Source organism: Cervus elaphus, chromosome 31 (assembly GCF_910594005.1).
Source record: "Cervus elaphus chromosome 31, mCerEla1.1, whole genome shotgun sequence".
NCBI classification, from domain to species: Eukaryota; Metazoa; Chordata; class Mammalia; order Artiodactyla; family Cervidae; genus Cervus; species Cervus elaphus.
Window position 1 is genome coordinate 36,716,241 of NC_057845.1, and position 576,716 is coordinate 37,292,956.

General features: G+C 36.2%; 1 protein-coding gene across 4 annotated transcripts; it reads left to right on the plus strand.

The window, feature by feature from the left end:
• The first annotated feature begins 27,011 nt into the window (after nucleotides 1-27,011).
• EPHA3 (EPH receptor A3) lies at nucleotides 27,012-416,465 on the plus strand. Of its 4 annotated transcripts, none has more exons than XM_043892612.1 (17): nucleotides 27,016-27,236; nucleotides 51,761-51,825; nucleotides 145,619-146,279; nucleotides 282,458-282,613; nucleotides 283,309-283,644; nucleotides 337,858-337,982; nucleotides 340,765-340,924; nucleotides 349,935-350,037; nucleotides 350,743-350,810; nucleotides 356,330-356,455; nucleotides 363,029-363,214; nucleotides 372,902-372,963; nucleotides 374,603-374,812; nucleotides 391,103-391,252; nucleotides 392,789-392,982; nucleotides 406,892-407,047; nucleotides 413,737-416,465. In XM_043892612.1, exons 1-17 carry the CDS (start codon nucleotides 27,149-27,151, stop codon nucleotides 413,843-413,845), a joined length of 2,955 nt encoding a protein of 984 aa, XP_043748547.1. In that variant the 5' UTR covers nucleotides 27,016-27,148; the 3' UTR covers nucleotides 413,846-416,465. The 4 variants fall into 4 exon arrangements, with proteins under 4 accessions (XP_043748549.1, XP_043748547.1, XP_043748546.1 ...); XM_043892611.1 differs by having other exon boundaries at nucleotides 27,017-27,236; nucleotides 340,762-340,924; XM_043892613.1 differs by lacking the exon at nucleotides 51,761-51,825 and having other exon boundaries at nucleotides 27,043-27,236; nucleotides 340,762-340,924.
• The last annotated feature ends 160,251 nt before the right edge of the window (nucleotides 416,466-576,716 follow it).

Genomic DNA, 576,716 nt, shown 5'->3' on the forward strand with positions numbered 1-576,716 from the left:
CACTCCTGGCTCTCCAGCCTGCTGCCTAATCTGAAGAATTTGTATGGACCAATCTTCACAATCACATGAGTCAATTCCTTGTAATAAGTCTTGTTTTTTTTTTTTTTTTTTTTTTTTATACACATATACCCAACCTGTTGGTTCTGTCTCTCTCTCGCCTGACTAATACAGTGATACACTAAATGCTTCTCCTGAAAGTTCTGGAATAGCACGATGAATGCTGTCATGACTTTTTTCAACATTATACTGAAGTTTCCAATCATAAGAAGAAAAGAAAAATAAAGAAAAGGCAGAAAGGCTCAAAAATAAGTGAACTATTTTTGTTCAGAGATGACAAGATTGTTTTCATAGAAAATCCTAAGGCATATGCAACACTACTACAACAAATGAGTGAATTTATCAAGATTGCAAAATAAAAGTTGATACAATTGAGTAAATATATATTTACAACTAGGAGCAAAAATTGGAAAATAAATCTGCAATAGCATTAGAATACATAAAACACAGGAATCAATTTAACAAAAGGAGTCAAGGCACTTACCCTGAAAATTATAAAATGGTACTGAGAAATTACAGAAGATATCAATAAATGAAAATATACATTGGAAAGCTCACATATTGAAAAGCTCAATATTATTAAAATAGTGATTCTGCTTTACTTACAATTTCAACCATACTCTCAGAACATTTTTTTTTTTCACTGAAATTGTCAATTTGATGCAAAATTGTATACGGAAATGCAAATGATCTAGAATAGTCAAAGCAATGTTTAGAAAGAAGAATTAAGTAGTAAAATAAACTAATGTCAACATTGCTTCTATATAGAGATATTTAGTATCAAGTCACTGTGTTATTGGCAAAATGACAGACAGGTGGATATATACCCCAGAATAAAGAATCCTTAAATATATCTATGTTTATATGCTGTGTTGTTTATTAACAGAAATGTCAAAAGTATTCAATGAGTAGAGAACAAATAGTGCTAGAAAAGTTGGAAGTTCATTTAAGGGGAAAAGTGAACATTTAAACCAATTCACATCATATAAAAAATTAGCTCTAAGTCAAATAGTTAAATAGAAAAGGTCGAATAACAAAACATCTAGAAAATAAAAACATAGAAGTAAAAGTTTACCAATTTGAAGTAGACAAATGTGGCTTAGAGAGGATACAAAAGCTTAAGTATAAAATAAAAAATTATAAATTGGACTTTATCAAAATTTAAAACTTGTATATTTCAAAATAAAATATTAAGACAACAAAAAGGTAAACCAACGAATGAGAGAAAATATTCATGATATTTATTTTACAAAGGATTTTTATACAGAATATTTATTTTTGTAACTTAATAATATACAGACAACCAATTAAGATAGTGAAAGATTTGAAAAGATATTACACAAGATGACAGCCTTCAGAATGGGAGAAAATAATAGCAAATGAAGCAACTGACAAAGAATTAATCTCAAAAATATACAAGCAACTGCTGCAGCTCAACTCCAGAAAAATAAGTGACCCAATCAAAAAACGGGCCAAAGAACTAAACAGACATTTCTCCAAAGAAGACGTACAGATGGCTAACAAACACATTAGATGCTCAACATCACTCATTATCAGAGAAATGCAAATGAAAACCACAATGAAGTACCATCTCACGCCCGTCAGAATGACTGCTATCCAAAAGTCTACAAGCAACAAATGCTGGAAAATGAAGGAAAAGGGAACCCTTTCACACTGTTGGTGGGAATGCAAACTAGTACAGCCACTATGGAAAACAGTGTGGAGATTGCTTAAAAAACTGGAAATAGAACTGCCATATGACCCAGTAATCCCACTGCTGGGCATACACACTGAGGAAACCAGAATTGAAGGAGACACGTGTACCCCAGTGTTCATCGCAGCACTGTTTACAATAGCCAGGACATGGAAGCAACCTGGGTGTCCATCAGCAGACAGATGGATAAGGAAGCTGTGGTACATATCACCATGGAATATTACTCAGCTATTAAAAAGAATACATTTGAATCAGTTCTAATGAGGTGGATGAAACTAGAGCCTATTATACAGAGTGAAGTAAGTCAGAAAGAAAAACACCAACACAGTATATTAATGCACATATATGGAATTTAGAAAGATGGTAACGATGACCCTATATACGAGACAGCACAAGAGACACGGATGTAAAGAACAGACTTGGGCTCTGTGGGAGAAGGCGAGGGTGGGATAACTTGAGAGAATAACACTGAAACATGTATAGTACCATATGCGAAATAGATCACCAGTCCAGGTGTGATACATGAGGCAGGGTGCTCAGGGCCGGTGCACTGGGATGACCCTGAGGGATGGGATGGGGAGGGATGTGGGAGGGGGGCTCAGGATGGGGAACACAGGTACACCCACGGCTGATTCATGTCAATGTATGGCAAAAACCACTACATTATTGTAAAGTAATGAGCCTCCAATTAAAATTTTTTTAAAAATAATAAATAAACCACTTGAAGGCAAAAAAAAAAAAAAAAAAGGTCAACAAGTCCATGAAAAGCTTTAGCCCATGCTAAACATAAAAAAAAGATGCATTAATCATCAGGAAAAAATGTAAATTAAAAATACACTGAGTAGTGATTACTCATGATCAGATTGGTTATAATTAAAAGGTCAGTTATGGACAGGGGTTTTTTGCAACTGGATCTCATGTACATTGCTTTTGAGATATCAGAAAGGTACTTTAAGGGCTTCCCTGGTGACTTGGTAGTAAGGAACATGCCTGCCAATGCAGGAAACATGGGTTTGCTCCCTCATCCCGGATCTCACATGCAACAGTGCAACTAATCCCCTGCAACAGAACTACTGACCCTGCTCCAGAGCCCTGAATGACAACTCCTGAGCCCACGTGCTGCAGCTAATGAATCCCATGTGCCCTAGAGCTGGAGCTAGCGCCAAGAGAAGCCACTGCAACAAGAAGCCCGTTCACTGCAAGGAAGAGCAGCCCCACTCTCCAAAACAAGAGAAAAGCCCCAGCACAACCAAACCTTTCAAAAATAAACCTACTTAAATGTTTTAAATATATCTACTTTATGATCTAGCCATTTCATTTCTAGATATTTACCCACCAGAAAGGAAAATAAGTATTCATGAAAACTGCATGTATTGCACATGAATTTCTATAGCAACTTTATTCGCAATAGTTAAAAGCCAAATGTCTATACAGATGTGAATGGGGTAAAAAATATGTTTTACATTCCTGTAATGAAATAGTTCTCAGCAATAAAAAGAAACAAACTACTGATGCATACAACATGTATGATCTGAAACTCATTTACCTGAGTGAAAAAAGCCAGACACAAAATAATACACACTGTAAGAATCCATTCAATTAAAATTCTAGAAAATGGAAACTAATGGATTGTTACTAAACATGTATCAATGATTGCCTGGGGCTGAGCAACAGAGAAGAGATGGACTACAAACAGTGTGAGCACTCTTTGCAGGGTGATTGAAATGTTCTATATCTTGTTTGCAGGGAGACTTTCACAGAGGTATATATCCATCACAATTCAAATACACGTACACTTTAAATAGACACAGTTGTATGAAAGTTATGAATAAAGAAAAGTCATTTTGTAAATGGAAACAAATAAATCATCAAATAAAGTATGTTATGTCTTCAGGACTAAATATTGATGTAACTATAAAAATGGTTTTTAACTGTTGGTAAATGACATCTTTTTAAATTCTATAAAATGAATAGCCTGATGAATTGATTTATTTAGGAAGATGGAAACTATGTTAATATATACATCAAAAGAACAAATGAAACTGGAAAATATGTATACACACTGCTACATTTATAATAGATAACCAACAAGGCCCTACTCTAGGGCATGTGGAACTCTGCTCAATATTAGGGGGCAGCCTGGATACAAGGCGAGTTTAGGGTAGAATGGGTACATGTATATGTATGCCTGAGCCCCTTCACTGTTCAGCTGAATCTATTACAACACTGTTAAAATGAAAAAAATATATCTCTCAGGGAGTATTTTCCCCTACCTTTTGTAAATTCCAAGCATTCTATAAATGAGAGAGATTCTTTTTGGCCTAAAACTACTTTTAAGTGATGTTGATATGATAGGGGTGGTAACACGAGAGACCAGCCGGGGGATTTCCATGTCCCTTTTCAGTATTACTTAGCTTTTTCATGCTTCTTCTGAAGAGACAAGCTGCCTGCATTGCTTCTTGGGAGTCAGATGAGTAGAAGACAGCTAATAGTTAGGCATCATCTACGAATCTGATGGGGCTTCCCTGCTGACTCAGTGGTAACGAACCTGCCTGCCAATGTAGGTGATGCAGGCAGGGAAGATCCCCGGAAGAAGGAAACGACAGCCCACTCCAGTGTTCTTGCCTGGAGAATCCTATGGACAGAGGAGCCTGGGGGGTTACAAACCATGGGGTCGCAAAAGAGTCTGACACAGCTTACTGATTAAAACAACAAAGTAATCTGACAGTAATTGAAGCTGTAGTTTCAAGGGGAAAATAATGGCAACGTACACAATAATAGCAAGACACATTAACAAAGCAGGCAAGTATATTGCTATTGAGATTGCTTGCTTCTGCATACCAATTGCTATAACCAATACTATAATGTCCAGTTGAAATAGATAACAGAAACTGGTGTAGTACATTAAACGGTAATGGTATTCGAATTCGCTTTTAAATAAAAGTGTTAGAACTGTAGAAGACCTTATAAATCACAGGCAAAAAAAAATAAAGCCCCAAGTTGCCAATTAAGACAGTAAAACAACAGACTTCTTTAGGTTCACACCTAAACCTTGGGTAGAAATGAAACAAATGTTTCTCAGCACTAAGCTGTTTTTATTAAAACATAGGTTTCATTCATCTCTGAAACCTTAGTGCACTAATTTTAAGTAAACTTTTGTGGTTTTTTTCACTCAAAAAGTCTCGGAGAGAGTACATTTTTTGATCCATTACTCATGTATCATTAATTCCTGGATTACAGATAACAAATCAAATTATTATATTTTCATGTGATTTATGTTTACATTAGCAATTAAATCTGCTTTTTAAACTTCCCATTCAAATCAAGCAATTGTATCATAAAATCATATTAAAATATATAACCTGATTCCACAGCCACAATAATATACTCAAGTAAACTGGGTTTGTAAAATGTAATAGAAAATTTCTTTCTATTTCTTTCTTTCTTTCCAACACAGTATATTAACGCACATATATGGAATTTAGAAAGATGGTAACGATGACCCTATATACGAGACAGCACAAGAGACACGGATGTAAAGAACAGACTTGGGCTCTGTGGGAGAAGGCGAGGGTGGGATAACTTGAGAGAATAGCACTGAAACATGTATAGTACCATATGCGAAATAGATCACCAGTCCAGGTGTGATACATGAGGCAGGGTGCTCAGGGCCGGTGCACTGGGATGACCTATATTTCTCAATCTTTTCATTCTAGTGCATTAGTCATAATATGACAAAAATAATTATTTCTCTTTGATTGCCACTATTGGAAATGTAGTCTTGGGAGCATTTATGTATGTTCACAGGAAGCCTAACTAAAACAATCTTGGTGTCAACATTCTAATAACCACAGTCAAGTGACTGTCATCGTCCCCGTAACCAAATACGTTGATCTTAAATTCCCTTGGAGTTCATGTCACCATACAGAGTTAACCTATTTACCACAATTAGAGTGAACTTGTAGGTTCTGATCAATGTCAAGAATTTTGTTTTTTACCTATAAAGAAAATGTCAGTGTTTTCACAATATTTTAGATACTTTCCACAAACAGTGGGACTCTGCAGATGAGTTATAGCTGATGATATCCCAACCAATTTTTTATTATGGCTGAGTCTCAAATATAATATTGCTATTTTTAAAAGACAGATAATTTTAGTTAGAGCTTATGAAAAGCAGTGAAAGTGATCGTTGCTCAGTCATGTCTGACTCTTTGTGACCCATGGACCATAGCTTGCCAGGCTTCTCTGTTCATGGAATTCTCCAGGCAAGAATACTGGAATGGGTAGCCACTCCCTTCTAAGGGGATCTTCTTGACCCATGGATCAAACCTGGGTATCCTGCATTGCAGGCGGATTCTTTACTGTCTGAGACAACAGGTAAGCCACTAGAGGTTATAGTATACCTATCTGTATCTATATCTTTATAGTACATGGTCCTGGATATTTAATTCTATGATATGTGTTTAATGTCTTGCTATCAACTTTTTTTCCTTCTGGTTGAAGTAGGACTTCAGCTCAAATACTGAAATAACCATTTGTGGTCTTTCCAAGGACCTGATTAAGAGGAATATTCAAAATTACAGTCTTCCTGCAGACTTTTTTGCTTAAGAAAATCTTGGCATTCAGTTTTGTAACAGAAATATCTTTGAAGGGATGAATGTGTAATACTCTCTTTCCCAAAGCATAGATACACCCTCTTTCAAACTTAAAATTAATATATTTCATATAATATATTTTGATTCAATTTAGCTGTTTTAGAAATTTCAATGAGAAATATTAACTAATAGCATAATTTCAAATTACAAATAAACATTTAACTAATTAGCATATTCTTTTAATATCTAACTTCAGTTGGTCCTTTTTAATTTAAAATTTAAAAATACTGAATTTCTGGAATTTTAAAACCCTTGAAGGAATATCTAGTTCTGGAAAACAATTGTAGTTCTTCATAATCAAAGTACTGTCTTCAGGAAAGTAAGTTAAAGTTACAAAGACAGGTATTATCAAAGGTGGGATTATCAAAGGTGGGATGTTTGTACACATTAAACTTTATGCCATTGCTTTTCCCTTTCAATATACTTTCAGTTGCCATCTTTGGAATAGAGGATCACTAGGCATTAGAAAAAATTACTCCATGTAAATCAGAAATAAAATGTATGTATTGATCTTTAATTGTGTCCTGTTATTGAATTTGCTTTAAAGAGTTCATGCCTTCTGCATGTCTTAAGCTTGAACATTTCCTCTCATTCTCATTTTTGTCCTAGTTGCTGCCTATCACTGTTTAATTATCCAGTCCACCTTCCTCCGGAAGTCATTCATTAAGAAGCAATAAGACAGACTTATGCAGCATTATTAGCCTTCTTCCTCAGATATGTTAACTGATTCGCCAGCTAAGTCAGGAAGTACAGATGGAAATTTTATTCCTAGGAAGATCTCTTGAAAAGGTGGTAATAATGAGTTCAAGTATTAATTTCTGAGTATTTATTAAATGTTCATACACAAAGACGATGAAAAGAGATGTGATCAAATAGATTGGATAACCGTTTCTGTCACTCAGAACTGTACTCACTCCGTTTCTTTAGGGACTTACTGCTTTCTAGAGAGTGTGTTATTGAGGAAAAGTAATAGTTGCTAGAACTTAGTTTGGATGTTAGAATGATTTAGGCAATATAATGACTGACTTTTCTATAACTAGAATTTATGTCTGCCTTTCTCTTTTTCGTTTTAAATTGTTCTGTTTATTCTATTGTAATATAATCAGGTGAAGTATGTTTCAAGATTTCTATGGCCTAAGATTTCTTTGAAGAATTCCTTCCTCTAGTAGGTTTTTACTGAAACATCATTCTCTGTTTTAATTCTAGGACCGCGATGCTCCATGAAGCAAAGAAGCATCAAGGTAACAAAAACTCGTTTTTCCCAGTTGGATAACTTCTCTGTAATATTCAGAAACTGTGTTAAACAGGCTGACTTCTGGTTTAGACCTTTAGTTGTTCAGTTGCTCAGCATGTCTGGCACTCTGACCCACTGGACTGCAGCCCTCCAGGCTTCCCTGTCCATCACCATCTCCTGGAGTTTACTCAGACTCGTGTCCATTGAGTTGGTGATGCCATCCAACAATCTCATCCTCTGCTGTCCCCTTCTTCTCCCGCCTTCAGTCTTTCTCAGCATCAGGCTCTTTTCCAGGACTTTTCAGTCCTACCTGAAAGTTTTCTTTACCCAGAGTTAATCCCGATTATTCTTGAATAACTAAATATATAAATAAAGATAAACGGGACTAGGTTTTTCTCTTAAACCTCACAAATAATGATCATTTTTTCTCTAGGTTCTTTCCTTCTACTCTTAAGATTAATAAAAAATGTAAATGACTACAAAAGGATATTCTGGTAATTGTACATTGATTAGGAAAATTAACAAATAAAGACCAGCTACTAGACATGAGCTGACACACAAGAGGCAGTGCAATACAGAGGGACCTGGGTGTCACTGTCTTTTCCTGTAACATCCTTGTCTGAGGACAAATCAAGACCTTAAATCTTACAGCTGCCAACCAGGCTTCCTCTATAAGTAAGATGCTAGGGTCACTCTATTCCATAAGTTACTTCGCAAATAAAAGTTTTGTTAGTTTGATGAATACTGATGCTTCTAAAATGAAGATGACTTACATGTGGTACAATTAATTAAAGATGCAAAGTAAACTTTGTGGGCATTAAATAGCTTTTTTCCAGGCAGCCTAAAAATTGAAATTTGACTAAATATAATATTTGATTTCTTCTGCAGTCATTTAAAATTTCACACATAAGAGTTATATACTTATTATTTATGAAACCATAAGACAGAGCTCTCTGTCATTCAGTTTGTTGGGAATTTAAAGGTATAAGAATGCTCTTTTTCCTATTTGGGAGAAAAAAAACCCACCAAATAAAATATTGCATTTCAGGGACTTTAAGTTTCAAAAACGAAAAGTAAAGAGAACAATTTTACATATTGAAAATATTTGCACCACTTTATTAAATTGAGTTTTATTTTGCTTCTATCACTCTTTAAAGTCTCTGTATAAAATAAATTTGTTATGAATGATAATAAAGATGTTAACATAAAGACTGCTAAATAAATTCAATGGATATAAAGGAAAAATTGCTGTTTATTTATTACTTGACTTAAGAATAATTTCTGGTTATTCCTCTAGGGTCAATAATCCATTTAAACAGTTCTTAAAGGGTCAGGTATATAAGATTACTATCAAAAATAAAATAAATGTATCAATTTATTCAGACACAGTGATATGTCTTACTAATTCACTGCTATATATGTTACTCCTTCTGTTTACATTTGGGTTGTGTTAAACTGTTTGAAAAGGAAATTTTAAAAAGCAAGCTAATAGGTAGAGTATTGAAGTTTGACATAAAGTGAATCCCAAAAAAGGGACAAAACAGACAATTAAAAAAATCAAAAGTTTACATTTTCACTCATTCAACAAATATTGGTTATAGACCTACTATGTGCTGGACACTGTTATAAATGCTATGAAGATACAGTGAACAAAGCAGACCAAAACCTCAGCTTTCCTGTAAATTACACTGTATTTGCTTAATTATAAAGTGTTTTGGATGAAGTCATCTTCTGAACGTCTCAGGAATTGGTCACAAATGGTCTGTAGGCTACTTAGAATCTATAGGTTTCCCTGCATTTCTAACAATACAGTATCTGGACATCATCAAGCCTATCATAATATAGTATGTATTTCTTAAGTTTGACACATTACTCCATCAGTGAAGAGTCTCCAGCGACCCATCAATATAGTTCAGAATTAGAAAATTGTTAAGGATATTGTTAAATTATTATAGAAGTTTTGCAAACTTCCATTCTGAAGGATATTAAAAATGTATAATTCGGGGGAGGAGCCAAGATGGCGGAGGAGTAGGACGGGGAGATCACTTTCTCTCCTACAAATTCATCAAAAGAATAACCGAACACAGAGCAAACTTCGCGAAACAACTTCTGATCGCTAGCTGAGGTCATCAGGCACCCAGAAAAGCAGCCCATTGTCTTCGAAAGGAGGTAGGACAAAATATAAAAGATTAAAAGTGAGACAAAAGAGCTAAGGACGGAGATCCGTCCCGGGAACTCTTAGGCGGCATTGCTTGGGGTAGGGTCCGGGCCTGAGAGCCCTGAGGACAATCGGAGGGAGCTTCTGTGAGTTGCCAACTTGAACTGTGGGAGACCAAAAGAGAGAGAGTAAATTAACCGGCCCAAACACACTGCCGGCCGCTCGCAGAACAAAGAGACCGAGAGGGTCCAGAGAGGAGCTCAAAGGCTGCGGACCGGCCCAGCCCCGCCGGAGGCAGGAGGCAGGGGGTAGGGGAAGCGCGGCGAGACACAGGGCGCAGGCACCCGACCGGCGCGGGCGGGGACTGGGGCTGGGGACGCGGAGGGCAGAAGGCGCGCGCACCCGACTGGCTCCAGCAGAAACTGAGACTCTGTCCGCGGAAGGGAGTGGGCGCGCCACACCTGGGGAGAGTGCGCCCACCAAGCCCCTGGCTGCCTGGACCGCTCTGACGGGAAAGGCACAGAGAGCAGGCGCAGCTTTTCGCTCCGCGCTTTTGTGGAACACCCGAGGGCTGGAGCCTCGCGCAGCGCGGAGCCTGAGCAGCGCAGACGGAGAAAGCGGCGTCAGCCCCTCCCGGCAGCGCCAGTCCGACCCCGCAGCCCAAGCCCGTCCCCATAGCGCCAGCCACTTCCGGCAGCGCCAGCCCCTCCCGGCAGCGCGACGGAACTAGCTACCTGAGTAAGAGTCCACCTCCTCCCGCCTGTGTCAGGGCGGAAATGAGGCTCTGAAGAGACCGGCAAACAGAAGCCAAATAAACAAAGGGAACCGCTTCAGAAGGGACTGGTGCAACAGATTAAAATCCCTCTAGGAAACGTTGACTACACCGGAACAGGCCTGTAGATATCGAGAAGCGTAAGCTGGAACGAGGAGCTATCTGAAACTGAGCCGAACCCACAGTGACCGCAACAGCTCCAGAGAAACTCCTAGATACAATTTTACATTTTTCTCTTTTTTTTTTTCTTTTTTTTCCTTTTTTCCTTTTTTATTTTTTCTCTTTTATTTTCCTTTAAAATCCCCTATTACTCCCCCATTACTCCTTAACTTTCATTTCCATAGACTTCTACGATTTTTTAATTAGGGGGAAAAAAAAAATTTTTTTTTTTCTTTCTTTTTCTTTCTTTTTTTTTTCTTTTTTCTTCTTTTTTTTCTTTCCTTCTTCTCTTCTATTTTCTATTTTTCTTTTTCTCTTATTTCTTTTAAAGTCCTCTAGTACTCCTCTACTACTCCTTAATTTTCATTTTCAATACACTATAACCTTACAAAAAAAAAAAAAGAAGAGAAGCCCTATTTTTAAACCGAAGATTATTCTCTCCCAATCTTGACTCTCTGTTTTCTACCTCAGAACACCTCTATTTCCTCCTTTCCCCTTCTCTTCCCAATCCAATTCTATGAATCTTTGTAGGTGACTGGGCTACAGAGAACACTCAGGGAACAGACAGCTGCGTAGATCTGTCTCTCCCCTCTTGAGTCCCCCTTTTTCTCCTCCTGCTCATCTCTATCTCCCTCCTCCCTCTCCTCTTCTTCATGTAACTCTGTGAACCTCTCTGGGTGTCCCTAACGGGGGAGAATCTTTTAGCCATTAACCTAGAAGTTTTCTTATCAGGGCTGTATAGTTGGAGAAGTCTTGAGACTACAGGAAGAATAAAACTGAAATCCAGAGGCAGGAGACTTAAGCCCAAAACCTGAGAACACCAGAAAACTCCTGACTACATGGAACTTTAAGTAATAAGTGACTGTCCAAAAGCCTTCATACCTACACTGAAACCAACCACCACCCAAGAGCCAATAAGTTTTAGAGCAAGACATACCACGCAAATTCTCCAGCAACCCAGGAACATAGCCCTGAACATCAACATACAGGCTGCCCAAGGTCACACCTAACACATAGACCCATCTCAAAACTCATTACTGGGCACTCCATTGCTCTCCAAAGAGAAGAAATCAAGTTCCACGCACCAGAACACTGACACACGCTTCCCTAACCAGGAAATCTTGACAAGCCAATCGTCTAACCCCACCCACTGGGTTAACCCTCCACAATAAAAAGGAACCACAGACCTCCAGAATACAGAAAGCCCACTCCAGATACAGCAATCTAAACAAGATGAAAAGGCAAAGAAATACCCAACAGGTAAAGGAACATGAAAAATGCCCACCAAGTCAAACAAAAGAGGAGGAGATAGGGAATCTACCTGAAAAAGAATTTAGAATAATGATAATAAAAATGATCCAAAATCTTGAAAACAAAATGGAGTTACAGATAAATAGCCTGGAAACAAAGATTGAAAAGATTCAAGAACTGTTTAATAAAGACCTAGAAGAAATAAAAAAGAGTCAATTAAAAATGAATAATGCAATGAATGAGATCAAAAACACTTTGGAGGAAACCAAGAGTAGAATAACGGAGGCAGAAGATAGGATAAGTGAGGTAGAAGATGAAATAGTGGAAATAAATGAAGCAGAGAGGAAAAAAGAAAAAAGGATCAAAAGAAATGAGGACAACCTCAGGGACCTCTGGGACAATGTGAAACGCCCCAACATTCGAATCAGAGGAGTTCCAGAAGAAGAAGACAAAAAGAAAGGCCATGAGAAAATACTCGAGGAGATAATAGCTGAAAACTTCCCTAAAATGGGGAAGGAAATAGCCACCCAAGTCCAAGAAACCCAGAGAGTCCCAAACAGGATAAACCCAAGGCGAAACACCCCAAGACACATATTAATCAAATTAACAAAGATCAAACACAAAGAACAAATATTAAAAGCAGCAAGGGAAAAACAACAAATAACACACAAAGGGATTCCCATAAGGATAACAGCTGATCTATCAATAGAAACCCTCCAGGCCAGAAGGGAATGGCAGGACGTACTGAAAGTAATGAAAGAGAATAACCTACAACCTAGATTACTGTATCCAGCAAGGATCTCATTCAGATATGAAGGAGAATTCAAAAGCTTTACAGACAAGCAAAAGCTGAGAGAATTCAGCACCACCAAACCAGCTCTTCAACAAATGCTAAAGGATCTTCTCTAGACAGGAAATGCAGAAAGGTTGTATAAACCTGAACCCAAAACAACAAAGTAAATGGCAACGGGACCACACCTATCAATAATTACCTTAAATGTAAATGGGTTGAATGCCCCAACCAAAAGACAAAGATTGGCTGAATGGATACAAAAACAAGACCCCTATATATGCTGTCTACAGGAGACCCACCTCAAAACAAGAGACACATACAGACTAAAAGTGAAGGGCTGGAAAAAAATATTTCATGCAAACGGAGACCAAAAGAAAGCAGGAGTCGCAATACTCATATCAGATAAAATAGACTTTCAAATAAAGGATGTGAAAAGAGACAAAGAAGGACACTACATAATGATCAAAGGATCAATCAAAGAAGAAGATATAACAATTATAAATATATATGCACCCAACATAGGAGCACCGCAATATGTACGGCAAACACTAACGAGTATGAAAGAGGAAATTAATAGTAACACAATAATAGTGGGAGACTTTAATACCCCACTCACAACAATGGATAGATCAACTAAACAGAAAATTAACAAGGAAACACAAACCTTAAATGACACAATGGACCAGCTAGACCTAATTGATATCTATAGGACATTTCACCCCAAAACAATCAACTTCACCTTTTTCTCAAGTGCACACGGAACATTCTCCAGAATAGATCACATCCTGGGCCATAAATCTGGTCTTGGAAAATTCAAAAAAATTGAAATCATTCCAGTCATCTTTTCTGACCACAGTGCAGTAAGATTAGATCTCAATTACAGGAAAAAAATTGTTAAAACTTCAAACATATGGAGGCTAAATAACACGCTTCTGAATAACCAACAAATCATAGAAGAAATCAAAAAAGAAATCAAAATATGTATAGAAATGAATGAAAATGAAAACACAACAACCCAAAACCTATGGGACACTGTAAAAGCAGTGCTAAGGGGAAGGTTCATAGCATTACAGGCTTACATCAAGAAACAAGAAAAAAACCAAATAAATAACCTAACTCTACACCTAAAGCAATTAGAGAAGGAAGAAATGAAGAACCCCAGAGTTAGCAGAAGGAAAGAAATCTTAAAAATCAGGGCAGAAATAAATGCAAAAGAAACTAAAGAGACCATAGCAAAAATCAACAAAGCTAAAAGCTGGTTTTTTGAAAAAATAAACAAAATTGACAAACCATTAGCAAGACTCATTAAGAAACAAAGGGAGAAGAACCAAATCAACAAAATTAGAAATGAAAATGGAGAGATCACAACAGACAACACTGAAATACAAAGGATCATAAGAGACTACTACCAGCAGCTCTATGCCAATAAAATGGACAACTTGGATGAAATGGACAAATTCTTAGAAAAGTATAACTTTCCAAAACTGAACCAGGAAGAAATAGAAGATCTTAACAGACCCATCACAAGCAAGGAAATCGAAACTGTAATCAAAAATCTGCCAGCAAACAAAAGCCCAGGACCAGATGGCTTCACAGCTGAATTCTACCAAAAATTTAGAGAAGAGCTAACACCTATCTTACTCAAACTCTTCCAGAAAATTGCAGATGAAGGTAAGCTTCCAAACTCATTCTATGAGGCCACCATCACCCTAATTCCAAAACCAGACAAAGATACCACAAAAAAAGAAAACTACAGGCCAATATCACTGATGAATATAGATGAAAAAATCCTTAACAAAATTCTAGCAAACAGAATCCAACAACATATTAAAAAAATCATACACCATGACCAAGTGGGCTTTATCCCAGGAATGCAAGGATTCTTTAATATCTGCAAATCAATCAATGTAATACACCACATTAACAAATTGAAAGGTAAAAACCATATGATTATCTCAATAGATGCAGAGAAAGCCTTTGACAAAATTCAACACTCATTTATGATTAAAACTCTCTAAAAAGCAGGAATAGAAGAAACATACCTCCACATAATAAAAGCTATATATGACAAACCCACAGCAAGCATCACCCTTAATGGTGAAAAATTGAAGGCATTTCCCCTGAAATCAGGAACAAGACAAGGGTGCCCACTCTCACCACTACTATTCAACATAGTGTTGGAAGTTCTGGCCACAGCAATCAGAGCAGAAAAAGAAGTAAAAGGAATCCAGATAGGAAAAGAAGAAGTGAAACTCTCACTGTTTGCAGATGACATGATCCTCTATATAGAAAACCCTAAAGACTCTACCAGAAAATTACTAGAGCTAATCAATGAATATAGTAAAGTTGCAGGATATAAAATTAACACACAGAAATCCCTTGCATTCCTATATACTAACAATGAAAAAACAGAAAGAGAAATTAAGGAAACAATACCATTCACCATTGCAACAAAAAGAATAAAATACTTAGGAGTATATCTACCTAAAGAAACAAAAGACCTATACATAGAAAACTATAAAACACTGATGAAAGAAATCAAAGAGGACACAAACAGATGGAGAAACATACCGTGTTCATGGATTAGAAGAATCAATATTGTCAAAATGGCTATTCTACCCAAAGCAGTCTATAGATTCAATGCAATCCCTATCAAGCTACCAACGGTATTTTTCACAGAACTAGACCAAAGAATTTCACAATTTGTATGGAAATACAAAAAACCTCGAATAGCCAAAGAAATCTTGAGAAAGAAGAATGGAACTGGAGGAATCAACCTGCCTGACTTCAGACTCTACTACAAAGCCACAGTCATCAAGACAGTATGGTACTGACACAAAGACAGAAATATAGATCAATGGAACAAAATAGAAAGCCCAGAGATAAATCCACGAACCTATGGACACCTTATCTTTGACAAAGGAGGCAAGGATATACAATGGAAAAAAGACAACCTCTTTAACAAGTGGTGCTGGGAAAACTGGTCAACCACCTGTAAAAGAATGAAACTAGAACACTTTCTAACACCATACACAAAAATAAACTCAAAATGGATTAAAGATCTAAATGTAAGACCAGAAACTATAAAACTCCTAGAGGAGAACATAGGCAAAACACTCTCCGACATAAATCACAGCAAGATCCTCTATGACCCACCTCCCAGAATATTGGAAATAAAAGCAAAACTAAACAAATGGGACCTAATGAAACTTAAAAGCTTTTGCACTACAAAGGAAACTATAAGTAAGGTGAAAAGACAGCCCTCAGATTGGGAGAAAATAATAGCAAATGAAGAAACAGACAAAGGATTAATCTCAAAAATATACAAGCAACTCCTGAAGCTCAATTCCAGAAAAATAAACGACCCAATCAAAAAATGGGCCAAAGAACTAAACAGACATTTCTCCAAAGAAGACATACAGATGGCTAACAAACACATGAAAAGATGCTCAACATCACTCATTATTAGAGAAATGCAAATCAAAACCACAATGAGGTACCATTACACGCCAGTCAGGATGGCTGCTATCCAAAAGTCTACAAGCAATAAATGCTGGAGAGGCTGTGGAGAAAAGGGAACCCTCTTACACTGTTGGTGGGAATGCAAACTAGTACAGCCGCTATGGAGAACAGTGTGGAGATTTCTTAAAAAACTGGAAATAGAACTGCCATATGACCCAGCAATCCCACTTCTGGGCATACACACTGAGGAAACCAGATCTGAAAGAGACACGTGCACCCCAATGTTCATCGCAGCACTGTTTATAATAGCCAGGACATGGAAGCAACCTAGATGCCCATCAGCAGATGAATGGATAAGGAAGCTGTGGTACATATACACCATGGAATATTACTCAGCCATTAAAAAGAATTCATTTGAACCAGTCCTAATGAGATGGATGAAGCTGGAGCCCATTATACAGAGTGAAGTAAGCCAGAAAGATAAAGAACATTACAGCATACTAACACATATATATGGAATTTAAAAAGGTGATAACGATAACCCTATATGCAAAACAGAAAAAGAGACACAGAAATACAGAACAGACTTTTGAACTCTGTGGGAGAAGGTGAGGGTGGGATATTTCAAAAGAACAGCATGTATACTATCTATGGTGAAACAGATCACTAGCCCAGGTGGGATGCATGAGACAAGTGCTCTGGCCTGGTGCACTGGGAAGACCCAGAGGAATCGGGTGGAGAGGGAGGTGGGAGGGGGGATCGGGATTGGGAATACATGTAAATCCATGGCTGATTCAAAGAATAAAAAAAAAAAAAAAAAGGAAAAAAAAAAGAAAAAAAAGAAAAAAAAAATGTATAATTCAAAGTTGGACAGGAAAGATAGAAGAAGAGGTTAGCTTTTCTAAGGTAGGCATGGTCTCCTCCACAGCTCATCCATATGATAAATGATCTGCTTATTCAAAGAGTGTCTCGTCTCTCTTGAAAATCATGGTGGGTTGAATCACTTTACTAGTGAAAGCAAGACATATTCTCAGGAACATCAGACACATTGCTACCCAGAACAGATCAGGGCATTTGGTCTATTCATTTGTTATTTTAATCCCTTCTTAAACTTATACACCTTTAAATTTAAAATGCTAAGTTCAAATTATTTAGTTTTTGCTGTGGTTGCTCTCTACAATACCTTTGCCATAAATGATACAGGCAAGCCCCTGTCTTTTTTCTGCCACATGCTTAAGGAGACTTCTTAGGCAATGACTATCCATTTTGGAGATTTTGTTTATTTCATTGATAGTTTTACCATATTTCCTTATCTTTCCTAGTAAATTTTACTAAATCATGTATTTTGCAGAAAGTATCTACATATACTATAAATCTTACATTCATGTCATTCTCATTATGCATTGTAATGGGGAAATTTAATAAGGAAACGTTGCATAAAGAGGAGAATGATTTTAAAAAATTGTATCACTCATCTCAGTGCTTTTTCCTGTGGAAATGGGGTAGATTTCTCTGAACCAAGCATCAAATGCGACACTTTCTTTTCTTGATTCCTCAGGGCTATGATGAACTCAGCACAGGGTCCGGATAAGGTAAGTAAAAGAATGTTATGTGATCATATAAAACTCACACGTTGGCATTCATAACCCATCTTAATTAGTACCAATCAGGAAACTAATTAAACTAAATCTAAAAATAAAGTTGCGCTAGTTCTTGCGAAGACTTTTGGGCTTTGTAACAAGGAGCTGATCTAAACACCTGGATCTTCAGCTGCAGCGGCTACTGCTTCTGCAGAGCCCTCTAGTGGACGGCAGGACTATAGCAGTTTCCTGAAACCTGGCCTTATGTGTGTCCCCAAGTTGCTCAGCTGTATCGGTTTCCTTGCGACCCCATGGACTGTAGCCCGCCAGGTTCCTCTGCCCAAGGGAATATCCATGCAAGAATACTGGAGTGGGTTGCCCTTTCCTGCTCCAGGGGATCGAACCCTCCTAACCCAGGGACTTGACAATAAAAATCTTTTGTGAAATCGAGTGGAGTAGTGGCACTTGCCATTACTCCACGCGCTTAGATGTGATGGTACCTCCAATAGCCAGGGTTCCAATATGTGAACTTGACTTGTAAATTTATTCCAGCTTTTGTCCTGCAAAGAGAATTTGATTTTTCAAAGTTTTCACTTGGGGCTTGCCTTGTGCAAGCGTTTTAAAAAAAAATTATTGAACATTTAAGCCTAAACTAACTTAGAGAAACTGCAAAGTGAACAGATTTGAAATAATAATATAACTTGCACATTTTGAATCTTTCATTGTTGTAATTAACAACTGGTGGAGAGCTTAATTTTTTTCTAGAAAAAACATCAGTATATTTGTAATTATTTAAGTGTTTAAAATACACTATGCTTTACTTTGATTTTTTTTCAATTTAATTCGCTTTTGAGCTTCACTCACCTCTCTAAAATGTATATTTTTTTTAATTTATGATTTGGATATATAAAGCCTAAAGTTTGAGATGAAAGTAACTTCCATTTTAACTAGGGAAATACTGCACGGTGAAGATGATTGACATTAAGATGTGGATTACCTGCCACATTTTAAATTATTTATCATTATTTAACCACTGTATTGACATGACATAATAGGGATCACTGACCCATAGCACAATCTAGGAGACAAATTAGAAAAGCAGGTGAGGTTATTTGGGCACTCATGGAAACCAGAGCATCCGTGAAAAATCACAAATGTTTGACACTGTTGAATATAAGATCCCTATGACTTAATATGGATTATTTTTCCGGATCCCAGCTGAACTGATGACTATGGTTAGACAAGCACATAATCAGTTAATTTTTCTGTATTGAGTAATGCTATTTTATGTTCAGGCTTACAAGATACTTGAGAAACAAAATTGAAGCCATGTGTTCTCAAAATATACTTCTATAGAACATTTAATAATCCTTTACCACCTTTTGTTTTATATTAAAAACTACTCCAGATGCACCTACATTTTTACCTAAGCCATAAATATAGCTTCAGTTATGATGCCATTAAAATAAATTTCCTTCAATCAATTAACCATATTGCTCTTGTTTTGCCAAACCAAAAATCAATATACTAAAAAAACTCCAAAAAGGTTAATTTATATTTAAAATTAATTCACCAGAAATGAAGAACATTACTTTTTCATCTTTAGATAAACTTCTAAACACAAATTCATTTTGTATTAAGTCTTAGGTTTGCTTTTACAATGGTTTTTTTATGCTTGTTAAGGTTGCAAATCTCCTTGGATAGTTAAAAAGTGGCTGCTTCACACATATCTTGAGAAATTACCAGCCAACTGTAGTGATCACTTATTTAACATATCTAAAATAAAATGAAAGAGATGTTAGGTTATACACACCAGTGTTGAACAGTTTCTTCTCTCTTCTAAATAATGTTAGGTATTTACTTTGCCAGGAAAGAACATAAAATATTGGGCAGACAATTCATATCCTTGAAATAGTTAACAAAGCAGATTAATCAATTATAAAATGCTTAAAAACTTGATTTAGCTATAAGTGCAATGAGCTCACACAATGACGAATTTGTCTTACAAATTCATATACCATCAAGAATAGGCAGATTTAGGGTAATAAAATATTGTCTAACTAGTTTGTAGGAGCCTTAGGTTTATCTTGAAGTTTACTGGAGATAAGGTTGAATTGATTCAGCTATGATTCCTATATTTTTTTACCATCTGATGTTTTAATATATTAATGCTTGTATTTAAATATATATCAACATATCTATATTAATTTTTCAAACAAAATATATGTATTCTGGAACTCTGCCATACAAAATATTGTCAAGTCTGCAAAGACATTGCCTAGGAACTTGTCGGAATTGCAGAACCTCAAGTCCTGTGCTAGTTTTACTAAATCATTTGAACTAAGATTTACTAAGTCTGGATTTGAACAAGCTCCCCAATGTCTTGCATGTTAAATATTGAAGCCGCCTGTTCAAGAAAACACAATTGGATAGTGTACTGACGCGATATCTCTTATGTTTGTGTGTGTGTGCATGTGAGTGTACTTAAGTACATAAATGTGTACTTGTGTAGATAACGTGAATATTTTTCAAAAACCGACTTAAAAGGACTGTGATACTGGTTCTGTTTCAGCCAAAACACTCCCTTCACTCCCCCACCCCCTCCGGCCCCATATGCTGTTGCTCAGAGTTTGCTCAGAGCTTTGGGATGTTTTCCTTAGATTTTAAGATGAACTCTTGGCTTGTTTTGACTGTCTTTTGGCAAGAGAAATGGAAGACTAGAAGTAATGGTAGTAGTAAAGTTTGTATTTAAAAATGGAGAAATGTTCCAGAGGTAATAGTGAGAATGAGTATGTGAGTATGTTTTAAACAGCATTGGATAATCCTAACACTCAAGGCGTAATTAGGATCTATCTTTTGCATTTTCTTTTGATAACTGTGTAACAGCTGAATGAAATCTTTCTAATTTATGATAAGCATTTTTCAAAACTCAGGCATGCTAACTTTTATATTGATTACATAAGCTTACACTTTCAAATTTGATATATATTAATTCCGTTGATATAAGTTAAAATGTAGCAAATTAATTTGTGCAACCTACTGTGATTATTTTCAAATCCAAAATCCAGTAATTGTCCTGAAAACAACTCACGGTGCTTTAAGATATCTTCTTGGATTATTCTGTTCTTCTAATCAACCTCAAACACTTCAGTAACAGATTTCCTGCAACCTTTCTCCCATGTATTATTTCTAATATTTTCTTTGTATAAGGTAAGATCGTTCGGATAATTTTCCTGTTGTTGCCTTGGACTGTGTGAACATAATGAAGTCACTAATGCTTTTGACTTTCTCTAACTGTAAAATGATAGGCTCCAAAGAATTTTGCAGCTCTAAATAGGACTTTTCTGAGAGGAGAGTCCCAGTCCTGTGGTCTTTCCATTAACTGGAAAAGCCATTTTCATTTTTAATTTTCACCAAACTCTACCTTTTTTTTTTTTTTTCTTTTGGCTTATTGTCCTCTCCCTGAAATTTTCAGCTCCCTTGTCATCTCCAACTCTCTCTCTTCACCTTTCACCTTTCTTTTATATTAATAATATACTCAATGAATTCTGATAATTAAACATCCTCTGCCTGCCTTATGAACGTTTTATTTAGCGAGATTGAAGTTTCCCTCACCGTTTATGATCCGTCTGGACAGTTTCATATACTGCAATGACTTAAGCTGCTACCAAATCTACTAATGCTTTTCAATTTGCAGTCTCAAACCTTTCTTCCCTTCTGGGCGTTTACATCTAACTTTTGGCTTGAATATATCTATATTTGAATCTCTCCATGTCCTAAACAGAAGTTGTTATTTCCCCACCTTTTTTTCATATCCCAAATTTGATCCCCTAAACTCCTTTGAAAATCAGTTGTATCACTAGTCAGCTAAACACAGGAGAGAAAAATCTTATGAACCTCTTCCATTTTGTAATACTCATTACACCTCACTTTCCACTTTTCTAGGCTTGCCTTCTTTTAGCCCACCTTCTTGAAACGAGTAGTACATTTACTGGTTTTACTTCCTCACTTTCTATGTACTCTTTTATCTTAATCCTACTTGCAGACCAGTTATTCACCAAAATTGCCACCACCAAAGTTATTAAAATCTTCAGTTGGCCAACCCAATTGTCATTTTTTTCAGTCAATATCTTATTGGGTATTTTTATTGAAGGCATTTTTGACTATAAGCTGTTTGTGAAACTCAGAAGTTTGGCTTCCAGTCTGCTAATCCTTTAAGTCTTTGACTTCTGTTTCTGCCTGTCTTTTAAATACAGATGTGTCTCACTCCATTGCACTTTGCTTTATTGTGCTTTGAAGGCACTGTGTTTTTTACAGATTGAAGGTTGATGGCAACCCCGAGTCTAGCAAGTCTCTTGGTGCCATTTTTCCAACAGGATTTGCTCACTTCTGGTTACTGTGTCACATTTTGGTCATTCTCACAATATTTCAAACTTTTTCATTGCTGTTATATTTGTTGTGATGATCTGTGGTCAGTGATGTTCATTGTTACTATTATAATTGTTTCAGCCTTTTTAACCCAGAGTATTTTTTAATTAAGGCACAAAAAAGTGCCTTTTTTTGTAATTGTTAATTAATTTTTATATTAATTATGACTTTTTGAAACAATGCTTTCACACACGTAATAGAATAGAGCATAGTGGAAACATAACTTTCACAGGCCCGGGGAAACCAAAAAGTCTGCATGTGGTTGCTTTACTGTGGTGGTCTGGAACCAACCTGCACTATCTTTGAGGTCTGCCTGTACTGGTGTACACTAGGGCTTCATCCTTGGCCAACTGATCTTTCTGCCAACACTTCGCTTACATGAATGAATGTACTTATTTTTTTATACTAATTACAGTCATCCCTCCTTCAGCATCCTTCAGGGATTTTTCCAGAGCTGCTTGAACACCAAAATATGTGAATGCTCAAGTCCCTGACATAAATTAGAAGCATAGTGAATACAGTCAACCTTTCATATCACTGGGTTCAACCTCTGTGAATGCAGGGGGTGACCTGTATTTGCAGAGGAAATTATTTCCAAAAGGACAACACCAGTCAAGATCTTTGTCTCCTAATAGTTCGTCTGCCTTTGGCTTTCCACAGCTCACTTCATCTATGCAAACCTCAAATAAAAATTTTGTATCATATGCCCATTCTTTCTTCTCAAATCTCTTTTGCAGTCCTGACTGCCTCCTCACTCAAGCCACAGATTGAAAGGCCTCCTAGACACATGCATCTATCTCATTTCTCATGACCAATCTATGAAGCCGTTTGCCAGTCCCACCCACTCACGTTTTTGTGATTTGTAGTTCTACCATTACTGCTCACTATGAGACCCTCTGGATCTCTCATATAGATCAAGATAAAACAATGTATTGAATGACTTTAATGTGTCAAGCACTAGACTTAGACTTTTATCTGTACCATCCCAAATCTCATATAATCCTTACAACATCCCTACGAGATAGGATCTGTTATTATTAGAATTTTACCAAGAGTAATAGAGCCAGGGTAGTCTGGTTCAAGAGCCCCACTTGTATCTCTGCATGATAATCCTCTTGCAAGGGGATTCTAAGTGGTCTCTTGACTCCTAATTGGTGTTTTTGCTTTCATTTTACCCTACCCACTTAACTATGTCAAAATGATCTTTTTAAAATGCTAATTGAATATGTCTCTCTTCTGCCTCACATTACCCTTAAGTCCAAGCTCCTTGGAACAGCTTACAGAATTCACTATAACCTCACTCCTCCCTAGCCCTCCTGTTCTCTCTTTGCCACATGCCTTGACACTGCCTCCAAATCCATGTGCTAGTAATCGAGGTATATGTTACTTCCTCCAAAAAGCATGCTTTTTGTGTTTAATCTCTCTTCTCTGAACTCTGTTCTTGAAGACACATCTTTCCAGGTGCCACTCAGTTGCCATCTGCTCCAAGGAAGTTCCCTTTAATTCCTAACTTGAGATACTCCCACCGCTCTGTCTTGTACTATGAAAATAGTCTATGTGTTATTGTTGTTGTTCAGTCGCGTCTGACTCTTTGAAACCCCATGGACTGTAGCACGCCAGGCTTCCCTGTCCTTCCCTGTCTCCTGGAGTTTGCTGACGCTCATGTTCATTGAGTCGGCGATGCCATCTGACCATCTCATCCTCTGTTGTCCCCTTCTCCTCTATTTAATAATTGCATAATTTCTTGATGTGGCTCTAAATTATTTTAAAGGGTGCCCCATTCATGTTTTTTGCATCCAGTGTCTAGCACATGATCAGGAACATGTTAGGCACTCACCTTACGTCCAGCTGAACTGAGGGGAATTCAGTCTTGCAAATGTCTTAGTCATCTCCCTCTTCTCCAGCACCCAAATCCATTTTCCCCTTAGGGAATACCATTTGTTTCACCTCAAACATGTATTTTAATTGCATCGTGTATTTTCCTTCTTTCTGTCAGATGGATTCTAGTTCAGTTCTTATTATCTTAGTTTTTCCACAAACGCCTTCACGTCATGCCTTCTGCCTCAGATTTTCCTTCCTTCACACTCAGCAGTAGTTCTCCAATGTCAGGGATCAAAAGGATCACCTGAGGAGCTTGTCACATTGTAAGTTCGTGGGTTCCCACTTCAGATATTCAGATTCCGTGAGTCTATGGTGGGCAGAAGTGATGCGCCACTTTTAATAAGTATCCCAGGTACTTTAGGAGCAGGTAAGCCCTAAACCACAGGTAGAAACACTGCTCAATGCTATCTGTCATTTCCTAATCTCATGATCCAGCTCTTACTTGCTGAAATATTTTTCGCGTCTCTCTTTCATCTAGAATATATTGTAAAATCATTGTCATAGAAATGTCTGTAGTTTCCAATCTGCCTTTGGAAGAACATCTCTTAGCACTCTGTTCCCCCCACGCCTGCCTCGCCCAGCCCTGGCCCCTTCTCTTTCCGTCTCCTGGATCTTATTGCATCACACGTGCTCTTTGCTCTATACATGCCAAATGCTTTCCCTGGCCCTGACTTGGAAACTATTCTGATTTTGTTTATGTTCCATCTTCTTGCATGCAGTGCCTTCCGAACCATTCTCCAATCATCCCATTCCTACTCATCCTTCAAACTACACCTCAGTTATTATTACCATTACTTATTTATTTCGATGAGGCTTTTCCTGAATGGGCTGCCCACACCTCTACCCCTCCTCTTACTACTTTGGCTAAATTCTTTGCATCCTCCCGTTTGCTGGCATCATTCCACATCTATTCAGGATGACGTTCAGATTATTGAAGCTTCTTATTGTCTGACAGCTCATGATCTTGAGTGTCTATAATTGAAAGATCCTATATTATTTCCATTCTATTCCCAGGCTAGGAATTGCTTTTTACTTATTTTCACATCACCGTAGCTTCTTTCAAATGTGAATGCCTCTTTCCACGGTGATAAGCAGTTTAAGTGTGAAAAGAGAAGTGGTGTGAGGGGAAGCCAGTGGACTTGGATATCAGCACATTGGCATGTTTTTCCAAAATGTTTTTAAATTGTCACTTCCAAATAAGACTTTATTTTCTTTCACGTTTTAGAAAAATTTTATCTAAACGTAGAACAATGGAAAGACTAAAGTTGTGTTGGAACTTTAAAAAATGCCAGAGTCACCACTATCTGAATCCTCTGTTCAGTATCTTTCATTATTTTCAGTTCTGACAGACTTGGCACTTGAAGAGGGTTCTACAGTCTCTGGTGACATAATGTGGGAAGAAGTTAGAGATACAAAGTAACAAGGCACACACAAAGAAGTGAACAGAGTCACCCTTTTATCCTGGCTGCCTGTACCCACCCAACCCCACCCCCCGATTCCAGACAGCAAACTGTTATCAGAAGCCACTTATTTAAATTCATGTGAAAATCATGTTCTTTCATTAAAATCATAGTGCTTATGAAAAGGATATCTTATTAGCAAGACCTTTGTAACACTTATTTAGATTCCACAACTTGAAGCTCTAAAATTGATCGCTGACCTTACAGCTGTCAACCTACCTTTACTTTCTAGAGTTGCGCAAGGAATATAAGAGTCTTGTTTTCTGCTTAGAAAAGGAAAAGATAGATGAGCAGGAGACTATTTGAGTGATCATTTTCTGGGCAATATTTTAAAGATAAGCAAGAATAGTTCCCAAAATATAAACTGCAAACTTATTTGGCTGAAATAGATTGCAATTATGTTGTCCAGCAAGGAAACTGGAAAGAAGAGAAACCATTTATAACCATGGTGTTAAGTAAGTGAGAAAGTGCAAAGACTATTATTCAGCTTTTAGATTTGGAATGCTAAAGAAGAATTGCATCCGACTATTATCAGAGTGGATGTGGCTGAAAAGCTAAATGCGGAGTTGTGAATTATGCATTGTTTATCTCATAGAACCCAGAGATCCTAATGCTAGATGGTGAAGGAGGGAGGGTAGTGATGCGCTGTCAATAACTTTAGGCTTGATTTTTCTCTTATTCTTATTTATTCCCACTTATAGAATGAGGGATGCCTGCTGATGCCTGCTGACCTGCAGCTAGCCCTGGGACTGGATTTGCTCACTTCCTTGGGTTGTTAAAGCACACTTCCTAGTTCGGAAACCCAAAGTGCACTTTATACTCGCTGAGATCCTGTGCCAATTCTCTTTAAAAGTCCTGATGCCACTTGGTGTAGAACTGAAGAGACTTTCTGATCTGAGGTGTGTATTAGTTCTTTCTGCACCAGAAAGGATTTGTAAAGAGTTATGGTCACATGGTGAAGAAATAATCCTAATTTTTTCTTTGACTACAATCAACAATGTATTTTTTTCATTTTAATGCAGGGTTCCTGTTCTTTTAATAACCATTTCAGTTTCTTTTCCACTCACTGTGCCCTATGACACTCTATCAGGCTCTCTGGTTTCTTCAGGGAATTAACCTACAAGAGCGTGTATTGCAAACAATAAAATAGCGGCTTTCCGTTGAACATAAAGGTGGGGGAGGTGTTCTTCTGTGCCCATCACTACTCTCCACCCGCGCAGCATCATAACTTCTGGGCTTCCCGCGCCTTCGGTGATGCGGCCGACCCGCACCCGCGTCCTGCCCAGCTTCAGGGCGGTCTGCCGGGCCCCGCGCGCGGTCCCGTCCTTCTTCAGCGCTCGCTTCCGAAGGCGCTAGGACCCAGGGAAGTCTCCGAGCGAGGTTCGCGGAAAGGCAGCCAGACTCCTCCTTATCTCCAGTGTCAAACTTGACATCAGCCTGCGAGCGGAGCATGGTAACTTCTCCAGCAATCAGAGCGCTCCCCCTCACATCAGTGGCACGCTTCATGGAGATATGCTCCTCTCACTGCCCTCTGCACCAGCGACATGGATTGTCACCTCTCCATCCTCCTTCTTCTCAGCTGCTCCGCTCTCAAGTGCTGCGGGGAACTGACTCTCCAGCCTTCCAATGAAGGTAAGCCAGGTGCCGCGACGCGCGCAGCCCTGCCCCGCGGGCTAACGCTTTTCCGGGCACGTTCTCGCCCGAGCGTTTTCAGGTCGCCGAGGTGCCTCTGAGTAAAGCACTTGGCTCTCAGAGTAAACTAAAGAGGTGCTTTTCTTTTCGGCTGTCTTCTAAAGCACTTTTAGAGATAATTTTGGATTGCCTAGATCTAAAATGTGTTTTGAATCTGATACCAATTCAAGCAATTACCTTGTTTGCCCGTTTTAAGCAGAAAGGGAAAAATCCTCCAGTTTTACAACCCAGTACGTTAATTGCCAAATAGCTATGGCAGTAGTTTATTTCCTAATTGTGACCATGTAGTAGTACTCTGAGAAGTTTAAAAGAATATTCTGCCCTCCCCTCTAGATTCTTTAGTATGTTTAAAGGTAATGACAGGTTGTTCTTACTTAGGATCATGGCATTTATGAATGGGCTAAAGGGAAATCGGAGTTTGCTGAAGCGCGGCTGTGTGTGCGTGTGCGTGTGCGTGTGTGTGTGTATTTATGTTGTAACTGCCGTATTGAAGTGATGTGTATCCCGCCAGGCGGTGGTTGGCTCTATGATACAGGTTCTAATGAGCAGCATATGCCACATTAACATAAGTAATATTTGCAGAAATTACAATAAGGTTAGACTGGATTTTCTTTGTTTAAGGGCTTATCCGCGAATAGGAGATTATATTTAATGAATAGTGAAAATCTCCTGGGTAGGTGTAGTAAATAACTGAACAGCAAATTGAGGAAGAATGTTCATATGCAGCAAATGGTATTTCCTTAATGTTGGGTTATTTATTTTCCTCCTAATGGGCATTCATTCCTTATCAATGAATTAACGTGCAAACCTAATATTAAGGACAATAATGTTTACTATAAGATTGCATGCTTAATAGACACATTGCCTTTTCCCTGTATACCTTTTGTGATCTATTCCTAATGATTTGTGAATATGATTGCTAACCCTTAAGACAAACTTTTCTGAATAACTGATTGCTTTCAAGCAACACTTACAATTTTGATTTCCTCTTAATCGTTTTGAATTTATAACAATAACATTTAGTAATTTATTTTGCAATTCAGCAAAACTGAGCAATTGATGTGCAAATGCTACATTATATATTGTGTCACTCACTAAAAATATATTGGCAAGACAGTACCATTGTATATTGTATATATCATTTTTAAAAAAACAAGTAAAAACTCAAGAATATTTAGCAACTTTTAAATTAAATATGAAAACTGCCTCTCATATTTGGTGACCTACTTTCAGTGCTAATAGAGCAGTTTAATTTCATTCTTTCCTTAGTGACTGCTTTTATCAACTTGGCAGATTTCATTAAATGTTTTGTCTTTTTTATAAGGAAATTAAAAATTCTAACACAGAAGGATCAAGAAATTATCTTACCTTTGAGTGATTTTTTTTTTTACAAATCAAATTAAAATGTTTATTTGAAAGTAATGGGCAATTATTTTTTTATGAATGAAAGGCAAGGGCAGTTATTTGTATAATGAGTAATGTATCAGTAACTTAAATTAGTGTTTATTCTTTTTGTTCCTTTGAAAATATTAAAGTATTGATAATAGCTAGACAAACAGTAATATTATTCCCATATTGCTATGATAAATTGTATTTCTCCAGATGGAATATTTATAAACTATTTAGATAATGGATTTCAGTGAATTAATAATGCACAGGGATATAGCTGAGAGTCGTTATTTTTTTGCGCAAAACATAACCTTTCAGTAAATTGCAAAAGGAAAAAAGGGCCCTTTAACTCATTGACATTTATATAAAATTCATGAGTATTAATTTAATGAAGCAAGAATCATCAAGTACAAGTTGCTTTTAAGACACACTTTGTGTATATTTGGGTATATAGTGCATATTATTATACAGGCAGATACACATTAACAGTGTGAACATAAAAAGGTAAATATATTCAGAAAACTGACATGATTACATTTAATTTGCTTGGGCAAAAGTTTGTCTATCCATTGTTTATGGGATTGTTCTTTCCAGGTCATGTTCTACGTATATAGTAGTATCTCTCTTCTGAGGTCATGAAGGAAAGGTTTGAAATAAAATTTAAAATGAACAATTTAACTTGGATAATATTTGAGTAAGATTTTAAATATTAATATTGAATACAATAGCTTGGGACTTAGTTGTAGATTTGAACAACATGAAAAGTGAAAAACCCAAGTATGCTCTAAGATTTTCACGTAATTCTTCAAACAATGTCATTTGAATAAAAAGCAATGCTTCTGAAAATTCATATGTTGGGTAGAAGGAATAATGATAGAATGAATCTCATTAATACAGCTTTCTGATATTAATTTTGAAAACTGAAATACAAAATACTAGATTGCATTTAAAATACTATGCTCAAATTATATTTCTATACTACAGAAAATTTACTAGTAAAATTTACTAGAATTTATTCTGCAATCTATTATGAAGTTAGTCATGACAGAACTCTAAAAGAACAAGATCCAAGTCATTGAGTTAATTGCTAGGAAATATGCCATTGTTTGACATTATTTTAAGACTTGAGATTTGATAACCAAATATCAGTTTTGAAATGTCATTAGTCCATGATAAGAGGAAAAAAGCTTGGAAAAAAGTTTAATATGAGCTTTCCTTTTTAAAATCCAGTTACAGATAACTTTCTAATATGCTATCAAGAAGATGATTTCAGATGGTACTTTCTATGACTGGTCTCCTCCTTGATAATTATTTATAATTTTGATGATCACAAGAATTGACCTATATGCTTACACAGAAACTTTACAAAAGCATGGAACTTTATTAAAATCTTATCAGATGTGTTTACATAACACACCAAGAAAAGACTTCCAATGGGAAATCTACTACTTTTCATGACAAAACAGGATTGTTATACTATGTGTTGTTAGAGAAGTTTATATATTTGCTCCTTGTTCCTATCAGATGGATGGTGATAATGATAAATAAAAATAACTTTATGAAAAGGTTAAAGCTTGATATAAAGAATTGACTATTACTAGTTCAATATCTTTTAACAATGGATAAAGTAATTTCTTTACACACTTTTCTACATTTGAAGGCTTCTGAGGCATAATTCACTGCTTATTCTTTAGTACATAATACACTTTGCAGTATATAATACATTTTCCTATCTAACAGTGTTTATAAGTTAGATTACCATGCACCTATAGAGCTCTGTACATTGAAAATCAGTTTTCAAAATAAAAGTCAATAAAATTAAATCTGCATATTTATATACTACTCATTTTGGGAGACTTTTATTGGAGTGTTGGGATACTGTTTGTGTGAAATGTTTTTCACTGGACATAAGTCACCTAACTACTGAAGGATACTATGTGATTGTTTAAAGCTTAAAAGTAAAACTTAGAGATGAACACTGTATGTTTCCCTTTGAATATTAGGCAAATAATGGAGACAATATACATTTAAATAATAGAGTTTTCCCTTTTTAAAAATTAGTATGAACTGGCATCATTTTCATGCATAAACACTTATCCTCAATAATACACTGTGACTGAAATATTTATAGAAAACTAAGCTATCATATCATCTTTATAGTTTTAAGAAGAGGGCTTACATTTGCTTTTAATGGCATTTTATCATTCTAGACTAAATAATTGAATGCATCATACATTTTTTTGTAATTTAATAGCTCACCTAATAGCTTGCCCCTACTTCCCCCTAACAGTTATAACTGTGCTATTTGCCTGGAGGTAGGAGAAACCTTAATTTCACTATTTTATAACCCACAACAGTTAACACTTGACCTAGGTCATTAACAGGATTATCAGCAAATTTGTTTAAGCTTTTACTGACAACCTGAATTGCTACGATAATATTTTGATTGTGCCAGAAAGAAACTTCTTGTAACCTCTCAAAATCTATCATGAAATTAATTCATTCTGAACCTATATCTTCCTAAAGACTAATATTGATGATAACAATTCAAGTGGGGAAATGTCCACCCTGATGGTTCATTCTCCTCACCCTTATAGATCACACCATTCTTGCCCTTGTCATAAACGAGCAATTAAAAACTCTTAAATAGTAAATATTCTGACAATAACAATAGATTTACAAATACAAACCAGCTTCATTGTAACGATCAACAGTTTCAATTTTATACTTTTTTATTGATGTTGTAGTTAATATCATTTTTCTGCCCTTTTTCAAGATATAAAGTCAATTGAATACATTTATAACTCAGAAGCAACGAGAACCATAAAACGGAAACTACAAATAATAAAACACCATTACCCCCATGTAAGATTATGGTGGCATTTTATATAAAGTTGCCTTTCCCATGCAATGCTAGTAACTGGAAGCTACAATGAAAAGAACTTAAAATTTACATAAACATTTTAAACAAAATGTTGTGCACATTTTGTGTGCACAAAGAACGTAAATGTATTTTTTACCCTGTGTAGTCAATTCACAGAGTTTCATGTGAAGACAAGTTTAATTCTGGTTTAGTTTTTGCTTGTATAAACAATTCAGTAGTTTCACCCTGACTTGTAAAAAACTTATTGTCCTTAAAGATTTAATAAGATTCTTTATTATGTCCATATATTATCCATATTTTAATATTCAAATTTTGGTATGTTCTTTAAGAGTCCTTCACTTTTGATAGTTTCTCAAAATAACTCTCTTCATGAAGATCCCTAAATGTTAAAATTGTTTCTGAAACTCTGGAATTTTTCTGAAATAAAATATATGTAATTTTTAAATATCAAATAATCAGTTACATATGCAAAGGATTTTAAAAGGCAAAACATATTTCCACAGTATATTTGATTTACTAACTTCAACACAAACGGAAACAGCAAGGACTGTTCTTGAGAGTTATATTTTCCAAGTCATAAAATCTTCAAGAAAATATTAATAAAACTTTCCACAAATCATCAAAACTCGATAAGTTCTTACAGACATTTACTTACTGAGAAATCTGTGATGTGGGTTACCTTTGATTTTAGTCATTTTCCAATGATTTTGTTTGGCATTAATACTAGATGGAAGGCGAATATGTATTTCTTGGAAGAACACTACGTTTTGCAAATCATTTTCTGTCAAGATTCTCAATTTTACTTTTTGATGCACATTTGTCTTTAAAACTTTTAATAAACCTATTCTTTTAATTCCTGTTTGATAAAAGATTTAGAAAAACAGATGCAGGTGTCTCCTTTTCTATTCTGTTTTCAGGGATCTGGATTTTATCACCAGGGAGGGTCAGAGCAGGGCTTCTACCAAGTGCACAAGTAGCTTTCCACAGATTTTTCAAATAAAGGGATGACTGGTGATGTAAAACGTTCATTTTATTATTCATCCAAGTATACCGAAAACCAGAGGACAGAATTTATTTCTAAGAAATTTGAAGACCTTAATTTTTCTGCAATGACTTTAGAAATAAAAGCATTGTTGGACATTTATAAAATACAAAGTATTCCAAGCCACAAATCAATCTAGGCAGACACTTCTGCGAATCAGGGTGTGGGTACGTGTACACACCGAGATTTCACTCTCTGGGTCTGTTACCAGCTCCCTAGAATCAGGTAGTTCTTGGAATCTGGCAGAAGCTTTTCTCCCGGAAAACTCAAGTCTGAAAGTCAACAAGTTTTAGTTTGCCCGCTACCAGTTTTCTGTGAAATTTAAAAAAAAAGGGGGGGGGGGGGAGTGGAGGGATGGATTACAAAGAGAAAAAAAAAAAAAAAAACCTTTGCAAGAGGAAAAGAAAATATAAAGTCAATTAAAAAGATGGAGAGGTAGAGAAACGCAAAGGTTCTAAAACCAATGATAATACATCTTTTGCTTAAAAGAAAAATATCGCCTCAAGCATCTGGCTAATCGGTTTTTTATTAAATATCTAAAAATCTGCACATACACAAAAAAGGGTGTGTGTTTGGGGCAGGGTGGGGGTAAGAAGAGTTGCGTGCTTTTGTTTCTCCTCTCAAGTTTACAGACTTTTGATTTTTCCCCTGAAGAAAATACTTTATCTAGGAAAGTTTTGAAAGTGTAAGCCAAACCCCCTTTGGAAGCCTGGGCAAATGCATGTGGAGGATGGATGGAATCAAAACCAGTTCAGCAAATAAAGCCTCCAGCTTGGAGTGATGTTATTAAACTGGAAGCCCTGAGTGGGGAACCCCCTCCCTCCCTTCATTTTCTAAACCATGTCCTGCTGTTCCAGTCAAAGCAGAGGGTGAAAATCCACATAATCCAAACCAACATGATGGAGTCAGAATAATAGGCAAGGAAAGAGGGGGAAAACAAGTGGGAGCACTGTACCAACAAACTGGTGAAGAATAACCTTAGCCATGAACTGGGGTGGCCACAGGAGGCCTGGAGGAGCGTCTTTTCTTCGCATCACACCTCCCGCATTTGAAAATGCAGTACTGATTAAATTTCCAGGTATGCCCTGAGAAATTTTAGCACGAAACAGAGCTTTACTGGGAGGGACAGGGGTGTGGCGACAGAGAGATGAACAGAGGCCCTCGAGGCCACCACACCCACCACCATGGCATCTTAACCTCCAACTCCGCTCCGCCGCCGGGACCAGGCTCTCCAGTGCGGCGGGAAAACGGAGTCTCCCAACAATCCACTACTTTTCACTCCGCAGCGGATTCAAGATCGGATCAGAAAATCCCAACTCCGGGGCCACGTCCCCCCCAGTTCAGCTCTCGGGGTTCTGTGGGCTCTTTGTGCCCGAGCCATCTCCGCGCCAGGCGGCCAAAGCGCGCGGCCGGAGCGCGGCGAGCAGGCGCGCCCCCCGGGGGGCGGCGGGCAGCGGGCACGCGCGGAGCCCCCGCGGGGCCGGCTTCTCCCCGGCGGCGGGCGCCGGGCGCTCGCGGCCGGGGCGGAGACTGGAGCCGGGCGAGCGCCAGGGCGCCAAGCTCCGCGGACACGAGCGCCGGGCGGAGGCGGGGCGCGCGGGAGGCGAACGTGCGCCCTCTGCCTGCGGCCGCGGGGCGGCCGGCGCTCCGAGAGGCGGCGCCCTCCTCGCCACCTAGACTCCCCTCACCTGGGGAGCGCGGGCGCTCCGGGGCCAGGCAAGTCCTGAGTGTAACCACAGACTTTGACCCGGAGTCTCTGTCGCCCCCGCTACCCTCAGCCCTCCTCCCCCCAGCGTTGCCAACCTTGTCAACGTGGCGCGGTCCCCTTCCTCTTAAGTCCCCGGCCTGACAGGTGACAGGTGCCGGAGGACTCTGTTCTCCGGGTTCTCAGCGCGCCCTGCAGAGCTGGGAGACCAGGCCCGTTCTCTTGGGACGAGCCTGAGATGCCCGCTGTCCTGCTTGCTGCTCTCTTTCCCGACCGCTTCGCTATTTGTTGAATTTTTGAATTTTTCAAAAGACCTGGCCTTTAGTATCTAGACGAAAGTGAATTCCCCCCCCCCCCCCCCCCCCCCAGTTTTCTTAAAACCACCTATTAATGCCACCTGTTACGGGCCCTCAGCGCTAAGGGGTATGTTCACAGACCCTATCCGCACCCTCCTGCACAATCGAAAGTTGTCTGTTTTCCCCTTCTGCCCCCACCCCGCACCCTGTTTGATTGACACTATTTAAAAATTAAAACAGGATTTCCCGCTCTTCTGCTTTTGGGAGTAAGCCCGGAACGGGCCAGAAAGGGTTTCTGGGAGCAGGGTTACCGAGGTAGGTTAGTCGTGGGGATGATGCTAAAGTTTGTGTGGCCTTCAGAACTTTAGTGTTTTTCATAAAAGGTAGAATTGTTGAAAATCCAGGGCATACCAAAACTACATAATGGCTTCAGTGTAATGCCCCCTAATCAGAAAACACACAAGAGTTCCGCTGGTTGGAAAGATTTTTCCCTTACATTATCCTTCAGTACTTACTGAACCTCATTTAATCTTAAAGCACCTCTAAAAAAGGTGTTGTGACGTCTCCCACTTTAGAACTGAGGAAACTAAATAAACTCATAATAGAGTAAGAACTGAGTCAGGCCCTCTCCTGTCTTCTGGTTTTAACCTTATATTTTTCTCCTGTACACAAATGCCTGTAAATTAAGGAGGTATCCTTCTACTTAGGAAAAGTTCTAGTTCCTCAGTCTTAATCCTACTGAGGATACTAATTTGTCTTGGGACTTGCAGGGAAAACTTAGAAATACTCAGAGTATTGGAGTGAAAATTTAGACTTCAAAGTACTTTTTAATAAGTACTTTCAGGAAAGTACTTCAAAGAGTACTTTGAATCTGCTGTGTTTACCCTCATAAATTATGATCATCTGGAAGAGTTAGGAACTCACTAAGAAAATAAAGAAAATTTGATGTGGACCCAGGAATAGGAGATTTGGTGTGATCTGTGATGTTTTTTCTTCACATATTCCTCCTCTGTCTTCCTTTCCTGACACTCAAACTCTGCTGACTCTGGAAAGATTCTTGTCAAGAATTCCATACACAGAGAGTGTGAGGCAATTGTCACTGTAACTTGGATGTGATTTTTTTTTTTTTTTAATTTTATAAAAATGAAGCATGGACTGACTACTGGAATTGTCATAAAGGTCAGTAATGGGTGGAAGTGGAATTTGGCCTAAAAGGTAGACTTCAATTTCTGTGGAAACTTTCCCATATATAAAAGATAATTTATAAATTACTTAAGATGAGAAAGTAAATTATAAAGATTTGTCTCCTCATTTATAAAAATACTTGTACTGCGCTTAAGTGGAGACATTGAGAAAAGGTAGCTAAACAAGAGTTTTGAAAGATAGCAAATTAAGTTGGGGGCAATTATATTTTTCGTGTGGGTATTTCAGCACATATGTTTTGCATTAATTGCTGCAATAAATTCTGTTAACCTGGCAAAGAGCAAAAATAGCATATTGATGACATCAGGCTTTCACATCAGAAAGCTGCTTTCAGTATCTTGCTTTCTTCACTGTAATGTGAAATAAAAGTTTTCAAACCTGTTACCCTTTAGGTTCCCAATGAGTTTTCTAACCACTCAAGTTATTGGCACATTTTCCGGAGCAAAGGCTTAACAGCAAACTTTTATTTTCTCACTTCTGAAGGATTAGAATCAACAACTACTTTCACTGCTATTTAATGTTATAGTTCACATATGATTTTGGAGAGCTCTCTCAAATCAAGAAAATGTAAATGTGACTTCAAAGTCTCCAAACTGAGTTGCCTCTCATTTTAAGGCAAAAATTCTTGACAGATTATGTGATCTGGACTGAAGCAAAGGGAGAAGCCTGGATTAATTTTATTGCTGATAAGTCTAATCAATATCAAAATGGTTACATCTTGAATTTTCTATATAGTCATTAAGGGGAGGTTAATTTATTGTCTTTTAAATAATAGTTAAAGATAGATCAATAAACTTTTTTGTAAAAAAAGAGGTAATACCCATTCCCCAACCCCTACCCCTTCCTTGATGAAAAATGAGACTTTAAAGTTTACTTTTTGCCAGTGATAAAGTGACTTGGTTTCTAATCAATATGAAATTTAGACATTTTCCACTTCAGGATGAGTAACAGAAGCAGAGAACAGCTTGTTAGTAGTTAACATATACTCCATTCCCCTATTTTCAAACGTAATTCAGCAATTAATAAAATTCTATAGGTTTTAGACAGACACATTTTTAAATTTTTTATGGTAGTGGTCTTCACACTGAGAAGAAGTTAGGCTGGGAAGCTGGTTTGCAATCATTTCCTTGTAGATTGTTTGAATAATCCTCTGGTTAACAGAACAACACTCTGGGGAAGTCTATGAGCAGCCCTGTGTGTGTGCATATGTGTGACCGGCAGTATTGTCTTCTTACAAAACCAAACCATCCCCACACTGTACACAAAATTTTAGGGATGAATATTTACCTTTTGAAATGAAAATGAAGTAAAATTCTGTTTTCCTGAATTACAGATTGGTGATGAGAAAAAAATAAAAGCAATCATTTGTTTATTTGTCACCGTCTAATCTTCTTAGTTTTCCCCAACTGGACCCTTGATCATTGATAATATTCAAAAATGGCATAAAGCTACGGTTATATCCAAATTTTTGTTTTCCCCTTCAATATGCCAAAGCGAGTTATGGTATGTTTCATGTTTTGACAGAATGAAAAGAACTGGCATCATCACAGAAACTATAAATAGGAGTTAAATTGGGTTGTTATTCTTTTATTAAATATATAAACTCCATCAAATATTATAGCTAGTGCCAAATCTTGAAAATACTTTTAAAGAGGCAGAATAAAAGAGAATAATATTTTTCTCTTGGTTTAGTTTTACTATCTAGTTTACCACAAATAAGTTAATACTCATTTACATTAAATCAAGAAAGATAAAAGCAGAGATTTTATTAAGATGTTCTTGACATTTCTGATGTGAAATTATCATTTGATACTCTTTTTAATTAAAAAAAAATTCCCAAGTTAATTATATATATTTCATCCAACTGTACAAATTAGATTAATCTATGCTTACAATGATGATTTATCTGTTTAATTTAGACACAACTGCTTTTTTTCCTTAAACATTTATACATTGAAGAAAGACAGTTTTTCTTACTTCTGCTTATAGGTGATGTCCAAAATAATTCTAAATGTTTTAATATCTTTTAACTATATATATATGATTAAAGAAGAAAAAAATCTAAAAGTACGTTAAATTAGTATCCCTTTATATTTTCCTTTCCAAAAGTGATCCTTTGGAAACTAAGGTTTACAACCCTAGTGAAAACATTAGAACTCTAGATTTATATTCAAAGGCATACAATTAAAAACCATTAAAATTAAGAAAAAATTAAGGAAAAATTAACTCTTCTTTCATACCAAATTAGTTTGTTTTTTGCATTCATTTATTTTCCAAGTAATGAATACCTGATATTTAGTTAATGGATTTTGGAAAAGAAGGTTATCAGTAGTGGCGTATTGAATGGCCTTGAAGATAACGACTTAGTTGGGACAAATGACTACAAAATGAATACTTACATAAAAACTTCTAACATAGGTATAAAAGTTGTAAAAATGCAATATGAATCTTTAAGGTAAACTAGCTGCCTAAAACAGTCCTGGAAGTAAAAGGGAAGACTTTTTTTTTTTTTAAGTTTTTTAAATAAAGTTAAACATAACAACAATCAGATAATAAAAACAAAGGGAGTAGATTAAATGACTTACCTGATTTCATGTGATAGGGATGACTATAACCCAATTTTATTTTTTTTACCACATAGAGGTAGAAAACTTTAAAAATAATTTGCATGAATGTGTAATAAAAACATATAGAAGTAAAAAGCACTTTTGAAAGAACTGAACATTCAGAAATTGCTATTTCATTAAGCACATATCTAAGCTCAATGTAAATTCTGTGTGAACACATCCATATACATACGTGTGTGTATTGGAAAGGCACATGATTGAATATGAAAAAGCCCATCCCCAAATAGATTTCTATTGGCTCTATTCATATTATGACTACACTACCAAGGTTTGTCTGAATGCTACTTTCTCCTACAGTAATGAATGAAGTTTCCTGACCATCTCTAGCACAATGACCTAATCATGCTAGTTTCCTGACCTAATTGTTTGATGCTTCCCATTGACACTATGCTCCTAATATGGAAAATAAAGGCCTAGAGTTTTGAATTAAAGTGATATGCATGTGGCACTTCACTGGACCCTTTGTGGGCTTTTATAGAGACACACATTTATACCTTGAAGAGTTTTGTGTGTGTGTGTGTGTGTGTGTGTGTGTGTGTGTATGTATGTCTATTCAACAGTCATGATGTAAGATAACAAGTTGAGATTTAGTATATGATGTCAAAGTTATATCCTGATTTTTTTTTCCAGAAATTTAAACAATTTATTCTGGATTGGGCTTCTTTTAAAATTAAAACAAGTTTTGTGATATAAAAAGATCCAAAGAATGTTTTTAAATTAAAATTTCATTTCATCACAATACTTTATGTTCCTTATGTTAAAATTTGAACCCTTATATCCAAGGGACTTCCAGGCACATTTTTATGTTGAAAATAACTACTAATAGTTTTGCAGGCCATTTGCTTATTTTATTATATTTTCATAGCCTTTATTCAAACCCTGACTAAACAGAGCTTACATTTACTAATCAAAGTTTAGTAATCAAGTGATATAATAAGAAAATATATACCAAGACAGCCTGACTTTGTGGTGTGATGGCAAATATATGTGCTAAAGTTTGAGCACAGATTTGGTCTAATGATTTTATATAATTTCAAATTGAGTGATGTATTTTAACTTTTTAATTTGTTTAAAAAATCCTTTCGATTAGAAATAAAGAAGTTTTTCTGTTAGTTCTGGAACATTTTAAAAAACTAAAATGTGTTGCAAAAGTACAATGTCTACATAATCATTAATGTTCTACTTTTAGTGTCTTACATTTTAGGAAACACATTTCACTTGTCTAAATGATTCATAATATAGGTTGACAATGCACAGAAATAGAGACCTGTGATTCTAAGGACTGCTATCAAAGCTGAGGCTGTTAATGTAGTAACACTTCCCTGATGGTAGAACATCCCCACTCATTTATGTGAGAGAATTATTTTGTTATAAGAACACATTCCCAAGGGATATTTTAATAGCTGTTTTCTCCATAATAGTATTGACATCGAGTGACCTTCAGACTTTTAAGATTAATAAGGAAAAAAAAAAAGAAATTCTAACACTTTAAAAACAGCATAGAGTTAACATTTACTAATGTATCTGAGTTTCAAGTGGAATATTGGTCTGTGTTTGTTATTTCCTTGAGCTGCTCTAGTTATGAGAACACGGACGTCTTACTGTGAGACTGTGTTTTTATTCCAACAAACTCTTCCTGCTGCCGGCAAAGATTGAGATGTGGCAGCTATTTACAGTTTCTTCTTTAATCAGGGCCTGCCTGTATAGAAGTTAATCCAAAATTATTGTTTAAGAAGAAAAACTAATTAGAAAAGTTGATAGTATAACACCTTGTCCAGAAATCTGTTAATATCCCATAAATAAGTCATTAAGTACTATGTGACAAATAGGTTTTTCACAGAAATGTCTAGCACTACAGAATTTTTAAAAAAAATTATACATTATTATTTTAGTTGGTTATTTAATAGAGAAGCCTATCCATTCTCTGGCGGATCTTCCAGACCCAGGAAATCGAACCAGCATCTTCTGCATTCCAGGCGGATTCTTTACCAACTGAGCTATCAGGGAAGCCCTAATAGAGAAATTACCATAAATTAATACTTCTGTGACACAAAATGCCTGTAAAATTTAAGATTATAGAAAGTCTTATCTGCACACAATAGATTATAGTTGACTTCATTTACAGTTTAAAACATTTTTATAATTTTTGGTCTGTGAGATAGAATCAGTTCAGTTCAGTTGCTCAGTTGTGTCCGACTCTTTGCAACCCCATGAATCGCAGCACGCCAGGCCTCCCTGTCCATCACCAACTCCCGGAGTTTACTCAAACTCACGTCCATCGAGTCGATGATGCCATCCAGCCATCTCATCCTCTGTCGTCTCCTTCTCCTCCTGCCCCCAATCCCTCCCAGCATCAGGGTCTTTTCCAATGAGTCAACTCTTCGCATGAGGTGGCCAAAGTATTGGAATTTCAGCTTCAGTGAGATAGAATACTAATGGTCTATTACAAAGATATTTTCATTATGTTTGAAAGTGAAAGTGAAAGTCGCTCAGTTGTATCCAACTCTCTTGTGACCCCATGGCCTATACAGTTCATGGAATTCTCCAGGCCAGAATACTGGAATTGGTAGCCTTTCCCTTCTCCAGCTAATCTTCCCAACCCAGGAATTGAACCAGGGTCTCCTGTATTGCAGGTGGATTCTTTACCAACTGAGCTGTCAGGGAAGCCCTTTCATTGTGTTTAGGTGGAAATAAATATAAATGGGAGGTCCACCAGAACTGTTAACTAAGAATAGTTAATCCTAGTAGATAAAAGTTATGTTGGAATATCGATAGATAAGTTTATTAATAAAACTGACCTCTAAATTTCTTCTCAATGGTATACCCAAATGTGAACAGTAAAAATGAAAAGCTGAGTTTTGGTAGGCTTCTGTCAGAAAATACATCTTGATTTCTTGATTCCGTTTTATGATTGACCAGAGTAATATATAGAGAATTACAACACTGAGATCAAAATTTATTACTCCTTTTATCATTTACTTCTATTTGTGACATTTGCGTATAACCTAGGAGCAGATTAAAGTATTATTCTGCTATCTATAACCTAGAGAAAAGCTATACTTTTAATCATAACAGAAAGTTATGAAAATAATAGAGATAAATAGTGAACAAGAAATGTAGCTGAGACAATTACAGTGATGCTGTAAACAGGAAAGGAAAAGTCACTTTTTAATAAAAAGACATAATCAAAGATGGGTTTGTTTTCTACCGTAGTGATCTCCTAGTTATTTGCAACTGGTTATAAAAGTACCTTATAACTGGAGGTTTTTACAAGAAAACATGTCTATTATTACAAGTCTGAAATTCTTTGGCCCTTAAACCCCACTGTTCACATTGAAATTTCTAAGTGTTTTTATAAAATCAACTATAGTATTACCACAAAGCATGTGTGTGTGTGTGTGTCTGTGTATATATATATATGTGTGTGTGTGTGTGTGTATATATGTATATATATAAATAAATAATTAAATAATTGAAAGGATCTACTTCAGTAAGAAGTTGTGATATCTAATTTTACAAATTATTTTGCACTGTCTGTATATTTGCAGCACTTAATTTGTAAGAGGAGAATATTTAACTCAGTCTTTCTAAGTGAGCAGATAGACACTATGAATCAAATTTTTGAAATACTCTTGAAAAAATCTTAGTGTATTAATGATTCTTTAAAAATAGAACTCCAGAAATGTATACTATAGTTTTTCATCTGTCCTTACTGAAAACATTTGTTTGAAAAAACATACTTTAATGGCTGAGTCCTTTTAAAAGTGTTAATGCATTCTTGGTAGTAAGAAGGGAAGGTGGTGTAAATTCTCAACACAGAAAATTCTTCATGACATTGACAATGCCAGCGAGCAAAGGAGTAGACATTTGATTCTGTCTCTTCATTATAATAGAGGGTGGGGAGAGAAGAGAAAGCAAGCCTCCTGGGCATCTTAAATCCATAATTTAGCCAGGAATAGTGATAGTAAAGGTCAGTGGTGGGAATGAAACCAATCTAAGCCAGTTTTGCTGTTGTTCAGTCGCTGAGTCCTGTCTGACTCTGCGACCCCATGCCCTGCATCACAACAGGCTCACTGTCTCCTGGAGTTTACTCAGTATTATGTCCATTGAGTTGGTGATGCTATCTAACCATCTTATCCTCTGCCCCCTCTTCTCCTTTTGCCTTCAATCTTTCCCAGCATTAGGCTCTCTTCCAATGAGTCAGTTCTTCACATCAGGAGGCCAAAATATAGGAACTTCAGCTTCAACAGCAGTCCTTCTAAAGAATATTCAAAGTTGATCTCCTTTAGGATTGACTGGTTTGATCTCTTTGTTGTCCAGGGACTCTCAAGAGTCTTCTCCAGCACCACAGTTCAAAAGCATCAATTCTTTGGTGCTCAGCCTTCTTTATGGTCCCACTCTCACATCCATACACAACTACTGGAAAAATCACAGCCTTGACTATACAGACCTTTGCCAGCAAAGTGATGTCTCTGCTGTTTAATATGCCCTCCAGGTTTGTCAAAGCTTTCCTTCCAAGGAGCAATATTGTCCTTTAATTTTATGGCTATAGTCACCATCCACAGTGATTTTGGAGACCAAAAAAAAAAAAAAGGAAACTGTCACTGTTTCCACTTTTTCCCCTTCTGTTTGCCATGAAGTGATAAGACTAGATGCCATGATCTTAGTTTTTGAATACTGAGTTCTAAGCCAGCATTTTGACTCCTCTTTCACCCTCGTCAAGAGGCTCTTTAGTTCCTCTTTACTTTCTGCTATTACAGTATCATCAGCATATCTGAAATTGTTGATAATTCCCCCAGAAATCTTGATTTCAGCTGTGATTCATACAGTATGGCATTTCCCATGATGTGCTCTGCATATAAGTTAAATAAACAGGGTGACAATATACTGTCTTGTCCTACTCTTTTACTAGTTTTGAACTGGTCTGTTGTTCCATGTCCAGTTCTAACTGTTGCTTTTTGACCCACATATAAATTTGTCAGGAAACAGGTAGGGTGGTCTGCTATTCCCATCTCTTTAAGAATTTTCCACAGTTTGTTGTGATCCACACAGTTAGTGGCTTTAGCATAGTCAATGAAGCAGAAGTAGATATTTTCCAGGAATTCTCTTGCTTTTTCTGTGATCCAATGATTGCTGGCAATTTAATCTCTGGTTTTTCTGCCTTTTCTAAACCCACCTTGTATATCTGGAAGTTCTCAGTTCATGTACTGCCAAAGCCTTGCTTGAAGGATTTTTAACATAACCTTGATAGCTTATGAAATGAGTGCAATTGTACAGTAGTTTGAATATTCTTTGGCATTGCACTTCTTTGGGATTGGAATGAAAACTGACATTTATTGTCCTGTGGCCACTGCTGACTTTTCCAAATTTGCTGACATATTGGGTGCAGCACTTTCACAGCATCATCTTTTACCATTTGAAATTGCTCATCTGGCATTCTATCACCTCCATTAGCTGTGTTCATACTAATAAATTTAAGGCCCGCTTGACTTCACACTCCAGGATGCCTGGCTCTAGGTGAGCCAGTTTACACTATACCTTGTAACCTACACTTCGTTCTTAGTCGTTTACTTCATTCTTGTCATTCTTGCTCAGTTGCTGAGTCCTGTCCAACTCTGTGACCTCGTGGACTCTAGCACTCCATGCCAGACTCCTCTGTCCTCCAGTATCTCCCAGTGCAGTTCAGTCTCTCAGTCGTGTCCGACTCTTTGTGACCCCATGAATCACAGCACGCCAGGCCTCCCTGTCCATCACCACCTCCAGGAGTCCACCCAAACCCATGTCCATTGAGTCGGTGATGCCATCCAACCATCTCATCCTCTGTCTTCCGCTTCTCCTCCTGCCCTCAATCTTTCCCAGCATCAGGGTCTTTTCTTTTTTTTTTTTTCTTGTTTGGATATACTTTTATAGATACTTTTTATTTAGTAGTAATTACCTATGTTTAAAGTATAAAGAAATGAGTCAGCTCTTCGCATCAGGTGGCCGAAGTATTGGAGCTTCAGCTTCAACATCAGTCCTTCCAATGAACACCCAGGACTGATGTCCTTTAGGATGGACTGGTTGGATCTCCTTGCAGTCCAAGGGACTCTCAAGAGTCTTCTCCAACACCACAGTTCAAAAGCATCAGTTCTTCAGGTCTCAGTTTTCTTTATAGTCCAACTCTCACATCCATATATGACTACTGGAAAAACCATAGCCTTGACTAGATGGACCTTTGTTGACAAAGTAATGTCTGCTTTTCAATATGCTGTCTAGGTTGGTCATAACTTTCCTTCCAAGGAGTACGCATCTTTCAATTTCATGGCTGCATTCACCATCTGCAGTGATTTTGGAGCCCCCCAAAATAAAGCCAGCCACTGTTTCCACTGTTTCCCCGTCTATCTCCCATGAAGTGATGGGACCGGATGCCATGATCTTAGTTTTCTGAATGTTGAGCTTTAAGCCAACTTTTTCACTCTCCTCTTTCACTTTCATCAAGAGGCTCTTTAGTTCTTCACTTTCTGCCATAAGGGTGGTGTCATCTGCATATCTGAGGTTATGGATATTTCTCCCAGCAATCTTGATTCCAGCTTATGCTTCCTCCAGCCCAGCATTTCTCATGATGTACTCTGCATATAAGTTTAGTAAGCAGGGTGACAATATACAGTCTTGACGTACTCCTTTTCCTATTTGGAACCAGTCTGTTGTTCCATGTCCAGTTCTAACTGTTGCTTCCTGACCTGCATACAGGTTTCTCAAGAGCAGGTCAGGTGGTCTGGTATTCCCATCTCTTTCAGAATTATCCACAGTTTACTGTGATCCTCATAGTCAAAGACTTTGGCATAGTCAATAAAGTAGAAATAGATATTTCTCTGGCTCTCTTGCTTTTTCAATGATCCATCAGATGTTGGCAATTTGATCTCTGGTTCCTCTGCCTTTTCTAAAACCAGCTTGAACATCTGGAAGTCCATGGTTCACATATTGCTGAAGCCTGGCTTGGAGAATTTTGAGCATTACTTTATTGGCATGTGAGATGAGTGCAATTCTGTGGTAGTTTGAGCATTCTTTGGCATTGCCTTTCTTTGAAATTGGAATGAAAACTGACCTTTTCCAGTCCTGTGTCCACTGCTGAGTTTTCCAAATTTGCTGGCATATTGAGTGCAGCACTTTCACAGCATCATCTTTTAGGATTTGAAATAGCTCAACTGGAATTCCATCACCTCCACAAGCTTTGTTCATAGTGGTGCTTCCTAAGACCAACTTGACTTCACATTCCAGGGTGTCTGGCTCTAGGTGAGTGATCACACCATCATGATTTTCTGGGTGGTGAAGATCTTTTTTGTACAGTATTTCTGTGTATTCTTGCCACCTCTTCTTAATAGCTTCTGTTAGGTCCATACCATTTCTGTCCTTTTTTGAGCCCATGTTTGCACGAAATGTTCCCTTGATATCTCTAAATTTTTTGAAGAAATCTCTAGTCTTTCCCATTCTATTGTTTTCCTCTATTTCTTTACACTGATCATTGAGGAAGGCTATCTTATCTCTCCTTGCTATTCTTTGGAACTCTGCATTCAAATCCTTTTCTCCTTTGCTTTTGCTCCCTTCTTTTCACAGCTATTTGTAAGGCCTCTTCAGACAGCTATTTTGCTTTTTTGCGTTTCTTTTTCTTGGGGATGGTCTTGATTCTTGTTTCTTGTACAATGTCACGAAACTCTGTCCATAGTTCATCAGGCACTCTGTCTATCAGATCTAGTCCCTTAAATGTATTTCTCACTTCCACTGTATAGTCACAAGGGATTTGATTTAGGTCATACCTGAATGGTCTAGTGGTTTTCTACACTTTCTTCAATTTCACTCTGAACTTGTCAATAAGGAGTTCATGATCTGAGCCACAATCAGCTCCCAGCCTTGTTTTTGCTGACTGTATAGCGCTTCTCCATCTTTGGCTGCAAAGAATATAATCAATCTGATTTCAGTGTTGACCATCTGGTGATGTCCATATGTAGAGTCTAGTCTTCTCTTGTGTTGTTGAAAGAGGCTGTTTCCTATGAACAGTGCATTCTCTTGGCAGAAATCTATTAGCTTTTGCCCTGCTTCATTCTGTACTCCAAGGCTAAATTTCCCTTTACTCCAGGTGGTTCTTGACTTCCTACTTTTGCATTCCAGTCCCCTATAATGAAAAGGACATCTTTTTTGTGTGTTATTTCTAGAAGGTCTTGTAGGTCTTCATAGAAATGTTCAACTTCAGCTTCTTCAGCATTACTAGTTGGGGCATAGAATTGGATTACCGTGATATTGAATGGTTTGCCTTGGAAACAAACAGCGATCATTCTGTCATTTTTGAGACTGCATCCAAGTACTGCATTTTGGACTCTTTTGTTGACCATGATGGCTACTCCATTTCTTCTAAGGGATTCCTTCCCACAGTAGTAGACATTATGGTCATCTGAGTTAAAATCACCCATTCCAGTGCATCTTAGTTCGCTGATTCCTAGCATGTCGATGTTCACTCTTGTCATCTCCTGTTTGACCTTTTCCAATTTGCCTTGATTCATGGACCTAACATTCCAGGTTCCTATGCAATATTGCTCTTTACAGCATTGAACCTGTCCCAGAGTTTGTTCAAATTCATGTCCATTGAGTGGTGATGCTATCGAACGATCTCATCTTCTGCTGCATATTCCCTTCTTTCACCTCAGTCTTTCCCAGCATCAGGTTCTTTTCCAATTGTAGACTCTTCACATCAGGTGGCCAAAGTATTGGAGCTTCACCTTCAGCAGCAGTCCTTCCAATGAATATTCAGGGTTGATTTCCTTAAGGATTGACTGGTTTGATTTCCTTGCTGTCCTCAAGACTCTCAAGAGTCTTCTCCAGCACTGCAATTTGAAACCATCCATTCTTCAGTACTCAGCCTTCTTTTTATCCAACTCTCACATCTGTACATGACTGCTGGAAAAACCATAGCTTTGACCATAAGGACCTGTGTCAGGGAAGTGATGTCTGTTTTTTTTAATACCCTGTCTAGGTTTGTCATAGCTTTCCTTCCAAGGAGCAACTGTCTTTTAATTTCATGGCTACAGTCACTGTCCAGAGTGATTTTGGAGCCCAAGAAAATCAAATCTGTCTTGTTTCATTCTATACCTTCTATTTCCTAGCAGATAGCACACATTGTTTTGACCAGCCAATCTCTCTTTAATGCCCACCTCAAAGCCAGTTCAAGGGGACTGAGTAAGGATTCCCTTATTGTTTTCATGACTGTAAACCCCTTCACCTTTATACACTTTTTTCCCCCTACTTAAAAGCAGTGAGACTAGACAGTAAATAAAGCATGTGAAAGACATTGAGAACAATATCCAACCAGACTTCTCACAGTGTTTTTTTGCCAAAAGGTTTCTATTTATATCTCAACCTAATTGGGTTGGAACACTGCAAAACGTGTTCGATTTCAAACACTTTTAGAAGCTCATCTGTGCTACATAGCTCTTTGACTAGAAAGTATTTTGAAATTAAGGAACTGAGATATTTTCTATTACAAATCAAAACTATTTGGAAATCAAACTATTAGAATATGAAATCTGGTAAAAGATCATTTGTATCTTTGGCATATAAGCTGGCATGAGGCAGTCATTAAAGAATTAGTCTATCTATATATTCCCACCTACCCTTAAACATAATTACCGGACTCTTTTTTGTTAAAATTGATCATTGTAAATGCAAAATTTTCAGCAATTAAAATAAACTTTTCATATTATGCATTGTTACTAAAACTCAGACTACAATATATTTGTACATCACAATTCTATCTGCTCTGACGTTTAAACAGTACCCCTTAGACTCTGATTAGGTCTCCAACATTTTTGCAAGAGGAAAGCATTAGCAACTAATGTTCTTGCCTGTATGATTGTGATAATTAAGACATTGTATTGCAAGGTTAGAGTGATGTCTCTGGATCAGTGTATCCAGAGACATTACTCGCAGCAGGTTGACTTTCAAATTCCATTAACTTTCTCTTATCTCAATTGCGCTACACTGAGATTGCTATACAACTGATCACAGCAGACTGAAGGTTTATATCATGGCTAGTTTCAGTCTAACAGTCATTACTTTAACGTGGCTAGAATTCCTAGGTTGTGTTGTTCTTATTTATTTATAAACAAAAGACACTTTTTAAGCCCCAAATAAGTGCTTTTGAAAAGAATCTTAATGCCAGTTTTCTTCTCTATTAGGCTATATATTGACGGTTGATTTTCAATACAATTCAGAAGACAAAATGGAACTGTTGTTAGTTAATATTTTAAGTTTACAAGAACATTGAATCTGTATAGCATGTTAAGATTTCAGGTGGCTTTAAATAAATTTATATTATTTGACCATCATAGCAATATTGTGAGATAACCAGTGCAGACATTATTATGTTTAATAGATCAGAGGATCAGAATCATGAGTAATGCTGCTAATTTTGTGTTGCCTCATTCAAGTTAAATAGAGTGCACTAAAAATTCAATTTCTGAGTGAATGCAATAGATTTAATTAATCTCTCACACTTAATTTTAATTGACAATGCAATGCAATTCTTTTTGGTTTAGCTTTTCTCCTTTGAGTAGAAACCAAATGCTAATGTGATTAATCTAGTCTTTTTCCCCCTCATCATTATCATCAGAGAAAACTTAAGGGTATAGCTCTTTAGTGAACAACCTACCTTCCAATGAGTAATTTACTAAATTTACTAAATCACATTTTCCTTGCCTCAAACACTTTTTTCCTCTGGTTATTAATATTGAAATTTAATCATCCATTCATCTTAGCATGTGGAGTGACATATATTCATCATTTAGTACATATTCAATTATTACATACACACAAAACATTGAATCATTTAAATCCCTAAAGACATTACAAATCTGACCTAATAACTTATGAATACTGGCCCTGCAGATTCTACTATGCAAATCCCTGAGTGTAAATCACCTGATGGGAAGTCACCTGATGACTGACAGAACCAACAACTGCAGTAGGTGTGTCTTTATCAGAGTGAATGTTGGTAACATACTTTAAAGGTGAGGATGTATTCTCATCTTTTCAAAAATTCTTTAACATGATTTAATCTGAAATTCTGGATTTCCCAGGTGTCACTCGTGGTAAAGAATCTGCCTGACAATGCAGGGGACACAAGAGACATGGGTTTGAGCCCTGGGTAGGGAAGATCGCTTGGAGAAGGAAATGGCAAACCACTCCAGTATCCTTGCCTGGGAAATCCCATGCACAGAGGAGCCTGGCGGGCTACAGTCAATGGAGTTGAAGAGTTGGACGCAACTGAGTGACTGAGCTCAATCTGAAATATTATCTGTAACATTAACTGGCAAAAGTTTTTAAAGAATCATTTTTCAGAGATAACTTCAATACAATTAAGCATACTGTTAATTTCCAAACTGATATCTGAGGAAATAATTTCATTATGGAAATTATACTATGCAATTTATGCAACAACTTTCTCCTCCTTTTACCTAAATATAATTACTTCTCACTGGGATTAACTTATTGTGAAGGGAAAAAAGTTTAATCATTAAGGAATTCCAGTGTAATAAATTAAGTTTATAGGGTTTTTTTTGTGTGTTTCTTTCTTTCTTTCTTTCTTTTTTTGCTTGTTTGTTTTTACTCACAAAACTTAGAGAATCTGACTTTGAGAATTTTATCTTTTTTAACTTAATGATTAGAAACTTTTCTTATACTCATCTTGTATATTTTTCATCTAACCAAATATCTTTTAAAATCAGTGCTTGAAAATTCAGAATTCTAACATCAATCACATATAATTCTTTTTCTTAACATTTTATAAGTTTAGTGTTTCCTTTGTAAGACAATAAATGGGATGATTAAAGAAAGGGTGGTGCTTTTCATGCATCATGAAACACTTTATTGACAGCATGTGGACATGTACTTTGCCTATATTAACGTTATGTTTTGACTTGTGAATATATGGAACCCTTCAAAATAAGTCTCTCTTATTATATTTATTGATTCACCTTCTCTAGTTCATGTTAATAATACCTTCATATTTTATGTAAATTTCTTCTGCATCTTCCATTAATCAATCATGGGGTTATTTTCTAATTTAGAAAAAGTGAAAGTGAAGTCGCTTAGTCGTGTCCGACTCTTTGTGACCCCATAGACTGTGGAGCCTACCAGGCTCCACAGTCCATGGGATTTTCAAGGCAAGAATACTGGAGTGGGTTGCCATTCCCTTCTCCAAGGGAATTTAGAAAAAGGATGTGGTAAAACCATAGTTTCCACTATTTAACAGATTGACAATCAACACAATCCCTTTGTTATTAAAGTACCTTTTTATATTTTAATCCACTTCAAATTAATACTTTCTGGGCTTAAAATAAATCATTTGCCTTTCTCTTTTAAAATATTCAAAATGCAGCCACATTCTTGTTATATTTTATCATTTACCAGACTTAATAATTAGCAGAAAATTCTGAGCAAAGTTATTGGAGCCTTTGGGTAACAATACTTTCTTTAAATAAGTACAGATTTACACAGGTGTGATTATAATACACATTTTTACTTTGGTTTTTCCTCAAACTGGTAGCTAAGCATTTTATTCATTATGTATAAGTACACAATTTATACAGTGTTTAAAAAATACAGATTACAGAGTAATATATTTGGCCAGGGACAGTATGAAGATGCCATATCAAATATGTAAAAAATATGTTTTGCTATGGAATCATATTTAACTAATTTATAGTGAAATCATATGTCAATTTGTCAAATTTAATGGTCTTTGCAATTATTTTGATTTCTTGCTTGCATTAGTGTTTCCTACTTTGCATTTTTATAGTGTTCTCTTTAAACCTGAAATTATTCTGTCAGTATATTGAATATAATATATTTATAAACAAACATAAACAGTTTTAAAAAAAGTCAGAAACTTTTGGTCCCTTACCTTTCCCTATTATTTCTTTTCTTTGTAATACCCTTCTTATATTAATCATACACATATAATGATAGTGAGCAGAGTCATGTTTTTTAACATGTTGTTATTTCAGCAACACACACAACATCAATTTGACAGTTAAATAGAATTCATTCCTTTTTGGAGAAGGAAATGGCAACCCACTCCAGTACTCTTGCCTGGAAAATCACACGGACAGAGAAGCCTGGTGGGCTATAGTTGATGGGGTCGCAAAGCGTTGGACACAGCGACTTCACTTCATAAACTGATATGTATCACTGACCTAATAAATATATTTTGGGAATCAAAAAAAAAAAATAGAATTCATTCCTTTTAACCGTGTTTGTGTACCTGTGTTTTTTTGTTTTTTTTTTTCAGTCAATTTACTGGATTCAAAAACCATTCAAGGGGAGCTGGGCTGGATCTCCTATCCATCACATGGGGTGAGTTTGGTTAACTTTTGAAAGGAACACAATTCTGTGCCTTGCCTTTCTTAGAGATTAGGATTATTGGGGACAGGAACTCCTATAGTTCTGATGAGAAATTTTGTTTACCACTGTAGTCAATACATGGACTAACACAGCTTAATGTTTGTGTCCAATGGAACTATCGAGCATTTGGAAGTCTTTTTTTTTTCCCTCTTCTGAATTTATCCATAGCTTGAATGAACTAAAATAAGTGGTTTGACTATTACTGTCATGATGCAGATGATCTAAGCATGATACCTAACATCTTTTTGTGATGCAGTCAGAATCAGTGAGTTGAGAAGAGACTTCACAAATTTTAAGCGATGTGGAAAATGTGTATTTGGAGATGGTCGCCTCTAGAGTTGTAGCCTTAAAATCAACTGTGGAGACAATTCTGAGTAGAGTAGGATGTATTTGTCAAGACTATAAACCTTCATTCCTTTGCTTAAAATGTCTTCAATTTGTCTAGGTCAGTTTAAAATTAGGCATTTTATTTACAAAAATATATATATGCTTGCTAAGTCGTTCAGTCATGTCCAACTCCTTGCAACCCTTTGAACTATATAGCCCACCAGGCTCTTTTGTCCATGGGATTCTCCAGGAAAGAATACTGGAGTGGGTTGCCATGCCCTCCTCCAGAGGATCTTCCCAACCCAGGGATCGAACCATCTCTCATATCTCTTGCATAGACAGGTGGATTCTTTACCCTTGGGAAGCCAGGAAAAATATGGCTGCCTTTAAATTCTAAGTTTTGTATATACCTTTAACATTATGAAACCAGACACAGGTTACTAAAGTGTATGCCATTTCGGGACCCGAATGTTTATGATAATTCTTTGTGTGAGAAAGTTTTCCTTTTCTTTTTTTAATTGAAGGATAATTGCTTTACAGTACTTTGTGGTTTTCTGTCATACATTCTTTCTTTCAGAAGAAAAAGAGGCTCATACATTTGGAAAATTCTTCTTCCTAAAAAACTACAAAAAAAAGCCTAAACACATCTGTGTTGTTTCCAAGGATAGCTTGTAGAAAATGCAAAGTGCTATTTAGAAATAGTTGTTGTAGGAAAAAAGGTATATATTCCTATTTATTTTATTCCTATACCGTCCTCTTTTCAAAGAGGTTATAATTACTTTGACTTGGTGTTCAGTCTTTAGATTTCTGTGCCTAAACATACTAATTTTTACTAGCAGCTTCTTCCTCACCAACGGATGTTTTGCATCAGGAATACTTCATCTATCTGTCATCCTGTATCTGCTTCTTTTTCTGGTGCACCTTGACATTGACATAATGCCAAAACCTATCACATAATCAGGTCTTGGTTTGTGGCTCAGAAAGGGAGAGTATGAAGTAAGCCAGCATTTGGTTTTCCCATAGGTGCAAAAGGAATCAAATGGTTAAGATAAAGCACATCCTGGGTAGTCATAACAAATGAGTAGAAACTCAGGATTGAGCTGGAAAACTGATTTAAAACTCATTGTCCAACTCATACTCCACTATAATGTTGATTTTAGAAATTTGAGTTTTTCATTACTCCATAAGATAACATATCATAGAAGATATGATTGCTGTCTAAGAAGATATGAAAAGCAAAACCATACTAATTCTTTACATCTATAAATATAAATAGAATATATCTTTAAAAAATAAAAAATTAACAAACTAACTTAAATATCAAAGCAGCAGTTTACTTCTCTCTCTTTTTATTTCTGCTTTAAAGAAGGTATAAGGAAAACTTGTTTCTCCATATAGAATATTTGGGGAAATGAATTCATATACCTTGTTTATCTTAGATTTTATGATGAACAAAGTTAACACTTTTATTTCCAGATATATGGGGGGTGGGGAAGGGTGTTCTAGAACCCTGCCATGTAAAGTGTGCATGCACCAATCAGCAGTGTCAGCATGTGGGGGATTCTCAGAAATGCAGCCCCACCCCAGACCTTCTGAGTCAGAATCTGCCTCTCAACATGGCCTCAGGTGATTCACATTAAAGCACATTAAATTTAAGAAACACTCCTCAGGGTAAGGGTAACTTGCCTCTTGACTTTTCCCATCTCTTGCCCAATTTCCCACTTCCTTTCTCCTAGGAATCCCTTATGGTTTTCTCATGAACAGCTTTCAGTCTCTCCTTCAGCCTCAGAAAGCTGACCTCAGGCACTCCGGCCTCCTCTTCATGGCTTTTCTGGTTTATATAGCAGCTGTGACTTCCCTATTTCAGATGCATTAAATGGCCTTAAAATAGCTGGCCAACCTCTCCAAGCTTATCATTAAAACTAGCAGGGAGATAAAAAAACATCTCCCTGACAGATAGTGATGTTTATAATACCTTAAGTCCCCAAAGATTCAGTAAACGAGAAAAGGAAAAATCAAATATGTCAATTATTGTCCTGGGTTGATTTGTAACACATTTTTTCTTTTAATCTTCTCCCCTCCACATGTTATGTTAACCATAATGTACATGAGGAAATAAGTAGCACTAATTTAGAAAATGTGATGTTAATATTAATTTCTTTTTGAGATACTGATGATATTCTTGACTGGAAACTCTATGGTCAGTTGAAGTTTGGGATTTAACATCTTTGCTTGTATGATTGTTTGTGCCTGTAGATTCAATTTATTATTTTTATTGCCTACTCATTGCCATTTTCAATTTGACTAGGATATAAGAATTTTGTGTTTGTTTTAGTTTTAAAAGGAATAGATAGTTAAATCAGTAGTGCTATATATGCCTCAGGGTTTTCCATAAAAAATGAAGTGATAGCTGGAAATAAGTTTGAACTAGTTATTGTTTTAATTAATTAACCCTAATAAGTAGAAGGGCATCTGTTTTCAGGTTAACTAAAATATAAATATAAACTTTGGAGGAAAAAATTATAATGATGTCACAGCATACTTAATCACTTAAATATCCTACTCGCTTCTGTTTGTTTTTTTTTTCCTGAGAACATGCATGTTCTACTCTCTTAGAAAATTTCAGTACTGTGATACTGTGATATCAGTTATAGTCACCAGGTATTACATTAGATCCTCAGTCCTACCTCCACAGCTGACAGTGTGTATCATCTTACCAACCCCTTCCCATTTCCCCCACCCTCACCTCTTGGCAACCACTTTTCTATTCCTTTTTTCTGTGAGTATGACTTGACAAGTGGCTTAGAAAAGCTGATACTTTTGATTTAGGGAAATGGTTCTCAATTGATGAAGGGGTAGGTAAGCGGGGAGGCGATTTTGATTTTGCCCCGTGGGGATATTTGTCTGGAGATATGCTGGCTGTCACAACTGGGTAGGCAGGGAGCAATGGGCATCTAGTATGGAAACTAGGGGTCCTACTTAACATCTTACAAAGAACATGACAGCTTCCTACAACTCAGAATGACCTGGTGCAAAATGACAGCTTCCAGGTTGAGAAGCCCTTACTCAGGGAGTGGATAATGGTGATCCATCGGGAGGTGTGGTCACTGAAAAGACCTTAAGGGTAGTCAGCAACTTCTTTAAGTCCCAGGCATACTTCCATCAGAAGCTCTAAATGCCAAATCTTTTTAAATACAAGTTTTAAGAAATAGACCAATAGTTCTTTCCAAATTTGAAATGTCTTTCATGTAATGATTACATCACCCCAGCTATCTAAAATTATTATTTGGGGGAAAATTGTCAAGAGCGGCTCATTCCTTCATATATAGTGTTTTCTACTCCTATTCATTCTCTTCCCCAGAGATATATTCACACATAAAACCTGAGAATTGACCTATGTTATTTTCTTGGGAGGATTATTTCTCTCTCTATTTTTAAATAGTGCTTCATATCTTAAAGGAAACCTGGTAGAAAAGTATGGTATTGTGTTAATTGCTCAGTCATGTCTGACTCTTTGCGACCTCATGGATTGTTGCCTGTCCATGGAATTCTCCAGGCAAAAATACTGGAGTGGGTTGCTGTTCCCTTCTCCAGGAGATCTTCCTGACCCAGGGATCAAAACCAGGTCTCTTGCATTGCAAGTAGATTCTTTATCATCTGAGCTCTCAGTTTGGTACTATGTTATTAGGTATGGGAAAAAAGATCTATGAAGAAGTTTAGTGAAACTTTGGTGTTCTCTAATGAATTTCATGGAAATATTACTCAAACTTGTCCACTGAAATTATCTAGAAGGTCATGATAATTCATTATAATTCATTTTCAATAAAAAGTTTTCTTTGACATAGATATTTTCTGGTACTGTTTGTTCACTTTAGTAAAGCAAACAAGCAATTAACCTTCTCTGGCCCTATAAACTATGAATTACATCAATAACATTTGAATTTGGGGCTTAATTATTGAGAAGTGTTAGTAAAATTATTGAGAAGTGTTAGTAAATAAATCAGTAGTTTAAATGTTTTTTTGATTTAGAGAATAATCAACATATATCGAAGCCCATACATATTGTTGGATTGTAATATAGAAAAAATCCATAGTTTACACATGACTAGTACTTAAATTGATTGGTTGATTGAAATGTCTTAGTCTGTGTATGATTACAGAGAAGAGATTAGTAGGAAGTAGGCTACATAGTTTTCACTTAGGATATTATTGGTAAGATGGTTAAGCAGTACAAAGAAATCAAGAACTTTGACTCAATTAAATAAACTCAACTAAGGAAAAGAAAATGAAGAGAGATTTGAGGGAGGGGTGGGGTAAAATTAAAAGTCTCAAAATCAGCAATTGTAAATTAAAAAAAAAAAATTAAACCACCTCCATCTTTCAATTCTTTTAGGCATTTTTTTTTTTACTTTATTTTTTTTATTTTTTATTTTTTTTCTGTTTTTAAAACCTTTTCACTTTTTTTTTTATTATTATTTTTTTTTTCCAGTGGGTTTTGTCATACATTGATATGAATCAGCCATGGATTTACATGTATTCCCAATCCCGATCCCCCCTCCCACCTAGGCATTTTTTGATAAAGATTTTCCTATCGATTTATTGCTGACTTACCAGTGATAATGCACTTAAATAGAAAACAGTCTTCTGGCAAATAGAGACCCCATTGGTTGCTCACCCAGTATTTGTTCCCTGGTTTTTCTTTGCTGATGGAACACTGAAACGGTTCATGTTTTCACCCTCCTATGTGTTCCTTTAGAAAATGACCCCTCTGTTACTTTGCAGGGTGAGTATTGATTCATCTGAGAGCAAATCATGATAATTAAGTCATTTTTCCATTGTTGGTTTAGGCAAGAGTAATGTAAAGCCAGTGAGACTGGACCAGGACTGCAGTGACTTTTGGGAAAGTTTCCTTCCAATAAAAAGTTAGGAGGAGGTCTCTGTGGCAGTCTAGAGGGGTGGGATGAGTTGGGAGGTTGGAAGGAGGTTCAAGAAGGAGGGAACATATGTATACTTATGGCTAATTCTCCTATGGCCAAAACCAACACAATATTATAATTGTGGTCCTCCAATTAAAAATAAAAAAAAAACGTGGGGGGAGGCCAGGTGTTTTGGGCCTCTGAGTTTGCTCTGTGATGGCCCAGAGTCCAGTCTGGAGGACCTGCACTCCCTTAATGGCCAGAAAGGTAGAGCCAGAGAGCATTAGAGAGACCATCCAGGAACCCTGACACCTCAGAACCACTAAGTTATGTGGAGGCATATGTTTTCCTTATTGAATCCACTCTTTTTGTATTTCTCATACTTTCCAGGTAGATATCCTGATAGGATGTAATGCTTTATCTCCTGGTCAGACACCCTGATTTCTCAATCAAGGCTATGGCAATGCATAATTCTATCCTACAATGTTATCTGTATTTTCCCAGGTTGTCTTTTTTTGTGCTTTAAGATAATGTCAAAGATAACAGGAAGGATAGTAAAGTAGAATAAGCACATCATGTAGAATCAGCACATCTGCATTTGGATTCTGGCTGTATCTTTTATTGCTGTATGACCTAATGCAGGCCTATTAACCTTAATTAGTATTTAGCCTCACATTTAATTGAGGCATAACAGTAATTTCTAAGTCACAGCACTTTAGAGTAAATGATAGTTGGGCAAGTGAGATGTTCCTATATATCTAACTATATCTATCTATCTATCTATCTATATATATATACACACACACACAAATGTATGTAAAAGAGGTATACAGATATCATTTCTTAATCTTAGATAACTTTTATAATTTTTCCATTCTAATCCAAACCCGCTAAATTCATTAATTGTCACTGTTCAGTTTCTCAGTCATGTCCAACTCTTTGCAACCCCATGGACTGCAGCATGCCAGGCTTCCCTGTCCTTCACCATCTCCCGGAGTTCGCTCAGACTCATGTCCATTGAGTTGGTGATGCCATCCAACCATCTCATCCTCTGTCGTCCCCTTCTCCTCCTGCCTTCAATCTTTCCCAACATTAGGGTCTTTTCCATGAGCCGGCTGTTTACATCAGGTGGCCAAAGTATTGGAGCTTCAGCTTCAGCATCAGTCCTTCTAATGAATAGTCAATTCACTGATACTTCTGCTTAAATCTCAGCCTACACCATGTCTTAGATTTGAATTTTGGAAAAGGAAAGTTGATAGTATTACCTGGGGTGCCAGTTAATACCTCTTCTCAATTAAGAGCTCAAAATATTTCCATTAACAGCACGTGATTGTTATATCATTGAATCTGCACAGGTCAAAGTTTGCATATAATCTTGAAATACATTTTGAATTGAAAGAATCAAAATAAGAGTTAGAATTTCCTCAAAATATTAATATTTCTTCTTCAGGGATACCTTCTAACTCTCATATGCCACCCTCCTGCCACCCCCAAGACTAGGATATAACACCTATTAGCTCATCTGCCTTGTTCTTTGTTGTACAACCTCAGCTTATAGTTCTATGTGATTGCAGTTATTTCATTGATATTTATCTCAGCCTGGAAATGGAAAGTTCTTTGACACTAATTCCCATTTCATGAAATTCCCCCTGTTTTTCTCCCATTTAAGGTTCTTAGATTAATTGCCCATAAATTTAAATTACCTGGGTAAGTAAATAGTAAAAGCTTTCCAATACAAGGGAGGATAATGAAACTAACACTGACTTTTCATTTGTTGAGAAAAATTTGATGTTCCAATCTGTTGTTTTAGATGGGGTCTGTTAATGATTTCACTCTCTTTTCAATGGCATAACTTAAGTAAAATTACACATACTATAGTGTATATATTATATATGTATGAGTATATATTACAGATGTATTTATATAATATATAAATGTGCATATATAATACTATAGATATACATCTATGTCTATATTACATATATTAATTTTTGTACTAGCAGATCTACTTAGTAGAAAATAATAAGTATTTAGTATTTAGAAATACTACAAGCCTATGCATTGGAAGTTAACTGAAAAAGAAAAGTAGCTTAAGATAGCTCAGTATTGAAAATTATATAGGCTGTTGTCTAGGGGTAAAAATCTGGTATCCTGCAAATAAATTCCAATTACCTAAAACTAGAAGTATTTAGAATTGAGTGAATCATCAAGAAAAATGGAAATAATAAAAATATTCTCTAAAACAAGTCTCTAATATAGTATAATTTGCCTTCAATATTGGAATTATTGCTATTTGTGAAGTCTGGGTTCTAGAAGTCTTACCTACTGGATTTCTACCTTTCATTTTGTGAATGGTGTCTGAAATGCAGGAAGAATATGTTGACAACTGGGTGTCAATGATAACCACCTGGGACTCTGCCTTTGTGAATCACAATCCAAATTCTGCTTCATATGCTGAATAGTCCATCCAGGAAAATAAAATTTTTGACATGTGATTCTTGGTCATTTAAAATTTTTCTGCCTAGCATGAACAATGCTATATATTTTATATATGTCACTTTCACCCACTGTGCTGACCTTTCAAGGAAAGTTGTCCAATGAATTAGAAAAACATGACAAAGTTTTATAGGCCTTTTTTAACCTTTCCTTGAAGTAAAATACACTATAAAATAAGGGGGAAGGTGAATAAGTGGTAGAAATCAACAAAAATAGAATTTATTCTAGCAATATTAAATTTATAAAATTTAAAATGTTATCTTGTATCTGTTTTATCAGAAATGATGTTAGTGTTTAAAGAAAAAGAAATAGTTTTCATTGATAATGTTGTATATTTCTGTATAAATCCCCCTCTCTGTATCAAAACAATGCTTGTTTGTATTTGGGGGATTGAATTAGAATTTTTAAAATATGACATGTGATATACTTTTTTTCCTTTTTCTTTGATGTATAGCTTTGTTGGGTTTAGAGGAAAGGAGACTTGAAACATATTTGAATGGATTTTCTTTATTTCAGCTTTACCCACAAATTTGTGCTTTGTGATATTTAACATTTAAATGATATTAGTCATTTAACATAAGTAACTACAAAGTTAATAAGAAGCTAAGATACACAAATAATTTTCATGTTTAATTTGAATGTTTAAATATTTAATAATTTTATTATGTTGATTTCATATTTGTTTTTTAAAAAATTTCAATTTGGAAGTAAAATTTTGCTTCTAGTGATTTGTCATATTGATAGCATTTTATAAAAATAACAACTTTTTTAGCACCAAAATATTTTACTTTGTGCAACTTCAAGTGAAAGTACTTTCTTATAAAAAAGGAATTATTAAAATAAGAATAACCAAAATATAGATATTAAACTTAAAAAAAGAATGGCTTTCATACTTATTTTACATTAAATTTGTTGACACATGTACAAAAGGGTATATAGCAGATTGGATATCAATTTTTGTATTGCTAAGAAATGTCCAGCTCCCTTAATATTTTAAAGAGCATACTTAGAACAAATGCTATATTTTCAAGTTTCCAAGTTTTCATTTGAATATAGGATATAAATGTAGCATATGTGTTCCAAAGGAGACGAATTTCCATTCTGTCATTTCATTAAGTGTAAGTCAAGAATTTTGATGGGAATTTATAAAAATCATTATTTTCCCAAAAGTTTTACTTATTTACTTTACTCCTTAAATATTTTCTTTTTAATTTCATGAATTAATGGTCTTGACCTTTAGGTTTATTATTCACTGGTGTTTCATTTCTTTTGAAAGATTTTTTTTAAAGAAATTAAATTTGGCCTGTAAAAAAATACAGTGTAAAACACTTTTTAAATAAGTCCCATGTCCCAAATGATAGCCATTGGACCTGAGAACATTTAAAGGTTATAACATTTACAATACAAGCCACTTCAAGTATTTCTGCAAACTTCGTAGCTCACTGATTACCATCAGTTTTGTTTATTTTTTGCTAGTGATGTTCACTTTATTCAGGAAATGTTATATGAAGACGAATTATCAATGTAATAGCCCAAATTTCTTGGGACTTGCTAAAATCATTTATCCCTTTTACATGGGACATAAGATGGAAAACATCAAGGGGGATAGTATATTCAATTTTCTGAATAGCCTGTTTGAAAGTTTGTTTTATTCATTCTAGGAATAAGGCAGCTTAACATACACATACACGTTATGTATATACAGTTATATAAAACTATATACATATGTAAAACTACAGACTCATATATAGCTGTATCTATATAAACTAATATATTGAAATTGTTTTTAATTTTGGGGTTTTTTTTGTTTTTGTTTTAAATTTTTAAACAATAATTGTTAGAAATGCAAAATTCTGGGCTTCTAACTAAGACCTACTACTGTGTTACAAATCCTGGGATCAGGGTTCAGCAATCTGTTTCTTCACAGGCTTTCCATGTGATTCTCATGCTGTTCAACTTTGGGAATCGCTCTGCTAGAAAATCATTATCTGCTATAATGAAACAGGTATTACTTATGAAAGGAATCGACTGCTGCTTGATATGGTGCTATGCTGTAGTTTGTTCCAAACTCTCGATGCAGCACTATGCATAATTCATGATAAATATAGTTCTGGATATTTTAAAATTTACTATTACTATAAACACATAGCAGGAAAAATAGGCATTTTACCAGCCACTCAAGGAATCTATTCTTAGCACTTCTGTAACAGGAATTCATTTTAGAATTCTCAAGTTTCTCTCATGTAATATTGGAGCTCAGTTTAAGTTGATTGTAGTAGCTTCAGTATTTGTAAATGCTGAAGATGTTTATACATTTGCATCCATTGCTCACGATAAGAGAGATAACACTAAAACCAAAAGACTAGAAAAGCCATAAATTAAGTGATAGTGAAATTGGAATAGAAACATGAAAATTCCCCATCAAGGAGTTACTTGAATTTAAGATTGTTTGGTAAACGACTATGAAACATTCCTAGAAAGTTACTGAGATCAGCTTATAATAGATTTTATGTGCCCCACTAAAGATATTGGAGATTATTCAAGGGTCATATTTTAAAGAGGTGATTATGGAGGATACTGTAATCAAAGAACAGACAGGAGTCAGAAAAAGCATTTGAAAATCACTGTAAAAGTTCTCATAACAGATTATAGAAACCAAGGGTCAGCCCTGTGTTCTTCTAATTATGTATCTTAGTGATTTGGCATAGGCTAAATGACACTCCAAGAAGGGATATTAAAAAAAAAAAGAATTTTTATTAATAGATTATTTTTATAATAAAGGCATAAAATAAAGAGAAACCAAATTTGGTGAATTGTGTAAGTTGTAAGACCTTTGGGGAACTCCACAGAAGAAAATAATGAACTAAGGAAGACAAAGCAAAAGGAAAAAAAGAGGGCATAAGATGCTTGGTAAATGTAATCAAATTTCCCTTCCAAGTGACAATACCAGTTAATGTTCTTTTGGGTGTAGGGCTAAGAATAAGCTAAGGTTTTTGTGGCCCATGCGTGCTCAGTCAATCAATTATGTCCGACTTTTCGGGACCTTATGGACTGTAGCCCATCAGGCTCCTTTGTCTGGAATTTTTCAAACTTTAGACAAATGTAAAGAGTGATCTTTTTTCTCAGCATAAAGTGACAAGACCATGAATCCAGAAACCAAGGAGATTCAGCTCTTGCAGGAAGAGAGGACAGACACAGCAGGGTGGTTTCAAAGAACCTTAACTCTTAGTCTACACCTGGATACTTACTCCGTGCCGTGAATATCAAGGCATCTGGTAGTCATAAACATTGATCTCAAAAGTCTTCAGTGGAGTTTAAAGCTCATGGATGGTATGAATCAATTTTGTAAACTGTGCTATAAAACCGTTTGTCATGTCTATCCTGAATGGATGGATGTGCTGGGTAATCAGTTTTTAAAGTAGAATCAGTGATAATTTCAATTTTAATTTACTCATTCTCTTGAGTGTTGAAAAAGCAGGTAACAATGTAGTCCTAAACCAAAGATAACTGTATAGAATTTTGTGAAAATGTTTGTTGATAGAGCTGCTTCACTTTCTTATAAGGGGGGCATATTTTTATCTTATTTGGAGCAGTAGCATATATTTGAATGAGTAATCAATTTTGGAGCCAGCAGAGACTTTAGAAATCATCTACTGTAATTCCTTAATTACACAGACAAGCAGCTGAAGCTCAGGGATCCTCAAGGTCATCCTCAAAATCATTGCTTTCTGGGTCTGTTTAGTGGTCTTTCATTAATCTCTCTGTCTTGGCTGAGGACGGTACCAAAGAAAGATTCAAGATTATGTGATTTAATGTTGAAGAGACTACATTTCACAGAATTTCAGGACTATTTTGTCTGAACGTCTTGCCTTACAGTATCCTAAAGAATAACCAAATCTTGGGATACATCAGTCAGTATTGCGCTCTTTTCTCAGCAGTTGAAAAATGCTGATCTTTCGTAAGGCTAAGAGGAAAATTGGGTTGTATAGGATTATTATTAGCTCTCCATTCTCTCGTGTATCCCTATCCTCTCATCACAACTTGATTTATGATCCAGGGACTGAGATGTCACTTTCTGCCTAAAAATTCTTAACTCATTCTCTGACAACTAAAAATTGATTTTAGCTTAGATTCAATTATTACTGTACTTGCATTGAAATAGTAGTTTTATATGTTAGCTCATAATCAAAACAAATCTCGTTTACTCTCAGTTTTCATAAGAACCAATGAATGTTTTGAGATCTTTTTAAAAAATTAGTACATCATTTTAATGTGACTAGTCTTCAGATAGAAGGCTTAGATGTGTTATCTTTTAACCAATAAATCCTCAAGATTTTAAACATCTCAAAATTATTAACAATACTTTTGCCTTCTGAACAGTAATTTTTATGGAATATTTTTATAGAAATATAAGGCATTCTTATGTAGCTTTCTGTAATGTGATAATTATTAGTTAGGATAGCAAGTTAGTTCTTCAGCAGATTTTGTAAACTAGAATGTAAAAATCAGGGCAGGAGTTTTATAACCCAAGAAATATTTTGTGGTATAATTTGCCATGGTAATAATCTCCTCTAAAATAAATACTTTTTCATTTCTGAAATATATGATCCTAATTCAAAGAAAATATCCAGTGGTAAACACTATGGGAAGAACTAAAGATGCTAACATTATTTTAGAAAGGAAAGTCTGTGGAGTCACATTATTTTTTGGAATCGAATTCTGAATAGTTTATGCAATATAAACGGCGCTTGCACAAGCTTCCGTGTATTGGAATTCATTCATCCTATTTAGTAACGGCTTGAGCTCCTGCTGTGTGCTGCTACTACCATAGGCAGTAAAAGATACAAAAAACAGTACCTACTGCTAATATTTCTACAATGCGCTGTGGTCTATTTGCAGTGCTTTCCATGTCAACTTGTTTAATTCTCACGACCGCCTGATAACGTTTTACTCTCATTTTACAGAAAAAATAAGCCCCACCTCCAAATTTAAATAACTAAACAAGATCATGCACTTAGTAAGTGACAGAGCCAGGAATAAAACCAGGGAGTCTGACTTTTTACTTTATGTACATTACCATTATTCTATACTGCCTATTGTAAGAGAGTTAATGAAGCCATTTCCTTGAGAAGCAATCTGGGAGAAGAGAATGTGTGGAGCAGTAACTACAATATAGTGATAGTCATCAATTAAGATACACGGTGATTCAATAATACCGAAATGTGTGTCATCAGCTCTGCTTAACGTGAGTCAGAGTAAACTATGTCAAGAGTAAATACGTGAAGCTTTAAACACAAATAGTAATTTATGCGGTGTATGTGATTAGGCATCACATACACAAAACACAGACTATAAAATAGCACTGTATGTTGAGAAAAAAATATAGCGCGTGTATTCTGAAAGTAATGTAGAGAAGAGCAGAACATGGAATTTGTGAAAGGAAAAACAGAATTATCCTGGATTGTGAAAAGCCTCATACACCATGTCAGAGAGTTGGGATTCTTTTAATGGAAAATTGTTCAACAGTCTAGACATTAGGAAGTTCATTCTGTGGACTTAAAATAGAGGTGCAAAGAACAGTTCGTTTATTCAGGTCATCCAAGAAAGATATCTGGCATGGCATAGAATGGAAGTTATGGATACTGGTCATTTACGATGTCCGGTAAGAAATTGTGTCAACTGGATATAGGATATGAAGAATCTAGAAAGATGGTAATGAATTTTAGGGTAATTTCTATGATATTGCATTTTACTGATCATGACTGATATGTATCTTAGTTTCTCCTAAAGTTTCTTGACTTTTAGAGTTCTTCAGAATCAACTGTTGAACAGTACTCCTATAGATATGAATTGTATTGCTAATGGATGACATATTTATTTACATTTATGTATGTATGTGCACACTCACAGATATACATCTGTAACACATAATATACCTAGTAGTATCTTATGTGCTATTACATTTGAAATTCTATATCATTGCCACAATGTTATAATTTCTTTTTTTTTTGAGATTTTTAAAATATAAATTTATTTATTTTAATTGGAGGCTAATTACTTTACAATATTGTATTGGTTTTGTCATATATTGACATGAATCTGCCATGGGCGTACATGTGTTTGAGAAATATAGATTCTATGAAGGCTAAATTTTCAAATAGAAGGTCACAGATGCAGAAAGTCACATAATATACTTTTAGAGTTTGGGCAGATCTAGCTAGGGGTATTTTGGCAGTAAAGGATACAAAAAAAAACTAAAATAAACTTTTAATTTCATTATTAATTTTATAATAAATGGTACCTACAGTATAAAACAGGTAATTTCTAGATAAGCATTATAGAATGCACTCATGATATGTGACAGACAAAGAAGAAATAGAAAATAAAAGACAAATTTTGAATAGTGACAAATTTTAACCAGTGACAAACTTAGAAAATGTTCACCAGATAGTTTCTCTCTCAACAATCAATTTTCCTTTCAATAAACACTCTGATATTATTAGATGTGAGCTATAGAAATTATGATTTTCAACAGAGATATAAGTAGTTATTTTCAACAATGCTTAAACAGGAGAGGGACAATTGTTTAACCTGTTATAGAAACAGATGTTCCATAAGAAGTGAGTATAAAGAAATACAGCATGAAACATCTCAAGGCACTTACAAGCAAAAAATTGAAATGAGATATGTTACTTAAATTTATATGTTCCTTAGGAAACAAACATAAGTTTGAATTGTCACCTTGGAAGATTACAACATATATCTCTCATGGAATACCATAGTCAAGGTGTAGAAAAGAAGGGTATCTTTTTTTATGTAAAGAACAGCTATTTCTTTAAATTTTATATAACTAATTTTTATTCTTATAATTAATTGGGATTTAGTGTACTGATTTAGATCTCTGATCCACCAAGTCTTTCAATAACCTCATCCATCAGGGGCTCATTTTTTGGTTTTTCAAAAAAGATCATGAACCTAGCATAGTACTAACAATTATTTAAAAACTTAAGTTGACTGAACAGTTAATGAAATGTAATGTGTTTAACAATAGGATGGGGAAATCGCTTACGACCTCTTAGCTAATTAGTAGATATCAAAATACAGAAGAATCACTGTTACATACAGGGAATTTTGTAAAATATAATGAAGCTGAAAAATGAAAAACTTGCCTTACAAAAGGATCTGCATAGTTTGGGAGAAAAAAATATTTTTAATGAGGCCAGATTTCTCTTTGCTATTCTATCATAATTTATTAGCTTTCTTTTGGAATACATAATGTGACCTGTGAGCAATAGTAAAGAAAAAACTCTTATTTTAATTAATACAACATAAGGTGTTTTAAAAAGTGACTTCAGAAGATATTTGTATCATTTGACTCTAGATAATTGAGAATCAGTCATTGAACATGTATAAGCACTTCCTTTGCTAGACACTTTAGAGTCAAAAGAGCGTGAGAAAAAAAGCACTGCCCGCAAGGAGTTTCTAGTCTTGTTGTTATTGCTCAGTTGCTAAGTCGTGTCTGACTCTTTGTGATCCCACGGACTGCAGCACGCCAGGCCTCCCTGTCCTTCAGTGTCTCATGGTGTTTCTAGCACACTAGTAGATTTTGTGTTGTTTCTGTATAATACATTCAGCTTTCAGAGCCAAGGAGGAATACGGTCAGTTAGTGTTTGGACATTTCATCCTAGCTGTTGGTTATTTCATAATCATATGTGATTTTGGTCTTTAAATTTTGCCTCTTTTGGAATAATTTTTGTTGTTGTTTAGTTGCTAAGTCATGTCTGACTCATTTTGTGACCTCATGGACATAACTTGCCAGGTTCCTCTGTCCATAGTATTTCCCAGGCAAGAATACTGGAGTGGCTTGCCATTTCCTTCCCCATGGGATCTTCCCATTCCAGGGATTGAACGCATATAGGACTACTGGGAAAATCATAGCCTTGTCTGCAAAGTGTATGTCTCTGCTTTTTAATACACTGTCTAGGTTTGCCATAGCTATTCTTCCAAGGAGCAAGTGTCTTTTAACTTCATGACTGCAGTCACTGGCCGCAGCGATTTTGGAGCACAAGGAAATGATATCTGACACTGTTTCCACACTTTCCCATCTATTTGCCATGAAGTGATAAGACTGGATGCCATGATCTTCAATTTTTGAATGTTGATTTTTAAGTCAGGTTTTTCACTCTCCTCTTTCACTTTCATCAAGAGGCTCTTTAATTCCTCTTCACTTTCTGCCATTTACGTGATATCATCTGCATATCTGAGGTTGTTGATATTTCTCTCAGCAATCTTGATTCCAGCTTTAGATTCATCCATCCTGGCATTTCGCATGATGTACTCTGCATATAAGTTAAATAAGCAGGGTGACAATATATAGCCTTGATATACTCCTTTCCCAATTTTGAACCAGTCTGTTGTTCCATGTCTAGTTCTAGCTGTTGCTTCTTGTCCTGCTTATAGGTTTCCCAGGAGACATGTAATGTGGTCTGCTATTCCCATCTCTTTAAGAATCTACCACAGTTTGTTGTGATCCACACAGTCAAAGGCCTTGGCCTAGGCAATGAAGCATAAGTAGATCTTTTTTTGGAATCCCCTTGCTTTTGCTTTTTCTATGATCCAGTTGGCAATTTGATCTCTGGTTCCTCTGCCTTTTCTAAATCCAGTTTGTATATCTGGAAGTTCTCGGTTCATGTACTGCTGAAGTCTAGCTGGCAAGATTTTTAGCATAATCTTGCTGGCATGTGAAATGAGTGCAGTTATATGGTAATTTAAACATTCTTTGGCATTGCCTTTCTTTGGGATTGGAATGAAAACTGACCTTTTCCAGTCCTATGGCCAATGCTGAGTTTTCCAAATCTGCTGATATAATGAATGCAGCACTGTAACAGCTTCATCTTTTAGGATTTGAATGGGCTCAGCTGTAATTCCATCACCTCCAGTAGCTTTGTTCACAGTAATGCTCCCTAAAGCCCACTTGACTTCACACTCCAGAACGTCTGGCTCTAGGTGAGTGACCACACCGTCTTGGTTATCTGAGTCAGAAGAAAACATCATGGTTTTCTGGGAAAGAAGAATAGATACATGTATATGTATTACTGAATCATTTTGTTGTACACTTTCTCATGATATTGTTAATCAACCACGTGTGCTATGTCTTATGCTTAGCGGCTCAGTCCTGTCTGACCCTGCAACCCCGTGGGCTACAGCTTGCCAGGCTCCTCTGTCCATGGGGATTCTCCTGGGAAGTATACTGAAGTGGGTTGCCACGCCCTCTTCCAGGGGATCGTCCCAATCCAGCAATCGAGCCCAAGTCTCCCACATTGCGGGTGGAATACTTTACCTTCTGAGCTACCAGGGAAGCCCATTAATCAACTCTACTCCAATATAAAATAAAAAGTTTTAAAATGTCTTATACACATATGGTGATGTTTCTAAAAACTAAGAGATTCACACTGATACATTGCTATTAACTATTAACTAAACTACATTTTTTTTTTTTTTAGTTCATCAGTTTTTCAACTAACATCTTTCTTTTCCTGTATCCAATCCAGGGTACCCCATTGCATTTAGTATGAAAATTTTTTTCTGTCAGTTTCTATTCATTAATATATATTACCATGTATAAGTTTAACTCTCATCAGTTTGTTTTTCAAAATAATAGTTTATTTCTTAGAGAAATTTTAGATTTATAGAAAAGTTGAACAGAGGGTACACTATACTCTGTACAGAGAATTCCAATATATTTCCCCCTTCCCTGGGTGCCGCAATAATTGACATCTTGCAATGCTGTAATACATATGTTAAATTTGATGAACCAATGTGATGCATTATTTTAGCTAAGTCCACAGTTTACATTAGAGTGCACTCTTCACGTTGTACAGTTTTCTAGGTTTTGCCAACTGCACGATGTGTGTACACACTGTTTCATCATCACACAGAATGTTTTCACTACACTGCAGATCCGCCGTGCTGTGCCTATTCATCCTTTCCCCCTTCTGTGGCAACACTGATCTTCTCATTCTCTTTATATTTTTCCTTTTCTAAAATGTCCCATGGGTGGGACTATACTGTGTGTAACCTTTCCAGAATGGCTTCATTCACTTAGCAATGTGCAATTAAGGTTCCTCTATGTATGATGCTGCTTCATATTGCTTTGACTTTCAATTTATATTTCTAGTTTTACACATGTTTTGAATTCTGAGTTTACCAAAGACGTTTTTGTCTTTATTCTCATTTCATCTTCTACTCAACGAGGACTGCTTCTTTTTTGAACCCATTTTGTTTTGTTCACATAATTCTGGGTCTGAAATTATTACAAAACGTTCGGTGCAGTTTACTTAGGTAATATCTAAACATAGCAAGACCTCCCTTTATTTGCATAACATCACTTGTAAAAGGACACAGTGCAGTTCTTTTACATTTTTGTTAGCTTTTCAATACCATTCAATTATTTATTTTTGGTAAAATAGAGTCTCAGATATTAGGTTTACTTCTCATTTTCTGAACAGTTTGAATCTCTTCAGAAAATGAGTTGAATTGGTCATGGTGAATTGCAATTGTTTATTCGTCTTAATTCCAAAGACGAATTATTAGGTTATGAGAGTTTAATGAGAGCTGTGAAAACAGTCAGAATAGGCACAATTTATTGTGGCTCATCTGGTAAAGAATCCACCTGCAATGTGGGAGACCTGGGTTCGATCCCTGGTTTGGGAAGATCCCCTGGAGAAGGGAAAGACTACCCACTCCTATATTCTGGCCTGGAGAATCCCACAGTCCATGGGGTTGCAGAGTCGGACACGACTGAGTGACTTTCACTTTCACTGATTTAAATATAACAGTTGGTCGATCGATGTTAGATGTATAATTTAAAACAAGTTAGGGAATAATAATCATATCTTTCCTATAGTATTACTAGCATGAAAATTGATAATGCCACAGTATTTCATAGAACATTCAACAAGATAAAAATAAAATTAAATATACCTTCACAAAGTAGACACATTTCTTTTTCTTCACAGAAAGAAAAAATGATTTCTAAAAAGTATGCAGCTACACACACATGCTCAGTCGTGTCCGACTCTTTGCGACCCCATGGACTGTAGCTGGCCGTGCTCCTCTAAGGGATTTTCCAGGCAAGAATACTGGAGTGGGTTACCATTTCCTCCTCAAGGGGATCTTCTCAACCCAATGATCAGACCCAAGTCTCCTGCATCTCCTTCATTGGCAGGTGGATTCTTTACCACTGCGCCACCTGGGAAACCCTCTAAAATGTGTAAATAACATTTTTTTTTTTTCCTGGTGGTCTGTTTGAGAAAGAGAGAAAGAAAGAGGGAGAGGTTTGGAAAACTGATATTATTTTGTTTAAAATCACTGTTCACAAAATTTTGTTCCTAATAAACTTGCTTTATTTTTTTCTAAATAAAATGTGTTAGAAATTTAAGTTGTATATGTGCATATCCACACATATAGAAATACAAACACATTGACACACACATGCATAATGTTTTTTTCTTTTATATAGAGATTCTTCAAGTAAACATATAGAAAATTTTTGTAAATAATATCCATTACAAACATCCTTAAAACCATTCTCTTATGTGGACTCGGTCGCTTTTCAGGTGGGTAAGTCCTGGGTGTTCACTGGAAGGGCTGATGCTGAAGCTGAAACTCCAGTACTTTGGCCACCTCATGCAAAGAGCTGACTCATTGGAAAAGACCCTGATGCTGGGAGGGATTGGGGGCAGGAGGAGAAGGGGACGACAGAGGATGAGATGGCTGGATGGCATCACCGACTCGATGGGCACGAGTTTGAGTAAACTCTGGGAGTTGGTGATGGACAGGAAGGCCTGGCGTGCTGTGATTCATGGGGTCGCAAAGAGTCGGACACGACTGAGCGACTGAACTGAACTGAACTGCACTGAAGCTCTTTGAGCTAAACCAGTTTTTAAAAATTGAAGTATAGTTGACATATATCATTATATTGATTTCAGATATATAACATTGGGATTCAATATTTTTATATATTATGAAATTATCACCACAATAAATCTAGTTATCATTTGTCCGCATACAAAGTTATTGCAATATTATTGACTATATTCACCATGCTGTACATTACATCACTGAGTTTTTTATTTTATAACTAGAAGTGTATGTCTCTTAATCCCCTTTACCTAATTTGTCCAACTTTTACCCTCCTCCCCTCTAGCAAATAATAGCTTGTTCTCTGTATCATGAGTCTGTTTCTATCTTGTCTCTTTGGTTTTTTTGGATTCCATATATAGGTGGACTTTTATAGTATTTGTCTTTCTCTATCTGACTTATTTCACTTAGCCTAATACTGTGTAGGTCCATCCATGTTATCATAAATGGAAAAATTTTGCTTTAATTTTTATGACTGAGTAATATTCCTTTGTATATATATACCACATCTTCCTTATCCATCCATCTACCAATGGACACCTAGGTTGCTTCCATATCTTGGCTATTGTGAAGGATGCTTCATCAAGCTTTAAAGCTTTTGCACAGCAAAGGAAACCATCAACAACAAAAAGACAGCCTACTGAATGAGCTAAGATATTTACAAATCTGATAAGGGATTCCTATCCAAAATGAAGAGAGAGAACTAATACAACTCTATATCACAAAAACAAAAGAAACCTGATTAAAAAATGGGCAGAGAACCTGAATAGATATTTCTCCAGAGAAGACAACCTCACATCTGTTAGAATGACTGTCATCAAAAAGATAATAAAAACATAAGTATCGGCTAGGATGTGGGGAAAAGGGAAACTATGCATTGTTTGTGGGAATGCAAATTGGTGCAGCCACTGTGGAAAACAGCATAGAAGGTCCTAAAAAATTAAAAAATAGAATTACCATACAATTTAGCAATTAAACTTCTGCATGTTTATCTGAATAAAATGAAAAAATCAATTTGAAAATATGCATATAGTCTAATGTTCATCACAGCATTATTTCAATAAATTGATTCTTATCAAAGTTATTTAAAATAATGTTGAATGATCTCCAGATGTAGACATTTGGAAGATCTTATGGCTTTCTCTTCATAAATTTATCTGAATTTATAATAGTTAACAATTTGCATCTTTCTCACTGAATGAAATGATTGAAATACCTCAAATATTTTTTTTAAAAATCTACTCTTTCTTCTGTATTCTTTCCCTGAGCTAATGCATTAAATATCTACTTGGTCACCTATTGTCGAGACCTTTGAATCAATCCTGATTTATTGTTTCTTTTTATTCATATAAAACTACTCACTACTTGCTTAATTTTTTTTTTCAAATATTTTGCTTTTTTTTTCAATGTTCATATTCACTGTTGCTGTATTTCAACCTAGCAACAGTGAAGATATACTTATTGGAAAACTACTTACATTAAATGCATAGAAAGAGTAAGAAATCCCACAGAAAATATACAAGTTTTCAATCTTTAAAAAATTTAAGAAATTGTAGGAAGCAAGTTAAAACAGTTTAAGTACAAAAAAAAAAGAAAAGAAAGTTACTGGCATTCCAACATGTGATAGACAAAGGGGAGATTGATATTAATAGAAAGTTTTAGATTAGACTTTTTTATTCAGAAAAGAATAACATTTGTAGTAGGATTCACAAGTAAATGCACCAAAATGTATTCCTATGTACAAATACCAGTTTGTTCTCAAGTTAAGACTGTTGTTGTTTAATCTCTAAGTCATATCCAACTCCTTTGCGACCTCATGGACTATAGCCTGCCAGGCTACTTGGTCCATGGGATTTGCCAGGCAAGGATACTGGAGTGGGTTGCCATTTCCTCCCCCATGGGAATCTCCCTGACCCAGGAATTGAACCCATGTCTCCTTCTTGCCAGGCAGATTCTTTATCACAAGCCACCAGTGAAGCACTCAAGCATTACTACAACCTACCATCAGCAACAGGTCCTGCTGCTGCATATCCATTCCTCATATTTCTGGCTCTCTGTTCAGTGACACAGTTGGGATAGAAAAGGAGGATATGTTTCGGTGGCATGTGAATGACCTCATGATTAATTAAATACTTATAAAGTTAAGTTGTGTCTAATCACACAATAGATGTTGCACATACTAAAATCAAATTAATAACAACTAGACATCCATGTTCGATCACTGAAACAAATGCCTTGAATTCTGAACTTGATATAAAATTAGCAGTCTTCAGGAAATCTGGACAATAAAATTTGACATGTATTCCTTTTATATATGCAATCTTGTTTACATTATATATAGATGGATAATAATGTACATCACATATTGAAAAAAGAAGAAATCTAAAAGGCTAAAACAAATATCAATCAGTTCAGTTCAGTAGCTCAGTTGTGTCCGACTCTTTGCGACCCCATGAACCGCAGCATGCCAGGCCTCCCTGTCCATCACCAACTCCCGGAGTCCACCCAAACCCATGTCCATCGAGTCAATGATGCCATCCAACCATATCATCCTCTGCCATCCCCTTCTCCTCCTGCCCTCAATCTTTCCCAGCATCAGGGTCTTTTCAAATGAGTCAGCTCTTCGCATGAGGTGGCCAAAGTTTTGGAGTTTCAGCTTCAACATCTGTCCCTCCAATGAACACTCAGAACTGATTTCCTTTAGGATGGACTGGTTGGATCTCCTTGCAGTCTAAGGGACTCTCAAGAGTCTTCTCCAACACCACAGTTCAAAAGCATCAATTTTTCGGTGCTCAGCTTTCTTTATACTCCAACTCTCACATCCATACATGACCACTGGAAAAACCATAGCCTTGACTAGACGGACATTTGTTGGCAAAGTAATGTCTCTGCTTTTTAATATGCTGTCCAGGTTGGTCATAACTTTCCTTCCAAGAAGTAAGCGCCTTTTAAGTTCATGGCTACAGTCACCATCTGCAGTGATTTTGGAGCCCAGAAAAGTAAAGTCTGTCACTGTTTCCACTGTTTCCCCATCTATTTGCCATGAAGTGATGGGACCGGATGCCATGATCTTAGTTTTCTGAATGTTGAGCTTTAAGCCAACTTTTTCACTCTCCTCTTTCACTTTCATCAAGAAGCTCTTTAGTTCTTCTTCACTTTCTGCCATAAGGGAGGTGTCATCTACATATCTGAGGTTATTGATATTTCTCTCAGCAATCTTGATTCCAGCTTGTGCTTCCTCCAGCCCAGCGTTTCAATAGGTGGGGTGAATTTATCTCATTTTGGAGATTTGCTAATGTAGATAATAGATGACATTCTTCATTTTATTATCAATGGCCATTTCCAGAATTTGAAAATTAATGTAGCTTCTCCAAACACATGCATACAGCTTTGAGAAAACGTCAAAATACTGATAATAAACATTCTATGCTACTGAAATGTTATTAGTTATCAATATGAATTTGACGTATATTGTTTCCTCCATACCATTAATTGCTTACCTCGTATAAAGCAGTCAAAATGACATGTTGATACAGGGAGAACATAGCATCATATGTATCTGTCCAACATTCATAAATTTAATGTCTTTAGTAAAATATTTGCTGCTTATAAGTTTGGACAAGTGCCAACACCTTTTCTTGGTTATGCTCAAGATTAAATCCTATGGGAGAAGGCATGCTCAATGCTTTAATTTTGGAAGTGAGAGAAATATTATGAACAAATTAAGTATTATTATAAGGGGAATGGGGCAATTGATGATTCATAAAAGCAGCAGAAAGGTAGATCCAGTTATCATGGCTAGATTGTGTGCCTCTGAAAATCTTTTGTGTCTAATTGCCTATTCCAAAATCCATTCAATCCTTTCTCCTAATAAGAACTCCTACTTTATTCTGACTGACATTGTGTCATGCTAGAGGAGTACATTCCCTAGATTCTATCAAGAGAAATTGTGTACAAATGACTCATTTGATACAAGCAGGGGCATGGGACTTCTAAGAAGATGCTGTAAGGAAATCTGGCATTTTGGTATTGTCTGGCACTAAGTGATGGTCTTGTAATACCAGAATGTGAGCTGTGTAGTAAAGACCTGAAAGAAGCCTGGCCCCCTAATGATTTTGAGGAGCTGCCAGAGCAGGCACAACGGTCTGCTTCTAGGCTCTTAAAATGAGAAAATTAAACTTTGTATATTAGTGAAGATTTTCTAGGTCCCATCTCTAGTAGAAAATTATTACTAATACACCAACTGTATAATATTTTAGAAAAACCTAAGTCTACTATGGATATGTGCATAAAATACATTTTATGCATTCTGTATAGAAGCATAGCATTTGTACTCATAGAAAATAGATAAAATATAGACATTAAATATCAATACATGAAATTTGCCAATTCATTTCATAGTATGGTATACCCTGAAACTCAAGAAAGGAAAATATTCTTCCAAATTCTGCTTGTAGCGACCTATTTACTTTACCCTTAGAAAGAGTGAGAGACATTTACTGGAGACTGAAATTTTTTATTCTTGAAATCATAGATGTCCTATGTTGAAAAAGTATCCAAAAATGCAATATTGTTTGAAAAGAGGTTTTCATTTGATAAAGACTGCTGTCCCACGTTGAGATTGTGAATTGGATTATTTATATTATTTCACATACATTCCTGGATATTTTAACTCATTTTTACTGGGATCACAAAAGCAATCATCAACATTATGGTGTCCATATTAATTTATACCTATGTATTCTCTGCCTTATCTGATGGCAATTACAAATCCTGTCTCAAGATCAATTAATGATATGAGGCAACACACTATGTATAAATCATATACATTAGAATTAACAAAATATTCTCAGTTGCCTACTTCTGCTCAACATAAAACAACCCCCTCATGCTGCTTCTTATTATGATTAAAGGCTCTCAAACTACACAGGCCCTCTTTCTCCACCCCCAACCTCCTTTCACATATGGAAGTTTTAACTTAGGGTCAGGACCATTCAAGATGTCTAGGTGATTTTACTCATCTGTATTTATGAATAATTCTCAGGACCTAAAAGCTTCATACTGTTAAACATTTTAGGGAAGACTAATGGAATACAAACTCTTATTATGGAAAAAAACTGGAATTCACATCATTATTCTTTCATTTATTGTTTCAGCCTTCAGAAGCTTATAATTTTCTAGAAGATTGTACTTGTCTAGTCAAATACATTTGCAGAATCAAGACAGTATAGTACAAAGTGAAAATTACTTCTATGATTACAGGAATATACTTAATACAAAGATAGATGTGAAAATTACAAGGCAATTGTTAGTATGTTTCTATATGAAAGAGGGGATGTGAGTATATATATGTTAATAACAATTTGAAAAAATTCATTATGAACTAGAGACTAAATTCTAGCATTTTTGAAACCAATTTGCTAGATAAGTTTAGAAAGAGTCTCTCAATGTACAGTTTTTATTACTTATATATAAGATTACTGAATTATTTTATTGTCTTTTTTTGGTAAACACTAAGCTTATAAGCTGAGTGGAGAGAAATATCTAAATATGTGTAGATATTTCTAAGTCGTGTCTGACTCTGCAACCTCATGAACTGTAGCCCACCAGGCTTCGCTGCCCATAGAATTTTTCAGGCAAGAATGCTAGAGTGGGTTGCCATTTCCTACTCCAGGGGATCTTCCCAACCCAAGAATCGAACCTGTGTCTCCTGCATTGATATCCTGAGTTGGTAGGTGGATTCCCTACCACTGTGCCACCTAGGCAGTCAAATAAGCACCTCACTATATGTTAATAACTAACTGTTATGTACACAATGGGGTATGGGGGAACGTCCCTTGTTCCCAGCAGTAAAGAATCAGCTTGCCGGTGCAGGATATTAGGGTTCTATCCCTGGATCAGGAAGATCCCCTGAAGAAGAAAATAGCAACCCACTCCAGTATTCTTGCCTGTAAAATCCCATGGGCATAGGAACCTGGCAGGTTACACTCCAGGGGTTGAAAAAGCATTTTCAACTGCTTAGTGACTAAAAACAGCAACAATGTATACAATAAATCTATAGGTTTTCAGTAACTGAAGATATCCACGATGAACTGGAGTGGTTGGGGAACGGGACCTTCAAAGCTGCAAGTTCAGCTTTATCTGGAAGGGTGTGTATGAGTCAGGAGAAGCAGGGAATGTTCTCTATCCACTCCACTGGGTTTAGAAGATAACCTTGCTCTCCTGCTTATTTCTTTCTCACTAGTGGCACCTTCCTTATTGACTTTGCTGTTGCCTCTTCATTTTCAGAATTCTCTAAAATGCAGATTCATTACTTTCAACTTCCTTCTTAACATATCCATTTCAAGTTACACTGATTAAAAAATCATTTCCTCTTTATCTCTCTCCCTCACCCCACAAACATACTTCTTCTGTAGCCTTCCTCATCTCAGTTCGTGGCAACTTCCTCCTAGGTGATCACACCGAAAACTTTGGAGTCAACTTTGACTCTTTTTTTTTTTTTTCCTTTTACATTTCACTTGCAATGGTGGTAAATTGTGTTGACTCTCCTTTCAAAACATATCAAGAATATAACTATTTCTTATCAGCTCCCTTGCTATCACCCTGGCCAGGTCACCACCATCTTTTCCCTGGATTACTGTGAAACTTGAGCTTATTTCTGCCTTTATCCCATTATAGCTACAGTCCATTCTGAAATTAAAATGTTAAGTTGGCTATATTTTCTTAGCTCCAAAATCACTGCAGATGGAGACTGCAGCCATGAAATTAAAAGACGCTTGCTCCTTGGAAGAAAAGCTATGACCAACCTAGACAGCATATTAAAAAGCAGAGATATTACTTTGCCTACAAAGGTCTGTCCAATTAAAACTATGGTTTTTCCAATAGTCTTGTATGACAGTTGGACCATAAAGAAAGCTGAGCGCTGAAGAATGGATGCTCTTGAACTGTGGTGTTGGAGAAGACTCTTGAGACTCCCTTGAACAGCAAGGAGATCAAACCAGTCAATCCTAAAGGAAATCTGTTCTGAATATTCTTTGGAAGGACTGATGCTGAAGCTCCAATACTTTGGCCACCTTTTTCAAAGAGCTGACTTCTTGTAAAAGACCCTAATTCTGGGAAAGATTGAAGGCAGGAGGAGAAAGGGATAACAGAGGATGAGATTGTTGGATGGCATCACCGGCTCAATGGACATGAGTTTGAGCAAGCTCTGCAAGTTACTGATGGACAGGGAAGCCTGGTGTGCTGCAGTCCATGGGGTCACAAAGAGTCAGACATGACTGAGTGACTGAACTGAACTGATGTTATTATGCTCCCACCCTCCAATGGTTTCCCATCTCATTCAGAGTAAAACTCCTCAGAATTGCCTAGAAGGCCCAGAAGATCTCTGTCCAGTTATGTCAGTGACCTAATCCTGTCCCCTCCTCATGTGGTCCACTTGCACTGGCCTCCACAGTGACCTTGAATAAGCCAGGTCTGCTTTTATCCCTAAATGTCAGCACTTCCTCCTCCCCCTTTCTCCAAATGTAGCCCATCCCTGAGGCACCTCCTGTCATATTGTCTTTTCCTTCACAAACTATCTTATCTGCTTTTAATCTGTTTTCATCTATAATTTAGATGTTTATATTAGTTTCTATTAATCAATAGAAAAATGATTGTATTAAAAGATTTATAAGATCTTTGTTTTTTTAAAGATTAAATTTGTTTAAAGAATTTTTGAAGTTTTTTCAATGTGACACTATTAAGCACTTCCTGTGTGTGTGTCTGATAGCATGATACATTAAACAGGAAAAAAGAAATCTATGACATGATTCTTGGGTTAGAGGAATTTTGGAGCTGGTAGGGTCAGATACACACACACACACACACACACACACACACACTTGATAAGTAATGATCAGTATTCATGAATACTGAAAGTGAACGTAACTCAGTCGTGTCCAACTCTTTGTGATCCCACGGACTATAGAGTCTGTGGAATTCTCCAGGCAAGTTACTGGAGTAGGTAGCCATTCCCTTCTCCAGAGGATCTTACAAACCCAGGGGTCAAACCCAGGTCTCCTGCATTATGAATAATGATCATGTATATTCTTCAATAACTTGGTAAGTATTTCTTGTGTAACTGTGGTTTCATTCAATTTATGTCACTTAATAAATTTCTCAAAATACAGAAGCATGAAATAGTTTTTTTCTAAGTATGTTAAAAAGATTATTAAGTTGCGTTTAATGAGTGCTTACCTTATATCAGGCACTGACAATATGTATTACGTAAAGGATTTCATTTAGTCTTTCCAACAATGCATTAATTTCAAGTATGATATTAACCAGAAGGATGCTAGATGAGAGACTAAACAAAAATTTTAAATAAAATTTCAGATTAGACCACCTATGATAACAATCCATTTTTATTTTCAGGGTTCCTTTTACACTGTTAATGGAAATCCTGAAAAGGAAAGCAATTAATACTTTTTTTTTTTTTTTAATAATGTCAGGCTTCACAGGGGGCTTCCCTCCTGGCTCAGATGGTAAAGAATCTGCCTGCCAGTGCAGGAGACTTGGGTTTGATCCCTGGGTCGGGAAGATCCCCTGGAGAAGGGATTGGCAACCCACTCCAATATCCTTGCCTGGAGAATTCCATGGACAGAGGAGTCTAGAAGGCTACAGTCCACGGGTTAGCCGAGTCTGATATGACTGAGCAACTGACAGTTTCAAACTTTCACCCTCAGGCTTCACAGACATCATTGGTGAAAGAAAAACAAAACAGCAAAATAATCATAACTTTACAGTTATATTTTAACAAGTTTAAATTTTTAAAAACTCTTTTATATACCTGTTGTTGCAGGTTGAGTTTCTAGGGGGTGAAAATAGGACCTTATGCTTTCTTTTCTGAGATCACCCTTTCTCATCTTTGCAAACGTTGAGCAGATTCATGGTTTATACAGTATGTAGTTGAACATCGGGAACCCTGTCCTGTTGCAATGGGAGGAGTAATTACAGCTGTCATTTCTTTCAACATGAGAAAGCAACTCTTTCAGCTTTACAAGAAACAGATTGTAAGTATCCAAAGAAAAAGAAATAACAATCTTTCTGTGATGAACAGTGTAGTGATTGTTAAACTAGTCAACTAGTGCACTTGAAAGGATACATTTATTGGGGGCTGTTGGGTAGAAGTTACCTTTTATATACAAGTCAGAGAGAATTTATGAATGTAGAAACAAAAACAGGAATACTAAGCATCTTATCAGGACAAGACCAAGACTCATGCATAATGACTAGGAGACTTTTCAGGATAGAGAAATGATGTCTGAGGGAACTTGTCTTAAATGCTTTCATGTGAGCTTTGATTTTTGTGAAAGCACTTCCTTTGTCTCTGGGTGTTCTTCACATCTTTATTTGGATGTTAGAGATCCATGACTTCCTCATTCATACTAAAGAAGAAGAAAGTAGGTAAACTGGAAAAAGTTGAAAACATATTATAAACTGAGGAACAAATGTTCTTAATTTTAACTTCTCTCCAATAAAAAAACAATCTTTATTTTTTAAAGCAATTGGTTTAGTTTATAGTGCTTCCTCTCTTATGCCTCTACATGGAGGCGTGATTTGGTGTGCTTTTAGCAAAGTTAGGCCAAAGTGTCAGGCTCACATGTTTTGGAAATTGATGGAAAAGATAACATATTATTTTTGTTTTTTATTCTACTGTGAGGTAAAATTTAAGGTCTGATTTTCTAGTGTTTGCTATTTGCTTTCCCATTTCTTAATGACAATTTTTGTTTCTTATCCTATGTAAAAAGAAGAATGAAATTAGTTGGCAAATGATCTAAACTAGTTAGCATGCAAAAGCTAAAACAGGATATTATAATGCTAGACCAGCAATATTTTATTTTAAAACAGGTAGACTATGAAAGTGCTAAGTATACTGACAATTTTTTCTTACTACTTTTTATAGCAGCACTTTCCATTTTTACTTTATATTCACTCATGTCCACTGCACATTTTTTTTTTCTGAACAAATTGTACGTAAGGGCAGCCAGATGGCCTCGGACAGAAAACAGGCCACCTCTCAATGTGTGAAGAGTTTTCAGAGTTGACACAGTGTCAGTGCACTGATGAATCCAGATAATGTGGCAGGAACAAGGTGTCTGTGTAAAGTGCAAAAGCTGAAAGAATAGAATAAACTTCCATGGACACTTTTGGTTTGTAGATATCTAAGACTGAAATTGTGATGAAGTGAAAGTTTCTACCTGGATAAAAGCCAGGACACTAAAGTAGCGTTGTGCGGTGTCCTAGTCCTGGCCAACTGAATTCTACCCTTTTTCTGACTCAATTTCCCAAGTTTAACTTCAGAAAAATTATGATTAAAGATAACTCCATTTTTAAAAAAAGCACACAATAGTCAGCTATTCCTTAATACACCTTTCATACAATTTTCTAAGCTTGTTAAAACAAATTCTACTTAACCTTTATTAACAGACACCTCATACTTCAGCTGTTATCCATAACACCTGTAGCAAATTCTTATGGTGTTCTTTCATAAAACCAGATCTCTTACAAAGTTGATGGAAAGGGGAGAGAAGTGAGTTGCACAGAATATCACATTTCTCTTAGGTGTTTTTCCTGATTTCCTTTGGGTTCTGAAATATGTGCTTAAGTTCATGGTTATCTGAATAGCTGTGCTGCTTGAAGCAGATGGCTGTTTTAAAAAGGTAACATTGAAAGAATAAAGCCCAGACCAGGGGGACCCAGAAGTAGAGATGAAACCATCTGGGGCTGAAGATGTGCATATATTGATTTTGCAATTATCCTACAGGTGACTAGTTCCAGGAAGTTATCTCTACATGTCTCCAGTGAGAGAGTGGTAAACAGAAAAAATTTGTGCTTGGAAATGGAGGAGATAGACAGTAAACACCATTAATAATATATATGATGTTTTGATGGTGACCTATGCGGTGGAAAAAAATAAAATTAAAGCAGGTGAGGGAGATAGGGAGAATCTATTGATAGAGCTGAAATTTTAGATAGGGTCGACAGAGAGAAGGCAGATAAGGTATCATAAAGGTCTAACAGTGGCGCAGCATCTTTACCTATCCCAGGTGGAAGACTCTGCATTTATTTATAGCAAACTTACATAATTTGATATATACCAAGGCTTTAAAAATATGGATTTACACATAGTAACCCTGTGAGACACATTGTATTATCATTTTATAGAAAACCAAAATACAATGAAAGGAGAAAAAACTGGCCCCAGTCATACAACCAATGTGTGGTGGAGACAGAATTTAAACCTAGACATCTTGACTCCAGAATGTCCTAAATCATTTTAGATACTTTTCCAAAAATCTGAAATTTCATTATAGAGTCTACCACTCCATTGAAGATTACCTTTGACACTAATAATAAAAGGTATGTCATTTCTCATTATAAAACCTTCTCTCTCACTTTTCTGTTGTGGCATAGTTATATTAATAAGTTGGTGGAGTTTTACTTTTTTTTTTTCACTATCAATTAGAAGGAAATGAAGAACATAAAATTTTTAGTTGGCTATTTGATTTGGTCAAGAATTCCTAATCCATCGGGAAATGATGTATTATACCCCAAATGTTAGGATTAACATTTTAAAAATATAAAATGAGTTTATAGGATGATACTTACCATGTTGCCTTCTTTCAAATTCATAACAAACCAACACAATACTTTCTTAAAGATTCTGAGAAGTCCTGTTTTAAAGGCACATGATTCTTTTTTGTTAGAAGCCATTGTTTTTCAAACATATTTTAAAATGGGTCTTTCAGTAATAATCTGAACTCCCCGAGTGGCTCAAATGGTAAAGAATCCCCCTGTAATGCAGGAGACCTGGATTTGATGCCTGGGTCTGGAAAATGCCCTGGAAAACGGAATAGCAACCCACTTCAGTATTCTTGCTTGGAAAATCCAATGGACAGAGGAGCCTGGTGGGCTGCCATCGAGGGGGTCGCAAAGCACTGGACATGACTGAACAACTTTACTTTCTATTTTCAGTAATAATGTGGTAACTCTTAACATTGCAAAGGACTCCGATGCCCCAAGGAGCACTGTTGAATAAACAGTCTGAAAGAAGGATTAGGTCAACTGCTTTTCACATCTGAAATTAGTTCTATCTGAAAAAAAAAAAAAAATTGGTAGGCTATCGCATACCAAAGCTATAAATATACTTCCCCTTAATTTTCCTTAAATAAATAAAAATATCTTTTACACATATATTGTGGCAAGAAGGAAGGACATATCTTTTTTGTTATTTTCCTAAGTAATACATTGTTTTATAGGCAAAGACAATGTGTTTGAAGTAACTTTACCCATATCTTCAAAGGAGATTGTTTATTTAATGATGTATCAGTTTGATTTGCACTATTGTGGCTGCATATTGACCAAATGTTTCTAGTGAGATTTCACTGATTCATGAAGCCAATATTTATGAAACATCTACTATATATTTTGATATAGTGGTAGTAGTAGTGCTCAGTCTTGTCCAACTCTTTGCGACCCCGTGGACTGCAGCCCACCGGGCTTCTCTGTCCATGGGATTTCCCGGGAAAGAATACTGGAGTTGCCATTTCCCTCCCCAGGGGGTCTTCCTGACTAAAGGATCGAACCTGTGTCTCTTGCATCTCCTGCATTGGCAGGCATATCGTTTACCACCGTGCTACCTGGGAAGCATTCGTATTTTGATATACTGAGATGTAATTTTAATGTCATTTCTATAGCCCTGACCCTTTCATACCAAACTGCAATTCTTTTTTATTTTAACTTTTTAAAAATTGTTATACAATTTTTAAGTGTTACTTAAAGGTTGCTTTTCACTTACAGTTATTAAAAAAATGTTGGCTATATTCCCTGTGTTATACTCTATATCCTGAGCCTCTCACAGTCAATGGTTTGTATCTCCCACTCCCCAGCCCTATATTGCCTTGCCACCCACCCCACTAGTAACCTCTAGTTTGTTCTCTCTATTTGTTATATTCAATAGTTGGTATTATTTTTTAGATTCTATATATAAATGATAGCGTATGATATTTGTCTTTCTCTGTCTGACTTATTTCACTTAGCAAATGCCCTTCAAATCCATCCATGCTGTTGCAAATGCCACAATTTCACTTTTTCTTATGGCTGAGTAGTATTTCTTTTTATATATATACCACATCTTCTTTGTCCATTCATTTGTTGAGAGGCACTTCGGTTGCTTTCGTATCTTCACTACTGTATGGAATGATGCTATGAGTATTGGGGTGCAGGTATCTTTTCAAATTGCTGTTTTTGTGGGTTTTTTAGATATATACTTAGTGGAATTGCTGGGTCATGTGGTAGTCTGTTTTCCATATTTTTGAGAAATCTCTACACAGCATTTCACAGTAGCTGCACCTATTTACATTCCCACCAACAGTGTACGTGTTCCCTTTTCTCCACATCCTCACCAATATTTGTTATTTGTGTTCTTTTTGATGTCAGCTATTCTGACAGGTGTGAGGTGATAGCTCATTGTGATTTTGATTTGCATTTCTCTTATGATTAGCGATGTTGAACATCTTGTCATGTGCCTGTTGGCTGTCTGCATTTCCTCTTTTGAAAATTGTCTATTCAGTTCTTCTGCATATTTGAAAAATTGGATTGTTTTTCATTGATGAAGAGTTGTATGAGCTATTTATATGTGAATATTAATGCTCCTTACAGAGCATATCATTTTCAAATATTTTCTCCCATTCAGTATGTTGACTTCTTGTTTTGTCAATAGTTTCCTTTGGTGTACAAAATCTTTTTAAAGTTTAAGTAGGTCCCATTTGTTTATTTTTGCTTTTATTTCTGTTATTTAGGGGATAGATCCAAAAACATTGCTGTGATTTATGTCAGAGAGTGTTTTGCCTATGTTTTCCTCTAGGAATATTATAGTATCTGGTCTTACATTTAAGTCTTTAATCCATTTGAGTTTATTTTTGTATATGGTGTTAGATTTCACCTAATTTCATTCTTTTACATGGAGCAGTCCAGCTTCCCAGCAACGCTTATTGAATGGAGTGTCTGCTCTGTTGTATAGTCTTGCCTCCTTTGTCATAGATTAATTGACCTTAAGTGAGTGGATTTGTTACTGGTCTCGATTCTGTTCCATTGATATATGTGTCTGTTTTTGTGCCAGTACCATACTTTTTCGATTACTGCAGTGTTATACTATAGTATGATATTATGAAGATTGATTCCCCCAGCTCTGTTTCTCTTTCTCAAGACTGTTTTGGCTATTTATGGTCTTTTGTGTTTCCATATAATATTAAAATTATTTCTTCTAGTTTTGTGGAAATGCCATTTATGATTTGATAGGGATTGCACTGAATCTGTAGATTGCCTTGGGCAGTACAGTCATGTTAAAATATTGCTTCTTTCATTCCAAGAACATGGTATACCTTCCCAATTCTTTTGGTTTCAGAGTGATGTTGGCCTCATAGAACCTTTCCCCTAAAGGAACTAGAAGAAGAAGAAGAAATAAAACCCAGAGTTAGTAGAGGGAAAGAAATAAAGATCAGAGGAGAAATTAATGAAATAGAGACTAATAAATAATAGAAAAGATCAATAAAACTTAAAAGCTGGTTCTTTGAAAAGTTATGCAAAATTGATAAATCTTTAGCCAGATTCATCAATAAAAAAGAGAGATGGTCCAAATAAATAAAATTAGAAATGAAGAAGGAGAAATTACAACACCACAGGAATACCAAGAATGATAAGAAACCACTATTAACGACTATATGTCAATAAAATGGACAACCGAGAAGAAATAGATAAATTCAATACAATCTCCCAAGACTGAAGCAGGAAGAAATAGAAAATGTTAAGAGACTAATTGCCAGTAATGATATTTAATCAGTAATTTAAAACTCCTAACAAATTCTAGAACCAGGTGAATTCATATGTAAATTCTACCAAACATTTAGAGAAGAGATAACACCTATCCTTCTGAAGGTATTAAGAAAAATTTCAGAGGAAAGAACAAACTGGAATTCTTTTACTAAATCAGATACTGTTTTATGTCTCAGCATCCTTGTTAGCACCTAGTTGTTACCATCAGAAACTCACTCAGGCTGATTTAGTCAGAAAAGGAATTTACTGAAAGGAATATCAACAGGAACTGACAGCCCAGCTCGAAAGGCAACAGGATCCAATCGAGGAGGGTACAGTGAGGACCACAGCAAACATTACCAAAATCTTCCAGTGAAGTCCCTGCAGTCATCTCTGCCTTTACTTAGACTCTGACTGTGGCTATTGCCAGCTTCCCTGGTGGCTCAGTGGTAAAAAATTTGCCTTTGCGATGCAGGAGACCCAGGTTCAATCTCTGGGTTGGGAAGATCCCCTGGAGAAAGGAATGGCTACCCACCCTAGTATTCTTGCCTAGAAAATTCCATGAACAGAGGAGCCTGGCACGCTAAAGTCCACGGGGTTGCAAAGAGTCAGACATGACTGAGCACACACACATTCACACTCATGCATGGCTACTGCCACTAGTGAAAAGGCCTTCTATGGAGTTAGATGTTGCTGCTGAAGCCAGTGCCACAAGAATAAATTCTGCATTGTCTGTCACATTCACGTCACACTCTTGGCCGGGAATAGTCAAAGAACCAAGCACTAGCTGCTAATTGGAGCCACAGAAAATAAGCAGAGAGCATTTGATGGTTGTGTATTCAAATATATTCTTTGCAGAGTTCCAAAGAATAGCAAGGAGAGATAAGAGGGCCTTCCTCAGCAATCGATGCAAAGAAATAGTAGAATGGGAAAGACTAGAGATTTCTCCCAAAAAATTAGAAATACCAAGGGAACATTTCATGCAAAGAGGGATCAATAAAGGACAGAAATAGTATGGACCTAACAGAAGCAAAAGATATTAAGAAAAGGTGGCAAAAATTATGTACAAAAAGATCTTCACAACTCAGATAATCATGATGGTGTGATCACACACCTAGAGCCAGACATCCTGGAATGTGAAGTCAAGTGGGCCTTAGGAAACATCACTACAAACAAAGCTAGTGGAGGTGATGGAATTCCAGTTGAGCTGTTTCAAATCCTGAAAGATGATGCCGTGAAAGTGCTGCACTCAATATGCCTGCAAATATGGAAAACTCAACAGTGGCCACAGGACTGGAAAAGCTCAGTTTTCATTCCATTCCCAAAGAAAGGCAATGGCAAAGAATGCTCAAACTAACGCACAATTGCACTCATCTCACATGTTAGCAAAGTAATGCTCAAAATTCTCCAAGCCAGGCTTCAGCAATACATGAACCGTGAATTGTGAACTTCCAGATGTTCAAGCTGGTTTTAGAAAAGGCAGAGGAATCAGAGATCAAATTGCCGACATCCTCTGGATCATCAAAAAAGCAAGAGAGTTCCAAAAAACATCTATTTCTGCTTTATTGACTATGCCAAAGCCTTTGACTGTGTGGATTACAGTAAACTGTAGAGAATTCTGAAAGAGATGGGCATACCAGACCACCTGACCTGCCTCTTGAGAAACCTGTATGCAGGTCAGGAAGCAACAGCTAGAACTGGACATGGAACAACAGACTGGTTCCAAATAGAAAAAGGAGTATGTCAAGGCTGTATATTGGCACCCTGCTTATTTAACTTATATGCAGAGTAAATCATGAGAAATGCTGGGCTGGAGGAAGCACAAGCTAGAATCAACATTGCCGGGAGAAATATCCATAACCTCAGATATGCAGATGACACCACCTTTATGGCAGAAAGTGAAGAAGAACTAAAGAGCCTCTTGATGAAAGTGAAAGAGGAGAGTGAAAAAGTTGGCTTAAAGCTCAACATTCAGAAAATTAAGATCATGGCATTTGGTCCCATCACTTCATGGGAAATAGATGGGGAAACAGTGGAAACAGTGGCAGACTTTATTTTTTGGGGCTCCAAAATCACTGCAAATGGTGACTGCAGCCATGAACTTAAAAGGCTCTTACTCCTTGGAGTGAAAGTTATGACCAATGTAGACAGCTTATTAAAAAGCAGAAACTTTATCAACAAAGTCCCATCTAGTCAAGGCTATGGTTTTTCCAGTGGTCATGTATGGATGTGAGTGTTGGACTATAAAGAAGGCCAAGCACTGAAGAATTGATGCTTTTGAACTGTGGTGTTGGAGAAGACTCCTGAGAGTCCTTTGGACTTCAAAGAGATCTAACCAGTCCATTCTAAAGATCAGTCCTGGGTGTTCATTGGAAGGACTGATGTTGAAGCTGAAACTCCAGTACTTTGGCCACCTGATGTGAAGAGCTGACTCATTGGAAAAGACTCTGATGCTGTGAAAGATTGAGGGCAGGAGGAGAAGGGGACCTCAGTGGATGAGATGGCTTGAAGGCATCACTGACTCAATGGCCATGAGTTTGGGTAAGCTCCAGGAGTTGGTGATGGACAGGGAGGCCTGGCGTGCTGCAGTTCATGGAGTTGCAAAGAGTCGGACACGACTGAGCGACTGAACTGAACTGATTCAAATATAGGAAGGTGGCTCAGTTCCTGGAAATCCAAGGTAGATAAATATCTTTATAGACTTAATAATATTATTATTGTTATTACCTCAATCATTTTAATTGTTATGTTGGAGTATGCTCATTGTAATTAATAAAATATTAGTTCTACATAGTGAGTTGTGAAGTTTGGTGTTGGTACATAAGCATGGTTCTTAAGAGACTAAGCACCAAGTAGGTTTTATGTGGGCCTTGGGTGCCTTTTCCTCTCCCTTGTGTTCTCTTTTCTTCTTTTTTTTCTTCCTTCCTTATTTTTTCTTTCCTTATCTTTTTCTTTTTTGGTAACTTCTCCAAAAATAGAAACATCATACTAGATTTCAGTATATATAAATATGTATATGGCAGTAACCCTGACATCTTAGACCTCTGTCCTAACACTGTATACACTCTAGCAGTTGGAATAAAAAATGTTGAGCATCAGATTTATTGTATTCTTTCAGGAGAGGCAGTTTGCAAACACAGCAAAAGAGTATAATGTACAATATATTGGAAGTTGATAATATTATGGAACAACTCAAATGGATCTTACATTCATCCAGAGATAGACAGACAGCAGATATACTAAATAAGTAAATTGTGTAATCTGTTAATGTTTAATGATATAGAAACAACAGTGGAGAGTATCTTGTAAGTATCAAATTCTTACATGAAATGATGGTTGGTTCCCTTTCAACTGTTAGAAGGATAAAATGAGACTTCCATGTGAAGGCCCTATGAAAAGTTTTTAGGATTATAAAATTATCAGTATTTTGAGACTTCCATGTGAAGGCCCTATGAAAAGTTTTTAGGATTATAAAATTATCAGTATTTTGAGACTTCCATGTGAAGGCCCTATGAAAAGTTTTTAGGATTATAAAATTATCAGTATTTATAAATAACTAATTGTAAATAAATGTCATAAGTAAATAACTCCTTTGTATAGAGCACTCAGAAAACCAGCATTTGAATTGGCCATATTTTTTTCCCTATCCACTTCTTTTAACTGAGAATCATGTTTCATAAGCAAACCTGTATCCTGTTTATTCCCACCCCTAATTAATTTTGTAGCTTAAGCTTTCTTTAGTATTGTTATAAACTTGACATATCTCTTTGCCAAATATTTTTCAGGCTTTTTATTCCAGATCCATCAGTGAAATTGCTTTAGTTTTTGTTCTCCTCGGCTCACTAATTGCTTCCATCTCGCAACCTCAAATGTCTCTACACTACAGGGTTTTTTTTATTTTTTAATTTCCTGTATCAGAGTGGTTCTTCTACATTTTTGGTCTCAGGACCCCTTGATACCCTTAAAAATTACTGAGGTTTTGTTTTTATGGGTTATGTTCATCAATAATTACCCTAATGGGAATTAAACTGAGAAATTCAAAGAAATTACTAATCCATCTAAAAATAATAGTAAGCTAGCTCACTAGATGTTAACTTAAGAGATATAATGATAGACACTCATGGAGCTTCTGGTAAACTCCTCTGAACTCTAGAGATTCAATTACAGTGAAAAGGCAAATGCCACCTTATTATTATGAAAATCATTTTGACCTTCTTGAACCAAAGTTTGAGTTCCATAACATATCAGAAATCTAGATTCAAAAGGAAAGTTTCAAATAAGCAATACATTGATATGGTTCACTCATCTCTGCTAGCAGTTCATCTAACCTTTCCAGAGGTCATTCATATTATTAGTGTATTTATATATAGATAAGAATTGTGTCATAGTATATAATTTAAATCGAATGAAAGTTTTCAATTATTTTTTTTAATAGCCTAGTTTTTTTGAAACCTAACAGTGTGTTTTGGGGATCTTTCATATAGAAAGCTTCCTTTTTTAAAACTTTTATGTTTTCATGGTACCACATAGTATGGATGTGCCATAGTCTACTTGGTTTCCTACTGCCAATGAATCTTTCATTTTTCTTTCTCGTTTCCCCCAACACAAATGTTGCTGCAATGAATAACCTGGTATGAATATAATTTCACAACTGAAGAAGTAGATCTCTGTTAAACATTTAGAATAAGAGTTGCTGGGCAAATTTGTATGCATATTAAGTTTTTATAAATATTTTCAAATAGCCCTCAGTAGAGCTTGTACCAGTTTACTTTTGCTATCAATCCTTGGAGGCACTGGTTTCTGCACCCTCTTGCCCATACATACTGGTGTTATGTTTATAGATCTTTGGCAGATCCTTAATTTATTATAATTTTTATTATTTTGAACCTGCTGTGTGAACCCTTTTTATCCAAGTGACACAAATCACTTAAAATCACAAGTAGAAGATATACACAAGTTCTGGGAATTCGTTGGATGAACATATAAGGATCATCCCTGTAAGCAGGCTTGAGACTGAAGAGAGGCACTACTGATAATTAAAATGAGACAACAGGTATGAATGAGATTGTTCTAGGTGTTCTGGGATATCTGATATCTTAGGAGATATGCATTCTGGAGACAGGATAAATAGGAGTAAATATATGAACATGCCATCTACAGGAGAAGTTAGATCATAAAGAATAAACCAATGAATTAAATCATTTTAGCTACAAAGAATGACCATGTTAATTTTATGGAGAACAAAACACAGTGAAGTGCGTTGTTGTTTTATGATCTCACTTCTGCTCATCCTGTGCAGTGGTGCTGTCTTCACTGTCCCTGTTCTTACTTCTGTCTTGCCTAAAACCACATGCCCAGCCTCTCCCTCTTTCTCCATTATTGTGAGTTGGGTTTCCCCAGAGGCAGCCTCTGACCATTTATGAAGAAGCACCTTGGGGATCTGTCCCTGGGGAAGGAAGAAGAGGAATCAGGAAGGCAGAAGGAGAAGAGGAGCTGGGAGACAGGCCCACCCCAGCTCGCGTGACCCAAAACGATCTTTTAGAATTATCTTGAATTGGGCTAAGATGACCAGGCCTTTTCATTCCTGCATGTTCAGTCTTTGGATGCATCACGTTGGGAAGGGCTTGAATTCTGGAGCAAAGCTCTCTGGAACACAGGCAGCCTCTGAAGGGGCTGAGAGCTGCTGCTGCCTGCGGGCAACACGCCCAGCAGCCAAGGTGCCAAGTCCTTCAGTGAAGAAGGGCCTGGATGGCAAGCTGCAATGTCAGCTCTAGGTATCAGGAGTCACTCAGCAATAGTTATTTACACTGTTATAAATAATTAAGGCTTAGCTTTACCAGGGATATTTTATCTTATCAAGAGGACCATAAGTGAACAAAACTAGAGTGTTTATAGCCTCGGAATCAGGCTGACCCAAACTAGACTTCTGCCATTGCTTCTTATTCACTATAAGTTTTATTTTCTCCATCCCCAAGGTGATGGTGTTGCTACTTATTTCATGGAGCTACTGCACAAATTAAATGTTAGAGTTTTTATATATACAGAGTTTAACTCACTACCAGGTGCATAGTGAGCATCCAGCAACCATGACTCTTATTTTTAAAGGATAAAAATAACTTGGTTAAATTTTAGTTTCAAATATAATACTTTGATTTGGGGGAGCAAAAAGGTGAAGGGGAAGGGATAGGATAGAAAACTTTCTCAGAATGCCTCATTTTTATGGCTCTTGATTCATTAGGCTATCTCTTTCACTGTTATGTTTTATGAGCATTATAATGCCAAATCTGATACATTTGTGATTTTAAAATTAAATGTAGAATTTGTGTGAGTTTCTTAACTATATAATGTGTGCTTCTAGGGAAAGATGAGAATGAAACACTCTAAATACCCTAAATGGATACTAACTGAGGGTATTTGAAATCTATTCCTGAAAATTGGGAGACCCCAATTTTTCTTGGTTTCTATCCTGGGCACTGAATCTCTAATACTGTTGGAGGAAAAATGGGGTGTGAAAGAGGGGTCATGTTCCAAGTATTGTGTGAGTCCCTGGAATGGGCCACCAAGTGAAGGTCCTTGGCTTCTCACAGGACAGAATTCAAGAATGAGTCTAGTAAAGTGAAAGCAGGTTCATTCACAGAGACACACACTCCAGAGACAGTGTGGACAATCTCAGAAGACAAGAGCGCCCTGAGGTGTGGGTGGTTATTTTTTATGGGCTGGGTAATTTCACAGGCTCACTGGTGGGAGGGAAGAGTCTATCTTGAAGAAGGGGTGAGGACTTTCAGGAGCTGGTCCACCACTCACATTTTGGCCTTTTATGGCCAGCCTCCTAAATGCCATGGTCCCTGTGGGTGAGTAATTTAGCATGCTAATGCATTATAATGAGCAACTAATGAGACTCAAGGTCCACTGGAAGTCAAATCTTCTGCCATCTTGGGCTGAATAGGTCCTAACCAGTTTTTGTGGTATCCTGTTCTTAATGGTTGTGTCCTTCGATTAGTTATGCCCTGCCACCTGTCTTCTTGTCTCACTGCAGCCATGTGGCATAGAAAAACACATCATTCCTGGACAAATCAGAATCAACTGAGAGGATGAAACTTACAAAGTTTAATCCCCAGAGTGATGGACTGGGGAAGGGAAAGAAGAAAATTCCTTTTGAAAAATGTTGAAAGGCCCCTATATATGGTCAATACAAGAAGTCTGGTTGGTTTATGCAGAACTAGGGTCAGATTAGAGAATGGGGTCTTTCAGCACCTGACTGTCTAGTCTGGGGAGAGAAGTCAGCAGCTAAGAGCACCAAAGCAGGGTAGAAAATGATATCAAGTTGTATTAAGGGAATAGAAATGGCTGAAATTATTCCAGTATCAGTTTTGAATTGTTCAGAGAGAAGTAAAATTTCAGACAGAAAGGAGCAGAGTAAAGTAATCGATCTAGAGAAGTATGAACCTGCCAAGCAGCCTAGACAAAATCCAGCCTAAAATTAACACCTCAAGACTTTTGTATAATGGATGTCTTTGCTTGAATCAACTGGGAAATCTTTGTTGGGGGACATTTCCCAAAACTTATTCCACACTTCATCTATCCTGATTCTTGCCATTTACAGCTACCCATTGGGTCTGTTTCCACCCATACTCTCTTTGGGGTTAAATCTATTAGTATATCCTGACTTCCTCTGACCTACCAGAAATTTTTCAACACAGAATTGTAGATGCCTTAAAGATTCTTTTCTTTCATGGAAAACAAATAAGTAGGTGATGGAAATGATCTCCAGGTTATACAATGAAAACATGTGCTTTTCTTCCCATTTACTCTTCTGTGAGCATCAGATTTATGCTAACAGATATGCTGGTATGCTAATGCCTCATAATACCAAATAGAATAGCCATGAACCATATCTTAGGAACTAGATGAACTTATTTAATAGAATAAATGGAATAAACTAACGGTAATTTAATAGACTAGAATGGAATAAACTGAAGATAATCAAGATACTTTAAGTGAAATTTTATTTACACAACTACACAGAGATCTCTGATAGTATTACTCAAAAAGTTTTTTGAGTACAACATTGCTGATTTGGAATTCTCATACATTTAATACTGTAGAAACGTATATTTTAGAAGTTTGTTTTTTAAAGATTACAGGAGCTCTGTATTGTTTTTCTGTCACTTCTAATCAGTGAGGGATTAGGAACATAAGACAGACTCATAAAGGAGACATACTGTACTTGATTCTGATTCAACATTCTATACAATCCCACAGGAGCCCATGGGAGAAACCAGCCTAGTATTCTTTCTAGCAACAGTGAGAAAGTTGGAAGAGAAAACAAAGAAACTTCATTGAAGAATAAGACAATTTGCCAATGCTGATCCTCAGAAATTGATCTTGAAAGTTAAAACATCATTAGTGTACAACCCACCCAATAAGTATTACCTGCATATAAAACTTCTCCAAGGAAATAACATATTTTGTAGAAGTGATTTTTTAAAATAAATGCAGTATAATGTAAACACATTTCAAACTGGTGAAATTCTTTCCATCCCAGTGCTGCCACCATGAACCAGACCACCATCTCCTAACTGTTCTCCTGCATTAATACAAATGTCGCTGCTGTTCCAGCTAACTTTCCCTGTAACATCTGCATACTGCAGTCAAAGACATCTATTTGAAAACATCCACTATATGTTAATTGTTTAATTTGTAATGTTATTTCAGAAAAAGATGGTCTTTTTCACATTGTTCCTTTCTACCCTCCATTATCTTCAACGCTGACATATACATCTTCTGAAGGAAGAGCAAACATCAGCTTTTGTACAACAAAGTCCAGCCTTCCTTCCAAGGCTGAGTAGGCTTTAGGTGGTAGAGCTCCTGCTGGGCTTCTCTTAAACTTCACCCCTGACGGATCAGGCTGTGGTCACACTGGGCAATTTTCCATTTCTCAGAAGCACCAAATGCTTTTACTCATTAGGGTTCTTATTCTTGTGTTTTCATTTGCCAGGAACACTATTCCCAGGCTCTTCAGATGTGGTTCAGCCTATGGTTTAGAGGCTATCGTCATCTTTGCTTTACAGATAATGAAACTGAAGCCAGAGAGATTAAGTCCCTTGCCCAAAGGCTAATTAGCAGCAAATAAGTTGCACAGTTAAGATCCCGATGATCTAACTCCAGATCTTGGGTTCTTCATCACCTTAAGACATCTATCGTATCACCCTACTGGTCTACTTCTCAGCTTAAATGCCAGGCTTTCCCTGATCCATACTCTAAACTAAGCCTAGCAACCATCCTTGTTGTCTTTTATTTTTTCCCTTATCTTCTCCGTTATGTAATTTATCGCAATTTCTAATTATTTGTTATGGTAGTTTGTTCATTTTTTAAAAAAATGTTCACTAAATTAAAAGATTTCAGGGAACAAGAGCAAAATATACCCAATACATGGACTCTCCTTTTGACATAAGCACTGGTGACAGTTTTGCTTGAAGCTGAGGCCCACTGGGAGGCCAGGTGGGTGCTGGATATGCCTGTTAACTCTTGAAATAACACAAAGTCATTTGTGGTATAGTAACTGCTGTTTTTGATTTTCATTCTGGCACCGTCATAACGGCCATACTACAAAGTCCTCTTTCATGCAAAAAGACTGACGGCAGCAAAAACAAGCAACAGAATTCTTCAGAATGTTGAAGATGAATCAGTTATCTGCTGTCTTTAGCTTTTATCCTCTTCTTTCTCAAATTCATCTGCTTCCTCCAATTTGCTTTCTTTTTTTGTTTGTGCTTCTTGGCACCGTCCACCACGTTTCTGAAGCAGTGTTTCAGCAGAATCTTCAGGCTCAAAATATTCTGGAATGATGCTTAGGGAGGATCTGAATACCACTCACTCTAAGTAAATTGACCTGGCACTGTTGAAGGGATTCCTCGAGCCGATGACTCTCCAAAACCATCAATTAACAAAAGGCATAAAAGCATAAGCACAGAAACATAGCGAGTCTGAGGTGTTATTAAAAGGAATGGAGTGGGAACATTTATCTGACTGGTCACAGCCAGGAAAAACATTCCTGAAGACTGGCCCATTTCTCCTCCGAATGTCTGAGATTAAATGGAGCATCCTTTGTTTTATACAAAGAAAATAATTCAGAAGGATGACAGTTTAGTGATACATGTCTTCATGGCCTAGAATTCAAAGGCCTTAAAAAGAGGTTAAAATTCAAGTAAAATGAAGGATAGATAACTTAAGATATCACATTTATATTTTCTCTTTAATTAATCTTTTCTCTTCTTTCCACAAGAAGATATAGTATAACTACAAGATAGACCTTGGGTAGGGCAAAGGGGAGAAATGATGGGGGATAATCAAGTTTGTCTATAACCTTTTCTTTATATGGGAAGAAATTGCATTGAAGAGGGTAAAAAGAAATCAAAATGCATTGCTTTCAGTTTCGTGTCATACTTTACCGCGTATTTGGAAATATTTGTAGTCATTAGAAATCCTGATGTCTGTGGTAAAAGAAATGGGCATCTCAGTTTTTGCCCTAAATGAAGGTCCAAGTCAGATTGCTCTGATTGACTTTCTGGTAAATAGCAGAATGTCAAGGGTCCGTTCTTTAAGAAAGTATAGTGATTGTCTAAGAACTGACTCTTAGGAGAAATATTGGCACATTTCTAAAACTCTTTCTTCTTTCTCAGCAGAATAGAATTCCCATAAGTAGGCCATTACCTTATTTTGACTTCTAACCTCTCATCATTATACTTTGGTGAACATATTTGAGCATTACAAAAAGTGAGAGCCATATTTTCTCCACTAATTTCCATCTTTCATTTAATGTATGCATTCTTTACAAAATTCTGATGACACTTTATTTGAAGTGTTCAAACTACCAGAAAGTCCCTAGGAAGAGGGTTTGAGGTTGGCACTGGATGAAAAGACAACCTTGAACTAATTTTAAAGTTTGCAATTAGCAGAGATCACAGTGTGGCAAGTAAAAGTTCTAATGATAGACTGGCCTAGGCCTTGAGGTAAATTATGCATAATTATTCATAACTGCTATTTTTGGCTTGCCTGATTTCTCCTAGACCTCTGGCTGAGGAAACAATTTGAAATAATTAGATACTAGTGCATTGACAATGATGAATGAATTGAATACTTCTTTTGCCAAACATGGGTCTTGATAGGAAGCAGATAACTTTGGCAACTGTGGTATTTTGTTATTGGATTTCTGAAAGTAGAAAGTTTGTGTTTTTTTGGTATGTGTGTGTGTGTGCGAGAGATTTTTATAGGTTGTTTTTAAGTCATTCTCTAAAAACTTCAGTCATCAAGGAGCCTATGATTAAAAACAAACTAAAAACAAAGGTTTAAAATTATTTCTATAAAATTTCTGAAGTATTTATTTATATCTAATTTTTGCATGCTTATTGTTGGGAGTTGGAGCAATGGTAAATATAGCTTATTGCTGAGAGCTGGAAATATGGTAAATATAAAGTAAATATAATGTCACATTAATTAATAAATTCCTTTAAATTTTAATCTTATGGAAATTTTTTAGTGTTTAGTATATTATACCATAATGTTAGTTAAGAAAAAGATATACTGATAATGAGTTAAATAGAGTGCTTTTTGAAATAGAAAAATTTTAAATAATTAATACATAAAAATGCTATGTATGTTTTGCATATTCTTTTATGAAGTAAAAACAAAATGGATACTTGCTGTCTGCTGAATTCTTATCATTAAGTAAAGACAGCTTATCTTTATATATAATGATATTCAAATGTGTATAATAATAATTTTCAGTAATTGTAATAGATAAATGTCTTGAAATAGGAAATGCTAAGTAGTTCTGGTGCACCATCAGATGCACTAGAGAAAAATTAAAGCAAAGGAGTCTTAGAGACCTATCATTTTTATTCATTGTCCATAAATTGTGTAAAGCTCCTTTCTTAATTAAGCAAATTCAGAAACACAACATATTCACATTTTTCAGTAGAATAAACACCGACAATTGTCTCTGTCAGGAGACAATTGCCTCTTCATTGGCGATTTGGACAAACAGCCAGACAATCTTTGTTTAAATGAAAAAGCCTCAGCCCATTTAGGTCACATGAATGTAAAATTAAACTTCATTTTTTAAAAACCATAAAGTAATTTAAAAGTATAAAAAGATTGAATATCTAAACAAACTTTGAAATCTATACTAGTTGAATTTTATCACTCTACTAATTGCACATTTTTTATTCTCTATTTTAAAATAGTTTCTTAAGATACTCAAGTTTGCAGTAAAAACAGTATAATTTTTACAGGTTGAAAATATGCATTTTTATATTGTACACAGTATTTGCACCTTAGCTTTGCTTACTAAATGCTAAGTCTAATCCAGTTTTATTACTTTATTACTTTTAACCATGGTGACATTATTTAAATGATTTTGACTTTTACATATAGTATAAACTACAATCTTAAATAATCTGCATGTAAAATATATCTTTTTGTTGTTCAGTCTCTAAGTCATGTCTGACTCTTTGCAACCCCATGGACTGCAGCACACCAGGCTCCTCTGGCTTCCACTGTCTCCTGAGCTTGCTCAAATTCATGTCCATTGAGGCAGTGATATTATCTAACAACAACAAATTATGTCTACTTATTTGCTTATTGTTGTAAATAATAAAACCATTCTATGTAACTCTCATCCCAAATGAAGAGGAAAGGTGCATATGTGTCACCATACAGTTTTTTTCTGTGCATTATCAGATATCATGTGTTTCGGAATGCTGTGTCCCTGAACTTGGAAAAGCAATTTTTTTGCAGAGTCATCGAGCTTCCCTGGTGGCCCAGAGGGTAAAGAATCTGCCTGCAATAAGGGAGACTGGGTTCAGTCCCTGGGTCAGGAAGATCCTCTGGTGAAGGGAATGGCAATCCACTCCAGCAATCTTGCTTGGAGAATTCCAAGGACAGAGGAGCCTGGCAGGCTACAGTCCATGGAGCTGGAAAGAGTTGCGATGACTGAGTTGAGCGACCAACAATACTGGCCCTTAAAGAAAGAGTGTTTTATTAGTCCTTTTGCCATTTTGTTCTTTAGGTTACAACCCAAATGTAATACAGCTTGTTTGACTGAGATATAAATGGCCACTTCACAGTCTTAACTTTGGTTTTTGAACCACATTTTCTGATAGTAATTGTAGTACTGAGTCTGCTTTCACTGAAGAACTTTGTTTATTAGAGTATCCTATAAAGTTACTTACTGATGCATAGAAAAATAGTCAAGTGAGTGATTTTGGAAATCAGTAAACTTTAATGTTGAGATTTATATGATCTGAAGAGACACCAGAGTATATATATCAGTATACTGATGCTGAAGCTAAAGTTCAATACTTTGGCCACCTGATGCAAAGAACTGACTCATTGGAAAAGACCCTGATACTGGGAAAGATTGGAGGCGGGAGGAGAAGGGGACGACAGATGGTTGGATGGCATCATGGACTTGATGGGCGTGAGTTTGAGCAAGCTCTGGGAGTTGGTGATGGACAGGGAAGCCTGGCATACTGCAGTCCATGGGGTTGCAAAGAGTTGGACACAGCTGAGCAGCTGACTGTTGAGACGAGCCTCAAAAAAGGAAGATTTCATTACAGAAGTAGAAATACTGAAGTTTAGGTGCAGGGATCCTTGACTTAGCCTATCTTATTTTCTTCATAAGTAGCTTATTATATTTGACTGTAATAAGGAAACTTTAAGGACACCTCACTCTGGCTCTCCATTCTGATGGAAATGAGGCTGCGGTACACTACAGTGGAGGTGTCCCACGGTCCTTTGGATACAACTTATGGAGGTAAAATGTGGCCCAGGAGCTGATGGCATACCAACTACTGTTTTCTGCTGTTTCCTTCTCTGTCCCCCAGGACACCTCGCTCTACTAAAGATAGAGCAAGAGGATAGACAATGAGACTCTGAGGCCAAATAGAAACAGGAAATGAATCCTAAATCTGAAACAAAATAAAAGACTTAAAAAATAATACACAAATCCACATTGCTATTGTTATTTTTGTTAATGTTACCTAGAATTAAGTTCAGTAGTTCACTTGCCTAATGGGTCATTAAAAATAAAAGATGCTTACAGCATGAAAAGCAAATGTTTACTCTTCATAACCTTGTTTTCAAGAATTAAATTCTGATACTTTTGCTCAGCTGCTTAGGGAAGCAAACCCTTTAACAGATTTGACTCTACAAAAACGGGTCCTGTTTAGCATCACTGCATGGGCACCTATTTGCAGACTGGTACAAACTGGACTTTTCATTGCATGAAGATTTTGATGCTCCAAATTTATGAGTTGTTTCAAAACCTGTATAAGGAGGAAGCATTTTACCCTCTAAATTAAAGTGAAATGTTATACCATTTACCTATTCCTGTTAAGTTCCTTGTGAAAGGATTTTAAAAAGCACATCTTATTTACCATACCCCTACTCTCATTGGAAGCCAGGCAGATTCAATTTCATGGCAGCAGCCCAAAATTAAATTCTATGAGAACAGTAATTTTTCAAATTGATTGACTATCACTAATCATCACTAAAGAAAGAGTTGCTGTGTTTTTTTAAGGCAGAAGCAATGAATTTTGACATACAATTTGGCCGGTGGTAAATATGATAGTTTTTTCCTTATGGTAACATAAAATGATTTTTAACTCTGAGACGTACACTGAATGAATAGGGTGGGATTTGAAACTTCATCTCACATTTGTTTTATTCTAAGAAAATGGCAAATGATAACACAAAGGGCAAGAAAATGTGTTTTATAATCTATTTCCTTCACTCATTTCTTAATTGCTTCATTGTACAACGTCAGGCAGGGCCTGTTTCTAAAATGGCAAACTTTTTTCTTGAGATATGATTTTTCAGTCTCCTCAAACATTGTTAATTGAGCAGATGGTAAAGGCTCTACCTAGAGTACTGTAGAAATTCTCCCAAAAGAGAGAGATGAGGGAAGGGTTACACACAACCTCAAAACCGAAGGTCCATGGCTGCACTTAAAAATAGCTTGCCACCTCCTGATCACAACAGTCACGTTTAAATGCAAGTCTCATGGAGATGTGCGTGTCATTGATAATGTCTCCCTCGGGGCGCAGTGTGAGCCTGTAATCTTTCCACAGACAGAAGCCCTCTGTTTGGGTGGAAGGCATTATAAGTAGTTTTCTGTGAGATAGATTGCAATCTCCCCCATTTGCTTTTTGTGTCTTCCCCCTCCTTAACCAACTGCCCCTTCATTTCTCCTCCCCCATCATCCCCTTTAAGTTTTGAAGGCATCAATTCATGTATTTAAATGTCCTTGGAAACTGAAAGTAATCTAGAAGGTTATTAGCATATTGTTATACATGTTAATGGCCTGACACCAAGGATGGGCTTTTTTCTTTTATGTGTGTTGTTGTGAACATTACCAGTTTAAATGGGGAAAATCTTCCCCATTCAGAGTGTCACCACGGCCCTTCATTCACTTGTCAGGAGCCCATTGTGTGTCCAAACCTTGTCAGGGGCTTCTAGAGGGTTAGTGGCAGCAGCTTGCCATTGAGATCTGGGAAGAGGGCTGTTGGGGATGGGGGACAGACTGGTCCAGGCAGCCAGGTGGTGGCCAACTGGTCAGTAACTGACAGACAATTTACCCTAACTAGGCTGTGCAGTCAGGCCTGTGTTACAAAAGGCCCACATGTGTCCTCAGCAAGCTTCATTAACCCTTTTGGCTAGGACTAGACTCCTCTGACATATTAATTAGTTGCAATGCTTTCTCTTATTCCAACTTAACCTTTCCATTGGACACTCAAGTGGATCCCTGGGAAGCTATTAGAATAATATGTATGCAAAATTACTGGGAAAAAATAACTGTAAGAGCAAGAAAACATTCGCTACCACTAGGCTGATTTTATACAGGAAAAAAAAAGTGTAAAAGGAAAATGTGTGTTCTTCAATATTTTACTCAGAAAGGTGATCTATTCCATATTGTTAATAAAAATAGGACATCAATTACTATGTAATTACGTGCTGATAGGTATCAAATTGTCATGCTTTTTTCTGTCTTTGTAGTGAAAAGAGAGGAAAATATTATAAAATAATATTTTGAGGAATTTTAGACTGTCTTAGTGACTGGAGTAATCTGACCTTGTGATTATAATTGATTCAAGGTTTTGAATAATTTTTACAAGTTACAAAAGTCTTAATAAAGGAAAGTTATAGAAACTTTTTTAAATTATAAAAAGTTTAGAGAGTTCAGGATTTGTAAAAATGTTTCTCATATATATAGGTAGATATAGACATATGTATAAATACATTTGTTGACAAAAAAGTGATGAGTTTTTTTGTGTGTGTATTTAGCCTTGGCTATTTTATATTATATAAACAAGTACCATATTATGTGAACTATGATAATATAGATGCATCAAGTATTGAATTTAATGATAGATGAGCCTAATTAGTATTTTTTCTTTGTTTTGCTTATAGAACATTTCTTGGCAGAGATAGTCTATAGATATAAATTAATTTAGAAAAGTCCACAGGCCAAAGATGCATTTTATATTTCTGCTCTTGGTAAGCAATAAATCTTCAGTGATATAATACTTTTAACTTCTCACAGCAAATTAGTCACTTGTCAAGTCCATTGAGAGAGTAAATTCAGTCTTGTTTCATCATTTTATACCTTGTGATTTTTTTACAACTTAAGCAAAGTTTCATATTGTAGTTAATATTCTGCAGAAAATAAAAAATTTACAAAGGAACAAGTTCAATGTGTTATTTGTGTACTTATTGTTAAATACATGAGTTTTCATATATTGCTAAGCATGTTAAACATATGAGTTTCCTGCCAAGCTCCTCTATCCATGGAATTCTCCAGGCCACAATACTGGAGCAGGTAGCCATTCCCTTCTCCAGGAGATCTTCCCAACCGAGGGATTGAACCCAGGTCTCCTGCATTGCAAGCAGATGTTTTACCCTCTGAGCCACCAGGGAAGTAAATTTTCATTAGCTGTGTGAAAAGTGAAAGTATGTTAGTCACTCAGTCATGTCTGACTCTTTGTTACCTCATGAACAGTACAGCCTGCCAGGCTCCTCTGTCCACGGAATTCTCCATCAAAAATCCTAGAATGGGTTGCCATTTCCTTCTCCAGGGCATCTTCCCAACCCAGGGATTGAACCCACATCTCTTTTACCTCCTGCATTGGCAGGCAGTTTCTTTCCCATCCAAGCCACCAGGAATGCCCACTAGCTGTGTAAAACTAGTAATTCTAAAAGTAACTTTTGCCATCCTTTTAAGCTGCATTGCTAGGGAGGGAGGAGCTGTGTTCAAAACCTGGTTATGAGAACTGCCCCTGTTCCTTTTCAGCCAGCGTAGTCATGTTACTCCCGGCAGTGGTTAGTTACTATGACTATTATTCAGGCGGATTCTAAAATAATCATAGTCTAGGCTACTCTTGAGGTCTAAACCTAGATTAGTTTGTTTTAAACTATAAGATAATTAAGTGTTGTTACAATTTAAGGAAAAACAAGGTTTCCTCACAAATATTGACTGATATTTCCTAGACAGTGTTCAGTAAAAACACCAAGTGACTTCAGAAAATGGTGGTTGGTACTGGCAGTCTGGGGCGTCCGGTTCTCAGATGACATCACAGGTGTGTTTTGAGACATACGTTTTGGAGGAAAAGGGTTGATACAGCAGGTAGAAGCAAGAAAACATTCTCCAGTTATCACAGAGAACAAACTCAAGAAGAATATTTGTAGGGAAAAATGAGTAACAGAGCTGAAGTATTGTAATAGTTTACATTTCAATTTATGTTTATATTTGATCAGTGGTCAAAAATTATATATAGACTCTGTGAAAACTTCAAATGAAATAGTAAGGAAGCTGGGGCTTTCATGGGAGTAGTAGTCATCTTCTCCTGAGCCCTAGATGTCCTCATAAATGGAAATAGCGATAAAGATGATAAAATCTGTCTTTAGATGTATGCGAGTCTTCTTCATAACTAGGAAGAATTCTGAATAGAATTGATTAAGGCAAAGATGTGGGTGTGGCTATTATGAGTAGTTCATTATTGTTTTTATTAGGGAAATGAGATTATTTGCAGCTAAATACAATGAATTATTATCAGTGTGTAGATCAGATCTGTTTGTGTGTATATGCAGTTTCTCCGTTTTGTCTGACTCTTTGTGACCCCATGGACTGTAAGCCCTTCAGGCTCCTCTGTCCATGGGCTGTCTCAGACAAGAATAGTGGAGTGGGTCACCGTTTCCTCCTCCAGAGGATCTATCCGACCCAGGCTTTTAATCCATTTCCAAGCAGTATGTTCACATATAATTTGTTCATCACTTCAGGAAATAAAATTATGGAAAAATTGGCGAGAGTATCTTTGCACAATGTTCTCACAAGTCTGTGATTTTTCTAAGAATGCCTATCTTGAATGTAAATTAGAATTTATCAATCCCCTTAATTTTCAAGTTATAAGCTGGCACAAATAGTCTTGGAAATATTTATTTTGATGAAGTTCTTTTTTCTTAAGCATCATCAGATGAAACTATAAAACAAATATCAGAATATGATATCAATAGAGATGATAATAATTTATGAAAGCACACAATTTGGAGAGAACTTACACTAGACAATTCAATCAAATGCTAATAATTGTAAGATTTTCTGGCCCTGCATGTTTAAAAAATCAAATCAAACTTTGTAAATCTCACAACAATAGCATTTGCAAAGGAAAAAAAATGACAGCAGTTTGTGATACTGGTTTTGTTGTCTCAGTTTAATTAGAGGCATATAATAATAACATTCTCTAGTGCTGCCTAATTCTTTTTCAGTTAAACCAACCTTTGAAAATCTGATGACAATAGGTTTTGTGACGGGAAAAATAGTGATAGTATTTTTAAAATTTGACCCTGAACCTTTCACCTGAAGAAATAAACATGAGCTGGTTGTATTTGGCAGTAGAATGTTGTCTTTGAAAATATGCCCTTTTTATTTGATGTGATCCAAAATAATGCTTAAACAAATTGGGTCACAAGTGCCAGCACTTGATAATTTAAAGTGTTGTAAAAATGATTGGTGTTTACAAGTACAGTTTGCTCCAGGAAACTTGGCTCTCCTTTAAGTTGGAAACGTGTCAATATTTTATGATATATTTTGTACCAGTCATACTCAGGTTGCAAGATCTGTTCCAAGTACAAGCTCTAGACAGTTTGAAACTATTCATTTAAAGTTGTGATTTACAGGTGCAGTATGGTTACTGGCCATTTATTAAAGCACAATGTTTTAAAATACTAAAACTAATGGGCAAATATATATATGTATGTATATATATAAATATATATATGTATGTATATATATACATATATAGAGAGAGGCACTTATTTTGAACTATGCTGAAATATTAATTTTTTAAGATCTTTTAGTAAAATAGTAAAGTTTTGTTTTATTCTAACGGGCTTTTAAAATCACTGTTCCTAAATAGTAGTTTGCAAAATTATTCCATTTTAATATTTTATTCCTACAAATTTGTTCAAATATTTTCCTTAAAGGAAAGGCTGCTTTCTAAAAATTTCCTATGGTTTCTGAATCATGCATATGATTTTATTCTGCTTCTCTTATACACTGACATTAAAAAAGAAGACAGAGTAGGAAAGAAGGCGAGGGGAAAGAGGTAGAGAAGGAAGGAGGAAGAGGAGGCTGAGGAGGGCAAGATTTCCTATTCACCAGGACTTAATCTCTCCTTCCAACTAGATTTAATTCTTTTTTAACTTGTTTTTATTTTGGTCAGTACCACCTCCAGTTTATGCTATCATGAGGGCAATTTTTTGTTTTCTTATTTTATATGTAAGTTCCATATTAATTTTGAGAGATATTTTAAATATTCTAACACAGGAACTAACTCTTTTAGTATTATTGCATTTCTGTGCCTGTGACTCAAATCTCAATATAATCCAGTTTGGGATCAGTAGCATGGCACAGTAGAAAGATTATGAGTTTCCAAGTTAATGAACTTGACCTGGAGATATCTTTTATCCACTAGCTCTTTATTCTTGTCCTAGTCATTCAATCTTCCTAACTCTTAGTAAATTCACTTGTAGAATGAGAGCAATAACACGTCTCACAGAGTTGTATGTGACAGTAGTTTGTAAAACACTTTATGTGTATTAGCTGCCTTAAATATTGCTTAGACCAAGAAGTGTTATAAAGGTACTTAACTACAAGTATATATATATATATATATATATAAATGCATAATAAAATATTTTCACTGTCAGAATTTGTTGTGTAAGTTATCTGGAATTTGTTTGGAATGTACTGTAGGAAAATTAATTGAGGGGACTACAAATCCAAAAATGACTTTCAGAATGTGTAATTTTGGATTTGTGTGATAATTAAAATAGAGACATACAAATTTTGTTTTTAATTGTTTAGACACTCATGCAAGCAACACATAGACACAAAACACAGAGGCAGGTATCTACACACATAGACACACACGAGTTTTCAAGACATCGATGAATAGTTAATTTGCAAAATCTAAACACTTGCCTACATGTAGCATAGCATAAAGAGTTCCTGTGTGTGCATGTATATGCATTTGTGTGCCTCAAGTCTACCAATTCTCATGATCATTTGGACTTTTTCTAATACAGTGAGGGCTTTTATCTTCTTACATCTGATTCTGTACCTTCTAACAGACATTTTTACCTCTAAGCACGTGCAGAACTCTAGCCAGCTAGCTGCCAGAAGTTCTCTGTAGCAGGTCGGAGCAGACACTTGTCTGGGTGTTGTGCCTGCCTTGGTGTGCCCTGACTGAGTGCTGAAATCTCGGGGGAGCTTTCAGGACCGACGGCAAGTCTGATGCCTTGGATTGCCTGTCCGCATTTGGAAGTCCAACCATAAAAAAATGATTTATCTCTCATGCATCTGCCTTCTCTCTTCTGACTTGATGCTCTCTCTCCCATTGGTAAGATTTCAGACAGCAACTTCAAAGGCTGACGCAGGCTGACAGCAGACTGCAGATGGGTAGGGTTACCTTTCTCCCCTTCTACTTTGGATTTCATTTTTCTCATCATTTGTGGAAATTGTCAGTTAGGTCTAAGACTTACTTTGTTACAAAAGGGCTTTGAAAAGCCACTCAAAGTGCCAGAAAATGTAGGGGAAAAAAAGCAAATATCCAAGTGTTAATTCAAATGAGTAATTGCAAATTAAATGCACTTTTTTATCACAGTGCCCTGTACATCCCCCTGTGAGTAATTTAAAGTGTGGTGTTGTTCACAACAGTCCACATGTTCTGTATTTGCATTCTGTTTTCCACTGCTTACTTTGCTTCCTGTTTCTCCACTTTTCTTGCTTATTAATTTTATTTTTCTCCTATTTACATTTTGTGCTATTCAAGGTAATGTTACTAATTGATTAATTTGCTCTACTCAGGATTTTCCAAATAAACTTGAGGCATAAAGCAGAAAAAAAAATACAATTTTTAAAGATAATGAAAACAATACTCCCCCAAAGGAGCAAAAGTGTTGAAGGAAAAGCCCAGAAGTGGAACTAGATTAATATCTAAATATTTAATCAAGTATATTATATTTCTGTTTTGAATTTTACCACAGTGTTGAAACCAATATTTTACCAATATTGAAACTTCATCTTGAATAGGGATGGTCTTGAAATATTGAGAACAATCATTTTATTAAACCACCTCAAGGTGTAGTTCCTTTAGCATAATGCTAAATCAATCATAATGATTGATAAATTACTTTTAATAAGATGTGAACAATAATTTGAAGGCTAATAATCAAAAGGCATGTGTAGCCTTTTTTAATTTCAATTCATTTTAAATTATTTATTACAATTGTAAATATGTTTTATTTCTATATGGATGTTCCATTTTTTCATTTATAGAAAAACAAGACTAATATATATGAAAGAATGCTATTAAGTAACTCATAATTTTCACATATATTATTGTTGATTTAGGAATTAGAAATTAAAACCTGTCTGTGGAGTCACATGTCTTTGCAAAGACACACCAATTGTTTTGAAAGGAATTCTTATTCTGAACTTTTAGGCCTTGGAAAATAATGGCTCCTGTGACTCTATTATTTATGACTTTAGATGTTACATTATCTATGAAGTTCATGTATTAGGTCTTGCTTTAGTTATTTTAGATGTATTAAAAAATATATTTTAAAGATTTTTGTGTTGTAGGTATTATTATTTTTAAAAATATAATTTAATATTTGACATAATAATTTTAAAACTATTACATCTTAAAGGATCCACATTTTTAAAAGCATTTGAATACCTAAACTTCTATTTGCTGAGATGAATAATAATTTCATATTTAGGGATAAGAAGAATAAAGGATATGTTTTATATCAGTTGCTGCTTATCAGTATCATCTGAATCTTGAGACTAAAACTTCCTCTGTATGCCTAAGGTGATAATTTTGTTGCTTTCAGTCATGGTGCATCATACCATAATAAGATAGCCAATAAATATTTGTGATATAGAAACTATAAATGTAATGTATTATTAACATGTGATGCTGTTCAAAAATCTAGGGCTACAAAATATATTGTTTATATTTTATTATAAAATTAATTTGCATTCTCCCTTTTTTTAACCTGAAGAAAAAATGTCTTTATCCTCTATAATCTACCATTTTAGAAATGTTATTTTGATTTCTTCCAGTGTTAAGTTATTTCATATGCATTTTCATGTTTTACCAAAGATCCAAACAAAAATTGTGAAATGATATTGGAAAGAGAAGTGACTTGAGATTCTGATTAATATGTCTCTAGTATTTTTCCTAGTGTAATACTAATCTCTCATCTCCATACCTCGGATCCTTCTCTCAATTATCACATTGGAGTGAGGTGCAGACAAGGTGATCAAAGAAGTGAATTTAAATAGGTCTAATTAAAGAAAAAGGAGGAGAGCTTTAAGAATGAGTTACTGTCTGACTTTATTTCTGAAATAATGAAACACATACTCCATTATCTAAGAAGAAAGAATTCATGTGATCCATACTGAGGCTCTTTATGATCTTCAGTCCAGGCTGGTCCAAGGGGAATGTAAAAGTAAAAACTTTGAATATTCTCTCATCTCTTTAGTTGTTGTTTGGATTGAGGTCACTGATGGGGTAGGGCAGAGAACTGTGTGGTTAACCATAGTGAAGAGAGCCTTTGAGCCAATGCTAAGTGTTATGTTCAAATTTTGCCAATATTTTAAAACTCTAACTCCAAAAGAAAAAAAAAAAAAGCCTCCAAAAAATGTGGACAATGAAATCCTTGTCTAGCTCCTTTCTTTTGCTTTTTCCTATTAACACGTAGAGTCACAAACCCGTGTTACCAAGTCAAACACACTCACACTTGTAGATACATGTTCCCAGCAGGGTTTCATTTATGCTTAGGGCTGCGGTTTGGTGAAAAATCCTCTTATGTGTGTAGTTGTTTTCATTTTTGAGCTTGTCACAGCATGAAATCAGTGTCTCACTGAGACCGTTTTTTCTTTTCTTTTTTTTAAATACCCTGAGACTTAGAGGCTAAGTGATTTGAATGTCTGAATAAGGGGAAGTGTGAATAAGCTCGTGTGGTTGATTTCTATCAATTCCTATTATCAAAACTAGAAGAGTTACAGTGAAACAATGTGATGTGTAGTTCAGGATGTTTGGGAAACCCTGTTCTTTTTGTTTCCTTGTTTTTCTAGATCAGAGTGAATAATTTCTTCCTTAAAAAAATCTACAAATGCATGGTAAACCAATTATAAGATGTCAAAACAGCTATACCTTGAAAAAATAGTCTTGAAATTATAGCCCCCCTGCTTCCTCCATAGATCTAAAATATCTTAGCTAGGTCAGGTTGAATGTGAAAATGTTTTTAGGCATTGTCATTTATACAATTCCAATCCTGATATTTTCTTTCTTCTGTAAGTTTTCCATTCTACCAGAAACTGAGTCAGGATTTAATTTCTCTTGATTTTTGAAGCTGTACACTCAATTCCCCAAAGAGAAAGATGAGACTATACCCTTTCATTTATAATGTGTATATTAATATTTGCTGACTGGCATGCGACAGGAGCTTTGGTTAGAAAGCCAGAGCTCTATGTTGCTTTGGGTCAAATGTTGTTTTGACATTATGCTTACTTTACAGTAATCAGGATATTAAACTGAGGAGAGTTTGCTCATATATGCAAAATGCAGAGTATGAAAAGCATCAGTTTAGTAGCATTATAGGGCCAATCAAGGTTAAGGTTTGCTTGCTTTGTGGAGCAGCTGATAAAACAATTGGACTGTTTCCAAGATTCCTTGACTCCAGCTTTGTCATTTGTTTTTCTCTGTCATGATTTTTTTAAGGGAGAAAAAAAAAAAAAAGACTTATTTCCATGAAACTCTGAGGTGGTAAACCTGTACTTTACATGAAAGAAAAGCACTTTTTTTTGCAAGTGAAATTCATATGGAAATTCTTCAACAAGTTCAATTTGTATAATTTGTTAAGACGTATTTATATAGGAGGAGCTAAAATAATTTCTATAGTTGTTTTTTTTTTAAATAAGGGAGAAAAGAGATATTTGGTCACAGTCTTATGACCAAGATGTGGACAAATCAAGTGAAAGTTTAACCACTTTAAACAGAATATTTTTCATACTCTGTGTGTGTTCTCAGTCGCTCAACCATGTCTGACTCTTTGCGACCCCGTGGACTGTAACCCTCCAGGCTCCTCTGTCCCTGGAATTTTCCAGGCAAGAATACTGGAGAAGGTTGCCATTTCCTATTCCACAGGATCTTCCTGACATAGGGATTGAACTCATGTCTGTCTCTTCTGTCTCCTGTGTTGCCAGGCAGATTCTTTACCACTGCACCACCTCAGATGCCCCTTCCAAACTCTCTTGGTTTCATAGTTTTGAAAATACTTCTTTGTATTAAACACGAATGCTCTTATATTATAATCATGCAATTTGTGCTTGAAAGACTTGAAACAATACCCTAGTTTTGTTATCTGAACTGTTCCCTTAATCTGTCTCTTTTTGTTTATACTGCAGTTTATTCTTTTTTGACTTTTAATGGATTTACTTGTATTTGTTGGTGTCCACCTTGTCCTCAAAATTGCAGGAAGTATTTTGAAGAACACAGATAAATTCCTGAGCAGTTTACATCCAGCTTATATAACAAAGATATATTAAATAAATAAATAATGCTATGCTGTCAGGATCTTTTGGTTTTTACCAAAGAATTTTTTTTCTTACAGCAAAAGGTAGCAATTAGAGACTACGACATATAGTTCAGCTTTATACACTGATTGAAATTTTTGAGGAGACAGACAAATGGATCTACTTGATAGGTTATCAATACTCATCTCAGAAGAGGATACAATCAGATAAACTAGAAAGAAATAATTAAAATACAAGGTGATAGAGACAGTGGAGAGGGACCTTGAAACATTTAATACTGTGTGTTGTTGTAAACCTGTTTGAGTTTCTAAATTTTTAGTGCCTCAGTCAATAAATATGCCTTAAATGTTGTTCCCCAGTATCATGAGGTATCAGTGCTAGTGATGTACAAGGCATAAAGAAAGTTCCATGTTCAAAAATTATGAACTATGTTAAGTTGATGACAGCAGGGCATTAAACTGAATGCAGATCCCTCTAAGCCCAGAGGTCAGTGTAGCTGCACTGGTCACGTGTCCCGAAAGCCCGCACTGAAAGCTCCGGAGAGTGACAGGCTCCAGAGTAAGACCTGGTTTTCAATTCTTCAAATTATTATTCCTTGGCAAAATACTAGTACCTTTTTTAAGGGTTGCTGGGAAGATTGGTCAAACATTGCATTTACACTATTTAAGCAGACATGGGCATTTAGAGCCCATTTGAAAAAATGGTAATTCTTGTTTTTTTTCTTATGTTAGCTTTATTGCACTATATTTTTCTCTTATCTACTGACCATAGGACCCTAAATTTCTCTTCTCTTCTACTCCTTTTCCTCCACTTTTGTTTTCCATGATTTAAATCAGCTTCCCCCAACTCATCCCTGCTTTGACTGAAAAACAAAACTGGTCTTGTGCCAGCCTTTTTTTCCCATAGCAAGGGCATTGCTCCATGCTGGCACTTGACTGTCCCAATCACATCTCCATCCTGAGAACATTTTTTCATCAAATTCTCTTGACATCTGTGAAAGATCAGTTCAGGAATGTATAATTGCTAGCAATGCAGTCTGTGCAGAACAGAAAATATGGCTTTTCATAGTGGAAATTAGCCCACTCACTGAAGTTTGAATATATCAGGGTGTCCTTTAAAATTAAGAGGTATGGATGCATTGATAGTTTAGTATAGGAAATTTTATAGTGTGAATAGATGATGAATTGACTCTCCATATAGTCCACATAAAATTTTACTTCAGTAGTTTCAAAAGATACAGTATATATCATGCTAGGAAGAAGAAAATGTTGAAGTCTGTTAAATAACAAAAATCAATGTATATAGAGTACAAAATTTGAACAAGAAAAGTATGGCTTACTTTTCAAAAAATTGCGGAGCTATTAAATTTACATGTGTACATGTGTGTAATTCTTTTGCTTCACCTGGAAATAGTATATATGTGAAAACTGAGATACAATACAAAATTAGCCTGTCTTTCTACTTATGTAACAATATAAGGGAGATGAGATGTTCCCTACTCACTTCTTCCTAGGAAAACTTAGAAAGATCAAAACCATCTCTGTATAATGAAAAAACCACACATTACTGTTTTCCAGAATCACATGGTATATATTACTTTGCTTAAAGTGTTTTGAATAAAGTTTATCTATAATAAATAGCTTCATCTTTGGATTAAAATACACAAAACCAGCACTGAAACTTGTTAAAATGTCCAACATTTCTGAACCTGAAAGGAAAACTGATTACAACTGTGATTTTATTTGTAGGATTCAGAAAGATAAATCTTGAAGTCAGAGTCCCAGTATAATTAAAAGCCATCTGAACTGTTTGGTGATGTACCCGATAATTAAATCAATTTATTAAATTAATAAACATAAATTGAATGTCTCATATACTCCCCTGCCATACATGTTCTGAGCCCTTGAGACGGTTCATCTCATTTTGGATAGTCCTTCTTGCTGGATAGTCTGAATCTTCATGTCCCCTGAAAAAGTTGTGTGTTAAATCTGAATCCCCTATGAGATATGATTTGAAGGTGGGCCTTTGGAAAGTAATCAAGTCATGAGGATGGAGCCTTCTTGAAATGCGTCAGTGCCCTTTTAAGTAGAGACATGAGAGGGATGACCTGTCTCCGCTGTCTGCAGTGTGAGGATATAAAACCAAGAGGGCTGTCTGTGAATCAGGAATAGGGCCCTCAGTAGACTGTGGATCTGCTTGTGCCTTGATCACCGATATCAGAGTTTCTAGAACTGTGAGAAATGGCACCAAATCTGTGGTAATTTCTTGTACAACTCAAGCTAAGATATTGGATCACACTTTGGGTGGGATCTGCAAGATTTGGTCTTTCCTCAGTATGGCAACTAGGTCTTCTATTGCTGCCCCATCCTAAAGATATGTTAACATTATCCTGATAACAGTGTGTATTAAACCCACAGAGCTTAATATTTTACTATGTTCAATATTGCACCTTTCCTTCTCTATCACTTAAGTCCTTAATTATTGTCTAAATTTCTGAAATACCATACGTGCACGCACACACACACACACACATATACACATTCCACACACCAATTTTTCTCTGTGGTAATTTAATCCACTTTACAAAAAGAAAAAAAAAATGTGTTATAAAAAAAAAAATTCTAGTCCTCTTCTGTTATTATGATGATTTCTTTTAGAAGAATTTGTGTTCTTTTTACTTTATGAGAAGAAATCTGAATTTTCAACTCTAAACATTTTTTAGTGCTCAAGAAGTATTCATCATTTTTTAGGAACTGGAAAATAGCTACAGATTTTTAAACCAGTATCTTATCTGAAATTCCTTTGAAAAACTCTAGGCTTGTATGTAATTATGACTGAAAATGTCTATGAGATTCTGTGTATGAGATAAAATTATTGAAATTTAAATGATTAAGTAAATCTCCTATGAACATAAACATGTTTTGTAAGTAATTTTTATAGACTTTTTCATGTGTCAGTTTTTCTTGCTATTCTTTAAAGATTTGATCTTTTACTTTTAAAATGTTCACTTGATTCAGAGCAACATTTGAAATTTTAAGGATGTTGCTGTTCTGTGCTTAGTCGGTCAGTCATGTCTGACACTTTGGGACCCCCTGGACTGTAGCCCGCCAGGTTCCTCTGTATATGGGGGTTCTCCAGGCAAGAATACTGGAGTGGGTTGCCATGCCCTCCTCCAGGGGATCTTCCCAACCCAGGGATGGAACCCAGGTTTCCCACAATATAGACGGATTCTTTACCATCTGAGCAACCAGGGAAATTTTCATCAAATGTTTCAAGGACCAAGTAATTATAGAGATCTCTGGCAAAAGATGATAGTCTTTCTTGCTCAACTTAATCTCAGATAGTTGGAAATTGACAGAACCACTTTCCCTAAAGGAGAATGTTATTTTCCTTTGCATTCAGGAAGCAAACATGAGGATAAGCATCCAAAAGTAATTGAGTGGCTAGGTGATTTGTTTGAGTGACTTCATCAAAATGGAGCCCCCTACACAACAATGGTATCTTAGTACACTCCAAACCACAGGGATTTTGTGGCATCAAAACCATTGCACTCAATTTGTACTTAAAAGACCTCCATTCATTGGGTTGATGATTTACGTTGGCATTAATCTAATTGCATTTAGGTTGTTTTGAATTTAGTTTAGATATGCCATAAGCGATCCTTCTTTCAATAATCATATGCAGGAATTACAATGTAGCAGTCAGTAGACTACTAAAATAGACAAGCAGTGGAACAGGCAAAGTCTTATGTTTTTCAGGACTATAATTCAAAATATAAACACATATTAAAAAACTCTTTAAAAAGTCTTTTTAAAGCTCTTTAAAAGTATTTTTCATGACACTCAAATTTTTTCATGCCAGAATTCCTGGTACCCATTTTGGTTGCTGTACCAACATGAAACGCTCCTTTTGAAAATGATTGTTTGGTTTTCTTTTTGGTACCATTTTTCTCCTTCTTTTCTAACAAAAGATGTTTTGTAGCAAAACCATGATGGGGAATCAGGTGGGAAGATATGGGCCTTAAGATATTAGTATTTCCAAGAATGGAACTACTGCTTCCAGGATTAAATCATCCAAGTGCACCCCAACACTTGGTCATGTATTCATCACCAACAGGGCAAAGGTATCTCCAATTTGGAAAGCATGTTCTAGACCTCTATGTGTTTAAAAATAGAAGAGCCAGTTTTATTATTTGCTTTATTCCCATTTCTAGATTATTCTTCTGATATGAGCTCTGTCTTTATCTGCACATATGTGTTTTGAAGACAGTATATGACTTTATGTGTGCACCTATTAACAGTAGATGGCCAAGAACTTAAACCTAGAAATACTAAGCTATCCTTTGATACATAATTCAAAGCAAAAACAGTATCAGTAATATAATTATAAGATAGGTTAGTGAAGTTGTAGCTTTTTCTCTGAAAATAGCATATTTATATTTTTTTAATATATCAAACATCTTTTTTAGATTTTGTGAGTTAGGAAAAAAGCACAAACTAAAAGTTTGTGAACATGCAGTTTTCTAGATGACTGTTGGCCTGTCTGATGGCTAGTCTAGCACTAGTAGATGAAATATGCATTTAACTCACTATGTATGAGGAGGGGGACTTTTGTTTGATATATAACTAGTAGATGGGAAAATAAGGCCTTCAGGGTCACCAATTAATTACCAAATGTCACACAGATATTGCTAGAAATAGACTTAAAATTCAGGTCTCTCAGTTCAGTTTCTTATCACACTCACTTCTTGCCTCCCCAGTATTTCACTGTTGGCTAAAAGGACTAGATTTTTTTACATCTTTTCTAGGGCTAAAACCTGGGAGAAATTTAGAGTAGGTGGGATTTGAAGAATGTGTTTCTCCAGTTGGAGTCTCTCATTTTTCACCTCATGTGAGTCCTCACACTTTTCACACAGTCCTGCCCTTCTTTCCCTATGCTATCAGAGCTCTCTTGGTTCAGATCATCATACTATCATGCAAGTGGCAGTTTGGGTGTTATATACTATCACACTCAGGGATCCAGCCATTTGCAGAGACAGGCAGTTTGATCTAGGTGAAATAATGACTTGAGTGGAATTTCTGTTGTCTTAACAACAGTAGTTTTTTGAAACGAAGATCACTTTCTTGTCAATTAGTCAAATATAAAGCATATAAACACCTGCTTATTTTGTTTGTAAGAAAGTTCTTTTTCTTTCTCCCACCCTGCCTCCTTCCCTCCCTCCCGTCCTGCCTTCCTTCCTTCCTTCTTAGGAGCATGTTTCTGGAAATGAAAACCTGAATCACAACATTGCATTTTTGATTAGCACTGTTAGTAGCTCCATCTTACTTTCACATAAACCTCTCTTGGTAGGATTTCGACTCTGTTATCATGAGGTACTAATCTATCTTGACACTAGATTGTGACTTCCTCAAGGGTTTAATAACCTTTACCTTGTCTGAGAGGCCCAGGGACCTGTCTAAATAACCCTATTCATTTGTATAATGGTGCAAGCTTTACCTATCAATAAATGAGCCTCCTTTAATAAAATGTAGACCAGATGGTAAGCTTACAACTCACCTACAGCTCCGTTTACATTTTCTTAAAAAAGTTTTAAAAAATTATTTCAAAAGAAAAACTGCTTAAACTTATTTTCCGCTGTCACAAATTCAATTATATGAAATGAGAACAAGCCCAACTTCACTTTGAGAAGTATTTTTTGATATTTTGTTAGTTGTGCTTATATAGTACTGCCAATTACATTTATTAGTCCTAAATATTAAACAGCTGGCAGAATTCCATTGTATATAAATAAGACATTTGAAACCTGGACAAGTGCCATTTTGAATACAGCCAGCTGGTGCTTTTTACAGTTTCATTCAGCCTGGCAGTACAGACTCCACAGCAGGCTCAGTGTTCAGGTGAATGACAATAGAAAAACAGGTTGTGAATAGGGAATTCTCTAGGAAATTCCACTGTGTAGAAATATAACATTTCAAAGACTCATTAAACCAAGAAAATTATACTTTATGCACCTGTTTGTTGAATTTTTGCTTTTTTTTTTTTTGGTACCTGAGCTATGTTTTAAATCTTTAATTTTCTATGTACCCATTTTGTAGAACTCTGAGTAATACCATGCAAAATGATTACTGCTTTACTTTTCTCTTCCAATAATACTAGACTTTTCCAGATTTATATTAATCATGAAAGTGTATTGAACTTAACAATAGTGTACAGTTTAGATTCTCACTTTATCTGTTGAATTTACTCTTGCGGTAATACAGACTTTAATTTTTATTTTCACTAATATTTTCTTTTTTTTTTTTCTTTTTATTTTTTTTATTTATTTTTTTATTATTTTTTTTTTCCAGTGGGTTTTGTCATACATTGATATGAATCAGCCATGGATTTACATGTATTCCCAATCCCGATCCCCCCTCCCACCTCCCTCTCCACCCGATTCCTCTGGGTCTTCCCAGTGCACCAGGCCCGAGCACTTGTCTCATGCATCCCACCTGGGCTGGTGATCTGTTTCACCATAGATAGTATACATGCTGTTCTTTTGAAATATCCCACCCTCACATTCTCCCACAGAGTTCAAAAGTCTGTTCTGTATTTCTGTGTCTCTTTTTCTGTTTTGCATATAAGGTTATCGTTATCACCTTTCTAAATTCCATATATATGTGTTAGTATGCTGTAATGTTCTTTATCTTTCTGGCTTACTTCACTCTGTATAATGGGCTCCAGCTTCATCCATCTCATTAGGACTGGTTCAAATGAATTCTTTTTAATGGCTGAGTAATATTCCATGGTGTATATGTACCACAGCTTCCTTATCCATTCATCTGCTGATGGGCATCTAGGTTGCTTCCATGTCCTGGCTATTATAAACAGTGCTGCGATGAACATTGGGGTGCACGTGTCTCTTTCAGATCTGGTTTCCTCAGTGTGTATGCCCAGAAGTGGAATTGCTGGGTCATATGGCAGTTCTATTTCCAGTTTTTTAAGAAATCTCCACACTGTTTTCCATAGCGGCTGTACTAGTTTGCATTCCCACTAACAGTGTAAGAGGGTTCCCTTTTCTCCACACCCTCTCCAGCATTTATTGCTTGTAGACTTTTGGATAGCAGCCATCCTGACTGGCGTGTAATGGTACCTCACTGTGGTTTTGATTTGCATTTCTCTAATAATGGGTGATGTTGAGCATCTTTTTATGTGTTTGTTAGCCATCTGTATGTCTTCTTTGGAGAAATGTCTGTTTAGTTCTTTGGCCCATTTTTTGATTGGGTCATTTATTTTTCTGGAATTGAGCTGCAGGAGTTGCTTGTATATTTTTGAGATTAATCCTTTGTCTGTTTCTTCATTTGCTATTATTTTCTCCCAATCTGAGGGCTGTCTTTTCACCTTACTTATAGTTTCCTTTGTAGTGCAAAAGCTTTTAAGTTTCATTAGGTCCCATTTGTTTAGTTTTGCTTTTATTTCCAATATTCTGGGAGGTGGGTCATAGAGGATCTTGCTGTGATTTATGTCGGAGAGTGTTTTGCCTATGTTCTCCTCTAGGAGTTTTATAGTTTCTGGTCTTACATTTAGATCTTTAATCCATTTTGAGTTTATTTTTGTGTATGGTGTTAGAAAGTGTTCTAGTTTCATTCTTTTACAAGTGGTTGACCAGTTTTCCCAGCACCACTTGTTAAAGAGGTTGTCTTTTTTCCATTGTATATCCTTGCCTCCTTTGTCAAAGATAAGGTGTCCATAGGTTCGTGGATTTATCTCTGGGCTTTCTATTCTGTTCCATTGATCTATATTTCTGTCTTTGTGCCAGTACCATACTGTCTTGATGACTGTGGCTTTGTAGTAGAGTCTGAAGTCAGGCAGGTTGATTCCTCCAGTTCCATTCTTCTTTCTCAAGATTATTTTGGCTATTCGAGGTTTTTTGTATTTCCATACAAATTGTGAAATTCTTTGGTCTAGTTCTGTGAAAAATACCGTTGGTAGCTTGATAGGGATTGCATTGAATCTATAGATTGCTTTGGGTAGAATAGCCATTTTGACAATATTGATTCTTCCAATCCATGAACACAGTATGTTTCTCCATCTGTTTGTGTCCTCTTTGATTTCTTTCATCAGTGTTTTATAGTTTTCTATGTATAGGTCTTTTGTTTCTTTAGGTAGATATACTCCTAAGTATTTTATTCTTTTTGTTGCAATGGTGAATGGTATTGTTTCCTTAATTTCTCTTTCTGTTTTTTCATTGTTAGTATATAGGAATGCAAGGGATTTCTGTGTGTTAATTTTATATCCTGCAACTTTACTATATTCATTGATTAGCTCTAGTAATTTTCTGGTAGAGTCTTTAGGGTTTTCTATATAGAGGATCATGTCATCTGCAAACAGTGAGAGTTTTACTTCTTCTTTTTCCTATCTGGATTCCTTTTACTTCTTTTTCTGCTCTGATTGCTGTGGCCAGAACTTCCAACACTATGTTGAATAGTAGTGGTGAAAAACAACAAATAACACACAAAGGGATCCCCATAAGGATAACAGCTGATCTATCAATAGAAACCCTCCAGGCCAGAAGGGAATGGCAGGACGTACTGAAAGTGATGAAAGAGAATAACCTATAACCTAGATTACTGTATCCAGCAAGGATCTCATTCAGATATGAAGGAGAATTCAAGAGCTTTACAGATAAGCAAAAGCTGAGAGAATTCAGCACCACCAAACCAGCTCTTCAACAAATGCTAAAGGATCTTCTCTAGACAGGAAATGCAGAAAGGTTGTATAAACGTGAACCCAAAACAACAAAGTAAATGGCAACGGGACCACACCTATCAATAATTACCCTAAATGTAAATGGGTTGAATGCCCCAACCAAAAGACAAAGATTGGCTGAATGGATACAAAAACAAGACCCCTATATATGCTGTCTACAAGAGACCCACCTCAAAACAAGAGACACATACAGACTAAAAGTGAAGGGCTGGAAAAAAATATTTCATGCAAACGGAGACCAAAAGAAAGCAGGAGTCGCAATACTCATATCAGATAAAATAGACTTTCAAATAAAGGATGTGAAAAGAGACAAAGAAGGACACTACATAATGATCAAAGGATCAATCAAAGAAGAAGATATAACAATTATAAATATATATGCACCCAACATAGGAGCACCGCAATATGTGCGGCAAACACTAACGAGTATGAAAGAGGAAATTAATAGTAACACAATAATAGTGGGAGACTTTAATACCCCACTCACAACTATGGATAGATCAACCAAACAGAAAATTAACAAGGAAACACAAACCTTAAATGACACAATGGACCAGCTAGACCTAATTGATATCTATAGGACATTTCACCCCAAAACAATCAACTTCACCTTTTTCTCAAGTGCGCACGGAACATTCTCCAGAATAGATCACATCCTGGGCCATAAATCTGGTCTTGGAAAATTCAAAAAAATTGAAATCATTCCAGTCATCTTTTCTGACCACAGTGCAGTAAGATTAGATCTCAATTACAGGAAAAAAATTGTTAAAACTTCAAACATATGGAGGCTAAATAACACGCTTCTGAATAACCAACAAATCATAGAAGAAATCAAAAAAGAAATCAAAATATGTATAGAAATGAATGAAAATGAAAACACAACAACCCAAAACCTATTTTCACTAATATTTTCATGTGAATATCCTATCTTTGTTGAGTTACTAAGTAGTCTTTTATCTTGTTATTACATCAAATTAATGGTTTAAAATATGACTATGTAGTAGTATTACACTGAATAAGAGAAACAGATAAACATTGGCAAAATTACTTGAACATGTTAAATTAAAGTAATATTAATTAAATAAAATTATAAATTTGGACATATAATATTAGTACAATTCTAAAAATATTTCCTTGTTTTGATGGATGGTGTATATCCTCAGAATTAATTGGTAAATATTGTTGAAAGTATTGATTGGTATATATTGTGTGTGTGCATTTGTATGTGTAAGAAAAGTCTAAATTAAGCAGCAGCCTTGTCACTGTAGGCACTTATCTGAAATAATTGACCATGACATAGCTCTGTGGCATCACTTAAAGGCTTGGGTTGAGGAATCTTTTGTCTTGTTAGAAAATAAGTCTACTACATATTAATAAACATGAAAGTCCTTAGTACCTCAGTCTGTTTTCTTTGACAAGCTTAAATATATTTTAAATTATGTAAGAAGTATATCCTAAGTAAAAATAAACAATCTGAAGAAATACAAAATTTTAATAGGCAAGATAAACAACTTACTGTATTCTAATAATATAAATGAAAATGATCTGATATGTGACATTTTGTTTTCAGTTGTTCTGTGATTTAATGAACTGTATTATAAAAAGAAAGGGATTCATTCCTTTTCTTAGTTACCCCTTTAGTACTCACATATAATATTTCCTCTATAAAATGTTGTTGGATAAACAAATAGATGAAGCACATCCAGACTGGGATAAGTCAGCTAACATCACATTTTATAATGGGCTCACCGATGACGTGAAAGTGAAAGTCACTCAATTGTGTGGACTCTTTGCGACCCCATGGACTATACAGGCCAGAATACTGGACTGGGTAGCCTTTCCCTTCTCCAGGGGATCTTCCCAACCCAGGGATCGAACCCAGGTATCCCACATTGCAGGCAGATTATTTACCAGCTGAGCCACAAGGGAAGCCCAAGAATACTAGAGTGGGTAGCCTGTCCCTTCTCCAGGGGATCTTCCCGCCCCAAGAATTGAACCGGGGTCTCTTGTGTTGCAGGTAGATTCTTTACCAACTGAGCTATGAGGGAAGCCCCTCACCAATGACATTCATGCTACTAAATGTAGTGGTTCAGTCCTCAAATCTCAACTTTCTTGTCTGGCAGGAACATTTGACAAAACTTTTCATTAATTGTCTTCTTCTAGAAACTTTTTATTCATTTGGTATCAGAGCATAATTTTTGTAGATTTTTTGCTTTATTAGTCACTTTTCTTTTGACTCTTTTGCTTGATTCTCCCACTATTCCTGCTGTCTAGTAAATTAAGAACTCCAGAATTCACTCTTCAAATCTGATCTCTCCACAGTTATTTCCTTATCAATCTCACCATCTGTATATCACTATATCACATCTCTATCTCCATTGTGTTTCCAAATTCCAGACTCACAAGGACACAGGCTTATTGCTTTCTTGGCTTGGATGTCTAACATGCATTTATAACTAATAAATCAAAGTACCTTCATATTCCTCCCTCAGACCTGCTCATCCTATAGTTAGTTAGTTATTCTTGTCTTGACAAACAGTTTCCTTCCTCATATCACTCAGACTTCTGCCGATACAGTTGTCAGCATAGCGATTCTTGACCACTGTATCCCTTTACCATCTTTGATTTTTCATTATCTGCTCTCTTTCTTCCCCTAGAAAATAAGCTCCATAGAACATGGTCTTTGCTGTTCATTTTTTCCCCTACTGGCTCTATACCCAGTATTGAATGGTGTCTGGGCCCTCAATAATAGGCCCTCAGTAAATACTTTTGAATTGATTGAATGTAAGACTGTAATAAGTGTTTCTTTCATGTTCCACTTAAACCAGATGCTTGTGCCTGGAGTGTAGTAGTTAAGTGGATTCCTGTCTGCTTAGAAAATGTTTATAAAAATATTTGAAAGGAATAAACTTGAGCCTTTCTCAAGAGTATAAAGAGAACTAAACAAAAACAATTGATTCTACATTATGAAATAAGAAGTATACCATAGACAGTAATGGATATAATGTAGGATTGCTATTAATGTCTGAACTTTTATTGCATTAGTATTAATACTCAATCTTTCATTCCAAGTATAGTATTAAAAACTGTGTATGCGTGTGTGCTGAGTTATGTCTGATTCTTTGTGATGCCATGGACTCTTGCCTGCCAGGCTCTCCTGTCCATGGATTTCCCAGTAAGAATACTGGAGTGGGATGACATTTCCTACTCCAGGAGATCTTCCCAACCCAGGTATCAAGCCTGTGTCTCTTGCATTGGCAGGTACCATGGTACCAGTGAAAACTATACTAAGAAACATCTCTATTCTGAATAGCACATCTTTTCTTGAAAAGTGTTAATTTTCAGAGATATTTCTTTTAGTGTTCATTGTCCCAAATCAAGCTGCCAGATACAATTGCTTTTATTCCAGAAAAAGAACCTTTGCTTTAAGTTGTAATATTTTTTCCACATCAGCTGCTCTGTTTAAAAAAATCACTGTAATTACTCTATTTTTAACAATGGAATTAGAAAGAAGACATTAATTTTGTTCAATATGTTCTGCAATTTATTATTAATATATGTCTTCTTTGTGCAATAGCCCAGTTATTTTCTACTCAGATATAATAATGGAAAACAAATTTTAAACTCAGCTCCTTTTATTTGGAAGCATAATTTCAACATTAAGTCTTAGCTGAAAACAGGTCTCTCATTGTGCAGAAACTTGGACTCTAAGATACTTCCTGTGCAACACCATTAAACATCCTCCATCTGTAGCTATTCAAGGTTTTGCTGCTTAACTGTTTCATGACTATTTAACCTAAAGGCTATATATGCTTCTTTGATATAGTTTATTTATCTTATTGAAATCAGGTCGCGATTATCTTTTTAATCCTTGCTAGAAAATGGTGACAAAGGATACTTAATTTTTCTAGGACAGTTCAATTATAATAAAAGGTCTTATATTGTTTTCATTATTATCTTTGAAATTCTGTTTGCCAAGCAAATCTATGAAAACATTTGAACCAGGAATTTTAGAGAACAATATAATAAACCAATCCATTAACTAAGCAGCAAAAATATAACCTTTATTTGAGTATTAAACTCTAAAACTTTGCACAAATGTTATTACATGGTATATCCTTTGCTTTCAACAACTGTTGTTGTTCAGTTGCTAAGTTGTGCCCAACTCTTTTGCAACCCCATGGGCTATAGAAAAGCATGCTCCTCTGTCCTCTGCTGTCTCCTGGAGTTTGCTCAGATTTGTGTCTATTGAATTGGTGATGCTATCTAACCAGCTTATCCTCTGCTGCCCCATTCTCCTTTTGCCTTCAGTCTTTCCCAGAAGTAGGGTCTTTTCCAATGAGTTGGCTCTTCGCATCAGGTGGTCAAAGTATTGGAGCTTCAGCTTCAGCAACAGTCCTTCCAATGAATATTCAGGGTTGATTTCCTTTAGGATTAACTGGTTTGGATTTCTTGCTTTCCAAGGGACTTTCAAGAGTTTTCTCCAGCACTACATTTCAAGTATCAGTTCTTTGGCACTCAGCCTTCTCTATGGTCCAGGTCCTCACATCCATGCATGACTACTGGAAAAGCCATAGCTTTGACTACACAGACCTTTGTCAGCAAAGTAATGATTCTGATTTTTAATACACTGTCTAGGTTTATCATAGCTTTCCTTCCTTGCTGGGGCTGCCAGGTTGGTGCAAAATTTATTGCGGTTTTGCTTTGTTGAACTTTGCTGTTTGATATTCAAATACATTCTTAAATAAAAGTGGTTATCTTACGCATCATTGTAATGCACATTTCTTGTTTCATGTTCTTTTTGCTAATGACTTATTGCTTGCTGTTTTTTTTAATTTATTTTACACTATTGAAATGATGTTAGACAAAAAGCAAATTCTAGTGATTTTCTTATTTGAGCTCAGAATAGGTCATAAAGTAGTGGAGACAACTCGCAGCATCAACAACACATTTGGCCCAGAAACTGCTAACACATACACAGTTCAGTGGTGCCTCGAGGAGTTTTGCAAAGGAGATGAGAGCACTGAAGATCAGCATCACAGGGGCCAGCCATTGGAAGTTGATCCACTGAGAGGATCATTGAAGTTGATCCCCTTACAACTACATGAGAAGTTGCTGAGGAACTCAACATCAACCATTCTATAGTCGTTTGGCAATGGTAAACTGGAAAGGTTAAAAAGCTCAATAAGTGGGTGTCTCATACAGTGACCACAAATGAAAAAATTCATTTTGAAGTGTCATCTTCTCTTATTCTATGCAACAACAACAAACCATTTCTTGATCAGATTGTGACATGTGATGAAAAGTGGGTTTTATATGACCACCAGCAATGGCCAGCTCAGTGGTTACAGCAAGAAGAAGCTCCAAATCACTTCCGGAAGCCAAAGTTACACCAAAAAATGTCACGGTCACTGTTTGGTGGTCTGATCCACTGCAGCTTTCTGAATCCTGGCAAAACCATTACATCCGGGAAGCATGCTCTGCAAATTGAGATGCACCAAAAACTGCAACGCCCTGCAGCTGTCATTGGTCAACAGAAAAGGTCCAATTCTTCTCCATGACAATGCCTGAGCACACATTGCATGACCATGCTTCAAAAATTGAACAAATTGTGCTATGGGGTTTAGCCTCATCCGCCATATTCACTGACCTCTCACCAACTGATCATCACTTCTTCAAGCATCTTGACAACTTATTGTGGGGAAGATGCTTCCACAGTCAGGAGGAGACAGAAAATGCTTTCCAAGAGTTCACTGAATCCTGAGTCATGGACTTCTTTGCTACAGGAATAAGCAAACATTTCTCGTTTGGCAAAAATGTGTTGATTGCTATTGTTCCTATTTGATTAATAAAGATGTTTTTGAGCCTAGACATAATGATTTCAAGTTCACAGCCTGAAAGCATAATTACTTTTTCACTAACCTAATACCACAGACTGTCTGACTTAAGCAACACAAATGTATTTTCTTATAGGCTATAAGTTGAAGATCAAGGTGTCAGAAGGGTTGGTTCTTTCCAGGACCACGAGGGAAGAATCTGTTCCAGGCCTGTCTCCCTAGCTTAAACATGGCTCTCTTTTTGCTGTGTCTTCACATAGCTTGTTATCTATACCTATCTGTGTCCAAATATCCTATTTTTATAAGGCCTCCCCAGTCACATTGGATTAGCATTTTACAACCTCATTTTAATTGAATTATCTCTTTAAAGACTTTGTCTCTGAATATGGTTACATACTGAAGTTACTGGAGGTTAGGACTTCAACATATAAATTTGGGAAGTGCACAGTTCAGCCCATAACACGTGGTTACATGCTGACCTGTTTCATTTTGGTTATTTTATTAGAAAAAATAAAATATAATGTTTCTCCTTTATTGGTTGAGCAAATATGACCCTAGCTAGATATGGTGACAGATTAGGAGACAATAGTATTTAAGAAAAATTAAAATGGAATTTCTTCAGACCATTAATATATGCTCTAGCTTACCACGATTCTCTTGAGACCTCACTGTGCCCAACCAGCTTTATGCTTTATATGATCTTCCCCAGCAAGTATATAAATTTGCAAGCACTCTGCTGGATTCTTTAGCTACACAAAGAATTTGTCCTCTTGCTGCTGCTGCTGCTGCTAAGTCGCTCTGTACTCTTAGAGATCACATAAATTTACCTTCAGGGAAAATGTAGCCTCTTTGGAGAAAAATGCTTTTGCAAATCAGTGCAGTAAGAAGTAATATATGCAAAGGTGGAATTATTTAGGAAGTGATAGAAATGTACAGCTGAGGAGGCCGTGACTCAGGTTAGCTGGGAGGGAAGAAATCTCAACAGACCAGGTGCAGTATGAATTGGGACTTAACAATCAAAGAATAGCTCACTGTGCAGGCAATGGGAAGCAGCAGAGAAGGGAAAAGAGGAATTTTAATTTTTATGTGATTAGAAGAATGACATGTAAGTGCCTTTTGGAATTAACTCCTCTAAATAAAAATAATAATACTAAACACTAGAAAGAAAAGTAAAACGAGCAGAGCCAAATCAGTGCAGAAGCATGATTAAGCGTACTGCCTGCTAGAGTGCCTAAATTCAAATCTTCTCTACGTCACTTCCTAGAGTGTTGACAGGGTCATACTTAATATTGAGGTAGCGTAGTGTCCTTATCTACTGTAAAACAGACAAATAATCATTTGCCTTATAGGTTAGTGATGAGGATTAAATTAGGTTGTACATATCAAAACTTGGAAAATTATCTGCTCAATTGAAAACTGTCAGTGCATGATTATGTTGGGGACTAGGCAAGCCTAGTGAGAAAACACCAAAATCCAAGGGGAGAATCCTAGTCACATTGGTCTAGAAATCACATTATGCTACACAGTTTTCATTAACTTAGGTTGAGCCATCTATAATACTATTGGTAGATTGCTGATACTGAAAATAATATACTCTAGACTTTTCTTGGATCCAGATTTATATGGATAAAGGGTTATTTGTCTTCAAAATAACAAGGCTGAAATTTAAAGCAGTAAATTATGATAATAAATACAAATGAAGGTAAAATATACTATATATAAAATCAAAACCAGATATATGTTTTATATATATATACACATATCATATATAGTATAAAGTAGTATACATTACATATAATACATATTATTTATGTATAATAAAATAGAAATAAATGCTAAATGGCATTTATAACAACCTAAATAGTTGTAGATTTAGGAATTATTTCTCAGTTAATCAGAATATAAATTTGACTAGGATATCCTATCAGAATATTTTCTTTCCAGTGTACTTGTAGTGATTTGTAGGTAATTAATATTATAGTTAATTTTCTTCAATATAGTACTGTAATCCTCCTTAATCCCCCAGAAACCACATGGGTTCCATATTTTAAATAGGATCATAATATAGTAAACAAACTAGTACATGTTATCAGTTTGGGTGCCATATAGTTCTAGATACTGAAGAATTCTGGAGGCATGTAATATTAGGAATATAATTCTAGGAGCCATCCAGCTGCTAAACCAGCACAAACTGCTTTGAAATATACCAGCATTAGCCACATTTGATCAGAAAAGCAGAAACTGATCGTCAGTTTCTGTAAAATTAGAAGCAGAATTTAGAAAATTATTTTCTACTAATTGTGTGTTGGCACATATGTTATTTATACCTAAATGTTGAATTTATCATTGAATATTCTCTAAAATATTTTGTAGACAGTTGAACTAAAATTTATTTGGATACTAAATAGAGATATAATAACAAAGTTGTAGTTTATATTATTATAATATTTGAAACCACAAAATAATATATGTTGTTCAATGCCTTCTCTTTATTTGGAGCATTTATAAGACAATTTGAGATACCATAAATAAACAAATGGTCAAACTATGAGCAAAGAAAACAAGAACTCTGTAACTTATGTAGTTGGCTATTATTTTGGGATATAATTCTGTTAACATTCAAATTGCTTTCAAGATAATAACTGTTTTTTCAGTTGATAGTGGCCTTGGCATTACTGTGGTAACAATTGTGTAACTTGATAATTTATTGTGCACAATTTAATTTGTCATTAGAAAAATGTCCTCGATCATTTTATATTAGGTCAGTTGCTTTTCTTTGTAATATTTTTTATACAAAATACTGTTCTGAATACATACTACTTAGCTTGATAAGTTTATTCCAGTGTGTTAATTTGCTATCTAAATATTAGCTAAATAATATTAAACTATTTTTCCAAGCTCAAAATGTTTAAATTTTAATTCACCCCTAAAGTTTTATGGTTAAAACTTCATGTGTTAACACTTATTTCTAATTCTGGACATGTGAATATTTAAGATCCCTACTTATTTCATTGTTTTTTATTATAATCACATTCACTTTGGGCTATGAAACTGAATACACTATGTTATAGAACAGTTATAATCATGATAATTTTCACAGTGGAATGTTTCCCACTTTTGATTTCTTTACAGTTTCCTGTAAGTCAGGACTGACATAAGGTTAAGTCCATTCTCAAATATTCTCTCAGATATGTAGATTTTCTTTAAACAATTATCAATATTTTGGATCACATTAAAACATGGTATAAAAAAGATAAATTGATATGCTTAGAAAATGAAAATCTAATGAAGCAGTGAGTTCATCTAAAAATGTAACAACACAAATTATAGCAATGCAGGAACCTCCCTGAAACTCCAGTACTTTGGCCACCTCATGCAAAGAGCTGACTCATTGGAAAAGACCCTGATGCTGGGAGGGATTGAGGGCAGGAGGAGAAGGGAATGACAGAGGATGAGATGGTTGGATGTCGTCACTGACTCGATGCGTAAGTCTCCATGCTTCCACTGTAGGGAACGTGGGTTCCAGCCCTGCTTGAGACCTAAGATCCCACATACTGTTTCAAACTCATCAATCTTTGCCCATAACTGAGGGAAAATTTTAGTTAAAATTTCATATACGTAACTAGTGGACCAGAGTTATATCAAAACTGACATTAAGACTAGTCTTTTCTCTCTTGCAAAAAGATAGTGTGGTATATGAGCACTAATGCAGGACTGAGAATAAGACCTGAATCTTGTGTGGTCTAGGTTGGTCCCTAATTAGCATTGTAACATTCAGTTCAGTTCTGTTCAGTTCAGTCGCTCAGTCGTGTCTGACTTTGCGACCCCATGAATAGCAGCATGCTAGGCCTCCCTGTCCATCACCAATGCCTGGAGTTTACTCAAACTCATGTCCATCGAGTCAGTGATGACATCCAACCATCTCATCCTCTGTCATCCCCTTCTCCTCCTGCCCCCAATCCCTCCCAGCAGCAGGGTCTTTTCCAGTGAGTCAACTCTTTGCATGAGGTGGCCAAAGTTTTGGAGTTTCAGCTTCAGCATCAGTCCTTCCAATGATCACCCAGGACTGATCTCCTCCAGGATGGACTGGTTGGATCTCCTTGCAATCCAAGGGACTCTCAAGAGTCTTCTCCAACACCACAGTTCAAAAGCATCAATTATTCAGCTCTCAGCTTTCTTCACAGTCCAACTCTCCATCCATACATGACCACTGGAAAAACCATAGCCTTGACTATATGGACCTTTGTTGGCAAAGTAATGTCTCTGCTTTTTAATATGCTATCTAGGTTGGTCATAACTTTCCTTCTAAGGTGTAAGCGTCTTTTAATTTCATGGCTGCAATCACCATCTGCAGTGATTTTGGAGCCCCCAAAAATAAAGTCTGACACTGTTTCCACTGCTTCTCCCTTTTTTTTTGCGTGATTGGACCAGATGCCATGACCTTTGTTTTCTGAATGTTGAGCTTTAAGCCAACTTTTTCCCTCTCCTCTTTCACTTTCATCAAGAGGCTTTTTAGTTCCTCTTCACTTTCTGCCATAAGGGTGGTGTCATCTGCATATCTGAGGTTATTGATATTTCTCCCAGCAATCTTGATTCCAGCTTGTGCTTCATCTAGCCCAGTGTTTCTCATGATGTACTCTGCATACAAGTTAAATAAGCAGGGTGACAATAACAGCTTTGACGTACTCCTTTTCGTATTTGGAACCAGTCTGTTGTTCCATGTCCAGTTCTAACTGTTGCTTCCTGACCTGCATACAGGTTTCTCAAGAGGCAGGTCAGGTGGTCTGGTATTCCCATCTCTTTCAGAATTTTCCACAGTTTATTGTGATCCACACAGTCAAAGGCTTTGGCATAGTCAATAAAGCAGAAATAGATGTTTTTCTGGAACTCTCTTGCTTTTTCAATGATCCATCAGATGTTGGCAATTTGATCTCTGGTTCCTCTGCCTTTTCTAAAACCAGCTTGAACATCTGGAAGTTCATGGTTCACATATTGCTGAAGCCTGGCTTGGAAAACTTTGAGCACTACTTTACTAGCATAAAGGTCGGTAGGTGCCCAATATGCTACTGGAGACCAGTGGAGAAATAACTCCAGAAAGAATGAAGGGATGGAACCAAAGCAAAAACAATACCCAGTTGTGGATGTGACTGGTGATAGAAGCAAGGTCCGATGCTGTAAAGAGCACTGTTGCATAGGAACCTGGAATGTTAGGTCCATGAATCAAGGCAAATTGGAAGTGGTCAAACAGGAGATGGCATGAGTGAACATCAACATTCTAGGAATCAGCAAACTAAAATGGACAGGAATGGGTGAATTTAACTCAGATGACCATTATATATACTACTGTGGGCAGGAATCCCTTAGAAGAAATGGAGTGGCTATCATGGTCAACAAAAGAGTCCGAAATGCAGACTTGGATGCAATCTCAAAAACGACAGAATGATCTCTGTTCATTTCCAAGGCAAACCATTCAATGTCACGGTAATCCAAGCCTGTGCCCCAACCAGTAACTCTGAAGAAGCTGAAGTTGAATGGTTCTATGAAGACCTACAAGACCTTTTAGAACTAACACCCAAAAAAGATATCCTTTTCATTATAGGGGACTGGAATGCAAAAGTAGGAAGTCAAGAAACACCTGGAGTAACAGGCAAATTTGGCTTTGGAGTATGGAATGAAGCAGGGCAAAGGCTAACGGAGTTTTGCCAAGAGAACACACTGGTCATAGCACACACCCTCTTCCAACAACACAAGAGAAGACTTTACACATGGACATCACCAGGTGGTCAACACCAAAATCAGATTGATTATATTCTTTGCAGCCATAGATGGAGAAGCTCTGTACAGTCAGCAAAAACAATACTGGGAGCTGACTATGGCTCAGATCATGAGCTCCTTATTGCCAAATTCAGACTTAAATTGAAGAAAGTAGGGAAAACCACTAGACCATTCAGGTATGACCTAAATCAAATCCCTTATGATTATACAGTGGAAGTGAGAAATAGATTTATGGGACCAGATCTGATAGACAGAGTGCCTGATGAACTATGGACAGACGTTCGTGACATTGTACAGGAGAAAGGATCAAGACCATTCTCATGGAAAAGAAATGCAAAAAAGCAAAATGACTGTCTGAGGAGGCCTTACAAATAGCTGTGAAAAGAAGAGAAGTGAAAAGCATAGGAGAAAAGGAAAGATATTCCCATCTGAATGCAGAGCTTCAAAGAATAGCAAGGAGAGATAAGAAAGCCTTCCTCGGGGATCAAAGTAAAGAAATAGAGGAAAACAATAGAATGGGAAAGACTAGAGATCTCTTCAAGAAAATTAGAGATACCAAGGGAATATTTCATGGAAAGATGGGCTCGATAAAGGATAGAAATGGTATGGACCTAACAGAAGCAGAAGATATTAAGAAGACATGGCAAGAATACACAGAAGAACTGTACAAAAAAGATCTTCATGACCCAGATAATCATGATGGTGTGATCACTCACCTAGAGCCAGACATCCTGGAATGTGAAGTCAAGTGGGCCTTAGGAAGCGTCACTATGAACAAAGCTAGTGTAGGTAATGGAATTCCAGTTGAGCTATTTCAAATCCTGAAAGATGATGCTGTGAAAGTGCTGCACTCAATATGCCAGCAAATTTGGAAACCTCAGCAGTGCCCACAGGACTGGAGAATGTCAGTTTTCATTCCAATCCCAAAGAAAGGCAAGGCCAAAGAATGCTCATACTTCCACACAATTGCACTCATCTCACACTCTAGTAAAGTAATGCTCAAAATTGTCCAAGCCAGGCTTCAGCAATTGTGACACTGGACACTTTTATTTCTCCAGATGTCAGTTTCTTCATCTGTAAAGAATTCTCTAGGTTCCTATATGTGGTAAAATGCATTATGGCAGTCTTATTCTTTGGAGAATCACTGAATCTTTTCTGTTCAATAATATTGTTTATAAAAGACTACAGTTGCTACTTCAGTGTATTCTCTGCCGTCCCCTCCTTAATTCCAAAAAGTTTTATAAAAACCACTGCTACTTAAAAAAAAAAATCTTTGTAAGTCACCTGTATCCTTCTGCTAACAAGTTCATTCTTTTCAGACCATATGCTGTTTATGTTAAGGTATTCTTCATATTAAACACAAAGTTCTTGGAATTCTCTGATCTGTTATCCCTGACTTGTTTTCTTCTTGTTCTAGTTCTACCTCTGTAAATGCTCCTTTTCTAGCAGTATTTCCTATACTTAACTTGAAAAACTTTTTTGATGTAGGGAACATTTCAATATGAATGCTTTGAAAAAGCAAGTTGTATAATATTTCCATTTCTTTCATCTGCTCATCATTTTATTTCTAAGCTCTCAATATAAGCATTTCAAAATAGTTTATAAAGTTCCTCTTGTCTTATATATTTTTAAAATCATCTCAATCATTTCCAAAGCTTTGATTATGCAACTCCGAAATCTGAATGTCTACTGACTTCTGGATGACCTGCCAAGTTTTATGCAAACTTCTTTATGTTTCTCACTGACACATCAGGCTCAGCTTATGTTAGGGAAACGGTTCCTCTTCCTCACTTAACCTGTCCCATCTATGTTGCTGCCCCTCTCTGCTGATGACTTTCATTTCCAAGTCATCAAAACAGATTATTGGAAAATAGGAAGGGCTTTGGAATGGAAGAGTTCTGGGTTTGAACAGAGGCTCCACCACTTACAGCTGTGTGATTTGGGATGAGAAGTTGAGTCTCTTCCTTGGCTTCCTTTGTCTCCTCTGTAGAATTAATTGATGATAGTACCTGCCGCACAGGGGTTTTGCAAGGATAAAATGACGCATTGCTGGGAAAGCCCATTACTGTAATGGCCTCATAAAGTGGTCAATATGATTATCAAATGTTAACTTGACTCAGAGTCATTATCAGGTTTTCATTTTTTTTTTTTTTCAAAGCAAATACCCATCAATTGCCAAGTCTGAGTTTTACCACCAAAATACAACTTGCCCTCAAAAATTAACCCATTCATTTACTCATTCAGTAAAAGGATTATGTGGGACTATGTTGGTGCTGGGAATCAGTAATGGGTTAACTACAATTTCTTCAATTCATCTCCCTCCACTCCTCCTCCAACCCATCCTTAGTATTCTTGTCAAAGTAATGTCCCTAAATCTTATATTTGTTTGAATCTCTTGGGTGATGAGAAAATCCTCTGTTCATTCCATACTATCCACACAATCATTGTCCCCTCCTCCTCTAATTCTCTGCTGTTATCTTCATAGAAACCGGAGTGATCCCGTGGAGAGGCTGAGTCTTCTCAGTCCTCTGCTCAGATCCCAGGATTGGACTTAACTCCACCAATTCTTCCCCATGGGCTTCCCAGCTGGCTCAGTGTTAAAGAACCCGCCTGCCAATGCAGGAGACACAGGAGAGGCAGGTTCAATCCCTGGGTGGGGAAGATCCCCTGGAGAAGGAAATAGCAACCCACTCCAGTCCCTTGTGGCTCAGCTGGTAAAGAATCTGCCTGCAATGTGCGAGACCTGGGTTCTATCCCTGAGTTGGGAAGATCCCCTGGAGAAGGGAAACGCTATCCACTCCAGTATTCTGGCCTGGAGAATTCCATGGACTATACAGTCCATGGGGTTGCAAAGAGTCAGACACGACTGAGCGACTTTCCCTTTCCCTTTCTAGTATTCTTGCCTGGGGAATTTCATGGACAGAGAAGCCTGGTGGGCTACTGTCCTTGGGGTTGCAGGGTTGCAAAGAGTCGGATGGGACTGAAGCAACTTCACAGGCACTAGAATGTAAGCTTCCTGAGGAGACAGATTTCTATTTATTCACTGCACTTTATTGCAGTGAATAAAGAGTCTAAATATTTAGAGTCCTTAAACAGAGTCTCTAATAGAGGAAATAGAGTCTAGTACATAGCAAGTGTCTAATATGAGTCAAATTAATCAAGGAAAGACTAGCTCCATCTTTCACTTTAGCAGCTTCATGACACCCAAACTCAGTCGATGTTTTTGTGTTTTTATGTCTTTTTACACTTTGCTTCCCCTGCCCAGCATGTGTTATTTTTCCTCTTTCTAACCATCACCACCCATTCTCACTAGTCAAAATTCCACTTACATTTAAGTTTCTCACCTATATGCCACCTCCTGGTATCACATCAGCGGTCGCCATTCTTTGAGTGTGTGTATGTAATGCAGTCTCCACCCTGCTCCAATGTCCTGCACTCCGTCTATCATCAGGCCCTTTGGATCTACCACCAATAGAGTTCCAGAATCTGTTCTCCCCTCCTTTACCAATAATGCCCTATCCTCTGTCACTGAAATAACCTCCTAATGATCTCACATCATCGGTCCTTGATCTTTACAATGTATTTTTCACACAGTAGCCCTATAAGTGTCAAATCATGTCACTCCTCTGTCCAAACCATATACTGAGTTCCTTCTCGTCTGACAATAAAATCCAAAGTTTCTCACATGGCCAACATGGACCTACTTGATTTTGCAGTCAACTTCCTCTGAGGTCTAAGGTTTCACCACTTCACTCCTGGATCACTCTGTTTCAGCCACAGTGGCCTCCTTGCCACACTTTAATTATAACACCACCCTCAATCTCACAGTTCATATTCTTTCTGTCCTCTCAGTCTGTGATCCTGTTTCCACGTGTATTCTCTATGCCTGGTTATTCACTTCAAACACGTGGCTACAAAAGTGAGAACTTATCTCTGGTTACCCTATTGAAATGGCATTTCATCAAGTCGCCTATAGTCTTCCCTTCTGTCTTTGTTTTTCTTTATGATTATTGTCAGCTTACTTTTCATGTGTCTGTGAGATTGTTTACTTACTCTTTGTTTTCTTTCAAGGAGAGCATAAGCTCCATTAAAACACTGATGACTTTACTGTTATTCTTCCCAAGGAGAAGGTGGTCCCCAGGAAATAGAAGAGTGCCTGGCTCTCGGTGGATTTCTGTTGAGTAAATGAATGACTGTCGAACATTAGGCTTACACAAACATATTTCCATTCTCATGATTAAGATTTATCAAGGTCAGGAAACCATGACTTCTGCACCATTATCATAATGGTAGTACTAGAAAACAATTTTATAACATGTAAGTGCTTAATAAATATTTGTTTTACTTAGCAAGTGACAGCTATGTAAGCACTAATTAACTGCCAATGTAATCTGTTAAGAAACTAAGCAATACCGTAAGAAAGGTATTATTATCATCTCCATTTAGACATGACATAACTGAGACTTAACACAGTGACCAGTATGAAGTAAAAGCATAATATAATAATAATACATATTTTTATTTTATTAAACCATGTCTCTTAATATACAGATAGATCATATACTTTTCATTTAAAAAAAATAGTGAAAGGAATTGAAGTCAATTGTCTAAAAATGTTACAGAACTATATAGTACCTAGGAAAGTGTGGAATAATATTGGCAGAACTTTACTCCACATAGGATAGCATATTTATCATAGATAATAGACAGCAGGCTCATTTACAATATAGTCAGTTGACTTTTATCATTAATTATATTTATTGAATTTCAAAAGAATAAAACAAATTACACTTGTCAGAAACTGTGGTGACCTTAAATAAATTTGAAAAATCTCTAGACTAGTGAAATAAGAATAGAAAATAGATAAATCTTGAATTTAAAACACACTGCTATTATTTTATAAGAAAAAATCCATATATCCCAATGACATATTTTTGTTAACTTTAGCAGAATAATATTTGTTTACTGCTTCCCAAGTGCCACGCACTGTTACAATTTTTTTTTAAATGGATAGTTTACTTTTGTTCACATATCTAGAAAGAGTTTACTATGATTTTTCGCATTTTAGAGTTGTGTGAATTTAATCATAGGCTATTAAACCTCCTATTAACTAGCAAAGGTAGGCTTCAAACCTAGGGTCTGCCTGTATCTAGAGCTTAGACCCTAAGATAGCTGGCCTTCCTAAGATACTAAATGGATAAATGATTAAAAATGTTCCTATAAAACAGGGTTGCGAGCCAACAGCCAAAGATGTCTCTGCAGCTTTAAAATTGTTGCTCTAAAGCAGCTTACATTTTCAGAAAACTGCTTTCAGGAATTACACATACTGTGTTAAAAAATAAACTGAGTTATCTGAAAATGTGTAAAACTTAGCATATGTTCCACAGTGACACGAGTTAATTTCATTTCCGTCACTGTGAGTGCTCCACAGGTATATCATAAATTGCTATGAATTACTGTGTCTGTGACCCATTATCATAGCAGGAAATTACATGAATCTCACAACTGGTATGAAATGTACTACTGTCACTGCTATGCATTAATTTCTAAGTAGTTGGCCGTTTGTAATAATTCTGTAAATGTCCATTTTAACGCAGTTTTTAGTCTAGACAAGTTAAGCTGATGTGCGTGGAATTTTACCCCACATTTTCAAGCAGTTATACTGAGTTCTAAAATTACCTTTTTATTGGGCAATTTCATATTAAATATGTTTCCAAGAATTGGAAACATGAGAGTCTCATTGTTTTACTCCCTGACATTAAAGGGGAATTTAACCTATGAAAAGTATGGTTAGTTGACTATATAGCAACAGAAAGAGTGAAAAATTTCTGATAAATATAAACAATTTCCCCCAACTTTATGGAATAGATAAATGGTTTATTGATGATTTTTAAACTATTTTGGCTTTCTCTTTATGAAAGCAATTTTCAGATTAATGGTAAATTTTTTCATGGTTATACTTCTAAAAATAACATTTTGCAATTGTGTTTCTTTTACATTATAAATAGAAATATTTCATCATTAAAATCAAACCTTTACAGTGAAAATTTTACTTTTTCTGTCTTTCATTACGTTGATATTTTTCCCCGCACAGGAAAAGTAAATTCAAATAGCAGGTTTAATTGAAAACTTTTGACAATGAAGAATGTAGACATGATCTTCCCATGGCATATTTTATATTTTAATGTATTATATCTTTTGCAAGCTCATTATTCTGGCTAGAAATTCACTTTTTGATAGATCTTTAAGCATTTTGCATTATTTTGGAAAGCTTTTTTCACTGCCACACACTATCTCTCAAACTTTGTTTTTCATCTTTCAAAAAATTTTCATCATACATTCCAAAATCTTTATCATAAATTTACTAACACACATTTTGTAGAAATTCATTTCCTGATTCTTTTTTTTTTAATTTTTATTTTTACAAAATGCTTGTAGACATGGTATGTGTCTTATATTTAATTGGTTAAGGTCGCTCTTTGACACATAGTTAACCAGAATATTTATTTTTAAAAATCAATGCCTTCTGCACCCCAAAGCATACTTCTATGCTTTGTTATTTATGTGAATTTAACATTTAGCACATTACATTATATCTAATTTTAGTAAACCTGTATGAGGTGTTTAGTCTTAGGCACAGAGCGAAATGCTTGGGGGGCTTCCCTTGTGGCTCAGCTAGTAAAGAAACCACCTGCAATGCGGGAGACCTGGGTTCGATCCCTGGGTTGGGAAGATTCCCTGGAGAAGAGAAAGGCTCCCCACTCCAGTATTCTGGCCAGGAGAATTCCATGGACTGTATAGTCCATGGGGTCACAAAGAGTCGGACACAACTCAGCGACTTTCACTTTCACTTAAATGTTTGGGAGGGAAAAATAAGTCAAACCAGAGACCATGAAGGCGAGAAAGAATAATGAGCAAAGAAATAAATGAAAATGCATATAACATACAAATGGATACAAAGTAAAAATGGATATAACAATGGATTTAACATAAGTACGGTATGTTCCTTAAGGACAGGTACCTTTCCTATCTTCTTCATTACCATATTATCAATATAGAGCTTGGTACATAGTAGTTAGTCAATAAATATTAATTAGATGTTCTTGAAATCAGATATGTGGGATCTAATGAGAACACTATTTCACAAAAGAAAAGTGAAAGAAACATTGATTTACATACATGTACCTTTCATTTTTTTTTCTGTTGTTGTTTACAGTGTTTCAGTACAAACGGGAATCTTTCTGAAATGTTTTAGTGGTCACAAAATTATCGTATAAAGAGCTGTGCTCCTTTCTGCACGTGTAACTGTATCCTCTATAAATTCATAGGAAAAAAAATATATCTCTTTATAATCTTTTGGGAAATGTTCAATGTCCATCCATTCAGCAGAAGTCATCTTCTTCAGAATTCTCTTCTGGAACTTGCAGAGGTCTTTCTGAAGCCCCTCTTTCTCCGCCTCTTTGGAGAACCAACTCCCAGTCTGGAGCAAACCACGTGTGTCTTTTCAATAGTCCTTCATGGTAGCAAATGAAGTAGTGATACATCAGCTGAAATTCCCAAATATGCCCAGTCCTTTCTTTTAAAGTAACTGCCAACACCCCGGCTGCTCAGTGCCCTGAACTCCATTGGGATTTATACTGGAACCCCACTCCTTACACAGGGACTGTCCTCACAGGCCTTCCTATTTGCTCACACGCTTTCTTTCAATGAACCCTCCTATTTCCATCTGTAGAGATTCTAGTCATCTTACCTTTCCCTTTCTTCTTCTTTGGTGATTTTCCAGAACCCCCTTCCACCAGTAATCCTCTTTCCCCACAGCTCCTTGCAACAACTCAAATGGACCACGTATCATCATCTGCCTTGTGTGATACTCATGCCCTTCCTTCCAGCATCAATTTCTGGATTTTCAAAAGTCACATTTTACTTATCATTTTACTATCTACTGCTTCTAACCTGGGCTTTGCATACAGAAACATTCAATAAATGCATGTGGAAACAAATTAAACCACTATTATAGAGGCATCTTAAAAAAATCACAAATCATTTCAGAAATCACAGTAGGAGACGACCAAATTATAGTGAACTCTAAAAACTGTAGCATATCTAAAACCAGTTGACTTGCATTCACACCAGGAGAAATATGTGACCGAAGGTAGCCCTCCCACACACACTGTTTACATCTTTTTGTAAATGCACACGTTTTGCATTTACCACCAGATGTGAAACAGAAGAGCAATATGATTAGACTTGTGTTGTTTATTATAATAATATCCTACAAATCTTTGTGGGAGGTAGAAGATGAGGTTATTCAGGTGAACTTCTACATAAGGCACATCTGGGCCTCGGCAAATCGGGCATCAACAACATATGGGATGAGGGCTGAGCAATAGGGCCTTCGATAGAAACAGAGGCAGGATTATCTGGAAATATTAGACATAGCAATAGTTTCTAAGGAGATTCAGAAGTCTTGGGAAGGAGAGGGTAGAGCAAATTGAGAAACTAGTATTGAAACGTATACGCTACCACGTGTGAAATAGATAACTAGTGGAAGACTACAGTATAACGCAGGGATCCCAGACCTGTCTCGTGACAACCTAGAGGTGTGGGGTAGGAGAGAGAAGGAAGGTTCAAGAGGAAGGGGATATATCATTACGACTGTTTCACGTTGATGTACTGAGGTCCGTCTAGTCAAAGCTATGGTTTTTCCAGTAGTTATGGATGGATGTGAGAGTTGGACTATAAAGAAAGCTGAGCGCCGAAGAACTGATCCTTTTGAACTGTGGTGTTGGAGAAGACTCTTGAGAGTCCCTTGGACTGCAAGGAGATCCAACCAGTCCATCCTAAAAGAGATCAGTCCTGGGTGTTCATTGGAGGACTGATGTTGAAGCTGAAACTCCAGTATTTTGGCCACCTGATGCGAAGAGCTGACTCATTTGAAAAGTCCCTGATGCTGGGAAATATTGAGGGCAGGAGGAGAAGGGGACGACAGAGGATGAGATGGTTGGATGACATCACCAACTCAGTGGTATATATATACTTTTGAGGCCTATTGGCTAAGAAAATTCTATTTAATCATAGATGGAAAGATAGTGAGTTTGTTACCTACATCTGGGTCTGACACCTGCCAGGGACATCTTCCTGCAAGTGATTATGCATTGCCAAGCTTAAACTGCTGATGTGTGATAAATGCTCAAATATTTCTAGGATGAACACTGCATTTTGAAGCAGCTATGATATGTGCAAAGGGAAAAACAGGCAAGAGTAGACACGGGAGAGGAGAAAGAATGACACAAATCAACTTAATATCACTTACAGTTATTAAGGGCAGCATTGGTCACATTAGCATTTTCTAAAGTGCAAAACCATGTGCTTCTTATTCACCATTGAAATATAAATGTAGTATTACAAACATAAGAATATTGGCATCATTTTCTTTTTTAATATCATCTGCAGATTTCTAAGAAATGATTTAAACCTTATAAAGTAAATCATGAAGTTATGTTTCTCACTTTCTAAATATTTAAGTTAGCCTATGCACTAACTATATTGCAGGTCCTCCCTCTTTTAAAGGAAATGTAAACACTTTCCTCCTACTCTCTATTAGCAAGTAGCAAAAAATGTATCCAAGAGAGTAATTAATGCCATAATGAGTATAAATCCTTTATTACTATAATTGAGGTTCATTAGAATGAGAGTTATTAGGTTGAATGCTGATTAATTGTTAAAAATATGTTTTCCCTCAAAATATACATTTGACTCAGTGACAAGAAACCGTGCTATCTAAAAATATATAAATTGAATCTCCTTCACATCTTACACTGTATTTTGTTGATAAGGAGACTCATTGTGCTAATGTTACAGGGAATAGAATTCTGAATCATCCTTCTAGGGAAAAGAAGTCTGGGCATGTGTTTTTCTTACAGCTGTAATAATCTAGAAAAAGAAAAGAAAAAAAAAAAACAAGAAATTCAACTCTGGTCTCTGTGGTCTAATGATAAAAGCTTATATAGTAAGAATCTGGGAGTCAGTCTATTCCTGGAATTATTGATTCTGAAGAATTTGAGCTTTAGAAAGAATTATGTTCTTATTAGTCACTAGTTCTGTGTCTGTATTATTAGTTCTGTTCTTCCTAGTTCTGCGTCCCTTTCTGCTGGACAGTGTTACTGCTGGACACCCCTTGAAGAGATTCTTCCTTAAGGATTAGAAAAATGAAGAGATAAATGCTTTGTACCTCCCAATTTTTTATGTCACTAATTCTAAATCACCCATTTTCTTTGTTCACATTGGCCTTGGCACAATGACAGTATATTATCTCTAATAATTTATGAATGTACACATTAGTTTTTGGAGTATGAAGATTGGGTAAATACGAATATTCTTTTAATTTATAAAATGTAAGAATTACAACAGCACTTTAATGATTTCTGTTGCTGCTGTTTCAAAACTGCCCTTTTAGGAATTTTATTTCCACTCTCTAGTCCTCAGCAGTTTCCTAGGTGGCTCAGTGACAAAGAATCTGCCTGCCAAGCAGCAGACGTGGGTTTGATCCCTGGATCCGGAAGATTCCCTGGAGGAGGAAATGGCCACTCTCTCCATTGAGAAATCCCATGGGGAGAGGAGCCTGGGTGGCTACATACAGTCTATAGGGTCCCAAAAAGACAGGACTGAGCAACTAAACAAGTCCTCAGCAGACGCTAGAGTTAGAGACCTGCTGTTTTTTTGCAAGTGGTCTGAGATGGCAAGTCACCATTACTTACAGGCAATTTGGTTTTCATTACAAATTAATGAAGTGATAATTGCTCTCTGCAACCTTTTTATGCACAGAGCATGCTGGTGCTGTTTGCATTATCTTCTTGCAATTCGTATGTCTGCATTCAAGGGCTTGTGATAGCTTGCCAAATTAGCATTCAAAGGAAAATGTTAGACTACATTGATATCTCCATAATTAAAATCATATTTTACATCAAATTGTGAAAATCTTTACATGGTGTCATTTCTGTGTCATTTCTATTTGGTGTCTAACAAAATGCTGTCCAGAGCAGGAGAAAATTGCAACTGATTCATCAAAGTACAAACTTATCTATTCTGATAAGGAAATTCTGACCTAAAATTTTTGAAGTCAGTTGGCTAATTTTTAAATATGCCTATCATCTAATGTTCTGTAAAATGCCTACAGAAAGCATTTATTCTCTGGAGTTTTTGTTAGCTCTGTACTTTACAATGCCATCACAGAATGAATGTAATACTGATAGAGAAGATGCAACATAATAATACTATTGAACATTACAATTTTTTTTGAGCTTCAACTCAGTTCACAGGTTTTAAATTTTCTGATATTAAAGTTATACATTAATTTTGGTTTTGAATATGACTTTACTTTTATAGGCACCTCAGTGTAAAATCCTCAGAAATGAGACTCTCATATATACTTTTGTTCTTAAAAGCTCTCCATATAATATATGTATAGAGTGGTTGTTTGAAAATGATAAATTGGTGATTATTAAAAATACATTATATTTTCTTGCATATTATTCTAGGGTTTTCTAAAATAACAAAATGCGTTCCTTTGTTGGATGTTAGTCATGACAATAGGGACAAGCCAATTTTGCCTCCAGAAGATGAGTGCCTCTCATATATTCCAGACCCTGAATGATCCAAGTTACTGAAATAAGTGGTGCTGTTTAATTATTTGCTTTTGTTTTGTTCTTAGGTTGGTAGGAAAGCTAAGGAGAATAAAGAGTTTTAATACTGTGCTTCTCACATTGGTAATGGGGCAGGGTGCAGCTTGGATTTGATAATTCAAACACTCTAATGTAAATAATTATTTTTTTGGCTAATGAGGTTCAAAGGCTAGATAAATGCCATATTTCTTTACTTTTGGTTATTGTCAATTTGAAAAAATAGCATTTTATCTCACTTTGGAACTAGAGTTGTGGGTTGGAATTCCTATGTATATTTAATAAATTTGAGTAGAAAATATGTTAATATATTTTAAATGTCATTGATTTAGTTAAAAATTATTTAAAACTTATTCCTTATGAAAACAAGTAACTCTTTTAATGGAGATTTTAGGAACCCATTTATAATGGGCATCACAAGGATTTCATTTATTTATTTACAAAGTTAAAATATATTCTCTAATATGAACTTTATTATTTCCCTGAATTATTACTAAATATATTATAAGAAAACATAATTTTTATGCATTTTATTCATCTTTTATTCCCAAAATGTTAAGTTGTGTGCTGCATATTATAAAGGATATAAAGAGCTCTAAAATCTAACAAATGTATATGAAACAATGTTAAACTAACCTAATGATGTATCATGAATTAAATCTAAAAATGAAAAATATATTTAATAAGTGTTATACAAAACAGGAAGTGTCTTAAGCACGTTAAGGTTATGGGAGGCATCACGGGGAAATGAGCAAAGACACATGCTCTTTTTTTATACCATAGCAAAAGAAGATCCAACATTTCTTTTGAAAACCTGAAAAAGAGTTCACAGAGACAAGAACAGTATCTGCATAAGGGAAACTTAGAATTCCCTAATCTCAATTCAAACTTTTAGAAAAAAATAAATGTAAGTTGGGAATCGTTTTTGGAAAAGCTCAAATGCCAAACTGAAGAGTTTGAAGTTCTTACATGAGTAATGGAGAGCCATAGAAGATTAGAACTCTAATCTGACGTGGAAAACGATGTATTTTCCTAGCACCAATAAGATAATTGGGCATGGTATAAACAGAGTGTAGACACAGGCGTAATAGTTAGAAACAGATACAATAATAGTTTTAGAATCATAAATAACACAATGTGATGCTAACTTGAAAGCTTCTCAAAACCTGTATAAGGATCAAAGAAGCAGTGCTTAACTTTTCTAAAAAGTCTTGGAACTTTTTGAGTGTATTTACAATGAAAAAAAGTTTTATTACCATCATAACCCTAACTGCTATAACAACAACTTAAGTAGCTGTGTGTTTCTTGCATGTGGAAAATTTAACATGGGTAAAAGATATTAAGAATTGAAATGTTCACTATACTTAAATCTTCTGTTCTACACGTATAACCATTTGTTGGATTTTGAGGAGATGGGAAGGAGACATGTTCATGTTTTTACTTCAGAAACCAAAGTTCTCCATCATGTATTTCTTGAAATGACCAAGTATGTTAATAAATGTCATGCATAAAGATACCTGGTAATGAAATAACTTAGATTCACTTTGTTTGTGATATACTGATTTTACCAAGTCTGGCCCAAATTGGGGAAAGTTTAATAAAGAGAAATGCTAGGCAGTGGTATTTTTCTTTTGCTTTTTAAAGAGCAAACCAAAAAAAAAAAAAAAATCCCCTAAAATATACAACAAAATAATTTTTATCATGTTATTAGAGATGACTGACTTGACATTTTTATCCTAGGATGTTTGTCTAGGTCCAATCAATTGCTAAGCAACTTCTTCCCGACTATCACACAAATTCCAATAAAATTCAAATGTGTTCATCAAATGTGTCAATGAATTCACAGAACCTTGTAAATGTTACAGAGTTGCTGCACGTCTTGATCTTTAGTGAGCAACAGTGAAGTTTCTGTTAATTTGTTTTGTATTTCCTGTGATGCCATTAACACCTTCATATTGTATCCACAAATATTCATCAAGCGTAACTCATTAATTCTGCCTTTCTTTTTTTCTCCTTCTTTCATTCTTCAAGTGGGAAGAGATCAGTGGTGTTGATGAACATTACACACCCATCCGGACTTACCAGGTGTGCAATGTCATGGATCATAGTCAAAATAATTGGCTGAGGACAAACTGGGTCCCCAGGAACTCAGCTCAGAAGATCTATGTGGAGCTAAAGTTCACTCTTCGGGACTGCAATAGCATTCCATTGGTTTTGGGAACTTGCAAGGAGACTTTCAATCTGTACTACATGGAGTCTGATGATGATCATGGAGTCAAATTCCGAGAACATCAGTTTACAAAGATTGACACCATTGCAGCTGATGAAAGTTTCACGCAAATGGATCTCGGGGACCGTATTCTTAAACTCAACACTGAGGTTAGAGAAGTAGGTCCTGTCAACAAAAAGGGATTTTATTTGGCTTTTCAAGATGTTGGTGCTTGTGTTGCCTTAGTGTCTGTGAGAGTGTACTTCAAAAAGTGCCCGTTTACAGTGAAGAATCTGGCTATGTTTCCAGACACAGTACCCATGGATTCCCAATCTCTGGTGGAAGTTAGAGGTTCTTGTGTTAACAATTCTAAGGAGGAAGATCCTCCTAGGATGTACTGCAGTACAGAAGGTGAATGGCTTGTACCCATTGGCAAGTGCTCCTGCAATGCTGGATATGAAGAAAGAGGTTTCATGTGTCAAGGTAAGAGTCTTCTTTATTTTCCCTAGAGTGGTACTTCTTACTTGTGAGTTAATGGTAGAGTAATTGAAATAAATGAAACCAGCCTGAATTCACTTAGCAGCAAAATGTGACTCAAACTAAATAAACCCTATTTATAGACTAAATTTATCCCACTTGATGTGTTGATTCATAATTTTTGTACAAATATTAGCATATTTGATTATGTGGTGCTAGCCTACGTACTACTAGACCAATTGAAAGGGGGAAAAAATGTGTGTCTCTTTTATGTAGAGGGAAGAAATATATTGGAACTAAGCTAATCCGATTCTAACAGAATTATATTCTGCACTGACTATTTATGGTTGTGCTCATCAATCTCATAGCAATACATAATTCATTGCAATAAAATATATTAATAGTGTCTCTTCAGTGATATCTGTGCATAAAATATGAATTTACTTATAAAACAGTAGTGTTTTAATAAAAAATATTTTATTTAAAAATCCAGGGTTGATGCTTCAGTTTTTGGTATATAGAGGGATAATTTAAATTATTTAAAATTTTGATCTCGGTAAGTAAAATCAAATAAAAGATCATCTTTTCCACAGAAGATTATATCAGATGATAAATTCCACTTAATCCCAAAGTTTGTTATTTAGCATTAGGCAAGGTTTAGTGTTTAAGAACACACAAAAATTATCATTAAAATTTTAAATGTGTCAACACATGGGAGAACTTAAATATATAGCCTTTGGAATCTAGTCTGTTTTAATACCTTTTCTTGCTGTTAACTTAATCAAAAGAATTGAGTTTGGTATTCTACTTGTGGCCATTTAGTAAGTCTCAAGTCCATGTGAAAGAGATGAATCTACTTTATATATAAACTGACCTTTCTCAGAATCTGAACAGGACATAGCATTTTGCTTTTAACTGTAGATAGTTTATAGAATATTTTTTTTAATGACTGCAAATGATACACCCGGTCTGATACTTCTCCATGTTATTTAGATCCTTGGCAAGAGCCATCGGAATACTGTTACTAAATATGGTTTTGAAAATTCTAAACTGGAAACAGCATACTAGCTACTATTTGCTTGGAGAGAAGTCTCAATAGCCTTTATATTCCACTTGGAATTACATTTTATCACTGTGGTATTGTTTGTGTTATCTTTGTGGGATTTATTTTAAATAAAATAATAAAAGCTTAGACCAGGATGCCTTGGAGGAAGAAATGGCAACCCTCTACAGTATTCTTGCTGAGAAAATCCCATGGACAGAGGAGCGTTATGGGCTATGTTCCAAAGGGTCACAAACAGTTGGATGCAACTGAGAGACTGAGTACAGAACAGGAAAAATTTTAAAACTGACTATTTCCTCCAGTTTGTTTTCTACTGACAGTCTCTGATATCCAAGAAAGGAGTAGGTGTGCCTCTGTCTCTATCATTATCAGCATGTGCCGAACTATCTCACACAATTTTTTCTGTTGAGCAAGAACCTAATCATTGTTTAGATTTTAAATAATTTTTATATGATGCTTTGTGTCTTATTTAAAGATATAATAGAAAACTGTGTCAGCCAGATAAATAGGATCACATAAAATGTTAATATAAATAAATAAAACATGCACATACTTAACCTAAATCACATGCTGTCTTGAAACAAACTTTAGTAAGAAGAATTTTAAAAAAGAAAGTGACATTAAATTGTATTCAAAAAGTTCACAGTAGATTCAGAATTGCTTCTGTATTTTAAACGTATTTTAATTTACCAAACCACTTCTTTAAAGTAACTATTATGTTACTCATTGATACTCTATGGCAAAATTACTCTTAGAGATAATATTTGTATCAAAGTTTTATTTACTTGATTCTTGTAATTTATTATACTGAAGACATTCATAGCACCTCCTCGACATAGTGATGTCGATTATCAGACTTTTTCAACATTTAAAAATGCTAGTTGCAGCATTAGATGCATATGCATAATAGCAAATTATTTGAAAAAAAATATACTGAATAAGAACTAATTCTGGTAGAATTAGAGATAGAAGATAAAATGGGATATGATTGGAATCTACAAGTGTAATGACTTTTCAGTAACGTAACTTAAAGGTGCAGCTTGTTCTTAGGGTTATATCTTCCCATTTGCTTATGTTGCCAGGTGAAGTTTAGTTCAGTTCAGTTCAGTTCAGTCATTCAGTTGTGTCTGACTCTTTGTGCCTTCATGGAATGCAGCACGCCAGGTCTCCCTGTCCTTCACCTACTCCTGGAATGTACTCAAACTCATGTCCATTGAGTCGGTGATGCCGTCAACCATCCCATCCTCTGTCGTCCCCTTCCCCTCCTGCCTTCAGTCTTTCCCAGCATCAGGGTATTTTCCAATGAGTCAGTTTTTCACATCAGATGGCTAAAGAAATGGAGTTTCAGCTTTAGCATCAGTCCTTCCAATGAACACCCAGGACTGATCTCCTTTAGGATGGACTGGTTGGATCTCCTTGCAGTCCAAGGGACTCTCAAGAATCTTCTCCAGCACCACAGTTCAAAAGTATCAGTTCTTCAGCGCTCAGCTTTCTTTATAGTCCAACTCTCACATCCATACATGACTACTGGAAAACCATAGCCTTGACTAGATGGAACTTTGTTGGCAAAGCAATGTCTCTGCTTTTTAATATGCTCTCTAGGTTGGTCATAACTTTTCTTCCAAGGAGCAAGCATCTTTTAATTTCATGGCTGCAGTCACCATCTGCAGTGATTTTGGAGCCCCCATAAAATAAAGTCTGTCACTGTTTCTACTGTTTCCCCAACTATTTGCCATGCAGTGATGGGACCAGATGCCATGATCTTAGTTTTCTGAATATTGAGTTTCATGCCAACTTTTTCACTCTCCTCTTTCACTTTCATCAAGAGGCTCTTTAGTTTTCCTTTGCTTTCTGCCGTAAGGGTGGTGTCATCTGCATACCTGAGGTTACTGTTATTTCTCCCAGCAATCTTGATTCCAGCTTGTACTTCATTCAGCCCAGTGTTTCTCATGATGTACTCTGCATATCAATTAAATAAGCAGAGTGACAATGTACAGCCTTGATGTACTCCTTTCCCTATTTGGCTTCCTCTTATTTCATAGTACAAGTAATTTTGTATATTCCAATTATTAAGAGGATATGTCAAGGTATTCTACTTCATGCTGATTTACATGTAGTGTTGAATCTAAATCAGCTGTATATTAACAATTTTTTAATATGTCAGTTTAAGTGCATAGTCTACCATGTCTTAAAAATCTAATACACAACCAATTAATTTACAGCCTGTAATATAATAGGCCAGCGTGGCTTGAGGCTTGTAATTTTGCGTTTGTTGTCAGTGGTGGTGCTGGTGTTTGTTAAGGTTTCCTTTTTTAATTTAAAAAATCTGATTGGTTTTTAAGCTTGTGAACTGGTCAGGGTCGTTTGCTATGACTCACAAATCATTGTTTTATCAGCAGTGCTTCAATTCAGGCACCCAAAGAAATGGTATTACTTAGAATAGATATAGATGAAAAGATAGCTAAATATATTTCATGAGCTTATTTTTGTTTTGTTTCATTTTACAGAAGGATGGAACAATACCTTAACATACATATGTGGCTAGATTTTAAACAACTCAGGGTAATTTTATAACACAATGATCAGCAAACAGAGGTTTACAGTTTTCTAAAACAGAGGAAAACTTTGTCAGTCACTTTATTTCAACAAATGTTTAGAGAGAATCTACTTAATTGTAAGAAGCATAGTAAGAATGCAACAATTTTTTAAAAATATGCCTTAAGCCCTTATTGGATGCCATAAACTGTGCTCATTTGCTAAGTTATGTCCATGAGTTATCTTATTTATCTCTCAAAATAGCCTGTGAGTACATCCTATTATTAGTTCCATTTTTTAAATGAGGAAGTTAAAAAAAAAGTTTTGAAAGATTAAATATCTTGCCTTAGGTCCTTTAAGAGTGTTGAACTTGAGATCTGAAGCCAGGCAGTCTGATTCCGACTGTTGCAGTTGAAACCTCAACCCATACTACTTCCCCATTTTTTAGTCCAATGGTGGCAGAGACCAGGAAACCTCACAAGGACCCTTATTCTACTGAAGTTAGAGCATTGTATAGTAAAGGATGAGTAGGGCCATACGAAACTGGCACAAAGTAACCAAGAATCTGTGAATATAAGGTCCGTCTATTTCAGCTTATTTATCACAGCTTTCTGTTTCTAGATTTTTAAGAAAGAAGAATTACTAGACAAAATGCCATGCGAAGACTAAGATTAGCTCAGGTGATATCTCTCAAAATCTGGATAAACAAGTCGTCAAGCAACTTAGATATGCCAAAAAAGTATAGCAAATTTAGTTCAATATCTCTAAACATCTCTAAGTTCTAAATAATAATTTACCAGGCAGTGGGGAGACAGAGATAAATAAGTTAGTGTACCTCCCTTCCAGGAGCTTGCAATCTAATATGAAAGACAGATAAATAAATGAGTAATTTTAATATAATACACACCAATAAATCTTCTACTAGGTACAAACTTTCTTGGCAAGGAAGCAGAAGGAGAGATTAATTAAGAGTATTTCAAAATTAATAACAGAAATTGTTCATTAATAGTGAGAAGCCTCTGCATTGAGAGTTTTGGACCCATCATTATTGTGCTTATAAACTTTTGGGTAGGGAGAAAGGAATAACTATCTTACCCAGCTTATGCATTCCAGAAGGAATGGTTTATAATTTGTTTATCAAGATATTATCTCAAAAATCCCAAATGTCTAGAAGTTCCATTAAGTTTTGTGTTCTGAGCTTCTTCTTATAAATTCTTATAAATCTAAATTTCATTAGTAGGTCATTTTCTGATGTTAGTAATGATATACTCTAAATTATCTCTTCCCCTCTAGCTGGATATTTGGGATAAAGTTCTAAATGATGAAAATGAGACAATATCTGATGGAAAAATATTTTGTAGACAAAAAGCTCATCGATTTCAGAAATATAAATAAAACCAAAGGTATCTTTATGCAAGACCACAATTTCAGCCATATCATTATACTTGTCTTGTATTTGATACAAACTTTTACATCAATTCATGTTTTCTGGAATGAGGAAAAGTAGTAAAGATATACTTTGACCGTGGATTCAATTATTAAATGTATATCAAGACCCTACTATATGCCAAATCCTCCCACGGACGCTAGAAAGAGAAAGATGGATATTATCTTGCCAAACTAGTTTGGTTTATAGTGCAAAAATGTGTGTATATGTTTTAAAATATTTTGGTTTCTGCTTCTAAGAAAACATATTTTAAGTGAATTATTAAACAGAGCTAAGTTAATAGTTTACACTTAAAAATAAGTAGTGTGTTGAGGGAAGTGTATTTGTATGGGAGCAGATGAGTGAGAGGAAAACAGAATTTTCTGTAATAAGATGCTTTGTGTTGCTGGATTTTTTTTTTTTGCTAGTGAAGATTGAACACAGGAAATGTAAGAGTGGAAAATGACGAACCTTTCTATTTCACATACTGGTTAGAGGGAGGAAATAAGGGAAGATTGTAAGAAATGTTAATAGCTAAAGAATTAATCAGAAACTGCATACCAAATAAACCGAAAATACAAAAAAGAGCACTTTCAGGAAGGTAGAGAGTACTTATAATGATGAATTTGGTAAAACAGAAATGCACATATAAATAACTACAAAAACTTAAACTGATGGTAACATAATTATTTAGTAAGGGAAGTAAGAAATAATGCATCCAATTTGGTTTTCCAGAAGTTTCTCTGATATATATTTAAAATATGGTCTTTCTTTAAATGTTATCTCTCATAGTATCTCTTTTATTTTACCATGTGTTTGTGTGATTTACACCTTATTTGAGCCATGTTCCTCAGATGTTGACAAATTTGCTTCATGTTGAGACTATGGTCAAATTACAGGTTGAGATGTTACTATAGGATGTTAGTAAACCTCTTTTTAATAAGATAACATTGAAAATTTTCAATTATAAACCTAAATCATGTGCTGTTTGCCTTCAGTTATTAACAATCAAGGTTTACTTGGTTCATTTCATTTTGGAAATTCTTCATAGTTCTTACATCCCAGGATAACACTTTTGTGTTTTGAAGATTGGAGGTGTGAGGAAATTTCACATTAATACCAAGGGAGCCTTGTGATCTTTACATATGTATTTTTACTCCTGGCAAATGAATTGTTTTATCTATTTTGATTTAGTTGGAGAGAAGAAATGAGAATGCTAATGTCTTTTTATTTAGTCAGTTAATTACATTTGAGCCAGAGACCCAGCAGTTACTATAAATATTCCTCCTACAAACTTTGTTTAGACTTAATGTACCAAATACCTTATTAATGTCACTGAAGAATCTGTTGCTCTGTGTTTTATCTGTGTCCGTTCATTGTGGAATGCTAACTTCATTCCTTGCTCTTGTACATTAGCAGCTGGGTAGAAAAGTGTGTTTGATGTGAGGTATGAAGATATCTAGAATTCTCGATGATTTTCCATAATTATGTTTATTTAACCTACCAACTCTTGCTCTTTACTCATTTCTCTGTTCAGAAAGTCTCTTAAAGAAGCAGTGATGCTTTCAGTGACAGAATGCTCGCTTTAACAGAGGCTCTAGAGAAAATCAAAAACCTCAGAGGTTTCCCAGCACCTCCTTAGTCTGTGTGCATCTTCCAGAAGTACAAGATGTTAATATGTTTTAATGAATTCAGAAGTATTTCTTTACAGTTGTTTTTAGACTGGAAGTGTCTTGAGGGGAGGGACTACATCATATCTGTTTAAAGGACATTGCGCCTTCAAACCTAGATTATAATTGAAGATGTTTTCAATTAGATAGGTACTAGATGAATAATTCGGAGAAGGCAATGGCTCCCCACTCCAGTACTCTTGCCTGGAAAATCCCATGGATGGAAGAGCCTGGTAGGCTGTGGTCCAGGGGGTCGCTAAGAGTCGGACACGACTGAGCGACTTCACTTTCACTTTTCACTTTCACACATTGGAGAAGGAAATGGCAACCCAATCCAGTGTTCTTGCTAGGAGAATCCCAGGGATGGGGGAGCCTGGTGGGCTGCCGTCTATGGGATCACACAGAGTCGGACATGACTGAAGTGACTTAGCAGCAGCAGCAACAGCAAATGAATAATTATTGGGAGATTTCTATGACAACTGTGCATTCTTAGAATGTAAGTTCTGGAAATGACATACCTCTCATTATATATCTTTGAATCCACTAGGTTTTCCAGAATGTCTTGCACATAAAGATGTGTATCTTATCTAATTTTAAATGAATGCATTTGATTACTAGGTCACATACGGTTGCAACACACTAAGACTAGAATCATCTGAACTATGATTATAGTAATAAATAGATTAAGTAAAATAATAGTGATATTTTATACAGTACCTGAAAGAATATGTTTTCTCTTTTGTGAATTGCTGAAAAATATTATCTTTTCTAGCTTGAAAAAATCAATCTCCACTAGTTTCATACCTATTATAAAGCAAGAATCAAACTACTTATGCAGTTGCTAAACCAACTTTATCCCTTAATTTTACACACTTAGTGCTTAAACCATTTATTCATCCTTTAATGATTGCACTGAGTTTGTCAGGCTTCTTACCTTGATTTGTGAAACTTTTATTCATTTTCCCTGGATTTAAAATAGCAGCTCTCTATTCCCACTTTCCCGTTTCACTGCACAGCAAAACATTTTCAAACCAGTGAGTATATTTGAATAAAAATTTTGCCAGTAAGTAAAAATATAAATAACTTTCAAATAAAATAGATATCTTATGACAGCTTTATAATAGCTATAAAACTTTCAATTTACTCAAGTTTTTATATCATCCCACCAATTTATATAATAAATTATAGCAGTACTAACATGATTCAGAAAACATCCTCAAGTTTGTCCTTAACCTTCTGTTTGCATTTAATTTTTCTGTTTAGCAAAAGGCTCTTGTCACTGACAATTGCTTGGCTCAAGAGTCCCAGAAATGCTCTATGGATAAACAATTTGAACCTCAGTCTCTTTATCCGAAGAAAAAGGGGGGAGTACTATCTACCCTTTAGATTTGCCATTGAATGTATGATTAACCCATCAAGAGTATCTAGCAAGAGATAAAAATTATCATCATTATTGTCAGTCATTGGTGTCATAGGATTGTATAATCTTCCTTGTCCTCTTGTTTTATTCTGTGTTACAACACTTAGAAATGACCGACTCACCCATTCAATAGTCTCTATCTAACCTTAAACATTAGAACTTAGAGATACCTTGAGGGAGAGAAACTGTCTAATGAATTTATATTTGTTGTTCAGTCACTCAGTCGTGTCCAAATCTTTGCGACCCCATGGACTGCATAATGCCAGAGTTCCCTATCCTTCACCATCTCCCAGAGCTTGCTCAAACTCATGTCCATTGAATAGATGATGTAATCCAACCACCGCATCCTCTATTGTCCCCTTCTCTTCCTGCCTTCTATCTTCCCCAGAATCAGGGTCTTTTCCAATGAGTTGGCTCTTTGCATCAGGTGGCCAAAGTATTGGAGCTTCAGCTTCAGCATCACTCCTTCCGATGAATATTCAGGATTGATTTCTTTTAGGATTGACTGGCTTGATCGCCTTGCAGTCCAAGGGACTCTCAAGAGTCTTCAACATCACAGTTCGAAAGCATTAATTCTTCGGCGCTTAGTATTCATTATTCTCTAATTGGTTGCCCAGCTTCTTTTAATTAGAAGTTTTTTGAGGTGACTTCATTTTTAGTTCCATGAAACCTCTAGGCTGTTCAATCATAGGTGATAGTCCCTGTATTCTTTTATAATATCATTAGCTTTCATTTTTCTTCTTCTAAACATTCATGACCTTTGATTTTTCCCATCCAGTATTTGACTCAGTCTCCAATTTTCTTTAGCACAGGTTTTTTCCACTGATTTTTCAAAAGTGTCTTTGAATTTACACGTGGACATTTTTATATTGTATAACCAGAGGGACTTACAGATTTTGACTGATTTAAGAAAATACAGTTTAGGAAACAAGCAATTACAATAGTAAAATAAAATTGTTAAATTTCAAAAATATTAAACCTAAAATTTTTGCAAACTGTTTTATACCCTAACGTTTATTGTATACAAGACTGTCTTAGATAGTCGGTGAGGATATAATAATAAATAATGTTCTTGCCTTGAAGAAAAATAAGTAATCAAGTGAGTCAAAATATTTGTCAAACCAATTTACTTTATATAGAAAATAACTATATCTATTTGATTTATTTTAGGTATTTATGTTCGCTTGAGAATCACACAAAGAGAAAAGAAAGCAGTAGAGGAAACAGCATAAATTTTATGAAGTAAATGCCAAATATGTTTACATGAATTATCATGTGATATTACTAGAAACTTTCAATCCAAGCATGTCAGCACACTATCTGAACAGTAATTAAGTAAAAAATCTTTTCAAATCTGAAAACGAGAGGAAAAATAAGGGAGTGTATTTGATTTGTGACTTAAGTATTATAGTTCATTTTTAGTCTATATAAAAACAAACAGTATAAAGTTAAACCATGAATTTGCATGTTTAAGATACTAGAAAGGAATGTGAAATCTTTGTTCTGTATACACTACAAATCAGATTATTTTGAGTAGTCAGAGACAATTTAATTGCAAACATATTAGGAGTGATACGACCATCATTAAATTTAGAGAGTAGAACAAAATCATATCTAATCATTTAAATACCTCATAATAAATAAGAACAAGTCAAGTGATCAGCAACAAACCAGCATAAAAGACCTTAAAAGATCCAGACAGTTTTATAGATGTTAAAACTCTCATACAAGATTATAAATAAATAAGAATTACAGTGTTTTAGTAAAATATAGATTCTTTTACCTTATATGGATTATCTTCAGTTATAGCAATTGCATTGTTCAAAGAGGGATAAATAGTAAGAATTTCTGCTTTTAATAAATATTTTGATATTCTTTATCCTAACACAAAAGATCATTTTATATGTCAGTATTAAGGTATTTTTCTGAGGTTCTAACCTAGTTTGCAGTTGTCTTACATGAAATAGCTCTAGGGTATTTGCTTTTAGAATATAAAGTTCTTTTCTATCTTTCTTTTATTTTTAGCTATGGTAAGGTCTGTGAACTTTCAGATGCTTTGTCTGGTCCAGTGTTTGAAGTGGGAAATAATAATTTAGGTCACACCTATATGCCAAATGTATAATCTTTAGGAGACACAAATAATTTGTTCATTGTGTAGTATGTTTGAGAGTATGTCTGTGACAAATACAGATGAAGCTTCTCAGGACAGTATTCACTATGCGAAACTAAGACATGGAAAAAAATAATTTCAGTTGCAGGAAGTAAAATAGCTCTGATTTTCCTTGAAATGGGTTATTTCTGTCTTTGCATTTTCAGTCTCATTTCAAAGGAAGATCAGAATATTGCTCTGATACCACACACAAAATATCTATTAAATGTAAACTTGTCTGAAAAGTGATTCAAATTTTCCAAGAAAAAGTCATGTCTGTGAAAGGTGAAATATTGGTTATTTTGAATATATAAAATTTATAGTTATTTTGACTTCTTAATGAATATCACCTTGTCAAATAGATTTTGGATCTGTCACAGTAATTTACCATCAAGTCTAGTTGGACCCTGTAGGAAGTCTTAAATTTCATTTCTTTAACTTAGATTACTTTGGGGTTTATATAGACAGCCTTCCTTCGTTCTGGTTTGCTGCATTCCAGTATGTTAAAAAGTTTTTAAAGCATAGATATTATATAATCTATGGCTTTTTAAAAGAATAATCATTTTAAGTTTTTCAAACTTATACTTTTTCTTTCTAGCTGTTCAGATATTATCAGATCTTCCATATTTTAAAATTGGAGGAATGCAGTGTAACATTTTTACAGAATACATGGAAAGATTTTTAAAAGAGATTATTGATATTTCATTAACTTCTCCAATTTCTTTTATTGCTTTTAGTCAGTCTCTCCCCAAAGAAAGAAAATCAAACCCTATGCAAAATAAACTGAAAACTAGATCCTTTTCTCCACCTTGAGATGCACAGATTTTGCGAAATGCATTGGTAATCATTTCACAAAGATTGTTTTGCTAGTACAGATTCATTGAACACTTTCCATCTTCTTTTCTGTGATTTATCCCCCCATTTCTCTCTGTGTTTGGATAGTTTTGACAATCCCTTATTAGTTCCAGAGTAGAACTTACAAGAGCTAATAAGGGTTTACATTACGGCTCTGACAGCTGGTACTAAACTTTGATAGAGAGCAATTGTACAGAGAAGTATGAGTTTTGATAATATTTGATAAAAGTGCTCCCAAAGTCAGAGCCATTTGGAAAGAATCATATGACTAGAAAGACTGAATGTATACTCTGCTATTGTAGCTTCTCATCTTCTAGGATGCGGGCAAAACATCCGGTTGGCAAATAACTCTCAGATCACTTATGGCCCCCTCTCTGAGAGAATAGAATCTATGATAGTAATAGAACTATCCTAGAATAAAACTTTGATCATATTCTCACCTACTGCTGTCCCCGCAGTCCTCGGAAATGTGTAGCTGTCGATTGTCTTTCACAAACATGGTCACAATGTGGACATTTAATCACAGATTTGTTGTGTGAGAGGACACCCAAGAGTCTCCAGGGAGCATTGAGATTATGAAACTCAAAATCATCATATGATCAGTTACAGATTTTTTTGTGTTATTTTTAAAACATAATAAGAATGGCTTCTAATAGCTAAAGATCTTGAATGTGAAATATTCCTGAACTCTCTGTTCAGTGGTCAGTTACAAAGCCACAAGAGGTTAAAAGTGGATACTCTAATTGAGAACAGCTGCTACTTTTTGACATGAAGACTTTCAACAAGAAAAGAGAAAGCATATGCTGTGGAATGGGAGAATACTGACCTTGAATTAATGCATAAAGAACATGTGAAGGTTTGTGAAGCTCAGAAACAAACCTGTGTATATGAATGGTTGGGAATAAATAATTTTGCTTATTTGGTAGTCATTAGGGAAGAAAATCTGTGTTTCAGAAATTAGGATCCATTTGCTGTCTATATCATACTACTGTATTGAAGATACATGAAATATTTCAATCTAATTTAGCACATGTAAAGCTTCTCTGGCATACATTTATCAATGTGCTAAATGGGAAAGAAAGAGAATACAGTTCTTCCTTCCAAGTATCTTGGATTCTAAAGGGTATATGAACTGAATTTATGTTAAAAGGATGAAAGAGAATATTTTTAAGGAAATAAAAGTGGGATAAGCATGAAAGACAAATAGTGTTTAAGGACCCATCAAAATGTGCTGCAAAAATGTAATAAATGGAGAGATTTCAACCTTTATGGAGTTAGATATTGTTCCATCATTCATTCATTTTTGTCAACAAAAATTTAATGAGTACCTACTGTACGAAGTATTCACTGGAAATGTGGCTCTGAACCAACCAGAAAAATGTCCCTGCCTTCAAGGAACTTAGATTTTAGTGGAAACATGAAGAAATAAAATGCTGGTACAGACTTTTTCAGCTTAACACTCATATAATTTTAAAGCCTAGTCTAATATTCTCAACTCAGGCCATTTTGCATCTAGGGGACATTTGTCAATGTCTGAAGACATTCTTGGTCATCACAACTGGGGGAGGAGATTGCTGTTGGTATCTGGTACTTAGAGGCCAGAGGTGTTGCTAAATATGCCGTAACGCACAGAGCATCCTCTACAACAAAGAATTATCTAGGCAAATCTCTTCAAGATTGAGAAAACCTGATCTAGAATAACCTCTCCTTTTACAGAGCTATGCATTCAGGTTAAAATCTCAAATCATACATTAGCAGAGCCTAAATTGGAACCCAAGCTGAAGCATCTCACTCACGTCACAAAGGATGCATCCTTTCTGGGATTTACTTAGAAATTTATGTAACTTTTGAAGGCATATGAAGTCTTACTTAGCTAATTCGCAAGTGACACTTATGCAAAGAAAAATAAAATGAAATTTCTTTATCTGGGAGAAAGAATAAACATTTCAAGAAGAGTCCCATGAAGGTGAATATTTAAAAACAGGAAATGAACATGACTTGCACAGAGCTAGAAAAAGTGACTAGGATGTGGTAGTGCAAGAACTAAGAATGTGAACAAAATAATAAAAGAGATATCAAGGAGAAAGCCTTTGGAATTAGGGAATTTTCTCAGGCAAAGAGTTCAGACAGCTGCTACGGAGGCAGTTCTCTTTTAGGATACTCTGACATGCTGACACAAAGTCAAATCTGACATTCGGTTCCCTGTATCCTGTCATGTGATACCAATGCAAAGATGACAGGTAAATGTGGTTATATTACAGGATGTTTTAATAATAGCCTTGATAGAAAAAGTTCCTATAGATCGACTTCAGTGACTGTGCCTTTTTTGAAAATTAGAGGAACCACCCCCCCAACATCAGCTTTATTTTTTTTCCCTAAATAGCCACTTCTGTCCTCTGGCATGTAACTGAGCTCAACACTTCATTGAATTCCCCCAAAGGCCCATGGCCCTGGAGAAGGGAATGGCAACCCACTCCAGTATTCTTGCCTGGAGAATTCCATGGACCGAGAAGCCTGGCAGGCTACAGTCTGTGGGGTCGCAAAGAGTCAGACACGACTGAGCGGCTAACACACACACACACAGGCTCATGGAGAAGCACTATCGTGTCCCCATTTCCCATGAGATGAAACTAGAGGCTTAGAGAAATTGCCCAGCTGTCCAAGGTCACGTACAATTAGTAAGTGTGAAACTGGACCTTGAGTGTGGAGCAATGTACGTGACCAGTGTTCCTTCTGCCTCTCTTGTGTAGAGAACCTGGGGAAATAAGGAACCTGAAGCCCACCAACCTGTATTTTCAGAAATAGCCTGTGAAGCTCAGGGCTGCAGATATTGCAAGAATGCTTTTAAGAATGCTCTTCAATACTTTTCACTATGTCTTCTCTCTGAGACCCCTTACATTTACTTCTAGCCCTAGTACCAGACCCTGGAGGGGGAACTGGCCACCCAGTCCAGTATTCTTGCCTGGGAAGTCCTATGGAGAGAGGAGCTATAGTTCATGGGGTCACAAAGAGTCAGAACGACTGAACATGCATGTCAGTACCAGAAGAGCTTGTGCAGTTCCTTGGACTTGTTTTCCTGTTTGTAAATTGATTCATGTCATGGCCATGATATCTTGCTTGCATTCTCTATACAGGAACCCAGAATTATGTGACTTGTTACATCCTTCAAAGAGCTATACCTTTTCAATGTGTCTTTTGGATACCAAACTCACAATTTTATTTTTTCTCCCTATATTCCTTTCGTGTGCTCTTCTTCACTTTTTAACGAGTATTTTGTAGTAATTGATTCCATCTTGAATTGTGCATATCCCGTCTTAAGTGTTAGTCATAAATACCTTTGAATTGGCATTTATTGATTGCTTAGTGTGTGCTCAGTGGTTAACATACCATTTGATCTTCAGCGTAAGCCTTACAAGGTAAATATTGTTAGCCACACTTTACCTAGACAGGGCTAAGAGAACTTACTGATTTGCCCTGTGTCACAATGCCAGGATATAAATTCAGGTCTGTCTAATTAAGAAACCCAATCCTTTTTCTAATCTAGTAAGCTAATACTTTTCTTTGGAGGATATTTTACACAACATCATAATGTGAAAATTTGGAAGTTCTTGCTGCTCAGTTAGTGACTGGAGAATTTGGTTATTGGAACTGAGAAAAAACGATTGACAATAGTTATTTAAAGAGGCAAGAACTTAATATATTCATTAATGTAATACTGTCCTATTTTTTTCAGCATAGAAGTGGGTAAGATTATAACACAAAATGTTTTAACAGGGTATCTGGGGCCTTTATTTTTCAGGCATGTGGAACTGAGTCATGCCTCCAATGACCTCTGCTTTAGTTCCGTTGCCCCTGCTGTTGCTGAGGACATGATTGATAGGAGATGATGGCGAGTGTAGAACCAGGGCTCACAAAACACTCGCTTCGCTATGTGCCCAGTGTGTATGCTCGCACAATATGCTTCATTATTAGCTTGACAGATCTCCAAGTGGCAGATTGGGAGTGAATTTTAGATCTGGCTGATGTATCTGCTAACATACTGGTTTTTTTCAAAGATCATAAACATTGGTATATGTAAAAATATACATGCATATGTAACTATATATGCATGTATACGTTTATATGTATATGGATGTATACAACATGTACATGTCTATTATAGACATATATGTATGCAGGTTACATGCTCATATATATATATATAAGCACTATATACTAATATATAAAACTAATTTTTCTTTGAAAAGTTATTGGTGTTATGCCTTATAAAATCTTGTTTTGCTATTAGAAATTTCTTAACCTTTTCAGTTTTCCAGAATATGAAGGCTTCTACAAATCAACTATTTCATTAATATACTGAAACTCTTTTTAAATGTTGACGTTCAAGAGCAGAAGTAATTCCCTAAGGCTTTTACTGCTTGTAGCTGCTGCATTTTAGTGACAAGATATACATTGCTTTATATCCAAATCTATGTCATGATGATAGGTGGGATACTGGTGTTCTATTAGAGTTTCAGTGCAGAGCTACTGGAAAAAGAAAACTGAAAGTGAAAGCAGACTCTCTTTCATAAGGTTGATGGTTGCTCTTATTAGTGTTGAAAAGAAGATGAGAAAATGCATTGGCTTGCTTTTTATTAAGCACAGTAGGTAAAGCAGATGAGCGTCTGAAAGCTCATTGAGCTGCCATAAAGAAATTTAAACATTGTTCACATTGGCCAGTAGCCAAGCTCATGCTGTAAACGCCAGACAAGAGTCAGCATTGCAAAGGAATTGTCAGCTCCATTTGGAGAAGATGGTTTCTGTATATTCTTAGCCCAGTAATAAACCTGAGATTTACCTGACAAGTTTAGTAAGATTGCATTTGTTTCACCTGACTTAATATACATCTAAATTCATCACAAAAAAATCAAGGAAGATTCCTTAGCCATTTAATTTTTTTATTTAGACCTTGTTTGATCACTTTATTATAATATCTGAAATCTATGAATATCAAGCTTGGTTTCTGCATGTCTTGACCTAGAATAGTTTTTAAAAGTCAGAGTTAGAAGAGAATTGTAAAATAGTACTACAATATTGATAGTAAATATGGTACTAAAATATGGTACTAAATTTTTAAGTGAATATACAACAAACATTCACTGTTACAGATTGTAATATTTCTATGATTATCAGTGTGCTTTCTCACTCCTCCAGAAATCCTTTCAGAGATTAGTTCAAAAATCTGTATACAATGGATGCATCTTTTGTGTGAATATTGATGGCTTTTTTACTTACTAAGATTTGTGCTTTTTTATTAATATATGCACTATATCAATATAAAGCAATAAGAGAATGTGGGTAACTTCCTTGAATGAAGGCACACTTGGTGAACAAAGGAATTCATATACCTACACTTTTCTTATACCCTTATTTTTTGTTATTTTAGAGATAGCATCTCTCCTTCCTATATAAATCATTTTCTGTACAAACTCTTCAAAATTGTTGTTGTTGCTCAGTCACTTAATCAAGTCCTACTCTGCAACCCCATAGATTACAGTATGCCAGCTTTCCCTAGCCTTCACCGTCTCCCAGAGCTTCCTCAAACACATGTCCTTTAGTCAGTGATGCCATCCAACCATCTCATCCTCTGTCAATCCCTTCTCCTCCTGTCTTCAATCTTTCCCCAAATCAGGGTCTTTGCAAATGAGTCAGCTCTTCATATCAGGTGGCCAATGTATTGGAGCTTCAGTATCAGCATCAGTCCTTCCAATGAATATTCAGGACTGATTTGCTTTAGGATTGACTGATGTGATCTCCTTGCAGTCCAAGGGGCTGTCAAGAGTCTTCTTCAACACCACAGTACAAAAACATCAATTCTTTGGCACTCAGCCTTCTTTATGGCCCAACTCTTACATTAGAACATGACTACTGGAAAAACCATTAGCTTTGACTATACTGGCTTTTGTTGGAAAAGTAATGTCTCTGCTTTCTAATGTGCTGTCTAGGTTTGTCATGGTTTTTCTTCCAAAGAGCAAGTGTCTCTTAATTTCATGGCTGCAGTCACCATCTGCAGAGATTTAGGAGCCTTAGATAATAAAGTTTGTCACCGTTTCCACTGCTTCCCCATGTATTTGCCATGAACTGATGGAACTGGAGGAGAACTGACTCATTGGAAAAGACCCTGATGCTGGGAAACATTAAAGGCAGTAGGAGAAGAGGGCAACAGAAGATGAGACGGTTGGATGGCATCACCAACTCAATGGACTTGAGTTTGAGCAAGCCCCAGGAGTTGGTGATGGACAGGGAAGCCTGGCATGCTCAATGCATAGGGTTGCAAAGAGTCAGACACGACAGTGACTGAACTGACTGATGGGACCGGATGCCGTGATCTTTGTTTTCTGAATGTTGAATTTTAAGCCAGCTTTTGCACTCTCCTCTTTCACTTTCATAAAGAGGCTCTTTAGTTCCTCTTCACTTTCTGCCATAAGGGTGGTGTCATCTGCTTATGCAAGGTTATTGATAGTTCTCCATCAATCTTGATTCCAGTTTGTGCTTCATCCAGCCCAGCATTTCACATGACCTACTCTGCATATAAGTTAAATAAGCAGGAAGACAATATGCAGCTTGGACATACCCCTTTCCCGATTTGGAACCAGTCCTTTTTTCTATGTCTGGTTCTACCTGTTGGTTCTTGACCTCTACAGGGGTTTATCAGGAGGCAGGTAAGGTGGTCTGGTATTCCCATCTCATGAGAATTCTCCAAGCAAGGCTTGAGCAGTACAAACCAAGAATGTCCAGATGTTCAAGCTGGATTCAGAAAAGGCAGAGGAATGAGAGATCAAATTGCCAACACCCATTAGATTATAGAAAAAGCAAGAGAATTTCCAGAAGAACATCTACTTCTTCTTCATTGACTATGCTGAAGCCTTTGCCTGTGTGGATCACAATAAACTGTGGAAAATGATTAAAGATATGTCCTGGGTGTTCATTGGAAAGACTGATGTTGAAGCTGAAACTCCAATACTTTGGCCACTTCATGAGAAGAGTTGACTCATTGGAAAAGATCCTAATGCTGGGAAGGATTGGGGGCAGGAGGAGAAGGGGACAACAGAGGATGAGATGGCTGGATGGCATCACCGACTCGATGGGCATGGGTTTGGGTAGACTCCGGGAGTTGGTGATGGACAAGGAGGCCTAGCTTGCTGTGATTCATGGGGTCACAAAGAGTTGGACACGACTGAGTGACTGAACTGAACTGAATACCATACCATCTTACCTGCCTCCTGAGAAACCCCTATGCAGGTCAAGAAGCAACAGTTAGAATTGACATGGAACAAAGGACTGGTCCCAAATTGGGACAGGAGTAGGTCAAAGCTGCGTGTTTTCACCCTGCTTATTTAATTTATATGCCCAATACATCATGTGAAATGCTGGGCTGGCTAAAGCAGAAACTGGAATAAAGATTGCCAGGAGAAACATTAATAACCTCAGATATGCAGATGATACCACCCTTATAGCAGAAAGTGAAGAGGAACTAAAGAACCTCTTGAAGGTGAAAGAGGACAGTGAAAAAACTGGCTTAAAACTCAACAGGCAAAAAATGATATTATGGCATCCGGTCACATCACTTCATGGCAAATAGATGGGGAAACAATGGAAACAGTGACAGACTTTATTTTCTTGGGCTCCAAAATCACTGCAGATGGTGACTGCAGCCATGAAACTAAAAGACACTTGCTCCTTGGAAGAAAAGCTATGACAAACCTAGACAGCATATTAAAAACAGAGTCCTTACTTTTCCAACAAAGGCCAGTCTAGTCATAGCTATGGTTTTTCAGTAGTCATGTATGGATGTGAGAGTTGGACCATAAAGAAGGCTGAACGTCAAAGAATTGATGCTTTTGAAATGTGGTGTTGGAGAAGACTCCTGAGAGTCCCTTGGACTGCAAGGAGATCAAACCAGTCCATCCTGAAGAAAATCAATCCTGAATATTCACTGGAAGGACTGATGCTGAAGATGAAACTCCACCTGATGCAAAGAGCCAACTCATTAGAAAAGACCCTGATTTGGGGAAAGAGTAAAGGCAGGAGAAGAAGGGATTGACAGAGGATGAGATGGTTGGATGGCATCACTGACTCAATGGGCATGAGTTTGAGCAAGCTCTGGGAGATGGTGAAGGACAGTGAAGGCTGGCGGGCTGCAGTCCATGGGGTCACAAAGAGTCCAAAATGACTGAGCGACTGAACAACAATAAGACCTGATTGTTATCCATTTGGATATTATCTCAAAATGTAAAGATTTGAAGACCTGTAACTTAGTAATTACATTTTACTTGCTAATACTCATCTGTTGGGCTTGCCAGGTGGCATAGTGGTACAGAATTTACCTTCCAATCAGGAGACATGGGTTTGACCCCTGAATCAGGAAAATCCCCTGGAGAAGGAAATGGTAACCCACTCTGGTATTCTTGCCTGGGAAATCCAATGGACAGAGGAACCTGGCAGGCTACTGTCCATGGGATTTCAAAGAGTCAGACATGTCTTAGCAACTAAACAACAGAAACTCATCTGTTAGTCAGTTAAAGGAGCATGAATATGTGAGGCTGCTTAGATCACTGTCATAAGAAAAAATCCCTTTATAATCTGTGTGTGTGCAGGCTTAGTCATATCCAAGTCTTTGTGACCCCATGGACTGTAGCCTGCCAAATTTGCCTGTTCAGGGAATTTTCCAGCCAAGAATACTGGGAGTGGGTTGCCATTTCCTTCTCCAGGGAATCTTCCTGATCCAGGGATCGAAGCCCTGTCTCCTGAGTCTGTTGCACTGGCAGGCAGTTTCTTTACCAACTGCAGCACCTAAGAAGCAATACAGTAGATTCCATGTCTGAGAATGTCAGTGAAGGTATTCTATGAATCCTCTGAGGACACTATATACTTTCTCAGAAGGCTTTTCTTGTGTTTGAAACATTTTTCTCATACTACACTAGGTTGAAAGTAGACTAGGAGTAACCTTTACATTTTCTGCAAGAAAATGTATATATGCTAATAATATAATTTACATATGCTAATATAATGATTAGCACAATAAATTTATTATTAAAATAAAAATTAGCATGATTTTATATATGCTAATCCTGACATATTTCTATATTTTTTCTTAGCTTAAGGGGTCTTCCCTGATGGCTCAGATGGTAAAGAATTCACCCAAGGTGCAGAAGACCTGGATTCAATATCATGTTTATAACATTACACCAAACGAGCCTAAAATATATTCTAGGAAAAATATGTTTTTTCCAAATCATTTTCTAAGAACCACCTTTGCTGTTAGTCTTGGAATCCAAGGTGGCACATATCTCTTCTAGATGTGCCGTGAGTTCCTGTAGTGAAGTTCTTGATTCTCACAGGAGCACTGAGACTCCATTTAGAGCCTACCTTATTTTATACACATATTTACAACACACAGAGTAACTTTAGTTTCAAAGCTACTAGCAGAGTAAATTGTAAAAGCTAAATAAAGGGGAAAGGTATTACATAGAATGAGTATGATGGCAGCGAGGAAACAGGGAAAAATCCAGAAGGTGTGTGATAACATGTGTTCAAGCTCTGCTGGTGCTGGTGCCTCTGCAGGGCCCCTTCCTCCTGTTCCTGTGTAAGTTCTGGGTGCATCCTAATACTTGATACAAAGTGTATAAAGCAAGCAGACATATCCAGAGTTATGGTTTTGAGGTATTGGTAAATGTTTAAATCATATTATCTCCAATCTGGTAAAGAATTCAGCACTTATATACTTTATAAGGTTTCCTTTGCAGAAAACAATAATTTGAAGCATTGTTGCTTTAGTCACTATCAATGGCATAAATCAGAGGATCTAGATTTTATCTTTGTTCCACCTTTTATTTACTGTGTGATCATGCGTAAATACTTAACCACTTTGGGTACTCATATATAAATTAGAGATAACTAGAAATAACAGTAGCATCTCTTTTGTGGTATTGTTGGGAGGATAAAGTAAGAAAACAAAATAGCTCCTAGAATGTAATAAGTACTTAATAAGTATTAGCTATTATCATAATCAGAATAAAGCCTTAGCTAGGAGGAAAAGTCAGCTGTCTAGAAAGGTGTGTTTTCTCTGCCCCTACCCACCGCTTGGAAGTAACAGAATTCAGAAAATCAAAGTTTACAAATACAAAAAAAAAGGGCCAGAAGAAAATAAATTATAACTAAACAACATACAACTTGTCTTATAACCTACAATATTTCTGTTCTTAAATTGAGAGCTCTTCAATTATTTCTTTAGAACTTAGATTAATCCATGTTGAATAGTTTTTCCGAATCAAATAACTTACTTGGTTCAGTAATTGGCTTTGATGGTCTGTCTAACATGGTTCAGGGTTGTTTCTTTTAAAACAAGGCATGTCTTACCATTCTGACTTCTTTATGAATTCTGAATTACTTTACTATGACAGTAGTTTTTCTTTATCATGTAGAAAATCAGTTCTTATTCAAGGCCAAATAGTTAGATATTTTGCAATGTCATGAAGTATGTAGCTCAGGCACGATTACTGAGACCTAATCACATTTAAATTCTACAGATGCAATCTGCTTTATAAGATTGTAAGCATAAATAAGAGATGCAAGAATAAGCATGGCAATGTATATATACATAGGCGGGAAACCAGAGAACAGATTATAAGGCAGAAAGCGAGTAAGAGACAGTACTACGTACATATTTCACTATATCTTGGTTGAAAGTAGTCAAAAGAGAGAAATCATTGAAAACCTGATACTCTGGAATCCTTCAATTTTATATGTAAATATTCAGTCAAATATGTAATTACCTATCATGAGTAGTATATGCTTTTTTAATATAGTGCTTTAAAAATATTATTTCTAAATATTTTCATTTCTACCATTTTCTTTGCAAATAAAGAAACAAAAATTCTCACATTGGGATTCTAATTGTAGCTCAGTTCAGTTCAGTTCAGTTACTCAGTAGTGTCCGTCTCTTTGCGACCCCATGAATCACAGCATGCCAGGCCTCCCTGTCCATCACCAACTCCTGGAGTTTACTCAAACACATGTCCATAGAGTTGGTGATGCCATTCAGCCATCTCATCCTCTGTCGTCCCCTTCTCTTCCTGCCCCCAATCCCTCCAAGCATCAGGGTCTTTTCCAATGAGTCAACTCTTCGCATGAGGTGGCCAAAGTATTGGAGTTTCAGCTTCAGCATCAGTCCTTCCAATGAACACCCAGAACTGATCTCCTTTAGGATGGACTGGTTGGATCTCCTTGTAGTCCAGGGGACTCTCAAGCATCTTCTCCAACACCATAGTTCAAAAGCATCAATTCTTCGGCTCTCAGCTTTCTTCACAGTCCAACTCTCACATCCATACATGACCACTGGAAAAACCATAGCCTTGACTAGACGGACCTTTGTTGGCAAAGTAATGTCTCTGCCTTTTAATATGCTATCTAGGTTGGTCATAACTTTCCTTCCAAGGAGTAAGCATCTTTTAATTTCATGGCTGCAATCACCATCTGCAGTGATTTTGGAGCCCGAAAAAATAAAGTCTGACACTGTTTCCACTATTTCCCCATCTATTTCCCATGAAATGATGGGACCAGATGCCATGATCTTAGTTTTCTGAATGGCTGATCATCAAAAAAGCAAGAGAGTTCCTGAAAAACATCTATTTCTGCTTTATTGACTATGCCAAAGCCTTTGGCTGTGTGGATCACAATAAACTGTGGAAAATTCTGAAAGAGATGGGAATACCAGACCATCTGACCTGCCTCTTGAGAAACCTGTATGCAGGTCAGGAAGCAACAGCTAGAACTGGACATGAAACAACAGACCGGTTCCAAATAGGAATAGGAGTACGTCAAGGATGTATATTGTCACTCTGCTTATTTAACTTATATGCAGAGTAGATCATGAGAAACACTGGGCTAGATGAAGCACAAGCTGGAATCAAGATTGCTGGGAGAAATATCAATAATCTCAGATATGCAGATGATGCCACCCTTATGGCAGAAAGTGAAGAGGAACTAAAAAGTCTCTTGATGAAAGTGAAAGAGGAGAGTGAAAAAATTGGCTACTAGATGCTAAATCATTTTTAAAGGAATTGTTTCAAATTGCCTTTGAGAATAAGTAACAACTTCTCTCCAAGATAGTCTGGAAATTGACCTCAGGCTTTGGAGGGAATTTTATTTAGATATTGAGGAGAGAAACTCAGGGGATCACTTCCAGGTCTCTGATTACTCATTTATCAATCATAATTTATTTCCTGTGTGTTTCTTGAGTAAATGTTAAATTGAGGTAAGGAACTTGCACATTGCTAAAGATTGAATATTTAAGTCAGTATTCAGTAAATTAGGGGAAAATTTTATAAGTCATAACATAAATTTAAACCCTGAAACTTGGAGCAAAATTGCTCAAGTGCCCTGTACCCTTCTAGGAACAGGTTAGTCCTGTTTGTCTGTACACAAATACAAAGAGGGGCGATTGATTCTTGGCCTTATGTATTATTTCAGAAGGCTGAGTATCATTATTTTATTCATTGAAACACTTCAGGATTTTACTATAATATTTCAGAGTATGAATATCCCAGAACATGATGACTATTATTTTGGGCAGTTTATTTGTAATGTCCCAAGTCCAAGAATGACTAATTCTTATATTAGGTTGTTTAAACTGGAAAGGTCAAATGACTTAGGCTTTCAAAAATTAATTTAGCAAATTTCACATTTGCTTTCAACGCTGTGGTTCTTTTCACTGAACTACATACATTTGGGGGCTACAAGTGCAGTGATTGTATAAGTCTGATTATAATGTATTGTGCATAACACAGACATTTTGTTGGTCTTTCAATATTATGTTTGGCATGTATGATAACACTGCAGAATAGATTTGGTATAATTTTGACTTCACTATCGTTAGTTGGAAATGACTGCTCTGTCAGACTCATGTTCCCCAGATAAAATGCCTACTTTGATTCTCTTTTAAATTAAAATTTTCTGCTGAAAAAATGTTGCCTATTGGCTAATATTCATGGACAGGGTATGTGTAATGTGTAATTATGCAGTGTACCAAAGTGTAGAAATAAAAGGAGACTCCTGAAGATGAGAACTTGACTGGGGTGTAATATTACTTGGGAAAAAAAAAATTGTAGAAAATGCAAATGGAAGAGCCTGATAATACAGCTATAGTGAGCTAATTTCCTGGTGTTCCCATAGAGGTCTAATAAACACAATATATTCACAAGCTCATTATACTGTTTAGTGCCCTTGTCATTCAACATATTTGGGAATGAATATTGAAAAGCATAATGACAGTGCTATGTTCATTTAAATAAAAAATGTTACATATAGTATGATTAGGTACATTATGGCATGAATTTGGCCTTAACAGTTATGAATTTTATATATAAATAGCGCTTGACTATTAAATTCAAGGCTTTATATGAAGCATTTTATGCAACACCTGAATAATCCATAAATATGCATGAAGTAGTATGAAAGTATCTCTGGCAGTTTTCAAACTGAGGTACCTGTAAATTGGAGAGTCATAGAACATGTCCAAGAGGTACATTGTCACTTACACTTTAAGAAAATCAGTTTTCGTATCTTCAGCTATCATAAGTGCTGTGGAAAATCACATTGTATGTAAGCTCAAACTCTCAAGCTAAACCTCTTTCCCAATTCTCTTTTCACAATTGTTCTTTTGCTTTATTTATATATACAATCATTCCTTTCATTCTTCTGAAAATCTTATTAAGGTGTATTGTTCCTTGTATGTGTGTTAAACAAAAGAGAATTAAAATTTGGTGTTGAGAATGTGAATGGCTATTTATCAAATACTAAGTCTTTCAAATCAAGCGGTTTTAGTCCTTTGTTTTCATTCAGATTGAAGAATAAGTCATGCTGCTGTAAAAACAATTTCCATTTCTATCCACTTATTTACGTAAATAATAATCTCTCATCACCGACTCGATGGACATGAGTTGGGTAAACTCCGGGAGTTAGTGATGGACAGGGATGCCTGGCGTGCTGCAATTCATGGGGTCGCAGAGAGTCGGACACGACTGAGCGACTGAACTGAACTGAACTGATGTGAGTTTTTTAATATGGAAATCTGTGTAGTTTTGATCAGTTCTTCACGAACACGTGTGCTGTCTCCTTAGTTGTGTCCCTGTCTTTGTGACCCCACGGATTATAGACCTCTAGGTTCCTTTGTTCATGGGATTCTCCAGGCAAGAATACTGGAGTGGGTTGCCATGCCATCCATCCAGGGATCTTCCCTACCAGGGATTGAACCCACATCTCATGTCTCCTGCATTGGCAGGAGTGTTCTTTACCACTATCACCAACTGGGAAGCCCTGTTCATTGCTTATAATTGTAATAATAAAATTCAGAAAAACAACTTGTAGCCTTAGGCCACTATAATTAGCATAATATTGCAACAATATGTGATAGATTAATATAAGATTTTCAAGCAAAAAAAAGCCACTTTATCATGTTTATGTAGAAGTTGATTGAAAATATGAACTCAAAAAGAAGAGGAAGTAACATAAAAATTTTGATGATTAGAGAAGAATGTGAATATTTATTTTTACTTGATAGTGGATATCAGATTACTATGATATTTAGATTCCACTGGATACATGTAAAAGAGTGGTGTAACAGCTTTATTTCAAAACATCAATATTTACTATATGCTATGCATTACATCATTTCCAGTTACCTAAGTTCATGAGGAAACATTTTACGCCAACTTAAAATATGAGTCCAGTATACAGGTTTTAAAAGATTATTTTAGGGAGCATGTGAATAATAAAAGTTAGAAATTCATAGCTTTGGGCCAACCACTTTTATTACCAATGAAAAGATGAAGATTCAAAACAATTAACTATATCGCTAAGGTCACCCCAGCTATTTAGTAGCAGTAACCAGCTAGAAGGGCCTATGGAGAAAAGAAAGGTTTCATGAAGGATGTAACATTGAAACCAAAATTTTACTGGATGAAAATGGCCTCTGAAGGCAGTGGAGGGTTTTAAAGATAGGAAGTTTTCACCTGTAAGTAACAATTTTATCCCTGAACCATAGAATATTTTAGTCTGCCCGAAATGCACAATTTCATTGGAATATATTAGTACTGTCGCTTGTTTAGTTGCTCAGTCAGTCAGTTCAGTCAATTCAGTTGTTCAGTCGTATCCGACTCTTTGCGACCCCATGAATCGCAGCACGCCAGGCCTCCCTGTCCATCACCAACTCCCGGAGTTTACTCAAACTCATGTCCATTGAGTCAGTGATGCCATCCAGCCATCTCATCCTCTGTCGTCCCCTTCTCCTCCTGCCCCCAGTTCCTTCCAGCATCAGGGTCTTTTCCAATGAGTCAACTCTTCGCATGAGGTGGCCAAAATATTGGAGTTTCAGCTTCAGCATCAGTCCTTCCAATGAACACCCAGCACTGATCTCCTTTAGGATGGACTGGTTGGATCTCCTTGCAGTCCAAGGGACTCTCAAGAGTCTTCTCCAACACCACAGTTCAAAAGCATCAATCCTTCGGCACTCAGCTTTCTTTGTAGTCCAACTCTCACATCCATACATGACTACTGGAAAAACCATAGCCTTGACTAAATGGACCTTTGTTGATAAGTAATGTCTCTGCCTTTTAATATGCTGTCATTTTAGTCTCTTTGATCAGGGGAGGTTATTTAATGAAGGCACCATTTTAAATAAATTGATACAACATCATTTTATTATGTTCTACCTTCTTTCAGTTGTTACAATATGACTAGAAACCACTAGGATAGCTCCACTTTTCCAGCACAGACACACACACCACATATACACCACACACACACACACACACACACACACACACACACACACAACTGCATCTCCAAATCTGCTGCCACAAGGCCCAAGGATAGTGACCCTTGTCACTTACTTTTTCCATGGCTAAATATCTATGATTCCATAATATTGTTTCTACCATGTTATATTTATTCTAAATAAAAATGATTTATTAAATGCAAAGTATCTTATTTTTTGTACATTTCCCCCCATATTTCTAATAATTGAATTTACCTAAGAGAAGTAACATATAATATTCTCCTATTAATAATAACTTGCACTAAGGTGAATAGTATAAGTTAACTGATACAATTTTTTCCTAAAGATATTATATAACATTTTAGTACCAGTTTACTGGGCACAAAAATTCATCTGCCATTTCTTTTCAAATGTGACATTAGTAAATTATTTATCATTCAGAATACTTAACAGCTTCTATCAACCCAAACAATTCACACTTGGAGCATGCTATTATATATTCAAATAGTTCCTATATTGTGGCAGTACTGAACTAAATATATATGTACTTAAGTGAACATAATCTATACATTATATTTAATAGAAATTAAAATTAATAGAAAATCAATGTATTAACTCAGAATGAACGCAGTTTGTTTGGCATTCACTTTTTCTCTTCATCTCCCTTCCTCCCTTGCTTCTAGCTACTAATTGTGATGTTGTTGTTGTCATTTGTCTTCTTTGTAATATATAAAGTGCTTCTCAAATATTAATATGCATATGCATATGGATTACCTAGAGGTCTTGTTTAAAATGCATATTTTGAGTCTGTAGGTCTTGGGTTGGGCCTGAGATTCAGTAGTGCTAATAAGCTTCAGAATATATGAATGATGCCTGTCTATGGACTATATTATTCTGAACTTTTAGAGACTAAAATGACACAGATCTACTATTACTTTGGAGAAGGGAATGGCAACCCATTCTGGTATTCTTGCCTGGAGAATTCCATGGACAGAGGAGCCTGGCAGGCTACAGTCTATGGGATCGCAGAGTCAGATATAAGTGAGTGATTATCACTCACTTGTACTTATAAAATAATTTTCTTAAAGAAGCTTAACTCAAATGCACATATTTAGAAATAGAAAGCCAAAATCTGTTGGCTGGGTGAGGAATAACCGTTTCTGGCCAGGTTGATAGATCTGCTGGGAGAACCAGGAGGCCAACTGTGAAACATGGGGTAGTGTGGCAACTGTGTCTGGGAGATGGGACGGATTGGTTGGGGCAGGCTAGATTGGTGAAAAGCTTGACACGCAAATTTGTGTTGAAAAGGGAAAAGGGTCTGAGGCTTCAAGTCACTTTAAAGGGAAGAATGGTGTGTTTAATAGGGATAGCCTAAATGTAAAAAAGTACACATGCACCCTTCTCTGGAGATACATTTAAATTTTAGGTTAATGGGAAATTGTAAGTACTGGTGGGGAAAGATGACATTTTAAACAGTGTAATATAGGCACAGAAGCAATTTCCCAACTTTATGCCAGATTAAATAATGGAAGACAATATAACTGTACATGACACAAGATTATCTCTCAAAACTTGAGAAGACTGAATAGTCAAGAAGAAATTAAAGTGTTCTGTAATGAATTCTAAATACTGACTCAAAATGAATGACTTATCTTTTTAATCTTATGCTCCAAGCTAGAAGAGACTGGACTACTTGCCTATCATTCATTCATTCAGGTCACTTTTTGTATCAAATGTAGAGAAATAGCAGACAGAATGAACTTCCAGTTTTACTGATTCATAGTTGTCAATTTTATCTCTATAACTGAGTTCAGTATATATGAGGAAAGTTGTCTTTTCTGGGTGTGGGAAAATGAACCCTATTTTATATGCAAGGATGGTCAATTTTGATTTTCATAAAATATAGTAATTTATCCCAATATGAAAGATCACAAGTACTCCATGTCTATGTATTTACCTTACATGAATACAGTGACACCTAAGTTAACAAAATGATTGAAATTTAAGAACAGAATAACTTTTTGTCTTAGAAATTTGTCAACTCATTATTGATTTTAAAAAATAAGTGCACTATGTGAGAGCTGTGAGTTTGGATTTTATTTGGGGACTTATGGAGGACAGGAGACAGCCTCTCAGATAGCTCTGAGGAATGGTTCCAAAGAGGTCGGGGAGAGGCCAGTGATTTTGGTAAAACTGTACTTTTGATCAAGTATACATTTCATCTCTTTAGAAGATTACTGCTATTCACAAGGAACAGAATCTCAATTAATAATTTTACTGCTTTTCTAAGTATGGGAAGATGCAAGAATCCAGGTTCATAAAAGATTTCTCCTGAAATATTTCTAAGTCAGACAGAGAAAGACAAATATTGTATAATGTTGATATATGTGGATTCTTGGAAAAAATGACTCAAGTGAACTTATTTACAAAACAGAAATAGAGTCACCAATGTAGAAAACACATTTAGAGTTACGAAGTAGGAAGGGAGGAGGGATAAATTGAGAGACTGAGAGTGAATGTACATACTACTATGTATAAAATAGGTCACAAATAAAGACCTACTATATAGATCAGGGAACTCTACCCAATACTCTGTAATGACCTTTATGGGAAAAGAATCTAAAAAAGTTGTACATGTGTGTATAAACACACACATATCTGATTCACTTTGCTGTAAAACAGAAACTAAAACCACATTGTAAATCAACTCTATGCCAATAAATTATTTAAAAATAAAAAAGAATGAAAAAAATAGCTATGTTGCCCATTTTCTCAGCACACAGAGTCCCTCATTCTTGATCTTCTCCATGAATTCCTTTCAGGGTACTGTGTCTCAAGGACTGCCATGGCTGCTGACTTAGTCCTTTTAGAACCAGGTGGTGGGCAACATGCTTGGTTGTACGTAGTTCACTTACTCTCTCATAGCTGAAGATAGCTGAAGATGAAACCTTTCAAGAACAGAAGATATTAAAAAGAGAAAATGGAAGTTCTCATTTACTGGTAGCATTTATTTTAGTGTAACAGATGCAGTAACAATGCTATCAACCTAACTGCAGTGCTCCCTCTAAGACCTACATTGTCTTCCCTGCTTTTCTTTCTTTGGTATTGAACTAGCATGTGAAAATGAGGATGTCTGCTCTTTTTGCTCTGTTGTTAAGGCATTAACAGCAGGCCTTGCCTTTGGTACTGAGGCTATTCATAAGATCAAAGCTTTTAAAAATGTTTTCATTGTTATTGTTGTTGACATGACTTTTTGCTTCTACTTCCCCTGCTGGGCCAGACCCTAAGAACTTTGCACCAGCTGTTATTTTTTCTCGTGTGCTGAATTGCAGTTGGCTTGGAGACTGCAAGGGGAAAGTGAAAATTATACTGGTTCCTCATTTAGAGTTGGCTACAGGTCTTGTGCTAACTGGAGACTAGAGGGTCATGCTACTTCTCTCTGAGGGAAACGGTGGAAGGCGTAACTAAGATAAATGAAGGCATTTTGGAGTTTGTCAGCTAGAAAAGGCAAAAAATTAACTAACAGGAATTTTTCTCTTGTAAACTTTCAATTACATTTTCCATCATGCGAAGATGTTAAGATTGCTTGAAGCTGCTTAAGGTGGGAATAATGAGAATGATTTATTTATTTTTAGGTCTTTAAGTTCATTTTGTCACCATATTTAAAGGAATTGCATATATAGTTGAAGGAACGTGTTAGATGTCTTCTTTTCAATTTGGACTTTTATGTAATCACATAGATACTCCATAAAGCAGAAAAATAAATAATGGTGACTAGGCTGCTTCTGAATCCATGTTTATTTAAAATCATAGCTGGGATGTGAGCCACCCATTCTCTGTTCCAGAGAGATTCTCTGGTGGAGAGAACCATCAAAGAAATGGTTCTCTGTCCAGGTTTTCTTTAGGAGGTGCCTACAGAATCAGTGGGTCATGGAGTTAGCTATATCTATTGCCTAGTGTGGTTCTCAATATGATCAATGATTTATGGATTAAAACAGACAAGTGAAGAAATGTTTGATAATTTATGCCAAGATTTTAATGTCCTATTGATTTTTAAAATCTTATAAGTGAGATCATTTATGTTTTTATACATATATTGTTAAGGAGAAACTCTGCGGTATATGACATTTTGAAGTCCTCTGTAATGATAATTTACAATTTTTAAAACATAATCAATTAGAGGAACTTAAGATTCACTTTATTTTCTTTTGAGTGTATTTCTTTCCTAGCTCATGTAGGTTTTCTTGGGAGACCAGGGCTATATGAGATACATATAGACTGAATATGTGACTGTGGCCATAATTGAAGTGACAGGGGTTTTTCTATTACTTTATCTTTTGTACAGGCTGAAAAAGTATGCCATTTGGGTATCTGAAATTGAGGTGGGATAAAGTTGCAAGGTAGAATAATAGTAAGAGGCTTCTGATAAGATGGAACAATTTTAAGTAACAAAGTGTTATAGTTTTAAGAGTTTTACTTCTCAAATACATCAAATGCAAGTAATATGGTATAAGAATTTAACAAATTATGCAATTAGAGTAAAAAAATGCCACTTTGAATTGATATAAAATGAAAGATCAATTTAAATATAATTTCATAGAGTAATAATGGTGCTATATAAATAAGAATAAAACTTTAAAAATAATATTAGTGAAATAACACTATAAAATCTTAATATCAACAAAAAAGAATTTGATTTATACTGGAGCTAACATTAAATTTTAGTGTTATTAATTTTCCATGGCACAGCTGTTTTTATGTATTTTAATCAACAAACTCTTATGAAACTCTATAGAATCATGTAGAAAAAAGTAATAATTTAATGACACAGTAATATACCACAATTCAGTCTTTGTGACAGATTTCATTTATATTTCATTGTTTATTTTCTGTCAACTTTGTTACTAAGTAAGGTAATTTTGGTTAGTTATGATTTGACACATATGGACCAATAAAACTTGTGACTTTCTTCCTTGGTAATGTGGCTATTAATTACTTCTAGAGATGAATTTCAGAAGTATACTTGAGTTAGAAAATAATGAAGCTTTTTGCCATTTTTTAATGGTTGCATGGGATTTAGCTGGGTTGTTTTCAAGATAAATGCTCTCCTGACACTCACTGATAGCTTTGTAGAATAGAAAAATGTTCATGACAAGTGTACTCTTTTTTTGCACAAAATTTTTACACTCCAAGAGACAGAACAAAGTGACTTTCAGTGGCAAAATGACGATTTAAGCCTAAACTCAAGTTTATTTTGCTTAAACATTTTATGTCTGTGTGAATACCTCAGGTTCTTAATTACTGTAGTTTAATAGTAAGTTCTGGTACTTGAGAGGACAAGTCTCTCCTTCTTGCCCTTAATTATTATTGTCATTACTTTCCCTTTATTCTTTCATAAATGTTTAAGAGTAATGGGATTAAATGCTATGAAAATTCCTGGGAGATTTCTATTGAAATTTCTAAAACTGTAGATAAATTTAGGAAAAAAATGATATATTTTCAATATATCATTCTTATCTATGAACATAGTATATCTATACATTCATTAACTTATTGAATATATTTTCATAAAGTTTATCATTTTTCTTTTTTGAAGCCTTCATAAATTCTTAACACTAAATTTTCATTTATATTAAAATAAAGAAATTCAGGTTATTGAAATACATTTTAAGAAAGTGAAAGTGAAAGATGTTCAGTCGTGCCCAACTCTTTGTGAATCCCATGGACTATACAGTCCATAACCAGTCCAGAATACTGGAGTGGGTAGCCTTTCTCTTCTCCAGGGGATCTTCCCAACCTAGGGATCAAACCCAGGTCTCCCACATTTGTGGGCAGATTCTTTACCAGCTGAGCCACAATGGAAGCCCAGGAAAGTGAAGCAAGTTTCAAGTGAAGAATTTCTCAATACTTATAGCAGAAAAATATATGTATTAGTAAAATTATGTGTACAATTTTGCTTATTAATAAATAAAGTATGAATATAAAAGGGAATGAAAGTCATAAACTGACATTTTCTTAAAAGCAAACATATATGTTCAATAAACACAGGAGAATGTTCACTATCATTAATGATCAGAGAGATACTAGTCAAGAAGTTAATGTTGCCATTTTTAACTGTTTAGTTAGAAATATGTGTATTTTTAAAACATCTATTTCTTGTGTTGGAGAAAATGGGATTTCACGCTTTCTAGTCTTAATTTAATATTACTTGTGAAAATTGAGGCATTTTAACTACTTTGAAAAATAGCTTAGTATTATTACAAGAAATAAGCTAAGCCATTCTCCTTGATACATACCCAAGAAAAACTCTTGTTTACATTCAGCAAGTTGTATTTTCGTCAAGCACTGTTTAAATTACATAAGACCTGGATATAATCTAAGTTTAATTAAGAACAGAATGGATGGCTAAGCTATAGTACATTTTCACAATGGAATACTATACATCAATCAGAATTAATGAATCATTGGAAGGACTGATGTTGAAGCTGAAACTCCAATATTTTGGCCACCTGATGCAAAGAGCTGACTCATCTGAAAAGACCCTGATGTTGGGAAAGACTGAGGGCAGGAGGAGATGGGGACAACAGAGGATGAGATGGTTGGATGGCATCACTGACTCGATGGACATGAGTTTGGGTAAACTCCAGGAGTTGGTGATGGACAGGGAGGCCTGGCGTGCTGCAGTTCATGGGATTGCAAAGAGTCAGACATGAGTGAGTGACTGAACTGAACTGACTGAATGATATAAAGCTCTGTATGACAATCTTCAGTTTAGTTCAGTTCAGTCGCTCAGTCGTGTCTGACTCTTTGATACCCCATGAATCGCACCACGCCAGGCCTCCCTGTCCATCACAAACTCCCGGAGCTTACTCAAACTCATGTCCATCGAGTTGGTGATGCCATCCAACCATCTCATCATCTGTCGTCCCCTTCTCCTCCTGCCCCCAATCCCTCCCAGCCGCAGGGTCTTTTCCAGTGAATCAACTCTTCACATGAGGTGGGAATCTTAGTAATATGATATCGAGTGACAGATAAGTTCTTAAAATTGCATCTATCAGAATAAACCTGTTACAAAGTTAAAGATAATTTTTAAGTGTTAAAATATGAAATTAAGTCATATAAGTAAATAAATATAAGAAAATTTATACTCTTGATGATTGATTTATAGATACTTATTATAGTGTTATAGTCAAGTAAATAAGTGAATGAATGAAAATGTGGTTGCATGGTCAAATAAGTGAACAAATAAGCTAATATATAAATACTTAAATGATGACCATACATGAGCCAATTTTAAAAGGTTTCATAAGCCATGGATTATATTAATTTAATTCTGTCAACTCAGTTCCAATAAAAAGAAATTTTGAAAGTGAAACCGTAATTGCCACAGAATCTTATTTTGGTTGACTTTATTTTTTTTCTAAGCTCTCTGCCTATAACTTTTATGGACTTACATAAAATTTGGTTGGTGATAGATGATTATTATTTGTATACAAGAGTAAGTTCAACCTGTTAAGTCATAACCCAGTTTTGTAGTTTGTAAGATTATATTAGAAAAAAATTTAATTTTTATGATTAAAACTCTTCATTAGGAGAAAAGATCAATTGGCCCTCTACATGTTAAAATCAAACAGTTAAAGCAAGATTTTTTTCTTTCTGAGATACCTGAAAAAACAGCAATGACAACATGGCAACATTCATATAGTTTTAAATAACTGGCATCTACTGTTCATTAGCATGAAGAAAAGTATATTTTGGGGAGATGATACACAACATGGGATAGCCAGATGGAAATGTGAGGCCAATTTCTATTTAATTTGGCAATTGGTTCAACCTTAACTGCCAAAGTACCAACACAAAGAATTTGCATAGCAATCTCAATGAAAACAATAGAGTACTGGGAAATGTAAGAACATTTTTCACTATGCAAGTAGCTTGAAATCTTTCTGAGATATGTGAACTCAATTTTGAATTTGATAATTGCATTTTTCTAAAGTTCTGTTTTACTTTTGACATCTTCTGCCTTCAGTCAGAACCACAATCAAACCAGTCCCAAAGTCACAGAACAATTCTTCTTTTATTACAATTCTAACATAAGAAATCCATTCTTGAGTTTAACAATTTTTGGTTTAGGAAGTATTTCATTTTACTGTTTATTTAAATGTTGATAGTTGTCATTTATGGCAATTTATCTGTAACCAGTATAGAATTAGGGAAGCAGTGCTGCCCAGGAAAATCTGTGAAATAGTGGTCAAAAATATGGACTTAATCTTTTTTCTTTTACTGCTTTGTTAACCTCAACAAATTACTTACTTCATTTCCACAACTTTAAATGCCAAGTGCTTGTAAAATAATTGAAAATATTTAAAATTAAACTACTTTATAATATTTGTAATAAACTACACCATGGATTTGATTATATGTGAGAGGGAAAGAAAATTTTCTAGGAGTTATTTGGTAGCCATGAATCTACCCTTTATTATTCTCAGAAACAGAAACCAATTGTATTTTGTCTAAAACAGCTAAGTTTATATTAGGTTAAAAAAAAATCCTTTCCACCATGGTACAAATACATCTTAAATTTGGCCACATTTCCTTGCTAGAGTATATGACATAAGAAGTTACACAGTATGCTAGAGTGATTGAACACCTTTAATCTTTGGTCTTTTTTATACTTTGTAGCTCAATGTCAAAAAAGAAAGCCCCGTGTGCTGTATCTATAACTGTGTACATTGTATTATGGAATATCAAAAGCAATCAGTCCTCACTCAAAGAGGATTGTACTGTTCAAAGTAAATGCTTCCTTACTGAGTTTTATTCCTGAGATCAATTCAAGTAAAGTAAAAGAAACACAGAGGGATATTTTTTCCAATGATTTCATTGCTTTCCACATTTCAAAATATCAGTTTTATAATTTAGATGATTCTTCAATCCAGTCACTCACTCTTGTAGAGAATTTTGCTCTAAGGAAATTAAAGCTAAGCCAACAAAATAATAGAAATAATAACTTACATGATAATAAAAACATTTTATTATATTTTAGGAATATTATGAAGTTACAGGTGCTGTCAAAAACTCAAAGTCATTATTTGTACAGTATATATTTTAACACTTCCAAAAACTATTCTAGGTTCACATAAAGTAAATGTAAACCCATAGGAGCATTTTTTAAAGTCAACCAGCCTTTCTAGACTCAAACCTTGGGTGTAAGTATCTACACACATCATAGACATTTATCACCATGCCTCCTCTCTTTCGTGACCTTCTGAAAGGATCATCATTCATCAGAAAATATTTTTCAATAATCTCTGCATAAGATAATTTACCTTTTTTTCTGATCTTCAAAGTGACAGATTGCATAGGTTGAGCCTCTGCGACTTAAACCCCAGTTTCCTGTTTCACTGTGCTTTTCTGTCTCACTGGCTGACTTGATTTATAATAGTGGAGGTAGTACAAAATTAAAAATTAATTAATTTGAGTGAATTGGTAATAAAGGGGACTGAGCAGCTATATTGAGATGCTAATAGGTCTATTCCAGACCCATTCTGGCCATCTGATCCACTGGGACACCCAACAGCTGCAGGAGGCAAAACGGACAACTGAGCCCACTCGGGAGGGGGCGGCAAGAGTGCGGCTCTAACCCGGTGGGGCCGGAGCAGGGGCTGCTCTTCTGAGACTGCTTTTGTAATGAGGCCGGTCAGATGGTGGAAATAATATATTGTCTATGAAATTACTAGAGAAGCCCTGCCTAGAAGCAGAGACATGATCTCCGGATGTGCTCTTCTGTGTTTTGTTTTGTGGAAAATTACTTCGTAAGCATTTTTCTGTAAGGCTTCCAATAACTATAGTGCTTGCTTCATTGACTGCTTTAATGGGGGGAAAAATGCATAGTTGATGCAATTAAGATTTCTAGAAAAAAACAGCTACTAGCATTTTGAAGTACAGGTACTGTTATACAACATGCATCTAGGAAGTTATAATACATCCCTATCATTTGAAAGAGTGAAAATGCCCTATGGAATATGAAAGTTGTATTTTATGACACATATAATAAAGGGTGTTTTCCCTTTTAGGTAACTATCTGATTTTTAATGTACCTAGTATAGGATGTTTTTTATCTACCACATGTTTTTTTTTCTAATTATGAAAAACAACATGTTCATTTATGAGATATGGATTACATGAGAGATATGGGAGTAGAGTAAGGAAATAAAAATCATTCATAGTCCCTCCATTTAAGATTAAAATTTTGTGTTTGGCTAACTAGTTAATAGAAGTACTGCTGGTAATAGTCAGTAATAAAAATAATACAAAGCAGCACTAATTTGAGTTATGAAGAGTGACAAGTTGATTTGAGGCAGTTTCAGTAATCATTAAATGGAAAGATTTGAGAGCAAGTTTATGAAACACTAAATCAGAAATGACTAAAGCAACACAGTGCTTCTTAAAAACTAAAGACATGGATAACAGACAAAAATCAAATAAAAAAATTGTTTTTACAGAGGCACACTTCAGTTTTCCTTTTTAAAAAACTGTATATACCCAAAGACACATTATATACCTTACAGATTTATTGCTATAGGAGAGCCATTCTGTTAATTTGCAGCAGTCTGATCTAGTTTACATATTAAAAACAAAAACAAACCAAAAGCACTCACTGGATAACAATGTAATTTTTAATGTTTCTTCCACTTGACTTCTTATTTTTCCTCAGGGAGAATAAGAAAAGGTGATTAGCTATTTTGCTCAGAACCCAATTACCGCTGTGTTTCTGGTGGGAATTTTCATACCATATATTAATCAGTGAATCAGCCAATCATTCGTAACATGCTGTAGCTGAATGTTAGGTAATTGAAAATTGACTGGCATTTGCCCCTGACCCAATGCATTCAGCTAAAATTTACCATGGTGCTGGTGATTTTTATACATTTTAACAACCCCATTGTAACTGTTTCCATTACAGCCACCACCAAGAACTATAACACCTCTACTATTTCTACCTCTACTACAATTTCTGCTACCATCTAACTCATACTACCAACACTACTAATGCTTCTATTTATTGGGTTCTTTCTTTATGTCAGACACTGTTCTACCACTTTCACATGCATTGATATATCTGCCAAGTACTATTATTTTCTTCATTTAAAAAGTGAAGAAACCTCTATAGCACATGGAACTCTGCTTAATGTTATATGGCAGCCTGGATGGAAGGAAAGTTTGGAGGAGAATGGATACATGTACATGTACAAGGCTGACTACCTTCGCTGTTCTCCTGAAACTATTACAACATTGCTTGTTAATCCTCTACACCCAAATACAAAATAAAAAGTAAAAAAAAAAAAAAAAAATGAAAAAGCCTATATGGTTTATCAGTCGATTTCTTGTTAGCTACATGATTTTAAAAGAATGTAATGCACATTCTTTGTTTCTCATTTAAATAGCTCAGTATTTCTTGCCACAATAAAAAAGAAATAATATATTTTGAGTGTTTTTTTTTCCTAAACAAGAGTATAAGAAAACTATCTCAAGAAACAAACTATTTCCTCTAATAATTGAATAATTTATTTTTCCTCCCTAGAGATAAACTAAGGGGACCATCAGGCAGAATTATAAATCTCAAGTCTCAAACTTGTATTGATGGGATGGTAAATAAAATTAAATTCCCCTGTTTCAGAAAACAAGATTAAGTTATCCTTTAGTGCTGTAAAATGTTGGTTTCAAACCTGGGTTGATTCTTTTAAGGTGCTTTCCAATCAATGCAGGTACGAAAAGAAATGCACAGTTGGCAGAGTTAGAAATCCAACTCAAAGTCTAAAGAGTAATGAATTTATCTAATTGGTTCAAATGCTGCAATATGAGCTGATGATCTTTAAACCAGTTTCAAGTCAAGAACTGTAATTCTACTGAGACAGCCATTCCCGATACAGGAGGTAAAAATCCATAGACTATTCCTGTTAAAAAAATAATCATAATTATTAGTTAGGAGACACATATTGATACTAATGTTCAAATAAAATAAGTTAAAAATTAATGCAAATTTCACTATGAAAACCATGTCTGATTGGCACTGCAGGATGTTTTATTATTCCCTTTATCATTCTTATTTTCTATGGTTTTTTAACTAAATAATCTTTCATTCACTTTATTTATTAAAGTATGAAATTATTTTCACTCAGGAAAAAATAAGGCTCCCTCTTTAGTAGTTTCTTGTTTACTACTTCTAAAGTGTTTTTCTCTATAATGCACCAACACAGTACTGTGATATGGAATTAAGAATTTGATTATTTTGCATTTGAAAACAAGAAAACATAGCCAGTAAATTTCATTATTCTTTAGTGATACTCACTTTATGTTACTGATACACAAAGTTTAAATGTGAAACATAATGGGGTAAATTGGCCTATAAGGAAAGATTTTAACAGAATTAGAATAGCTTTTAAGTCAGTAACAGAACTATGTTTCCAAGAATATCTATTTTAGAAAATCTGAAAAAAAGTAACTTATTGTATTTTCTGTTTGTTTTGCTTTTGTTTAAAACATAAGACAAACTTCTATTGCTAATATTATACAGTTTAAGTAGTGTGATTTTAAACATGATATGAACAAATTTTATCGCATGAATTGCATATTTTTATACACCCAACATATTTGGATTAATTTTTCTAGTAAAATGAAGATAAGAACTTTTGAAAATAACCTCATAAAATCTATTAATTCTTGAAACAAGTATTTTATTATTTTTTCTATTTACAAAGTTGCTAATTTAGCAGTTGTAAAGAATGTAATAGTATCTCTACAAATATTAATATGAGAAAAGAACTGGAATAAAAAATATCGAGAAGTAGTTCAAATTACCTTCGCTTTTTATATTTAAATAGTATTTTAGCCACTGTAGTGATCATACCTGTAACAGTGCTGTTGCTACATAACTTATTAGTAGCAATCATATTTGCAAGCCTTCCATCAGTTATACCCTGCACAGGTGAATGCTCCAGTAAGATGTATTTGACTTTTAATTCTTTTTTTTTTAGTTCTATGCTAAGCATTTGTTTCCGGAAGTGAAGTGACAGGTTTTCTTATGAAAATGAAGTTGAGCAGATTGTTTTGGGCAAAGTTCAATTGCAGTTAATCCTCCAGATGAGCAGTTGTGTTCCCATAACTTGGTGTCATTCAGGCCAATCTGAATTATTAAAGAGGATTGCAGAAAGGATAAGTATGGTTGGATAATCCTAGAGAAAATTTTTTTAAAAAAGAAACACCATACCAGAATACCAGTATCTGTAATGATTTTGATTCACTTTTATTTCATTTTTTAAAGATATGTCAATCCTAGCAATAATGAGTACATTTTTGGTCTTTTTTAAAACTTTGAATCAAGTTAAAACTCATGCATCCTTTATTTCTTTACTTTAGGAAATATATTTTAAGCTATTATAAATTCCAGAAAAAAATATATATAAACTTTATAATTATATAAATTCAGACATGTAATTATCAGAACAATAGTTAAAGGAAAGAAAGTAGAATAGAAAAAATGTCAGTGCTTTGTTTTCTCTTAAAGCATATGAGATTTAATCTTAAAAATAGCATTAGGCTATTTTCAAACTTTATGCAATCAAACCTTATAAAATGACTTTCTACATCTTGGAAATGGTTAATGTTATAAATATTAAAAGTATTATTCATACATTGCCAATGAAGTTATTTTCACATTGAAAATAATGAAATGAAAAGGAAAAGAAAAATTATAAGGTCCTTTATGTTGATTGTTTTGGTGAGATAGAACAAATATAAAAATCTAGTTGACTCATAATTGTGAAAAATCCTACTGCAGTGGACAAGATTAGTCTATAACACCTTCTCAGAAGTGTGAATTAAATCTGATGATTTAGGATTATCTGGAATCAATGTGGATGCCTGTGTCCTGGATGGACCTGGCCATCCCACGGGCAGCAACTATTATCAGAGTGCTAGCCTTGGCTGGTTAAATGGATTTTGCTTCGTTGAGTTAAGAAGTCTTTGGGGAAGTGGGTCATATTGTACAAAGACAGCTTTTCTAATTCCCTGCCTATGATGTAAAAGCAAGAGCATAATAAGGTTACTTAAAACCCTGCAATGTACAAGATCATTTAGAAATACTAGAATGGGAAATCTCAGGAGAATAAGTTAGACCCACATACTAGCAAAAGTCACTTACTGAAAGGTTAGGCTAGAATCACAATCTGTCTTTACTTCTTCCTCAGGCCATGTGGCCGGTGTGCTAAGTTAAAACCATATGAATACTGACTCTGCAAAGGGAACCCCTCTGAGAAAGTGACAGAGCTTTCACATAGGATGGGGGATTGTTACAACTAGTCCATCTTCTGCATTGTCGATCACACTGATTAAAGATTTTAATGTGGCCAAGAAACATCGCACTAGGCTAAAAGCCCCAGTGAAAACTTCCAATTCAGTTATGAAAGTAGGAGTTTATTTTATAATTGGGGAAACACAGTTTTAAGTTCTCAAAAACTTAAAGAAATCTCAGCAAGGTATAAAATAAACTTTTGTAACTCATTAAATCCTATTATCAACTACTTATTTTATATGCTAAAAAATAAGATATGAAGTTACAATTTTCCATTTTCTAATGAAACTCTGAAGTTTAAAGCTATTTGTGACAAAGATAAAGTAACATTTGAATGGCCCCTATATCTGTTTAATGTGACATAGGATATAGCTGTCTATACTGTCACCCTCTAATGAATAAATCTGGGCCCCTGCTGATCTAATTCTTTGACTCTCCCACTAGGTTGTATCAAAGAACTTGCAAAGGATACAATAAAGTTGCCATAATTTCCATGAACTATGACAGTTCAGTTATTATATGTACAAATATACTGCATGTCAATTACCACCCTGTACTTTCTATGATGCCGTGGACATACTTTCAATTACTTTACTTTGACAGAAATTTGAAGCATTTAAGAAAGTTAAATAAGATTGTTATAGCCACACTTTCCGGGAGACAGATTCACTCAGAAGGACAATACAGATAGTGGAGTGCAGTTTATTACGCCGGCGGGCCCAAGGCAGAGTCTCCTCTTAGCCAAGGACCCCGTCCAGCATTTGTGAAAATCTTTTATACCCCATGCGTACGTGTCTAAACCCACCTCCTATCCCATGTGTACGTGTCTTAACCCACCTCCTATCCCATGTGTACGTGTCTTAAACAGTCAATAGTCAATAAGCCCGCAGTTACATTCCAACCAGTTAATAATCGATAAGCCTGTGATTACATCTTGACAGATACGAAAAAAGTTTATGACCTGTCCGGAGACAGGTGTGATTACGGTATGCTTCCTCTTAGGCAATGAGTAGCCTGGATGTGATGTTCAGGATTCCCCTGTCCGGAGGGGGTCTTATCCTTCCATTGTCGTCCTCACAGGCAGTAAGCAGAGAGTTCAGAGTCCACTGGAGAGGCAGTCGAGCACAGCCAGCACGGACAGGCCTGAGATGGAGTTCAGGCCCTATGAATTCCTTCTTCAAGATCTATAGTAAAGAACATTCTGGGCTCCTTCATAAATTCATTGCTAACATTTTAATTATGTATTTATGTTGACCCTTATTATGTTTGAAATCATCAGAAAATAGTATCAGTTTAATGTTCTTTGAAACAGTGAATTTTCTTTCTTGATGATGTCAAACTAAGGTTCCTCTGATATCAGTTCTGATGTCTAGAAGTTCTTACTGATGCTCTCTGTATAAAATATGCTGCATAAATAAGAGAAAATGCTAGCATATAGTATGTAGGGCGGATAGTGTTTGCTGACTTCAACTCAATAAGAATAATTCAGCACCACTCAACAAGTTTTTGTGGAAAATCTATTCTGTGCCAGTACTTTTCTAAATAATGGAGATAGTTGCAAAGGTAAATAAGTCCCAGCCGTTATTGCCAAACAGCTCCCAGTTTAGGAGATAAAGAAGAAAAATTCAAGAACAGGAAATCATGATAAGGCAATAGAGGTTGACAGACACCTGCCTCTGACACTGGAAAAAGTTCAGCTTGAGAGGATAGGGAATAATTCTAAAGAGCACATAAACTTAAGGTGGAACTAGGAGAATTATTGGGCTTCCCTGGTGGCTCAGTGGTAAACAACCTGCCTGCCAATGCAGGAGACTGAGGTTTGATCCTTGGATGGGAAGATCCCCTGGAGAAGAAAATGGCAACTCTCTCCAGTATTCTTGCCTGGGAAATTCCATGGACAGAGGAGCCTGGTGGGCTATATAGTCCATGGGGTCGCAAAGAATCAGACCCGACCTAACGACTAAGCATGCACGTATGCAGAATTATTAGGAGGTAATTAGGCACATAAAAGATGAGATGAATGATGAATCTGAAATAAGGCAATATCCTAATAAAGTTCTAAAAGTAAGAAACACATGTAAGCTAGGATGGCAAGTATTTTGGTATGGCTGAAATATGAACTGGGACAGGCACAGGAAGAAGTGGAAAATGTTATCTGAGAAATAGGCCTGGGACAGGCTTCCCGAGTGGCTCACCAGGAAAGAATCTCCCCGCATTTCAAGAGAGGCAGGAAACCTGGGTTTGATCCCTGGGTTGGGAAGATCCCCTGGAGGAGGGCATGGCAACCTACTGCAGAATTCTTGCTGGGAAAATCCCATCAACAAAGGAGCTTGGTGGGCTGCAGTCCATGGGGTTGCAAAGAATTGATCACAGCACAGCCTGGGGCCGGGTACTGTAGAATCATATCATATTCCATCCTAGGAACTTAAACTCGATTTACGTGTATCTGGGAGGTGTGTTTTTGTGGAGCAAGGTGTTGGCTTTGAATGTCTTAAAACGAACAGTTGAAAGATCTTTGGGATGAGAGGAAAGTTAGAGATTTAAAAATGGGAACTATTAGTTTTCAATTCAAGAAGTGATAATGGCTTTATTGAGACCAGTTGTTTTTTGTTTTGTTTTGTTTTGTTTTCGCCACAAGCATGGCCTGTGGGTTCTTAGTTTCCTGACCAGGGATTGAATCTGGGCCCTCGACCGTGAGGACACAGGGCCCCAGCTACTGGACTACCAGGGAATTCCCCGTGACCAGTTTCATAAAACCGAGGAGAAAAGCGTAAACTCCCCAAACACATAGGATATGAAATCTATGGAAACAGGTCACCTGAGGAGAGAGAAGCCTGGGTAACCCAGTTTTCTAATAAGAGAGGGGAAATGTGGGAAAATACAAGACTGTGAAAAAAAGTGATGTGTTCAGCTTTGAGCATTTTGTAATCAAAGTCATTCTGGGATATCCAAGTAAAACTATTAAGCAAACTGTCAATTTGAGTCTAAATTTCATTGCTAAAATCATGGTGGACGTGTAGATTCATGAAAATCATTGATAACAGATTCAACTACAACTCTAGGGTGAACGAGATTGCCACAAAACCTTGAAAGTGAAGACAATTCCCATCTAAGGTGCACTGGTGAACACAGATGCTTAAAGGGATTTTTGATTATTTTGTCAATTGCCTATTTTTATGGTACATATCTTTGAATTATCATTTCACTTGTTCCTTTTGTTAACACACATACCTACATCTTCCCAACTAAAACACAAACAGAAGTGCTTTCCTAATAAATCTTCTCAAGTTACCCTATCATTTACCTCCTTTCCTTAATCTAAACTAATAAAGAAATCTAATCATTTCCTTAATGAACGGCAACATCTACCAAGTGTGCTTTTTCACCATAAAATCCTTGCCCATTTTTCCCCTTGTGGTACTGGTATGGAAATAATATTCTTAGAGTTCACATTGTGGAACTTCCAGGTTCCAAACTAATGATCTTTTTTTCTCAATTATCACCTTCCCTGATCTCTCTGAAACAAGTGCTTTATTAATCATGATTCATTCTAGAAAGTCTACCTTTCTATAGCTCAGTGATTTATCACCCCTGCCCTTTTCTAATCCCTATTTTTCCCAATTTAAGACATGACCTTTCAATAGCCAGTATTATCTCCATTTTTGAACCTGTGGCATCTCAAATCTTTTTAAATGTCTTTAGCAATTGGAAGACATCTGTGTATAAGAATAGGTACCCCTAATTGAAACAGTGCAAACAGTAGGAAAATGTATCCAATTCTACATGGTAGGAAGTCCAGAGATAGGATGTGTTTCGGATATATTTTTATCAGAAATCAACAATCTCAGAATGAGCCCAGATTCTTTCTCTATTCTGCCATAATCCCTGCAGCTTCAACCTTGGGAGCTGGAAGTAATTTGTGGCAATCCCAGGTATTATATCTGGAAGAAAAATTGCCTTCCTATGTTTTCTGTTAGATGAGAGGATATTTTTTCCCTAGGCTTTTCATTGCCGACTTTACATCATATCTTATTGATTAGAATCAAGTCACATGCTCATTGCTCCACTATTCACTGTCTTGAAATAATCACGCCTCCGTTCCTGAAACTGTGGAAGAGTCAGATTTCTGAGTGTTATGACTACAAGGTGGGGGAAGGTTATGGATAGTTCAAGGATTTTGTGCCAGAAAGTAATAAGATGAGGATGGATGCTGGGTTAGCCACCAACATTGTCCATTTTAGTAAAATCTCATCTATCCAGTTTCATTGAACATTTCCAGTTTCTAAGGTCTTTTAACTGAAGTTTCATATTTCTAGTCACACATTCCTAAATAAGGACATTTAATTTTGTGTTAAAACTAAAAACTTGATTGATTTTTATCCAAAACCAAACTCAGCATCTTCCCTATTGAATCAGTTCTTCCAAGTCACTTTTCCCCAATAGTGAAAGTCCCTTTATTCTTTGCTTAGAACCGTAAGAAGCTTTATTGACCTAACTATTCTCACACATTCAGTCAGTTGATTCCTTCTTTCATATTTATTGGCCAATCTGTGTACTTTCCACTCTGATTTAGGACTCAGTAATGCTCACATATATTACCAAAATATTACTAATTGTTGGTGGTGGTGGTCTCTTTTGTGTCCTTGCTTTTATCTACTCTGTGAAGGACCATGAGATTAAAATTCATTAACTATATCAGAATTTCCTTAAAAGACCCCAAAACTCTCATGACTGCCCATTACTTAGGCTTTTTTTTTTCCTATGCTGTCTTTCCTGGGATGGTTTCTGGATATAAAAATTCTATTCTATGTTGTTTCCATATGTTGTCTCTAATACCACTTCTGTGTGAAGCCTCAGCTGATCCCCAGGATAAAATTTCTCCCAATGAATGCTTGGTGATATCCTTCTATAAGATTGCAAACTTGACAAGAAGGATTAGTCATGTTCATCCAAGTAAGCTTTATAGCCCTTCTTATGAGATTGCATAGATAGCAAACATTAAGAACAATCTTTCATAGAATTGTTAGAAACATTAGATGTAGAATTAGTTGTCTGGGATTATAAAACAAAAAGTTCAGCCTTAGATCTAAGCAGTTAGACATACAGAATCATTTCTAACCATTTTGCTCTTGAAAATGTGAAAGTCTTTAGAAGTTCAATAATCAAAGTTCTGGAAGTACTCTTGTCAAACCATTGGGTTGTTGTTTGTTTTTTCTAGTTTTACCTCAGAATCTTCTATATTAAAAAACAAACAGAGGAAATTTAAAAAAAAAAACAAGGCAAAATGAAAATCAGCTCTCCTGAATTAGAACCTGTGGAGAAAAATACTTCTTTACAGGATTTATTTAACTTCTCAAATAGATCACAGTCATTCCTTTAAAGAAGGAGACTAATACAATAACTTTTAATAAGTGATAGATGTTTTAATCATGATGACAATTCTAGGCCAAATTAATTTATCATATATTAACACTGAACATGAAAGATGAGAATGGTGACTAAAATCTATGACAGTATATCATGTGTTGTTATGAAGACAGCATATCATATGTTTTGCATGTCTTCACCCTGAATGTAGGTGATATAAATCTAATTAAACCGTAAATCAGAGACATTAAGTAATTTCTCCAAGGTAACATTGTCAGTAAAGGGTACAATTCTACTTAAACACACATCGATCTGTTGACTGAGCCCATGCTCTTTCAACTCTCCCGTAACTATGGAGATAAATGTATTAAGCAATCAGGTACAATCCATAATGGTACACAAATACCATTTTTATTTTAATAAAAATTTGAATTTTTGTTCATTTGTCTTATGTAGAAGAAGTTAATCCATTGACATGCGTTATTTTTACTACATGATACTGTTCTATGTGGATGAAAATTTAAATTGATTAATATTATAGCCATATATTCAGTGTAATAGAAAAATATGTGAGGCATTTTACTGTTTCAAGTATCTTAGGATGTTTATATTTAAAGATATTATGTATATTTATTATTAATCACATTATTTTGCTTTTTTTTAAAATGAAGCATATATGAATAAAAATAACTGATACATATAACCTAAGAGAAAGAAAGCAATGAATTTACTTTGAGTTTTGGCTTCTATAGATTGTCTATTCAGAAATGTAAAGTATAGAGCAAAAACATGTCATAGTTTTAGGATCATTTCTTTTAAAAAATATGAAATATTTGCAGAGTAAATATGATTCTGTGTATTTCTCATACTGCAAGTCATTTCCAAATTTCCATGTATGCCTGCCAAGAACAATGATAATTAATGTTTCATTGAATTCTTTGAGAAATGTTGAATTCCAACACTGGTTTAGACCATATTTAAACATATATTATTCTAGACTAAATTCCAAAAGGAGAGAGAATATTTTATATTTTTGGCTATTTGTGGTTATAAAAAAGAAAATTCTCAAGTAGAGTGCAGATGCAAAATACATTTGGTTAAAGAGTTCAGATCCCATTTGCCAGTTGCTCCTTCAGCATTTTTTTCTAATTCTTGGATATTTTTCAAGGTCTGCAATCATTAGAAAACATTGAACTTTTTATCTATTTATGTTTAAAAAATATTGCTCAAGTTTTTCATGCTCTTACCTTAATAGATATTAACAATAGGTACAATATGGTTTGCAGGGAATTCATTGCTCATCTTTTAAGACTTTATGTAAATATATGTTTGCATGTGTGCATGCTAAGTTACTTTAGTCTTATCCAACTCTTTGTGACCCTATGGACTGTAGCCTGCCAGACTCCTCTGTTCATGGAATTTTCCAGGCAAGAATACATAAATGTTTAAAGTAATATATATATCATATATATTTCATGTAAGATATTAGTATAAAGATGAAAATACTTTAGGGGAAATATTGATAGAATGCAATTCTTCTAACTGGTTTGTTTTAAACTGATTTTACTTCTCTCTGCCCCCAGTTCAGTCGATCGCCATGGCCAGATGCCATTTAGCTATTCAAAGCAATAGAAAAAGATTTATGTATTGGCAAGTGGAGAGGTGAAACACTGGTTAAAAGAGTTCTGCAAATGATACTTCTGATCCCAGCAGAAGTTATAGACTTACATTTTTTTTAAGAAAAAGGCAAAGTTTTCCCAGTTAATAGCTGTAAATTATATGCTATATTATCCCTTTTTTCTTTTTCCCAGTACTCACTATACCTCATTTTAGGTATAAAATCTCTCAAGTTCATTAGTGAGACAAATTCAATACACTTATATATATACATATATATATATACACATACACATATATATATACTTTGAAAAGAATGGATCTATGAAATTGAAAGATACAATTCACATCCACATTATGTCCTCCCCCCATATCAAAGTTGCACTTGTAAAATAAAAGATGAACATTCTCAAAAAAGACATGCCTGGCTTAGGACAGCCTTTAATCATTAGTGCATTCCTCTGTTCCCTTAGCCTCTGTGATGACATGCATTATAGTTCGAGCTTTAAAGTGTATATACACATTTATTAGAAAGCTATACTTACAAAGGAAGTCAAGATCAATTGTCAATTTCTTGTGAAAATGTAAATTTTAAGGTATTATTTTGAGTAAGTAAGAGCAGTTTAGTGAGATGCCTATTCTGTAAATTTTCTTAAATACCAGTTTCATTTCATGTTGTCACAGGCACTGAATTTAGTTAATTAATAGAAAAGTTTATGGCTAAAAAGAAACTAAAAATTGGGAAAATGTATTTAAAATTATAGGTGGTGGAGTTTATTTGAAATTAAAAAATTATGATGTTATTCTTTGAACAGTAGCAAAAAGCACGTAATACAGTGGGCTCGTGGTCTTGCACTGAGTTGGAATAGCTGCTTTATTTCCATATTTTAAATATACTATAAATTTTAGGGTTAGGAATCACAAGGAAGGAATGTGATTTAAAAACTTTCTTAATTGGAGCTTTCATAAACAATACCAAGTATACCCATTTGTTCTGACCACTGATTTGTGTGTATGTGCTCAGTTGCTAGTTGTGTCTGACTCTTTGAGACCCATGGACTGTAGCCCACTAGGCTCCTCTGTTCATGAGATTCTCTAGGCAAGAGCACTAGAGTGGGTTGCCATTTCATTTTCCACCACTGATCCATACAGTTTGATAAAAATAATACTAGAAAATGATGAACAATATTTTCACTTTTTCCTTTGCCTTTTAAATTTATGTTTCTCCACACTAAGGAAGGTGGGAGGGACATTCAAGAGGGAGAAGACATATGTATACCTCTGGCTGATTCATGTTCATGTTTGGCAGAAACCAACACAAATCTATAAAGCAATTATCCTTTAATTTAAAAAATAGATTAATAAGAAAACAAAAAAATTATCTCTTTAATTTTAATTTAATTTTAATTTTAATAAAAAACTATTACATTATTAAATAAAATTTAATTTATTAAATGAATTTTTAAATAGTAAATTATTAAATAAAATTATTTAATTACCTCTTTAATTTTAATCATTCAGATCCTGTACTTAATAACAAGATAAATTTCTATAAACTTTTGTTAAAATGTTTTGGAAACACACTATGCAATTTCCTTTGCTTAGTTAAAAAAAATGAGAGTCAGCAGATAGTAATAAATACCTGAAACCACATTTCTCTGCACTGATCAAATAGAAAATAATCTTTATATATTTAGTTTTCTGATTAGTATTATTTCCTTCTGTGATATTACATTTACTCTAAAAAATAGGATAGGCTATATAATGGATAAATCTATTTATAATTGTATGTCTACTGAATCCTGAAATTATTGCTGATATGATTTAAAAGTTCCTATCTGTATAGCACCACCTCTATGTAAGTTCAGCAAAGCTTTTTGAAGGACCAACATATTGAGAAACTTGTGGCATATTGCCTCTTTTCTTTCTGTTAGATTCCACATGCAATATTCTGAAGAGCTCTACCTTCAGAAAATAATAAAAATCTAGACTCTTCTCCATACAGATGGTCCTCCCAACTTAAAATGGTTCGACTTAAGTGTTTTTTCTACTTTACCATGTGTGAAAGTAATACACATTCAGTAGAAGCTGTCCTGTGAATTTTGAATTTTAATCTTTCCCCAGATGAATGGTATGTGATAAGATACTTTCTCATGATGGGGGGCAGCAAGAGTGAGCCGCAGCTCCCAGTCAGCCACGTGATCATGAGGGTAAACTACTGATACACTTACAACTATTCTGTACTCATACAATCATATTTTTCATATTTCTCATATTTTTCTCTTTCAGTATTCAATAAGTTGCAAGAAATATTCAACAGTCTGGTATAAAATAGGCTTTCTGTTAGCTGATTTGACCCAAGTATAGGCTAATGTAAGGGTTCTGAGCACATTTAAGGTAAGCTAGGCTAAACTATGATGTTTGGGAGGGTAGGTGTGCTAAATGCATTTTTGACTTAACAATGTTTCAGCTAACAATGGGTTTACCTGGGTATAGCCCCATGGTAAGTCAAGGGAGATCTGCCTATAGAACTTTTGTACCCTGGTCCCTGTCACCTTCATGTCTTGCTAAGGTTTCAGTAGCTTTACCTCTCTTCTGTCTATTTCCACCTTTGATGTGTCTCCTCTCCTCTCTTCCCAAAACATCTTGGAAAGATCATTACCCTTACCCACCAAAAAGAATTACATATGTTCTTTTTCTTATTCTTTCAAAATTCTATTAGGTTTGAACTTTTTTGAATGATAACTGCATAAGAAATATCTATACCTATATTTATATTATCATCATCATCATGTTGTAGCAGATCATGTCACGCATTTGCTCAAAACTGTTCGTAGGAGCCAATCTCACTCAAAACTAAAGTCAACACCTTTCAGGTCAAGGTCAGATAGTTATAAGAGTCTTTGGGTGGGGTAAGCATGTAATAATAATTAGAGAGAGTTATAGGGAATGATGGAGGAACTCTGTCCCCTGGCCGCGGTGGCGTTTATACAAAACTATATGCACAATAAAATTCAAACAACTTTACACCAAATGACAATGATCACAAGTGAATGCATGGGAAGTCTCCTGGAAATTTGTAGTTTAGTTTATTGTACCAATCTCAATTCCCTAGCCTTGGTACTATACTTACATATTGAATAGTATCATTAAGGGAAGCTGAGTGAAGGGTATGAGGAAATGTGCTATTTTTTGCATGTGAATGAATTCTGTGTCTAAATTCCTTTCAAAATTAAAGTTTCTTTTTTCTTGAAGACTCCTATAAGGCCTTGTATGACTGCTCTAGTTACCTCAGCATTCCTTTTTACTGCTCTCAAGGTCGTGGCCTCTGCTTCCACTGTCAGCCACCTTGCTATGGCTTTGTAGGCATGTTCCACTCTGTTCTTTGCTCCAGAGAAAATCCAGTTTCCTTAGATTTTCTGTGGACTAACCTCCAAGTTTTTGAATAACTATTACATACAATGGCCTTTAATACCTCAACATGCTGCCACTCCACAAACTCTAATCCTCTTATATTGATCCACTTTATTTTTTTTTTTCACAGCACTTATGATCGTCTAACATCGTCATTATTTTCCTAGCTATTATGTTTATTTTCTGTCTTTCTGACTAAAATAAAAGCCACATTGGGACAAAGATCTTTATTTTGTTTATAGATGATAATCAAATAGCTAGAAAAATGCTTCGAGCATAGTAGGCACTCTTAATAAGTGTTGAATTAACTAGCAGATCTTGGATTGTAAGTACTGGAAGTTTCTATGTGAGCAGTGGGGCATACGCTATTTTAAGAAAAATAAAAAAGTATTTGCAGCCACTTTCTATGTGTAAGACTTCCCCTGGTAGCTCAGCTGGTAAAGAATCCACCTGCAATGCAGGAAATCCCAGTTCAATTCCTGGGTCGGGAAGATCCTCTGGAAAAGGGTAGGCTACCTACTCTGCTATTCTTGGGCTTCCCTTGTGGCTCAGCTGGTAAAGAATCTGCCTGCAATGTGGGAGACCTGGGCTCAATCCCTGGGATGGGAATATCCCCTGGAGAATGAAATGGCTACCCACTCCAATATTCTGGCCTGGAGAACTCCATGGACTGTGTACTACATGGGGTCATAAAAACTGGGACACAACTTAGCGACTTTCACTTCACTCTATGTGTAAGATTAACTTAAAACTCCAACAGAAAACAAATAATATCCTTCAGCTTGCTGCTGCAGGCACTATTGACAAAACATAACATTACTTTGTTCTTTGCCTTTTTGTTTTGCACAAAGTCAGAACCTCCCTCTGTGCTGACTTCCACACTAGGCTGATTCATGAATGGCTGCTATTTCCCATTGTTTCCTGTTAGTATGCTGTGGGCCCCACAGCGGTTTCCCTGAAGCCTTTGAGGCTGACCTGCTATTGCTCAATACATAGCAGCTGCTTAGGTGTCCTGCTCTCAGGCATTCTCTCCACATTTGCTCCCGTGGAGTTAACATTCCAACAAAGGCTGAGCTTGCTCTTCTTCTTACTATACCAATTAATTTCCAGTAAGGCTTGCTGAAGGAAATGGCAACCCACTCCAGTATTTTTGCCTAGAGAATCCCGTGGACAGAGGAGCCTGGTGAGCTGCTGTCCATGGGGTCTCACAGAGTTGGACACAACTGAAGTGACTTAGCATGCATGCATGCATGCATTGGAGAAGGAAATGGCAACCTACCCCAGTATTCTTGCCTGGAGAATCCCAGGGACGGAGGAGCCTGGTGGGCTGCCGTCTATGGGGTCGCACAGGGTTGGACACGACTGAAGCGACTTAGCAGCAGCAGCAAGGTTTGCTGGCCTATGAGGAGATGGCATATGAAATCAGTCATAGCCTTTGTTTTCAGACACAGTCCTTAAAAGACAATAAGGACGCTCTTGAAAATACCTTAGCCCAGTCAAGTTGACACATAAAAGAAATCATCATGTGCAAGTTTGTGTATCAACACTTATTACAATTAAATAATTTCTGAAATAAATTTGCTAATGTCTGTGTCCTTAAGTAGGATAAAAACAGAACAGAAGCAGTATATTTACTGATCCATCTCCAAAGCATACATCCATGCAAGTACTAGGATCTCAAGAAATACTTACTGAATTAATAGATAAAAATGGTTTTGGAATTCTGTTGTAAAATAAAACATGACTTTCCACCTTGGGAGTTAAAATAATGTCATGGATAAAGTGCCCGATTCAATATTGAAGTCCCAGAAAGTCATTAAGAATACTGATAAAGTGAAAACTAACTCTTATGCTTTTAATGATCTCACTATTTCAGTTGAACTGGTAACTTTTAAAATTATTAACATATGTTGGTGAAATTGATTAAAATCTACAAAGTTATAATTGTAATAAGTGAAAAAAGGAGCAGAATCTTCTTTGCTTTTAAGAAAACTTTCATCTAGGGCTAAATTTTGCAAAATTAGTATCACACAGAACAGTATTCCTGTAAGGCTCCCTTAGGAAAAATGGGGGATAGATTGGCCAAATAATTTTGGGAAATAAAATATCCAATATCCTTCTTCTCATACTGACACTTTCATAAAGTACATTAATTAGTTAACAGCTCTGAGTAGTTCTACAGAAAAGAAATTTTATTTTTTGAAAAAATAAATTTGACATCCAAACACTTTTATCTTAATAATCTTTGTAAATATTCTGATGCACATTTATTTCATGAAACACTTTTTGAGAAATGTGCAAAGTAAAATATGATGTAATCTTTGCTATTTAATTAAGTATTATGGCACAATACATAAATCAGTGATCTTTGATTACTTCTATAGATTTTGATTAAAAACTTTCAATATTTATATGTAAGTATTTATAAAAGATCTCTTAATTTCCTTCCAATCCTAAAGATATAACTTTTAAGCAACTGGCATATTCAATCATCTTGGTGATTTAAATATTTTCTTTCTTTCATGCTTTAGATTTCTTTATTTTTTTTTTCACATTCTCCCTTGATCTTTATAATTGTTTTTATATTACTATTCTGATTGGTTACAAACAATTGATTTTATTTAAAGGTATATGATTAAAAGTACAACAAATGAACTCAAAAGCAAGACTAGACTAGAAGAAAATTTAGCAATGAAAAAATCACAATCATTTGCCAAATATGAAATGAGATTCTCAAAACCAAGTTTAATGTAATCTAGTACATTTTTCGTCAGAAACAGAGCTTCACTCATCCAATCTTGAAAGGGCTAAGACCTTTGGAAAGCAATGGCCTTTATAAAAATTTTAATATAGCATTTCATGTAAAACAATGAAAATATCTAATGTTTCCTACCATTCCTTCTCATCTTCTGCCTGGGTCCTTTTCTTCTCAGAGTGCATAAGAAAGTTTGCAAAGTAGAAACAAACTGGATGAACAGAAATCAGATTTTCTAAGGCAGAATTAGAAATGAAATGAAACATGTAACAAAAGGTGAGTAGTAACCAAACAGAAAAATGAGTATGAGTAAAGTAAGCTATCTTGCCAAAATATATTATAAAAGTTATAACAGATGATAAGATCTTCAAGAAATTTAAGATGATGAGCTTCACTGTAATTTTCTTTGTAGCTACATTTTTAAAAGATGTAGGTATGCTTGAATTAGAAGTGAATAAGGGTTGACTCAAAGTATATCATTAATTATCCTTGACTGTTTTATACTGTGGCTAATTCAGATGTTACTCAGGCAAAGGAAGGTTGATTTATTTAGTCTGGTATCCTATTCTCATTTAAAAAGGCTTGGGCACCACTGACTAACACAAGTCAGCTCTGCTTTTCTCCTTGAAAGCAGGCAACAGAATTAGCCAAGAAAGGATGTTTCTAAATGGGCATTAAAAGTCATCCATGTTGGAGGATGATATATTAAAAAGAAAGGCTTGGAAAGGAGATATTGTTGCTTAGCCAATTAAGTTTTTAAAAATAGCTTTACAAAGGATATCCTGGTAAATCCAAATAACACAAACTTTACCATTGGTTTATTTTATTTGCACTTTGGCTTATTTTATTTTATTTTTTTAAGTGCAAAAAAAATTTAAAAGCTTGGAATTATAGGGAACAAGCAAAGACTCAAAAATTTTATACTAGAATGCTAACAGATTCTGAGATTATCCTTAGTTTGAGAAAAGAACAATAAACCTATAGGGTAACATGCTGTTTTAAAACAGTGTGATTCCATTAGGCTACAAATATGTTTTGTTAGTAATTCTAAGCTCTCTTTGTTGTTAGTCTCATTTCACATTGGCCTTCAAAATAGTTCCTCTCAAATGTTTACAATGATGGGAAATATATACAAAGTTCATAATAGCTAGGATGTGCTTTCTGATACAGGTTAAGAAAAATTATGAACTTAATTATTTGTGGTAAGTTTATGTTATTTCATCCATTTTTCCAAAAGATGCATTTAAATGCCAAAGGAAACAATTCCCTCACTTGCCTCAGGCCACACAAGTCAGTAGCATGGAGCAGTACTTGAGGGGGATTAAAATTCACAACTTCTGACACCTAGTCCACCAGGCCACACCACTTTCAAACAGACCCCAGTAGATCAACTTTCTTCTTTACGAAAACACGTGTTTCCTAATGCTATTGCTGCTGAAAGATATGTCTGTTCATGTGGCTAATCTTCCTTACTTACAAAGGAATAATAGGCAAGGATCATTCACCTAAAATTCATTGCACTCTCAAAAATTTAAAGGGATACTTCAAGTTTTTCAAAACTTCAAATTTGATTTTCCCTTTTGAAAGAATTTCTTAATGTGTGGTTTATCTGGATTTTCATGTTTCTGTTTTTATTATTCTGAGCCAACAAAATTTTATCACATAATCATTGTGCTTGAAAGTAAGGAAATTGAATATATTTTCAGAGTTGTAGATAATTAGACATTATAAATTATATTGATGATACATCAAAAGAGAGAGCCTAACTGTACTGATTTTTCAAGAAAAAAATTCTGGTCTATAACTTTAGCACTTTAGGTCTAGCAGTAAATCAGCTTAGATTGAAAATTTACAGTGTTCTCTGAGGAAGGTGAAATTTATTATTAGCTTTTATATACTCCATTATTTTCCCAAAGTGCTATAAAATAATTTTACAAGTTATTCTTTGCAGCCTTCCTGTGTTGTGGTGAATGATATAATTTTTCTTATATACAAGTCAGAGAAAAAAAAGAACAACCTGAGGTCAAAGCAAGATTTTCTGCCTTACAAGGTCATAGGATAGACCTTTAGCATTAGTTATAATTGAAAAAAAATACAGTTTTATGACATGATTGTTTCCACTTTTCTACTCTTTTAAACATCCAATCTAATTCAAATATTACTTTCGTAACTCTGTTGCCCAATAACATCTTTCAAGTAATTAGTGTTGATTGTGTGCCAGACAGTGTCACGTGATCATTTATTTAATCTTCAAAGTGATCCTACAAGGAAGATTTATTTTATACATTTTATAGAGAATTTAAATGACATTCCTGCACCCAAGAAGGAGCATAGCGTTGTGGTTTGCAAAGTGTGAAGCCCCAAGCAGCAGCAGCGTCACTGGGGAGTAGTTAGAAATGCAGACCCTTGGGTCCTACTCCAGACCCGCTGACTTAGTAGCTCAAACTATAGGGCCCAACAGTATGTGTTTAACAGGTTGATTTTGAAGCAAGTTGTAGTCTGAGAGCCACTTGTTTGGAACATAGAATCTAGAGGTAGACTGCCTGATTTTGAATGACAAGATTTTCTGCTATAAGCTATGTGACTTAAAGTCACTGGTCTCTCAGGGCCGAGCAGGATTATCTTTAGAATGTAAGTTATAAAAATAGTACCTCTTTGAGGAGACTGTCAAGAGCACTTAAATAGTATTTATCACAGACCTCAGGCAACTAGTGTTTCTTCTGTGGATACCAAATTTAAAACTTAATTTTAGCATCCATGGGGTCAGAATTAATTATCACAAGAGGATCTATTAATATTATATATTAAAGTATTCTGCACATTGTCTGACAGCAAATGGTTAGTGACTGAGATTTGTTAGTAGTATTATTATGTATCATTATCATTGCTAGCCGTAATTTGACTTCTAGAAGGCTGGGTTATTAGTTTACCTTTGACCTTAAGCTCAGGAATCCTTCTCCACCCTCCTTTTGACTGGATTTCTGTCCACTACCTTCTTATTTGTTCTTATCTGTCTTTGGCCAGCTGTTGGTCCACCTGTTCTTTATGACTAAGACAGTAAGCCACGCGGACAGCTTCTCCTGATCTACAGTCAGTCTGACCCTCAATTCTGTCTTACGTCCGTAAGAAGACAGGCAATAGTGTGCTGAATTTTGTAGCTTGAGTAAGAATTCACACCACCATGACCATTTTAAACCTGTGTCCCCTCTTAGTAACTTTCTTTTAGTTGAAGTTGAATAAAGTTATACTAAAGCACATAAATGCTATCAAATTTTATCTATGCCTCAGTCAGTTCAGTTCAGTCACTCAGTCGTGTCCGACTCTTTGCACCCCATGAATTGCAGCACACCAGGCTTCCTGCCCATCACCAACTCCTGGAGCTTGCTTAAACTCATGTCCGTTGAGTCAGTGATGCCATCCAACCATCGCATCCTCTGTCATCCCCTTCTCCTCCCACCTTCAATCTTTCCCAGAATCAGGGTCTTTTCCAAAGAGTCGGCTCTTCGCATCAAATGGCCAAAGTATTGGAGTCTCAGCTTCAGCATCAGTCCTTCCAATGAATATGCAGGGCTGATTTCCTTTAGGATGGACTGGTTGGATCTCCTTGCAGTCCACAGGACTCTCAAGAGTTTTCTCCAACACCACAGTTCAAAAGCATCAGTTCTTCGGTGCTCAGCTTTATTTATAGTCCAATTCACACATCCATACACGACTACTGGAAAAACCATAGCTTTGACTAGAATCGGACCTTTGTTGGCATAGTAATGTCTCTGCTTTTTAATATACTGTCTAGATTTTTAATATACTGTCTATGCCTCATGGTTGTGATTTTCTGAATGAGTTCAATGTCAATTTTCAAATATTATTTGAAACAAAATCTCTCTTGTACATTTTTCTCTTTTCCTCTTTATTTCTGATAAATACATGTGCTTTGATTAAAAATAAACAGGCATGAAAAAAAATCATCTTTTTTCCCCAGAATATTTCCCAAGTTGTAACAATAATGCTTTTTAAAAACCAAGTAGGAAAACATATTGCCTTCCCTTTTATATATTTGTAATTTTTGTGTACACAACATATAGATAGTCTCATCACTTATTAATTTCTGTTAATATTGTTATATTCCCCACTTCAGTACTCAGACACAAACACTATCTATTCTTATTCTTCAGTTCAGTTCAGTTCAGTCACTCAGCTGTATCCAATTCTTTGTGACCCCATGGACTGCAGCATGCCAGGCCTCCCTGTCCATCACCAACTCCCAGAGCTTGCTCAAACTCATGTCCATCAAGTCGGTGATGCCATCCAACCATTTCATCCTCTGTCATCCCCTTCTCCTCCTGCCATCAATCTTTCCCAGCATCAGGGTCTTTTCTAACAAGTCAGTTCTTTGCATCAGGTGGCCAAAGTATTGTAGTTTCAGCTTCAACATCAGTCCTTCCAATGAATATTCAGGACTGATCAAGGAACATTAAGCTCAACAATATTGAGGAAAGGACATCTTTAAATATAAAGTTTCTCTATCACCTTCTGCAAGGCACAAGTTAAGAAAAACAAGCCAAGTTAGAAATAGTAATCTGCTGCTGCTACTGCTGCTAAGTCGATTCAGTCCTCCGACTCTGTGTGACCCCATGGACTGTAGCCCACCAGGCTTCTCTGTCCATGGAATTCTCCAGGCAAGAATACTGGAGTGGGTTGCCATTACCTGCTCCAAGAAATAGCAATCTAGCATAGTGTTTTTAAATACTCCCAAGTAAAGGTCATTTTTCTACTACATAAATTAAAGTTGGATATGTTTCTGATTAGTGTTCATGATAAACTGAAAATATTTTTTTATGACTGAAATTCCATAAAGTTAGATCCACGTGGGGAAACCAAGAGTCATTTATGAGCATGACCTTCTCTGTTCTTCAGTGTTTGGGGGCATAATTATTTGTAAGAGCTGACATCTCTGAAATTATGTCCACGGAAGAGAAGGAGGAGAAGTAAGACTATGAAATAAAGAATGGCCAGAAATATAAGAAAAAAAAAATGCTGTCAAATGAGTCAGTTTAAATTAACTACTATATCAGCTACATTACCAATTCTTGGCTACTATCTTTAAAAATAAAAATTTTTATTTATAGTTTAATTTATGGTTTCCACTTAAAATTTAAGTTAAAAAATCCTTAAGTCATATAATTTAGCTATATGCCACACACAGGTAGTTGTATGGACAGATTGCATAAGAATTACCAGCATTTTCACTATAATCCTATCTTTTACTAATAATGGAGAAGGAAATGGCAACCCACTCCAGTGTTCTTGCCTGGAGAATCCCAGGGACGGGGGAGCCTGGTGGGCTGCCGTCTGTGGGGTCGCACAGAGTCAGACACGACTGAAGTGATTTAGCAGCAGCAGCAGCAGTGTCTTTAAACTTTGCCTTGCTGCAAGTGTTAAGGAATATTAATCCATTAATACTTGTTAGAAAATGGAAATAAGTCATATGCTATGCTAGAAATGAAAATATCTGTGTGCGTTTGCAGTGAGGCAAAGAGCGTTCACAGTTCTTTTTTTCTAGTTGTGTGAGAGAATTGCTTGTTAAGTACTTTAAATCATTCCTGTTTAGTACAGCTTTGAATTTTTTACTTGACCCATATTTATATTTACTCTTTTCCTCGTTGTATTCATATTCAAAATCTATCATGCTTAAAAGTAACCATGGAACCCATAAAACGTTGGAATATTATTAGGAGAATGAGGATATTATTTTTCACAACTTGGTAATAATCAGAGTAAACACGTAAATCTGGAAGATATTTAATTGAATTAATGTTCTCTGACAGTTAATATGAAAGACTTAAGAAACCACATGTGTCTGGCCTGAAATAAATTCTGCCTTTATCATTCAGTACAAATTATAATCTTCATCAATGGTTTCGTGTGTGCTCTGTCTTGTTCAACTCTTTGCGACCCTATGGACTATACCTGCCAGGTTTCTCTGTGCATGGAATTTTCCAGGTGAGGATACTGGAGTGGGTTACCATTCCCTTCACCAGAGGATCTTCCCTAGCCAGGGATCATATAGAGTCTCCTGCATTGGCAGGCAGATTTCTTTACCGTTGAGCCAAAAGGGAAGTCCTGGTCTTGTGTTCACTAATGGACATGGATATTTTTCTTATCTTAGTAAGTAGTTTATGAATCCAAAATTATATTTATTATCATTGGAAGATAAATTTTCATCTTGTTCAAGTCATTTCTGTAAGTGCGTTGAGCCAAAAAGATTTGATTTCTTATTAAAACTCCTTTATCACCACCCATGCCTGAGAAGGCACTGGCAACCTGCTCCAGTGTTCCTGCCTGGAGAATCCCAGGGACAGGGGAGCCTGGTGGCTGCCGTCTATGGGGTCTCACAGAGTCAGACACGACTGAAGTGACTTAGCAGCAGCAGCAGCACCAATCATGTTCTCTTAAAGATGTTACCTGATCTAAGCATCACTTTGTTTATTTGTTGATTGAAAATAGAAGTGCTTATAAATACCTAACATGGAGATACAGATGAGATGAAATAATAGCCTTAAAAGGATATAAGAATGTAATTTTTTCTGTATCCATTTCTGCAGTCCTCCTTTTTATATGCTTGATTGCTGATACCTTAGAAAAAATTTTACATTGATTGAATGGTAGCCCATCTCTTTTGTTTGTCCATTTGCTTCAGTCGTGTTTGCAAAATCTAACTGAGAAGGGAGTTTTCAATCAATACAATTCTATGTGGATGAATGCTTTCCAAGTGGAAACTGGAGTGGCAAAAAATACGTGAATGAAAGGACTCAGTTGTAGTACCCATACTTGATTCTCATTACTCTTGGTAATTATATTCTATAAATCTGAATACAAGGGTAGGTTCTTGAGTGCATCTGCTCAAAACATTTTCATCAGTTGATCAATCCATAAATCTTGTTTTGTGATACCTTATTTAATGTATATTGTTGATTCATAAGCATTAGACCCAAGGTCAACAACACTATAACTCATGTCTGGAGGAAGATTTTCTGAGTCACATGTTTTCTCTGTAAGGCACATCACAAAGTTTTTGAGTTTCAAACACTAGGCAGCACATGAGCATGATGCTTTGAGGCCATTTAAAATAGTGAACTCACCAACACAAAGCATAAAAATGTGGGAACATGGCAGTAAATAGGCCACAAAAAGGATATTTGTTTACAAGACCTGAAACAGGAAGATAGAATTCACAGTTTGACCTCTGCTGGGAATATGTGTGGGGCATCAATTCTTTTGCCCCTCTATGCATGCCCTCACATGACCAGGGGCTGGTCACGTTGGAGTTACAAATAAATTTTAGTGTGTAGGCGAATTTACAAACACAGAATCCACAAGGAATAAGGATCAATTCATTTGCTATTTCCTATTTACACGCCACTCTCATTTTGTCCAAGCCTCAAAACAGTTCTTTTTTCCCCTTTTATGGCTGTTTTAAGTTTATTTGCCTTTTAAAACTTTAAGAAAATAAATCATTCCATCTCTGACAGGTTACTACTCTACTGTTTTATTTTAGCATTCCTTAGTGCTTTATTAATATTATAGACACTCAGATGCTAGCTAATTGAGATAAATGATTTCCAGGCAACTTGTAAGAATATTTAGAGAGGAGCAGAATTAGGGCAAGTCATTTAAATAAAATCATCAGACTCTTTGTTTAATGATCTGCATTAAATCCTAACATTTTCTAATGTAAGGAGTAATATCCTAATCTGAAGGCCATAGATTTCTGTGAATTAGTAGAGAACAGAAAAACATGACTGTAGGAGATATCACTTGTGCCATAATTAAATTGACTTATCCACAGGTAAAAATCAATATCTTTGATAGAGCCATCATTTTGATGTAGTGGATTAAATGTGCCTTGTACCCCTTCCTGTCAGTTTTCTGCACTTATGAAGACTGAAGTGATTTTAAGGGAGGGGGAATAAGTTAACTTAACCCAAAAAATTGAAGATCTGAAGCCAGTAATCACATAGAATCCTTACCAAGCCCCTCCTCCCAATCCTCCTAAATGAGAGGATTGCTCTCTTTCCTGTCCATATGTGTTAATCAGATTTCATGCTTCCACTTCACTGGGTTGATATGTATGGCAGGTACTGAACATTTATAATTTTTTTTTTAATTCTGCCAGCCTTCTGTTCAGTAGACATTAATACTTCCAGAATTTCATGAATAATAAAACTAAAGTTTAGTGGTTTTGACTTGTTCAATAGTAAGTAGTCTAATTAAAATTGAAATTCAAGTGGAGAGACTCGTCCATAATTTTTCCACTACATCTGGCATCACGCATATCAAACCTAAATTCCTGCCTTTGGGTATGCTATAAGTTAGTCCTCAGGGGGATCAGTGTCAGTTATACACTGCTTTCCTACCTTGGGAGATTTATATTCTTTAAAAATCACTGACAGCTCCTAAAGTCAAGAAGACATGACAGAAGAAAGAAGAATCCACCAGAACTCTGATAGTTCTAAGATAAGACCTCCTCATGAGAGAGGAAAATGGATTTCCCTCTGCAACTATACATTCCCTAAACCTTCACAGTGGGTAACTGGGAAAATGTGCATTTGTAGTCATACTAACAGAGTTCTAAACTGATGAGAGTGCCATGCCTTCATCTATAAAAAGTGAGAATTAAAATACTCATGTCTCTTGGATGCTAACAGGTTCAAATGAGATATAACTGAAAGTGCCTTTCCAAACGAACCTAGCTCACTTACAAATGTGCTCACTCCCATCAAATTCCTTCTTCAACCTTGAATTTTCTCAGTAATATGTTAAAATGCTTCAAACTTTTCCACATTTAATAGCTGACAAGATATATAGTTTGTGTGATTTTATGTTGAGCTCATCATATTTGGTGTAAGCCTTCTGAATCTGTATCATGGGGAAAAACTTGGTTTCATTTATTCATTAAATAAATATGTATGAGGGCATATGAAAAACAATGACTTTGCTGAGGACTAGTACTGTAATAACAAGTAAAGGAAAGTATCTTCCTTTAGTAGGAGGGAATACAATGCAATGAGAAACAATAAATATTCTGCCTAATCCAGGAGATAAATATACTTGATCAAGTTCTGGAGGGTTGCAGAATGTTATGTGTGAACTGGACCCCATGAGATGAGGAGCAGTCAGTGAGCACAAGACTAGGGAGAAAAAGCAGAGGGAAAATTTTTGAAAGAGGCTGCAAGGCAAGAAAAATGGCAGCACCTGCATTTTTAAAATAGATGCTGTCAAGGATACGCATCTCCTATAAATGTCAACGTTCTTAAATTGTATATAGGTAATTTCTACTTCAGAACATATTCTGATTGATTTATCAGCATTGCAGGATGCCATCCATAAAAATATGTCAACCTCTTACAGAATAAGTGATTGTATGAAAAGGCTCATAATACCTTCTCTTAATCCCTTCCCTCTCAGATAGGATGTCTATAGAGCGTTGCACTGAACAGACTGAAGATGTCTCTGCCCCGGTGCTTAAATTATTGATTGAACCTGTCACTAGCAAATTCTTTAAACTGGATACATTTTGATTGAGGAGGAAGGAATGTTTAAATGGATGCCTGACTGAGAAGAGAATGGTTTTGCAAATTTCTCCACAGTGCTCCTAATTAAAGTTCTGATAATACAGTATTGTGAGATAACTAGTTCTCTTCTATTTTTAATACAGCAATTTTAAAATGTGCATATAAATTAAAAACACAGGAGTCAGAAGCACTAGAGATTGATAACAGTTCTTCCCTTGCCTCTTAGAGGTTGCTTGGGAAAGAAAATATGAAATAGGTTGACTAAGAGAGAAAGTTTTACCAGGCTTTCTATATTCAGGAGAAAGATTTATGATTCTAATCTGAATAGCCCTCTCAGGAAGTCTAGGTTCCCACACAACATAGGAAATGATGTATCTTTCTATAGTACTAAAAGACACATTATGTATTAAAGAGGATATCTGAAAGTCAGTCTGTTTTGAAACTATCCAGTTGCAGTCTTAAAAAGATCATAGCAATTTTTATACTTTTCGAAGCTATACTAAGGATCAATATAACAGTTTTTAACAAGTAGATCCATTTTAAGATGTAATGTAATAAAGCTCATGATTACATAGATACTCGTATGAAATAGTATCGCCTATTCCATGCCCCCAACAAAACAGCTAGATGCGTGCAAAGTAAGGAAAATATTGGAGGCCATGCTATCTCTCTGTTGACTACTGTGCTATCAATTTTTATGTCTTGAGACTATTCTAATATCAAAGCATACATTTCCTATGAAAACAGCTATTTTTATCCTAATACATGGTTCTCTTATCTTAATGCAAGCAATGATGATGATAATGATATTAAAGTACACTAATTCTGAATTTTATGTGGAATGATTACATGCACCTATAATGAAATGATGATATCTCAAATCCAACTATCATGTATCATGTAACTGTATAAAATATCCTTCAAGCTCTTGAATATGTTTCTAATCAACAATATAGCAGCTATTCCACGCACTGACAATTCTTTGCTATATATATGAAAATTAGAAATCTGAATTGGCATGACCATCTAAAGAAACCGAAGACAAATCTACACCACAAAACTTGAACAGACAACTAGATGACAATGGCAGAGCTGTTCTAGGCCACTGAAAGCACGATGCTTTTAAATGAAGTGTTTTTACTTACGCTTTTAAGGACATGTTACTATAAGAATAGTACACCACGGAGAGCTTTAATTTCATGAGTTTATAGTTCAAACTCTAAACCACCCATTTTAATAGGAAAAATGATCCCAATATATTCTATTTGTTGTCATAATATGATGCCCTGGTGTTCTGTTGCTCTCTCTTCAAAGATTTCCTGAAACTTTATTTGTCAGTGACTTTTGTGTCCCCATTTATGTAAATTCCCTATGTATTAGTTAATACAATTTAAACCATTTATTCTTTGTTCTCCTTTTAAAAAATGTTTTACACAAGGCTTCCCTGTAAGACTCTCCTTGGATGGTGAACATGGCTTCAATGGGGTGTTTAACTGTCTTCTCACACAACAGTCAGGAGGTTGACTGTGGCTGTCTTTCCAAGGAAGGTTCATGAGGTTTGTCTAAAATATATTTTATTTAAAAAAAAATCTTTGCTTTTGCAAGTTTTACGATGGGTTTATACTTTTTACAAGATGCCCTTCTCAAACATGTATCATTCCCCAGCAGTCTTTTAAAATGGAGTCAAAACACTTTCCTTTTGGAGGAGTTTTACCCCAAAGGCTAGTATGTTATACATATTTCCTGCTTGACTTTTCATTTTAAAAGATTTATTCTTAATCCCAGGCATATTGGGACATTATTCAGACAGAGTATCAAGTTTGCTCAGCCTCAGTGGCTTACAGGCAAGCCTGCATCTCGCCACAAGAGTAGCTGAGAGCCAGTCTCTGCCCTGTGGGTGGTTAGAGTTGGAGAAGCTTGCCTTTACCAGGTAGGAAATCAACCTGTCGGGAAGAGTCCTGGAAGCATGATTAGTGTACTAACTTCATTTAATGAAAACGTTTGCAACACTGTTCACCGTGCTCTCGGGGTCTGCCATCGCTGAACAATGCCGCGTTTCACGGGCTGAGTGGACGCCCTGAGCGCCCAGCAGGAGGACATTCCAGGCTGCCCCGCTTCCTCTGCCTTGGGATCTTGTGTACTTCTTGTGCAAATTTCTATTTTTGTGACTCCTTCTCTGCCCTCTCTCCCCCTAACCCGCAGCCACGAATACACAAATTAGAATTAAAGTGAAAGAGAGGTTGCTCTCCTATTTTCCGATCTTGATAAATCTTATTAAAAATTTGTGTTTATAAATTATCAGCTTCTCAGGTAGAGAATTTCTAATGACAAAGCTCCGGGCCTCAGAGGTTTGCCTTAATTTCCCAGAAGAAATACTCTAAAATGAGTGCAAATTAACTTTTAGAAAGAAGATAGATTTCATTCCTCTTAAGTGCCTTGTGCTGGGGGAGGGGTGAGGCCAGGCTTACATTTAAGTGTGTTTAGAACTGCATCCTTAACTTGAGGATTCTTAATTATGCATCTGACTTGCTTGGTGGTAGTTTAAACTGTGGAAAATTTGAACCAAATGTGTATATAGTGGAGTTTTTTCCCCTAGGTTTTTTAAATAGCAGACTAAGTATCATTTAAATTCTGGGAGTAGCCTTTTATTTCAAATTTAAAATTGTTTTTGCAAGTAAATAGCTACAGCAAAGGAACTACACTGTTTTCTTAAAAATTACTTTTTTCCTAATGTGCACACACACTCACAAAATCCTATTCGGGTAAGAAGAAATATGTTCTCTTTTCCTAAGAAAAAGAATTCTTTCTTATTAATGAAATTTACTCATTCTATTTACCCTTCTAGAAAGACTTAGAGAAAAGATCAGTAACAAGAAGTTGTTCTATACTTTAGTATTTATAGTTATTGAATAAGTTATATTCATATACTTCAAGCTGTCTATGGCTAATTGATTTTTATATTTTCTTTGAATTACTGGCTTAGACATGCTTTTACTAAATGTTCAAAATAAATGGTGGCACAATTTCAAAGATGTTATTCAGTTTGTTTAAAATTCAGTGAAGGGTATGCTAGTGTGTAAGCTGAGTTTTTAATGTAAGACTTTGACTAATTGACTTTTTTTTTTTAACAACTAAGTGGTCTTAATAAGGGCATCTGTCACAATAGATCCTGCAATATTTGTTTGATATGATCCTAAAGTAAGGGTAGGACAACTATGTTATATATCCGACTATTAATTTGTCTCCTTGTTAGGTGTTGATTACAGTCCTCTTTGCTAAATAGCCAATGGTTATGAAAAATAGTATCTGAGACCTCAGTACTGTTATATAGTTCATTGGGAAAAGCCATTTTAGGCCAACTGTGGTATGAAAAGAGATATTTACTTCAGTAAAAAAGCAATCTTAATTGAACTTGTTAAACCATAGTATTTGACAGCATTCTATTATCATCCTAAGATGTGAAGTGTCTTTTTATTCGTCCCACTTTTAAACTCAGTAAAACATATAAAATTACTAACTACAGTGTTTCAACATTCCTTGTTTTGTGTGAACGTGTGTGGCTATGTGTAGGTTTGTGTGCACATGATGGGTAGCACAGAGTAAAATAAACATCATTTGCCAAATATAAAATTGGTACAATGGCATTTACTTCCTGAAAATATCAATGGGTTTGTCTAGTAATGTTCATGTTTCATAATGACTTTTAAATACTATTTCTTAGACAATACTGATATTCCAGGTAGATAGCTAGATGGAATTTTAAACAGGACTTAAGGAATAAGTGGCTATAGACAGTCTGACTACAATTCAGTGGTTCTGCTATAGAAAGCATCTCAGAGTTAATAGTAATCAATACAAAGGCTCCTGAGGATTGAAAAGAAAAATGGGGCTGGAGTTGGAGAAGGGGTGGAGCTGTCAACATACCTCTCTCTTGTACAGTTTATACAAACCAAAGCACCTGAGTAGTGACAAGTGATGTTTCCATTCTCATCGATTAGTACTGAGTGAACTGTTCTGGAGGGGATGATTGCTTTTCAGAGAGTCAAGCATGGTATAATCAGTTTCAGGTGAACTGAGCAATGCATCGATACAGTTATAAGATACATACATACATATAAGAAGATACATACATAAGATATAAGGCATCTGCAGTGTATTTATGCATATTTCATCTCTGTACACAGCCATAAAATATACAGAGGACATACCAATAAGTATGGCACAACTATATGTGTTATATAAAACATGTTAACAATATTGTCTCCACCATTGCTGACTGTGAATATGGTGGATTTTGAATTATTTTCCCAAATGTGGGAGTAACTATATCCTGCCACATAATTATGACCTTTGTGATTGAAAGAGAGTTGATTTACAATGTTGTATTAATTTCTGCTATACAATAAAGTGATTCAGTTAAACATATATATACAGTGTTTTTCTATTCGTTTCTAGGATGGTTTATCACAGGATATTGAATATAGTTCCCTGTGCTATACAGTAGGACCGTGTTGTTTATTCATTTTCTACATAATAGCTTCCATCTGCTGACCCCGACCTCCCACTCCATCCCTCCTCCACCTCACCTCCCCCTTGGTAACTCCATGTCTGTTCTCTGTGCCTGTCAGCCTGTTTCTGTTTCATATATAGTTCATTTGTATCATATTTTAGATTAAGCATGTAAGTGCTCTTTTACATTTGTCTTTGTCTCTCTGACTTAACTTCACTCAGTATGACAATCGCTAGTTTCATCAACGTTGCTGCAAATGGCATGATTCCATTCTTTTTTATGACTGAGTAGAATTCCATTGTGTATATGTACCACATTTTTTTAATCCGTTCCTCTGTTGATGGACATTTAGGTTGCTTCCATGTTTTGGCTATTTTGAATAGTATTGCTATGTTCATAGGGGAGCATGTATCTTTTTCAATTACAGTTCTGTCTGGATATACCCAGAGTCAGTCCCTGGGTCAGGAAGATCCCCTGTAGAAGGGAATGGCTACTCAGTACTCTTGCCTGGAGAATTCCATGGGCAAAGAACCCTAGCAGGATACAGTTCATGGGTTCGCAAAGAGTCAGACATGACTGAGCTACTAACACTGCATATATATACACAGTAGTGGGTTTTCTTGATGTCATGGTGATTCTATTTTTAGTTTTTTAGAAGATTTTGTTTATTTGTTTTTGGCTGTGTTGGATCTTCATTGCCCTGTGTACTTTTCTCTAGTTGTGGAGAGCAAGGGCTACTCTCTAGCTGTGGTGTGTGCTAAGTTGCTTCAGGCATCTCCAACTCTTTGCGACCCCATGGACTATAGCCTGCCAGGCTCCTCTGTCCATGGGATTTTCCAGGCAGGAGTACTGGAGTGGGTTGCCATTTCCTTCTCCACTAGCTGTGGGGCATAGTCATCTAATTGCAGGGGCATTTTTGCTGCAGAGCTCTAGAGTGCACGGGCTTCAGGGGTTGAGGCACATGAGCGCAGTAGTTGTGGGGTCTTCCTGTATCTGGGATCAAACCCATGTCACCTGCATTGGCCACTGGACTCTCCACCATTGAGCCACCAGGGAAGCCCTATTTTTATTTATTTATTTTTTTTTTTTTTTAAGAACCTCTATACTGTCTTCCACAGTGGCTGCAACAACTTACATTTTGACAGTGTAGGAGGATTTTCTTTTCTCCACATCCTCTCCAGCATTTGTTATTTGTAGACGTTTTTAATGCTGGACCTTCTCACTGAGGTGAGGTGGTACTTCATTGTAGTTTTAATTGCATTTTTCTAATAATTAGAGCTCTTGAGTATCTTTTCAAGTGCCTAGTGGCCATCTGTATGCCTTTTTTGGAGAAATGTCTATTTAGGACTTCTGCCCTTTTTTTGATTGGGTTATTTGCTTGTTTGTTGTTGAGTTGTATAAGCTGTTTATATATTTTGGAAATTTAAGCCCTTATTGGTTGCATCATTTGCAAATATTTTCCCCATTCTTTAGGTTGCCTTTTCCTTTGGTTTATTATTTCCTTTGCTGTGTAAAAACTTGTGAGTTTATTAGATCCTATCTGTTTGTTTTTGTTTTTATTTATATTGCCTTGGGAAACCTATAAAAACATTGGTACATTTTATCTCAGAGGGTGTCTTACCTATGATCTCTTCTAGGAGTTTTATGGTGCCATGTCTTATTTTTAAGTCTTTGAACTGTTTTGAGTTTATTTTCATGTATGATGTGAGAAAGCATTCTAACTTAATTGATTTACATGTAGCTGACCTACTTTCCCAACACCTGTTGCTGAAGAGACTGTTCCCTGTTGTATATTCTAGCCTCCTCTGTTGAGATTCATTGTAGGTGTATGGGTTTATTTCTGGGCTCCCGATTCTGCTCCATTGATCCACATGTCTGTTCTTGTGCCAATACCATGTCGTTTTGGTTACTGTATATTTGTAGTATTGTCTGAGGTCTGGGAGGATTAGACTTCCTGCTTTGTTCTTTTTCCTCAGGATTGCTTTTGCAATTCCGGGTATTTTATGATTCTATATAAGTTTTAAGATTCTTTGTTCTAGTCATTTGAAAAGTGGTATGGGTAATTGGACAGGGATAGCATTATATCTGCAGATTATTTTGGGTAATATGGCCACTTTAACAATATTAATTCTTTGAATCCCAGAATATAAGATATCTTTCCATTTCTCTGACCAGTTTATTTGTAATCAAGGATTACTTTTAATAGCAAATATCAGAACATACTTGATGCATGCCATGCTTTCTCTCATGTTTTATTAACGATAATAGTATTTTTTAAAGATCCATTATCAATTATAAGTGCCAATACTGGGATTAAAGCATAGCAAGTGAATAAATATGGAAAATACAAAAAGTTATTGCAACACCCACTATGGGCAGCCAAATAGATCATTTTTATCTGTGGAAATCAAACAATCCTCTACACCAAAGGTGAAATGTGTCATGGCTTTTTAACTATAACAACATAAATTACTGTGAGCCATGCTGATTTTTGGGTCAGGTTAATTGATACATAAATAATAGGAGCCATTGAAAGCTTTTGCCTTTATTTTTTGGAATTTAAGTTGTGTTAACCTTTTTATAATTTAACAGTTGGCCATTTCTGTCAGTCAGCTCAGTTGATCAGTCGTGTCCGACTCTTTGAAACCCCATGGACTGCAGCACACCAGGCCTCCCTGTCCATCACCAACTCCCAGAGCTTGATCAAACTCATTTCCATCAAGTCAGTAATGCCATCCAACCATCTCATCCTCTGTGATCCCCTTCTCCTGCCTACAACTTTTCCCAGCATCAAGGTCTTTTCAAATGAATCAGTTCTTTGCATCAAGTGGCCAAAGTATTGGAGCTTCAGCTTCAGCACCAGTCCTTCCAATGAATATACAGGACTGGTTTCCTTTAGGGTGGACTGGTTTGATTTCCTTGCAGTCCAAGAGACTCTCAAGAGTCTTCTCCAACACCACAGTTCAAAAGCATCAACTTTCTTTATAGTCCAACTCTGACATCCATACATGACACTAGATAAACCATAGCTTTGACTAGATAGATGTATGTTGGCAAAGTAATGTCTCTGATTTTTAATATGCTGTCTAGGCTGGTCATAGCTTTTCTTCCATGGAGCAAGTATATTTAATTTCATGGCTGCAGTCACCATCTGCAGTAATTTTGGAACCCAAGAAAATAAAGTCTGCCACTGTTTCCATTGTTTCTCCATCAATTTGCCATGAAGTGATGGAACTGGATAACATGATCTTAGTTTTTTGAATGTTGATTTAAGCCAGCTTTTCCACTCTCCTTTTTCACTTTCTTCACGAGGCTCTTTAGTTCCTCTTCACTTTCTGCCATAAGGGTGGTGTCATGTGCATACCTGAGGTTATTGATATTTCTCCCAGTAATCTTGATTCCAGCCTGTGCTTTACCCAGCCCTGCGTTTCGCATGATATACTCTGCATGTAATTCACATAAGCAGGGTGACAATTTACAGCCTTGAAGTACTCGTTTCCAAATATGGAAACCATCTGCTGTTCCATGTCCAGTTCTAACTGTTGCTTCTTGACCTGTATACAGATTTCTCAGGAGGCAGGTCAGGTGGTCTGGTATTCCCATCTCTTTAAGAATTTTTACAGTTTGTTGGGATCCAAACAGTCAAAGCCTTTGATGTCATCAATAGTGCAGAGGTAGATAGTTTTCTGGAACTCTCTTGCTCTATCTGTGATCCAATGGATGTTGGCTATTTGATCTCTGGTTCCTCTGCCTTTTCTCAATCCAGCTTGAACATCTGGAAGTTCTCAGGTCATGTACTATTGAAGCCTGGCTTGGAGAATTTTGAGCATTAACTTTGCTAGCATGTGAGATGAGTGAAATTGTGTGGTAATTTGAACTTTCTTTGGCATTGCCTTTCTTTCGGATTGGAATAAAAACTGACCTTTTCCAGTCCTGTGGCCACTGCTAAGTTTTTCAATTTTGCTGGAATATTGAGTGCAGCTCTTTCACAGCATCATCTTTTAGAATTTGTAATAGATCAACTGGAATTCCTTCACCTCCACTAGCTCTGTTGATAGTGATGCTTCTGTACTTTATTTGATATGGTAGTAGTCTGGCAAAATAATTATTGTAGATCAAACCAATACAAATAACTATGTTTAGAATACAGGTATAAGAAATTTGCTTTAAGATGAAGTAAAAAGCAGGCTTCTCAGGTGGCTCAGTGGTAAAGAATCTGCTTTTCAATGCAGGAGACGTGAATTTGATCCTTGGGTTGGGAAGAGCCCCTGGAGGAGAAAATGACAACCCACTCCAGTATTCTTGCCTGGAAAATCCCGTAAACAGAGGAGCCTGACAGGGGTCCATGAGGTCACAAAGAATCAGACACATCTGAGCACTCACACATTCTGAGCAAAAGTGCATGAACATGGTTTAACTAGTTATTATGGATAATAGAGAGAACTTGTTGTAGTAAAGTAGAATCAACACCAAAACAAAAAAGAACTTTAAACTGATGAGTAGTGTCAGGTTTTCTGAAGCTTCAAGCTCTTGTTTTTCTGAATCTTCCTGAAATTCTATGTAGATAGCTTCCTAAAGCAGAGGAAAGATATGTAATATTTCATTGCTACTGACATTTACTCATGGAGGCTGAATATGAGAAAATAACAAAATAAAATGGTCCACATATGCTGCCACTGAGCTTCCCCATGTATACTACCAATAATAATACTGGGGGGGAGGGTGGGGGCGGACAAAAACCCAGTTATATTTTTACTTTGCCTGAAAAATCTCTGGTAATTTTCAGATAGACAAATAAACCACCAGTTTCAAAATGTCAGGGCCCTTTTCATGTAAATATGCATTTCACAACACGCTAAAGATAAGGAAGGATTTTTTTTGCAATATAATTTAGAATCATATTGAATTAATTCTGAAACATAAGTAAAAATTAGAGTCTGACATAAAACGTGCTGGGATTGTTAAGAGAATATGTGATTTATATTTTTAACTTCACCAGTAACTTTTAAGACTGTTGACTATGTCATGGGCCTCATTGCAGCACTTCTTTATGCTGACCTGACTGCTGCTTGGCTGATGAAGTCATTTCACATATGCGTTAAAATAAAGTAGACATAAGAGCTTAAAAGAGAGCAGAGCAGAAGCACAATAATTTGATGAAAAAGTAAATAAAAAACAGTACTCATTTCTATCCCATATTCTGACTCTGTGAACATAAATCTCATTGTACATCACAGTGAAACACAAAATGAAAGAGAATTTGTATTCTATACGCATAGGTTTGACACATTTGAAAATTCTGTTTCTTCCTGTTATATAAATATACCCTAGAGTTGTAGAAAGAAAGTAATCTTCATGAAACAAATGGAATATGTTTAATTTCCTCTTCTTCACTTTTTTAAAAGGTAAAATTGCAGTTCCTCAGTTATAGGGGTTGCGTTACAAAAAAATCTAGACATTTCCATGGACTTTTCTATCTGTATTTCCTTTGTCAGATTTAGTGTTTAGTTATGTATCCTAGTGGTGTGCTACATAGATTCAGGATAATTGTTGTAGGCATGAAAGTCTACACTGATATCAATGCCCTATGTTATTTTATTAATACTAGAATTGTATTAAAATGTTAGTAACAATTATATTTATTTGATCAATTTAATATTCATATTAAACTTATTATAAATTGCATTACTCATATTCATTGTATTAATTTATTGCATTTATTAACATAAATTTAATTAGCATGAGTATTGAATTTCATATATATACATACATAACAATGGACAGAAACTGTACATAAAAATAATTCTAAAAGATTAAGCAAAACTTGTATGCAAAGCACATATTTGCTGTTGTCACAGGGATATATTCTGGATAATATAATACTATTTTCATTTTTAAATTCATACACATTATTTAAAAACTGTATATTTTGGGAAGTTCTATAGAAATGTAACTTGCTACATCGTTGATAGTTTTTTTTTTAAAGACTCACAGAAAGCATATGGAACTGTTAATTACTGTGAAGTCTTCAGAAAAATAAACCATTCCAGCAATAGTAATGAGACCACTGATAAATTCAGTCTAGAATATTCAGAATGTTTAGATTATGTTGAAAAAAATGCGAACTCAGTGAAAATTATGCCTACTATCAACTTAGATATGAAACCTTAGTGACTTAGTTCTACAGACAATTTTTTTGTTACTGATTTAAAATTCTTGATAATGTGGTTTCCCCTGATTACTTTTCCCAAGTAAAAATAACATTCTATCTTTTGGTAACCGATGGATTTTTTAAAATACAACCAGATTATATAACCTCCCTCCACCCATTCCTTAAATAGCCCCTTTCAGCTGTGCTACCTTTTGCATCTAAAATGAATTCCACTTCTTACCATGGCCTGGAAGCCCTGTCCATTTCCTTCTTCATGGAATATAGCCCCTGCCTCTCTCATCTTCACTTATTTTGCTTCATCATTGTTCTTAACACAGAAATTAGGACAGTATAAGTAATTTCATGTCTCTCCTTTCTTTGTTCAAAGGCTAATGGTTACTAAGGACATTTCTTTCATTTAGAATATTCTCTGCCACCAACTGTCTAATGGCTGTCTCTCTCTCAATATCAAGGGCTCAAAACAATGTTATTCCTCAGAGAAGACTTCCTGGACTTCATTCATTCATTCTTTCAATGAATGTTGAAAGAACACACAATGGGCTGTTGCCTCTGCAGTTGGTATGCAACATTGAATGATGGACAGTCATCTCTGCCTTTATGATGTTTGGGCTTCCCTTGTGGCTCAGCAGGTAAAGAATTCACCTGTAATGCAGGGGACCTGGGTTCAATCCCTGGGTTGGGACAATCCCCTGGAGAAGGGAAAGGCTACCCACTCCAGTATTCTGGCCTGGAGAATTCCATGGACTGTATAGTCCATGGGGTTGCAAAGAGTCAAACACAACTGAGCAACTTTCACTTTATGATGTTTATAGCCTAGTAAAGAAGAAATCATACAACAAAATAAATACATTAGAAGGTAATGCTTTCTGGGGAGCAAAAATGAATCATAAATGGAGAATAAGAAGTTCTAGGGGTTGGGGATATAGTTTTTAAAAGGAGGACCTCACTGAGAAGGTCAAATTTGGATGAAGCCCTGAAGGAACTGGGGAAGCAATCCATACTGATAGAGGGAGTACATGACTGACATTTGCAGATGAGCAAAAAGGCCCAGAGCCAGAACTACTGATGTGTTTCATGAATATTAAGGAGGTCAGTTTACCAGGTGACAAATGAAGTAAGAAGAGGAGGTGGCATGCAAGAGAAGTAACATAAAGGACATGGGACAGGTCAAGCAGGGCCTTATCGTGCATGCTGAGACTGATTTTATTCTGAGTAAAATCAGAACCACTGGAGCCTTTGAACAGAGGGGGCACAGCCTCCTCCTCCAATTCATGCTCACTCTAGCTGCTGTGTTGGAATGAAGTTCTACATGGGCAATATGAACCCAGAGAGACCAGTTAGGAAGGTGTCCAGTAATTTGATCAAAAGATCCAGGAAATCTTGGGAAATGGTGGCGGAAGTGAAAGTGGTGAGAACCAGCAAAATATTAGATATATTTTGAAGGTAGAGTTGACAAAATTTGCTTTGAATATTAGACAGAAAAAGGAGTTTGATAATTCCAGGGTTTTTCATCTTAGCGAAGGGAAAAGACATTTACTGTGATAGGTAACTGCCAGGGTGGTGGGTCTGAGAGAGCTATCCAGATTATGCGGTACCTTTGAAGGTTATAGTTAAGCCCTGGGCCTTAATTTTATTAAGGTAACAAAAGCATAATATACAAACAAAGCAGAGATAATGTGCAATAACTGAGCCTTGATTCACTCAAAAATTACATTATGCATGTAAGCCAGTGAAAGCATTATTTTCCCCTCTCCACTCTCCTAGCCCTTTTAATTTCTGTTAAATGTCTTTGTCTTTATTTTTAGCATTCCACTGATATCTGAAAGTTTCTTATTCATTATTCATATTTATTTGACATCATTTTTTGCATCCAATGGGATATCTACTCTGTAAGAATAGGCAAATGATTCAACTTATTCACAAAACGTAATGGAGGTCTTTATAGCGAGCTCTTTAAAAACAGTTATGAAATAATTAATTTTTGAATCTATCCTTGGTTTTTAACAAGAAAAACATTTATAGCTACAGAATGATTAAGAACAGAAAAATAATAGCTAACATTTACTGAGTACCTAGCACATTTCCCTGCCTTTACATGTAATAAATTTTTTTAAACTGCACAACAACCCTGGATGGTAAACACTATTGTTGTCATTTTACAGATGGGGGAACTGAGAAACAGCAGTACTAAATACTTTGCCAAAAGTCATGTAGACCGCAGTGAGAAAATTGAGCTTCTAAACTCAGGAATCCGGCTCCTAATGGTAAAAATGCTTTTTTTACCATTATACCAATGTTTCTCAGGTGAAGGCTGGAATATAGTGAGGTTAATAAAAGGGTGAGACAAAGTTTGGAGGTGCTTGTGAACTGTCATGTTAAGGGAGAGAATGATGTCAGCTAAACAAGAGAAAAAAACATCACCATTTTGTGTAATTATGATATTCTGGAAATGGACATTGTACAGGATGCAAGTTTATCAGACTTCCCCCCAAAAAACGAAGGATAAAAGAAAGAAAGAAAGAGAGCAAAAATATTACGTTTGGTTTGGCATCAATTTTTTTAGAAGTAGAACACTTTCATAGAGCTCATTGAGGTCAATGCCCTTATTTACAGAGAAGCTAAGGAGATTCCCCTGTTACATTGTTTGATATTTACCTAAATTGTAGTAGACATCTAGAATACTACTTCAGCCATTTCTTCTCCCCACTCAAGATTGTCCCTAGATATAACACTGACCTTGAGTTTTCAATAAAAATGGAAAAAAATACACCAAGTTGGTAATTTTCCATTTTTTCTGACAAAACTGTCTGAATATGATAATATAACAGATTACTATTCTAGTTCCATAGAGATATGCTCACCTTATAAGAAAACATACCAGAATTTATTTGGGGGGAAAAAATTTTTAAAAAAGCCTAAAATGTGCATGCTTTCGAACAATAATTGATATACAAGAAGTTACAAAGTAGCACAATTTAAAAATCACACATACACATTTGTTCAGCGTTTATATATAATATTTATCACGATGAAAAACAATTTCTCACTTGCGTAGTCAATGTTGTGTATTCAGGCTCAGGTATATATGCATTTGTCGTTTTAATATAATGCTTTCTGGGAGCAGAACATCTTTCTAAATGGATGTGTCATACCATTACTCGGTAGAGTATGAATGATTACAGCCTTAAACTGGTAATACGCCTTCCTGACACAAATATAGGGCTATGATGCTGTATAATGTTGACATTTATAGCTATTTTCATATACTTTATCTCAAATCCTTGAGTGGATACAGAGTGTAGTGTATATCTACCTTCAAGTGCCTGGGCATGGACAAGCACAGAAACTATTATGTGATGAAAAGTATTACAGACTTCAGTGTTCCATTGCTGCGAGTTGTTTTAGAACCAATCGAGATATAAGCTTGGCAATCTTCTGCCAGTGGCAAATGGTCAGATGACAAACCCAACCAAAGGTCCCTATAATTAGCCTGATAATAAATACTGTTTATGTAAATCTTGAACATGACTCGGCATATTAAAACTCAAAAGCATAAAATGGTTGCATAAATGATGTCGCCTTGCTTCAGTGTTACAGAATAATGAGATATTCTGGTTTAGAAAATTTGTCAGGATAATTAGTTTAACCTCAAAATGGAAAACATATTTATTTAAACTAAGCTTGATAGAACTTCTTCTAAATGATTTTAAATGCTTTTTTATCTTAAAAAAGAATTCTGAAAATACTTTCACCCTATGTTGATGGCAAAGTATCAGATGTGGTAATTATTATACAACAACTGCAGGGACAGCTGATCTTAATATAGCACCTACTGTGTGATAAACAGAGTTCCAAGTTTTTACATGTATTAATTTATGTAGTCATCAGAACAACTTTATGGGGTAGCTGCTATTATTACTCCTGTTTTATAAGCTAAGGAACTGAAATAGAAAGGTGAGTTGTCATGCCCCTGGTCAGAGAGCTAGTATGTGGAATTCTGCTATCATCAGGGATCACTGAAGTGTACAGAGCTTAATTGTTCTATATCTGAATTATTTTATGTGGAGAATGTGGGCTGATGGAGAGAGACTGCGGCTTGGTTCTGCCTTTTATTCTTCATTCCCACTGACAGCCCATAATGCTGGTTATGTTGCCTTGAAGTAGAAAGAAAAGTAAAAAATGTTAGTCACTCAGTTATGTCCAACCCTTTGTGATCCATGGACTGTAGCCCATCAGGCTCCCCTGTCCATGCGGATTCTCCAGGGAAGAATACCGGAGTGGGTTGCCATTTCCTCCTCCAAGGGATCGTCCCAACCCAGGTATCGAACCCCTGTCTTCTGTGTCTCCTGAATTTCAGGAGGATTCTTTGCCCACAAGCCCTGGGAAAGCCACATAAGTTGCCTTATGATTGGTTAAAGTTGGTATTAAAAATGAATGGTTTCAGAATTTACTTCTGAGGATATTCTATGAAAAAGAAAGAAATTATATGTAGTATATTAATGTATTCCATCCTTTATAATGGGATCCTGGAGCAGACAGGCTGTGCCAGGCAAGTTTATTTGAGAGTTTTACTCCAATTTTAATTTGTTAAATTATATATATATATATATATATATATATATATACACATACATATATACATATATACACATACATATGTATATATATTGTGTTTAATTTTATTTATTGAGTCTCATGTTAGAAATTAAAATTTTATTTAATTTTCTGCATTCTCTTTAGTGCTAGAAGGTTGAATACACATGAGTATGTGTGTGCATGCACTCATGAAAGGGGATCATAAAGAATTATTGAGAATTACAGTGACAAAGATAGAGAAAAATAAATATATAAAGGGAACAAAAGTGTTATAATTCCTACCCATTGCCACTCTGCTATTCTTGTCATTCCACTCAAGTTTGATTAATAGAAGTGAATTGCGTTACATTGTTTTCTAATGAGTAGCCTTTCTGGGGAGTGAAGCAGTGGTGGGCAAAGTTTTAGCTTTCTGGGTTATAAACATCAAAGAAAGCTCAGCCTGAGAGGTACCTGATGTAACAGATGATGCTGCCTTGCCTTCAGTTTAAAATTTGTCCTCTGAAATCTCTCCTGTGTTTTAACAAACGTAATGTCAGATTATACAAACTGTGAGGCTGCCACCAGCTGCTAGTTGGACAATTCTTCTAAATGTCCTAAATGTTCATTTCTGTAGATTATATCACCAGTTTTTAAATTATTTTAAATTATTTTAATGAGGTCCTTCTCTCTGAAGTTCTATTACTCAAGTGTCAATAAAAAAATTTTATCACCCCTCATAAGCTTATAGAGTAGTAAATATTTTTTTAACCGATTCTATCATTATTTGCCACAACCTTTTGGTAATTTCTGCCACATTTGTTCTGATATATTCTTCACCCCTTCTCTCTGATGGGTCAGCAGACAAAGAAAGTGTTGCGAGTGTGGTCTCATCAGAGTTGCGTGTAGATGAAAATACGTTTTGAAAATGCAGCATGCATTGTTTAGAAAGAATGGATACCACCCCTCAAAAATGTGCTTGAAAATAATATACTTGTAAGCTATTAAAAAGGAACTGTGGTGTTAACTAAAATTTCTTACTAAACTTTTTTTCTTTTTTGGTATACTCAAGGTGTAACCACGTGTTTGATTAACAGTAAAACTGCCCATTATTGCAAAGGAGGTTGAAGACATACCTGTAGACTTAAAAAAAAATAAGAAAAAATCATATCTATTTGTCAGTTTTAAACTTTTAGCCCTGTGTGATAAATTGATCTTCGCTGTTACTATTACTATGTGATATATAGGTCAAATAAAAACTAGATATTAGTCACTCTTTGATAAAAAGACTTGTAGGCAGTTTCTTTCTTGGGAGTTATTGAGTTATTTTGTAATTGAAGTAAGAGACAGAGAGAAAAATAGAGATAATTTGCATCTGTTGTATAAATTAACACTTGATTTAGACCAGCCTTCCATAATAATAATAAGATGGAAAAAGGGGAAGGTTATTTACAGAATTCTTGAGCAATAAAATCAGTAGGAAAGGGCAGGTATAAGATAACTTATGGTCAATTGTAGGCACTTAAGACTGAAGAGTTATTACTAAGTCACTAACTAAGGACCTTGAAGTGTGATGTTGCATGATATTACGTGTAAGGATCATTTGTTCCATTTTATGACTTTGTCACTTAAAAGATCAGAACTTTCCACCCTTTGAGGATAAAAGTTTGGCCTGGTTTATGGGACATGTACCAGATTGCCAAGATACATGAAAATACCTGCTTTTTGTGATAATATATGATCCTAACTTTACTTTTTAAAGCAGAGTTAATCTGGATGATCGGTACCACCAATGACTGAGGAACAGAGATGAATGTACACTATCTGGCAATCAAGTTAATACTGAGTTGACAAACTCATATTCTGGTACCTAATAAGATTTTGAGGTCTCTACACTACTAAGCCTAATTATTTTTATACTTTGAAGAAAGTTGGTAGAAAGATACAATAATTCTTTCCAGAAATCACTTTAGTAATGAATAAAGGTTTATTTATTGGGAAAGTAAGGGAACATAAGAAAGCACTTATAAAAATTAATTGATTTAATCTTTTATGCCAAACTGCATTGCATAAAATGCCTTGCTTACACAGGCTATTTATTAACATAATATTGTATTTTTCAAATTTATTAAGATATACAGGATAGACTTCTTAACTATACTATTAAATCTAGAGAAAGCATAACCTAGCAGTTAAGGAATCTACAGCTTGAACTAAGTCTCTAAAGCCTCTAATAATTAATGCTCTTTAATATTGCTTTCTCCCTCTCTCACACACACACACACACACAAATGCGAACACACACACACATGCCTACACACACAAGATGACTACTGAAAATTATTTCAAATTTTCAAAATCTTTGAACTGAGTGCACATTTTCCCAACCACTACAACAGGCAAATATTTCTTAGATGATAGTGAAAACACAATCAATAAACAAAAATAAATTGACATATTTAAAATTTTGATGAAATCCAATATGTCAATTTATTTTTGTTTATTGATTGTGTTTTCACTGTCATCTAAGAAATCTTTGCCTGTTGTAAGGGTTGGGAAAATTTTTTCATAAAGGGTCAGATAGTAAATGACTTAGGCTTTGTGATCTATACAATCTCCGCTTCAGCTAATCTGTTCCCTAGTTACAGTATGAAAGCAGTGACAAAAGAAAAAGAAAGTATAAATAAATGAACGTGTCTATGTTCCAGTAATTGTTTACTGCAATGTGAATTTCATTATTTTCATGTATTATGAAATAATATTCTTCTTTTAAAATGTCTTGTTGAGTCAATTTAAGACCCTTAGAAGAAATGGAATAGCCACCACAGTCAACAAAAGAGTCCAAAATGCAGTATTTGGATGCAGTCTCAAAAATGACAGAATGATTTTTGTTCTTTTCCAAGGAAAACTATTCAATATTGCAGTAATACAAGTCTATGCCTCGACCAATAATACTGTACTTCAAGGCCAATTTTTCCTGTTACTCCAGGTATTTCTTGACTTCCTACTTTTGCATTCCAGTCCCCTGTAATGAAAAGGACATCTTTTTTGGAGTGTTAGTTCTAGAAGTTTCTGTATGTCTTCATAGAACCATTCAACTTCAGCTTCTTCAGTATTAAATACACACCTATTATAATGGCTAAAATTGAAAAGACTGACCATTCTAAGTGTCGGTGAAGAAGTAAACAAGCCAAAATTTTCATATACTGATGGAAGAAATATAAAATGTTTCAAATATGTCAAAAAATGAAATGCTCTTAAAAAGGCCTTTAGAAAATGTGTACTCAGTCTTCATAGAACCGTTCAGCTTCAGCTTCTTCAGTATTACTGGTCAGGGCGTAGACTTGGATTACTGTGATATTGAATGGTTTTCCTTGGAAATGAACAAAGATCATTCTGTCATTTTTGAGACTGTGTCCAAGTACTGCATTTTGGACTCTTTTGTTGACTATGATGGCTACTCCATTTCTTCTAGGGGTCTTAAATTGACTCAAGACATTTGTCCAAAGGCCTTTTTAAGAGCATTTCATCTTTTGGAATAAATATTAGAGAGTGGGCTGGCTACATCATGTGATATTTTACCTTTTAATAAAATGCCACAATGTTTTTCAAAGTATTTGAAACATTTTATATTTCTGCCAGCAGTATATGAAAATTTTGGCTTGTTTACTTCCTAACCAATGCTTAGAATGGTCAGTCTTTTCAATTTTAGCCATTATAATAGGTGTGTATTTAATATCTCATTGTAGTTTTCAATTGCATTTTCATAAAACTAATGGGGCATCTTTTCATTTGCTTATTCTCCATCTTCTTTTGCAAAATTTATGTATATTTAATTATTTTGTTCTCTTTTGGGGAATGGGGATTTTTTTAAGCTGTAGAGTTCTGAGAGTTCTTTATATATACTCAACACAAGTTTTTCATCAGATATTTGATTTGCAAATATTAGTTGAGTATATAGAATGAAGTGGGGCAAAGGCAGTGATGAAGCTCACTCAAATAAGAACTAATCCAAATAGCTCCACTTTTATTAAATGCATTAAATTTGAAAGAGAAGAACAAAGTTGGAGAACTAACACTAATGGTTTCCAGACTACTCAAGTCGATGTGGTAATTGTATGAAAATAAATAAATAGGTCAAAGGAACAGAATAGAATGCAGCAATAGACTCACACATGTATTCACAAATAATTCTCCACAAAGCTGCCAAGAAATTTAGTGGAGAAAGTGCAGTCATTTTAACAAACCGTGCTGAAACAATTAGCCATTTGTAAAAGATCAATGTTGATCCATACTTTGTATTGAACACAAAAAACAATTCAAATAGACCATAGATTTAGGCAAAAACCTAAAACTATAAACTAGTAGAAGAAAACATAAAGGAAAAATCACTGCGGGCTTGTGTAAGGAAAACAGTTGGCAAGCCACATCTATAGGCCAAACTGACCTTTCAGCCTCGTTTCTATGATGTGTGAGTTAAGAACAATTTTTCTACACATTTAAATTGACTCAGTTCAGTTCAGTTCAGTTGCTCAGTCCTGTCCGACTCTTTGCGATCCCATGGACTGCAGCACGCCAGGCCTCCCTGTCCATTACCAACTCCCGGAGTTTATTCAAACTCATGTCCATTGAGTCGGTGATGCCATCCAACCATCTCATCCTCTGTCCTCCCTTTCTCCTCCCACCTTCAAACTTTCCTGGCATCAGGGTCTTTTCAAATGAATCAGTTTCTCATGATGTACTCCGCATATAAGTCAAATAAGCAGGGTGACGATATACAGCCTTGATGTACTGCTTTCCTGATTTGGAACCAGTCTGCTTCATCACTAGTATCTTTCAAGGAATTTTTTGGGCTCATCTAAGTTGTTAAATTTGTTATAATAAAAAATTTGACATTATTTTCTTATCTTTCTTTTTATGGATTTATAATTTATTTATGGCTGTGCTGAGAATTCGTTGCTGTGCGGGCTTCCTCTAGTTGTGGAGAGTCAGGGCTATTCCCTAGCTGTGGTGCACAGGTTTCTTATTCTGGTGGCTCCTCATTGCAGAGCAGACTCTGGGTGCACGGCTTCAGCAGTTGCAGCACATGGATTCAGTAGTTGCGACTTGCTGGCTGCAGCATGTGCGGGCTTCAGTAGTTGTGGCACATGGACTGAGCTGTGGCCGAGGGCCCTGAAGTGTACAGGTTTCAGTAGTGGTGGTGCACTGGCTCAGTATCGGGCAACACGGACTTCGTTGCACCACAGAATGCGGAATCTTCCCAGACGAGGGATTGAACCTGCGTCCCTGGCATTGGCAGGCAGGTTCTTAGCCCCTGTGCCACCAGGGAGTCTCTTATCTTTCTGATAGCATATAATCTGTAGTAAGGTCATTTCTCTTGTTTCTAAAATAAATAATTTATGACCTCTTTTTCTCTCACATCATTATAGTTAGAAGTTTTCAATTTTATTGAACTCAAAGACATACCTTTTGATTTCCACTTTTTTTTTGTTTTCAATTTTGTTAATTTCATTTGTGATCTTAAATATTTCCTTTCCTCAGCTTATTTTTAATTTTATCTGATCTTCTTTTTTAGTTTCCATGGTACAAACTGATGTCATTTAATGGAGAGTTTTGTTTTTAATATTGCTGCTTATGGCTATAAATTGTCTAAGTGCTGCTATACTGACACTATCCAAATTCTAATGTGTTGTGTTTTCATTTTCATATAAATTCAAATATGTTATTTCAATATATTACTTGTTTTCAAATACTTGGAGTTGTTTTTTTTTTCTGAAATCTGTTATAGTTAATTTAATTACACTTTGGTCTTAAAACAGAATTTCTCTTGAATCTTTTAATGCTTATCTGGACTTGTTGTATGGCTGAAAACATGATCCGTCTTTAAAAAAGTTTGGTCTGAACTTTAAAAAGATTTATTCTGCCCTTGTTGAGTGGAGTGTTCTATTAATGCAAGTTGGTTGGTTATGTTGGCCAATTGTGTTGTTGATTTTCACCACACCTGTTCTTTTAGTTATTGAGAGGTATGTACTGAAATGTTCATCTGCTAATTTGTATTTGCATTTTCCCCATTGTACTTCTCTTAATTTTTCTTCACTGAGCTCTGTCATCATATTTATAAACAAGTATGATTGTAATGTCCTCTTGGTCTATTGACCCTTTTATAACTTTGTTATGAACTTTATCCTGTTAATATTTTCTTAATTCTGAAATCTCATTTGTCAGATTTAGTATAGTCATTTCATCTTTCTTTTTTCTAATTTTAGCATATCTTTTCTCATTCTTTTAATGTGTGCCCATATTTAAAGTATATTTCTTGTAAACAGCATACAGTTTGCTCTTGCTTTTCAATTTAATGTGACAGTTTCAGCCCTCTGAATGGGTTTTTTAGGCTATTCTTTCTTAAGATGGTCATGGATAGGTTAGGTTCATTACCTTGCTATTTGTTATATCTTTACCCCCTGTTCCCTCTTTACTTTGTCTTCTTGCTCTTTCTTGCATTAGATTAATTATTTCTTATGTTTTCTCTGTTGCCTAATCAATTATAAATCTTCATTTTGTTATTTTTTGTTTTGTTTTTTAGGATTCACTACATGGATTTTTAACTTATCATGGTCTACCTTTAAATGATAATATGCCATTTCCTGTATAGTATGAAAAACTTATACTAGTATACTCTTATTTCTTCCCCCTCTAGACATTAAGCTATTGGTTTCAAACATTTTACTTGTTTTACAGATACTGTAAATCTAATAATACACTGTTATTGTTTTAATTAACAAATTCAATTATATTTTACGAGACATAAATATTTTTAAAAGTTTATATAATTGCCAGTGTAGTTACCAATGAGAATGTCTTCAACTCTTTATGGAAATTTATGTCTGTGTAAAGTCATTTTCTTTTTGCTTTAGGACTTCCATCAGCATTTCTTATAGTTTAAGTCTGCTAGTGATGAATCTCTCAACTTTGGTTGTCTGAACTGTTTAGTCCACTTTTGTTTTTGAAAGGTATTTCACTGGTAAAGAATTCTGGGTGGATATTTTTCCCTTTCAGTTGCTTGAAGATATTTTACTCTTTCCTTTTTCTCTAGTTAGAAATTTGTTGTGTTCTTTATTTCTATGTGAGATGTCATTTTTGTGTTATTGCCTTTAAGACTGGCTCTATTACTAGTTTTGAACAATTGATTTATGATGTGCCTTGAAGAAGTTTGCTTTATTTTTCTTATAAGGGGAATATATTGATCTCAGATCTGTATGTTTGAGGTTTTCACCAAATTTGGAACATTTCTAGTCATTATATCTTTAACTATTTCATCCTTCCAATTTCTATCTCTTATTATACATATGTAATAGAGTTTTGATAACTGTACTAACTTACATATATACTACTTCTTATATCTATAACAGTTCTCAGTTGATTTTGAATGATTAATTTTTCTCTTTATTATGGATTGTATTTTTTTACATGCCTTGTAATTTTTATTTTTTATTTTTTTTAATTTTTTTTTTTTTTTGCCTTGTAATTTTTAATTGGATGCCAATCATTGTGAATTTCTCCTTCTTGGTGCTGAATAATTTTGTATTCCTATAAATATTCCTGAGCTTTCTTATGGAATGCAGTTATGTTATTAGGAAACAGTTTGATCCTTGTGAATTTTGCTTTTAAGATTTGTTATGTGGAATCAGAGCAGTGTTACATCAAGGGTCTTTTAATCTTTACAGTTGAGGCAGCCTTCTCCTAGGTACTCTACCTCATGCCCCATGAACCTTAAGGTTTTCCATATTGGTTGGTGGCAGCAAGCATTTTTCCCAGCCCTGTGTAAGCACCAAACGCAGTGTCTCCAATACTTCTGGTTACTTCTTTCCTTGGCCTCGGGAAGTTTCCTCAAACATGGGCTGATCAATACTCTGCTGAATACTAAAGGAACATCTTTCACAGCTGTCCTTCAGCTACTTCTGTAGAGCTCACTCCTCTCTGGTATTCTTTCTGAGAACTTCCATCATCCAGGGCTTCCTGGATCTTCAACTCCACCTCCTCAACTCAGGAAGTTTTTTGAGCTCTGGTTTGGACCCCCCTCCTTGTTTTCCAGCCTGGAGAATCTCAAGGCAGGAAGATGTTGAACTGTAGTGCTCATCTTATCCATTTCCTGTTTCTTGAGGACCCCTGTTTTTGTTGCCTGATATCCAATAACTTGAAAAATGTTGTTTCATATAATTTTAGTTTTATTTATTGCTTTTCAGTTTTATTTTTTTTTTTGTCATGGGATTGTAAGTCTAGTCCCTGTTGCTCCATCTCAGCCAGGAGCCAAAGTTTTTGTTATACATTAATTCTCTTAAACATATTTGTTGTGTTTTAAAATTATATATTAGAGATGCTGAGAAGGACACAAAGCCTATAAAATAATGTGCTCTATAGATTATCTTAACATTAATAAAAGATATAGGATATAAGTCAGCAGGGGTTCCCAGGTGGTGGTAGTGGTAAAAAAAAAGCCACTTGCCAATACAGGAGACATAAAGATACAGGTTTGGTCCCTGGGTTGGAAAGAACCCCTGGAGAAGTGTATGGCAACCCACTCTAGGATTCTTGCCTGGAGAATTCCATGGACAGAGGAACCTGGCGGGGGGCTACAGTCCATAGGATCACAAAGAGTTGGACACAACTGAAATGACTTATCATCATATGTCAATTAAATATTATAGAGCAGATTAAAACAATATGTGATAAAGCACAAAATGGACTGTAAAGGCAATAATTCAACATAATAAGGATTTGCTGGCAAGTATATTTTTAGCGACACCTACATAGGGAAGGTGTAGTGGTGGTAAGTTTTCTGAGACTGGCGTGGAATATTTGGAGAAAGTATTTCCATCCTTGTAAAAGCTAATAAGGTGTGTTATATAGAATGATCAAAGGAGAGATAATTTTATGGCAGAGGGCAGTACAAGATGATAATGTGTTTGAAGAACCATGTTAATGTCAAATTTCAGAAACTTTAGGTGTCTCTTTTTACATACAAACAGCAGTAAACTATGAAAATTTTTAGAATAAGTTTGCAGTAAGATAATGAAAGTGATTTTGAACAAGAATAATCAGGATGAAGTGACAGGGAAACAAATATTAGGGAGAAGAGTAGAAAAAGCTATTACACTTAGTTAAATTAATACTTTGGTAATCATAATAAAAAAGAAGACAGGAGAAATATTACAGGTATAAATGGCAATAATTGTATTCAGGAAAAAGAAAATAGATTGTTTCTAAGACGCCTGAAACTTAGATGTAAGAGCATGATGGTGGAGCTTCAGGACAGCTTAGTCTGGAACAGTAAAACTAAAGTGAACCAAGAAAAAATAATTACAGAATAATAAAATAATAATAAATAGAAATGTTTATTAAATGTGGAATATGTGTAAGCACTATGCAAAAGTCTTTACATGGCCTACCTCATTTAATCGTCACAATACTGTAGTGAACCTCTGTGGTGGTTTGCAATTGTCAAACAAGGATATGAATGTCAGTCTTCTGCTCAAGTGACAGAGAGGTAGTGAATGGGACAGAATTTGAATCTCAATATATACAGCTTCAGAATCCAGTTTCATGTCATAGATAATTACTATTAAAACGGTACAGGCATCATTTTAAAGAAAACATGTCAGGCAGGAGCCTGTCAAACATTGTGTAGCAAAGGGGAAAATAGAACTGATTTGTGCAATATACAGCCTCAAGGAACAATTCTGATAGCTCTAAATACCAACCACTCACAGATTTGCTTACCTACAAGCTGAGATTGTATTACTGTGTAACTGAAAATTTCCGTTTTCAAATATCAACTTTTCTTCTGGACACAAGAACACTTTTATTTTTGCTGTCATATCATGTTTCGTCCCTAAGCTAAACAAAGAAAGAATTTAAAACATTAATGCCAGTACTTATGAGAAGTTGAACCACAATAGATTTATGTTTTGGGTAATTGTGATTACTTCATTTTGTTTATTATCTGACTTAGCAACTCAGTAAATCTTCTAATTGACACAAAGCCGTTAAATTCTCAAGACATATAATGTCTTTTATTTCCTCAATGGATTATTTTTTTTTCTATCAAGAACTTAGTATTCACTCCCAAATAGCTTATCTTTCTGTGATAAGAGAGGTGTAGTTAATAACAGTATAAACTATTCTTTCAGCCCACTGAGTGGAGATGGAAATATTGCCAGTGCTATATACACACGCATGCAAAGGCTAAAACACAGAGATGAAAGGGGAAGACTGAAAAATAGTACCTACTATATTCCATGCTAAATAGTTTTATTAGATGATCTCATTAAATACTCTCAACAATTATCTCCATTGTCTGAAATTTTTGCAATGTTACTCAGGTAATAAGCTTTAGAGCCAGAATGCAACCTTCACTGTCTGACTTCAGAGTTCAAGTTTTTAACCATAGAGTCATAATGCTCAGTAGTAAGATATACTGAGTCAATATAGTGTCTGTCATTTACTTTAATAAAGGAAATCCTGTGTGGTGAAGCCAATTTTTAAAGAGTGAAACCTCTTAAGTAAAATGCACAGCCTCTATCTCCTTACCACACTGCCATATTTACTTTCCTGAGACCCCTGAGAATCTCATTCCTTTCTTTCACTTTTAAGCTAGCTCATCTGTGAGACCTGGTTATAAAGTAGTGTGTCTGCTGTTTCCACACGGCACCAAAACATACCTCCATAACATATGACTCACTCTTTAAACAAACGCAACAATAACAAATTTTTATTTTTTTCAAAAGATGAATTTTATTATTCATTGTCCTTCAGAATTATCTAGAGTCAAACGCTGTGGCTAAGATGAGTTATCAAATAAGAAAGACCGTTCAAAGCCATGAATTTAAAGCACTAAGGGAAATTTTCTCATGTGGCTCATGAAATATTTCTTGTGGCAGTGTCAAAAAGGAGTTCTCAAATATATTCTGAGTTTCAGCCACATTGTAAAATATAGTTACAGCTTTCTCAATTTTCCACCCTTAAGCTACCACAAAAATATAGAATGAGGTATTATTGATAGAAAAAGTTGATAATGTCACTTATAGTAACAAAATCTATATCCAGTCCTAAATGAGAGAGGCAAAGAAGAACTAAAGAGCCTCTTGATGAAAGTGAAAGAGGAGAGTAAAAGATTTGGCTTAAAGCTCAACACTCAGAAAACTAAGATCATGGCATCAGGTCCCATCACTTCATGGCAAGTAGATGGGGAAACAGTGGAAACAGTGACAGACTTTATTTTGGGGGGCTTCAAAATCACTGGAGATGGTGACTGAAGCAATGAAGTTAAAAGACGCTTGCTCCTTGGAAGAAAAGTTATGATCAACGTAGACAGCATATTAAAAAGCAGAGACATTACTTTGCCAACAAAGGTCAGTCTAGTGAAAGCTATGTTTTCCAGTAGTCATATATGGATGTGAGCATTGGGCTGTAAAGAAAGCTGAGTGCCAAAGAACTGATGCTTTTCAACTGTGGTGTTGGAGAAGACTCTTGAGAGTCCCTTGGACTGCAAGGAGATCCAACCAGTCCACCCTAAAGGAAATCAGTCCTGAATATTATTGGAAGGACTGATGCTAAAGTTGAAACTCCAATACTTCAGCCACTTGATGTGAAGAACTGACTCATTTGAAAAGACCCTGATGCTAGGAAGGATTGAAGACAGGTGGAGAAGGGGACAACAGAAGATGAGATGGTTGGATGGCATCATCGACTCAATGGACATGAGTTTGAGTAAGCTCTGGGAGTTTGTGTGCTGGGAGTTGGGAAGCCGGACATGCTGCAGTCCATGGGGTCGCAAAGAGTCAGACAAGACTGGGTGACTGAACTGAACTGAACTGAAGTTGGTAAAATTCAATAGTTTCCATATTCAAAATGCTTACATAAAGATGCTGCTGCTGCTGCTGCTAAGTCATTTCAGTCGTGTCCAACTCTGTGAGACCCCAGAGATGGCAGCCCACCAGGCTCCACCTTCCCTGGGATTATTCAGGCAAGAACACTAGAGTGGGTTGCCATTTCCTTCTCCAATGCATGAAAGTGAAAAGTGAAAGTGAAGTTGCTCAGTCATGTCCGACTCTTAGCGACCCAATGGACTGCAGCCCACCAGGCTCCTCCATCCATGGATTTTCTAGGTACGGGTACTGGAGTGGGGTGCCATTGCCTTCTCCATACATAAAGATGAATATGTTTTAAAATCTTAAGTGATATTAACCACAAGGAAGGAAAACTGGATCCTTAAAAACCAGAATGATTTACATTATTACTCCAAGAAAAACTATTATCCAGAAGCATTCTTTAGGACTTTATATGCTCCGGGAGCTGGTGAAGCACAGGGAAGGCTGGCGTGCTGCAGTCCATGGTGTTGCAAGGAGTTGGACACAACTGAGCGACTGAACTGAACTGAACTTACCAAGCTTAATTTGAATAGAGACTAGCACGTTACTATACAGAGGGAAGTAATGTGTCCCTTTCAATATTAAAATTGGATTTCATGTTAATAAAACCCAATTAAATTAATTTAAAAATGAGTCACATGATACCTTGATTTACATATTTAAGCACTTGGATCTTTCCCTGTTGGTTATGGATTCAGTAACTATATTCACAGAGTAAGTTTAGTTGTCTGAATTTTAAGGTATTGCAGTAAATATAAATTGTCATGCAAATGGCTGCTGCTGCTGCTAAGTCGCTTCAGTCGTGTCCGACTCTGTGCGACCCCACAGACGGCAGCCCACCAGGCTCCCCCGTCCCTGGGATTCTCCAGGCAAGAACACTGCAGTGGGCTGCCATTTCCTTCTCCATGTGCGAATGGAGAGTGGTGTAAATTGAGAGCTAAGTATAAAATGCCAAAGGGTATATATTTAGAGTTGAAATCATAATCTCTTCCACAGATTTCCATGACTGGGAATGTACTCTACTTTTTACCCTAAGAAGCTCAGCACAACAGAACATACTTTTGTAAGGTAGTCTAGGATGTTGTGACATGTGTTGATAAGCTCTGTAAAGGCATTTGAAGTTTAGGAAAAATTACCAGAGATACAGGAAACCGAAACAAAACATGATATGGCTATTTTGTGGAATATTGACCTTCTTAGCTTAGAGTGTATTCAAGTAAGTAAAGAAAAATAAAAGGTAACTACCCAACAACCTTAGAAAAATTCTAATGCCTCGGACCAGAGAGAGAATCTAGTCTGCTCATCCTACTTGAAAATTTTATTAAATAAACAACTATTTTAATATGAAATAAATTTCTTCTTAGGGGATGGCATAGCATCAGGTTTTTGTTTTTGTTTTTTTTTTCATTTTCTTTTTAAATCTGTAAGATTCCCCAAAGGTTGTGTCATTTGTAATTGGAATAACAATCTACCTAGTCCATATAATAAAGTATTATAACAAATTTAAAATATTAGTAAGTACTAAAATCCTCCTATATGATGACATTTTTTCCTACAGTTCAATTGCCTGTTATGGATAATCTTTTTATCTGTTTTATAGCAGCCTCTCCTTGTACTTTTATTCTAGTTGATATAAAGGAAAAAAGGGATTCTAACATTCAGCTTGCTTTGTGGGAGGTAAAAAGCCTTTTATTTCATATCCATTTGAGGAGTTTGACTCTATCTTAACTCAGTACAAGTTGAGAATAAGGGGCTGAGTAGGTGGAAATGATTAGAGAATTGCAGTCAGGAGCAAAGTGGTGAAAGATATTGCATATGAATGAAAACTACCATATGGTATTCATTTCATGTGTGTATCATGGCTGGTTATTTTTCTAATACACTTCTCCACATGTTGTAAGATATCTAAAAAACCTTCAAAATGGCTTTATATTTTTTGAATTTAAAATTAAGGTGGTTCCTAATTTGCTAATACTCTCCGAAAGTTTAACTTTTTCTTTTTTACCTCTTTTATCCTGAAGGACATTAGATTTTCAAAAACAGTCATATATGGTCCAGTAATAATATCTGGTGCAGGATTATGCAAAGTAGCCTTTGAATTTACTGTTTTCTTCTTGCTTTATTTAAACTATATTTCTTGATTTTTAAAATGCTTGATATATTTCCCTCCACACACTATACCTCTTTTCTATTTGTAATTGCTATATTCTTTTCTTTTGTTCACTGTCGTCTTCAAAGCTTCTTTACACTAGCAGTTTCTTTAAATATTTTCACTTTACGAGGTGACCTTAACATGAAAGCCCTAATATTTAGGAAAAGGAAATGAAGAAAATAAGGGAAGGAAGAAAGCAAGAAAAGAAAGGGAAAAAGGAGAAGAAAATGAGAGAGGAAGAAAGGGAAGGAAGGGATTGTTTATTAAATTGGCATAGGTTGTCCTACATTTTTATTAGTCCTATAAATGTTGGTTCTTTATACAAAAATGTGAAGCAGGCAATTTAGTGTACATATAAAGGGATATTTGAGATATATTTTGATTACCAGGGAACATTTCAGGCAAATAACCATCTCATGTTGTTTTTAATAGTTTTAATAATATATCGGGATCCCCAAAATAAAGCAGCTATTTCCGTAATAATATGAAAAAATGGACTTCACACATAAGGCAGAAATGGACTAAGTTTAGTACAGAGAACGTCCTCCCTCACAAATAGTTCGGATGGTTCTTTGTGCATCTCTGTGTATTTCTGTCCAAGTCACCAAGGGGAGTTACTCACTGCCCCTTCATGTATTTTCTCCAAATAAGAGTAAGAGCTGATTCTTTGAAGATTTAGAATCAGACCTACTTTCTTTTTTTTTTTTTTTTCCCTTGCTGATTTTGGAACTACTAACCATTTTTTTTTTTTTTTTTTTAACATGGGCAATCTGTTGAAACTCACAACTTAGAGAACTTTATTCCCTGTAGTATCCCTGGCCCCTGCTTTGCTGCTCAGTTGGGTGCAAATTTCAAGGTACTTGAGTCTTTGGAACCAGCTGTGAACTTGGATAAAACTTTCATCACCAGCCTTTTCAGTGGACTTAGGCTTTTAGCAGCAAACTCTTCACTTCTATCTAGTCCAGCACGAACTATATTTTGGCCTCAATTTTAGCCACTCTTTCTCTCTGTCATCTACTCTCAAAAGAGACATGGTGATATTTTTAAGATTAGCCAATGCGGGTTTCTCCTCTCTTCCATACCCTGCGATAGTTCTATGTATTCAGGATAGAAACATCACTCAGACTTCGAACACCATCCATAATTTAACTCACGAGACTCATTTCCTAGTTCTCTTCCTATCAGTTCTACCTCTCTGGGTATGCTGGCTTTCCTGATGTTCCTGAAATGTATCTTCATCCTTATTTGTCCTGGCTAATTACTAGGCCAGGAATAGTGTTGCCTAGTTATGTGCATGATATTTATTCTTACTTCTGTTTGTTTAAATCCCTGACAGATTGACTACTCTTTTCAAAATATTTCCCTCACATACTCCCATATGTTTTTAGCTTCTTAGTTTACTTTTAATTTTTCCATATGAATTATAGTTGTATATAATATAAAATATGCACATTTATTATATTTGTGATCGTCTATTTTCTTTTCCTCTCCCTCTTTTCCTTCCTGTCTGCTTACTGCACACTACAGTGTAATTCCCAGAGGACAGGGTTCTTTGTTAGGTTTACTGATGAATCTCAAGCACCTTGAAAAGTTCATGGAACAGAAGTATGTGATAAATTTACAAATGAAAGTATCTCCAGCAGTGTCATTAGGTTAATGAATATCTTAACCTAGTTACATGATTAGGTTGATGTTGATCTTCTCTAGTCACAGGGAGAGAAATAGAACATTATTTAAGGATTATTTTTCAATTGTATTTCTGATTATTTAAAACTACATTGCTTATTGATTTCCACATGATGCATAACTCTTGCTTGCATTAGGAATCAGTCTGTTGTTAAAGAATTATCCCATGTATACTAACAGTACTTTCCATTTACTCACACTATTTTCTTATTTTATTATCTTTTTTTCTGACTGTGATAATTATCTTACCATTCAGAATATCTGCTTCAGACCGTTCTATGATTTATACTTTTCATTGTGATGAACTGTTTACCATAGCCATAAAAATTGCCATAGTTTAAGAAAAAATATAAAGGCCAAGAAGAGTATTATTTTGCATCGCAAATCATGCCATCTGTTAACAGAAGACAGAGTTGTCATGCTGTATCTTTAGTTTTAGTCTGAATATTTATGAGGAAGTTTGAAGTTCATATGTACAGGCAGGGTTTTTTTGGTGTTTTTTTTTTTTTCTGACCTGCCATTCCTCTACTGTTAAGTAGAGGAAAGAATAGCAGATTGATACTTAGGAAATCATAGAGTAAAAAGTCTTCAGTGCTACCACTTTCTTACTGTCTACCATAAATAGGTCACTTCACACCTCTGAGACTTATTCTTTAACATCTCATTTACCTCCAAAATTCAGTCATCCTACTATTTCTTTGGGGTTCTGGATTATTAGAAGAAAATCTTTTCTGACCCTAGTGCTGGTCACCATTTATCCTGTTGACCATATCAGCTCCTTGGCTGCTCCCAATTTCACATTTGTTCTCCAGGATTTGTGCTCTTTCTCCTCTCTATGTATGTTCAACCAGATTGTTTCACCCTAGTTTATAATGCAGACAATAACAATTTATATAAAAAGCTTATGTGCATTTCCCCTTATTTTTCTATCAAATTAGCAAGAAAATATCAGGTCAAATATGATGTAGAAGAAAATAATTTTCATGGAAAACTATATCCCTAGAGGGGGAGAGGTGAATAAAGAATAAGAGACTACTATTGTGTACAGTAGTAGATGTGATGGAATTCCAGTTGAGCTATTTCAAATCCTGAAAGGTGATGCTGTGAAAGTGCTGCACTCAATATGCCAGCAAATTTGGAAAACTCAGCAGTGGACACAGGACTGGAAAAAGTCAGTTTTCATTCCAATTCCAAAGAAAGGCAATCCCAAAGAATGCTCAAACTACCGCACAATTGCACTCATCTCACACGCTAGTGAAGTAATGCTCAAAATTCTCCAAGTCAGGTTTCAGCAATACGTGAACTGTGAACTTCCAGATGTTCAAGCTGGTTTTAGAAAAGGCAGAGGAACCAGAGATCAAATTGCCAACATCCACTGGATCATCGAAAAAGCAAGATAGTTCCAGAAGAACATCTATTTCTGCTTTATTGACTACACCAAAGCCTTCAACTGTGTGGATCACAATAAACTGTGGAAAATTCTGAAACAGATGGGAATACCAGACCACCTGACCTGCCTCTTGAGAAACCTGTATGCAGGTCAGGAAGCAACAGTTAGAACTGGACATGGGACAACAGACTGGTTCCAAATAGGAAAAGGAGTACGTCAAGGCTGTATATTGTCACCCTGCTATTTAACTTATATGCCGAGTACATCATGAGAAACGCTGGGCTGGAAGAAGCACAAGCTGGAATCAAGATTGCTGGGAGAAATATCCATAACCTCAGATATGCAGATGACACCACCCTCTGGCAGAAATTGAAGAAGAACTAAAGAGCCTCTTGATGAAAGTGAAAAAGGAGAGTGAAAAAGTTGGCTTAAAGCTCAACATTCAGAAAACTAAGATCATGGCATCTGGTCCCATCACTTCATGTCAAATAGATGTGGAAACAGTGGCTGACTTTATTTTTGGGGGCTCCAAAATCACTGCAGATTGTGATTGCAGCCATGAAATTAAAAGATGCTTGCTCCTTGGAAGGAAAGTTATCACCAACCTAGACAGCATAATAAAAAGCAGGGACATTGCTTTGTCAACAAAGGTCCGTCTAGTCAAGGCTGTGATTTTTCCAGTAGTCATGTATGCATGTGAGAGTTGGACTGTAAAGAAAGCTGAGAACCAAAGAACTGATGCTTTTGAACTGTGGTGTTGGAGAAGACTCTTGAGAGTCTCTTGGGCTACAAGGAGATCCAACCAGTCCATCCTAAAGGAGATCAGTCCTGGGTGTTCATTGGAAGGACTGATGTTGAAGCTGAAACTCCAATATTTGGCCACCTGATGCGAAGAGCTGACTCATTGGAAAAGACCCTGATGCTGGGAAAGGTTGAAGGCAGGAGGAGAAGGGGATGGCACAAGATGAGATGGTTGGATGGTATCACTGACTCAAAGGACATGTTTTGGTAAACTCTGGGAGTTGGTGATGGACAGGGAGGCCTGGCGTGCTGCGATTCATGGGGTCGCAAAGAGTCAGACACGACTGAGCGACTGAGCTGAACTGAACTGATTGTGTACTGTTACCATTGATGGAATAAATTGGTACACCTTACCAGATGTAGTTGAAGAACAGCTGTGCCGATCGACATCCACAGCTACAGCATTACCAGTGTCTTTTTTCATGCCTACCCTTTTCCAGTCAATGTTCTAGGTACTCTATATTTAATGATGATTAATCTTAATAACCATTTTTTAGTCACTATGTCTGGTTCTTTGCAACCCCTGTGGATGGTAGTCCACCAGGCTCCTATGTCCATGAGATTTCCCAGGCAAGAATACTGGGGTAGGTTGCCATTTCCTTCTCCAACGGATCTTCCTGACCCAGGGATCAAACCTGGGTCTCCTGCATTGCAGGTGGATTTTTTTTTCCCACTGAGCCACTGAGGAAGTTGATGTTTTGATTCCCACTATGTAGAGGGAAATCTGAGGCAGAAAGGTTAAGTAATCTGTTTATGGTTACAGAGCTTGTAAATGGTGAAGCCAAAATTCTATGCAAAGTTCCTGGCTTCTATGCAAAGAAGCCCACTTTCTTAATTACTATACTGTTTTGATTTTACCCTACAAATGGGGCTTCCCTTGTAGGTCAGCTGGTAAAGAATCTACCTGCAATGCAGGAGAACCTAGTTCGATTCCTGGGTTGGAAAGAGCTGCCAGAGAAGGGATAAGTTACCCACTTCATTCTTCTTGGGCTTCCCTGGTGGCTTAGCTGGTAAAGAATCTGCCTGTAATGTGGGTGACCTGGGTTTGATCAGTTGGTTGGGAAGATCCCTTGGGAAAGGAACTGGATGCCCACTCCAGTATTCTGTCCTAGAGAATTCCATAAGCTGTATATCCGTGGGGTTGCAAAGTGTCAGACACAACTGACTGACTTTCACTTTCATTAAACTATGGGCAGGGAATTTAGTCCACCTTAAGACAATCAACTCTATTGAAGTCTTCTTGAAAGCAAAAGTAGAGGGTGTTAGGTGACACCATGAATATTTGTGGTTAGAACAGAATTCACGTTAGCAGTGGCTTCCAGAACATTTAATTTTCTTATTTCAACCATGTTAACAAAATATCCCAGACGGTACTCACAGAACACATTGAAGTCCTGAATGACAAATTATAGTTGAATTTTGGGTCAGGCTTTGGGGAAACAATGGTATGGGCTGTATAATGGCAGTAAAATTAATGATATAAAACTCTGGTCTGATAGATTATAAGACGCCCTGGCTTTTTCAGGTCAGATCACCTAAGCTCAGTCTAGCCGTCCATTCACAGCAAATTGTGAGTAATCCTCAGAAAAGCCCCGTGGGTTTGGGTCTGTTTGGTCCTAACCTTGCTGTGGTTTGGCTAGACTGAAAGCAGAGAGTAAAAAGCCTTGTCTTCCACTGCTTGTCAGGTGATACTTGCCAACTGTGAAGTTGGTCGTTTTGAGTTTGATGTAATCCTTTCTGGATGAAGCATTGTTCAGGGCTTCTTCAGTTAGAAATGAATAAGTCTCAGAAATTAAAAATTCTCACACTAAATTTGTTGTCTGTTTTTCTCACATTTCAAAACATTAGACCTAAACTTGTAATTTCCAATTTCCAGGGAACAATAATTTGGCATTATGTTTTACAATAATATATGTATGCTGATATAAGGGACTGCTCCTTCCTAGGTTTCAGGAAGTTTGATGAATTTGTTCCCCCAATGTATTGTCTATAGCATAAGTTTTTAGATTATTTTTCTATGTTTATATTGTACCTGAGACCATTTAAACCTAGATACACCAAAATAATAATAATAATGATAACAACAAATAATAAGCTTAATAACATAGAAATAAAAAATCATAAAGTCTATCGAACAAGTTTAAGAAGCAAACAGAATTTTTGGTAACCAGCATCCCTGAGCGGTTTTGGGATAGCCTTTGAAAAGTGCAGAGTCCTGGCTCAAAGAACTGTGAATTGCTAAATCTAGTGAGTAGCAAAGAAAACAAAAGCCACAGCATAAATTGCTAGGAAAATAGAAAGAAATCTAAAGGGATAAAAAAAGTGAAGGTTTTAATTATTCAGTTGGTAGTTCTTTTAGTTTTATTTTTTTTAATTTTTATTTGTTTTTAATTGATTGCTTTCAGAATTGTGTTGGTTTCTGCCAAACATCAACATGAACCAGCCATAAGAATACGTGTGTCCCCTCCCTCTTGAGCTTCCCTTCCGTCTCCCTCCCCATCCCACCCCTCAAGGACAGGAACCAAAAGGAGGAAAGAATTCAACCTCAAAGCCTGGGGAAAGGTGACCTCAGACACAATAAGCTAATTTAATTTTTAACTTTTTATTTTATGTTGAAGTACAGTTTTTGAGTATGGTTGGTTTAGAGTGTTGTGCTAGTTTCTGCTGTGAATCAGTTACATGTATACATACATCCCCTCTTTTTTAGATTTCCTTCCCATTTACGTCACCACAGGGCACTGAGTAGAGTTCCCTGTGCTATAGGCGCTCATTAGTTATCTGTTTTATACATAGTGGTGTATATGTGACACTCCCAATCTCCTATTTCATCCCACTCCTCAGCTGGTAGTATGAATAGACTACTTAAAAGCATGGAAAAACTTTGACGATTCATCATATAAAAATTATTATTGTAACTAGGACACATATACAGTTACTACAATTACTAAAATAGTAACTGTACTTATGTGTGTCAGATTAGAGATCTTCTTGTTTTGTTTGCTTGTTATAACTTTCTTGCATTTAGTTCCCCCCAATCCTTAATATGGTAAGTTTGATCACATAAAGTAAATGGAATGTAACTGAAAGATGTGATGTACAACCACATCTAGCATTTTCGAATTTAAAATTGACTCCATGGAATGTAATAATTAAAAGCATATTGACTGTTTGTATCATCTAATGAAGCCTTGGTAATTTTTAGTGTTTTCTTCCTCAGTGAAACCATCACTAAGTATTTACTGAGTGCACATGATGTGTCTGGCCCTGTTATTACATTGTGTAAATCGAAATGAAGAAGGATCATGTAGTGGAAGTTCTTTTTATCAAAGATCTGACTGCAGAAGAGTAAAGAAACAAGCATTAAATGAAATTGTGTGTGAAAGTTGCTCAGTCATGTCCAACTCTTTGTGACACCATAGACTGTAGCCCACCAGGCTCCTCTGGCCATGGAATTCTCCAGGCAAGAATACTGGAGTGGGTAGTCATTCTCTTCTCCAGGGGATCTTCCCAACCCAGGGACTAAAACTGGATCTCCTACATTGCAAGCAGATTCTTCACCATCTAAGGCACCAGGGAAGCCCCTAGTAAAGCTAAACTGCATGGTACAATTTGTAAATATGTAGAAAAAATGAGAAAAAGAAGTTTGAAAAGGGGATCAGCGTCAACTGTGATCTTCAAAGATGAGATCTAAGCAGGAGCTTAAAAGACGAAGCTGTCTATAACTTTGAATAGGGGAGGAGGCATGCAAGAAAAAAATAAGAAATAAAGCATAGGGAGCAACTGAGTGTGTTGAAGTGATGATTATACTAAGAATCCTTACTGGAGTAGTGGAAGGTAAGTAGGAATAAGTCAAAAGGAAGAAATTATTTATGGAGTATATTTAAGGGAGGGCTTCCCTTGTGGTTCAGCTGGTAAAGAATCATCTGCCTGCAGTGTGGGAGACCTGGGTTCAATCCCTAGGTTGGGAAGATCCCTTGGAGAAGAGAAAGGCAACCCACTCCAGTATTCTGGCCTAGAGAATTCCATGGGCTGTGTAGTCCATGGGGTCACAAAGAGTCGGACATGACTGAGCAACTTTCACTTCACTTCATAGATAAGGGAAGATATATGAATTTTTTCTAATAATTTGTGCTATATATTGTAGCAGAGAAGTTACATTCATCTCAGCAAATATTGTCACTTACATTATAGTTGGTTATAGTTGATAAGAGTGAGGTGTTGAGATTTGTAACGTGGTGCAGTTTATGTAAAAGGGGCTGGGAATCACAATTTGAATGAAGTCAGTGATCCGTTGTGTGTGCTAAGTAGCTTCAGTCCTGTCTGACTCTGTGCAGCCACGTGGACTGTAGCCCACCAGGCTCCTCTGTCCATGGGGTTCCCCAGGCAAGAATACTGGAGTGGGTGGCCATGTCCTCCTCCAGGGGATCTTCCCGACCCAGGGGCCGAACCTGCGTCTCTTATGTTGCCTGCATTGGCGAGTGAGTTCTTTACTACTAGCACCACCTGGGAAACTCAGTAACCCTTGATGATGGTATTAAATCAATTACCTTAGGGCTTCCCGGGTAGCACAATGCAGGAGATGCAAGAGATGTAGGTTCGATCTTTGGGTCAAGAAGATCCCCTGAAGTAGGAAATGGCAACCCACTTCAGTGTTCTTTTCTGGAAAATTCCATAGACAAAGGAGCCTGTCAGACTACAGTCCATGAAGTGACAAAGAGTCAGACACGACTGAGCTTGAGTTAATTACTTTAGAAGATTAATATTGAATGCAGATGTAAAATAGATTAAAGAGCAAAGGCAATGGATTCAGGAAGACATTTGGTCGTTTTTCAGGCTACCTTTTCAATATGAATGGTCACTCCTTCCTACCCACATTATTTATTTTTCAGGAGAAGTATAAAGTGTTTTCTTTTTTTTTTTTTTTAATTTATTTATTTATTTTTTCAGTGGGTTTTGTCATACATTGACATGAATCAGCAATAGATTTACATGTATTCCTACCCACATTATTTAGAAGGCAAACAGAAGGAAGATCCTTAGAAATATTCAAGAAAAAGTGAGGTCACTCAGTCGTGTCCATCTCTTCACGACTCCATGGACCGTAAGCCTGCCACACTCCTCTGTCCATGGGATTTTCCAGGCAAGAATACTGGAGTGAGTTGCTATTTCCTTCTCCAATATTCAAGAAGGTGGATAGTAAAAAGGGAGAGTAGTGTCTCAGAAACCAGCATTTTGAAAGATCTGGAGATGGAGAGGGTAGTGAAAGTATCAAATGTTGCTTAATAAATCAAGCACGCATAGAAAGTAAAGAAAATTCATCTTCAGATTTAGCCATTGGAAGTAGATAGGAGTCATTGAATTGATAGGAGGTGGAAAATGAATGGATGTAAGAAAGGCAAAGAAGAGAGGATAGAATATGGTTTTTCATGGTGGTTTTGGAGATTAAAAAAAAAAATTAAAGTTGCATTGGCATTTTGGCATAGAGAATGCAACTAGGTGAGGTTATTGTTTTATTTGCTTTGTTTATAAAAGTACTGTTGAGCTTTTCTACAAGTCATTGGAGGAGAGACCAGTAAATATGAGACATCATAATTGGTAGTGTCAAAAATAGGAGAAGTGAAGGCAATCGGAGTACAGTAAGAGGGAATTAATAAAATTTTAGTTTTGAACTCTCGAAGTCATGATATTTTCTGTGATTATTGGCAGGCATTTCAACTTCCTGACATAGATGTGTGCACAATCATACACAGACACACACACACACACACACACACACACACACACACAGCCCCAAATAGATCTGAACATTTATTAGCCTATTCTGTGTATTCATACACCAGAGCACTAAACATAGGAAGCTTACTCTTTACTGTTGGTTTTATTATTATTTTAGTTTATATAGTTGATAGTCTTCAAATAAGAGTATTTTTGGTTTCACTGCCAAATATGTGTGTCCTGGGTCAATAGTGATTTAAATCAAATTCCTAAATGTTCAAGAAAAATATTTTTAGTAGATAACTTAGTACAGATTTAAAGACCTTGAGAGATATTTGAGTCTATCCTTACTTTTTTCTTTCAACACAATAAAGTGTCTATACACACACACACAAATACTGTTTCATACTGTCACTCTGATTTCCTGTGGTTTTTGTTGCTGTAAGTTACAAATCTTATGAATTGAAGCTTAGGAGAAAACTGGATTCATTACTTCAGAATCAGGATTCTTATACTAAGTCAGCTCTCTGATGGAAAAACCCACAGGGTGATCCTTCCATGCCTTTAAACTCTCTAAGTGGAAAGTGGCACTATTTCTAAAATGTTCACTGAATGTTTCTCAGTAGAGTTTTTAATGAGCTGATACCTGTCCAAGCCTTTGAGCAGTTCAAACCAGGGTTCTTTATATTAAAAAGCAGATGTATAAAAGTAAAAGGCAAGTGAATAAAAAGCATAGTAGACCATGTGAGTACTAATCTTAAGAGATAGGAATAGGATACAATACAATAGCTTTAAGGAAAAAATAGAAATTGAAGACATTATTACCACTATACATGCACCGAATAATGACAGACTGTTCTAGAAAAGTCATGAAATGCTTTCCTAAAAATGTTAATAGTCACGCAGTGTTTCTAAGGTGTATGTTCTTAATGATAAATAGGTCAACTGAAAAGTGCTTTAATTGTGGAGATGAAGTTTAAATTATTAGCTCCTCTCTTTCTTGATATAGATTACTTTTTCACATTGTTTTTTCATACTCTGGACTTTAGTACACTCTCCAATACCTTATTTATTCAGCTCTTCAAAAGACAAGAATACATTCTGCAAAGTAAATACTGATTAATTGGTAATGAATTCCCAGAAGTCAATACACAAAGTAAATCTTCCAATAATGCACCAATAATGTTTTGTCAGATGTTTGAATATAAGACCTAGATAATTTAGTGGGGATTCTGGTGTTTTATAATCAATATATAAAGTATGAACAATAGTGAACAATAAATTCTACTTTCTGGAGATACCTTAGTCAGCCTGTAATTTTGTTGGTTTGTTTGTCTTTTAAGCAATACTTTGCAGTAATCTCTGGACCGGAAATGCCTGGGTTCTTAGCCAGACTCTACGATTTTGTATCTAGTTACCTCACTTCTCTGGCACTGCGTTTCCTCACCTATGTAATGGAGCTCATAATAGTACTGATATAAGTGACTGTAGTGAATATTAAATAAAGTATCAGGGAGAAACTTGGCAAATAGTAAGCATTCTATAAATGATTGCTGCTATTATTTACTAGTTTCTTTTTTGAGATGAAAAAAAAATACATAATGATCCTCCCTGTGTTACAAAAGGGAAATAAAATATGCTTCAGGTTCTGGATTATACAAAGAAAAATTATAAAATGAAAGAATCTAGCTGTAACATATTTCCCTTTGTTCTCCTAGCTACTAACCTTGACAAAAGAGGGCTGATGTTTTGGAGAAATAGATTTTTTGGTGAATTTTACCATTTCTTTGTTCTTGTTTTTGACGTTTACTGTTTCAGCCAACAATCTAAGTGAAACCATACAAATGATGGTGTCCAAAATGGGACAAAAGGTGATAATGTGATTTGAGTGATAGAAACGGATTTGAAAATTCAGCATTTTGTTTCCATGTATATCACGGACTGAGACTAAAAAGAAACAAATTATAATCATAATTGAGTCAAGACATTTTCAGATGTGCTCAAGTTTAACATTCTCTTCAGTGCTAGCCAAAGGACCCAATGGGTTTAAGAGAGTCGTGGTCCAAGCCAACAACTGTCTTTTTAAATTCATGTTTATTATTCTAGTTTCATGAATATGGATTGTCTTTCTTCAGCCAATGCCAACTCTGGAATTGTTTATTAAGTGTCTGTATCATTAATACTTCCAAGAGGCTCTTTGACCTCAGAGTATCCTTATTGGCACAGGCACGTGCACTTTCAACACTTCACGGCTGGCAGTGTGACGTCAAGTATTTTCCATGTAATGTCTGAAAAATATTCTGAGGTTTGTTGTCTGGCGTGAAGTCGCCAAGAATATTGAAGAGTGCTTTGAGGATGGTGCAACTTAGGCACAATTTTGTTGGAAAAGAGGGACACTAAAAGTGAAAACAAGATTAAATAGCAATTAAAATAAAGTAAAATAGCAATTAAAGTCATAGATGTGGTGGCATGGAACGCATACGGCACCTCAGTTTTCCCTGGTCAGCACATTTCTCTGCGACGTTTTCTGGTTTTACTTCTTTCAGGCCTTTTGGTCACTCATATTTGTGACCTGTGGTAATAACAAAAATCAGAACATCATGTTACTCTCTGCTGAAGGACTTAAAACACATAAAGATTACAATAACACTTTTATTTTATTTACAAATGTCACAAACTCAAAGAAAACTTCTATGAAGTTGGGGAGCCTCTTTCTCAGGAGATAACCTAAAATGTGAGAGTTCATCAGTTATGCAATTAGTGGGTTTTTTCCCATAGTTTCCTTAAGATTTTCTTCATAGACTATCATGCAATGTGTGAATAAAGACAGTTTTAAGTATTCCTTGCTAATCTTACTTTTCTCTGCCAAATTTTGTCAATTTTCCCCTCATGTTTCTCTTCTGTAGTTTTGGGTTCAGATGCATCTGTTGGTGTATTTCTTCCCACTATGTTTCTGTTTTCACTCTGTTCCTTTTTACGTCTAATGGCTTTCATCTCCTTAAAGTCTCTTTCGTCTGACATGAGTAGAGCTACTCCAATTCTTTCATGCTACTATTTCCTTATTATATTTTCTTCCGCCTTTCACTTCCAACTGATTTTTAGTTTTGAATTTAAAGTGGATTTCTTATAAAGAGCATATATAATTGAAGCTTCTTTTTTTAATCTAATCTGCCAGACTGATGTAGGTTTGAAGTATTCATTTGTTATGTTCATCCACATTTAATGTAAAAGTCAATACGTTTGGATTTAGGTGTGCTATTTGATATTTGTTGTGTATTTGTCTGAATGGTCCTTTTGTCCTTCCTTTTCTCCTTTAATCTTTTCTGGTTTCATTACACAATTAGTTTAACACAATAGTTTGTATGTATACTAACTAGTTAGTCATTTTGATTCCTCTATTGACATTTTAAGTCCTCTATTGATTTTTTAACTTCTTCCTGTTACTTTTTGGTTTCTCTAGTGATGTCAGGATACATCTATAACTTACTAAAATCTACTTCAGATTGATCCTGAATTTCTTCTGGTAAAACATTTAAAAAATTTCATAAGCATAGTTTTCCCCATCCCCTAGGTTATTATTGTCATATATATTATATCATATATGGCTTAAAAACACATATAGAGTCTTATATTTACTTTATCTCATGTGACTTTTAAATAATTTTATAAAAAGTATATTTGTGAATAGTAACAGAATGGGAAAAAAGCTAAAATTGTGAGGCTCACTGTTATATTTGCTCTTTCAGCTTTTAAATACCATATATTTTTCAAAGCTGTCATCAGAAAATTAAAATGACATATTCTCTTATTATCATGAGAGGTATATAATTTTTGTAAAGTAAATCATGCTTGTAGGAATTCCAAATTCAATGTTATTGCAGTATCAACTCCAGCTTGAGCGATTTATTAGTTTGATATTGTATGTGCACACACACAGACAAACATACACTAAGAATTAACATTGCATATTGCTCTTTATTTTACTAAGCATTTCAACATGCCTTTCCCCATTTGGTTATATTGGAGGATGATTCAGCAGTAAAAGAATCTGCCTGCAATGCAGGAGTTCCGAATTCGATTCCTGGGTCGTCAAGAAGATCCCCTGGAGAAGGGAATGGCAACCCACTCCAGTATTCTTGCCCGGGGAATCCCATGGATGGAGGAGCCTGGTTGGCTACAGTCCACAGGGTCACAAAGACTCAGACACGACTTAGCAACTAAATAACAGCTGTTACAGAATATTGTATGTGAGATAACTATGTTCTGAGAGGCTATTTTCTCAGCCACAAATTATACAGTCAGGTTGCAAGTTCTGTCAAATGTAGTCATCTCCATCAACATAAAAGGATTAGTACATGGTCAATTTTTCAGCCTATATAAAATGTTACATTTCTGATTTTTAAAGTAGTTTCTTATCAATATTTTTGTTTTATTTTATAGTGACACTCAAAGTTTGTGACTAATTTTTTTATGTTAACTATGGGCCATGAGTATCACATGGGAACATTAAGATATTTTCCTCAAGCAATGGGAGATCTTGAATAGAGTGAGAATCAATGCTGATGTAATGCAAAGCAATTTACAATGTGTTTATCAGAGATCCAAAGCATACTGATGGCAGAATGAAAGCTCCTGGAAAGAAATTATAAAAGAACACAAATGAAGATACACATTTTCATGACGTGCCTCATTTCCGGAGCCTGGTGATATTCCTGCTGTTCTCAGCTTGCTGCACTGTGATGACCTCATTGGTAACATAAGATGCATTCAGCTATCTGGCACCTAGATGGCAGCCTACAAAATATAAACACAAGGTCTTCAAATGGACCAGAAAGCCTGACTAAAATCTACAAATTAGTAACAGGAATACCTGTTACATCATTTAAATACAAATGATGTAATGATATAAATTACTCCCTGATGTATATATTTAGAAAAATATTTTATATGTCTGTGTAAATTTTTTTTTTCTTATTTCACTTTATGTTTGTTAAAATGTAATATCTTATGACAAGAGAGTATGCCAACAAAGGTAGACCTAAAATGGACAGCACTGAGGACCATTCTTGATTGTTTCAGCCATATTGCATAAATAGACGTTTGGAATAAGAGGTACAGTTCAGAACCCAGTGGACAGAACACTTCAGTGCATCTTTAGGAATTCATAAAAGCTTTTCTGTCCTGTGCATGATAGTAACTCACATAAATGTGTTACCACTGGTCTGTTTTATCTATGACTTTTAACTTTGTTTTAGGAGAATCTTACCTAAGGTTGAATGAATATCACTATATCTTTTGATTCAAGTTACTTGCAACCTGTGAAGAGACTTTTCTGACTTTTCTTAAAAAAGAAATGCAGTGCTGTCATCTTACACCATCTAAGCTTTAGCAGTGCAGGTAGAATTCCTTTTCTTCAGGACGTTCTCTGGATCCACCTTGCAAATAGTTTCATGGAGAGAAGTCACTGATGCTAAAATGGTAATAGGTGCCAGCAAGTCTAATTGGGATAGATGAAGCATGGTTTCAGATAAAGATTTATTCTCATTTCAGAACTTCATATTCTAGTTGACATTATTCCTTGAGCATACAAACCTGGGTCACAGGTCTCCTAAACTATCTCTAAAACATTATTGTCATAAGAAAAATGTACCCACCAAGGTGTTGTCAGTTAAGGGACGGCTTGAGTGGAGTGTCTGTCAAATTAAATATGAGGCACAAAGAATGAATGAGTGCCCACTTGAAATGCCTTTCTTGAGAGTTAAAGTACATGTAAGAGGTAGTCCTTGAAAGGAATCACTCTGAAACCAAAGTCCTCTTATAGCCTAATTCTTGCCTGGGGAGATACAAGGAGGAAATCATTCATCAGTATTAACTGTTTCTAACACCAGAGCTGGCACAAAAGTAAGCACAGGAGGAGAAAATCATCCTGAATTACGGATATTATGTGCTAGTTTCATGGCACCAGGTGGGAATGTTAACACTTAATCAGTCTCTCTGGCATTATTTCTCGTCCGTACTGCCAACTTTATCACCATGAAAGATGCTTTGATCCTCGTCTGTGATGTCAAGAACAACAGGCCACAGCATCAGTGACATTCCAATCGGTGGGGTATCATTTCACATTAGTTGTTATCAGATATGATATTTCACTAATGCATTTTGACAACATATGGCACAATACCAGGTTCCTCTCTAATATATACATATATGTCTATATATATGTATGTGTATGTCTATATATATATATAGACATAGATATAGATCTCCTAACATGGAGATTAACCACAAAGCACATTTTTCTCACTGTTCTAGATTTTGAAAACAGAAGACCGTATTCTCTTAAATTTGCTGCAGCTCTCTCCTTGATAGGGCTTAATGCTCTTTTATGGAAAATGAAATTGCTCAATTTTACACACAATAGGTAACTCCATGCTAAAACAATGCCAACATTGAAATCCTAAGAATTAGAAAATGTTAATATTTCACATAAGTACTGTTGTGAACACCTTATATAACAATAAAAGTTCTTTTTCTAGTTAAGTGCCTGTTCTGTGTTCATACTTCATGGTCGTTTTAGTGTTCACAACCACTCTGAGGCAAACGTTTTTGTACTCAGCATGCAAGTGAGTTCAAAAAATTTGAATAACTTCTCCAAGATCGCTTAGAAAGAGGCAAAGCCCTGGTTCTCCCTGAGATGCCACTTCACCATAGCCAGGTACTCTCTACTGCCAATCAAGGCCCTTTTAATATCTATTTATCCAAATTATTCTAAAATTAGAAAAATAGAAAATTTTAACAGTAATTAAAGTTTTGCATGTGATATAAAATGATGGTCAAAGAAAGTCAGGTTGAAATGGTATAAAATATCTCCACAATTACATTTTCTTTTTGGAATTCTCGTTTTTTTCTGTTAGATAATCAGTTAAGAGATGAGATGGTTAGACAGCATCACCCACTCAAAGGACATGACTTTGAGCAAACTCTGGGAGATGGTGGAAGACAGAAGAGCCTGCTGAGTTTCAGTCCATGGGGTCAGAAAGAATCAGACACAACTTAGAGACTGCACAACAATGAACCAGTTAAGTAAACTAGGGGGATATCATACTAGTGTTTTCCGGTAACAGGAAGAGAAAGAAAGAACTAATAAATAAGAATGTTGTAGGTCCAAGGCAGATTTGATGCATAGGAAAATTTCAGAGCTAGATGTGTTCAAATCAAGGCCCATATTGCAAATATGAAGATCAGGCCATTATTGGCAACAGGGTTAGAGAAGTTTAGGTGTAAAGACAGTTGAAGAGAAATAACAAAATACCATAAAAAAACAACCCACCCACTGATTCCAGGAAGACAAGACCAGTTGTAATTGCTATGTATATAGCCATAATATCTGTCTATGTATGTATGTATATAAATATATATATCTCTAAAGTCAGAATTATGAGATATCTTAGAAAGCAATCATTTTTGCATTGTAACATCAATAAAATGTTAAGGCTTCCAAATTTCCCCTCCAAAATGCACACAACTTTTATTTTTAATAATGCAAGCTCTTAATATGAATGGTTCTACCTGCTTCATGTGTAAAAGACAGAGTAGACACTTTACTAAGATTATTTTTACAATTAAAAAAGTTAGAGAAAGAACATTTTGTATCAGACCAAAAATAATTCAAGCAGATGAGGTAATGCATTCTTTCGCGTCACTTCTACATGAGCAATATTCTTTGAGGTTTCTAAGTAGCTTAAAAGGCGATTTTATAGGTTGAAATATTGTCCTTCCTAGCTTTATGGTTAGAGCAAAACAGTACTTGTCTAGAATGCATATAATATTGCACACGGGGTTAATTAGGTTAAGGATGAATTAATTTGTAACAATTTCCGTTATTTGACAGACATCAATGATATAGTATATTACTTGCATTCCAGACATCAGCATACTGCCATGACCCAGTCAGATTCAATTTGGGAAAATCTTGGATCATATGAATGTTTTATTATTGATTTTTTAACATCATATTTTACAGTGAGGCCTGGTTATGAAACATCATAATAACTTGAGGAGATATTTTAGAAACCCATGTTGTTGATGAATGGAAACCATTCTTTCTGTCGCAAAATGAAAGCTTACTGTTCTCTTCCTGGAATGAGATGTTAGGGTGTAATTTTGTACATTATTAACAGCTATTAAGGAAGTTCCTTTTTAAAGGCTTTCTCCATTTGTTGATTGGATGTTTGTGTTGGGGTTAGAGAGGAGTATGATGATAGTTTATATAACTTGGTTATCCTGGCTTCTTTTCAAGTCTTTTCCATTTCAGCCTATTTTTGATTAAGTGATTCAACATCTTCTAAAAATCCTTCTATATTCCAGGTCCCCATTCCTTTGCACACAATAATCAGACAAAATATCTGACTTTGCACATGTGATCGGATGGCAGGCTGCTTTGATACAAATGGGTTGTGTTGATGGTGCCTGCGTGAGTGCTATGTTGTGTCCGACTCTTTGCGACTCCATGGACTGTTGCCTTCCAGGCTTCTCTGTCCGTGGAATTCTCCAGGCAAGAATACTGGAGTGAGTTGCCATGCCCTTCTCCAGGGGATCTTCCTGACTCAAGGATTCAACCCACACCTCTTACATCTCCTGCATTGGCAGGTGGGTTCTTTAACACAAGCGTCATTTGGGAAGCCCTATGTTGATGGTACCTCTGGTTAAATACATTCTATATCCAAAGAAGAGCTTACATTCATCAAAAACATAATTGTAGACAATTTCGGTTATGGAAATGCTAAAGCAAATCTGCTCACAATATGTAAATGCACAAAAATGACACCACTAAAGACTGATAAAAAGCACAAGAATTGCTATTCAGTGATAAGTTCTCTCGTGTATATATTAGAAAAGGTATAAAAGCTTACACAAATGTTTCTACTGTGTTCATTATATACAAGTAGCTTTGGGGAATTAGAATTAAACACACACACATACATATATACACACAAATACTGGCATACGTATCTCCCAAAAAGAATGACAAATATTGATGCTCTTTAGCCTCAAAGTTGCTCAATCCACACTTCTTTTCAAAAGCTTTTCATATTTTATTCAGAATATTTTACTCTTGCACATTCCTTTGCTGAAATTATCAAACCCTATTATCCATATTGGTCTTCCCTAGTGGATCAGATGGCAGTGAATCTACCTGCAATACAGGAGACCTGGGTTTGATCTCTGGGTAAGGAAGTTTCCCTGGAGAAGGGAATGGCTATGGACTCCGGTATTCTTGACTAGAGAATTCCATGGACAGAGGAGCCTAGTGGGCTACAGTCCACGGGGTCACAAAGAACTGGACACAACTAAGCGACTAACACTTTCACTTTTTCATTATCCATATATCCCATTCATTACTCGCTATACCGCCTTCCCAGGATCATTTACTCTTTCTCTACGCTCTAAAATGTAGACAATTTTTTCTAAATTTCTGTCCATAAATGTCATTTATGTTTTGTCTTTATTCTCTTTTCTTATAGAATCTGAGAATTTTTGTGGGGAGAGGTTGAGTGGCGTGGAGGAAAGAGCTTGACAGCAGAGCTAATCCTGGGGCACAGCATGAATACTGTCTAGAATCAATGCGCACACACACACACACTGTGTGTGCATGTGCATGCCTGTATGTATGTATGTATTAGAGTTAGTTTGTTTCAATAACATTAGCTATCAGTTTTGCATGGAGGAGAGTTAGGACACCTAATATACAAAAATATATGGGATATAGCTCCCCTTCTCATTGAATTTTCCCTGTAATAAGGCTGAGAGTCCCACAAAGAGATAATGAGAGTATAGTATATTAAGACTGAAGCATAAGCAGGTGTTAAAATTACAAACAGGAGAACTACATAGTCAGTGCACCAGTCAGGATGATGAGAAAACCAAAATTTGCAGAAACTAGGCACAATGGCGCTATTCATCAAAACCCCATCCAGAGGCCAGGACTTGCCCCTGACTTGTTCTGTAGGGACACAGGCTTATCCTTGTGTGAAAATGGGGGCCTCAAATTGTGTAAACTCATGCCATAAAATGTTGAAATAGCTTCTCTGTCTTTTAATGTTAAGCTGCCATGTGAATTCCCTATTTAAAAAGATTGACACCTTTTCAGTTGAGGCTCATGGTGTAACACCTTGCTTTGGATGTGCTACCTCTAAGTATCCATAGAAATGAATTTAAGAAATTCTTAGTTTGTCTCTACAAATAATGGTATACACATAGATATATGTAAAACATTTATAAACACCAGTTTGTCCTACTATCATAAAAATAAGTATGGGTTTAAGCAATGGCTGTGTTCAAAATGTTCAGAATTCTGAACACTAGAAATTTCTGATATTGAAAGAAATGCATACTTCTTAGAAGGGTGACTGATTGTTTTATGTGTATTACTCTCCTACTCATTTTGTTTGGTAATATTTAGGAGAACGGTAGGCATACATGTCTGTACAGAGAATTCAAATAGAAAATAAAAGGGAAATCAGATGCAAGTGCCAACTCCCTCCCACGGTGCCCAAGCCTTTCACTTCATCTGGAGCAGCAGCGTTTCAGTGGTCTCCAGCTGTGGTCAGAATAGTGTTCATCTCCAGTCATTCCCTAGTGTCCCTAAGGTGTTTAATTTTCAAGTTAGTGTTAACATGGAGGAACAGAAATTCAGCAAATGAAAGAATAACTTGTGATAAGAAATGAGAGGTGACTACTGGGATGTTATCTTTGCTTTAGGGAAACATATTCTCCAGTGTAATCGTTAAACCATCTTGTGTAATCTTCTAATCCTGGGAGACCAATGCTAAACAGGCGAGGAAGTTGATTTATTCAAGGATATGGGATTTTAAATAAAACAATCCTGTCAACTTTTCTAAAGCCATGGAGCTTCATAGCATGAGTTTTTAATGCTTGTTTCAAACTAATTATATGCTTATTTCAGATCATGATTAGCAAAAATTAGTTATTAGGTTACCAATAATGAACAGAGAGATACAACATTAGGATGTATTAGGAAGTCTTTTACAACTTCTAAAAAACCATTAATAGAATAGTCAAATATGGTAATATTGACTAAAATTACTTTACTCATGTGGTAAGTAACAATTTATCTCAATGAAGAGTTACTATAAATTTCTCTATAAAGTAAAATATGAAGAGAAATTCCTAAAGAGGAATCAAAAGTTGGCTTAAAACTCAACATTCAGAAAACTAAGATCATGGCATCTGGTTCCATCAGTTCACAGCAAATAGATGGGGAAACAATGGAAACAGTGACAGACTTTATTTTGGGGGGTTCCAAAATCACTGCAGATGGTGACTGCAGCCAAGAAATTAAAAGACGCTTGCTCCTTGGAAGAACAGTTATGACCAACTTAGATAGCATGTTAAAAAGCAGAGGTATTACTTTGCCCACAAAGATCTGTCTAGTCAAAGCTATGGTTTTTCCAATAGTCATGTATGGATGTGAGAGTTGGACTATAAAGAAAACTGAACACTGAAGAATTGATGCTTTTGAATTGTGGTGTTGAAGACTCTTGAGAGTCCCTTAGACTGCAAGGAGATCCAACCAGTCCACCCTAAAGGAAATCATCCCTTAATATTCGTTAAAAGGACTGATGCTAAAGCTGAAATTCCAATACTTTGGCCACCTGATGCGAAGGACTGACTCATTTGAAAAGACCCTGATGCTGGGAAAGATTGAGGGCAGGAGGAGAAGGGGATGACAGAGGATGAGATGGTTGGATGGCATCACTGACTCAATGGACATGAGTTTTAGTAAGCTCCAGGAGTTGGTGATGAACAGGGAGGGCTGGCCTGCTGCAGTCCATGGGGTTGCAAATAGTCCAACATGACTGAGCAACTGAACTGAGTTAAACTGAACTGAGCTATTGAAAAGTCAATTTTGTACCAATAATAATTGTTGGAGGAAAGAATAATAGATAATATAAATTTAGGAAGGAGTCTTTGTTTTATTTCTGTTTCTCCATGAGGAAGTTCCCACCACTGACTTGGTGTATCACATTGCTCCCAGCATCTAATATAGGAACATGTAAAATATATTATCTTGTAAATATGTAAAATATATTGACTGCTGAATAAAATACATTATCAAAAATTCATGCATTCCAGGTTAAATTGACCCAAGATAAATGTGTTACTAGGGTTTCCCTGGTCACTCAGACAGTAAAGAATCTGCCTCCAAAGCAAGAGACCCAGGTTCGCCCCATGGGTTGGGAAGATCCCTTGGAGTAGGAAATAGCAACTCACTCCAGTATTCTTGCCTAGAGAATTCCATGGACAGAGGAACCTGGCAGGCTACAGTCCATGATATCTATCACAAAGAGTTGGATATGACTGAGCAATTAAAACTTTCACTTTCACTTTTCAAATGTGTTATTTGCTCTATGTTATTTGTTCTATGCTATGATGCTGAAGCTGAAACTCCAATACTTTGGCCACCTCGTGCGAAGAGTTGACTCATTGGAAAAGACCCTGATGCTGGGAGGGATTGGGGGCAGGAGGAGAAAGGGATGACAGAGGATGAGATGGCTGGGTGGCATCACCGACTCGATGGGCATGAGTTTGAGTAAACTCCGGAAGTTGGTGATGGACAGGGAGGCCTGGCGTGCTGCGAATCACGGGGTCGCAAAGAGTCAGACAGGACTCAGCGACTGAACTGAACTGAACTGAACTGATGAACCCAGTGGAAGTAGCCCATGATTTGGAAGAAGACTTGGTAGTATGAGGTCCACCAACACCAACCACTGAGGTCTGGGACCAACCGTGTGATCTGGGACAAATTCCTTCAACATAAGACAGCACCCAGCTAGACAGGGCTGGTCAAGACTAGAACACAGGTTGATTACCTTCCAAACCAAGTCTGTTCTTCTTCATGAGTTGAGTAAGGAAGTTGTACTCATAGCTGTACTTATAGTTCAAACTAAAATACTAAGCTAAAATAGGTAAGTATTAATATAAAATTAGTTAGATTGTTTGACACTGTAAGAAATGTTCTGAAACCACTTCATTAAATGAGCAATTCCTTTTAATTTCTGTCATCCCATCAGAAGACCCATTGTATTTTATTCATTTATTAATTGCTTGCTTGATTGATTCTGAGGAGTAAACAGAAAGAGGTTAGAGAGAAACAGAAAGTAGTAACATAGAGCCTTATAAATCAGCTTGGGCAAGGGAGCAGACTTAGAAGTTTATATACCATTAAATTCCTAAATATTCAATTAATTTACTGCCTTAACAGAAATATACTCCATATTGTGCTACTTTTGGAAAAAATCAAGAGAATTATAGAAAGTTAAAAAATCATTCTGCAAATGTATTAAACTTCGTGAAGGGATATAATTTATGAGGCTGATCTGCTGATCCTAGTGCTATGTTATTTGGACATGTAAAAGATGGCTTCTGTTCATTTAAATCTATAATATTTTATGCAGTGTGGAATTGAAGTATCTTATTTCTGAGGTTTCCCTTGCCATGGAGTAAGTCAAGAAATTTGGTAGAATTATATAAATTCTGGCATAAACTATTCAAGTGAATCTGCTTCATTGGAAAAGTACATGAGGGGGGAGGAAAACACAGTAACTTTACACACACACACACACAAGGGGAAAAAAAAAACAGTATTTACTTATTCAAGAGAGTTTCCTATTTGGCACCAGGGAATTATTCAAGTGTCCGTTGGATCTTTGGAAATAATTCTGTGATCACCTAGAAGCGCCTGCCAATTATTGCCATATGTGAATGTGGTTTTTGCAATCTGGACACTTATCCCCTAGGATTTGGACTAATAGCTCTAGCCTTTTACTTCTCATTAACTGTCAGAAAAACTATCAGGCAAAGGAGACATTGGTCAATGCCAACATGGTACAGATTTGGACAAGCGGCTGAAAGTTGAAAAGATCATATCACCTTAGTCTGTACTTACCAAGAAATGTCTCAGGAAAGCTAGAGTTTCAAAGTCAGATATGTTTGAAAACTCAGTGAAAGAAGGCTCCTTCAAGAAGTGAGGACAAGACATGGAGGGAAGTCAGCCAAGTTTGTAAGTGTTTGCTAGTACATATGGCAGCCAAAAAATAAAAAATTACTAAGTACTCCAGAGTAGAAAGAAAGAATCTATATAAAGAAGCAGAGAGACTTTGAGTATAAAGTCAGAGGTAATTTTTTCAATTACCCATGAAGAGACCTATTCAGCACCTTCCACCAGTACATACAAGGATTACAAAGAAGAGTAAAGGCAGTGGTCATGTGTGATGGGATGGACTGGCATATTAACCAGGAACCAAGGACAAAATGACTCTCTGGTTTGTCTATATTAAATAAAAAAAAAATGTTATATAGACATACTATATCTATGCAAATCTCCAGGGTCACAAAGAAATAGTTGGAAGTATTGGGAACAGGGAAGGACTGGCCAAACATCTATCGATACTTTACTTCAGCTAAAGGGCACTGTGCTGTGATATATTTTTGTGTATCCTCTGAAAAATTATAATTTTAACAGAGAAGGGTATTGCAGCAATATTCCAAAGAGAAACAAATACCTAATACATTTCCAAAAGTAGAAAATTAAGAAAAGACAGATGAGGTTTAATATATTTCAAGTATACTGACAAATCTATTGATTTTTATAATAGATTTTAGGATTGTTTGTATACATTATGTAAATGTTTAAATACTTATATGTGTATATAGTAATATTAATTTCTAATATGTATTTGAAACATTATACTCTTATTTAATTATTAGGAAATCTTGGTAGGTTTCTTTTACTGTCCCTATTATGGACACAGAGAAACAAAGAAATGAAGAGGATTTATATTAAAATTTGTTTACCTGCAATAGATCATTAGATTACACATCTATGTTATGTCATATGATATTTGTCTTTCCCTGTCTGATTTAGACATCTTTTCTGAAGTGTATTAAATCTACTGCCAAAGTTTAGGGGAAGGTGCTATTTTGTTTAACTCTTGTCGATATCCTAAGCATTTACTCTTCAGTAGATATTTTGAAGAACTCCAAATGCAATGTAATTTTTTCTACTGAAAATCACCTATATGATATTTAAAGTTGAATATTTTATTTTCCTAGGCTACCTGAGAATTCTTAATGTCTAATGGACTACTAAATCCCATAGAAAAGTAAAATTGCTTAGCCTTTTTCATTTTTGATTGGAAGCTATTAGGTTGTTACAAAAGTAAACACAGTTTCTGACCATGAATTTTGAATCATTATAACTGGGATCAGACACATCTTTATTAATCAAAATAGGAACCATTACAATCCACACATTTCTTGCCAATGAGAAATAAGTGTGTTTGTTCCTGTGGTGTAAAAATCCATGCTTCAGGATTCCATGAAATCTTGGACAGCATTTTCTGCCTCCTGCTGGTTGTGAAAGCATTTTGCGTGTAAAAAGTTGTCAAGATGCTTGAAGAAGTGGTAGTCAGCTGGGGAAAGGTCAGGTGAATAATGGTGGATGAGGTAAAACTTCACAGCCCAATTCGTTCAACCTTTGAAGCACTGGTGGTCCAACATGTGGTTGGGTGTTGTCAGGGAGAAGAATTGGGCACTTTCTATTGACCAGTGCCGACGCTCGGGAGTTGCCGTTTTCAGTGCATCTCATCAATTTGTTGAGCATACTTCTCTGATGTAATGGTTTTGCCAGGATTCAGAAAGCTGTAGTGAATCAGACTGGCAACAGGCCACCAGTGACCATGACCTTTTTTTGGTGGGAGTTTGGTGATTGGAAGTGCTTTGGAGCTTCTTGGTCTAACCACTGAGTTGATCGTTGCCACTTGTATAAAATCCACTTTTCATCACACGTCACAATCCAGTCAAGAAATGGGTTGTTGTTGTTGCATAGAGTAAGAGAAGATGACACTTCAAAACAATGATATTTTTTGATTTGTGGTCAGCTCATCAGGCACCAATTTATTGAACTTTTTCACCTTTCCAATATACTTCAAATGCTGAACAACTACAGAACGATCAACTTGAATTCTTTGGCAACTTCTCATGTAGTTGTAAGAGGATCAGCTTCAATGATTGCTGTAAACTGGTTGTTGTCAACTTCCAATGGCCAGCCACTGCACTCCTCATCTTCAAGGATCTTGTCTCCTTTGCAAAATTTCTTGAACCACCATTGCATCGCACATTTGTTAGCAGTTCCAGGGCCAAATGTGTTGTTGATGTTGCAAGTTGTCTCCACTGTTTTACGATCCATTTTGAACTCAAATAAAAAATCACTCAAATTTGCGTTTTGTCTAACATCATTTCCATAGTCTGAAATAAATATAAAATAAACTGCAAGTAATAAGTCATTGGCAAAAAAAAGTGCATTAAAATGATTTATAACATAACCACATTTATTTAAGAATATATATTCCAGTATCAAATAACAAAATCCAATAATACAAAACTGCAATTACTTTTACACCTACCCAAATATTTATAGTATGGTTTTCTGCCACTTCAAAATAAAGTTCCTCATTTTAGCTGGTAACAAAGTAGAAAACCCATTCTATTCTAAGCAGGAAGATTCATCTGCACAGAAATCTAGCTCACGAATACCTTTCCAGAAGACCTACAACAGTTAAGCATTCTTTGTTCATTATGAATAGAATTTCCCTCCACTAGAGTCATTCATCTTGCTAGACATAGGCTTGAGATATTGTTGAAAAAAATTACTATTGGCAAACGGTTACTGCAAGAAAATGAGGTAATCAATTTTCCTTGTGCCCAGTAAGATCCGTCTCATATTTTTACAGTCATAATATAAATTTGCTATATTAATTTTAGGGTGATGGATCCAACATCAGTTTTTTATTTGTATTCACTTTTAAGCTTTACAGGGTGAGAAGACCATGCATACAAACACACATATATCCGTGCCTAGCAGTCCCTCAGATTGGGGTATAATTTCTGGTTACAACATTTGAAATAGTGGGATAAGCAAGCCTCAGTCATCACCTCAGGGAAAATAGATAATACCTGACTCACATGATTTTTGTGAGTGCAGAGGTAAAACACAAGTGCCACGCTAGACATGGAGGAGATTTTCAGTAAATGGTATTTATGATATCCCCTGGGGTGAGGTGTCCTCTTCAGGTAATTAGATCTGGGGAAGGCAATGCAAACAGGTAATGCAATCTGCCTGGCTTTTCAAAGGTTACTAGGATAAGATATGCCTCAATGTCCCTTTCCTGCCCAGCCTCTCATGTCTCTAACCTCATGTACAAGATCTAACCCCTAACTTTGCAGAGTATAAAACAAACAATCATCCTGAATGAATTTCCCAAGTCAATTAACAAAATGGTAAACAGTTATTCCTGTCCGACTCAATGGATGTGGGTTTGAGCAAATTCTGGGAGTTGGTGATGGATAGGGAGGCCTGGCGTGCTGCAGTCCATGGGGTCGCAAAGAGTCGGACACGACTGAGCGACTGAACTGAACTGAAAGTTATTCCAGAGAGTAGATGGAATTTGTAATGATCTCTGCCCTGAAGAAATACTTGCAGAATGCATCCAGTGGTCTAAATTAGAGAGACACACAGCTGCAGATGTACACACTAGATGTGGCTATTCTAAGACAAAGACACACTCATTCCTTTTTCCTCCCTCTCCCTCCTCGCTCTGTCCTTCAAGGGTAGCAACACTGAGTACAGATTACCAAATCTGAAGCTCTGTGAAATGACCACAGTGATAAAAACACCAAATATTCTTCTACTGTCATTTTTCCTCCATGTATTCCAAATTCTGTGTCCTAGTTATTTGCATTAAAAGAGTGATATATGTTTGCCAGTTACAAGCAATATATTTTAAAAGTTCCTCTATGTTGTCTCCCATTCTTTCTGCCCTATAATTCCTCCTCCTAGATAGATTTAACCTTTTCAGTCTTTTTGTTGCAATGCATCTGTCTCCCAAGTTGAATGCAACATTGTAGGTAATTGTCATAACTATGAAAAAAAATGTCCATCTCTGTATTTAGAAATTAATCATTTTAAGGCAGTCAAGCCTGTTGCATTTTATTTTCCTAACACCACTCAGTACTACTATCTATTTTTGCCCATGCAATTCCTCTATTTACTTTGTGAAGTTTTTTTCCACCTAAATTGGTGGGGATGAAGAGATATTTTGTATTTTTGATATACAAATGTAAATAGCTAGATATTTGAAACTTTATAGAGACAAGTTTTTCTCTGAAAAACTTCATATTCTTATGCAAATAGGAAAAACTTTTTTCCCGAATAGGATGGAATTAATTTTATAATAAGCTTATAAATTAATTCAATTTATAAACAAACTATTCTATACAATTATGAACGTTTGTGTCTTCCTTATAGTTTTAACTTCCCTGGTGGCTCAGACGGTAAAGCGTCTGCCTACAGTGCTAGAGACCCGGCTTCGATCCCTGAGTCTGGAAGATCTCCTGGAGAAGGGAATGGCAACCCACTCCAGTATTCTTGCCCAGAAAATACCATAGACGGAGGAGAGTGGTACTTCCCTGGTGGCTCAGATGGTAAAGCGTCTGCCAGCAATGCGGGAGACCTGGGTTCAATCCCTGGGTTGGGAAGGTCCCCTGGAGAAGGAAACGGCAACCCACTCCAGTACTCTTGCCTGGAAAATTGCATGGACTGAGAAGCCTGGTAGGCTACCATCCGTGGGATCACAAACAGTCAGGCACAGCTGAGTGACTTCACTTTCACTTTCACTTTTTATAGTTATAAAATAAGTGATTGTTTGCAGGTTTTTTGGAACACTCATTCAGCTAATGATTTTGCTGATCGCATGGGCATCTAATTTAATAGTTTCTATATTTTCCTTTGAAATCCATCCTTACACATTTGAAGAAGTGAATTTCAGAACGGTTTGACTATAAAGCCCCTTTCTATTTTGGAGCAAATATTTACCAAAAGCATAAAGATAAATTTTAAAAGGCCCTAGAATTATATTAGCTTATTTTATTTTTTCTATATCACCTTAGGCATTGCTGTTAGTCATGAGCTAACTCAAAGCAAAGATTGAATGCTTCAAAATTGCAGGCTTCTCCTAGTTGATAATATGTTGTGACCATAAAGTGAATGTTCAATGTATAAATGACACATTATAGGCTTATTTTAAATCTATTTTCTTTCTAACAAGAATATTATCAAGTAGTCATTTTCATAAATTTCAAACAATAAAACTGAAATAGGAAAATATTATAAGAATTGTTAAGGAATACATTTGAAAGTTGCAGAAGTATTTCCTCAGAATAGAAAATTACATTATTTCAAAATAAACTTGCCTGAAAAATAAAACCTATTTAAAGATCTTTTGATTAAATACGATAATGTCATCATTCCTCAAATTTCTAGGTGGCTGTCTTCTTTGAGAGAGTCGTTAGCAATATAACTAAGAGAGTAAATATTTTTTGCAATGTGTCTTGCAGTGTTCCCATCATTTATAGGTTTTCATTTAAATCCTGGATTTTTAAAACTGTGCTATTTTCTATGTAAATTTTCCCAAGTGGAGTTATATTACTTGAGATCAAAAGTGTGAAATTAACATTAGTGGGGTTATCAACATTTGCAGGTAACCATAATTTTCCCCTAGGATGCTTTTTTAAGAGAGTGAAAGAAAAAAAATGAAAATGAAAGTCCTTGATCAGTGTAATAGAAGCAAGAGCTAATCAAAACTGTGAGATGTGTATGGATGTGTGTGTATGTGTGCAGGCAATGGCAGAGAGAGTGACGGAGAGTAATACAGATATGTAGATTTAGGTCTCACTTTTAGTTTTGCACTTTACATGATATGCACCTATAGGTCAAAAATTATACACACACAATATGTTCATTAACTAAAAAGTTTTGATTTTTGTGTGTATGCATGTAATGCTTATAATCCTAAGACTTTAATATTTTTAAGTTTTTCACTAGATAAGTGATAATGTTAATAAAATATAAACATTAGAAGCAGGATTGCATATATATTATATAATTCTGCTTTTTTTTACCACTAAATATTATGAGCCTCTTTCTGAGTGAGGCATAATGTGTCATAAACACATGAGAATAGCATAATTTAGATATGAAATTGTATAAACATAACCTGATTTAACCACCTTTCTAATTTGAAGTCTTTTGTTCTTTCTAATTTGCCATTATATTCTTCCTAATTTTTTTTGTTTATCTTTAGGTAGATAAACATACACAAGCCTTAGTTGTGCTATGTACGTTCTTGTACAATAGATCTTTGGAAATAGCGTCTAAAAGTTTTCATGACTTGTACCTCAAACTCCTAATCTGGGTGACTACAAATCTATGATGGCAATTCTATTCTTCTGAAATTGACTTATAAAGGTGGATATTGGACTGCTGACCTCTTCAAGCTCTGGCTGTACTTCCAATGAAGCCTGGAAAATGCTAATGCATAGCAGGGCTTATTTAGACAAGGGAGTGATTTACCTCCTCCAAAATCCTTTCCTAGGAATGGTTTTCTTAGACATTCCAATGCTGTTCTGCTCTAAAGAAAATGTATGGCACTATTCTGAAAAGCTTTTCCAAGCTGTCTCTCAATGTATCCTGAATATAGATTTGTGCATTTTACTTTCACCATAGCAACATCCCATAAAAGATGATTTTCTCTTTCATTCTCTGCCTCTGCCACTGTCCGTCTCTGTCCCCTCTCTCTCTCTTTCCCTCTCCCTCCCTCCCTGTGTTTAGAATGTACCTGCTCATAACATACATATTCCTATGAATCTGTACATTTTATTAATGGGTCTCATTCTCTGGGCATTGATGAGAAAGAAAAACTCAACTAGTGCTGCTCCTAAAGCACACAGTTCTTCCTTCTAAGTAGAAGACAACTGAAAAGCTGGCAAAACACACCTCCCTTAGGACCAGAGTCTCCTAGCCTTCTCTTTGTAGTGAACGTGCATTTAGGACATATTTCAGTGTTACTGGCACCTGTCTTGCTAAATCTGATGGAACAACAACAAACACAATAACGTCTTGTTGCTAAGCCATCTCTGAGCCACACTAGATTGTGATTGATTCTGTTGTGTTTAATGGTATGGTGGCATTTTGCCTTAGGCTTTTTTATTGAACAGTGGAGGGAACAGAAGAAGGAAACACTTGATCACTTTGTAAATGCTGCACATTGCAGGGTTTAATGACCGAACGGAGCCACTTCCAGTGTATTGAAATGCCTCCGCCTTGCCTGCAAGCATTGTACCTCTATTCAAAAGGCAAAGAATAGAGTTCCTGTAAGATTGTGGAGTGCAGCTCATTTTGGGAATAAACAGTTGCTTTGACCTTGTACTGGCAAATAGACCCTGTCAGGCCTGGAATTGCAAGGCCAGGAAATCATCTGTTTAGTCAGTGTTGGTTCTGGTCATTAGTTTGTGTTTATGGCTGGGAATTGATAATATAGTCCTGTGTGTACAGAGCTCAGGTCTGAATACTAAAAGGACCCTATTTACCAACAGCTTTATTTTTTAATTTAAAGTTAATTCAAATTGAAATGAGCCTTTTAACCCTTAATTAGGACCATGTTTTCTGTTAAAAGTCAACCGCATTAGTCAATGGCAGACAAAATTCACTTTGCAATTGAAAAGCTACTTTCTTTCAAAAGTAGCCACCATGGTTTACTAAATGCATTTGTTTTCCTTTCACTATGTAACTTTACCCATTCTCTGTATCAGCATAACTCAAGCCCATCAATTACATCTTAGAGGAAAAGTGTGCTATGTGCTTTGGGAATGAGGCCAAGATTCTATCTGGAAGGTTTTTGTTATAATTATTATTCATTGTATAGCTAGTACTCCTAATTCTCCCTATTTCACACTTTTTTCTAAATTCTTTTCCAAAGCTGGTAGTTTGTTATTTTACCCCACTACTGACCCATAGTATTCAGTTCCTGTTTTATTGTTGTCTCTTTAAAAATACAGAATCAGCAGATTTCCAAAATATTTCTAATTCATTTATTACAAACTGGTATTATTTTGGCTTCCTTCTATTATTATATTGATATTTTTAGTGCTTCTCAACAGAAAATTAGCATTTGGCAAGAACATCATTTTTGTTTCACTGTGGCCTATCCTGGGGTTCTTTTTTTCAGTAAGTTTTGGGGTTTGCTTGGTAAATAAACTTGCTTGCTCTCACTATTTGGGCACTTAAAATAGAGGAACTAAAAGCTAGATTAACAAGAAAAGGTCAAATAAAATCTCACTGCAGACCAGCAGAAAGAAAATATATTCTCTTTTAAATTGTATTTTCAGTAATATGCTAGTTTTCTTTACTGTTAAAAGAGGGGGGAAAAATCACATCTTCTTACATTTTAAAAAATTAAAAATAATTAATATCAATATTTCAATTCTTAAATTTATTCCTATAAGATTTCCCAGCTTCTCAATATTCCACTCAATCTAAAATATGCATAAGAGGAAGAGCATAATGAAATGTAGTTTCATTATGCTATTGAGTAAGATTAAAATATAATAACAGGGAATTATTTGCTTGGCAGTGAATTTATCTTTCAGTCTATCCAATCATGAAATCCACATGCTCTTTGAACACACAATACTCAGATACAGATAAAACACTTTGAGGGCAAAAACCTATCATTTCTTGGTTCAAATGTATTTCTTTTAAAGCAGAAGAGAACCTTTTTTTTTATATCTTATTGCCCTATGTGATTTTGTAATTTCAATAGCTAATTTTAATACTTAAAGCAGGAAAGAAAGTGAAGATGCTTTCTGAAAGTGTATAGTGACCGAAGAAGACGACGTAGCTTAGGGATCAGGGACTAGGCTTAATCACCGAAAGCTTTTGTGAGACAGAAGTTTTATCACAATGGAAAAGGGCCAGAGAAAGCTTCTGACATAGATATCAGAAGGGGGATGGAAAGTGCCCCAGTGGCTAGTCTTATCAAGAACTTATATAATTTTACCACAATATATATCTTATATTAACAAGATTAGAACTAACAATAGAAAGGTCTTACCAGACCCATTCCCACAACAAATGTTTCAAGATAAGATTAGTCAGTTTAGTTAATTTCAGTCGCTCAGCTGTGTCCGACTCTTTGCAACCCCATGAACTGCAGCACTCCAGGTCTCCCTATCCATCACCAACTCCTGGAGTTTACTCAAACTCATGTCCATTGAGTCGGTAATGCCATCCAACCATCTCATCCTCTGTCATCCCCTTCTCCTCCCGCCTTCAATCTTTGCCAACATCAGGGTCTTTTCAAATGAGTCAATCCTTCGCATCAGGTGGCCAAAGTATTGGAGCTTCAGCTTCAGCATCAGTCCTTCCAGTGAACACCCAGGACTGATCTCCTTTAGGATGGACTGGGTGGATCTCCCTGCAGTCCAAGAGACTCTCAAGAGTCTTCTCTAACACCACAGTTCAAAAGCATCAATTCTTCAGCACTCAACTTTCTTTATGGTCCAACTCTCACATCCATACATGACTACTGGAAAAACCATAGCCTTGTCTAGATGGACACTGGTTGGCAAACTAATGTCTCTGCTTTTTGATATACTATCTAAATTGGTCATAACTTTCCTTCCAAGGAGTAAGTGTCTTTTAATTTCAGGGCTACAGTGACCATCTGCAGTGATTTTGGAGCCCAAAAAAATAGTCTGCCACTGTTTCCACTGTTTCCCCATCTATTTGCCATGACGTGATGGGACCAGATGCCATGATCTTAGTTTTCAGAATGTTGAGCTTTAAGCCAACTTTTTCACTCTCCTCTTTCACTTTCATCAAGAGGCTTTTTAGTTCCTCTTCACGTTCTGCCATGAGGGTGGTGTCATCTGCATATCTGAGGTTATTGATATTTCTCCTGGCAACCTTGATTCCAGCTTGTGCTTCTTCCAGCCCAGTGTTTCTCAAGATGTACTCTGCATATAAGTTAAATAAGCAGGGTGACAATATACAGTCTGACGTACTCCTTCTCCTATTTGGAACCAGTCTGTTGTTCCATGTCCAGTTCTAACTGTTGCTTCCTGACCTGCATACAGGTTTCTCAAGAGGCAGGTTAGGTGGTCTGGTATTCCCATCTCTCGAAGAATTTTCCACAGTTTGTGGTGATCCACACAGTCAAAGGCTTTGGCATAGTCATTAAAGCAGAAATAGATGTTTTTCTAGAACTCTCTTGCTTTTTCAATAATCCAACAAATGTGGCAATTTGATCTCTGGTTCCTCTGCCTTTTCTAAATCCAGCTTGAACATCTGGAAGTTCACGGTGCACGTGCTGTTGAAGGCTGGCTTGGAGAATTTTGAGCATTACTTTACTAGTATGTGAAATGAGTTAGATTAGTCAGAAGGTTCTTGTTCAGAAGGAGAAACATGTCCTGCAGCAAAATACATTGTTGTTATATAATCATTAGTACAGAGCTTAAACAAGAGTCCAAAATGCAGTACTTGGATGCAATCTCAAAAACGACAGAATGATCTTTGTTCATTTCCAAGGAAAACCATTCAATATCACAGTAATGCAAGTCTATGCCCTAACCAGTAATGCTGAAGAAGCTGAAGTTGAATGGTTCTATGTAGACCTACAAGACCTTCTAGAAGTAACACCCCAAAAGATGTCCTTTTCATCATAGGGGACTGGAATGCAAAAGTAGGAAGTCAAGAAATACCTGGAGTAACAGGCAAATTTGACACTGGACTACAGAATGAAGCAGGGCAAAGGCTAATGGAGTTTTGCCAAGGAACACACTGGTCATAGCAAACACCCTCTTCCAACAACACAAGAGAAGACTCTACACATGAACATCACCAGATGGTCAATACCAAAATCAGATTGATTATATTATTTGCAGCCAAAGATGGAGAAGCTCTATACAGTTAGCAAATACAAGGCCAGGAGCTGGCTATGGCTCAGTCATGAACTCCTTATTGCCAAATTCAGACTTAAAGTGAAGAAAGTAGGGAAAACCACTGGACCATTCAGGTATGACCTAAATCAAATTCCTTATAATTGTACAGTTGAAGTGACAAATAGATTCAAAGGATTAGATCTGATAGAGTGCCTGAAGAACTATGGATAGAGATTCATGACATTGTACAAGAAGCAGTGTTCAAGACCATCCTCAAGAAAAAGATGCAAAAAAGCAAAACAGTTGTCTGAGGAGGCCTAACAAACAGCTGAGAAAAGAAGAGAAGCTAAAAAGGCAAAGGAGAAAAGGAAAGATATTCCCATTTGAATGCAGAGTTCCAAAGAAAAGCAAGGAGAGATAAGAAAGCCTTCCTCAGTGAACAATGCAAAGAAATAGAGGAAAACAATAGAATGGGAAAGACTAGAGATCTCTTCAAGAAAATCAGAGAAACCAAGGGAAATTTTAATGCAAAGATGGGCACGATAAAGGACAGAAACAGTATGGACCTGACAGAAGCAGAGGATATTAAGAAGAGGTGGCAAGAATACACAGAAGAACTATACAAAAAAGGATCTTAATGACCCAGATAATCACAATGGTGTGATCACTCACCTAGAGCCAGATATCCTGCAGTCTGAGGTCAAATGGGCCTTAGAAAGCATCCCTATGAACAAGCTAGAGGAGGTGATGGAATTCCAGTTGACCTATTTCAAATCCTAAAAGATGATGCTGTGAACATGCTGCACTCAATATGCCAGCAAATTTGGAAAACTCAGCAGTTGCCACAGGACTGGAAAAGAAAACTAAGATCATGGCATCCGATCCCATCACTTCATGACAAATAGATGGGGAAACAATGGATACAGTGACAGACTTTATTTTGGGGGGTTCCCAAATCACTGCAGATGAAATTAAAAGACACTTGCTCCTTGGAGGAAAAGCTGTGGCCAACCTAGACAGCATATTATAAAGCAGAGACGTTACTTTGCCAACAAAGGTCCATCTAGTCAAACCTAGTTTTTCCACTAATCATGTATGGATGTGAGAGTTGGACTACAAAGAAAGCAGAGCTTCAAAGAATTGATGCTTTTGAACTGTGGTGTTGTAGTAGACTCTTGAGAGTCTCTTGGACTGCAAGGAGATCCAACCAGTCCATCCTAAAGGAAATCAGTCCTGAATATTCACTGGAAGGATTGTTGCTGAAGCTGAAACTCCAATACTTTGGCCATCTTATGCAAAGAACTGACTCATTGGAAATGACCCTCATGCTGGGAAAGATTGAAGGCAGCTGAAGAGGACAACAGAATGAGATGGTTGGATGGCATCTCCAATTCAATGGACATGAGTTTTAGTAAGCTCCATGAGTTGGTGGTGGATAGGGAAGCCTGGCGTGCTGCAGTCCATGGGGTCACACAGAGTTTGACACAACTGAGTGACTGAACTGAACAGAGCTTAAAGAAAAGCATACCCTTGAGCAAGTTGGTTGCTTTGTTGCCTAATCATTAGCTCTGGGCTTAAAGAAAGTTAGTCTTAAAGACTGTTATAACAACTCAGAGGTTAAGAAAAAACTTCTTATGTGACAAAGACAAAGCAATGTAGAAAAAAAAGTTTGTCCTTTTCTCCTCCTAATGAGCCCTAGACCCCTTTCTCCTCCTCGATGGCCCTGGACCCATTCCACCTGAGGGCCCCAAAATCCTTATTAACCTAAGAATTAACTCTTTCACTTTGTTCTTTTTGTGTTTTTTCCTAACTAGGAAGTTCTAGGAATCCTATAAATTTTGGTATGTGAAGTATTAACCTTTTAAAGTGTCTCACCTGAAGAGTTTTTAGAAGATAGTTAATACCCATCATTTGATAAATAAAGGAATTGAAGTCCAGAGAGGACAATTGTTTGCAAGTTAATTATTTACTTAAAAATGTATTTCACCAACAACTAGCTGATAGGCAATACGCTAGACACTGGGCATGTAAAATGAATAGGAAATCTTGTCTACATATTGCTCAGGGTTTAACCTGGGAACAGATAATAAATTACTAAAAATGGAATTTCCAACTTATTTGAGAAGAGGAAGTGACCATCCCAACTACCTCATCAAAATTGGAGATGCCTGGTCAGTAACTTTGAGATAATACCTATTGAGAAGAAAAGACTAGATTAAAACCTACATTTCCTCTTTCCCAGTCTAGTGGTCTTACTGAAAGATTGCTGAAAAGACCCAGAAGTGTTGGGATATAGAGGCATGAAATCAGGGAGTTTCTTAGTGAAAATAACAAAAATGTTGTGTTACAAAGTGTCTTAGCACTTACACTCTTTAATTCTCAAGTGAGAAGACCCATTTCTAAAACAATAGTGCTGTGTGGAATTAATAGGTCTCCTCTTTAAAGCTAGGATTGTGAATTTTATCACTGTGACTGGACACCGTAGAATGTCTAGGTCATCTTAAGAGATCAATACATGTTTGTTTTTAGAAAGTAAATAAATGAAATCCAAACATTATCTGAACAAGCCTGATTCCTGGTAAATCCATGATGATATCCAGTAGGATTTGAGAAGGTACTATCTCCCATTTTTAATGATTAATTTAGTTTCATGGATCATCCAACTTTGCTTCATCAAAGCCAAGGTTTCCTGCCCACAATTACCTAGTTCGAAAATTTCCATTACAACAAGGAGATCAAACATCTTTGGGACAAGAAAATAAAAGGTCAGCAGTTTGCCTCAACTTAAAAGATCTTACACTGTTTAATCACTCTTTGGTTTTTTACTACCCTGAGGCAGAAATCTATGAATAATTTTAGCCGTGTTTGACTAACAAGAACATGTACTACTGGGTTATCTGAGAGAAAATGTAAATCAGGTTTCTGTCATTTTGGCAGCAGGCTTTGAATATGTGTATTTCCACTTCAGTTAAGTGTTACTTTAGTAGCTGGCCAACACAGGGAAAGCCTTAACTATATACAGAAAAGTGAAAGTGAAGTCGCTCAGTCGTGACCGACTCTTTGCGATCCCATGAACTGTACTCTACCAGGCTCCTCCCTCCTTGGGATTCTCCAGCAAGAATACTGGAGTGGGTTGCCATTTCCTTCTCCAGGGGATCTTCCTGACCCAGGGATTGAACCTGAGTCTCCTGCATTCCATGGAGATGTTGTAACCTCTGAGCCACCAGGAAAGCGGCATATCTCAGAAGTTTTTATTTTTTTATTTTTTTTAAATTTAAAACTTAAAGTTGGATAAATCTGAATTCATATTAATTTTTTTACCATTAACTTACCATTATTGTGTGTACTCTGTTCTTCGATATTCTGTAATAAGTTGACCAAGACGTCCTTTGAATAAGAAAGGTAAATAAAACACGTTAACATACCTACTTTCTTCTTTCCATTTCTTATTTCTACGTGGTGGCTCAGTGGTAAAGAATCCGCCTGTGATGCAAGAGACACAGGTTCTTTCCTGGGTCAGGAAGATCCCCCGGGGAAGGAAATGGCAACCCACTCCTGTATTCTTGCCTTGGAAATCCCATGGACAGAGGAGCCTAGCGAACTAGAGTCCATGGGGTTGCAAAGAATCAGACAAAACTTAGTGACTAAACCACAACTATCACCACCACTTCTTACCTGGGTTTTATTTTTTTGAATACTGAACCTTCTCAGTTTCTAAAGTAATACATAATGGGAGAAACGTGCACATTGTTGCATTAGCAATTTTACATTCAAGGGAGAAAAGGAGATACTTTTAAATTACAATCATTGTTTTCCCTACCATAAGCAAAGATAATAAAACATAAGTATTTACCCCCTTTAGAGGTAATTTCAAATTTTTCCATGAGGATTTAGGAATGAAGAAAGTTTAATAGAAAGATAGGTATTCAAGCACAGGTGAATTTATTACAAGGGAGGGAAAAAGTTTGAAGTAAGTATATTATATAAAGAATTTCCCCTTATAAATTTAAAGGTAATGGTTCTTACCAGTATAATAATTTTATTAGTGAATATAAACCTTTCAGTCATACTCTCAAATTTGCTGAACAACCTGAGTGAAGAATTTAGAGATTCTGTTTGTATCAAGAAAAGGAAAATTTACCTGTATGCCTCCCAAATATTGTGGGTCACCATGTTCTTAAAGTTGGCAGTCAATATCTGCCCTTTCATCAAAAGTACAATTGCTCACCTCCCATAGTAATGTTATACTTCAATTAGATAGAAAATCCTGGAGAACAAGAGAACATCTGCCTTTCTGAAATGAGGTCTTACTAGCAATATATGACAAAAGACTTGCATTTGTTTAACTAAATGTTCTGCATTAAATTTTTTAGATGACTGTTCTCCAATGTCGTACCACCAGCCTAAATTGATCAGAAAATAATTTGCTTTAATGAGTGATTTACGTAAAATTAAAAGCAGATTTGTCTTGCTTGTTCAGCCTATCATTGAATTTCTTTTATATCTTGGGCATGCTATTATTTCTGTTTGCGCTTCATTTGTTTATTCTGTAAAATAAGATTAATATCTACCTTGATTATTTCAATAGAACTCTTGTGTGATTCAATTGAGATGGTACATTTGAAAGTTCTTCATAAAGAGAAAAAGTATCTACATTTAGGTTGTTACTGTAGAACCTATCTTTGTACTCAGGATAGAGTTATCCTTCAATGAATATCTGTAAATAGATGATTAAATCCTATCACTTATTAAATCCAGGTAGCTACCATGTTCCAGAAGATGGAGAGTAGAGTCTGTCCCTTACTGTGCCACCAAACACCCTGGATTTTCAGATGTAAAACACAGAGATTGACCATTGTGCTTTCTTAGGATCTTTTTAGTTCCATTAAGCTATGATTCTGTATAATTAATACATCTCAACTGAATTCTCTTTGTCTTTTTTTATCATTTACAAATGCTTTCTGCTGCAAGACAAAGAAAGCTTGACCACAGTGACAAAAAACAGGGTGTTCCTTTTCAGACATTATAAGAAATCTTGAGATTGGTGCTTGCTTGGCAAGCAAAAGCAGGGTATACATCTCTCTAAGTTTCTTGGCTTATAAGGTAGTGTCTCCTGTAACCATTATGCCCATAATCAAAGTTAGAATAATGCAGATTGAGTGGTTTCAGTGCATCTGAATCATCTTGCTAGAAAAGAAACTGAAAGCTTTCGTCAGATTTCTGTTTGTATCTCTTTAGCCATCTCTTTGACCATAACTTTGGCCATCCACCCCAATTTGCAATGAAATCTGAGCTAGGGAGTACTTGGCAGAATGCAGTTCTCAACAAAACCAGGATTCTGTTAACAATCAGAAAACAGGATTGGGATACAGAGTACTTAACCAACTGTGCCCACCATGTTCCTCTACTTAAGAGTTTATCTTTTCATGTTGTGATCCATTTGTGTATTTAATCATGCTTCTTATAGGCCAACTCCTACTGTCTTTTCATAATCTTTCTCAAATGGGATTTCTTCTGTGTGTTTCTTCCAACAGCTCAATCAGAATGAAATACTTGCTCCAGGTGACCTGTGTTCTGTAAATTTCTGTTGCCTGCTTTCACACAGCAAAGGCATTTTTGGAAGGGACAAAATTAGGGATACAAAGTTAGTATCTTCAAGACTAAGAAGGAGCCTGGACAAAAGTTAATGACTGACAGATATTTATTAAACTGCATTGGCTCAGATGGTAAAGCATCTACCTGCAATGCAGGCATCCCGGGTTTCATCCCTGGGGCGGGAATATCCCCTGGAGAAAGGAATGGCACCCCAGTCCAGTATTCTTGCCCAGAGAATTCCATGGACAGAGGAGCCTGGTGGGCTACAGCCCATGGGGTCGCAAAGAATCAGACATGACTGAGCGACTAACACATCTTACCTACCCTAATTTTACTGTTCTCATCTCCAAGGTTATTAATTACTCAAAATTAGATCAAGTCTGGTTATTAGCTCAAGTTATATTCTTAACTTCTAGGCTTAATAACTAGCTACTTTCAATACTACCAGAAATTCTGTGTTGTGGTGCTGTAGCTAAGAAGTGATTATATGACTGTCTTGTCTTGTCTTTAAGTATCACATACATAGCCATTTATAATATTAACAAAAAATGATTGAGTGTTTGGTGAATACCTTTATGCTAAATGTTGTAAAAACCATAAAAGACTCAAACAAAAACAAAGAGATAAATTTACAAGCAAACAAAACAACAAAGTACGTTGGAACACTGCAACTTAATCTTTTAGAGACTCAGCAATGCCCTCTTTGCAAATTCAAAGGCACTCAGTGATGAGCTAAATTGAAACCAGAAGTTAAATGCATAATTTGTTTAGACTTTATATCATTTCCCCCTGAGGCAATATGACACGAGATATGAGGGGACCTTCCTAATCAGTGTTTAAGGACAATGTTCAAACTTTAAAATCCTAATCTAAGTTTGGTTAAGGCTTCTTTTGTGACTCAGCTGGTAAAGAATCCACCTGCAATGTGGGAGACCTGGGTTTGATCCCTGGCTTGGGAAGATCCCCTGGAGAACGGAAAGGCTACCCACTCCAGTGTTCTGGCATGGAGATTTCCATGGACTGTATAGTCCATGGGATCACAAAAGGTTGGATACAACTGAGCAACTTTCACTTCACTCACTCAAGTTTGGTTCAGTTCAGGTCAGTTCAGTCACTCAGTTGTGTCCGACTCTTTGTGACCCCATAAATCGCAGCACGCCAGGCCTCCCTATTTGAGTGGCTCTCAATATAGAACCAAAAGTTATTCAATTTAATGGAATATGATCCTAGAGTAGCCATTCTTAGTAGGAATTTGAAAACAGTAAGACTGGGTTAATGATTACTGTCATTTTGTTGTTTGTTGTTTAATTGCTAAGTCATGTCTGACCCCGTGGACTGTAGCCCACCAGGCTCCTCTGTCCATGGGATTCTCCAAGCAAGAATACTGGAGTAGGTTGCCATTTCCTCTCCAGGGGATCTTCTCTACCCAAGGACTATTATTTTAAGTTATTCTAATTTTTTGCCTTGTCAATGTATTTTCCTCGGCAGTGCTATCTCCCAAGAAGTGTTCAGTACGAAGATACACTATTATACAGTATGTTATCTTTCAATATGCATTTAGTGATTATAAAAGTTAAGATTTATTCATACAGGTTTTATTTAAAGGTAAATAACCTGTTATTCACAATATGAAGTTGATATTAACAATTTGGAATTCAATCATAAAGATAGTCTATAGGGTCTATTCTCTAAGTGCTTTAAGCCATCAAATCTCAGTGTAGCTTTTAAATTGAGTTTTAGAGACTTAAGAAATTACTGGCTTCCAAAGATAATCTAGAAGAAATTAAAGCTAAAGATCCTGAATTTCTTCTTCAAAGGAATGTCAAGGGATTTTTGTTAGGATTTTCGCTATGATTTCAGTTTTCACTGCAATTATGAAAATGAACCAAATGAAACAGTACATTTTAAATTTTATATCAGATTAAATGAAAAGACTATAGTGGAGACATTTCTGTAAAAGTTGTAAAGAGATGGTGAATTCTAAATGGGCAGCTGAATTCAATATCTGGTAACCAGTTCATTGAGCTAAAAAAAAGAAAGAAAGAAAGAAACACACATCATTCAGAGATACTACCAGGAAGAAAGATAACATGATTATTTTAAAAAGCCTTATTCTAGTAAATATTCACACGTATATTAGTTTAAATAGAAATTATACCTCCCTGTGTATTTGAGATACAAATTAGGAAATATATTAAAATCTCTATTTTAGGCCATTACCAGAGAAGTTAAGGGATGACACCGTCAAGAGAGAAAAAAAAGTCATAGATCAGGAGATCCATATATTAAGAATCTTAAAATATAGACAAAGCCATGATTTCTTCCTTCAGTTTACAATGCGTGAGCATAAAATTGTTTATACATCAACTGATTAGAAAACAAGTGGGTATGTGATACAGTGCTAACTACAGAGCAGAGTCTGTGCACATTGCATCATGTTTAAAAAGGAAATGGCTGCATGATGACATGGCTTTGCTTTATTTTCTCCACAAATGGTCCAATGCCAAGTAAAGCTGTGAAAACATGAACTGGAAATTTCATCACACTCTAGTGCCAAAATCATCTAACTCTTGTGGGTTTTTTTTTCCCCCCTTAACATTTGGTGCAAGTACAAACATATACATGGAGAAACTATATTGGGCCACATTATTTGCTTCCGTGATTTCTGGGAGGGAAAAAAAAAATGGATTTTATTCATAATAAATGCATGCCCTAGCCTCCTGAAATATGTTTGATGTATTTTCAAGGATCCACTTTCGAATTTATCACAGAATTTTAAAAGAGTCATTTTGTTTGTAGCTTGTCGACCAGGTTTCTACAAGGCTTCAGACGGTAATATGAAGTGTGCTAAGTGTCCACCTCACAGTTCTACTCACGAAGATGGTTCAGTGAACTGCAGGTGTGAAAATAATTACTTCCGAGCAGACAAAGACCCTCCATCCATGGCTTGTACCCGTGAGTAGTTTTGCTGCAACCCATGCCTCCATGTTTGTTTTATTTACTTTTTTCTTCTTCTTATTGTGTTTTTTTGTTTTGTTTTGTTTTTAGCGTTTGGCCCATTTCCTTCTGTTATCCATGTGCAAATTAAAAGCTTTCTCTGCTTCACTCTTCATGCTTGGCTCACCACAAACGCAACATTTATCACACAGAATGAATTAGTTTTTAAATCACTTCTTACAACAGGACCCCTAGAAAGGAAAAAAAAAATCTATATCTTGTTTTAGATCTTGCATTATTTTGACAGGGTAGGGGAGGTTATAGGCATGGGATTTGCGTTTTTACTTTTCTGTTCCCTCTTGTTATGTGTTGGTCATAGGTCACAGGGAAAAAGAACTAAGATTTATAAAACTAATACTAAGATTTTCATAACTATTCACAAGGGCATTGAATTTAGTAGTAGATTCCTTCCTTGGACTTTGTGAATGCATCTTGAACCTGGAGTCCACACTCCCCCGTTCATAGGTTGGGGAGGACCGTCCTCTGGAATCCATGTGTCTATAATCTCCCAGATCCTCTAAGGACGAATTAAAAGTATAAAATAAAAGACAAGATGGTTATTTACCTCTTTCAGTTCCATTGTAAATTATCTATTTCCCTTGTAGTAGAAAACCAACGTGAGGCTCATTAATCTTTGTTGAACTACTTTGCAGGACCTCCATCTGCACCGAGAAATGTGATATCTAATATAAACGAGACCTCGGTTATCCTGGACTGGAGCTGGCCCCTGGACACAGGAGGCCGGAAAGATGTTACCTTCAACATCATATGTAAAAAATGTGGGTGGACTGTAAAACACTGTGAGCCATGCAGTCCAAATGTCCGCTTCCTCCCTCGACAGTTTGGACTCACCAACACCACGGTGACAGTGACCGACCTCTTGGCACACACTAACTACACCTTTGAGATCGATGCCGTGAACGGGGTGTCAGAGCTGAGCTCACCACCAAGGCAGTTTGCTGCCGTCAGCATCACGACCAACCAGGCTGGTGAGTACATGCTGGGCGCTTCCTCTCCTGCCATCTCAGAGCCAAGGAACAGTTTCAACAGAAAAGAGTGGAAGAAAGGGCAGGCGGAAAAAGATGTGAAAAGGATATTCTCTTCTATCACTTTTGGACAGTTATGGTACATTAACTAGCTCAATTTCATTCTTCAGAGTGAGAATAAATCATATTTGTTAGATGATTTTCAACTAGTTTAATCCACCGCTTAACAATTTGAAAGCTTTTTAATATTTGGAGCTCTGGAGATAGTACTTGTGGGGCTCCTTGCAACGTTTCCATATTTTCAAGAATTAAACAGAACATTGGCTCAAGCTTGGAAGAACATATACAGGATATTTAAAGCTATAAATATCTTTACCATAGTTGTAATTTTATCAGATCTGTGTATAGTTGATCAGTTATTTTATGCTCCCCAGAAGCTCTGAGTAGTATAGATCAGACAGTTAAAACTCTCTGGTTAATTAAAAAGAAGAAAATAAATCCAGTTTATTTAATAGGCACAATTTGTATCTTAAAATTAAAAATATGGAATTTGAGGAGAAACTGTTAAAAAGAGATCTTGCTGGAAAACAGTTTTAATCACTGATATAAAAAATTTCCAGGTATACATTTTTTGGTGATTTCACCAACTGTATTTTCCTCTGACAATCTTTTCCTAATCAAAAAGAATAGCTATAGTGCCCGATCATAAGCAAAGGGCTTTTAATGTAGAGTGGAAAAATTAAGCACACAAATGTCTCACTTTTTCCTTACATCCACAACATTTCTCTTTTCTTTACAGTTAGTAAATCCTGTAAATTTACTCTTCAAATAAATCTTCGATCACTCTTTAAATCTTCTTTTTGTGATTTTATTTATTATGGTTTTTTTTAACAGTATGGTGTCCAGAATTGTTGATGGGGTTTTAGTTGTGATTCTCTCAACCATATAGAAGAGTTACACTTTGTAGATATACAGAGATTCACCAGTGATATCCCTTTAAAATAAGGCAATCATTTTTCAACAGTGATAACTAGGATGAATGAATAAAATGAAATCAACAAAGCTCATGCAAAATTAAGCTGATAGATATTTATTGTGCATAACTGTTGCCATAAGATAGCATAATTAGAGATACATTTCAAGCAATTCAATTCAGAGATATTATTGTATAATTTTCATGCAAGCAAAGAAACATTGGAGCCAGAAAGCGGGGGAAGGAAGAAAAAGGATGGCACTCTGAGGAGGCTTCAACCAGAACTGCAGACCCTCATGTCTGCTCCCAGGGGCACTCTCCCTGAGCTGGAAGTTAGGGTTGAATGTAAACTCAGCTTCTTTTCTGCATTTGGTTTAAATTATGGAAGTCCCCCAGCTCTCAAGCAAGATTTGTTCTTTGCTTTGAAGATATGAATACTGAATGTCAGAAGGAATGAGAAAGGAAAGATGACTACATTTTATCAGCTAGAAGAGGTCTTAAAGCAGCCAAATAACTAGCCGGGGAACTCGTCACTTTCTTTCACTTGTCTGACTCAGGGAATTTAGTTAAACTACCAAAGTACAAAAGTAGTATATCATCAGGATTAATAGCCAGCAAGTATGCACGAGTATGACTTTGCTGGTGGGTAAGATTGTATACTTCTGTCCACACTGGTTAGAAGCAGGTCCAGTTACTTCTGTAGGTGAGCATAGAAATGCATCTGTACTTGTTAATTCCTCAAGTGCCCTGAGAGGGCCCCTAAACCCAATATATCAGGTCCCCCATTTCCTTCCCCCATAATCTAGCAATCAAGGGATAAATCTTGGCCTTAGAGGCATTACTATATCAGTACCTCAGGTCCCCCTTCTTCCTCTCCCTTAATCCAGCAACCAGAATGATAAATCCTGGCAGCAGAGAGGTCTCTAGATCCCTGTGCTGGAACTCTTCCAACTTGACGGCTCCATGTCCCTGCCATGCCAGTTGACAGGTGTTTTGAATATAACACCTGGCAGAGTCCATGTTTAAATGTGTCTCTTTCTGCTTCTAAACCCCTCTTTAGTTCCCACATTTCTTTCTAGTCTCCTATACTGATGAAATTCTTATAATATTACATTGTCTCATGGTGATAAATAAAGTTTATTTGTGGAAAAGACATGACTTTTTAATCAAGTGCACTTAATCATTATTTTAATCTTCCTTACTGAATCTGTAATCTCTCCCACTAGAAGGTAAATCTCAGATCAAGCAGCATATGCTTTTGTTTTGCTTCAGTTAGTGATATTTAAACTTTGTAACTAATAATATTTAAAGACTTGTAACTTAGGTTTATTTAACTGTCCTCCATGAGAGAAAAAACAGATGAGTAATGTTGTTGCTATGTATCACATGATTACAGCTTCTCATATTCAATGAATGCAGGAATTTTAAGAAATTATAATTATGTGGCAAATGGCTTTCCTGAATCCCATATTTTACTCTGATTTACTACCTTGTTTAAAATAGGAGCATCAATCTGTGTTATAATTATCTCCCAAGTCAAACAGAAATGTATAAAAACAAGCAAGCGCTCCTTGCTTCCTATCTTATCATTGACCTCTGGCTTTCTGACAATGCATTTATCAGGAAACTAATAGTTCCAGATATTTACAGTGAATGAATCTATGTAAAGTGGCAACCAAAAGCAGGCCAAGACTTTAAAAAATGAATGGGGTTGATACTTTGGCCCTCCCAGTAACAAATCACTGGGTAAGACAAAGATTCAACAGGAATGAAATCAGTTACTTTTCCTAACCTCACTCTCATTTTTCAGAAAAATCACAAATATGTCTACAACATGTACCATGAGGCATTGTATATATTTATTTCAGGTAGTCTGTGTCATTTTTGTGCCTGGGGAAGAAGAGGTCTTTGTTCCATCGTTAAATCCCTACGGTGAGATATATAAGCAAGATTAGAAGCAATGCCAGTTCTCCAGAGTGTTTCATTGTTTTGCTTTATTTTTGCTCTTGTGAAGGTTAATGGACTTGTAGCCTTGAGAAATGAGCTCCCTAACTCTAGAAAGATATGGCTATGACAGCTATGATGCCTGGCGTTTAAATTCCTCCTATCCTCTCTATCTCTGACATGGCTATAAAGGGGAAACGTGAATGTGTCCTTTTTAATTTAGTTTGTGAGATTGAATTTGTTGATTTTTCTCTTGATTACATTGTAAATGCCATGTGATGACCACACGATAAGGCACCTTCTAAATTATAGAGGATTATGTTGTAAATTCGGATGTGAGCTCCCAGCTCTTAATACTTTCACAAAGTATGTCAGTGAGATAAAAAGCATGGTCTCTACATAAAGATTATACCCATGAATCCATCACTCAAACATGTACAGAAAGAACTGCAGATTGCAGAACGAAAATCTGTAAAGTTATACCTTGGGGTAAATTGCTACTTCTTTTTACTTCTTCGAATGAGTGTATTTACCTTTCAGTTCTGGAAAAGTCATTCCACTAGTGGAATATTTGTCTGTTTATTCTCAACTTGCATCATAGAATCAGCCCTTTCCCCACCAGCTATAGCATGTAACAATCTCAGACAAGAAGAGGGGACACTAAAGAGAATATACTGGCTTTCAAGTTTTGAGATCCACCTTACCCCCTTTTGTAAAAACTGAGATCCAAGAAGCTTTTTCAATTTTTTAATCAAGTTATCAAACTTCTACTTAAGGCTCCCAAATCCAACTCCAGTTTCAACTTCATTCTCATGTTCTTTCTGTCATTCTATAATTCATGCCATATAGCTACAAAAAGAAATGCTGTCTTTGAGAGAGAGGGGGACTTTCCTAGGAAAATCTGCCATAACCTATGCCACCTACAATAAACTTAGTCTTTGCTTCTCAGTCATTTATCACAGAGTTTCTTAGGGGTATTCTGCAACAGAACTTATTTATCATCTCCACTTTTCCCCAAATTTAATCTTATCCCTTGCTCCCTCATTCTACACAGATGATTTTCCCTCTGAGACATTGTGATTTATAGCAAGAAATATATATTTGGTCTTGGTCCCAATTTATGGCACAGAACTCCTAAAACTCTTGGAATTTCCTAAGTGATAAGAGCAATAAAGGGTATTTTGTTATACATTAAAAACCCCTTTCAGTCATAGTTGAGTTTACCTTAATAAGGTGAAATTTGGAAGTTCACTTTGGAAAGCCCCTAAGGGTGGCGGCTATTTGCCAGGGGAACTGACCCATGATTAGAGAGTTGGAACTTTTAGCCACTCCACTCCTCAACTTTGCCTCTGAGTAGGGTGGAGGGGCTTGTTGTTGTTCAGATGCTAGGTCATGTCCAGCTCTTTGGACTGTTGCACCCCATGAACTGTAACATGCCAGGCTCCTCTGTCCTCTACCATCTCCCGCAGTTTGTTCAAATTCACGTCCATTGAGTTGGTGATGCTACCTAACCATCTCATCCTCTGCCTCCCTCTTCTCCTTTTGCCTTCAGTCTTTCCCAGGAGCAAGATCTTTTCCAATAAGTTGGCTCTTCACATCAGCTGGCCAAAGTATTGGAGCTTCAGCTTCAGCATCAGTCCTTCCAAGGAATATTCAGGGTTGATTTCCTTTAGGACTGACTGGTTTTATCTCCGTTACAGTCCAAGGGAGGGCCAGAGATAGAGTTTAGTCATCACTGGTCAACGAGGTAATCAATCATGCCTATGTAATGAAGCCTCCTTAAAAACTCAAAGGACATGGTCCAGAGAATTTATGGGTAGATATGTTGTTAGGTAACGTGTCTGGATAAAATTTTGAAATTATCTGCCCAGTACCTTGCCCTGTTTCATCTCTTCATCTGGCGGTCCCCAAGTTGCATTCTTTTTTGTAATAAAGTGTAAATCTAGGAGGTAAAATGTTTTCCTAAGTTCTGTGAGCTGCTCTAGTAAATTAATTGAACATTAATAGTGGGTCATGGAAACCTCTGATTTATACCTGGTGGGCCAAAAGCACAATAAAATCTAGACTTGAGATTAGTATCTGAAAGGGGGATTGGGGAGGTCTTGTGGGACTAAAGCCCTTAACCTGTGATGCAAACTCCAGGTATTTAGTGTCAGAATTGAAATTAAATCGTAGGACACCCAACTGGTGTTGCAAGATTACTTGGTGTGGAGAAAATCCCCACACATTCGGTGACCACAAGTGAAGTATTGTGTGGAAGAGATACACAGGAGTGTGTTTTTCTGCTTACACTGCCTGACTTACTAAGACCATAAAGTTTAAGAGGGAAAAGAAAATGCTATCTCACTGGCTTTTCTAAATCTTATCCCTCTTGTTGGTACCCGCTAACTCCCATTGACTCCTGATTCTAAAGAGTGTGCTCTCAAGCAAATCACTTCCCCTGCTAACATTGTAGACAAACACTCTTCTGGCTCTTTGTCTTTGCCTTTTATGTTGCACCAGTGTTTTTTTCATCTTAGAGGAAGATACCAATAATTCCATAAGCATCTGCAACAACAATACACACACACGCAAACACACACATACACACATGGGTGCACATTCCAAATGGTTTTACTCTCCGTGATTTTATCCTATTTTCTCCTATTTTTCAAACTAAGTTTAGACATTTTCGTAAAGTAATACTTTCTTCTGTCTTGTTCTCTCATTCAGAGTCCAGTCTGGTTTTCTGTCCTCATTCTACAAAAGTGCCCTCCTGAGAACCAGCTATAATTTCCTACTTGCATCTTTCTGTTAAAGTGAATGCAATTGTTAGGAAAAGTGTGGATTTCATAAAGGCCTGGACCTTGTCTTGGGCTTTCCTGGTGGCTCAGCTAGTAAAGAATGTGATTGCCAGTGCAGAATATGCAAGAGACGTGGGTCCAATCCCTGGGTCAGGAAGATCCCCTGGAGAAGGAAATGGCAACCCACTCCAGGGTTCTTGCCTGGGAAATCCCATGGACGGAGGAGCCTGGCTGGCTACAGTCCATGCGGTCGCAAAGTGTTGGACACGACGGAGCACACATGCCTTGGACCTTGCCTTATGTTCACATTTGTGATTCTCAGACTTCAGACAGGGCTTTCTATCACCTTGTATTCACTCAAATGTTTATTGTTGAATGAGTGATTGATTACTGGAAATGTCCACCATCCAACAGTGAAAACATTGATTTTCAAACCACTCTCGCCTTAATATTTTTTTTCCTCTATTACTGGGACTGCCATTTTCCTCAGTTTACCAGTTTCTAACACTTTTTCAAGGGTCATCTTTGGTTCATCTTCTACATTTAACATTTAAGAAGTACTCCCATGCTACTGATTTTTCCTTTGAATTGTTTTGGATATCCATACTTTTCTCCACACTTAGTGTAAGATTTTAAGGTTCTTGGTCATAATGTTTATAAATAAACAATACCATGAAATATAATACTCCTCCTTTAATTATTTTGAGATTCCAAAATAAAAGGAAATTTGACTTAACTGTGTTAATTAAAATCAGAATATCATGTTGCTCAGCAGCCTCTTTCCACTGAGCAATTTATTAAAAGGGTTAATGGATCAACAAGTATATTTCAGTGCAGAAGATACTATATAATGAAATGAGTTAAGAATTGGTGATTAAAGGATTTTAGAAAAACTTTGTAGAAAACAGTTTAGATGTACTTTGAAAAATAGAAATAAATCAAATAAAGGACATGCATATATATATTGGAATTGAGTTTCCTGGGTATTAGGAAGTCTAGACTGAGAAGAGAAGATGGATCTTGTTAAAGGATAAAAGGATAACAGGTTGGATATGCAAGGAAGGCCCAGCAACTGGTATGTAGGTAGTGGGATAGTGAATGGAAATATATTATGAGTGAAGAGTAACCTCATTCAATATGTTTTAAGAAGCTTAATTTTAAAAAGAGCAGGGAACATTGTCAATAAATATAATTCTTCACATGTGAATGCCTAAATTATAGTGAAAGAATTACATCATTGAATTTAAATGAGTATTTGTATTATCTGCAATTATAATTCTGAAATATAAAGTAGCATTTAAAAATTTCTTGCCCTACATTCCACCAAAAAAAAAAGTTTTAGGAATCTTTGATCTTTTCCTATTAGATTCTTGATTGCCAAATTGTTGACATTAAAGTAGCATAAGTCTTAGAATTTTTTTGCCTGCAGTCCTACAATTGACTAAAGACTTATCATGAGGCTGAGGTAAATGCCATTGTATTTCACTCAGTGTACAATAGTTGAAAAAGATGTCCCCCCATTCTGGGTCCTGGTATCACTCTGGTATTTTCTTTTTCAACATATCCCTAAACTTTGAATTTTTTGTTCCAGGCATGCATTTTTTTAATGTTTTTTCTAGTTCTATTTAAGTTTATTATTTTCCTCTATGAAGATTATCTTGACTCCTGTACTTTCCTGGAGTAAATGGACTTGTCTCTCCTCTTCCAATTTATCCTGCTGGAGTTCTATATATGAGTACATATATATATATACACACACACACACACACACACACACACGTAACTGGTAAACAATATTACTTAAAAAGCAGAAGGCTTGACTTAATTTTATTTAGATTTCCTGTTGAAGGACCATACTTTATGCAAAGAAGGGTAGCATCTAAGAAACTTCCTGATATAAGGAAAACATTCTTAGCCTTGGCTCTAAACAGGATAGCCTCTATCATCCACTTAATGTGCTTAGTCACTCAGTTCAATTCAGTCGCTCAGTCATGTCTGAATCTTTGCGACCCCATGGACTGCAGCACACCAGGCCTCCCTTGTCCATCACCAACTCCCGGAGCTTACTCAAACTCATGTCCATCGAGTCAGTGATGCTATCCAACCATCTCATCCCCTTCACCTCCTGCCTTCAATCTTTCCCAGAATCAGGGTCTTTTCCAATGGATCAGTTCTTCGCATCAGGCGGCCAAAGTATTGGAGTTTCAGCTTCAACATCAGTCCTTCCAATGTAAATTCAGGACTGAATGCCTTTAGAATGGACTGGTTGGGTCTCCTTGCAGTCCCGGGGACTCTCAAGAGTCTTCTCCAAAACCACAGTTCAAAAGCATCAATTCTTTGGCCCTCAGCTTTCTTTATAGTCCAAACTCTCATATCCATACATGACTACTAGAAAAACCATAGCTTTGGCTGGATGGACTTTTGCTGGCCAAGTAATGTCTCTGCTTTTTAATATGCTGTCTAGGTTGGTCATAACTTTTCTTCCAAGAGCAAGTGTCTTTTAATTTCATGGTTGCAGTCACCATCTGCAGTGATTTTGGAGCCCCAAAATATAAAGCCTGTCCCTGTTTCCACTGTTTCCTCATCTATTTGTCATAAAGTGATAGGACCAGATGCCGTGATCTTAGTTTTCTGAATGTTGAGTTTTAAGCCAACTTTTTCACTCTCCTCTTTCACTTTCATCAAGAGGCTCTTTAGTTCTTCTTTGCTTTCTGCCATGAGGGTGGTGTCATCTGCATATCTGAGTTCGCTCAAGCAGGTCCAGCTGCTTGCCATGCCAGGGCCTGTAGCCTGTCAGAGTCCTTTGTCCATGGGGATTCTCCAGACAAGAATACTAGAATGGAATTCCATTGCCTTCTCTAGGGGGTCTTCCCAACCCATGGATCAAACCCAGGTCTCCTGCATTGCAGGTGGATTCTTTACTATCTGAGCAACCAGGGGAGCCTCCTTAATTTAATAATCGAAGGCAAATCTCTTTTTTTCCAGTTAAAAATTGCTATCCATCATATAAAGGGGTTGAACTGGAAACCCACTCATAAATTTTCTGTTTTATTTACTTTTTGGGATTCTAGGACTATAGTTTAGAACTTTGTTACTGATACAATTTAAATCAGCCAATACATTTTTTGACCTTTAAGCACACATGTCAGCTTACTTCCTCTAAAGGTCTTTAAAGCTTATTAGCCTATATGTTTGTTACCTGCTATTTCACAGAACAAGGTAACAGCATCTATGAATAGGAGAAATAGTTTAATATATCTTGAATAAATAATGCACATTTCAGAAATGAGCACTTTGGCTACATTTAGAAGCTAGTCAAATTTTTATTTGTTGATAAAGCAGATATTTTAAAATCTTCTTTATTCTGGAGTTTATTTCCTCTGTCCACGTTGTTGTTCTATTGGGATTTAGAAGAAGCATTTATAGATATGACAGAGGAATATCTTGTGTCAGAGACAGCCAAGCAGGCTTTAGAAGTGCTGAAGAAGCAAACATTTCAAAATAAAAGTGGAAAAAGTTTACAGCTTGGATCTGCTATTAAAGTATGGACACGTATCGATATAGCCTCTATAGAAATATATGCTGCTATGTAGTTATGTACCCTGCAAGTAAACATCAGACCATCTACATGCCTTCTAACTGAGCATGAAGGAGGGTGTTTTATAGCATCAGTATAGTACATTAGAAAGTCAAAATATACTGAAAATCAGCTACAAAATAGAGAAAATAAGATTCCAGTAATGAACTCTGATGAATCCTCCTCTTGTTGTTTCACGTGTGTGATTAATAAACCCTAAGAATTGAAGTCTTACCTTTTATTTCTCACAACAAACAAGTGAGGTCTGAATCTAACCCAGAGATAGCAAGTGAATGTATACATTGTAATTGCCATTGTGCATTTTGCTTGTGTGGTAACTTAGCTTCTCTTTCTGATTTGAAATCAAAGCAGAGACCTGTGCATCTGGGAATATCATTCTGCAGTGATGTGTCCTAGTGTGCCTGAAGCCTTCCACATCATTTAACACGTTAATGATGCCTTTCAGCCATCACACCCTGGTACGGAGGCATATTACATATCTGCAGCATGAGCAATAAGCTGAACAAAAGCACAGCCGTATATTGTCCTGACAGTTACTCAGAGCCTTTGCGTGAACTTAAAGTCACAGTTGTACGGAAAACAAGCAAGGGGAGACAGTTTGGGGGCTTCCAGGATCTATATTGAATCTCATCCCATTTTCATTTCTGATCACTAATACAATTACAGTGAATGAAGCAGACTTGTGTCTAGAGAATTATGGTTACTGTTTTCCTGCTGACTTCTAAAAAGTGCTCATAAGAACAGAAATAACAACAACCAGCTAGAGGAGAGAACATGGTGTTATCTAAAGCACTTAGCGTTAACAAAGTGTGGTCGAGAGCTATGCACAATCTCTTGAAAGAACCTATAACAGAAAAAGAATGTGAAAAAGAATGCATACACACACAGACATTTATATATATGTATATATATATACACCTTTATGTTTTATATATATATATATACCTCCCTGTCCATCACCAGCTCCCAGAGTTTGCTCAAATTCATGTCCATCGAGCTGGTGATGCCAACCAACCATCTCATCCTCTGTCATCCCCTTCTCCTCCCGCCTTCAGTCTTTCCCAGAATCAGGGTATTTTCCAATGAGTCAGTTCTTCACATCAGGTGGCCAAAGTATTTGAGTTTCAGCTTCAGCATCAGTCCTTCCAATGAATATTCAGGACTGATTTCCTTTAGGATGGACTGGTTGGATCTTGCAGTCCAACGGACTCAAGAGTCTTCTCCAACACCACAGTTGAAAAGCATCAGTTCTTTGGCACTCAGCTTTTTTTATAGTCCAGTTCTCATACCCATACATGACAACTGGAAAAACCATAGTTTGTCTAGACCAATTTTGTTGAAAAAGTAACATCTCTGCTTTTTAATATGCTGTCTAGGTTGGTCATAGCTTTTCTTCCAAGGAGCAAGCGTCTTTTAATTTCATTGCTTCAGTCACCATCTGCAGTGATTTCCACCATTTCCCCATCTGTTTGCCATGAAGTGATGGGACCAAATGCCATGATCTTAGTTTTCTGAATGTTGAGTTTTAAGCCAGCTTTTTCACTCTCCTCTTTCACTTTCATCAAGAGGCTCTTTAGTTCTTCTTCACTTTCTGCCATAAGGGTGGTGTCATCTGCATATCTGAGCTTATTGATATTTCTCCCAGCAACCTTGATTCCAGCTTGTGCTTCCTCCAGCTCAGTGTTTCTCATGATGTACTCTGCATAAAAATTAAATAAGCAGGGTGACAATATACAGCCTTGATGTATTCCTTTCTCAATTTGGAATCAGTCTGTTGTGCCATGTTCAGTTCTAACTGTTGCTTCTTGACCTGCATACAGATTTATCAGAAGGCAGATCAGGTGGTCTGCTATTACCATCTCTTTAAGAATTTTCCACAGATTGTTGTGATCCACACAGTCAAAGGCTTTGGCATAGTCAATAAACCAGAAATAGATGTTTTTCTGGAACTCTCTTGGTTTTTTGATGATCCAGTGGATGTTGGCAATTTGATATCTGGCTCCTCTGCCTTTTAAAATCCAGCTTGAACACCTGGAAGTTCATGGTTCATGTTCTGTTGAAGCCTGGCTTGGAGAATTTTGAGCATTAATTTGCTAGCGTGTGAGATGAGTGCGATTGTGTGGTAGTTTGAACATTCTTTTGCCTTTCCTTTCTTTGGGATTGGAGTGAAAACTGACATTTTCCAGTCTTGTGGCCACTGCTGAGTTTTCCAAATTTGCTGGCACATGGGAGTGCAACACTTTCACAGCATCATCTTTCAGTATTTGAAATAGCTCAACTGGAATTCCATCACTTTCTCTAGCTTTGTTTTGCTTCCTTAGGCCCACCTACTTGGCATTCCAGGATGTCTGGCTCTTGGTGAGTGATCACACCATTGTGGTTATCTGGGCCATGAAGATCTTTCTGTACAGTTCTTCTGTGTATTCTTACCACTTCTTAATATCTTCTGCTTCTGTTAGGTCCATACCATTTCTGTCCTTTATTGTGCTCATCTTGGCATGAAATGTTCCCTTGGTATCTCTAATTTTCTTGAAGAGATCTCTAGTGTTTCCCATTCTATTGTTTTCCTCTCTTTCTTTGCACTGATCACTGAGGAAGGCTTTCTTATCTCTCTTTGCTATTCTTTGGAACTCTGCATTCAAATGGGTATGTCTTTCCGTTTCTCCTTTGCCTTTGGATTCTCTTCTTAGCTATTTGTAAGACCTTCTCATTCAACCATTTTGCCTTTTTTGCACATATAAAACTGAATCACTTTGTTGTACACATGAACCATTACAAGTCAACAAGTGAACTTCAATTAAAAAATAAAAATTGAGGGCTTACCTGATGGCTCAGTGGTAAAGAATCTACTGATACAGGAGATGCAAGTTCAGTCTCTGGGTTGGGAAGATTCCCTGGAGAAGGAAATGACAACCCATTCCAGTGTGCTTGCCTGGAGCATCCCTTTGACAGAGGCACCTGGTGGGTTACAGTCCATGGAGTTGCAAAAGTTTGGATATGACTTAGCAACTAAACACACAGACACACATAAATAAATAAATTGACTCAAATTATTTTAAAAAATTGCAAAAGATGAAATAACCATTTAATGCTAACTTTGTATTCACTGAATCTTTCCCAGAGCAAAAGAAAAAATACATATTCGATAGAAATATTTCTATTGTTATTGTTCCCCCAAAATAAGAATTTCTAGTATCAAAACACATTGAAGATGATAATTTATCTTTAAATATATTCTACCCCTCTAGAGTTAAGCTAAATATAGATGATCCTTTGTGAATAATTGCAATATGTGCAAATAATTGCGAAATTGAATAAATGCAAATACTTAGAAGAAAAAGATGCTCTGATGTTCAAAGCAAAAATCCTACTACCACTAGTCAAACTCTTTATAAACTCTTAATTATATTTCAGTATCTTCAAAAATACTATCTCCCTGTTAATAACTATCATGTAGCCCAGCATTCTCACTTTATAATCCTATCCGTATAGCACCGTTGTCCAAATTGGAAAAAAATCATCCCTTCCTCAGGAGACTATATCACCATCTGCTATAAAATTGCTGTGATAAGTATTCCAATTAAAAGAATTATTATGTATGGCATCCCCGTGTACTGAGGCCCTGAGACTCTATAATATTCATACTAAACCAAATAATGCTGAGGCCAAAAAATGGGAAACTCATATTTTCTACCTCATTTCACCAGTAATAATTACTGATCTAAATCCTCTTGATATGATTAACACTGCACTATAGTCTCTTACATAATTATCTCATTTAATCCTGATAACAATTTTATGACTATAAGTGGTTAAATGTCTTGCCCACAATTTTACATCTCCAAAGTTCCTTCTCCAAAGTGTTAGGATTTTTTTTTTTCCTATGGCTTTGCATAATTAAGACTGAAAAAATAAATCTGTAAAGATGGTTACCATACTATTGTAGTTCATGACTGTCTGGAACATAGATAGTTTGATTGTTTTTCTTTGAAATCAAAATTTCAGGTAATTTGAACAATCTTGATAAGAAATTAAATCTGAATTCTTATTGGAAAGTTATTTATCCAAATCTTTCTTGCCAAAACCAAACAATAAAAACTCTTCTAAAGTAGCTTTGAGAGATTGCATTTACTACCAGTCAATGTTAATTTAAAATCATTTATCTTGACAGTTTGTTATCAAGTAGTAACCTCAAACTGGTTTTCATTTTCATTCCAGTAGGAAAAAAGTAATTATAACAAACATTCGGAGAGAAAAATCTGTGTCTTGTCACAGTTTTGTCCAAGAAATAGCTTTAAAGTAGAGCTCTATGTCAGGGCAGGAAGATTTCTAGAAAGTATATCAACAGAGATGAATACTCCTCTCTGCTCCCACTCTTGTTTGGACCATGAGTAGGTCACTTTTATCAGTGCTATTGTTTTATCTCTTTCCTGAAATCAACAGTTGGACTGGATAACTTCTAAGTTTCTTTCTAGTTATTCCCTATATTCTAGGGAACTACACTGATGCAAAATATATCATGTTTTCATGGGGAAAATGTCCAGTACTTACTTACAATTGAAACAAATATGATTTCCAAAAAAATGCAGTATTTGTAAAGCAGAGTGTTGCAGGACAGTTTCAAAAATCCAGTTGTAAATCCAGGTGTTGCCACTTTATAGTGAAGTGAGTAGATTTTTTTTATTCTTAAATTTGGTTTGTTTGTGCATTCACTCCTAATTTTGCTTTAAAGTAAATTTAAGGCAGGGACTGGACTAAGTCTTTACTTCCTTTTTGACATGGATACATTAATACACATAAGGGTTTTTGTGAGGACTAATTAAATGAGAGGGAGTGTCATAGTTGACACCTGAAATACATTGCTTAATATAAAATCAACTCCCAGAAAAGGACTAAGGTTTAAAATATAACACACATCTTTCTCAATTTGAATTAATACAGTAGATGAATTGGTTTAAAGTCCTTATTTCTGAAATGTTTAAAAATGAATCTCATCGATCTTATTTGAGATATGTCTCCATTCTAAGCTATTATCATAAATTCTTATTATTGCAGATAGAAGACAGATGTTTATTAAAGTCCCAATATAAAACAGCCAGATAAAGGTTTTGCAACAACTTATTGTTTGTATATGCGTGCTTTTGTGTTTATATGTTTATGTGTGTATACATATCTCAATAAGAATATAAAGTTCTAGAAAGAGTAAGTTCTGAAAAGTGTATGAGATCTAACAGATCTGAAAGAAAAAAGTTGTTTTTTTTTAAACCATTTGAATTTAGATAGTTTTACTCTTAACTATGTTATTTATTAAATAAAGATTATGTCTCCATGGAGATGTGGTAAAGACAAGAATAATTCCCTATATAAGCACTTACAGTGCTTGGTACTTATAAGTAATCAATACTTGGTAGTAATATCATTAATGAACTTTTGGAACAAATTAAGTAATTAACTTTAGCAACAAATGTACTTTTATAGATCAAAATAACTTTTAGCTAACTCTTAGTTTTCTTTGGCAGTTCATAACACGTTTAATTACTAAATTGCTTTTTTCAGTTCCCTAAGGATTGACTGAGCACTCGTTATGAGGCAGGCACTGTGCTGAATGCACTGTGGATAAAATGATGATTAAGATGTGGCTACTATCTTCAAGGAGCTCTCACTTTAGTAGGAGATCTTAAAGGTTTTAAGAAACCAGCATGAAATTGATTAGTTTGGCCAAGAAAAGGGAGGCAAGGCCAACTGCCAAGAGACTTCAGTAAGCATCAGCAGCTCCGTGAAACCACCCAAGGACCCATTTATTTTGAATTCACACATAATACCAAATTACCTGTAATAGCTTCATCTTTTTTATTACTAGAAGATGCATTTTTAAAACTCTGTGATTGTTTTTTGTTATGTGATGCCCCCCTCCCAAGAAAAACAGTACCCTATCCCAAAGATTTCTACTCAAAGAAGAAAAAGAAATAAAATACTTTAAATTATATTCACATTAAATGACAGTTGTATGTGTAGTTTAATTGTATCTCATGTGTAGTTTAATTGTATAAGGGCTTCCCTGGTGGCCCAGATGATATAGAATCTGCCTATAGTGCAGACCTGGGTTCGAGCCCTGAGCAAGTGAGCAAAGCACAACACACAGTGAAAGTTTAAAGTTACTACTCGCTCTCTATTAAAAAGTTAAAAACATTATTGAAATGAGTTTCAAAAAAAGAATCTACTAGAGGAACTACATATAAAGAAACAATCCACCATTTTTCATCCAGGTCAATCTTCATGTACACTGTTGGAAGATAAAGAGTCTGTCTTCCTGGAACCTACTTAAGAAAATTCAAAAATTTATATGCATTTCACATGTAATGCTGGTATTTAAATAACTATTTGCTGTAAGTTTTAGTATACTGCATGAGATCTTAAGAAGCATTTTATACATATTTTAATAATAAGCATTTTTATACTGTCAGTAGTTATTTCTTATTTAAATAAACTGAGGGGACTTCCCAGGTGGTGCAAGTGATACAGAACCCACCTGCCAATGCAGGACACATAAGCAATGTGGGTTTGATCCCTGGGTCTGGAAGAATCCCCTGGAGAAGGGCCTGACAACCCACTCCAGTATTCTTCCTGCAGAATCCCATGGACAGAGGAGCCTGGTGGGCTACAGTCCATAGGGTCACAAAGGGTCAGACACGACTGAAGCGACTTAGCACACGTGGTGGGCATTAGATGTTTTGTATTTTTTGTGCATACCTTTGGGTTGCTATAATAGCCCCAGGAACTGTTAAATAGGCACAAAATTATGTTTATTATTTAAAGTAGCAACCAAATGTGGAGAACCAGGTTCTTGCCAAATACTGTATTGTATATTTTATGGGCAACACTTAAGCCTTAAAGGAGCCCTGTAATTTGAGCATTATTACCCTTATTTATAGAAGAATAAAGCGTTTACAAGAATTTTGTTAACTGTTCTCATTTATATAACTTAAGTGGCGAAAGAGAATTTGAACCCAGGTCTTTTCAGTACTACAGAATTTCCCCAATTTTCAGTAAATAACTGCATGTTCCCAGGGATTTTTCTTCAACCACACAGTACTTGAACTGTCATAATTTAGCATTATGCTCAGTTGAAAGAAGCCTCATTTTTTATCTTACCTAAAATATATTTGAAAAGAGAAGTTTACTTCTGTATATAGAAAGATAATATCATTTACTAAATATTTGTCCATATAGCACCTAAGAGTCTTTTTCAAACCACCAAGGGGAAATTCGAAACCCTTTGAGTAAAATACTACTGCCCATCACTGCTACAGGCCTGGCAATGGTGAATATGAAGTCAGTACGTCCAAGGCCTCCCATTTCAGGTAATGACAACTCTATCCTTCCACGTTATCGGATTAAAGCTGTTGAAGTTATCTTTGACTCCTCTCAGTCACACCTTACAACTGATCCGTCAGCATACTCTACAAACATGCCTTCACATTATGACGAGAACCAGACCACATTTTACCATATCCATCGCCACAGCGCTGGTTCCTTCATATCCTGCCTGCGTACCTGCCTGCTAAATCGCTTCAGGAGTGTCTGACTCTTCACTGTGCTATGGACCCAGCCCTCCAGGCTCCTCTGTTCATAGGAGTCTCCAGGCAAGAATGCTAGAGTGGGTTGCTAGGCCCTCCTTCAGGGGGTCTTCCTGACCCAGGGATCGAACCCGTGTATCTTATGTCTCCTGCGTTGGCAGGTGGGTTCTTTAACCACTAACACCACCTGGGAAGCCCATCATATCCTGCCTAGATTATATAAAATACCTCCTAACTGGATCTCTGCCTTCCAACCGTGTCTTCTCTACAAAAACTAGTCTATAATAACTATACTGGGGCTTTCCCAAAGACTCAGCGGGTCAAGAATCTACCTACAATGCGAGAGACACAGGAATCATGGGATTGATCCCTGGGTTGGGGTGATCCCCTGGAACAGGAAATGGCAACCCACTCCACTATTCTCACCTAGAAAACCCCATGGACAGAGGAGCCCGGCAGACTACAATCCAAAGGGTTGCAAAGAGTTGGACGTGACCGAGCATGAGCATGGATGACCTATACTAATATTCATTATTATTAATTATTTCATTAAATAAGTCAGTTTTATGTATTTTTTTCTAAAATGTTTTATAACTGGCTATATTTCCTAGTTATTTCAAATGTGTTTTCCGTTCCCTTGTTTCTTTTTAAAGGAGATGGGTGTTGTATTTTATTTGACATTGGAAAAATGAAAGAAATAGCTTCTAATATGACCAGATAAGTTTATTTCTTTTTAAAAAAAGGCTCCAGCAGGAATTGCTGCTCATAATTGTGTGTTCTTAAGTGCTGATTCATGATTTTGACGACTTAATGTCAATAGTTTGGCATTTCTTTCCTCACTTAAATCTCATATATAAAATATTCACCTACAGCATCTTACCGAGAGTGCATGTATGGTTTCAAACCCAAAATAACATACTAAGAAAAGGTGCCATTAGTGTTACCTATGGCACAACCACAGCATTCCTGTATCCTTTTTCTTTCGGAATAAAGACTTAAGAGTTCCTGATCTGTACTTTTTGTTAATCTCCATTTTTAAAAGCCTGTCGTATATAGCCTAAGATATAAGCTTGAAAGTTGATATGAGTGGTGCCTGGTGACAGCACCGCAGATGTTCAGTACATGATATATTTATTTTTTACCCCAGTGGCCCTTATAAAAAGGACTAGAAGATCGGCTTATAACAAGTCAGCTAATGACATGATATAGAGAGCCCCCTGGTTCAGTGGCTGTTATTACAGCTGTGTCCCATTACATATTAGATACCTAGAACATGGTTGCATTCCGAATGGCATTTATCTTTTGAATTTCAAACATTCCTGCCGTAAATAAGGATTTTATGCTTTTCAGAAATGTTTCACAGTTTAGTCTAGGGGATACTGAAAGGTTATTTTACTTAATGAAGTTCCCTCTTTAAGAGTTCCTGGAGCTAAGATGAGCATTTTTTGGGGGGGCAGGGGGGGCACTCACTTCTGCAGACCTGTGTCATTCTCCTCTCTGCCCATTCCCTGCTATTCTCTTCTCCTGGAGAGGTGATAATAACTTGACTTTCACAAAACTAATAGTGTGGAGACCATGTGAGAGTTAGCCTTTGATCATGGTTTAATAATTCTCTTTGTTACTCCTTCCAACAAGGGGTATCTGAATCTATCATAGAATGATGTCTCGGTGCTACAAGGAAAGCAAGATTTTTATATGTGTTTTGTTCCCAAAGCAAATACTATGTTTTAAATATATGCTAAGCGAAAGTGTGAAAAGTGAGAACTCCCTCCTTCCCCAAGATCCTGATTATAACATGAAGAGCAAAAGACTCCTGCATTTAAAGCATAGTAGTATAAAACCTTGAGAATAACTATGTGAGATGACCCACTCCAGAAATAATAGCCACAATTATTCCTTTCAAAAATAATTATAATGATCCATCTCAGCTTTTTGAAGTGGAACTAGCTGCTATTAATCAAGTGTACGTTCCTTTCTTTTGAGATGTACATTCTCCTGTCTTGAGGAATGAACCATGTAGAGAAGGAAATTCATTATGTGTGTCCTTGATTCAGGGAGGAACTCGGTCATTTTCCTTTTGTTCTCCAAATAATTGTTGGGGTGGTGGGAGATTAGCCTCGGAAGCTATGGCTGGTGTAACAACTGCTGCCTAGGAGTGAGCTCTGCTCCACCTCGATGGAAAGAAAGCAGCTGCCTTTCTGCTGCAGTTGGTACCCAGCAGCTGCTTTTATTGTCTATATTTCTTTACAGGGCCCCTCATCCTAGCTGTAGTCACCTGCACACAATCTACAGTTGTTGTTTTTTTTTAATCACAAAGGCTACAACCAGAGAACTTTATATGACCTCTGTAATGAGCAATGCAGAAAGTACAGTGGAAAAAAGACATTTTCTTGGAACACTGAATAAGGAGTGACCCTGTGTATATGTGTGTGGGGTGGGGAGGTTTTGGGAAATGGGGCAAGGGGAAAGTGCTTGATATGTGTGATTGAGTGTTTATGAAAAGCACCAGATTGACAGATGGCAGGATGTATGCAACATGGAAGCGATGGCAGGGAAGACTCATCAGTCTTTGTCTTGCAAAGAATTGCCACTAGAATATGAACCAAAAATATGCCAGATGAATGAGGGTTTACCTTTATTCGCAGTTTAAAGAAAATGTTCTCATTCACTGGGGTTATATTTGTCACCACAAATGAAAATTTTAGTCTGGTGTCATTTCAACTTCCACTTTCCTCCTCTAGTTTAGTAAGAGGATTTATACAAGTCTGAACTGTCAGGAGATTTGCAAGATAGTTGGTTGGGGCACCAAATAAAACAGTTCTATCTGTTTATCCTAAACAAAACTGTGTAACTTTGCTTTTTACATAGTTTTTGATCATAGAACTATTTTTGGAAAGGGTTTACTGAATTATATTAGACCCTGTATTAGTCAAGTTGACCAAAGAAACAGAACCAATAGGATGTGTATCTGTCTGTATATCTACTTATTGAACTAGTTAGCTAGCCAGAAAGAGAAAGGGAAAGAGAGTGATTTGTTTTAAAGAATTGAATCACGTGGTTCAATGTACCACAAGTTCAGTGATACACAAATCCACAATGTACACAGTACTCTGGGAGGTTGGAACCCCAGGAAAAGTTGATGTCGCAGCTGAGTCTGAAGGCAGAATTCCCTCTCTCGAGAGAAAAACTTCGGTCTTTTTCTTTTAAGGCCTTCAAGTGATTGAACGAGATGTAGCTGTATTACAGACTACTATTTGCTTTCCTTAAATCCACTAATTTAAATGTTAATCTCATTTGAAAAACACCTTCAGAGTGACTTTGACACTAGCTACATTGGCATAAAATTAACCATCATAGTACTCCATGGCAGTGGTGTGTGTGTGTGTGTCTGCACGTGTGTGTGTGTGTGTGTGTGATTGCAATCTTTCTCTTGAGTAATATCTAGACCATACATTTAAGGGAAATGCCAGGATAATTTGTTACACAGACAATAATAATCTTTGCATTTCACATCCTCCCCATATTGAAATTCTCTGTTGTTGAATTTTGATTCTATTTTGGGTGATTCCTTCTTAGATTTCTCTTGAAAAACAACATCTAGTGCATCAGAAAATGTTTCCTCCCCTAATTCTATCCCAAATGTGTTGAGTTTCAAGACTCCCTTTGGATGACCACTCATCAATAGCAGTGCAGTTTGTAGAAAAATCACATTATACTGTTTTTTATTGGTAAATATTTTCACATCTACATTTTACTTTTGGTGATCACTTTCTCATGTGCTTATCTTGGATGGAATTTCCAGAACAGTGTCTCTCCTTATGAGACACACATCGTCCCCTTACCATCCTTTGAGGGACATCTCTATGTCCAGGACAGTGTTGTGACTGCCACTAACACCACTCAGACAGCTTGTTCATCATCTTTGGGTAGTGACATCAATGAAAACCCTCAGCTACATGATTATTAAACATGAAATTATTGAAAAAAATCACTCAGAAGTTTTTCAACACACCAGTATATACCCATTTCAAGCCAAACCTACAGGTTCAAAGCCTCTGAAATGAAGGGTGGGATTCCTTAGCCTGCTAAAGCTGGATCTGGTCCCCAGGCAATTGCAAGTTCTTGGAAAGAAACTGTTTTCCCAAATGCAAGGCTGCAAACAGGCAACAAATCTACAGTTCTCTCAACATTTGTGGTCTCAGCTCAGTTTGAGCTTAGATGAAGCACTTGGCCCGAGATCAAGCACGTTGAATTTGTCAAAATGGTATCTTGATCTCAAAAGGCAACATTTATTTTTCTAGACTTTATGAAAATGTAATAGATTGCCATTATTTTGTCAGTATTTCTTGAATCCATTTAATTCTGAAGAATTTTAACATCCATTTGTATTTAATTTTCCTCAAATCTGTTGTAGAACAGGGCTAAGTTAATCAGTGTAACATATAGATCCTACCTCCAAACATGCATTAATTAGTTTTGAGCTAATGTTTTCTTCTGTATTGTAATCTTTGCTGCTTTTAAAGAAACATTCTTTAAATTCACTTCATAAAGTGACTACTCTTTCATAACAATTAAATATTTTATCTATTCAATTCAATCTCCAAAACATATATTGAGTATTATAATGTAACTAACCTTGTACTATGTATTAGGGGGATATAATGATAATTAACACATGCTTGCAGTCTTCAAGAAAAGTATAAGTACTTCAACAATTAATCAAATAAATATAATTTGTTCAATCAAAATGTATCAGGATTAAAAAGGAAGGATTAATTCCCTTTGGGAATTAAGGAAGATTTTATTGAACCAGTAGGGCTTGAGATGGATCAGTTCAGTTCAGTTCAGTCACTCAGACGTGTCTGACTCTTTGCAACCCCACAGATTGCAGCAGGCCAAGCGTCCCTGTCCATCACCAACTCCCGGAGCTTGCTCAAACTCTAGGAGCAAGCTGGGTAATGAAAGATAAATGAGAACTTGATAGGTACAAAAGGGAACAAAAGCTTTAGGGACTGGGAAAAGAAGCAGAGAGGCTGAACAGTTAAATGTCTGTCCTGGCAAGTTCAGCTTAAGTGCAGAAGGGAAGGTTGAGGGGGTGGAAGTGATGTGGATATGAAGGGATGGAAAAGTGATGTGAGGTCTGTACTATTCCAAGGATATTCAGTTTGACTGAAATAGACACAAACTCACTTGCATTTCCAAACCTATTTAGTCAAAAATACAGAAGTTTATTGAAGTATCAATAGCAACACAGAGCAACTTGCGTGCGTGCTGAGTCGCTTCAGTCGTGTCTGACTTTTCAACCCTAGGAACGATAACCCGCCAACTCCTCTGTCCATGGGATTTCCCAGGCAAGATTACTGGAGTGGGTTGCCATTTCCTTCTCTAGGGAATCTTCCGGACCCAGGGATGGAACCCACGTCTCTTATGTCTCCAGCATTTGCAGGCTTGTTCTTTACCACTAGCGCCACCCGGGAAGCCCTTAGATGAAGTATTAATAGCAACATGCATCAACCTAGAGATTATCCTATTGATATTAAATGAAGAAAACAGACACAGACAAATACCATATGATGTCACTTATATGTGAGATCTCAGAAAAAAAGATAAAACTTAACTTCCTTACAAAACAGAATTAGACCCACAGACATAGAAAATAAACTTATAGTTACCAAAGGAGAAAGGGGAGGGAGAAAGATAAATTAGGAGGATAGGATTAACACATACACACTACTATACATGAAACTGAAAATCAATAAGGACCTGTTATGTAGCACAGGTAATTATACTCAATATTTTGCAATAACCAAAAAATAATCTGAAAAGAATATATATGTATATGGGGCTTCCCTGGTGACTCAGATGATTAAGAATTTGCCTGCAAAGCAAGAGACCCGGGTTTGATCCCTAGGTCAGGAAGATCCTCTGGAGAAAGGAATGGCTACCCACTCCTGTATTATTGTCTGGAAGATTCTATGGACAGAGGAGCCTAAGGGGCTATAGACCATGGGGTCACAAAGAATAGGCTGTCTCTGCTCTTGTGTCTATAGCTCCTTTTCTTTTCTTTTTAAATTGGATTATAGTTGACTTTCAATTTCATATTAGTTTCAGATATACAGCACAATGATTCAGTTATGTATATATTAAAACTTTATATATATAAAACTGTATGCATGTGTATAAAATATGTATATAACATATGTATATACATATACATACCTATTGGATAAGGAAATGGCAACCCACTCCAATATTCCTGCCTAGAAAATCCCATGGACAGAGGAGCCTGGTGGGCTATAGTCCATGAAGTTGCAAAGAGTCAGACAGGACTGAGCACACACACATACATACGTTTACATATAAACTTTATATATATATATAAATTTATATATATATAACTGAATCATGCACTGTATATCTGAAACTAATGTGAAATTGTAAATCAACTATCTTCCAATTTGCAAAAAATGAACTTTAAGTGAAGTAAAAGAGCTATAGACACAAGAGCACAGACCGCTTATCTTGGCTCGGCGTACTCCTAGCCTTCTAGAATCCCGACAGAGCAGCAGCCTCGGGTGACTGTGCAGCAAACATCCTGCCAGATTGGAGACACACACTAGTCTTGCTGTACCCTTGCTCCTAATACTCAATTCTGTAGCGTGCATTCTGGAAAAAAAAACCACCAAGAATTTATGCTCTTCAGTTTAGGAGAATATTTACAAGCATTGAACCCTTTCAGTTCAATTGCTGAACCAGCTCAACAACAATACCAATAGCCCCAGGCACAGGGGCCAAAGCAGAGACTGTCTTTGCACAGTATCTTTGCACAGTGTCTTTGCCCACTTTCCTTTGACATAGAAAGCCGGTCTCCCTGCAGAGCCTGCCATGCAACTCCTTGCATGTCAAGTATGCATGGGAACTTTTCTTCGTGTTATATCTAGCAGTGCTTGTATATGCTATAGATGATTGGGGATGGAATGGGGACAAAGACATGTAGATTTCTATGAAGGAGAATGTTGTAATCTGACCTTTGATTAGGGAAAGAAATAAAGTGGCAAAGGGGACTGAGTAACAACCTAACAATAATCCAAAAGGAAGATAGCAGGGTCTGAACTAAATTTGAGAAAAGGAGGAAGATGACATTGTAAGAGATTAAAACCAGAATGTACGAATTGAGCAGGTGTAAATTTAAGAGCAATGGGGAGTGGCAGGTCAATCAATGTGAAAATAACCTTAACAAGTATGGCGTAAAGCATGGTGAAGCCCTTGATCAAGATTGGAAGGACAAAAACATCATCTAAGAGCATCTTAGAATTGATGAGGTAAGACAACATTACGGTTGTTCATACAAATGGTCTTACAACTTTAAGCTGTTAACTCTTAAAATTTGATTCTTGGGGAAAAAAAACACTTACATATGAATCATATATTTGGAAATCATGAGAGTTGAAGTCTATATAGAATATAGAATTTTTAAAAAACAAGGCCAAAGATGTTGGGAACTATAGCAGAAAATTTTGAGCATAGGAAAAGGAGGGATTTAAGTTCAGACATAAGGAAATAATCATATGCAATGGTCACTTATGAAATCTGATTCTCTTTTCACCGCCTCTCTTAGTCCACCTCAAGAAATAAGCTTTATGAAGGCAGGGAGTTTTTGTCCACTTATGCTCACTGGGGCACTGTTGATGTATTTCTTCGCAGTTTGTATAAAGTGTTGGTTTAGTTCCTAACTCATGTCTGACTCTTTGTGACCCCATGGACTGTAGCTCGCCAGGCTCCTCTGCCCATGGGATTTTTCAGGCAAGAATACTGGAGTGGTTTGCCATTTCCTTCTCCATGGTATAATGTGAAAGTGAAAGTGAATTTGCTCAGTTGTGTCCAACTCTTTGCGGCCCCATGGACTGTAGCCGACCAGGATCCTACATCCATGGATTTTCCAAGCAAGAATACTGGAGTGGGTTGCCATTTCCTTCTCCAGGGGATCTTCCTGACCCAGGGATTGAACCCAGGTCTCCCACATTGTAGACAGATGCTTTACCATCTGAGCCACTAGGAAAGTCCTCTGGTATAATGTAGTGGGTATTAAATAAATGTCTATCAAATGGCTCTATAATCAGTCATGCCCAGTTCCACCAGCACAACTCTCTCCTTATATCTATGACATCCTTTCTGTCTTCGCTGATATTTCTAACTTTAGGTTCTTATCATCTTTCATCTGGACTATTAAAATAGCCACTAGTCTGGAGTTACTCTTTTACCTCATCTGTTTTATAAAGCACCTTCAATCTTAGTGCTTTTCTGTGGCTTAAAATTTCCCCATGACCTGCTCCATACCTCCTTGCCATTTGATATCTTTCCACTTTATGCTCTATGAATGCCATTTCTTATAATCTTCATAAACTTTCTACAGTTTCATGCCATTTCAAACATGTTAGTTATTTTCACTTATGGGGAATTCTGTGTTCCTTCTTTGTCTACTCATTTCTCATCTATCAAAAATTGGTTCAGGCGTCACCTTTTGCAGGAACTTTTGTATTTTTCAAGTGGAGTAAGCCAGCCTCCCTTGGACTCCCAAGGGATCTGTTTATAGCTCTATCACTGCTCTTACCCCATGCTGTAGCTCCTCAAAAGCAGGTACTTGGTCTTATCCATGTCTGCTGAACTGTAATGAAATCATAGCAGAATTAATCCTATTAAACACAGTTTTGATCATGTTGCTTACTTGTTCTAAAAGCTTTAATGGTTCCCCATAATACAGGAAAAATGAGACTTCTTAGCCTGGAAATTAAGACCTTAAACGCCTGTAGCCTTTATACAAATTTCCAATCATAATCAAAAACAAACTTCAGGTTTCCTTTCTCCAGAACGTTTTGCAAATTTGGTGACCTTTACCTAAAATATGTTTATTCAATATTTGTATAGCTAAATGTCCTCCATCCTGCAAGGTCCAGATTAAATTCCAGCACCTCCATTAATTTTCTTTAATTCTTCTCAGCCAGCAGTAATTGTGCTTTCATCTGAACTCCCATAGCACTACATTATCAGTTATTGGCATCTCTTATGATGCTCCTCTATTCTAATTTACATTAGAATGATATTTTATATGCATTTAATCTTCCCTACTATACTCAAAGTTCCTTGAGGGTGTGATCCAGGCATGGCCCACACCTGTCTCCTTCATAACAGCTAGATTGGTCATTATCCAAATTGATACTTTTAGATACTTTTTAGGTATAAAGAGATACAAGAAAAGGGAGGGATGAGCAGAGGATTAAACTACCAGAGGTTTCACAGATGTAGATCACAATACAGAAGCTTCTAGTTTTGGTAGTTGCAAAGGTAAGCTACTACGTGAGACAACTCAGAGTGAAATTTGGGGACAGAGACTGGATTGCAGATGTTAATGTACACGCTATGTCAGATGGCAGGCCCTGTGCTAATTGTCTTCTGTACATTATTTAATTCAATCTTCATTAAGAAAAAAATCCTATAAAGTAGAAACCCTTATTTTCCTAGCTTTTCCGTGAGAAACTGAGAAGAGCATGTTAAGTAACATACTTAAGTTCATGCAGATGTTGCTAAATTACAGTTTGAACTTGAGTAATCTGACAGCAGTTCCTATCCTTTTCTTTTAAATTGATTGATTATTTATTTATTTTTGGCTATGCTGGGTCTTTGCTGCTGTCTGGGCTCTTCTCTAGATGCAGCAAGCAGAGGCTACTCTCTAGTTGGAGTATGAAGGTTTCTCACTGTGGTGGTTTCTCGTGTTGCAGAGCACAGGCTCTCGGGCACACAGGCTTCAGTAGCTGTGGCTCCTAGGCTTTACAACACAGGCTCATTAGTTGTGCTGGCTTTACAACACAGGCTCATTAGTTGTGCTGCAAAGATTTAGTTACTCCATGGCAGGTAGGATCTTCCAGCACCAGGGATCAAACCTGTGTCACCTGCCTTGGCAGGGGGCTTCTTTACCACTGAGCCACCAGGAAGGCCCCAGGAGTGCCTACCTTCTTAATCATGACTTTCCCCTCTGCTAAAGCTTCCCATTGAAGGTCAGAAGAAGATGGACTAGCAATGTAATGGCAAGGTCAGCAGGGTTTTTGAGGATTCTAGTAATGGCAAGAAGGAATGTAATCAATGAGAGGTATAGTCATGTAAAGAAATAGGAAAATCTATTTCTCTTAGCATGAAGAAGAAAGAAGGAAAAGATAGATGAATTAGATGTTCAGTTCAGTTCAGTCGCTCAGTCGTGTCCGACTCTTTGTGACCCCATGAATCGCAGCACGCCAGGCCTCCCTGTCCATCACCAACTCCCGGAGTTTACTCAAACCCGAGTCCATTGAGTCGGTGATGCCATCCAACCATCTCATCCTCTGTCGTCCCCTTGAATTGAATGAGAAGTTGCTAAACCACAGAGAAAAAACGTGATGTGCCCTTTTAAGCTGATACTGCTACTGATATTCATCTTTGCGTATCTAGACAATCTCCTGCAACTCACTAGTGAGTATCAAGTAAAAAAGTAACAGAACTATTAAGGAGTTAAGGAAGTCAATATGGAAATTTTATTACATCTGCTGTTAAACTGGATAAAAATGATAATTTCAAGATAGTTCTCTGTAAAATCAGTTTTTGTGCTGTTATGGTTCTGTTTAGGAAAAAAAAAAGTCACATGAGGTCACGTAGTTTTTTATTCTAATGATTTTGCTGTTGTTGTTACTTGCTTTTGGCTAATGATTTGATACATTGTGGTTTGTACTATGGCCATGATTTTCACCACCTTCTACTTATGCACATTTCTTCTGTTTACATGTCTTTAAGTTTCCCTGGAAGATTAGCTTCCCCAACTACTCAATGAAGAGTACTTGAATTAATATTCTCTTTCTGTGCTCATCTTATACAAGAATCTTGTTATCCTAGGCCCACTTCTAACCACATAAACTGAGAAACAGTCTATTAGGTGAGCTGGTATCTTATGTACGGAGTTTCCCTAAATACTGTCAGCCAGGGTCTTCTCTAGTTCAGTAATCTACAGCTGTCCAGTCTGTCTCATTCAGAATTTATAGAGGAAATCTCTCGATGTGCAGTTTGTTCCAGTCTATGTTCTGCAACCTAGTTTCACAGTGATAGGGACGAAAAAAAAATGAAACTGGCAAGTAACAAAATTTCAAGACTAGGGAAAAAAAATGTCTTTTCTGAAAACTTTTTATATCCTGATCATCCTTAATTACCTATGCTGAAGAGAAACGATATTTAAATAATTCAACATTTAAAGAGTTACTAGAATGTGTCTTGTGGTGGGCTTTAGCATCAACTTCACTGTTTCTACAGCACAATTCTCTATGATTCACTTTTAGATTGGGAAGTTGTCTAAAACCTTTGTCCAGTTCTAAAAATGTAAAACCATTCTGATGTGAAGAGGTAGGGGAGAAAATGTTACCATAAGTTTCTACATAATTAATAATCAATCTGTTCCGAAAGATTTCAATCAAGCTGGGATTGACTTTTGCCCACCTTAGAACTGAAGATAGATTCATCTGAAGTTTCTTGAGTCAGTCATTCCCAGCATACGCTGCAAAGAAGACAGAATGTATCAACAGAACTCCTAAGACAACTCATAATTTCTCTAGTCATGACCTAGAACTTGAAGAGATTTGAGATACAAATTTGTGCTTCAGTGTCTCTCCTCAGTATGTTGAAGCATGTTAACTATTTCTGGCAATCCCCCTGTCACCCTCATACTTAGCTCAAGCTTCTGTATTCCAAGATGTTTAAAAAAAGAAAGAAAAAAATTACAATAGCTTTTATTCATGTCTAGCACAGACTTTTTATTTATTCTAATTGCAAAGAGCTGAATCATTGGCGTATATGCCACTTCCAGGAACACTCTTAACCACTTTATCAGACATGGCATTGTCTAGATATTGGTTTTGATTGCCAACTTATGAAAGAAGGAAAATCACAAAAGAGAAAATTAATAAGTGTGCACAGTTCCAAAATGTGTTCTACCAATGTGTTTTAAATCAAATGAATCATCCTTTGGCACAAACTATTCACTTTAAGGTCATTCATTTGAAAGGCTTAGTTAGGTTCTGTCTCCCGAAAACTGTGGTTAGTGTTATTATTGATGAATGAGACAGTTATCTTAAATCATAAATTAAACAAATAGAATAATTTACCATTTGACTTTCAGAAGAAAGTAGGTTATCTCACTTTGCACTGGCAGTATATTTTAAAGAGAAATATTCAGAAAATCAGTTTAAACCACAAAAGGATCAAGGATGTGTCTGCATAGAACTGCTGCATGAAAAAAGTAATTTGATCCAACAAATGTATCTTGATTAAGAAAATATGTGGTCCTGCAAAGTATTTCATCACTTTGCTTTTCTAGTCTTTTTACTACATAAAAGTTGTTTCAATTCTTACTCTTGTAACTTTTTAATTTGATTAAAGGTCTCTGGCACTAAATAAAATTCTTATTGAGGACTATTTATATTTATTATCAAGATCAATTTTATAAATTAATGTCAAGGCTTTGGAAGGGTAAAGACTTATTACAAAGGTAAATAATACTATGTAAATAGTAACCCTCTAGGAGATAAATGGAGCTTTTCTTTTTTCCATCTTATTTAACCTTTACTTTTAAAGAAATTGTGTTGCTCATTTACAGTTTTTTCAAGATCATGTTTTAAAATACTGGCTCCTCAGACAAGCAGAAACTTAACAAGTATGCCTAATATTTTCTTCATTACATGTTGGCTGTCTGTAGATAAGCCTTGTATTTGTGCATTTCTGTCTAACATCTGTCTTACATTACAAAACAAAGCTATTTTGTTTTGCATTAATTGTGAGAATTAATCAGGAATACTAATTGTGGAATGGCAATGTTATTTCAGAATGGTCTTATAGCAGCAAGTAGGAACTGAGGAAGTAAGAACTGAAGAATTTTCTGAGTCAACTTGTTTCAATTCCTATGTGACAGGTGTCTCTTCTGGTGAAATCTGCTAGACAGTGGGATACCATGATATCATCACCCTGCTGTGAGTGAGTCTCTCCCACAGGGGACTTGCTTATCTGCCTCTTTCTCTCATTCCTACTGAACTCTAATTTTCACTCACCATGTGAATTGACAGAAGGATTTATTCAGAGATATATTTTACCTCACTTTCACTCTGGGTAGAGGCTTCTGTTTGTGGTTTTCTGTAACATGTTACCCCAATACAAAGATAAATTACATTCTGTTAGGTTTTGAGAAGTGTAGGATGGAAAAGTTGTCTTTATTTGGTTTTATTCATCCTGGGTTCAACTCTAAGATTAGTTAGAGGCATTTAATGTAATTATTATGTTATGCGTATTATACACAATACTATATATTTATATAACATCAGCTTTAATTAAAACAGCAAAAGCATTTTTAAATGATTTTAAATGATTTTTAAATGATTTTCCCAAATTAAAGCTAAAATAGTACAATTACACCTACTATACATACATACACACACATATATGTAGTTATATATAAGATATCCAGCAAGATATTTTTCTGTTGTTTGGAAATTAGCAAACAAGAAACAATAGGACAAAAATGTACCAAGTATACCGCATTCAAAAGAGAAGTGCAAGCAGTTGGGGCCAGATTTCTTGAAGGTGTTTTAAATGGTTCAAAATGGGTCCCTGCAGTGTAAAGACCTACAGAGTCCTCTGAAAAAGTCACAAGTGCTTATAGGGAGCCAGCAGACAATTCCGAAGGCTGGTATCAGCCAAAAAACAGTGAAGTCAACAAATACAGTGCAATCATGTGCTCAGTAAATAGAAACTTTGTCATTTTTTTTTACAGCCTCTTCACAGTATCCCCAACATCAGAAGAGAGAAAAAAGAAATAAAAGTGCAAAGCTTTTTCTCTCTCACCCAGGAAATTGCTGTTTTATATTGGTGTATACTGGGCATTAATAACTGAAAGTGAACAGGCAGCTATGAGGTATTTTAGCAATGTCATCAAAGAGCAGGAAAGCAAGGTTCAACAGATCAGAGGAACTCTTTCCTCTGTATTTCACTTTTAAAAAGTCACAGATCCAATGTGCATTGGGATGCCTGCTCCCTGTTTGAGGACTCGTTTTCATGATACATCTTGGTCTTTCCCTGTGAATATCAAAGAAAATAATAAGGCACCTCTGCGGTTTTCTGAAAATAGAATGGCAAGATTAAAAAAATAGAACAAAACACAATGAAACCAAAAAACAAAAACTAACCATTTGGTCTAAAAGAGTCCTTTTTACCTAGAGTAGATAGAAAAACAGAGACCTAATTGAACAAAAAAATGATGCCACTGAAGTTCTACATCTAATATAACACCACAAACTATCTTTTTACTCCACTGGAACAACTGTATTCCTCTTACTCAAGTAATTTCTAATGTCTGTCTTATAACTTCCAACTCTTCAGAGGCATTGATGATGCTGGAGTAGGGGTGTGTGTGTGTGTATGTGTGTGTGTGTGTGTGTTAGCTCTGGGTATCTGCACTTCTTATATCAGTGTGTGTGTCTGTGTTTGATTTGCCTAAGCACAGACCCAATGGGCGCCAAGACTTCGTAATGATAGTTCTTGCTGTTATCTAGAATAAAAACGAACTGTGCAAGGGTCTTGAAAATCTAAACAGAGTTCAACATGTTCCCAAGCTCTCGTCAATATTCTGGGTATCTTCAGAGACCAAGGGTGTCTTAGTTTGCCTTTCTCTACAGGGAGGGGTGTATGAAAATGAAATGCGGCAAGAAAGGCAACTGATGAAGTGTCAGGTGTTGGTCAAATTACCCTGTGGAAGACTGGAATATGGTTCTGCTACTGAACAGTGAGAGCCAGTGTAAAACATTTGCTTCAGAGTTATCCTATTCAATAGAAGATAGAGTTTGGGTATTTATACCTAGATGTCTTATCAGTCCTTGATTGAGACTGTCCCAAGAATGATAGCTAATTGAAGGACTATTAATTCTTAGAATTCCCAACCTAAAGTGCTTGGGCAGAGCTGACTCCAATGGTCAAAGAACGCCCTCAGTCAAATGGAGTAAGATACTGGTGGCTTAAAATAGGAAAGTTACACGACAATAGTAAATATCAAAGGGATATTGTTAGGAGACTAACTAAAAATGCCCATTAGGTACCCTGAATATGTTGGAGTACATCAAACCAGTTAGTTATTAATGGAGATGATAGGCTCCAAATGCATTTAGGGGAGCATGAGATATGGGTAATAATTTGTAAATAAATCCAATTATAGTGATGAGAGGGTTTCTCTCATAGCTCAGTATTCTTGGACTTCCCTTGTGGCTCAGCTGGTAAAGAATCTGCCTGCAATGCAGGAGACCTCAGTTCGATTCCTGTGTCTGGAGATCCCCTGGAGAAGGCACAGATTACCCACTCCAGTATTCTTGGACTTCCCTTGTCACTCAGCTGGTAAAGAATCTCCCTGCAATGCGGGAGAACCTGGGTTTGATCCTTGGGTAGGGAAGATCCCCTGGAGTAGAGAAAGGCTTCCCATTCCAGTATTCTGGCCTAGAGAATTCCATGAACTGTATAGTCCATGGAGCAGCAAAGAGTCAGACACAACTGAGCGACTTTCACTTTCACTAGTGATGAGAATGTTTTCAGTCTCCATAAAGGTGGATTCATCTGCCTTTTACACTGCTTGAACCCTTAAGGCAGAAAGTGAAGAACTGAAGAGCCTCTTGATGAAAGTGAAAGAAGAGAGTGAAAAAGTTGGCTTAAAGCTCAACATGCAGAAAACAAAGATCATGGCATCTGGCCCCATTACTTAGTGGCAAATAGATGGGGAAGAGTGGAAACAGTGGCTGATTATTTATTTTTGGAGGCTCCAAAATCACTGCAGATGGTGATTGCAGCCATGAAATAAAAAGACGCTTATTCCTTGGAAGAAAAGTTATGACCAAACTAGACAGGATATTAAAAAGCAGAGACATTACTTTGCCAAGAAAGGTCTGTTTAGTCAAGGCTATGGTTTTTCCAGTGTCATGTATGGATGTGAGATTTGAGTGCTGAACTCAAGAAAGATGAGCGCCGAAGAATTGATGCTTTTGAACTGTGATGTTGGAGAAGACTCTTGAGAGTCCCTCAGCCTGCAAGGAGATCCAACCAGTCAGTCCTAAAGGAACTTAGTCCTGAATGTTCATTGGAAGGACTGAAGCTGAAACTCCAATACTTTGGCCACCTGATGAGAAGAGCTGACTCATTTGAAAAGACCCTGTTGCTGGGAAAGATTGAAGGCAGGAGGAGAAGGGGACGACAGAGGATGAGATGATTGGATGGTATCACCGACTCAGTGGACATGAGTTTGGGTAAACTCTGGGAGTTGGTGATGGCAGGGAGACCTGGTGTGCTGCGATTCATGGGGTCGCAAAGAGTCAGACATGACTGAGCAACTGAACTGAACTGAACTGAACCATTTGTACACTGCTTTATCCATTCCACCATGTCTGGTAGTTAATGAATGCACAACCTCCTTTGGAATGAAATCATTAAAAGGAAGAGAGTTCCAGAAAAACATCTATTTCTACTTTATTAACTATGCAAAATAGTCAATATTTGACTGTGTGGATCACAATAAACTGTGGAAAATTCTGAAAGAGATGGGAATACCAGACCACCAGAGCTGCCTCTTGAGAAACCTGTATGCAGGTCAGGAAGCAACAGTTAGAACTGGACATGGAACAACAGACTGGTTCCAAATAGGAAAAGGAGTACATCAAGACTGTATATTGTCACCCTGCTTATTTAACTTATATGCAGAGCACATCATGAGAAATGCTGGACTGGAAGAAGCACAAGCTGGAATCAAGATTGCTGGGAGAAATATCAATAACCTCAGATAAGGAGATGGCACCACCCTTATGGCAGAAAGCGAAGAAGAACTAAAGAGCCTCTTGATGAAAGTGAAAAAGGAGAGTGAAAAAGTTGGCTTAAAGCTCAACATTCAGAAAACTAAGATCATGGCATCTGGTCCCATCACTTCATAGCAAATAGAGAAACAGTGGCAGACTTTATTTTTGGGGGCTCCAAAATCACTGCAGATTGTGACTGCAGCCATGAAATTAAAAGATGCTTGCTCTTTGGAAGGAAAGTTATAACCAACCTAGGCAGCATAATAAAAAGCAGGGACATTGCTTTGTCAACAAAGGTCCGTCTAGTCAAGGCTGTGATTTTTCCAGTAGTCATGTATGGATGTGAGAGTTGGACTATAAAGAAAGCCGAGCACCAAAGAATTTATGCTTTTGAACTGTGGTCTTGGAGAAGACTCCTGAGAGTCCCTTGGACTGTAAGGAGATCCAACCAGTCCATCCTAAAGGAGGTCAGTCCTGGGTGTTCATTGGAAGGACTGATGCTGAAGCTGAAACTCCAATACTTTGGCCACCTGATGCAAAGAGCTGACTCATTGGAAGAGACCCTAATGTTGGGAAAGATAGAAGGCAGGAGGAGACGGGGACAGCACAAGATGAGATGGTTGGATGTCATCACCGACTCAATGGACATGAGTTTGGGTAAACTCCGGGAGTTGGTGATGGACAGGGAGGCCTGGCATGCTGCGGTTCATGGGGTCACAAAGAGTCTGATGCGACTGAGCGACTGAATTGAACTGAACTGAATGATTTTTCACTAAGGAATTAGGGGCTACCAGATGGATCAGTGATAAAGAACACACTACCAACGCAGGAGACATAAGAGATGTGGGTTCCATCCCTGGGTCGGGAAGTTGCCCTGGAGGAGGGCATGGCAACGCACTCCAGTAGTCTTGCCTGGAGAATCCCATGGGCAGAGGAGCCTGGGGGGCTACAGTCCATAAGGTAGCAAAGAGTTGGACACAACTGAAGTGACTTAGCACACACACATGCACCAAGTAATTAATCAAATATACGCAAAAAGAACATGTAAAACAGAAGACTTATTATGTTATTAATTTAGAAAGGACCTTAGAATCATGGTAAAGAGAGCTATAAGACTGACTAGGATTGTTGCTTTGTTAAATGGTGTATTAAACATGTTGTCTCAAGTGTCTTTCTGAAGAATGACTTGAGTATCTTTAGTCTTCTTCTAGTATGATAGTAAGAAAGGGAAAGAATATGGGATTAAATACTAATCAGTAACCTTTTCATTTAAAAATGTACTATTTTTGTCTCCTATAAAACTGCAATAGAAATGATCTCATTGCTTATATTACAAAGTGTAACTGAAAAGTATGAGTAGAAGAATTCAAATGAGAGAAGTCTATGAAAATGAATGAGAGTACCACCATTTGGCCAATGATGTTTTAGTTTAGCTTCTTGATAATTTTAAGAAATAAGTTTCCTTCATTTTTTTAAATCAGAAAAAGAATTTCCATCTTTAAGATTGCTGTTAGAAATAAATAAAATAATATGTGGATCTAATATATAAAATGATCAGTAATTGATCTATGCAAACATAGACACATAGTCTATGTGTCTATGTAAACATAGACTATGTGTACATATATATACATATTTATGATAATAGATATATCATATATTAAGCTTGCATGAGTTTTTGTGTTGGATTTTTAAAACTAGTACGTTCAGTTTTTAAATTTCATCAGTTTCGTTCCTTTAAATATCAACTATGTGTAGATAATTTTCTCACTGGTATTAGATCTGATGATTCATATGATTTAAAGAATTCATGTTCAAGTGTGGCGATTCCTTAAAAAACTGGAAATAGAACTGCCATATGACCCAGCAATCCCACTCCTGGGCATACACACCGAAGAAACCAGATCTGAAAGAGACACGTGCACCCCAATGTTCATCGCAGCACTGTTTATAATAGCCAGGACATGGAAGCAACCTAGATGCCCATCAGCAGACGAATGGATAAGGAAGCTGTGGTACATATACACAACAGAATATTACTCAGCCATTAAAAAGAATACATTTGAATCAGTTCTAATGAGATGGATGAAACTGGAGCCTATTATACAGAGTGAAGTAAGCCAGAAAGAAAAACACCAATACAGTATACCAATGCATATATATGGAATTTAGAAAGATGGTAACGATAACCCTATATGTGAGACAGCAAAAAAGACACAGATGTACAGAACAGTCTTTTGGACTCTGTGGGTGAGGGCGAGGGTGGGATGATTTGGGAGAATGGCATTGAAAGATGTATATTATCATATCTGAAACGAATCGCCAGTCCAAGTTCAATGCATGAGACAGGGTGCTCGGGGCTGGTGCCCTGGGATGACCCAGAGGGATGGGATGGGGAGGGAGGTGGGAGGGGGGTTCAGGATGGGGGACACATGTATACCCGTGGAGTATTCATGTCAATGTATGGCAAAACCGCTACAGTATTGTAAAGTAATTAGTCTCCAATTAAAATAAGTAAATTTATATTAAAAAAAAGAATTCATGTTCAAGTTTAATAAAATATTTGTATCCACCAATTTTTATAATTTTACATTTATAGTTAATAATATAAGCATATTCTCCTCTATATTGCATATTTTCCACCTATATTGGGATTAAGAGGTGTTGATTTAAGATTTCAAAGTTACCAATAAAGTTGGCATCGAATATTTAGATGCCAGGTTTTGCAACAGCCACTCTTGGGATAGTTGTCATCGATGTGATTTGTCATTTCCTTACATGAACGTTTCTAGTTAGCAACTTGTAGTCCATAGAATCTTTTAATTTGTCTTCAAAAATTGACGTTGAACATATGTTATTTTGTTAAATTATAGATATTAACTGAATAAATTCTTTGGTTGCATGTTTTCTTTCTACAGTCACTTGATTGCTTCTTGTAAAACCCTGCTGACTTTCCATGGAATGTATTGGAAATTTTTTCTCACAAGTTTGCTTCAGTGTTTGTCTTTCCTGTAGTTACTTTCCTTATTGTAAGCTTAATTGCTACAAGTTTTGTAATAAGGATATGTTCATTGGTTCAAAACTTGTTTTACTTGGGTTGATTTTTTTTCTTATCTGATTTCATGATACACCATTTCACAAGAAAACTAGTGGTAAATTACCCAAAGTACTTCTCAACCTATTGCTGTACATTTTAAAAAATATATGAATGGAGAGAACACAGACATTATATTGATAATTTGCAATTGTCTATGCATTGAATGCTTCATAGAAACACGAATGTTAATGGAATATTCATTCCACGTGTACCTACTTGTAAATTATATACATTGTTTAGCACCCAGCGTCTGGTCTTAGAGGATTCTTATTTCAGGATCCTCTTTCAGAGAATTAAACCAGGCCATTAGAACCCAAAGTCAGTTTGACAGTCAGTTATTCCTAAGGTTAACAAAGAGTAAAAGTACCACACTTTAGCCATTCGGGAACACAAGATGTGTACATAAATCCATAAACACATATATGAAAACCAACTGTGAGTCACCCTAGAATGTAACAGGGGTAGGAAAACTCAGTTGTATTTGGAGAATGGACTGCCAGATTTCTCAACCTCAAATTTACTTTGCCTCTAGCATTTTTCCCTCATATTTTTCTAGCTAGATGTATTTTGAAGTAAATTTAACTTGAAAAGCATGTTTCTAAAGCTAAACCACAGACTGTGCAATGTGAATAACAATGATCCTTGGCTTATTGTTTTTCAATTCCAGAAGAAACTGACAGACCAGGCCAGTTATCCTGTCTGTATAATAATTGATACAGGTTTTTTTTTTCAACAAACAAGTCTAAAAATTTGATGAAATATATGGAACACAGTAAAAGTTCAAAATCGTTCAAAACCATACAATTAATTTAAGCACCTCTCTATTCAACAGCAATGTATACTACTTTATATTTCTGTTACTCTTTTTTCATATAACTTTATTGGAATATATTTTACAACTCATGAAATCCACTCACTTCAAGTATACAGTTCTATAATTTGTAATAATTTTACTTAGTGATGCAACTATCACGATAAATCCATTTTAGAATATTTTTATTCCCTCCAATAAATAGCAATGATGATCTCATCTCTGCATTTTTAACTCACTTTTTAAATATAATTTTAATCAACACAAAATGACGTTAAGTCCAGTTTACAAGCTTGAGAATAAATATTTAGAATGTTTCCACACCTTAGTTAAAAGAAAATTTCTCTCCCATAAAATCGGGACTTTATGCAGCATTGTCTGATAACTCTAGTGCATAAACTAAAGATCATTTTTTGTCAGCTATTGGGAATTAGAAATGCAGGAACCTAAATATAAACGTTGAAATATAAGCCAGAATCTTAAAGGAAATAAGTGTATTTGTATCTGCATAATTTTTTTTGCTTTTCTTATGCAATCCAACAATGGAACAACTTAAGGCTATTTTTTTTCTAATGTGCTAAAGTTTTATGGTGCATGTAACAATTAATCTGCTCCAGCTCTCAGAGTTCTAAGGTCAATTATGTGAAGTTTGCATAATTGCAAAGGTATGTATTGATGCACTTTCCTTATTTGGATGAACTTGAGAATTAGCATTACTCCGAAATTCATGGCTAGCTAAAAAGGTATTTGACAAAAATGCTTTAAATAAATTAATTGTATGCCTGGAACCAAAGAGGTCAGACCACAGGCATCATGGAAATTTAGCAGCAGGTAGCCTGCCTCTAGGGAATTTCCTCTTTGTTTTCTGCTTCCAGTTTTAAAAATCTCTGTGAGAAATGAAATATTATTTAGCGCAACTAAATGTTTGCATTTCTTAAGTGATACAGGACAAGAAGGAAGGAATTTGTTTGGGACAAAAAGAGATTGGGGAGTGTCTTAGTGAGTGCAAGCATGGACAATGACAATTTTACAGCCAAAATGGAAATTTTGCAGGCATGATTGCTTTTGGAGACTCTGTAAGTCTCTGTTGATGTGCATTTTGCTTGTATAAATATGCAAAAATACTCAAATTGGCATATTCCCTACCTGCATCTTAGAGACAGCTAAAATAGAAAAAAATCAGTAAACATAGCTTCTTTTATTAATTAATTTGTTAAATTTTAATTGGTCATGGGTTTGGGATGATGCAGAAGTGAAAATTGGGCTTCATGGAATTGTCAAGTGTATTTAGCCTTTTCCTATTGCTTTCAAAATTTTTAGGTGATTTCTTCTGAATTAATAAAGACTTTTGTGTTCATATCTATATTATATATAAATTCCTAGCATAAAGGTAACACGGAAGTAGGGCTACTCAGAAAGATGATTTTACTGTATCAAAATACTTTAAATTCTACATAGTGATCCATCAAAAAGGTTCTCTTTTCTGGAATGCTCCCTGTTCCCATTTTTTCAACTCAGTGAATATTTCTATATGCTAGTAAACTGGATAGCTCTGAGCTAATTCCAAAATGAAATGTTTGATCAAATTTTGCAGATTTCCTGTGATGGGAGGTTTGGGCATTTTTTTTCCTAAGGGAAGGGTTCAACCTACGTGATTTCTAAAACGGAACCCTCTCCCCGCATCAGTTAGTCTGTTTTGCACTCAGGGTAGAATTGCTAGGCATACATAAGCCATATGGGCCAGGCCTGCCCACGCCATATGCTAAGCAGAATTTCTCAACATATTTTTCTCCTTTCATACACAAGATCAACACTATTTAGATGCAACATATACTTCTATGGTGTACATTTACGGGGGGATAGTGCACTATAAAAATTCTTGATTCATACAACAATGAAAAGTATAGTAATGGTTGCTCATCGTCATTCCTTTAGGAGTAAATCCATTTCTCACTCAACATATACAAGTGAGTTTATTGTAAGACTTCACTTGATTTTACACAAACGCATGCATACATTAGTCTGTGTGTGTATATGTGTTTCAAATTTAAGTACCTCAGTTAGTTAGCTATTTATTACTAATAGCTAATATCTCAACTAATCCTACTACAAGAGGATTTATATGTGATGCCTTGAAGAATTCTGGACTGACACAGTTGTGGTAACATTTTCTTCATCTTCTTTTCTTTTCTTACTTGTAAAAATGAAAGGATCAAGCAAAGAATAAACAGAAGTATTTACCTTGGGCGTCAATGATACCAGCTAGGAATAGGTTCAAACAAGGATGTCAGCTTATGATTTAGTATCTAATATCTAACTAAGAATGTAGATCATGGGTTTAATGAACAGATCCACAGGTATGCAACAGATTGAAAGCCTATAATTGCACAAGTATCTCTCTCTTAAATAGCATAATAGATTAAAAATGTGTTTTATCAAAATTTCTATAGGTAGGTTTTAAACCTGAATGTTTGTTAGACATCAAAGAGAGTGCATCATGGCAGTTTCTGGATTTGAATAAAGTAAGAAAAAATGATGACTATAAGACTGTGTGTGCACCAGTCATTTCCTTAAATACTTCACTACCTATCTATAAAGAAAATGCCTTTTACCTGTTTGAAAAAAATTCTAGATGCTATTCCACTACTGTGGTTAATTACAATGAGGTTGTTCTTGTTGTTCAGTTGCTCAGTCATGCCCAGCTCTTTGTGACTACATGTGCTGCAGCATGCCAGGCTTCCTACACTAACTCCCAGATTTTGCTTAGACTCATGCCCATTGAGTTGATGATGCCATTCAACCACATCATCCTCTGTCATCCCCTTCTACCCATGCCCTCAATCTTTCCCAGCATCAGGTCTTTTCAAATGACTTGGCTCTTCTCATCAGGTGGCCATAGTCTTAGGGCTTCAGCATCAGTCTTACAATGAAAATTCAGGGTTGATTTCCTTTAGGAGAGACTGGTTTGATCACCTCACTTTCCAAGGGACTCTCAAGAGTCTTCTCCAACACCACAGTTCTAAAGCCTCAATTCTTTGGCACTCATCTTTCTTCATGGTCCAGCTCTCATATCCATACATGACTACTGGAAAAACCATAGCTTTCACTATAGGGACTTTTGTCAGCAAAGTAATATCTGTGCTGTTTAATATGTTTAGGTTTATCTAGGTTTGTCATAGCTTTTCTTCCAAGGAGCAAGCGTCTTTTAATTTTATGGTTACCGTCACTGTCTGCAGTGATTTTGGAGCCCAAGAAAATAAAGTCTGTCAGCATTTCCACTTGTTCCCCTTCTGTTTGCCATGAAGTGATGGGACCAGATGCTATGATTTTCGTTTTTTTAATGTTCAGTTTTAAGCCAGCATTTTCTCTGTTCTCTTTCATTTTCATCAAGGGGCTCTTTAGTTCCTCTTTACTTTCTTCAATAAGGGTGGTGTCATCTGTGTATCTGAGGTTATTGATATTTCTCCTGCCAATCTTGATTCCAGTCTGGCATTTTATATGACATATACTGCATATAAGTTAAATAAGCAGGGTGACAATATACAGCTTTTTTCCTTTCCCAATTTTGAACCAGTCCGTTGTTCCATGTGTGGTTCTAACTGTTGCTTCTTGATCTGCAAGCTTCTCAGGATGCAGGTAATGTGGTATTTCCATTTCTTGAAGATCCACGGTTTGTTGTGATCCACAGAAAGGCTTTAGCATAGTTTATAAAACCAATTTTTTTCTGGACTGCTGTTGCATTTTCTATCATCCAACGGATGTTGGCAATTTGATCTGTTTCCTCTGCCTTTTCTAAATCCAGCTGATACCTCTGGAAGTTTTCGGTTCATGTACTGTTGAAATCTAGTGGGAGAATTTTGAGCAATACCTTGCTAGCCTGTGAAATGAGTGCAACTGTGCGGCAGTTTGAGCATTCTTTGGCTTTGCTTTTCCTTGGGATTGGAATGAAAACTGACCTTTTCCAGTCCTGTGGCCACTGCTGAGTTTTCCAAATTTGCTGACATATCGAGTGTGGTACTTTCACAGCATCATCTTTTAGGATTTCAAATAGTTCAAGTTGAATTCCATCATGTTCCCTAGCTTTGTTTGTAGCGATATTTCCTAGGCCTTCTTGACTTCACATTCCAGGATTTCTGGGTCTAGTTGAGTGAACACAGCACCATGGTTATCTGGGCCATGAAGAACTGTTTTGAGTACTTCTATGTATTCTCATTACCTCTTCTTAATATCTTCTGCTTCTGTTAAGTCCACACCATTTCTGTCCTTTACTGTGCCCATCTTTGAATGAAATGTTCCCTTGCTATCTCTAATTTTCTTGAAGAGATCTCTAGTCTTTCCCACTCTATTGTTTTCCTCTATTTCTTTGCATTGATCACTTAGGAAGATTTTCTTATCTTTCCTTGCTATTCTTTGGAACTCTACATTCAAATAGACATATCTTTCCTTTTCTCCTTTGCCTTTTTCTTCCCTTCTGTTTCTGCTATTTGTAAGGCCTTCTCAGACAACCATTTTGATTTTTTGCATTTCTTTTCCTTGGGGATGGTTTTGATTACCGCCTCCTGTACAGTGTTATAAATCTTCATCCATAGTTCTTCAGGCACTCTGTCTATCATATCTAATCCCTCGAATGAATTTGCCACTTCCACTGTATAGTTGTAAGGGATTTGATTTAGGTCATACCTGAATGAACTAGTGGTCCTATCTCCAATTTAAGTCTGAATTTTGCAATAAGGAATTCTTGATCTGAGCTACAGTCAGCTCTTGGTCTGTTTTTGTTGACTGTATAGAGCTTCTCCATCCCCAGTGGCAATATAATATAATCAATCTGAATATAATCAATTCAATTTCAGTGTTGACCATCTGGTAATGTTCATGTGTGGAGACATCTCTTGTGTTATTGGAAGAGGATGTTTGCTATGACCAGTACTCTTTGCAAAACTCTGTTGCCTTTGCCTTGCTTCATTTTGTACTCCAATGTCAAACTTGCCTGTTTCTCCAGGTATCTCTTGACTTCTTACTTTTCATTCCAGTCCCCTATGATGAAAAGGGCATCTTCTTTTTTTTTTTTTTTTGGTGTTAGTTCTGGAAGGTCTTGTAAGTCTTCATAGAGCCATTCAACTTCAGGATCTTTGGCATTAGTGGCTGGGGCATAGACTTGAATTTTTTATTATAATTCAGGTATGGTGAGGCCAACAGATTAATAAAATAATTGCTATTGAAAATGTAGTTTGCTCTTTACAACTCCCAGGAGAAGGGGACATATCACACCATGCAGGACCACACCAGAGTTGGTCAGGAAGTAGAAGCAACAGGGAAAATGCAGGGGCGAGAGCCTTTTTTGTGGTATTTAAAGAAAGGCAAGGCTAGGCAAGATAAGGCAAGTACACTAAAGACTGGCTAGTCTGAGTAATTTCAGTAGTAGTCTCTGAGGTATAAGGACCTCCTCTGGTTGTCTGGTACCTGGTCTTAGGATGACTGGGGCAGAGGAATATTGCCTGCTAGAGCCTGAGAACCAGATACAGAAGACACTAGATTGATTAGTTTGCAGTATGAGAGGCATACTCTTGGGCCAGTCTGCTGTTTCTAGAATTGGCTAACCCTAGGAGAGGCAGCCTAAACTCAGTCTGCATGCCCATGCAGGAGCATCAAGAATACGGAAAAAAAGAAAAATATAGTTAACAATATGCCATACTAAGATCTAATTATACAAATCATATATCTTACTTCTTTTTAAATCAAGGTAACATTTATATACAGTAAATTGCATTAACTGTAAGTAAAATGAAATGACATCTAACAAGCGCACCTACCCCTGTGAAAATATAGAATATTTTTTATCAATATCTGTTTCCTTTTATAATTATAGTTTGTGAATAAAGGTTTAATGTACTTAAAACTAGTATATATTTTTCTAATTTCTAAATACATAGCGTATTGTAAATTTTTCCCTCCTTCCTATTCTGCTTGAACACATGAAACAAGCAACCCAAGATCCAAGAGTGTAGACATCAGATTAGCTTTCTTGCCATTTTCTGTAAAGTGGAAGCTGGGTAAATGGCAGTGCTCTTTTGCTCTAAGCGTGGGTTAAGGTTGTATCTGTCCACTCCTGCTCACAATTAGAAGACAGCAGGCCCTTTGTCAGAAACTCCAGAGATAATATCACCACGGTCCAGATTTAGTCACATCTATCCTATGCTGGGTATTTCACTGGTGGCTCAGACAATAAAGAATCCGCCTGCAGGGAGGAGACCCGGGCTCGACACCTGGGGCAAGAAGATTCCCCGGAGAAGGGAATGGCAGCTCACTCCAGTATTCTTGCCTGGAGAATCCCATAGAAAGAGGAGCCTGGCAAGCTAAAGTCCATGGGGTTACAAAGAGTCGGACACGACTGAGCGAATAAGCATGCACGCGTGTCCTGTGCTGAAATGTAGTAACTCTATCCCTGAAGGACTCTGAATCAGAACCAGACCTATAACTTCAGCAGTCCTTTAAAACAAACACAGCCTCACAGTGTGGTTAGCCTAGTTCTCTTCTGAAATGTTCTCTTAATTCATCTGGGCTTTACCTTGTACCATCACCATTTTCCCACCACCACATGTCTATCAGCTACATTCAACAGCTGTTCCCATCAAACTTCGGAGTCATCTATTGTCTTTATTTTGTAGACGCCACTGCTTTAAGACAACACGCTTATAATCCTACATTGGGTAGGAACTTGGGATATTAAAATCCCATTAAGGCAGATTTTCTAAATAAAATGAGTAGAAAATGTATCTAGGGAGAAAGTTGAAAAAAATATGAATTAAGACATATTGCTACTCCCAAAGCCAAGTTGTATCTTCTGGAAATTTTAAGATATTTAGAAATCTCATGAAGTGAGGAATTTCTCAGACAACTTGCAGTTCTCTGGGAGGGAAGATTCTATCCTTTTAATGTAGATTGTTTATATTATCTCTGGAATGCATTTTTCTAAATTTAGGCTCAGGCATTAGAAGTGTGAGGTTTGGATTTTCAGAAATAATGTAAAGGATATTGCATATTTAAAAATAATATATACATAGCTAAAGGTCTGTCTGTCATGGAATTTTGAGAGTATTTTACGCTTTTTGTATAATTGATGAAGAAAAAGAATGCCCTAAATGTAATTGAATTTTAGTTGTCTCATATAAAAGGACAATCAGACCCTCCATGAGCATCATATTATATATGTAAAGAAAGAACCTTAGGCTAAACACACACACACACACACAAACACACATATGTTTAAATAAATAAACCGCCTGTCATTTTCATTGTCTTGTACATCAGTGTGTGATGTCCTTCATTAGGGCTCACTGAACTCTGAGACTGCAGACATGTTGAAAGTATTCAAGGCTCTCCAAAGAACTTTAAGGGAGACAAATATTGTAGAATATCTCAGCAAATCCAAAGGACATTATTTTGTTTCCAAAATGCACTGATGCTATAAATGTATATGATGTCTCTCAGAATCTCAATGTTTTATAACAGATTTGTCTGTATACTGCATTTTTCAAAGACAACCAATTTTAAAAGAAATCTTTATTTGCTTTATTTTTGTTACTTCCTACCTACATGATGTTTTTATTTCAGACTTATGGATAATAAAAGCCATAATATTAGCAATGTATCAATATTAACCTCTTTCATAATGAAAACTATGCTTACTCCCATAGATTTTCAAAGTCTTATCACATATGTAAAATAATAGAAAATATTTTGATTAGTCTCTGTCTCCTGTTTCTGGCACAGAACTCCTAAAACTCAAAATTTCCTAAGTGATAAGAGTACTAGGAATATCTTTTGTCCTTTTGTCTTCTACCCCGGTTCCTAACACAGGCCTCTGAAGCCCTTGCAATTTTTTGAGTGATTGGAGTGTGTTGTTCTAATGAGGCGACCCTAGATGGACTCCTGAATGGCTTCTGGAGGAGGGCTGGTCACCAGAAAGACCAAGCCTTTATTAGACACCTGAAATTTTCAGCCCACCCAATTCCCTTAATAAGGTAAAAGGCTGAAACTGGAGTTAATGATCCATGATGCTGACATGATAGAGCTTCCATAAAAATCCCAATAGCATGGGGTTATTAGGTCTTCCAGGTCAGTGAACACACACCAACTCATAGAGGCAAGCTCCTGCACTTAAGACCTTCCCAGACCTTGCCTAATGTCTCTTCACCTGACTGTTCTGTACTCTTTACCATATTCTTTAATAAACTGGTAAATATGCTTCCCTGAGTTCTATGAGTCACTCTAACAAATTAATTGAACTAGCACAGAGGGTCATGGGAACCCCCAGTTTGTAGGCAAGTCATACAGAAGTTGTGGGTAACCTGGAAAGCTTCTAATAATAATTGACATCTGAGATGGGGAGCAGTGTTGTGAGGCTCAGCTTTTAACCCATGGAATATCACACCATCTTCACGTGGAAGTGTTAGTCACTCAGCTGTGTTCGATTCTGTGCAATCCCATGGACTGGGGTCCACCAGGTTCCTCTGTCCATGGTATTCTCCAGGCAAGAATACTGGAGTGGGTAGCCATTCCTTTCTCAAGTCAGATTGTAGGAAGCCAAACCAGAATTGATTAGTGTAGGGGAACCCACACCTTTGGTGACTAGAAGTGTCAGAGTGTGGTGACCGTGATAGTAGTGAGAATAAAGGAGAAATACAAGAAGAACTCAATTTTTTAAAACATATTGAAGACTGATCCAATTCTATGAGGATATTGAATGGTACTAAAAGGAGAACATGATGTTAAAAAATAAATGTAAAGATCAATTTAAAAAATCAAAAACAGCATCTTTCAATGAATTCACGCAATAAACACCTATGAAATAAACTGTTCTATTAATACAGTTTTTTTCTCTTTTATTGCTCCATGCTGAAATGGGAATGAGATTATATATTTTAACTGCATCCTCCACTCTAAAACTACTGTGGGTTATTCAAAACTCAATAATTAAAATTTTAGAGTCTTTTGGACATTTAGAGTGGAGAAGCCTAAAATATTTAATAGAATTTTCCCCTCTATATACTCCATTAACAAAATGTAGGTGGAGAGAGCCTCAAAATTTACTTTCAATGTATACATTTTAGAATGTTTTTATCCCAACACTATTGATTCAGTTTAAAATTTATTTCTCTTTACTATAGAAAATAGATGGGATAATTTTATAGGAAAAGGTATCTCTGTTTAACATACTATAATTTTCATTTTTATTTGAATTTTGTTATTTTAATATTAAATCAGGAGCTAAATAGGATTACCTTTCAAAGGAACTAGTCACAAAGTATATTGTATATCTTACTGCAAAGCTAACCAAACTGAATAACTAGATTTATACACATTTAATGTGATGCTAGGCACTAAAGACTCTAAGGAACCTATAATCTGATGGGAAGACATGCAGATAACCAAATGATATAATTGCAACACAATATGGTTGGCTAAATAATAAGAGAATTAACAACTATAAGGAACCTATAATCTGATGGGAAGACATGCAGATAACCAAATGATATAATTGCAACACAATATGGTTGGCTAAATAATAAGAGAATTAACAACTATACTATATATCAGAACAGAGGATGGAGCTGATTAACTATTGTCTAAGGGACCCAGAAAAAGCTTTATGGGGGAATTAAATTAGCAATGGATTTCTAAAGATGATGAGTAGAAGAGATTTTTCCAATGGAAAAGGAAAGAGAAAGAGTGTTTCAGACAGGGAAGGTATTGGCAAGTGCAGCTGTAGGCAGATGGCCAAAGGTATTGTCTTCAAAATTTTACTTTGAAAGGAGAACAATAAATGATAAAACTGGTACATATTTATCATTACAGTTTAATGAGGAATCTTAAATAATAATGTAATTTATTTCAAACTACATATCCTATGGTAGTCCAGAATTTCCCAAATGTGTGATCTTAAAAGTTTTCTGACATGAAATTCTTCAAAATTCAGATTGCTATACCTTTCCTTTGAAGCTTATTTTTTTAAGTTAAGTTTAGGAAAATGGCTTTGAAATTATGAGATTTTGCAGGGGGGCTTAATGGTTCATTTGCTCTATAAATGATAGATCATCAAAAATATATAGAAAATTGAAGGAAGTTCTGTCAATATTGAGATGAAAGCACAGAATCCAGGGCACATGAAAAATGGCAAAGGTTTAAGCTGAAGCAAGGTTGGAAAATAACTGAGTAGAGAGAAAATTTATCGGCTTTCTGATGCTGAAGCTGACTGGCATGCAGTGTTATTGGTGAGGAGGAATAGATGAAGTATAACTGAAATTCAAACTGGTTAGACTGTAAAAATGGTGAGCCCTGGGACCAAAACAGGAAATTCCGGAGAACAACAAGTTAGGAAAATCACGACAGGGGTGGTGAAATGGAAAACATTAAGCTATGAATGATTATGTTCATTCAAACTCAAGAGTGTTTCTGGATTTAATAGAAATTTCACTTCTGAAAAAACTAAGAAGGAAATGTTCTTAAGTGGGCATTGTAATGAATGGTACAAAAAAATAAGAGAGTAATGTGTTTAAAAGCATGCCTGATTCAAAGGAAAAATCTTTCAACCATTTACTACATGATATTTTCCCATGGAGATAATTTTTAAAAGCTTTGGTTCACTTAGAAAAACTGAGCCTTTTTTGTTATTACTTTAACTTGTCCAATCTCTAAACCACAGAGATACCTCAGAGGTTCATTAGAAATTCCCAAACCCAGAAAGAGGAAAGTCCCAATAAAAACAAACGAACCAAACCAGATCCTTTAGGAATTGAATTTTGAAGTTCTGACTTCCTGATTCTAAGGATGGATCATATTTTAGTTGCAGAATAGTAGTAAATGTAGCTTAAAAACACCATAGTTAAAATAATGAAGCCCTTCCATGTCTGTCAGTATACTTGACCTGTGCAAGTGTTGTGTGATTAAAATGCAAATTGTCAATTACTCAAGCCCCATCTCTACCCAGATCTCTTTACAAAGAATCCTTTCTTAGCCTAATATATTTGCTTCCCTGTTGTAATTTTGTTTGTTTGTTTCTATTATTGCATTAGATACAGTCAATGGCTCAGGTTAGGCTCATATTGAAAGAAAATCTTACCAGTCCTCTATGAATAAATAATTAATGTTCAATTATGAACTATTAAGGGTTGCTTATCTCTGTCTGTCTTCTGGACTAGTCATTGATGTCTCTGATTCAAGACATGGCCGTCACAGTGGCCTGCAAATAGGAAAGAAAATACTCAGGGAATAATTCAGAAAGGTTCCCAGAAAGGTATGTCTCCTTAGTACAGAAATTGAAAAGTATTTTGATACTTGGTTCCCAGAAAGGTATGTCTCCTTAGTACAGAAATTGAAAAGTATTTTGATACTAGCTTTCACAAAACACATTTTACTGGATAATATGGGGTGAACAATCTGTTGAGTCTTATATCATGACCTGAGAACATTTTAAAAGAATGAATTGAAATAGCATGAGCAAGTTCACTACACCACCACATGTTAAGAAATTTTTAAGTATTCACAGTGTTCAAAACTTCTCAGTGGTACAGAGTAACTTCAGAAAAACTTCATGGAAGATGATTAACTGTTTGACTTATTGGTCTTTTCTTTCCTCCCAACCTTCACTATTTTTCTCTTTTATTTATATTCTTTAAAGAAATATTTCAGTCAAAAATAAATTTTACTTTGTTTTAGTTAAAAATAAATTTTTATTTTGAAAAATAAAATAAATTTTTCATAAAAATAAATTTAACCAAGTATATCATATCTCCTTTCTTTATTTTCCAAAGAGGACATATATCCAATTACACCCAGAATAGCAAAAACAAAGGATCGAAAATTTGCTCGCCCTCAAACACAACAAAAATATAAGTTACAACCAAGACATTATTTTAAAAAGTCATTGACTTACTGGAAATTTTTACCTTTCTACTGTCTTAATTTTTCTTCTTACCAATTTCTTCATTTTTTTTCCCCTACAAAACTATTCATTTACTACACTGTGTAAATTCCTGGACCTGTTTCATAGCAGCCTACTTTGTTATCAACTTCTTCCTATTAGTAAGAGAATCCTTGTAATTATATATCGTTAAAGGTATATAAGCAAGTCAGCAGAATAAATCTCTGAACCTTGGGCTGTTGGAGGTTTCATCAGGATTCCTGTTTTAGCTTATACACCAGCACTTTGCTAGGGAAAAGTCTATGCTGCCTCATCCTCCTGGGTAACTTTTCACTCTCCTTCCAAGCATTTCTCTAATCTGAAGACTTTTTTTCATCCAATTATTACCCACCATTCTTTCAAATCACAAGTTAAGAAAAAAAAAAAAAAACAGAAATGGAAATAAGTCAAAAGTATGATATACATTGCAGTGTGTTCAGTTGCTTGGTCTTATTCAACTCTCTGCAACTCCATGGACTGTAGCCCCCAGGCTCCTCTATCTATGGGATTTTCCAGGCAAGAATACTGGAGTGGGTTGCCATTTCCTACTCCAAGCAATCTTCCCAACCCAGGGATTGAACCTATGTCTCTTAAGTCTCCTGTATTGGCAGGCAGGTTCTTTACCACTGAGCCACCTGGGAGTACTGTGGTTCTTTTATATAGAAAAATAAGAATTTCTATGAATTTGGAAATTCTTATGCCACACTTATGGAAGAAAGTGAAGAAGAACTAAAGAGCCTCTTGATGAAAGTGAAAGAGGAGAGTGAAAAAGTTGGCTTAAGCTCATCATTCAGAAAACTAAGATCATGGCATCTGGTCCCATCACTTCATGGCAAATAGATGGGGAAACAGTGAAACAGTGGCTGACTTTATTTTGGGGGGCTCTAAAATCAATGCAGATGGTGATTGCAGCCATGAAATTAAAAGACACTTACTCCTTGAAAGGAAAGTTATGACCAACCTAGACAGCATGTTAAAAACCAGAAACATTACTTTGTCAACAAAGGTCTGTCTAGTCAAGGCTATGGTTTTTCCAGTAGTCATGTGTGGATGTGAGAGTTGGAGTATAAAGAAAGCTGAGCACCAAAGAATTGATGCTTTTGAACTGTGGTCTTGGAGAAGACTCTTGAGAGTCCCTTGGACTGCAAGGAGATCCAACCAGTCCATCCTAAAGGAGATCAGTCCTGGGTGTTCATTGGAAGGACTGATGCTGAAGCTAAAACTCCAGTACTTTAGCCATCTGATGTGAAGAGCTGACTCATTTGAAAAGACCCTGATTCTGGAAAAGATTGAAGGCAGGAGGAGAAGGGGACGACAGAGGATGAGATGCTTGGATGGCATCACCGACTCAATGGACATGAGTTTGGGTAAACTCCGGGAGTTGGTGATGGACAGGGAGGCCTGGTGTGCTGCGGTTCATGGGGTTGCAAAGAGTCCGACACGACTGAGTGACTGAACTGAACTGAACTGATGAATTTGGAAAATTAGTTTGAACAAATCACTCTTCAATATCTGAAAACTAACAAAAGAAGTGTAATCCATATGACTGTTTCTCATTAATGTTACAAATTGTATTACAACACATGAGCAAGTATGGGTAAATTATAGTTTAAGACATGAATTTAAAAGTGTTCTAGAAAACCATTTAGAAAGCATGGATACAGTGGCGTGCTCATGGAATTTGTCTCTTCCTACAGTATATTTTATTATGTCTTAAAGTTATTTATTAGGGGATAGAAAAACAGTTTTTGTTAATTATTTATTAATATTAAAATATTGATGAGCATTACCTAAGCGTAATGGGATTTTAGCTGGTGCACTGTTCTGAAACTACTGAAATGCAGCCAACACAAGGGGTGTGTATTAAAAGAGCAGAACAAATGACTTAACAGGGGCCTAAAAGCAGCAATCAGAAAGGGTTCATTTAACTTAGAGATGGCACAAGCTTCGAGCAATTGCCTCTACTTAAGTAAGTGTGGAATTACAAAAGGCTATTTATTACAATCCAGCAGGGCCCTGCAGCTTGCTCAAAGACCTTTGAAGAATTTCAACAGTTATAAAGTCTTGCACAGTGCAGAAGCAGTAAAACAGGCAGATCCCCAAAAGAGCCTGGAAAGCATTCACTAAAAAGTTTATTTGATACTCTTCACAATTGTTCTTAGAAACAAATTATTTTCTCTTTCTTCTTTTTTAAGGAGAGATGCTATACCTGGTAATTTTCAAAACTTCTTTGAAAATATATTTTAACTGTTAAGAAAAATAAACCAGTTTCAAGTGATATGAAATTAAATAGGGAGGATCTCCATGGGTTTAGTAGGATACTGTTCCAACATTCAACTTCTTTGAAATGCTCTGTAAGCATGCATTAGAAGTCATTCAATTAATGGATTTACTTCAGGAGGAAACTTGTTGAAATTTCTCCATTTTTTGGTACCAAAAAAAAGCCAAATTATTAGCAACGATATTGGGACTGAAATTATTCTAGTAATGATAAAATAATAAATTGTTTTTTTCTAAATATTAGAGTAAATAAAAAGAAATTAATTGTTAAAAATTTAACATACCTGCTATTTATTTCTAACTTAGTGACATGATTATAAATTTTGAATAAGTTTATAAAATTTCAACTAAATATGTGTAAAATAACTTATCCTTAGCGTAAATCAATTTCAGAGCAGCAAACTGCCTCAGTGTTAGGGCTGGGGGTATTATGAGGCAAGTTTGAAAAATAAAATAATATTGAATAGACAAAAGGCAAACATAAAAGGTAAATGATATCAGTTACATGAAAGTATGCGTGCGTGCATGCCTGCTCAGTGGCTTGAGTAGTGTATAAGTTTTTGCAACTCTATGGACTGTAGCCAGCCATAGAGTTCTGTCCATGGGAATCTCCACCAAGAATACTGGAGTGGGTTGCCATGCCCTTCTCCAGGGGATCTTCCTGACCCACAGATCCAACCCGCATCTCCTGTATTGCAGGCAGATTCTCTACCAACTGAGCCCCCAGGGAAGGCCACGTGAAAGTATGTTAATTGTTAATGGGAGGGAAATGTGATAGAAGAAATGATTTTACTTTTCCATTATAAAAGCAGCACTTATATTTTATTTTGGAAAAAAATTATGTGATCATACCCTGGCCATTAAAATAATGAGACTTTAATTACAAAAATACATAAGATATTGCATATAGTAGAAATACGAAGATGGAAAATTTGCTGTAATAAATGCTTTGTTTAAGTTTACCCTTTGTAAAGAAGTGTCACAAGGCAAGTTTAATGAAAGCTCTATTTTTAAGTGAAGAATAAAATGAAAGGCATTTATAGACAGGAATAATTTGGATGACAGTTTGGATGCAAAAGCTGGCAAGATAATCATAATAATGTTAATAATAATAATGATAGTTGATAATCATAGAAACAGCAAATCCACATATAGGAAACACCTATTGCTAGCTCTTATAGGAAATGCAAATACATGGAGTTCTAATAATCCTTGATTTGAGAAAAATCTATAAAAAATATGTCCTTTAGTAATGAAAGCAATTCAACAGTTAATGTTCCTGAGAACTCTTGATTTTTGTTTGTTTCATGTTTGTAATTTATTTTACTGAATTCCATTAGGGAAGAATGCCGCTGAACTTCACAATGAGGATTTTGGTTGGCCAGGGTACCAAGACTGAGATTTGAAACCCAGAGTGCATTGATGGATAGTATGCATTTTTCTTTCTAATGGAAGGATTTGAAGTATGATATCACTTAAAACATATTTAATCTTCCATTAGAAAATATGGTGACCCTGTGATATCTGATCCAGACAGATGTTTTTTATTCATATTTATATTTTTGATAATGCATTGGAAAAAGATAACAGAGTCACCACCCAATAAGAGCCTCAAAATATATCTAGAGAATCATGACACAAAGAGCACCCACTTCCTCAGTACTTCTTACTAAACATATTTTTTAAGAAATGGAAATGTAAAAGTAGAGATTATTGTTTCCTGGTATATGTATTTTTATTCATGAGAGCTTTTTTGTCAGAAGTCAAGATCCATTTTACTATGTCCTAAATCCTATCTATTTTACAATACACTAAATATTATTATTACCTATGGATACCATGGGACTCCTTGTGCATAATGGATTCCAGTCCTCTTACAGAGTTGTATATGAAAATGTTATCAATGAGCTGAAGACTCTGGCATTCATAACTTTGCAACATTATAACAAATAGGTAGTCCTAATGTTTTTTTTCTTTTTTAATATATCAAATATATTTCATTGCTTACATTATAGTAGCAGATTGAAAACATCTGCTCACTTGCCACTAGTCCACCAGCAGCTGAAAATCTCAGCTCATTTTCCATAGGCCTGTATGTACCAGGGCTATAATCCAGCTGCTGAGGCTTGATATGGGGCCAGATTAATACTCAAGAGCCTTTGAAATGGAAATAGTGCTTTCTTGCCAAGATTAGAACAATGATAGGCTCCATTTGCTTGTCCCCTTCCCTCTCTGCTCTTCTTTACTGCCCTTCCCAATCCAATTAATTTTCCTTCTCCCATCAAACCCTCCCATCCTCTCTTTACAGCTCCATCACCCGTCATGACGATTAAGAAAGATCGGACATCCAGAAACAGCATTTCTTTATCCTGGCAAGAACCTGAACACCCTAATGGGATCATATTGGACTATGAGGTCAAATACTACGAAAAGGTGGGGGAGATAATGTTAAAAGAGTTGAGTTGTGTCAGGAAAGAGGTTATTTTCTCATGAGTATACTCTTGCAAAGAAACTAATGACACTGCTTGCTAGTCAAAGAGCTCTCTTTAAAACTCTGGTCATGTGCTTCCTCTGATTTATAGGTAGAGGAGGGTTTAGAAATTATTGTATTGGATATCCCCCATTCAACAGCAATAAGCCATAGCAAAGATGTTACCATCGAATGTAAGCCATCTAGTTATGATATTAGAGATGACATTTGTGTCTTCCACAGGAGACCCCTGTTCTAAACAACCATTATATAGCAATTCCTTTATCTATTGATGAACTATTCCTAAGTTCATTGCATTAAGCATCATTTCCTGACCTTCACACTCACATGAATTTTACTCAATACAGATAGGAATGTTGAACTGATAACAAAACCATTATATTATTGAGTTGATGATTAAAGCTTTCTTTACTTTGTACAAGGAGATTAGAAGATGGGAGTATGTGTGCCTCACATTATAAAATTGTGTTAGGTAATACAATTATAAAAAATAGGTACATGATTATTTGTAAGGATAATTCAGGCCATGATATTTCATCACTCTAAGTACCACTTATTTCTCCCTGGTTATAAATCATGGTGAGGTTTGAAAACAAGATGTATTCAAACCTTATCAATAGAGCTGGGTGGTTTCATAGCTACTAATATTAACACAACATATTCATTTATCTGCTGCAGTTTACAAAGTATTTTAAAATGAATTGTGTATTGATAGCTTCTATTTACAGAACACTTCTACATGCATTATTTTGAGTTGTTTGATAATCTGATGACAGTGAGTAAATAGGCTCTTTTACAATTACAAAAACTGAGAGTCAGTGACATTTGAATTTCTCACAGCCTCACTGCTAATAAACATTAGTTCTCTGTTTTGAATTCTGACAGCCATCACTCCTCATGTAATATGTTTTCCCCTGTATTGCATATCTTCCTCTAAATGAAAATGGATCATTAAGAGATGTGAGAATTAGTGGTATGCTCAGTTATGCAAAAAAAAAAAATCTAATGTACAAGCATTTCTCTGCACTATGTAGTTATGCTGTTTATTGAAGTTAAAGTATTTGACAAGTATGATGCCATTTTTTTCATACTGCCCCCTATAGGAAAAAGGATATGTCTCTTTGATTGAGAGAAAGCGCGACCTAATAAACCTCATTGTGCCAAAATCATAGTATGAATAAATTACCTCCTAGCTTTGGTGATTCACTGTGGTACTATCAAATACCCATTTGATCATAATCTTCTATTTTTAAAAATGTGACAAGATAACAAATATAAGAATCCATGATTTATAGATGATACAACAAAATAAACAGGTAATTAATCGTGTACCTTAGTTCAGACTGGACAGCAGAACCAGGGAACACCCAACTCTTCTGTAGAGCTGATTCAAAAATACTACTAACCTACATTCATATCTTTTACAAACAAAACATTTTCTGAACTTATTTCAAAGAAAGCATAAAACAATATTTTGAAACAATATTAAGTAGCACAGGAAAAAGTGACTGAATCTATTTTTATTGTCTAAGCATTTTAAAGTCAATGTATACTTATGTGTAATATTATTTTAAATATACTTTATATAAATATTTATAGCAAATGTTCATAAATTTTAAAATAAAAATTTTTTCCAAATATATATGATACTTAGAAATATTTTGAATGTTTCACTAAGATTTACACTAGTCTTGACTAGTCAAGTTCTTGACTATTTAGTTCATTAACGATGATAAACACAACCATGTTGTAGATATATGCTTAATAAATTTTTTAACACATAAAATAATGATTTCTGTAAAGTAAATACATTCAGCCTTCTTCATTATTTAGTATACTAACTCAAATGCTATCTGATACATAATCAGCATCTTTAGCTAAAAAGTATATGTAATGCATGACTTTTTTTTTCCGTAATATTCTGTATAGTTTGGGTTGAGGATATACCTTGTTCTATATCACCCATTCCAGGCCCCACCCCAGATGCCAGGCACATTCCACTATTACTTGAACTTAGGTACTTATATACTACCATATGTTAAAGGAAAAACACAATTCTATGTAAAGTCAATTTTCATAAACAAGGCTTGACACAAAAAGTCTTTACAATTAATGTGCAATGTGAACCTCTCAATGTACAATGTGAATTCTTTGGGGAAATATTTCTAGACATTTATATGAAGAATTTCATCTCTACTAAACCACAGTGACTTATATTAAACACATTGCAAATATAGTTGATACCAAGGAAGTTATTAATGTAGAATTGTGCATAAAACTTGGACCTTTTTAAGTTTAATAGTTTACAGTTACTAGAAATATTTTCTGAGAATCAGTAGGACATGCCTGTTAAGCTTAATTCAGGGGATATTTTCCTCTTTGAAAGTTTATTTTTAAAATTAGACTGAAGCTTTCATTCAGCTTTGGCTTTGAAGATAACTTATTTTCAGCCACATATTCATTAACTGGCAGAAATGAAGACTAATTTTTTTCTGCATTATTTGCAGGGAACAGATTATTTTATCAAAAATGGGACATTCTATAAATATTTTTAGCTTAAAAATGCCTCTATTACATTCAGAGAGTTAAACAATTGTCATCTCTTATCCATCATACGAGTTGTGTTAAATCTAAAGGAACTGGTTTAGAGGGGTTCAGCTTTTTTACCTTCTGACATGACTAGGAAGATTCGGTTTTAACATGATTTTTCTTACCTCAAAGCAGGAACAAGAAACAAGTTATACGATTCTCAGGGCACGAGGCACTAATGTTACCATCAGTAGCCTCAAGCCTGATACTACATATGTATTCCAAATCCGAGCCCGGACCGCAGCTGGATATGGGACCAACAGTCGCAAGTTTGAGTTTGAAACTAGTCCAGACTGTACGTATTTTCTTCAATATAGTGTATGAGGGAAGGGCTGTTGCAAAGATGTCTGATAATTCATTCTCACTCTGAGTTTTAGTTAAATATGTGATACATTGAAAGTATACTGCTGCTGCTTCTTGTTCAGTCGTTAAGTTATGTCTGACTCTTTGCTATCCCATGGACTGCTGCATGCCAGGTTCCCCTGTCCTTCACTATTGCTTGGGGAACATTTAATAATTTTGCATAGCATTGTATATGTATACTTGTGCTTGTGTAAGTGTATATCTTTTTTTTTCTCTTTTACAAATGGAATATATTCTAGTGCTTGGAATGCTTCTAATCTTCTATTGGACATAAATTTCTTTGAGGAACATTACATAATATGGCAATATTTTAACTTTACTATTAAAGTTAACTTCAGTATTAAAGTACCTCTTAATCCAGATACTCCAGGTTCATTGTATGACTCAATGAACTATAAAAAAAGAAACTTGATGATCCATGAAGAACTTAATATTGTTCTAATCCTCATGGATCTAGTATCATTTGGAGATGAAGGATATCTAAACTTCATTCATCACCTCATTCAGATTCACAGGTAATTTGGATAGTCCTGTGTGTCTGACTCTAAATTTATAAAATTGGCAAACATTTTCCCAATAGCATTCTGCTTTTCTTCAAATGCATTTGCTTCATATTAGAAAAAACCTCAACTAAAATATAATTTTCAAAAGATAAAATCATGGCTACAATATTAATTAAAATGAACACAGATTAAAGATTTTATTTACCTTATTAATGAAGAAACTAGTAACAAATTAAAAAGATTTAAAGGGAAATATGAAGAACAAATACATATACACATATACATACATACTTGTATGTTTGTGTCTGTGTGTATGAGTGTAGACCATTAGGAAAACTTACATAAATTGGTTAATCCAAATTTGGTTAATATACTATAGGGCAATAAATATAATGACTGAGATCATCTTTTCTAACATAAATCAGTCATATCTCTAGTTGATGAATCATTCTAATTGTAATGAGAAAAATTATATACTGTATATAACTATTCTTAGTTTTTTACTTAGAATTAATTTCACAGTTGTAAAACAGGCTAGAAAGACAATCAAAGATGAACACTCCTTAGAAACAGATTATCAAGGAAGAGTCTGACAATGCCCAGCATACAATTGAAATGAAACCCAGTAATCTCTTTTGACAGTTCCAAAGTGCCTTTTCTCTCTGTATCTATATTTCCTATTTTGTAAATATTTGATTCATGATATAAAATTACATTGTTATTGGTATGGTAGTATTTTATGCCCAAATTTCATGTTTCATAGAAATATTCAAGATTAACAAAAAATAAAAGCTGTTTAACCTAACATGATAAAATAGATATTTTATGGCACACTTTTTGTCAGACAATTAGAAATGCTACTTATAATAACTAGCTCTACCTTCTGCAAGGTATGAGAACTTAGTGTTAGAATTTATGAGCTCACAGCTGAAACATGACCATTCCTCTACTCAGAGGGGTGCTGCCATCCTCAAAAACGTAAATTGACACAGTTGGCCCTCAAGATCTATGGGTGTCACATTCACAGATCCAAACAACCTTGGATCAAAAATTTACACAAGTAGAAAGTCAAGGGATATCTGGAATAACAGGCGAGTTTGGCCTTGGAGTACAAAATGAAGCAGGACCAAGGCTAACAGAGTTTTGCCAAGAAAATGCACTGGTCATAGCAAATACCCTCTTCCAAAAACACAAGAGATGACTCTACACATGGGTATCACCAGATGGTCGATACTGAAACCAGATTGATTACATTCTATGCAGCCAAAAATGGGAAACCTCTGTACAGTCAGCAAAAGCAAGACCAGGAGCTGACTGTGGCTCAGTCATGACTCCTAGTTGCAAAATTCAGACTTAAATTGAAGAACGTAGGGAAAACCAATAAGCCATTCAGGTATAAACTAAATCAAATCCCTTATGATTATATAGTGAAAGTGACAAACTGATTCAAGGGATTAGGTCTGATAGACACAGTGCCAGAAGAACTATGGGCTGAGGTTCGTGACATTGTGCAGGAGGCCATCCCCATCCCCAAGAAAAGAAATGCAAAAAGACACAGTAGCTGTCTGAGGAGGACTTACAAATGGCTGAGGAAAGAAGAGAAGCTAAAGGCAAAGGAGAAAAGGAAAGATATATCCATTTGAATGCAGGGTTCGAGAGAAGAGCAAGGAGAGATAAGAAAGCCTTCCTCAGTGAACAATGCAAAGGAAAAGATGAAAACAATAGAATGGGAAACACTAGAGATCTCTTCAAGAAAATTAGAGATACCAAGGGAGCATTTCATGCAAAGATAGGCCCAATAAAGGACAGAAACAGTGTGGACCTAACAGAAGCAGAAGATATTGAGAAGAGGTCACAAGAATACCCAGAAGAAATATACAAAAAAGATCTTAATAACCCAGATAACCATGATGGTGTGGTCACTCACACAGAGCCAGACATCCTAGAGTGTGAAGTCAAGTGGGCCTTAGGAAGCAATACTGCTAGCAAAGTTAGTGGAGGTGATGGAATTCCAGCTGAGCTACTTCAAATCAGCTAGCAGATGATGCTGTTAAAGTGCTGCACTCAATATGCCAGCAAATTTGAAAAACTCAGCAGTGGCCATAGGACTGGAAAAGATCAGTCTTCATTCCAATCCCAAGGAAGGGCAATGCCAAAGAATGTTCAAACTACCACACAATTACAATTATTTCACATGCTATCAAAGTAATGCTCAAAATCCTTCAAGCTTCAACAATATGTGAACTGAGAACTTCCAGATATTCAAACTGGATTTACAAAAGGCAGAGGATCAGAGATCAAATTACCAACGTCCATTGGATCACTGAAAAAACAAGAGAATTCCAGAAAAAAATCTACTTCTGCGTAATTGACTACATAAAGCCTTTGACAGTGTGGATTACAACAACTGTGGAAAATTTTTTAAGAGATGGGAATACCAGCCCACCTTACCTGCCTCCTGCGAAATCTGTATGCAGGTCAAGAAACAATAGTTAGAACCAGGCATGGAACAATGGACTGGTTCCAAATTGGGAAAGGAGTACGTCAAGGCTGTATACTGTCACCCTGCTTATTTAACTTACATGCAGAGTATATCATGAGAAATGCCAAGTTTGCTGAAGCACAAACTGGAATCAAGATTGAAGGGAGAAATATCAATAACCTCAGATATGCAGATGACACCACCCTTATGGCAGAAAGCAAAGAGGAATTAAAGAGCCTCTTGCTGAAGGTGAACAAGGAAGTAAAATGCTGGCTTAAAACTCAACATTTAAAAAACAAAGATCATGGCATCTGGTCCCATTACTTCATGGCAAATAGATGGGGAAAAAATGGAAGCAGAGACAGACTTTATTTTCTTGTGTGCCAAAGTCACTGTGGACAGTGACTGCAGCCATGAAATTAAAGACGCTCTTTGGAAGAAAAGCAATAAGAAAGCTAGACAGTGAATTAAAAAGCAGAGACATTACTTTGCCTACTAAGTTCCATATAGTCAAAGCTATGGTTTTTCTAGTAGTCATGTATGTATGTGACGGTGGGACAATAAAAAAGGCTGAGTGCCAAAGAATTGATGCCTTTGAACTGTGGTGTTGGAGAAGACTCTTGAGAGTCCCATGGACTACAAGATCAAACCAGTCAATCCTAAAGGAATTCAACCCTGAATATTCATTGGAAGGATTGATGCTGAAGCTGAAGCTCCAATATTTTGGCCAGCTTATGGGAAGAACCAACTCATTGAAAAAGACCCTGATTCTGGGAAAGATTGAAGGCAGAAGGAGAAGGGGATGACAAAGGATGAGATGGTTGGATGACATCACCAACTCAGTGGACATGAGCTTGAGCAAGCTCTGGGAATGGTGATGGACAGGGAAGCCTGGCCTGCTGCAGTCCATGGGATCACAAAAAATTGGACAAGACTGAGCAACTGAAAAATAATAGCAGCAATATTTAATATCCTGTGATAAACCATAGTGGAATAGAATAGGAAAGAATTTGAAAATAGAATAGGAAAGAATTTGAAATAGGATATATATGTATAACTGTCACTTTGTTGTACAGCAGAAATTAATTAATATGGCATTATAAATTAAATACATCCTGCCTTATACATTGAAGCATCTCTAGATTACTAATAATACATAATAAAAATTAATGCAATGTAAATAGCTGCTGGATTGCCATAAATCAAAGTTGTGCTTTTTGGAATTTTCTGGAATTTTTTTGGTATATATATATATATATATATATATATAGCTTTGAGTTATGGCAATCCAGCAGCTATTTACATTGCATTAATTTTTATTATGTATTATTAGTAATCTAGAGATGCTTCAATGTATAAGGCAGGATGTATTTAATTTATATGCAAATACTACACCAATTTATATAAGGGACTTTAGCATCCTTAAATTTTGGTACCTATAAAAGGTCCTGGAACCAATCCCCCTTGGATAGAGAAGGGTATTCAAGTCTCAGATGTGGAGTCTGTACATTACACCTCGCCTAATCTTCCTGTGATGGAATGAACATGGAAAAATCACCCTTTGAGGACATAAAAACAAGGTGATGCAAAATACTGTGGAAGTACATGTGAAGACGTTTAAAACAAATTTAAAATTTTAGATGACACAATAATAAAATATAATTACAATTTAAAATTTGAAGTTCTAAATATTTTTATAAATTTTAAGTGGCACAAAGAAAGTTCCCCATTTTGAAATGATTGTAGATTGAGTTTTTTCAAACTTTAAACAGTTATTGGCATTAACAACACCAAAATGAATATTTGCTTTAACAAGAGAGAGCACAAATCACAGAACTATAAAAATCAAATATTTATTATATAGTGTGTTACAAACTAGGCATATTGAGGAGCAGCAGGTGCAGAACACTATTAGATAAATATGTATTATATTAATGCATGGTTTGGAACACCAGTCTAACCTCACACATTCTTAATTAGCAGTTAACCCTATCTGATAAGTAAATTTGCAAAACCAACCACAAGTTCTACAATTGTAATGTGATTCCAAATTTACCACAGATAGAGCTGTGGTCATGTTATGCATGATCTTCTAATGAGGCTTCAGTGTCTGAGGTTTAAGAAATCTCATTTAATAATGAGATTCTTAGGACTTTCGCAAACAAGTTTTTATATCTGCTATATTTCCATTGATTGATAGATCAGATGAAAAGAAGACAGAGAGAAAGAGGACTTTTTTTTAATACCCTCCTCCATTTATAAAAATCTTTGAATTGCACAGTTTGATTTTTTTAAAATCCATTCACTCTTACTATTTTAGTATAGATTTTTTCCAAAGCTTAAAAATAAGTAAATATAAACATTACCTTTTGAGGCGCAGTGTAGGTGTTAAGAGCAAGGACCCTGGAGTAAATTGACACACAATAGGATGACCTTGACAAGCCACTTCAATCTTCAGTGTCTTAGTTTCCCTATCTGAAAACTGGGAAAGATCACTATGCATGACTCCATGTGGTTTTTACATTGATTAAGTTAATTGATGTTTAGAAAGTGCTTAAAATATTACCTGGTATAGTAGAATAGCAGGCACTGTGTGTGCGCCGTGTTTAAATGTATAGTACGTAATATGAACATCCAAGGAATTTGTGGAACAAAAATATGTGAGATAAAGCTGAGTTTTGGAATTGGAGGATCTTATTGGATATTACTGTTCAAGAAGATTGGCCTAGGGACAATTCAGTCAGCACTGCTAAATGCTTCATACTGTCTTTTCGTTGTTTCTAATGAATGGGTATGCAGCAACTTTAATCTCTTGGACCCTATTTTTAGGGGTTATTAAGAATGCCTGATAGAAGTAGAGTGGAATCATTATAAAAGAACTTTGTATATAAAAATTAGACTGTCATATGTAATTTTGTAAGATATGGAGAACTTTTTCCAGTTCTTCACAGGGAAAATGAAATAACAAAAATAGATTTATTAAATCCTTATTATGTGTTTAGCACTGTTCTAGTATTTAACTTGTATTACTGAACTGAACTGAACTCCTTTAATCCTTAAAACTATCATATTACGTCACATAGCAAATTGGTACAAAGCCAGGCATTCTGGCTCTTGAGAACATACTCCTCGCCAGTCTTCCTTAGGGAAAGACAGTGGACAGCATGTATAGGATGGACAAAAATGGGAAGCAATTAGAAACAGGGGGAGCAGTTTGCTGTGGCAACACAGTCAAACTAAATTTCTAAGAATTATAATAGATATAGATTATTGACAGTATGCCACATAAAATTATTAGACAACTCTATCACACACATTTAATCAATATTATTCTTTCAAATGTTTGCCAATTTCCAGCACAAAAATAATCTGATTTGGTTCTGCACTTCTAGATAGTCTCTGGAATTTATCTATATTGAGAACTAGAGGGAATTGTAGAGGGGTCAAGTTTAATCCTGTCTTTGATGAAAAGAAAATTCTTTTTTTCTGTCATGTTTACTCTCCCAGTTTCACTGACCTTTATTTTATAAACTGGATAAAATTTACCAAAGCATGAGATAAATTGATTATTATATGTTCATGGAATATTATTGAATTACAAGGTTAAGTTATTTTACAAATGACTCATGATCTATAGCCAATGGGTAGGGATACATCAGTTCAGGTCTTCTGGAAAGCATATACTAAGGTAGAATTACAAGAGCTTTGGGGAGGGAAGGGAAGGGAAACAGATAAAAAATAAAACAGGAAGAGCAGATATGGCCAAGCAGAGCCTCAGACTGAGATGTAGGTCAGCCATCTATGAAGACAGAGAGAAAGCAGAGCGTTCAGAAGGATGAGCCTCAGAAAGCAACGCAGCTCCGAGGGTCTCACCGAGCTAATGGCGAGCCCCAGAATGAATATCACGCTTTGCAGGAGTCACGCAGGGGCACAAGTTGCCTGGCTCCAGTCCCCTTGCCATGTTTAGTCATTGAGGGGAGTGTGACTGCAGTGGATCCTGAAAGTGCAGCAGCTGGAGGCTGTCTGCCCACTGCAGGCCTGGCAGTAGAGAGATCCTAGCAGGCACTCCCACGACTGCCATGGAAGTATAAACAATAGTTTTCTGGTTGTAAAGAATAAAGTGCTTCCAACAGTTTATATTATGAGTATACCATCCTACCACACTCTGAGTTCTTTTTTTTTTTTTTCAGATGTTTAGAAAAATTCTAATAGTCTATCTGCCATGTTTTCTGGTTTTTTTTTTAATTTGTATCATTTAACTGTTCCCTAAATTGAAGTATTTTGGAGAAAATCTTCCAGCCTTAGATTTTCATCGGGTTCAAGATGTGACCTTGGCTTCTGAAGAGGTGATAATATAACTTAACTGTCTCTTCTAAGCTCATCTTGTGATACCCAACTCATTTATTTGTTTAATCAGCATTTACTAATATAAAAGCAATAAATGTTAAAGGATGAGGGAATGTTCCAGGAAGTGTGCATATTTTAGAAAGTATACAGATTAGAATGCTTATGGATTTTGTTAGCAGATGAGGCTAGGGATTTAGACAGAGAACAGATCCTAAATGGAATACACACATTTTATCCAGAAAGTGACGAGGAGCCCTGCAAAACTTCTATGCATGTCAATGACATAATCAAACTCATGGTTTAGCAGGAATACTCTGGTGGCCAGCTAAGATAGGCAAAGCTTGCAAATAGAGATCAGCTGGGAATTTTTTTTATTGTTATCCAGAAGAGAAATGAAGACAGAAACTAAAATATTTAAAAGAATTTCGTGATTAATTGGATGTAGAACAATCAGGAGAGGGAGAGGACAGGTGACTTTATATTTATGGCCTACGTCTTTGTTAATTAAAATGTTGTGGTCTGAAATCAGCAGCATCAGCATTACTGGGAGCTCATAAGGTATGCGCAGACTCAGTCCCCACTCCAGACCGCCTGAAACTGCTTTCTTCAAAAGATCCTCAAGTGATTTATGTGAATAAGTTAGAGAGAAAACCCTGGGAGATAGTGAAGGACAGAGAAGTCTGGTGTGCTGCAGTCCATGGGGTTGCAAAGAGTTGGACACAATAGCAAATGAATAACAAAGTTAGAGAAGCATTGGTTTAGTCAAGGGTCAGTAAACATTTTCTGTACGGGGCTAGAAAATAAATATTTTAGGCTTAGTGTATATACAGTTTCTGTTGCTCCTATACAACTTCACTGATTTTAGCATAAAAGCTGCCTTAGACAATGAACAAATAAATGAATGTGGCTATGCTCCAATGCAATTTTATTTATGGACACCAAAGTTTGGATTTTATATAATTTTCTCATATCACAAAATCTTCTCTTGACTTGTTACAACCATTTAAAAATATAAGTTGTTTTGAGTTTCTGAGCTATACAAAAATTGATGGCAGGCCAGATTTGGCTCCTGGGGAATATTTGCTAATACCTGGCATTGGTGAGTGAATGAGTGATGGGCCATTTACTGAGGTAGGAAATCCAGGGACAGGAACAATTTGTTGGTGAGATGTGTTCAGGTCCATAGGACAGGTATTATATCATCTTTTAAGTAAATACAGATGTTAGAGACTAAACAAACTAATGAGAAAGTTTTTATAATTTCATTCTGGGAAACTTGAACTATCTCCTGTATTTCTCTGATGATTTCTGTTTATCTCTCACCAATGAACATAGAGAAAACCAATTCAGCATGTTTTGTGCGGTAGATGCTCAACTAGTTTTGATTGATATCCATGAAAACAGAGTATTTAATCTTATTAATCAGAAACTTCAAGTAAAATTATACAAAACATCTATCATTTTATATTAAATGAAGAATTCTTTTTACGTCATATTAGACAGCAAGCCAGACTAAATATGACTTAATTTATCAACTTTTTCAGGTAGAGGTTAATTATGCTGTGTCAATGCCTAGTTTTTTTCTTATTGTTTTCTCTCCAACCTCACAGCTTTCTCCATCTCTGGTGAAAATAGCCAAGTGGTAATGATTGCCATTTCAGCGGCGGTAGCAATTATTCTCCTCACAGGCGTCACCTATGTTTTGATTGGGAGGTGCGTTCACAGTCTGTTTTACAACTTACTTGCATTACTGCATTGCTTGTTCCCCTCAATTGCCACTAAACTCTGAAGGGTTTGGTCAATAAGTTATTTTAACTAATAAGAATGTCTCCACTTGTATTCTAGATCTTTCTTTTTTCTCCCTTTCTTTTGATTCTCCACCTTTAGTTTCGAGTTTCTTTTTTTCATTAAATTCTTGCCCCACTCTCAAAAACATACCGTTTCTCTTCTCTCTTCTGCCCTCACTCTTAGTTTTTACTTTCTTTTTCCAATTATCGCTTCCCTCACCAAATATACCCCAGATTTCCCTGACACTTTCTCACCCAGAACACTGGTAACACTACGCAGCACTAATCACTAACAATGGAAACTTTACCCTCCATTCATTCTAACAGCAGTTGTTTTAAAAAAAAATACTATAAACACTTGCTAGGGCCATTATAAAAACTGAACTGAAGGAGTCTGCTCAGTGGGGAAGCGACTCTCCATATCTCCTCATTAGGCAGCTTTCCAGGATCCCCAGAGAAAGAGGCTTTCTCTAGAGGATTTAGAAAATATGAAGTCATTAAACTTTCACTAAAGCATTTAATTGTTCATAGAAAATGCTTTTTGTGTGTGTGTGCTTTGCACATTCTGAACATAGATCATTGTTTTCAGTATATTTATTTTCTGTGTTCTTTTCCTTTGATTCACCTCTAGGTTCTGTGGCTATCATAAGTCGAAACACGGAGCAGATGAAAAAAGACTTCATTTTGGGAATGGACACTGTAAGTTTCTAACCTATGTTTGCTGTCTTGGTTTTACCATTTCAGTTTAAGCAGTTGTTGACTTAAAACTGGATAACTTCCCCCTGACAGAGAGAATTCAGAAGTAGTTTTATGGGACGGTTGAGCAAGTTACATTTATTTTAAATGGAGAAGGGAATCCACGGCTCTCCATTAAGTAATTTTTATGCGGCTGCATTGCAGCACAGTTAAGCTAACATGAAGGGTAACTGGTGGTTTATATTCAAATAATGCTCATGATGGGAAGTACATAACTATAGTCAGCTCTGCATGGCTGAAAGGCAAAGCGTATCTTCAATTTCCTTATTACTAGTTATTTGCTGAAATCTAAATAGGAATCTTTTTTCCTTTCTTAACTGCCAAGTAAATATAAACAACCTTTGTTTATGTGAAATGCCTGACTCCATTTTGTCAACCAACCAGGATAAAGCCTTTAGAATAAACTTTACTTTGGAGTTACATGATATCCAATTGGTAGGGAAGTCATTGCTTTCCCCTCTTATTTTAATATCAAACAATTTAGTCTCCTTTCAATATTCTTTAAAAGAAATACTCTTTTAAGAAACAAAGTATTTATATCTAATTAAAAGACTTTTTTTTCCCTTCAGGCGAAACAAATCATTCCAGGTGTTTTGCTTTTCCAAACTATGGCTCAGTTTATTGTGGCAATTACTAATCAGTGGCATGTCCTCCTGGAAATTAGCACAAAGATTATACTCATTCTTAGATGTTCTCCAATAATCTCACTGTAACTAATGTAGTCTTGTAAGCATTACTTTCTTTGGCATTCACTGTTGCCTTCTATAAATGCTTTCAGTTCAACATGATACTTCCTATCAGTCATTGACCTTCCACCTAAAAGTTGTAACTTTACAGTAAAAACTTGATGACCTGTTGTTACCATGCAGGACGCATATAGTAGATTAAAAAAAAAAATGTTTTCCAAAATGTGAGTTAAAGTAGGATGGACAGAAAGGCAGAGTTCACAGAAAGCATTGTTTGATTTTTCCATCTCATTACAGAATAATTCACAGAAAAACCACTATCAATAATATAATATCAATATCTCATTCCAGAGTAGTTAGGTTTGCAACTCAAAAGTTTTAAAAGAGTGTATGAATAAGTTACAGGATATTTATCTAGCTTTTCCTTCATGATCCCACAAAACACTGTATCTCATTCACCATGCATAAATTAGTCAAAACAGTTGCATTTCTGTGGATTAAATTGATCTTAATCTGAGCTGGACAATGGATGTAAATACTGTCTTTAGAGCAGGGCATACTGATTTGGTTCTTTATATAGGAATTATAAATCTCATAAACTTGAAGCACTGATAAATTTGTGTGTGTCGATTTTAAGCAGGTTCCTCTATGACTCCAATTTGCTTTAGCTGTTGGTTTTTATGGTGGAGTTTGCTGAAGCTTTAATTTTCTTCAAATGCACGATATACTTATGATAGCCAAACAAAAAAGAAATGTGTTTTACCCTAGCTTTAAGGACATAAAGTAACTTATATGCCTGTCATAAACTTTCTTGTCTTAATACCACAGCTGGTTTATTTCAGACCATTTATTTGGTATTACTTTGAAAAGCTCTAGCTATGAACTATTCCCTTCAGCCTTGTTACAAATCCTATAATATTGCTTCAAAAGGAAAGAAATGTGTTTCACCTCCTAAGATCCTGTCCCCTTGCCCTCTCTGCCTGGGCCTTTTTACTTTTTTGCTGTCCTTAGGGCAACTCATGCTGGTAAAATGGAAATGTAAATTACTATGTTTGCACAGAACGAGCTGTAAAGTAGTGCAGCTTAACACGTGTGCATGTGTTTATTATCTGGTTTTCTTGACACAGCCCAGTTACTCTCTGTGTCGCCCTTAATTATTGGTGTGAAGGGATTATGCGCTTGCATCCTGAATCACCTGATTCCTGGAACCTCTGGGGATGGCAGTTAAAAATCAGCAGCCAGAGCTCCCACGGTGAACAGGCCATTTTTCTTGGAGATGTGTGTGTATGTGTTTATATTTGTATTGTTTCTCTAAATGTCATGTGGCTAGAAAAGCCATTTACTTGATTTTAATCAATCACGATGAATTTGATTGATTTTATACAGGAATGACTATTTAATTTTTAGATTATTTAGTAATATGGATACTCTCTAGGGTTGACAGGAATGTAATGGTAACTCTAAAGTACACTTTCAAGACTGTTTCAAGCTGGTGCTTATTTAAATGCTTGAGACATCCTTCCTAACAACTCATTTTAAAATCTTCCTTGTAATTCCTTCTTTAAATTTACGTATAGTTGATTTACAGTATTAGTTTCACATGTACAGCATAGTTATTAGGGTTTTTACAGATCATATGCCATTAAAAGTTACCATGAGTAAATGGCTATAATTTCTGTGCTAAACAAGATATTTTTGTTGCTTACCTAATTTATTTGCAGTAATTTGTATCGCTTAGCCCCATACCCGTATTTTGCCAGTAAATATCTCTCAAGTTGATTTCCTTAAATTCAGCAAGGCAGAATATTTGCAACTGTTTACTAGGAAAAAAAAATATTTTTCAGGTAATTTTTTAAAGTGCAACCATTTCCCTTGAAAAGGAATGCCAGATTTTCTTACCTTACTAGTCCCCAAACTTAACATGACTAGGGGGAAAATCAAAATGGGATGTTCACATATTCTAGCCTCCATTTGATGTGTCTTCTTTTAAATGTAACCAAAATGACTAAGCAGAAAGGTTCTGAGAAGACTTCATTTCTTGACATCTTTTACTAAATCTTTGGTTCCTTTTACTGTTTTCCTTACCCCAAAGCAAGAAAATCTGTTTGCTTGTTTTAACAGTAAAATGTTTTAGTATTGATAATGTAGAAATAGTTCTAGTGTAATAATAAATAATAGTAGACCACTGTACTAAAGAGTGACTATTTTTATAGGAAGCAATAATGTTTATAATAATAGCAGAAGCATGCAAGCTGATGTGTGAGCTCCAAAGAAATGGGCATTTTTGAGCGCAAATTCTGTCTCCAGGAAACCAAAGGATATTCCTGTTTGTGAATAAACCCTCTTAACATGAAGTTACTAATAATGGCAATAGTCTCTGTCGTTTTCTGGGCAACAACTACAATCACAGGCACTCAATGCTAGGCACTTGAAAAGCATATTTTTCAGAGTTTTTCTCCTCTTGGGCCTAGTACATTCTTTGTACTGCAGAAAAGTAGAGTTCTTACTTCAAAAGCAACTCCCCTCACAGTCTGCCCAGAGCAAGGGGAAAAAACTTACTATTTCCCCATTTTTGTGGATGTTGACTCCCTAGCTATGGGTGTCATCTCAATTATCAACACTCTGCCCCTGGATGGAGAGTGGCTGCCCTTTTCCAATGTTGGGGTCACTAACCCAACTTCCCCTCAATTCTCCATGTGCTCCCTCACCTTTCATACCTATTCTGTAGCCTCAACAGCATCCGAAGAAGAGGCTGAGGAAAATAGTTTTTACCTCCAATCTCTCCCAGTCACCATTTCTCTTATAATCCATTTATTCTTATGCTTTATATTTCTTTACTCAAACCTCTATGGAAGTTTCCCAGGAACATAAATTGTTATGTGATATAACATGGTATTCACCGAGTCATCCTGTAGATTAGCAAACTAATCATTTCTTAATCTAAATTCTGAAATCCAGGACTCATTGACTGAATGGCCACTGTGCTGAAGGGTCTCTGGAACAATTGCTTTCGTGACAGTCCCCACCCCTGTTTCATGCGAACTACCAAACTAGCTCAAAGAAACCTTCAGAAATTCCAGAATGTTCAGGTGTGATTTTGCCATTAAGATTTTTCTGTTAAAAAGTGGTATCAGAAAAGACAACGTCTGATTTTATTTGTTATTTTAGGATGTTAAAAAAAAATCCTTCAATAATATAGTGTGATAAGAGAAAAAAATGTATCCCTACTAAGCATCCACTTTTCTAGCTAAAATAATTTTACCAATGTTACTAAAATTAAAATCAAAATCAGTTATATTGGTGCATAAAGTGTGGGAGTTTATTACATTATTATTTAATGTTAAAGCATTAGTGTTATATACTTTAATAGATTTTAGGCTTCCTTTTTATTTTTATTTATTTATTTTTTTTAGGCTTCCTTTTTAGAGAAAGTTCTCAGAGAAAGTTTCTTGAACATTCCAAATTGTTTCTAAAGTGAATTATTTTTCTAAATGATAGAAATGTCATTAAAATTAAATCAAATTCAAAATGATTCCCCTCTATCTTCTGTCTGTGCAATTTTAATTTGGAACATTGTGAAAATTTTCTATCTTCAGAATGATTAAATAAACTATGAAGAAAGTTTATATTTGATAAGCTATAAATATGATTTATGTTTGGAATTTTAGCTCCTTAGCACCATTATTAAACTTATAGAGAATAATTGTATTGCCTTTAGCTATACTGAAAAGCTGGGTGGTCACCTTCCCTAGTGGTAAGGAACCTGCCTGCCAATTAAGGAAACCTTAGAGATGTGGGTTTGATTCCTGGGTCAGGAAGATTCCCTCGAGGAGGGCATGGCAACCCACTCCAGTGTTCTTGCTTGGAGAACCCCATGGATAGAGGACCCTGAAGGGCTATGATCCATAGGGTCTCAAAGAATCGGACATGACTGAAGTGACTTAGCATGGACGCATGTTGGAAAGCTCCACACAATAAGATTTCAGTTAACTGATGCTATATCTCTTGTGTACTCAGTCATGTCTGACTCTGTGACCCCATGGACTGTAGCCCGCCAGGGATTTTCCAGGCAAGAATACTAGAGTGGGTTGACATTTCTTCCTCCAGGGATCTTCTCCACTCAGGGATTGAACCCTTGATCTCCTGTGTCTCCTGCATTGGCAAGTAGATTCTTTATCACTGAACCACCAAGGAAGCCCATATATACATATACAGTTTAATTTAGATCTATAACTGAAGTGGAGAATTTTAAATGACTGTTAATAAAAGCAGAGTAGTGTCAGACAAAAAACATGCTGTTTTATATTCTCTAACTATCTATAATTACAGCAGCTATCCCACCTTATGAAATTATTTCACAAACTTTCCTTTATTGCCACATGTGACACTATAATAGAGATTTGGTTATTTCACTTTGTTGAATCACACATGTGTGATAGTGTGAAGACATTCACGCACTATTGTTACAGGTAGTCATTGCTGGGCAGACTCAATTCTGAACCATTCTTCTCTCCTTAAGAACCCCCTCATTTTCCTTCTACTGATTTTACAGAGAAAACTCTTGTCTCTGTTTCATTATAAGGGACTTTTTTTCTTAAATTGTTCAACTTATTTACTCTAACCTTTCTGTCTGATAATTTCTGTGAATAAACCAAAGGTTAATGCAGTTTAATGTCATGGGAATTTTTTTAAACTACTAATGTTATCATAAAACTTTCTCAGTAAATGTTTTATACATCTAGCTGCAGTCATGCCTTTCCTCCTTTCTTTAAACAGTAAAACTTCCAGGCCTCAGGACTTATGTTGACCCACACACATATGAGGACCCTACCCAAGCAGTTCATGAGTTTGCTAAGGAATTGGATGGCACCAACATATCCATTGACAAAGTTGTTGGAGCAGGTAAGCCCCACAGTAATCCCAATGCCAACCTAGTATGTTGATTACAACTTTACAGCTATGCATAAGAATCCTGCCTGAGATTAATTGCTCACACCCTCAGGTCCATGCATATTGCTTTGAAAAGGGACATTTTCTGATTTCATGATGAAAGGCAAGCAGTAAATAAATGCAGGAGTATTTAATGGAATGTAATGATTTCAAAGGTGCCAGACTTACAGACTTACAGGTTATGGCCAGCTTTTTATTTATTGAGTTTCAGAGGCGGCAGCCACAGCAGCACATTCTCCCCATGGCTATGCTGATCATGTGTCACAAAGTCTATTTGGCTAAATGGAAATAATAGGATGAAAGTGTGTCTTTCTTTAAATTAGCCTACTAAGTGAAAAATTTTGTTTTGTAGGGGAAAAAAAGTAATTCTTGACTCTTCTTTGGAATTAGGCAACATAAAGTAATATTAAAAAATGATGTATTTTATATAAATTCCATCAAAACTGTATTGAGAGAATAGTTCAAATAATATGAAGTGCTCCATTTTAATACCTGCCTGTAACACTATATAGATTTTTTTTTCTTTTTTTCTTTATTTGTGATATCATCTGCATGTTTGGTTTTTTTTAATTTTTTTTTTATTAGTTGGAGGCTAATTACTTCCCAACATTTCAGTGGGTTTTGTCATACATTGATATGAATCAGCCATAGAGTTACACATATTCCCCATCCCGATCCCCTCTCCCACCTCCCTCTCTACCCGATTTCTCTGGGTCTTCCCAGTGCACCAGGCCCGAGCACTTGTCTCATGCATCCCACCTGGGCTGGTGATCTGTTTCACCATAGATAATATACATGCTGTTTTAAATTATTTGTGTTGAAACTTGTTTTCATGTAGATATATTTTTGTTCTAATTATTAATTTTCTCAATCATAAATTCATTAACACCTATGGAGTGATTATTAATTGGAGCTTCATATTTTCAAAAATTATAGATATTTATAAAATAACAATGTTTTGTACAGTTATGCATAAATATATGGCATTCATAGTATATGCAGTGTCTATTTGAGTAAAACTACTACTCCAAAGAAAAATAAACAACACTGTACAATAATTACACACATCACCTCATTCTTCAATATTGCTTTAAAAACAAACTAGTTATGTTGATGTGGGAAATAGAGTGAAAGACTGAAAAATGAATTCTCTGAATTTTGCATACCATATCAGGTCACGTTTTCTGCAAGTACTATATATGACTGATGTTTTTTTACACACATGTAAATATAATTTTCTGTTTCTTTTTCTCTGCACTGAAGAAATATTTAGAATTCAAATAGTATTTACTGTTCAAGCAGGATAGTCTGAGTGATTCACATATTATCTAAATAAACAAATGGGTCAGTAAATCTCTCTTCTATTTCTTTTTAATGTTGTATATTCCTAAAACTCACATGTGTGGGTAATATGAAACTATCAGTTCATAAAAAGACTTCTTTTTTCACAATCTAAGACTTAAGAACATACACATTCACTGTACGTCTATGTTAATCCAGCTAAAATTAATCCAGATATATATTTATTCGTCTCTTTCATTTGTATAGTTCTGCTTTGTCAACCGCTCCAGAGTGCAGAGGGGTTTTGCCATGCTGGTTTTAATGTTGCCCCACAAGAGTGCACTGTTCTCCAGCATGGAAGGTGCAATAGCGTATGAAGCACCCTCAGCTGGAGAATGTGATGAGAGAAGGAAAATCTACTCATGGTCAGCCAAGGTCCATAAGGCCAGACATATTGCAACCTCAAAATTTGGGGCCTTCTGCATTAAGAAAAACGCATATATACAGATGTTATTGACAAAGTCAGATATCTAGAATGCAGTGTGTGCATGTCCTAGTCACTTGTGTCTGACTCTTTCCAACCCCATGGACTGTAGCCTGTCAGGATCTTCCATCCATGGAGTTCTCCAGGCATGAATACTGGAGTGGGTTGCCATTCCTTTCTCCCAGGGATCTTCTTGACCCAGGGATCGAACCCAGGTCTCCCACATTGCAGGCAAATTCTTTACCATCTGAGCCACCAAGGAAGCCCCGATACCATACAGGTATTATTGACAAAGCCAGATATCTAGAACACAGTAGGGTGACATAAAACATACTCATTAAAAATGGTCTCTGATCAATAAGATAAAGGGAAAGGCTATCTGTATTGATTCACTTAATAATCCCTGATGCTCATTAAAGATTAGAGCAGATCCTCTTTGATTTCTCTTCAAGCATATTTGCAAAAAATTAGAGATATGCCCCATTTTCAGTATTTTGTACCCCATAGCCTCATTTGCCACATAAGAGCTATAAAACTGCCTGTTTTGTTTGCAAATATATATATCTTCAAGATGTATTATGTTTCTCCTGGAAGATTTCTTTATAATATATACTCCAAATTCTAGTCTGTCTTGATTAGGCTTTAAATGATTTGTCATTACCAAGATAGAATATGAAATCAAGATTTCGAAAGCTATAAGGTTTAAAATATTTTGTTTCATAATATTTGAAATGTCTACAAAAATAGATGAAATTGTATAATAGTATAATGCACCTGAAAGTGAAAGTGTTAGTCACTCAGTCTTGTCTGACTCTTGGCAACCCCATGGACTATAGCTCACCAGGTTTCTCTGTCCATGGAACTCTCCAGGCAAGAATAATGGAGTGGATTGCCATTCCCTTCTCCAGGGGATCTTCCCTACTCAGGGATCGAATCCATGTCTTCTGCATTGCAGGCAGACTGTTTATTGTCTGAACCACCAGGGAAGCCCACCATAATGAATCTGCGCGTACCCATTTCTGCAACAACTTGAATCACAACTCACTGATGACCAATCTCCTTTCATCTATACTCTTCACCACTTTCTGTACCTTTCTAAATTTTTAAAATAATGTTGTCTGCAAAAATTAGTAATCATGCTGGATGGATTAGCAGCTATCCTCCACTGTTAAAGAGCTGAATATATTATTCAATCAAAGAATTTTTATAGTCAATTAAACATACAGGAAGGCTATGTGGACAAATTCTAGTTTTAGGTCAAGAATTTTATACAAAGAAATAGATTTGGTAGAAACTCTCATTTATGCATTTAACAGCCAGAAGAATTATACCCATATTGCAAATTATAAAATTAAAACTGAGGCATAAGTTAACTTTCCCAAAGTAATATGATTTTTTCAGTGAGGAATTTATAATGACTAAAATTCCTAATTTTATCCCTCAATCCACATATTTCAAAGTTTTCTATAGGTTGAAAATATGTAATTCTTATACTGTGTTAGGCATTCACATGGTTTAATTTTATCAGACTTTTAAATAGGTATTATTATTACCATTTCACCAGATGAGGAAACAGAAACTGAAAATTTGAATGGCCCAGGGTCTCGTAGATGTTAATTGGGAAACCAAAATTTGAATCTTGTACTTTTCAATTTCAAAGTCTATGCTAGACACTGCTGATCACAATAGTGATCAGCCTTCCAAGAATTTTTTTGAGGATTAGCTGAGATAATTCATGTATAGTGTTTAGCTTATATAACAGCATTGTTCAATATGTATTTTTATTATGTTTTGATTAAAACAGTGGAAGGAGAATGGGTTTTGAGGCAATGCAGAGGGTCATTCTACTTAAACAGAAGTGCATTTTTTCCTGTTTTAAATGAAATTAGTATAAGAAATTTTATGTTGAGCAACTGTGCATTGTGCACCTTAAATCAAAATATGATCTGCCCATTCTATTAAAACATATTTTATTTTAAAGAGCAAATACACAGTGATGCACTTAATTGATATTTAAAAAAATCAAGAGTATCTTCTCAAATAATCTTCTTGTAGCTGTATTTTTATTTAGAAATGACATGATCTAATTTTGTTTTTTCCTCATGGGTGCAAATCTAATTGAATAAAATCATGTAAATCTTGACTAGATGGAAAAATCAGGCATTCTATTTGCCCAGTCTTTGTTGGTTTTTCCAACACTGTTCTTTTAAGAACAGTTCTTATAAAGAGAATTGAATTAAAATTTAACATTTCTATGTCTAGTGTGGGCTTTCCTGGTGGCTCAAAAGGTAAAGAATCTGCCTGCAATGCAGGAGACCTGGGTTCAATCCCTGGGTTGGGAAGATCCCCTGGAGAAGGAAATGGCAACCCAACCCACTCCAGTATTCTTGCCTGGAGAAGTCCATGGACAGAAGAGCCTGGTGAGCTACAGTCCATAGGGTTGCAAAGGGTCGGACACAACTGAGTGACTAACACACACACATGTGTATACTGTATTTGTCACAGTTTCTAGTATTTTTCAGGTGAAATAAGCACATTTCTAAATTTTATGATTTAAAAACAAATACTAGCATTACTGAAACACCACTTTCTGGATTTCAAAATCCAGAAAGTGTCCATGTGTCCAGCTCTCCCATTGAGAACAAAAGAAAAAACACTAATTGGGCCACTTGAAATTCAAAGTCTTCCCCTCTGACTTCCCTAGTGAAGTGCTTTCAGAATATAATTTTCTTTACAAACACTTGTCCAATAGGACATTAAACGTGTTATCACCATCATCATCACAACCATCTCTTCTTACATTAACAGAATTTGACATTTTAAAAAGAACTTTTATACTTATTCTTCACTTTGAGCTAACTTTTAAGAGGTAGATAATTCATCTTTCTTATACTATGTTTGTACTCAAAGAAGAAATAGTGAACATCACTTAGATGGCACTTATTATGTTTCTGTCTCCCTTCTAAGTGCTTTACATATTTTAATTCCTCTAACTGTACCAAAATTTTATGAAGTAGAAAATAATTGGTGTCCCTCTGTTACAGATAAAGAGACAAAGGCATCGAATCATAGTCACTCAGAATCACACAGATAATAAGTGACAGATGCAAAATTAGACTCTAGACAATCTGGCTTCAGAATGCATGGTCTGTACTACAGTTCTGTGCGATCTGTCCTATCAACTAAGTGTCTTGTCATTTAGAATAAATAGTCATGATATCCAAATTTAAAACACGATCCATGACACCATATTGTTACATGATAATAGCAGAACTTTATTTAGAATGTGAAAATTCATTATGAGTGCCTCCTTATGGTTTATCCAAAATTGATGTGTACAAAGAGGGCATGGGAGTTAGGCAATGTTCTGATAACCCTGCATAAAGAAACTCTTAGTCTTGCTTACAAATTTTAGTGAAGTACTTTGCATCCTGACTTCTCCTAATGTTCATGCATCTATAACAGCATATTTTTCCTTTGATTTAAAAATGATTGTTGAATGTTCTCAAGTTCTGCCCCTAATTCTCTCTATAATCCTAAAAGCACCCTAGCTGCAGATATTGCTATCTTCTCTATGCTTTCTTGAGGGAAAGAAATTAGATCTGCCTTTATTAGATTATATCTATGTGTTTTTCATAGTTTCTGTCACACTGTTGCCAATTGATGAGTATTTATTAAATAAATGTATGAATAACTGCTTTTGGACGTTAACCGACTTCAACAAGTTACAGCCTAAGTCATTGTTTTGAAAACGGTTGGCAAGACTGGATTCCTGAGCAAGATTAAAATCTGGGGAAGTCATTTATAGGGATGTGGTTGGTAAATCAATAGGACAACCTACTGCTTTGTAGAGAGAAGGATTTACTTGGATGAAAAATAGAGAAGAAGCATCTCACTTCTTGACACCTTGGGCTTGTGTAAAAATTCACAGCAAGAGGATTGGACCAAAAATACTTTTCCATTCTGCAGAAGGCCTAAAAATTGATCATATAATTTTCCTTTTCAGAAAAATATCTCATTTGCTATTAAAAATCACTTTTAATGTTGTACAAAACCCACCTAGTTGCACAACATCAAGATTTCTTTTAGGAACCAGGTACATTCTATATCTGTCACTAGGGGCCATCACTGTGGCAACCTTGTTGATGTTCAGTCGCTAACACATGTCCGAATCTTTGCAACACCACGGAATGCAGCATGCCAGCTTCCCTGTCCTTCACCACCTCCCAGAGTTTTCTCAAACTCATGTCCGTAGATTTGGTGATGCCATCCAACCATATCATCCTCTGTTGCTCCTGCTTTCAGAAAGCAGAAATATGTAGTTAAATTGGTCCTCTTGGTGAAAACAAATTGGTGAGACATATCTCAAATTTAATCAAGTGCTTAACTCATTATATTGGTGCTGCTCTGATGATTATTTTGAGGCTATGAGAATAGGGAGTGAGAAGTCTAATAGACACAGCTTTCGACTTCCTTCTTGACCTTTCATAGTTCATTGTTCACAACGTAGTACTTCAGAAGACACCAAGCTTATCACAAGGTCCATTTTCCACCAGGGTGTGGATGGCTTAGGGTTTTTAGGGAGTCTCAGATTACCATCTTCCAAAATAATTTGGAGGTCTATGAGTGTACATCTTGCAAGTCAAGGGTGTAAATATTTTGAATTGAATTGTTGAGAGAAAACAGTTGCTCTCTACTAATGATTTTTGTAATATCATTCCTTGCCTTTTCTTGTTGTTTTCTTCTTTGCATTCTAACAGGTGAATTTGGAGAGGTGTGCAGTGGCCGTTTAAAACTTCCTTCAAAAAAAGAGATTTCAGTGGCCATCAAGACCCTAAAAGTGGGCTACACAGAAAAGCAGAGGAGAGACTTTTTAGGCGAAGCAAGCATTATGGGACAATTTGACCATCCCAATATCATTCGACTGGAGGGAGTTGTTACTAAAAGTAAGTGAAGTCATAAAACTGATTATGTGTATGTTGAGCAGAGGTCATTTAAACCCAAAGTCAATAATTTAAGATTTGGGGTCTTACCTTCATAAGTCTCTGTTAGTCTTGACAATAAAAACAAAACAGTTTAGGATTAACACAGATCTTTGACAAGAGATCAAATATATTTAACTAGTATTAAATTGACAGTGCTATTCTAGAACTTAAAAAGCTTTAAAAAGTTTAGGAACTAAACCTTGGACTATATTAAGACATGTGTGTTAAAAAAATAGTTAAGTGAATTGTGGGGAACTTTGTGTTATGTAGAGTATTAGGAAAAACTAATGACTCAGTTTTGACAGAAATTGATGGGAACTCCCAGATAGCTGCCTTTTCTATTATTGTTCACCAGTTTCATTTAAGCTTCTAAATCTTTACCCCCCTGGCTTTGGAAAAATTATGAGAGTTTGGGGAATGCTTCTGAGCTGTAAAGATTGGGATCACATTAGACCCAAGCCCTTTTCTCTGTTCTCTGTGGATTTCAAATAATTCTGATCTACAGTTCCAGATGGATTCTTCACTGCTCTGGCTCACAGCCTGTGATGGAGATCTGAGCTTATTTCCATGATAGCTTCTCCAGCCAGGCTCAAAAGGGATCCCTTGAGGCAGATATGTGATTTTTGGCTCCAATCCCAATGAAAATCTCTTGAGAATGATCTGGAATTTACTTTTTTCTCAAGATTTTGGAGCACAAAATGAAGAATGAGCTAAATTGGCAACAAACTTCTTAAAGTGAAAGACAGCATATGGCAGAGAATTTGGCATCCTTTAGGGGGTTATTCATTGGCACCATATTTACATATTCTATGGTTACCAACAGAGATTACAAATTATAATTATTATGATGAATTTTTCTTTAACATTACATGGAGCACTTTTCAAATGGCACTAATACCTAGTCTCATTTTAGTGTGACTAAAAAGACAATTCCTTATTCACAAGAGCATGGTATAATTGAAATATACCTTAATTTGCTTTAGAGTTTTTTAATATAGTAAGCAGGGTTAAGAACCTAACAATGTATAACATAGTCATAAACTATAATCCCATATTGTCTTGTTAGAAGCATATTTTTTTTTTCTGTACTCCTAAAAACAAGGCTACATTAGTTGTAACACTAAAACATTTTCTGATGAAAACATCTCTTTTAATTTTTAAAAATTAGTCATGAAAATACTGTTAGTAGTACTAAGGATTGGAAAACTATTAAGTATTCTTTTCTTCAGGGAAAGACCCTATCTATAGAATATCCTACTTAATATTAGAATTACATAATCATGTCTCACTGGGGTTTTCAGTTCAGTCGTGTCTGACTCTTTGCGACCCCACGAATCGCAGCACGCCAAGCCTCCCTGTCCATCACCATCGAGTCGGTGATGCCATCCAGCCATCTCATCCTCTGTCGTCCCCTTCTCCTCCTGCCCCCAGTCCCTCCCAGCATCAGGGTCTTTTCCAATGAGTCAACTCTTCGCATGAGGTGGCCAAAGTACTGGAGTTTCAGCTTCAGTATCAGTCCTTCCGATCAACACCCAGGACTGATCTCCTTTAGTCCAACACCATAGTTCAAAAGCATCAATTTTTTGGCGCTCAGCTTTCTTCACAGTCCAACTCTCACATCCATACGTGACCACTGGAAAAACCACAGCCTTGACCAGACGGACCTTTTTGGCAAAGTAATGTCTCTGCCATTTAATATGCTATCTAGGTTGGTCATAACTTTCCTAAAACTGGGGTTTTAATAGTTGATTAACCTTTTAAATCCCCTGTATCATTCTCACAAAGTGGTTGTCCTTCAGACTTTGAGACCATTGTGAGAAGAAACTCACTGATATTAAACTACATACTTATATAGACATTTTTCTTTTCATTCTCACTTTGCAAAATTCTCAGTTTTTTTGTTTCCAGTGTAAGGAGTTATTATTATACTGTTTTGTTTTGCTAGCTGTTTTCTACAAGTTCATTTACTGATGATAAACAAAATTAAACCATGATTATTGTGGAAGATTTTCTTATATAAAAAATGGAATAATCAAATATGAATTATAGTCATCTGGCAAAGAAACCCATTAAAAAAACCCAAGATTGAAATGCAAGAAAAAATGCATTTAAAAATTGACCAATTGCAGGTATTTTAGATTAAACATTTTATTGAAGTAGGAGTCTGTAATATTCTAATATGAATTACAACTGCCTTATTCTTAGAGTGAAAGTTCTAAATTTGATATACATCCTTGGTCAAGTATGCATGCAAGAGACTGCCAAATTTAACTATATAAATCCCAATCATCTCATATAGTGCAAACATAATAGAGTGGCAAACCTAGAATTAGATTTTGAACTCCTTTAGTGGCATATTTAAAATCTCTAAGTCTGGTGCCCTATTACAACTGAGGGGAAATAGAAATAACAAGGTAGTTACGGCACCAAAAGAAATTATTTAATCCACTCCTATCATTTTCTTTGTTTCCCAAGAATATATAATTGCTAAAACAACCTACTTGCAAAGCTCAGAAACACATGTACAACTAGAAACACAAGAGTTTATAATTTAGTGAACAAATTGTAATTCAAGAAAAAAAGAAAGCATATTGGTATCTGGATTAAGAACCAGGGAGTCAGAGATCAAGCTCTGATTCAGCTCTCCTGGTCTGTGAGACATCTGACAAATCAAACCACTCCAACAGACTCCCTCTGTTCACTTGTAACACAGAATTAGCAGTCCTGCTTTACTATTTCCAGGTCCTTTTAAGATCAAATAAGATTCCATAGGAATATATTGTTAAGTGGAATACAACTATGCAAATCTAAATGATCACTTCTGGTTGAGTTTGAAAAGATTTTACTAGTTCATCTGGGAATGTAGAAGAAAATCATTGAGAGCAATTCCGTTCTTTGCTCAAAGATAATTTTTATTATGACTATTAGTTATGTGCTTTGAAACACTGAATCTATTCTAATGTATCATTTTCAAGTTAGAGAAAGCCCTTTATTCAATCATTTTATTTTCCTTTATTTGAATTGAGCCATAAACAATTTTAATGGTGTGGTTTTGAGCCTGATGATCTTAAACAAGAGAAGGTGAGAGAGTCTCTGATCTTTAAAGTAGCAGAAAGCTGGGGGCACAGTCCTGCTCAGAACTTCGTACTAACATGTGTTATCAATTTCAGTCGACATTCAAAAAGATGGAACTTGTTTTTAGCAAATGTTTGATATTTCTGCCATCACACCATTATTCAAAAGATGTTCAGACTGCATCCAAGAAGACTTTCCATTGGTCCACTTTTCACATAGTGAAATAGAAGGAATTATGTTGGATGAATTGGAGAAGGAAATGGCAGCCCACTCCAGTGTTCTTGCCTGGAGAATCCCAGGGACGGGGGAGCCTGGTGGGCTGCCATCTATGGGGTTGCACAGAGTCGGACACAACTGAAGTGACTTAGCAGCAGCAGCAGCAACATGTTGGATGAGATGTATTTTATGTTGATATTTGGGGATGGATTATTTTCTAAAATTTAAAAAGTAATAATGCAACTTAGCTGTAACCTTATACTATTGAGGAAAGTCATGGGCAGAAGATTAAGAGGATTTCTCATATTGAAAAGACTTCTATATTGGTGTGGGTGTCCACTGGACACCAAAAGCTCAATCATTTGCTTGCATTTTCTATACATATGGTAATAAAATATTACTGGATTAGTTGTCATTCTTTAGTGACTATGCCATATTATCTCTATTTCTTGTTTGTCTCTCTCTAAAACAGTGCTGGGACTTGTCTCAAGGACACTGCTCTTCATGTCATAGTTTTAATAGACTATGTATATTTTATATATATTTTATTAATAATTTGTAAAAGCAATTTGTTACAATAAATTTTAGAAACTGATGAAGCAAGTTTTGCATTTGTGACTATAATTGATATATGAGTTGAAAACATCTCTAAGTGGCCATATCAACCAAGCTAGAAAATCTCTAATCAATATATTAGAAGAAAAATAAGTAACACAGAGAATCTCATTTTTACATGTTTAAAAGTTTTCCTTATTTCCTCAGCATTATCCACTCATGTCTCTCTGTTGAATTGGCCACAATTATAAAATAATATGTTGCTGTGTGTTTCCCCCAATCATTTAGATAGGATAGGCTTTGATGTTTTTGAAAGATTATATTTAGTTTACAAAATTTGTTAGAGCATGAATTGAATGTGCTCATATTGCCTCTTACAGAGTTCTAGTTTAAATCTGCAATATCTCTCCTAAAGGAAGAAGAAATATAACTGTACATTTGTTTCACAACTAAGTAATTCTAGTCTTACACAAATTCTTGCAGAAAGGGAAAAAAAAACCCGCACAATAAAGCTAGTGATATCTTGATATCAAACCATATAGGAATATTATCAGTAAAGAAAATAAGAGGTTAGTGTAACACATGAACAAAAGTTCAATAACACTGGGATAATTATGAAATCATAACTAGCAATGTATTAAATAAAGATACCTTATCATGCCCAAGGTTAGTTTATTTCAAGAATGCAACATTAATAGAAAAAGCCAGTCTCAATAAATGCAAAAATAAACATTTTAATTTAAAATTTTTTCTTAACATATTATGCATAGAAATACTCTTGCCTGATAAATGTATATAAACCCCTCCAAAACAAAAGAAAACAAGCCTACAAACTCCATAAAACTATGAAAGCATTTCTTTCAAAGTAGAAATAAGTCTGCTATCACCATTTCAGTTTATCATTAGACCTAATGTCTTAATCTCAACTTTTGAAATTAGACAAGAAAATAAGTAAAATGTAGAAAGTTTGAAAAGGGAAAAAAAAACTAAGCTGTACTTATAAAATCTAACTGAGAATATTCCAATTATTATTTTCATTAATCATTATTCCACTTATACGAATCAGCTCTGAATGGAATAAGGGAGAGTAGAAATGTTGGTCCTGTTCTTAAAAGTATTAAATTTCACTTCAAATTTAGCATACATACATTAAAAATTTTAATCAGCTGAATGTAAAGTTTTTGATGTGTGAAGAGTAGAACTGGTTAAGGAAGAGTTGGAGAAAGTACTTTTTAGCCTGATTTTGAAGAGAGAGACTATCCTTAGTTGAAATAATAGATCTGATATGGTCAGTTCTAACTGGAACTGTTATTTAGGACTATGGATAAAATAGAGTTGGTCCCCGCAATGGTTAACTCATAGACCATTGGATGTAATAGGGATCATTCTTAACATAAATAATATCTTGATTAAATGGAATTTGGAAAAGATTGTCATGGGTGTTTATATGATTTAATGGTAAACCTGTAGAAAAATATTCCAATTCAGTTCATTACAATATTTCTATCAGTTGGTTAGTTATAGTATATGGAAATCTATAACCAAAACATTTTCTTTCTAATCAAAGGTGGTTCAAATCATCCTTTCCAAGAATGCTGAGGCATATTTTGTCAATTTTCTTCAATTTTCTTTCTCCTGTTTATGCTCTTTTTCTTCCGCTCTGATTCTGATTACTTGAATACTGAATACTGACTGCTAAGGTCACAGACTTTGATTTTGTAAATCACATGTATATGTTGGAGAGTGTATAAGTCTTGAAAGCAAGACAGAGTGTGTAAGACACAATTACTGTTAATAGCAGTTAATTGCATTTCCTATTAAATGAATTAAATTTCAATAATTTGTAATATGTAAATCATTTATACATGCTTTTCATTTTTGATTGAAACTATTTTAGTCTAAAACCACATTTATTTGATAATTATAATAAAAAGTCTATGTCTGGCTATATATTTATAACATTATTCTGCTTCCTTTTTGTAGAATATTTGATTAAGAAGGTGGTGAAATAGATAGTGCTGAACTTGAAATTCTTAGACATTTTGAATTATATTTCTTTTGTCAGCAAACAAAATGATTAGTAATATCTCTGAGCCACTGGGGAAATGAACTAATTGTAAGCGACTGATGTGCTTCCCTTAACCCTTCAATTATGAAAGATCATGATTTTATCTATACTCATGTCAACTGAAGAACAAAAGCAAAATTCCACTGCATTTCATTTTGCTGATTCTTGATGGAGTTTCATTTCAGCCAAACAACAATAATTTCATTGATTTTTTAATGTATATTCAGATGTTATTAAGGATCTCTGAGGAAGTTAATGACAGCAGCTTTTGAAGAAACTGGTAGTGCCATTTCTAAATCAAAATACACACGAAAGAATGTGCAAACTTTGATAGAAATACATTAAATAAAGTGCGGATGAGCTGGTATTTTATAAATAATTTCCAGCTACGTTTAACACATGTTAGAACTAGTTCTTACCACTATTGCAGTTTCTTTTCCTTTTACTGTTTATCATAATCAAAATCACAAGAAAAGTAAGTGAAGACATTGCTTTCCAAGGTAGAATATTTGTGATTCTGTTTACTTTTTGTCGTATATTTGTGTTTGCTGAATCTTTGAACTTAATACAAAGCACATTTTCAGACTTACTCAACTTAACTGATGTGTTTACAAATACCTAAATTACAGAGCTAAATGCAGCCTGATCTGATTTCTGAATGGTCATGGGGCTTTGACTTAATTGACTGGTTTGATTTTTGAGCTACTTTTATTTCCCTTGCCAAACATTTTACCAAGCATGCTAACAAGAAATGAAATGGTCATAGGGCTGGGAGCCAGAAGGAAAAGAGTGATAAGCAAAGGTCTGGAGAATATACAAATATAGTAACTGGCCACTGTAATTGAGAGTTTACTGTAAGAAGCAGTGACCATGTTCAAGAGCTGCATTGAGTTTCATGAGCATGCTATTCTTCTAAGAATTTGTTAAGGAAGAAACATAGAAACTTACCGTGAAGTAGGGAAAACGTGCATGTGCAGGGTTTCATTCATTTATTTGATTGTTCATTTATTTCACTTCAGGTTAGTTCTCTGCAATCAGTCCTTAGATATTTGATTTACCAGTTCAGAAGAGAGAGAAGTTTCCAAGAAAATGTTGAATTTTCTTTTTCTTCCTGAATATTGTTAAATCAAAGTTTAGTTAAAATTTTGAAGAAGCAAGACTGGAGGCTCACGATTTTGACTAAAATAACTTTTCAGGCATTATCAAGTTGTTTCTTGTTTTTGAAAGTGTGGAAAATTTTATTAATATTTAGCTTAAAAAACTTCACATCAGTGGTACACTGAGAGATGTATAATGTGTCTGATATGTTACTCAAAATATATGACTAAATCAGCCTTCAGTTCAGTTCAGTTCAGTCACTCAGTCATGTCCAACTCTTTGCGACCCCATGAATCACAGCACGCCAGGCCTCCCTGTCCATCACCAACTCCCAGAGTTTACTCAAACTCATGTCCATCGAGTCGGTGATGCCATCCAGCCATCTCATCCTCTGTCGTCCCCTTCTCCTCCTGCCCCCAATCCCTCCCAGCATCAGGATCTTTTCCAATGAGTCAACTCTTCACTTGAGGTGGTCGAAGTACTGGAGTTTCAGCTTCAGCGTCAGTCCTTCCAAATGAACACCCAGGACTGATCTCCTTTAGGATGGACTGGTTGGATCTCCTTTCAGTCCAAGGAACTCTCAAGAGTCTTCTCCAACACCACAGTTCAAAAGCATCAATTCTTCGGCGCTCAGCTCTCTTTATAGTCCAACTCTCACATCCATACATGACCACTGGAAAAACCATAGCCTTGACCAGGCCGACATTTGTGGGCAAAGTAATGTCTCTGCCTTTTAATATGCTATCTAGGTTGGTCATAACTTTCATTCCAAGGAGTAAGCATATTTTAATTTCATGGCTGCAGTCAGCATCTGCAGTGATTTTGGAGCCAAAAAAATGAAGTCTGACACTGTTTCTACTGTCTCCCCATCTATTTCCCATGGGGTGATGGGACCAGATGCCATCATCTTAGTTTTCTGAATGATGAGCTTTAAGTCAACTTTTTCACTCTCCTCTTTCACTTTCATCAAGAGGCTTTTTAGTTCCTCTTCACTCTCTGCCATAAGGGTGGTGTCATCTGCATATCAGCCTTAATTGACAACAAATCACTGTGTCAGTTGATTTGTACATATATGAAAATCTAACAAATTTTACAGAATTTAAATAATTCCTCACCTCTAAATAAATAAGATATATAGCTTGGGATATATTCACATACTAAATATAGTAAGTATAATCTTCCTGGTACTAAGCCATACTTCACAACCAGTATGAATTAAGAGTTTCACTGATGAAAGGAAAAACAAGGAAAGACAGCTATTTTCTGGCATCAATATGGCAAACAAACGATGATGTAGATGAAACACAGGAAAAAAATTATGCGTGCCCTACAATTATGTGTACATGAATGTTAAAAACGTATTATGTGCTCAAGGTCTCTCATGCTTAGTCAAAACTTAACTCAGGTCTTCTGGACTTGGAAAATAAGTGAGTTTTTTTTCTTTTCATAACATAACAGACTTATATTTAAAGCAGTATATAAAGAAAGCAACGATAAACAAAGTGAATTATGCTGTAGTAATATGGGTAGGCTTTGAAACTGGAGTTACATTTTACTGTAATAATTTTTTTTAAGTGCTATAGTCTTCAGTTATTCTTTCAATTTGGAATGTTCTGTAAAACTGACACCCAACAACTGCCTCAATTATTACCTATAGTTGAAGATTTATTCTATTTGCAGATCTAAGTATCAGCATACTTAGCACTTCTGTGCATTTGTCCAGTGATTTTTCATATATTAAATTTTTCCCTCAGTGTACATTTCCAACAGTAACAGCATAACATATTCAAGTTGCAACTTCTGGCTTTATAACTTATTATCTATGAGACATTAAATTAATTACCTTCTGTATATTTCAGGTTTTTTTCATGTAAAAAGTGAGAATGGCGATAATTAGTGTTAGTATATATAAAATAGTTAAACTAGCACTTTATACAAATGAAGTAGGTATAATGATATTTAAATGCTTGTTAAAATGTTTAATGGTGTTTAAGACCCATATTTCTCAAATGGTTATAATAAGGTACTACCAACAGCAATTTTAATTTTATTTTTCTTTTAAAGGTAGTATGGATTTTATAACTTTTAATGTGTTAAATGAATATGAATTAAAATGGTTATAATTATTAGTCTTAAATGTTTTGCCAATTTACATGTAGGATCCATGAATGTAGGGACTTTGATTTACTTGCTTCTGAATAATCAGCCCAAGAGCAAACACCTAGTATATAGCTCTGTACATATCTGTGTAAAGTGTAAATGGTTGTGGAATTTTTGGCTCTAGTTGGTCTTAAAGACAGAAATACTTGATTTTGTATATCAGCTAAAATAAGATGCAATTAGAATAAAGAAAGCGCATCATTTGATTTAAGGAAAATCATGTCAGATAAGCTAATTTACATATCATATAGGTTATAGGCCCTTTTTCTGAAAACAAATCTTTCTCCATTTTTTTGCTTCATTTTCTACTGAAAACTAGTTTTCTTTTTAAGTGCAACTTTGCAAATTTTGGAGGACAGAGAAAAATTTAAGTTTTTTAATTCATCAGGTATATCAAAATGTATTGTGTGTGTTCACTGCATGATATTTGTTGAACTCTACTGATGATTATGCATTTATTATTTATCTGAATCTAGGTAAACCCGTTATGATTGTCACAGAATACATGGAGAATGGTTCCTTGGACAGTTTCTTACGTGTAAGTAGATATTTTATGTACATTTACATATCTCCACCTTATCTTTATCTATCTACAAACATATATATATATAAGTATATATATATATATATATATATATATGGAATAAATTGCTGAAAACGATAGTGACAATCTCTATTATGATGCCCATTAGATAATCAAAGTTTTAAGAAAATTGACGTGGTTGGGACTAAATAGTAAAAGGAAGATTGTAAAATTACATCTTTATCTTGTAGCATCCAAATGTTGATGGTTTATATTTTTAAAATAAGTTTGTGTAATTTTCTTCAGTTTTTTTATTCAGACAAGATTCACATTAGTTAAAACAAAAATTTGAAGATTCTAAAGTGAGACATAAATAAAATTGGTATACACAGAAACATTCATTTCTTTATTTAAAGCAACCTCCATCTACTATAAGACCAAAGACCTCTCTCTTACAGTACTGTCCTCTCAGAACCTAAGCATGTGATATAATGCCTAAGTAGTCTCAATCCAAAGATATCATTACTTATCATAACTTGTTTACATACATATATACATGTATAAGATATATTTACATATAAATTTCAACTGTTTATATTCATAAAAATTGTTTTAATAATTTCAATACATATTATATTCAAAGAAATTCAGAAGTTATGTGGAATACAAGACTCTGTCAATCATCAGTCACTACAAGGATGAAAAAAATGAAAAATCAAGACATAGACCCTATTCTCAGGCTGCTTTTAGCACTATGTAGATAAGGATAGATAGATAGATAGGTAGATAAAACATACACTATAATTCATAATCATGGAGAAAATTCTAATTTTTGTATGAATGAGAAATTATATTCTTTATTTTAATATTTGTGAGACAAATAAAGATTTTAGTAGCAATTATTTTCATAGACATATTTCAAAAACAAACATTTTACAATTCAGGTAATTAAAATATTTAATAGTATTCTTTTAAAGTTTAATAAATATTCCTTTTAAATTATTGCTTTTTAAAATATTACTAGACATTAAATTTTTATATACCTATGTATATATGCATATATCTATCTAGATATCATCTATCTATTGTATAAACTGTATATTTCTATTTTAATCCAGACAGATTGGAAACTTTTCTAAATCTAGTACTCTGAATTTATCTCCTATTATTTTCAATTTTATGACCTAAAACTCAAGGTTGGGTAAAAAAACATATACCCAGTAAATATTTTTGACTAATGTTGAACTATTTTTTATAATGAAAGACTCAAGTTACCTTATTTGAAGTAATTAATAAAGCACATGAAAACAAAAAGGAAGAATAAACATTCAGTCAAGCCAATAAACATGAGAAACAGCCAGAGGATCCTTTTTATTTTGTTATTCTTGACCTTAAAGTTTCTGAGAAGGAGTTTGTCTCCTCAAAAGACCAGCAAAGTTCTGGTTTTGAACCTGAAGTTGAAGAATATTAGGCAACTTCTTGCTACAAAGTATTGTAGCTACTATCCTATTTTGCTTTACTCTTGAATATCTTGTTAGGCTTGTGTACTTAAAACCAATATATAGACTCTACAATTCAGTATATGAAAATGTAATCAAGATATGTCTAAGGAAATAGCAACACAACTCAACTGTACATTTGAACTATTTCTCAGAAACATGATGCCCAGTTTACAGTTATCCAGCTGGTAGGGATGCTTCGAGGCATAGCATCTGGCATGAAGTATCTCTCAGACATGGGCTATGTTCACCGAGACCTTGCTGCTCGCAACATCTTGATCAACAGTAATTTGGTGTGTAAGGTTTCTGATTTTGGACTTTCACGGGTTCTAGAAGATGACCCAGAAGCTGCTTACACAACAAGAGTGAGTAACTTGTTTTCTTTTTTTATTCTTTTATATGTAACAACTTGCCTTATGTTGACTAACAAATAAATAGAAGTCACATCCCAAAATGCTTTGTCAATTATGTGTGCATGCTTGGGTGCTTAGTCATTTCAGTAGTGTTAGACTCTTTGCAAACCCATGGACTGTAGTCAGCCAGGCTCCTCTGTCCCTGGGATCCTCCAGGGAAGAATACTGAAGTGGGTTGCCACGCCCTGCTCCAGGGGATCTTCCTGACCCAGGGATGGAACCCACGTCTGTTGCATCTCCTGCATTGCAGGCAAATTCTTTACCACTGAACCACAGGGGAATCCCTTTGTCAACTGTATCTTCCCCCAAATGAGATTTATCCTTTAAAAATAAAATATTGTTGCTTATTCTGGGAAAATAGATGATCACTGTCCATTAAGTGAGTAATGATATTAATTCTGAAATTTCATATGTTGGTTTAATGATTTTCCCCCAAAAGGCAGCAAGATTTTCATGCATCTAAATCTTATTTACTCATCTTTTCATCATGGTTGCCTTTATATATGAAAATAAAAAGTGATAGCAAACTACATGGAATGCAATTAGGCAATTAATGTACCAAAATCTTCATTAGCCATGAGAATAAAAGATTTTTTAAAAAGACAGTCAACTTCTGCTGTTTTCTTCTTAATTCTAGAAGTTTATCCCAGATTAAACAAACAAAAGATTCTCATTCTTTTCAGGCATCATGAATCTCAATAGCTATTAATCTCTAAGGTTGTCATATGGCAACTATATGTCACTCTAAAAGAGTTCAATATGCAAGATTGAATTTCATCTACAAGTAAAACTAGTGATAGAACCACATAAGAAGCTGAGTGCCCCAGATATGTCCCTAGATGTGTTGATTTAGAAGTTAGAACTCTCCTAATAACTTTCACCCTTGTTTGTATTTCCTGTGTTCAGTTATGCTCTGTAGTAGATTACCTTTGTTCATGAATCTGTGTTTTTAGAAACTGTGTTCTGCATAAAAATGTTGCTGTTCTTACTTCATTAGATTAAGAGCAAGAAAAATGTAAGAAAATTTTATATCTTGCAGCTAGTTGATTAAGTTTAGAACAGTGAGTTCTCCTACACAGCTCCGAAAATGTGAAAAAATTACACATTTTGGGGGTGCAAGTATCTTGATAGTGTCTTTTAGTGGTCCTTCTTTGACCAGAAAAATTAATTAGCCAACATGCTGCAGCAAAGCATTCTGTGACTAAATTATTATTACAGGGGACAACATATGCAGCAGACAATAATATATTTGCTATCCAGAGGGAAATGGTTTTTATTTTACTCACTACTATGGATTCTGGGCTTCCCTGATAGCTTAATGGTAAAGAATCCACCTGCCAATGCAAGAGATGTGGGTTTGCTCCCTGGACCAGGAAGGCCCCCTGGAGAAGGAAATGGCAACCCACTCCAAGTTCTTGCCTGGGACATCTCACGGACAGAGATTTAGCCCTGCTGGGCTAAAGACTGTGGGGTGGCAAAAGAGTCAGATATGACTTAGCGACTAAACAACAACAACAACTGTGCCTTCTACAGATACCCCTCATAGTCTTCTGATACTATATGAGCTTTTAACATACTCCATGAAAAGTATCATTCTTGCTGGCATTATCCCTGTTACAAAAATCACCTTATCCAAAACATTTTTCCGTTTCTAATAAAAGCTATTTGTGAATAAAAGCCTTTGTGTGAGATGTTCTATTTGCTGGTAATTCATTTAGGTTCTAAACTGTATTCCATATCCCATTTTTAAATGTGAGCACGCTTATTCTCAATACTAGTCTTGATTTCCAGTGTTAGGGAGAAAGAATTTTTCTCTACCCTTCAAAGCTTCTTTTAGCTGGTCTAATAATCAAATCAACAAAAGACAGATTAACAGGAGAATAACAAATTTAATTTCATATGCATGGGAATCCCACATATATGAGAGGGTCAAAGACAGAAAGGTAAAATGAGGTATATATGCCTCCTTGAGCTAAGGAGAGCCTGGGCCTTCAAAGGGAAGAACACTAATTCACAAGGTTAAGAAGAGTAGATGCTGGGCAACTAGATGTTTGCTCTACCATACATATGGGCCATGCAGATAAAATGTATCTCTGCTAACAAATCTCATTCAAAGAAAGGACTCTACCTCTGATATAAATTCTTCAGGGTAGCTAAGGGGCTTCTCTGGTGGCTCAACTGATAAAGAATCCACCTGCAATGTGGGAGACCTGGGTTCGATCCCTGGGTTGGGAAGATCCAATGGAAAAGGGAAGGGTTATCCACTCCAGTATTCTGGCCTGGAGAATTCCATGGACTCTATAGTCCATGGGGTCGCAGAGTCGGACACAACTGAGTGACTTCCACTCACTTGCTCAGGTGAGAGGCAGAAGGTTTTCTTGAACTGGGAGGGTCTTGATTGCCTTTGACTCAAAAATATTCACATCCCAAAGTGACATATTTTGAGGTGGTTGGTTCTGAACTCTTGCACCAGGATACTCCAGGAAACAATTTCTCTTGTAGAAACTTGAAAGATCCATTAAAATCTAAATCATCTGCTCTCTGCAGAATATAGCTTGTCAACTTTCAGAGCTTTATTTTTCTACTGACTGTTACTTTTTCAGAACCAAAGGGTCCTCAAGATCACTTCTTCAAACTTAGTAAAAGTTTTGTAAAACTTTTTTGCTTTTTTAGTAAAAGTAAAAGTGTTGCTGTGCCAAAGTTCCTCCCTAGTACTTGTGAAATAAAAATGCAGCAGGATCTCTGCATTGATGATTCATGCCCAGATGATTCTTCAAAATCACAGCATCCAAATGGGCTCATTCACTACCAATGAATAGTTACTTAGAGTTCTTCAGTGTTCATCCTTGTATTTTCTTGGAACTCCTCAAAGTATCTGTGGTGGTCCTGACTTCCCTCTGAGAAGCTATAATTTGCATCTACATTTCTGGAATCATTTAGACATCTTTGATTTAATTTCCCATAATAAGCCTTGTTCAGTAAAATAATTTTATAATTGATGTCAAATATGAAGTATGATTATAAAGTAATAGGACTGCTATTTTGTTTTTTAAACAAATACACTGAAGCAAGTAAATGAGTGTTGTCATACTAAGCTCTCTTTTTAGGAGTGTGTGCTTACTGCAAGAACACTGCTATTGCCCAAAATGTTTGAGAATTTTCTCCTTGGAAATTATCTTTATCACTGGATTATAAATTGTACTATCACTCAAAATTCTTTAAGCATATAGTACTTTGGGAAGCAGACTTGACTAAGATAAAATCTGTAGTCTCAGTAAGCTAATACTTAATAAATAAGAAAAATAGTACTTTGTTGTAAAGTCTATTTTTTTCCTAACCAAAAACAGTATTATTCAGCTTAGACATCTGCCATATTTATTAGATTTAGCATGCTATGATTACGGTTATTTCAGAAAAACAAGTTCACCGTTTAAAATAGTGTGCCAAGGCATTCTTTTTGGATAAACACATTCTTGTTCATCTTTTTTTACCAGTCACGTCACTTTAGTCACACTTAACACATTTCAGGAATTAGCATTCAGTGCCTCAGTGCAGTAAACCTTTCGACTGCTTCTCTGAAAATTATTGCTTTTAGGTAGAGGTTGTAATTGCACTAAGAAATCTTGGGAGACATTAGATTCAATGACACTGAATGGATGTTGGGTGTCTGCTGTTCTCATTTTTAAAACATCTTTGTGGTTGACAGAGCAGAAGAGACGTAGAAATTATATCCACTAATTCTATATTTAAAGATTCTTAAACTGAGGCTTCCCCAGTGGCTCAGTAGTAAAGAATATGCCTGCCAATGCAGGAGATGCAAGTTTGATCCCTGCGTCAGGAAGAACTCCTAGAGAAGGAAATGGCAACCCACTCCAGTATTCTTGCCAGAAAGATCCCATGAACAGAGGAGCCTGGAAGGCTACAGTCCATGGGGTTGCAAAGAGTCGGACACAACTGAGCACACACACACACGCACACACGCACACGCATGCACACACGCGCGCGCACGCACACACACGCACACACATGCACATGCACGCACGCAGACGCGCACACACATGCACACGCACGCAAGCACACGCACGCACGCACACTGGAGGGAATATCTGAGAAGTTGAGAAAACCCTTAGTTTCACCACTTAAAAAATGTATCAGAGATTTGATCTTGCTGCTGCTTTTGATACTGCCTTAAGTATATCCTGAGTTTTCCTTCCTTGTACCTTCAATAGTATGCCTAAAGGAAAGGGCCAGCTAAGATAATAATATACACTTTTATGTGTGTTTTCTCTTTTCCATAAGAATATTGGGTAGAAAATTGGACATTTTTTAAAATACACACTTCTAGTTATTTCTCTTTACTTCTCACTACTGACTTATGCAGAAATTCCAAACACTGACACTTTTTATTTTACAATATTATTGTGCATCCTGTAACCTTTAAAAAATTTGACTGTACATTCATGAGATATGAGAATGAGAAAGATAAAAAGTTTTAATATTACAATGAAAGTAGTTCAGTCTTGCAGACACCCTGAAATGCTCTTAAGGACACCCAGAAATACTTGGATAACACTTTGAGACCACTGCTTATAGATACTTTATGAGGAAAATAACACCTTAAAATCTAAGTAAATATTTGTGTGGTTATTAAATAATATAACATCTGACTTATAGTATTATATGCTGTAGCATGTTTTGAAGAAAGGTCTTGAAGCTTACCTGTGGTTACATACCTAAGGTCGCAAACCATCTTAAAAGACCCTGGATTTTACTTGAAATGAATATGATTGGAGTATGTAGCTCAACAAATTTAAAACATCAAAGTTTTTGTTATTGAGAAAAACAAATGAAAAAATGAATCGCCTCTCTTTAGTTACACATCATGTAACTTTCAGAATATAATTATGCATTTTCCTATTTTTTTGCACTGAACTAATAATTGCTCTACTTTATAATATCAGAAGTGGGGTGTTATTGGTGAGACTGTTTTCAAATGAATAATTTTTAATCTTTTTCATATGAAATTTCACTTTAAATATTACACATATATATGTGTGCACTTTAAATGCACACATATATTTGTATGTTGAATTTATGGGATCCAAAATTTCAAGATAATAGTGTTCAATTTGCTGTTTTAAACAAGATTAAGTTAGGGAAAATATTAACTTTTATCTAATTTATATACTGTGACATGTAAACTCAGTCCCATTCTCAAGTCCCCAAATTCATTTTAATGGTATAATTACCACATAAACTGAGTTGGGAAATGTAAGAAAACCAAATTTTGTGTTCTTGGTTATATCCTTCATTAATTAGTTTTTTCTTTTTACTTATGTTATAGACAGGGATACTGAATAATTACCAAGTGGATTATTATATTGAATGAAAAGTTTTGCCTTGTGTCACATTGCCCATGGCAAATTAACACCTATTTAATTTTTAGAAGATAAAATCAAATGAAAACTTATCTCAGGCATTGTGTTAAGAAATCTTATTTTACATAATAATTTATTCTCTATTTTTTCTCTGTGACTCTGCCAAGTTAATGCCAGAAATATTCTACTACCATTTTGTCTTATGTAATTTCATTTGCAAGATAAGAAAGAAAAAGTGGCTAAAATGAATGATTAAAAGCTAAGTGGTTGAATACTCTGGTTCAGGATAACCCCATTTGAAGAATATAAATGGTAGAAAACATGAGCCTTAGTTCTGTAGAATTTCTCAAGAACTAAAAACTTTTGTGTGATAAAAAAGATAATTATATTTTGTTGATAAGTAATATAATACTGTGGAATTTATATGTGAATGAAAAAATAAGTAAATATCTAATCAGTGTCCTTCATATAGTAATATAATTTAAGCGTGAGCTCAAAATAAATAATATAGATATTTTTTACTCTCTTAGGATCAGTATATAGCTTATGTTTTACGTAGCTTCACAAAGTAAAAACTATATCCTCAAAAATCAGAAAACTCTGGAAGATTTTATAACCTCAGTTAATGTTACATCAAAGTTTAATGAAAGAACTGACACTTTCTAGCCACCCGTTTCAGACAGATGGGTAGCGCAACCATTTCCACATGTGAAAATAATCCATCCAGATTTATGTGAAGAAAAATCACAACTATGATTTTGGAGTGGCATACAGGAGTGAGGAGGTTCTATGTAAATGCATTACACATAGTCTCTAGCAGGAACTGTTTTCTCTATAATGCATCAGTCATTCATTCAACAATTATTTGAGTGCCTATATCACTTACTAGGCACTGATCTAAGACCTGAGGATCCAAAGTTGAAAGCAAAGCCCTGACTTTATGAGCTTACATTCTAGTGTGGAATTTCACTTAATAAACAAACAGGTAAAGATTTAGCAAGGCATCTTGCTTGAGAAAGTGTGAGGGAGCTGCTGCTTTAGACAGAATGATCAGAGAGTTTCTCTGATAAAATGACATTAGGACAGAAAATTGATGACAGTAAAGGAGAAAATGTAAATATTAAGGTTACTAGGCCATGTTCATTTTGCCTTAACCACTTTTCAGTTTAATGAAATAACTTTAATAATTTCTCTAATTCCAACAGGCTCACTTTGTAAGACAAATTAAGTAAACAGATCAATGATATAACTCAGACTAAAAAACAAAAGAATAATGACTGAGTCAGTCTGTAGTGTCAGTGAGCCCTGGAAGCTTAGTAAAAATCAGTTTCTAAAACTTTTCCAGTTGATTTGTGAATATCCCCTATTTTCAGATTTGTGATGGCACATTGCCTGAAGCTTTTCCCATAGTTGCTGAAGCCAGTGACCAGCCCCAAATACTTTGGCATAGGGAGGAAGAGCAGTTGTGATTGTCCCAAGCCAGTCCTATCACTTGATGCGTGGAATGGCTAATAATTAGACTCATTCCTGTCCTATGACTCTTTTTCAATCATAGTTGTATATACCATGGTTCAAGTCCACTCCCATTATTTTTTCCTTTTCATTTGCTAGCCATTGGTCTGGAACTGCCCACATATTTGAAGCAATCTTTACCAAACATACAAGGGAATCATTTTCTTGATGTCTAATCAGAATTGTCTCAGCAGATAATGAAATTCTCAAACTCTTTAATTTTTTAGCTATCAGCATTGATAAAACCAAGGAACGAAGCTTACTAAAGTTATGTACTTTTTTGGTTGATTTCTAATAGAATGAATTTAATACTTTTGTTTCATTATTTTTATTGTAAACATACAGTATCCCTAGTATATTGAATAAGTCTTTCTGACTTGTTTACTTATTAATATGGCTTTTTTGGAAAATTGTGTTCCAAGTGCTAAAAATTCACTTTCAAATGAATTTCTATAACCTTTAATAAATAAAGTAGGAATTCAGTATATATAAAACACAAAGTTTAACATTTAAAATCTCTTTGAACATTGAAAAGACCTGTATCCATATTAGGATGTATATTTATTCTTATCCCCCAATTTTTTTATTGCTTTGTATATATACATCAGATAACCTAATTTTATATTGTATTATGTGAGTCTGAAAGTAACAGAAAAGTTATTTGTTTGTACTTTATTTCCTGGATAGTCATAGAGTTACTTCTTAATAGAGTGCAAGGTGAATACTTTTAAGAAATTCTTAAGCATCTCATATAATATTGAAAATTTTCAAAAGTTCAAAGTATTGACTTTTGCTACCTGAGAGATCATCTGTCTCTGATCTCTGGTGGCAATCAACATCTGCTGGAACAATTCTCTCAATGGCTTTTAGATTTGAACTACTGGGGATTCAAACAGATGCTTCCCCTGAGAGTCTTCTTGGATTGCCCTTCACCTTGGTGTCTCCTGTTGTCTGCAGTGAATGAAGTTTACTTCCTGACAATAGATAGATCCTAAATTCTTAAGTCAAATAATTTATCTCTGTAGTTCCAATTCTAACCTGAGAAGCCAATATTTGCCTCCAGGTTAAACACTCAATTACTCTGGGTTTACTAAGATAAACTCTCCAAAGTCATTTGTCACTCTAGGTATGATCTGATAGAGCTCATAGGCAGGCATGTGAAATATGGATCAGCCAAGCATTTCCTAAACCAGTAAGGAGAGATTTGTGTGTGTAATTAGAGAAAAATTGGGGCTGACATAAGATTCTAGGCTTCAATGTCCAAAGATTTCAGCAATTACATTCCTTTTCTTTAGAAATCAAGACATGAAGCCCCCCTAGCCCACAGTGAATGAGCCGACCTTAGTTAAGCATCTGAAAAATTCAAGGCTTTTAGCCAAATGTCTCTTTTAAACTGTCTAAATTCATTAAACTTAGAGAACCAAATTGCAGATCTTCAAAGAACAGGTTTACTGCATGAATCATACTCTAACTGCTGTTTCTGGACAAAATGAACAAGGATTTGGACTACTTTAATCCTATATTAGAGTTCAGCAATTATATAATGCCTCTGCCCAGAACATCCTTAGTATCTTTACCTGTATCATTTTATTCTTCTTTTACTTTTCTGTAAACATTCAATGAAAACAAATCCAGATATTACCGCCAATAGGTATGCAGTTTAGTCCAAAATTAGGATCATCTGTAAGAGTCCAAATTAATTAATTTTAAAAATATCACCACCCTTAGACGGAAATTTGAAAGTTGAAGAGCAAAAGTCTATAAGTTAGCATAGCTCCTAGAGATAGAACTTTAAACATAGAGTCAAGTTTTATGTTTTCCATGAACCTTGGTTTAGGAATGATAAGATACCTGCAAAGAGAGGCTAAGACACTTGGCAAAAATTAGATAATATGGTCAAAGCTAAGCCTAGAAACGACAACTCCTAATTCCTACTAAACTTAAGAATCCAAACGGAACAAGTGACTGACCATAAGTCCCCCTGCAGGCCCAGTTACTAACTGTCATAGATGAGACTCCAGCACTGGGAGGAACTGGCCCTGGGTTCAGTATTATAAATACGGGGAACAAGCATTAACTTCTAATTCTGTTGAATTTGGACTGGAGGGTCCTCTGCAGTTGAGGTTTTATACACAGTCCATATGCTATGAATCTGGGCTTGCTCCAAGCAATTGGAGACTTTTCTTAAATACAGAAATATCTGGGGAGCTTACATGTGGGTAGAAAGACCACCTTAAGTAAATGTTTCTTTTTATGATCTGTTAAAATATTGTGAAAAAGTACGTCCTCATAAATTACTTTTATAGAAGCTATCTGGCACTTTACTTTTCTGAATGCCTAGAAGCATTTTACCAACCAAAACCTAAATTTCCAACTGATTTCAAAGTTTTAGCTCATTAATAACAGTTGCATTAGAAAGTTTTACTGTGTCAGGAAGGCAGTATGCCAAATGATGACATCATTTGTCTCATCAAATCCAAATTTGGGGATACTCATTGAAGGATGTGTTTGGTAAGCATCTAAAAATGTAAAATGTCCCCTTCATGTATAAACTGAAAAGGCAATTTCTTAATGTGAAAAAGAAGGAAAAAATATAAGCCAAACAATGTGAGCTCAAATTTGTTGGAGAGGGAGGGGTTAGGGAAGAGGAATTGTGGTCCAATCAGAAGCAGGAATATAAATAAATCCTGCAAGGCATTACTTATAGGAAATTTTGTGAGTCAGACTATTGTATGTTAAATTGATTTTATTTTGATAGTCTCAGATCTACAGATGCTCAGCTTGAAGGCAGAGAGAGTTATCGTGAAGTGTGACTAAGTTAAAATTTATGGGCCACAGCTTCTTCTTTCACCCTTATTTCAGAACCAAATTGAGCCCTCAAGGACTTTTATCCAATGTCTTACTATGCCAAAGGCATTTATGTTTTGTAGCCATGGATACTGTTTGCTTTTGTAGGAAAAACTTATTTCTTACCAAACTTTTTCATTACTGAGGCCACCATCTAACAAGAAATTGATGCTTAGTATAAGTTTTCCTAGCAATAGAAAGTTAGCTTCTTTTCAAAAAATTAAAGAATGGAAACAAGAAAGAAAATAGAAAATAGAAAAATCTCAAGAGGATGCTATTATATTTACAAAGATCCACATATCAGAACATTAACTTTGATGAACTTGAATAACTTTAGTCCTGGACTAGAACAAGAGTAAAAATATCTGTGAAAAGTGTGCTAATGGTGAGAAAAAAGAAAAAAGAAAGGATTTCACTTAGTCTACATAAAATCCAGTTAAATCCTGGATCTCATTGGAATCATTTTCCCTTGTTGATCGGATTTGTCACAAACAGTCTAAAACAATAGTATTCAAATAAGGATGATTTTTGCTCCCCAGGGGATATTTGATATTTCTAGAGACATTTTGGTTGTCACAATTGGAAGGATACTGATGTAATCTACTAAGTAGAGGTCAAGGATGCTAGTAAATGTACTACAATACACAGGACGGCCCCTAAAGCAAAGAATTAATCTGGTCTAGAATGTCAAAATTGTTACTATATATAGACTTTGATCTAAAGTTACCCAACATGTGTAAAGAATGTGTAAAGAATGACAGTTGGGATCAAATATCTCTCTCAGATACTTTATAACTTCTGTCCACACTGGACTGCAAGTTACAGGGAATAACGTGGAATACACTGCCATTTGTGAAAAACTATTATGCAACAGACTAGCCATCTGCCATCAGGTCTCCTATAATGTTGGACTTTGACATATCACACATAACAAATAGTACATCTTTTTATTCTTGTTAAATTTTATTCTCTTTTGCTTTTGATCTAACTGTTGAAAGTTTAAATTTTTTTTTCCAACACAAAGCTTTAAATATTAAACATGACCATTTTACTTTTGATGTTTTGATTTCAATTTTAAAATGTCATGGGTGTAAACTCATAAATAATCATTCACCTACAGGTAAATATGCTGCATATTTTTAGTCAGCATTTGAATCTATCTTTTGCATAATTATTTTCATGTTTTAAGATTTTACTTAGCCTCATCCACAAAGGAATGAAGTAATAATCATGTGCATAGATTAAACATGCTTATTAAATTATTGGTGATATTTTTAGGATGGAAAAGTTCCTAGAAAATTAATATCGAGACAGTTGATCTAGGAGGTATAGTTTATACAGTCAAATGAATATCTTTATAACACTCTGAAAACTCTAAAATACTTAGTCCATACAACATCCTGTGAGACAGCATTGCAGGAAGGGCGGCCCCTTCCAGGACTGGAGAGGAGGCTCTTGTCTAACACTCAGAAATGAATTGGCCAAGGAGACATATGTGTTGACAAAGCAAGAGACTTTATTGGGAAGGGACACCCAGGTGGGGAGCAGGAAGGTAAGGGGAACTGTGAGGACGGCTCTGCCACATGGCTTGCAAACTCAGGTTTTATGGTGACGGGATTAGCTTCTGGGTTGTGTCTGGCCAATTATTCTGCCTTAGGATCCTTCCTGGCAGCACACTCAACCAAGATGGATTTGAGTGAGGAGGATTCTTAGAAGTTGATAAGGCACATGAAACTTTTGACCTTTCCCAAATTCTTTTAGTTGGTGGTTGCTTGTTAGTTCTATGTTTCTTACCAGGACCTTCTGTCATAAGATAACTCTGGCAAATGGTTACTGCGGTACCCCGGTCAGGGTGAGCAATTTCAGTCTGTTTCCCCTAACAATAGTTTAATAATTTTATAGATACCGTGAGAAATTGATGCTCAGCAATTCTTATATTTACTATCATCATGAGACTAACAGCATTATTAAACTGTAGATGAGGGAAAGAAGAGTACATCCAAAAATTGTATGATTGTTTTAAACTATTATTATGTTGTATATTTTCTCACTCTTAATACATATGTTCTGAAAAAATTTAATTTAGTGTATTATTTTCTTAAAATGAACTGCTTATTTTTTTAATTCTTAAAATGATCATAGACCTCCAGTAGAATCTGCTACTCTAAATTCATAATATAGTTAATCCTAATCTGAGAGCTAAAAAAGTCAGACTCTTGTTTTAAGCTGTGGGGATGCAGAGAGGAAGGGGGAAAGGCAGTGACTCCTCTGGACATCCTGATCTACTCAGGGTAATTAAGTAGTAGAAGGATCACAGAAAATGAAGTCACCATCTTAGCCTAGAAGGTTCTAAAATGTTCCACCAGTAAGTTCACATTTGAATAGGATGTTCAAACAAGAAGTCTTCGAGTTCTAAAAAAACAGGCAGAGCGAAAGATTCCCAAGAAAAAACAATAGCATGTATTTAAGAAGAAGGGAATTCGGTGCAAGTTAATGAGCATTTATTGAGTGCCTGTTTTGCACATTTGCAAGACAATATCTAAAATAGTGGCTCTCAGCAGTGAGCACAGACTCATGTGCCTTATGCTTATTATCTTTAGCTTTATAACCTGTTCAACTTTTCATAGGCTTATGATTTCAAATGATAGTTTGGTCACAATTTATTTATGGCAATATATGGCACAAGAGGGCTTACCTGGTGCCTCAGATGGTAAAGAATCTGCCTCCAATGAGGGAGACCTGGGTTCTATGCCTGGGTCAGAAAGATTCCCTGGAGAAGGGAATGGCTACCCACTCCAGGATTCTTGCTTAGAGAATCCACGGACAGAGGAGCCTGGCAGGCTGTTGTACATGGGGTCACAAAGAATTGGACATGACTGACTGACAAACACTCTTTCATAGGCTAAAAGCTACTGTTCACATTTATTTTACTAATCTTGAATATAAAGTATTTGAAACTACAATGTTCAGTTTAAAGAGTTTGTAATAACAGGACACTCATCCTTCCTCAAACTCTACAATATTATGAGCTCAGATTTGCTCCTGTAGTTTGATTTCTAATTAAGTGTATACCATGAATATGTTGGCTTATTTTTCTCTCATTTGAAGACAGAGTGCCAAGTTGCTTACTGATCATGGAAGAAGTAAAAAAATTATAAAACTCTTCTTACTCTGTTGAATTTTTAGCAGCAATAAAAACAAATGATAAATTTGAACACTTTGTATTAATAGTTGGCAATAAGCTTTCCCTTATATATTCATTTATCAAATTCTTTACACAAATTGTAAAAGTGTGCTATTTGAAGGGAACTGGAATGGAAGAAAGGGCAAAACACTTATTGAGTACTCTATTAAAGATTATACACTTTATTTGTTGCTTTATGTATATTATAAATCTATTGTCAATGACAAAAAAATCCCTGAATGCAAATCAATAATCCTTAATCATCTTCATTCTCTTCTTTACCCAGTGAAGGCTGCCTAGGGGCAGAATGAGAATCTTCAATGTATGACTATCACTTCATTTTCAGGGCACAAAACCAACCAGTCTAAAACACCTTGTTTATGGTTGTCATCAATCTATTGGTTTGGATATTTTTTCTTTATGTCTGTATTTTTATTTCAAGAGATCTTGATAAGGTGATACATATCTGTGCCTTATATTTTCTTAATAGATACAAAGTTTTCAACATGGAAAGCTTTCTTTCTTTAGTGCAATTTTTGTGCTACTAGTAAATTGTTTTGGGCAAAGGAAAGGAAATGGTAAACTGTCTGTAGCAAAGATAAGACATTCAGCTGAGATTTTTAAATATTATCTTTTCTTTGCCCCGTGAATACAATTTGTTTGACTTCTGTTAATTCTCAGAGTTCTTTAAAAGAGAAAGAATGTATGCCCTTTAATTCCATTTGGCATCCTGAATAGATTCAGTTACATGGCACATGTGTAGTTCTGTTTTTATCAAAATGATGGGATAGTATTTGAAATCTTGAATCCTTAAAAACCAAACTTGGTCTTGGCAGGTGCAAGTAAGTTAATTTCTTTTTTTAAATATTATTATTATTATTATTAGCATTGAATGTATTGGCAGAGAAAGGGCAATATTAGACGGGGTGGGGGGGGCCCTCCAAATTTAAATATAAAAAGGATCTTTTGCATTTTTGTTGAAAAGAATACAAACTCTAAAAATGAGAATGAATAAGTGAGTATAAGTGAGATGGAAAATAAAGGGGCAACTTCTAAGAAAATAAGCCCTCTTTTTTAAAACTTTTTATTTTGTATCGGAGTGTAGCCAATTAGCAAACAATTTTGTGATTCTGTGAGGTGAACAGCAGAGGGACTTCTCCATAGTGTTTTCTATCTTGCTTTCTGGTTCTGGATCATCTTTACTCCAATGCGCGCTGAACTCTATAGGGCTTCTGACTGACTCCCAAAGCTCCCCTAGTCCAGCCCCCATCTCTCCAACTTGATTTTGCTGCAGTGGTATAAATCATGGGCAACCTCAGGCTGGAATCCTCTCAAGAAGGCTGAGCCCAGTCCTTTTTGCGCTCACTTCTCTGCAGTTGCATGCATCCTTCAAAACCCCGTGTAAGCCTGACCGCCTTCAAAGACCTCCTGACAGTACTCTTTCTGAACAGCTCTCTTGTGTGAAAATATCGAAGAAACGTGTCAAGCAGTTGACTGAGATAGTTCCAATCGCACATGCCACTCTCCTCTCAAGGATAACCCTTGCTCAATGTTGCTGTGATTAAAGCCAATTCGACCTTTGCCATCCTCTCCTGTTACATGTCTCCACGTTTTCTGTAGTATTACCACACGGGAAACTGTTTTTCCAGAACATATATTTTCCTCCTCTGTGCTTTGATTTATGCCATTTCTCTAAAAGTGTGGCAGTATTAAACTAATGTTTCTTGAGGCTTTACTGTATGCCAGGAATTATGCTAGAGATTTTCTGACATTTGTCATTTAGCCTCACAACGATGCTATGAACTGTTCATTTCCAAAATAACAGGTGAGGAAATTCAAGCATAATGAGATTTAATAACTTACCTCCCAAGTGACCAATTCGTTTCTCTAAAGCAATATATTGTCACCCTCGAGCATTGCTTAAGAGGCAGTGAAGTCCTATGAGGTAAACGTCAATAGAACACACTTTGATGAATATAGTATAACATTTTGATGATATGAATTCTTTGGAAAAGCTATCCCTTTTTCCTGGTTATATAAAATTTGGTACAATTTACAAGGCTCAATTCATATGTGACCGCCTCAATTTCTCAAATGAGAAACTTGGCTCCATGTTCCGCATCACGGCAGTTACACTACCGCCTTCTTTCCCAATGCAGGCAGGATCTGATTTCTAAAACGCTCCCGAATCACCTGCAGACCCTGCCTACACTCGGAACTACTGAATCAGAATTTCTGTTTTAATCAGCATGAGCCCAAGATGATTCTATTGTAAAGTTTCAGATGTGAAGCACTAGTTATTTCTCCCTGCGTTTAGTTATTCACAACAACTAATTATCATTACTATTTGCTTGATATTTCCCAAACAGAAGGGCCAGTGTGTTATTTATGTTTGTCTCACCCAGAGTGACTACCATAATACTTCCCATATGGTTACTACTCAGCACATCTTTATTAAATGTATTTATTAAACTGAGAGCAAATTCCATGGGAATTATACATTTATATCTCCCATAACTCATAGAAGCAATACCTGCTTTAGACTGTAAATTCTCAGATTGTAGTTATTATATCTTTCGAGCTCATATGGTGTCTACCTTGTACATGGAGGGTACTTCAGTAGCTAATGGTGGAGTGAGGAACTGAGTAAATTAATTAAGATGATTGATGAATATATTAAAGTGTTTTTAGATGTATACTTTCATTTGCAATGTATTTAATTAGCAAATACCTACAAAAAATTGTGTGTAAAGAAGTGGTATAAATTCTTTACAAATCTACATTAGCACTAAGTTTGTTTGTTCGTGCATAAATCTTTTAAATCAATAAAAGTTGATTTGAGATACGTCAATTAATAGACCTGAATTTGATCCCTGGGTTGGGAAGATCCCCTGGAGGAGGGCATGGCAACCCACTCCAATATTCTTGCCTGGAGAACCCCCATGGACAGAGGAGTCAGACGGGCTACAGTCCGTGGGGTCACAAAGAGTCGGACATGATTGAGCGACTAAGCACACACATCCACCTCAATTAATTCTAATGTATGATATATCCTATCTACTTTAAGTTGTTGTTACAGATGACTGATAAATGTGCCATAACTGATATAAAATGTCAGCATTCTAGCAATTTTCAAATGTTTTTCCCTTTGCCACTCACTCATTGGTATTAGAATAGATGAACATCGAGATATATCAGAAGAAACCCACAGTCCATTTCATAAAAGAAATACCCCAACAAATTAAGTCAAATTCAGATGATAATGTATATAGTATGTTTTAGTCATTGATCGTGTATGTATACACAATTTTACATTCCAAGGGAGGGAAGATCCCAATCCGGTGGACATCACCAGAAGCCATAGCCTACCGCAAATTCACATCAGCCAGCGATGTATGGAGTTACGGAATTGTTCTCTGGGAGGTGATGTCCTATGGAGAGAGACCATACTGGGAGATGTCCAATCAGGATGTAAGTATTTGTAGTCTATGAGTTATGGGTTCAGATTAAGAGATCAAGCTGTGCAAGGAAGTGGAGCATAATGAAACCAGGTGGCTCCCAGTTTGTGACATTGAAACAGAATACTTAGAAGAGACGAAATTGTTTCCAAATCTTATAAAGATATTAATTGAGTTGCTCTGACAGCTTCACATTTTTCCCTAAAGCAGGGGTTTAGAAGTGAGACAAAAAGAAAACATTTGTAATAAAATGTAATGAAATAAGTGCCTGACAAAATGGCCAATAGATATCAAGAAATGTTTGAATTATTTTTGCTACAAAATTGTTTCAGTGTAACATTAGTAAGATACACTCTGCCATCCTTTGTAGATTCAATTAATGCATCTGTGCCAACATTTTGTTTACTTAACTATAGTATTTCCCAAAGTCAGACCAAACAACCAATCTCTAACATGCTGTTTCTTATAATGTATTAAACTTGCACATGAAGTTAGTTATACAAATTGAAGTCTCGATATAGAGAAAATAATCGTTAACTTTCTATTAGAACTGTGATATGATTTTTCAAAAGGATTTTTGTTTTTATAAGTCATGCTTTATTAATGCTTAATGCAAGGATGCTATTGGCATATGGATTCAGCACACAGAGAGTTTTCTTTATGCTTAGCCAGAAACTGTGAGCATGATCTCAAAGACACATAAGAAGGAAAGCTGAGACACTTTTAGTCATTTCCTACTCACCACATATAAAATTGCTTTTAATGTATTTGGATATAAAAATCTTTCTGAACCTCTTCAAACAAGCCACGTTTTATAATGACACTGGGAAAATCAGACTCACTTTTCCACATCTCTATTTTCCAAATTCTTTCTGTATCAGAGGATCTCAAAATGTGCTCTCTGGACCAGAAGCTTTAGCAAGATCTGGGAATTTGTAGGAATGCAAATTCTCAGGACTTTCCCCAGAGTTATTGAATCAGAGATTAGCTATCTGTGTATTAATAAGTTCTCCAGATGATTCTGATACAGAGTAATGTTTGAAAATCATGACTTTACATGACTTAAAAATGCTGATTAACTAAGAGTCACTTAATTGTTCAACCCATGGGCTTTTAACAAAGGAACTGACTACGATTTGAGAAGAACCATTTTAATTGTGATATAGCTAAAAATCTGTGTTATTTTTTTCTCCATTCATCCATTTATATATAATTTTCACAGAAATATTTATTACCACATAAGAGTTTCTTTATAGTTTACTGAATTTCCTGTATCATAGAACATTTCTTTTGATTTTAATCCAGAAAGTTACTGTACAAACTTTTCTTTCTTAAATCCACTTTCTCTGTCTCGATCTTATTTATATAACATTTTCAGACATGAATAATATTTATTTAATAAGCTGTTATCTTTTTAAGAAATTTAAAATGAAAACCTTTTCACTTTACTTTGAAATATACGTTGAAGTGTGACCTGCCCAAAAAGAAGTGTTATAATAAAAGAAATTCCACCTCTTTTAAGTCCCCGGAAACTTTGCTTCTCACATAGGTAATTAAAGCTGTGGATGAAGGCTATCGACTGCCACCTCCCATGGACTGCCCAGCTGCGTTGTATCAGCTGATGCTAGACTGCTGGCAGAAAGACAGAAACAACAGACCCAAGTTTGAGCAGATTGTCAGCATTCTGGACAAGCTCATCCGGAACCCAGGCAGTCTGAAGATCATCACCAGTGCGGCAGCAAGGTGACACATTTGATTTTACATCCTGCACACTCTCTGAGATGAATGTATTTTTATCTCCAAGGTGTTAATTTTTTTCTTTCACTCCCCCAACTGCATACTTTGAAACTTATATTCCTCAAGACTAGAAAGACATTTTTCTTTTCTCTTTAAACTTTCAGGAGGAAATCTCATTCTACTTAATTACACTGATAAAGTTCTGATATTTTTTAACTTGCATCTTACCTAGAAGCACGTATACATTCAGGCTTCAGTATTTGGACAATAGAAACCCTGAGCACATAGATTCTTTCCACTCTCTGTTACTTAAACAAAATAAAGGAAATCTAGAGTGTTGGGGAATTCTAGCAAAGTCTTGATTTAATCCTCATTTAAAATAAAATTACAAAAATAATAATAGTGCCACCAAGCCATTGCACTGGCTAGCAGAATGCAATTTTCCCTTGATTAAACAAATCTTTGTTTAACCCATATTATGTGCCAATTACTTTGTTAGACACTGTGAAGGATAAAACTAAGAGTATAATAATGTCAGTGTTCCTGGACAGCAACACAAATGTCACCACACTGTAGCCATGAGGCAACCCTGAGGGCACGATGTCCATTAGACTTGATGCATAATCCTCCCAGCTGAGAATCACCGGGTTGTCCTAATGGTTTTGAGAAATGTCAATTATATGCTCATTGCACACATAAGTGAAAAACAGTTCTACATTTTGATAATGTGTTCTTAAATTACAGAGTTTTAGTAAAAAACTATACCTACTGTGCACAAAAGTCCACAATATTAATTGACATGTACACATACTGCATAATGATGATTTACTGTGACTCATGTATAAAAGATTTAATATAATACCTTATAGGAAAGAATTTTCTTATTTTTGTGCACATCTGTTGTTTTCACTGACAGGTATTAAGAGTTGTGACTTTCAACTTGGTAGAGTACTTGCTAATGCACTTAGAGTATGTAATTTTTTACCTTAATGGAAACAATTATACTGAGCATATATGATCCAGTTTTTACATTACATTTGAATAAAATGAATAAAGAGAATTTGCATCAAAATCTTAATGTAAGTATACAAGAGTCATAGATTATTTGTTAGAAATAACTTTTAGGAGATCAATAACATTGAATTTATTAATATATATCCACTAGGTAAAACTACTGATAACTTATCCTGCAAGGATGAATCTCTGTCCTAAATTTCAGAATGAGACTGTGCAGACTCATTTAGAAACCCACCTGACAGTTTACCAACCAACCGGCTAACAGACCTGCCTTTCCCTTAGCCGTTCGGTCCTCATTTTATACCCTGAAGCCATTTCTTTTAAACTTTACTCAATAGCAAAAAAGCATATCTTTTCACCTATTTCCATATCATGAAACAGCATTCAAGCCACTTCCATAGGGACACTACCAATATAAAAACTAGCTCATGTAATATTATCTAGATATTTAAACCCAATTCTATATGGAAAATTAATCTTACTATCAGATCATATTATGTAATTGTATATTATCATATTCAAATTTTGTTGAATTCACTATTCCGTTCTTATTAAAGTAACTGAACATTTTTTATCCTAATATATAGTATGTAATACTTTAATATATTCCATTTATTTTGTCACAAAATATGTAATTTTAGGGAACATATTTTTCTTAATTCACTATAAAAATTTTAGAAATTGTGCTTATGTTTCCTTATTGACATTAAAATGCACAGCTGGGCAGATTATGCCTTTATAAATTTATTAATGATAACCTTATGTTGCCATGCAACAATGTCAAGAGATCTTATTTTTCTCTAGAAAATTTTCTTTCCCACTTTTGACAATGATTGTTTTACTCTTTTTCATAGCTGATTACATATATTCCTCTTCCCTTTTAATTTTCCAGTAATGCCCTTGCCACATGCTTTATTAAGAAAATACAAGCCATCAGATGGAAAATTCCAGCAACAAAACAAAAACATACTGGTGTTCTTCTTTCCCATAATTACAAGAGAGGAGAGTCCTCCTTTCCTGTAATTAGAAGAGAGAGAGGAAGTATGCTTCCAGTGTCAGAGGCAAATGCCTTTTTCTCTCGCCTTTCCATCCCCTGTGTATCCAGTCTCTTTCCCTCTCTCCTGCATAGGCAGGCTCTTTATTTCTGCAAGACTATTGCCATAAAAATATGTTCTATTACATTGTTTCTCAAATTACCCTAGTAAAAGAATCACCAGAGGGAACTTATTAATATTCAAATATCCAGGTCTAACCCAAGCTACTACTTCAGAATCTGCAGGAAAGGAGAATGGAATTTGGACATTTGATAAAAAAAAACTCCAGGTAATTTTTATCATCAAGGGAATTTAGAAAGGGCTGTTTATCAACATCACCTCTGCTGATTCCACATCTCTTGTCAACTACTTCCTTATTTTTCTACCACCCTTCAGAGCCAAACTTCTCCAATAAGGGTCTCAAAGACAGACATTTCAATACTTGATATTCAAAAGTTTATCCTTTTATTTACCGCTGATAATCTCATCCTCCTACTGCATTTTGAATTTAGTTGGATACACTGGCGCCTACACATCTGCCCAATCAGTATTAGAGCCATCTTGGCCCCGCTTTCTCGGCCTCCACACTTCAGCCCAGGTGATCACCGTGTCAGCACGATCCACTTCTCTCCCTTTTCACTGCAAACACTCTCTCCTCTGACTTTTTCTCCTTCTGACCTAGGGCACTGCAGTAATCTCCCAGCGTGTCCCCTGATTCCATTCTTGTCCCGCTTTGAGCACCTCTCACAGAGTCTTCAGAATTTTCCTATCCATCTATATATATTGATAAATTATGTATTGATAAATATATATCAGGCTTTCCTGGTGACTCAGATGGTAAATATTCTGCCTGAAATGTAGGAGACCCAGGTTCGATTCCTGGGTTAGGAAGATGCCCTGGAGAAGGGAATAGCTACCCACTCCAATATACATGCCTGGAGAATTCAATAAATTGTGTATATACAATATAATTTGTCACCTCTTTAAAACCAATTTTGAATTTCCATTGTACTTAGGAAAAAAATCTACATTATTTTTGATGATTTAAATACCCCTGCTCCTCGAATGTCCTTTCTTTTATTCAAATATTAATTTCTTCATTTTTTATCAATTATTTATTGTATGCTGATCTACTATGGGCTACGCATGTGCAGATGCTGGAGAACAGTGATGAAGACAAATATGTTTCTTACAATCCTGGAGTTTATGTTCTATAAGATGAATAAACATCTTCTATAATGTATACAAATAGACAATAGACAGGCAGGGATTATAGGAAGGAAATAAATAAAAGGCTGTGATCGATCATTAAAAGGTGGTTGGGGAAAAAAAAAGAACTCTAGGCATAGTAAAAAATAAACTGCAGATGAGTCTAAAGGGTTCTCGAAAATGGCAGAAGGACAACAGCATAATGGAAGGACAGAAGGGAAAGGAAGAGTCTGTCATAAGAAGGCAAACAGAAGCCAGAGTACTTGAGGCTACCCAGGTCATGGGGAGGACTTTGGAAGTTTTTGAAATACATGAGGAACCCATTAAGGCATTTAAGGCAGAGATGTAAGGCTGTTTGATTTACACAACTGGTTTGTGGGGGAGCATTTCAGCCTTTCAACCTGAGCTCCTTTCACTTAAATAATATGGTAGCCTCAGTGACCAACTTCAGATTCCTTCAGAAAGTCAAAGCATGTCAGACATCCTTCTTCATCCCAACTGTAATTCACTTGTGTGCATTTTCTAAGTATTCATTCCTCCAATTAACTCTAAGACCAATGAGATCAGATGCCATGCTTCCCTTGTATTACCAAGTTGTTACTCGAAACTCAATAAACATCTGTTACACACATGAATATGCATTTGCTGAAATAATAATAAATTTCCATTTCAACAGACACACAATTTTTAGAAAAAACATTCCAGTTCTTTTTCCTGTTCATTATATGGATTTCTACAGACACTAGTCATAAAGGTAAAAGCTTATCATTTTCCCCTAAGCATAAATCTTATGTTTCCCTTCCTCTTCAATACACTTGGAGACTGTCTCAATCTGAGTTTGTGGATGGCACCAAGGATTCAAATTTCTGAATGACTTAGTTATTTGGACTAATGTAAAGAATTATGTCTATAAAGTCCTTTAGGAAAAACAACATCATTCTATCTTTTTTTAATAGGGATGTTGTTTTCCAGAGCCTGCCTGAGTCTAGTTAGTTTTATGGCACATTTTATTTCATATACTGTTACAGAAATCTTACTATAATGCATTATTTTACTTTTCAACCTTCCTTAGAGTTGATGATTCATAGCAGAAACATTCCCAAAGAATCTTCCAGTGAGAGTGTCTTTGTGAATATCACTGTTGAAAGTAGGGAATGTGTTTAAGCAGATGGTCATGGTGTATCATATTAAAAACTTACTTAGATGTTGCAAGAAGTGGTGAGAAAGGAAAGGAAGTTGGAGTACATTTTATGTTTGTTCTCCAGTAATTGATTCATTTTCCTGAAAGTAGAGTAAATGGAGGAGACATGAATAAATTTGAAGTTTTGACTGTATATCAATATGAAGATTTATTTAGCATTTACTTTGTATGAAGTGCTATTACTGGGCCCTGAGGGCTTCCCAAGTGGCAGTTTGTAGTAAAGAGCCTGCCTGCCAATGCAGGAGATGTAAGAGACATTGGTCAGGAAGATACTCTGGAGGAGGGCATGGCAACTCACTCCAGTATTCTTGCCTAGAGAATCCCATGGTCAGAAAAGCCTGGCAGGCTATAGTCCATAGGATCCCAAAGAGTTGGACAGGACAGGAGCAACTTAGCACGTGGTGATTATACAGGTAAAGAGACACAGCCTCCACTTGCAACAGCTTGCATTGAAAACAGGAGGAAAAGTTCAGCAATAGTATACAATTAACCCCCGAACAGCTCAGGTTTGCATTGTAGGTGTCCATGGGTATGTACACGCTCCTTATCTTTAGTCGTTTCTGCCTCTTTGTGACCCCATGGACTGTAGCCCGCTAGGCTCCTCTATCTATGGGATTCTCCAGGTAAGAATACTGGAGTGGGTTGCCAAGCCCTCGGCCAGAGGATCTTCCCAATCCAGGGATCAAACTCACATCTCCTGAGACTCTTACACTGCAGGCGGATTTTTTACTGCTGAGCCACTGGGGAAGCTTATAGGGGCCCATTAATACACAGATATTTTTCAGTAGCAAACACTACACTGCTATGGGGTTTGTGTTCGTTGAATCTGGGGATGCCAAGGAATCTCAGATAGGAGAAACTGCAAATAGGGAGGACAGACTAAATGAATTTCCGTGTTGTTCAAGGTCAACTGTAATATCCCTCGGATTAAGTAATTATTGGAGCAAAAAGACAAAGTGTTTAAGAATCATGAACAAAGAATGAGTTTACTTTGAGCTTTGAGAGGCTCTGGAAGTTGCAGAGAAATAATTTTTGGAACTGAGCAACTTGTGGATGATGGGTGAAATGTCCACCAGTAGATAACAGGATAAGATCATACCAGGCTGGGAGAACACTGTACAGAAAATCAAGATACACAAAAATTCACAATACTTCAATTTACGCTGCATAATCTATTTCTGGTATGATATAGTATTAGAAAAGGAATTATGAGGAAGGAGCCACTAGATGATTTCACCGGATAAGGGAAGACTGAGTGTCATCTCTAGAAATCTGGACTTTTGCCCATGAGGAAAAGAGGAGCCATTGAAGACAATTAAATGGCAGACTGCACTTTGCCTGTGGAGTAGTTCTCTGCAAATATACCTAGAAGAGCTGGAGAGGAAGAGTGCATGATAAGGAGTAAGGAGGTGATTTCAGTAGTCTTGGGAAGGACTAGGCTAGAGTAAAGAAGAGAAAATTTATCAGAAAGGTGTGAATTCAAGCAGTTGTAATGAAGCATTGTAAGACATGGTGAGGAGTGAGCCATGCAGCGTGACATGAAGTAGCAGAGAATATTTGCAGGTGAACAAGGAGGACTCTGCGGACAGTGCTATCACTAAACGGGGTACCAAGTACGGAAGGATGAACAGCGCTGTGAGGAAGATGAGACTTTTGGACACAATGAGACTGAGGCCCACAAGAACGTGGAAAGTTGCATCTCAAGCTGGGGGAGAGACTAAAGCTAGGCATCCAATTTCAAGCCTTCTCTCTGCAAAGATAATTTTTTCAAAACAACACTGTTAGAAACACATTTAGAAGGTACAAGTCTCAATCTAGTCATGCTGATTTTTACCCCAAGTATATTCATCTTTATTCTTCTACATAATAATATAATTTCTACTTAAAGCTCTCATATCCTGAGATTCATAGGGAGACTGTAATCTGTGAATAGTGGAGCGTGTTTGTCTGCATGGGTTGACAGGGAGACACCTCCCTCCCAATCTCGCAGACTGGGAGCTTCTCCTTGCTTCTCCTGTGCTGCCCTGTGGTCAGTGGTGTTTCTGAAGCCTCTAAATCCCTCCGTCACTTAGTGTAGACCTCAAAAATCTGTAAGAACCAAGAAACTGATTGAAATGAATGAATGCTTCTATAGTGCGTAACCAGGTATCACAGTAGGTTATGGAGATTTCAGACTCCTTGTAAGAGGACTATAGAGGCAACCAAGCCAGTAGCTGGCAATCCTAGAAGGAAAAGTGTTTGAAACATTAGCTATTATCTCAGAATACTAACCCACTGCATAGACTTCTATCCAGAAAGAAAGAAGAGGGTTTCTGTCTAGAGCTTTGGAGAACAGTACCAATATCAGAGCAGAATATATGAAGTGGTAGGTAGGAATAGGAACAGACAGAGTTAGGAATGAAACTTAAACCATTAGAAAAACTACAGCTCAAGGAATTTTCCAAAAGTAGATAGAATGAATTGTATTATCAAAAGCTGCAAAAGAATGAGGCAAAAAAAAGACAACAAAGGCAAAGAGCCACTCTAAACAGTGAGAAAGACATTGAGGTTTTTTTCAGATAGTTGTTTTGGTTCTTTTAGAATGATAGATGAGGTACAACATTTTAAAAGATTTAGTTATAATTGGGATGATGAAAAAGAAAATACAATGCAAAAATAATGCTTTTGATAAATATAGAAAAAAGTGAAAAATATAGTCATAATGCACATGTATAAAAGGGTAAAAATAGAACTCTTCCTTTTTTAAGAATTGGAAAAATCTTTCTTAAAGAAGTCCTTGGTAGAAATTGCTGCTTTAAAAATAAATAGAAAGAGTCTTAGAAAGATAAATTTCCTCTCACTTTATACTATGTTTTTGTTATTTGTTGTTTCGTTGCTAAGGCATGTCTGATTCTTTGCAACCCCATGGACTGCAGCACGCCAGGCTTCCCTGCCCTTCACCATCTCCTGGAGTTTTCTCCAACTGATGTCCATTGGGTCAGTGATGCCATCCAACCATCTCATCCTCTGTCACCCCCTTCTCCTCCGCCCTCAGTCTTTCCCAGCATCAGGGTCTCTTCCAATGAGTCAGCTCTTTGTTTTTGTTATACAGATTAAAAAGTAAGCAAAATTCATTTTTAAAAGAAACTATAGTGAAGATTAGTTTTGTATTTTATATATATATATATATATGTGTAATACATATTATACCATGTTTATGTATTGTATAATAAACAACTAATTTTACATGTATAAAATATGACACCTAGATTTAAATAAATTAATTGTATTACTTTTATAAATATAGATAAATTTAAAAATTTTAAAGACTAAAAGAAACATGACAGATGCATTCATTCATTTCTATTCAGACAGAAGATGCCTTTATTTGGGGATATTTATGTATATAAAATGAAATAGAGAAATGATTTTTTCTTTAAATTCACAAAATTTTCAAACTCCGTGTCATTGGATTCATCAATACTATCATAAATTTTTAGAATATAAATTTTGGGCATACAGAATGATATAATACATCCAATATTTTTAGAATGAGGTTCTAAATGAAGGTAACCTAATTTATAGTCTAAAGACTTAAATGATATATTTTAAATACCTAGAATAAGATTCTTAGAGTCAATTATACTTAGTTAATTTAATTGAAATGATTTAAAATATATTGTTTTATTGTGCTAATTCTAATTGCTAACTTTGTAGGGATTTATCTTCATTAAGTTGCAGAACAAATAAGAACAAAAATAAGCAGTACTTGTAATTTTTCCCTGTTAATGGCACTAAATTAACATTAACAAATGCTACTGATCTCTAAAAGAACAAAATATATTCCTTTTAGAGAATGTCTACTTTTTTTGACAAATATTATGTACTTTAATAGAAGTCTAAGGACCAAAAAACAATCTATTTCTCAAAATGACTTTGACCTCCAATTCTGAAAGTGACAGGGTGACTTTTCTTACTGAACAAATATGATAAAGAACATTTTAGAAGAAAGCAAATATTCCAAATACTCAGGTGATCTCTTTTTTTTTAGTCTTAAAAATCAAAGCAAGTAATTTTACCATTGGGAGAAATTAAACCAGACGTAATAGCTATGACTGCTAAGATTTTGTCCTTAAGGTCTAGAGACAATTAAAATAAACACAATGACTTTACTCCTCCTTAATGTGTCATTTATGTACTAGTCTCCTGTTGGGAACTATATGTACTCAACATTATTTTTAGTTACTGATGACAAGTTAAATTTGTTTAATCCTATTTGGAATTTCTAATATTAAGGATAAAAAGATGAAAATGACCATAAATTCACATTTAGAAATTTGGCAAATACACATTTTTTCCCTTGAAATACAATAAGATACTCTTTGAAATAAAAATGTTGACAATAAATTATAAAAGGAATTGAAAAGTATATTACCATTCTCAGGCAATAGTATCAATAAATATAGATATAATTAACATTTTGCTGCTGAGAAACTACTCTTTATGGTCCCTGAAACTATTCACAACAACAGACAAAAAGCACATAATTATAGTGGGATAGAATACATCTTCAACATTACTAATATTTACTTCTAGACTCAGTGGGCTTCTACTTATTCATTCAAGAAATATATATAAATCATTATTTTAATGCATAAAAAATAAAACCCTTTGTAAACCCAAAAGAGTCTGTCTATATTATAAAAGGATAACTTAACATTCAATTTTAGAGTTAAAATTCTGGTGCAATACTGAAATAAGATCCTTATAAGAAGATATTCCTGGGACTAACAGTTACTTATTGACATTTGTCCCGAGTATCTGGTGCTAATTGTTATGGGCATTTACAGATAAAGTAAGAGCTGGTGGGAATAAAATATATGTGTACCTCTTTAAAGCAACAGTATGAAAATCCACAAAAGAATAATTCACAAACCAAAATCCAAGGAGGCAGAAAGAAAGGGAGGAAAGTTATTTTTTGCTTCCCCTGAGCAAACATGTAATTTCCATGATTTCTTTTTAATGACTGCAGTCTGCGGCCAGTAGGTACTGATTTATGAAAAGCTGTAAAAGATCAGGTGGAACTCTGCAGGACATCGTTTACAGCTGCACGGATTGAAACCTATCTAATTTGTCTAGTAAAAGTGTGAGCTCACAGTGCACATCACCCAGCCTATAAATTTCCCCTTCAGACCCCATGTCTGGGGCTAGGTCTAAAAAAACGCCAATGCCTGCAGCTGCTCAAAAAGCCTACATTCCCCTGGTGCGCATGAAGAGACATCACAGGCTCTTCACAGTGAGAGACAAATTCCTATCCATTGATAAACTCTCCAGATGTCCTCTCGGAGGAGGAAAAGAACCAATTTTTATTTGAATTCCCCAGAGAAATCCTGGAAGTGGAAAAATGATACTTTGCAGGGCTGGTTATTCTGAGGTCACTGGTATTAAAATTAGGTCATTCTTTGTCTTCCTTATACTTTGATCCAAGTAATAAACAGAAAGACTCGGTTGGGGTCACTCTAATCCCTAATCCGCCTGTCCTGTTTTATTTCAATTTGTATGTACTAATTTTTTTCAAATTCTTGTTGAGTCTGACTATATTGTTGAGTTTAAAAATACAAACCATTTGAATTGAGAAAGAAAAATTCTGCATTTTGCTGTTAGGCACACTTCGTAAATATTCTGAATAAATGTCCTGGGGCTTGATTCTTCATACCCACAAGCTCATAAATAAAAAAGGACTGCTATTCATGGGACCAGGAGTCAACAAGAGTCGACATTAGATTAGTCTGTGCTTCAGCTACTGTTGAAATTCAAACTGTAGGGTGTGAGTGTATCTAAGTGTGCGTGCATACCTGTAGATAGTCCAATATTTTATTGTCTCCTTTCTAGGTCTCACTTCATTTTTCTTAGAAAATTTCCTCACACCTGATTTAATGCTACACCTATCAATTTTGTTTACTGATTCTAAGTCTTATCCAATGGGTATAATATTATATCCAATGTTGGCCAGTGACCGAGGATTATTCATTCATGATGGTCATGCAAAACCACCCAAGAATATTGTGCATGTTTTGGAACCTGGCTTGTGTATCTATTTCTGTAATTTCTCAAATTATTAGGAAAATAGAACACAAGCAAGAAATTTCAATGATTTAAAAAATGAATTTTTTTTCAGATTAGTAATTGAAAGAATCATAGAAAATTATTTATGTATATGTTCCAGAAGAGAATAACTTATAAAATGCCATATTTATATTTTGTGATGTTCTAGATATTCGTAAAGGAAAGATAATACTTAGTAATATAATGCTTAATTTCTCATTCTCTCTTTTAGATGACCTGTGAGTGTTAGTTAAAACTAAACTGTAACACAGCAAAACAAATTACAAACTCCATAACTTTAATTTGGCTTCCCTGATAGCTCAGTTGGTAAAGAATCCGCCTGCAATGCAGGAGACCCCTGTTTGATTCCTGGGTTGGGAAGATCTGCTGGAGAAGGGATAGGCTACCTACTCCAGTATTCTTGGGCTTCCCTGGTGGCTTAGACGGTAAAGAATCCACCTGCAATGTGGGAGACCTGGGTTCAATCCCTGGGTTGGGAAGATCCCCTGGAGAAGGGAAAGGCTACCCACTCCAGTACTGTGGCCTGGAAAATAAGGACATAGCATCAGTGTCTAACTAACATAAAGATTAAAGTCCTTCATATCTGTGTATTATGCTTAGTCTATACCAGTATAGTCTCTGGCATATTGTTAGTGTTCATAATTGTTCAACATAATCCTTACGGCTATTATTATTGTTCATCTCAAAGCAAAGGCCTTCATAACTGCTATTTGCTCAAGCACCCATACTAAGAGGAAAGAATAAAGAGAAAGACAATCAAGTGTCTACCTGGTGACCGGTCCCAGTCCTTTGAGTCACAGGACAATTAAAGAGATCACCGAAAGCTGAGAAAACAACCCAAAGGCAGTTTACCAATAGAACGCTTCTCTTGGATCCTCAGAGATGAAAACATGGTTCCCTCCATTTCTTTTTTATCCCTGTTGTTCTTTGAGTCACCAGATCTTGTAGTTTGTCATAGACCTGTAGTCAGACCTGTAATTATATGTCAATCCTAATGGTATGGACCTAATAGAAGCAGAAGATATTAACAAGAGGTGGCAAGAATACACAGAAGAACTATACAAAAAAGATCTTCATGACCCAGATAACCACGATGGTGTGATCACTCACCTAGAGCCAGACATCCTGTAATATGAAGTCAAGTGGGCCTTAGGAAGCATCACTACGAACAAAGCTAGTGGAAGTGATAGAATTCCAGCTAAGCTATTTCAAATCCTCAAAGACAATACTGTGCAAGTGCTGCACTCAATATGCTAGCAAATTTGGAAAACTCAGCAGTGGCCACAGGACTGGAAAAGGTCAGTTTTCATTCCAATCCCAAAAAAAGGCAATGCCAAAGAATGTTCAAACTACCCACACAATTACACTCATCTCACATGCTAGCAAAGTAATGGTCAAAATTCTCGAAGCCAGGCTTCAACAGTATGTGAACTGTGACCTTCCAGATGTTCAAGCTGGATTTAGAAAAGGCAGAGGAATCAGAGATCAAATTGCCAACATTTGCTGGATCACCGAAAAAGCAAGAGAGTTCCAGGAAAATATCTACTTCTGCCTTATTGACTACACCAAAGCCTTTCACGGTGTGGATCACAACAAACTGTGGAAAATTCTTCAAGAGATGGGAATACCAGACACCTGACATGCCATCTGAGAAACCTGTATGCCGGTCAAGAAGAAACAGAACCGGATATGGAACAGCAGACTGGTTCCAAATTGGGAAAGAGTACGTCAAGGCAGTATATTGTCACCCTGCTTATTTAACTTATATGCAGAGTACATCACATGAAATGCCAGACTGGATGAAGCACAAGCTGGAATCAAGATTGTCAGGAGAAATATCAATAACCTCAGATATGCAGATGACACCACCCTTCTGGCAGAAATTGAAGAATAACTAAAGAGCCTCTTGATGAAAGTGCAAGAGGAGAGTGAAGAAGCTGGCTTAAAACTCAACATCCAGAAAACTAAGATCATGGCATCCAGTCTCATCATTTCATGGCAGAAGGTAAAACAATAGAAACAGTGACAGATTTTATTTTTTGGGCTCCAAAATCACTGCAGATGGTGACTGCCACCATGAAATTAAAAGACGCTTGCTCCTTGGAAGAAAAGCTATGACCAATTAGACGGCATGTTAAAAAGCAGAGAAATTACCAAAAAAGGTCCATCTAGTCAAAGCTATGGTTTTTCCAGTAGTCATGTATGGCAGTGAAAGTTGAACTATAAAGAAAGCTGAGCACCAAAGAACTGATGCTTTTGAATTGTGGTGTTGGAGAAGACTCTTAAGAGTCCCTTGGACTGCAAGGAGATCCAACCAATCAATCTTAAAGGAAATCAGTCCTGAATATTCATTGGAAGGACTGATGCTGAAGCTGAAACTCCAAAACTTTGGACACCTTATGCGAAGAACTGACCAATTGGAAAAGACCCTGGTGCTGGGAAAGATTGAAGGTGGGAGGAGAAGGTCATGAGGATGAGAAGGAGAGGATGAGATGTTTGGATGGCAACACCCACTCGATGGACATGAGTTTGAGTAAGCTCCAATGGCGATGGGCAGGGAGGCCTGTCATGCTGCAGTCCATGGGGTCACAAAGAGTCGGACACGACTGGGTGATTGAACTGAAAAATTTCTGTTAATGCTGACTATATTGTGCAATAAGAATCATAGTCACAATGTCTATCTATCATCTATCTTTGTGTGTGTGTGTATATATATATATTTATATTGTATTATATTTGGTGTTGTCCTAGTTGTTAGACTCTCACTTATTGTTACTCATCTAGTGTTTTCTATTTCTTTTTAATTTTTTATTTTTAATGACATAGTGACATTAAATACATGCCAACTTTACCTCCTTATGTAAATATAGTCTACATTGTTCAAATTTTCCCTTGGAAAGCAACCTGTACAATGTCTGCAGATGAACATTCAGTAGGCAGGATTTAATATTGGAAACAAATCCATCCACCAAAGCAGACAACAGAGTGCTCAGAATGCCATGTCAGCTATAACTGCAACCTAAATTACCACCATCTTTGCTAATGGATAAACAAATTAAATTATGGAAGTATGTATGGATATATTTATGCTTTTCACAGGCAAAGTTTCAGTAATTTAAAAAGCAGTCATGAGTAGAGAAGGGGAGCACTGAGACAAGATGATTACACAGTGTTCTTGCAAAGCTGCCAGCTTGAGCAGATGAAGGCTTCATGGCAGATAAATTTTACAAATAAACAGGAGCGCCACATGAAGTCTGGAGGTTCCTGCTGATGTTGGTGTTGAATTTTGACACACAGCAACTCTGCTGACTCCTGATCTTTCTCCCTTTGGTATTTTCTTTTCTTACAGGCCATCAAACCTTCTTCTGGACCAAAGTAACATCGACATTACTACCTTCCGCACAACAGGTGACTGGCTTAATGGTGTCCGAACAGCACAGTGCAAGGAAATCTTCACAGGCGTAGAGTACAGTTCTTGTGACACCATAGCCAAGATCTCTGCAGAGTAAGAATACGTTTTTGACTGAATGATTCTAAACTTTCTAGTGGACATATATGTTTTGAATAAATACATTTAAAGAGTAAATGAATCTCTAAGGTACTTAACTTTCTCCTGAGCTGGATCCTGGGTCTTTTTGTCAAGGACACCTTCTAGATCGATGTGTTGATGTGTCTTCCTCCCTCACGTTTGTTCCCCACAAAAGCTATCTTCATTGAACTGTAACCTTCAGATAAACCACCAGATATTCACCCACACCCCACCCCAACAGACCCAAGTCTCTAATTTAGAACATAAGCAGATATAGCATGATGACTTGTATATACCTGCATTTGTGATTTTCTGTTATTTTTAACAAAGCCTGTTAAAGCATCCACCTGCAATGCGGGAGACCCGGGTTCAATCCCTGGGTTGGGAAGATCCCCTGGAGAAGGAAATGGCAACCCACTCCAGTATTCTTGCCTGGAGAATCCCATGGAGAGAGGAGACTGCTAGGCTACAGTCCACGGGGTCACAAAGAGTTGGACATGACTGAGCAACTTCACTTTCACTGTCACTAACCTTTGTGGAAATGGAAATTTGAGAACTAGTTGGATAATCTGATATACAGAGAAACATGCCAAAGTCTAAAAGTAGTTCTCAAAGATGCTAAATAAACAACTTATATTATACTATCACCTATTCTTAAGTGATCTCATGCTAGAAAATAAAGTCATAAGCAAGTTGAAGACATAATTTTCCTTAAAAAGGCTTATCATCAGTTTGGAAAGAGAGATATGCACAATTGATAAATATTAATTAGTTTTATTTTATAATTTCATGTGTTAAAAGCCAGTAGGAAATGACAACCCATTCCAGTATTCTTGCCTGGAAAATTCCATGGGCAGAGGAGCCTGGCGGGCTATAGTCCATGGGGCCGCCAAGAGTCAGATGGGACTGAGCACACACACAAATATATATCTTAGGGATCCTGTGGTACAATAGGGATCCTTTGGTAATAGGACTTCTTTGATATGAGAAACCCATGGCCTTAAGGAGAAGGGGTTTACAAGGAATTAAATTAACCCAGTGAATAATCCATAAAAGTCATACTCATTCACCAAGTTTGCTAACTGGAAATAGGAAGTGAAAAACTGGAAGCCATATTCTTCATCACTCTGTGAATGAGACAGTTGACTTCACTTTCTAATGAGACTGCGTCATTTTTTCTTGTTCTATACAGTGACTTTTTCTGTATCCCCATGCACATAGCTGAAAATGACTCTCTCAGTCCTAGATCACACAACCTTGGTATGTCATTCAACTGACCAGGGTCCAACTCACTTTCTTCTAAGTCCCCAGGAGAGACATTCTGAAGGCCTCAGTCCTGCTTATAGACTGGCTTCTCCAAAGACATGTTTGCCATGAACTAATCATTTCATTTCAAAGGAGGTGGAGTGAGATAGCATGAACTTGGCTCTAGGCATTCTTTCCTGAGGGTGGCATAAAGGACTGCTCCAAAGAAAGAGCTTTTGTGTGGAACAAATACATCAAAATTGTCCACAATTTTGTAGCTTGTAAAGTCTCTTTGGAAACTGTATCCATCTTTGAGTCAAACTCTTCTGCCTTTTGATCTTTATTACATTAAATAGATCCTTTAGTGCCCTCAACTTCCTGTAAGTCATATCCAATATTTGAATATTCAAATGTTGTTCAGCTTCTAAGGACTTTGTCATCTTGTCAATCATTTAAATAAAGTCACCTTGGAAAGCTATAGATTAGATGCCAAAAGGAAGTGTGTAGTGTAATTAAGAGATACAAGCACCTAACAAACAGGTAAAGGAGTTTACCATTAATGGTATAGCATCCTTGTCAGAAACACAGACATCACAAAAGGATCTACAGAAAGGGTATATTATATTGAAGAAGTGAATTTATTCTTAGAATATAAACTCACACTCATCTACTTAATCTGTGCTAGCATTCCTGTTTGAAATAGAATATAGTATTTATTGAATAGACTTCTGACCCAACTGACAATGTTCTTTGGGTTTCTGTGATAGTTATTTTAATCAGACACAGCCCCAGGATATGTTAATGTATTTAAATATTTTTAGAAATTCTTATTCTAGTAATGTAAATAGTTTGGGTTGTGATATACAAGACACCTGCTTTAAAGCACAGAAGCATAGTAAAGAACAAACACAAAGCTAAAAATTTCTGCACCATTGCCAGATTTTCAAAGGCAAAGCTATACAAATGTTTATTCTCAATAAAGTATCAACATTCAGAGCTTTTAGATAATGAAACAGTATACTGAAGTGGATGAGGCAGAACCTTGCTAATATGATTAACAGTGAGCTCACAATTTAAATATAGTCAGATATTCTAATCTGCAAATGTAGACAAAATGCTATTTGTTTAAAAAGGTGAAGTGGCAGCCTTTGTTATACTTTCACCTTAGGAATATGTTTGTCTCTGGTACAGCATTGGATAGTAAGCTCTTTTTAGGCTGGCTGGAATATTTTCACTTAGTGGTTATGATTATTTAAACAAGTTGTGAGTCTATATGCAAGATGAAAGCTGATTTTTCAGGATACTCAGCTTTTTCAGATTTTCCCCTTCACACTGAGCCAGTTGGTTTCAGATCTCTCTGTATTTCAAAGTGCTTTCTTCTGCCCTTTCTTCTCAATTTAGGGTCAACATAGAATTAACATCTATTGACCTAAAACTCCTTGAAAAGTGTCATTGACTTCTTGGTTCTCTGCAGTCTCTATCTCATATGCCACCTTCCTTGTTTATATCACAAATGTAAGAATTTAAAAATATTTAATACATTAATCATTTAGGGAAATATAGTAAGGCAACATTTTCATCTTCAATGCAATAAAAATATTTAACTCTATATTTCATCCTTTCTTTTGCAGTCTTAGGTGTATTGCTTGAATTTGATTCCTTCCAATCCTTATTTTCTTGGTGTTTCCAGACTCAATTCAGAAATGATTCCCTTGACCAAATAACTCTAGAGTTTCTTTTAGAATAAGACTTTCAGATTATTACCTAAGAAAGGATATTAAATTTGTTTTCTTTTTCTATCCAAGCTATCAATCATAGGACAAGTGTTTCATACTCAAATAAATATTAGCTTATTCCAATTAGTTTAGAGATTTCATTTACATGCCAGCTACTCAAGTTACCTAATTTTCAAATAAAAGTTTTTAAACATGTGGTCTTATTCAGTCAACATATTTTTTAAAAATATTATTTCATAGCCTAGGATGGATTTAGGAGGGTTAATGTGAGGAGGGAAGAGAGAATAAGAAAGGGCAAGAGTTATTAGAGAAACTGGAAAGAGAATGAAGGTGTGGAATGAGTATGAGGCAGATTAATTGCTGCATGTCATTACCCTGAACCCTTGGATGCCATTTTCAAAGTGTCATCACCTATCCTTTTGCCTTTGAAGTACCAGATAGCTTATTAACCTCCGGTCTCAGTCTTCAACTGCTCTTTAGTCTTGAACTTTTCCACTGCTCTTCTCAATAGGGTAGTCCTAATGAGATAAGGATACGGGGAGTGTTACTGAGACTACAGCAGCTGGATGTTTAGAGAGATTTTGGTCATGGCAGGGTGGTAGGTAGAAGACATTTTGGTGGGGTGAAGAGAGGAGAGCATACATAAAACCTCAAGCTAAGGCATAACCTACAGGGATGCTTACTGTAATTCTCTTTTCCAGTATAATCCTATGCATTAAATAGAAACAAGACTACATATCAACTTGCTTACACTGGGTTCCCAGATGCTGAATCTGACACAGTTTTATGCAGATTTCTTCATGTACCCTTGGGACATACACTTGTAAAGAAGCGATGAGGAGGCATTGGACTGAAGAAGAAGACTCAGTTCTAGTTGTTGGAGCAAGAGTCCTAAAGCTGGACTGGTTCTTCAGATTTGTCCCAAATTGGTCTGTGAACTTGCAGTATCTGATTTTTTCCGGTAGCCAGAGAATCGGTGGTTCAGTTCTAGAGGAAAAATCAGGGTTAAGCATCATAGCGTGTATTACTCCCTCATTATGCTGAAATTTCTCAATGTCCTCAGGAAATTTAGTACATTACCTTGGATCATTTTTTCTATCTTCCCATGATTGCATTTTGTTTTTAAGCTTATAAAGAAGGCAGAAAAGGGGAGACATAGAAAAAACTTAGCAAGGTATAATATGTATGTATGTGTGTGTGTGTATATATATATATATATAGAGAGAGAGAGAGAGAGAGAGAGAGAGAAAATTGGAAGAAAGATGAGAGAAGAAATATAAAAACAGTGAGAATCTATTGATTTGTACACATATATTTATGTCTGTCCTGTTTTCTGGCTATTAGATTCATAACCTGACTTTGTAATAGTTTGAGGATGAGTAGAGAAATGTTTGTTGTTCATTTTAAAGATAGATCCCTGATATCTTTATAAAAGAATCAAAATCCTGTAGAGCACGCATTCTCAAAAGCAGGGTTCAACATAGATAACCTAGGTGTGGGAAGGGACAGGGAAGCCTGGCTTGCTTCAGTCCAAGGGATCCAAAAGAATTGGACATGACTTAGCAACTGAACATCACCACCACTCAAAATGAAGGTTTCATTATCCACAGTTACACAAAGGGCAGCAAGCTAGATGTCAGCATAGCTCCCCACTAGCCTTCCTGTTGAAGCAAGGTAGCTAAAGACTGTGACCAGAGAGGACCTCAGGCAAAATACAGGCTGTCCTTAGAGAATTTATTAGCCCCTTGAATGGCAGCAGGGTTCAGGGGTAACCTGTAGGGCATTGTGATTTCACTCCCAGCTTAGATAATAGGAATGCAACTGAGCTTTGATTAGTTTTATGCAGCAGATGCTTAAATAACATGTAAATTGCTTCTTAAGTGGTTGCCTATTGTTTGCTTGCACACCTGTATTGCTTGGGAACTCACTTTTTAACAGATCACTTGGTTCAATTCTATGAGGTTAAATTCCCAATTTTTCATTCTTTCTTTAATGCTCAGTATAAAGGAGCCCCACCTTTGTGTGCATTTGCGTGTGTGTGCTTTTCCTTCTTGCCACTTTCAATTTGCCTAGCACTCCAAGTTACACTTAATCCTCTGTCAACTTCCCAGATAAATATATTTTGGATAACTGATTTATTCTTTAGTAAGTACATATTGAGCCCCTGCTAAATGAGAGTGATTGTTTAGGGTGTGTTTGATAAGTATAGTACAAAAGCCACAAGAATCCTTGTTCACATGAAATTCACTTTCTTGTGAGACAAGATAGAGAGTAAAAAAATAAATAAACCAAAGACAAAAGAATGGGGGGGGGGGCAATATGCTAGATGGTGATAAATACTTTGGAAGAAAATGAAACAAGAAAAGTAATAGAAGTACAGATATGAGTGCAGAGAGGTTTTACAATATGGAGTAGGAGCATCAGGGAAATCTCATGAGAGGGATATTTGAGTCAAGACCTGAAAGAGGTGGTTGTATGAACTAATTACTTAAATCAAGAATGTTTAATTAATTATTTGCACATGTCTAGCTAAGTCTTCCCTCTCCTCCACAAATGAAGTTCCATGTATTCTTATAATATTTATTTCAATTCCTGGTTTCCAAGTATTAACTATTTTAAATTTAATGGTTTTGATAGAGAAATATCCTTGCCATTTTTTTGTAATTTGAAAGAACTTTATACTTTAAAGAAATTATTTCAGTGATCTATGGCTGAACAACAAACTTCCCCAAACTAAAAGGCTAAAACAACAAGGATTTTATTGTACACACAGTGTCATGAGTCATGAATTTGGGTAGAGCTCAGGTGGGTGAGTCTTCACGTCTGGTGCTAGAGTTGAATGAAGTATTCAACTAACATGAATCTGATCTAGTCTGGAGGGCTTGAGATGGTTTCATTCTTCTTTGCCCTGGTTCAGATGCTACATATACCTAGGCCTGTAGACCAAGTGCTTACTGGTGACTCTTCAATGCTGCTGCTGCTGCTGCTAAGTCACTTCAGTTGTGTCCGACTCTGTGTGACCCCATAGACGGCAGCCCACCAGGCTCCGCCGTCCCTGGGATTCTCCAGGCAAGAACACTGGGTTGCCATTTCCTTCTCCAATGTAGGAAAGTGAAAAGTGAAAGTGAAGTCGCTCAGTCGTGTCCAACTCTTAGTGACCCCATGGACTGCAGCCCACCAGGCTCCTCCGTCCATTGGATTTTCCAGGCAAGAGTACTGGAGTGGGGTGCCATTGCCTTCTCTGGACCTCTTCAATAGGTAGTCATATTTTTTCACTGGCAGCTCTGGGGCCTAGAAAGGGTGCCTCAGGAGATAAGAAGTAGAATCTGTTAGTTGCTAAATAACTGAATGCAGAAACTGATACAGTGTCACTTTAAACACAATCTATCAGTCAAGTCAATCCCCAAGCTGGCCCTTACATGGTGAAGTTCCAGATGGACAGGAATTTTGAGGGGAATACTGTTCAACACACTTCCTATGTTCAACGTACAACCTGTATTCTTCCACAAAGATAACAGTGGAGTTATCAGGATATATAATACTACACATATGTTACAAAAATCAGAAAATTATGCCTAGAGCATTGGGACCTGTAATTGTACAAGCTTTGTTAATTGAAAATATCCTATTTACATACTGTCCAGCAGGCCATGATTCTCACCAGAAATTTTCTCCTTTTTTTAGCAGCGACATGAAAAAGGTCGGTGTCACTGTGGTTGGGCCACAGAAGAAGATCATCAGTAGTATTAAAGTTCTAGAAACACAATCCAAGAATAGTCCAGTCCCAGTGTAAAGTGCTAGTTCTGGAAGAAAGTGGAAAATGTGTCATCGCTCTGCAGACTTGATGACAACACTGGAAATACTGGTGGACATTCCAAGCCCAATAAGACACTCAGATACGAGTAAAATGCCTTAAAATGGAATTCAAAAACTCTTTATTTTCCCCTGTTGTTTAGTGGATGGGTGGGTGGGTGTATTTTGTTTTTTAATTGCTTTTTTATATTAGTTGATGGATTAAATCAGAATTCTTCAGCGCAAAATGACAAAGAACTAGCCAAGAGCCATTGATCATAAACTGACTCTCATAAAAGCAAAACAAATGAAATAGCGCAATGAACATGGCTATGCTTCTGAATAGCCACAAGAGAACAGACTTGTGATATTTTTATACACAGAAGAGATCTGTAACAGGTATTTTGTTTCTTTGAAAGCAAGCAAAATAGAGGAATTCATACCTCAAACCATCCGGCCATATTTACTACATTTTCATTGTATTATTCTCTTTTCTCTGTTAAAAAGCATATAGAAATGAAGTTTGTAGCTGTTTTAAGTACTACACATTTTTGATTGGTAGCCTTCTTAAGTATTATCATGTAAAAATGTGTTTTGATTTTGAAGAAAAGTACATATTTATTTTCTTTTGAATTGTCTTTCATTGTTTTCTATTTATGCCTTGATGATTTAACTTGGATTTGTGACAGCCAAGGGCCAAAAGCTCTCTCAAATTGTCAGCAGCAGAAAACATGACAAACTAGACACAGAAAATGATGTGTTTCTTTCCAGATTGTTTGAATCATACACTCATATGTATCTATATCTATATATAAAAAGAAACAAAACCCTTTCCTTGTTCATACACTAACCAAATCTCCCACAGTCTGAATTATTCCACCCACTTTTGTCTCCCCATTTATTATAAACTGTGTGTTCCTAATTTAGTCTGATATACCAACTTGTGTGTAATGGATTTTCAATGACATACCTGCCTTGCTCCGGTGCTTAGGAGACCATAAACTCCCTCCTTTGGTAAAAGAGCTATATTAGAGCTCCTGAGTAGAGAATGCTACACTGGAAAGGATTGGGATACTATTTAGGTTGCTGTATTAATTGGCAATGTAGCCTATAAGCTGCCTATAAGCTGATGCATGAATCAAAAAGATCACTGGCTGACTGGTTTTGAAATGCCACTTTATACATTTGCTTAAACTTTTTGAGCTGATTATAGGGAATAAGGATTACTAAACTACTCATCTGCATCACTGAGCTTTTGCTAAATTATTTAAACATTGTCATCATCAATAGCAAGTATTATTATCTTTGAGTCTCCAGTGAAATGCACCTATTATAGTTTTGGTATATATCTTAGAAACATTGAACTTCTTGACACATTGAACATATAATCTTCAAAATAGCTGGTTGTCCATCAAGACTCAAAACCTGGAGAGATCTCTTCTTGCAGGAACTTGGACTTGCTATTCCATAAAGGTCAAATATGAGCATACTCCATAATTTTTGAAATATATACCTGGTGGAGATCTAGCCATAATAGACTGTGGAGCAACATTTTGGCTCTATCTATAATCTTTCTAATGCTGATATGATCATGTTATTGGAATAAGAAATGCATATGTCACAAGAATAGAAGGGATAAAACAATGCTGCAACCTTTATGTTCTTATGCAAAATGGAACACTTATACAGTTTATAATCACAGATCAAAATTCACAAGTGCTAATCTGTTGTAAATTTAGTGTAATAAGGCTTATGTTGTATTCCTTCATATATAAAATTATTTCTCAAATGTCTTCAATATTCTTATAATCAAATCATCCTACTAGAATTATGTATTGGGTGTATAAGAGCATGAACCTTTTAAAAAGATATATATGATTATTAAATTAATTACAAATTTCACAAGCCTGCTAGAAGCAGCTCAAAATCATTTTTTAAGCAAACGTTTTGTTTTGTGGAATGTTAGATTGAGATCTGAATCTGGCTTAAATCTCATTTTTTTCCAGACTAGCGTTTACTGTCTTAGGTGCTATTCTGTGCATACTCCACAAAATCTGTGCATTTCATGAACTAGGAGAAGTTGAGGATTGTTTAATCTATTTCATTTATTTTGGCTGTGGTTTCCATTTGAAAGTGGAAATTGTATATGCAGTATATTGCTCTTCATTTTTCACTATTTTTCTATCTGACTTCTTATAAATTTACTTTTCACAATCCTTACCCTGTACATATGTAAACATAACAGTGTACGATTCTTAACTGTGGAGTAGAGGTACTAGAATGCTTATGGCCATCTCTTTGTACAGAAACTGTTGGCTTTCAGTAAACATGAAATCACAATTGCTTCATAATATCATGTACCATATTATCTGATTGTATCTTAAGTTTGATTTATATATTTATTTCTGATAACTTGCCCATGTTAAACTGTACTAAGTATAAAATAAGCCATGTATAAATGTGATATGGTTGACAATATGTGTGTACTTAAATTTTCATTTTCAAAACATTACTCATTTAGTCTATGTTGTACAATGTAGATGGCCTCTTACTAATGTAAAATGATTTGTAGTGGAAACATTTATATTTTTATAATAAACATAATGAAAATATTTTTTACAGATTGGAATATGGAAGTGGTCTTTGAACCTTTTTAAATATTATAAAAATGTGCTTGTTTAAACAGCAAAATAATGAAATTTATGTAAGTCAAGAAGAATGTGCTTCTGTTTCTTTTTTCTCCATTAGTGAGGAAGAGATATATGTTATGTTATCCATAGGCATTACCGAGCTGTAACTGTATATCTGTTAAAATACTGCTCTAGTTGATATAATTTTACACTGTAATTCCTATGAGATAATTGCTTTCCCTCTATTGTTCCAGTAGAAATCATGGAGCCTTTCTTGACTTAGAAATGCTGTCTGAATCACTTTGGATGGGAGAATGAATGACATAGATTCATACCAGCTTCTAGTCCCGAGCCTGCTCTTAAAGATTGTGGATAGGATCCCATATAATTGATGTTCCATGGGGACTAGAGGTGTCAGAGAAGTTTATGTCCAAAAGAAAGTCAAAATATCACTTATGAAAAAAGAAGAAAGGAATTCTGAATGGATCAGATAAAACAAAAATGAGAAACAACCAATGAGCTGAAACTTCAAATAATATTCTAAGAAACACTTAAAACTTTGAATAAAGTAGATCCCTAATCATTTGGAACTTATTTAAAGAAAATGATTATATATGAAAATCATTGCTAACTCACAATATGAGGCAAGATAAGTGATCAAGATTTCCATAGAAGTAGTCAAAAAATAGATCAGATTTGAGTTTTCCTTGAAAGAGAAATAGCATTCAATCTTGTTGAGAGGAAGAATAATGTGTAAGCAGGAGATAAAGGAAGGAGGTAAAGAGAATATATTTAATTCAAGATATATATTTTAAGCACTATTATGAGACAGGGGCTTTCCTGTCACCATTTACAAATCACTTCATTAAATTTTGCAACAATACTGTGAATAGATTTTGTTATGTTCAGATGCTCAGTTGTGTCTGACTCTTTGAAACCACATGGACTACAGCACACCAGGCTTCCCTGTCCTTCATCATCTCCCAAAGCTTGCCCAAACTCATGTCCACTGATTCAGTGATGCCATCCAAAAATCTCATCCTCTATTGTCTCCTTCTCCTCCTGCCTTCAATCATTCCCAACATCAGGGTCTTTTCCAGTGAATCAGCTCTTTGCATCAGGAGCCTAAAGTTTTGGAGCTTCAGCTTCAGCATCAGTCCTTTCAATGAATATTCAGGACTGATTTGCTTTAGGATTGACTGGTTTGATCTCCTTGCTGTTCAACAGACTCTTAAGAGTCTTCTCCAGCAAGTTTGAAGGCATCAGTTCTTTGACACTCAGGCTTCTTTATGGTCCAACTCTCATATCCATACATGACTACTGGAAAAACCATACCTTTGACTATACAGACCTTTGTAGGCAAAGTAATACCTCTGATTTTTAATATGCTGTCTAGGTTTGTCATACCTTTTCTTCCAAGGAGCAAGCATCTTTTAATTTCATGGCTGCAGTCACTGTTCACAGTGATTTTGGAGTACAAGAAAGTAAAATCTGTCACTGTTTCCATCTTTTCCCCATCTATTTGCCATGAAATGATGGGACCGGATGCCATGACTTCATTTTTTGAATCCTGAGTTTTAAGCCAGCATTTTTACTTTCACTTTCATCAAGAGGCTCTTTAATTCCTCTTCACTTTCTGCCATAAGGGTGGTGTCATCTGCATATATGAGGTTATTGATAGTTCTCCCTCCAATCTTGATTCTAGCTTGTGCTTCATCCAGCTTGGCATTTTGCATGATGAATTCTGCATAGAAGTTAAATAAGCAGGGTGACAATATGCTGTCTTGATGTACTCCTTTCCCAATTTTGAACCAGTACTTTGTTCCATGTCCAGTTCTAACTGCTGCATCTCGACCTGTATACAGGTTTCTCAGGAGGGAGGTAAGGTGGTCTGGTATTCCCATCTCTTTAAGAATTTTCCACAGTTTGTTGTGATTTACATAGTCAAAGGCTTTAGCGTAGCCAATGAAGCAGAAATAGATGTCTTTCTGGAATTCTCTTTCTTTTTCTATGATCCAACAGATTTTGGCAATTTGATCTCTGATTCCTCTGCCTTTTCTAAATCCAGCTTGTACATCTCGAAGTTCTTGGTTCAGATACTGCTGAAGCCTGAAGGATTTTGAGCATTTCTTTGCTAGCATGTGAAATGAATGGAATTGTGTGGTAGTTTGAATAGATTTATCTACTTTTAATAGATGATAGAATCAAGGCTCCAAATGTCCAGGTCATCTTTCTAGAGTCATCCCAGTTAATAAACAGATATTTCAAACTGGGATCTTCTTATTCTGTGTTTTTTCTGTAATATAATTGTTACTGTAATCCCTGATATACTCTGGGGACAGTGACAGGGTCCATTTGCAAAAATAATTTGGGGAAGGGCTGTAGATTAAGTAAGCGTCTATATTCGTGTTTAGACAGGAAAGTAAACACTCTAGGATGATAGTAATAGAATAAATAAGGAGAACAGGATGCATACAAAGACACAGAAAGAAAGGAATTTACCAATCTAACATGAGAACTGTTCCAAAGGTAAGAATCAAAGGGAACTATAAAATGTCTGGAGTGTTTGTGGAAATGTTGGCACTATTGTTAGAAGTAGGAAATTAGGAGAAGTTAAATATGTAAGCTAGCTAAATTTATGGTGCTAGTCAAACCTTAATAAATTCAGTGTTGAGAATGTGAAGCTAAAGCTTTAGAAAAATAATTCAAAGTAAAAATGTGTCTCTGATACTATGTTGAAATCTATATATCTTTTTGTGTGATACATATACATGTATCTTTATCTTGGACCACTTCTTTAGGTTAATGCTAGCTAGCATAATAGTTTAATCTCCAAATGTCATCAGCTTAAAACAATAAAAATATTTTTTTATTTTAAAAAATGTTTATTTTATATTAGAGTATAATTGATTAACTTTGTTAGTTTCAAGTATACAGAAGAGTGATTCAGCTATATGTGTATCTATTCGTTTTCAAATTATTTTCTCATTTAGGTTACAGAGTATTAAGAAGAATTCACGGTGCTATGCGGTAGGTCCTTATTGGTTATCTATTTTTTCCAAGTTGTCTATTTTTTACTTTTGGTTTCACTGGGTCTTTGCTGCTGCTTGCGGGCTTTCTCTAGTTGCTGTGAGTGGGGGCTGCTCTTCATTGCGGTGCACAGGTTTCTCTTGTTGTGGTCTCTCCTGCTGTGGAGCATAGGTTCTAGGCACATCAGGTTCAGTAGTTGCGGCATGGTGTGTGGGCTCTAGGAAGTGTGGGCTTCAGCAGTGGTGGCCCAGGGGCTCATTAGTTGTGGGTCAAGGGCAGGCTTCAGTAGTTGTGGCACATGGGCTTTTTAAAGCCCGCAGCATGTGGAATCTTTCTGCGCCAGGGACTGAACCTGAGTCCCCTGCATTGCTAGGCAGATTCCCACTCACTGTACCATCAGGGAAGTCCAGTTACCTATATTAAAGGTAGCAGAGTGTGCATGTCAGTCCCAAGCTTCCAATCTATCCCCACCCCTCCCGCCCACACACAATCCCAGTAATCATAGATTTGTTTGCTCAGAGTCTATTTCTGTTGTGTAGGTAAATTGATTTGTATCACTTTTTTAGATTCCACATATAAGCAATATCATATGATATTTGTCTCTCTCACTCTGACTTACTTTACTCAGCCATTAAAAAGAATGAAATAACGCCTTTTGTAGCAACTTGGATGGACCAGGAGATTATCATACTAAAATTACAATTTTAGACCCAGAATAACACAAAGTAATTATTTCCCCAAGTGGTCTCATTTGCAATGATTCAAACCCCATGCTCTCTCCATCTTGTGGAGGGTAAGGCCTTGGAATCCTTTGCTTCCAGCTGGTAAAGTGGGAGAGAGGATTGTCTGTGGCCGAGTTTATGAACCCTGCCAGTGAGTGGCACATATCACCACCTCTCTCCATTGACCAGAACACAATCATACCGTTACACCTGGCTGAAAGAGAGTGGGGATAGGGCAAGTAGTGTGCTTACATATAATAGAAAAAAAAAAAAGAGAGAGAGCTTTTGGAATCCATAGAGCAATCTCTGCCACAAGTCCTTTAACTCACATATGTAGTTTGTCAGGGGCAGCCCCGGTGCCTCAGCGGTAAAGAATCTGCCTGTAATGCAGCAGATGAGGGTTCGATCCCTGGGTCAGGAAGATCCCTTGGAGGAGGGCATGGCAACCCACTCTAGTACTTCTTGCCTGGAGAATATCATGAACAAAGGAGCCTGGCGGGCTACAGTCCTTAGGGTAGCAAAGCGCTGGACACGTCTCAAGCAACTGAGCACTCACAAAGTGCCTTTCGTGTCTCTCACTTACAGTGTGGCTTATCGTGTAATAGACATCCAAAAGGCCATTAAGAAAACATCAGTCTCTTGCTAAATCCATTCATTTCTTCTTCTTTACAAGCAACCATTTTTACTGTCTTCTCTCATTACTTGAATCCAATACTTCTATTAGTGGTATCTGTGTCCTCTATGGGCATTTACTATTCATATCTCATTTCAAGAAAGAATGTATTAGAAGGAGAGCAATTAGCTGACAAACTCAAGCTGTTGTATTTTCAAATTCCCAGCATAGTTTACACCAGGCCATGGAGAATGGTGGGAGCACCAGTTCTGCCCCATTTCTTTGCAACCAACTGATTCCTTTCATAGGCAACCTTGAATATCATGCTGCCGTTACCCTGGCTGAGACTTTCGCAGAGTTGCACTGCAGTCTGAGCATCGGATCCAATCCCACATTCTTTGCTTCATAGGTGTCAGAACTGTTTTTCAATCTACAAGCTCTCTATGCCTTCTTTCGTTTTGTTATATTTATCTATTTTATTTTGGCTGCACTAGGTCTCATTGCGGTGTGCGGGCTCTTTCACTGCAGCGTGTGAGCTTTCTCTAGTTGCAGGACACGGGAGCTTCTCTTATCGCAGAACATGGGCTCTTGAGCACATGGACTTGGTAGTTGCGGCCCGGAAGTTCAGTTGCCTGTGGCATCTTAGTTCCCCAACCAGGAATTAAACCCACATCCCTGCATTGGAAGGCAGTTTCTTAACCACTGAACCATCAGAGACGTCCCTCTATGCCTTCTTTTATTCCCTGTTTCAATCCTTCCTTGGCATGCCCACCAAAAATTTCTTGGCAGGTCTAATTCTATCTTGGTATCTGCTTCTTGAATATCTAAATTGAAACAATGACCCTCAAGTTGATTAACCTGGAAATTAAAATGACATCACTTACTCTTCCTTCTAACTTCTTTTAGATCACCAAATCCATGGTTCCATATTAGGAATGCTAATTTCTATTATTTTCTTTACCCCCCACCAATACCTCTGTTAGTCCCCCATCATTTGTCTTGATTACTGAAGTAATCTCTTAAGTAAATTCATCTGAATCCAAACCTGATAGCTGCAATATCAGTCAGACTAACATATTAAAGCAAATTTAGTTTTGTAGTTTCTCCTCAGGAGGCTTGCAAAAGCAAATGCTTCAGGGGCCCAACAGGTGATAAAAGTGAGTGAGGCAAGTGGAGAATGCAGTGACTCATAAAAGCACTGTTCATTCCTCCAGAAGCAAACTCTCAGCCACAGGGCTACAAGGATCCAATGTGAATTCCTGATCTTTCAAGAGAATTTCTGATCTGAGTTTTTATGAGAATTTTTATATTTTTTTAATGAGATAAAACACATAATAATGAAAAAGACACATCTAAGGGCTGAACTTAGCCTGCAGCTGCCAACTTAACCGTTTCTAGAACACAGAATAATCTTTAATATTGGTACATAAGACCTGCCTGGGATAAAACCCTGCTTCTCTCTACATTTTCCTGTCTGTCCACTCTCTCCTCAAACTTGCCCCGAATCACTTGTAGTTCCCTGAGCAAGCCCCACTTTTTATTTTTTTCTTTTTTACGAATCATCTTTGAACTTCCTGTTCTTTTGTCCAGAATCACCTAGCCAATCTCTATTCATTCTTCTGGTCTCATCTTCCCAGCGCTGGCTGAAAGCTCCTTGAGCAAGAATTATGCCTTGTAAATTACTGTGTCCCCCCGGCCCATTGCTATGTCTGATATATAATAAGCATTCAAATTTTTTATTTAGATCAATTAATTAAAAATATTTTTGTCACTGACTCAATGGACATGAGTTTGAAAAAACTCCAGGAGATAGTGAAGGATAGGGAAGCCTGGCGTGCTTCAGTCCATGGCGCCAAAAAGAGTCAGATGTGATTTAGTGACTGAAAAACACAACAACAATTTTTGAAAATATAATAAAGAGGAATGTCCTGAATTTTTGTCCCTATAAGGAATAGTATAAAATTCCTTCAGGTCAATAAAAACTAGTTAATGTTCCAGTTGTGTATCTTGGATCATTAAATATGCTGATTTCTACTAGAACTGGTTCATTTTCATAGGATTTTGTGGACTCCTTTCATAGGTCTCAATGCTCTCATTTTTCTTAGTACAGTTAAGTCATTTAAGTAGACCCTTGAACCAGAGCTTAGCTATAAAAATTTAACAAGGTAAATGCCAAAGCTATTCTGATCCTCCCTACTCCCTTCTTATGTACAAATAATGCCAACATGCCTACTAAAAACTATCCACCTTATGGGGCACTTGGGATACACATTCTATTGACCCAGGGGATCTAGACACAATTCTGAAAAATAAGTGGTGGAGTTAAATACGCTATAAAATGAAGATTTTGGAATTTACAGGAGTCCTCACCCCCAAATTCTCTGGGAAAACCCAGTTACAAGTTGATGGAGAAAAGTCATAATTAAATCACATTTTCCCACTAAGTGGGCTATCATCTTTCTTCCTTGAACAATGATAATTTTCCACTTAAAATTAATAAAAGTGACAAGAGCAATGATAACAAGAATTTTAAAACAGCTTCATAAATTCTATTACATATATGTGCATATGTATGTATTATTATGTTTACTTGTTTCAAATAATTAAGCATTGTCATGTTCCAAGCACTTAATATATACTATTTTACTTAATTTTTCCCAACAGTTCTATGATATGTGTGTTATTATCTTCTTTATAGGTTGAGGTTTAGAGTGGTTAAGAATCATACAAATTTGCACAGCTATCAAGTAGAGCTAAATCAAAATCAACTGCAGGACCCTTGCTCTGAATGGCTACACTTTATTACCTGTCAGTATAATACTACTAATGAGGATAAAATCTGAAGAACAGTCATGAAATTCATACTGGATTTAAGATCTTGAGTAGTCTCTATCTTGCCACTTTTCAATATGCATGATGATACTCAGTGACTATAGCAGAGACATATTTCTGCAGAATTCTTTGACTCTTACTACCGTAGTAGAGGAAGGAGCAAGCAGTTACCCTTGATTTCATTTCTGTGAACTCCATTTCAAGAGCATGAGATTTGTCTGACATATGGTGAACCCTTCAAGAAAACATGCTCCCTTGAACATTCAACAAATAATCTAATTTGGAAACACCAAATACCACAAGGAAAAAGTAGTACTCTTGTGCTATTTTCTGACAGATCTCCACACCAATGATTTATGGAAGTGTGTTAAGTTTGGGATTCTTATCTGAAGCCAAGAAAAAAGCCCTTACATTTTTGAAGCCTATCACCATCTATGATTGAAGCCAAAGCCTTGGAATGTTTGCTAAAATCAAGGATGAGAGAACACAGAATGTCATGTACTATCAAGAACTTATTGACTTTCATATGGTTCTCATTTATTCTCATGCATGGCAAATCAAAAGCCTTGGGAGGAAGCCAATACAAATTGTTATAGATAACACTATCTGAATTTAACTGTCATAGGTATGCTTCATATAATAAATATATATTTCATATCAGCAACTCAGCAACACAAACATGGAAAAAGACTGTAGTCAAAATTCATTTGGATATTCTCATTCAGAGAGTACTCAATTTGCCAAATTATTATTTATCTTGGGCTGGAATCCCCTTAATATTCAACTTGTTTTATGATTCTGACTCAAGAGATCACATATATATATATGGAATATTGACATCATGTTACAATGATATCTTAGGGTAATAAAATTATATTTTAATAATGAATGTTTATTATGAGCTTCCCTGATGGCTCAAATGGTAAAGAATCTGCCTGCAATCCACGAGACATGGGTTTGATCCCTGGGTCGGGAAGATCACCTGGAGAAGGAAATGGCAATACAATCCAGTATTCTTGCCGGGAGAATTCCATGGACAGAGGAGCCTGGCAGGCTACATTCCTTGGCATAACAAAGAGTCAGACACGACTGAGTGACTAACACACAAGCCCATGTTCTTCCAGAATCAAATAGTTAAAATTGTTCTTATTTTCAATTTTTCAATGACATTTTACAAATAGCAATTTTTTCTTTTTTAATTGGCTACAGTCCAGTTTGAGGCATCATTAGATCATGGAAGGCTCTAGCATGACACATAATATTTAGTACTAATAGTGGTGGACTATTTATTAAATGCCTTACACGATGTCTAGAACATGGTAAGTAGGCATACCGTAAGAACTGGGTTGGCCAAAATGTTTGTTTTGGGCCAACCCAAATATCTGTTGAATTAACTTTAAAAATATTATGGAGTGTCAAATGAATAGTATTACCTTTGTCAACTAATATGGCCTGAATCCTGTGAATAACATGCAATTTAGTTCCATTCAGATTAATGTTCTTCTCAAACATTTAGAGAGAGAATGTGCTCTGTAAAGAAAAGTCTAATCTAACACATGACCTGGTCCATGGCCTAGACCATAAAATAAACTCATCATTGCTTACTAAATGATAAATATTTTTAATGCAATATCACTACGGGTAATGAAAGAATCTTATGACATCGCCCTGCTGTGAAGGAAGGAAATACAAATATGGTAAATGACTGACTAAAATTTAAAGGGTTAGTAAATGTCAAAGCCAAAAACAGGATTAAAATTTTTTGAGAAATGTTTTCCTTCTAAAACAGCCTGTACATAAGAAATCAAGATATATTGAAACAAAATGTTGTTCTTTGTTTCTTTGTTTGTTTTTAAGGAATGTTCCAGTTACTATGGTTACATAATTTCACTTAGTGGCTTAAAACTCTCTTAAAGCCATTTATTTCCCAAGTAGTCCATGGGTCAAGAATTCACACATGGCATAGAGCAGAGAGAAGTTGTCTGGGCCTCAGATTGAAGACTCAAAGCCTGGGGGTTGGAATCATCTGAATGCTTATTCACTCACAGCTACTGGCTAATATTGGCTATCATTTGGGGACATACCTGGGCTATTGGTGGGAGCGCTTATACATAGGATGTCTTCCCGGCATGGGCTGCTTCACAGCACTGTAACTAGTTCTAAATACAAGCATCTCAAGGGAGGGGAAGGAGAAAGAAACCTATCAAGAATTGTGACGTGTTTGAGATTCTACCCTTCTTACAAGACAACTGGTTAGCCTGTCACACTTTCACGGACCTGGTGGAAGACGTGAGGTTTCTGGGTTTGAGACAATAGACAATTTGGCACTTCCAGCAGTACACATAGCGTCATCCATCGTTTTCACATGCTGATTTCACAGGTCCTGATTTCCATAGAGTAAGAGAAAGAGAGTCACGTCACACTTGCATATGCAATGGGTTGTTGAATGTAAGGACACCTGCATTTAAGGAAACTTAGTGTTTTATAATGGGCTTCAAGCTAAACTGTCAAACCTTTGTCTCAATGGAAGATATTTTTATCACGTTGGAGAATAGAGATCAACTCCCTTGTCCTTTGCTTTCCCTTGGTGAAGAACGACTATATAGAAAATTGGGATGTAAGTATCTTCAAGGATGTATAATAATTAAATGATGCTTCTTAAGTAAATATTTAAATTTGTGTGAAAAATGCATATAAAATATGGTGAAATTTGACAGTTTTTTTTTTAACTAGGGAAGCTTTGTTTTGTATTTTTTTTACTAAATCTATATATAATTAGTGTAGAATTGATATTTTTACTAATTTGAGTTTTTCCAATCCAAAAGCATGGTAAATTTCTCTATTTATTTAGGTATTTTTGATGTATTTCATAAATATTTTATAATTTTCATCATTGAGACCTTATATATGTTTTAATTTATACCTAAGTATCTCATTCTCTTTGACACAATTGTAAGTGATATTGTGACTTTAATTCATTTCCACATGTTAATTATTGATTTCTAGAAGATGATTATTTTTTATTTTATATCCTGCTACTTTGTTGAACTCATTTATTACTGCTAAATTTTAATTTTTATAGATGCTTTGGATTTTTCAATGTAGATAATCTCACCATCTAAAAAGAGTAACAACTTTATAGCTTCCTTTCCAATCTATATGTCCTTCATTTCTTTCCCTTCCTTACTGTTCTTACTACAACTTTTAGTACTTTATTAAATAAGAGTGATGTGTAAGCATCCTTGCCTATTTCCAGTCTTAGGGATAAAGTATTCAGCCTTTCATCTAAGTATGATATGATGCTAGCTATAAAAATTTTTGTGGTGCTTTTTCTCAAACTGAGAAACTTCTCCTATAGTCTTACTTTTCTGAATTTTTTCATGAAGATGTGTTAGAATTTTTCAGATGTTGCTTTTCTTCCTCAGTTGGTAGGCTCATGTGATTTTCTTTTTTAGCCTGTTTACATGGTGATTATACGGTTTGATTTTTGAATAATGAACCAACTTTTCATACCTTGAGCAAACCTCCCTTGCTTGTGGACTATAAAATTATTTATTGTGTGTATAAAATTATTTAATACATTCCTGGATTCAACACTAAAGTTTTGTTGAGAATTTTGCATCTGAGTTCCTGAGAGACATGCAAATGTGATTATCTTTTTTTCCTCTCATCCTACATTTTTTCTCTAACTTCCTTGCTGGGCTTTTGGTGTCAGGCTTCATTAAAAACAAACAAACAAAATAAAGTAGGACTTCCCTGGTGGCTCATCTGGTCAAGAATTCACCTGCAGTGTGGGAGACCTGGGTTTGATCTCTGGGTTGGGAAGATCCCCTGAAGAAGGGAAAAGCTACCCACTCCACTATTCTGGCCTGGAGTATTCCATGGACTGTATAGTCCATGGGGTCATAAAGAGTCAGACACCACTGAGTAACTTTCACTTTTTATAAAATACATTGGAGATTATTCCTTCCTTTTTCATTTCTAGAAGAGATTCTATAAAATTGTGTTAATTCATTTTTAAGTGTTCATAAAATTCTCCAGTGAAATTATCTAGACCTGGAGATTTATTTCTCAAGTGATCTTAAATTATTAATTCAGTTTATTTTTTAATGGTTTTGGGATTTTTAGGTCATCTGTTTCATTTTGGTTGAGATTTGATAATTTGTAGTCTTTGAGAAATGTATCCATTTTAATGAATTGTCACATGTATGAGTATAAGGTTGTTGGCAGTATTCTCTTGTCTTTCTAATGAATATGGGGTCTGGAATACAACTTGTCTTATTATTAATGTTTATTATTTACATCTTTACTATTTTCATTTTTTAGTCTTTCTAGAGTTTAATATCTTTATTATTTTCTGGGGGGAAGGAACATCTTTTGTTTCATTGATTTCCTCTATTGCTTCTTATTTTGATTTTCACTGGTATTTTCTCTTATCTTTATTATTTCTTTCCTCCTACTTGCTTCAGAGTATTTTGTTGCTGTTGTTCTTTTCCTAGTTTCTTGAATTAAGAACTTGGATTATTAATTTCAGTCCTTTTAGTCCCTTTAAAATAAGCATATGGCTCTATAATTTTTTTTATTGTTACCTTAGAGACATCTCATTAATATTGATACATTTTGTTTTGTTTTACTTTTCATTCATTCTCTATATGTTTTATTTCCTTTGAGTCTTACTATTTTAAAATGAATTACTTAAAAGTATGTTGTATATTTTCTTTCTGCCATTGATTTATTATTTGATTTTGTAATAATTAGAGATTATATACTGCATGATTTCTATCATTTTAAATTTGTTGAAGAATCTTTCATGACCTAAGGCATGGCCTCCCTTAGTAAATGGTCCATGGACACATCAATAGAATGCTGTCTTGGGTGGGTATTTTTATCAGTGTACATTAGATCTTGTTGGTTAGTAGTGCTTTTGAAATATTCTATATTATTGCTTACTTTTGTCTATTTCTGCTTTTTATTGCTTAAAGTGGGGCTTTGAATTTCCCAACTATAATTGTGAATTTTCTTATTTCTTCTTTCAGTTCTATCCATTTTTGCTCCATGTGTTGAGAAGTTCTGCTGTTGGTGGAGAGGCACATTTACAATAACTATGTCTCATTGGCAAATTAATCCTTTTACTGCCAATCAGTACCTTTCTTTTTCTTTACTAAATTTCTTAACTCTAAAATCACTTTATATGATACAAAAATAGCTACTCATTTTTTAAATTAATTTTTGTGTAATATATTTTCTTTCATCATTTTATTAATATCATGTTTATGTCATTATATTTGAAGTAACTTTATCTAAATTCCATATAACTGGACCTTGATTAGTATCCACTTTGCCAACCTCTGTCTTTTAATTAGTGCATTTAGATAACTTATATGTAAATTAATTATATTGTGACTTATCTATCAATTTACTATTTTTTCTGAGTTTTCTCACTGTTTCTCATTCTGCACTTTCTCTTTTATTTCTTATAACTTAGTACTTTATTTGAATTACATTTTGCATCTTTTTTTTAATGTTTTAAGTATAATACTATATAGTTTTCTTAGTACTTGCTCAAGGTATTGTAATAAACATTTGTAATTTTGAACGTATATATAAATTCTGATAATGTTCAGGTGAATACATTACTTCTTTTTAAAAATATGAAATGAAAATTGGCCTAGATTTATTTATAGTTCCTTCATATTATTAAATTCTTTAATATGTGATGGATATTCAGTATTTTAGTATAATTAGTATATTTTAGTTTAATTAGTATAATGTGTAATTCAATATTATACATTTATTATCATTTAAAAATTATGTGCTATGTTTGGGGAAAAACCTGTATGTATTTTCTATTTTATTGATTTTTAACTGAAAAAGAATGCATATATTTGCATGTATATATGTATTTATATCAGTTAAAACAATTTTTGAAATGGTTATACATAGATATAGCAATTAATAGTAAAATATGATTCACTATTCATGCTACCGAGCAAAGTCTTTTGTTTTTGTTTTTGTTTGCATATTTTATTATTTTTATTTTTATTTTTTTATTTTTTAATTTTTTTTATTAGTTGGAGGCTAATTACTTCACAACATTTCAGTGGGTTTTGTCATACATTGATATGAATCAGCCATAGAGATACACGTATTCCCCATCCCGATCCCCCCTCCCACCTCCCTCCCCACCCCATCCCCCTGGGTCTTCCCAGTGCACCAGGCCCAAGCACTTGTCTCATGCATCCCACCTGGGCTGGTGATCTGTTTCACCATAGATAATATACATGCTGTTCTTTCGAAACATCCCACCCTCACATTCTCCCACAGAGTTCAGAAGTCTGTTCTGTACTTCTGTGTCTCTTTTTCTGTTTTGCATATAGGGTTATCGTTACCATCTTTCTAAATTCCATATATATGTGTTAGTATGCTGTAATGTTCTTTATCTTTCTGGCTTACTTCACTCTGTATAATGGGCTCCAGCTTCATCCATCTCATTAGAACTGATTCAAATGAATTCTTTTTAATGGCTGAGTAATATTCCATGGTGTATATGTACCACAGCTTCCTTATCCATTCATCTGCTGATGGGCATCTAGGTTGTGAGCAGAGTCTTTTGAACTGGCCTGTCTGGAGTTTAAAGAGTTAATTGAAAACAGTTCAGATCCCTCTTGATTGGTTGTAGTAATTCTGGATTATTTGACATATGGGAGGAATTCTGTTCTTTCTTTTCAAAAAAAAAAGCATCTTCATTTGATTTCTGTATATTTTGTATTTTTGCTGTATTAATAAAGGTGTCAACTTTAAAACCTACAAAAAACAACTGCTATAATATCAGCTCACATCTGTAATTCTTTTATTTGGTTGTAGATCACTGAACAACTGAGATAATACAACCAGAACATGAAATTAGCTGAGTTGTCTCTCAGTACTAACAGAAGACAAAAATTCCATGAGTTTAAGCAGCAAACACTGTATTTTTTGGCTGTTTGCTTCTTTCAGGATACCTGCTGTATGTCACACATGATTCCAGGCCCTTGGACATGTTGATGAAATAGCAAGGAAAAGAATGTAGTGACACTGAAGTTAATGTTGAAGCCTAAAAAAGGTATCAGTCCTATTGGGCTCTCAGAGAGTTCAGATGCTAGGATGATTTGCTCTTCCCACAATCTATGCATTGTTAAATAAACCCACATTCCTTCAGTAAACTGCATTTTTTTCTTGGTTCTGTACATTCTGAAACAGTCTAGACAGCACCCTTAGTTATTACACTTCTGGAAGATTGGCTAAGAAAATTTACTTATATGTCCCCAGGTAAGTGGAACACTAAAGAGCTTTGTAAAAGTGACTATTTTGAATGGACAAGAGAATAAATATGAATATAATCAGATATTATATGTCACTGTGGGCTTCCCTGGTAGCTCAGCTGGTAAAGAAGGAGACCCTAGTTTGATTCCTGGCTCCGGAAGATCCCCTGCTGAAGGGGTAGGCTACCTACTTCAGTATTCTTGGGCTTCCCCGTGGCTCAGAGGGTAAAGAGTCCACCTGCAATGCAGGGGACCTGAGTTTGATCCCTGGCATGGCAACCCAGTCCATTATTCTTGCCTGGACAATTGCCATGGACAGAGGAGCCTGGCAGGCTACAGTCCATGGGGTCACAAAGAGTCAGACATGACTGAGTAGCTAAGCACAGTACATATATGTTAGTGTAAATATTTCCTTGTTAAAAAGTACTGTGGTGGAAATGAATCAGGATTGAGGTTCAAACAAACCTGAATTCAAGACTCTTTGCGCATGTGTACTCCATCATGCCCAGCTCTCTGTGACTCCACGGACTATCGCCCACCAGGCAAGAACTCTGTAGTCACTTGCCATTTCCTACTTGAGGGGATCTTCCCCACCCAGGGATCAAACCTGCCTTTCTTACATCTCTTGCACTGACAGAAAGATTCTTTACCACTGCGAGACCTGGAAAGCCCTCAAGACCCTTACTATTAGCTATTTTTAGTAGATGCACTCAATGCTGGCTGAGTTCCATATATTCAGCTTATTTATTGTGTATATAAAATAATTACATCAAACTAATAGAGTTGGAAAAGTAAAATGGAATATTATAGGTAAGGTGTTTTCCTTTGTTCCCCTAATCAAAAAGTACTTTACTTATCCCTATTTCCTTACCTTGGTTCAGTTTAAAGCCTGGTTTTAGGATTTATGTTCACAGAATTGAACTCTGCAGGAAGTAAGTTTTAAAGGTATATTCTGGGAAGCTATTTGTGGGCCATTGTTAAATGTTTGGCCAACTCTGATAATAATTTTTTAACATTAAAACTCACTAGCAATTATTTTCAAAATGCAGAAGAAACTTTTTCCTATTTCTCATTGTCAATAAAATAACTTTTGTTTTTGACATTTGAAATATGCAATAACAAAAATTATATAAGGTAGACAGTTTCCTTCAGTGAAATAGAATAGTTTGATTTCCTCTGGAAGCCAGTTTTCAGCCCCAACTTAAATAATACAAAATTCAATTTCCGTTTCCTGGTATTAAATTATAGGCTCTATATTCCTGATTTACAGTGGACTACATACACTGAGAGGCCTGGAAATGTTGTCTCAAATAAGGAGATATTAAGTGTGGTAAATGGCCTTTGCATGAGCATAGTTTCCTGTTATGTAGGACACATAAATTATTAGATTTAGCTGAAAAGTTTGAAAATGTTTCCAACATCTTTTAACAATTAAAAGGAAGAAAAAAAGTGAGGCTCTGAGAAGATCTGATTCATTCAGCAGCAAATCTGTATTCTGATTAAAAGAACCATTTGATCCTACACAGTAAGTGCATGGAAACAAGTTGGCCAGCTACTTAATTCAATGTGGTTGTTAGAAAAGAAAATATGGCTCTTATGCAGGGTTTTAGCCTGTGTAGCTTTGTGATTGTGTTTGTTTACCCGTGGTGGAAATCTCCTTATTAAATTGTGGGCAAAAGTCACTTTTATGGTTTTTTTTTAACAGTAACTGCTTATTTCAGGAAGCATTAGATTAAAATGCTAGATGCAGATCCCTGGGGTTGATCTCATAACAGAACTAGAGCACATTGCCTTGATATTTAGACATGTGCAGGAGACAGACAATTTCCTAAAGGACTGGAGGCAATTTCTTCTTTTAGTTCTAAAACCAATTTTGACCATTTTTTCTACCTTTAGTAAAGATATGGGCACATACATCAAAAGATGAGGTTTGATAAAGCCTCTTCTAATTTTACAAGTATACAGCAACTGAAATACACGTGGCTGGAAAACATTACTTAAAAATAAAAAACTCAGTATTGTGTGTACAGATGTGCTCCTGTCTGCGCTCATTAGCTGTTATATTATCAACACTATTAGCAACATGGCACTGATCTTGTATGTTTCCTCTTCTCCGCTGCTGGCTGTGTATTCCACTTCTTCCGGGGCCAGTGAAGCCACACATCTTGTGTACTAAACCATATGGAGCATGTTTTTGCATGAACCTTCATGATTAAGGACATCCGTCTTAGCCCTTACTTTTGCCTTCAAGGGAGTCTTTGCATCACTTAATGATACAGCTAACAGCATGTTTTTTCTCATGAAGTTAGCCCTACACAGCTTTACTGAGGGCTCCACTGTTTTCCTTCCTAATAAAAACACATTCCTAATGGATGATGAAAGTGAAAGAGGAGGGTGAAAAAGCTGGCTTAAAGCTCAACATTCAGAAAACTAAGATCATGGCATCTGGTCCCATCACTTCATGGCAAATAGATGGGGAAACAGTGAACACAGTGGCTGACTTTATCTTTGGGGGGCTCCAAAATCACTGCAGACGGTGATTGCAGCCATGAAATTAAAAGACGCTTACTCCTTGGAAGGAAAGTTATGACCAACCTAGACAGCATATTAAAAAGCAGAGACATTACTTTGTCCACAAAGGTCCATCTAGTCAAGGCTATGGTTTCTCCAGTGGTCATGTATGGATGTGAGAGTTGGACTATAAAGAAAGCTGAGCACCAGAGAATTCATGCTTTTGAACTGTGGTGTTGGAGAAGACTCTTGAGAGTCTCTTGGACTGCAAGGAGATCCAACCAGTCCATCCTAAAGGAGATCAGTCCTGGGTATTCATTGGAGGGACTGATGTTGAACTCCAATAGTGGAGTTTGGTGGCCAAACTCCAATAGTTTGGCCACCTGATGTGAAGAGCTGACTCATTTGAAAAGACCCTGATGCTGGGAAAGATTGATGGCAGACAGAGAAGGGGACAACAGAGGATGAGATGGTTGAATGGCATCACCGACTCGATGGACATGAGTTTGGGTAGACTCCTGAGTTGGTGATGGACAGGGAGGCCTGGCCTGCTGCGGTTCATGGGGTCACAAAGAGTTGGACACGACTGAGTGACTAAACTGAACTGAACTGAATGGATGAGTCTTTCTCTCTTTTGTCTTCTTTATTGCTTTTCTTCCTCTCACCTTCCCTTGCTCACTTCCTTATTTCTATTCATATTTACTGGGTGTCAAATAACCATAGGATCTATAATATTTCAAATTATAATCTATAAAGATTGTCTGCAAATTCTAAATGCAATTCACTTTTGTATTCAACTGTTTGTTTTGTATACCCTGTGAATTTCTTAAATTGTATATGTTATTTATCAAAATATTTTACTTTCCAAATATTTTATTATAAGTAATGTGATTCAGATTCAATTCCCTTAGATTTTTCTAAGAATATTCTTAATGAATCTATCAAAAAATGTCCATATACCTCATAAGTTAACAACACAAAATGTTGATAGTTCTGTATTGAGATTCTAGTTCTTCCTACTTAAGAGATGTTCTTCAATTTATTCATATGTATATATGATAAGCACTTAATCAAAATCAATTTTTAATTACTTTTAAACAAATATAGTGACATTAAATAGATAGGAAGTACAATGATATGCCATTGAAACTCTCAAAAACACTAGCAAATAAGTATGAAATATGTGAAGTTAGTAAATCAAATACACTATATATTGTTGATTTCTCTTTACAATTGGTAGAAGATTTCTTTGTTAATGCAAGATAAACTTCATTGAAAACGTTCTGGATAATGAAAAAGTCTGAATGTAAACTATGTCGCAGACTTTAATCCTTGTTTCTCCCATTGGTAAAATGTCTAGTCCCATTTATTGCTAAATGCAGTGTTCAGATGTGTTTCCAAATAATTCCAAGCGGTAAAGTTGAATATCCATTTAAGTGAGAGTACATTGAATAGTGAATTGGAAATATTGATATTTATTTACTCTTCCTAGTGCTTGCATTTACTTTTCAAAATGCATAATATCTGTTCAACAGAAATGTTACTGAGTATCTATGGATGTTCAAGTACCGTGTGTAATACACTAAAGATACAGATGGTCCCAACTCTGGTGGAGGATTCTACCTTTGTTGGTACTGAGAGTTTGAGAAGAAAATATTGTTCTTAGAAACAATAATGATAGACTTTATTTTCAAGGGTTTAGATTAATAGAGTAATGGCCAAAACTGATATATTTAAATTGTTGATGTGACGACATTGATATTCCCCAAATGAAAATATAGTGCTATGCTATAACTTGTTTTTATATCCCATAGATGAGATATATATTTACATACTATAAATTCACCTGTCTTAAGTGTACAATTTTGATTATTATTAGTAAATTTTATAATCTTGCTACTGTCTATCTACTATTTAAAAATACTTTCCTCACTTTAGAAATCTTCCTTGTATCCTTTTGCAGTTCCCCACTCCCAATCCCAACCCAGACCCAAGCAAACACTGTTCTGCTGTCTATCTCTATAGATTTTCCTTTTCTAGAAATTCCATTAAAATGCAAAGATACATAATACAGTCTAGAACAAATGTAATCTTATCACAAATTTTCTCATGTTTCTCAGCTTTCCTCTTACTGCAACAGCTACATTTCAAGTGGCATTTTGAAATGTGGAAGATACATTTTGACTAGGAACTTTCATGGTATCAATCCATTAATTCTACCAATGGCAGCTTGCTCAAGAAAACCATTATCCATTTTTAGAAAAGAAACAAATGGAGATGTAGGTGAGAGGAACATTTTGACTTTCCATTCTAAAATACTAAATGTCCTGTTTCCCCAATATTTCACCATGCAGAAACAAGACCAATGTTCAGTATTCAATGGCAGTATTGAAGTTCTCAAATTTGAAAGAAAGACTCATAACCAATTTTGATTTTAACTCTTCTGATGCAAGGAAGAGTGCTAATATTTTACTGACTGCTTTATATGGGACAACACTCCACAAAAAGTAATTCTTTTATTCCTTTATTATAATTATGATGTAGATAATATTTTCTTTATTTTATAGATGTAGAAACTGGGCCTTATAAAAGATCATACATTTGCCTAATGAAACAGCTAGTAACTGACAACTGAGATTAAAGAGAGTTTTGTTGGGGTCTGACAGAAACTCTAAATTGAAGAGATATACACAGTAGGTGTTCATAGCAGCACTGTTCACAATAGCCAAGACAAGAAGCAACCTAAATGTTCATTGATAGCTGAATGGACAAAAAAATAGGTGCTCAGTAGTGTCCAACTCTTTGCGACCACATGGACTGTGTAGCTGGCCAGGCTCCTCTGTTCATGGGATGCTCCAGGCAAGAATACTGGGGTGGGTAGCCATTCCTTTCTCCAGGGAATCTTCCTGACCCAGGACTCAGAACCAAGTCTCCTGCATTGCAAGTGGTTTATTTACCATCTGAGCTACCAGGGGAGTCCTTTATATATAAAAAATGCCATTTGCAGTAACATGAATGGACCTAGAGATTATCATACTAAGTCAGACAGACAAATATTGTGACATCACTTACATGTGGAATCTAAAAAAGAAACAAATGAACTTATTTAAAAAACAGAAATAGACTTACAGCCATAGAAAATATATTAATGGTTACCAAAGGGGAAATTGGAAGAAGGATAAATTAGGAGCTTGGGATTAATAGATAAATAATACTAGATACAAAATGGATAAACATCAAGGACTTACTGTGTAGCACAGGGAACTATATTCAATATCTTGTAATAATTTATAATGGAAGGGAATCTGAAAAGAATATATGTATGAATACGCATATAAACATATATATGTATAACTGAATCACTGTCGGTATACCTGAAACGAATGTACTGTAAATCAACTATACTTCAATAAAAAGCTATTTGTTTTGAAATAAATAAATTTTATTAAAGTAAGGTAGCTCAGCTGGTAAAGAATCCACCTGCAATGCAGGAGACTCTGGTTCAGCTCCTGGGTTGGGAAGATCCCCTGAAGAAGGAATAGGCTACCCACTCCAGTATATTCTTGGGCTTCGCTGGTGGCTCAGCTGGTAAAGAATCCGCCTGCAATGTGGGAGACCTGGGTTCTATGCCAGAGTTGCAAAGATCCCTTGGAGAAGAGAATGGCTACCCACTCCAGTATTCTTGCCTGGTGAACTCCATGGACAGAGGAGCCTGGCGGGCTACAGTCCATGGGGTCACAGAGACTTGGACACAACTGAGCAACTTTCACTTTCAAAGTAAAAATAAAAGGAAGTTGGTCTAACTTTAAATCCACTGCTTTAGTTTCTCAAAGAATTGAAATACTTTGATATTAAACTCACTGGTGGTTATGGATACCCTTTTTTTGTGTGTGTGTAATGGTTACCTTAAGATCTGAAATAATGCTCAGTACACAGTAGAGTTTCAGTAGTTTATAATCAGCTGGTTAATCATTTTAATGGTTATTAAATACTCATGTTCCAAACACTATGCTCACAGTCTGGGATTTTTAAAAGAGTAATAAATGAAATAAGCTCCCATGAAATTTTCCCTTATTCTGAAAATTTCCCCTCCTAATGAATCCCAAATCACAGGATATTTATATTTTAAAATTTCTTTCTACCTGTAAAAAGAGTCAGTTTTGCTGATCTCTTTCTCTACATTCCCAAAAGCAAAATTTATGCCACTTTGCTGTTTGCACCGCTTTGCTGTGCAAATTGATATAACTTCTATTTTGTTGGTAGATTATGTTATTGCTGTTTTTCTTTTTTGAAGGACAGGGAAAACTAACAGGCAAGTAACCTTGTATCACACTTAGCACTCTTCAAGTATTAAAAATTTTATAACATAAATTTTATGCATTCTGAGAGAGTGTCAGTCTGAAACTCTGTATGGAAGTAGTAGATGAAAATTTCTTTTAGATGAAAATTTCCAATCTGGCTTACTGGAAATTTTTAGCAATAAGTAAAATCTTAATGAATTTCCATCTGCAAGATTTTCACACACTTTTTATCAGGTACTAGAGAAACACTGAATGTTAATGTCCTCAAATTTTGCTGAACTGATGTACCATATAACTCCTCTCATATTAAATATTTCACCCACTTAACTTCACCAGAAGTAGTGTTTTCACAATGCATGATAATGACAAAGACAGAATGACAGGAAGAGAGAAAAGTGCCATCAGGTTCAGAGTCTAAAGAAAAAAAAGGAAAACCTCTTCTTTCTTTTTGCTATGTGTTACTTTTTTCATTTCAATAAAGAAACATGATTACATTGGCAAAACACATTTTGAAATGCTCTTAAATTCTTCATTTCCAACTTAAATCAGAAATCTTATTTCTTAAACTCTTAAGATATTTGTGTGTATATGAGTGTTGTGGTAGAAAAAATACATATCATATGAGATTGACATGTTATTAAGCATTGCTATCAATAATATGCTTAACTGATGCCTGAAATTGAATAATTGTGTTAATAACTAATACTCATGATATCTTGTACCTGAATTTTTCTTGTACAATTTTCTCTCATTGTCTTTCATGTTTTTTTTTTCTTTCTTGTTTTAAATAGGAGTTCAAACTTGGGTCATGTGACCATATTATTAAGTCTATCATTCAAAACGTTTATCAGGAAATTGGAAATTTAAAAATGACTTATGCATGGATGTGCTGCCAGAGACGAAAGCATAAGGCAATGGGGTGTTTCTAAATGTCTTCCAATAACAAAGAAAAAAACGGAAGTTATTTGGGATCTTAGAAAATGGTTAAAGAAAAAGTGAAACCTGAAACTAAGGAAACAAAAGTTTAGACAAGATAATCCCAACATCAGAGAGAGCATTTGTCATTGTCAGAACTCCAAAGAGCAATAAAGCTTTAATCCATTTCATGGACCCCAGGCCTCATGGTCTAGTAATTCTTATGTCACCAAACCATCTTATGATCTGTATGAAATTACAGAGTGTCACCACTCTACATCTGCAATCTTAATGTTTCCGTCCTTTGATTGCATGACAAGAAAACTCTTGAACCAGAGCACTCCACTTCACAGGAATTGGATAGAACCAGCTGCTCATGATTTTAGAGTTTTTTTTATAAAGGTTTTTTTACATCCAGGAGTCTTGTATGACCTGCATCTATTTTCAGAATTCTTCAGGAAAAATCTTTGACTGCCTTTTAGTACTGTAAACATTTTTTAAAATACTGAGAAAGTTTTTCAAAGCTACCTATAGACTCACTTCCTTTTGTTTCTTTAACTTTGTAATAGTTAAGAAATAGTTAAGTGACCATGTTAAATTATGCTCATTGATTTCAAAACATAACTTTTTTGATTGCTTCATTGCAATGAAAAGAAGCATTATTACCTAAAGAAGCATTATTGTCTAGAATTAATATTTACCAAAATTGATTTCATAATGGATTACGTGTGTATTTTTAAAAATTTTTGTTGTGAAGTATCAAAAATGATAGTTGATGTTTTATTTGATATGAACAAACTAAAGGGAGCTTAGAAATGTAATCAGTGGAAAAATAAATTTCAAGTTATACACAATTCTTACAAATCCCTTGGGCCCATTTTTTCTATTCCTGGAAATACACACTTTTGCAAAGCTCTCTGATAGCCTCATGAGCAGTCAATGATATTTTATTTAGCATCAATTTCCCTCTCACATACTGCGTCACACACTGTTCCATTAAAAGAGAACTGGTATCTGAACAACTGCTCAGAATAAGAGCTATGCATTTTGTATATTTTGTCCAGAATTTTTCTATAGAAAATGTTGCAATCTAAGTGTGTTAGAAATCAAAACAGGGTCCTCAGGAACCCTCTATGCAAAAAAGAAAATTGAACTCTCACATGGACCTGTGATCTGTAGTAAACGGTTTGACATGCCAGTTTGTGCTTTCATTTTTTTCCTACTGCAGACAAATTGTAGTTATCACATCAGTTTGAGTTATAGTTGATTCATTTCCAAGCATCACAATAAATGTGCATTGCTAATAATGATACCTACAAATTACATACATTTAAATGAAAACACAAAGAGCTCCTGGGGTGGGGAAAGATACTGATTTACACAAAATGCTCTGCTTTGGACAAAGCAGTAGTGGTATTGTGACTAAGTGAATTTGGAAAATGTTATAGCTCTCTACCTCTTATTGGTGAATCTCTGTGCTTGCGTTCTTATTAAAGTGTCTAGAAAGTGCAGCTCTAAAACATCTGTTTAACTCTGCTCATTCTACATCATTGAGATTTATTTGACCACAGAACACTTTTCACTAGGTATCTGTTTTGAAGAATCCCTGCTGGGAAACTACTCTGTACCACACTGAACCACAACACAACATTTTGTACTGACGGAGGTTGAAATAGTTTTGTAACATTTTAAGTTTAGAAATTTTTTGACAAAATATATCAAATACACTGATTATCAAGAGACTTGTTATCTATTACAGTGTGCACATGTTGTGTCTCTTTAGAACTATTGATTCGGCAGGAAATCTTATGACTAGTCTTCCTTTCATTAAAGTATCCCAGCATAAGGGAAGTTAAGATTTCTGAGAAGTAGTTTAATCAATGAGGACAGAATTAAATACTCATACTTCCCAGGATCCAGTTGGTGTAGAACACAATTTTTATTTCATTATACCTAAATTTATCTAGTCTTGTGGGCTTTTTACCCTGGTAGCTCAGTTGGTTAAGAATCCTGCAATGGAGGAGACTCCGGTTCGATTCTTGGGTTGGGAAGAGCCACTGAAGAAGGGATAGGCTACCCACTTGAGTATTCCTGGGCTTCCCTGGTGGGTCAGCAGGTAAAGAATCCTCCTGCAATGTGGGAGACCTGGGTTCGATCCCTAGCCTGGGAAGATCCCCTGGAGAAGGGAACAGCTACCCACTGCAGTATTCTGGCTGGGAGAATTCCATGGACGTGTAGTCCATGGGGTTGCAGAGTCGGACATGACTGAGCAACTTTCATGTGCCTTTTTATGTCTGTTATGTAATACAAAGTGAATTTCTCTGAGAAGATGAATCGTCTCAGATTTGGCTACTGTTATGAAATCTTCCAGAGCGTCATTATCAGGTAAGTGTGAGGCCACCTTGTCAACAACAACAGAGAACAAATATTCAATTTCCATCTGATGAAAATGTATAGTTATTAGTAGTTAAACTTGAAAAATAACTCTCTTCAATTAGAAGGGTACTCAGTTTTCTTTGGAGTGAATCACTTTATCATGAAATGATGCCCAAAGACATTAAGAGACGACCTACCCAAACAGAAGTGCTTGCAAAGGCATTGCAATGTAAATCACCGTGGGGCAGAACTGACCTGGCAACAGCGCCAGGATGAAGTTCGTTTGGTAATTCAAACTTTCGCATGCACTGTTCTAAATGTGAGATGTGATACCCCTTATGTCAGTGAAATTTTGATTTGCTTACCTTTCTTTACATTGCTGCAGGATTGATCCAATGTCTCTTTGATGACTTAGTTTGATGTGGCTAAACATGTGAATGGTTAATGTTCTGACATGCCAGGAGATCTAGAGGAAGGGAGAAAAGAAGCAATGGGAATCATGCTGCTTGGACCAGGACTTACCTCAGTTTCACTTCCAGAATAGCAGGGAGAGAATTAGCAACATTCCCACTGCACCATCAGCAGCTCACGGTGCTTCCTCACTCAAGGATGAGACCTGCAGCTGAGACAGCCACCTGGCTCTCCCCGGGGAACATGTCAGGGTGTGAGACACAGAGGGAATGGAATCTGATGATGTCTGCCCACTGTTTAGTTCTTTGAAACCCTACAGAGCTTCATATCAGGGAAGTGTGAAGCCACCTTGCAAACAATAATGGAAAATAAATATTCAGTACATCCACTCGCTGCTGGTTCTTTGGTTGCCAACATATACTACTATGCTTAGAATCATGATTTTTGACAGAAAATGGAAATGCAAACTCTGACACATAAAACTGAAGGTAGTGACCTATATCAGAATCGTTTTGAGGGAAAAGCATCTTCATATACACAAACCGCCCCCTAAGATGCTATCTTTATCTATTACTTGTGACCTTACCCTGACCTCTTTTTAAAATCCTGTTGCCACGAACTAAAGCAATGAGGTCACCTCAACTCTTTCTTGACAGCTTCCTGCTAACAGTTTAGATTCTTAAATAGTTCTGCATGTTTCTCTAGGCTGTTTCCACCCAACTAGTCAGTCACCCTGAGGTTTGCAATATAGATGCCGCATTAAGGCTCTTCATGGCTAGAAAAATGACAGGTGATACTTACGAAGTCAAACTGAAGTATGCCTCATTTTGTCACAATGCTTGGCAAAATTTCAACTGAACATCTTCAAAGAGATCTATAGCGATTACACACAGTCTCCAACCACAGCATGGTCAGTGATAGAAGCAAAACTGTTTGAATGAAGGAAAAATGTGAGAATGTTCATTTATATCTATATTATCAGAGTTGGTTGTGAAAATGTTTTCATACAAGGCATTTCATCAAGAATAACACATGGTATAACGTGGGGGCCAGTGTTTGTTTTTCAATGAGGTTAATTCTGGCTCATTTTTAATGTGTATCTTCAGGCAGCAAACGGGGTGCAGCTGGCTAGTGACCTCTTGGAGAAATACTGAACAGAGTTCTTCATTTGTCTAATATAAGAGATAGTGTATTACACAGAACTGGGGAAAATTCATCATCATGACAGGAAAAGATAAAGCATCTAATAACTGAGTGATACCATATGTAGACTCTTTCAAAAATATTTAGGACTTCTTCCCTATATAATAGCTATCTCAGTTTTATCTGCATCCACTCTTTTTGGTACCGTGTTGCTGAAACCAACAATAAAAATTCAATGACTTCCTGAACTTCTTCTAGTGAAGCCCTGATTGATGGTTCTAAGAGGGAATAGGTATGTGCAGGCAGGAGCTGAACCTTTATCTTCAAGTAACGTCAAGCCAGACACAAATCAGTCAAATCAAAACTTGCAGCTCTACAGACAGGCAGCTGTTTGTGGATAATAAAATGCTTCCACATATCATTTTTACCTTATATCAGGAGATGTAAGTGATTCCAGTCATCCTTGAATAAAACTGTACAGAATGAAATATTTATCACTTTATTTGAAAGTGATTTAACCTTTCAAAAATACTTAAACTCTATCAAACATAAATTTTCCTTGATATACATGTAAGGGAAAGAGGATTTCCCAGGCATGAAAGTGTGAAAACAATCATATGAGCTAGAGCATTCTTCAAATGTCTTATAGGATACCACCTGGACTCATTCCTACCAGAAATAAATATTTCTTGGGTCTCTAGTGCCACAACTTCAAATCCAAAAGACACTTGAAACAACTATTCAGACTTTGTCTTTGGGGAGCCTTAAGTGTCAGACTTGGGCTCTGAAACTCAAGTGACAACCTGATTATCCAGGGAATTAACCTCAGAGTCATGAGATGTAAGTTCTCAATAGCAGAATTGTTTTGCCACAATATAAGATGAAGAGTGAATACATAATAAAGCCATGTGTGTTCTAGGTTAGAATGTTATTTGATTAAACCATTCAGGTTTAGAAATAAGCTTTCATAAGCTCACAAGGTTTGATCATTTATAAGAGAGTGCAGACATTTTTTTTAGAGTTTGTAGTCACATACCAACAAAATTAAGTTTTCTTATAGGAACATTGACTAAGTAAAATGATACCTGACTTGGTTTCTGTGTGTGCACTTCTTCCTGCTAAGCTGCAGCCGTTACTAATACAGAATCGCCTCTGAAATGGAACCCTGGATGCCTGCTCAAAACAGGGCTGCCTGCCGCCATTTGCGGATATATCCTACATGATGTTATGAAAGAGGGTTCTCAAGCCCCAGATTTCTTATTTCAACAAATTCTTTCATCTGTTATATTTTGCAGTTTAAATCAGAAGACATTGTTGCTTGTCTAAGACAAGATGATACATTATGTTGAAGTGGAAAAATCCGCACAATGACAGGGATACAGTAAAAGCAGAGGCTTCCATTTAATAACTGAGTGATACCACATGTAGAATCCTGAATGTTTATGAAACTGTGTGGGAGGGTTTATGGAATCAGGCCTTTCCTTGGAAGTGGAGACCTGTTTACAGATGTACTCCAGTAGAAAGGAAAGTATCTCTGGGCTTGATCAAAATGCCATTTGGGAAAGCCTGACCAACTTGGATGGGCTTTTAATCTTCAATTCAAAAATAATATTAGTATCAAGTTTGCTTTTCCTGTTTCTTCATTGGAAAGTTGATTTAATTATTATGTTGCCATTTTGCACTTCACCTGGGCTTATCTTTTATGAATAAATGTACATCTCATTATATTTTAACATATTATGGCATTTATGTTGAGTTGTAGAAAATGTGATATAAGAATGGGACAAGTAAAGCAATTATCAGGTCATCATTGCAAGGCACAAGATGACCATGAAAATAATGTCTCATAGGTGATGATTTAGCTTCAGTTCTCTGTAGACCACGAGCAAGTGTCTTCCTGTTTGAGAGGTGAGGGAGCTGGACATCTGGTTCATCCCCCACCATCCCTGGAAGAGGCTTATGAAAATTGCTTGAGGAACCTGTGTGACAAGGCCCCTATGCTGGTCCAAGGTGTGGTTTTATTTTGGTTGATTTGGGGTAGTCTTCCATTTCTTCATATGAATTATTGTGAAAAAAAAATGGTTAGAAATGTCCACTGGGCTTCCAAGGTGGTGCTAGTGGTAAAGAATCCACTTGCCAATGCAGGAGATGCAAGAGATGTGGGTTCAGTCCCCAAGTAGGGAAGATTCCCTGGAATAGGAAATGGCAACACACTCCAGTATTCTTGCCTGGAAAATTCCATAGACAGAGGAGCCTGGCAGGCTACAGTCCAAGGAGCTGCAAAGAGTTGAACATGACAGCAATGGAGCACAGAAAAGTATATCAATTTTTAGTGTACACAGCTCAACTATCATTCAGTCCACATGTCTTATCCTAGGCTTACAAGAACGTTAAGGACTTCCACAGAATAGGATTCTAGTTTTCATAAGCAGTTTATTTTACTATTCAACTTCGTGAAGTTCATGATACCATCTGGCTTACCATCTTAAAGACGAAAATTATTTTCACGTCCTTGAGATATAATCTGGGTAGTAATGGGTAATTATTTATATATACTCCTATAAAAACTGATGAATTTTAAAAGTGATTTTAAGGACTCACTTAGCTTTCAGCTACCAAAGTTAAATAAACCTAGTCACTTTAGAATCCTCATTTGAGAAATAATTTTAATTAAAATTCTAACAGTGAATACATTTTTGTGATACGAAATTTAAAAATCACATATAAGGTTAATATCTGCTTTGTTCATCACCCCTAATTTCCCAAAGGCATCCTTTCTCAGGATTCATGTAGATCCATATAACCCTAGAATGCATATATGTATGTGCAAAAAAATATATATGCGGGTGTATATGTATGTGTATGCTTTATATATATATATATAATCTCATATATATAAAATCCTATATATGTGTATGAATACATTTCACATGCACACACACATATATATAAGCTTCCCAGATGACTCAGTGATAAAGAATTCATGTGACAATGCAAGATACAGGTTTGATCCCAGGGTCAGGAAGATCCCCTAGAGGAGGAAATGACAACATGTTCCAATATTCTTGCCTGGGAAGTCTGATGGATGGAGTAGCCAGGTGGGCTCTAGTCCATGGGTCACAAGGAGTTGGAAATGACCAAATGACTGAGCACACAGAAGCACATGTAAATATATTAGTTGTGCTTAGTCCCTCGGTTGTGTCTGACTCTTTTGCAAGGAAAAGATAGGAAAAATATGTATATATTTCCAATATTGCATCCAAATTGCATGTCCACCAACATTCTAGCAAACCAAATTTTCTTACCATTAAGAGCATTGGGTGACATAAATAAGAAATTGGAAACAGAAAAGAGTGGCATTTTTCACAATGTGATGTCCACTGTTCATGAAAAGAGCTAGTCCTCTCAAGATCACAATTACAGACCTTCATGTATGAGAAAGGAGGGACACAGTGTACATTTGGTTCACCACTTTCTTTCCTTAGAAAGACACTCAAGAGGATTGCCTGGAGTAACTGTGTGCAAGGGGTTCCCTTACACAGATTTGGTGATTCACTAGAAAGCCTCTGGGAATTTTTAAAAAGTTGTCACACTCATAATTATGATTTATGGCAGTGAAAGGATACATATTAAAATAAGCTAATGGGTAAGCTGCATGATGTGATCAAGGCAGGAGTATCATGGCAAACGTTTTCAGGTGTCCCAGTGGAGTCACATGGACATGGTTAATTCCCCCAGCAATGATCTGTGACAACACACACAATGTGTTACCAACCATGGAAGCTCACTAGATTCTTGATGCTTAGAATTTGTCCTGGGAGTCAGTCATGTAGACGTGCAGTGTCTACATGGACTGACCTTAGCTACTCAGATGCCAACCACTGAAACAAAATCATGCATTCACCATAAATCACATTGTCAGCATAAATTATCTAAAGATACTGGTACCAATAGGTTCAGTGTCTCTAGGCATAAAAAAACTACTCTTATCAGGTAGAATATCCAAGGACTCAACACTCACATTCCAGGACCAATCAAAAGCCAGTCCTGAAGAAATTCTTTCTTGGGAATGTGCAGATTTCAGCAACTCAGATCTGCTGAGTTAACCCTTTCCTGCCGAGATTGACTTCTATTTCCATAGTGAATGTCAATATAGTTATCTTACTCACTGGCCTGTCATTTACATTAGTAGAGCAAATAAATTCCTAAGCAGAGAGACTGGACGGCAGTATGGTCTCACATACCATACTCTCTTTCTCCCAATTCCTGTGCACATGAAAGCTGAAGACTACTTGGGCTTGTCCTACATTAGAGCCACTGTAGAAGTTGAGCATGGATACAGTGGGCTTTTTGAGGAATGCCAAGCTGTTCTCCAAAGAAATTACAACATTCAAAATCTCCACCAATAATATCTTAGGGTTCCATTTCTCCACATCCTCACTAACCGTCTTTATTGTTCATTTTTTTTTTATGATAGCCGTTCTAATGAGTGTGAATAGTCTGTGTTTTTGATTTGCATCCCCTAAGGAGGAATAATGTTTAGCATCTTTTAATGCTCTTGTTAACATTTGAATGTCTTCTTTTAAGAAATGTTTATTCAAATATTTGCTCACTTTTAAATTGAGTTAATACCTTTTTATTGATGAGTTGTAAGAATTCTTCATATTTACTGGATTACAATCTTTTTTTTTTTAGATATTTGAATTACTATCTGTCCCCAGTTCAACTTCAGAGCAAAGAACTCCCAAAAAGGCTTCCTTCCATTTGACTGTAGTGGGATATCAAAGTGATTCTTGCTGTCCACCCCCGAAAAGATTATGATGAAAAGAGAATCAAACTAGGAGCCAGAACCCCTGATTAGCCTTTTATCTTATAAAAAATATTGTGAGACATTGGAAAGCTCCATTTCAAATCTCTCTGAATACTGCTCCCGTGTAAAATGATGGAGTTGGAATAGATATCTTTAAGGTCCACTTCATATCTAGAATTCTATGATAGTATGATGATTACAGTCAAAGTATTTAAGTGTTCCTTGATAGCTTTAAACTGGAAGTTTAACCTTCATGCTAGAAACACGTCTGATGTTGAAATTAGCTGATTTATTTTGAAAGAGTTTAGCTTTGATCTAATGCTTAGATTCAGAACATCATGATGTGCTTTAAACACAAGTTAAACATATAATGACAGTCTGAAGAGAGAATAACTGTAACATCCAAATTTTTTAAAAGAGTATGTGCAGCAATTTTATTCTTAATTAGCCTGAGTTTTAAAAAGTCTTTGTAAAAAATAGATTGCCATTTGTTTGTCCTATTCCAAAGAGCCTTTACACAGAGCATCAATTAATAGCTGTAATAGAGTATAGGTAAAGCTTTATTACAAACATATGTTTTTTAATATCAGTTGCAACTCATTATTAAACATTGTTTTTAATGATTTAAAACTAAATTAAAAATATTTGGTTTGCTTTAATAATTGGATTAAAACATGATGTGAAAGACTTTTTTAAAAGTTTTTATTTTATATTGGAGTACAGTTTATTAACAATGTTCTGTTAGTTCCAGGTGAGGGACAAAGTGATTCAGTTATACATATACACCTATCTATTCTTTTTCAAATTCTTTTCTCAATTAAGTTGTTAAGCAGAGTTCCCTGTACTATACAATTGGACCTTTTGGTTATCCATTTTAAATAAAGCAGTGTGTACATGTTAACCCCAAACTCCCTAAGATTTTGATTTAAAATTATGATGAAAATCAATATAAATGCAAGGTTCACTAACCAAAAATTGGACTCACTTTCAATGTGGATTACATTTCCGTATTTTGTGGTAGGAAGTTTCCCATTAGCTTATATTTTAATTATTTTTTCCTTTTATTATATTTCTGAGGATATTGTGCATCAATTGTCTATATCTTGTACTCAGAAAAGAACATACCCAATAGCCACCTGAAAACACAGATCTAAGATTTAGAATTTAAAGCATTGTTTAAAACGGTGGTTCCAAGGCCTCAATCTGATTCACTCAATATAAAGTCTATATGAAGATTTTAAAAATGAGATGTGAAAAGCAATTAGTGACGAAGTTGACAAACTTTCAAATTTTGTTTTAAAAGAGATATATTGCCAGTTTTCTGAGTTTAATTTGTCCTAGTTTAGGGCAGTTATAGAGGAATTTGTTGAAAGATTAATTTTATGGACTGATGTATGTTATGCATGCAAAGTCACTTCAGTCATGTCTGGCTCTTTTGAGAACCTGTGGACTGTAGCTGCCATGCTCATCTGTCCATGGGATTCTGCAGGCAAGAATACCGAAGTGGCTTGCCATGCCCTCTTCCAGGGGGTCTTCCTGACCCAGGGATTGAACCCACATCTCCTGCATTGGCAGGTGGATTCTTTAACACTGAGCCACCGGGGAAGCCCTTATGGACTGGTGTGTACTAAGTTGCTCAGTCATGTACAAATCTCTGTGACACCATGGACTCTAGCCTGCCAGGCTTCTGTCGGTAGGATTCTCCAGGCAAGAACACTGGAGTGGGTTGCCTTTCCCTTCTGCAGGGGATCTTCCCGACCCAGGGATCAAACCCAGGTCTCCTGCATTGTAGGAAGATTCTCTTACCATCTCAGCCACCAGGGAAGCTTATGGACAGGTAGGAACCTCCTATTTTCTCTTTTAATTTCTTTTTATACTATTATTATTTTTCTTTTCATCTTTAACAGTGAAGAATGTTTTAAGAAGTTGATGCAACAATAAAGCATACAATTAGGTTCCTGTCTCCAAGGTGCTTAAGATCCACTTGAAAACTCAGAATGCTTACCAAAAAAGAATAAAAAAAGATCAAAAAAGGGATATATTCATTTGTCCTGTAGTGAACAGCACAAAAATATAGTTTCAATTATGTATACAGCACGCATATGTGCTAAGCCGCTTCAGTCATATCTGGCTCTTTGTAACCCCACAAACTCTAGCCAGAGAGGCTTCTCTGTCCGTGGGTTCTCCAGGCGAGAATTCTGGAGTGGGTTGCCATACCCTCCTCCAGAGGATCTTCAAGATAGTACAAGTGAAAGTAGCTCAGTCGTTGGTGACTCTTTGAGACTCCATGGACTATACAGTCCATGGAATTCTCCGGGCCAGAACACTGGAGTGAGTAGCCTTTCCCTTCTCCAAGGGGTCTCCCCAACCCAGGGATTAAACCCAGGTCTCCTGCATTGCAGGCAGGTTCTTTACCAGCTGAGCCACCAGGGAAGCCCAAGAATACTGAAGTGGGTAGTCTATCCCTTCTCCAGTGGATCTTGCCGACCCAGCATAGAACCAGAGTCTCCTGCATTGCAGGTGGATTCTTTACTAGCTGAGCTACCAGGGAAGCCCCTCAAGATAGCATAGTCAGATACTAATGAGTAAATCATAGATATTTTCTATAAGTAAAAAGGTATAAATTTTTGAAATATGCTTTTTAAATATTAAGAAAATAAATAAGGTCAGAACAGTGTTCTTGAATACAGTATTGCATACTGTTATTTAAAGACATGAGGTTGAAAGCAAATTTAAGAAGATGAGTACATTCAGTCTTGTTTTGCATAGAAGGAATGTTGAAACTTTTGACAAACCTTTTAAAACAAAGTATGTCATGCAAAACTAAGGCTTTAGAGAGACTTCCCTAGTGGTCGAATGTTTAAGGATCCACCTTCCAATGCAGAGAATGTGGATTCATTCCCCAGTTGGGGAACTAAAAGCCCACTTCCTGCCAGGCAGCTAAGCTCATGTGCCACAACTAGAGAGTAACTTGCACACACCACAAAGGCCCAGCACAGCCAAAATTTTAAAAATTAAACTAAATTTAGAAAGAATGTTTTAGAAAGGTTCTTTTGGCAATAGTGTCTATGGTGTATTTAAGGGGACAAGAAGACAGCTGAACAAATTGTTATATTAGCCATATTATTATGGCTATTAATATGTATTAATATGAGTCTAGGTAGCTTGGACTAGGTAATGATAACAGCATTGGAAATGGAAATGAAAGTAGCATGTAGTGTAGGATTTTAGTGGATGTAATAATTAAGTAGATTGGGGTAAAAGAGCCAGGAAAATTGCAAGAATGTGAGCTGAACACTAAGAAAATTAAAGTTCTACTAGGAAAAAAAAATAAAACTGTTTGTGGGCCAACCAAGTCCAGGGAATTTTTTGGTGTATTTGATCAACATTGGGAGTTTGAGACAAAGATCATACATTCCACTGACAACAACTTTACATGGGGTTAACCCAGAGAAATTGGGTAAATTTAGAAATCACGTTAGTGGAGTACATAGTTTAAATCATTAGAAGATATGAGACTTCAAAGGGAGAAAATTGAAGAGCAGAGGGATATAATATATGAGTCATGTGGCACAGTTTAAACAATGACTGAAGAAAGGACCCAGGAAACAGAAATAGTAAAATGACAGTAAGGGATAAAACTGGAACACCGTAATGACTGTGAAATCAGGAAACAAGTTCAAGGAGAAATCACATACTTTGGAAAAATTAGGAGTGATTATCACGAAGAAAATTTTTGCAGTTTACAAAAGGTGATCACTAGTTAACTTTAACTAGGGCTCTTGTGAGAAGTCATAAACTGCATCATGGGATTAAGTCAAGAAATTAGGAGATAGACGTACAGCAATTTAAGGATTTTATGGTGGAAAAGAAATTCATATAGGTCTCTATTTGGATTTAGGATTAGAAATTGTTCAAAATTAGAATAAATTTCTAATTTCTTTTAGAAAATCATTTGATTCAAAAATAAAACAGAAATAGGTAATGAATGGTTCAGAACCAGGCCTTTGTTATCTAGACTGGTCTTATTGTCATTTGAGGCGTCTGTAACTATTCTTTATACTATAATTATCCACCTGTGTACAGGTTGTGACTTCCCCAAACTTAAAGATTAGGCAGGCAAAACAACTGACTTGAAAGCATGTTGTAATTTGTATTTACCAGCTAAGGAAGGGTACCTAGAGAAGAGGAATAAACCAGGGGAAAGGAATTAGGGTAACTGGAGCTTCTGTGAATGAAAAATTTTACTTGTTATATCAGTTGACAAAGGATGTAGCAGCCATCAAGCCACTAAAGCCACCCCAGCTGGGGAACCCTGAGGAAACTCAGTTCAGTTCAGTTCCGTTGCTCAGTCATGTCCAACTCTACGCAACCCCATGGACTGCAGCACTCCAGGCTTCCCTGTCCTTGAACAACTCCTGGAGCTTGCTCAAACTCATGTCCACTGAGGAGGTGATGCCATCCAACCATCTCATCCTCTGTCGTCCCCTTCTCCTCCTGCCTTCAATCTTTCCCAGCATCAGGGTCTTTTCCAGTGAGTCAGTTCTTCGCATCAGGTGGCCGAAGTATTGGAGCTTCAGCATCAGTCCTTCCAGTGAATATTCAGGACTGATTTCTTTTAGGATTAACTGGTCTGGGGTGGAGACAAATGGGCTGCTGGCTGCCAACCCTCAGCTACTGAAGTAAACAAGGCACCCTGGGGATCCAGACTAGAGGAAAGCAGAATGCTGGTCTTATAAAGTTAAGGTGTGTAGCAAAGCAATGAATCCAGTGAGCCCAGATTCTAGCAACTTCCCACACATAGAAAAATGCTAAATTTATTAACTTGAGGTATCTGGTTTTCTTTAATTAAACAGTATTCTTTTGGAGCTTTGACTACCTGGTCTTTCTTACAAAAACTCTTATATATCCTGGCTCCTCCCTTGCCTCTTCAGAGCAAGCAGTCTCTCAGAGGTCTCCTCAGTTTTACCTGCCAAATAAAGCATAATTCTCAACTTTTAGGTTGTGCATGTTTTCCAGTTGACATCTCCAAGAAAGAACCCCTAAATCATCAAAGACTGGGGCAGAACACCACGAGAGTCAGGCCTTTGTCAATAAAGAAGGTTGTAAATGATAAGATAAAAGGTTTTCTCTCTTTATTTGCCTGACCTTTGATGAGTGTATAATCTAGGATCTTGTCCCCAACCATACCAATGGTTCTAATCAAAATTCACTTGGGGTGATTATTTTAAGATAAACTTTAGAATGATGTGAATTTTAAACATCGTGACATAATGTGATAATAGGTGAATTATTATTATCATTCAGGAAAATGTATATTTTTGTATTTTTGTCTCATGAAACACTATTAGTTTTTGTGTTCTCCAGCCAAAAGTTTCACTGGAATGGTGACAGAGAAGGAAAGATGCCCAGATTAAAATATGTTATGATATATTACACAATAGTGATAGCCAAAGCCACAATGCCAATCAGTGACAGACGGAACTATTTTGTTAACACTGTTTCAGATTCTGGACTATAAACTTACAGCAAACTGAAAATAAGTCATAAAAATTTAAAGAGCTGTAAATACATGATATGTGTGGCAAATAAGATAAATGATTTAAAATCTAAAATGTATTGATTTAAATTATGATGGAAATTAGTATATAATACATGATGAAAAAGTATATAAGAGAGATTTCTGGATATGACAGATTTCCTGTGATAATTATTATTTTTTTAAACAATTGATCCCATTCATTCAAAATCACTTGTGCAATTGACAAGTACAAATGATTTATTTATAACTTTGCTTAAAATTATTTTCTTAATTCACAGATTAAAAACATAAACTCACCTCTATTCTACAATACTTCATCATTACATAAGGCTGAAAAATACTTATACAGCCTGGTATTTGAACAAACAAGTGGAATTTGCTTTCAGTTTCATAAAAAGAATAACATTATCACATATTAATCACCTCATTGTGGTAATAAAAGCCCAAGTATTTAACTTCTTGTTTTCAAAAGGCCACAGTAGAATTTTCAGAAATTTGAATCCAGGAAACATCCTTGTAACTTTTAAATTGCGTTGACTTTGTTTAAATAACTATTGAATGATTTTAATAGAAATAGTTCACTTCTACCATATTTTTGTTCTCTCCCTTTTTTCTCTTTTATCTATTTCATCTTGTTTCTGTGGTAGTTTGGGTCTTACAATTCTCAGTTTCTGTTGTCTTGAGTGATAAATTACGGATTCTGAAGTAGATCTAAAAAAACAGACAGAATTTTAAAGTAGGGAGGTAAAGGGTTTGATGATATAAAGATGTTAACATATTTAAATTTAGTACTGCCTATGATCCCTCTTCAGGAAGCAAGAATGAGGCACCTAAAGGTCATGATGTTGAAAGTAATTCAGGAAAGTAAGAAAGAAAAAAGAATAGGTAAAGACAAGAAAAGAAATGCTTGAGAACTTATAGCAAGCAGATAAAATAATAAGAATGATTCTATGTTGTGTCATCTATCACAGATGCCAAAGCAATAGAACCTATGAAAGGCTATTGTTAACATATGGTAATGTGTAGACTGATGCTAATTAGACAAGTTTTACTGCATGCATAGTCTGGCTTTTGCAGTTCTTGGTAGTCATAAACATAAGGAGTTACTGATTTAATGACAGGCAGAATATCCTGCTGAGCCAGGAAAAAAGACAATGGTTTAGAGATTAAAGTTTAAAGTGTTAACTAGGAGATATGTTCAAAACAACTAACAGGGATCAATTTTTCTAGAGGAAGGACATACTTGTATTAGTTTAAAGATAGAATAGAAAGCAGTGACACTATTTATAACTTAATTTGGTTATTTACTAAACAACAGAAACTTTTAAACTTTTCCTCTCTTTTTTTGGCTGAGAAAAGCACTCCCACAAGAAAGGATTAAAAAGGATACCATCAGGATATCCTACAGAGTGGTTTCTGAAAATCAATTCAGGAAGATGGAGGAGGTAGTGTGTGTGTGTGTGTGTGCCTGTGTTTAAAAAAGGATGACAAAAATATTTTATGGAAATAGAGAAAATCTCGGTCTTGTCACTGTTCTTCAAAAGACAAATTGTTCATATCACCATTAGCCACAGTTCTACTAAATTTCACCACAGGATACCTACCCTTGCATTCTTGACTTTTTCCTTTGAGACAACTTAAAAGGGAGACTTTATAACAGGATTGTAAAACATGAGGTCCTTAGGTATTTTAAGTTACTATACATATATATTTTGAGTGTAATTTTTTCAGCTGAAAAATATATTTGTTTTTCCCTGTATTACTAATATTTATCCCCTGCTCAGAAAAACTGATCTGAGAAAATAAGAAAAAAAGCATTGTGAAATCACCTAATATACACATAGTGATGACTGCTGTCTGTAAATTGTTATAACTAAAACATTTCTCCTGGAGGTGACATTGAGAAGGTTCATGTGGACACCCACAAAACAGGCTACAACTGTTTTGTCTTTATACAGTTTATAATATACCCTACCAGAAATGAGGTTTTATTTTATATCTTAAATAAAACTTTATAAATTATCCCAGGATACTGGGTCTAAGAAAAAATAATTAATTTATTTAAGGTCACAAGGTTAATTAGTATGAGATATGAAACCAAATTTCTAGATCTTCTGGTTCATTCCTCTTTGGTCTCCTTTACATTATCTGTGGAAAATTGAATTTACAAAGGAAAAAGGCAAAAAACAAAAGTGCAGTCAGGTAGAAGAAACAAAAATTGTAATCTTGACTTGTTTGTTTTCTGGAAGAATAGAGAATGATAACTTTCTATACTACATCTAACTTCACCTTGAATTGTACAACCCTCCATTTTCCCCCTCTTGACATTAGCACTGTTCTACACTTGATTAGTCTTTAATACTAGATCCCCAGTAGCTGGAAATAGCACCTGATGCAGAGCAGATATCAGTAAATATTTACAAAATAAATAAATCATATATTTTGTATCTCCAAAACTAATGTTTTTAACCTACCAAATGACTTAAGTCAAGCCTTGAAACTGAACCACCCATATTGACAAATTGTCTGTTAGCTAAACATGATTTGAATCACTTTACTGTTGCTTTATAACTGTCACTCTATGGAAATCTATTAATGGGATACATTAAAGTGTCAAACATCCGGACTAACAGTAAATACGAAAGTGAAAAATGTCAGATTTCTTCTGGCTGCAGTACAATTAAATACTTGTGTTAAACATGGAACATATTTTGTATGACACAGGAAAACACTTGCCTGCCCATTCTCTCACACTAAACAAAAGTTAACTAAATTTTAAAGAGCCAAAAGTAACTAGGTGATATGCCATTCATTCCTTTTAATCTGTTGTTACACCGTCCCATTGCGTAGCTATTCACTATTTTACTCTCCCTTAGTATATAAGTTGTGCTTTAAAAATACCCTTGAGCATATCTTGTTTTCTTATGTAGCTTGATAGATTCTCTGTTACAATTATGCCTGTTATTTCAAATAGAATGCATATGTTATTGATGAAAATGCAATTGACCCTCTTTGAAAATCATGTATCACAGCAGTTAAAGTTTACGATAGAATGTGTGATGGGTTGGTCTTGATTCAATCACTACTGAATAGAGATATAATTTTGCAATAGGACCACTGCATGGGACTCAGACATGTTCCACAGGATGTCTGGCCATGGGGTGAATGGAAGGACGAAGTGTGTGTTCTCTCTTTCGCTGGGGAAATGTTTCTCCCACCAAGGCCCTTAACACTCACAGACCGCTTTTCCCTCTAGGTTGGTGTCCATTAATCTTACCACCTCCTGGCCAGCTGAGTCAGCATTTCAGATTCAGCACTTAGTCTCCACAACGAGCAAATGGCTCTTTAGTTGTCAGGGCTTGCCCACGAGGAATAGCCAGCACAGTGGGAAAGGATCAGGCCTTGAACATTTACAGTTCAAAAAGACATTAATAATTTTGGTCAAAATAAATAAACATCTTTGGCTATTTGATATCAGTGTAGAAAATCTTAATGATGAGAATGGTGTGACTCTTTCTCCAGGAAAAATTAAAATTTTATTTCCTCAAAAAAGAAACACAAATAAGTAAAGATGTCCACCCATGCCCCCTTGTGAAATAAACTCATTCAAATGACATAAGCACCTCTGAGCTGCATGTATGTTTAATTCATTCACTCTTTGCATATTTGGGGATACATTTTATTTTCTATTAATAACTTATTTCTCTTTTTCCTGGAGGGGGAAATCTCAACAGTCTTTAGTGCAGTCATTGAATTCACGCAGAATTAAAAGATCATGATAAATCACCTACTACATCTTGCTAAAGAAACATAAACAGTTTTTGAAAAGCTACAGATTTCTAGATAAGCTAAGTTCCAGATATCTCACATATATTTGCACATATCCGAAAACAACAAAATTTTCTAAGTGCATACTTTCCCCAGATTGCCAGATTCATTGATCCTGGGCTTACTGCTAGATCCTTTAAAATCTGTACTACAGTTTGGGTTACAACTGCTTGATATTTGTTTGATAAACAACTGCTCAATATTAAGGATACATAACCTTAAGAGTACATCAAATTACAGGGTAGGATAAAGCAACAGATATCTTCAGATGAATGGCATTTTCTCAGTGCTTCCTGTGTATCCCCCTCTCAAAGTTTGTTACAGATTTCATTCTATAGTCCTTGAGTGGATGCTTCTTAGATTAATAAACTTTAAAACCCTTGAGAGCAGATAACATACCTTGTATATACATTTATAAATATAGTGGTGTCTGGCACAAAGAAAATGTAGCCAAGTTTCTTGGATTTAATGATGGAGAAATAGAGCTGCCTGGCTTCAGGGTTTTGAATGCATGGGCACTGACTTGAAACTAGCTATTCTCAAACTTCAGTATGAGGGAATTTTGTAAGGTATTTATGTGAACCTTATTTTCAGGGGCCCCATACACTGGCCTTCTCGTTTAGTGGCTTCAGAATCTGAGTTGATACCAGGCATCGGACACTGACACAGGTGTTTCCTGGAGTATTTGGAAAATACTGCCTTTTAACACTTACAGCGTGTTGTCTTCTTTGAGTCCACCAGTGTATGCTATTATGAAGGGAGCGTTTAGAACGATGCCCTTTTACACTCTGTATGGCTTCCACGGTGTTGCACTTTACCCCATGCATCCGCGTGGAATAAGGCAGGAAGTCTGCGCAGGACGCACGGCTGAGAGACAACTAGTAACAGTGGACGGTTGGCACTAATTATTGTGCCTCATTTGCATGAGGGATTTTGAAAGATGGAAGCTAAAGTGTCTGTGGCATTTTCTGCCAACAAATTACCTGTCTGACAGGAGGGTGTCACTGCTCATCAGGGCTGGAAGTGTGTAAGTTGGTACTTGTGCAATCAAGGAGAAGTGAAATATTGCCTGGGAGAGTTACCTTCCTGGGAGTAATTACTGTAGGTGTCAATAAGGCTGGGAAAAGAAGGGGGTCTCTTTGCTGGTCTATGAGTAAAGGTGGTGAATGATGGAAAGGCTGGTTTTGATGATCATCGAAATCTCTGTCCCAACTCTGTTTACTTATCACTGATTATAAGAGCCAAACAAAGGCTAAGAAATCAGATAGTACTTAGGCAAGTAAAAGCAAAATCCCTACACCTTATTCCATGAATTCCTGAGTCATTCTTATATGAAACTACTGTTCTGAAATATAATGTTCCTGGGGAGATTTCAAGAGCCAAAAAAAAAGAGGATTAAGGACAGGAGGAATCATTAGGAAAGAGTTGGACAAGAACTTAAGAGAAAAAAGAAAGAAACTGGAGTCCATTTTCTGGAGCCCCTGGGATTTCAGTTTCTGCCTCCCCAGAGATTCGCCAACTTCCTTCACAAATTTGAACCTACTCTCGGTCCTTCCTTTCTGCTCTCCTGGCTGCAGGTTCTCATGCTGACTACATGCCTCCCTCACAGAAAAACAAGCATACCCCCCATTTCTATAAACTTTTCCTCTTTGTCACTGCCATAAAATTGCAGTTTGGTTCCCCCTCTTGGAGATGGAACATATCTGAACCCTCAAAGTGGTAGGTAAAGGCCTTTTCATCTGGTTTATATAGCTCAGAGTTCACCAGCATCACCAGCACTGATCAGAGTCTTGTAGTTCTGTTCTGTGTTAACCCTCTCAGACCCCAGTGGCCTCTGGGAGACCTGACCCCTACTTTGAGACACAATGAACTGGAAATAATAACTCCCATATGGGAGAAGAATACTTCAGCCCCAAGAGCTTATCAAGCTTTGTTTTTTCTATGACTGCTAAGAAAAGGAGTGTGTATTGGAAGCAATTCTCTCAGCTTATAGCTATTTTGATAGGGGGTCTATATTTAATAAAGGTTAAATCCATTGAAACTGAGTCAAAGGCACTTTTCATGGCCAACAATTTCACCTACTTTAGAAGCCCGTCTCTTCCCACTCTCCCCAGGTCTACTCAAAGCAAGAAATGGGCGACCTTGCTTTGTTTAATAGGCAAATGGCCCGTCCCCCAGATCATATGAATAAGTATTTTCAATCTGAACTTGTACATCACTCTTATATGTCTCTCTTCAGCACAAAAAAGAAAGCTCTTTCGGTAATTGCAAGACTTAATTAGCCAGTGTTCACACAAAGGCTTCTTTTGTTCACCTATCAACAGGCTGCTTTCATTGATGGTTCTCTGACTCTCTGAAGACTATTCTTTTACCAAGTTTTACACAGACTTCTATTTTCAGCTTCAGAGGCCTATGATATAAGTGCTCTGCATTCCAGCCCCCAGTGTCTTTTTCTCTGCCTCATCCTGTTTAATAGATCACTCCTTCCATGGCTGATTGCAATTTGACCACCTTCCCAGCCGGCCAATTGCTTGCCTTTAGTGGGACAGAAACAAAATTTCAAAACAGCTGTGATGCTGTGGCAAGAAAGGTCCACTAAAAAGCTGATTTCCTTCCAGTTCCAGTGTCCCTTCTTTGCATCAGAGTTATTGTATAGTAAAGAAAGAGGACAAGTGTGAACCTCTGAAAAATACCAGAAAATATGTACTGGTGACTACATGATCCAAATTTAAACTATGTTTCTTTTATAAATGAAAGGGGGGAAATTATATCCTATATCAATCCATTGAATTCTTTTTTAAAGTGTAGATCCTTATTAGCTAATCCTTTATTGTTAATGTTTAGCAATCACATTCTGAACATTACCAAATATTATTGCCTTTGAAATTACCTCTTTGCTCTCCTCTGCTTATGTAAATCCTACTGCAACATTTCATGACGCTTTTTATGTTGATATTTAAAAGGTTTCTGTCCTAGAGATTACTGTTTTCTTTCCAGGGTAATAAGCTTAAAATTTACCTACCTTTGGAGTCTGACATCCATAGACTCAAATCTATAGTAATTCTGCTACTGACATTAAAAAAAATTCCTGGACCCTCAGTTGTTAGCGAAGAGGAACTTCTCACTACATAGGATATAGTTATCCTTCCAGAAAAAGGTTCTTATTATCATAATTGTTCCTATCCTGTGACATGTGCTGTTTGTAATTTTCATTCTTAATTCTGAATATCTATTATATTCAAAAGTATAGATTCCTGTATAAAATAGAAAGTTTTTGAAATCCTTGGGCTTCCCTTGTGGCTCAGCTGATAAAGAATCCACCTGCAATACGGGAGACCTGGGTTTGATCCCTGGGTTCAAAAGATCCCAGAGAGACGGGAACAGTTACCCACTCCAGTATTCGGGCCTGGAGAATTCCATGAACTGTATAGTCCATGGGGTCACAAAGAGTCGGACATGACTGAGTGCCTTTCACTTTCACTTTGAAATCCTTAATTGCATCTATAAAGCTTTCTGTGAAGTCTATTAACCATAAATATGAGTTTATGTTGCCAAAACATTTTAATTTGAAAGATAATACAAAACTCAGAGAAATATGTTCTAAAATCATAAAATTTTTATTACAATAAATATGCACTCAGTAATCTTGAGCTGTCATCAAACACTACTAGAGTCAATCAGGATATTTTTCACCTGCTTCAAAGAAAACTTTTCTGAAGTTTGCTAATAGAATACCAGTTCTGACACTTTCATGAGTGTTAGGTTGCAAAGGCTTTCATTTGGATTTGAATAATATTAAAGAGGTTTATGTGCATATGTTTGAATTTGTGCTTTTCTGCTATAATTCTCAGATTTTGACGTGCTGGCCCATTGTTCTTTACAAGATGGTAAAACATAGTAACTCTCTTCAATTAACTGGTCAAAGAAACATCTTTCCAGAAATCTCTTTGAAAGGTTTCTCATGAAATTAATGTTATATGGTGCACATTATTCTAATTCACCATTGCTTTTTTCTGAGACTTTCAAGTCTGTACATGACTTTTAACCATTCAGCAGCATTTTTATCAAATATCAGAAATAAAACTGATTTTAATTCTTCTAATGAAAGAAACTTTTTATAATTCTCAGAAGGCGTTTAATTTCACTGCACTGCCTCATCACTCTTTGTGTGCTGTATGTCCCCCTACATTTTTTTTTCTCAACCACAACTGCAAGAACATACTCTACATCTTTTGTTTATCATAAATTTTCAAGTGTGACCACTTTTTGAAAGAAGCATCCTTTTTCAGTTCAGAGGGAAGTCATTTCCTTGATTTGAAGATCTTTCTGCAGAGACAGATTTGTTTACTGATGGATTATTTGTACATCCAACTAGCTCATTTTATAGCCACATATCTATGTTTAATTTCTTCTTTTACAATCTAGCCGATGCTATCAACAGTACTCTATAAAGTTACTTGGAGTACGCACTCTTCCAGCTTATTGCAGAATGTACTTATTAAAATAATATTTAAATAAAACATGTAGGGTTAAATATTATTTTCTATCATCATGAAAGTGATAGTCTCAGGAAGAAATAAATCACCCACAGCTCACAGTAAACAAGTTGATAACAGTGTACTGTATTTAGTTCCAGACATTTTTCTATCAAGGTTAAACCTAGTTTTTAAGCAGACTCATTTATGATGACTTGCTCTGCATATAAACTTCTTAAACTGTCAATTTTATTGATATATTCCCCAGTATTGTTCATAATAAATATTTTGAATATCATCCACTGGGGAGGAAAACATGCCCTGTGGAATGGAGAGAGGACACACCAATACCCAGACCTCAGAAGACCCTCTGTACAATTCAATAGTTAAGACACACATCCTTTCCTATGCAATAAACAATATAAGGAAGCTTATGATACATGTAAGAAGAATAACAATAAGGTGAGAGCACTGAACATGAGGTGGTCAGGGAAAGATCATGCCATGTTAAACCATTTAAAAGGCAGAGCTTAAACATTTCTGAAAAATTATAGTGATGGAAGAAGAAGCAATGAGTTTGATTACACATTACACATGAATGACTATAGGGCATTTTACGAGGGAAGATTTGAAGTCTACTTTCCTATTTTTCTAAATCTGTTTAAATAGTCACTTGTTTGAAAAGTGAATGGTAAATAAGGTATGAATGCTTAATTGTTTGAATTGAATTTGAGCTCTTTTTGGTATGTACTCTGCCATTAGTGAGATACAGCACTACAGTTAAGTTAAAAGCCTATTTTTGCTTCTCTCTTGAAATTGTTTACAGACTTTTTTTTTTAATCTGAGAGTTTTATCACTATGTTTCACATATAAACAAGATGAAAGAGAACCTTCCTTTCAGTTGTCATAGTCTGCTGTTATAGACTGGGTTGATTTGACATGGCGAAAATACATTCTTATTGCATTAAAATTCACTTTAAATAAGGCAAACATATCTGCATTTTAAATTCACAAAGTAATTTAGAGAAAATATTGGACATGAATGCTATTTGGAAAATGAAAATATTCAGTAAGAACAGAATATCCCTTGATTATATTTGATTGGGGTTAACAAAAAGAAAACTTGATCTTGAGAAGAGAAATGCTGCAAGGGGACATTTTTATTGAGTTGATGCTGTCATCTGTCTCTTAATTTTGTTTCAGGAAAATCAGCAAGGTTATTATTTAAACCAGCTTATGTTGAAAGGCAAGTAGTTAAATTTGAAGCACAGTTTATTGTGGATTTTGACATCCTTGATTTTCAGTTCCTTTTCCCTCTCCTTTGGTTCATATTCTTTAAAAAAAGTATTGCATCTATTCATAACTGCAAGCAGATTCTGAATTAGTCTTATTTCTTCAAACTCGATTATATTACACTCTTATTACACTCTTTTTCAGTGTATCATTTACTTCTCACAGCTACTTGGAGTGGCGTGGGGTGTCAGTATTTAAAAATCTCCATTTTTACCCTGCTGTCAGAATAAATGTGAAAATTTTGTAATGACTTATAGCACTCCTTCCACTAGGGAGTTTTTAACCTAAACTAATCCTTTTAACGAATAGGGGATAAAGGTCAGCTTTGATTGTAGAAACTTCTCAATATCCTTAAAACCACTGTATATATAGAGTTACTTACCTTCCATAAGGCCAATCCAGCAAGAGATTCAGAATTAATATAGCTTTTTATTGAACAAGTGTAAATATTATATCACATAACTCATGATTAAACACTTGGTTCAGTTCAGTCACACAGTCGTGTCCAACTCTTTGCGACCCCATGGACCGCAGCACGCCAGGCCTCCCTGTCCATCACCAACTCCAAGAGCTTACTCAGACTCATGTTCATTGAGTCGGTGATGCCATCCAACCATCTCATCCTCTGTTGTCCCCTTCTCCTCCTGCCCTCAATCTTTCCCAGCATCATAGTCTTTTCAAATGAGTCAATTCTTCGCATCAGGTGGCCAAAGTATTAGAGTTTCAGCTTCAACATCAGTCCTTCCAATGAACACTCAGGACTGATTTCCTTAAGGATGGACTGGTTGGATCTCCTTGCAGTCCAAGGGACTTTCAAGAGTCTTTTCCAACACCACAGTCAAAAGCATCAATTCTTCAGCACTCAGCTTTCTTTATAGTCCAACTCTCACATCCATACATGACTACTGGAAAAACCATAGCCTTGACTAGACTGACCTTTGTTGGCAAAGTAATGTCTCTGCTTTTTAATATGCTGTCTAGGTTGGTCATAACTTTCCTTCCAAGGAGTAAGCGTTAAACACTAGCACAGAACTAAAGCAAAGTGTGGGCCCAAAATTTTATTCTATACTTAAATATGAATATACTTATTAAGGTGACAAACAAATGTCAACTATAAGTATCCCTGAGAAATAAAATATTTTGCTGAAAGTCTCTACAAAAATATTTTAAGGTGCATTCCTAAGTAATAACCAATATCAATGAGGCCATATTTCCTTAGATATAGAAACTATTCGGACAGTGCCCTAAATTTCTAAACATCACTATTTTCTTGGAAAACAGAAAGAGACTCACAGGAACAAAGACACAACTCTGGCTATATTTTGGGGCAAGGCAGGGAAAAAAGACTAAAATGTTGCAGAATCTCTAAATGTATTGGTGAAATATCCAGTAAGATACGATGGTGACTACCTTATAACTGCAAAACATTCTGTGCACGTATTTAAAATTTATTAACTATTTTTCATACGTATTATTCCCTGTAAAAATCTTCATTTACATTAAATATTGAAAATAATATCCTTATTTTCTATAAATTTAGAGTCATGCAGGGCATTAAGAAGATGTGTGAAAGGCAGTATCAAGTTGAATGAAATTCAGTCTTTATGACACAAATTTAACATCCTTTTTTAATTTGGAAAAGAATTAAAAGTGGCCTAATCCAAAATCTTTCTGATATCTGTACAAGGCTGCACACAATTAGCTATTGAGTCTCACAATAGTCTTTCTATGAAACTTGTGTGGTCCCTCTTAGGAAGTCAAACACAGAGATAAGGACAATAACACTTACTATAAAAGTCACATTTTGATCCCTCTATTTTCTGCCTCCAATTTGCAGTTTAAGCTTCCCTTTATTAACAAAAACAGGCTGATGTAAAAATCACATCCTAGACAGTACAGTCTCAGCTCCTCCAATTTTCCATGGAACCACTGGTCACCACACACATTGCTGTCAAATTGTTCTGCTTCTCATCAGCTGCATGCTGGGCAGGGCAGGAGGCTGGTCATACGCTAATTAGGAGGACAGACTTTGTAAAGTCCGTTCTAAGAAATATAGGTGCCAAGTAATAGCTCGTGTAATAAAGTTATTTAAGGAGAAAGGGCACGGGTTGAAGAATGACGGAATAGTATTTTTAATGTCTTTGGACCAGATTGTTGAGAGAAATTTGCTTTCAGGATGACTCCAAGGTTAAAGTGAATTTCTCCCCTGAAGCTGAGAAGGGTTGAAATATGGGTCCATTTAGAAATGATGTCTTTAGAAAAAATTCCACATCTATAAAATTCCTCATGTGGATTTGGCTAAATAGCTCTGTTTTTCTGGAATAATTATAGGCTAATAAAGGTACTAAATTCATAGAAAAGACTTTAATCTAGTTTGACAGAAATAATAAACAGTGTAAACTTGCAGTACATTGAAAGTCCCCATAGCAAATTGATCTTTTAATATTGTTAGCTATGTATGAAAAGTGAAATAAGCAGAAATTTTGGCTTATTTGAATGAGTTGGTTTGTGCTAAGTATTGCTTAACATAAAGTTAAGACATTATGCAAAAAGATTCTTTTAAAATATCTTATTTATGACTATAGAATAGTATGAAAGTGAAAATGGATTAAAAAACCATACAAATGATAAAAAGAGCATATAAACGTATTGATTTTGTGTTTATATCACAAGTATATATAAATATATACAAGATAAACCGGAAGACTATTTGTAAACACCTTTAAAAGCAGTTATCTCTTGATAATAAAATTGATAACTTTTAGTTTACCTCTATGCTACATGACTCTACTGAGAATGATTTATTAATGATTACTATTATTATTATTAATAATCTTATAAATCTTTTACTTTTGAAATTTTGGAAAAGAGGTGAAACACTGAGTAAAATGAACTGATTATTAAAGAATTTATAATATTTTATAATTTTAATAATATCCACAGTAAGAAGAAAAGAGGCTCATGGGTTCATATTTTAGCACTGGTTTAAATATATTTAAAATTAAATAAGGTCATGACAGCAAATAGAAAAGCACTCATTCCCTTCCTGGCAATATATTAGGAATACTGAGAGGATTTAAAGTATCAAGTAATCTCTAATGTTTAGAAGCATATTTAACAGGTAAAATGCTCATGTCAAAATGAACTTCAGCAAAATACCTAAATTTTCAAAGATATTTGTCACAATGAGCCACTCACACAACATTTGATGACAACTTTTAGAAATAATTTAACTGATTACTTTTACTAAAAAGTCAAATTATTCTTCATACAGTTGTTCTTGTATTAATCATAGATAAAAACCTGAGGAGGTAAAATAATTTAGTGAGGTTCAGTTCAGTTCAGTCACTCAATCATGTCTGACTCTTTGCAGCCCTATGGATTGCAGCACCCCAGGCCTCCCTGTCCATCACCAACTCCCGGAGCTGTTCAAACTCATGTCCATTGAGTTGGTGATGCCTTCCAACCATCTCATCCTCTGTCGTTCCCTTCTCCTGCCTTCAATCTTTCCCAGCATAAGGACTTTTCCAGTGAGTCAGTTCTTTACATCAGGTGGCCAAAGTATTGAAGCTTCAGCTTCAGCATCAGTCCTTTCAATGAATATTCAGAATATTTAGTGAGGTAGGTATATATATTATCATTATTCAACTTGTCACTCAGGAAATTATGAACGGATGAAAAATTAAACTACATTGCTCTAAACTAAGAATCAAAAACCATGATAAAGTAAACTATGAAGAATATCAATTGCATTCTTGACAGTGTATTTTAAAAAGAGTTACAATAGTGATGTTTTAAAATAACTGTAATTGAAAAAATAATTTTATGCATAAACAAAAATTATGGGACATAGCCTTCTGGTCATGATTTTAATTTTTATATAATTTTCAATATATAAATAAAGATACTCAATTTAAAGCAAAAGAAAAATAGGGAAATGTGGGGAAAATCTCATGATCACACCACACAAACTCTATTCATTTTTAAAAGTTTTTCATGCAAATGCAAATTTTAAAGATAAACAAAATGTAAAGTTACAGAGATTGATAAGCATTTCCTTATTGTTGCTTTGGCGGTTGTAGTGACACATTCACAAGTGAAAAATTACAAAAGTAAATCTTACACTAGCTTAACCAAAAAGGAGACAAACTGAAATGAATAATTTGGCTGAAGGTGCTGGAAACTGTTTCTAGGGACTCATCAAATCTCTGTCTCCCTCTCTCTATCTTTTGGCTGCACATTCTCCATGCATGTTGGTCTATCTTCCCATCTAAGCCACCCCAAAGGAAAGAGGACTTCTCCATCCAAAGGCCATATAAGAGATCAGGAAAGAACTTATTGGTCCAATAAGCCATGCCTCCCTGTGTCTGCTTATCTATTCCTTTAATCTTGGGGTAGTGTTGTGCCCCTATGTTCTCCACTCTCTTACAGATTTCTGAAAGAGTTGTTGATATTTGAGTCTGTTTAGGGCTTCCCAGTCCATCCTAAAAGAAATCAACCTTGACTATGCATTGGAAGAACTGGTGCTGAAGCTGAAGCTCCAATAAATTTGACTACCTGATATAAAGAGTTGACTCATTGAAAAAGGCCCTGATGCTGGGAAAGGTTGAGGGCAAGAGGAGAAGGGGGTGACAGATGATGAGATGGTTTAATGGCATCACTGACTCAATGGACATGAGTTTGAGCAAACTCCAAGAGAGTGAAGGACAGAGAAGCCTGGAGTGCTGCAGTCCATGGGGTCGCAAAGAGTTGAACATGACTGAGTGATTGGACAACAATAAGGGCTCCGCAGGTGACTCAGTGGTAGAGAAGCCGCCTGGCAACTCAGGAGACACAAGAGACTTGAGTTCCATCCCTGGATCGGGAAGATCCCTTGGAGGAGGAAATGGCAAGCTACTCCAGTATTCTTGCCTGGAAAATTCCATGGACAAAGGTCCCTGGTGGGCTACAGTCCGTGGGTTGCAAAGAGTCAGACATAATTGAGCACACACATCTTTTTATTACTTGTTTGGATGGAGTGGTGACTTCAAACTCCTTTCATTGAGTCAGAAACTAGAAGTCTGTGAGAAGATCTCTAAATGAAATATTAGTTTACAAATAGTTACAGCATTATTCAGGTTATTTATTTATAAGTGAACTTTTGGAGACCCGGAGAAATTTTCTTGGGCTCCAAAATCCCTGTGGACAGTGACTGCAGCCATGAAATTAAGAAGACACTTCCTCCTTGGGAGAAAAGCTATAACAAACATAGACATCAGAGACATATTGAAAAGCAGAGACATCACTTTGCTGACAAAGGTCTGAATAGTCAAAGCTATGGTTTTTCCAATAGTCATGTATGGATGTGAGACTTGGACCACAAAGAAGGCTCAGAGTCAAAGAATTGATGCTTTCAAATTGTGGCACTGGAGAAGATTCTTGACTGTCCCTTGGACAGCAAGGAGATCAAACCAGTCAATCCTAAAGGAAATAAATCCTGAATATTCATTGGAAGGACTGATGCTGAAGCTTAAGCTCCAGTACTTTGGCCACCTGATGTGAAGAGCTAACTCATTGGAAAAGACCCTCATGCTGGGAAAGATTGAGGGCAAGAGGAGAAGGGGATGATAGAAGATGAGGTTGTTGGATGGCATCACTGACTCAATGAACATGTTTTTGAGAAAACTCCAGGAGATAGGAAAGGACAGGGAAGCCTGGGGTACTGCAGTCCATGGGGTTGCAAAGAGTTGGACATGATTTAGCAACTGAACAACAGCAACAACAAAGAAATGATTTACAAATGACGTTGAGGATTTGCCCAAAATTAAATATCAAATATAGTGCTAAAACTAATTACCACTGTTATATTTGTTTAGTTGTAAGTCACAATAATCAAGTTTTAAAAAAGGTTATTTTTTATTTTTTCATATGCAATGTTTATATACTAATGTGACCTATATTCACAGATGTTTTATATAAATTGCTCACACTGTCGATTATTATTGAAGCCACTCTTGTTTAAAACTCTTCAGATGCTTATCCAGGTAAGCCAGTCTATAATTGAGCATCTTGAGATTTTGATTTTATTGCACTGCCTTAAATTTATCTATGTTAAAATTTGTCACATTTAATTTAATCCATTATTTCATCTTGTCAAGGCCTTTTTGGATGCTAATTTTGTCATCCAAAACACTACCTATTCCTTTCAGATTCATGTCATCTTCTATTTGGATGATCATATTTTCATATAAGTCAGTGATAAATGGTGATAAGTGTTACACAGAACAGGATTGAGAAGAAAACCTTATGTTCTGCCACTGCAAATGTCTAAGCTGACATTTTTCTATAAACATATTTGAATATGGCAATTTAATTTATTGCAAATCGGCCTAACTATTGCTTCAACCTAAACCTACAAGATGTCATATTTTCTACATATAGTATAGAGATGATCTAGTTTAACGTCATTATGAAATTCAGATATGTCTCATCTATTTCAGAATCACTTAATAATTTTTTTCTGAAATTATGCTTATGACACATTTGTATTTGAAGAAAATGACTGTAGTAAATTGATTGCAAAAATAACTGAATTCACCATTCCTACCTCTCTGATTACATTTTGTACCATAACTTTGTGTGCATGCTTGTTTAGTCACTAAGTTGTGTTGGATTCTGTGACCCCTTGTCAATCAGGCTCCATTGTCCATGGAATTTTCCAGGAAAAATACTGGAGGGGGTTGCCACTTCCTTATCCAGGAATCTTCCCAACCCATGTCTCCTGCATTGAACCCACGTCTCATGTATTGGCAGGCATATTCTTTACCACTGAGCCACCAGGGAAGCTCAGATAATACATTCATGTACTTGCAACTTACGTGACTTAAAGTTATCTTGCTTGCCACTTTGTCATTGTTGTTTACTCGCTAAATTATATCTGACTCTTTTGCAACCCCATGTACTGTTGTCCACCAGACTCTTTGGTCCGTAGGATTTCACAGGAAAGAATACTAGAGTCTGTTTCCATTTCCTTCTCCAGGGATCTTCCTGACCCAGGGATGAAACCTGTGTCTCCTGCATTGGCAGGCAGATTATTTACCACTGAGCCACCAGGGAAGCCAAGACTCAGATTCCTTCACTTCTAATTCTGGGCCAACTCTGTGACATTTTGGCCAATAGAATATGGTAGAAGTATCACTATGACACATCAACTCCTGAAGCTCAAGAAGACTTAAGCAATCAAGCTGTGACTTAGAATTCTGTCCCATAATGAGAACGAGCCCAGAATGAACAACTGGAAAATGAGAGACCAAATGAAGAAGAACACAGATCCTAATAGAGGCTAGCTAGACAAGCTAGCTGAACACAGGCAGGTGAGTGATTCCAAAGAACATTAGTCGAGACAGACCCATATTATAGGGGTCATGACTCATGAATAATACTAAGTGTTACCCAATAAGATTTACAGATTTTAAAGCAGTCTCTAGCAAAATTTCAGTAGCAGTTTTGAAGAAAAGGAAAAAAAAAGTTTAAAATATGTATGAAACCGCAAAAGACTCTGAATAGGTTAAGTGATCTTAAACAAAAAGAACAAAGCTACAGACATCATTCTATCTGATTACAGATTATACACAAACCAACAGTAACCAAAAGCACGGTACTAGCATAAACGCAGACATAGACCAATGGAACAATAGCTTAGAATCAGTTCAGTTCATTTGCTCAGTCATGTCTGACTCTTTGTGATCTCACGGACTGCAGCAAGCCAGGCTTCCCTGTCCATCACAAACCCCCGGAGCTTACTCAGACTCCTGTCCATCAAGTTGGTGATGCCATCCAACCATCTCATCCTCTATCATCCCTTTCTCCTCCTGACTTCAATCTTTCCCAGCATCAGGGTCTTTTCCAATGAGTCAGTTCTTCACATAAGGTGCCCAAAGAATTAGAGTTTCAGCTTCAGCATCACTCCTTCCAATGGACACTCAGGACTGATCTCCTTTAGGATGGACCGGTTGGATCTCCTTGCAGTCCAAGGGACTCTCAAGAGTCTTCTCCAGCACCACAGTTCAAAAGCATCAATTCTCCGGTGCTCAGCTTTCTTTATAGTCCAACTCGCACATCCATACATGACTACTGGAGAAACCATAGCTTTGACTAGACAGACATTTGTTGGAAAAGTAATGTCTCTGCTTTTTAATATGCTCTCTAAGTTGGTCATAACTTTCCTTCCAAGGAGTAAGAGTCTTTTAATTTCATGGCTGCAATCACCATCTGCAGTGATTTTGGAGCCCAAAAAAATAAAGTCAGCCACTGTTTCCATTGCTTCCCCATATATTTTCCATGAAATGATGGGGCCACATACCATGGTCTTAGTTTTCTAAGTGTTGAGCTTTAAGCCAACTTTTTCACTCTCCTCTTTCACTTTCATCAAGAGGGTCTTTAGTTCTTCTTCGCTTTCTGCCATAAGGGTGGTGTCATCTGCATATCTGAGGTTGTTGATATTTCTCCCGGCAAGCTTGATTTCAGCTTGTGCTTCATCCAGCCCAGCGTTTCTCATGATGTACTCTGCATATAAGTTAAATAAGCAAGGTGACAATATACAGCCTAGATGTACTCTGTTCCTGATTTGGAACCAGTCATTTTTCCATGTCCAGTTCTAACAGTTGCTTCCTGACCTGCATACAGATTTCTAAAGAGGCAGGTCAGGTGATCTGGTATTCCCATCTCTTTGAGAATTTTCCATAGTTTGTTGTGATCCTCACAATCAAAGGCTTTGGCATAGTCAATAAAACAGAAGTAGATGTTTTTCTGGAACTCTCTTACTTTTTCGATTATTCAACGGATGTTGGCAATTTGATCTCTGGTTCCTCTGTCTTTTCTAAATCCAGCTTGAACATCTGGAAGTTCACGGTTCACATACTGTTGAAGCCTGGCTTGGAGAATTTTGAGCACTGCTTTGCTAGCATGTGAGATGAGTGCAATTCTGTGGTAGTTTGAGCATTCTTTGGCATTACCTTTCTTTGGGATTGGAATGAAAACTGACCTTTTCCAGTCCTATGACCACTGCCGAGTTTTCAAAATTTGCTGGCATATTCGATGCAGCACTTTCACAGCATCATCTTTCAAGATTTGAAATAGCTCAACTGGAATTCCATCACCTCCATGCTAGCTTTGTTTGTAGTGGTGCTTCCCAAGGCCCAGTCGACTTTGCACTCCAGGATGTCTGGCTCTAGGTGACTGATCACACCATTGTGATTATCTGGGTTGTGAAGATCTTTTTGGTATAGTTTTTCTGTGTATTCCTGCCAACTCTTCTTAATATTTTTTGCTTCTGGTAGGTTCCTACCATTTCTGTCCTTTATTGAGCCCATCTTTGCATGAAATGTTCCCTTGGTCTCTCTAATTTTCTTGAAAAGATCTCTAGTCTTTCTCATTTATTGCTTTCCTTTATTTCTTTGCATCACTGAGGAAGACTTTCTTATCTCTCCTTGCTATTCTTTGGAACACTGCATTCAAATGTGTATATCTTTCCTTTTCTCCTTTGCCTTTTGCTTCTCTTTTTTTCACAACTATTTGTAAGGCCTCCTCAGACAACCATTTTGCCTTATTACATTTCTTTTTCTTGGGGATGGTCTTGATCCCTGTCTCCTGTACAGTGTCACGAACCTCATCCATAGTTCTTCAGGCACTCTGTCTATCAGATCTAGTCCCTTGAATCTATTTCTCACTTCCACTGTATAATTGTAAGGGATTTGATTTAGGTCATACCTGAATGGTCTAGTGGTTTTCCCTACTTTCTTCAATTTAAGTCTGAATTTGGCAATAAGGAGTTCATGATCTGAGCCACAGTCAGCTTCTGGTCTTGTTTTTGCTGACTGTATAGAACATCTCCATCTTTGGCTGCAAAAAATATAATCGGTCTTCATAGAACCATTCAACTTCAGCTTCTTTAGCATTACTGGTTGGGGCGTAGATTTGGGTTCCTGTGATACTGGATGGTTTGCCTTGAAAACAAGCAGAGTTCATTTTTTTTAAGCTATTCTAATAGCTTAGGATAGCTATTGTCAAAAAGGTAAAAGGTAAGTTTTGGTAAGGATGTAGAGAAAGGGATCCTTTGTATGTACACTGTTGATGGGACTGTAATTGGTAATGTTATTGTGGAAAATAGTATTGGATTCCACAGAACTTAAAAAAATAAGCAGAAATATTATGTGATACAACAATTCCACTTCTGGTTAGATATCCAAAGGATATGAAATCATTATCTGAACACTATCTGTTCTTCCATGTTCATTGCTGCATTATTTACATTAGTCTAGGTGTAAAATCAACTAAGTGTCCTTTGGCCAATGAATAGATAAAGAAAATGTGATATATAAACACACAGTAAAATATTGTCCAGCCTTAAAAAATTAGGAAATTCTGTCATTTGAGACAATGTGGATGAACCTAGAAGACTTTATGCTAAATGTGAAAGCCAGACACACAAAGACAAATACTGCATGATCTTACTTATAAGTGAGTCTAAAAGAACCAAACTCATAGAAGAAGAGAATAGAATGGTGGTTTCCAGGGGCTGCTGGGTGATGGACATGAAGAGATATTGGTCAAAAGATACAAAATTGTAGTTATTTAGATTGAGTAAGTTCTGGAGATATAATGTAGAGTATAGTGGCAGTAATTAATATAACTATATTATATATTTGAAATTTGCTGAAGGAGTAGATCTTAAATGTTATCACTACACCCACACATGAAAGATAATTATGTGAGTGAATGGATATGCTAATTAGCTTGGTGTGGTAATCATTCCTCAATGTCTACATATATCAAAATATCATTTCATACAATGTAAATATATACAATTATTATCTGTTAATTTAAAGCTGGAAAAATATAAATATTTGTCTCATTATTCCACTAAGTTGTTTTTTTAATCACCAATAGATAACTGATACATTGCCCATTTTATCTTTTATGAAAATTGAAATAATGATTTCCTATGAATATTTGTCAGCATATCTTCCATTCTTAGGATAATTCAGAAATTATCTGTGAGATTATATTTGACCTATGTTATTACCACAGGCTTTGAATGACCAAAAAGCTTTAATTTTGTAGTTCTAATTTATCAGTAGTGCTAATGTATTGGACTTCCCGGGTGGCTCAGTGGTAAAGAACCTGCCTGCCAATGCAGGAGACACAAGAGACGCAGGTTCAATAATGTATCAGAAAGTCTGTGGGGTGCTTTAATTGCTTATAAATGTCTTCTGTGGACATACAATAAGGTAAGAATAGAATAAACGCAGTATACAGTTGATCTCTGAAAAGCATCACTTTGAACTGCATGGGTCCACTTATATACAAAGCTTTTCCACAATAAATACTAGAGTACTGTACAATTTGAGGTTAGTTGAATCCGTGAATGTAAACTGCTTATATGGAGGGTCAATTGTAAATTATACAAGAATTTTTTAACATAAGGAGGGTTGGTGCTCCTAACCCCCACATTGTTCAAGGATCAACTATATTCATTATGCTCACTTTAGAGAGTATAATATATTTTTGAATATATAAATTTCCACAATCACTTCCAAGTTAGAATTCAAAGATAAAGACACTGGCTACAATGTCTCTTGGTGATTACTATTAGAATAAATTTTCACTACTCTAGGAAGAGATTTATTTATCATTTTTTCATTAATATGTATTAATTTTCTAGATGTCTAGTTGTTATCTTGAAGAGCACATAAACTTTGGCCATATGATCGGACAGATGGAAAGGATCAGTTACCATGGGAAATAAGGGGAAGGAATGAAGATTCAAAAGGAACACAACTCCAGGAGTCATCCATTCTTCTACACCCTAGAAAGGGGAGTGAGATGACTGGCTATCTTAGTGGATAATTCTGATGACAGTGAGCCATACTAATAGAAGAGGTTTTTTGTTTGTTTCTCTGTTTGTTTGTTTTGCCTACATAGTTAGTGCTTGGAGCTAAAATTTGTGCTTTGACCATTTTGTTTCATTGGGGCAATCCATTAAGACAGGTGTGGGAGTATTTTTTTAATCATGGCTAACAGTAGAAGCACCTCACTCCAGTACTCTTGCCTGGAAAATACCATGGACAGAGGAGCCTGGTAGGCTGCAGTCCATGGGGTCGCTAAGAGTCAGACATGACTGAGCGACTTCACTTTCACTTTTCATTTTCTTGCATTGGAGAAGGAGATGGCAACCCACTCCAGTGTTCTTGCCTGGAGAATCCCAGGAATGCGGGAGCCTGGTGGGCTGCCGTCTATGGGGTCGCACAGAGTCAGACACAACTGAAGCAACTTAGCAGCAGCAACAGTAGAAGAGCCTTCCAAAATAATGGTTAAAATTTAGAATGTTTTAGATGACTGAATTTTTATCTGTTGAGGTATATAGCTATCACTCATACTTATGCTTTGCATGTAATTGGCTTATTAAGTTTAAAGAATTCTCAGGATGTTTGCTGTAAGCATTTTGGTAGTATTTATACAGTTAGTATATTAAAAAATCCCAAAGGAAATAAACCAAATCTCTCAGACATTTAAAATTGACTATGAATATTAAACCTTCCCATATATTTTCATAAAATAATAGCTTTATGTCACCTTCCCTGTAGTACTTCAAGTACTATTAAAAATAAAGCATTCATAATTATCAGATGATTCAACACTTCTTTTTCTACCTACATAACTCTTCAAACAGTACCCAGAGACTCTAGAGGCAGAATCCAGTAATTTTTTCCACATGTATTCCAGGTGATTCTGATCATGCTGATATTTAAAAATCTCCAGTCTATGACATATCCCTTTACCTGTTGCACATGTGTTTTCTCCTCTTTTTGTCCTCACCCAAGCTCTACCCCATTGAGCAGAAAGTACAGAAAGTTCGCATATTCCCCTCAACCCTGTATGATTAGTCTTTTGAAGTTGCCACATTAATTGTTAAAGTACCTTTTGGGTCTGGAACAAATGCATAATGACATCTGTATTATCACAAAATTAGAGATTTCTAGTATTTTTCCTCTATTTTTTTTTTGCGTTGTTGCTGTTATTAAAAGCTATGGGTGCAATTCAATTAATAGTTGTTACTGTTTCTGTTATCTAGAAGGAGAAATAGTTTGAACATATGTTTGTTAAACATTTTCACACAGTCCTCCTGTTTCTCTTTATTTGAGTGTACAAGCTATATTTTTCATTGAAAAGAAAGTTTTCTTAGGACATACTATCAGCTACAACACCTATTACTTATGTTGCTTAGGTAAAAAAGTCAGTACTATTGACCAAATTTAATGGGAACATATTTGTTGGACTGTACTTCTATTTTGTTCACTGTGACAATTTTTTTAATGTATAATAAGAATTAATCATGTGTCTATATAATCTGTGACAAGAACTGAGGAAAATGATGTCTCAAAAATTATCTCCTGATCAAGTGCATCCTTGGCACCTAGTAGAATCAAATAAGTAACTCAAAGTTACCTCTAAACTGCAAATCTGAGTTGCATAGCAAATGCATATGGAAATCACACAGGTAAATGAGCTGCAGTTCAAGAAATGTATACTATATTTTAAAGGGTTTTCTCTCATTTTGAATTAATACTTAAAATGTTTCCTTCATGTGCATGTAAATTTGATTTTAAAGCACCTTCAAATGTTATACACTCTGCAAATCAACTTATGAAATGGATACCCAGAATCCTATACTTCTATACCCTGAAAATGTGTCTGCCTCTGGGCTGATATAAGTAAAGTGTTCAACTGAAACAGAAATTCCAAATTATTTCTAAATTCAAATCTCTTTTTGGACACACACACACATACATATATTTATACACATAAACACACACACATATATATATAATTAAGTATATTCTGTCCAAATTATTTCTAAATTCAAATCTCTTTTTGGACACACACACACATACATATATTTATACACATAAATACACACACATATATATATAATTAAGTATATTCTGTCATTATGTTTATTGTGTTATTATACTTATTCTGATATTACATATATATCGTGACATACACCAAGAAAGATGCTTGAATTTAGTTATAATAATATATATGTACAAAAACTTAAGATTTATAGCTTTTTAAATGTCTATGCCTATTTCTCCTAGTGCTGTATGTTATTTTACATCTCCATTCTTTTCATCATATGATGCATAAGGTTATTTTAAACCTTTTGGTGGTTTTGATGGACCAGGTTCTGCCATGAGTTTTCTGTTGAAACTAATCATATTTGCCTTTCTTTGCTCTTCGCTCCATCACAAGAGGCTAGAATTTGGGAAGTGTAGTTCCTAGACTCCCTTGTCAGCTGGTTTCCATTTAGGCTCTGCCAAAGGATTAAAAGTATGAAGACAGAAGGGAATTCATTTTGGAGTCTTGCAGTAGCTGCAAAGAAACTACTCTAGGGTCCTGGGGACTCCAGGAACATTGGTGGTCCCTACAGCGGCAGCCAGGTCTCTCCAGACCCGAGGCTGTGGAGGTGACTTCAGCAGTGTAAGTGACCACAATCCGGCAGCAGCAGCGAATATAAGCTTCTGCATGTTGACAGCCGTGGACCTCCAGAAGTTCTGAAGTTTTATTTTCTTTAGTTAAAACTCGTGTCTCACATGTGCTCCTCCAACCCTTCCAACACCTTTAAAACCAACTTTTTTATGAGCTCTTTCTCTGCTTGAAATATATAGAGTGACTTCTCTTTTCCTGACTGAAAAATGACTATGCATGGGAAATTCTTGGCTTATTCACCGAGACAATTAGAAGACTGATGAGTGTACAGAAACTTCATGCTGTGTCCAATATGACTTGGCAGAGAGAATAGCCTTTTCAGTGTTAGGGATGAGAAACTAATTTAGAGCAAATCTCAGTAGTGGAAAGAGTCAGCTAAGATTTGCCAGAACTTATAGGAAAGAGCCTTTTGCTGAAAAATAGCTAGCTACCTTCCAAGAAGTGTGTATGTGTGTTTTTCTTATATCTACTCTAAGAAGTCACTTCTTAACCAGTTATCCTTCCAATATGTTAAATAGGCAAAAACATTTTTTTATTATCATAATAAGTTTTATTCTTTAATTTATTCTTCTACATTATAAATTTGAAGGATAACATACACACAGAAAAGTGTACATATCATAAATTAATTGAATTTGTAATTGTGAAAACACCCTTGTAACTATACCCAGATTAAAAAAAATATCATAAACATTTAAGCTGCAGAACTGAACTCAGAATATTTTGGTTTAAAGCTTGGGCTTCTTTTCTAATCAACTAGAGTCATGTCAGAATTTCCCATTTTGATCTGGCAAGTGAATACCATAATCCATACCTACTTTGCAGAGCCTTTTATAGGATCAAAAGGGATAATTTATACGAAGGTGCTTTTTAAGTAGCTAAAGTCTACATCCATGTCAGGTGTTTTGAGAGAAGATTAGTTAACAGCTAGAAAGGAAAGCACTGTGACTTCAAAAATTACAACCAGAAAGTAATTCCTGAATCAAATAGTGACTCTGTTCACAGCCTCTATGAACACTTTGACTGTGTTTCTCTTTATGTGGAGCTATGAAGTCAGAAATAGCTCAAGAACAAAGTGAGAGGTCCATGAAACATAAAGAAAGGAAAAGCAGAAAGCAGACTCAATAGGCATGAATTGGCAACTGCTACACATTCACACTGTCATTGTCCTTCCCAAACTCAATCATGCCAGCTTAGGGGCAACTGCTCTTTGCTTCTCTGCCCTGTGCATTGAGAATAGTGAACGATTATGGGTTTGTGCTACAAAAACCAGAAATATAAAAATATTTTTAGAAACCTTATTGTACACCAGAATCAACTGGGGAAGTTTTTAAAACACAGATTTAAGGGAACTACCTTTGATTTATATTCACAAGATCAGGATGTCACAGAATATTTTTAATTTTCCAAATGTCCCAGGAGGTTCTGATATATGGGTCTACAAAAAAGCAGCATTTCGCAGAATAGCTTCTGGATCAATTTAATTGAAATTACCTTTCCACTTGATATTCCCAGTTTTTTAGCCCAAATCCAGATGATTGAATAAATGTCTCTAAATAATGGAACCTCATATTTGCAATGCAATAAGTAACCCAAGTACTTTTATTCATACTTAATTTTGGCATCCAGAATTTTGGTGGGCAAGGTTGGTTCAAGGACAAGTTCTGAACATGCTGTCTCACTCCCTTGATGTTCTCTCATCCACTTTGCATCTAATTTCACTGCATTCTTAAGATAAGTTGCAATTCTGTTGTAAACTCAAATAAAGACAATGAAGGTTAAAATGCAAATACCTGGTAAAATTTACTGACAAGTAAATCATTAATTTGGCTTTTCTAAGTTTGACTAAGCTCAGTCCTGCTCCTTATGGCTTCCTTTGTAGCCACTTCTATGGTGGTCTAGTCGCTAAGTTAAGGCCAACTCTTGCAACGCCATGGACTGTTGCCTGCCAGGCTCCTCTGTCCATGGGAGTCTCCAGGCACTTCTGTAGTTGGTGCTATTCTCCATACTTCATGGGGCAGTTTTCAATATTCATTTCACTTGACAGAATTTGTCACTCTTGGCTTTTGGGCTTGCACAGTTTCCTCACTGACTCATTTATCTGGTTAACCTACACATTCTTCTAAGTTCATCTTAAACATCACCATCTCTAGGAAATATATTCTGGTTTCTCAAGTCCAGGTTATTCTTTGCCCTCTCTACAGCACCTAGAACCCTTCCTATTAATATTATATTTCCCATACACTAGACTGTCTACACTTATTTGCCTTCATCTCCTACTAGATCTGAGCTGTCATTTCTTTTCTCTATAAAGTACCAGATAGTAATTATTTTAGTTTTTATGAGTCATAAGGTCTCTGTCACAATTACTCAACTCTAACAGTGTATCATGAAAGCAGCAATAGAAAATGCGTTCCAATAAGATTTTATTTGCCAAAACTGTCAGTGGGGAGATTTGGCCATGGATGGTGGTTTGCTGATCCCTGCACTAAACTGTCAGCAAACATGACCATTCTTGTTCACCAGCCCCCGGTCATACAGTCTGGCTGGATTTAATCTATATTCTGTAGAGTTTGATCCATCTACCAATAAACAAATATTCAAAGGTTTAAATAATATAGAACCTTATTTGTCTATCACATAAGAGAATTCTAGAGGGAGGCAATTCAAAGTTGATAGGACAGCCTCACTCTTCTCAGTGTTTTAAGTCACAAGTCCCCATTGACCATCCTCACCATGTGACTTCCATTCTGGAGAGGACTTCACTTATACATGAATGAAGAAGGGAAGAAGTTCATTAAAGAAGACCTCCTGTAAGTCTGATATATGTTCACTTACATGATCATCCAGAACTTAGCCATATTTAGCTACAGGAGAGGACAGAAAATTGTTTAATGAGGAACACTATGATCCCCTTATGGCAGAAAGTGAAGAAGAACTAAAGAGTCTCTTGATAAAAGTAAAAGAAGAGAGTGAAAAAGTCAACATTCAGAAAACTAAGATCATGGCATCCGGTCCCATCACTTCATGGCAAATAGAAGGGGAAACAGTGGAAACAGTGGCTGACTTTATTTTGGGGGGGCTCCAAAATCACTGCAGATGGTGATTGCAGCCATGAAATTAAAAGACTCATGCTCCTTGGAGGGAAAGTTATGACCAACCTTGACAGCATAATAAAAAGCAGAAAGTAAAAAATAAAAAAATTTAAAAAAATTAAAAGCAGAGACATTAGTTTGTTGACAAAGGTCTGTCTACTCAAGGCTATGGTTTTTCCAGTAGTCATGTATGGATGTGAGAGTTGGACTATAAAGAAGGCTGAGCACTGAAGAATTGATGCTTTTGAACTGTGGTGTTGGAGAAGACTCTTGAGAGTCCCTTGAACTGCAAGGAGATCCAACCAATCCATCCTAAAGGAGATCAGTGCTGGGTGTTCATTGGAAGGACTGATGTTGAAGCTGAAACTCCAATACTTTGGCCACCTGATGCGAAGAACTGACTTATCTGAAAAGACCTTGATGCTGGAAAAGATTGAGGGCAGGAGGAGAAGGGGACGACAGAGGATGAGATGGTTGGATGGCATCACTGACATGAGTTTGGGTGGACTCCGGCAGTTGGTGATGGACAGGGAGGCCTGGCGTGCTGTGGTTCATGGGGTCACAGAGTCAGACACGACTGAGTAACTGAACTGAACTGGGAAGTTGCTTAGTATTTTGTTTTGATGTTCAATCTTTATGTCAGAAAATATCATCTACCTGAAATGGTTGAAATCTGATGTGGGAAGAAGCAAATCCCTGCCATCTTGTTCCTTCCCACCTGTGATTATATTAGCCCATAAACATAGGAAAGTGACTCAAACAGTTTCAAAACTTTCATTTGTGAGTGACACCAGAAGTTCACAAGTAAGCGACCTTCCCAAATTTCATTTCATAATGAATGTGCTTTCATTTGCTCTTATCTCTCATTCTATACTTCAGGAAGACAAATCATGTTTGTGTTAGGCCAACCCCACCCAGAATTTCTAAAGCAACTGTTTTGGGGCATGAAAGGCAGCCTGAAACATTCATAATTACCAATGTTTACATCTGTTTCCAATCTCTAAGCCAGAACACAGAATTACTCTTATGCTGGGCCTTCCACAGTGGTCCCATTTGTTTATTTATGCTTTGGTTCTTGAACTGTGTGCAAACATGCACAATGACAACAATGTTATGATACCTGACATCCATCAGATGGTGGGGTTAGTTCACAGGAAGAGATTTTGGTCTTTAAGATGAATGGATATTTGATCTTCTCCAGAAGAGTCTTGGGCTGAAAACCTAAAAAATAGAAACCTGTTAAACTTAACTGATTTTCATTAGTGGGTCTTTTTTCTTTTCCTATAAAATTTTGCAGGTTTTTTCCCCATTCATACTGTATTGGGGGGGGGGGGGGCTGGAACTTTATCTTTTCTCTCTTTCTCACTACCTACCTACCTATGCTTATAGATTTAGACTCAGTCAATAATCATGAATCTTCTTCAATTTGATATTATCTCAATACTGAAATTTTACATAATTCTTTTACTTGAAAATAGAAACATTTAAACCTTCCATTTATTAGCTCACCATTTTACTATGATGACCTTGCCTGATATTAAGAAGCTATGACCTTAGGATGTTGTTGTTTTTTTTTTTTGTTAGTTCATTGATGCTTTTTTGCTATTACTGTCAGAAGGAAAATACCTGCTCCCTAATACTTACCATTGAATTTACTTTTATCCCTTTTCCATTTTCTAACACGACATTTATAAATAAAGCCCTGACCTTTATCTTGGGAAGATATTACATAAAGAGCCTTAGGACTCTAAATTCAGTGTAGAGAATAATCACACACAGAACTTGTTAAAATATAGATTCACTGTCTTTGTTTCTAGAGATTCTGATTCAGTAGATATGAGATATGTCTAAGAAATATGTGTTTTTAAATAGGTATAGTCTGTGGTTCATGCTTTTAGAATACTGGATTAAGTATGTTTTAGGTATGTCTGCTTACCTTTATTTAGATCATTTTCTTCACATGCAGCATGGTTTGGGCATGTGTGTGTGTGTGTGTGTGTGTGTGTGTGTGTGTGTGTGTGTGCGCGCGCGCATGTGTGTGTGCATGTGTGTGTGTGTAAGAAGCTTTCTTTCCATTTTCATATGATTTCATTTATCACCTGGTATTGTCTTCAACAGTCTGACAAAGCTTCTTAAAAGTATTAGTGTCACTCAATTTCTAAATTCAGTAACCTTTTCTGAGTCCTTACGCTCTCCTTGATTTTTGTGTCATCCACTTCCTTTAAAGATTTACCTTCTTTGGCTTCACATGGTACAGTCCTCTCCCTAGTTCTCTCTATGTATCTGATTTATCAGGTTCATATTCCTTTTTTAATTCTTCAATTATAGCTTATCTTGATTTTACCTGAATCATATTTTCCTTCCAAATTCCTGACAGCAACTAACACCTTTTTGTGGTTAAACCCCAGATATGTATATGTAGTTTCAATCTAAGTGAGCCATATTCTATTGCTATATGTCAGATGTCACTCGTCAGAGTCTGTGTAGGTTAGCAAATTCAAGATGCCCACAACTGAATACATTCTTCTTACAAATTTAATATATAATTCTTATAAATTCATCACATACATTACCATATTAGAGATTGAAAAGTTCTAAATAGAAAAAAAACTTTACTTAGAGCTTACTCAATTATGTATGAATTGTATTGCTTATTTTTTCATACATAAAATGCATACTACCAGTAATAGTGTTCTAACAATTCCTTTTTTGCAATTCAACTTTAACAATTTTCCATGTTATGAAACTGTCATCTATTATTATCATCATCCTTACATTACATATATGTCTTATTTCTCTTATCAAATTGAAACCTCATGAAGAAAAAGTCAATTTTTTACTTCTTTTACTCCTAAGCCAGAGCCTGACAAGTTTAAATATTTGCCACTGCTTCAGCAGCAAATAGATGGCTCTTTTAAAAGAAAATGGATACTTACAATTTATATTTGGAATAAAAAATGTAAACTACCTCCTTCTCTTTGCAGCTTAAACCTGAGAAAAATCTTCATCAAGATTCTAATTTTTCATTACAATGGCTACAGTCATCTCAAGGCTGCTCTGTATAGATCCAGAATATTGGACCTGAAGAAATGTATGGCTATCTTCTGATTGCTGACCAGTTCAGTCAAGCAGCATGAAAGAGTATGGAGGCATGAAGTGTGTCAAATAATGAGAAAGTTAGAAACAAATACATCATCTTTATTATGGTTTATATTGCTCTGTTTTGGGAAAGCTATATCTTCAACCAATTGGAAAGGAAGTAAATAGGCATGATTTAAAAACTCACCTAGTGGTTATAGAGCAGTAGAGTCATGACCTGAAGAGTTGACGGTCTCTCTTAAGTTGCTCTCCTTGAACTGAAATGACATGAAAATCACTCAGTCGTGTTTGACTCTTTATACAAAGCCATGGACTATTCAGTCCATGGTATTCTCCAGGCCAGAATACTGGAGTAGGTAGCCTTTCCCTTCTCCAGGGAATCTTCGCAACCCAGGGATCAAACCCAGGTCTCCCGCATTGCAGGCAATTTCTTTACCAGCTGAGCCACCAGTCAGCAACCAGTACTAGTTATTCCTGCTGAAGACATTCTGGGTGTTAAGTGAATGAAGTCGCTTGATTGTGTCTGACTCTTTGCGACCCCCATGGAATGTAGGAGCCTACCATGCTCCTCTGTCCATGGGATTTTCCAGGCAAGAGTACTGGAGTGGGTTGCCATTTCCTTCTCCAGAGGATCTTCCCAACCCAGGGATCAAACCCGGATCTCCTGCATTGTAGGCAGACGCTTTATGGTCTGAGCCACTTGAGACCAAATGACTTAGACTTGAGGAAATGTTCCCATGGCATAAATGCAAGCAGAAACAATTCACACTAGAATAAGGGGTGTGTCCATGAGGAGATTCCTTTCTGAAGATTTAACTTCAGAGGTGCTCTTTTCTTCTTGGAATGAGAAATGAATGCATCTGGCATTAACACTATCCTTTAAACCACTATATTTTTGTTTATATTCAAATTTCACATATTTTCTACATCAGTTTCAACCTAAAGAGTAGCATCAACATTATGCCCCTCAACAATGTATTTGATTCACATTTCTGGAGTCTAATTTCTCATCTGCTAAGTACCTCCCAGAGCAAAGTCTCTGGTCATAACAATGAACAACTAGAGTAGTCATAATAACAGACAGAAATATTAGCCCTCCCTGGATATTTGGATTATGTGATAAACTAATTTTTACTTTGAAAATATAAATAGCCTTTAATGAATTTGGTCAGTCATTGACACATCTTGACCTCTGATAGTTGTCATGTGAAACACCTTGAGCTTTCATTAGCCAATATGGAAACTGTATTTCCATGTACAGACATTTCTTCCCTGGGAAGCACTCTCAATTTCTTATAAATTAACCTCTTCATTATAGGTAGAGTGCCTTCCATGGTGTTTCTCAACTTTGAAGCCCATTCCCAGACTTAGTGCCCTAGGGATATTCTGATGAACTGTGAAATTTGAGAGTCATACCATCACATCCTCCCTCTCCTGGAAGAATTTCAATATTTTTAAGTAATGAAATTTGAGATAAAGTTCTTAAAGCCATTAATATATTATTTTACTTATCTAAATACTATAGAAAAATTAATATGTTCATCTATTTGCTGGCCACGCTGTATGTTCCAGGATTTTATAAAATTATAATGAAAACTTGAAGGCTTATTTTCATCCTAGTATAGTGAACTTTACAAATCAGGGTTGACTAATGACAGTCCATGTTCCTTTGTGTATATCAGATTATTGAGAGGGTCAAGATCATTATCTCAAAATCACTTGATTCCAACACTGAAAATCGTTAAGTCATTTGTTTGTATTCATATATACTATGTGAGATATTAGCCATCACCTCATGAGAATTCTCATTAGTTTTGAATGTTTTCAAATGTAACCAGTATGGCGTCTTTCATAATGCTAGGATATTAAAAAATGAGACTCAAGATAAGGAAAGAGTTTTAAAATCACAGTAAATATCCTTATCCCCCACTTCCTAAGGGAACATAAAATGCAAGTTATTTGTGGGAATGCTGTCCTGTTACTTGTCTAAGAAAAGTCTTGGGGACTCAGGGGTGCTGCCTGGACTGTAAAGTTGCCACTGCTTTTCCACCTTTCCTTGAACTAAGGTAGAGGGTGATAGCCTATTTAGCAGTGCTCCGGATTTTGAAGTGGTACGTACCTACTGGCAAAAGAAGCTGTGGCTCAAGACAGAGTGAAGGAAGAAGAGTACACGAAATTGGGAATATATACTGCAACTTAGAGAAGAGAACATAAACAAGAATACAGAGAATGTCTATACCTATAATCGTAGAGAAAGAATTGAATCCTGCGGTCTTGCTACAGGCATCTATGTAACAGAATCAGCAAAGTATAATCTAAAATTGCTAAAACTGATAGCATAAAAATGTATTACCTTGAAAAGTATCACCCTTCATTAGAGCTGCCACCTAGAGATCTGGAAAAAAATCTCTCCTTGAAACCAGCTAATAGGTTGACCCCAATATCAAAATTGTCAGGACTTTATCTATGATGCTCCAAACAAAGAGTAAACATTAAAAATCAATGAATATTTACCCTCAGGAAAGCAAGCACTTGAAAACAGTAAGCGGCCTTCCTCAAGGACACAATCTCCATGGAGAAATGAATGTTTTATATCCTCTTTGGTATGAACTCTTCAGTATGACTTCCAATTCCTGCTTATTAGGATTCCATCCATCAGGTAGAGCTGCCTGGGGATGTCTGAAATATACCCTCTAGTTTTACAAGCCCTATATGTGAGTCTCGTGCATTTAAGTTTTAGAGGTATATCAGAACCCTCTGTCTCAAGCGTACTTTCACCTTTGCATGAGATGTCTCCAGGCTGAATTTGAAGAGTCTAGCTCCAGGCCAGAATCCTCTGTGTGATCCTTCATGCCTGGCCATAGGCAATCACAAGGCTTCACATGGCAAGCCTCAGGGTAAGGGGGCTTCACAGGTGGCTCAGTGGTAAAAAGCCGCCTGCCAGTGCGGGAGATGCAAGAGATGCTGTTTTGATCCTTGGGTTGGGACGATCCCCTGGAGGAGGAAATGGCAACCCACTCCAGTATTCTTGCTGGGATAATCTCAAGGACAGAGGAGACTGGCGAGCTATGGTCCAAGAGATCACAAAGAGTCAGACACAACTGAACACGTACCCTAGACTGAGGGGAAACTGCCCTCCTCATTCCAGACTTGACGCATGGCCAGCACCTTGTGGTTTTCTGGAGGGAATTACAGCTGAAGACACATGTTTACATGAAAAGCTGCATCCCTAACCCTTGGACCTCCCTGGAGAGTCCTCTCTTCTCTACTGAGTATTTCTCTACTGCTAAATCCTAGCCTTTGCCCGCCCACTCCAGTGGACCCATAAAACGGCGGGAGCCTTTTGTCCAGCACCATCAGCAGTGGAGGGTCCCTCCATCTGTGCTGATTCACCTGACCCTTGCCTGGTGCTGTTCTGTGGGAATCACTGGAGCATGAGTGAGCTGGTGTCTGTTTTTGCCTCTTCCCCACACTATCTCAGTAATGAAGTCTTGATTACTACCCTCAGTTTGGCTGGTTGTCCTGTCTGACCACCTAGAAACCTGTCATTTTGACCTGGGAAAGAATGAAGCACACAGGTCTCTACCCAAACACTGCTGGGGATTAACAAGAGAGCTGGGGAGAATGTGTCAGGAGGGAATGTTTCTCCTTTTTATCCAGCTAGCGAGTAACATACCAAATCAAGTTTTCATCTTACTGAAGCTGGCCAATTTCCACAATATAATTCTTTCAGAATGTGAGGTTTATGCTTAAAAGAGAGAAGACTTGAGTCTCATGTGTCTATACAAATACAAATTGTATATTCCTTTGATACATATTCTATTTCCTTGAGAATTATCGGGTCACTCTCACTGAATGCCTCTGATGAAAATAAACCAGTGCTTCATATTGTGGCTTACAGGGTACTAGCAGCTAGAGGGAAAGAATGCACACAATATCCTCCAGTTGTACAAACTACGGTAATGTTTTCCTTCAGTGATGTGGCTGATGCTTTGAAGCCCAGGCTGGCAGATGGAACACAGAGGAAAGTATTGGGGAAAAGAGAGAGAAAAGAAGAGAGGGATAAAAGTGGATTCTTTCAGGTTTCTGTATATGAGCTATAAAAACATATGGCTGGCTACCTAGAGGCTTCAACCCAGTTTTGCAGGTCATCTTGCTCATTATAGAAGACCCTTTAACAACTTGGGTTCTCTTAGACAGAAGCATAGTGCTGGCTAAGTTGTGCATGTCTCAACTCCAGGGCGCTATGCTCATAGCCACTTCTTAACTTTAGTTCACACAGCTCTGCAGTGCAATCCCAGGAAACTGAATTACTCCAGTTTTCTCAAAGATAACTTTTATTTATCACAGGTAAACACTCCTATTTGTTGTTGTTGTTTATCTGCTAAGTTCTGTCTGACTCTTTTGCTATGCCACAGACTGTAACCCACCAGAATCCTCTGTTCATGGGATTTCCCAGGCAAGAATACTGCAATAGGTTGCCATTTCCTTCTCCAGAGGATCTCCCCCACCCAGGGATCAAACCTGCATCTCCTACATTGGCAGGAAGATTCTTTATTACTGAGTCACCAGGAAAGCCCAAACATTCCAATAGAATCAAATAATCCCAGAGGGTCAGGTACACAATGTTCAATATTCCATCCAAAGAACTCTCACAACCTCTTGGCACATCTTAAAGTCTTGCACAAAGACCTAAATTAGCATACTTGTTATAATAGTAGTGCTGTTAAGATTTTGCTAAAACTCATTAAAGCTTTATCTTGGTAAATTAGAAGAAATCATATTTTATTTTGATTTTTAAATTGATTACTTTTGAAACTGAAAGCACATTTTTTTCTAAGTGAAAAATAAAATAAGTGGATTTTATAAACAAAAGCTTAACCATTTACTTACCTTAACTTGCAACTAACAGTTAAAATTTTTAATGTAAAAATTCTCAAACAGTAAGTGGACTGGTGATTCCATTTGAAATAAATATTGATGTCTGAAAGGTAAGAATCTTAACTGCACTGCCAAGTTGGAATAATATTAACTAATTTGAAAGAAGGCAAGGAAAAAATTCTTCCATAAATTTTAATCACTTTATGTTTAAGGTAATATATCAAAAACTAACTATAACCACTTATCTTTTATTTTGCCCCAATGATTTTTCCATATTTTTTTTTACAGGTTAGTAACTAGAGCATGAAAGGTGATTCTTCAATTTCCTAAAGGATTTTTAAAAAATAAAAACCAAGCGATTTAAGTACTATAAAAGTAATTGTGTTTTGAAGTTTACATTTACTGCTTAGCGGTAAATAATGTGAAAAACAACTTACTTCTTTCTGTCTTACAATTGCCTTTTTTTTTAGCTTTTGGATACATATTGCCGATCTTGGATACATATTGCCATCTAAATGAAAGAAAACTCATAGGTCTTTTTAAAAATTACTCATATTTTATTTCTGACCATTTAAACCTAACTACAGCCTATAGATTTGCAGTATTTCATGATTATTTACATTCATATTTTTTCTGTACCATCCAATGAATGTGACAGAGTGCAGAAATAAACTTTCACCCTGTAATGTTTCACTTTAATACATACACAAAGAATCTAGGTATCACCTTATTCATATCTCTCCCATGTGCAGACTCAGTAATTGCTTTTGCCCTACAAAGAGACAGACTTAATCCATCTTGTCCACTAAAAGTAGAAGAAGTCTTTCACCAGCCGTGAAAGTGACAGAAAAATATCTAACTTCTCAGCGTCTTTGGGATGCACCTTAGTTAGGAGCTGCTTGGAGAAGGAAATGGCAACCCACTTCAGTGTTCTTGCCTGGAAAATCCCATGGACAGAGGAAGGTGGCAGGCTAGAGTCCATGGGGTCGCAAAGAGTCGGACACGACTGAGTGACTTCACTTTCACTTCAGGAGCTGCTTGAGCTGGCACCTCAGTGCCAACTTTGTTTCTCAGCTCCACAACTACAAGGTCATTTCGTTTCAAGTCACGGACCCTGGATACCAACCAAACTGGCAAATGAAAAATAACTCAGTCGGGGCCATTTCACCCACCAGTGATCTCTGTGTGTGAGATAATTCCTCCCTGAGGTTTCTTTCTCTCCTCCACTGTGTTTTTAAAGGCCTAACGCAGGGCAGCAGGCTGGTGCCACTGTCTAAGGTTTCAATTAAGACATGTGCAGCCATCAAAGAAGTACCAAGCAGGCCTGCACAACAATGCCTCCTGTTTCACTCTCCGTTCAAGTCCAGGGATGGCAAGATGCTTGAAAAATGTCGTTCATTAATCCCCACAGCAGCCCCCGGAGGTTGAGAGGACAGAGAGAGTCAGCCACAGGATCAGACTTGAATAGTCTCTCTGTTGGTTGTGTACATTTGGAGCTGACTGTGAAATCTATGTGGACGTACTGAACCCTCTGGTTAAACTCATGGTGCAAATGCGTTGATCAAAGGCACTCTGTCAGTATCTGATTAAGAGCCATGTAAGAGCGCTGAAGACATTTCCTTCTGGTTAACAACTCTGATTACAGGGGCTCCTGGAGTGAGTTTTCCTGTAAGCATTCAAGTAGGTCCCCCGGCTCCAGCTGGAGCTCTAGGGTTTCCCAATGGCAGAGCTTCCTGTTGCTGAAGGCTTCAATTCATTCACAGCTTGTAAATCAGTAGCCTGTAAATCAACAGATTGAGCTACTACTGTTTAAAACACAGTTTCCTCAACAAGCTTCCTTCTGGTTTTGTTTTCATATATCAAGGGCATGGAAAAAAACAAGAAGAGGCCAATTTTTAACACCTGGACCGATGGGGACTCAGCAGGAGAGGTATGTTCTACCAGCTCTGCAGTTCTGTTTTTGTTTCAGTAGAGCAAAGATTTAGTGGCTAAAGTCAAGATAGCATTTACTTAGAGAAATGACAGAGGCCCATTTGGGGGAAACTGCAAATCACAATTGCTTCATGCATTTCATCCATTTTAAATGTCTGATAAGAAATATAAAGCTAAAGACATGGATCAAACCCGGGTCTCCCACATTGCAGGCAGACTCTTTAGTCTGAGCTACCAGGGAAGCCAGTAGTTTCATAGAGTATCATTTATTACATGCAAAATAATGTCTAGCAGTGGTATCCTGTTGTAATCATGTAGGCATTTTCAGTTTTGTTCTGTAATAAATACAAAGTGCCTTTTGTTTATATCTGAGTCTCTGCAGAATATCTGTAGGATATAATTCCCAAATATGAAATTCTCAAGTTAAAGGGAGTGTAACTATTTGATAGCTATTTGTTCCACATAGAAATTCATATTTTCTACATTTACATTTTCTATTTACATTTCTACATTTACATACAAGAAAATGTGTGATTTAAACTTTCATAAACATGTAATTTTTGTTTCATTTACCTTAATTTAACTTGAAGTTGAGCATGTTTTCATTTTTTGAAAATTCATTCTTATTTTATTTTATGGTAACTTCTGTTTTCATAACCTATACCATCTTGTTAATGAGTTGTTGATCTTTTTCGTAGTTATTTGCAGAAGCACTTTAAACACTAAGTAAATAATTGAACTGTTATAGTTTTTGCAAATATGTTTCCAAAATGCTCCTTTGTCTTTTGATTTTGTTCATGCCATTTATACAGCTTATTAAATTAATTTAAATTCTCATGCTTTCTCAGTTTGATGTTATGTAAACTAATTCTACCTCCATATCGTAATCATATAAGACATTCTCCCATGTTTTCTTCAGGTGTGTTTTGGTTTGTTTTTATATTAGTCCATGAGAAAATTTCTTTAAGGAGTCAGATATAAATCTAAATATTTCTCAGATACCTTAATTGTTAAAATGTTATCAATTAATCTGTCTTTTCCGCATTTATAGGTGGTGATGCCTTCACTATGTAATATGTTCCCTTATACATGTTGGTCTACCCATTCATATGTCAGTATCTATGCTGGCATTTCAAATATATTTTATTAATTGTTTGAGCTAGCTTTGCCCAGTTACTTTTATTTTTTAGATATCTTGTACCTCTGATTATATATTTTTGCCATATGACTTATGGAATCAAATTAGGTTAAAAATTAAGCCAGTCTTGAATTTGTTGGAATTATACTAAAATTTCAGATTCAGTTCAGTTCAGTTCAGTTGCTCAGTTGTGTCTAACTCTTTGCGACCCCATGAATCGCAGCACGCCAGGCCTCCCTGTCCATCACCAACTCCTGGAGTTTACTCAAACTCATGTCCATCAAGTCAGTGATGCCATCCAGTCATCTCATCCTCTGCCCTCCCTTTCTCCTCCTGCCCCCATCCCTCCCAGCATCAGGGGCTTTTCCAATGAGTCAACTCTTTGCATCAGTTGGCCAAAGTACTGGAGTTTCAGCTTCAGCATCAGTCCTTCCAGTGAACACCCAGGACTGATCTCCTTTAGGATGATCAAGGTCATCTCAAGGTCAGGGGTGTCCAAGGTCAGGGGTGGCAACCTCCAAAGCGCCAGGCTGCCACGGCGCAGGAGCAGTTGAGAGGAGCTACCCACCTCCAAGGAGCGGCGGCTGCGTGGGCGCAGGAGGGCGGAAAGGAGCTACTCCACATTGAAGGTCAGGAGGGGCAGCTGTGAGGAGACACCCCTCGTCCAAGGTAAGGAGCAGCGGCTGTGCTTTGCTGGAGCAGCTGTGAAGAGATACCCCACGTCCAATGTAAGAGAAACCCAAGTAAGACGGTAGGTCTTACTTGCGAGAGGGCATCAGAGGGCAGACACACGGAAACCATAATCACAGAAATCTAGCCATTCTGATCACAGGACCACAGCCTTGTCTGACTCAATGAAACTAAGCCATGCTGTGTGGGGCCACCCAAGACGGATGGGTCATGATGGAGAGGTCTGACAGAATGTGGTCCACTGGAGAAGGGAATGGCAAACCACTTCAGAACTCTTGCCTTGAGGACCCCCTGAACACTATGAAAAAAATTTCAGATTAGGTATCAGCCAATTCCAACTGATAGACCAAATCTAATATTTCACTTGTCTTTATAAATAAAATTTTATTGGAACACAGCCATATTTATTCATTAAGGTACTAACTGTGGTTGCTTTTGTGCTATAACAAAAGAGGTAAGAAGATGTGACAGGGATTATATGAATGATAAAACCAAAAATATTTAATATTTTTTAACAGAAAAAGACTGTTGATCTTTGTTGTGGAATAATGTTTTAGTTTATTATATTTCCAAATTTCCAATGTAATCACCAATTCTCACTGGCTCAACACAATAAAATTGTATTCTTCATGCTTACTTTTAATTCATAGCAATTCAGTGAGCATGGAAGGGGTTGCCACTTCTTATAATGGCTACTCAGGGACCCAGGCTAACAGAAGCTTCATCTTGAAACTTTCTACCATAAGTTTTATAAAAAAAAAAATGTTACAATGGAAACATGTTAAATCACTCACTGACATTTAAAGCTCCTTCCTAGAAGTGACACATGTAACTTCTCATGTTTTACTGGCCAAAGAAAATCACATGGCCATTTTTAAATTCAAGGTAACATGAAGTCAATTTTACATGCCCAGAAGAAAAAAGTAACACATAAGTTTTGGTGTACAGTTTTAATGTCTATCATAATAAATAAGAAGAACTGCCATTTCTTGAATATCCAAAAATAGTATATGAATGGAAAATTAAAATGTTATATCAGATCTTTTCATAGTTTATTTACTTCCTTCAAACAGATCTTGAACAATTTTTGACATATTGAGTGCTCAGTCCCATTATTTTTGTTACTAATGTAAATGGGGTTTCTAATTACTTTTGTTTACATGTTAAAAACTATGATTTTAATGTATGACTTTTTATTCCTAGCCATATTATTAAAAACTAAGGCCATTCTTAGTGAGTTTTTAAATGTTCCCCTTGGGTTTTCTAGGTTCACAATAATAATTCTGCCTTTGACTTAACTTATATTTGACATGCTTTCAAAGGCCAAATTTTCCTAGTGTGCTTAACCTGAATTGATATCCTACAGTTCATTGATTCATTCATTTATTCATTCACTCATTTAACATTCAATTAATATTTAACATAAAAATAGTGCTTTATTATGCAATATAGATTGAAAGATGAATAAAACAGAGTAAGTAACAACTTTGAAGAACTCATTTTACACAGCCGGAAATATTCGTAGATGATCATACAATATGAAAATCCCATATGGGAGATTAAAGTACAGTCATGTAGAAAAACCTAGTAAAGTATGTCAAATCTGATACTGAGATTTAGGAATGACTGAATGAGTAAGTATGATACTTTCTAAGATCATTGGCTTATTGTAAAACAAATACCCAAAATTTTTGAAAATAAACATATTTACATCTTAAAAGCTTTGTGTCATTTTTCAGCATGCATATTTACCTTTTTGCTTTTGTTAAGTCACTCAATTGTGTCCAGCTCTTTGCAACTGAACTGCAACACCACAGGCTTCCCTGTCCTACACCATCTCCTTTTGAAAATGATTAATTCCAGTCTACGGCCATACCACCCTGAACGCGCCCGATCTCGTCTGAAAATTATTAATTCCAAAATATCAGGGGCAGTGTGACTTCCTTTAAAATTTCTTGCTGCAGCACCTCATATTGCTGCACCTTCAGTGAACTCTCAATAAATTGTGACTAAATTCATTATTAGCAGCTTGAGTTGTACGTGATGGAACTCAGGGTATTTCTAAGACAAAGGAGAGGCTTCTGAGAGCTAACAAACACAAAAAGAAAAGTATTAAAGAAATCTTTGTGGGTATGAATAGGTTTGCAATTGTTCAGTATCATGGTTAGAGATAATAATCCTGTTAAAAACCATGATAGTGATCATTTAATTGTGATCCACTTGCCTAAGGCTCCTGTGTCATGAATTTATTTTTTAGATGCATGGCTGAAGTAGTTGACATGACAACATTCAAGGACATTTAGAAATATTTACTTTGCCAGGACCAGTTTTAAAATGTCTTCACTTGAGAGGAAGTGGCCTTGCCAGTTACGGGGGACTCACAATTCTCCTGCTTGTGTTTCAGAGGCCTGAGGGTGATTTGATGACTGATTCCTTTTCAGTTCTCTAGAGAATCTAGTTAAATTGAGAAGAAAACAATCATCATAAATCATACACCACATCTTGAAACTTAACATCTTTCGTAGAACTCAGAGACTACTCTGATTATGACACTTGAATGATATACAGTTATAAGGTATATGGGCCTCCAATTATCAAAGCGGGGTGATCTCAGAAGAGAATAGGGATTTTATAAGTTGCAATATATTTGCTAACAAATTGTGATTAAACACGGGTCAGGTTGGCAGAGAAACTATCTCATCTTGGTCAGTATTGATTTCTTTGAGATTCCCAGCAAGGTATAACCGAATTACAGAATTACACAAACTGATCAATTAATGGAAAACACATACTGCATCAGATCTCTGCTTGAAAATTTTTTTCTCCATTATCTGTAACTTTATTAAAGAGATACATGTTATTATAGAAGACCTGGTGGTACATTTAAAAGTAATAGCTTGAGCATACACACAATTCTCTTTAATTATTTAGGTCTTAGGGACCAAGTACTTTTTTAAACTGTCAAAAATTTATACAGGCTGAAGCTGTGTACATACATGCATTCCAAACAAAATCCACCCTTGGATTTTGTTTACATTCTTACAATTAGATTTTTAGTAAAAGACATTAAAAGTAAAAATATTCCCTGAATATTTCAATACCTCAAGAGAAGCAGCATCAATTGATAAATATGATTTTATGGCCATTATCTGATAACTTGTGAAGGAAGTGGAATTAAAAAAAAACAGAAATAATAAACAGTGCTGTGATGAACACTACAATATTGTAAAGTAATTAGCCTCCAACTAATAAAATAAATGAAAAAAAAAAACAGAAATTAAATATCCAGTGCCTCCTTTTCATCTACTTTCCTTTGTCACTCATAGACCTCCCAAAGTTTTCCTAAGCCTACTTTCCAAGGTTATCTCCCATTCTTCCCTTATATTAACATTTTTGCTAAAGAGAAGCTGATTTATTCATTGTTTCCTGTGCATACACTTTCTCACCTCTTTTTTCCACAATTTGCACAAATACAAAAACAAAATAGCTATATGAAACCCATGCTCATGTTTTATGATCCCTTTTAAATATCTTTTTATTTATGTAGTTTCACAAATTCATTCCAACCCAAAATGATCTCTCCTTAACTAAACTCATAGAACTTAGTAAACAGTTCTTCCCAAACTATTCATGCTATGATATGACAACTTGGAGAATCCGTAAAATCATACAACATACTGTGGTAAACCAGCATGCCTGATCACAGTATTGGGGGCAAACTTAACAGAGGCTCCAACAGTCCCAGATCCAACATGACCTGTGAAGGAAGGTTAAGAGTGAGACATAGTTGAAATCTGGTGCACTTACAGTAAAGAACTGAGTTCTAAATCTCATTACCAACACATCAGGTGCTGTCTTAAATCATGGCTTGCATCATACTTCATTATTGGACTCCCCTTGTCCAGTTTCAAAAAGATCACATACTTCTTGAAAGTAATGGTTTGATGTCTTATAGTTGATATTTATTCACTGGTAGGTTGATTGATTGATTGGCATAATTTAAATTTTGGTCATGCAGTGGTAAAGAACCCACCTGCCAATGCAGGAAACATAAGAGATGCAGGTTCAGTCCTTTGATGGGGAAGATATCTGCTGGAGGACAGCATGGCAACCCACTCCAGTATTCTTGCCTGGGGAATCTCATGGACAGAGGAGCCTGGCGGGCTACAGTCGTAAGGTTGCAGAGAGTCGGATGTGACTGAAGTGACTTAGCATGCACGTAGCGTGGATGTAACATAAAATTTACTGCTTTGAATATTTTTAAGTATAACTGACACTTTAGGGAATCATCATCACCCTCCATTTTCAGAACATTTTCATCTTCCAAAACTGAAATTCTTTATGCCTCCCCTCACTAGTATCTGGCACCCACTGCTCTAGTTTCTCTCTCTATGAATTTGACTACTATTTACTTGTACCTATAGAATCTTACATATTTTCCTCTTGTGACTAGCTTATTGTACCTAGCTTAACATCTTCAAGGTTCATGTATAATTGTTTTTAAACATGATAGTGATTTGCATCTTCACCAAGAAAAATATATATCATTTGTGTATTACTCGTGTTTCTCTCCAAGCAGTTTACATTTAGTAGCAACATTTATACACTAGAATTACATTAGAAATTGTAAATCATCTCTAAGCTTTATTAAATCTGATGTCTTTGATTTCCTATTAAAATCTTTTAGTGAGAGTCAATATAGTCATTTGTTTGAAGGAAATGATGACTGACTTAGGTACTAATTGACTTTGATGTGTGGATTACAGTTTTCACACAAAATCACATAGTCTTCCCTTGACCCTAATGATTCAATTATTTTAAATTAGATTATAATGTCACAATCATTAATAAGACCATGTCTGTTGATATTTCCTGTTCTTTGGAGGATCTATAATAAACTTGTTAAAGTGATTTTTTCTAAAATCTACTATATTCTAAATAATTGTTAGTGATTTACTGGTTTATATAATCACATTTAGTACTAAATTTCTTTGTTATTGGTTATGATATTTTGTTAAAGATGCCCTAGACAGGATTCTGCCTATAACCTATGACATACTGATAAAAAATCAACCAACAAAAAAGTACTAATATTAAGATAAAATAATTTTAGAAAAAATTAGACTGTTACAAATCATACTAAACAGAAAACCCCAAATTTATGCTTTTTACCTATAGCCTACATTGTACCATATTTTGTGAATTGTGTTGCTCTATTTTATTTTGTAACTCAGTAAGTTCTAAAAAATATTGTAAATGAGTTTGTTCATGAGTCTTGTGAACAATCTAGTTGAAGCATGTAAATTCAGAATGCCTTTGCATCCTGAAAGTTTTACTCCTTTCTTTTATATTTATTAGAATATTTGATGACTATTGCACTTAAGCATCATAACTTTCAAAACCATGATCTGTAAAAATGTATATTGAATCTAAACTAGTAACTTAAAAGTGATAGTGTACACTGTAGAATTACTCTATAAAATAAAAATGAAAATTTTAATTAAAAATCTTTTTAATAGCAAGGAATAGTGATGGTGATTGAGAAAATGGAGATATTTTTCTATTTTTGCCGACTTACAAAATGTACTAAAAATTGAATTGATGTTTCTGCCTCAATTTTACATATTTAGTTTTACAATAGTTGATGAGCTGCTGTGCAAAAATTCTTATTACAATTAAGGAAAAAATTAATAACAGTTTTGAGAATATGGTGACAGTTTTAAAAAGAAGAAGATGGGGGGGGGGCAAAGTTTAAATTTTACAACAAAATTGAGAAGGTAAGAAGGTACAGAGTTTTCCCATATAATCCCTGCCCTGACACAGGCATATTTTATTCCATTACCAACAGCATGTGCCAGAATGGTAACTTTTTTTTTTTTTTGCCAAGAATGAAGCTCTATTGACGCATCATAATCATCCGGTCCATAGGTTACCCCAATGTTAGTTCTTGGTTGTACATTCTTAGTTGTACATTCTGTTGGTTTAGCCAAATTATAATAACATCCATCCATGACTATCATATAATACAAAATATTTCCACTGCCATAAAAACCCTCTGGGACAGGATATATTATATTATATAAATTACTTTTTGAGATGTATTTCCTCTCAGCTGACCAACACTAATGAAATGAAGCAGGATTCGATGATCCTTCTCCCTCCTGTCCTCTGCCTGTCTTTTGTCTGTGGAAAAACTTTAGCCAAAGAATAAATTTAATCAGAGAAGTAAAAAAATGTAGAAACAAAGGAAAATAGTCAAAGGAGATCAAATAATAATAGTTTAGTAATTAAGGATTGTCAAGGATGCTCCAATACATTGGCCACCTGATGTGAAGAGCCAACTCATTGGAAAAGACCCTGATGATGGGAAAGATTGAAGTCAGAAGGAGAAGGGATGAGATGAGATGGCTAGATATCATCAATGATTCAATGGACATGAGTTTGAGTAAACTCAGGGAGATAGTGGAGGCCAGAGAACTTGGTGTGCTACAGTCTATGGGGTCACAAAGAGTCAGACACAACTTCATGACTGAAAAAGAGTCAAAGACCTTTAGTTCCTTCTCAAGGGCTACAGGTAATATTCTGAGCCATCTTCTATGAACTATCTTGTAGATACTGAAACCTCTGCCAGGTGGAAGAAGTTAAATACATTGACCAGACTATGGCCATGACATAAGCTGCCACAATTCTGAGAATCGGCCTCAAGGAAATGAGAAGAAACTGACCATGGAACTGAAGATTAAATGTACCTAAAACAACCAAGATATTGCTGGTCAGACCACCACATGACCAATTTCAGATGACTATCAAAGCTGACTGTGCTATTTCTGCATGTAGCCTCCTCCCTCTATTTATAAAAGCTCTTGCCCCGTGATTGTCAGGGGGGACATCAGTCTTTGGACAGGCATCTCCCCCATCCCCTGGTTGCTGGCATCCACAATAAAGAAAATTTTCCTTTCCAAGAACCTTGCCTCTTTATTGGCTTTTGAACAGCAAGCAGCTGGACCCTACTTTTGGCTGCACTAACATGGGGGAAATACATACTCATTTACAAAGCAGGATACAGGTTGGAAGATTATATATTTGAGTCAAAGTGACCTAGATTCAAACTCTACCCAATTTCTTTTTAGAAATGGGTTGTTGAAAATATTTTTTAGTTTTTCCTGAGTCCCAATTTCTCTATCAGTAAAATGAGGATGATAATATGAAATAAATAGCAGGATTAAGAGGTGAATGTCTAAAGTGCTTAGTATTGTGCCTGCCACATAAAATATTCAATAAACAAGTTTGGTATTATTATATGATGTTAGAGTTTGTTTTGAGGAGAAAAAAATCATTTATTTATAAGAAAACTTGAATATCTAAGAAATTTCAGTTTGAATAAAATCCTATGTCATTAAAAATGATTTCTAAATATAGTTTATAAGCAGATGGATTTCTAGGCAAAAAGCCTGCTTTAGAAAAATGCTGCTAATTGGACTTCCTTGCTAGCTGAACAGGTAAAGAATCCACCTGCAATGCAGGAGACATAGCTTCGATCCCTGGGTTGGGAAGATCCCCTGGAGGAGGACATGGCAAACCACTCCAGTATTCTGGCCTGAAAAATCCCATGGACAGAGGAGCCTGGCAGGCCACAGTCCTTGGGGTTGTAAAGAGTCAAACATGACTGAACAGTATAGGTAAAACAAGAAACAATATATAAAGGCATTATTATAACTTCATGCAGCAGGTTACTATTCAAATAAACCTGAGAATATGAATGTGTCGGTACTTGATGGGTGATCTCACCTATTTAGAAGATCCTCCCGCCTCCATTTAGCTTCTCGCATGCTTAAGAATTTTCTGGAAACAAAATGCCAGTATCCTGAAAGGCTGAGGACAGTGAGTGCCAATTACATTCCCAGCTGAGACACAAACAATCCCACTCCTCAGTAAGCAAGAAAGTGAAGCTTTCCAAGAGCTCTTTCTATTAATGCTGCAATAAATGTGGCGAGTCAGTCATGGAATATTTCAATACATCGTGCATGTCATTCGAATTTACAAGCAACCCGCTGAGAATGCAGAGACCTACTTTCCTCTGCTATGATTCCAGTGCTTTTTAAGAAACATTCTTAAATTTTACCCTTTCCCCAAAATATTTGGTTCTGTAGTACTTTTCCGAGGTGATAGGAAGCATGCTTTCTTCCCCAAATTTAAAGGAAGGTATGTATTTCCAAAACACAATCTCTAAGTCTGCTGATTTTACACTTAAGAAAGTTCAATCCTGTAGTCTTCTAGAATAAACAAACACAAAGAAACAGAAGAAAAGACAGCCAAATATATGTCTGCATCCAAAAATGAAAGAATCTACGCAAGCATTAACAAAATACTTAGGACAATTGATAAATTTATTGTTCTCATTGTAAATTCAAACTGCAATCCATCAATAATCCATTATAGATTTATGCAATCTGCATAGCAGTGTATTTCTCATTAACAACGTAACACTCACAAAGTAGCATTTTTAGAGGAAATATTAAATGCTACTTAAGTTAATAGCCTATTACAGTCAAATTCCCTTAAAATATGTACCTATTTGGTATATTAATTTTTAATAATTTAAAATTATATGGTATATTTGTGAGCTGAAATTGAACTGTTATTGATTCTTTGTGGAAAATTAAAGTTGCAAAACAACCCAGCAGAGTTTTTGTCAGGAAAGAAAATACACAAACCTATCTTTAAACTGATGCACAATTTTTGAAGAGGAGATCCATTTTGTATTTCAGTTTGGGCTGAATCTGTCAAAAGTGTTCAGTATTTTCCAATAGAGGGTCTGTTGGAAGTGCATACTACTTTCGTATGGAAAGCATCCCTGAGTAGAAAAATAGCAGAGTTCATTTCAGAATGTAATAGACATATAGAATATAAAAGGAAAGATTTTTCTTCAGCTGAGCTTACCTTGCTGACCCAAGTACAAGGGCCTGTGTTTTGCCTGTAGTACATCAGCATTTATTCAAAATATTAAGTGCATTTTATTCTTCGAGAATTAACAAACCATGAAGATAAAGACTATAGTCAATGGAATTAAATTTTGTGAATTTAAAACTGATTCACAAGGCCAGTTATGAAGCAACTGTCTCAGTCTCTATGTTTCATACTCCTTAGAGAGTAGAGATTCTCTACCCTAGAGGCTATTTGGGGCCTACATATACAATTGATATGCAATTCTTATTATTGAATCTCAGTTCAGTTCAGTCGCTCAGTTGTGTCTGATTCTTTGTGACCCCATGGACTACAGCAAGCCAGGCTTCCGTGTCCATCACCAGTTTCTGGAGCTTACTCAAACTCATGTCCATCGAGTCGGTGATGGCATCCAGCCATCTCACCCTCTGCCATCCCCTTCTCCCACCTTCTATCTTTCCCAGCATGAATGTCTTTTCCAATGAGTCAGTTTTTCACTTCAGATGGCCAAACTATTGGAGTTTCAGCTTCAGCATCAGTCCTTCCAATGAATATTCAGGACTGATTTCCTTTAGGATGGACTGGTTGGATCTCCTTGCAGTCCAAGGGACTCTCAAGAGTTTTCGCCAATACCACAGTTCAAGAGCATCAATTCTTCAGCTCTCAGCTTTCTTTATAATCCAACTATCACATCCATAGTGATTACTGGAAAAACCATAGCTTTGACTAGACAGACCTTTGTTGGCAATGTCTCTGTCTTTTAATATGCTGTTTCAGTTGGTCATACATTTCTTCCCAGGAGCAAGCATCTTTTAATTTCATGGCTGCAGTCACCATCTGCAGTGATTTTGGAGGCCAAAAAAATAAAGACAGCCACTGTTTCCACTGTTTCCCCATCTATTTGCCATGAAGTGATGGGACCAGATGCCATGATCTTAATTTTCTGAATGTTGAGCTTTAAGCCAAGTTTTTCACTCTCCTCTATCACTTTCATCAAGAGGCTCTTTAGTTCTTTGCTTTAGTTCTCCCAGCAATCTTGATTCCAGCTTATGCTTCATCCTGCCTGGCATTTTGCATGATGTACTCTGCATATAAGTTAAATAAGAAAGGTGACAATATACAGCCTTGATGTACTCCTTTCCCAATTTGGAACCAGTCTGTTGTTCGATGTCCAATTCTAACTGTTGTTTCTTGACCTGCATACAGATTTCTCAGGAGGCAGGTCAGGTGGTCTGGTATTCCCATCCCTTTAAGAATTTTTCACAGTTTGTGGTGATCCACACAGTCAAAGGCTTTGGCATAGTCAGTAAAGCAGAAATAGATGTTTTTCTGGAACTCTCTTGCTTTTTTGATGATCCAACGTAGATTGACAATTTGATCTCTGGTTCCTCTGCCTTTTCTAAATCCAGCTTGAACATCTGGAAGTTCACTTTTCCATACTGTTTAAGCCTGGCTTGGAAAATTTTGAGCACTACTTTGCTAGCATGTGAGATGAGTGCAATTGTGAGGTAGTTTGAACATTCTTTTGCATTGCCTTTCTTTGGGGTTGGAATAAAAATTGACCTTTTCCAGTCCTGTGGCCACTGCTGAGTTTTCCAAATTTGCTGGCATATGGAGTGCAGCACTTTCACAGCATCATCTTTCAGGATTTGAAATAACTCAACTGGAATTCCATCACCTCCACTAGCTTTGTTCATAGTGATGCTTCCTAAGGCCCACTTGACTTCACATTCCAGGATGTCTGGCTCTAGGTGAGTGATCACACCATCATGGTTTTCTGGGTCGTGAAGATCTTTTTTGTACAGTGCTTCTGTGTAGTCTTGCCACCTCTCTGTAATATCTTCTGCTTCTGTTAGGTCCATACCATTTCTGTCCTTTATTGTGTCCATCATTGCATGAAATAGTCTCTTGGTAGCTCTAATTTTCTTGAAGAGATCTCTATTACTGAATCTGGCCCATAATAAATGATCAAATTGAATTAACTATTATATTCTTTATCATTAAGAACAAAAAGTTTAAAATATATTCTTGTTTTTGGCCTATTATTATCTCTTATTCTATTCACTCCATCTGTTACTACATCTCTAAGAAAGGTGTAAACTATCATCTTTTGAAAATATTTATTAATCAGTATATTAAGTAATTCACAAGCAGTTGTGGAATCTCTACTCTGTTCAAGCACTGTTAGTCACTAATCAAAGAGTTACAAAATAGATTTGTTCTTTGTTTATGTGAGCTCCATAGTATATTTTAGAAAAGTTTATAGAAACATAAGAGCAAGGTTTTATATTATACTGTGATAAGGAAATTAGCATCTTATTTTTATCTTAAAAAGAATATATATACATACATGTATTAATATATACACATACTTTTTCCTTTTAGTCTAGCTACAGACTAATAAACATGGGTAAGATATAGAAATTGGCAGTTTCTTTCTAGTGACTAAATGCTTCCTTACATGAAAACACTACATTTAGTCTTGCAACCATTCATCCATTGAATTAAATAGTTGTTGAGTCCTCTGTGCTGGACTCTGAGAGGCACTCTGAACCAAACACTGATAAGAAATTCTCATCCATGCTTTCTGAGAGTGGTGGGAACGTAGAAATGTAAACAGGATGTGAATCTATTTAAAGTTAAAGGTGTGAACAAAAAGCTGTAGAAAAAAAGAGAAGTAAGGAAAAAGAAGAGCCATTTTAGATTTTAAGTTAAAAAGCTGCCAACTTAAAATTTAATTTAAATGTAAGTGCCCACAAATGGAGGTGCATGTATAAAAAGCAAAGGTAGTAAATACAAAGAGTCCATGTAAGAATGTTACAATTCTTCATGAAAAGTAATATAATAGCAATTAAGCAACATATAAGTAATATATTACTAAATATATAAGGAGTAGAAGATATATTTGAGTGAAAGTAGAATTGGATTTGCAAAGATAAAGGAGAAAATATGAAACAATAACTGACTTCTGTCCTGGAAAAGAATGTTATGAGAAAATAGTAAGTGGAATTTTTTTTTTTCAATTGAAGACAGTCCAAGGAGAATCTAGTTAAAGGCTCCAGATTCAGAAGAATTCCCTCATAGCACTGGAATGTATTTCAGGAAGGTTATGGAATTGTTATTGGTGAGTATTCACTGGTTACAATGTAGAGACTGTTTCTTGAAAAGAGAACGTAAGTATATGCATTCACATAAAACAAGTTAAGTCTCGCAGTTTGAGACAACAATCTGTGAGATGCTTCTGAAGCTGAGCACTAACGCTCAAATCTTACACTTTCCAATGGCCACATAGAACACTATACAAGCCTAAAAAAGAACATATTCCAAGTTCGACAGTTGACATTTTGATTCACACAATAGCGAGGCCACCTTCAAATTTCTGACATAAAGAAAACTTGTGTAGGGGAAGAGCCTTGACTATTAGTCAAAAATGAAAATAAAAAGTTGTTTTGACAACAGATAAAAGGCAGAGACCTGTTCTGCTGATAGCAGGCCTATGCCTTTTTCTGTTTCCAAAAGTGATTACCCCACAGACAAGGCCACAGTGATAGCATCTGTTTGAGACTCTCAACTAAGGGTATCTCAAGTAATCTATTGTGTGATAGCTATTGATTGAAAGATCATCACATATTTGGAATGGTATGGTCATTTGAATGTCAGGGTTCTAGTTTTATACATACCTTAAACTTGACCCAAACAGTCACTTGTGTTTGTATGTAATTTATACAACAGAGGCTGAGCTCTGAATTCCCTCTCTTGATTGAAACTTTTAGGTTGGAATTTAGACTCTCAAGAACTTGGGAGACAGTGCAAGTGGAAGTGCTTATGGCGGCCCTTTGTGTGTATTCAGGAACTGGTAGGAACTTTTTCTTTGGTTGAATGGTATACATTCCTGTTTTAACAGTTTTTCCACCTGGTTAAAAGTAATAAATCTTATATTTATATGAGTTGGTTGGGATCATTTTCTTTGCTTTCTATCACTTATACAAATAAAAGTGAAATTACATTTAAAAAGAAAAAAAGTCAAATACTTAGACTGAGAAGTGGTCCCTCAGCAGCCTGACAAATGTTAAGAAGTGAGCACTGGCTTTAAAGCCAGAAGTTGGGGAGGTCTGGCTGCTTCATACAGGCCAGCCTCTAAGAACTTTTTATTGGTTCATAAACTGGCTCTGTAGACAGAGGGCGTAAAGTGATGGAAGAAAGAGGCAACTCACTCCAGACTGGCCTCACACATGGTAAATAGAGGGGGGAAAAGTGGAAGTAGTGACCAATTTTACTTTCTTAGGCTCCAAAATCACCACACAGAATGATTGTAGCCACAAAATTAAAACACGTTGCTTCCCAAGGAAAGCTATGACAAACGTAGACAGCATATTAAAAAGCAGAAACATCATTTTGCCAAGAAAGGTCCATGTAGTCAAAGCTGTGGTTTTCCCAGCAGTCATATGCAGATGTGAGATTTGGACCATAGGAAGGCTGAGCAGCAAAGAGCTGATGCTTTCTAACTGTGGTGCTGGAGAAGACTCTTGAGAGCCCCTTGGACTGCAAAGAGATCAAACCAGTCAATCCTAAAGGAAATCAACCCTGAATATTCATTGGAAGGACTGATGCAGAAGCTCGAATACTTTGACCACCTGATGAGAAGAGAAGACTCATTGAAAAAGACCCTGATATTGGGAAAGATTAAAGGCAAAAGGAGAAGAGGGTGGCAGATGATGAGAGGGTTAGATAGCATTATTGATTCAACGGACATGAATTTGAGCAAATTCCGGGAGATCATGAAGGACTGGTGTGCTGCAGTCCTTGGGGTCACAAAGAGTCAAACACGACTTAGCAACTGAACGTGCACACACACACACACACACACACACACACACATACACACACACGTTTAATAAGCAAGGGAACTTACCTACGAGGCTTGTCTTATGCAATCACAGGACAAATAGATCACCTACACCCTCCACCAGAATCTCAAGCATTTATACAGGGGACTTAACAGATTTCAGTTATGTATACCATCCAGATGGTCTTAGTAATACCTTACTTTCTCAAAGTTATATCCTTAGAACCGCTCCCACTGTGGGAATGGGGGACAGAATGTACAGTGGAAGGACAAGGGGAGGCATAAGAAGCCTCTGATTACCCAGGTCTGGTTCACTGATACCCAGACGTCATTTCTTCTTGCTGACCTGCTCCAACAGCACGTAGTAGGCAGCAAAGCATGGAGCCTGGACCTGGAGGTGGAGCAGAGCACATGGAAAATAAAGTATATGCCACCCTTTGGCCAGTCTTAATCCATTCTAGAGATTTGCTCAGAGGAGAAAGTCCTCAGCCCAGGAAAGACACACCATCACTGAAAGATAATCTCAACAGGATTTTACTCCCCCATGAAAGCACAATTATAGCATAGCCATCACCTTTACTTTTCAGATAAGCCAGCAGAGAATGACTTTAAGGTATAGCTGCGACAGTGTCCAGCTGTATCATAGTCACTGGGCCTAAAAACTGATAGAGCTTGCTTCTTACACCAACCATTCCATGCTCTTGCTATTCTCTTGCAACATCTCTTACACTTTGACAGCATCTCTACTTGACACACACTACCTGCTAGAGTGGTTCAAATATTTATTATCATCCAACCCAAACCCTCACTCAGCCAGTCTTATTGGAGAGTTACAGTTTCCCATTGATGATTATGACTGGCCATAAGAATAAGAGGCATTCTAGTGAAACTTGCAGATTCACTAAACTTTGCCCCAGTGATGGAGTAACAGACCAATTCTCCCTTCATATTAAAAATTGGGAATAAGCACTGTGACCAGTGGACGGATCTTATTCACTGTCCTATTTCAGCAGCATGACAAGCCCCAAATCAATGAGTAGGCTCAGCTATTTAACAGCACTTGATCATGATCCCTAGTATACCCACAACTCCTCCAGCTTACCAGTACCTCCACATCTCCAAGGCCAAGGCTGCAGAAACAGGCAGAAAAGTTCAAAGAATGAGTTCTTAAATATATCAGTGAGAGGGGCCTATCTTTACCTGGGTTCCTAAACTTACACATTTTAGCTGAAGAGAAATTGGAAGCATGCATTGGAATACATTGAAACTGTAGGACATAAGTGGATCTTCAATAAGCCATAACACTATCCCCTCAAACTCCTCCTGGGTGAGAAGTTCATGGGAAGACCAATGAATCCCTTGCACATGAGCTCATTGTTAAATTTCTTTCACCATAAAAAGTTCGTTGTTTGGAGACAATGATGTGTAAGATAACAAGGCCATAAATACAGCATTCTGTAAATCCATTAATGGATGATTTGGCAGAAGTATTTCAGACAAGGAAGGCAAGTTCATATTTGGAATATGACTTATTCTCATAAAAACAAATTGCTACCTCATACCTGAGGGAAAGAGTCAAAGTCTTTTAGCTGTAACATCTACTAATAGATTGGGCAGGTAGATCATCTACTAATAGATCATCTATTAATGATCTGGGCAGCCAGATCATCCTTAATGAGAAAAAAGACAAAACATGATATTTGAGCCCGTGTCTCTTCTACCTGTCTTCTTGGTACACAGCCACTGAGATGACAGTGAGGTATTTAGAGAATGAGGTGTGTGTGCGCGCAGGCATTTCAGTCCTGTTTGACTCTGCAACTCCATGGATGGTAGCCCGCCAGACTCCTCTCTCCTTGGGGTTTCTCCAGGCAAGAATGCTGGAGTAAGGTGCCATACCCTTCTCCAGGAATTTGCTGACATCCATAGGATGGTTCATTTTTTCCATCTGATTATTGAAAGTTTCCTCTGCAGTGATGTTTCTGCAAGGTGTCTCTTTGAAACATGAATTCATTCTCTTTTGGCTCATTCTGTGATGTTCATCTATATCTTTCCAATCCTTCTTGTCATAGATATTCTGATATTATTTTTTATTTTTCCCACAAGTCTCAGCCACCACTCATAATTAGATCCATACCACACATAATCTTTCCACAAAAACATTACCTTATTTATATATAAATAAGATATAAATTGATATATACAAATTATATTATTTATATATAAATAGATACATTAACATAATATTTAGTAATATAATTATATTAGAATTACTATAATATAATTATATTGTTATAATATATGAACTGATGTGTATAAATTATATTAATGATATACAAATAGATATATTATAACATTATATTAACAATATATATATAATTATTACTATAATATACATACACTGTTTGACATTTGGTTAAGAAAACATTTATCTTTATCACTGTCTTCTATAGTCTTCCCAAGTTGGGCAGTAATGTAGCAACTGTATACTTCCACATGGAACATGCTACTTTGCAAACCCATATGTAAACCAGGCCATACTTTCCCCTTTTCATTAACTGATCCTAATAAAGTCTCCATTAGTTCCAACGTGTGGATTCAGTGAGAAATAGTGAAATTGTTAAGAGTAGATATTTGTGAAATTGCCATCTGTTTATGGTAATATTACTCTAGACCATTTAGAGCTTGGTCTCACATATACCATTTCCATTTTACAATGAAATGATTTTGTTAATCTCCAAAGTTATGATGTTAGGAATAAGATGGGCCTAGCATGTGATGAAAGAAAAAGGCATAGTGTCTGCTCTTGATGCGAGAAGCCCCATCTAGCAGCCCTATCTGCCGTACAGATTCTTTTCATTATTAACTGCACTGTGTCATTAGGTGCAAGCATGCATTTCAGACTGATCTTCTGAAGGCTTTCTCTTGCTCTAGATTCTACTCAAAATCAATGGCATTATGGATTTCCCAATAAATGAGACAGAGCTGAACAATCTAAAATTTAACAAACTCCCAAAGCTTTAAAATACAGCTTATTTCTTCCTGAATAGTGGTATGTGTATAAAGATGTCTTCTACCTAAAAGGAATAGCCCCACCATTCCTCAAAGAGTAGAGAAAAATCACTAATGTGCCAGCCCCTGAGGCTTCTTGGGGCTTACTGCCTACTCTCTGGTGTACATGTAGTATCTCAGTAAAGCAGGTGGAGAGCTTGATAATTCCTCTTTACCAGGTCAGCAAGTAAACTATTCACATGATTAGGGATGGCTGATCAAGGTGAACATAACACGTTGACTCCAATATTCCAATTTTTTTCATTCTTTGGACTCCTTTCTCTATATAGCATACCAGGAAAGTTATGGCATCTTAACCCATTAACTATAGGCTGTTACTGAGTTCAAGACTTCATCAATCAGCATACCAAACTGTTGAGGTCCATCCTAGGGGCTTGAACTAATATGCTAAATCCTAAATTCTAAGTAACTATACATACACACATAAAAACATTTAGCTTAAAACATCTTTATATTCCACCATCCTTTTTCTCACATAATTAAGATCCTTCCCCATAAAGAATGGGAGCAGATACCATTGATGTTAAGTAATTAAAAGTTGTTTTTTTTTAATTAAAATGTGGTTTCCTCAGATTGGGTGAAGGTCTGATTTTGTTGCTAAAGGAACTTCAGGGAAAATTGATGGAGCAAGTTTCTCAGCCCTGCGGAAATCTATATCTAATATTTTTCAACTTACTATAATTTGACTTCAGTCTTAACAAGGTCTTTCACACTTTCAATGAATATTTTTTGGCACCTTATGTCTATAAATACATCATTGGATAAAACAGACAGAAATCCCTGTATTCACAATTACATTATTCTAAGAGATGCAAATAACATAAGTAAAATTTATATCTGTTACTGATTAGTTCTAAGAATAAAACAATGAAGGAAAGGGCCTTGATAGAATATGTTAGTGACAGAGGAGTTGCAGGTTACATTGGTGTCCAGGGTGGTGCTCACTAAGATGACATGAGAGGTATGATGTTACTTAACTAATTATGCCTTATCTTTAATAATTATAACTGCAATAATTATACTAAGAATAAGGTAACTTATTCATATTTTAAAAATAAGGTCACTTTCTAAGGTACTGGGGAATAGGACTTCAACAAAGCTGTTTGTGGGAGTCACAATACAAGTCATAATATTGTTTTACTGCAATGCATTTATGGACATCTGTGTGCATATTAGTTGCTCAGTTGTTTCCGACTCTATGCAACCCCATGGGCCATAGCCCTCCAGGCTCCTCTGTCCGTGGAATTCTCCAGATAAGAATACTGGACTGGGCTGCCATTCTCCTCTCCATTGGACATGATGTATATGTAAAGATTTTACTAAGAAACCAAATTAGACTGGAATTTGTTATTTTCACACAGAGCAGCTGATATTCTCTATGATTTTTCACTATTCCGCTCGTATCATTAGAGATCAACAAAGAGCCAAAAGCCTAAGCAAATATTTTAGTTACAGGAATAGAAATATATCCTTTGAGGATAATAATATTTTAAATACTGTAGCCCAGGCTTCCTTCACAGGCACTCCTTTATTATAGGTAAATAAAGTTTTTTTTTTTTTTTTTTAGTGGAGTGCAGTTTATTACACCGGCGGGCCCAAGGCAGAGTCTCCTCTTAGCCACGGGCCCCGACCAGCATTTGTGAAAATCTTTTATACTCCATGTGTACGTGTCCAAACCCACCACCCCAATCCCTTGATGCTTACAAAGGAAGGGTAAATACAATCACAATAACCCCATCATTCACGTGTTATGTGTTTAAACAGTTAATAATCAATAAGCCCACGGTTACATTCCAACCAGTTAATAACCAATAAGCCTGTGCTTACATTCTGATAGATAGTGTCCGGAGGCAGGGGTGATTAGTGTCTGTTTTCTCTTAGGTAATGAGTAACCTGGATATGATCTTCAAGGTTCCCCTGTCCGGAGGGGGTCTTATCCTTCCATTGTTGTTGCCACAGGCACTAAGCAGAGAGTTCAGAGTCCACTGGAGAGGTGGCCGAGCACGATCAGCACAGACAGGCCTGAGATGGAGTCGAGGCCCTATGAATTCCTTCTTCATTCCCCCCTCTTGATGCTCTTAACTCATATTATGAGCATCATTCATAGGGATATATTGCAGCCTGGCTCTCCAACTACCAATTAGGGCGAATGACATCAACCTTCAGATTACAAAGTTCACAATACATTGTAAAATTCAGGGTCCACAAAGCAGTTGCCTTATCAAGGCAACTATAACAGTGGTAAATATAGTTTTCCACCAATCGCTCTTCACCCAAGATAGGACCGAAGTCCAGAAAGGAATGTTCTCATTTGACATTGCTTTTACCTGGTTTTTTGTGTCATCTAAAGTAGTTGATACATTGTCAGATAAGTCAGGAATGTATACACAACATTCAACCTTACTTATAGCACAGGTCCCTCCTTGAGCAGCTGTGAGTATGTCCAAAGCCATTTTATTATGAAGTACCACTTTTCTCATTTAGATTTGCTCTTCATTTAAGGCTTGGATGGCTTCTGTTCTATCTAGGAGGGCCTGTTTGTGAAATTAAAGTCAAGGCCTCTACTTTAATCATAATATATTTGTTGTCCATACAGAGGGTACGAAAAAGGCAGCAATATACTCATACCATTGAAACACAGATCTTGTCCACCTAGCATGTAAATAAGGTAGATTTACTGGGGCTTGTTGTAGGCTAGGCTTTTGCTACACTGGCATTTTTATCAAATGTAACCCCATGACCCAAGTCTATTGACTGTAGGTCTTACACCAAGAGAGCAAGGAGAGGATATGATTGACAAGAGAGAGGAAAGTCTCTTTGTCATCCCAGAAAAGATGGGTGGTTTAAAATCTGCTTGGCGGAGCGGTGACACCCACCAAGGAAGTCCATCCTTCACAGACAGAGGCATAGTCCTACATACCCAGAAGTTGTAGGTGTTGTGGAAGTCCGTGTAGGAATGTGCCCATGAGGTGTAAACGTTGTCCTGAGTTGAGACAGAAGTTAAATTCAAAATCACGTTGATGAGGCCAAGCAGCAGGAGTTGATTGTGCGTCTTCATCCTGAAGGGGCTCGTCCGGGATCTTCTTTTCCTTCTTCTTAAGGATGGTCTTAGTCTCTTGAGGGTCAGTGGGGTCCCTCTGTGCAGTCCACTCAGCGTTTTCTGGGTCTGCGTGGTATGCTCTCTTCACCCTCGTATGATGGATCAAGGGACAATACCTACAACTTTAACTGCAGTAGGGGTAGTTAGAATAACATAAGGGCCCTTTCACCAAGGGGCTAGCAAATCATGTTTCCAATCTTTGACCCATACTTGGCCACCAAGTATAAACTCATGAATCTGTTCCCTAACGGGGAACAGCACCCTTTCTTATACAAACTTAGTTTATTACCTTACCCAGTTCCATCTGCTGTGAAATCCTATCCCCCCTTACCTGAGGCAAATTTGTTGACACCTGTTTTATTATGGGAGAGGGCCTCCCATACACAATTTTGTGTGGAGAATAGCCTTGGGACTGTGGGGTCATCCTGAGTCTGAGCAGAGCTGTCGGAAGCAAGTCCACCCAGGAGCAGTCAGTCTCTATGATCCACTTGGAGAGTCTCTTTAAGTGTCCGGTTGGCTCATTCCACCATCTCAGAACTCTGGGCCTATATGCAGTGTGCAGTTTCCATTTGATGTTTAAAGTTTTGCTTACTTGTTGTAATAAATCAGCTACAAAAGCCGGGCCATTGTCTGATCCAATGCTGGTAGGAAATCCAAATCTGGGAACTATTTCCCTAAGCAGGCACCGGGCTACTTCTGATGTTCTTTCAGTCCAGGTAGGGAAAGCTTTTACCCATCTCGGGAACGTACATACCATGACCAGCAGGTAACAGTAGTGTCGGTGAGGTTTCATTTCAGTGAAGTCCACTCCCAGGTGTTCAAGGGGCAGTGTGCCTTTCAGCTGAATACCCGGAGGATTTTGTCTGAATCCCCAAGAGGCAGCATTCACCTGTGAGCAGGCAGCATGGCCTAGGTGGGTCGCTTGGTGTGTCTGGCTTACCAGAGTGTGTGCCAGCTCCTCCAGTAACAATAATTTGCCACTTGGCAATTCCCACCATCCCTTTTCAGTCTTGATGGCCCCTTCCGCTTTGGCTAACCTGACAGCCATTGTCCTTGTTTTATCAGGCTAGTGCCATCAGTATATAGGAGCAAATTAGGGTCTGGAACCTTGAGCCCTTCTTTAAAACAAACCCCAGATACCTTACCTCCTCTTTGTAGATCTATGCCTTCTTCTTCGACACTGGGTAACCTGCTTCCATCAACAGCTGGAGCAGTGCATTTTAAATAAAGTTAAATCTGAGATTATAACAAAGACAAATCAAGCCTGTGCTTGCTTGTAACATTGAAAGTTTAATGATATGCCTAAGTTTTACTCACCTCTCCATCACTAGATTTCTCACCAGAGGTCCATTTAAATCCCGCTCCACAGTGGTCACATCATTGTACAGGAGGCAGTGATCAAAATCATCCCCAAGGAAAAGAAATGCAAAAAGGCAAAATGGCTGCTGGAGAAGGCCTTACAAATAGCTGAGAAAAGAAGAGAAATGACGGGAAAAGGAGAAAAGGAAAATATACCCACCTGAATGCAGAGCTCCAAAGAATAGCAAGGAAAGATAAGAAAGCTTTCCAAAGTGAACAAAGCAAAGAAATAGAGGAAAACAACAGAATGGGAAAGACTAGAGATCTCTTCAAGAAAATTAGAGATACGAAGGGAACATTTCATGCAAAGATGGAAATGATAAAGGACAGAAAAAGTATGGACCTAACAGAAGAAGAAGATATTAAGTAGAGGTGGCAAGAATGCACTGAAGAACCATAAAAGTCTTAATGATCTGGATAACCACAATGCTGTAGTCACTTACCTAGAGCCAGACATCCTGGAATGTGAAGTCAGATAGGCCTAAGAAAGCATTACTACTAACAAGGTTAGTGGAGATGATAGAATTCCAGCTGAGCTATTTCAAATCCTAAAAGATAATGCTGTGAAAGTGCTGTACTCAATATGCCAGCAAATTTGGAAAACTCAGCAGTGGCCACAGGACTGGAAAAGTCAGTTTTCATTCCAAAAGAAAGGCAATGCCAAAGAATGTTCAAACTACTGCACAATTGCATTCATCTCACATGGTAGCAAGGTAATGCTCAAAGTCCTTCAAGCTAGGCTTCAACTATATGTGAACCAAGAAGTTCTAGAGGTACAATCTGGATTTAGAAAAAGCAAAGGAACAAGAGATCAAATTGCCAACATCAGTTGGATCATAGAAAAAGCAAGGGAATTCCAGAAAAATATTGGCTTCATTGACTATGCTAAAGGCTTTGTGTGGATCAAAACAAACTGTGGAAAATTCTTAAAGAAATGGGAATACCAGACCACCTTCATTGCCTCCTAAGAAATCTGTATGCAGGTCAAGAACAACAGTTAGAACTGAACATGGAACAACAGACTGGTTCCAAATTGGGAAAGGAGTACATCAAGGCTGGAAGGCTGCATAGTGTCATCCTGCTTATGTAATTTATCAGTCCTGGGTGTTCATTGGAAGGATTGACGTTGAAGCTGAAACTCCAATACTTTGGCCACCTCATGCAAAGAGTTGACTCATTGGAAAAGACCCTGATGCTGGGAGAGATTGGGGGCAGGAGGAGAAGGGGACGACAGAACATGAGATGGCTGGGTGGCATCACCGACTCGATAGACATGAGTTTGAGTAAACTCCGGGAGTTGGTGATAGACAGGGAGGCCTGGTGTGCTGTGATTCATGGGGTCGCAAAGAGTCAGACACGACTGAGCGACTGAACTGAACTGAACTGAAACTATGTAATTTATATGCAGAGAACAGTATGCAAAATGCCAGGCTGGATGAAGCACAAGCTGGAGTCAAGATTGGCAGGAGAAATATCAATAACCTGAGATATGCTGATGACACCACCCTTATGGCAGAAAGTGAAGAGGAACTAAAAAGTCTCTTGAAGAAAGTGAAAGAGGAGGGTGTAAAAGCTGGCTTAAAACTCAACATTCAAAAAACAAAGATCATGGCATCCGGTCCCATCACTTCCTGGCAAATAGATGGAAAAACAATGGAAACAGTGACAGACTTTATTTTCTTGGGCTCCAAAATCACTGCAGATTGTAGACTGCAGCCATGAAATTAAAAGATGCTTGCTCCTTGGAAGGAAAGCTATGACAAACCTATGGAGTGTATTAAAAAGCAAAGACATCACTTTGCTGACAAAGTTCAGAACATTAAAAGCTATGATTTTTCCAGTAGTCATGTATGGATATGAGAGTTGGACCATAAAGAAGGCTAAGCACCAAAGAATTAATGTTTTCAAACTGTGATGTTGGGGAAGACTCTTTAGAGTCGCTTGGACTGCAAGGAGATCCAATCAGTCAATCCTAAAGGAAATCAACCCTGAATATTGATTGGAAGGACTGATGCTGAAGCTGAAGCCCCAATACTTTTGCCCCCTAATGCAAAGAGCCAACTCATTGGAAAAGATCCTGATGCTGGGAAAGATTGAGAGCAGGTGGAAAAGGGGACTATAGAGGATGAGATTGTTGGATGGCATCACCAACTCAATGGACATGCCTTTGAACAATCTCTGGGAGATGGTGAAGGACAGGGAAGCCTGGTGTGCTGCAGTCCATGAGGTCACAAAGAGTTGGACACAAATAAGCAACTGAACAACAACAATCCAAGTGCTCAATAGCTTAAAACAGGTGGGCTTCTTACATGTCCTGTGGGATAGATAGAAAGCAGTTGCAGGATTCCATATGCATTAACATTATTATCTTATGAGGCAGCATGTTCTGATGGTATAAGTGTGGGCTCTGAAGCAACATATCTAAGGGTTGGAGTCCCAATTTCTCTAGTTCTTAATTTTGTTCTCAAATTTCAGATGGAGATAAGCTCATATGCCTTAAAGAATTTTGGAAAAGACAAGGCAAAATCTACAATGTAGCCAAGATAATGCCATGATATGGTTGGCACAGTTACATATTGATTTCTATTTCTTTGCTTTTGGACTATGTGTGGCTATTATTTCATTGAATTGCACATCAGGAAACCAACCCTCTCCACTGATCTTAACTCTGTGGAAAGTGCCACAATGTACCTTGTTAATAGACTCAAATAATAGTGATTAGGAGACTTTTGAAAAAACTGCTACTAAAAAGAAATGACCAGGGTAAATGTATGTATGTGGTGTTGACTGGATTGAGGAGGATTGTGGAACTTGGGAATGTGGACTAGTAAGTGTAGCACAGGCCATGGGGCCATTACTGAATTGTAGAACTTCAAAAATTTACTCCAGAGATAACAAGTGACCCCAGACAGCCCTGTCCAGGATCCCTGATACAGATTTGGAGAATACGTCTCAGTCTCATTTTGAACACAGGTGCATGATCAAGCTAGAGATGTTCTCCTGGTTTTGCCCATTTATATAATGGTGCTCCAGGAAGGATGTTTGTGTGTATACCAAGTCACTTCAGTTGTGTCAGACTCTTTGCAACTCCATGGATGGTACCCCACTAAACCCCTCTGTCTATGGGATTCTCCAGGCAAGAATTCTGGAGTGGATTCCATGCCCTCCTCCAGGGGGTCTTCTTGACCCAGGGAATCAAACCTGCATCTCTTATGTCTCCTGTATTGGCAGACAGGTTCTTTACCACAAGTGCCACCTGGGAAGGCCCCAGGAAGGATAGGGGATATTTAAAGAGAGCGACTGCTATTGTTATTTTTACAGATATTTCAATATATTCCTTGGGGATTAGTAAAGGCTTCCCTGAGGCTGTGGGGTCTCAGATAAATACTAAGGGAGGAAAAGTATTTAACTATTAAAATGAGGTTGAGGTTGAAGAGATGATAAGCTTTATAAACTGAGGGAATAACAAAAGCTAATCCAGAGAGTAATGTATTGATGCAAGGTGCAGGCACAGGATTTCATCAGAACTGGATCCTAGGATACAAGAAAGCCACAGTTAAAAAATAAAGCTAGAATCAAGAGGGTGCCTCCACTGTAGGTCCTGTAAACTGGAAGGATATAGATTTTATTCTGAATAATGAGGCATTGAGAGGTTTTAAACAGGGACAGGACTGATGAGTTTTATGCTTTAGAACAGTTTGAGAATAGTTTGCACAGGGTCAAAACTGTAAGCTGGCAGACCCATGAAGATGCTGATTCAGTGGACAGAGTGCAGCTTATAAGGGATTTAACTATGTCAGTGGTAGTGTGAGGAGAGTGGAAAAATAAAGATCCTCTGAAACTAATAGGAAGTCAAAAAACATAAGATTCAGGGATCAGTTTGATATTCCAGCAAAGAAAGAGTGGTATTTAGGATGATCCAAGGATTTCTAAACAGAGTGAAAGAGCAGGTGGTGTTGCTATCTTCAGCTCAGAAAACACAAGAAGAGGAAATGGTGTGTTGGTGAGTGAGATGATTACAACTGATTCTGTGCCACTTTCGTACATGAGGGTGATTAGATAATTTCAGTAGAAATGCTTCAAACTTTACCCATCTCTGTATCACTGTCGGTGCCTTGAAGGCAGCAATTTTTGCATGCCAATGTATCACCAATGCTATTATAGAGCTAATATTTAAAGAGTATTCAATAATTATTTTGTTCATATATTCACAAATATTTATTGAAAGTCGACTATGTACTAGACATTAGTCTAGGTCTGTTGATCTCAATCATTGCTGCAGCTGGAAATGTTTATAAACCTCTGAGACCTGAGCCCTATGTGGACCCATTATATCAAAATACCTGGGCCCAGCAAGCAGGTGATTATAAATGGAAGCCAAATGGCATCTAGAAAATTCCACCCAGTATCCAGGGTTAAAAATTATTGTCTTAAGAGCTGGAGATACTACAAACACACACACGCACGTGCACACACACACACACAAACACACACATACACGCATAAACATGATAGCCAGCATCTCTCATCACTTGCAGCTTATGTGAAAGATTTATCAAAGGCGCTAAGAAACAAAGGCCAGAAGTCAGAAATGAGTGCTATGCTAATTCAAATCTTCCAATATATAAGTAAATAATATTTAATAACAAACTATGAAATAATTTTAAACAATAAAACCAAATCATATAATTTTTAAAAATCACATCTTTTATGCAGAGGTCATTACTTGAGACATCATCTTAAAATGGGCCTAAGTTTATAAGTAAATAACTATATCATAAGGGTTCAGTTCAGTTCAGTCGCTCAGTCATGTCCGACTCTTTGCGACCCCATGAATTGCAGCACGCCAGGCCTCCCTGTCCATCACAAACTCCCAGAGTCTACCCAAACCCATGCCCATTGAGTTGGTGATGCCATCCAGCCATCTCATCCTCTGTCGTCCCCTTCTCCTGCCCCCAATCCCTCCCAGCATCAGGGTCTTTTCCAATGAGTCAACTCTTCGCATGAGGTGGCCAAAGTATTGGAGTTTCAGCTTCAGCATCAGTCCTTCCAATGAACATGCAGGACTGATCTCCTTTAGGATGGACTGGTTACTTCTTCCAAATTAAAATTCTTCACACACACCCCCACCCTGCCCTTGCCCAAACTATATTTAATTCATTTTAAAACAACCTCTTGGTTTCTGAGTATTCTCTGGTTAGAGAGTATAGACTAGGACCTGCAGAAAACAGTGATGGGTATAAGGATACATATTAACTGCTGCCGAAGGGACCTCAGGGCTACAGAGGCCTGTGGAAGGACTGCAAACAGAAAGATCAACGGGATCTGGACTTATTTGGAGGCAAAAATAGATATTTCTCTTATTTTGGAGTTTCCTCTGTTATTGAATAAAGAGGTAAAATAGCAAAATAAGATGAAAAATGAATAAAGAGAATATTACATCCAATTTGTCTTAAAGGCCCCTGCATGTTTCATAATGTTAGAGCAGGGCACAACACCATTGTACCTAACATGACTTTTGAATAATTATTTTGAAAAATTGTAATAAAAAATTTAAAGGTAAAAAATTATATATCTCAGAGTGTTTTACAAAACAATGATAAAGAGCAAGCATTTTATTTCAAGGATTAAGCATTAATTATCTGGAAATTTTTCCTAGAGGGTACAGTATAAATGAAACATTATTAACCTATTACAAAAGGTGATCCATTACTGCCTATTACATAGAGCAAACTACTATTAATTTAATTTACCATTTGTCTTCAAGTGAAGCATGAGAGTCATTTCTCAAGAGATAATTAAAATATGGGTTCAGAATATTCATACAGAACCAATAAGCACAAAATATCACATAGCTATTATGTATACATTTGCAACAATATGTAAAAATTACATAAATGGTTTAATTCAAGATTAGTAGATAAAAATATAAACTTATTATGTTAGAATATTGCATATTATAACTTTTTATACATTTCCATTGGCTTTTCATTATTTATAGTTCAATTAATTAAATTGATTACTAAAAACATATTAGAATAAGCACAAGATTCCAGAAAAACTGAGAAACTGCTCCAAAGAGGGGGGGCAGGGGGCTAGTCAATATTATGTATAATTATCTCTGCTCCGCACAGTTGTGTCCACGTATTTGAGACACTATGGACTGTAGCCAGGTTCCCCTGTCCATGGGATTCTTCAGGCAAGAATACAAGATGGTTTGCCATTTTCTCCTCCAGGGGATCTTCCCAACCCAGGGATCGAACCCATGTCTCCTGGGTATCCTGCATTAACAGGTGGATTCTTTGCTGTTGAGCTATTGAGGAAACCCATAGAGACAAATGGCAAGCACCAATTTTTAGTTGGCACAATTGAGAATCACTATAGCAGTCAATGCTTCCTTCTCTGTGCCATGCACTCTCATGGTCTCATGAAATTTTGGTCACAAAAGCTTTGGAGGCTGTACTTTTCCAGATCCATGGTCACTCTTCTGCACCCAAGTCTGCACCCAGAGAGGAAGACCTATATAGACTACTGCAAAAATGTCCCTTGACCTTGGACTTCTAGTTAGTTTCTGTCAAGGGATGCTACTTGTGAGAAATTTGAAGAAGGAGACAGAAGGCTTTCAATGTGCTTATTACCCCAGTTCCTTTCATATCATGTTACTTCAGCCTGGCTTCAATCTCTTAATTAATTTTAATGGTTCCATTTGGCCAACACTCTCCAGACAATTTCTCTCTACTCTATAAATGTCTCAGCCTCTTGTGCCTTTATTAATAGAGGTCGAAGTGAAGCCCTTCCCTCTTACTAATCTAGGCTACTGTTTTCTTTTTTATTGCTGAATAATAACACATTGCACGGATATACCGCATTTCACTCATCAGTTGTTAGACCCTTGGTTTGTTTCCACTTTGGGCCTCTTAATGAGAAATGTTGCTATGAATATTCGTGTATAAGTTTTTGTGAGGAAATATATTTTCATTTCATATATATATTTATATAGAATTGTTGTGTCATGTGATAACCCTATGCTTATCCTTTTGAGAAGCTTCCACACTGTTTTCCAAAGTGGATGCATGCTTTTACATTCCTACCAGCATTGTAGGAGGATTCTGATTTCTTCACATGCTGCCAACACTTTGTATTATAGCCACCTTAGTGAATGTAAAGTGGTATCTTGATGTGATTTTGATTTGCATTTCTCTCATGACTAATGATATCGAGCACATTTTCATGTACTACTTGGTTATTTGTAAATTTGTTTTTGAGAAATGTCTGCTTATATCCTTTACCCAATTTTAATTAGTTTGTTTGTCTTTTGGTATTGAACTGTAGGATTCTGTGTGTATCCTAAGTACAAGTCTCTTATCAGAGACATGATTTGTGAATATTTTCTCCCATTCTGTGGGTTGTCTTTTCACTTTCTTTAAGGTATTTTTAGAAACACATATTTTAAATTTAATTGATTTATTTTTACTTTTGTCACTTGTGTTTTTCTGTCATATATAAGAAGGCTATGCTTAAGCCAAGGTCACAGTGATATACTCCTATATTTCCTTCAAAGAGTTTCATAACATTTGCTCTAACATCAGGTCTATGAATTATTTTGAGTTAATTTGTATTTATGATACAAAGAGGGGATGCAGCTTCATTCTTTTGTACATAGATACCAAGTTGTCCTTAACACCATTTGTTGAAAAGACTACTCTTCCCTGATGAATTTTCTTGACACTTTTGTTGAAATTCAATTAATCATATGTGTGACAGTCTTCTTCTGGGATCCAAATTCTATTCTATTGTAAATATATGTTGATTCTATGATAGTACCACATTGTTTTCATTCTGTAGTTTTGCAATAAACTGTGATAAAGTAAGGTGTGAATCTTCCAAATTTTTTATTCTGCTTCAAACTGTTTGGGGCTTGGCTGCTTCATTTGAAAGAAGACAGCTGGTATTCACATAAGGATTTTATTGAATCTGTAGGTCAGTTTAGAGAACTTTTATATTATAATAATATTGTTTTTCAATATATGAATATGGGATGTTTTTCCACTTATTTGGGTATCTCTTAATTACTTTCATTAATATTTTATAATTTTCACAGTATATTTTTGAACTTATTCTGTTAAATGTACTCTTAAGTATTTTATTATTTTTGCTGCTATTGTAAATGGAATTGCTTTTTCAAGTTCATTTTTGGATTTTTTATTGCTACTGTATGAAAATACAGTTGGTTTTTGTATATTGACTTACATTGTTGCTTACAAATTTAAACATTTTTTTAGTTTCCCTTCTATTTCTACATTTTGTCTCATCTATTTTGGAACTTTATTTTAATGCATATGGACATAATTATTGTATTTTCCTGATGGGTTAACCCTTGGAGAATTTTGAACTCCTTGATTATGTACATTAACATTTTGTATCAAATTTAGGAAATTTTCAATAATTATTTTCAAATATTTTTTGCCTCTTTCTCTCTTCTCATTCTGGAACTCTCCTATTATTCATCATTTGATGTGTTTAATGATGTCCCACATTTCTCTGTAGCTTTGTTCATTTTTCTCATTCTTATACCACTCTGTTCTTTAGACAGCATAATGTTTTTAAGTCTGTCTTCACATTTGCTGATTCTTTCATTCTTTAGTTTAAATCTACCAGTACATCTTTATGTTGTTTACTGTACTTTTCACCCTATGTTTTTGTGGACTGCCTCACTTCCTTGGCAAATTGCTACGCCACTTCTCTAGAGAGGGGTAGGGCCTACCTCTCTCAGAATGACACCACAAGATGGGCATCCAACAGGAATGGAAGCCTCTGGCCTTTCTGGCTTGTTTTTTCTTGCGTGAAGCCTTCACTTTATGAGGAAACTAGGGTGAAAGTAATAAGAGTCCCAGTGCTCTTAGCTTGCTGTTCCTGTGTTACAGCCTCTATATTGTAACTTGTGGCTGGGTGGGTGAAGGTAGACCAAACCTCCTGGCTATACTTTCCTGGAACTACATTTTGCAACACGGAGCTGTAGGTGAAGTGAGAAAAGTTGGCAGCCTGTCCCTCCCATGGAGATACCTTAGCTCTTGACTGGGAGCTGGGGGAGAGGGTTCCCCAAATTCTTGGCAACGTCTATCAGGAATGGAGCTTCTGTCAGCTGAGCTGAGGAATGGGAGGGAGGGAGCAAGTCCTTCCTGAAATGCCACTGACTCTCATTCTTACTTAATTCAGTAGTTTTCTTGATTAGAGTCTTCACGTACTGCTTGTTCTTTCAAAAAATTCCAAAGATTTTAACTGGCTGTGTTTTATAATTTTCATCCATTTATTACTGTTTCCTGGGGAGTGGATCCATGAAATTCCCCATGTAGCCATCCTGGAAGTGTCTAAGAGTTGTTCTCACTTCTAATTCCAATTCATTTCTGAAGACCTCACATTTCTGATTAGTCAGAAAATCAAAATCCCTCTGTCATCCCATTATTCCATGAAACCCACAGGATTACTCAGCACAGAGGCCCATTCTGATTGCCAGGTTCTTACTGATGGAGAAACAGGCAAGATCTGCTGAGTTCCTGGTAGCTCTGGACTGAATTGTGTCGCTCACAAAATCCCTATATTGAAGCGCATAACTTCTGGTGTGATGGTATTTGCAAATGGGGCCTTTGGAAGCTAACTAGATTAAGACAAGGTCATGAAGGTGGGGGCTCTCTCATGATAGAGTTAGTACCCTTGTCAGAAGAGACACCAGAGAGCCTGGTCTCTCTCTCTGCTCTGTGAGGACAGAACCATAAGGCAGCCCTCCATAAGCAGTTGGTCATCTATAAGCAGGTCTCCATCTGCAAGTCTGGAAGAGAGCTCTCAGCAAACACAACCAGGCAAGGCACTCTCATCTCAGACTTCTGGCCACATGAAATGTGAGAAAATAAATTTCTATTGTTTAAGCCACCCCATTTATGATATTTTGCTATGGCAACACAAGTTGACTAGACACAGATGCTTTTGCTTTTGGTCTTAACATATAATATTGCTGTTGGACACTCTTCCCATGTATTCCAAGCTGTAGCCATATATTTTATGAAATCAGACCTTCCATTAAAACACCCAGTCTTGGTGGTGACTCTGGAGGCAGATTTCCATCAATGCAAATTTCTTCTTCTTCATAATGAGTTTTTTGGATGTCCTCCTTAGTAAATTTCCTTCCAGTCAATATCAGTTGGTTCAGGGACATTCCAAGACATTCCAGACAAGTTTTAATAGTATTAAGCATCAGGGGCTTCCCTGCTGACTCAGTGGTAAAGAATCTGCTTGCCAATGCAGGAGACGTGGGTTCAAGCCCTGGCCGGAGAGGATCCCACAGACCACAGAGCAGCTAAACCCGTGTGCCGCAGCTACCAAACTTGTGCTCTAGAGTCTGGGAGCCACAACCACTGAAGCCCACAAGCCCTAGATCCTGGGCTCTGCAACAAGAGAAGCCACTACAATGAGAAGCCCTGGCACCGCAACCAGAGTAGCCCCCTCTCACTGCAACTAGAGAAAACCCATATGTGGCAGCAAAGACCCAGCACAACCAGAAATAAATAAATAAATAAATCATGTAAAAAAATTACAATTCAAAAGAAAATGGTTGTAGTCTCAATCCCTTTCCCTTCAGAAGGTTTATTTGTCCCAATTCAAATATGTTCACCTTCTAACTACTGATCAGTTCTGCATTCCAAGTAGCTTTGGGAGACATTCAAGGCCAAGGATGTCTTGTTTCACAATTCTCCCGCCACAGTGACTTCCTCTTTGGCTTATATTTACATATGTAAATATTCAGGGATCATTTCAGGGATTCTTCTCTAAGTAAACAAGTTCTCTTTAAAGATGATATGCTCTGTTCACCCATAAAGATCTAACAGCATCATTTAATAGAATTTTAAAGTATTTTTAAAAATTTGCTGAGAAACCCCATGACACATTTAAGAATATTTTAGTTGAAAGGTTAGCAAACGTAAAAACTGACAAATCATCAAACTCATTCTTTAAATATAATACATTGATATTTCCACTACATTTTATTTATTATCTTGATCAGTTCTACAAAATGAACAATACATTTGGTTCTTGCTCTCATGGGTGCACATGTATTTTACAAGGACACTGGTGATATATTTTGCTATACAAATCACAAGATACAGTTTACACACAGAGCTTAGGTTTTTATACATTTCTCCCCAAAGGGTATTCATATTTGATAAATCACTGATTAAAATCTGAGGCAATTAAGTTGTGATGACCTTGGCATACTAGTGGATGTAATTTCCATTAAGACAATGTCAGTCCTTTATTATGGTCTGCCTGAGTTAAAAAAAAAAAAATAGCCAAGTTAGGTTCACGTCACATTTAATTTCTTATCCCTCAAATACACACAATATTTTAATTCACACTGATCAAAATCTACCTGGCAGCCCCTTGCTTTATTAGGCCAAGCTGAATGCCTTGCTTAGAATTTCCACTTTTTAATTGATATAAAAGCTGTTAATCTCCCAAAAGGGAAAACAAGTGTCTAACATTGCATTGATATTTATTTCTTTTAGTCTCATGTTAGAATCATGAATAGAAATTTATACTATATTCTACATTGCTGTAATACAATATTTTAAAATATTTTGATTATAAAACACTAATAATATCCAAGTTTATGGCCACTCACTTCCATGTTTTATTCCTACTCTCTCTTTCCTCCTCAGAGGTAGCATTTTTCGTTAGCTCTTATATTTTTATACAAGCCTTTCCATTCATTTCTATACACAACTTACAGAATATTGAATGGAACTTTTTCTGTTATTTTTTATCTAGGGTAATCTTAGACACAGAACATAGTATTTACTCCTGATAATCCAGACTTCATGGAAATCCTGTGACCCATCTAATGACCCTTATTAAATTATTTTCCTGCTTACAAATTCAGAATATATTCTGTTATTGGTAAGAACCCTGAACGGCATAGGATTTTCTTGACTCTTCTGCTGAAGATGGTCTGGATACTAAGTCCCTGAATTTCTGACTATCATTAAATAGATTAATCAAATGCTAACTGGTCATACTGCTTTTATGTTGCTGTTCTTCAGTTTAGCATTGTGTTGATCTATTCCACTTTCTTCTATATTTGAGGTTACAGATAAGTCTGATGATGACACAGTTCCTTTCCCTTGTAGGCACTTAGTTCTTTCTGCCTTGAATCTTACATGATGATTTTTCATAATTATTAGTGTTAGGATTAGTTCAGAGATTTTAATCAGGAAATTCCTAGTTTTGTGTGCCTTTCCTCATCAAAGTAGTCTTTAATTCAGTGAGTTTTTGGTATGAAACATTTTAGTTTTTCAGTTCAACCCTGGAAAAAAATTCTTCTCATTGTCAAACTCTGTCCATTATCAATTTATATTTCATTTAATAAAAGTATTTTTCACACAATTCTACATGACCACATTCCCCAGCCTCTGATCTTTGCCTTCAAGATCTTGTACTTTTGCTCTTTTTTTTTTCCTGAGATATTTCTTGCATTTCTTGTTCTAACTACTAATTTGCATTCGAGTATTTATTATATTTTTTCCTTTAATAGAGCTACTGGGTTGTTGTCAGAAGGGTAATTGTTTTGCTGTTGTATTGAGCTCTAGAAGTCATTTTTTGTGCTTCACCTCAATTTCCTTCAGGACTATATTAAGAACATCTATATTTTTCTTGCTCAGATTGTTATCTGTTTCCTCTTCCACCTCATTTGGCCAAATATGTGTTTGTTCTAACTGAGCATTTTTCTTTGGCTGCTAGATCCTTCAGATGGGATTTGATTTCCCTTGTTACATAATACAGCTATTTGTTGGTACTAAAACAAGTGTCTACCATGTCAGTGGATACAGGTGGTGATGTAGAAACAGGCAAGTTTCCACACCATTAATGAAGGAACTGGAGAAAGCCTCATTTCTTGTACTTCTACAGTTTCAGGGTGAGGAAAGATGTTCTTCGCCCCTTCAATTCCCACTTGGCCATTTTGGGGACAAAGAAATCCAACAAGCTTACGAGAAAGGAATGTTGACTTTGTCTCCAAGAGTCACTAGGTCTCTACAGAGATCCCCGGGCCTCCCCGGGACTCCCATTCAGAATGCCCAACTCTCAGGGGGAAAAGATCCTAGTCTCACTCGGACTTAGAGAGCAAAACTCTATGTTTGGGGGTGAAGTGAAGGGAGCTTCTAGCAGGTCACTAAGTTTCCCAGAATGCACCTAAAAATCAAAGTTGTGTATCTGTTTCCTGTTTGGAAATTTAATTCTGATTTTTTTCTGATTGCCTGACTGATCTTAAGCAAAAGGTAAAAAAAATAAATGTGTAATAATCTAAAGAATGGATTGAACACCTGTTTCAACCCTGAACTCTTAGCCATTCACACCATTTGTCTCTACATTTTTATGCCTCCCACAACTCCAACTTTCATACCTAGAACGCTTTTTTCCTCAACCAAAAGACATGTCAATTGGGAAATCAATGTTGAGCAAAGATAACCCATCGTACCTGTCAAATGAAACTACATGGGAACACATGTCCACACTCTCCTTGCTTCCAACATCTTGCCTTTGAATATTTTGTTTCTGGATTGCCAAGCCTTGATTTCACTGTTTGAAATTATATCATTTTAACATCTTATATTACATAAAACAGATACTCTCAAAGTAACTTGAAAGAATATCCTTTTGACTTGCTGGTCAAAACAGTTACTTGGAATAACTTCTCTCAGCTCTGAACATGACAATAAAGAAAGAATTAGTTCGAGATGTGGTGCTTCTTTTTGCCTTATTTTCCTTGTTCACACCTGATAATGTACCCTCTTGATAATATCAATAACAGATAATTTAAAAGAACACATCTTGCTCAGTTCTAATTATAAGGAATAGATTTTGACTTTGCCTCCAAGAGTCCCTGGGTCTTCCCAGAGATCCCTGGACCTTCCTGACTTTATGGGTCTCTTTAAGTTTGATTTTTTAAAAGCAATGTTGTTAAAGATTTTAATAAATGTAATCAAAACAATTAGCATTAATCAAATGACTCCCCACTGAGAAGATCATGAGCCTGCTAGACTAATGATATTTCATGCATTCTTAAATATCCATAAATATATTGAATATTTAATTCTAATATTTTTGTTTTTTACATCAAAGTCTTTAATCAGCCTGGAATTTATTTTTGTAGCTTTATGACTAGTGTGAGGGACAGATCTAATTTCATGATTTTTATACAGTGAGACAATTAATCCTTCATGATTTATTTTTTAAAGAAGTCTTCCTTTTCTAAAACTGATTCTTACCACATCTTGAAAGCATGGTTTTATATTTACAACTATTTATTTTCATGTCAATTCTTGTCAATTGTTTCTAACATATTGGCTTTATAAGGTAAAGGTTAGACTCAAAGAATTTTAAATCTAATGGTGACTTCTAGATATTAAAACAAATGAGGAATATCATCCAAATAAAAAAGAGATCTCCACTTTTTGGACTAAGTTATATTTGTTAAAATCATCATTTCACTCACTTTAAATCAAATGGGAAATTTTCTTCCAGAGAAGTTCAAGCATTTGACGGTGTTTTATACTTTGATCAGCTTCATGGAATTTCTGTCTGGCATGACTTAGTTTTACTAGGAAAAATACCATGTATAGTACCAGTAAAATCTGAGAGATGGAAAGAAGATATAGCGATGTAATATACACAAATATTTTTAAAATAGGAGAAATTGAAATTTGTAATGTGATATTTGCTTTTGCATTTGGAGCAAAAAATTTATTTTTTAACTCAGACCAATTTCTTGCTCAGATGTAGTGTTTTATTTTTAAGTACTGGTCTAGAATCACTTTTTAAACTGTACATACTACTTTTAGGCAGCTCACTGTCTGGTGCTAGTTACAGTAAGGTATTGATAAAAAGCAGTCACATCCAATTATTACAGATTGAAAGTGGAAAAAAAAACACCTCTATTTGGAGGTATATTCTTTTACATTAATAGATAATTTAAGTTCTATAGACAGTGATAATCAGAGAAACCTTTTAATGTCTCTGACAATTAAAACATATATTTAAGAGAAGTAGGAAATTCTATATGAAATCAAGAATTTACAAACTTCCATCCATTAAGAATCTTCACTTACTGACCAGTGGAGGAACAATAACTCAATCTTACTTAGTTTGAAATAAATGAGATGATATAATTTTCCTTAGAGTAGAAGAGAGAATGTCCTTAATATTTTGTCTCAAGTAGTAGAATATATTCAATTCTTATATATGCAAGTATAGCTTGGATTTAAACTTATATTTTATTTCCCTTTAGTCTGAGGTCCTAAAGATAAATGGAGACAGAACAGCTGCTTCATCCCTGTTGTAGCAGGTTATGTTAAGTGCCTACCAGGAATTTAGCCCTCTATGATTACAATGGTAAATATATATTTCTCCAAGGAACCAGTCAATTGAGACCACATTTCAGATGCATATGAATTTTAATAACCTCAGGTTTAAGCTGAATTAACCAACTTGGTGAAGACAGGTCTAGCCATTAACTACAATTGTCTAGAGTTCCCATCTGCCAGGTGGTTTAGACTAGATCTCAAACAAAGGAAGAAATACATATCAAAAACTTCCATTTGAAATCTAACTGTTCCCTTACCACATCTATGAATACAAATTATTATTTTTAATGCATTGTATTATAAATCTCCAAATTCTAAGCTTTCACTTGCATGATTAACAACAACCAAAAAAATCCAATATTTTTCTGGAATCTTCATCAATTATCCAGGTATCTAGAGAGGCATGTATCTGTGGGTAGAAAAGGGTTGTTTGGTTACCATTTAAAGTTTTGCAATGCTCCCAACAGGCTTCCCTGGTGGCTCGGCCAGTGACAAATCTGCCTGCTATGCAGGAGATCTAGGATCAGTCCCTGGGTTGGGAAGATTCCCTGGAGAAGGGAATGGCTACCCACTCTAGTCTTGCCTGGAGAATTCCACGGACAGAGGAACCTTGCAGTCTCTGCCCCACAGGGTTGCAAAGAGTTGGACATGACTGAGTGACTAACACTCTCTTTTTTCAATGCTCCCAACATTCTATATCCTTGGCCTTAGCGTCACTTATTCATTTGTTTAACAATATTGATTGATCATCTGCTATGAGCAAGATATGATTCCAAATGCTGGATGTAATTAACCATAAAGATTGTGAAGGCCCCTGGCCTCTTGAAGGCAGCTTTCTAGTATCACAGCCTTCACTGTTTTTCTGGTTCATTGATACTCTTGGTCTTCTACCCTCATTGCTACCCAAGTCCTTGAACCTCACCTCCATGCTTCCCATCGGCAGCCTCTCTGTAGCTGCAGACCTCTTCTGGACTGTTCACTTAGGTGCTCTTTCTCTACTCAGATCAACATAAAGCTTCTTATGCCTCTTGGAACAAGTTCTTTCAAAGGGATTTATCACAGCAGAGTTTTTCACCCTTTATTACATGGTTCTTTCATTTATGTCAGTGGTTCTTCACCTTGGATGTGAATCAGAATCACTTAGTCATGAAAGGTTTAAAAGATACAGATTATCCGGTTCATTCATGTGTACTGAACTAGAGTAACTGACAGCAAAACCCAACCATCTATTTCCTTAATAAATCCCTCAGATGAGTCTGATGAAGAGTGAAGCTCAGGCTCACGGTCCCGTGTGCTATGCTGAGTCACCGCAGTCATGTCCGACTGTTTGTAACTCTATGGATTGTAGCCTACCAGGCTCCTCTGTCCACGGGATTCTCCAGGCAAGAATACTGGAGTAGGTTACCATGTGCCCCCGACTCCAGGGAATCTTCCCAACCCAGGGATCGAACCCAAGTATCTCATCTCCTGCATTGGCAGGCAGGTTCTTTACCACTAGCGTCACCTTGGACCCTTTCAAATCCAAACCTTACTACTCAGTTTCACTCACTGTAGCAAATTCAATTCATGTGTTTAGTTCTGGGTTATTTCTTTGCTTGTTTCAAAACCCTGATTTTCTTTTCCATCTTTCTGACCCCACATGTGGATTCTGAGTCCATCAAGTGTTTGCATATGCCCAAACCCTAATTGTGGGTAAGCTCAAATTCATTCTCACAGGGCTCCTAAAATTCACAATTATGGTTTGCATTTTTATGTTCCCAGTATGGGACTACCATTTCACAATAGTTACAAGATTCTTTCAATATTTTGTATGCATGGAAAAGAAAGACCCCAGAGGGTGGTGGTATGTCCAACCCAGGAAACTAAATGTCATCTTCAACTCAGTCTAATTACAGTTACTCATAAAAATTTCTGTGGGAAAGAACATTATGAGAGATAAAGATGAACATGGAACATTAATTTAACAAAAATGTGTCTGGGTTTGGCTAACCTCTGCTTCTGGAAATATGAAGCTATCTCTTCAGAAGAGGAAACGAGGATGGTGGTCAAGAGCTCATGTTGATGTGAAGCCATTTGGATTCAACTCCTGGCAATGACACCTTCTATCAGGGTGGTCAAGATAAAATGTTAAGGCTCTAGGGTCTAGTTTCCCCTCACTGGAGCATAAATGCTGTTAATAGTAGTACCTACATTATAGGGCTACCTTGGGTATTAGTTAAGACAAAACACATTAAGCACTTAATATATATGAGTTCAAGAAACTAATGACTGTTACTGATATCATTAATTATTGATATTGTTATCATTATCATGAGTGAATTTATGAAGTTGTGGGTCTTAGGTAGGACTTCTCACTGGGTAAGTTTTATAACCAAAATTATGATGACATGTACTGATAATCATTTTCTTTCAGTGATCATTATGCAAGAGTCATCATCAAATTTTTTCTTTCTCTTTTTTTGGAGTGAACAAGAGCCACTTTTTCACTCTCTCAGGCAGTAATGAAGAAGCCTATTTCCTTATAAGGTAAAAAGTTATCACTCTTTTTGGTTTAAATATCAATCCTGTTTATATCACAAAAAAATATTATAAAACTATTAATACAGTTGACAAGCTATTTCCAGCTCATTTGGAAGATCTCAAGAGTTACATGAATTTTTTTATGAGAGTTGAGCAGACAAAATTTTTTGACAAGTTCTGTTACTCAAAGGTACTTTCTAAAGAAATCTTATACAAATCAATCTAAAGGGTAATTTTAAATAAAAAATACTGTTAATTTTTTCTATGAAAATATATAGTTATGAGTGTAAAATATTTGAGGATTCTTTAAATCATAAATCAAGAATAACTTAATAGAAATAAAAATGAAAAGACTACACATGCATATTCATAATATATACACACCTATATTAGTATGAATAGATATATATACTTTCATATATATATGATATGATCTGACCTCATTTATGAATATCACAAGGGAATTAGCCTATTTGACCTCTACCAATACCTAATTCTAAAACTGTTTTGCAAGTCATCATTTATTCTTTCAGTCAGTTCAGTCGCTCAGTTGTGTCCAACTCTGCAACCCCATGGACTGCAGCATGCCAAGCCTCCCTGGCCATCACCAACTCCCGGAATTTACTCAAACTCAAGTCCATTGAGTTGGTGATGCCATCCAGCCACCTCATGCTCTGTCGTCCCCTTCTCCCACCTTCAATCTTTCCCAGCATCAGGGTCTTTTCAAATGAGTCAGTTCTTCACATCAGGTGGCCAAAGTCTAATTATGTCTAATTAACGGCATCACCAACTCGATGGACATGAGTTGAGTAAACTCCGGGAGTTGGTGATGGACAGGGAGGCCTGGTGTGCTGCAATTCATGGTGTCGCAAAGAGTCAGACACAACTGAGTGACTGAACTGAACTGAACTGAATGTCTAATTAAAAGTTTTCTTTATAGAACATAGGCATTGGGCTGAAGGAACATGCAATATAAATGAATTGAATCTAGTATACTTACCTGCTTTCTTTTAATTTTGAATCAATTTTTTCATGACAATAAAAGTTTGTGATAAAATTCTGAGTATATTTGCTACTGGTGGCTATTTATTCATTCAGAAAATCACAAAAGGATATGTTGATGTTCCAAAGAAATAAATAATATTATAAAAGTATACACAACACAGTTAAAAGTTTAAAGTCCAGTTAGTTTAAAATAAAGCTATTTACTTTTCATACTGCAATGCACAATATTAGTTTCCAAAAGAAAATCTATTTATAAATTTGTGCATAGGGAAATCCTAGGACTTGGCTATCTGTTTGGAATGAAGACAAAGACATGGCTTGCTAAGGTGGTAATATTGCAAACACATCATTATGAATAGCGTTTCTTTTTTGGATGGCTTGGACAAACAAATGATTATGTGGCTGTGTTAGGAAACATGGCAGTGAGGATATCTCTATCTTCATGTCACCATGTCTCCCTTCTCTTATTAACTATTACAACAATAAAATTGGTCACAGTTACTTCAGCTGTGAGAGCAGGGGAACGATTAAGAGACTACAGTCTTTCATATCTCATTCAATTCAGTTCAGTTCAGTTGCTCAGTCGTATCCAGCTCTTTGAGACTCCATGAATCGCAGCACGGCAGGCCTCCCTGTCCATCACAAAGTCCTGGAGTTTACTCAAACTCATGCCCATCGAGTTGGCGATGCCATCAGCCATCTCATCCTCTGTCGTCCCCTTCTCCTCCTGCCCCCAATCCCTCCCAGCATCAGGGTCTTTTCCAATGAGTCAACTCTTCGCATGAGGTGGCCAAAGTACTGGAGTTTCAGCTTCAACATCAGTCCTTCCAACGAACACCCAGGACTGATCTCCTTTAGGATGGACTGGTTGAATCTCCTTGCAGTCCAAGGGATTCTCAAGAGTCTTCTCCAACACCACAGTTCAAAAGCATCAATTTTTCAGCACTCAGCTTTCTTCACAGTCCAACTCTCACATCCATACATGACCACTGGAAAAACCTTAGCCTTGACTAGACGGACCTTTGTTGGCAAAGTCATATCTCATTACAAGCACTGTATTCTACAACAATCAAAACTTAAGATATCAAGTGCAATCAAATGCAATAATAAAACTTCTATAATTGATTCTAACAATCTGAGATGATCTCATACTGTAGTTATGATTCTATGTTATAACTGTTGTCCATTTTGTAGATAGCTTGACTTCCAAATATGTTTCAATATGCTAAATAAAAATTCTACTGTGAGATCTAAAAAAAGATTAAACAAAGCCTTTTTAGTTGATGAACCCATGCAGATTCAGCCTTTGGGACTGACGATAATGAAAAGGATAATATGTTAGGAGAATTTCTATTCTTTTTATTGACAAGTTCTATTTTTTCCTTCCAACATGGAGAACCCTACTAAAGAATAAAAAGGAAACTGTCTTTAGTTATCTTCTATGTTTTGTCTGCAGTTTGAGGGGTTAATTTTTACTTGAGTAAAAAACATGTACTAACAGATAATTCCATGTTGGCATTAAAACTTTTTCCCACAGTTTTTCTTTTCTGAATGATTAAAGAAAGAGACACTAGTTGCATTTCTCTAACATCTTACTATAAGACTTTGGGAATATAAACAATTTTCCTCATCCATCTAAAGTTGAACTTCCTGGCTTAGAAATTAAATGTATACAGAGTTGGATTCTATTTATGCCATTCTATGCCATGGGTTTCTAGGTTACTTGGACATACTTACCACTTTCCTTTCCTTCCTAGTGTGAAAATCTAATTAACTGACTCTCTTATAGTTTACCCACCCCCACCCCCAAATAAAGACTGTGTTACAAAGTCTGCATCTAATGAGAGAGAAGATCAGGATGAATGTATATAATTCTTCCTTTGTCCCATAGATCTCCAAAGATAATAGGAATAAATCTGAGAGAAAAAAAATATTACTAAAGGGAAAACCAGCTTTACAAGCTCATCCTAATGGGATATGCAGAAGAAGTATGAATCATATTTTACCACAGCTAAATTAGTAAGATGTTGGGTTGATGGATGTTTATAGAAAATATATGTGCTTCCTCATAGGGAAATGCACATACTAACTTTCATAACTTCCACAATATACTTGAATGATACTTCCTTTGCTTGCTGTATAATCATACAAAGTGCACAAATATATAATGATGATGTCTAAATTTTTGCTTGTTAGATTCATTCAAACTATTCGAATGATGTTTTGTGAGTTACTCTCTATTGAATGACTAAACACAATTGACATTAGTGCTGTTTTATCCTTATTGCTGCCATATTAAGGTGCATACCATTTTTATTTACCTGTGCTAACCCCACTTATAAATAACATAAATAATGTTCAACTGCCCCAACATTCTACTTAGCTTTTTTAGCCTATGGCCCACTTTGTACGTCTGACATAGTAAAATAAAGATGAAGAGATTGGTCTGGTACATATCAGGTTCTTATTAAAGTGAACTAAGTTCTTTAATCAACAACATATTTTTATAAGAAGTTAAAACCAATGTTTGGAGATTTCCTGATTTGCTAATGGCTTGCTTTTCTCTTTTTAAAGTAACCTTAACCTGAAGTGAAGTTGACGTCAGGGAAGTTGAAGCTGGGGTAGCTATGCAACCCAGAAGTTTGTTGACAGAACTTTCTTGATGTCTTCCAATTTATAATAGAAAGTGAACTTTCCTGAATAGAATGAAAAGCAAGTGAATCACATATTATCCTCAGTCAAAAATTTAAATACAAGACAATTCTGAAAAAGATCATGTTTAAGTTTTGTGCCTTTGTAGCAGATTTATTCTGGGCAAAAAAAAAAAAAAAATCCTGAGCAGGTTATTCTATGCAAAAAAAAGCAATCATCTAAATAACCTACCTATGAAGTTACTGTACTAAATACAGATGGTAAAGCTAATTTCCAGAGCAAGTAAAACTCGAGCTTTAACTTAGTGGACTGATCTTTTGTGTATGCGTCTACACTTGAAATTAATTGAGGTCTTTAACCAGAACCAAGAGAAGAATTAAAATAGGTAACATCTCCAAAGCTTTTCTCCTTCAAAATCTCGTTCTCAATAATTGAAGGAAACACAGAAGACTAAAATCTAAGACTAGTCTTGTTTTGTTCTTCCCCACTGGAAAGAGAGTATTCATGGCAATTTGACTCATTTCAGTTCACTCTATTTTTCTAATCTGTTGTTTCATTTTATGGTCAAAGACTCCTTCTGTTTTACTGTAATATTGTAATTGGCTTTCCTGGTGGCTCAGTGGTAAAGAAGGTGCCTGCCATTGCAGGAGACATGGGTTTGATCCCTGGGTCGGGAAGATCCCCCAGAGAAAGAAAGGACAACCCACACCAATATTCTTGCCTGAGAAATCCCATGGACAGAAAAGCCTGGCAGGCTATAGTGCATGGAGTCACAGAGTCAGATACAATTTAGTGAGTAAACAACAACAACAACAATTTTTGCTTATTTGAGGACAACAAGTTTTTAAAATATTTTCTTGTAGAAAGTATCATTTAAATTTTATCAAAATTTAAAACTGTGGCTCTGCAAAAAGCAATGTCAAGAGAAGGAAGACACAAACCACATACTGGAAGAAAATTTTGTTCAAAAAATGCATCTGAGAAAGGACTGTTATTGATAATACACAAAGAACTCATAAAACAACAATAAGAAAATAAGTAACTTGCTTAAAAAATGGGATTTGAACAGAAACACCACTTAAGAAGATATAAACATGGCAAATAAGAATATGAAAATTCGCTCTGCATCATATGTCATTAGAGAAATGCAGATAAAACAATGAGACACCATTACATATACATGGGACTAGTCAAAATCCATAATACTGAAAACACAAAATACTGGTGAGGATATGGAGTAGCAGGAAGTTTAGTGCATTGCTGCCAGGAATGTAAAATGGTTAAACTACCGTGAAAGACAGTTTGGTGGTATCTTATAAAACTAAGCATATTCTTGCCATACTAGCCAGCATTACATTTCTTGATTACATACATTACATACCCAAGTGAACTGAAAATGTATACCCACATACTACGCATCTGTAGGAATTTGAGGTATATGAGAACACTCTACTTTCTGCCCTATTTAGTTGTGCTCTAAAAAATAAAATTTATTAATTTAAAAATATTATGCAAAGTATACTTTTCAGAAAGTTTTCAAGGTGATGCACTCCTTCCATTATGTCACAATACATTAAAGTAGCTTTTTTTTTTCCTCTTTCTCAACCTTTTATGGGGAGAGATTTATTCAAGTGTTCTTTTTGCACAAAAACATAAGAAGTAGGAAAGTTCTACAGTTTTTTTTCACTGTCTGTTTGGATGTTTATAGATTTCTCTTTTCAGACCTTAACAATATATCAAGTTACTATTCTGTACTGCACTGACCTCCATCTGTGAGGGCAATCTGATATTATTTAGGGCATGTCTACTCAAGATTCTGAGGCTTTCTTTTTAGTCATGTTAGAAAACCATATAAACAACCTGGACATGTCTAGAATTTTGAGGATAGCTACCATTGCCAGATACCTTTTTTAAAAAAACTAGCAATCAATAATCTTATTACAGCATATAGTCCAAAATTTTAAAAAGAAAATTTGGTATTAAAATAGGTTTAAATAGATGCCATAAAATTATTCACGGACCTCTTCAGATAGCTTTAGAGCAGTAGGATTAAAAGAACTGGGAAAAAATATTTATCATAATCATGGTAAGAAGGCCGAAAAATACAGTAATAGAAAAGAAAATATTAGAGAAACTATAGGGCCATACAAATCAATAGTTACAGTTAATGTAAATAAAAGTTTACCTGAAAATTATTTAAAGACAAAGAATTGAGAATAGGCTGAAAACTAATTCCTGATATACTGTGTGTAGGGACAAGCTTGTAACAGTAACAACAAAAAAAACAGAGTCAACTGGCTTCACTAGATATCAAAACCCAAAGCAACCTGAATGTAAAAGCATAATTCTAGTGCCAGAAGAGAAAAAATTAAGTGGTAACAAAAATAAATAAACACTGCTTTCAGTGAGTGACATGTGTCCTTCTTAAACTAATAAGTGGATTTTTCAAAATGACAATAAATAAATTTCCAGAATCCTTCCAAAGGACAACACATAGGCTGAGTTAGATACTGTTGAAACATAGTAGGCAACTGGATATTCACTGTAAAACAAACCCTTATTAAATGACAGTTCTCCTCTATATAACCTTTTTTTTAAAAAAGAAGAGAAAAATATACCAGTGAAAGACAAATGTTGTAGGTATATTTCAAACAAATGTTGGATGGATGAATTATTAAACGAATTAATCCCCAAAAAACTGAAAATCCATTACAAATTAATTGTTACTTGACAAAATTGGATTAAGGCTAAATAAGTTCCTGAATATAATTGTTTTCAGAAAACATGAACTATGTTCATAAATATAGTATTTAAGTATAATATAGTATTTAAATATTTAAGTGTAAGTTGTTGTCATTGTTGTTGCTCAGTTGTTAAGTCATGTCCAACTATTTGCAACACATAGAATGTAGCATGCTAGGCTTCCCTGTCCTTCACTATCTCTCGGAGTTTGTTCAAATTTATGTCCATTGAGTCAGTGATAACATACTACCATCTCATCCCCTGCAACCCCCTTATCCTCCTGCTTTCAATCTTTCCCAACATCAGGGTCTTTTCCAATGAGTTAGCTCTTCACATCAGGTGGCCAAAGTATTGGAACTTGAGCTTTAGCACCAGTCCTCCCAATGACTATTTACAGTCAATTTCCTTTAGGATTAACTTGTTGGATCTCCTTTCAGTCTCAGGGACTCTCAAGAGTCTTCTCCAGCACCTCAATTTGAAAGCATCAGTCCTTTGGTTCTCAGCCTTCTTTTATGGTCCAATTCACATCTGTACCTGACTACTGGAAAAATCATAGCTTTGACTATACTGACCTTTTTGACAAAGTGATGTCTCTACTCTTTAATATACTGTCTAGGTTTGTCATAGCTTTCTTTCTAAGAAGCAAGTGTCTTTTAGTTTCATGGCTACAGTCATCATCCACAGTGATTTTGGAGCTTAAGAAAGTTAAATATGTCACGGCTTATACTTTTTCTCTTTCTATTTGTCATGAAATGATGGAACCAGATTCCATGATCTTAGTTTATTTTGAAAGTTGAGTTTCAAGCCAGCTTTTCCATTCTCCTCTCTCACCCTCATCAAGAGGCTCTTTAGTTCCTCTTTACTTTCTGCCATTAGAGTGGTATCATCTGCATATCTGGTGGTTGATATTTCTCTTGGTAATCTTGATTCCAGCTTATGATTTATCTTGATAAGCCTAACATTTCACATGATGTACTCTGCATATAAGTTAAATAAGCAGGGTGACAATATACAGCCTTAGCAAAAACAGTACCTTAAAAATGTGTATACATCTAATTGTAAAATATCTTTCTGGCAAAAGACAACATAAATAAGGCTGAAAGAATGGGGGAAAGTACTGTTACACATCAGTAAAGGATTTGTATTTAGAATATATTATGAATTAAGAATACAAGTCAATAGAGGAAAGATGAAATGTAATACATGTCTTGATTATCCCTTGGACAGCATGTAGATTAAATTAGTCAATCCTAAAGGAAATCAACCTTAAACACTCATTTGAAGGACTGATGCTGAAGCTGAAGCTCCAATACTTTGGCCACCTGATGGGAAGAGTCAACTCATTGGAAAAGACCCTGATGCTGGGAAAATTGAAGGCAAGAGGAGAAGGGGTGACAGAGGATGAAATAGTTGGATGGCATCCCCGATCAATAGTTTAGGGGCACTTATGCTTAACTATTTACCCTGAAAAGCCTAAAGTTATACATTGAACTCATAAATATGCTATTTTTTCATTAAGTGAGCAGAATTAAAGTTGATCACTAAAAGAAATTTTAGTCTTATCAGTAATATTTAATGTTTTATAATGAGGATATTCATGTGTTACTTGTATAATTAAATTTTAACTTGAAATATAAAAAGTATGAGTGAGGAAGAGGATCAAATTATTAGTTATTAGTTGGCCTGGGGCATGTGTATTTTTTATACTGTCTGTCCCTATAGCATAGCATTCTTATGAGGACGGTATAGCAAAATACATGATAAAACATTGTGAACTATAAAACAAAATAGAAATTCTAGATTTTATTCAAGCATTTCTTTTAACTTCAGCCAAAATGGTTTTAACACTATCAGAGTTTAATGAAATCTTTGCCAACAAGGATGTTAATGACCCTTATGCTATTGGAAAATGCCTGGAGCTAAGAAAAAAAATTATCTCTCAATCTCTTTTTAAGAACTGTATGAATGGGAATCCTTGAATAGACAGAACAGGCCTGTGAAGAAACAGTTTGTCAGTACATGGAATAAGATACAGGTATGTGGGGAAAACAAATAACAGTGATATAAGTTAGGTTTCCATTAGTAGAAGGAAAAGATGTTTTAAATAAGCATTTTTTTCAAAAGGAGAACCAAAAAAAAATTGTAAAGGAAAGTAAAAGCTCTATTGCTAATTAATGAAAAAATTCACTATAGGTACATTGTTAGTAGTGAGATGTGCTGACATGCATAAGAATTACAGGCTTTAAAATTAGAAAGGATTATATAAAATATCCAATCAAATCCACATTTTCTACAGAGAGAGATTATTTATCTAAAAATAAGTGAAGTGAAGTCGCTCAGTCATGTCCGACTCTTTCCGACCCCATGGACTGTAGACTACCAGGCTCCTCAGTCCATGGAATTCTCCAGGCAAGAATATTGGAGTGGGTTGCCATTTCCTTCTCCAGGGGATCTTCCCAACCCAGGGATTGAACTCAGGTCTCCCGCATTGCAGGCAGACACTTTACGGTCTGAGCCATCAGGGAAGCCTCATCTAAAAATAAAAGTACTATAAATGAACTTATGGTTGCCACAGGTGAAGAATGGGAAAAACACATAGTTAGGAAGTTTGGGATGGACATGTACACACTGCCATATTTAAAATGGATAACCAACAAGGGAACTCTGATCAATGTTATGTGGCAGCCTGGGTGAGAGAGGATTTGGGGGGAGAATGGATTCATGTGAGATAAGGACTAAGGATGTAATGTACAATATAATAAATTTAAGTAAATGCCATATGCTATGTATGGAAGTTGTTAACAGAGTAAATCCTAAAAGTTCTCGACACAAAGAAAAAAATTATTTAACTTTTTATCTATATGTGATGACAGATGTTCACTCTAGTTACTGTAGCAATGTTTCATGACATATGTAGATCAAACCATCATGCTGTACACCTTAAACTTATGCAGTGTTCTATGTCAATTATATTTCAGTGACACTGGAAGAAAAAAAGTCACATCAATATTATGTTACTTCTTTAAGAAATATAATGTGTATTTTTTTCCTCAGACTACTTGACAAATCTAACTTGTCTAATTTTTTTCCTCTCTGCTATGTGCCTCAGCATGTATAATTGTAGCTTTAAATTTATACTGTCTTTCCGACGTGCGCGGCCCGCGTGTGGAGGCCCCGCGGTTCCGAGCGGCGCCGTGAAGTGTGGCGGGTGTTCGCCGCTCACCGCCGCGTCTCGGCCGCCCCCTGCTCCTGCACCGGCCGCGAGGCCTTGTCTGCAGCCGGGGCGCCGCGCTCCTGCAGTCCTGGGCCCACGTCGAGGCCAGTGCACGCGTCCGGGAAGCGCGGCCCGAGGCCGGCGAAGGAGTCGCGGCGCGGCGGGCTCTCCTCCTGCACCGGGTGGCCCGCCGGCTCCCCTGCGCCGCCGCCTGGCGCCGCCGGGCCCTCCTGCGAGTTCTGACTGACGTAGACCACGATGATGTCGCCCTTGAAGTTCATCACCTGCCCGCTGGAAATAAACGTGGAGTTACTGTTTCCAGTCACACTGCCTGCAGGGGAGAGGAAGAGGGAAGCACAGAGTGAGTCAGGGATCTGGGCGGGAAGCCAGCCTTGTGAGGGACGGGGCCCCGGTGGACCCACCCCCGGCTCCTGACGTGCTTCGTCACCTAACCCGGCCTGACCGAGAGAGGAAGGGCGCGAAGACAAGACACCTCAGGCGTCGTCGCTGGCCGCATGGGCGACACGCGGGCAGGATCGCAGACCCACAGATGGGTTCAGGTGTTGCCGACGGGCGCGCGTGTGTGACGGATGTGCCGCAAACACGGCCGAGGGCGCAGCAGTGGTCCGTGTACCAGGAAAGATGCAGAGGCTGGAGGGAAGGCTGCCGCCTTACCGGACCCTGGGGCCCAGCCTTCTCGCCCAGCGGACTCTCATCTTTTTACCTCCCCGAGAGGTCCCTGAGCTCAGCCCTGGACGGCCCTGGGGCCACGTGGGCTCAGTATCCAGCAGAAATTAACTTCCTTAACTTTTTTTTTTTAATTCCTAGAAAAAGAGTCATAAGACTAACAAGAAAAGGAAAAAAAAAAATCAAACAAACAATCCTACAAATCACTGTTCCTTCTGAATCCTGAGGTGGGGGGTTGTTTTGTCCCCAGGGTGTTCTATCATGACCTTTTGTGGGTGACTGGATTTAGTCAGTCTTTAATTAGTGGGGCTTTTGAAAACCAAATAGAAAGTTCAATGAATGTTAGGACACCTACTGCCTCTTCTTCTCCTATTTTAAAGACTGATTGCTCTAGAAATGACCCGGGCGAAAATCAGTGCCAAAAACCAAGCAGAAGCAGAAAAGCCCCAACCGTCAACAACACGGGAAGAATCTTTTAGTCTGACCAGCGAAGGTGAACAGCAGAACAGTGCCTCACTATTAACTTCATCTTTTTTGTTCCTTTTCTGTTATGACAAAGCTTAATAAAAATTTACACAAGTAAAAAAAAAAAAAAAAAAAAAAAAAAATTTATACTGTCTGAAGAAGTTCAATGAGGTTCTCATTCTGTGGGTTATGCAAGTCAACTCTTAAATGTAATCCTAAATATTCTATCTAACAAAGTTGCTTTTAATCCTATTATCTCTTGTTCTCTCCTCCTGGTACTCTAATTACATGTATCCTATTCCCTGTGACTGTGTACTCAAGGTTTATAAAAATTAGCTTTTGTCATTTCTTTTTTTTCTGTCTGTGCTTGACTTTGAATCTTTTCCATTGCTCTAGCTTCAAGTTTATTTATCTTGTCTTTTACTATGTCTATTCTGCTGATAAATCCATTCAACCAAGTCTTAATTTAAAATACTGTAATTTAAAATTTCTGAAATACTATTTTAATTATATAGACTGTAATTCTGTGCAAATAGTTCAGTCTTTATGTGTTTTGTCTTTTTATCTATTTTCTTTAATATATGCATAATAGTTATATTAAAGGTCTTGCCTGATAATTTCAATATCAGATTTTTTGAGGTCTTTTCTATCATTTGTTTTGCTTCTCTGTATTATCCATCACATTTTCTCTTTACTCACATCTTTTAATTTTTTAATGTAAGTCTCATAGTGTCTAGAGGAATTAGAGAGACTATGAATATATTCCCCTTCTTTCCCCTGTAGAAAAGATTGGCTTTTCCTCTGTTCAGCAGATTAGACGATCAGTTGATCACCTCAGTCCAATCAAGGAATGATTCGGGTGGTGGGTTTAGTTTGCAGCGTAGTAAGCCTTTGTCACTTCTGGTTTGTCCTTCTTGCTCTTGCGTGGCCTTCGTGAGAGGAACGTGTACAAGGTCCTCTTATAGGAGGTCTTTGACTGGCTGGTGAAAGACTATGGGTAATTTATAGGAGGGATCAGGTTTTTGTCTTGTTTCAGCTCTACTGATTCCTGACATCTGCTGCTTCAATATCTGGCAAATATCTTGACCTGGGGTCTAACCATTTATTTGAAGCAAGCCCCTGGCTCTAGTGGGATTTTATCTCCTAAGTGTCCATACATGACAGATTTTATTCAGCATTTTAGAAGTTAACAATCCAAGTCTCTAGCCGCCACCACCATCATCAATGCCACAGACACAAACAAGTCACTCAACAAATTTCTGATCAGAAAGACATAATTGAGATACACTGGTTCTTCTAAAGCATGTGAAAGTGAATGTCACTCAGTCGTGTCCGACTCTGTGACCCCATGGACTATACAGTCCATGGAATGCTCCAGGTCAGAATACTGGGGTGGGTAGCCTTTCCCTTCTCCAGGGGAATCTTCCCAACCCAGGGATCGAACCCAGGTCTCCTGCATTGTGGGTGGATTCTTTACCAGCTGAGCCACAAGGGAAACCCAAGAATACTGGAGTGGGTAGTCTATCCCTTCTCCAGTGGATCTTCCTGACCCAGGAATCGAACCAGGTCTCCTGCATTGCAGGTGGATTCTTTACCAACTAGGCTATCAGGGAAGATTCCTAAATCATAGCAGCCTATGTAATAGTCAAAAGTTCCTCTGGACTCCTTTTACCTCAGGAGAATTCATGCCTCATGGTTAAGCCCAATTTTCTGCTTGTGCTCAGAATCAGCAAGTGATCCCAAGGCATGGCAGTAACTGTGAGATCATATAAAAAGGGCTCTTTCCACTATGTAATTTTATCTCCTCTAGTTCTTATTGATATCACACTTTCAACATCTTAAAACATAGATTTGTGATTGTTCATTTTTTAGATATTTTATCACAAGCACTGATAAAATATCTAATGGCTAACTTTCAAACTTTTCAACAGAGGGATAAAATCTTATGTTTTCTCCTCTCCCTCACTACTATTATTTACCATTTGTTATATGCCAAATGCAATCTAATTGTTTTACAGTAAGTAACTCCTACTAGATATATAACTATTCCAATGTGTTTTAGAGTAACTCAGGCTCATGGTGGCTTATACAGATAGGAAGTAAGGGCATTTGGATTTTGTCACTGGCCATATCACTGGAAAATGCATACTTTTTACCATAATGCTACATAATATTGTTTTCTTTCTCTGTCTGTCTATATATAGTGTGTGTGTTTTTTATATATATAGTATATAAATATATATACACACAACATTTATATATCCTTTGTATACTCCAAATTATAAATATTCAATATCTAATTATATTCTATATAATAATATCTATTATGTGCAAATATATATTATATATATTTTCCCCAAGAAATGATTCATACACAAGTTTCCCATCAGACAAATGGGTTTGTCCTCCAGGACTTGTAATTTAAAGCGTGATCTTGTGCTCAATACATAATTTCCTGAATCTCACTTTCCTCATCTATAAAAAATAAGAATAATACCCCATTGAGCAGTTCTATGACAGGCATTAATGATGAGGGGCCAATTTTAAAACCATAAATCATTGTAAATATTTCAGCTATCATTTCCATTAATAGACAGTTACATTCATATCTTGACAAGATTTTGGTTGTTCATATCTTTTTTGTAGTTAACTTCATCACATGCCAATTACAGTTAAACCAAACAGTCAACTTCTTATTCAATTGTGCAGGATAACCAGCTAATCTCATTATTGAACTTGGTACATTATATTGAATTATATACCATAAGTGTCAAAGAAAGGTCCTTAAATAAGCCATCAGCAGTATAGGATTTTAACCTCAGTTGGCTTGCCAAAGACATTTTAATTGATTGCACTGTTAAGTTTGCTGAAACCACTAACAGAGACCATAAGAAAATTAAGCTGCCAGTTGTTTAAAAAAAAAAAAAAAACAGGATGAAAAGAAAGACTAGTTTTTAAAACAAAGACAGATATGTTGAAAATCATTCAGGCATAAATAATGTCTGCACAATATATTCAGTCTCTATTTGGCAAAAATTTCTATAACAGAAAAGCATGAAGATTTTTGTTTTCCCTTTAAATAGCACCAAATACTGAGAAATTGGTTCTCATCATGATGGACTCTGATGCATTGCAGCCACCAGACCCAATTTTTACACCATCAGTCAACTGAAATTATGTTCCACATAATTAAGGCATAATTACAGTGTGGAGTTTATTTGTGAAACAGAGTCTTAGCACACACCCATTTAGTTTACACAAATATTACTACATTCTCATTGAAACTGGGAAAGGGAGAGAGAAAAATAAGGGAGGAGAAAATGAGGAAAAAGCAAGAAAGAAACCCTAGAATGAGAGAAACATTTCTGTGTTTAATTTTCTAGCCTTTGGCTTTTGAAATTATTTCTCCAGAACTAAAATGCTAAAAACAAACAAGCAAAAATTAACTGTTGTGATTTTTCAAGAGTACTTTTGATTACATGAGATTTTGTAACCTAACCACTTTTTAAGATGTTACATCACTCTGTTTAGAAATGGATAATTAACTTGTTGTGCTTTTAAAAAGACTCCCTCCTTTTTTTTTTTTATCTGAAACTAATTTACCTTATGAAGAAATCATGGGAAGTATTTCTATCTTATAAAATCAGTCTCAGAAGTTCAAAAGATAAATCTGGGATCACACGGCATTTACTTCCAATAAGTAAGTCTTTATTCCTCTATATATTCCATATATAATAAGTCTTTATTCTCTAGATTTGTGCTCTTTTTATGACTATTTCTTGTATACTACACTTACACATGCAAATATATATGTGCACACAAGCTGCAACAAATTTGAGTATGTCATAAATGCACACAAAAAGTTTAAAAGAAGCGTGATAAAAGAATAATTTTTTAAAAAAGAGAAATGAAGTTTTCCCCAAGGAATTCCATAACTTTAATTTTTAATAAACTGAAATTACTATTTTCATGCATTTTGTCAATTACCGTGCTTTACTGCAGATGGTTCAAATTATATTCAGTTTTTAATTTGTTAAAGGACCAGTGCTAAAAGCTAGTTTATGTTTTCCATCTTCTCAATTTTTTGACAATTTTTTCCCTAAACTTTTATGAACTAATTAACAGGCTTTTCCTTAAAAGGTGAAGCACTGTATGAAACATGTTATAATACTTCCCGGATGGCACTTCGGTGCTTGGTTGGCATCATCTACCCTTCCAAATTTAGTCTTTGGCATTTGAAGGCAAAGTCAGAGAAATCAAATGTATTGTCTGTATAAAATTCAGGTAAGCCTAATGGCAAGTCTCACATTTTGACAGGTTTTTAATTAACCAGATGTTCACATGCACTAAACACATAATCAGACCAAGGAATGCATTATACATCCAGACCCTGATTAGTGTTCGCATTTAGACTTCAGATGGATTAGAGAACTTACTAGCTTATTGACTGAGAGAAACGAACTTGATAAAAATATACCAGTAACAAGAAACATAAGTGTTTCAAAAGAAAATGTATTTTAGAATAAAAACCATTTTAGGAGAACTTAAGCTATTATAGGATATGGAAAATACTATGGAAAAACATAATGTTAGAAAAAATAACTATAAAATGCATTCTGAAAAGAATAACAAATTTTTCTCAAAAAGTCTGTAGTATCTAGTTTTAAATTCACCTTTCTATGCTATGCCTTCTGGTGATTTAGTTGGATTTTAGCATCTTACCAGTAAATGATAATAAAAATGAGTCATATCCTGAAACTTTTATATCTACACATGATCTTAGCCAAGAAGTTGAGAAGCAGTTAAAACTTTTATATCTAGCACAGTTTAAAAGATAAACAAGTCTAATGCAAACTAAGATAGTATATATTAAATTCCTTTATGAATTTAATGCTCCCTTTGAAATTTAAGACTTTTAAAATTTCTACAATTTGTACTTATAAATTTGGTAATAATTTTCACCCTTTGCCCCTCTAAAAAACATCACAAACCTTTTCTGTGCTAGAGGTTGTGCTAGGCACTAAATAAATAATTCTGAGGAGTGAAAAACTAGTCTCATGTCAAGGATCTTGTCTGAAATTGGGTAATTAATTATGGAGTGTTCCTGAGCTTCCTATGAGAAACAGTAACAAATTATGCAAACTAGAGGGGAAAACATTGTCGCAGACTCTCTTTGTGGTCTATTCTGGTCCTCAAGTTATTTATGAAATCAAGATTGAAGTGGAAATAGCCACTTCAAACTTGAGATGACTGACTCATCCTGAATTTGGTCAAGCTACGTTAATAAAGAAAAAATGATTTAATGGGGAATTCTACTTAAAAGAATGACAGAATCTTGTCCTTGTTGCTGTTGAATGAGGAAAGAGTTGTTTTAATTTCCAGAGCCTTCCTTTATGTATTCAGGCAAAACCTGGAGGCCTGAGCATTTTGCTGAGTCAGAGTGTAGAGAGAACGGCTCTGTGATTTGAAGGTGGTTCCTGTGAGACAGCAGGGAAAGGAGAGAGGAGGAATTAAGAAGGGGGACGAGAGAAGAGACAGACACATTCAGTGGCTGGGACCACAGTGGGGATGGTTCCCGGTCTGAGAGGAGATGCAGTCTGCCGTGCCTTTGGGAGAAGACATTATGGAAACCGCTAGAATCTGTGACTGCTTGAGAGGGAATTTTAGACTGGTTAAGCTAATGTCTGCTTCTCCCTGTTGGCGCCCTCCCAGCCTTGCTTTGGCTGGAAGAAGCGATGAGCTCCAGAAAGCATACAGCTGGTCTTTCTTGCAACACAGGTAACTTTCTTTATCAGTATCTTCAGCAAAAAAAAAAATCCTGGGTTCATAAACTTTTCTTTTGTTGGTGGTTTGATTTCTAAAGCTAGCCATTAATATTGCTTGCTTTTATAAATAATGTGCTTGAATTTCTCAAGATTCATTTTCTATTTTGAGCAAAGCTATCAGATCTATTCATTGTTGTTCTAATGAAGAAAATTTCTAAGGAATAGAACATGGTGAGTGAGTGATAGTGAGAGTCGCTCAGTCATGCCTGACTCTTTGCAACCCCATGGACTGTAGCCTGCCAGGCTCCTCTGTCCATGGAATTCTCCAGGCAAGATTACTGGAGTGGGTTGCTATTTCCTTCTCCAATAGCACATGGTAGGATTGACAAAATATGATGCTTGAGGCTCTGCGGCTTGTGCTTGCTTTCTAGAACTGCTCACTGTGGAGAGACACCCACCGCATCCTGAGGACACTCAGGCAGCTCAGAGAGGTCTGCATGGGGAGGCAGCACCAGCCTGCTGGCTGTGTGACTGAACCACCAGGAAAGTGGGTCCTCCCAGCTGCAGTCAAGCCTTCAGATAACTGCAGCTCTGGCTGACATCTTGACAGCCTTGTGAGAAGTTGGAGGCAGAACCACCAAAAAGTGCCCACGCCTGAATTCTGGACAATTTTTTTTTTTTTTTTTTGTATAAAGCATTCATTGCTCTATTAACCAGCCTCTCAATGTCTTCTTAAATAGGGTCCCACAAGGATTTGAGAGTTCCTTTCTCAGGAAGGCAGCCTGGCGACGAGACACCTATGGTAATAAGCTCCAAGAGGGTGGCTATTGCCGGCTGGGCTCAGATTCCAGAGACTAAAGCACCACAAGCATCTTCTTCTGCTCCAGTCTAAGAATTGAACGCAATGATCCAGGCACCCTTCACAAAAGGGAGAATGATTTGTTTCTCCAAAAACACACAGTGGTGAGTGTGTGTTCTAGACCATCAGAGACATGATGACTACTAAGTTTTATTTCAACTTAACTCACAGCGTCTGAGAAAAATGATGACCGTGAAGAGGCACTCAAACCTCTGATTATCTTGCCCCTCAGCTCAGGGGATTAGAAACACAGGATGAGCTGGTTAAATTGAAGACTTTGGGATTTTACACTCCCGTCAGCTCCAGTTCATACTGTATTAAAGGGCAGGACTTGCCTCCTGGCATTCTCGAATCACAGCATCTTTTAAGCACATAGTCATGAGCCTTTACGTGATCTCCTCTCTCATGCTATTAAAATATTGGAAACACTGGGCATGCACAACTGGTTTTTATTCATATTTTTTAGGTTTTTCTTTCATTCATTTATTTATTTGGTCATTAAAAAAAAGACTGGATGTAAAAGGTACCTAGATAAAGCCCTTACAGGTAGACATTACTTTGTAATAGTGTGTGACAGGTTGTCTTTTTAAAAATTGACCACAGCATATTTCTGGTCCCCACTCTCCCTGAGACCCCTGACACGTATGCATCAGGAGCTGGGGTTTCTCTCCCTTCCACTGGAACTGGAAACTGCTCAGGTCTCTGTGACTCACTCAGTGAATAAAATTCAGCAGGAGTTATGTGCTGCTTGCAGTCCAGGACGAGGTCAAAAAGGCAAAAGAACTTTTCTCTCTTTCCACTGGCTTTGGAATCCTGAGTCTCCATGCAAGAGTCCTGGTTATCCTAACGCTGCCACGCTGCGGAGAGAGCACTCAGATACTTACAGAGAGGACTGAGGAGCCCCAGGTTTTCCAGCCCCCAGATGTTCAAGTCTGCAAGTGTGGAATCACTTGCAGAATCAGAGTCTGCACTCCAGCTACATGTAACTGTGTAACTGCATGGGGGGATCTCACAGAGAAGCCAGTAGCTAACCCCTCCAACCACCAAATGCATGTACAAAAGAAGTGATTCTTATTGTTCTTAAGCCATTGTTTTGGAGTGGTATGTTATGCAAGAGATAAGGAAAACAGGAGAGGAGAGAGAAAATAAATAAGCCAGTGAATGTAGAGTACATCACAAGGGCAAAGAAATCAAATAAAGCAACGAAAGAGATTGGGAGGACCAGGTAGTGAGAGAAGGAGCTTGTTATTTTAAACAGGGCTCTAGGAAAGTCTTGGCTGACGTGTGGACATTTGGGCAGAGACCAGAAGAGAGCTGACTTTGTGAGTGTTTGGGAAGAAACATTCTGTCAGAGAACAGTAATGCAAAGGCTCTGGGGTGAGAGTGTGCATGGTCCTTTGTGAAAAATAAGGGACAAGGCAACTAAGGCAGGAAAAAAAAGAGGGTGAGAATAGTAGGAAATTGGGTCTTTGAGTATAAATGGGCCAAAAGGATCTAGAGGTATAATTGTTTGCCTTCCCTATAATTAAGGGAAAGGATAAAAACAAAGTATGGCCCTAAAAGTCCTTACAGTACCAAGAATAACTCCAGCTTCAAGCTCTTTGCCAAATTTTCACAATCTACTTTGATTAACAAGCATAGCCTCATTTTGCTTGGCTAAATTCAGCTCATAGCCTATTTGCATACCAATGATTTTTAAACCACAGAGAAAACAATTTGCCCCTGGTGTGATTCATAAGCACCAGAATGCAAATAAATCATACAAGACAACTTTTAAAAGCACATATTGCAAAACATTCATCTTGTAGATACCCTGTTTTACTAGGATGCCCTAAATTTTACTGCCTTTTGCAGAATAACTGATTAATCCAATCTGTAATTTTGTTTGTGAGATAAATGTTATCATGAAAACATAGCCATTGAACAGGAAAGCATCCCTTATCTGTGGTTCAGATTGTCTCAAAATGTTTCACTGTTGGCAGAAAGTATGCTTTTGTCTGCCGCTAGTGGAATAATATAAACTCACATAAGCTGTGCTTAAGGGATTGTGTTAGTTGACATGAGGCACTGATTGAATCTGGATTTAGATACAGCTGTCACATGGATTGCTGGAAAATATGGTGAGGTTTGGGACTTGGGAAATGACAGATTACCTAGATAAACTTTATGGAGCTCTAACTCCCTTCTCCCCATCATCATGCACACATTCATGAAACAGGATACTAGTGACATTTAACTGGTTTGTGTTTTAGTAGTCATAAAACAGAAAACAAAGGATGAAAAACTTAAATGCAAGTAAAAGGAAGTTAAACCTTGGAAAAATTCTGCTAGGGTAATTAAAAAGTGACTAAGTGGCTGCTATTCAGTAGAATTATACCCCAAATCCCAGGAAATTATACGTAAAACAATGTTTATTTGATGAGGCTTATGGGCTGTCATGGTTACTTTTTGATACAGATAGTAAATCATCCACTCATTATGCTACCGTTCTTGATTTCTTTTGTTGTCTTTTTGAAGCCATTACACTGTTTATGCTATAGTTATTATTTTGCTTCTCAATGTTTCTGGGGTTCAATTTGTTTGCTTACTTTTCAGAAAGTAGCAGAGAACTTTTTCACTGCAAGCTCCTGTGGTTTTAATGGTGGGCCCATCAACCCAAATTTGAAGAACAGGGACGTTATAAAGGATAATTTTGTAGTCAGGGATCTTTCTTTCCTTTACTCTCCCTGTGATAAGTGGCTTAGCTTAGAAGAAGGAGCATAAACTTTGCAATTAGACAAAGATTTGAACCCTGCTCCACCACTCACCATTCCTGTGGCCTGGGTCAAATTATTTAATCTCTTTAAACCTTTGTTTCCTTAATCTTCAAAACGGAGATATCTGATACCACTTTAGAAGGTTTACAGGAGAAAAAGGAAAACAATCTCATGCCACAATTCAGTACACTTTCTTCACTCATTCAACAACTATTTGTTGAACTTTCAGCATGTCCTAGGAACTGTTTTGGGTTCTGGACATTCAGGGTTAAGTATTTGACTTCACAGAGGTTATATTCTGGTAGATACTTTTTTTTTAATGAATTAATATTTTATAAGCTGTTGCTGTAAAACATAACCCAAGGGGGAGAAAAAAGACACTTGGTATCTATTTCTAGCTCTGATATTAACGTAGTAATGACATGTTCATGGGCTTAAATATGATATGAAAGTAAACACGCATGTGTGTCGCTACAAATTTTTTTTTTCCAATTTTACAGTTCAGTATTTCTGAACTAGCAAATACTGAGAGTGGAGTACATCTCAAGTTTGCATTAAAATATTATTAGTGACTCCTGATTCTAGGAAATTGGATTAGATGTAGCTTTTCTTACATGTAGCACTATGTAGATCTGGGACCCCCCCCCACCCCCCGCCCCCGGTGGCTCAGACGGTAAAGCGTCTGCCTGCAATGTGGGAGACCTGGGTTTGATCTCTGGGTCAGAAAGATCCCCTGCAGAAGGAAATGGCAACCCACTCTTGCCTAGAAAATCCCATGGATGGAGGAGCCTGGTAGGCTACAGTCCATGGGGTTGCCAAGAGTCGGACACAACTGAGGAACTTCACATCCTATGTAGATCTAAAAGGCCTTCAGGTGGCTCAGTGGTAAATAATCCACCTGTCAAAGCAAGAGACATAGGTTCAATCCCTGGGTCAGGAAGATCCCCTGGAGAAGGGAATGACAACTCACTCCAGTATTCTTGCCTGGAAAAGTCCATGGACAGAGGAGCCTGGTGGGCTACAGTCAATGGAGTCACAAAGAGCTGGACGTGACTGAGCAACTGAGCACACATTAACGTAGATGTAAAAAGCTGGATTAAAAGAAGACAGAAAATTGGAGAGAAGATGACAAGCCCAGCTAATTGGGACACAATTGGCTTTCTGCACATTCTTTATACCTCATATATCCCACAGTTTAAAATGGAGGAGCCAGCAACTTAGAAATCCCAAAAGTGGGGAAAAAAAGTAACAAAAAGCTTTGATCCCTTTAGCCAAAGGGCCAGTGAAGGCACAGCATAGCAAGAAAGAAACTTTTAGATAATAACTGCTCTACCCCCAACAAACACCACAGGGTAGGGGGGCGGGGAATGTCCTCATTCTCACTCATGCCAGCAAAGGCCAAGCAGGCAATCTAGGTACCATCCCAGTCTGCAGTAAGGCACCCCAAGCCTTTCATAGGCTTATGCCAGGAAAGGCTACATCCTGAATAAGAAACAGTACCGATCCATCACAGGATAACAAGACTCTTCCCTATCTTCCACTGGTATCAGTAGAGACCATGGTGGAGGGAGGATGCCTATATTTCTACCCCTACATAGTAGTTTCACTCCATATTCCCATTGATGTATTTTCAAAGGAGACCTCATAGAGACTCAGGGATTTCACACTGCACTCTGTGGCATCAGCATAGGCCACACAATGAGCAGTAACGATGCATTCCTACCCTTTCCCAGCCAGTGAAATATCAGTGACAACTTGTTTGGGAGTGAAAACTCTCATCCCCATCCCTCAATAAGGAGAAGCACTTCCCCTATCTCTCTGGGATTAATGGAGGCCAAGTGGGGAAATTGGACATCTACCACGATCTGACACTAATGAAGCCACAGTTTCTCATTCCTTGCTGGAGCAGTGTCAAAAAAAAGTCAGCTAAAACAGAAGGTTTAAATGAGATGCAGATTCCCATAACATAAGAGGTAAAATGTTCATGTTTTAACAAAAAATCACTCAGCATGCAAGAACCAGGAAGATCTCACACTAAATCAAAAAGACAATCAAAAGATGTCAACACCAAAATCACTGAGATGTAAGAATTCTAGCAAATATTTCAAAGCACCCATCATAAAATGCTTCAATAAGTAATTACACACACTTGAAATAAATGCAAAAAGAGTCTCAGCAAAGAAATAGAAGATATAAAGAAAATCAAACAGTACTTTTAGAATAAAATCAAAGTAAATGAAATAAAAAGCTCAATGGAAGGATGTAGTAGGAACAGGAAGGAATCTGTGAATTGGAAAACAGAATGGGAGTTATTCAATCTGAACAACAGAGAGAAAAGGGGCTAAAAAAAACCCCAAAATGAATAGCACTTCAGCAACCTGTGTGAATACAACAGAAATCTAAATTCAGTGTCATCAGAGTCCTAGAAGAGGTGGTAAAAGAGGATAGGGGTGAAAAGCTACTTGAAAGGTACTGATCAAATCTGGCAAGAGATTCAAGATGTTGAGTAAACTCCTTACAGAAAAAAATCAAGGTAATCAACCGAAGCACAGCAGAATCAAATTTCCAAAGCTAAAGACAAAGAAGATATCTTAATAGCAGAGAAAGAGAAGAAATCTGCCCACAGCAGAAATACAATTTAAATGGTAGTGGGTTGCACACCCAAAACCATGAAGTCCAGAAGGAAGTGACACCATTTTTCGAGTGCTGCAAGAAAATAAATGTAAACCCAGAATTCTATATCTAGTGAAAATATGCTCCAGGAATGAGGGGGAAATCAAGACAGTCTCAGTTGAAAGAAAACTAAGAGAATTTGTCACAAGAAGAACTACCTTAAAACTGGCAACACGAAGTTCTTAAAACAGAAAGGAGTGATGAAAGAAGGAAACTTGAATATCAGATGGGAGAAAGAAGACAGTAAGGGAAAATATAGGCAAATGCAATAGATTTTCATTTCCATCTTGAGTTGTCTGATTGATATTTGATAGTGGAAACAAAAATTTTAACGCCGTATGATTTGGTTCTAAATTTCAGCAAAGCAAATAGCACAGGCAACTATACTTTTAATATAAAAGGGGGAAGGTAAAGAAGAGAAGTAAATTTTCTCAACTTCATTGAAATTGGCAAAATGATGACACTGGAAGACATGACTGTTCAACTCTCTTCTTTCAGTAATTGTAGAAAACCTGCACAGAATATCAGAGAGCATAGAAAAACTGACTCCATCAACCAATAGGATATAAATGACATTTATAGAACACTCCACCCAAGAACAGCAGAATGCACCACCTCTTCTACTGCCTGTGAAACTTATACTAAGATAAACCATATCTTGGAACAGAAAACAAACCTCAGGAGATTTAAAAGGTTTGAAATCATACAGAGTGTATTTTGAAATTATATAAAGTATGCTCTCTGCCACAGCAGTATCACCTAGAAATTGATTTTAAAAAATAAGAAAATATCCAAACACTTGGAAACTAAGCAAAACATTTCCACGTTACACATAGATCAAAGATGAAGTCTCAAGGGACATTTTTTAAAATGCATTGAACTGAGTGAAAATGAATATACAGTATTTCAAACTTTGTAAGACACAGCTAAACTAGTGCTGAGAGGGCAAATTATACCATTAAATACATTTGAAAGAGTAAGTCTCAGATCAATATAAGTTCCATGACAAGAAACTATAAAAAGAAGACTAAAATAAACCAAATTAGGTAGAATAAAGGAAATAATGAAGAGAAGAGTAAAAATCAATGACAGTGAAAACAGACAATAAACAATATGAATGAAGCTGGTTCTTTGAAAAGATCAATGAAACAGACAAAACTACAATGAAATATAAAAAAAAAAAAGTACACAAATTAATAATATTAGAAGTGAAATCAGAGATATAATTACAGAACTTGGGTTTTATAACCTTAAAAAATGTATAAGGACATGCATTGATCTTTTTTTTCAAAAATAGGACCATTCCATGCATGCAGTTCTACCACTTGCTTTTTTCCATGTGACAATATATCAATCCATTCATTAACCAATATTTACGAAGATCTTAGTGGGTACCAGTTTCATTAAATGAATATATCATTAATTAGATTATATTTGAAGTTTCTAATTTTTCACTCTTACAAATAGAGAAATTAAGTTACAGGGAACATTCTTATTAAAAAAAAAAATACTATGCACAACTCCTAACCCATAGACTTGATAACTTAGATGAAATGGATCAATTCCTTAAAAAAAGAGAAGAAACCTAGTTAATACAACTCACTCAATTTGAAACAGATAATTTGAATAATTATATAGTTATAAAGTATTTGTAATTTGCAAACTCACAAAAAAAGTTATCTCCAGGTCCACATGATTTTATTGGATAATTAACACCAATTCTAAACATTTCACAGCAAACAGAGAAGGAAAAAATATTTCTCAGTTTTAGTTTAAGGCAGAAGTAAAATGAATAACACTACAGGTCACGTCCATCATCAATACTGATGCAAAAATTGTTAGCAAATATAATTCAGTAGTATATAGAAAGTGCTATAGACTATGATCAGTTGTGTTTATTCTAAGAATGAAAGGCCATTTCATACTTGAAGCTTAATCAGTAAAATCCAACATAACACACTAAAAAATCACATTATCAAATGATGTATGAAAAGAATTTTACACAGCTCAATTCCTATTCATGATAAACACTATCAAGAAAAAGTAAGACTACAGTTGGACTTGCTCAACTTGATTAAAAAAAAAAGATCTACAAAAATCATGCAGTATTATATACAACATGAAAGAATAAATTATTTAACCCTAGAATAAGATGGGAAGGTTGTTTACTCTTAGTTGACATAATGCAGGGAGCTCCAGCTAGTGCAATAAATCAAGGCTGAGGTTAATGATATACAGATAGGAAGGAAAATAATAAAACTGTCCATATTCACAAATGGTATGACTGCCTAGAATATCCCACAAATCTATGAAAAATTTGGAGATAATGAGTTCAACTAGGTCACAAAATACAAAATAATCACAAAAATCAACTATATTTTTATATATAAAAATGAAAATGAGGACATTGAAATTCACAATACAATTTACAGTTACTAAAAAAAAGTAAATAGCCTAGTGTATATATAACAAATATAGTACTTTTATCTAAAAAAGATTAAATACTGATTAAGGCAACTGAAGAGGAAAATGGATTGCAAGATTCAACATAGTAAAGATATAAGTTCTTCTCTAGCTGACCTAGGAAAAAAGTGAAAGTGTTAGTCACTCAGTCATGTCCGACTCTTTGCAACCCCATGGACTGTAGCTCACCAGGCTCCTCTGTCCATGGAATTCTCCAGGCAAGAATACTTTAGTGGGTAGCCATTCTCTTCTTCAGGGGATCTTCCCAACCTAGGGACTGAATCCAGTTCTCATGCATTCCTGGCAAATTCTTTACCCACCCATCTGAGCCACAGGGAAAATTTTTGACCTAGAGGCTTAATACAGTTTCTATCAAAATCCTAGTAAGAATTTTTACAGATATAGACAAGATTATCCTAATATTTATTTGGAAAGGCAGAAGAACTGGAAAACGGAAACAATATATATATACACACACACAGTAATCAAGATAGTCCAGTATCAATGTCAAGAATCCAGAAATAAACCTGTTCAATATTAGCAACTGATATTTGACAAACGCATAAAAACATGAAAGACTTTTCAACAAATGGTGTTGGAGTTCAGTTCAGTTCAGTCGCTCAGTCGTGTCCAACTCTTTGCGACCCCATGAATCGCAGCACACCAGGCCTCCCTGTCCATCAACAACTTCCGGAGTCCACCCAAACCCATGTCCACTGAGTTGGTGATGCTATCCAACCATCTCATCCTCTGTTGTCCCCTTCTCCTCCTGCCCTCAATCTTTCCCAGCATCAGGGACTTTTCAAATGAGTCAGCTCTTCACATCAGGTGGCCAAAATACTGGAGTTTCAGCTTCAACATCAGTCCTCCAATGAACACCCAGGACTGATCTCTTTTAGGATGGACTGGTTGGATCTCCTTGCAGTCCAAGGGACTCTCAAGAGTCTTCTCCAACACCACAGTTCAAAAGCATCAATTCTGCGCTCAGCTTTCTTTATAGTCCAACTCTCACATCCATACATGACCACTGGAAAAACCATAGCCTTGACTAGACGGACCTTTGTTGGCAAAGTAATGTCTCTGCTTTTTAATATGGTATGTAGGTTGGTCATAACTTTCCTTCCAAGGAGTAAGCGTCTTTTAATTTCATGGCTGCAGTCACCACCTGCAGTGATTTTGGAGCCCAAAAAAAAAAAAAGTCTGACACTGTTTCCACTGTCTCCCCATCTATTTCCCATGAGGTGATGGGACCAGATGCCATGATCTTAGTTTTCTGAATGTTAAGCTTTAAGCCTACTTTTTTACACTCCTCTTTCACTTTCATCAAGAGGCTTTTTAGTTCCTCTTCACTTTCTGCCATAAGGGTGGTGTCATCTGCATATCTGAGGTTATTGATATTTCTCCCGGAAATCTTGATTCCAGCTCGTGCTTCTTCCAGCCCAGAATTTCTCATGATGTACTCTGCATATAAGTTAAATAAGCAGGGTGACAATATACAGCCTTGACGTACTCCTTTTCCTATTTGGACCATGGAACACTACTCAGCAATAAAAGGGAATGCAAAATTGGTACATATAATAAACTACATGAATCTTCAGAGAATTATACTGAGTGAAAAAGTAAATGGACTATATTATTTCATTTATAAAATATTTTTGAAATGCTAAAATTCTAGAAATAAAGAACAGATAAACAGAATTAGGAGTTAAGGAGAAAGAACAGTTGAGGGTGGGAGATGATGGGTGTAGCTATGAGTGCAACAGGAAGGATCCACGTAGTGATGCAAATGTTCTGTACTTTAACTTTATAGATGTCTAAATTCTGCTGGTGATGCTATACTATAGATTCAAGGTGCCTTCATTGGGAAACTCGGTAGAAGATGTTCAGGATTCTTCTGTAGCATTTATTACAAATGTATGTGCTCTTATATTTATTTCAAAATTAAAAGATAAAAAAGATCTTTAAAAATTCTAAGCGTCAACTTGAACAACAGAGAAAAACAAAACAAAAAACAAGAGCAATTTTGCATCACTTAGTTCTCCATCACATAATCACTATGTGATTTTAGTGATCTGTGCCATTTTTGAAGAAATAAACTATTTGTATATCTTTTCTAATAGAAAAAGTAGGACTTTCCAGATGGCACTAGTGGTAAGGAACCTGCTTGCTAATGCAGGAGACATAAGAGACACAGGTTAGGTCCCTGGGTGGGGAAGATCCCCTGGAGGAAGGCATGGCAACCCACTCCAGTATTCTTGCCTGGAGAATCCCATGGACAGAGCAGCCTGGTGGGCTGCAGTCCTTGGTGTTGTGAAAGAGCTGGACATAACTGAAGTGACTTAGCACACATGCATAGAAAAAGTATATAGCAAAATTACAACTAGAAATTTCTTTCTGTATTTTATATGAATTACAGTTAATAATATAGACAGAAATTACTATTTCAAAAAGTATATAAAAATTTCCTTTATAACATATAACTCTCAATTGAGAAACATGTTCAAAAAATTACTACTATTAATATAAACAATAAAGACATACATTTATCAAAACTAATGCAGAGGTTTTTTCTTTGAAAATTTATATACATACATATAAATAATATATAGACATATATTAATGTATATATGTGATATATATATATATGCATAGAGAAAGAAACTGTGAAGGAATACTTAGAAACTAAGAATGTAAAATATGTGTCAAGTCAATGCAAAGTTATTGGCCAGATTTATTGACAATATTCCTAATCTACAATTTTAAATTTTACCTTCACTGTTTTTGATTACTAATTTTACTGTAAGCATAAAAAAATGAGTATTAAAATTCATAAATCAGGGGGAAAAGCATTTTTATATGGAAAGAAAATCTTCCTTTTTCATATTTTAGAAGTAAAATTTTTCAAGCTTGAAGCTTGAAATGGACGTGATAACACATATATATTTTAGAATATAATTTTATTGGCTTTATTTTTCTTACACCATCTTTTATACTTAATCATTCAGTAGCAAAAATTTAGTCATTTTTTAAGTTTCAGATACTGTACAATGAACTAAATATGCAAAAGTAAAGAAAACAGGCTTTTAAGAATTTGTTAATTAGAATGATTAATAGCTATTAAATAATTTTAATAATTAAATTTAATTCTGAAATTGATATAATAATTTTTGCAATTCTTAGGTGGCTGGACAGCTCACAGGAACAGTAAAGCAGTGGAGTTTGAATGGAGTGAGAATAAATAGATGCATTGTTTATTAAATATTTATTGGCATATTGGAGTTTGAAGGTAACTAAGTCCAAAATTAATTGATGAAATTCCCTCCTTGTATCTTTGAGAAAACTAACACTTATCTCACAATTAATGTGTCACAGACAGAACTCCTGTGTTTAAGTTCTAAGCCAAATAAGAAATTTTTCACCTAGCAAAATAACAATATTTGAGACAATACTCGTTTGCAGAACACCGTACAATTCCTTAAGTTTCACAGAACAACAGGCAACAAAATTAAGTGCTACCTTAATGCTAAGAAGAATTAACATTTAGCATTAGCACTGAAGAATTGATGCTTTCAAACTGTGGTGTTGGAGAAGACTCTTGAGAGTCCCTTGGACTGCAAGGAGATCCAACCAGTCCATCCTGAAGGAAATCAGTCCTGGGTGTTCATTGGAAGGACTGATGCTGAAGCTGAAACTCCAATACTTTGGCCACCTGATGGGAAGAACTGACTCATTTGAAAAGATCCTGATGATGGGAAAGATTGAAGGTGGGAGGAGAAGGGGATGACAGAGGATGAGATGGTTGGATGGCATCACCGACTCGATGGGCATGAGTTTGAGTAAACTCCGGGAGTTTGTGATGGACAGGGAGGCCTGGCGTGCTGCAGTTCACGGGGTCACAAAGAGTCAGACATGACTGAGAGACTGAACTGAATTGAACTGAACTAATGCTATTATTTTCTCCTATACCTTGAAAGTCCATGAAACTTAGAGAACATGATCTCATAGCATCTACTACAGTGCTTAAACAGATAGCTGTTATTATTTGCTGAATTTCCTCTTCTATACTACACTTTTGCCTCATTAATACTTTTTTTTTCTTTCTCTTTATGTTTGGTTTTCGGCAGTTTGACAGTCGTATTGCTAGACGTGTTCTTCACATTTATCTTGCTTGGGACTTGCTGAACTTCTTGGATCTGTATTTCTGTCTTTCACTGTTTGTGAAATTTTGTAATCATTTTATTCTTTTATTTTCTGATATTCTTAATTGCTCATGTTAGACCATTTGATATTGTTCAATAAACCTCTAAGGCTGCGTTTATTTTTTTTTCAATCTGTTCTTTAAATTGGATACACTCTATTGATCTATCTTCAGGTTTACTCTTTCTTCAGTTCTGACCATTTTCCTGTTAAACCTGTCTGGTTTATTTGTTTATTTTATAATTGACAATATTTATTCTTTTTTATTTCTTATTCTTTTTAAGAAAATATTTATTTGTTTGGTTGCACTGGATCTTAGCTGTGACATGTGGGATCTTTTTTTTTTCTTTTAATTGGAGGCTAACTACTTTACAATATTGTGGTGGTTTTTGCCATACATTCACATGAATCAGCCATGAGTGTACATGTGTTCCCTATCATGAACCCCCTCCCACCACCCTCCCCATCCCATCCCTCAGGGTCATCCCAGTGCACCAGCCCTGATCACCCTGTCTCATGCATCAGACCTGGACTTGTGACCTATTTCACATATGATAAAATACATGTTTCAATGCTATCCTCTCAATTCATTCCACCCTTACCTTCTCCCACAGAGTCCAAAATTCTGTTCTTTACATCTGTGTCTTTTTTGCTGTCTTGCATATAGGGTCATCATTACCAGATTTCTAAATTCCATATAGATGCGTTAACATACTGTATTGGTATTTTTCTTTCTGACTCTACTTCGCTCTGTGTAATAGGCACCAGTTTCATCCACCTCATTAGAACTGATCCAATCCATTGTGTATATGTACCACATATTTCTTATCCATTCCTCTGCCAATGGACATCTAGGTTGCTTCCATGTCCTGGCTGTTGTAAACAGTGCTGTGATGAACATTGGGGTGCACGTGTCTCTTTCAATTCTGGTTTCCTCGGTGTGTATGCCCCGCAGTGGGATTCCTGGGTCATATGGCAGTTCTATTTCCAGCTATTAAAAAGTAAACAAACAACAAATGCTAGAGAGGGTGTGGAGAAAAGGGAACCCTCTTACACTGTTGGTGGGAATGCAAAGTAGTACAGCCACTATGGAGAACAGTGTGGAGATGCCTTAAAAATCTGGAAATAGAACTGCCTCATTAATACTTTATTGCATTCATCACAACTTACTGTTCCTCTAGTGGATATTGAATTTCTTGAAGTCAAAGACTTTGTTTTATATAGATTTGCATCCTTAGCATTTCACAGCATTTGACTTTTAGCAAATCCTCAAAATAGGAGTATTAATAGAACTTGCTGTGCTTAAGAAGAGGCACAGAGAGTAGCATGAGTTACTAATTATTGAATTGTTTCTTATCAAGTTAAGATTCTTTCCTTTTGGTATGCATGCCTTAAAATACCTATAATACATCAGGAAATTGCCAAGCCACCATTCTGGCACGACATCTTAACTGAACTATCTCCATAGAGATTGGGTGGAAGGGGTGTTCAGGATGGGGAATACATGTAAATCCATGGCTGATTCATGTCAGTGTATGGCAAAAACCACAACAATATTGTAAAATAATTAGTCTCCAACTAATAAAAATAATTGGGGAAAAAAGAAAAAAAAGATTGGGAGATATTAGATGATCAATAGTTCTCTAATGCTTACAAAGGTAAAAGATAGGACTAAAAGATCATGAGTTGCAAGTGACCAGAATTAGAGTGTTGAACAGTAATAGGTCTTTTTAATAAAGCATTTATTATTTTATTATATTATTTTCATTTTCACCAGAATTGTAATTATCTCATCATCCATTTCTTCTGTAACTGCTGACAAGAACAAGCTTTAATCTAGCTTCTTAATTAACCCAGATAAAGACATGTTTCTAAGCCAGAGGATATGACTGCTGAAGGTTGCTTCGGCTCCAGGGTGATGTGAAGGAGCAAGGGAGTATAGAGGAGGAAAGGAATGCAAATCAGGAATGAATATATGTCCAATTTTTCCTCTTTTTATATGCATGCATCTGTGGAGGAAGATGTCAACATGAATGCCTGCAAATAAAATCATAAATGCTGGCAATAAAAGAATGTGAGTGCAATCTTGAAAGAAGGCAGTTTTCTTGTTCAAAACATTGAATATTCTTTAGCTGCACTGGGACAGAGAGTGGACAGGTCAACACAGACTCATAATAGTTCATATACAGTGAAATAGAGGAATAACAACATCTTTATTTGGGCTGAGATGATGGGATCTGGTCTTCTGCTAGCTACAAGAAATTTACAATAAAAACAACAAAAAAAGTGATCTTTTCAAGGATATGAAATTTTTGAAAAGAAAGATGATCATTAAGACAAATAGAAAATGCATGAATAGGTATGTCCTGAAATTCATTTCTCTGTATCGAATACCTGAATTTCCCTAAAACTAAAAATTATTGTAAATGTGTATCATTTCTTGAGGAATAATCACCTACAACTGAATTTGCATTACTATAAATCAACCCAGTTACTGATTATATTTCTTTATGAATCAAAGCAAGAATACAATTTCACTTGTTTTTTAATACACTTGTCTACAAAACAGTGTAACTGATACATAAAGTTTCCCTGTTCTGGGGGCTACAACTAAAGCTTAAAAATCAACTTATACTTTTTTGCATTAAACTAGTCATTTAAGTCTTGTTTCCAAGATAACTAAAATTAAAATAAACTAATCTGTACTTCTCAATATGGGTTGTATCTCCAGGAAGCAGTCAGAGATACACCACAGAGAAAAATTTAAAGCTATCAAAAAGGTATCAATGGATCTAACTCATAAGGTGGTAGATAAGACAAAACATTTTTCACACTTGTTGATTAAAAAAATAAACATAAGCCAGTAGTGAAAGACTTTTACAGTGAACACCTTGATTTTATATACATTCTAACAACTTATGCCTTTTTATGTGGGTGTAACTATATTAATATTTAAAGTAATTTTTGGTGTTTGGATTTAAGATTACCATTCTACCTATTACCCTTGCTGTCCTTTTCCTCATTTTCTCCTTTCCTACCTTCTGTTGAATTCACCAGTTTTTAAAATGGAATTTTAGCTTACCAGTTGACTTTATTAACTAAACCCTTCTGCATTAATTATAGTGTTCAAGTTTACAATGTCTAATCTTAATATTTCACAGGTCAACTTCCACGTAATGTTGTAACACTTGCAATTATATAGGTCTGTTCATTCCAGCCCTTTTCTCTTTATGGTAGAGTTTTTATAAGTATTATATCACCTATTTTCTGAACACAAAAGACAATCTTACAGTGTTTGGTGAATAGCATGTATTTAAAATAAATTATTATTTCCAACTTTTTCATTTATTCCTTAAAATCGAAGGGTCCATACTGCATCATCCCCTACAATCTGAAGAAAGTCCTTCAGCATTCTCTGTAGTACTGATTTGTTGAGATTAAAGATTGAATTCTAGAGTATTTAGTTTATCATTATTCTGGAATGATATTTTTCCTGAATGTAATATCTAGGTTAACAAATTCTATTTTTTAGCACTTTAAAGATATTGTTTCATTCTCTTTTGACTCCTATTATTCTTGATGAGGTCAGTGATCATTAGAATTTTTCTATCAGTTCGGTGCAGTCACTCAGTCGTGTCTGACTCTTTGCGACCCCATGAACCATAGCACACCAGGCCTCCCTGTCATCATCAACTCCCGGAGTTTACCCAAACTAATGACCATTGAGTCGGTGATGCCATCTAACCATCTCATCCTCTGTCGTCCCCTTCTCCTCCTGCCTTCAAACTTCCCCAGCATCAGGGTCTTTTCAAATGAGTCAGTTCTTCACACCAGGTGGCCAAAGGATTGGAGTTTCAGCTTCAACATCAGTTCTTCCAATGAATATCCAGGACTGATCTCCTTCAGGATGGACTGGTTGGATCTCCTTGCAGTCCAAGGGACTCTCAAGAGTCTTCTCCAACACCACAGTTTAAAAGCATCAATTCTTCGGCGCTCAGCTTTCTTTATAGTCCAACTCTCACATCCATACATGACTATTGGAAAAACCATAGCCTTGACTAGATGGATCTTTGTTGACAAAGTATAGCTATATATAAAATGGAGCTTCCCTGGTGGCTCAGTGGTAAAGAATCTGCCTGCCAATGTGGAAGACTGTGGGCTCAATCCCTGGGTCAGAAAGATCTCCTGGAGAAGGAAATGGTAACCCACTACAGTATTCTTTCCTGGGAAATCCCATGGACAGAGGAACCTGGTGGGCCTACAGTCCATGGGGTCGCAAAGAGTCAAACACTAGTGAGCAACTAAACAACAACAATATATAAAATGTCTTTTCTTCCAGTTGCTTTATAATTATTCTTACTTCATTCTGTCACATTGATTATGTATAGATACATAGTAATAATCCAATAATAAACTTGGATACATAATGATATTTGTATCATTGGGTTTCATTGAACTTTTTGCATTTGTAAATGTATGTACTTTACCATATTTAAGACATTTTCAGTCATTATTTCTTTAAATGTTTAAAATTTATTACCAATTGTCTCTTTCCTCTTTTTAATGTGGTAGGTATTCTGTCTCACAGGTCTTGAAACTCTGCCGTTTCTTTTTATCTTCTTTTTTATTTCCTTCTATTTTCTAGATTGATTAAATTCTATTGTCTTATATTCATTTCCTAATTCTCTATTTTGCTATTTCTATTCTTCTCTGAAATACACCCAATAAGTTATTTTTCATATATTGTATTTTTAGTTCTCAATGTTTATAGAGTTTTTTTTAATATTTTCTTTTTCTTTGCCAAGATTTTCCATGCCTTCATTTATTATAAGCTTATTTTCTTTATTGGCTAATAAAATAAATAATAAAATCAAAGCTATGTTTTTTCCAGTAGTCATGTATTGATGTGAGAGTTGGACTATAAAGAAAGCTGAGAGCTGAAGAATTGATCCTTTGAACTGTAGTATTGGAGAAGATTCTTGATAGTTAGTCCCTTGGACTGCAGGGAGATCAAATCAGTCAATCCTAAAGGAAATCAGTCATGAATATTCATTAGAAGGACTGATGCTGAAGCTGAAACTCCAATAATTTGGCCACCTGATGAGAAGAACTGACTAACTGGAAAAGACCTTGATGCTGGGAAAGATTGAAGGCAGGAGGCGAAAGGGAAGACAGAGGATGAGACAGTTAGATGACATCACCAACTCAATGGACATGAGTTTGAGTAAACTCCGGGAGTTGGTGATGGACAGGGAGGCTTGGTGTGCTGCAGTCCATGGGGTTGCAAAGATTTGGACATGACTGTGTGACTGAACTGAACTGATTGGCTAATTCTGATTTTTGTTCATATCAAGATGTACTTAACATTTATTATAGTTTTCTTTGAGATTGGATCACATTTTTCTATTTTTTCATATGTCAAATAATTTGGGATCCCATCACGCACATTGTTGTGCATTTTGTTGTACTTTTCCCAAGTAGATTATTTGTTTTATGAGACATTTAACTTATTTGGAATCAAACCACAATTCCATATCTCAGGCACAAATCAAAATCTAAGTTCAGTCATTTTAGCTTTGCCTGGGCTCTTCAGAGTTTTTTCTGTGAGTGTGTAGTTTCAGGGACAGGCCAGAAATGTTGGCTGTGTTTATAGAAGAATTGAGACTCTCTGTCTCTGCTTTCTTGTTTCCAGGACTCCTCCCTCAGTTTCCAGTGATGTTTGCTTCAAACTAAAGCATTTGAGTTTTGAACTCAGAATGTCCAAAGTTTCTTCTTGGAGTTTTGGGGGACCTACATGGCACCTGATGAGCCTCTCCTTAGCAAAAGTTGTAAGATAAACATATAGACATAGACATACACACATGCATAAATAATTAGTGTTCATCGCTCGGTCCTTGAAACCCTATGAACTGTAGCCTGCCAGGCTCCTCAGTCCATGGGATTCTCCAGGAAAGAGTACTGGAGTGGGTTGCAACACCCTCATCCAGGGGATTTTTCCCAACCCAGGGATCGAACCCAGGTCTCCCGCATTACGGGCAGATTCTTTACCATCTGAGCCACCAGGGAAGCATAAATAATAAAGCCATCTACTATAATACATTCCCTAGTCTAAATTATCTAGAAAATTTATTATTCTGTTCCCTTGCTGTCAGCTTATGGTTGCTTTCCACTGTTTTTAACATTTTATAAATGGTTTATACTTGTCATCTGGAGGGTCAGTTAGATATGAGCTTTCTTGGCCATTGCTTAAAGTAGAACCTAGAGGTAAGTTATTTTAATACTAAAATAAACTAAGTATGGGCAAGAAAAAGTAGGTGTAAAGTTTATGGTAAACCTGGACAGTAGAGTTGGTCAGCTATTGACTACGATAACTAGATCTTAATGTTTATTAAAAAAAGCCTGTCTCTTCCATGTTCATAATGCACTTGGATTTTTTTCAAGTATTAGTTGGTTTTGCCTATTTATTTATTTGGCCACACTGCACAACTTGTGGAATCTTAGCTCCATGACCAGGGGTTGAACTGAGCCCTTGGCAGTGAACGTGCAGAGTCCTAACCACTGGACTGCCAGGGAATTTTCTGCACTTGGCTTTTAATGTGAACCTCAAAACCTGATAGAGACTTGTTTTGCAAATCTTCAGGAATGTGAATTTACTATTTCTTTAGAAGGAAAAAAGTAAGTCCACAGAAAAAGAATAAAAGTTTTTGAAAAACAAACTTCTCATCCTGATGGTAAGACAGGATTTTCTGTTCTATATTTCTTAATAATACCTCTCTGAGCTTTTCTGCATTGAGTAGCATGTTTGCAAATTGTTTCTGAAAATAATAGTTTTAAGGGAGAGGTAACATTTCTGTTTTGTTTTTTAACAAATACTGTGATATAACATGAAAAAGCTGATGGCTTCAATTTTTATGTTTTAAATAATAGACAATTCATATTTAAAGTGCTTTGGAAAGCATACATTTTGTTGATTTCTGAAGGTTTCCTTTATCAGCAGTTTTAACACTTCTTTTTGAAATTTTGCATGTGATTTTAAATCAAGATCCCACCAGCTGGCTTAGGTTGACTTTTCAAGGGAGCTTCATTCCTAGAAAGGAAGGTCTTTTAAGTGATGAGGTGAAAGACAGAGGGAAGCTTTCATTTCTTTGTGTTACTTATTTGAAAAGGAGAAAGTGCAGACAGCTTTCAATCAATCATCTAACTTCGTGTGTTCTCACTCAGAATGAGTTACAGTATCTGTATCCTTTTGAGAAGACAATGCTGGACTTTGGATTGGCAAGGACAACAGAATTATATATAGCATGTTTATTTCAATTCCTGCTGAGTGTTTCACCTATGAAGACTCTGGCCTGCAGGTTGCATCTGCTACACCAATCACTTACTGTTTGTTCTATAAATTCTTCTTGAAGGGATTTCTTTCTTGTTGAATTTACTTGGATGTCTTCTTTCTTAAAGGCTATCATCAACTCAGATAAAAACACTAAATAATTGAAAAAAATTGAAATTAAAATCAAGAGAGTATTTTTGTAGTTCACTTATTGGGCATCATCTTTTTGTTTTGTTTTGTTTTAATTAATTAATTTTTTTTTTTTTACTGAAGGATAATTGCTTTAAAGAATTTTGTTGTTTTCTGTCAAACCTCAACATGAATCAGCCATAGGTATACATATATTGCCCACCTTTTGAACCTCCCTTTCATCTCTCTCCCCATCCCACCCCTCTAGGTTGATACCAAGCCCCTGTTTGGGTTTCCTAAGTCATATAGCAAATTCCATATTTTTAAAAGTAGTTATCTATTTTACATATGGTAATGTAAGTTTCTGTGTTACTCTTTCCATACATCTCACCCTCTCCCCCACCCCCAATGTCCATAAGTCTGTTCTCTATGTCTGTTTCTCCACTGCTGCCCTGTAAATAAATTCTTCCATTCCATTTTTCTAGATTCTGTATATGGGCATTAGAATATGATATTTATCTTTCTCTTTCTGACTCACTTCATCCTGTATAATAGGTTCTAGGTTCATCCACTGCATCAGAACTGACTCAAATACATTGCCTTTTATGGCTGAGTAATATTCCATTGTGTATATGTACCACACCTTCTTTATCCATTCATCTGTCAATGGACATCTAGGTTGCTTCCATCTTCTAGCTTTCGTAAATAGTGCTGCAATGAATAATGGGATACACGTGTCTTTTTCAATTTTGGTTTCTTCAGGGTATATGCCTAAGAGTGGGATTGCTGGGACATATGGTGGTTTTATTCTTGGTTTTTTAAGGAACCTCCATACCATCTTCCATATTGGCTGTATCAATTTACATTCCCACCAGCAGTGCAAGAGCATCCCCTTTCTCCACACCCTCTCCAGCATTTATTGTGTGTAGACATTTTTAATGTTGGCCATTCTGACCAGTATGAGGTGATATCTCATTGCAGTTTTAATTTGCATTTCTCTAATAATGAGCAATGCTGAGCATTTTTTAATGTGTTTGTTAGCTATCTGTATGTCTTCTTTGAAGAAATGTCTGTTTTGGTCTTTCCCCCACTTTTTGATTGGGTTATTTGTTTTTCTGCTATTGAGTTGTATGAACTGCTTGTGTATTTTTGAAATTAATCCTTTGTCAGTTGTTTCATTTGCTATTATTTTCTCCCATTCTAAGGGTTGTCTTTTCACCTTGCTTATCATTTCCTTTGCTGTGCGAAAGCATTTAAGTTTAATCAGGTCCCATTTGTTTACTTTTGGTTTTTATTTCTGTTACTCTAGGAGGTGGGTCATAGAGGATCTTACTTTGATTTATGTCATCAAGTGTTCTGCCTATGTTTTCCTCTAAGAACTTTATAGTTACTGGTCTTACATTTAGGTCTTTAATCCATTTTGAGTTTATCTTTGTGTATGGTGTTAGGAAGTGTTCTAATTTCACTCTTTTACATGTAGCTGTCCAGTTTTCACAGCACTATTTATTGAAGAGGCTGTCTTTGCCCCATTGTATATTCTTATCTCCATTGTCAAAAATAAGGTACCCATAGGTGCATGGGTTTATTTCTGGGCTTTCTGTCTTGTTCCACTGGTCTATATTTCTGGTTTTGCACCAGTACCATACTCTCCTGATGACCATAACTTTTTAGTATAATCTGAAGTCAGGAAGGTTGATTCTCTAGCTCCATTCTTCTTTATCAAGACTTCTTTGGCTATTTGGGGTCTTTTGTGTTTCCATATGAATTGTGAAATTTTTTGTTCTAGTTCTGTGAAAAATGGCATTGGTGATTTGATAGAGATCACACTGAATCTGTAGATTACATTTGGTAGTATAGTCTTTTTCACAGTATTGATTCTTCCTACCCAGGAACATGGAATACCTCTCCAACTGTTTATGTCATCTTTGATTTCTTTCATTAGTGTCTTATAATTTTCTGTGTACAGTTCTTTTGTCTCCTTAGGTAGGTTTATTCCTAGATATTTAATTCTTTTTGCTGCCATGGTGAATGGGATTGATTCCTTAATTTCTCTTTCTGATTTTTCATTGTTTTTTCATTGTTAGTATACAGAAATACAAGTGATTTCTGTGTATTGATTTTGTATCCTGCAACTTTGCTAAATTCACTGATTAGCTCTAGTAATTTTCTGATACTATCTTTAGGGTTTTCTATGTACAGTATCATGTCATCTGCAAACAGTGAGAACTTTACTTCTTCTTTTCCAGTCTGGATTCCTTTTATTTCTTTTTCTTTTCTGATTGCTGTAGCTAGGACTTCCAGAACTATGTTGAATAATAGTGGTGAAAGTAGACACCCTTGCTTGTTCCTGATCTTAGGGGGAATGCTTTCAGATTTTCACCATTGAAAATATTTTTTGCTGTAGACCTATCATATATGGCCTTTACTATGTTGAGGTAGGTTCTTTCTAGGCCCATTTTTTGAACAGTGCTAATCATAAAAAGAGATTTAATCATAAATCATTAGAAAGAGTTTTAATTCAAAAGACTTTTAATTTTGTCAAGGGCTTTTTCTGCATCTATTGAGATTACCATATGATTTTTATCTTTCAATTTGTTAATATGGTGTATCACATTGATTGATTTTCATATATTGAAGAATCCTTGCATTCCTGGAATAAACTCAACTAGATCATGGTGTATGAGTTTTTTGGTGTGTTGCTGAATTCTGCTTGCTAAAATTTTGTTGAGGATTTTTGCATCTATGTTCATCAGTGATATTGGCCTGTAGTTTTCTTTTTTTGTGTTGTCTTTGTCTGGTTTTGGTATCAGGGTGATGGTGGCCTCATAGAATGAATTTGGAAGTGTTCCTTCCTCTGCAACTTTTTGAAGGAGTTTTAGAAAGATAGACATTAGCTCTTCTCTAAATGTTTGGTAGAATTCTGTGAAGCCATCTGGTCCTGGGCTTTTGTTTCTTGGGAGATAATTAATCACAGTTTCAATTTCAGTGCTTTTAACTGGGTTGTTCATAATTTCTATTTCTTCCTGGTTCAATCTTGGAAGATTGAACTTTTCTAAGAATCTGTTCATTTTTTCCAGGTTATCCATTTTATTGCCATATAGTTGTTCATAATAGTTTCTTATAATCCTTTGCATTTCTGCATTGTCTGTTGTAACCTCTCATTTTTCATTTCTAATTTTTTTGATTTGATTCTCTCTTTTATTCTTGATGAGTCTGGCTAAAGGTTTCTCAATTTTATTTATCTTGTAAAAGAAGCAGCTTTTAGTTTTATTAATCTTTACTACTGCTTCTTTCATTTCTTTTTCATTTATTTCTGCTCTGATCTTTATGATTTCTTTCCTTCTACTAATTTGGGGGGTGGGGGGGTGTGGTTGTTCTTTTTCCAGTTGTTTTAGGTGTAAAATTAGGTTGTCTATTTGATGTTTTTCTTGTTTCTTGAGGTAGGATTGTATTGCTATAAACTTCCCTCTTAGAACTGCTTTTGCTGCATCCCATAGGTTTTGAGTTGTCATGTGTTCATTATCATTTGTTTCCAGAATTTTTTTATTTCTTCAGTAACCTGTTGGTTATTTAGAAACGTATTGTTTAATCTCCATGTGCTTGTGTTTCTTACGGTTTTTTTTTTCTTTGTAATTGATATCTAGTCTCATAGCATTGTGGTCTGAAAAGATGCTTGGTACTATTTCAATTTTCTAAATTTACTGAGGTTTGATTTGTGACCAAAGATGTGGTCTATTCTGGAGAATGTTCCATGAGCACTTGAGAAGAAGGTATATTCTTCTGCATTTGGATGGAGTGTCCTGAAGATATCAATGAGATCCATCTCATCTAATCTATCATTTCATACTTGTGTTTCCTTATTAATTTTCTGTTTTGATGATCTGTCTATTGGCATGAGTGGGGTGTTAAAGTCTCCTACTATTATTGAGTTGCTGTCAATTTCTCCTTTTATGTCTGTTAGTGTTTATCTTACATATTGAGGTGCTTCTATGGTGGGTGCATAGATATTTAGAATTGTTATGTCTTCCTCTTGGATTGATCCCTTGATCATTATGCAGTGTCCTTCTTTATCTCTTGTACTATTCTTTATATAAGGTCTATTTTGTCTGATATGAAGATTGCTATTCCAGATTTCTTTTGCTTCTCATTTGCACAGAATATATTTTTCCATCCTTTCACTTTCAGTCTATTTGTGTCTTTAGGTCTGAAGTGGGTTTCTCATAGACAGCATATATATGGGTCTTGTTTTTGTAAACATTCAGCCAGTCTTTGCCTTTTGGTTGAAGCATTTAATCCATTTACATTTAAAGTAATTATTGATATATATGTTCCTGTTGCCATTTTCTTAATTGTTTGGGGTTGATTTTGTAGATCTTTTTTTCTTCTCTTGTATTTCTTGACTATATAAGTCCCTTTAATACTTGTTGTAAAGCTGATTTGGTGGTACTGAATTCTCTTAACTTTTGCTTTTCTGAAAAGCTTTTTATTTCTCCATCAATTTTGAATGAGATCCTGGCCGGGTACAGTAATCTTGGTTGTAGATTTTTCCCTTTCAGTACTTTTAATATATCCTGCCATTCCCTTCTGGCCTGCAGAGTTTCTGCTGAAAGATCAGCTGTTAAACATATGGGGTTTACCTTGTATGTTACTTGTTGCTTTTCCCTTGCTGCTTTTAATATTCTTTCTTTATGTTTAGTCTTTGTTAGTTTGATTAGTTTGTGTCTTGGCATGTTTTTCTTTGGGTTTATCCCGTATGGGACCCTTTGTACCTCTTGGACTTGATTGACTACTTCCTTCTCCATGTTGGGGAAATTTTCAACTATAATCTCTTCAAAATTTTTCTGATGCCCTTTCTTTTTCTCTTCTTCTTCTGGGACCCCTATAATTTGAATGTTGTTGCATTTGATATTGTCCTAGTGCCTCTGAGATTATCCTCAGTTCTTTTCATTCTTTTTACTTTATTCTGCTCTTCAGAAGTTATTTCCCCCCTTTTTATCTTCCAGCTCACTGATTCATTCTTCTGCTTCAGATATTCTGCTATTGATTCCTTCTAGAGTACTTTAAATTTCAGTAATTGTGTTGTTTATTTCTGTAGGTTTATTCTTTAATTCTTCTAGGTCTTTTTAATTGATTATTGCATTTTCTCCAATTTGTTTTCAAGGTTTTTGATCAGCTTTACTATCATTATTCTGATCTTTTCTAGGCGGTTTGCCTATTTCCTCTTCATTTATTTGGACTTCTGTGTTTCTAGTTTGTTTCTTCATTTGTGTAGTATTTCTCTGCCTTTTCTTTTTTTTTTTTTTTTTAAACTTATTGTGTTTAAGGTCGCTTTTATCCAGGCTTCAAAGTTGAATTCTTTCTTCCCTTTGGTTTCTGCCCTCCTAAGGTTGGTCTAGTGGTTTGTGTAAGCTTTGTATAGGGTGAGATTTGTGCTGAATTTTTGTTTGTTTGTTTTTCTTCTGATGGCCAAGGCTGAATGACGCTATAATCATGTCTGCTGATGACTGGGTTTGTATTTTTGTTTTGTTTGTTGTTTAGATGAGGCATCTTTCACAGGGTGCTACTCTTGGTTGGGTGATGCCAGATCTTGTATTCAAGTGGTTTTCTTTGTGTGAGTTCTCACTAGTTGATACTCCCTAGGATTAATTCTCTGGTAGTCTAGGGTCTTGGAGTCAGAGATCCCACTCCAAAGACTCAGGGCTTGATCTCTGGTCAGGAACGAAGATTCCACAAGTGGTCTGTTATGGCATTAAGTGAGATTAAAACAAATACCCCAAAATGAGAAACCAAAGATGAACCCCAAATGGAAGTCACAAAATCAGGCAAATAATAATTAAAATAATGGAATATACACATAACATATATACCCATAAGCAAAGTCAAAACAGTCCAACAAAAATAAAGTACAGTAGGTCAACCCAGCAAACAAAGGAAATCAAAAGTTATATTTACCAGTTAAGAACAAAACTAACTAAAGCACAAACCATAAAACAAACTAAAGCAAGGTGCCAAGTGGGGAATGAAAACAAAACCAATAAACATGTTGAGAGGAAAGGAAAGAAAGAACAGATATGCAAAGTTAAACAGAGGTAGATGAAGAAGATTTATATACATTAAAGATTAACTGCAAGGGGAAAAGAACAGTAGGAAAAGCAAACAAAGGAATAAATGTAGAAAAAATAATAATAGGTTTAAAAAATTAAAATTAAAAAGAGAGAAAAGTAAAAAGGAAAACTCCACAGAACTGCAAAAGCCCATCTTAGAGGCAGAAGTTTATAACAAGAATAAAAATGTGACTAAGAAAAAAAAACAAAAACTCAGAGGGTTATTTAATTAGATTTCATAGTGCCAATAAAACCGACAACTAAAACAAAAGTGTGGGGGGTGGGGAATCCAAAGGAATCTACAGAGCAAGTCGAAACACAAGAATGATAAGTCACTGCTGTCGGAGTCCTTCCCCTCGCTGGGAGTCACAGTCCACCTCACCTCCTTAGGATGCCCTCCAACACTGTGCTGGTTTCTGGGCCTGCTGCGGGGGCAGCTCAGATTCTAATCTTCTTCTACTCCTGTGTGTTCTTGCCTCCAACGTACAAAGCTATCAGAACTAGTGCAGTTTCTTTTGTGGGAGTTTTTAATGACCTTTTATATACTCCATAGACACAGAGTCTGCCTAGTTGATCATGTGGATTTAATCTGCAGTTTGTACAGCTGGTGGGAAGGTTTGGGGTCTTCTTCCTTAGCCACACTGTCCCCGGATTTCAATTGTGGTTTTATTTACACTTCTGCATGTGGGTGGTCCACTGGGGTTTTCTCCTGAGGCTGCCCTGGAGGACTTGGGTTTGCCCCTCTGAGGGCCAGGTGTGGAGGCGGTGTAGCTGCTTGGGTCACGGGGGTTCTGGCAGCACCATTTACTCAGTGAGTTGGTGGCTAGGGCAGCAGGAAATACAGTGCTATAGAAGGGTATGGAAACCAGTATTGACTGATACTCTCTGATATTCTTGCCTGGAGAACCCCTCCCCCGACAGAGAAGCCTGGCAGGCCACAGTCTATAGGGTTGCAAAGAGTTGGACACAACTGAAGTGACCCTGCATGCATAGATGCAAGACCTTTTTTGCCTATGAAGTTATGGCCCTATCAGAGTGTTTTTTTGAGCCTCTTGTAGCTGGCGATCAGAAGGCCTTTTTGGTCAGTCTTTCTCCATAGCTCCACCCATTCAGGCACTTAGAGGGCTCCCTTGCCTGGGGTCCTTCTCTGTTGTTCCATGCATCAGGCACATAGAGGGGCCCCCTGGCTGGGGTCCTCCTCTGTAGATTGGGGCATCAGGCACTTAAAGGAGCACCCTGGGTCGGGTCCTACTCTGTAGTTCGGGGCATCAGGCATTTGATGGACCAGCCTCTCTATTCTTCAACTTCTGATGCTGACGTGTGGGGAGAGAGAGGATATGATGATAGCTCCACCCTCTATGCATGACTCAACAGTATCACCTTGCTTCTATGACTGCCCGCCTTTCCTCTACAGGCATTTCCCACCACAATCTCCTCCCTCACATCCCCTCGGTCTTCTCTCTGCAGTCAACAGCAGCCCTGGCCTTGGGATTGCTCCACAATCCCTAAACTCCAGCTCCCAGCTGCTGCACCTTCCAGGGGACCTGCAGCCCTGTCCGAGCTATGTATGGCTGCAGCAAGGACTGTTGGATTCTCATTCCATTTAGGCTGCCACAGATCAGCTATTTCACTCTCAGCCTTAAATGTTTCTCCTCTCACTCAGAAAACTGCCCCAATGTAGGGATTGGACCCCTGCTTCCGTTTCCCCACCCACCAAGGGGGAGTCCAATCCTACTAACGCTCCTGCTTTCCCCCCTAATTCCTTCATCCTACCAAGTTTTGTGTGGTTCTATGTATTCTTTTCCACTGGTCAGATACTCCTGTCCATTCCCAGCTGGTGTTCTGCATGCACTTCTGTGTCTGAAGGTGTATTCCTGATGTACCCGTGGAGAGAGATGTACTCCACATCCACCTACTCTTCTGCCATCTTGTTCTTTTCCATCATCTTGAGTGGACTCATCATGGACCAGGCATCATTACCCTGTGACTACTTTAATCAGTAAGAACTGTCCTTATCTTAATGAACATGCATAAATTGTGTGGCCATATATACTCTAGCTACTATTCTATTAATTTTTTCATCAACTTTGTACTCAGCAAATTAAACAACCAATTTAGTACTCAACAAGTTCTTTTGGAATAGACTTTTCCACTAGAATTCCTCACAGATGACTTTTAAACACTCTGATGATAATAATCACTAAAAAAGAACAAAACTTTCATCTTTATCAACGTCAATAAATTTTCTTAATGTCAGTAAAAATACAAAATAAGATGTATCTTAGCTCTCTTTTCCTTAATTTGACCAGTGTTTATCTCTCAAAGTAGGAAAAAAGTGAGTTTAGAATGAATATCTTTTAAATGTATTTAAACATCATTTAAATGGGTCGGGAAGATCCCCTGGAGAAGGAAATGGCAACCCACTCCAGTATCCTTGCCTGGAGAATCCCATGGATGGAGGAGCCTGGTAGGCTACAGTCCACGGGGTCA

Excerpts from the sequence above, each read along its gene's own strand:
- EPHA3 (XM_043892611.1), top strand. The coding sequence starts at position 27,149 with ATGGATTGTCACCTCTCCATCCTCCTTCTTCTCAGCTGCTCCGCTCTC. Across the intron at positions 146,280-282,457 it reads AAGAGGTTTCATGTGTCAAG|CTTGTCGACCAGGTTTCTAC; the intron begins GTAAGAGTCTTC and ends TTTTGTTTGTAG. Across the intron at positions 340,925-349,934 it reads GTTTGAAACTAGTCCAGACT|CTTTCTCCATCTCTGGTGAA; the intron begins GTACGTATTTTC and ends CCAACCTCACAG.